Source organism: Rhinoraja longicauda, chromosome 7, assembly GCF_053455715.1.
Source record: "Rhinoraja longicauda isolate Sanriku21f chromosome 7, sRhiLon1.1, whole genome shotgun sequence".
Lineage (NCBI taxonomy): Eukaryota > Metazoa > Chordata > Chondrichthyes > Rajiformes > Arhynchobatidae > Rhinoraja > Rhinoraja longicauda.
The window spans coordinates 45465669-45953255 of NC_135959.1; the positions used below are offsets into that span (position 1 = coordinate 45465669).

The following is a 487587-nucleotide window of genomic DNA, read 5'->3' on the forward strand; positions in this document are numbered from 1 at the left end:
ATGTGCGAACTGAGAGGTCCACGATGTTCAGAAGGTCTCTTTGTAAACCACAGAAGCAGCTGCTGCTTTCCTTGTGTCCACACTGTATATTCACCTGCAACACCGCTCCCAAAGTTTAAAATAGCACTAAGAAAATTCTTGTTTGTCTTTCTGTCCAACCCACGATTTCTTTGAATGAAACTGCCAGCTGGTAACATCCAGATCCAAACCATTGAACAGTTTGTTCCGTAGATGTGAATCTGAGAGCCACACTAACACTTGCCCAAACGTAGACCCTGTGGAGAGCAAGGGGACTTTTGTTACCATTAATGTGAGCTAGCTTCAAACACAGGTCAAAGAGGCAAATGGAAAGTGTCCTAAATAAATAAGTCATCCAAGAATCTGTTTTTCATTCATTAAAATTCTGTCCTGGCAAATGAAAACGTACCGTGAACTGTGAACTGTAATCGACTAAGAGTAGAAACAAGGAATTGCAGATGCTGGTTTACAGAAAATGACACAAAGTGGGTCAGGACACAAACACAAACACAAAGGACACAAACTCAGCGGGTCAAGCAGCATCCCTGGAGAACATGGATAGGTTACATTTCGGGTTGATGCCCTTCTTCAGACAGAATCAGTCTGAAAAAGGGTCTCAGCCCAAAATGTCACCCACCCATGTTCTCCAGGGATGCTGCCTGACCTGCTGAGTTATTCCAATGCTTTGTGTCCTTTCTTCAGACTGTTTGAAGGTGGGGAGAGAAGAAAGCTGAAAGTAAGCTCTTCCAGCGATTACTGTTTGGAAGCAGTCCCATTTGAACAAGAAGGTTTAGGTTTATTATTGTCACATGCACTGAGGTACAGTGAAAAGCTTTGTTTTGCATGCTATCCAAACAGATCAGATATAACATAAATAAATAGTCAAGTCAACTCAAGTACAATCGATAGAGCAAAGGGGAAGATAGAGAGTGCTGAATATAATTCTTAGCATTGTAGTGCATCAGTTCCATAGACAAAGTCCAATGTCCTCAATGGGGTAGAGGTGAATCAGACAGCACCGTAGCTTATGGTACAACTGTTCAGAAGCCTTGTAACAGAAGGGAAGCTGTTCCCGAGTCTGGTGGCACGCTTTCAAACCTCTGTACCTTCTGCCAGACGGGAACAGGGGGAAGGACAAGTCTTTGATTATGTCGATTGCTTTTCCAAGTAGCGTGAAGTGTAGATAGAGTCAATGGTGGGGATTCTGGTGTGTGTGATGGACTGGACCTCATATACAACTCACTGTAATTTCTTAGAGTTTTGGGCCGAGTTGTTCCCAAACCAAACTGTGAGACAACCTGACAGTAGACTCTCTATGGTGCATCTGTTTGTGAGTCGTTGAATTTCCTCACTCCCCTGAGGAAGTGAAGACATTGGTGTGTTTTCCTGGCTGTCACTTCAATGTGGTTGGTCCCCGACACAATAAATGAGTAACAAAATAAAAACATTTCCAAACGGGGAAGTGTCAAAGGTAAAATGATTGTTCAATAGTTGCGGATGAGGAGGACTATTTGCTTCTGAATTTCTTTCTTTCAGAGGAAACTTTCTCATTGCACCATGCAGTTATTTTTCCACTGCCCAAAGGACACAAAGTGCTGGAGTAACTCAGCGGGCCAAGCAGCATCCCTGGAGAACATGGATAGATGACATTTTCGGTTGAGACCTTTCTTCACACTGACATTTTGGGTCGAGACCCTTCTGCATATTGCCAGTGCCAGCTGGATGCTCAGCTCCGCACACCACAGAAATCGTTTTAGTTCAGAGATACTGCATGAAAACAGGCCCTTTGGCAAGTGTGCGCCGACCATCGATCACCCATACACTAGTTTTATCCTACACACTAGGGACAATTTACAGAAGCCAATTAACCTACCAACCTATACATCTTTAGAATTTGGGAGGAAACCAGAGCACCCTGAGAAATTCCACATGGTCACAGAGAGAACGGGCAAACTTCACATCGACAGCACCCAAGGTCAGGATCAGACCTGGATCTCTGGTGACGTAAGGCAGCAACTCTACAGTTGTGCCATTGTGTCACCCTTAGTATTATCCCTACATAGTTCATGCCAACGTAGCCCAAGATAACGTGGAGCAGTTGGAATGGGCAGTGCAGTTCAGGGTTCCAGTTCTGGACTGGAAGAACATAGAGCAGTACAGCAGAGGAACATCTCCTACGGACCTCAGTGTCTGTGCCAAACATGATGCCAAGATTAAAAAATCTCATCCACCTGAATGTTTTCGTTTTTAGTTTAGAGATAAAGCACGGAAACAGGCCCTTCTGTCCACCTGTCCTTTAAATCCTGTTATAGTACCAGCCTCAACTACCTCCTCTGACACTTCCTTCCATATCTCCACCACCCTCTGTGTTAAAAAGTCACCCCTCAAGTTCCTACTAAATCTTTCCCCTCCACAGATAGATATACAGTCTATCTTTCCTCTGCACACTCAGTCTGCTACAGGATCTCGGCTTGAAACATCGACCATCTATTTGCCTCCATAGATGCTGCTTGACCTGCTGCATCCCTCCAGTGGTTTGTTTTTTGCAAGAGAATTGTGAGATTTCCATGTTTGATCTTATAGAGGTGTATAAAATAATGAGAGGAACAGATCGGGATGGCGCATGGAGTCTCTTGCTAAGAGTGGGGGATTCGAGAACCAGAGGGCATAGGTTTAAGGTGGAAAAATTTTACAGGCACCTGAGGGGCAACATTTTCACACAAAGGGTGATGGGTGTAAGGAACGAGCCACCAGAGGAGGTAGCTGAGGCAGGGATGATCGCAACATTTAAGAAGCAATTGGACAGGTACGTGGATAGGACAGGTTTAGAGGGATATGGAAAAAAACACAGGCAAGTGGGACTAGTGTAGATGGGACATGTTGGTTGGTATGAGCAAGTTGGGCCGAATTGTATGACTCTATGACTATGATTCTAAGCGTTATTCCATCTCTCACGGGGCTATGCTTACATCTTCTAATTGGATTCTTGAAGCAATGTTTTTCAAATAACAAATGTCATCAAATAATAAATAATAGCTACATATACATCATAATGAATGAAAACAAATACCCTCCTGTTTACCCTTCACTATTGCTATTTAAGGACTGAACTCCAATGTGATTTAGAGCTACAAATTCCAGCCACAAGACTAAACTTTGTCTCGATCCACTCTGTCCGCCTAATTTGGTCAGACTGGCCAGTGAGAACGATAAGTTTAGTTTAGTTTAGAGATACAATGTGGAAACAGTCCTTTCGGCCCATTGAGTCCGGACCGACCAGTGATCACCCGTATACTAGCTCTATCCTACACACTCGGGACAATTTACAGAAGCCAATTAACCTACAAACCTGTACGTCTTTGGAATGAGGGAAGAAACCGGAGCACCCGGAGAAATCCCACGCAGTCACAGGGAGAAGGTACAAACTCTGTGCTGAGAGCGCCCACAGTTAGGATCGAATCCGGGTCCTGAGTTGTAAGACAGCAACTCTACTGCTGTGCCAGTTCACGCCGACCTAAGCTAAGATAACGGAGCAGTTAGAATGGGCAGTGCCAGTTCAGGGTTCCAGTTCTGGACTGGAAGAACATGGAGCAGTACAGCAGAGGGGCAGGTTCTTCGGACCTCAGTGTCTGTGCCAAACATGATGCCAAGATTAAAAAAACTCATCCACCTGCATGTTTTAGTTTTTAGTTTAGAGATGCAGCATGGAAACAGGCCCTTCTGCCCACTGAGTCCACAACGACCATCGATCACCCATTCCCACTAGTTCTACATTTATCCCACTTTCTCATCCACTCCCTACACACCAGGGGCAACTTACTTATATCATATCCGCAATACTCAAGAGATAAAAGTTCTAGGAGCAGAATTAGGCCATTTGGCCCATCAAGTCTACCCTGCCATCCAATTATGGCTGATCTATCTTTCCCTCTCAATCCCATTCTCTTGTCTTCTCCCCATTATCCCTGACTCCCTTACTAATCCAGAATCTGTCAATCTCCACCTTTAAAATATCAATTGATTTGGCCTCCACAGCCATCTGTGGCAATTAATTACACAGATTCACCACCCTCTGCCAGTCTCTCCATCCCAGGGATTAACCTTGTGAACCTACGCTGCACTGCCTCAATAGCAAGGGCGTCCATCCTCAAATTAGGAGACCAAAACTCACACAATACTCCAGATGTGGTCTCACCAGAGCCTTATACAACTGCAGAAGGACCTCTTTGCTCCTCTCAAATCCTCTCGTTATGAAGGCCAACATGCCATTAGCTTTCTTCACTGTCTGCTGTACCTGCACGCTTACTTTCAGTGAGTGGTGTACAAGGATACCATCTCGTTGCACTTCCCCTTTACCTAACCTGACACCATTGAGGTAATAATCTGCCTCCTTGTTTTTGTCGCCAAAGTGGATAACTTCACATTTATCTACATTATACTGCATCTGCCGTGCATCTGCCCACTCACTCAACTTGTCCAAGTCACCCTGCAACCTCCTAACATCCTATTTGCAGTATCGGTGAGTACATATACAACTCATCATATGTTAACCCAATCATCCCTGGGATCATTCTTGTAAACCTCCTCTGGACCCTCCAACACCAGCACATCCTTCCTCAGATATGGGTCCCAAAACTGCTCACCTTACTCCAAATGTGGTCTGACTTTATAAAGTCTCAGCATCACATCCCTCTTGATTTTGTGGAAACTATGATTTTCTGGATAATGCTCCTGAATTTCATATTCTTGTGAACAACTCTGTTTCTTTGTCTGCTGTGCCCTACACCTGAAGATGTTAGCTTGCTCAATCCTGTGTGTGGCTAAATATACAGTATGTGGTTTATCCAATAACCGCGATCCACTTGAATAGTTGCACGTAATACTAGTAACACAATACCATTATCCTGCAGCTTTGGAAGCCTTTAATCACTGTTTTATCAAAATAAAAATCCTCCAAGCCACGTTACACAAAGTCACAAAAACCTTGATTGAAAAACTGTCAGTGTTTAATTTTCTTACCAGAGAGCAGAGAAAAAAAATCACTGTGCTTTATTTCAATTATAGGATTCAGAAATATCTGTCAGAGGATTGAGATGTAAACAACGTTGACATCTGAAATGCAGCTTGTTCTGCTTTATTCGACATATCTGGGTTGACCTCGTAAAGCTCGTAAAATACAGTTGCACTTGGGCTATGACAGCTTTCAACCCAGCGGTATGAACGCTGATTTCTTGAATTTCAAGTACCTCCTGCATACATTCCCCCCCCCCCCTCTCTCTCCCCTCTCCCCACACCAATTGTCCTACCATTTCCACGGTTCGCATCCTTGTATCCCTGTCATTAGCACACCTTCCCCAGCCAACTGCGCCATTACGGGCTCCACCCATCCTGAGGTCATCTATTGCCAGCCCTGAATTGTTCTGGCCTTATCTCGCCTACACATGACAATAAACTAAACTGAAACTGAACTGAACTGAAGTGAACCTCTATCTTTCAGTGTGAAGATGGGTTCCGACCCGAAACGTCACCTATTCCTTTTCGCAATAGTTCAGTGGTTCAATTGTGCTCTATTTGTCACATATGCATCTGCAGTGAAATTCTTTTTGCGTATATGACACATGCAGGCACCGCCATGTTTTGGTGCCATTTCCAAGGGCCAAAGTCCAGTCGGCCCGCACGCTCAATGTCCTGGAGCAGTTCCCGTAACGTTGGGTAATCACTGTCCAACCACTACGCTCCATAGGGAAACTTCTAATACGTTTCACATAAAGCAGGCAACTGAACCGTCCTCTCACCAGCTAGAGTGCGGCCCTCATCTCCCATCTGGTTCACAAGTTCATAAGTCATCAGAGCAGGATTAGACCATTCGACTCTTCGAGTCTACTCTGCCATTCAATCATGGCTGATCTATCTTTCCATTGATATTTACAAATATACGTTAATCACTTAACTTGCTGAGTATTTAATAGTAAAGTCCAGAATAGGGTTTCAACCCATAATTGTTCTGACTCACCGATTCATTGAGATGAACAGCGCAGAATCAGGCCCTTTGGACAATTACATTCAAGCTGACCATTGCACCCATCTTAGGTAGCACTTGGAGATGAATATGCTATCAACTAAATCAAAGGACACTGGTAATCGCACACATCTGTATATATTTAATAGATAGAATTAATAGAAATGGAAATTATCAACAATAGGAAATTTCAAAGCGTGGAGTTTGCACGTCTGTGTGGAGTTCACATGCTCCCCCTGCGACCACGTGGGTTTTCTCTGGATTCCTCCCACATTCCAAAGACATGCAGGTTTGTAAGTTAATTGGATTCTGTAAATTGCCCCTGGTGTTTCGGATAGAACTAGCATATGGGGTGATTGCTGCTTGGCGAGGACTCGATGGACCGAAGGGCCTGTTTCCGCGCTGTACCTCTAAATTAAACTAAACTAACAAGGAAAATTGTAGACATCTCTATAATTGAACATTTCCTCCACCACCCTATCGATATTAATTTCTCTGAGAGTGGTTAAATAATTCATTTTCTGCACAGCGTAGAATTTAACTACAACCTTGCAAAGGAGTGTTACTACTGGCATGATGGTGAAGATTTTGCAGAGCATAAAATTAATTTTCAGGGGTGTTCTCATCTTGTAAACTCCACTGGAGGGAGGGTTTCTGAGATCAGAATTACTGTGTGTGCTTGGCCTCCAGAGAGTGAAGGGGTGAATTAATGATAATCCAATTTTTGCACAGTTTGTGTTCCGGGCGATCATTTTATTTTTGAGGAACGTTTATGATTGGCAAGAATGATACCGATTATGAAATGAAAGTGTGTCATATTTTAAACAATGCTAAATAAAAATTGTAGTTGCTGGTAATCTAAAACATAAACATAAATGGATGCTGATATCCCCTAACAGGGAAGGACAGAGAAATAGTTAACTTTTACGGTCTGAGACTGGAATGATTAGACAAAGGAAATATCTAGTACCCTGTAGAAAGGAACTGCAGATGCTGGTTTACACCAGTCTGAAGAAGGGTCTCGACCCAAATTGTCACCTGTTCCTTCTCTCCAGAAATATGCAGTACCAATGGAAGGTCTTGCATAGATATTCACTTTGTCCTACCATCTTTCCCACTCCCATCTTCTCTATGACTTTAAACTGACTTTTTTTATTCTTTTAGCCAGTGTTGATGAAGGGTCTCAGACCTGACATTCTAACTTTGTTGCTCCAGATCAGAGGGGTTTTAGATAGGCAGATGGTTGGAAAATGGACAGAGATGAAAAGACAAAAAATTGTGAGAAAAGGATAAAAGAGGGGAGAATTGTGAAGCCAGAAGAAGGAATAGAGGTGGAAGGGGATGGGGAGGGGGAAAGAGAGAAATGGGTTGGAATGCAGGTGGGGCACAGGGAAGAGAGGGGACGAATAAAGGGTGCAAGTGGTTAGGTTAGTAGTTAGCTACCCGAAATTGGAAAATTCAATGTTTACACCATTGGACTGGAAGCTACGAGGTGCTGTTCCTCCAGTTTGTGTGTGGTCTCACTCTGGCAATGGAGGAGGCCCAGGACAGAAAGATCAGTATGTGAATGAGAAGGGGAGTTAAAATGGTTAGCAACTGGGAGATCCAGCAGCCCTGGAGGACCAAGTGCTAGTGTTCATCGAATAGCTGGCCTCACCACCATTCTCTCAACCTCCCCCCCCCCCCCCTCATGCCACCACAATCAGTCTGAAGTACAACAAAACATCACCTGTCTATGTTCTTCAGAGATGCTGCCTGACCCACTGAATTACTCCAGTTCTTTGTGTCTTTTCTTGTAAACTAGCATCTGCAGTTCCTTGTGTCTCGATCTTACAAGACATTTTGACAGGTACATGGATAGGAAAGGTTTGGAGGAATACGGGCCAAACGCTGGCAGATGGGACGAGTGTAGTCAGGCCATGTTGGTCAGCATGGGCAAGTTGGGCTGAAGGTCCTGTTCCAGTGCTGTATGACTCTATCACTCTATGACTCTATAACTTTATTTCTCTCTCTCTCCACAGATACTGCCCAACCTGCTGGGTTTTTCTGATTTTGACGGGTGATATATGATGCTCAGTTCTATAAATCTGAGGAAGTGTCTGCTTCATTTGGGACTGAAACGTTAAATTAAAAATCATTCCACGCTGGTAAAATTATTCTGCAGCCAATTCTCAACTGGTGCTACAGCTGTGTCCCCATCCCCTCTATAAAGTATGTGCAGGAAGTTTATACAATGATTTTCCATCCAGGCTAGTGAGTTAATATTTCAGGCTGACTTTGATAACAGCTTTGGGATCAGAAGTACAAATATGTAAAAGGGCCATGCTGGCATTAGGCCAAATGCTCAGTTAATCATGTTAAACACCAAACTATGCCAAATAAAGACACAAAGTGCTGGAGTAACTCAGCAGGTTAGGTAGCATCTCTGGAGAACATGGATAGGCGACGTTTCGGGTCGGGACCCTTCACACTGATTGTATTGGGGGGGGGAGATTAGAGGGGCAGTATAATGCCTGATGAGTGATGGGTGGGTGCTGGTGAGAGGGGAAGGGTTGATGGGCAAAGACCAGAGATGAAAAGACAAAATGGTGTGAGATAAGTATAGTGACTCAAAGTCACTTACCCATAGAGTCAAGGAATCATACAGCGTGCAACCAGGCCCTAGGCCCAATTTACCCATGCAAACTAAGATGCCCCATCTATACGTCCCACCTGCATGCATTTAGCCCATACCCTCTGCATTTCCTATCTAGGAATCTATACAAATGCCTTTTAAATGTTGTTATTGTACCTTAGATGATATTAACCACCTGTCCTCCTGACAAGAGTAAAAATAACCACCAAGTTAATCATTCTGAAGAATGGTCCCGACCCAAAACCCCACCCACCCTTTTTCTCCAGAGATGCTGCCTGACCTGCTGAGTTACTCCAGCACTTTGTGTCTATTTTCGGTATGAACCAGCACCTGCAGTTCCTTTCTAACCGAATGAATCAAATTTGATTTTAATCCCTCCTTTTTTCAACACTCCACCCTCATCATTCCCTCCCCCACAACCTACCCCCCCACCCCACCCCGCCCCCCACCCCCGTGCACACCTGTCTCCACCCCCACCTCTCATTTCATGGCTACTGGGTAAATTCAACCTGCAACTTGATATTAAAACTGTGTTGGGGAAGGTTCTCGTTTTAATCCCTAGTCTGAGCTGACACTTTTGATCGCAGGCAGGTTTCAAAGACTTTTCTTTCTTGCCCTTCGCATAACGAAGTGTAAATGCTTTAATCGGGGAGGTGCCTCTCACTCACGGGCACGTGTATAAATCTGCTGAGACAGACCTGTCTCCTGGCCTTTTGCAACTCTCTTCCCTTGCTCTGCTGGAAGGGGAGGCTGATGCTTAAATTTCTGAACAAATGAGTCGGAAGTGATGGATCATTCATAAGTTACAAAGTTCACAAGTTCATAGGAGCAAAATTAGGTCATTCGGCCCATCGTTTCTACTGCGCCATTCAACCATGACTGCTCCAGCTTACCCTCTCAACCCCATTCAACCATGACTGCTCCAGCTTACCCTCTCAACCCCATTCAACCATGACTGCTCCAGCTTTCCCTCTCAACCCCATTCAACCATGACTGCTCCAGCTTTCCCTCTCAACCCCATTCTCTAGCCTATTATCCGGTCATCAAATCAGATAATAGTGTACAATCAAACCAAACTCAAACAAAGGGAAGATACAGAGTATATAGCTCTTGGCATTGTAGACATCAGTTCCAGATACAAAGTCCAATATTATGTTCATGTCATAGGAGCAGAATTAGACTATTCTGCCATTCAATTATGGCTGATCTAGCTTTCCCTCTTAACCCCATTCTCCTGCATTCTCCCCGTAACCCTTAACACCCTTAACAATCAAGTATCTGTCAATCTTCGCCTTAAAAATACCCAATGATGGCCTCCACAGCCATCTGTGGTGATGAATTCCAGAGATTCACCACCCTTCCTCCTCATCTCCTTTATTCTGAGGCCTTGCCCTCTGGTCCTAGACTCTCCCACTAGCAGAAACATCCACTCCACATCCTCGCTATACAGGCCTTTCACTATTCGGTAAGTTTCTATGAAGTTCCTCCCATCCTTCAAAACTCCAATTCAGTGTAAAATGGACTAGCTGGTTGCATTTTTTATACTTCTGAACTATCAGAGCACTCTAGCCTCAATCTATGCTGTTTGGCCCTCTGTCGATATGATGCCACTGGAATTAAAGTTTGTTTGACCTCTTGTGTGGGAGAGTCTCTCAATGATAAATATTGTGATGAACCTTTCAGCAAACCACACACGGTTTACAGACACTCTGTCTTGTTAACTTTCTAAATAATCTAACCTCTGCCAGGACTCCTTTGGGAAAATCCTTCACAAAATCCTTTCAGGAATGCTGACAGCATGTTTTTGAGTCTACATCACCAGGCTTTCTCTACCTTGCACATTCCACATGTAAACAAGTAAGCATTTGAAGAATTACAGTTGCACCTAACAGCGGAAAATCTACATGGACAAAAATAGCTAATTTCCACACTACTATTAGAATAGAGTGTAAATTTTCACAATGAGCAGATTTTGAGTCAAGTGCTCACTCACACTGGTCACAGTTGTGTAGTCCTCACACTGTTTAGTTCAGTCCAAAAATAAAGTCTTGTGTATTAAAGCAGTCTCTCTTGATGAGAGAAAGACACAAAGATACAAAGCAGAGCCATATAGACGGGCAGGTACATAGTTCCTTGAAAGTGGCGTCACAGGTGGTCAAGAAGGCTTTCAGTACACTGGCCTTCATCAGGTACCATTACAACATTTAAAAGACACTTACTCCATGGACAGGTACATGGATAGGAAAGGTTTAGAGGGATGTGGGCCAAACGCAGGCAGGTGGGACTAGCGAAGATGGTGCTTCTTGGTCAGCATGGATGAGTTAGGTTGAAGGGCCTGTTGCCATGCTGTACAAAGTCCAATGTCATAAATTCATAAGTCACAGGAGCGGAATTAGGCCATTTGGTCCATCGGGTCTACTCCACCTGTCAATCATGGCCAATCGAGCTTTCCCTCTCAACCTTTGACACCTTTACTAATCAGGTATCTGTCAATCTCTGCCTTAGAAATACCCAATGAATTAATCCTTTATAACATAGTATATTGTTCACATCAGTTAATTAAATGAGATGGCCCCCTGATTGCAGTTAAATTCTTTTTATGTATCAGTAATATTTCCTTTTTTTTTGTTAAAATAAATCTAAAAGTCTCTTAATCATCATTTTTGTATCTGCCTCCACCACCACCCCTGGCAATGCATTCCAGGCACTCACCATTTTCTGTGTAAAAAAACTTTCCCCGCACATCTCCTTTAAACCTAATTAGCTTAACGTTATTTTGGGAAATAAATTCTGGTGTTGATGTAAATTTTACCAAGTGAACTATTTGTTTTCCAGTCCCAAAGGATTAATTAAGTTTCCTTGGTGATTGATTTATCTTTGTGGTGCAGTCTAATAATCATGGTATATGGTGTCACCTAAAATATTTTATAATAATAAACATGTACTTGTGCCATGTATACATTCTTTATAGATTAGAGGTTTCAGGATTGCAATACACGGGCTGCATTTGTGAAGATGCAGGTCCAATAGTAGGACGCATCTTGGACAAAAGACTGTTTTTCCCAAGGTTGAAAATGTCATAGACTAGAGGGCATAGCTTTATGGTGAGAGAGGCAATCATTAAAGGATATATAACTTTAGACCTTACTTTAGACTTTAGAGATACAGCGCAGAAATAGGCCCTTCGGCCCACCGAATCCGTGCTGACCAGTGATGCCCGTACATTAGCACTATCCTACACACGAGGGACAATTTACAATTTTACCGAAGCCACTTAACCTACAAACCTGCACGCCTTTGGAGTGTGGAAGGAAGCCAGAGCATCCAGGGAAAACCCACCAGGTCACAGGAGTACGCACAAGCTCAGTACAAACAGCACACATTGTTAGGATCGAACCCGGGTCTCTGGAGCTATAAGGCAGCAACTCTACCACTCCGCCACTGTGACACCCCTAAGTGCAGGGAAAGTTTTTTACAAAGAATGTTTGGGATGCCTGAACGTACTGCCAGGGGTAGTGGTGGAAGCAAATGCAAGAGTGGCATTTAAGAGGCTTTTGGTTAGGCACACGGAGATGCGGGGAATGGAGGGAAATGCATCACGTATTGGCAGATGAGACTACATTATCTTGGCATCACATTCATCACAGAATTGTGGGCTGAAGGGCCTGTTCCTGTGTTGTACTCTTCTCTGCTCTTTGTACATTTCTCAGTGTCTTGGTTCAGACACCAACATATTTCATTTGGGCAGCCCACAATCCAGTGGTATGAATATTGATTTCTCTCATTTCAAGTAACTCTTGCATTCTCGCTCTCTCCATCTCTCCCCCACCCTTATCATCTTGCTAGTATCACTGTCCTTAACCCTCCGTTGCCACCTCATCACCCCAGTGTATGGGGTGATCGCTGGTCTGTGTGGACTTGGTGGGCCAAAAGGCGTGTTTCTGCACTGCATATCTGAAGTCTAAAGTCTAACGTCTGGGCTGTGTTGGTAAACATACTTGGAGATAGTGATGCATGATGAGTGTGCAGGCACACCTAAACCATGTGCTCCTGCCTCGTCATTATTTTAACATCCAGCTGCAGTGTTGGTCGATGCTTCAGAGGGGAAATCCTTCCATCTGTTCATAGCAGAGAGTGCCTCTGCGCTGCCTCAAAGCAGATGTCCATCTCAGAGAGCAGACAGCAGCACTGGTTAATGTCCCATTCCTGATCACCAAAGGCAGCACATCCACCATTGTGGGCTGCCAGCACACTTAGACACATGGACATAAAACCTTTGGACAGACAGAGCTTCATAACTGAGCAAGAGCTGAGTATCAAATTTCCAGGGTTTGAAATGAGGTTCAAGAACAGCTTCTTCCCAACAACCATCAGGCTCATGAATACTACAAACACGGCACGGTGGCGCAGCGGTAGAGATGCTGCTTCACGGTGCCAGAGACTCGGGTTCAATCCTGAACATGGGTGCTGTCAGTATGGAGTTTGTATGTTCTCCCCGTGACCGCATGGATTTTTCTCTGGGTGCATCGGTTTCCTCCCACACTCCAAAGACGTACAGATTTGTAGGTTAATCCGCTTCAGTATAAATTGTAAAATTGCCTCTAGTGTGTAGGATAGTGCTAGTGTATGGGGTAATCACTGGTGGACCCGGTGGGCCGAAGGGCCTGTTTCTGTCCTGTATCTCTAAAGATTCTAAAAATAAAGACCAATTAGGGTCTTAATAAAGACGTTCAGGTTTAGTGCGTGCCAGTGTAACAGGTTCGCTGGTTGAAGATTGTGATAGACTTCGGGAAGCAAAGCAGTACACGCACTCCAGTCTACATTGCTGAGAAGACATGCCAAAGAAGAGATGGTTGAAAGCGCCAAATCCTAGGGATAAATATCACCAACAATTTGTTCTGGGCCACGCACATCAAAGCTATAGTCAAGAAAGCACACCAATGTCTCTACTTCCTTAGAAGGCTTACGAAGTTTGGCATGTCCTCATCAAACCTCACTAACTTCTACAGATGCACCATTAAAAGCATCTTATCGCGATACATCACAGCATGGTTTGGGAACAGCTCCGTCCAAGACCGCAAGAAACTGCAGCGAGTTGTAGGTGTAGGCCAGACCATCACACAAACCAATCTCCCTTCCATAAACTTCACCTGCACATCACACTGCCTCAGCAAGGCCACCAGCATAATTAAGGATGAGTCTCACCCTGGTCACTCCCCCTTCTCCCATCAGGCAAGAGGTACAGAGGAGTGAAAATGCATACCTTCAGATTCTGCAACAGTTTCTTCCCAGCTATTGTCAGGCAACTGAACGGCCCTCTCACCAGCTAGAGTGCAGAACTGACCTCCCAGCTACATCATTGGAGATCTTTGAACTATCTTTAATCTGATACTATCGGACTTTATCTTGCATTAAATGTTGTATCCTTTATCCTTTACCTGTGCACTGTAATCATGTATTCTTTGACTGGATAGCACACAAACAAAAGATTTTCACTGGACCCCGGTACATGTGACAATACTAAACTAAACTAAAACTGTAGCTCGGAACCCATCATCTCCCTGACTGATCATGACCATGCCATTAAAATACAACAATTTCCCACACTCACAAATCCTATCAGCAGCAGAATTAGAAAGAAAATTGAGGCCATGACATTGCGTCATAGATCACAATTTGTAAAACCATTAAAAACAATCCTACAAAATTATTAGAGGAATAGAGAGGGTAAACACAGAGTCGTTTACCCAGAGCAGGAATCAACAACCTGAGGACATAGGTTTAAGGTGAGTTTTAATAGGAACCTGAGGAGTAACTTTTTCACACGAAGGGTGGTGGGTGTATGGAACAAACTGCTGGAGGAGGTAGTTGAGGCAGGTACTATTGCAACTTTTAAGAGACATTTAAACAGGTACATGGATAGGACAGGTTTAGAGGGATATGATGAAATTACAGAGCATTTGGATAGTAGTAACAGGATTGTTCCGAGTCAGCATGGATTTACGAAGGGGAAATCATGCTTGACTAATCTTCTGGAATTCTTTGAGGATGTAACTAGGAAAATTGACAGGGGATATAATATATAGTATAAGAAAATAACTGCAGATGCTGGTATAAATCGATTTATTCACAAAATGCTGGAGTAACTCAGCAGGTCAGGCAGCATCTCGGGAGAGAAGGAATGGGTGACGTTTCGGGTCGAGACCCTTCTTCAGACAGGGGAGAGCCGGTGGATGTGGTGCCTTGACTTTCAGAAAGCCTTTGACAAGGTTCCACATAGGAGATTAGTGGGCAAAATTAGAGCACATCGTATTGGAGGTAGGGTACTGACATGGATAGAAAATTGGTTGACAGACAGAAAGCAAAGAGTGGGGATAAATGGGTCCCTTTCAGAATGGCAGGCAGTAACAAGTGGGGTACCGCAAGGCTTGGTGCTGGGACCGCAGCTATTTACAATATACATTAATGACTTGGATGAAGGGATTAAAAGTACCATTAGCAAATTTGCAAATGATACAAAGCTGGGTGGTAGTGTGAACTGTGAGGAAGATGCTATGAGGTTGCAGGGTGACTTGGACAGGTTGTGTGAGTGTGGGCGGATGCATGGCAGATGCAGTTTAATGTGGATAAGTGTGAGGTTATCCACTTTGGTGGTAAGAATAGGAAGGCAGAGTATTATCTGAATGGTGTCAAGTTAGGAAAAGGGGACGTACAACGAGATCTGGGTGTCCTAGTGCATCAGTCACTGAAAGGAAGCTGCAGCAGGCAGTGAAGAAAGCCAATGGAATGTTGGCCTTCATAACAAGAGGAGTTGAGTATAGGAGCAAATAGGTCCTTCTGCAGTTGTACAGGGCCCTAGTGAGACCGCACCTGGAGTACTGTGTGCAGTTTTGGTCTCCAAATTTGAGGAAGGATATTCTTTCTATTGAGGGCGTGCAGCGTAGGTTTACTAGGTTAATTCCCGGAATGGCGGGACTGTCATATGTTGAAAGACTGGAGCAACTAGGCTTGTATACACTGGAATTTAGGATGAGAGGAGATCTTATCGAAACGTATAAGATTATTAAGGGGTTGGACACGTTGGAGGCAGGAAACATGTTCCCAATGTTGGGGGAGTCCAGAACAAGGGGCCACCGTTTAAGAATAAGGGGTAGGCCATTTAGAACTGAGATGAGGAAAAACTTTTTCAGTCAGAGAGTTGTGAATCTGTGGAATTCTCTGCCTCAGAAGGCAGTGGAGGCCAATTCTCTGAATGCATTCAAGAGAGAGCTAGATAGAGCTCTTAAGGATAGCGGAGTCAGGGGGTATGGGGAGAAGGCAGGAATGGGGTATTGATTAAGAATAATCAGCCATGATCACATTGAATGGTGGTGCTGGCTCAAAGGGTCGAATGGCCTCCTCCTGCACCTATTGTCTATTGTCTATTGGCCCAAACGCAGGCAGGTGGTACTAGTGTAGATGGGGCATGTTGGTTGGTGTGGGCAAGTTAGACCGAAGGGCCTGTTTCCATGCTGTATGACTCTATGGCTCTAATCACATAGTAATTTTCTGTCTGTACTACTTAACACATATATCGGACATGTCGAGACATACACGCCATGTAAGCTTTCTCAGAATACAAAAACAGTGTTACAATCAAAGCCCATCTGAATGTACATTATACGGATTTACGTTTAGCACTGGAGGGTGCAGTGTTCATAAATGTGATGACAGTTTGGCTGAACAATTACTTTTTTCATGCAGAGCTAGAAAGAACAAAGCTTTCGTATTTGACAAGGTTGATATCAGTTCCATTTCTGTCTGATTATATCCTGGTGGAATTTGCACTTAAGCTTCACAGCCGTCACCAGCCATGATCCTGCAATTCCTAGTCGGCATATTTACTCTGTCTCAACATGTCATTATCTGCAATTTTTTTTCCAGCCATTGGCACCTGCTTCTAGGCTGTAATTTTGCAATTCAGTTTAGTTTAGTTTAGTTTAGAGATTCGGCATGGAAACAGGCCCTTCGGACCACTGAGTCCATGCTGTTCACACTAGTTCCATGTTACCCACTTTTGCATCCACTCCCTACAAACCCTGGGGGAAATTTACTGAGGACAACTAATCTATAAACCCACATGTCCTTTGGGATAGAGTCATAGAGTCATGCAGCATGGCAACAGGCCCTTCGGCCCAACTTGCCCACACTGACTAACATGTGCCATTAGTTCCACCTGCCTGCATTTATCCTCTATCCCTCTAAACCTATCCGATCCATGTACGTGGATGTGAGGAAACCGGAGCACTTGGAGGAAACCCACGCAGTTACAGGGAAAACGTGAAAACTCCACACAGACAGCAACCAAGGTCAGGATGGAAACCGAGTCTCTGACGCTGTGCGGCAGCAGCTCTACCAGCGGTTGTACTTTTTAAATCGGATCACATAAGGGCACCACAGTGGTGCAGCGGTAAAGTTGCTGCCTTACAGCACCAGAGACATGAGTTCAATCTTGACTATGGGTGCTGACTGTACAGAGTTTGTACGTTCTCGCTGTGTACGTTTTCCCCGGGTGCTCCAGTTTTCTCCAACACTTCAAAGGCGTACAGGTTTGTAGGTTAATTGGCTTGGTAAGATTCTAAATTGTCCCTAATGTGTGTAGGACAGTGTTAATGTACGGAGATCGTTGGTAGGCGTGGACCCGGTGGGCCGAAGGACCTGTTCCCACGTGGTAATTCTAAATTAAACTAACCGTGGGGGAGAGGTGGAATACATCCATTCCCAGCCATGAACACTAAGCACCCACAGCACATCGGTTACTAAATCCTACGCAACTCCACACACACTTATCCTGTGGGAGGAAACCTTAGCACCCGGAGGAAACCCACGCAGTCACAAAGAGAATGCGCAAACTCCATACAAACAGCACCTGAGGTCAGGATCGAACCTGGATCTCTGGCGCTGTGAGGCAGAGGCACTACCAGCGGTGCCACTGTGCGCCCCCAATGGGTGGAAGTGGGGCGTGAGGGGTTGTTCTACTTTTAATCAACCGAACTGTCTTTTGAATGTTCACTGTCCAGAGCCCAGGCACTTCAGAATTCTACACTCATTTTATATGAGTTGAGTTTAGTTTATTGTCATGTGTACCGAGGTACAGTGAAAAGCTTTTGTTTCATGCTAACTTTATTGTCAGAGGAAAGACAATACATGATTACAATCGAGCCAAGCACAGTGTACAGATACATGCTAAAGAGAATAACATGAATAACGTTAGTGCAAGATAAAGTCCAGAAAAGTACGATCATAATTAGTCTGAGGGTCTCCAATGTGGTAGATAATAACTCAGGACTGCTCTCTCGGTGTTGATAGGATGGTTCAGTTACCTGATAACATCTGGGAAGAAACTGTCCATGAATCTGGAGCTGTGCGTTTTCATACTTCCGTACCTCTTGCCTGATAGGAGAGGGGAGAAGAGGACGTGTCTGGGGTGCAACTCGCCCTTGATTATGCTGATAGCCTTGCCGAGGCAGTGTGAGGTGTAAATGGAGTCAATGGAAGGGAGGGTGGCTTGTGTGATGATCGGCTATATCCACAATTCTCTGCAATTTCTTGTGGTCTTGGATGGAGCTGTTCCCAAACCATGCTGTGATGCACCCTGATAAAATGCTTTCTATGCACATCTGTAGAGGTTGGTGAGAGTTGTTAGGATTTACTGATAGAGTCCAAGTTAAGTTGACCCAGAAAAGATCAGCACAAATAACTTCCTTTAACACTGGCAGACCATTTATCCGGCAAAACATCTTGCTAGCTCTCTTGTTGACAAGCTGTCTTCCACTGCAAAACAGTGAAATAGATGTACCTAATTAACAGACTTTTACAATTCATGACCTACAACAAAAGAGGCATAATTTTGCTTGTACCTCAAACAAAATTGATTTAGGAAGCATTTCTATTACCGAATGATGCCTTTAAAGCCTTATTATTTTTATGTTAACGGCAATTGAAATGTATTACCTTCAACAAGGTAAAATGTGGCTGGGAATTTCACATAAGCATTTGCAGAGTAAGATTCATTGTCAATTGAAGGGACAACCACAAGGCATTTTACAGCATTAAAACAGGGGACTGGGGTCTGGCCTACTGCACCCTCGTGGTCGACCATGAGAGGCGCCCCCAGGGAACAAAGGTGGTCGGGCGAGGAGAGGGACGTGGCGTCCAAGGAAGGAGATGGCTGGAGGCCTGCAACAGCTTGGAACACGCACCGCTCATAGGAACTGGAGCACGGACTTCGAAAATGGCGCCAAAACACGGTGCCTCTTGCATGTGGCCTCAGCAGACTATTTCTGTACACTTGCTATTCGAGGATCGGGGATATGGCAATACTTTGCTCGACTGTCTGTAAGAGAAAGAATTTCACTCTGTTAGTACTTCGCACATGTGACAATAAAAGCATTATTGAATCATCATTAATATAAATCCCAAAGCAAGTTTTAATATTTTTCTTCATGCCAAATCTTAATTGCTGATTGATTCAAAAGAATTTCTATAAATACAAAATCTATTAAATTAATATAATTCACTCCGTATTTGGCTCTGCCTAATGTAAAAGCAAAGAGATTTACCAATGCAGCATAATGTTAGCTCAACGAATAACGCAAAGAAAAAATGAAATTAGTTTAGAAAGCTAAGAGTGCGGTTTGCAGCAACTATTCACTGATGTTTTCAAAGAATGGAACAAAGCCAACACAGGAAAAATGAATGCAACTTTTCACCTCTAGTTGTTCTGCCCCAGGACACCTGAAGTAGCAGGGAAGCTACAAGCTGAGGCAATGCCATGATAATTGTGCTGCTTTAGTCAACAGGTCATGAATAGTTTTTCTGTAAAACTGTTTTGAAGCCCTTGTTTGGCAGTGAAAGATGAGCAGTCAGCTAATCCTCTGATCTCTATGAGAGTATTGTTCTCTCTGTAATAATACTCCCAGAGTGTAGGGAAGTTTACGTGGCAAAAAATGTTTGACATTCTAATTAGCACCTTGGTGTTGTTTGAAACGGGAGTACATTGCCACTATCCACATTCTCTTACCTCACACCGATTGAACTGGAGTGTTCAACTGGGTGAAATGAAGTGCTTTTGTCAATACAGATTTAGAAGAGAGGGTGTGATTCGTAAATAGTTCAATTCATTGATACTTTATTGCCACATTCACCTTGATATGGCGAGATGCTTTGTTTTGCATTCAACCCGGTAAAATCATGCAGCAGACCCCGCCCAGGAGCACACAAGAGTCGCCATGTTTTGGCGCCGGCAAAGTTACAGAAGTTCACCAAACAGACCCATCCACTGACTGCCACTGCACCTGGCAACAGGCCTCCAAAGACGTACAGGTTTTTCAGTTAATTGGCTTTGGTAAAATTGTGATTTTGAGGGGTGATCTTATAGAGGTGTACAAAATCATGGAAGGAATAGACCGGCTAGACACACAGAGTCTCTTGTCCAGGGGAGGGGATTCGAGAACCAGAAGACATAGGTTTAAGGTGAGAGGGGGGGATATGTAATAGATTCCTGAGGGGTCACTTTTTGGCATAAAGGGTGGTGAGTAAATGGAAAGAGCTGCCAGAGGAGGTACCACCAATGTTTAAGAAATATTTAGAAAGGTACATGGATAGGACAGGTTTAGAGGGTTACTAGACCAAGTGGACCCGTTGCAAACCTCTCTTGCATTGGTGCAGCACCCGCTCCTCCCCCCCTTCCCCCCCTCCCACCACCCCTCCCCTCCCCCCTTCCCCCCCTTCCCCCCTCCCACCACCCCTCCCCTTCCCCCCCTTCCCCCCTCCCACCACCCCTCCCCTCCCCCTTCCCCCCCTTCCCCCCTCCCACCACCCCTCCCCTCCCCCCCTTTCCCCCCTCCCCCTCCCTTCCCTTCCTCCTCCCCCACTGCTCCCCCTCCCTCCCCTTCTCCCCTCCCCCTCCCCCTCCAACCCCCCTTCCCCCTCCCTTCCCCCTCCCCTTCAGCCCCCTTCGCTTCCTCCCTTCCCCTCCCCCTCTTCGCCTCCCCCCCACTCCACCCCCCTTAACCCCCCTTTTCCTCCCTCCCCCCTTTTAACTAAAATGTGAATAACTTTTAAAATATAACATCGATTTCTTTTTTTTTTTTTTTTTTTTTTTTTTTTTTTAATTCTCGAGATAAATTTTTTATTGGAGATAGGTACATCTTTACAGTCATACATTTTTAAATTGATAATAATGTCAATTATTATTATATTGTCTCCAATACCTTTTGCCCCCTTTTTTTTTTTAAACTAGATAGAACTAAAGAAATAGATGAAGTAAAGAAAGAAAAGAGAGAGAAGCAAAATAAAAACAAAAACAAAAACAAATTATAAAGATAAGGAAAAAGTTAGTTAAAGAAGAATGGAAAAATTTATTAAAATAACAAAAATTTCATTCGAGATATATACGTACATTTCAAAGTATAGCATTTCATCCATTCTTTAGTCCGAGTGCTAGTCAGGTTCCTGTGCTGAACCATTCTGACCCTTTAAGTAATCAATAAAAGGAGACCATATTCCAATGAATAATTCCTGTTTGTCCAACAGGGAAAATCTGATTCTTTCCACGTTTAAGGTCTCCGTCATTTCTATAATCCACATTTTGATTGTGGGGACCGTAGGGCCTTTCCAAAATTTTAGAATTAATTTTTTTCCCGTTATTAAACTATAATCCATAAAGTTTCTTTGTATTGTTCTAAATGTTTGATTTAATTCTAATATTCCGAGTATAATTAATTTTGGATCTGGGTCCAATTGTGTGCTGGTTACTTTAGATATTATGCTAAAAATATTTACCCAGAATTTTTTAATTTTTATACAGTTTGCGAACATATGAAATAATGTAGCTTCTAAATGTTGACATTTATCACATTTAGGTGAGATATGTTGGAAAATTTTATGTAGTTTTGTTTTTGAATAGTGTAACCTATGTATTACTTTAAATTGTATTAGAGAATGTCTGGCGTTTAGTGAACACTGATGTATATGTTGCAAACTTTCTTCCCAAGTATCTTTCGTAATTACTTGGTTTAATTCTTTTTCCCATTTTTGTCTGTATAAGTCCGTGGAGGGAATGTCACTGTCTAATAAGATATTATATATATAAGATATTAATTTTTCTGTATTAGGATGTTTGTTCCAACATTCATCAAGAATTTCTGAATTTCTAATTCGAAAATTTTGGGAGTTCGATTTTACATAATCTCTAAGTTGAAGATATCTGAAATAATCATTTCCACGAAGACCATAAGTCTGTTGCAACTCCTGAAATGTCAGAAAGGTGCCTTCCTTATAAAGTTGTCCCATATTTTTAATTCCATAATCCTTCCATTGTGTAAAACCCCCGTCTACCCATGAAGGCTTAAACAAAGGATTATTCACAATTGGAAGAAAAAGTGATAAATTATCTAATTTTAATGTCTTTTTTAATTGTTTCCAAATTCGTGTAGCACTAAATATTATAGGGTTTTCCCTATAAATTTTTTTGTTTAATTTAGACGTAGCAAATAATATCGAACCAATATCAAAAGGTAAACAATCTTCCTTTTCCATTTTTAACATCGATTTCAATGAAACTTCTTCCACTAACACCAGAGGGACGACAATGCGTAAGGTGAGCCTAAAATTGTCGCGCTATCGTGTACCACTTTGGCTGTAGTTCAGGAACAAACAAACAAACAAACAAATGAGAGTTTTAGTATATAGATGGACCAAACGCAGGCAGATGGAACTCGTGTAGATGGGACTTGTTCGTCGGTGTGGGTAAGTTGGGCCGAAGGGCCTGTTTCCACACTGTATGATTCTAAATCACAAAATAACAGAAACAAGTGTTAAGAGGCAGGAATAAAGTATTGCTGTCATCTCAACATTCTGCAACTTCTGAATTTGCTTTTTATTTTCTAAGAAATCCAGAATGAATCTAAGACAAATTGTGGGCCTTATTTCTGACATTTACATCGATAGAAGTCCTTGGCAGCCCTTGGACTCCAAACACTTGGCAAACGGGTGAACTTTGAAGATTTCCTCTTCAACTTTCTTGTGCAAATCTTAAAAGATTGGATCAACATCTTAAAGATATTTCAAGATATCCTCCTTGCACAATAAATCACATTCATTACACACAAGGGTCTAAACCATGTACATTAAGTGATGTTTTATTAAGATATGGTCAAAGAAATAAAGAAGCAGTGGAGTGTAAAACCTATTCAAGATAGAAAGGAAGTTATTTTGGCATGAGGATATAAAAAGCCAATAAGCAGGTAGCAAGATCATAATATTTTTGCTGCCCAGATTTAGCACACTAGTTCAGTTTTTCCCCATTTCCCTTGATTCCGTTAGCCCTAAGAGCTATATCTAACTCTCTCTTGAATACATCCAGTGAATTGGCCTCCACAGATTCACAACTCTCTGGCTGAAAAAGTTTTTCCTCATCTCAGACCTAGATGGCCTACCCCTTTATTCCCACTAACCACCACACACCCTCCCAATAACCACCATACAACCTCACACTAACCACAACCTAAACTTTCACTAACCACAACACATCCTTCCACTAACCTTGACACAACTTCCCACTAACCAACACACAACCTGCCACTAACCATGACCAACCTCCCACTAACCACCACATTACCTTCTACTAATCACCACAACCTCCCACTAACCACCAGACAACCTCCTACTAACCACCACACAACTTTCCACTAACCACCACATAACCTTTCACTAACCACCACACAATCTTCTACTAATCATGACATAACCTCCCACAAACCACCACATAACCTACTAATCACAACCTCCCACTAACCACCACATAACCTTTCACTAACAAAGGCCAGAGACTAAAACAGAATATCTGAGATCAAAGAATTGAAGAGTTGTGAATTGTGAAGCCAGAGAAGGAATGTGGGTGGAGGGGTTGGGGGGAGGTGGGAGGGGAAAAATAGGTGTGAGTCCAAATGGGGCGGAGGAAAGAGGTGGGGCGGGGGAAGAAATGGGGGGCGTGGGAGAGAAAGTGGAGTGGAGGGGGTGTAGTTGTTAGAAGTTATGTAAAATTGGAGAATTCAATGTCACCGATTAATTCCATTGAGAAGAAGGCTGACAGTTTGCTGGAGGATCCGGACAGAGGCGACTGCTGGAGACCTTGCAGCAGCCTGGGGCTCGCCTGGATTGGGCACCGATTCAGGAGACCGGGCGCGGACTGGACTGGACTTTGAAAATGTTGCCAAAACCTGGCAACTCTTGCATGCGATCTTAGTGGAACATTTCTCTGCACTTGTATTAATCAGGGATTGTGCTTGGGTATGGAAATACTTTACTGAACTGTATGCAAAAAAACGAATTTCACTGTGCATATTTACATGTGATAATATGGAACCATTGAACCATTAAACCATTGAGTTGGTGCAGTTGCAAATCCCAAAGCCTCAAAATAAAAGGACATGCCTTTAGAAAGAAGATAAAGAGAAATTTCTTTAGTCAGAGCGTGGAGAATCAGTAGAATTCATTGCCACAAACAGTGGTGGAGGCCAAGTCTGTGGGTATTTTGAAGGCGGAGATTGACAGATTCTTGATTAGTAAGGGTGTCAAGGGTTATGGGGAGAAAGCAGGAGAATGGGGTTGAGAGTTGAAGATAGATCAGCCATGATTGAATGGCTTGATGGCCCTAATGGCTCAATCCTTGTCCTATAACTTATGAACTTCATTTGAAGGTAATCAAAAATCCCTTTAACCAGAAACTTCATGTGAATGCACTTCTGGGAGGGTAAGCCACAAAGAATCTCATCTCAACGTGTATCATATAAACACTGATTTCACCGCAAAATCAGAAGGAATTTAATTTTAATTTTTACTCTTCTGTAAATTCATGTTTACACATTTTATTGAATGAGATTAATAGGAACTAGAAAAGGGATACGTCAATACCACAATAAACAGTCCACCTCTAAGATTAAGTGTCATCTAATCCTCGAAATGGCCACAAAAACTAGCTAACATTCGAAGAAAATCCTTGATGAACACTGTACAGGGAAATTGGCAGTGATTTATATTGATTCCCCTCACGGGCAAATTGTAATGAAAATGTTGATTTTAAAATATTGCTGCATCAAGATAAAGGAGTCACAGACCCATTGAACTGTGTGCAGAGAATTCACATCGCTTTCCAAGCCCTGGTTTATAGTATTGGCGTGGCATGGTGTCTTGGCAGGAGAGCTGCTGCCTCACAGCGCCAGAGACCCAGGTTCGATCCTGACCACGGGTGCTGTCTGTACGGTGTTTGAATGTTCTCCCCGTTACCTGCATGGATTTTCTCCAGGTGCTCCAGTTTCCTCCCACACTTTAAAGACATACAGCTTTGTAGGCTAATTGGCTTGGTAAAATTATAAAAGGTTCCTAGAACGTGTAGGATAGTGTTCGTGTGCGGGGATCACTGGTCAGCACGGACTCTGTGGGCCCTAGGGCCTGTTTCTGCGCTGTATCTCTAAACTAAACTGTTTTTTTAAAAACATTTGCTCCTATGTTTGTTGTTATATTTTTTATTTTTAAATTTATCAGAATTGAATGATGAACAGCAGCTGTTACTACTGCTGATGATTAGAAGCTTTTGTGATTTATGTAGAACTCAAGGGGCAGAAGTGGACAACTGGTCACCACATGAAGGCCCCCAACCTGTGCTCAAAAGTATTTAAACCTGATCCTTAGGCAACAGAATTAAGTCAGTTTCTCACAACACTGATGGTTTGTCATTAGCCACAGTGCACTCATAGGTAATTGATGTCAGCCTCTCTAGTAATAGGTGATCATTGAGTCATGTCAATGTGATTCTTGATAGCTCAGCTAAGCCTTAGGCCATCTACATGACCAAGTCATTTGCGTGTTTAATTTTTAATATATCTATCAGCTTTAAGTTTACCCAAGGTTAACAGTCAGATGTAATAACACAGCCCATTCATTAAATAATCGTAACCAAAGTCGACACACAAAAAAAAATTTTAGAAACATTTTGAATAAATATCTTATTTGTCCCAAATTAAAATATAGATATAAGTTACATTTTTCTGTTAGGTTAGTTTCATTTTAAAGTATTACATTATCGTTTAAGGATTAATTGATCCAAAAATTTGAAATGAGAGCTTGACTCTTTGGACTTTAGACTTTACTTTAGACTAGAGATACAGCGTGGAAACAGGCCTTTCAGCCCATAGAGTCCATGCCAACCAGTGATCACCACTAGGGACAATTTACAATTTTTTTACCGAAGCCAATTTACCTAACAAACCTGTACATCTTTGGAATGTGGGCTGAAACCTGCACACCCGGAGAAAACCCTTGCAGTCATGGGGAGAACGCACGCACAAACTCCATGCTGACAGCAACCATAGTCAGGATTGAACCTGGGCCTCGTCTGCTGTAAAGCAGTAACTCTACCGCTGCACTTCTGTGCCGCCCAGGATAATGTCCTCAAGGGATAAAGTAAAAATGAGAAAGAGGAAATGTTCAAGAATGGTCCTTGGGTGAGACGGAAAGTTCTCTGATAATTCATAAAAGCCATATCACAAACTAAACTTAATTTTCATTGAATTTCATTGTTGATTCCTAATGGACATGAGCTTAAGCTAAATCTAATACACATTTTATAAAATGATCTAATTCTGGTAAGTTGCATGAATAAGACAAGTCTGGATTAAGCATGGATGGTGGAAGCTCTGGTCAATTTGAGTATTTCCAGTAAGTGGCTCAGATGTCTCGAAACATCACCTATTCCTTTTCTCCAGAGATGCTGCCTGACCCGCTGAGTTACTCCAGCACTTTGCATCTATCTTCGGTATCTTCCTGCACATGCTGCAGGTGATTTCTGAATCTGAGCCAAACAGCCAGTGGGAGTAGTTATAATATGGCTAATGTTACAATTGTTAATTCTTTCCTTTCACTTCTTAATGAATTACACCTGGATGGTGTAAACCATCTTTAAGCTATATTTTTCATTCTTGGGACATTGCGTCAACCTAAAAATAAAATAAAGCTTTTATTTCCTACTCTAACAATGAATGACATAATCTTGGAATTAGGTTGTGCTTTAATTTTTTACCCAGAGTACAGAAACATTTTGGTAACTGACGGAAATAAAAGCCTTGTGAAATAGTCCACAACTTTATCTACCTTAGACTTTAGAGATGCAGCATGGAAACAAGCACTTTGGCCCATCGAGTCCTACGATCACCCCATGCACTAACACTATCCAACACACTAGGGACAATTTACAATTTTACTGAAGCCAATTAACCTACAAACCGTATGTATTTGGAATGTGGGAGAAAACCAAAGCACCCGGAGAAAACCTACATGCCGCAGTTAGAACGTACAAACTCCGTACAGACAGCACCCATAGTCAGGATCAAACCAGGATCTCTGACACTGTCAGACAGCAAGTCTACTGCTGTGCAACAGTGCTGCCCTAAGTCTCAATAGATAACCATGCCCAAAGTCATAATAAATAAGCGTAGAAAAGGGTGTAAATGTGGTTACCAGAATGATGCCTGGATTAGGAGCTATTAGCTTCAAGGAGAATTTGGACAGACTTGCATTGTTTTATCTGGATCACTGGAAGTTGAAGGGAGACCTGATGATAGAAGCATATAAAATTATGAAAGGCATAGATAGGATCTACAGTCAGAACCTATTTCCCAGGATGGAACCATCAAATGCTAGACAGCATAGCTTGAAGGCGAATGAGACAAAGTTTAAAGATGTGTGGGGCAATTATTTCACACAGAAAGCGGTGAGTGTCTAGAAGGCACTGCCGGGGGCGGTCGGTGTTGGACGCAGATATTGTAGTGGCATTCAAGAGTCTTTCAGATAGGCACATACATATGCAGGGATATGAAGGCAGATAAGAGTTGGTGGCACCATGGCACAGCAGTAGAGTTGCTACCTTATAGCGCCAGACACCCAGGTTCAATCCTGACTGCGGGTGCTGTCTGTATGGAGTTTGTACATTCTCCCTCTGATCATGCAGGTTTTCTCCAGGTGCTCCAGTTTCCTCCCACGTTACAAAGACGTGCAGGTTTGTAAGTTTTTATTGGCTTCTGTAAATTGTCCTTAGTGCGTGAGATAGAACTAGTGTACAGATGATCGCTGATCGGTGGGCCAAAGGGCCTGTTTCTGCACTGTATCTTTAAAACTAAAAACTAAGCTAAAGTTGGTCTTGGCATCATGTTTAGCAAAGACATCGTGGGCCAAAGGACCTGTTCCTATGCGCTGTTCTGTGTTCTATGTTCTAACAGGAAATAATATTCTTTACAGAAAATGACATTTTGATATTTTATTCCAAAAGAAACAAGGAAGAAAATTGAACAGAACAGGTGATGCAGATGTTTTTTTAATAGCCTCGATTGTAAGGACTCTTATTGCTTCCGTCCTTGGCCAAAAGCCAAATGAGTGTCATCCACAACACCTGAACTGTGAGGAATTGCTACAGATGCCTATGAGGGGAAATGCAAACGATACTTGAAACTGCAATCCATTCATGAGATCGCAGTTCCTTATGTGTTAGGTTACCTAGGCAGTGACACGAAAGATTTTTAATACCTTGATGTCCTAACCACGATGGTAGACAAAGACCGCCTTGCCGAGATGCAGCATGAACCTCATCACCTCCTGACAATTATTTTCATCTACATGCCTTCTGCCAGATTAGGGACCGCATCACCTATCAATGGCCTCATCTGTGAATATTGCTTGTCATTAATTATTGGTTAATGGTGGGTGTATCGAACAAGCTGCCAGAGGAGGTAGTTGTGCAGGACCTATTGCAACATTTAAGTAACTATTAGACAGGTACATGGATAGGAGAGGTTTAGAGGGATATTGGCCAAACGCAAGCAGATGGGACTAGTGCAGATGGAACATATTGGTTGGCGTGGGCAAGTTGGGCCAAAGGGCCTGTTTCCACACTCTACGACTGTGACTCTATGATTCATTTGGCATCCTATTTGAGATCATTTTATGACAGCGGATAGGACAGGTTTGGAGGGATATGGGCCAAATGCGGGCAGGTGGGACAAGTGTAGCTGGGACATGTTTGCCAGTGGGGGCAAGTTGGGCCAAAGGGCCAACTGCATCACTGTATCACTCTATGACTCTATGAGTGATGTATCTCCCCTAACCTAATCTGTACGAGAAGTAATTTGAACTCAGTGAAGAGGGGTTTCATTATAAAGGGCATGTTTTCTCTGGGAGCTAAATAGACAGCTCTTCATTTGGGTTGCCAACTGTCCCGTATTAGCTGGGACACCCGTATTTTGGGCTAAATTGGTTTGCCCCGTACAGGACCGCCCTTGCCCCATATTAGGCCCGGAAGGTGCTGTAGGCCCGTACACTGTAGGCCCGGACACTGTATGCCTGGACATTATAGGCCCGGACACTGTGGGCCGGGGCCCAGTGTAACAACCCGCCTCCCGGCCCACGTGGCCACCATTGGTGGAGCGGGAGCACGTGGCCGCTGGCTGCGTGGCAGTGACATCCTGGGGTGCGGGGCAGTGACATCACCCTTTGTCCCTTATTTGGGAGTGAGGAAGTTGGCAACCCTACTCTTCATGGTCCTGATGCACAAGAAGGGAGGAGATTGCATGCTTTTAATGAGGTGATGCACTTGAAAATGAACAGCAAAAATAAATTCAAACACCCTGAAGTTCAAACGATCATATATAAAAAGGGCTTCTTTCTGTGCTTCTTAATCTATTGAAGCCACATCCCTTCCTCTCTGCGCATTTTGTTGAACAGGTTGTGTTCCATTTTAGACAAAAAAAATGCTGATGTAACTCAATGGGTCAGATAGCATCACTGGAGAAATAGGATGGCTGACATTTCAGGACGGGACCCTTCTTCAGACTGAAAGAAGGGAGGGAGGGGGGAACTGGAGGTGGGAATAGGCCCAAGTACGAGAATGTGTCCAATTTGTTCCATTTTGTTGTCCTGATTATTTTGGCTGCTTTCAGCGATGTTCCAAAATCAATGCTTCAAGGCTTCGGAGAGACAATATCTGTCATGCTAACACCAAAATAAAACATTGAGAAACAAGGAACTGCAGATGCTCATTTACAAAAAAACAACATAAAGTGCTGGAGTAATTCAGCGGGTCAGGCAGCATCTCTGGAGAACATGGATAGGTGATTTTACGGGTCAGAACCCTTCTTCAGACAAAATAAAACAGTTATAGGCACAAAATGCTGGAGTAACAGCAGGTCAGGCAGCATCTTTGGAGAAAGTGGATAGGGACGTTTCGGGTCGGGATCCTTCTTCAGACTGATTACCGACCCGAAATGTCACCTCTCCATTTTCTCCAGAGATGTTGCCTGACCCATTGAGTTACTCTGGCATTTTGTATTTACCTTTGGTGTAGACCTTCATCTGCAATTTACTTTTATATCAAAATAAAACAGCTGTCTGACTATTTAATTTTTTTCCTACTTCGAGTTCTACTCGGATATGAAGCCTTGCAAACAATTCTGACAAACATATTTTTTCACTCCCTTACACTCCCAGTTAGTTCAGCAGCCGTCAGGTTAAGAGAGAAATTGTAATTAACAGCACCACTTGAAAAATCACCGGCTTTATATTTCTGCATACGACTGTGTCCTGATTGAACTCAATCTTTGAAGCATGTATGAAACTCTGCCTAGCCCATTGTGCAGATGAAGATTTATCATCTGTCTGCACGTAAATTACATTCACAGATGAAACGAAACGTAAAATTTCAAGTAGCTTTTGTGCCCAGTTTTCAAATGTAAAAAGGTTACATTTCTGGGTTTATTTATAGCCTGTTAACACTTGGGATTAAAGTCCTTTTATTTTCCCTAAAAAAAATACTGCCAAATTGTTAATTTCCTACGCACAACCTTGTTGTGCTATGTGAGGGCATAGATTAGCCTATCATCTCATTCAGGGGAAACTCATATTGCTGTGTGATTTTTGTCATGATGTCTCTCACTGTGCTCAATAAAAGCAAGATCTACATTGCATCTTTCAAAACCACCAAGCGTCCCTAGGCATTTCACAAGTAATTAAGTACTTGGGAATGTAATCAGAGTTGCCTCCCACATTTTGCTATATTACAATCTGGTCTTTCTGAGGTCTCACAAGCAGTAAGGACATTAATGTGACAAGAACTGTATGGTTTCTCACACCTTTATATGAATACCTGGTGCTTTGATTAGCTCCGAGAAAGGTAACAATACTAATTGTATCCACCAGCTTGCTTACCCTCAATGGTCTCTGTTTCCTTCCTTGGTTCGATAAGGTTTAGAACCAGGCTTGCTCCCACTACCACATACTTTTCCATAGCAAATGTCTCTAGGTCCAACGTATTCCACGAGGAATCCAACCGAATCTCCCTCTTCTCCCCTCTCCTATCAGGCAAGAGGTACCAAAGTGTGAAAACACACACCTCCAGATTCAGGAACAGTTTCTTCCTAGCTGTTATCAGGCAACTGTATCATCCTATCACTAACTAGAGTGCGCTCCTGACTTACCATCTACCTCATAAGAGACCCACACACCTTTATCGAACATTACCAGACTTTACCTTGCACCAAACATTTTGTCCTTTATCCTGCATCTGTACACTGTGGACGGCTTGATTGTAATCATGTATAATCTTTCTGTTGATTGGATAGCATGCAACAAAAAACTTTTCAGTGTACCTCGGTACACGTGACAATTAACTAAAATAAAGTTGAGCCAAAGGACCTGTTCCACGCTCTATTACTGTATGACTCTATGCCCTCCAGTATTTGCTTTTTCATGCCCATGTTTTATTCTGCATTGAATTGTGGAATTCTGCCACAGAAGGCAGTGGAGGCCAATTCACTGGATGAATTTAAAAGAGAATTAGATCGAGCTCTCGGGGCTCGTGGAATCAAGGAATATAGGGAGAAGGCAGGCACAGGTTACTGATTGTAGATGATCGGCCATGATCACAATGAATGGCGGTGCTGGCTCGAAGGGCCAAATGGCCTCCTCCTGCACCTATTTTCAATGTTTTTATGTCTCATCTCAAAAATAATTGCGCTTGAATGCAGGAGTAGGACATCCCATGTCCAATCTATTGACCCAGAGCCACCATTTTGTCGTTAATCAACCTTGCAAATCCCATTAACCTGCTTTGTCCCTTGAGGAGTGATTCTGCACTTGGGCATTCCCAATGGGAAACTCCATTCTCAGCGAGTGCATCTTGCAAAATCATTGAAGCACAGGCCGTGATTTTCCATCCATTAGTTTTAATGAATGGAAAATCACCGCCTGCATCTCTGTGATTTCCCAAGATGTGTTCTCAACGAGCCCTGCCTTTCAGCTGGGAGTGCTGAACCAAAAAATGAACCTTCAAATGTTTTAATAACCTCACTTCTCAATGAGTTGCCATATTCCTCTGCACATCTCAAATTCATAATTTCAAAAGTTTATACCTTTTCGGAGGAGAATTAGGCCATTCGGCCCAACAAATGTACTCCGCCATTCAATCATGGCTGTTCTGTCTTTTCCTCTCAACCCCATTCTCCTGTCTTCTCCCCATAACCCCCGACACTCGTACATATTATTTTACATCCATAGGTTTCTGGGCTGCTGTGCTTACAAGGATAGAGCCATCCCTTGTTTTTCAACCAAATCATTCCTTAAAAAGACACAAAGTATTGGAATAACTCAGCAGGTCAGGCAGAATTCCACACAAGGAACTGCAGATGCTGCTTTACAGAAAAAGACAAAATGCTGACCCGCTAAGTTTTGGTTTAGTTTAGGTTTCATTTAGGTTTGTAGGTTAATTAGCTTAGGTAATTGACTACGGGTGCAGACTTTATAGAGTTGGTAATTGTCCCTAGAGTATAGGATAGTGTATGGTGATGGCTGGTAGGCGTGTACTCTGTGGGCCGACAGGTCTGTTTCCATGCTGTGTCTCTAAACTGAACTAAACTTTAGAGATATAGCATGGAAACATGCCCATTGGCCCACCGTATCTGCGCTGACCAGTGATCCCCATGCACTAGCACTATCCTACACATTAGGGACAAGTTCCAACTCTGTACACACTGCACCTGTAGTCAATTACCGAAGCCAATTAACTTACAAACCTGTACGTCTTTGGAGTGTGGATGGTAACTGGAGCACCCTGAAAAAATCCATGCAGGTCACGGGGAGAACGTACAAACTCTGTACAGACAGCACCCGTGGTCAGGATTGAACCTGGATCTCTGACGCTGTAAGGCAGCAGCTCTACCGCTGTGCTACTGTGCCGCCCATTAGTTTCTCCAGCATTTTGCATCTTTTTTTGTTTACCAGCATCTGCAGTTCCTTGCGTCTCCAAATCACTCTTTAACCTCTTTGCCTCCAAGAAAAACAATCAAAATTTACCCACTCACTTTCAACGGAGTCTGTCCTTCTGAGATTTATCCTGGTTGATGATCAATGCAATGCCCTTAAAGTAGGAATTTCCAAATCCAATATGTTATTCAAAGTAAGTCCATTCAGTCTAAGAAAAATTGAATGATTAGACGAGGGTCCTGAACACTATATAGGTATAGAAGATCTTGAGGGGAATAGATAGGGTAAATGCACAGTCTTTTACCCAGAGTTGGGCAATCAAGAACCAAAGGGCATAGGTTTAAGGTGAGAAGGTAATAGAAACCTGAGGGGCAGCTTTTTCACACAGAGGGTAGTGGGCATATGAAATGACCTGCCAGAGGAGGTAGTTAAGGCAGGCACTATCATAACATTTAAAAGACATTTGGACAGGTACATGGACAGGATAAGTTTAGAAGGATATGGGCCAAACACAGGCAGATGGAACTAATGTGGATGAGGCATGTTGGTCAGTGTGGGCAAGTTAGGCTGAAGGACCTATTTCCATGCTGTATGGCTCTATGACTCTTTGACTTGCACTGAACTGAGACAAAAGTCTAAGTCAATGAAAATAGCCAAAATAAAATATAAGGGTTTGAAAAATTTCACCACATACAGATAGATCATTGTTATATTACCATTCATCATTCTCACTTCATCTATAAATCTTGCCTTAATCTAGAAACAGATGTTGGCTACATTTAGTTCCTGTGTATAGCCAGTTGAAGTAAGCTAACACCAGTGCTCTGAAAAACATACTAGCCACATTCTGCCAACAATTGCAAAAGAACTAACTCTAAGTTCGAAACATGACTGGTTGTTATTCCACCTTGTGGATTAACTGGAATTACATTTTCATTAAATGACACAACCAGAATACAGAGGCCAAGTCAATGGAATACCAAAAATGTGTTATACAGTAAACCTTTGTTATTACAGACCTCTTTATAACAGATTTTGGTTATAGCAGACTGTCTCTTTAAGAACACAGACTGCTAGTTACATTTCCGAGGATATTGAAATTGATAAGGCATTAAAATTGACAAGGCATTGAAACTGACAAGATTGAAATGGACAAGATATTAAAATTGACAAGCGATCCCTTCGATGGACACGTAACTCTATTAATAAATGTAACAAACAGCCTTTAGTATTTTTAGCTTGCAGTAACAAAAATATATTTTCAGCTATTAAAAAGGATTTTGTATTTGAAAACAACTCTTTGTTTCAGAGTGACAGCTAGGTGGTTGGAATGAATCCTTAACTCGGTTATGGCAGACAATTGGCAATAACGGACACCATTCCCCTCCACCTACGGTCCATTATAACGAGTCTCTGCTGGATATTGTTACATATTAAACAATGATCAACCCAATATAAGGAGCAGCTTAGCTGGCTTTGAGAGTCTTGAAGTGTCTGTGCCAAGAGCACAACGCCTAGCATAAATGGTGGAAGGATCACCTCACTTGCCAACCCACCCCTCAGCTCATCTCATCAAGCATCTCCCCCCCCCCCATCCTTGGCATCAACTGTGACCCCCCCCCCCCCCCCCCATCCTCCCCCCTATCAGCCTCCAAGAATCCACAGAACTGAAGTGGAAGCAGGCATCCTCGATCGAGGGACTGCCTAAAAAGATTATGCCCATTCCAATATGCCCGTTCCCTTTGTCCTTCCAACAAGTACAGCAGATGCTGTGAGAGGAATGAGCTGCAGAGGTGTATGTTTTGCAGTGTGTGCAATCAACACTGCCATGCACAGGAGCGGAGGGGCTGGATGTCAACCATCTTATCACCAACTAGAGAGCGGTCCTGACCTACCATCTGCCTCATTGGAGACCCTTGGACTAGCTTTAATTCGACTTGACTGGACTTTATCACTAAACATTATTCCCCTTATCATGTATCTGTATACTGCGGATGGCTCAATGGTAATCATGCCTAGTCTTTCTGCTGACCGGATAGCACACATTATAGAGCTTTACACTGTACCTCAGTACACATCACAATAAGCTAAACTAAATTAAATTGAACTTCAAGCATTTTGAGTGTTGTTGGAACTGTATTTCTGTAGCAAAGTAGAGAGTTTTCTGTATAAGAGTCTCCTGTTCAGTCTTCCCTTTTCAGAGATGGCCATTGACTGGTATTCAAGTGGCTTGAAGGTCATTTACCCGTTGCCAGCCACTGTCTAAAATTTGCTTCAGCTCTATTGCTGATGGGAATTCATTACCAAAGTTGCTCAGTTCTGACCTTTTCTGTTGGAGGGAAGGTCATTGATAAAAATGACTGGGTCATGGAACCTGCCATGAGGAGACCCCATGGCAAAGCCCTGGAACTGAACTGGTGACGGCACAGTGATGCAGCGGTAGAGTTGCTGCCTAAACAAAATTTTGTAATTACTTACTAGTACTTACTCTAGAGTTTGAGTTACAGAGAAAGGTTGGGCAGGCTAGGACTTTATTCCTTGGAACACAGGATGCTGAAGTGTGTTCTTATAGAAGTGTATGAAATCATGAAGGGAATAGATAGAGTAAATGTGGAGAGTCTTTCATCCAGGGTAGGGGAATCAAGAACCAGAGGATACAGGTTTAAGGTGAGAGGGGCAAGATTTAATAGAAATCTGAGGAGCAACGTTTCCACTCAGAGTGTGGTGGGCATGTGGAACGAGCTGCCAGAGGAGGTAGTCAAGGCAGGTATGATAACAACATTATTAGTTTAGTTAGTTTAGTTTAGAGATACAGTGCGGAAACAGGCCATTCAGCCCACCGAGTCCACACTGACCAGCAATCACCCCATACACTAGCACTATTCTACACTCTAGGGACAGTTTAGAATTTTACTGAAGCCAATTAACCTACAAAGCTGTATGTCTTTCAAGTGTGGGAGGTAATCAGAGCACCCGGAGAAAACTCACGCAGGTCACAGGGGGAACGTATAAACTCCTTACAAACAGCACCATGGTCAGGATCGAACCAGGGTGTCTGGCGCTGTAAGGCAGAAATTCGACCACTGCACCACCGTGCCGCACCACAGGATACTTAGGACACTTAACACTGGACACTGGACACTTAAAGGTCACTTTGACAATGATACTTTATGTCACTTGTACCTAGGTAACGGCTGCACGACTCTACCTGTATCTACCTCATTAGATACCCTCGGACTACCTTTGATTGGACTTTACTGGCTTTATCTTGGACTAAACGGTATTCCCGATATTCCCTTTATCATGTAACTGTACACTGTGGGCGGCTCGATTGTAATGGTGTATTGTCTTTCCACTGACTGGTTAGCACGCAACAAAGGCTTTTCACGGTACATGTGACAATAAACTCAACTCAACTAAACCCAAATAACTCTATGACTCTAAAAAGTAATTTTCACTTTGAGTAACAACCTGTAATAACTTCATCCTGGGCCACCAGAGGGGAATACGCAGCATTTTGGGGACCCAATCTGCTATTCAAGAGCTCCGACTGTTATCTAATTTGCTGAGACTGTTCAACTAGAGAGGCAGCTCCTGGCTCTAGTCCCTGTAACACGATGGGTGGTGCAGTGGCTCCCTGCAGATCCTGCTCTCGCTTTCATTCACTGCGTTGGGGTTGACTGTCATTCAAATAATGAATTCTGTCGCTTCCTCTGCAGGGAAGCAGTAGAGAGGTTTTACACAATGTCATTCTGCATTTTAGAACTTAATGACACACACACTCACAAGCAAACAGTTTTGAACAACCCCCAAGGGTGAATATATATGAGTTGTGTTTACACGAGAGGCGTTTTTCTAAATCTGACTATAATTAAAGCTGGTGGGCCTCTCCAGAGTGGTCGCTCGTGTTCATTTAGTTCAGAGATTCAGTGGAGTGGACGTAGTGGAATGACACCAACCAAGGGGAGAGCATCTGCTTCCTTGCACTGGCATTGGTGTGTGCAGCGTGTGAGAGACGCAGTAACAAAAATAGCAATATTCTCCAGGGTGACTGCAAAGTTACTCCAACATGTGATGAGGCGAATGCAAGCAGAGAGCTGTTGGCTCAGTGCGACTATGGTAGCAATGTGGGCCGTCAACTCAGAATACCCACAAACAGATGATTAAAGTGTCTTTAATAATCACAAAGTGATGTGCAGAAAATAAAACATAGTTCAATTACGCTTGGACCGCCAAGGCCTGTTGTATCTCCCGGCTGCTCACCATTTTAACTCCCCTTCCCATTCCCACACTGACCTTTCTGTCCTCGGCCTCCTCCACTGCCAGAGTGAGCCCATCCACAAATTGGAGGAACAGCGCCTCATATTTCGCTTCAGTAATTTACAACCCAGCCGTATGAATGTTGAATTCTCTGATTTTAGGTTACTTATACAAATAATCCCCTCCCCCTACCCCCTTCCTCCATTCAAAGTCCATTAACCAGTTGTACTGTTTGCAACTACTGTATGTATCCCTCTTGGGATCACACTGTCCCTAGCTAACAATTGGCCTACCAGAGAACCTCCCTACCCTACGTCACCTGTTGCCAGCCCTGACTTGTCCTGGATGAACTCTCCCCCTCTCATTTTATAGCTGTACCCTCTAGTGTTGGACATTTCCACGCTGGGAAAAAGATTCTTCGTATCTACCCTATCTATGCCTCTCATAATTTTATAATAATACACCTCTCATAATAATATACCTCTATCAGGTCTCCCCTCAACCTCCGATGTTCCAGTGAAAGTCTATCCGACCTCTACCTGTAGCTGAAACCATCTAATCCAGGCAGCAGGATATCCCTCTTGACACACCTCAGTAAGGTAATTAGATAAACTGTGCATGATGCATCTCCTAACAGATGACCTGGCATCAGGGGGGAAAAAATGCACCATTAATTTAGTGTCTGCCATTAAAGTGCCCAAAAGTCTCAGATTTCTACATTTCCACGTAAACACCTAATTTTTCATTTGATGTTGTCCTCAGTCACGTTAATTATTTCAGGAGATTGCATAATTTCCTCTGAAATTAATATTATGTTTTAATTTATACACTGGGAGAAATAAATGCAGCAGAATTGAAGCAAATATTGCATAGTGACTGTCTGCCTTCACAAACGGCGCAAGGATCAGCTCCCTCACAGAGAAAGATGGCTCACCTGCCTGCCTGCCCAATTGACCGGCAAACATTTATGTCTTTGGAGGTGTTCTGCCAATTTTGTTGTGGTTTGCTGGTTGGCCTGATGACTATTTCCAATATTCTCTTTTACTTTAGATTTCCGGCAATTGCTGTGTTATGTAACTCACGTTTCCAGAATTGTTTGTCTCTCTCTCATTTTCTTATTCCCCTTCTGCCACTTGCATCTCCTGTAGTCCGCTCATTCACCGCCCTCTCTCATTCAGTATCGTCTTCATTAACAGACATGATCTCTCTTGCTTTGGTTGGCACAGTCATCACCTTCATACAGGCCACCAGCAACTTGGAACATGTATATTTTCTAACATTACCTAGTTCCGATGAAAGTTCATTAATATGAAATATTACCCCCAGAGGCAGAAGGAACTGCAGATACTGGTTTATCAAAAAAAACACCACAAAAAGCTGGAGTAACCCAGCGGGTCAGGCAGCATCTCTGGACGACATGAATATGCGATGTTTCGGGTTGGGTCCCTTCTTCAAATGTTCTCTCTACTTCCCTCCCCACAGATACTATCTGACCGACTGTCTATTTTCAACACTTTCTGTTTTTATTTCAGGATTTCAGCCTCTGCAGTTTTCTTTATCCTGTTTAGAGTCACAGAGTCATTCACACAACACAGAAACAGGCTCTTCGGCCCAATTTGTCCATGCCGATCAAGGTGCCCCATTAAAGCAAGTCCCATCTACCCGTGTTTGGCCCGTATCCCTCCAATCCTTTCTTTTCCACGTACTTGTCCAACTGTCTTTTAAATATTGAACCAAAGAACTGAAAATGCTGGTTTGCACAAATTCTGGAATAACTCAGCCGGTCAGACAGCATCTCTGGAGAACATAGATAGATGATAGGTTTTGGATTCTGACTTGAAATGTCATCCATCCATGTTCTCCAGAGATGCGGCCTGATCCACTGAGTTACTCCAGCACTTTGTCTTTTAAGTATTGATATAGTACCTGGCTCAACTACCTCCTCTGGGTTCCATATACCCACCACTCTCTGAGTGAAAAGGCTGTCCCTCAGGTTCTTATTAAATCCTTCCCCTCTCACCTTACACCTATGTCCTTTGTTTTGTTATTGAGATTGCGTTAATAAAATCAGGATGAATTGTGTGGACCTGGGCTAGCTTGGGTTAATGGTGGTACTCGCACCTGTTTAGTCATGCTATCCAATGCAGTGCCCTGTATATTAAAGGGTATAATGTAGGAACAAGAGTTTCTTTTTCATTAGCGCAATGCAGCAAATAATGAGCAGCAGCTGGAAGTAACTTCATCAGGAGTTATGCCTCTGTTTGTTCCTCCCCCTTTCCTCTTCCCATCTCCAGCAAGTGTGACCCAGAAGGATAGTAACTTTTACAGAAATTGACTTAAGACAGCTGCTGTTGGTTTGTACAAAATTAGAACCTTCTGTTTTAAGGCAGTCGAGATTTATTTTAATTTGCCATTTTTTCAGTGCTGGTCCTGAAACTGAGATGGAAGATTTGTTTGATAGCATTTCTATGAAGTGCCTTGGGATATTTAATTTTGTTGAAGGCACTATATAAACGCACTGTATTAATGAACTATGCACTACATTAAGGCAGTACATTAAATCCAAATGCTTTGTAGGGTTGCTGTGATCCAGATGTTGCCGTGTGGCCAGCTGTTCGTGAGTGGGTCCTCGTGCCTGCATTTACTGTTCACAGTCCCCGCTCCCAATCAGGCAAAGGATACAGAAGCTTGAAAACGTGCATCACCGTCTCGGGAACGGTTTCTTCCCCTCTGCTATCCGGCTTCTGAACGGTCCTTCCATAAGCCAGGGAGCAGTCCAATTTTCCAAGCAAACTCTGGAAATGTTGTGTTACCACGCTGAAAATACTGGAGGCGGCACAGTGGCGCAGCAGTAGACTAGCTGCCTTACGCTGCCAGAGACCCAAGTTTGATCCAAGTCCTCCCTGTGACCTGAGTGGGTTTCCTCCGGGTGCTCCAGTTTCCTAACACACTTCAAAGACATGCAGGTTTGTAGGTTACATGGCTTTGATAAAAATTGTAAATTGTGTGTAGGATAGTGCTAGTGTGATCACTGGTCGACGCGGACTCGGTGGGCCAAAGGGCCTGTTTCTGCGCTGTAGCTCTAAATTCTAAAGTAAACCATATTCAGGTGTATTTCTCTACACTCGACCTATTGTACTTGATAGATTGATTGATTGAAAGACCGAGCATGGAAACAGGCCTTTCGGCCCACCGAGTCCACGCTGACCATCGATCACCCGTTCACACGAGTTCTAAGTTATTCCATTTTTTCATTCCCTCCCTGAACATTGGGGAGAGATTTACAGAGGCCAATCAACTTACAAATCAGCATGTCTATGGGACATGGGAGAAAACCAGAGCACCCAGTGGGAATCCATGTGGTCGCAGGGAGAACATGCAAACTCCACACAGACAGACAGGATCATTGTGAAGCTATTTCTCAGCTGATAATGGCACTTAAATGCAAGTTGTAGGTGTTTCTTTTTGTTAAATTCTATTCAAACCTTTCTTGGGCATCAATATAAAGTGAGAGGGGGTAAGTTTAATGGGATGTGCATGACGTTTTACACACAGTGACCAGCGGGGGCCTGGAATGCATTGCCAGGCGTGGCGGTGGAGGCAAATACAATAGTGGCATTTAAGGTTTTAGATAGACACCGAGAAGTGCAGGGAATAGAGGGATATGGACCAAGTACAGGCAGATGAGATCAGTTTAGCTTTGCATCATGTTCGGCACAAATACTGTGGACCGAAGGGTCCATTCCTGTGCTATATGGTTTTAATATTATTTATTTGTTTAATTCAATTTAGAGATATAGTGTGGAAGCAGGCCCTTCAGCCTACCGAGACTGCACCGACCGATGATCACCCCATACACCAGTTCTATCCTATACTCTAGGGACAATTTACAGGGGCCAATTAACCTACAAACCTGCAAGTATTTGGAGTGTGGGAGGAAACTGGAGCACCCAGATGAAACCCACGCGGTCACAGGGAGAACATAAAAACTCCGTACAGACAGCACCCAATAGTCAGAATCGAACCGGGTCTCTGGCCCTGTAAGGCAGCAACTCTACCGCTGCGCCACTGTGCCTCCCCTCATTTGGTTGATGAATCGAGTGATATTCCAGTTGGATTCCACAGGGATCAGCCTCCTCCTCCAGATCCCTGATCGAGTGCACTGCCTGGCCACAGTTTCAGTTACTTAGACAGATCAGGCATGCAGAGAATGAGCTGCAACACCCAGTAGCTAGTACAGCTTGCAGCTCCGGATGCATACAATGGTACGGCAGCCGTCCAAGAAAACATGAATAGACGCTCCGACCATCTGGCCCAATAATTACAGTGCAGGTAATTTCTCTCAGGCTGGCTGTCACTATATATGAAGAAACCAGGTGTAAAATATTCCTCCACTTTAGTGTTCCAATCTTACATCATTGCAAAGGAATTGTTAGCGTCTGAGAAATATTTTTTTTCATGTACATTTTTCTTCTTCCAAAGAGCTAAATTCCATTGGCCACAGATTGGTGGAAGATATTGTGGCTCTTACACAAGCTAGGGTGATACAGTGGCACAGTAGTAGAGTCACTGCCTCACAATGCCAGAGACCCAGTCGATCCTGACTACGGGTGCTGTCTGTACGGAGTTTGTACATTCTCTTAGTGACTGCGTGGGTTTTCTCTGGGCGCACCTCTTTCCTCCCAGATTCCAAAGACGTGCGGGTTTGTAGGTTAATTGGCTTCTGTAAAAATTATCCCTCGTGTGTAGGGTAGAACTAGTGTACGGGTGATCATTGGTCAGCGTGGACTTGATGGGCCTATGGGTCTATTTCCATGCTCTATCGCTAAACTAATCCAATCTTTTTAGTTAGAAATGCTGGAGCAACTCAGCGGGTTGGGCAGCATATCTGGAGAACATGGGTAAGTGAAGTTTCAGGTTGGGAGCCTTCTTCATCCTTGCTCCTACATATTAGCTAAAGGATCTTTGCCTGAGCCTACATGCCAGTCTGGTCTGTAAAAACAACACACTGTAAGCCTTTGGACCACCTTATACAGAGAGTCTTAGGTTCAATTCCTAGTTGTGCTGGGGTGATTACATAAATTTTGAGCAAAGGTTTGTCCATTACAATCAATCAGGAACGTAATACAAAGCAAAGAGCCTTCCAGTTTTCCATCATAATACTGTTCATAAGTTCATAAGTTATAGGAGTAGAATAAGGCCATTCAGCCCATCAAGTCTACTTCGCCATTCAATCATGGTTGGTCTATCTTTCTCTCCAAACCCATTCTCCTGCCTTCTCTGCATAACCTTTGATGCCATCATTAATCAAGAATCTATCAATCTCTGCCTTAAAAATATCCATTGACTTGGCCTCCACATCCATCTGTGGAAATGAATTCCACAAATTCACCACCCTCTGACTAAAGAAATTCCTCCTCATTTCCTTTCTAAAGGTACATCCTTTTATTCTGAGACTGTGCTCTCTGGTCCTAGACTCTCCAACTAGTGAAAACATCCTCTCCACATGCACTCTATCCAAACATTTGATTATTCACTATTCAGCATCTCTGGAGGACATGGATAGGTGATGTTTCGGGTCAGGACCCTTCCCCAGACCGATTGTAGTAGGGGAGAAGAAAGCTGGAAAAGAGGTGGGGGCAGGACAAAGCCTGGCGAGTGATAGGTGGATACAGATAAGGGGGGGGGGTGACTGGCAGATGGGTGGATAAAGGCTGGAAATGAATAGGAGACAAATGGGTGACCAAAGGGGGTAAAAGGGAGACAAGCCAAAAACGTGTCAGATAAGGAGAGGAGTGAAAGAGGAATGAAATGCAAAGCCGGGGGGGGGGGGGGGGGGGGCGGGGGATATAGGTGGAAACGGCCAGTGGTGGGGGGAGGGGGTGGAAGGGGAAGGGCAGGATAGTGGGAGAAATGGGTGCATGACAAAAGGGGGGTATTACATGTTGCTATGTATTCTACTGGCTTTCTCCATCTTGATAAGGGGCGGCACAGTGGCACAGCGGTAGAGTTGCTGCCTTACAGCGCCAAAGTCCCGGGTTCCATCCTGACCACGGGTGCTGTCTGTAGAGGGGTTGTGCGTCCTCCCTGTGACCGTGTGGGTTTTCTCCAGTTGCTCCAGGTTCCCCCCACACTCCAAAGACGCACAGATTTGTAAGTTAACTGGCTTCAGTAAAATTGTAAATTGTCTCTATTATGTAGGATAGTGCTAGTGTACCGGGTGATCGCTGGTCGGCATGGACTAGGTGGGCCGAAGTACCTGTTTCCGCGCTGTATCTCTAAAGTCTGAAGATATCAGAAAGATAAACTTGAGGAATAGACAAAGCAAAGCCCTAAACATAATTACATATACGCCACCGAAGATCTTTGTACAACCACAGCTAACTGATATAAGGGTTACGTGCCTGGCTAAAACTTCCTGTGAAGAGCCTGCAGGGGAGTTGTTGCATGACTAACAGTCATATAGCTTTGTAAAAAGAATCTGGCATGTTTAATACAATTAAGTAAAAGTGATGACTTAAACAGGGTGAGTGAAAATAAATGTTGTCTGATGTCAACCGAGATCATTGCACGCAGCGAGTTGTTTTTTTTGAAGTAAAAAACAACTGGAAACTATTGCGGAAAAAAGTTTGGCTAAGTTACTTGACCAAAGTCCAATGGATCTGGAAGGAAATTACTGCAGTTTATTACACATTGAGATCAATTAAAAATCTTGAGTGTCTGCAGCAAATCCATATAGAAACTAACACAAAATGCTGGAGTAGTTCAGCGGGTCAGGCAGAAATCTGGAGAAAAGGAAGAGGTGACGTTTTGGATCGAGATACCTCTTCAGACCTTCTTCTCCTTCTTGTACCTGCCAAATGTGCTAAACAGGCGCTAGTGGCACTAGTGTAGACAGGGCATATTGGTTGGCATGGGCAAGTTGGGCCAAAGGGCCTGTTTCCATGCAGCATAACTATGACTTTATGACTCAATGTAATTCAAGTGTAAACATTTGCAGAGAGAACTGAATCTGAAAATGGGCCCCAACCCAAAACATCGCCCATTTCCCTCCGCAGATGCTGCTTGACCCTCTGAGTTCCTCCTGCACTTTGTGTTTGCTCAGGATTCCAGCAGCTGCAATCTCGTGTCTCCAGCCCCTATGGAAGTCTCTTTGCCCCAATGCTACTTCAATCTATTTTCAGCAGCATCGTGCATGAACCCATCGTGCATGATCTCAAGTGGCCCCTTGAGATCCAAGTGTTTGCCGAGATGGCGTTCATACTGCTGCCAGGAATCTTTAATCACAGCAATAGCCATATCTAAAGGGCAAACTATGGAGAAGGATTTAGAGCTGCAGTGTCCCAGTTGAACAGAGGATTCGCTGACCACAAACACTGCCGGGAATCTACCTGCCGTGAGGAATGGCAAAGGGCATGGGTGGATATTGGTGCATTTTCTCTTTCATATTCAATAGAAATTCCTGAAGGCACAAAGGATGGTGGGTGTATGGAACGAGCTGCTGGAGGAGGTAGTTGAGGCAGGTACCTCCTCCAGCAGCGTAATGTTTAAGAAACATTTGGACAGGTACATGGATGGGACAGGTTTAGAATGTTATGGGCCAAACACAGGCAGGTGGGACTAGAGTAGATAGGACATGTTGGTCGGTGTGGGCAAGCTAGGCCGAAGGGCCTGCTTCCACATTGTGTGACTCTATAACTCTATGACTCTATGTCTGAAAATAGAATGAATGCTTTTCATTAAAAAAAAGGAAGGTTCGGATTTAAATGATGATAGTATGGTGAGTCGTAAGGCGATGTGCGTTGAGGTAGACGTTTATTAGAAGGCTAACAACCGTGACAAAACCAACGCTGTAAACGACAAACAACCATAAATCTTACTGTCTCTCTTGGAGTTCTAAACCAGACTGCCTGGTTCCTTTACCTGCGCACCACCTCACCTCTTCTACCAATCAGAAGGTTCGATGGTCTGGACCAATCCCTGTGCCCCTACATGACCCCCCCCTCCCCCCCAGACCCCTCGGCGCGATACCGGGCAGGTGCCCGGACCACCCGACCGGAGCGGGTGCGGAGAGGATAGGGAGGCCCCCCCGGGGTTGGGGACGGGGAAGCCGGCACCGCGGGAGGAGGGGAAACTGACGGAGCCGGAGGCGGCAGTGGCAAGGCGACCGGGGGAAGAGGAGTCCCGAACGGGGGCAGCGAGGGGGAAAACTGCTGTACGGGAGCCGCGGCCGGAGGTTGGCCCCAGCGAGGAGGTTGAGCCGCTGTGACGGGCTGGTCTGGGTCCAAATAGGCAGGCTTAAGGCGGGACACCGAGACGACCTCCTGTCGGGTGCCCACTTCCAACGTGCCTTTCTTCACTACCCTGAACGGACCCTGGTAAACCGGCCGGAACGGGGGATGGTGGGCATCGATGCGCCGGAACTCAAACTCGCAGTCGCCCAAGGCCGGCGGGACATGTGAAGGGGGATCCCCGTGACGAGAAGCAGGGACCGGGGCCAGGGACCCCACCCGCGCTCGGAGTGAAGCTAAGAGTGCTGGCATGGAGGGAGGGAGGGTAGAACATTGAGGGAGAACGTCGCCTGGTACCCGCAGGGGCGAGCCATAGACCAGGTCTGCCGAGGAAGCTCCGAGATCGTGCTTCGGAGCCGTGCGGATACCCAGGAGAACCCATGGGAGCTGGTTGGCCCAGTCGGGGCCGGACAGGCGGGCAGTAAGGGACGCTTTAAGCTGCCTGTGGAACCGCTCCACCATCCCGTTGGCCTGGGGGTGAAAGGCGGTGGTTTGCAGTAAACGGGACCCGCACAGCTGAGTCAGAGCCACCTACAGGGACGAGGTGAATTGGGCGCCCCGGTCGGTAGTGATGACGTCCGGGACGCTAAAACGGGCAACCCAATTTAGTGCCAGAGCCCGAGCGCAGGAGGCTGCTGAGTTGTCGGACAACGGGAGCTCCTCCGGCCACCGGGTGAACCGCTCGACTACCGTGAGGAGGTGGGTGTAGCCCCTGGAGTGGGGTAACGGGCCGACGAGATCCACATGGATGTGGAGGAATCGGACTGCGGGGACCGTGAACTGCTGGACGGGGGGCCGAGTGTGCCGGTGTACCTTGGAGGTTTGACAAGGAATGCAGGAGCGGGACCAGGCGGCCACCTGCCTCCGCAGCCCGTGCCAGACAAAGCGAGCCGCAACCAGAGCCGAAGTGGCCTGGATGGACGGATGTGCCAGGCCGTGAATGGTATCAAAAACCTGGCGCCGCATGGAAGTGGGCACTACCGGGCGGGCGCGTGGCAGAGAAACATCGCACCAGAGTTTGGTACGCGTGGGACCACAGGCTACCTGTGCCAACCGCAACCCCGAGGTGGTGTGGGGGTACAGGGAGGGGGTGTCTTCCAGGCGCTGAGCCTCCGTGAGCTCCTGGAAATCCACCCCGAAACTTACCTCGGCAACCGGGGAAACCGCCGGTCTGGACAGGGCATCCGCCACGGTGTTTAGTTTTCCCGCAATGTGCCGAACGTCGGTGGTAAATTCCGAAACGAAAGTGAGGTGTCTCTGCTGGCGGGCCGACCACGGATCGGAAACCTTCAAAAAAGCAAACGTCAGTGGCTTGTGGTCAGTGAAGGCCACGAAAAAGCGACCCTCTAAAAAATAGCGAAAATGACGGATCGCCAGGTAGAGGGCCAGGAGTTCCCGATCAAAGGCACTGTAAGCTATTTCGGGGCGAGTGAGCTGGCGGCTGAAAAACGCCAAAGGGTGCCAGAGGCCGTTAACCTGCTGTTCTAAGACGCCCCCCACCGCCATGCCGGAGGCATCGACGGTGAGGGCGGTGGGGGCAGAGGAGCGCGGGTGGACGAGCATGGTGGCGTTCGCGAGGGCCAGCTTGGTGGGGTTACCCGCGAGGCATTGGAAAAGGGGGCGCATGATCCGGGCTGCCGCCGGGACGAATCGGTTGTAAAAATTCACCATGCCTACAAATTCTTGTAACCCTTTGATAGTGTCGGGGCGGGGAAAAGAGCGGATAGCAGCCACCTTCTCGGGCAAGGGAACGGCACCTGCCTGTGTGATCCGATGACCCAGGAAATCGACTGAGGATAGTCTGAATTGGCATTTGGACGGGTGTAGGATCAGACCGTGGTCCTGCAACCTTTGGAATATGGAGCGCAGGTGGGACCGGTGTTCGTGAGCCGACCGACTTGCCACGAGAATATCGTCCAGATATATGAACACAAAAGGCATACCCCGACCCACATGATCCATGAGGCGTTGGAACAAGCGCCTGGGCGGCGTTTTTGAGGCCGAAAGGCATCCGCAGCCACTCAAAAAACCCGAACGGGGTGATGGTGGCGGTCTTAGGAATGTCTGTGGGGCGAACCGGGATCTAGTGATACCCTCGGACTAAGTCCAGTTTTGAAAATACCGTGGCACCCTCCAGGGTGGCGGAAAAATCCTGAATATGCGGGATCGGGTATCGGTCAGCCGTGGTGATGGCGTTCAGACGTCGGTAATCGCCACACGGTCTCCACCCCCCAGATGCTTTTGGGACCATGTGTAACGGTGAGGCCCACGGGCTGTCCGACGGGCGCACGATCCCCAGCCGTTCCAAAGTGAGGAACTCTTCGCGAGTGACTGCCAGCTTATCAGGGGGTAGGCGTCGGGCTCGGGCGAAAACAGGCGGTCCCTCCGTAGGGATGAAGTGTACGACTCCGTGCTTGGCGGCAGGTGCGTCGAAACGCTGGACTAGGAGCTCCGGGAATTCAGCGAGTATCGCAGCAAACGGGTCGGAGGTCGTGGTGACGGCCTGGACGGTCGGGCTGGATGATACGGAAACCGAAGGAGCGGGAGGGTCAACGTTACTGGCCGACGGTTGCAGGCTCTTCCCGCAGACGTCAGGGATCAATGAGAAAGCCCAAAGGAAATCTGCTGCCTTCAAGCAGGTACGCGGATCCCGATGGTGGTCGTCAGCCGTGCTATCCTGCTGGGAATGCCCGGCTTCTACCGGGACTTGCTGAGAGTCTGGAACCTGGTTGCTGTCGACCGGGCCCCCCCTCCGCTGACGGAGGGCGGCGGCCCAGGAGTGAGAGCAGCCGGCCCTTGTCCTGCCCCGCTGGGTGTCGGAGAGGCTCAAATGTGTGGAGTACCTGCGGCTGAGCAAACCCCCGCTCAGCCGGAAGTACTCGTCGGACCGAGGCGCCGTAATCCTTCCCGGGAGCCGGTCCCACACAACATGAGTCGCATTTCCTCGACACCCTTCATCTCCCTCCGAGACGCAGGGAGGCGTGTCCTGTACGGGCTCCTCCTCCACACCCTGCACTTCCTCGCCCTGGTCCACCGTCCGGACACTAAGTGGCGGTCAGTGTTGCCTTCCGGTCGCGAGGTGACCCCGCGGTGGGGGTCCCTCTACGCAGGAATTCTGCCCCTCTCCATCGGGGACCTGGGGTGGAAGATATTGCACCGAGGAGTCCCCTGCAACCTGTTCCTCGCGCGGTTCACAGACTCGCCAGCCGCCTGCCACTTTTGCGGGTTGGAAGAGTCTGTGTACCACGTGTACATGCAGTGTGTGAGGTTGCAGCCCCTGTTCCAATATCTAAAGGGGCTGCTCCTTGCTTTTTGGCTGCATTTTTCACCCACCATCCTCATCTTTGGACACCCTGTGCGTAGGGGAGAGGGTAGGGCCGAAGATGTCCTTGTTGGGTTGCTCCTGGGCCAGGCCAAGCTGGCCATCCGCGACTCACGGCGCCAGGCGGAAGAGGGCTCTGCCCGAGCCAGCTGCCTGCCCCTTTTACGGGGTTACGTCCATGCCAGGGTGGTGTTGGAGAGGGACTACGCGCTGTCCACGGGCACCCTGGAGGAATTCCGGGACCGGGGGATTGGATGTATCCTGGATGGGGATTGTAATATAATTGTATGATAGTTTCAATAGGTATATTTGTTTGTATAATATTCTGGTGGTGGGTTCTGTTTTGGTTTTATTGTATTGTATATATTATTTTAATATTTTAATAAATATTTTTGATTAAAAAAAAATTTTTTTTTAAAAAGGAAATCTGCTCCCAGGATTGCCTGGCCTACATCCGCGATGATGAAAGTCCAGTTGTAGGTCCTGGAACCAAAGGACAGGGACATGTCCCGTGTTCCGTAGGTACGGACAGGGCTGCCGTTCACCGTAATGAGTGGGGGGCCGGTCTTACCTGATCGCGCTTCCTGGCAGGACGGAGGCACAATGCTGACGATCGCCCCGGTGTCCACGAGGAAAACGGTACCGGTATGTTGCTCAGCAAGGTAGAGGCGATGGTTCTGGCCGATCGAGATTGCCTCTACATTTGATCGGCCGAGGCATTTCCCGAGAACGTGCAGGGGCTTCTACAGTTGCGTGCCGCTGCTCCCCACCGTTTATGAAAGAAACACCAGCCGCGCTGGTGTGTTTCTATGTCGCGGGCCTGTTTCAAAATGGCCGCCGTCGACGTAGCAGTTTGGCGGGTTTTTTGAAAAGTGGCGGGCGGCTGGGCGCCATCTTGGCCGCGCGGTCGGTCGCTCACCGGTGCGGAAACCCGATTTACTGAGCCGGGGCGCCTCGTCTTTGCCGCGACCAGCGCGTCCGCCTTTTCTGCGAAATCCATCGGGTCCCCGAAAGTAACGTCTGCTAGAACTACGCGGACGTCCTCTGGCAGCTTCTCGCGGAATGCCTCCTCGAACATGAGGCATTTGGTGTGCTCTCCCGCTAGAGTCATCATCTCCGTCATGAGGACCGACGGCGGTCGGTCCCCGAGCTCAGGTAAGTGCAGGAGTGTGCTGGCCCGCTGTTGTTGGCTGCACCCGAAGGTTTTCAGCAGCAGCGACTTGAGGCCCGCATACTTGCCGGTTTCTGGCGGGTCGGTGATGTACTGCGCGACCCGTGCGGACGTCTCCGACGGCAGGACGCTCAATAGATGGTAGAACCTGGTTTCGTCCTCCTGTACTCCCCGGAGATGGAACTGTGCCTCCGCTTGGGCGAACCACAGGCATGGTTGGTGGGCCCAGAACGGGGGCAGATGAACGCCGACTGTGTTCGGCGTCGATGCCTCCCGATGGGACATCTTGGTGATCTGTGATCACGTCGGGGTCACCACTATGGTGAGTCGTAAGGCGATGTGCGTTGAGGTAGACGTTTATTAGAAGGCTAACAACCGTGACAAAACCAACGCTGTAAACGACAAACAACCATAAATCTTACTGTCTCTCTTGGAGTTCTAAACCAGACTGCCTGGTTCCTTTACCTGCGCACCACCTCACCTCTTCTACCAATCAGAGGGTTCGATGGTCTGGACCAATCCCTGTGCCCCTACAATAGCAGATCTCAGAAGAGCTACTCAAACCTGGCTACCCAAGTAGACTTTAGATTTTCGCCTTTACTTAAAGTAGTAGAAGCAGGCCCTTCGGCCCACTGAGCCCATGCCAACCAGAGATAGTGACGAGTACCAGTACACTACCACTATCCCACACATTAGGGACAATTTATAATTTTACTGAAGCCAATTAATGTACAAACCTGTACATCTTTGGAGCAAGGGAGGAAACACCACCCCGATGGGCCGAAATACTTCTCTCTATTGGCCATGGCTCGCTGGATCTTGTGCCAACTTTCCAAGATATGGGAAATGGTTCACCTATCCAAGCCTCGCTTCAGGGATCTTTACTCTCAGAGGTGGGGAGCGTGCAATGGTTGAAGGTCGATGGAGGACTTTCTTGATCAATTACTTAATCCATTAACTAATCTGTTCAATCTATCTGACCTGCTACCAACTCAAGCTCGACTTCAATTAAAATGCCAAAATGTTAATAGCTGCACGTTCCAAAAACTTGAAAAAAGGGCAATGAATTACATTTAAAGTTAAATTGACGTACAAATAAATAACTGAAAGATGGCATTATTTCTGCTCCAGTCACTCCCACCAAGGTCCTGCTTCACATAGTTCCTGACTTTCACACTCCAATGGCCTCTCATAGCTCAGTGAGTGATCTTATCGGAGCGGCTTCCTGCTGAAACCAAGATGCAAACTGAGGATAAATTTTATAGATTAACGCTTCATGCAATGGAAACATATATCAGGAACATACAGGGCGGAGTGCAAGAGATCTGGAAGATTTCCCATTCAGTGTTCGGAAAGTAAGCTCACAAAATCCACCTGCAAGTGGCAAAGTGGAGCAGAATGCATATCGAAACATTCAGTTCTGAAAGTTACCGTATGGTTCATTGAACATCTCCCAAGAGGCGCGACAGAACAACCAAGAGCCAAGCTGTGGATTTTGAGCATGCGAAGAAAAGCCCAAAAGTAAAATCCGTGTAGAAAATCTGGTAGATGTAACACCAAATGTTGCGCTTAATTCTAAAAATTACTTGAAGAAAAAGAACCTTAGTATTCTTTCTCCACAAAGAAGCTTGAAGTGGTGGTGGAGGCAGATACGATAGTGGCAGTTACGAGACTTTTGGATAGGCACATGGATATGCAGGGAATTAAGTGATATGGATTATATGCTGGCATATAAGAGTTGGTCTGAGAAGGAACAATAGCTTCTTCCCCTCTGTTGTCAGGCTTCTGTGTTCTTTCCATAAGCTGATCTTATAGAGGTGTATAAAATCATGAGAGGAATAGATCAGGTAGATGCACAGAGTTTATTGGCCAGAGTAGGGGAATCGAGGACCAGAGGAACTAGGTTTAAGGTGAAGGGGAAAATATTTAATAGGAATCTGAGGGGTAACTTTTTCACACAAAGGGTGGTGGGTGTATAGGACAAGCTGCCAGAGGAGGTAGTTGAGGCAGGGACAATCCCAACATTTAAGAAAAAGTTAGACAGGTACATGGATAGATCAGGTTTGGAGGGATATGGATCAAACATAGGCAGGTGGGACTAGTGTAGCTGGGACATGTTGCCCGGTGTGGGAAAGTAGGGCCAAAGGGCCTGTTTCCACACTATATCACTCTATGACTCTATGACTTTAGGGTCTAGACTGTAGCTGATCCACCTCCACCCCATTGCAGACACTGGACTTTGCCTATAGAACTGTTGCGCTACAATGCTGAGAACTACAATCTGCACTCTGTACCTTTCCCTTCTGTTTACCTATTGTACTTGACTTTGGCTTGATTGTATTTATGTAGAGTGTTATCTGATTTTGATTGGATAACACATAAAATAAAGCTTTTCACTGTACTTTCATACACGTGACAATAATAAACCTGAATCTAAACAGATTGATCTGCTGCCAAAACCTAATTTAAGAACTTTTATGGGCCAGCCTATAGCCTACAGAAGACTGATGGGCACACACAACAAAATGTTCAATGCTAATCTGCATCAAAAAAATAAACCTGCTGATGCTAGAAATCTGAAACAAATTCATAAAATGGTGGAAACATTCAGCAGGTCAGGCATCTTGAGCAGCACGGTGATGCAGGGAAGGAGTTGCTGCCTTACAACACCAGAGACCCGGGTTCGATCCTGATACACATTACAACACTTTATGTAAAAAGGTTGCCCCTCAGGTTCCTGTTACATCTCTCCCCCTCACCTTAAACCCATGTCCTCTGGTTCTTGATTCCATTACTCTGGGTAAAAGACTCTGCGCATTTACTCCATCTATTCCTCTCATGATCTTATATACCTCTATAAGAACACCCCTCATCCTCCAGCGCTCCAAGGATTAGAGTCCCAGCCTGCCCAACCTCTCCCTGAACACCCTGCTGCCCCCCAACGCACACACACACCTGACCTTAAACACACACTTGCGCTGCACTGGCCCCTTACATCAATATCAACCACCATGTACCTTGCACCTCAGCCCCGTGAGGAACGACATTTCATTCAAATGTATACTTATATGTTCAAATGACAAATAAATTATTATTATTATTATTATTATTATTATTATTATTATTATTATTATTATTATTATTATTATTATTATTATTATTATTATTATTATTATTATTATTATTATTATTATTATTATTATTATTATTATTATTATTATTATTATTATTATTATTATTATTATTATTATTATTATTATTATTGTTCAAGGCCTCCTTGTCAATCTTCTCTGCACCCTTTCCAGCTTAACAACATTTTTCCTATAACAGGGTGACTAAAACTGCACACAATACTCTAAATGTGGCCTCACCAATGTCTTGTACAACTGTAACATGACCTCCCAACTTCTATGCTCAATACTGACTGATGAAGGCTAATGTGCCAAAAGCCTTCTTGACCAACCTATCTACCTGTGATGCCACTTTCAATGTACTATGTATCTGCACCCCTAGATCTCTCTCCTCTATAACACTCCCCAGAGCCCTACCATTCACTATGTAGGTCCTGCCCATGTTAGATTTTTGAAAATACTCCACCTTACACTTCTCTGTATTAAACTCCACCAACCATTCATCAGCCAACCTGCTCAACTGATCAAGATCCTGCTGCAATTTTTGACATTATATCTACAATACCACCCACTTTAGTGTCACCTGCAAACTTACTAATCATGCCTTCTATGTTCTCATCCAAATCATTGATATAAATGACAAACAGCAATGGGCCCAGCACGGAACCTTGCGACACACCACCTGTCACTGGCATACCACATTTTTTTGTTTCTTTTTCTGCATTTTATTTGCTCAACGTAAGATAATAGAAATGTGGTAACAAGAAACTGTGGATGCTGGTATACCAGGAAAGGACACAAAATGCTGGAGAAATTCAGTGGGTTAAGCAGCATCCCTGGTGAACGTGGAGAGGCGTAACACGCTGAGTTACTCCAGCATTTTGTGCCTTTCATAAGCTGATAGAAACGCCAAAGATTAATGGTACTTGGGACAGTTTTATCAGTGTCTGCCATTGGCCATTCCCATCTTTATGTCAGTCTGAAGAAGGGTCTCGGCCTGAAAAGTCACCTAGCCAAGTTCTCCAGGGATGCTGCCTGACCCAATGAGTTACTCCAGCATTTTGTGTTCTTTTGTTTACAAACATCTGTGTGTTTTTTTTAACAAAGTTAATGTGAGGAGAGTAATATTATTTAAAACCTGAGGGTACAGCCTCAGATTAAATGGACATACCTTCAAAATGGAGATGAGGAGGAATTTCTTTAGCCAGAAGGTGGTGAATCTGTGGAATTCATTATCACAGACAGCTGTGGAGGCCAAGACATTGGGTATTTGTAAGGCAGAGATTGATAGATTCTTGGTTAGGAAGGTTACAGGGAGAAGGCAGGAGATTGTGGTTGAGAAGGAAAATAGATCAGCCATGATTGAATTGCGGAGTAGACTCGATAGGCCGAATAGCCTAATTCTGCTCTGATGTCGTATGGTCTTATCTCTTTATGTTTGAGTTTATAGGAATTTATAGCCACAACTCATACTCATTGTTGCCCTGTACAAAATACCCTGAGCAGATGACTGAGCTACATTAAGCAGCATACTTATTACAGTCCATCTTAATTTAAACCATGTTCAGTAAAAAAAACAAAGGCATGGCAGGTATGCACAACTTTGTGTCTGTTTTAGTTTAAAATGAATCCCTGGAGTGTGCAAAGTAACTTTCATAAGCCCAAAAGAGAGAATGCTGATTTATAGCCACCTGTTAGCATAGCACTAACATAGCTCATTCCTGTTTGTAGATATTACACATGCAGTGAGCGTTTCATTAGGAGATGGCTGCAGGGTGAGGCTGTCCTGTAAACTACAGCTGTTTAATCATTTTTTGTTAGTGAACTTTCTCCTTTTGCAACTTGGTGCGTTTCATAAAGACATGCAAAATGGTCAACTGTCATCAAAGGGAGATAATCAGTTTAGTTTAGTTTAGAGATGCAGCGTGGAAACAGGCTTTTCGGCCCACCGTGTCCGCGCAGACCAGCGATCGCCCGTACACTTGTTCTATCTACAAATTAGGGGCAATTTACAGAAGCCAATCAACCTACACGGCTTTGGAGTGTGGGAGGAAACCAGAGCACCCAGAGGAAACCCACGCGATCACAGGGAGAACGTACAAACTCCATACAGACATCATCTGCAGTCCGGATCGAACCGAAGTTTAGTTTAGTTTATTGAAACAGTGTGTAAACAGGCCCTTAGCCTACCGAGTCCACGCCGACCATCCACACATTAGCACTATCCTACAGACAATTTTTACCAAAGCCAAATTAACCTACAAACCTGTACTGGAACACCTGGAGAAAACTCATGCGGTCACAGGGACAATGTACAAACTCCATACAGACAGCACCGGCAGTCAGGGTCAAACCCAGATCTCTGGCGCTGTAAGGCAGCAACTGTACTGCTGTGCTACTCTGCTGCCCACTTAGAAGAACCAATTCTCAGGATTTTATGAAATTGGAGTTGTTTCTTTTTTTTAAATTGTTAAATCAACTGAATAAGTCTGACCTATTTACCAGTACTGAATGTATTAGGTGGAAGTCACTGATAAATAATTCCATCATTTAACTTTAGATATGTGAGGTAATGAAACACATAATGAAAAGGAACTGCAGATGATGCAGGTTGATAATATTTACGCCAGGGGTTTTGAAGCTCTCAACCATTTCCAGTTCAGCACCATGGAGAATATTGGAACAATACTCCAAGTGATGGAGTAACTCAGCGGGATAGGCAGCATCTCTGGAGAACATTGATGATATTGCGGGTCGGGACCCTTCTTCAGACTGATTGTGGGGTGGTGGGGGGAAGAAAGCTGGAAGAGGGGAGGGGCACTACAAAGCGTGGCTGGTAATAGGTAATAGACCCGAAACATCACCTATTCCTTTTCCCTAGAGATGCTGCCTGGCCCGCTGAGTTACTCCATCATTTTGAGTCTATCTTTAATGTGCTACAAGGCTGAGAACTATATTCTGCATTCTGTACTTCCCCCTTTGCTCTATCTATTGTTCTTGAGGTTGACTTGGTTGTATTTATGCATTATATTATTTGATCTGATTGGATAGCATGCAAAACACAGCTTTTCACTGTACCTCGATACACGTGACAACAATAAACCCACACAAACCGAAGGAAGTGCTCATAATTTGAGTGTTTGGTTCAATTGTTAATTTTAGCATGATTATTTAAATTATTCAAAGTGTCTGAGTTTTTTAATGTGTAATTAATAATACATATTGAATAACGTAATCGTTCTTGAATGGCTTTTAATATCAAGTTCAGAAACATTGAAATGTAGAAACAAGGAACTGCAGATGTTGGTTTGCAAAAAAAGCGACAAAGTGCTGAAGTAACTCAGCGAGTCAATCAGCATCTCTGGAGATGCTAACTGGCACATTCAGTTACTCCAGTATTTTGTGCCTTTTTTCAGGAACATTGAAAGCTTCTCGCTTCCTCCCCATCCACCACCACACCAATCACACAGAGGCCCAGGAGCGGTTGGAGGCGGTTGGAGCAGCGTCCGGGCGGTAGGTTTAAAAACCCAGCACGGGGCTTGTTCACACAGAGGCCCAGGAGCGGTTGGAGGCGGTTGGAGCAGCGTCCGGGCGGTAGGTTTAAAAACCCAGCGCGGGGCTTGTTCACACAGAGGCCCAGGAGCGGTTGGAGGCGGTTGGAGATAAGAAAAACGTTCCCACACACCTCAAAAGAAGTGTTCTGGAGGAAACCGCTGATTGGTGGAAGCGGACTAGAGGAAGCAGCTGATTGGGCGTAACCCCGGGGTTGTATTTCTGCTTTTTGTTCGTACTTTTAGTTAAGGGTTCAGTGAGTTAAGGGTTCAGTGAGTTAAGGGTTCAGTGAGTTAAGGGTTCAGTGAGTTAAGTGTTCAGTGAGTTAAGGGTTCAGTGCTTTTTAGTAAAGGTACAGTTTAAAGGATTAAGAGGGATTTGATTTAATTTGGGGGTAACACATGTCAGATGAGATCGGCCCCGTGGAGTGCTCATCCTGCAACATGTGGGAGATCAGGGATATTGTCGGTGTCCCTGATGACTACGTGTGCAGGAAGTGTGTCCAGCTGCAGCTCCTGGCAGACCGCATTGAACGGTTGGAGCTGCGGTTGGACTCATTCTGGAGCATCCACGATGCTGAGAAGGTCGTGGATAGCACGTACAGTGAGTTGGCCACACCACAGGTAAAAGATAAGCGGACAGAAAGGAAACGGGTGGCCACTAGCCAGCGTAGCAGTAGGCAGGTAGTGCAGGAGCCCCCCGCGGTCATCTCCCTCCTAAACAGATATGCCATTTTGGATACTGTTGGGGGAGATGGCTCATCAGGGGAAGGCAGCAGCAGCCAAGTTCATGGCACCTTGGGTGGCTCTGCGGCAAAAGAGGGGAGGAAAAAGAGTGGAAGGGCTATAGTGATAGGGGATTCAATTGTAAGGGGAATAGATAGGCGTTTCTGCGGCCGCAAACGAGACTCCAGGATGGTATGTTGCCTCCCTGGTGCAAGGGTCAGGGATATCTCTGAGCGGCTGCAGGACATTTTGAAGGGGGAGGGTGAGCAGCCAGTTGTCGTGGTGCACGTTGGCACCAACGATTTAGGTAAAAAACGGGATGAGGTCCTACAAGGTGAATTTAGAGAGCTAGGAGATAAACTAAAAAGTAGGACCTCAAAGGTAATAATCTCTGGATTACTACCAGTGCCACGTGCTAGTCAGAGTAGGAATAGGAGGATATTTCAGATGAATACGTGGCTTGAAAAATGGTGCAAGGGGGAGGGATTCACATTTTTAGGACATTGGAACCAGTTCTGGGAGAGGTGGGACCAGTACAAACAGGACGGTCTGCACCTGAGCTGGAATGGAACCAATGTCCTTGGGGGAGTGTTTGCTAGTGCTGTCGGGGAGGATTTAAACTAATGTGGCAGGGGGATGGGAGCATGAGCAGAGAGACAGAGGGGTGTAAAATGAGGGTAGAAGCAATAGGTAGCAAGGTGAAAAGTAAAAGTGGTAGGCAGACAAATCCAACGCAAAAATCAAAAAGGGCCACTTTTCAACATAATTGTATAAGGGGTAAGAGAGTTGTAAAAACAAGCCTGAAGGCTTTGTGTCTCAATGCAAGGAGTATACGTAATAAGGTGGATGATTTAAATGTGGAGATAGTTATTAATGATTATGATATAGTTGGGATTACGGAGACATGGCTCCAGGGTGACCAAGGCTGGGAGTTCAACATCCAGGGATATTCTATATTCAGGCGGGATAGACAGAAAGGAAAAGGAGGTGGGGTAGCGTTACTGGCTAGAGAGGAGATTAAAGCAGTGGAAAGGAAGGACATTAGCTTGGAGGAAGTGGAATCGATATGGGTAGAGCTACGAAACACTAAGGGGCAGAAAACGCTAGTAGGAGTTGTGTACAGGCCACCTAACAGCAGTAGTGAGGTTGGGGATGGCATCAAGCAGGAAATTAGAAATGTATGCACTAAAGGTGCAGCAGTTATAATGGGTGACTTCAATCTACATATAGATTGGGTGAACCAAACTGGCAGGGGTGCTGAGGAAGAGGATTTCTTGGAATGTTTGAGAGATGGTTTTCTAAACCAACATGTCGAGGAACCAACGAGAGAACAGGCCATTCTAGACTGGGTATTGTGTAATGAGGAAGGGTTAGTTAGCAGTCTTGTTGTGCAAGGCCCCTTGGGCAAGAGTGATCATAATATGGTAGAGTTCTTCATTAGGATGGAGAGTGACAAAGTCGATACAGAAACAAGTGTTCTGAACTTAAAGAAAGGTAACTTTGAGGGTATGAGGCGTGAATTGTCCAAGATAGACTGGCGATTGATGCTGAAAGGGTTGACGGTGGACATTCAATGGAAGGCATTTAAAGGTCACATGGATGAACTACAACAAGTGTTCATCCCAGTTTGGCAAAAGAACAAACCAGGAAAGGTAGTGCATCCGTGGCTAACAAGGGAAATCAAGGATAGTATTAAAACAAAAGATGAAGCATACAGATTAGCCAGAAAAAGTAGCATACCAGAGGACTGGGAGAAATTCAGAGTCCAGCAGAGGAGGACAAAGGGCTTAATTAGGAAAGGGAAAATAGACTATGAGGGAAAACTGGCAAGGAACATAAAAACAGACTGCAAAAGCTTTTATAGATATGTCAAGAGAAAAAGATTAGTTAAGGCAAATGTAGGTCCCTTGCAGTCGGAAACAGGTGAATTGATCATAGGGAACAAGGAGATGGCAGACCAATTGAACAAATACTTTGGTTCTGTCTTCACTAAGGAAGACATAAACCGTCTGCCGGAAATAGCGGGGGACCGGTGGTCTAATGAGATGGAGGAACTGAGGGAAATCCAGGTTAGTCGGGAAGTGGTGTTAGGTAAATTAAATGGATTAAAGGCAGATAAATCCCCAGGGCCAGATAGGCTGCATCCCAGAGTGCTTAAGGAAGTAGCCTCAGAAATAGTGGATGCATTAGTGATAATTTTTCAAAACTCTTTAGATTCTGGAGTAGTTCCTGAGGACTGGAGGGTAGCTAATGTAACCCCACATTTTAAAAAGGGAGTGAGAGAGAAAACGGGGAATTATAGACCAGTTAGCCTAACATCGGTAGTGGGGAAAATGCTAAAATCAGTTATTAAAGATGTGATAGCATCACATTTGGAAAGTGGTGAAATCATCGGACAAAGTCAGCATGGATTTACCAAAGGCAAATCATGTCTGACGAATCTTATAGAATTTTTCGAGGATGTAACTAGTAGAGTGGATAAGGGAGAACCAGTCGATGTGTTATATCTGGACTTTCAGAAGGCCTTCGACAAGGTCCCACATAGGAGATTGGTGTACAAACTTAAAGCACATGGTATTGAGGGTTCAGTTTTGAGGTGGATAGAAAATTGGTTGGCGGACAGGAAGCAAAGAGTAGGAATAAACGGGTCCTTTTCGGAATGGCAGGCAGTGACTAGTGGGGTACCGCAAGGCTCAGTGCTGGGACCCCAGTTATTTACAGTGTATATTAATGATTTGGACGAGGGAATTGAATGCAACATCTCTAAGTTTGCGGATGACACGAAGCTGGGTGGCAGTGTTAGCTGCGAGGAGGATGCTAGGAGGCTGCAGAGTGACTTGGATAGATTAGGCGAGTGGGCAAATGCATGGCAGATGCAATATAATGTGGATAAATGTGAGGTTATCCACTTTGGCGGCAAGAACAGGAAAGCAGAGTATTATCTGAATGGTGACCGATTGGGAGAAGGGGAGATGCAATGTGACCTGGGTGTCATGGTGCACCAGTCATTGAAAGCAAGCGTGCAGATGCAGCAGGCAGTGAAGAAAGCGAATGGTATGTTGGCATTCATAGCAAGAGGATTTGAGTTTAGGAGCAGGGAGGTTCTGCTGCAGTTGTACAGGGCCTTGGTGAGACCGCACCTGGAGTATTGTGTGCAGTTTTGGTCTCCTAACCTGAGGAAAGACGTTCTTGCCTTAGAGGGAGTACAGAGAAGGTTCACCAGATTAATCCCTGGGATGGCGGGACTTGCATATGAGGAAAGACTGGATAGACTGGGCTTGTACTTGCTGGAATTTAGAAGACTGAGGGGGGATCTTATAGAAACATATAAAATTCTTAAGGGATTAGAGAGGCTAGATGCGGGAAGATTGTTCCCGATGTTGGGGGAGTCCAGAACCAGGGGTCACAGCTTAAGGATAAGGGGGAAGTCTTTTAGGACCGAGATGAGAAAACATTTCTTCACACAGAGAGTGGTGAGTCTGTGGAATTCTCTGCCACAGAAGGTCGTTGAGGCCAGTTCATTGGCTATATTTAAGAGGGAGTTAGATGTGGCCCTTTTTGCTAAAGGGATCAGGGGGTATGGAGAGAAGGCAGGTACAGGCTACTGAGCTGGATGATCAGCCATGATCATATTGAATGGCGGTGCAGGCTCGAAGGGCCGAATGGCCTACTCCTGCACCTATTTTCTATGTTTCTATGTTTCTAATCCTACCCCCATCCAGCATCACACCAATCCTACCCCCATCCACCACCACACCAATCCTACCCCCATCTTCCCAGCCTCTACCACACCACACACAATTCCACCCCCACATTTAAAACCATTTACATTGCAGAAGGCCTTACCAAAATAAAGGGTCTCTTCACCACGTAGCAAGACTGCTTCCTTCACGTAATCCCTGCTGTAACAACACAACATAATTCAGAACTTTATTCAGAGGTTTAAAGGCAAATGTTAGAACATTACCATTGATAGCGAACTCTGAACTAATAACTCTGCTTGTCTTTTACACATATGCTGTCTGACCTATCGAGTATTTCCAGATTTTGTGTTTCTGATCCCACAATCAACATAAGCTTGATGCAAGAGTCACGAGTGTTTAATTGTCAAGTGTAAGGACAGCAGAACAATGAAATTCATATTTACACCAGCATAACAGGCCTGTAAACACAATGCAAATAATATATCATATATAAAAATCAAAAGATAATCACCCCAACAATACGAGAACAAAAAATCCCAAAGTCAAGTCAAGAGTCAAGAGTCAAGAGTCAAGAGTCAAGAGTGTGTTATTGTCATGTCCCAGATAGAACAATGAAATTCTTACTTGCTGCAGCACCACAGAATATGCAAATATAGTACACCTTAAACAAAATAATAAACGAGAGAGAACAAAAAGATCAGTGTGCATATTTATACACTCACAAGTACACACATATATATTCCTTCTCTCCAGAGATGCTGCCTGTCCCTCTGAGTTACTCCAGCATTTTGTGTCGACCTTCAATTTAAACCAGCATCTGCAGTTCTTTCCTACACATATATGTATGTCCCAAGTGCAACAAAAGACAGTCCATATTTCATTCTTGAGGTTAACGTGTTTAGGCGGGTGGCCATTGTTTTAGGACTCCTATACACTCTTCCCCATAGATGTTAATAAAAACATTTCAATCTATAGAACCACCACCAATGTTCCAGCACCCTTGATTCCAGAGGCTTTCTGGGTTATCCGTTTTGCTGGACCAACAGAGGCCACGGCCTCTGAGAGGTGTCCACGGTACCAGAACGGTCTGCCTAGGCCGTTGGGGAACCGAGATACCAGCCCACAAAGTTGGCCTTGGAAGTCAGCTGTGGGAATGGATCTGCCGGCTCCGGCCAGGCCAGAGTTCCAGAGGTCCGGCCATAAGGGGCAAATTCGACCTGCCGATCGGCACGGAAGTCCAGATGAGGTTAAGATCGAGTGGGTGGTATTATTACAGGAGGTGCCAGACTACCAGTTGCCGGAAAATCGATGGTGGACCTGCATTGGTTCTTCATGAATTCGGAGTAGTAAATGAAAGGCATGTAGAGATTAATAATGATCAAAGATTAGAAATGCTGAACAGGTAGTAAGTAGCTGGGTTAGAAACATGGATGTGCATTAACGCTCTCAGCGGAACATGTTGCATGTATCTATGAAAATATGACTCAGATGTGCTCTGTTTACAATAATCAAATCAGAATAATTGTGGTAGGTTTTACAAATTAGCACTTAAAACAGAATTTTGCACAGGGCAAATGTGCATTGGAAATGTGCGGACAGAGATCAAAGTCTCCCATACATTTTTCCATTCATTAATTGTAACCATACCTCGAAGCCTGAAGCACTGAACGTCATAAAGTCTGACTCTTGCAGCATGCTCATTGGCCTTCTACACGCTTTGGAAATAATATAGTACAAGTCTTTCATAGTAAGTGAATAATCCTTTAACAAGATACAAAATTTAATGTTAAGGATCCAACATTTAGATGACCTGAATTCAACTATGGGTTTGAATATTTAAAGACCGGAGGGTGGGAGTTGGATGTCACTGATGGGCGGCACAGTTCTGGTCAACAAGGTATCGAGAGGTGCTCTCCATCAAAGTGAGCTAGAAGCCATCCAGCATTCAGCCGCTCCCAGTCCTTTAGCCATGGAAGGCAAACGAATACAAAAAGCACAACGCAATCACTAATTCACCTCCCACTGTCCTGCAGCAGCGGAGCGTTCACAATAGAGTCAAATGGATGTGGAGAGATGTTTCCACTAGTGGGAGAGTCTAGGACCAGAGGGCACTGCCTCAGAATAAAAGGACGTACCTTTAGAAAGGAGATGAGGAGGAATTTATTTGGGCAGAGGATGGTGAATCTGTGGAATTTATTGCCACAGACGGCAGTGGAGGCCAAGTCAACGGATAATTTTAAGGCGGAGATTGACAGATGCTTGATTAGTAAGGGTGTCAGTGGTTATGGAGAGAAGGCAGGAGAATGGGGCTGAGAGGGAGAGATAGGTCAGCCATGATTGAATGGAGTGATTTGATGGGCTGAATGGCCTTATTCTGCTCCTATAACGTATGAACTTACGGACTTATGAATCAAGGGAGTCGAGGATTTAATTGTCATATGTACCAGCAATGGCACAGTGAAATTCTTACTTAGAATCAAAGGATCATACGAATATTATTTCTATTCATGAACCTTCCTCAGAAATCAGCTGTTATCTAATCATACTGCACGGAACCTTCGGCCTAACGCCTCTATGCCGACCAAGGTGCCCCATTTAAGCTGGCCCTATTTGCCTGCATTTGGACCATATCCCTCTAAGCCTTTCCCAACCATGTACCAAGTGCCTTTTCAATGCTGTTGTAGTACCTGACTCAATTACATCCTCTGGCAGCTCGTTCCATACACCCACCACCCTATGAATGAAAACGTTGCTCCTCAGGATCTAATGAAACCGTTCCCCTCCCACCTTAAATCTATGTCCTCTGGTTCTTGATACCCCTACCCTGGATAACAGACTTTATGCATTTGCCCAATCAATTCCCCTCATGATTTAATGCACCTCTATAAGATCACCTCTCAGCCTCCTGTGCTCCAAGGAATAAAGGCCTAGCCCACCCAACCTCTCTCTATAACTCAGGCCCTCGAGTCCTGGCAATATTAGCCAGTTCCTACCTTGCCCGGAAGAGTGCACAGATAATTTATTCCAACACAGCTGGTGGCATGGTGGAGAAGTGGTAGAGTTGCAGCCTTACAGCCTCAGAGACCCGGGTTCGATCCTGACTGCGGGTGATGTCTGTACGGAGTTTGTGTGTTCTCCTTGTGACCGCATGGGTTTTCACCGGGTGCTCCGGTTTCCTCCCACACGCCAAAGACGTACAGGTTTGTTGGTTAAAATTGAAAAATTTCCCTACCGTGTAGGATAGGGCTAGTGTTCGGGGATTTGGCGGGCTGAAGGGCCTGTTTCCATCCTTTATCTCTAAACTAAACGAAACTAAACACAGATGTGGCGGCAAACTCTCACAGATTCCGTATTCCTCGACCCGAAACATCAAAGGGACCCTTCTTCAGTGATTGTGGTGGTGATGGGGGAGGGGAGAAGAAGGCTGCAAGAGAGGATGCCCGGGACAAAGGTCCAAAGTGCTGGAGTAACCCAGCAGGTCAGGCAGTATCTCTGGAGAACATATATTGGTGACGTTTCGGTTAGGACACTTTTCAGGCTGATTGCTTGTGAAGGTGGGGGGGGGGGGGGGGGAAGCTGCAAAAGAGGTGGAGGCAGGAAAAAGCCTGGCATGTGGCAAGTGCTACAAATGCCACCCAGCTTTAACAAGGGACAATGTTTAATACCAGGACTTTACCTCCCGTTGAAAGCATTCAATGTATTGGATCACAGAGGTATGCAGCCATGAAACCTTCTCATCACTAAGGACTTGCTAGAATATCTACCTTGGGTGTAGAATCAGGCTCCTTTAGACAGCAAGCAGGGGCTGTGGTGATGAGACTGGGCAGGGTTGGAATGGCAAATCCAGGTCATATTAATTTAGATAGATACAAAATACTGGTGTAACTCAACGGGTCAGGCAGCATCTTTGGAATAAAGGAATAGGTGACGTTTCAGGTCGGAACACCTTCTTCAGACCAAAATCTTCACTTGTTCTTTTTCTCCATAGATGCTGCCTGACCCATTGATTTAACTCAGCGAATTATGCCCTTTTTTTTGTAAACCATCATCAGAAGTTTTTTTGTTTCTACTGTTCCAACATCCCATGGTCATGCATAAAAGGGCTGGGTACAGAGTAAAGCCCGCCCCATTCTGCCCGGTAAATGGGCCTCAACTCCAATCTCAGAAGAAGGTACCCGACTGGACTAATTTCCCACACCAGTTCCTGTGGTCGACCTCTCTTGAGTGAAACAGCCAAAAGATGCCAAATTAGACCCGGTGTCATTGGGAACTGGACTGGGGCTGTCTGAGCTCATTTCACTTACAGGTCTTACAGGAAAGCAGCTGGAGGAGATTTTCATCGCATCAGGATTTATGTCCAAATCCCAGAGGTCAAAGGTTGGCATCAACCTCTCAGTAACACCCAGCACCTTCCCACCCACCCTATGATTTATTGGTTGTTGTTTTAAATCCAAGGCTTCAGGAACTGGGACCCGCTAATACACACGCAGCCTGTTAATAATTTGAGTAGATGTAGACACCACAATTTGTTTGAGTTGTTATGCACTTGTACTTATTTTAACATTTTATACCACGGCAGCATCTGGACCTCATTTTCTCTGTCAACCTATCAAATGCAACACTTGGCTCTAATCTGACCAATCTCTGGAGTGCTGGCTGGATTTCACTAAATCCCATTATAATAACATTACTTTGTACCTTAAAATCGAAGGAAATCTAACTTTCAGTTTGATTTGGAATGGAACCTTGCTGCTATTTATACAAAGCTCTTAACTAAACATCAGTGAAAATTACTTCAGTAAAGGTGGTACCGAGTTTCTATGCATTACTGTCCAGAGCTGGAGAAGCTTAGTTTGTGCTTTTGGTTTAGTTTAGTATAGTTTACAGATACAGCATGGAAACAGGCCATTCAGCCCACCGAGTCCACGCCGACCAGTGATCACCTGTTCGCTCTACGAGGTGACTCTTTGCATACTTTGTGTATTATATGCAAAACAAAGAGTTTCACCTAAGGTACATGGTTCAGTAAAGTGTCGTCACCAGTTCTATCCTACACATCAGGGATAATTTACAGAAGCCAATTAACCAACAAACCCCCATGTCTTTGTGAGTGTGGCGGAAAACCGGAAAACTCACACAGATCACAGGGAGAACGCACAAACTCCGTACAGACAGCAGCCGTGGTCAGGATCGATCCCGGGTCTCTGGCGCTGTAAGGCAGCAACTCCACCACTGCACCATCATGTCACCCTTTGCAGGTCCCATTTCATTGTTTTATGACCTCTGTCATGTTTGCAGCATCACTTAGCTAGTATCCAGGTTTCTGAGTGCAGGGCTTCACTTGGTAAATGCTTGCCTCAGGCTGATTGCCCAAAGGAAACATTTCAATGTAAGAAATTCAGAGGAAACCAGTTTAATTACATAATAAGAAGGCACACAGTGCTGAAGTAACTCAGCGGGTCAGGCAGCATCTCTAAAGAACTCAAGGCCCCATATCTGAGGAAGTATGTGCTGGTGTGAGAGTGGGGCCAGAGGAGGTTCAAGAGAATGATCTATGAAAGATAGGAGGAGCGTTTGATGGCTCTGGGCCTATATTCGCTGGAATTTAGAAGGTTGAGGGGGTATCTCAATGAAACCTACTCCATAATGAAAGGCCTAGACAGAGTGGATGTGGTGAGGATGGTTTCAGTGGTGCAAGATTCTAGGACCAGGGGGCACAGCCTCAGAATAAAAGGGCGTGCATTTAGAAAAGAGATGAGGATGAATTTAGCCAGAGGGTGGTGAATCTGTGGAATTAATTGCCACCGACAGTGGTGGAGGCCACGACATTGGGTATTTTTGAAGCGGATATCGATGGATTCTAGATGGGTGGAGAGTATATGGAACGACCTGACAGAGAAGGTAGTTGAGATAGATACTATAACACTATTTAAAAGTCACTTGGACAGGTACATAGATAGGAAAGGTTTAGAAGGAATGGACCAAATGCAGGATGGTGGGACCTGAGTAGGTGGGGCATCTTGGTCAACTGACCAGCAATCACCTGCACACTAACACTATTCTACACACCAGGGACAATTTACAATTATACCAAGCCATTTAGCCTACAAACCTGTACGTCTTTGGAATGTGGGAGGAAACCGGAGATCTTGGAGAAAAGCCACGTTGGTCATGGGAAGAACATATAAACTCCATACAGACAGCATCCAAAGTCAGGATCGAACCTGGCTCTCTGGCGCTGTAAGGCAGCAACACTACCGCTGCGCCACCATGCTGCCCTAAGTAGTTGGGTTTATTTTAAGACACCGAGCCAAGTCTGCCAACAGTTGTAAGAGAGGAACGCTGACATAAAGACTAGTTAAAGTGCCTTTTAATGCTGTTAACTACAGTAGGTGGAGGCTGGAGGGCAGTGGTTTTTAATAAGCTCCATTTGAAAACCTAGCTTGGTGTGTTTGTCACGACAGTTGTCTTGCTGGTTGGAGTTTGTATTGCTAACAGATGGGAATCTGGCAGCAATTGTTTTAATTTATGCAGATGTGCTATAAAATGAGCAGCTACATAAAGTAATTATAATATAAATCTGACATGACCTTCTCATCATAAGACCATAAGACATAGGAGCAGAATTAGGCCAATCAGCCCATCGAGTCTACTCTGCCATTCAATCATGGCTGATCTATCTTTCCCTCTCAACCCCATTCTCTTGCCTTCTCCCTGTAACCCATGATGACCTTACTAATCAAGAACCTATCATTCCCCACTTTAAAAAATACCTAATGACTTGGCCTCCACAGCCGCCTGCGGCAATTAATTCCACAGATTCACCACCCTTGGCTAAAGGAATTGCTCCTCATCTTCTTTCTAAATGTACATCCTTTTATTCTGAGGCTGTGCACTCTAGTCCTACAGTCTCCCACTAGTGAAAATATCCTCACAACATTCATTCTATCCAGTCCTTTCATTATTCAATTAGTTTCAATTAGGTCCCCCCCTCACCCTTATAAACTTCTGCGAGTATAGACTCAGAATCATCAAAAGCTCATCGTACCTTAACCCAATCATCCCTGCGATCATTCTCTTAAACCTCCTCTAGACCCTCTAAACCTACCCTATCCATGTATCTGTCCAAATGTTTCTTAAACATCACAATATTACCTGCCTCAACTACCTCCTCCTGTAGCTCATTCCATACACCCACCCCCCTTTCTGCAGAAAAGTCATCCCTTGGGTTCCTCTCCCTTTATACCAATGTCACCTGGTTCTCAATTCCCCTAGACTGGGTAAGAGACTTTGTGCTTCTACTCAATCTATTCCTCTCATGATTTTGTACACCTCTATAAGATCACCCCCTCATCGTCCTGCCCTCCAAGGAATAGTCTTAGCCTCTAACTAACCTCCCCCTAAATCTCAGGCCCCTGAGTCCTGGCAACATCCTCATAAATCTTCTCTGCACCCTTTCCAGCATTTCCCACGCACAAAGTCATACAGGTTTCCTGAAATAATATATTGAGAAATACAGGAGATAGTACATGATTTCTAGTGTGAAGAAGGATCCAGTGTTGAAACGATGTCTGTCTATTCCTTCCATAGATGCTGCCTGACCCACTGAGTTCTTCCAGCACTTTGTGTTTTGCTCAACCAGAAGTATTAATGTGGAGGCACAGTGGCACAGTGCCAGATACCTGGGTTCAATCCTGACTACGAGTGCTGTCAGTATGGAGTTTGTACGTTCTCCCTGTGACCGCATGGGTTTTCTCCGGGTGATCAGGTTTCCTCCCTCATTCCAAAGACATACAGGTTTGTAGGTTAATTGGCTTCAGCAATATTGTAAATTGTCCCTAGTGTGCACGATAGTCCTGGTTTTTTGAGGTGATCGCTGGTCGGCATGGACTAGGTGGGCCAAAGGACCTGTGTCTGCACTGTATCTCTAAAGTCTAAAGCCTCAAGTCTAATAGTATAAATGTGGGCCAAGATATCAAGAAAAACTCCACTCTCAGTTTGAAGAAGGGTCTCAACCCAAAAAGTCACTAATGCCGTTTCTCCAGAGATGCTGCCTGACCCGTTGGGTTATCCCAGCATTTTGTGTCTATCTTTGGTGCAAATTATCTGCAGTTCCTTCCAACACAAAAATAATTCCTGCTCTTCTTTGAAAATAACCACTGGATCTTTGACGCCCACCTGCACACCTAGAGTCAGAGAGACACGGTAACATCTGATTCAACAGATGGTGTCTCTGGCATTGTAGTAACTCTTTGGTACAACGCTGATAATTCGTTGCAGATTATATGTTCAAGTCCTGAACCAAGTTTCTATTTCAGGCAAAACTGCTCAGAGCAGAGCTGGCATCTCAAATGAAATGGAAATCATGTAACAACGAGTTATTGTTGTTCATTGCCTTTAATGTAGAAGAACATCCTAAGGCATTTCCAAAAGATCTAAGAAAAATAAATACTGAGCCAACTTACTAAAGATTAGAGTCTTGACAAAAGCTTTGTTCAAATAGGTTGGTATTAAGGAGGGTTACTAAGAAAGGGAGATGAAGGGAAGTTTAGTCAAAACGTTTGGTAGATTGGAACTTGGAAGCTGAAGAACAGTCACCAGCAAACAAAAAGATGCAAAGCGCTGGAGGAACTCAGCAGGTCAGGTAGCATCTCAGGAGAACATGGATAGGCAACACTTTGGGTCAGGACCCTTCTTCATACTCAATGTCACCTTTCTATGTTCTCCAGACATGCTGTCTGACCCGCTGAGTTACACCAGCACTTTGCATCTTTTTTTTGTAAACAGGGATCTGCAGTCCCTTGCATCTACAGGCACCAGCAGGACGGTGGAGGGGGAGAGGGATTCACAAGTGGATGGTGTAAATGAAGTGGATCTGAATAGGGCTGGAATGGGTCATGTGGGGAGGGATGGGGGTGGGGGGACGGGTGGGGAACTCTCTGTAGAAATTGAACATGGAGTTAAGAAATTAACGTTAAAATATTGTAGACTGGAATACCATAATAAGTCAGTAAGTGCATGTGCTTTGGGACAATGCTGTGTGAAATGCACTGCTGTTTTTTGGCCAGACTATTTCAACATCACCTTTCAAAACCTGTAATCTCAACTACCGAGACGAAACTTTTTTGTTTTTTCCGCCCCTACTTTATCTGCCACCACAAGAATTCTGGATTGTCTAAAAGAGACAGGCCATCCAACTGCAATTTAAATGTTGAAAGGACTGAAGAAAGGTGTGACATTCAGTTTAGTTTAGTTTAGTTTAGTTTAGTTTAGATTAGTTTAGTTTAGTTTAGTTTAGTTTAGTTTAGTTTAGTTTAGTTTAGTTTAGTTTAGTTTAGTTTACAGATGCAGCGTGGAAACAGGCCTTTCGGCTCACCGAGTCTGCGATTCAACAATTTTACCAAAGCCTATTAACCTACAAACCTGGAAGCTTTTGCGATGTGGAAGGTAACCGGAGGACCAGGAGAAAACCCACACGATCACAGGGAGAACGTATAAACTCTGTACAGACGGCCCATGTAGTCAGAATCGAACACGAGACTCTAGCACTGTAAGGCAGCAACTCCACCACTGCTAACAGTTGGCTCCTTTGCAGGCAACAACAGGTAGAGTTTCATCATGAATGGAACAACAAGTTATTTTCAAGCAGGAATTAACAATCCAGAGGCACAATCACATAACTGAGATTTTTCTTAGAATTTCTGTCAAATTTAATTTCTTTAAAAATAATTTCTTTAAATCTCTTACAGCACCTGTAAGAAATTAATTAGTTAATTAGTAATGACACAGAATTTAAAAGAAAAGTCTTGGTAATGTGGTGATGAGGTGTGCCGCTATTAAAGAGACTTTACGCTCTCAAAAATTTCCCTGCTGCATTTTTGTAAGGAAACTACCCATTGCTACATTAATATGTTGTGATGATGATATTAACGTAGCAGTTGTACAAGACGTTGGTGAGGCCGCATCTAGTGTATTGTGTTAATTCTTGGTCACCCTTCTCAAGGAAGGATGGCGCTAAGGAAAGAGTGCAGAGACAATTTACATGGATGGTGTCAGGACTTCAGGGTCTGAGCTCTACCAGCTGCACCAATGTGTGTGTGCCTCCCCTGGCGGCTGGAGTTTAGTTCCACATTCGTTCAGCCACTGTTGGCAGCAAACAGTGACAGGTCAGGTATATAAAATGTCAGAGGAAGGTTAAGGCTTAAATCTACCCCAATGTACCTTCCAACTTATGTACCTGCATGACATTGAAGGGGTGATCTGTGGTCAGCGTGGACCGAAGGACCTGGATGATCAGCCATGATCATATTGAATGGCGGTGCAGGCTCGAAGGGCCGAATGGCCTACTCCTGCACCTATTTTCTATGTTTCCATGCTGTATCTCTAAACTAATGCTCTGCGGCAATGTAAATGTTTCTAATCCCATTCCAATTATTCTTGTGAACTTTCTGTAGGATGCTGACAATTTCATGCAGATTTATGCTAAATTATGTGTTTCCATACTGTACTGCTTCCAAAAGGAAGGAGAATTAAGGTTGAACAAAATCACTTCGTAGAGAGCCAAACACATACATCCATCAAATAAAAAGGTTTAGAAAGAGAATACAAGCTGCATTTCAGGAAAGGAAGGTTTACTAACACACCTAGACATCCAGCCCTAAGATCTAAACTCTCTGTACAAGAATCCAGAGTTTTTCCAGGAGGAATGGAAACATTTGTTTAATTAAATTATGGGAAAAGAAAATGACCAATAGTCATCTTTAACACCTTTCTAGGGGCACAGTGGCGCAGCTGGTAGTGCCATTGCCTCACAGCGCCAGAGATCCTGGCTTGATCTTCACCTCGGGTGCTGTCAGTATGGAGTTTGCACGTTCTCCCTGTGACCACCTGGGTTTCCTCTGGTGCTTTGGTTTCCTCTGGTGCTTTGGTTTCCTCCCACATTCCAAAGACGTGCAGGTTTGTAGGTTAATTATCCTCTATAATCGTGGCAAGTCCCTCACCCGTGTCAATCTATTATCTGCCATGCAGATCCTGCCTCTCCCCTTTTCTAGCTTTCTTCTCCTCCTCTACAATCAGTCTGAAGAAGGGTCCAGACCCCAAACGTCACCTATCCATGTTCTCCAGAGATGCTGCCTGACCCGCTCAGTTACGCCCGCCCTTTGTGTTGATCTGTTTCCGTGCTGTCTGTTTCTTCAAACCCTTCCAAAATATAAATAATTCTTCTCGCCCGAGAAGACGTCTTGAAAAACAGCACAGCTAAAATTCGCAGGTACTGTACAATATTTGTTTTTTTCAAAAATACATATCTGCACAATATTACTTATGTTCCACCACAGTGCTAGTTATAAGTTCATAAGTGATAGGAGCAGTATTCGGCCATATGGCCCATCAAGTCTACTCTGCCATTCGATCATGGCTGATCTAACTTTCCCTCTCAACCCCATTCTCCTGCCTTCTCCCCATCACCACTGATACCAGTACTACTCACGTCTTGCCAAATGCATTCAGCTCCTTACCATTATTACCTTTTCACCTGCGTGAGGTTATTTATACTTTGTTCAGAGTATCTGCTCATGGTGTTGAGAAAAGTAAAGTGACTGATAATATTTAGAAAAAATAATCTCTGAACTACATTACAACGAAGAGAATAAATCAAAGAAGGTCATTCAATCTCTGTATTCTGTTGACATTTTTACACTGCTTAAACTTCGCTTTCATGGTCTGCAATATTAACAGTGCAGTACACTGCCAGAAACCTATTCTTTTCATTTGGTGTTCCCTTCCCTCCAGTCATTTAATACCTTAAGGTCAAAATGGTAATTTGGTAAAGACGATTCTTTTTTGTGTTTTTCAAATAACAGACAAAATACAAGTTCACTCAGGAAAGCTTTCTCGTGCTAATTTCCTATGAATACTTTGTTAACTTGACACATAAATATGAGTCCATGTACTCGTCTTAAACGTTACGATATCATCTAGCTTGTTCCAAACACCCACCACCCTCTGTGTGAAAAAGTTACCCCTCAGGTTCATATTCTCAAGTTCCTATTCATTTCCCTCCTCACCTTAAACTTAAACTTCTGGTTCTTAATTCCCCTCCTCTGGACAAGAGACACTGTGCGACTCAGATCAAACTAAATTATAATGGGTTTTATACTGAAGAACAGTATTTTGTAATTTTTTATTAAAGCATCTGATAGTAACAACATTTAAGTGATGGTGTGTTGACAGACATACCAGATTAACCTTGCACTTACCAAACCCAGTGAGAGAGCAACTGGCTAGCATCCAAAATGGATGTTTGCATTGTGCAATTATTGCACAGTTATTTATCATAGTGGAGGCACTGTGGTAAGTTCCCACTGCCCACAGCCTGGCATGAGCTCTGCGTGAAGCCAACACTCCCCCACTATTCCCTGGCTGCACATTTACGCAGGGTATCAAGTGTTGGTGTTTGGCACTACTTAAAAGCAGAAGGAACCTCTTGAAGAGGAGGCATCTTGTGGTTTCAGGGAGTGGTGAGAATCATATGAAAACTACATCCACTGCTGTAATACTTGGAGCAACGATTTTAAAAATGTGTTATGTTTAGTGGATGAATGAGCACTGTGATAATGAGTCCATGTGATGGCACTCGCAGTCATGTTTTGCATGACATGCAGATGATAGAGGGGAGAATGGGGTAGGAGTGCAATGGTTTAGGTTTAGGATTAGATTTAGATTTAGGTTTAGGTTTAGGTTTAGGTTTATTATTGTCACATGTGCAGCAAAAAGCTTTGTTTTGCATGCTACCCAAACAGATCAGATACCATACAATCAGTTCAAACTCAAGTACAATAGGTAGAGCAAATGGGAAGATACAGAGTGCAGAATATTGTTCTCAGCATTGTAGTGCATCAGTTCCTTAGAAACAGTCCAATGACCCCAATGGGTGGAGGTGAATTGAACAGTCTGCCAATAATTAGTTAGGGGGAGTTTCTGCTCATCCATTAGTTACAGTGGAAAGGCAGTCGTGACAATGTATGTATAGTGGTGATGAGATGGAGCTCGGTATCCTTACTGTAACTATGGAGACTGGTGTGTGTTCGAATGAGATGGCCAAAGAAGAGCATGAAAATAGAAAATCAAGTATAGTATGAAATCGAGGCAGAGGGGCAGAGATCCTTTCAATAAGCTCTATAAATCCATGGAATCAATGAGGTATCCACTCCATCAAGAGGGCTGCTGCATGATTACCCACACAACTGCCTGTGGCTCATTGGAGCCAAAAGGTCTCTTTATTCAGGCTGACTGCATTCTTGCTTTCACCATCCTACTTTATCGGAGACCTTCATGTTGCCCATTGTAGGAAAACACATGTTACCCGATATATTAGAATATTGAACAGTACAGCACAGAAGGCAATCTCTGCCAAACATGGTGCCAAGACCAACTCTTATCTGCTTGGACATAATCCATACCCTTCCATTCCCCACATATCCATGTGCCTGTGGGGTGGTAGAATTGCTGCCTTACAGCGCCAGAGACCCAGGTTTGACCCTGATTATGGTTGCCGTCCATATGGGGTTTGCACGTTCTCCTTGTGATCATGTGAGTTTTCTCCTTGTGCCCCGGTTTCCTCCCACATTCCAAAGACGTAGGTTAATTGGCTTTGGGAAGATTGTAAAATGTCCCCAGGGTGTAGGATAGTGTACGGGGTGATTGCTGGTCAGCACAGACTCGGAGGGCTGAAGGGCCTGTTTCTGTGCTGCATCTTTAAAGACTAAAGTCTAAAGTTTATCCAAAAGTCTCTTTAATGCCACCATTGTATCACCGCCCCCAGCAGTGCATTCCATACTTCTCATATTTACTTTAAATTCTGCCACTTTCACCTTAAAGCTATGCCCTCTAGTATATGATTTTTCCATACTTGGAAAGAGGTTCTGACTGTCTACCCTATCTATGCCTCACATCATTTTATATAATTCTATCAGGTCTCCCCTCCTATTACAGTCTCTCCCTGTAACTAATACCACCTAATCCAGGTATCTTTCGAGTAAACTCCACACCCTCTCCAAACCCTTCACGTCCTTCCTGTAATGGAGTGACCAGAACTGCATGCAATACTCCAAATACAGTCTAACCAAAGTCCTATAAAGCTGCAACATAACCTTTATCCTCAATACATTGACCAATGCAGGCAAACATACTTTATGCCCTTCCTTACCGCCGAGAATGAAGGGGGAGACAGCAGGGGGCCACTAAGAAGCAAGGAAGGACCCGGCGGGGAGGCTGCCTGTGGCCACGTGCTACAGCAGGCTTGGTTCAACGCTGTGAGAAGAAGATAAAACTGTTCCAATAACTTTTTGTAACTTTGTCAGCACCAGAAACGTGATGACTCTTGTGCACTGCCTAGGTGAGGACTGCAATATGATTTTATTGGGTTGCATGCAAAAGAAAGAATTTTACTGTTCCTAGGTACATGTGACAATAAAGTATAATTGAATCATTGACAAAAGAGTATTGTTTTAACCAATACGTGCAATATTTAGTCATAATGTGAGTTACATATCTGTGTAGGCAGACAGATTCTATAAAGCATAACTTATTTAATGCTGGCTGCATCAACTCTCTCTGTACTCTGGTAGAGATGCTGCTCTTTCTACATGCTACTGTTCATCTTGCTGACAGAGATATAAAAGTGATGGATTACTGCTTTTACCATTTTCAATCATGAGCCAAAATGGGCCAATTAAGGTGAAATTCCAATTTAACCATTAGGATGTACTGAACCTAAAGAAATTATACAAGTGAATACATTTTAGCATTTGTATAGGAAGGAACTGCAGATGCTGGTTTATCCGAAGATAGACACAAAGTGCTGGAGTAACTAAGCAGGTCAGGCAGCATCTCTGGAGAAAAGGAATAGGTGATGTTTCGGGTTGGAACCCTTCTTCAGACCCTTCTTCAGGTTATTTGCAACGCTATGCTATTGTCACATTATATTATTACAACATTGATCATTTGGAAGTGTTCATACCGGTGGTATGAACGTCGACTTCTCCAACTTCAGATAGCTCCTCTGTCCCTCCCTTCCCCTCCTCCTTCCCAGATCTCCCTCTATCTTCCTGTCTCCACCTATATCCTTCCTTTGTCCCAGCCCCGACATCAGTCTGAAGAAGGGTCTCGACCCGAAACGTCACCCATTCCTTCTCTCCCGAGATGCTGCCTGACCTGCTGAGTTACTCCAGCATTTTGTGAATAAATGGAAGTGTTCATGACAGCCTGAAAAAGTGTTCTGACTTGAAACGTCACCTATTCCTTTTCTCCAGTGATGCTGCCTGACCCGCTGAGTTACTCCAGCATTTTGTGTCTATCTACATTTTAGCACATGCCTTAACTGAAAGTCTTATCCAATTCATGAACAGTTGCAATAACAAGGAACTGCAAATGCTGGTTTGTACTAAAGAAAGACACAAAATGGTGGAGTAACAGGCCAGGCAGCGTCTCTGGAGATCATGGTAGGCGACGTTTCAGGTTAGGATCCTACTTCAGACCCCCATGAACATTTCCACCTGATTAAATTGCAATAGTATAATGTAACAATAACATAGCATTGCAAATAATCTCTTAAAGTCCACAGCTAAAATAGCGACAGGAGTAGAGTTGATAGCTGTACTCTGAGTAAAATACTTAAATGTCAACATAAATAACAAGAAGACGTGTGGGCTTGTGGGTTAATTGGCCCTCTGTAAAGAACCCCCTAGTGTGTGGGACAACATAGAACTAGTGTGAACGGGTGATTAATGGTCGGCGTGGGCTGAGAGGGCCGAAGCACCTGTTTCCAACGATCTTGTTTAGAGGGAACGTGTACTCAGTTGCAGTGTACAGTTTGGAACACACAGCTTTGCTCAGGTTGCTAGCTTCACCATGGTGCTGAGTGATGTTGAGTCTATACCTACAGCCTTGCACAGTCCTAATCTGCAGTCAGTCGTTCTTTAAACTGGAAGGGATGATATTCCTTCAGTGTGCAGCTGGGTTGTAGTCTCAGTCAGCACTTCATGCAGGTAACATGCTGGCTGCCTTAGCCCTCTCTCCACCAGGGCAGAAGCTGCTCAGTATATACTGTATGCTACTGTTCTGCTCACTTGCACACTGACATTATTCATGAGCCTCTCAAGCAATGCATGAAACATACAGAATAGTGAAAGGCTCGGATAGAGTGGATGTGGAGAGGATGTTTCCATTAGTGGGAGAGTCTAAAACTAGAGGTCATAGCCTCAAAATTAAAGGACGTTCATTAAAAGAAAAAGATGAGGAGAAATTTATTTAGTCAGAGGGTGGTGAACCTGTGGAATTAATTGCCACAGAAGGCTGTAGAGGCCGTCAGTGGACATTTTTAAGGCAGAGATAGATAGATTCTTGAGTAGTACCGGTGTCAGAGGTTATGGGGAGAAGGCAGGAGAATGGGGTTAGATGGGTGAGATATTCAGCTATGATTGAATGGCGGAGTAGACTTGATGGGCCGAATGGCCTAATTCCACTCCTATTCCTTATGACCTTTTGACAATTCTCCCATCCAGGATGAGGGGTGATCTTATTGAGGAGGTGTATGAAATGATGAAAGGAATAGGTCAGGCATAGTCTCTTGCCCAGAGTGGGGGAATCGAGAACCAGAGGGCATAGGTTTAAGGTGAAGGGGGGAAAGATATTATAGGAATCTGAGGGGTAACTTTTTCGCACAAAGGGTGATGGGTGTATGGAATGAGCTAGTTGAGGAAGATAGTATCACAACGTTTAAGAAGTAATTCAACAGATACATGGATAGGACAGATTTAGTGGGATAAGGGCCAAAAGGGCAGAGGGACTATTGCAGATGGGACATATTGGTCTGTGTGGGCAAGTTGGGCCGAAGGGCCTGTTTCCACACTGTATGAGTCTATGACTCTATCCTTCATCTCCTCTCACTGACCCGCATCCCCATTCAATTCTCCACCAGTCCCACTCCCCTTCCATTCCCTCTAGGTCTAACCAGCAGATCGGGCAGCACAGTGGCGCAGCGACAGAAATCCAATCCTGACTACAGGTGCTGTCTGTATGGAGTTTGTACGTTTAGTTCAGATATACAGCGCAGAAACAGGCCCTTCGGCCCACCGAGTCCTCGCCGACCTGCGATCCCCTCACACTAACACTATCCCACACACACTAGGGACAGTTTTTACATTTATACTGAAATAATTAACCTGCAAACCTGCAAGTCATTGGAGTGTGGGAGGAAACCGGAGCACCCGGAGAAACCCCACGCAGGTCACGGGGAGAACATACAAACTCCGCACAGACAGCACCCGTAGTCAGGATTGAACCTGGGTCTCTGGCGCTGTGAGGCAGCAACTCTCCCGCTGCGCCACCGTGCACCATTCTCCCAGTGACCGCGTGGGTTTTCTCAAGGCTGCACCATCGCCAACAATATCAAAATTCTAGCACATGCTGTGTTTTGCACACTCCCTTGTTTGTGGAGCCCTTCTCCAATTTTCCAGAGCACAGATTAATGTCACAAGGGCTCCCATCATACTTGCCAGGCACAGCACGCTTTTATTTAAAGAATTGCAGTCAAGCTTTAAGTTGATCTGACCACTCTGAATGTCATTCCCTTGCTAACACAGCAGCCAATGAAGAACACAAGCAGCATTGCCAACACTGAGTTATTGGTACAAATTTAAAATGCTGCCTGCAATGCAGTGAATAAGCGCATGCTGCAATCTCTGTGACTTTGGCTATTTTTCGAATTTAACCCCAAAAAACCTTGCACCATTAAACTCACAGTGGCACCTGGACAATTCAACCCTGGAAGTAATTCTCTTTAAGTAAACAAAGGATGATTAATTAAAGATGGACATAAAGGCACTTTAGTACATGACATGCTTTTTTTACTAGAGACATCACCTCATTTATTTTTTAAATTATGGAAATAACAATGAAATGAAATGTTGTGCACCTAATCCAGGTTTGTATGATAGTGTTTGACTGCTCTGGGCCTGTACTAGTTGAAGTTTAGAAGGATGAGGGGGGATCCCATTGATACCTAATGAATAGTGGAAGGCCTGGAGAGAGTGGATGTGGAGAGGATTTTCCACCAGTGGGAGAGTCTAGGACCAGAGAGCACAGCCTCAGAATAAAAGGACGTACATTTCGAATGGAAAAGAGGAGAAATTTCTTTAGCCGAGGGTGGTGAATCTATGGAATTTAATGCCACAGATGGCTATGGAGGCCAAGTCAAGGCATGAGAATGGGGGATGAGAGGAAAAGATAGATCAGCCATGATCGAATGGCGGAGCAGACTCGATGAACCAAATGGTCTAATTCTGCTCCTGTATCTTATGGTTTTATGGTCCTTCAATCCTCAAAGCCCAGAATGATGAATTAATTGTGAAACTGTGCCGGAGTGCACCTTTAAGGATTCTACAGTGTCATTTTGAAAAAGGGATATCAGGTGTCTTGGTCAAATGATTATACTTCATCGTAGCTGTTCATTATCATATTGGAAGGCATGGTGGCGCAGTGGTAGAATTGCTGCAATACAGCACCAGGGACCCGGGTTTGATCCTGACTACAAGTGCTGTCTGTACAAAGATTGTACGTTTTCCATGTGACTGCGTGGGTTTTCTCCCACTCTTTAAAGATTTGTAGTGCAGCTTTGTAGTTAAATTGGCTTCAGTAACATTGTAAATTGTCCCTAGTGTGTAAGACAGTGCTCCTGTGCAAGTGTGCAGGGGGCTGAAGGGCCTGTTTCCGCAATATATCTCTAAAGTTTAAAGTCTAAATATTACTCCATGTAAGATGTGGTTATGCACAATCTAACCATCATATTAGAACAGAGACTACGGTCTTAATTAATTGAAGCATTTTGGGACATCGTCATGTTTTTTTTGCAATGGACTCTTATTCATTTAATCTCAAAAATCCAGGGAAGAAGAGATGCAACGGGGGATATATATCCAAATTCTGTCCCTTTCAATCAGTTGGTGAATGCAATACAAGTAACATGCAGAATGATAGGAACTTTCTTATCAGTTTCATATGAAGCCCAACGTCCAAATGAGGCTGTAGTGCTGAACACTCCACCAGAGAAGGCCTTTAGTGGGAGCACTTAACCTTCCCAGTATCATTTCTGAAGTTTAGTTTAGTTTAGTTTAGTTTATAGATACAGCATGTAAACAGGCCCTTAGACCCACAGAGTCTGCGCCGACCAACGATCCCCGTACACTAACACTATCCTACACACTCAGGACAATTTACAATTTTTTACCGTAGACAATTGACTTACAAACCTGCACGTCTTTCGAGTGTGGGAGGAAATCGGAGCTCCTGGGAAAAACCCACGCAGTTAAGGGAAGAACATACAAATTCTGTACAGACAGCACCCGCAGTCAGGATCAAACCCAGGTCTCGGGCGCTGTAAGGCAGCAACTCTGCCACTGCACCACTGTGCAGCCCTACAGGCTCCTCGGCAGCACAGAAACAGGCCTTTCACCCATCAAGTCTGTGCTGACCATTGATCACCCATTCATACTAGTTCTATGTTATGCCACTTTCACACTCACTCCTGCGAGGCGTTAGGGATGTTGGCAGCTATGGTTGGTGAGCTGGAATGAAGCCTTCCTATTCATTCGATGTCACAAACAGCACTGGAAAAGCCCCTGTCCCAACCATGTAGCCACCCTTTAGCTATTCTACCTTCCAAGGCTTGGCACACAAAGTGTTAAATCTGATTCACAGAATAACCCAGGCACGCATCAGTGTGAGAGTGTGAATTTGACATTATGTCGGAAGTCAGAGAGTTTGATTTTGTATGCAGAGTGTATCATAGGTTATACATTGGAGTGAATGTGTCCGTATGGGTCACAGAAATTCAATGACATGTTGAATGATTTTTACCATCATATGATTGAATTTCAGTGCACAATTGTTTGTTAAATGCGATTGGTACTTGGTGCAGTACATAGTGCATACCAACACATTGGATCGCATATTTTGATGCATATGCACAAAGAGCAATGGTGTCAGTTGCCGGGCAACCCTTTCTTGACGTTGTTGCTGCCGGATTGGACTGCTCAAATGCTGCAATGAAGCAGCATGCTCCAAGGACAGGAAACCAGGTTCTTATCAGCAGGAGGCACGTCAGCTTGTATACATGCGCACATACCTGCACCCTTGTAAGGGTGTCCCTTGCAGATGACATTGAGAGGGCCACCTCAGTGGCAGATGTGGCCAGATTTCTAGTAATCATTCAGGTGGATCCTGATATCCATGAGTGCTCCTATCCTTGCTGAGGTTGCCCAGAATTGTGAATAAAATCATGATGGGAATAGACAAGATGAATGAACAGAGTCTTTTACCCACAGCAGGGGAATCAAGAATTAGAGGACGTAGGTTTATGGTGAGAGGGGGAAAATTGAATAAGAACCTAAGGGGCAACTTTTACATTCATGTGTGGTGTATGGAACGAACTGCCCGAGGAGGTAGAGGCAGATACTAATAACAACATTTAGGAGACTCTTGGACACGTATATGCATAGGAAAGGTTTGGAGGGTAATGGGGCAAACGCGGGCAAATGGAACTAGCTTAGATGGGGCATCTTGGCTGGCATGGACCAGTTGGGCCAAAGGGCCTGGTTCTGTGCTGCATGACTCTATGACATCTGTCACTGTAATCTTCAGGCAGGTTTGTCACTTGTCCATGATGCTCTGTTCCATCCAGTAGCTATAATGTATTTGGGTATTTCTGCTGTTACATTGCTTGGTGGAGATTCATTGACTCTTTGCATCCACCTCCTGAGTCTTTGCGGTCAATTTACCCAAATGTGCAGACAATTGTGAAGAATGGCGGTAAGATGCCAGTGAAAATATTCCTATTTGGCACGTTTTTCACACAAACAGATATTTCTGGACTAGTGAGTTTGATTTCGCTTACGTCTAAAATTTGTTGTTACTTAATTTTTTTTATACAGAAGTTGTACATGTGACACAATTGTGCAGCGGGTAGAGCTGCTTCCTCACAGCACCAGAGACCCCGGTTTGATCCTGACCTGGGCGTGCTGTCTGTGTGGAGTTTACAAGTTCTTCCTGTGACCATGGGTTTCCTCCAAGTGCATTATATAATGGCGTAATTAATCATTCGCAGGGAATGTTAATTATGTTTTAACAGGTCAATTTACTGGACTTTAGGGCTGGCAACATTGTTTACATATCACTCCTTAAGTGAATAAAAATAAATGCTAGAATAACTCAGTGGGTCAGGCAGCATCTCCTTTGAAAAATAAATACCATTGCTTAAAGTTTGATAGGAACATTTGGCTTTGATGTGCTTAAGGGGGCATTTGGGTTCAGAATTCAAGAGGCTGCACGTTGGCACAGCGGTAGAGTTGCTGCCTTGCAGTGCCAGAGACCCGGGTTCAATCCTGACTACGGGTGCAGTCTGCATGGAGTTTGTTCTCCCAGTGACCATGTGAAAGTAGGATAACATAGAATTACTGTACGGGTGATCGCTAGTGGGCATGGACTCAGTGTTTCCACGCTGTATCTCTAAAGTCAAAACTCCAAAAGTAAAGGCTGAAGTCTGAAGAAGGAAGGGTCCCGATCTGAAACGTCACCTACCCCCCAAAACCTGGCGACTTTTGCATGCGGCCTCGGTAGAATATTTCTATTTGCTTTGTACTAATTAGGCTTTTCTCCGGATGCTCCGGTTTCCTCCCACATCCCAAAGATGTGCAGAGTTGTAGATTATTAGCCTAAATAAATTACCTCTAGTGTGTAGGATCTAAAACCGGGATAACAGAACTAGTGAATAGGTGATCGCTGGTCGGTGCGAACTCAGGTGAGGCCAAGGGCCTGTTACCACACTGTATCTCTGAACTAAACTAAACTGAATTTCAGGAGGGGTTGGAACAGTCAATACTTCATTGACTCTACAGTGCTTGCAGCCAAAGATCACTTTTTACCTCATTGAGTTTTTAGAGCAACATGCAAATTTATATTTTGTTTGGATAATTTGCTTGCTTGTGGGTTTAAACGTTCTTTGTTTGAATCACTTCGTTGTTTGAGTATTTAAAAAGCTGGGGCATTTTCAGATAAGAATAATCACACACCACACATTTTATCTCCAAATTACCGTCCACTATTAATAGTTGACTGAATGGCACTCATTGCACTTTGAGGTTTGGTATTTATTGATTGATATAATTTCGTATAATCAGTCTAATCGTAACCATTTCAAAGCCCAAATGCTCACTTACTTACCTCTCTATGTCTGTACTCTTAATACAAAGGGGAAAATTTAAACAGAGTTTAATTTGCTGTGAAAGTACAGTAACACCATCTGGCTACAAACATAGCCAGCAGAACCTCATCGCACATAACTCAGTGCCAGAACACTTAGTGGAAGCATTGTTTTGTCCAATTTAATCATCTTTACATTTGTGTGACAATAGACAATAGACAATAGGTGCAGGAGTAGGCCAATCGGCCCTTCGAGCCAGCACCGCCATTCAATGTGATTATGGCTGATCATTGTCAATCAGTACCCCGTTCCTGCCTTCTCCCCATACCCCCTGACTCCGCTATCCTTAAGAGCTCTATCTAGCTCTATCTGGCCCCTAGCATGTGGGCAAGGCATAACTATTCAGCTGAATATTCACACTCTGAAATAGGTCCCTAATCTGTTAGTCACTAACTCTGCAATCATGCCAGGGCCAGAAGAACTCTCTATTCTGTTGGGCATGATATTTTCAAATTCACTATCTCAGATGCAAGGCCTATGCAGCAGTAGAGCTGCTACCTCACAATGCCAGCGATCTCGGTTCGATCCTGACATTGGTTGCTATCTATGCGGAGTTTGTATGGTCTCCTTGTGACCGCAAGGATTTTCTCTGGATGCTTTGATTTCCTCACACATCCCAAAGACGTGTTGGCTTGTAGGTGAGTCTGAGAAAGGGTCCCGACCCAAAACATCACCCATCCTTTTTCTCCAGAGAGGCTGCCTAACCCATTGAGTTACTCCAGCACTTTGCGTCTAACTTCAGGTTTGTAGGTTAATTGACCTTTGTAAATGGCCCCGAGCATGTTGGGAATGGATGAGAAAGTAGGATAACATAGAATTAGCATATGGGTGATCAATGGTTGACAGTGTGTGTCTTCGGTTTCCTCCCACACTCCAAAGACGTACAGGTATGTAGGTTAATTGGCTGGGTAAATGTAAAAATTGTCCCTAGTGGATGTAGGATAGTGTTAATGTACGGGGATCACTGGGCGGCACGGACTTGGAGGGCCGAAAAGGCCTGTTTCCGGCTGTATATATATGATATGATATGATATGATATGTACTCAGTGGGACGAAGGGCATGTTCCCACACTGTGTCTCTAAACACTCTAAGCCACCTGAACAACTTGTAGCCTGTGCATATCAGAATGATCCTGAGTTTGGATCTGAGGGGCTTCCAGCATCTGGCATTGCAACATCATCAAACAAACCTGCCCTTTTAAGTCGAGGATGCAAGCTGCAAAAACCAAACCAATACTTCACAGGCATGAGAACAGAAAATGCTGGAAGTACTCAGCAGATCAGGCATATGATTAGTTTTAGCTTAGTTTAGAGCCACAGCGTGGAAACAGGCCATTTGGCCCACCAAGTCTGTGCCGATCAGCGATTCCCACACACTAACACTATCCCACACACACTACGGACAATTTACAATTTTACCGAAGCCAATAAAGCTACAAACCTCTATGTCTTTGGAGTGTGGGAGGAAACCAGAGCACCCGGAAAAAACCCACGGTCACAGGGAGAATGTACAAACTCCGTACAGAAAGCACCCGTGGTCATGATGGAACACGGGTTTCTGTCACTGTAAGGCAGCTACTCTACTGCTACGCCACAGTGGCGCTCCTTGACCCTTTCATACTTTTCAACAGAGCTAGGATTGGTAGCAGATTATTTCAATTTTACAGATTTGAAAGACTCACTCACTCATGGGTGTGGCACATTGGTTAAGTCACCCAACTAGCAATGCAGCAACTTGGAATAACATTCCAGATACCTATATTGTAATCCCACCATATCAACTGTGGAATTTGAATTATCGGAGAATCTACAACAACTAGTTTTTGAAATAATGAGCAGAAAATATACTAGATTATTGTGAACACAAGGAACTGCAGATGGCGATTTACAAAAAAAAGACACAAGGTGCTGGAGTAACTCAGCGGGTCAGGCAGCATCTCTGGAGGCACAAATAAAGACTAACGCATCAGTTAGTTGCCAGCATCCAAAGATGCACTTCCACACTCTTTTGCTCTTCACAATCTTTGTTCTGGATTCAACTGATCTTCGCAAAATGAAATGCAAAGCGAGTGTCATGAAGTTGTGCTAAAAAAGATAAAAAATCTAGAAATATTCCCTGTACAACCCTCGTGCGGAAAGATCAAATATTGATTCTTTGGTCTTGAATTTATCTTGAGATCAGAGAAATAAGATGACAAATGCTTCAAATTTCTCCTGTTTTTATTTCAGATTTCTGGCATTTGATTTGTGTTGAAGCAAGGAACTGCAGATGCTGGGTTACAAAAAAGAGACACAAAGTGCTGGAGTCAGTGGGTCAGGCAGGGCAGGCAAGAAGGGAAAGATTTCATACTAACCTGAGGGACACACGTTTCACACAGAGAATGGTGGCTATAAGAAACTAGCTCCCTGAGGAGTTTGTCGAGGAGATACTGTAAAAGCATATAAAAAGGGTCCCAACCTCAAATGTCATCTATGTCCTCCAGAGATATTGTCCGACCTACTGAGTTGCTCCAGAACTTTGTGTTTTACTCAAGATTCCCGTATTTACATTTCATCATCCCTCTTAAAATTAAAGCACACTTATGCTGATTTTTGTTTTCTTTTTGTTTTTCATTGCTAAATGACAAATGCTAAATATACCTGAAACGCAAAGAACTGCAGACTGCCCAGGAGGAAGTTGACGCAGGTATTATCACAACATTTAAGAAACATTTAGACAGGTACATGGATAGGACGGGTTTAGAGGGAGAGAGAGCGAGGGATATGGGCCAAACGCAGGCAGGTGGGACTAGTGTAGATGGGACATGTTGGTCGGTGTGGGAAAGTTGGGCCGAAGGGCCTGTTTCCATGCTGTATGACTCCATGACTCTATGACTCTATTAAAAATCTGATATAAAGCAGAAAATGTTGGTAAACTCTCAGCTGGTCAGATTATATCTACTGGATGGATGGCGAAACAGAGACAGCATTTCAAGTCAATACGATCATGAAAGATCATGAAATATTAATTCTCTCTCTGTCTCCATAGATGCTGCCTTATCACTTGAGTGCTCAGCATGTTGTGTACTGATTTCTTGATTTCTGTCGTACGTGATATTGATTTCTTGTATTCATTACTGTTCCTCTCTAAGTGTTCTGCCATTTGACTGATTGTTCTCAAGACTCCAGTATTGCTCAGAGTGTGAAATTTGCCAAAGCCGACAGCCTCATTGACACGGGAATTCATTGCCATGGACGGCAGTGGGGGCCAAGACATTGGGTATTTTTAAAGCGGAGACTGACAGAATTTTGATTAGTAAGGGTGTCGAAGGTTAAGGGGAGAAGGCAGGAGAATGGAGCTGCGAGGGAAAGATAGATTAGCCATGATTGGATGGCAGAGTAGACTCGATGGGCAGAATGGCCTCATTCTGCTCCCACGACTTATGAACTTATGAACTTATGAACTTATGTGCCTCTGTGAAAGAAAGCCACAGATATATTGTAAATGCTGTCCTGACACAGTGAACTTCTCACTTTTGTTGGTTTGACTTGCTGACTATTTTGCTGGCACCTTCGAAAAAGATATGGATTCATTGATCCATAGAGCTATACATCACAGAATAGGTCCTTCGGCCCAACTTATCCGTGCTAACCAAATTGCTTGACAGAGCTAGTCTCACTTGCTTGTACCTGGCCCATACCCCTCCAAAACTTACTTACCCGCATACCTGTTCAGGTGTCTTTTCAATGTCATTATTGTACCCACATCCCCCACTTCCTCTGGCAGCTTGTTCCATGTACACACCACCCTCTGTATGAAAAGATTACCCCTCAGGTTCCTATGCCCTCTTAGCTAGACCCATTTGCTCACATTTGGTCCATATCTCTCCAAACCTTTCCTATCCACATACCTGTCCAAGTGTCTTCATGTATCTTGAATGTATTCATGTACCTTAATTATATCCATGTATCTTGATTGAATTCATGTACTTTGATTGTATTCAGGTACCTAGATTGTATTCAGGTACCTTGATTGCAATCATATACAGTATAGCCTTTTCTTTGACAGGATATCACACAAAGGCTTTTCACTGTACCTCAGTACACATGACAATAATAAGCTAAACTAAATTAAACTAAACTGAACTACACTAAACGGTACATTTTACCCTATCTTGATTGCATTTATGTATCTTGATTGTAATCACATATAGTCTTTTCTTTGACTGGAAAGCACAGAGACAAAATATTTTCACTGTACCTCGGTACACGCGACAATACCAAACTAAACTAAATTACACTGAACTACACTAAACAGCACATTTCACCCTGTTCCCCGGAAGTCTATTCCATTGGGGTCAATCAAACTGAATTGCTGATTCTATAACCTATAAACAGACTGACGTTTACGCGTTTTGAAACTTACAAAACAGCCTTTTCCAAAATGACAGTGGTTCCGTTCAACACTGACACCAGGACAACGTTCTCTCATGTTTTACTAGCAGCATTCACTCAGCTACCAGATGCTAGCACGGCGGAATATTCACACTTAGTTACTAGATCCTTGCCAATACGGATATTGTTAGATTTACACCCACTGAGTGCCAAATGGAATCCCCTCAAACAATTTAAAGTGCTACAATAGACTCTATCCCATCTAACCAGAGACTGTATTAGAAGAACCATTCTGCACTTTGCAACAAACAACTTCCTAGACTACGTACGAGCTACTTAACAGATTCAATGTTCTAATTCCTATAAATCTGGGAGGATGGACTGAATTAATCTTTTGATGATGGTCCCTCTCTTTAAATTCACTGAGCCACCTGTGAACGGTGAGCATATGCCAGCCTGTTAGAGAACCCATGCGACCAGCAATTCATGAAAGAGCTGCAATGTCCTTAAAGAAGAAATGAGGCGGCAACAGATTGCAAACAGAATATTGCCATCAATATGCCAGTGACCTTAGAACATAGAACATAGAACAGTACAGCACAGGAACAGGCCCTTCAGCCCACACTGTTTGTGCTGAACACAAGGCCAAGTTAAACTGATCTCATCTGCCTGTCCATGATCATAGAAACATAGAAAACATAGACAATAGGTGCAGGAGGAGGCCATTCGGCCCTTCAAGCCAGCACCGCCATTCATCGTGATCATGGCTGATCCATATCCATCTATTCCCTGCACTTCCATATGCCTTTCTAAAAGCTTCATAAACCCCACTATCATACCTGCCTCCTTCACCACCCCTATCAATGTGTTCCAGGTTCCCATTATTCCCGGTGTAAAAAACCTGCCTCGCACATCTTCATTAAACTTTCCTCCTCTCTCTTTATAGCTATGCCCTCTCACGTTGGACAATTCCACCCTGGGAAAAAGGTTCCCTTGACCTCTGACGTTCCAGAGAAAACAATCCAAGTCTCTCCAACATGAGACGAAACCCTCCAATCCTGGAGGCGGCACAGTGGCATAGCGTTAGAGCTGCTGCCTCATAGCACCAGGGACATGGATTCGATCCTGACTACTGGTGTTGTCCGAACGGAGTTTGTACATTCTCCCTGTGACCACATGGGTTTTCTCCAGGTGCTCCTGTTTCCTCCCACACTCCAAAGACGTTCAATTTTCTAGGTTAATTAGCTTTTGTAAAAATTGTAAATAGTCGCAAGTAAGTAGGATAGTGCTAGTGTACAGAATGATCACTGGGTGATCGCAGGGTGATTGCGGCACAGTGGTGCAGCAGTAGAGTTGCTGCCTTACAGCACTAGACACCTGAATTCAATCCTGACTATGGGTGCTGTCTGTTCTCCCTGTGACCGCGTGGGTTTTCTCCGGATGCTCCGGTTTCCTCCCACACTCCAAATATGTCGTTTTTTTAGTTTACTAGGCTTCGGTATGAATTGTAAATTGGCCCTAGCATGCAGGATAGTATTAGCGTACAAGGGTTATAGCTGATCAGCACGGACACGATGGACCGAAGGAACTATTTCCACGCTGTATCTCTAAAGTCTAAAGTCTAGTTTCTTCCAATGCTCTAGGGGTGGGATTTGTTTAAGGTGCAAGGAGACAAGAGCATAATTGGTGTAAATCCTGAACTCAGGTTCATGTTAAATCTTGCCCCACTTACCGTAAACATATATCCTCTTACTTTTAATTCCCCAAACCTGGACAAAAGACTGCGATTCGCCTTATCTATTCCCCTCATGATTTTATACACCTCTTTAAAATCACCCCTCAGCCTCTTGAGCTCCAAGAAATAAAGTCCTAGTGCCCAACCTCTCCCATTAGCTCAGCCCCTCAAGAGCTGGCAACATCCTCGTAAATCTTCTCTGCACCCTTTCCAGCTTAATGACAATCTTCCTATATCAGGGGTGTCATTTAAGAACTGCATACAGCCTTCAAGCAGTGTGGGCTAGCTTTAACAACTGATAGTCACTTTTGAAATTGGCCTCCACATAATTCATCCTGTCTATTAAGATTAAAGTTAATGATGATTCAATGTTCTGGTCATAGAGTCATAGAGTCTTACAGCGTGAAAACAGGCCCTTCGGCCCAACTTGCTCACACCGGCCAACATGTCCCATCTACATTAGTCCTACCTGCCTGCATTTTAGCCCATATCCCTCTAAACCTGTCCTATCCACATAACGTCTAAATGTTTCTTAAACATTGTCACAGTACCTGCCTCAACTACCTCCTCCAGCACCTTGTTCCATATACTTACCACCCTTTGCATGAAAATGTTACCCCTTAGGTTCCTATTAAGGTTCCTATTAAGGTTCCTCAGAAGGCAGTGGAGGCCAATTCTCTGGATGCTTTCAAGAGAGAACTAGATAGAGCTCTTCAATAAAGCGGAGTCAAGGGGTATGGAGAGAAGGCAGGAACGGGTTACTGATTGTGAATGATCAGCCATGATCACATTGAATGGCGGTGCTGGCTCGAAGGGCCAAATGGCCTACTCCTGCAACTATTGTCTATTGTCTATTGTCTATTGTCTCTAAATCTTTCCCCCGTCACCTTAAACCTATGTCCTCTGGTTCTGGATTCCCCTACTCTGGGCAAGAGACTCTGTGTGTCTACCCGACCTATCCCTCTTGTGATTCTGTACACCACTATAAGATCACCCCTCATCCTCCTGCCTCCAGGGAATAGAGTCCTAACCTGCTCAACCTCTCTCTTGTAGGTCGGGCCCTTGAGTCCTTTCAACATGCTCATTATTCTTCCCTGCACCCTTTCCAGTTTTACAACATCTTTCCTATAACATGGTGCCCAAAACTGAATACAATCCTCTAAATGCAACCTCACCAACGTTTTATACATGGTCATTGAAACTTGCAGGCTGGGAATATACGACACTCGGCAAAACTTGCGCCAGTTTTCATCAGCTGTTCAGCTTAGGCTTCTGCATATTTTAAATATTTCTGTACAAATTCACCAAAGACACGCAGGTTTGTAGACTACTTGGCTCAGTAAAATTGTAAATTGTCCCGAGTGTGTGTAAGATGGTGTTAGTGTGAGGAGACCACTGGTCAGCATGGACTCGGTGGCCGAAGGGCCTGTTTCCGTGCTGTATCTCTGAACTAAACTAAACTGAAATAAAACTAAATTTGAAACCTGTTGTCTGTGAATTTATCATCAGCTCCCTCCCCTCCTCACCGACTTAGGTTGAACCCTTCACTTGACGGGGTTATTTCCTTGCTAATGACAGGGCTGTAGCATTTTGGTTGCTTGAGCGCAACTAATAAGATTTTGGGTGGGTTGTTATCCACATTCCTTGAGAGTGAGAAACCCTGGCAGCTTTTTTTTCTGAACTTCAAGCTGATATATATATATATATATATCTGTTCCTTTATTAGTGGTGAGTGCTGTATGCCGGAAACACTCCTTCATTTCTTGGCTTCAAAGCTTGTTTAGGAAGGAACACCTGCCTTCTGTAAAATCCAATTGCCAGCCAACAGGCTTGCTTTGATGTGTCAGGTCCCGTATACCCTTCATTGTGGTCGTGAATCATGCGTCAGTTAAATGCTCAAATTAATATTGTGATCGCAACTGATTCCTGGTTTTACTATTAAGCCGCGACATTACGTTTCATCGGCTTTCTCATAACATTGAGAAGTTGGTGGTGGAGGCAGATGCGACAATGACATTTAAGAGGCGTTTGGAGAGGCACATATAGATATGCAGGGTTTGGAGGGATATGGATTATGTGCATGCAGATAAGAGTTGGTCTTGCCATCATGTTTGACACAGACATTGTGGCCTGTATTATAAGAGTCACGCTGTTGTACAGCACGGAAACAGGCCCTTTAACCCAACGTCTGTACTGACCAAGATGCACCTCTAAACTAGTCCCACCTGCCTCCATTTGGTTCATATCCCTCAAATCCTTTCCCATTCACTACCTGTCCAAATGTCTATTAGACTTTAGACTTTAGAGATACAATGAGGAAATAAGACCATCGGCCCACCGAGTCCATGCCAACCAGTGATCTCCCCAGCACTATCCTACACACTGGGGACCATTTTCCATTTTTACCAAAGCTAATTAACTAACAAACCTGTATATCTTTGAGTGTGAGAGGAAACCGGAACACCTGTAGAAAACCCACGTGGTCACAGGAAGAACGTACAAACTCTGTACAGACAGCGCCCATAGTCTGGATCGAACCCAGTCCTCTGGTGCTGTAAGGAAGCAACTTTACTACCGCACCACAGTGCCACCCTGTGTTGTCTTTTAAATGTTGTTTTACATACCTGCATAGACATTATGGGCAGAAGGGCCTGTTCATGTGCTGTACTATTTTGTACAGCAATCCCCTGCAATAATTTACTTCATTGGTTTGTGGCTCTGCACTGTACAGTTTTAGTTCATTCAGTTAAAACTAATTACAACATGAAAAAGAAATAGAAGGTGAAATAACTCTCCAACCTAATGGCAATCATTTTAAAAGCTCACAGCTAATAAAAGGAGCAGCTCACATTCATATAGCAACTTTCACAGGTCCGGGACATCCCGTGGCACCTCACAGCCAATGAAGCCTTGCTGGTGTATTTACTGTTGTAGTCCATCTACACTCTATCTACACTCCATCTACACTTCACGCTGCCTCGGCAAGGCCACCAACATAAACGAGGATGAGTCTCACCCTGCCCACTCCCTCTTCTCCCCTCTCCCATCAGGCAAGAGGTACAGAAGTTTGAAAACACATACTTCCAGATTCAGGGACAGTTTCCTCCCAGCTGTTATCAGGCAACAGAACCATCTGATCACCAATTAGAGAGCGGTTTTGACCTCCCATCTACACTTCGGACCTTTAGGGCACGTATAGGTTTGTAGGCTAATTGGTTTGGTAAAATTGTAAATTGTCCCCTATGTGTAGGGTAGTGTTAGTGTGTGGGGATCACTGGTTGGCGCGGACTCGGTGGGTCAAAGGGCCTGTTTCTGCGCTGTATCTCTAAACTAAACTAAAGTAGAGAGCATATGGGCACGTTGTATCACGGCCTGGTTTGGCAACTCGAATGCCCAGGACCATAGGAGATTACAAAAAGTGATGGGTACTTTTTTTGGTCCATCACAGGTACTGACCTCCCCACCATCGAAGGGATCTATAGAAGGCGATGCCTCAAAATGGTAGCCAGCATCATCAAGGACCCACACCATCCTGGCCATGCTCACATTTCACTCCTCCCATCAGGAAGAGGGTATAGGAGCCTGAAAAATGTGACCTCCAGGTTCAGGAGCAGCATCTAGACTATCAATTGCAACAAATACCAACTTAAGTGCCAATTTAAGTAAGTGCTGTGAATAAGAATTTAATTGTTCTGTTTTGGTATATATGACAATTAAACACTTGACTTTGGACTCTTGACTTGCATGTAACAAGTTAATCATCGTTCAAATCCAAATTATTGTATTTCATATTTAATAGTGCTTTCAGTACTTTAGGCTGGTGCCATTTGTAAGGGAAAAGTTTGGAGAGAATAAAGGCATTCTAACCTGTCTCACAAACTTCTGGTTTCAGTTTTCAGTTCATGTGAGCACTGGTTGAGAATCCAGAGCTGTGGTTTGGGTTCTTGCCAGGCAGAACCCACTTGACATCTTTTAGTTGCTATTTGGCTGGTCGGTTAATTGTCCTGCTTCAGAACAAGCTCAGTGCATGCATGAGCAAAGCATCTCCCTGCAATTGACTGGGGAGTGTTGTAGAGCAGAGGGATCTAGGAGTGCAGGTACATAGTTCCCTGAGTGTGGTGTCACAGGTTGATAGGGTGGTCAAGAAGGCTTTTGGTACATTAGTTTAGTTTTCATTTTGTTTTTTTAGTTTAGAGATACAGCGCAGAAACAGGCCCTTCACCCCACTGACCAGCGATCCCAGTACACTATGTGCAGGAAGGAACTGCAGATGTTGCTTTAGACTGAGGATAGATGCAACGTGCTGAAATAACTCCACAGGTCAGGCAGCATCTCTGGAGAAAAGGAACAGGTAAACGTCACCTGTTCCTTTTCTCCAGAGATGCTGCCTGACCCGTTGAGTTACTCCAGCATTTTGTGTCTATCCCCGTACACAAAATCTATCCGACACACCAGGGACAATTTACAATTTTTACCAAAGCCAATTAACCTACATATCTGAACGTCTTTGGAGTTTGGGGAGAAACCCACTGGGTAAATGTAAAAATTGTCCCTAGTGGGTGTAGGATAGTGTTAATGTACGGGGATCGCTGGGCGGCACGGACTTGGTGGGCCGAAAAGGCCTGTTTCCGGCTGTATATATATGATATGATATGATATGAAAAACCCACGTGGTCACACGGAGAACGTACAAACTTCATACCAATAGTCAGGATCGAACCCGGGTCTCTAGTGCTGTGAGGCAGCAATTCAACCACTGCGCCACTGTGCTGCCCCTTTTAGTTTAGTTTAGCTTAGTTTAGTTTGTTATTGTCACATGTACCGAGGTACAGTGAAAAGCTTTGGTTTGCATGCGATCCTGTCAACGAAAAGACTATACATGATTACAATCAAGCCGTCCAAAATGCATTGATAAAAGATAAAGAGTTCAACATTTAGTGCAAGATAAAGTCTGATAAAGATCATTCAAAGGTTTCCAATTAGGTAGATGGCAGTTCAGGACCACCCTCTAGATGAGAGGACTGTTCAGTTGCTTGCTAACAGCTGTAGGTAGAATGAACCACAAACCAGGATTCCTCACAGGGTCAAGGCACAGGTGATTACAAATGGAGAATCTCAAGCAAAGTACCACAAAAGGTAACTTCTATTATACAGAAATATTTAGTTTTAGTTTAATTTAGTTTATTGTCATGTACAGTGGATAACTTTGTATACCTGTGGTCTCCAACCAGTCAGCGGAAAGACTATACTTGATTACAATACATCCACAGTGTACAGTTGCCTTCTTCAGTCAGGGTACTGAGTATAGAAGTTGGGATGTTATGATACAGTTGTACAAGACGTTGGTGAGGCCACATTTGGAATATTGCATTCAGTTTTGGTCACCCTGCAAAAGCTGGAAAGAATGCAGAGAAGATTTACGAGGATGTTGCCAGGACTCAAGGGCCTGAGCTGTAGGGAGAGTTTGGGCATGCTAGGACTCTATTCTTTGGAGCGCAGGAGGCTGAGTTGATATTATAGAGGTGTATAAAATCAGGAAGGAAATAGATAGGGTGAAAGCACAGTCTTTCAGAGTAGAGGAATCAAGAACCAGAGGATATAGGTTTAAGGTGAGAGGGGAAAGATTTAATAGGAACCTGAGGGGCAACTTTTTCACACTGAAGGTAGTGAGTATATGGAACGAGCTACCAGAGGAGATAGCTGAGGCAGGTACAAAAATAACATCTAAAAGACATTTGGACAGATACATGGAGAGGAAAGATTTGGAGGGATATGGGACAAACATGGGCCGGTGGTTCTCGCGTAGATGGGGCATCTTGGTTGGCATGGACAAGGGCCTGTGGCCTCATGAAGGCATCATCCACCATCAAGGATCACCACCATCCAGGCCATGCCCTTTTCTCACTGTTACCATCAGGCAAGAGGTACATAAGCCTGATGTCCCAAAGAACCACGTTCAGGAACAGCTACCTTCATACAGCTATCAGGTTCTTGAACCGACCTGCACAACCCAAATCCCATCCGTGGAGCAGAATGCCACTTGCCACCTCTTGCACTACCATGGGCTTGTTTACTATTTGCAAATTTTTGCATTAATGTCTTGATGCACAATCTTTTTTTATTTTCACTTGTGTTCTAGAATTAATGTGCAATTTATGCATACTTTTTGCTTTCATATGTTGTCTGACTCAATGTGCCTGCGGTGCCACTAAAAGCAAGATCTTCACCGTCGTTGTGCATATGGCAATAAAGTCTAATAACAAAATTAGACTTTTAGACATTAGAGATACAGCATGGAAACAGTCTCTCCAGCCCGCTGAGTCTGCGGCGACCAGCGATCACCCACATATTTTAACCTCGTTGGCCCCACGTTGGAGCTCCCCTATAGTCTCCGGGTTGGAGCTTCTCTGTGGTCCCCATGTTGGAGCTCCCCTGTACTCCGGGTCAGAGCTCCTCCATGGTCCCCGTGTCGGAGCTCCCCTGTGGTCTCCGTGTCAGAACTCCACTATGGTATAAGCGTTAGAGCTCCCCTGTGGTCTCCATACAGACAGCACTCGTCGTCATGATCGAACCCAGGTCTCTGACGCTGTAAGCCACTCGTGTCTTATGGCCTTTCATCCTCATTATTGGAGTTCAAAGGTTTTAAGAGCTTGAGATGCTTGGTATCTTTTTACCCTTCACTGACAGTGAACTTCAGGCTGGGGGCTTGTTATGCATAATTAATGAGGCTGGCCCTGGAAAGTCACATGAGACCTGGCCTGGCGGTCAGATCAGAAAATCAGCCCTGTTAATACATATCCTTCAAAGCCTGGAGCAGAAACCTCTGCAACAGTGAGCACAGTTATAGAGCAGGTTTAGAAATAATCTTTTCTTAAAAGTCCGGTTAGCCAAGAGGATTCAATTTGAAACCTCGTAAATGGATACTTCAGCGGAATGTTTCACCTAAAGCAACATTATTAAACATTAATTAAAGGTAAAGTCAATGTGCCCTTGCTAACTATAACTTTTTGATAATGTAAAAACAACTACATGCCTTTCATGTGTTTTCCATGAATCTGCATGTAATTTAAAGATCTGAAAGCCAAATAGGGTTTTGGGATTTTATTCTACAGTGAAATCTACCTTTAGCACATTTAAGTGTATATGGGCCTTTGCTAAACTAACTTTCTGACTCTTGTGATGCAGGTAGAATGAGGTTGATGGTACTCTAGGTTTTAGTTTTTAGTCTTAGTTTTAGAGATACAGCATACATAGAGTCTATGCCAACCATCACCTGTTCACACTTGTTCAATGTTATCCCACTTTCTCATCCATTCCCTACATTGTAGGCACAATTTTATAACAGCCAATTAACCTACAAACCTGCACGTTTTTGGGATGTGGGAGGTAACCGGAGAACCCGGAGAAAGCCTGCATAGTCACAGGGAGAACACACAAACTCCACCCAAACAGCATCCGAGGTCGGGATCGAACCTGGGTCTCTGGCGCGGTGAGGAGGCAGCTCCACTCATTTCGAATGTTCAAATTTTACTTTGGGAAATTGGCCTGAAACTCGCATAAACTGACAAAATAAATGCCTTCAATCTTTCAGTTAGCTGTTAGAACCGTAAATGTAAAAAAATTGTGAATCTTTATATTTTGGGCGGCAAAGGGCCTAAAGATTCATTCCTTTCACCATGGACACTATGTAGTGTACTTGCTCACCTAGACTTCTCCAACAGCACTTAGTAAGCCCTCAAACGCTAGGAAGGATAAGTGCAAAAAATAGAAACATCTCCATCGATATGTTTCCTTACAAGTAGAGTTGCTGCCTTACAGCGCTAGAGACTCCGGTTCACTCCTGACTACAGGTTCCGCCTGTACGGAGTTTGCACGTTCTCCCTGTAATCACATGGGTTTTCTCCGGGTTCTCCCGCATTCTACAGAAGCGCAGCTCTGAACTGGCGTACAGGTGATTGTTGGTCAGCGTGGATTCGGTGGGTTTTATCTCTAAACTAAACTAAATCCTGTATCTCTAAACTAAAGTAAATGTAATGTGAGTCAATTAGAACCAGGGTAAATTCTCGTAGAGTTCTAGAGTCATCGAGTCATGCAGCGTGTAACCAGGCCCTTTGGCCCAAAGGTACTAGAGGAGCAAGATGAACCACTCCGTCGAAATCGCCTATACTGAAATGTAGTATGCAAAGGAGCGTAATGTCCGCCATTTTAGTAAGTAAAACCCGCCGTTCACTATGCCTCTCGTAGTGTAATCAGTGTTTTGGGGGAACAGTATGTGTGATATATTCACGCTTTCATTTCCACCCGCCTAGACTACTGCAACTCCCTATACACTGGGATCAGCCAATCTTCCCTGTCCCGCCTGCAACTGGTCCAAAACGCCGCAGCAAGACTCCTGACGGGTACCCGTAAAAGGGACCACATCACGCCAATTCTGGCCTCTCTCCACTGGCTCCCTGTACGGTACAGAATCAACTTCAAGCTCCTCCTATTCACATATAAAGCCCTAAATGGACATTCCCCCCCCTACATCAAAAATCTTCTAACCCACCTCTCTAACTCCAGGTCCCTCAGGTCGGCCGACTTGGGGCTACTCACTATCCCGCGGTCTAGGCTTAAGGTCAGGGGTGACCGCGCTTTTGCGGTTGCAGCTCCTAGACTGTGGAACAGCATCCCTCTCCCCATCAGAACTGCTCCCTCCATCGACTCCTTTAAGTCCAGGCTCAAAACCTATTTCTACTCCCTAGCGTTTGAGGCTCATTGAGGAGGCGCTGTGAACTGTTTTGTATGTGCTGTTATGTTTGTGTGCTACTGTATGTTTCATTTTTTTCCTTAGTACCTAATCAGATGTACAGCACTTTGGTCAACGTGGGTTGTTTTTAAATGTGCTATACAAATAAAATTGACTTGACTTGACTTGACTTGACTTGATGATACCATCAAAATGCAGAATATATCTCATCTATCAATTCACAGATTTTTGTTATTTTTCTTTTTAAATGTTTCTGCACGTTTCGGCCTACTAAAATGGCGCCATGACATACTACGGTTTTCAGGGTCGAGTGGTCTATCTTGCTCTGCTCTATTATCTTTGCTTTGACCCAACTTGCCCACACCAACCAATATGTCCCATCTACACTAGTCCCATCTGCCTGCATTTGGCCTATAACCCTCTAAAACTATCCATGTACCTGTCTAAATGTTTCTTGAAGTTGCAATGGTATCTGTCTCAACTACCTCCTCCGGCAGCTCATTCCATACACCCAACACCCTTTGTGTTAAAAAGTTAGCATACTTCCCTCAGCCTAAACCTATGTCTTCTGGTTCTCAAGTCCCCTACTGTGGCCAAGAGAATCTGTGTGTCTACCCGATCTATTCCTATTATGATCTTATACACCTCTGTAAGATCACCCCTCATGCTCTTGCACTCCAAGGAATAGAGTCGTCTTCTTCCTAGCTTTCTGCCAGCCCTCTCCACCATCCACATTAATGCAGACAATATGTAACAATCACATGCAGATAAAGTGTTGCCATCTTATCCAGACCACTTATCAGCATTTAAATGAAAAATTATTTGAGAGTATAATGGAAGATATTCAGTGGAATAGATTCCTCTGACAAGAAGATTGAAAAGTATAATAAGTGAGGTGTAGCTGAGATAAACGGGTGCACTTTCAACACCCTCCAGCACCACACAAAAATGCCAGTGGCAAGAAAGGGAAACAGAGAAAGAATAAATTCACAAGAAAATTCAAGAGCTGCCGAACCAAAGGTCGTCAAGACATATTTTAATTCACAAATCATCTCTGCTTGACAAAAAGACTGTTTTCATTTGTGTGGGTAGGAAAAATATTTCAACCATATGTGGAACAGATTGATTTTAATTCACACATAAACCATAAAGTAATACAACCACTGATAAATATATAACAGTTTGAAAGTTGGAATATGGTTTTTAAATTCGGTACAGGAAAGGGTAAGTGGATTATCCTGGAAACCTGAGCTTTTATTTTCTAAGATCAACCACATAGAGACTGCACTTGTCTGTGGAATATGCATGTCTGTACTTGGGGGGCTTGGCTGCATTGAGTTTAGTTTAGAGATACAGCACGGAAACAGGCCCTTTGGCCCATGGAGTTCACCATGACCATCAATCAACCGCTCTCACTAGTTTTATGTTATCTCACTTACTCATTCACTGCCTACACACTAAGGACAATTTACAGAGACCAATTAACCTACAAACCCACACGTCTTTGAGATTTGGGAGGAAACCAGAGAACCCAGAAGAATCACACGGGGTCACATGGCAAATATGCAAACTCCACACAGACAGCACTCAAGGTTGGGATCAAGCCAGGGTCTTGAAAGCAGAGATTGACAGGTTTGTGATTAAGAGTGTCAAAGGTTATGGGGAGAAGGCAGGAGAATGGGGTTGAGAGGGAAAGGTAGATCAGCCATGGAGTAGAATCAATGAGCCGAATGGCCTAATTCTGCACTTATGACGTATGAACATGAATTCTGGCGCTGTGAGGCAGCAGCTCCACCAGCTGCAGATTACCTGGCTTCCCTGAACAATAGAGTCCCTGGACAAAGAGATAGGTAGTCAACAGTTGCAAAATATGGTAAGTAAATTGTTCTTAAACTATTCATGCAAATCTTTTAGAAGGAGGCAAGTTGTGGCTTTGCAGGCAGTCAGTTTGCTTGATCAGCAATGTGGGCAAAATGACCTCCATTACTGACATTGCCGGAAGTGTAGCAAAGAAAGGAGCTAAAATAGACACAAAGTGCTGGGGTAACTCAGCGGGTAAGGCAGCATCTCTGGAGACGTTTCGGGTCGGGATCTTTCTTCAGACTGATTGTAGGTGGGGCAAAGAAAATTAGGTGGGTCAGGAGGTTCTACTCTGAGGCTGTAGAGAGCATCCTGTCCGGCAACATTACAGTCTGGTTTGGGAACAGCTCTGCCCAGGACAGGATGGCCTTGCAGAGAGTAGTGCATTCGGCAGAACGCACCATGGGAACTACACTCATCCCCCTGCAGGACCTATACATCAGGAGGTGCAGATCCAGAGCAAACAAGATCATGAGGGACCCCTGCCACCCCAGTAACGGACTGTTCCAGATGCTACGATCAGGCAAACGCCTCCGCTGTCACGCTGTGAAAACGGAGAGGATGAGACGGAGTTTCTTCCCACAGGCCATCAGGACTGTCAACTTTTATAACCCCAGAGACTAAATTTTTGTCTACACTATAGTAACTTATTAACTTTATTATATGCTGTAACTATAATTCTTTTTTGTGCACAATCCGCAGGCATTGCCACTTTCATTTCACTGCACATCGTGTGTGTGTATGTGACAAATAAAATTGACTTGACTTGACAAAGCATGGCAGCTAATAGATGAACACAGGCAAGAGGGTGTTGAAAGGCAGATAGTTGAACAAATGTCAGAGATGAAAAAAAGTTGTGAGGCAAATGGATTGAAGAGTTGGGAATTGGGAGGCCAGGGGATCCCAATGGTGTGTGGGTGTGCAGGTTAATTGTGTGCGGGTTTGTAGGTTAACTGGATTCTGTAAATTGCCCCTAGTGTGTAGTTAGTGGATGCGAAAGTAGGATAATGTAGAATTAGAGTGAATGGGTGATCGATGGTCGGCGTGGAGTCGGTCGGCTGAAGGGCCTGTTTCTCTACTTTATCTCAAAAAGCATATGTTCCAAAGACAAGCTCTTTGTCCACCCCTGTCTTTACTACACCTTCAGTACCCCTGAAATCCACAACCAGGCCTCTGAAGATGGGTCCTGACCTAAAACGTCGCCTGTCCTTTCCCTTCACACACGCTGCCTGACTCGCTGAGTCCCTCCAGCACTTTGTGTTTTACACAAGATTCCAGCATCTGCAGTTCCTTGAATCTCCTTCATCATTAGTTTTCCTAAAGGTTTTCCTCGGTCCCTGCACAAACTTCAAGCAGTTCTCAACTCTTCTACCTGTTTCCTATCACACACAAAGCCACTGCTCATCCACCAACCTCTCTTAGCCAAGCATCAAGCATTCCCTGTTCCCTGTTCCCTGATGAGAATGCCTTTCTCCTCTGTCGTCAACAGAAACATTTGGCCCAAGCACGTACGTGATGATTTGTGCTGGAGCTGGACACTGTTAATCATTAGAATCAATCCAAATAAATAATTCATAAACTAGTAAGTTGATAATTATTAGAATAACTTGAATTTCAAACAAAGTATAGAGATATCAGCCATGTTGAAGAAAGCAATGTAAAACAAGAAAACCAAATAAAATGGGGTGTTAGATCTTAATGGCATCCTTCCTATATCAGGGGGGTCATTTAAGAACTGCATACAGCCTTCAAGCAGAGTGGGCTAGCTTTAACAAGCGATAGCCACTTTTGAAATTGGCCTCCACATAATTCATCCTGTCTATTAAGATTAAAGTTAATAATGATTCAATGCTCTGGTCATAGAATCATAGAGTCTTACAGTGTGAAAACAGGCCCTTCAGACCAACTTGCCCATACCGACCAACATGCTCCATCTAAATTAGTTCCACCTGCCTGCTTTTGGCCATATCCCTCTCAATCTACCCTATCCATGTAGCTGTCTAAATGTTCCTTAAATGTTGTGATAATACCAGCCTCAACTCTCTCCTCCAGCAAATTGTTGCATATACCCGCCTGTGCGTAAAAAAGTTACCCCTCAGGTTCCCATTAAATCTTTTCACCCTCACCTTAAACCTATGTCCTCTGGTTCTCGATTCCCCTACTCTGGGCAAAAGACTGTGTATTTACCCGATCTATTCCTCTCATGATTTTGTACACCTCTATAAGTTCTCCCCTCACCCCTCACCCCTTCACTCCAAGGAATTAAGTCCTAGCCTGCTCAAACTCTCCCTATAGCTCAGACCCTCCGATTCCTCGCAACATCTAGTTAAATCTGCTCTGAACCCTTTCAAGCTTGACAACATCTTTCCTATAACATGTTGACCAAAACTGAGCACAGTACTCTAAATGTGGCCTCACCAACATCTTATATAACTGTAACATGACCTCCCAACTTCTATACTCAATTCTCTGACTGATGAAGGCCAATGTGCCGAAAGCCTTCTTGACCACCTGTGACACTAACTTTCTATGAATTTTCCCTGCAACCCTTCTTGAACAGAGAGAGGCACAACATTTGCCACCCTCCAGTCTTTAGGCACTTCACCTGTATTTAATGATGACTCAGAAGTCTCAGTCAGGCACCTGCAATCTCCTCTCTTGTCTCCCACAGTGCCATCGGATATATCAGATCAGGCTGGGAGATTTGTCTACCTTCATACGCATCAGAACCTTCAGCACCACCTCGACCATAATACTGACTGTTCTCAAGTCACTTCCATCGACTTCCCCAGAGAACCTAAAAACAGAGGGTCTAAGCCCCAGAAAAGAAATATATTCATTGTTCTCATTACAGAATAGGATTCTAGATACCCTGGAGAAATTTAAAATAAATAATCTCATTTGGGGGTTTCTGTTAGAAAATGACTTTTAGTGTCAAATGGATTCCTCAGTCATGTTGCTGTGTTGTAATCAAAGCCAGGTGTCCATTATTCTCTAATGTCATTAAACTGGAAAGCTGGAAAAAATGAAGAGAAGATTTACAAGGGTGGTGCCAGGACCCAAAGGGGCTAGGCTATAGGGAGAGGTTGAACAGGCTAGGACTTTATTCCTTAGAGCACAGGAGGCTGAGGGGTGATCTTATTGAGGTGTACAAAATCATGAAGGAAATAGATTGGGTGAATGCACAGTCTTTTACCCAGGGTAGGGGATGAAAAAAAAGAGGACATATCTTTAAGATGAGAGGGGCAAGATTTAATATGAACCTGAGGGCCAACTCAGAGGTTGCTGGGTATATGGAATGAGCAGCCTGAGGAAGTGATTGAGGCAGATATTATAACAGCATTCAAAAGACCCTAGGGCAGGTACATGGACAGGAAAGTTTTAGAGGGATATGGCCCAAACGCAGGCAAATGGCTAGTTTATGTGGGGACCTTGGTCGGGATGGACGAGTTGGGCCGAAGGGTTGGTTTCCATACTGTGTGATTCTGTGATTCTATAACTCTATATTTGTTTTACATTTCTAAATATTTTATATTGATATGTAGTTGCATCGCATTTCCTCGCATTATATATTCCGTCTGTCAGCAGAGACTGACAAGGAAAACACAGGGTGCTGGATTTATTTCTGATATAATGATTCTAAATAAAGAACATCTGCTTATCACTGCCTGTTGATTTATTCAAAATACGTTTACCATTTAAATTGGAATTATCTTTACTAGAGATAGTAAAATTTCACTCCGATAAAAGCAGTAATAAATTCAAAACAATTTTTTATTTCAAAGTTTGACTGTGAATCTATCCCTTTACAGATATCCTCTTTTATTCACACGAGTCATAGTCAGTCATACAGTGTGAAAACAGGCCCTTTGGCCCAACTTGCCCACGCCGATCAACATGCCCCATCTACACTAGGGTCACCTGCCTGTGTTTGGCCCATATCCTTCTACACCTATCCTATCCAGAGATAATATAAAAAGAACAATAATAGTGCAAAGACAAAAACAATGCCCCCAAGTTTCCGCGCTGTATATATATGATATGATATGATATGAAGTTCAGAGCTTCTTTGGAGGTTGTGCTCAACCTAATGGTTGTAAGGATGAAGCTGCTCCTAAACCTGGATGTTACAGTTTACAGGCTCCAACCTCTTCTTCCTGATGGCAGGAGTGATGTGAGAGTGTAGTCAGGGTGATGTGGGTCTCTGATGATGTTGGCTGCCTTTTTGAGGCAACGACTCCTGTAGATTCCTTCAATTGTGGGGAGGTCAGTGCCTGTGGTGGACTGGGCATTGTACAACACGTTCTGCAATCCTCTTTGTTCCTGGGCGTTGGAGTTGCCGAACCAGGCCATGATGCTTACGTATCTGCTTCTCCAATTCCCATTGACTGTTGGGCAGACTTTAATGTAACTTCAGCAAAGTGACCCTTCTTCCTATGCTCTATCCATATGCTCACATTGGCTGTTTCCTCCATGGCATCCTCTCTAAGTATGCTCTTATGTTCTCTCTAATCATTTGTTTATTTGAGGAGGGTGCCCTCTTTAAAAATCCCCTCTGTCACATTTCAAACCTCTCCACCCCAAAACATTAAGCTGCCAGTCCTGCCCTTGCTCAACTATGCCTGTATGCAGAAAATTAAAATCAAATGGATTATCAGAATATGTCAAGTAAAGCCTCTAACATCTCCAAAAGCCAGCCTGCAAATTCCTAATGTATTAGAAAAAGCATTAAAAATTTAGTAACCTCTACTAAAAATAGACGCAAGAGACTGCAGATGCTGGAATCGATTGCAAACTGCAGGTGAAAGTTAGGTGAAGGGAAATGGATTGACTATGTTTCAGGGAAGCGCAATGGCACAGCGGTAGAGTTGCTGCCTTATAGCACCCGAGACCCATGTTCGAACCTAACTACTGGTGCTTAATTTAATTTAGTTTAGTTTAGAGATACAGTGGGGAAAAAAGGCCCTTTGGCCCACCAAGTCCGCGCCGACCAGCGATCCTCGCACACTAACACTATCCCGCACACTAGGGACAATTTACAATCTTTACTGAAGTGAATTAACCTACAAACCTGTACGTATTTGTAGCGTGGGAGAAAACCAGGGCACGAGGGGAAACCCCAAGTGGTCACGGGGAGAACGTACAATCACAATACAGACAGCACCCGTACAGCGTCTCTGGCGCCGTAAGGCAGTGACTCCACCGCTGCGACACTGAGCCGCCCTCTTGGCTGCTGTCTAGACACAGTTTACATGTTCTCCGTGTGACCACATAGGTTTTCTCTGGGTGCTCAAGTTTTCTCCCACATTCCAAAGACGTGCTGGTTTCTAGGTTCATTGGCCTCTGTAAATTGCCCCTAGTGTGCAGGATCCAAAACTGGGATACCATAGTGTACATATAGTGTACACATAGTATACTGGTGCAACTAGTGTACACGTGATCCTTGGTCGTCGCGGACTCCGTTTCAACACTGCATCCCTAAACTAAAGACCTTTCTTTCTGGAGTAGGGAGAGGTGAGGTGGTAAAAAGAAGGGAGGGGGTGGGGTAAGATCTGGCACGTGGATCCAGGAAAGGAGGGTTTGATTGGTAGACGAGTCACGTGTGGGAAAGAAGGGTGGAGACAGGTGGAGTGGAGAAGACAAAAGAGCTGCAGATGGTTGAATCTGACAAGGAAGACAGAAAGCTATCTGCACAAAAATCATTATTTTTGGCAATAAGCCCATCAGTTCAATGTTGAGCTTTCAGCTAAGTTCTAATAAATATCCTTAACATGATATGAAGGATGTCCTGTGTATGTATCATTTACAATACAATCTATGTCTAGTTGATTACTGTTCCAGGCATCAAAAATGATTGCAATAAGCAACCTGAAATTTCTGGAATTTCTTAAAGATTTTCATTGTAAACATCAACCCTACCTATTTACTTGCAGGTGAACCAGGAAACATTCAATTTCGCTAAGAAAGGAATGATAGTCAAGTCAAGTCAATTTTATTTGTATAGCACATTTAAACACAACCCACGTTGACCAAAGTGCTGTACATCAGTGCAGGTACTAAAAAAGAACACACAATAGCACACAAACCTAACAACACAGACATAAACAGTTCACAGCGCCCCCTCAGAGGGCTTCAAACGCTAGGGAATAAAAGTAGGTTTTGAGACTGGACTTAAAGGAGTCGATGGAGGGGGCAGTTCTGATGGGGAGTGGGATGTTGTTCCACAGTCTAGGAGCTGCAACCGCAAAAGCGCGGTCACCCCTGAGCTTAAGCCCAGACTGGGGGACAGTCAGTAGCCCCAAATCGGCCGACCTGAGGGACCTGGAGTTTGAGTGGTGGGTTAGAAGATTTTTGATAAGGGGGGGGGGAAGCCCGTTTAGGGCTTTGTATGTGAATAGGAGGATCTTGAAATCGATTCTGTACTGTACTGGGAGTCAGTGGAGAGAGGCCAGAATAGGGGTGATGTGGTCCCTTTTACAGGTACCCGTCAGGAGTCTTGCTGCAGCGTTTTGGACCAATTGCAGGCTGGACAGGGATGATTGGCTGATCCCAGTGTACAGGAAGTTGCAGTAGTCCAGGCGGGAGGAAATAAATGCGTGGATGATTTTTTCTAGATCGTCAAATTGGAGGAATGATTTGATTTTAGCTATGGTACGAAGCTGGAAGAAGCTGGCTTTTACCACAGCTTTGATTTGCTTATCAAACTTAAAAACGGAGTCAAATATCACGCCAAGGTTTTTGACATGAGGTTTGACTAGGGAGGATAGGCTTCCAAGGCTGCCTGTTGTCGTTTTGATGGAGTCGGGGGAGCCGAATAGGATGACCTCAGACTTGCTCTCGTTTAACTGAAGGAAGTTCTGTGCCATCCAACATTTTATGTCCTCAAAGCAGTGCATGAGGCTGATTAAATTTAACCGGTTGTTGGGTTTCAGGGGGAGATAAAGCTGTGTGTCCTCAGCATAGCAGTGAAAAGAAATGCCGTGCCTTTGAATGATTTGGCCGAGGGGGAGCATGTATGGAGAGATGAGAATGGGGCCTAGGATGGAGCCTTGTGGAACCCCGCAGGAGAGGCTAGCTGGGGAAGAGGAAATATTGCCTATATTGATGGAGAAACTTCTATTTTTGAGGTAGGAAACGAACCAGAACTATTAGAACTAATAATAATAATTATAATAATAATAATAATAATAATAATAATAATAATAATAATAATAATAATAATAATAATAATAATAATAATAATAATAATAATAATAATAATAATAATAATAATAATAATAATAATAATAATAATAATAATAATAATAATAATAATAATAATAATAATAATAATAATAATAATAATAGGTAGACTTGACCAAGAGGCCATTGACATTCAGAATGGTAATGCTCAACTTTGGAATTCTTCAAAACCTCAAACATTTTTTTCAGAGATTTAGACTCAGGATGGAAACAGGTCCTTCGACCCACCAAGTCCATGCTGACCATCGATCATCCATTCACACTAGTTCTATGCTAACCCACTTGCTCATATCTTCCCCACCCATTAGGGACATTTTTCCAGAGGCCAATTAACCTACAAACTCGCACGTTTTTGGGTACGTAGGAGGAAATTGGAGCACCTGGAGGGAACCCACACATTCACAAGAGAGAACGTGCGAATTCCACATGGACAGCACCAGAGGTCAGGATCGAACATGGGTCTCTGGCGCTGTGAGGCAGCGGCTCTACCATCTGCATCACTGTGCCGCCCTGTGCTGTTTTGTTACCGAACAAGATTTGTGTAAGAGACAGGATTTACCTCAGGAACTGCAGATGTTGGAATCTTGAGCAAAAAAAAAGTGCTGGATGAAGTCAGTGGATCATACGAAAGATGCTGCCTTCTGTCATTTATCCAACCCTGAGGGTCTCTCTTGTCCTTTCCTGACACCCTGTAAATGGGAACATTTTCCAGCATTTACCATTCCTTGTCCAACTTTATCAAATCTCGCTCCACCTTCTTTACTCTAAAGAGGCCAATCCCCATTTCTCCAGCCTATCCCTCTTCTTTGGATCCATTCTTGATGTGACTCTCTCTATCTCTCTCTCTCACTCTCTATCTTTCTCACTCTCTATCTTTCTCACTCTCTATCTTTCTATCTTTCTATCTTTCTATCTTTCTATCTTTCTATCTTTCTCTCTCTCTCTTTCTCTTTCTTTCTCTCTCTTTCTCTCTCTCTCTCTATCTTTCTCACTCTATCTTTCTCACTCTCTATCTTTCTCTCTCTCTCTCTCTCTCTCTCTCTCTCTCTCTCTCTCTCTCTCTCTCTCTCTCTCTCTCTCTCTCTCTCTCTCTCTCTCTCTCTCTCTCTCCATTTTTTAAATATCACCAGCACTAGTCACACAATCCCAAACATACCCAGTTCCATCCACTTATCAGTGTGAAGAAGGGTCCAGGCCCAAAACATCACCTATCCATGTCCTCCAGAGATGCTGCCTGACCCACTGGATTCCTACAGAACTGTATGTGTTTTACCTAAAAGACTTTGTTTGAAGCTTAAAATGTTATAATTATATCTTATGTGTTCCTATTCAACAGTTACAATGGGGTAGGGTTATTGTCCACTTCATTTCTTTGCTGTCTCCCTCAGAAGCACAGTGAAAAGCAAATCAACACTGACTCCTCACAGTATGAACATTCCAAGGATGGCCACAGCCAACAACATATCACTCGAGCTCCAAACTCCACCTAATGGGACAATCTTGAGGGAAAAATGACACAAAGTGCTGGAGTAACTCAACGGGTCACCCTTTGTGTGAAAAAGTTAGCCCACAGATTCCTATTAAATCTTTCCTCCATTACCTGAAACCTAAGTCATCTGGTTGTTGATTCCCCTACTCTGGGCAAGTAAATCTGTGTGTCCTCCCTATCAAATTATTTTATACACCTCTAAAAGATCACCCCTCATCCTCCAATGCTCCAGGGAATAGAGTCCTAGCCTGCTCAACCTCTGCCTAGACAATAGACAAGTGCAGGAGGAGGCCATTCGGCCCTTCGAGCCAGCACCGCCATTCAATGTGATCATGGCTGATCATTCTCAATCAATGGAGGGCGTGCAGCGTAGGTTCACTAGGTTAATTCCTGGAATGGCGGGACTGTCGTATGTTGAAAGGCTGGAGCGATTGGGCTTGTATACACTGGAATTTAGAAGGATGAGGGGGGATCTTATTGAAACATATAAGATAATTAGGGGATTGGACACATTAGAGGCAGGAAACATGTTCCCAATGTTGGGGGAGTCCAGAACAAGGGGCCACAGTTTAAGAATAAGGGGTAGGCCATTTAGAACGGAGATGAGGAAGAACTTTTTCAGTCAGAGAGTGGTGAAGGTGTGGAATTCTCTGCCTCAGAAGGCAGTGGAGGCCAGTTCGTTGGATGCTTTCAAGAGAGAGCTGGATAGAGCTCTTAAGGATAGCGGAGTGAGGGGGTATGGGGAGAAGGCAGGAACGGGGTACTGATTGAGAGTGATCAGCCATGATCGCATTGAATGGCGGTGCTGGCTCGAAGGGTTGAATGGCCTACTCCTGCACCTATTGTCTATTGTCTATTGTCTGTAGTACCCCGTTCCTGCCTTCTCCCCATACCCCCTGACTCCGCTATCCTTAAGAGCTCTATCCAGCCTATAGCTCTGACCCTTGAGTCCTGGCAACAGTTGCCATTTGACAGCTTTCCTTTTGTTTTGGAATTTTTGCTGCTTGCTTTAGACTTTCATAGAAACAAAAGCAAACTTTGATATTTTAAAAAGTATCTGTGGAATGTGTAACTGAGATGAACCCCTCAATAATGTGCGCTTCAGTGAGCCTGTATGCATGTCTAGTCTACCAGAATTCCTCACACCACTGCTGTAGTCATAAAGTTACCTTCTGTCAGCATACAATAACAACTTGGATTATAGTCCTTCTTCGGTTATTTCTCTTCATGCTTTTGACTTTAGAGATACAGCATGGAAACAGGCACTTCAGCCCACTGAGTCCACACCGCCCAGTGATCTTCCTGTACACTTACACTATCCTACACACTAGGGACAATTTACAATCTTTACTTCTTTAGAGTGTGGATGAAAACCGGAGCACCCGGAGAAAACCCACATGGTCACAGGGAGAACGTAGAAACTCCATACAGAAAGCCCCTGTGGTCAGGGTCGAACCCGGGTCTCTGGCGCTGTAAGGTAGCAATTCTACCGCTGCCCCACTGTGCCGCCTCTTCTTAAATCACCTTGAAATATTACAATATAAGAACATCTAACTGACCATTTAGTGGCTTAACATATAAATTAGTGCAGGAAGAACTGATCCACTCAATTTTATGGCAAAATGTATCATTTGTGCTGTAGTGTCAAACTCTCTGTGGATACACGTGTAGAAATCGTAGTAATCAAAATGGGCAGAATTCTACACAATAATACACAATTTGAAGTTCCTTCTTTCGGATGTTAAACGATTAAACATCTTCAGAGAGTTGAAATGGCTGCAGAGAAGATTTACGAGGATGTTGCCAGAACATGAGAGTCTGAGCTATAGAGAGAGGTTAAGCAGGCAGAGACTCTATTCCTTGGAGCGCAGGAGGATGAGGGGTGATCTTGTAGAGAAATACAAAATCATGAGAGGAAAAGATTGGGTAGACACACATAGTCTTTTGCCGACAGGGGAATCGAGACCCAGAGGACATAGGTTTAAGGTGAAGGGGGAGCAATTTAATAGGAATCAGAGGGGTAACGTTTTGCTGGGTGTATGGAACAAGCTGCCGGAGGAGGTAGTTGAGGCAGAGACTATTGCAACATTTAGGAAACAATTAGACAAGTACGTGAATAGGACAGGTTTAGAGGCCAGGCAGCTGGGGCTAGTGTAGATGGGACATGTTGGTCAGTGTGACAAGTTGGGCCAAAGATCCTGTTTCCACAATGTACGACTCTAAGACTATAACTCTATGACTATGACTCTATGACTCTAAGCCATTGAAGCAGTTAGCATATAGCTTGCTTGAGCCACTTCAGCATCAAAATAAAAACAGATTCATTCTTAATGTGTCCAAGCCGGAGTGCTTATACAGATAAGCACTCCGTTGGATTTTGTGGCTACATTGAATATGATTTAATTTCCTTGTTGCATTCACAGACTGGTGAAATAGCCCAATCACATTTCCATATCATTGCCTGCTTCCCTCAACAGTTTTACCAGTCCTATAAATAGAATAGGCCATTGTTCACAGAATCAATACCCACTGGGCTCACAATCCGAGCTTCAAATAACTAAAGCAGGTGCATTTTTCCTCGGTTAAAACCAGACAATCTCGTATTTCACCTTAATTCACTTAAAGCAGCACAGTGGCGCAGCTGGTAGAGCTGCTGCCTTACAGCGTCAGAGACCCGGGTTCAATCCTGACCTTGAGTACTGTTTGTGCGGAGTTTGCACGTTCTCCCTGTGAGCACGTGTGTTTCCTCCGGGTGCTCCGGTTTCCTCCCACATCGCAAAGACGGCGGATTTGGAGGTTAATTGGCCTCTGTATATTACCACTAGTGTGAAGTAGATGAGAAAGTGGGATAAAATAAATCAATGGTCAGCATGGACTCGGTGGGCCAAAGGGCCTGTTTCAGCTTTGTAGGTTAATAAGCTTCTGTAAATTGCCCCTTGTGTGTGGGATGTGAAACGGGGATGTAACATACAACTAGTGCACATACGATCGTGGTCAGCATGGAGCCGGTGGGCCAAAGGGCCTGTTTCCATGCTATATCTCCAAAACTAAATTTCCTTGTAGACAAGGTGGAAAGAAGGGCCCACATTCTCAGTGCCACATTCTCAAAGATGCAGAGATCGGAGTTGAACAGGCAAAAACAGTAAGTGACCAGTCCAATTACCAAATGAAGTAAGCACCTACATTTGGAGGCAGTGCAATAAGAAATTGCATGATCACACTCATGTTGTTAAGATTAGTGCTCTAATTTTAGAAGTATGAACAAAAGGGCCAAAGAAATAGAAGCAGAGGAAACACATTTCATTCCCAATGTCAGTCCCGCTATTCAATGAGATGACAGCATTTAAAAGATGGTTGGACAGATATACAGAAATAGAAGGCTTAGAGGGATATGGCCAAATGCAGACAGGTGGGACTAGCATAGATGGGCCAAAGGGCCTGTTTCTATGCAGTATGATCCTATGACTAATTAATATATTTCTTTTAACCATAGAGATATTTGCCGTGATGTAATTTGTCTGTGAATTTTAGTTAATTATCCTTTAAGATACTGGGAAGAACCATCAACATTTCTTCCAGAACCCCCTTTCTCTACAATGTTGATAATTTAGGCATTATTCAGAGTTAATATATATAAAAACTATGTTTTAACAAAAGTATTCTGCTTGTTCATTGCCATTGACTTCAGAATATTTCACCATAAATGTATTCTCAACAACATTGAAAGGGAAGATATTCCATGCAAATACCTTAATTGTATTTTATTTGACAACCAGAAGAACCTACGAACTGAGAAGATATTACTAAGCATGAACACAAAGTGTTGGAGTACTTCTGTGGGTCAGGTAGCATCTCTGGAGAACATGGATAGGTGACGTTACGGATTGGAAACGAGGAGCTGCAGGTGCTGGTTTACAAAAAGAGACACAAAGTGCTGGAGTAACTCAACAGGTCAGGCAGCATCTCTGGAGAACATAGATTGGTGACGTTTTGGGTCGGGACCCTTCTTCAGAAGTCTCCATGTTCTCCAGAGATGCTCTGAGTTACTCCAGCAGTTTGTGTCCTTTTTAGTAAACCAGCACCTGCAGTTTCTTGTTTCTACATATTACCAAGCATGTTTGATAGCAATTGCTCCTCTATTCAATTCTTCAGCAAATCTTTTTTTTTAGTTACAAAGATGTCAAAGGATTTCAGACCACATCAAGGTGTTAATGATCATGGTTTACATGCCCTTGCACGCTTATGGAAAGCACAATAAAAGGACATGAATCTTAAGGACAGCTGGATTTTCTAAAGAACTGAAATAGGAATCTAATATAATATAAACAACTTGGAGGAAAATATTTGGGCCTTGGACAGCTTTTCTTCCTCACTGTGAAATGTATTTTCGGTTAAATAATTGCCATTGCTTCCCGTGGCAGGTGAAAGGAAAGAAAGTGGAAGAAAATACTCAAGTTTCATTGAACAAATAGATGGGCCATTAAAATGAATCCTTTTGTTCAGACAAACAGCCCGCAGAGTCAGCAGGTAGTAAAAGAGTCAGAGAGGCTGAGGCATTGAATCGATATTTTTCCATCTTTTCATAAAACCCACACGTAATCTGACATTTCTATCCCATTTTTTCCACACTTTTGAGTCCGGCTCTCATTCAACAGTTTAAGGTAGCGGATGCAGCAGAGAAATCATGGATGAAGCATTATTTAAACAAGGAACTATCGATGCTGCTTAATACACAAAAGGAGGCAAAGTGCTGGACTAACTCAGCAGGTCAGGCAGCGTCTCTGGAGAACATGGATAGGTGGTGTTTCAGTTCGACACCCTTCTTCAGACCACCCATGATTTTACAGAGGTGTATAAAATCATGAGGGGAATCATGAAGTGAATGCAGAGAGTTTTTTTATCCAGGGTAGGGACTCAAGAACCAGAGGACATAGGTTCGAGGGGAAAGATTTAATATGAACCTGAGGGGCAACCATTTTTACACAAAGGGTGGTGGATATATGCAACAAGCTGCCAGAGGAGGTAGGTGAGGCATCTACAGTAACAGCATTTAAAAGACATTTGGACAGATTCATGGATAGGAATGGTTTAGAGGGATATGGGCTAAACACAGGCAGGTGGGGACTAGCGTAGATGGGGCATGGAACGTTGTTGAGTATTTTTACCCAGGTTACTGTAGGACATTTTAGCTCTTATCTCTGATAGTATTCCAAAAGTAATCCTAATTATTCTGTAGTTGTGATTGTAGACACAAAGCAGGAGAGTTGCTGCCTGACAGCACTAGAGACTCGGATTCGATCCTGACTACGGGTGCTGTCTGTTCGGAGTTTGTACGTTCTCCTATGACTGTATGGGTTTTCTCTGGGTGCTTCGGTTTCCTCCCGCATCCAAAGAAGTGCTAGTTTGCAATTTAATTGGCTTTGGTAAAAAAATTGTAAATTGTCTCTAGTGTGTAGGATAGTGCTAGTGTACGGGGTGATCGCTGGTCGGCCCGGACTTTTTCCGCACCACCTCTCTAAAGTCTAAAGTGCAGATGCCGGTTTACTAAAAAAGACACAAAAGTGGTGGAGTAACTCAACGGGTCAGTGGTCATCCCGTGAGAGCACGGATAGGCAACGTTTGTGGTTGGGACTCTTCTTCAGACTGATTGTAGTAGGGGGGAGAAAACTGGAAGAGAGATGGTGGTATGATAAAGCCTGGCAAATGGTAATATCTGTCTGCCTATCAGACGCCCTTCACGTATCCACCAACGGCTTGCCTAGCTGTGTCTGGTCCACCTATCTCCCCCCACTTCACCCTGTCTGCTATTGAGTAGGTCCTTGGGCAACTCGATCTTAGCCTATGTTTGCTTCCTGCCTGTTCTCCACAACCCTTGACTCTCAGAGAGTCATAGAGTCATAGAGTCATACAGCGTGGAAACCGATCCTTCAGCCAAACTGCCCACACCAACCATCATGACCCATCTACACTAGTCCCACCTGCCTGCATTTGGCCCATAGCCCTCTAAACCTATCCTATCCATGTACCTGCCTAAATGTTTCTTAAATGTTGCGATAGTCATCGGGTATTTTTAAAGCAGAGATTGATAGGTTCTTGATTAGTAAGTGTGTCAAAGGTTATGGAGAGAATGCAGGAGAATGGGTTTGACAGGAAGAAATACCACTCACAAATGTCTGTACAAAATCCTCCAAATCTACTGGCAGGAAAGGCAATCCAGTCAGTGTACACCCAAGGACATGAACATTGAACTTTCCAATGTTAAGTAACCTCTAACAACCCCCTCCCCTCCCCCTTTCTCCCCCACACCTTTCTTCCACCTCCTTCCCCATGCCCCACCTAGACTCGACCTGATGTCTCCTCCCTCCCCCTATATTCCTTCCTCTGGCTTCAAATTCACAACTCTTCAATCCTTTTGCATCACACCTTTTTTCAATCGCTAGCATTTGTCCAACCATCTGCCTAGCAATCTCCCCCCCTCACCCTCCCCCCCTCACCTATGTTCACCTATTCCCTTCAATGCTTTGTCCTGCCCCACCTACTCTCTTTCCACCCCCCCCCCCCCCCCCCCCTTCCCACACACACACATAATCAGCCTGAAGAAGGGTCATGGTCATAGAGTGATACAGTGTGGAAACAGGCCCTTCGGCCCAACTTGCCCGCACCGTCCAACATGTCCCAGCTACACTAGTCCCACCTGCTTGCGTTTGGTCCATATACCTCTAAACTTGTCCTATCCATGTACCTGTCTAACTGTTAAACGCTGGTATAGTCCCAGCCTCAACTAATTCCTCTGGCAGCTTGTTCCATACACCTGCCACCCTTTTTGTGCAGATTCCTATTAAATATTTTCCCCTTCACCTTGAACCTGTCCTCTGGTCCTTGATTCCCCCACTCTGGGCAAGAGATTCTGTGCATCTACCCGATTTATTCCTCTCATGATTTTATACACCTCTATAAAAGATCACCCCTCATCCTCTTGCGCTCCAAGGAATAGAGACCCAGCCTACTCAACCTCTCCCTATAGCTCAGACCCTCTAGTCCTGACAACATCCTCGTAAATCTTCTCTAACCCCTTTCAAGCTTGACAATATCTCTCCTATAACATGGTGCCCAGAACTGAACACAATACTCTAAATGCGGTCTCACCAACATCTTATTACAACTGCAACATAACCTGCGACTCGACCTTCAAGGAACCATGCACCTGCACTCCTAGATCCCTCTACTCTACAACACTCCCCAGAGGCCTACCATTCACTGTGTAGGTCCTGCCCTTGTTAAACGTCCCAAAATGCAACACCTCCCCGACTGAAATGTCGCCTACCCACGTTCTCCAGAGATGCTGCTTGCCTCCCTCAGTTAGTCCACCATTTTGTGTCCTTTCGTGTAAGCCAGTATCTGCCGTTCCTTGTTGCTGTGAGATAATTTAGAGTGTACTTGAAGCTGAATGTAAGAATTGACAACTTTTCCAGCCTGAAATTTGACTAGACTTTAGTACTTCATTGACGAATAGAAGATTGAGGATTACCCGGAGGTATTAAATTTATGTACGTGATTCACTTAGGCACAAAATTCCATGATCTTGTCAGCCTCGTAATTAGTTTGCACCAGATAGCAATGTGGAAGGAACTGAAGGCCTGGAAATATTGGATCCATTACATTGCTGATAATAGCTGGGGTCGTTTCAACTTGTGCCGCTGCCTTTATTTCATATTGAAAACAGTACTGTAACTACATATCTTAATCTTTCCTAAATCACATCTTTGTTTTCAGAGTTATCAACCAGTTTGCTGCAATCCAATTTTCCAAATGTGTTTTTGAAAATGTGCCATTTATTTTATATACACAAAAGCCTAGTTGCCCTTTATTGATAGCACCTGTTCATTTAGTTCCTTGTCAGTAAAGATCAAGGTTTAACATGTTTTTCAGTTCAAACAGCAGTACTGCAACTGACCTGTTATATTTTCATCTTTTACATAACATCTGTTTTGTTGTACTTTTCCACTGAGTTGTTTATGGGATCTTGAAAATGTGAGCTATCATTTTCCAGCTGCACACTCCTTTTTAAGTTGATTTACTGAGCCAGTTACTTTTTTTTAAACGAAAATAGAATATGCTAAAATCTGAAATATACATTGAAACTTGTCTCTGCTAAATATTATTTCTTAAATGGAAGACAGACCTCATACTTTGACAGCTGGAAATCATTCTGGTCATTTTCTACACTCCCTTAATCTGCCTCAAACTCAACTATTTAACTGACCTACTTTTTCCCATATAGCCATTCACAATTAAGTACTTGGACTTTAGAGATACAGCATGGAAATAGGCCCTGGGCCCACAAAGAGTCCACGCCAGCCAGCGATCACCCCATACATTAGCACTATCCTACACACTGGGAACAATTTACAATTTAAGAAACCAATTAACCGACAAACCTGCAGTATTTGGAGTGTGTGAAGAAACCGAAGGACCCAGAGAAAACCCACGCAGTCACAGGGAGAACATCCGGCATACTCCGTACAGACAGCACCCATAGTCAGGATTGAACCCTGGTCTCTGGCAATGTAAGGCAGCAACTCTACCGCTGCGCCACCCTTATGTAATTGTGTTCCAATGCTTACATTACTGAGATCCCATTGCCAACCTTAGTCTTGCATTATACCCTCAATGCATTCAGAAACCACTAGACCACAAAGCTGGGCTCCATGGCATCTGTGGCTGCAGTTCAGAGGCTGAGTTTGAGTTTAGTTTATTGTCACGTGTACCGTGGAACAGTGAATAGCTTTTGTTGTGTGCTAACCAGTCAGCGGAAAGACAAAACATGATTACATTCGAGCCATCCACCATGTACAGATACATGATAAGGGAATAACGTTTAATGCAAGATAAAGCCAGTAAAGTCCAATCAAAGTTAGTCTGAGGGTCCCCGATGAGGTAGAGAGTAGTTCAGGACGATAACAGCTAGGAAGACACCGCCCCTGAATCCGGAGTTGTGCATTTTCACACTTCTATACCTTTGGCCCGATGGGAGACGGGAGAAGAGGGAGTGGCCAGGGTTCGACTATTCCTTGATTATGCTGCTGGTCTTGCCGAGGCAGCTTGAGGGATAAATGGAATAAATGGATGGGAGGTTGGTTTGTGTGATGGTCTGGCCTGCGTTCACAATTCTCAGCGGATGGTGATTTGCTTCCAGTTTCCTGTATGAATCACGACTGCACCTCACTGGCAAACTGGTCCGGACAGTGGTGTGTGCATAGAAACATAGGAAATAGGTGCAGGAGTGGGCCATTCGGCCCTTCGAGCCATTCCCCATGTCCCTTGATTCCATTAGTCTGAAGAGCTATATCTAACTCTCTCTTGAATACATCGTGAATTGGCCTCCACTGCCTTAGACATAATTGCAAGAACTTCATTGCTGAACAATATCAGAATTTGAGACTCAAGAGCTGAGCTATGGAGAGAGGTTGAGCAGGCGAGGACTTTATCCCATGGAGCGCAGCAGGATGAGGAGTGATTTTATAACGATGTATAAAGTCATGAGAGGAATAGATTGGGTAAATGCACAGACTTTTATCCAGAGTAGGGGAATCAAGGATCAGAGGATATAGGTTTAAGGTGAGGGTGGAAAGATTCAATAGGAACCTGTGGGGCAACTTTTTGTTCCACAAAGGGTGGTGGATATATGGATTGAGCACCCAAAGGAGGTAGTTGAGGCAAGTACTAAAACAAAGTTTTAAAACATTTTAATGGGCAGGACAGGTTTAAAGGGATATGGGCCAAATCCAGGCAGGTGGGACTAGTGCAGATGGGACATGTTAGTCAACATGGGCAAGTTAGGACTGAAGGGCCTGTTTCCGCACTGTACGACTCTATGACTCCAAGTCTTAAGAAGACTTCTGTTGCTAAAAGTTGAGTTTCACTCGAGTTTGGACGTCCCATTCAGATGCGAAGACTCCGATGCTGCCCCTTTCGGCTACACGTGATAGAGGAGGGACAGTTCATAGAGGGTGGACGAGGAGAGGGAACATATCTCTGACCTGGAGACCCTGTGCCCAGCAGGGTTTCCAGAAATGCTTGAGGCCACAACCTTGCCAAGCAGGTCCTCATGGAATTAATGGAACCAACGGTTGCGGTCACTGCTTATCCAAGGAGCTCCTCATGGAGATAATGGAAGCATTGGCTGGAGTCACTGCTTATCTATTAAGTACTGTGTTTACAGACCTGTTAAGCTGCTGTAGGTAAGAATTTCATTGTTCCGTTTCGGTAACTGTAACAATTAAACAGGTCGGGACCCAAAACATCACCTATCCATGTCCTCCAGAGATGCTCCCTGATCCGTTGAGTTACTCCAAGCATTTGTGCCTTTCATTTAGCTGCACAACTATAACTTACTATCAGGCAACTGAACCATCCGACCAACAATTAGAGAGCAGGCCTGAACTACTATCTACCTCATTGGTGACCCTTGGGCTAACATTGATCGAACTTCACTGGACTTTATCTTGCACTAAATATTATTCACGTTATTCCCTTTAACATGTATCTGCACATTGTGGATGGCTCGATTGGAATCAAGTATTGTCTTTCCGCTGACTGGATAGCACGCAACAAAAGCTTTTCACTTCACCTTGGTACACAAGACAATAAACTAAACTAAACTAAACTAAACTAAACTAAACTAAACTCAACAGGTAGTATCTTCACTGCACAGACCCGGCAGCTCAAGCATGTGGTTACTAACCACACAGTCGTGTGAAATTAGAGATGATCATTAAATGCTGATCTGGCCAGCAACGCTTGTTGTCTTTGTCCTATTAGATGGAAAAGATTATGGTTTTGGCAGCAATACTTGAAACCCATGAATGAATTTGCTAGCTGGTACATTCAGGAGTAGTTGTGGCCACTTCCTCGTCAGTGGGATATGAAATTGGAAGATTCATTCATTGAATTTGATTTTACAATAGACAATAGACAATAAACAATAGACAATAGGTGCAGGAGTAGGCCATTCGGCCCTTCGAGCCAGCACCACCTTGCAATGTGATCATGGCTGATCATCCACAATCAGTGCCCCGTTCCTGCCCTCTCCCCATACCCCCTGCTCCACTATCATTAAGAGCTCTATCTAACTCTTTGTGCATTTTGTGCAAATTTCTCGAGTTTCGAGGAAGCAAGACACATGTATGTAAATTCACATACATAGCCCAATGATACTGTAGGTTTAAGGAATTTCCCCTCAGTTAGATAGAATCTATGACCCACTCACCTGAAGGAACAATTTATTTTCTATCTACCCCATGGGAAACTTGGTCTTTATCATAAAAACCTTTATCCCTTAACCTTCTCTGTACCATCAAGAATAGATCTAAACTTCCCAACCTCTGCTTATTGATCATGCAGCACTAATCCCATATCCCTTATGTTTAGACTTTGTTGGAAGTACAGCTGGGAACAGGCCCTTTGGCCGACCGAGACTACGCTGGCCAGTGATCGCCCCATACACTAGCCGTTCCCTACACACTAGAGACAATCTGCAATTTACAGAAGCCAATGAACCTACAAACCCCCACTGCTTGCTTGGATTTCTGAATGCAAAAACCAAGGTTTTTCACCATCTTCAATCTATCTTTAATTGGACTTTACTGGATATTGTCTTGCATTAAGTGTCATACCCTTTTATCCTGTGTCTATGCACTGTGGATGGATTGATTGTAATCATGTGGAGACTTTACTTTGTCTGAAGACCATGCAGTAAAAAAAGCTTTTCACTGTGCCTTGGTGCACGAGACAACAATAAACCAAACTATATAAAACTGAGCTGATGGAAATAAAACTCTAAGCTACCACACAGTCTGAGAAACATCTATTCAGCGACACCTTCAGCAATTTATCCTGGACCAGCCACATCTAAGCTATGGCCAAAAAAGCACACCAATGCCTCTACTTCCTTAGAAGGCTAAGGAAGTTCGAAATGACCCCAACAACCCTCAATGCCATCCATTCCTTTCGCTCCAGAGATGCTGCCTGTCATATCATATCATATATATACAGCAGGAAACAGGCCTTTTCGGCCCTCCAAGTCCGTGCCGCCCAGTGATCCCCGCACATTAACACTATCCTACACCCACTAGGGACAATTTTCACATTTACCCAGCCAATTAACCTACATACCTGTACGTCTTTGGAGTGTGGGAGGAAACCGAAGATCTCGGAGAAAACCCACGCAGGTCACGGGGAGAACGTACAAACTCCTTACAGTGCAGCACCCGTAGTCAGGATCGAACCTGAGTCTCCGGCGCTGCATTCGCTGTAAAGCAGCAACTCTACCGCTGCGCTACCGCGCTGTCCCGCTGAGTTACTCGAGCATTTTGTGTCATCCCTCAACAACTTCTACAGATTTGCCGTAGAAAGCATTTTATCAGGATGCATCACAGTATGGTTTGGGAACAGCTCCATCCAAGATCACAAACAATTGCAGAGAGTTGTGAACATACTCCAATCCATCAAGCGAATCAATGTTCCTTCCATTAACTCCATCTACACTTCATGCTGCTTCAGCAAGGCCACCAGCATAATCAAGGACAAGTCTCACCCCAGTCACTCTCTCTTCTCCCCTCTCCCATCTGGCAAGAGGTACAGAAGTATAAAAATGCATACCTCCAGATTCGGGAACAGTTTCTTCCCAGCTGTTTTCAGGCAACTGAACTATCCTCTCACCAGCTAGAGTGCAGTCCTGACCTCCCATCGACCTCATTGAAGACCTTTGAAGTAACTTTAATCGGACTTTATCTTGCACTAAATTTTGTACCTTTTATCCTTTATCTGTACACTGTGGACAACTTGATTGTAATTATGTATAGTATTTTGCTGACTGGACGGCAGGCAACAAAAACTTTCACTGTACCTCGGTACACATGACAATAATAAACGAAACTAAGCTAACCATGTGGACATATCTACCTATCATAGGAAGAAATCATTTTGAAGATTATCTAAATAAATGTTGAAAGAATCAATTGCAGTTAATCTGTAAATGGGGAAATATAATAAAAGCTTTTGTATTTACTCGATAGAGCAGGAAGTAGATTTTAGTATAATCATCACATTGTTTAGTAAATATTATTTTATTTTTCCTCCTGCAAACTCTTGCTCCACAAATTCTGATTAATGACAATGTGACACACAAAATGTTTTACTTTTGAACGTAAGCAACCCGGGAATTGAGTTTAGATGCATAACATTGGTCAGAAAGGATACACATTTTTGTTTCAGAAAAGCAACAGCATATTCCGAGCATAAATCTGATCCAGTTCTTTTGACATAATTAAAATTCAGACTTATCCATTGCATTTATCAGTGGACATTAAAGTAACCCCCCCCCTTCTCAATGCCAAAGCTCTGTTCTGAAATTGAGCCACAAATAAAGAGCTGAGAAGGTGATCATTCTAAGAATTTTATTGAACAATAAAGAGCCGAGTTCTTCTCTAGCTCGTAGAATGGTGAAAAAAGTCTGACCTTGCTCAGAATTTCTTGCCGACATCATTCCTGGCTCAGCTCTTGCTTGGTAAGGAAGCCAAGTACAATGGAGGCATTTATTTCACGAGGACTCCAATATAAAATCAGGGATGTAATGCTGAAGCTTTATAAGGCACTTGTCAGGTGGCATTTGGAGTATTGTGAGCAGTTTTGGGCCCCTTATCTGAGGAAGGATGTGCTAGCGTTGGAGATGGTCCAGAGGATGTTTACGAGAATGATCCCGGTGATGATTGGGTTAACACATGATGAGCGTTTGACAGCTCTGGGCCTGTACTCGCTGGAGTTTAGAAGGATGAGGGGAGACCTCATTGAAACTTACTGAATAGTGAAACATCTGGATAGAGTGGATGTGGAGAGGATGTTTCCACTACTGGGAGAGTCTAGGACCAGAAGCCACAGCCTCAGAATAAAAGGATGTACCTTAATAAAGGAGTTGAGGAAGAATTTTTTTAGTCAGAGGGAGGTGAATCTGTGGAATTCATTGCCACAGATGGCTATGGAGACCAAGTTAATAGATATTTTTTAAGGCGGAGATTGAATTGAGATTGCTTTTATGAATGATGAACCTGTTCTTGCTGAGTAATATGTTACTCTGGCTCATTTCACTGAACGATTAATGTGGAGCTCCTGATTCCAAACAACTTATTTGATGCACTAAACATTCTGCTGGTATCAATTTCCCGGCACAAATACATTTCTGTAGCAATTCTGTGGCAAAAGCATTTGCCAAATAGAATGTTCTCCACGTGCTGAGGTCAACTGTCACCTTGGGAAGAAATATTCACCAGCACCACCAGACTCAGGCCAAGCTTCTTCCCCTCTGTTATCAGGCTTCTGATCGGTCCTTCCACATCTAGGGGACCTCCACCCCATTATAAACATTGGACTGTCCTTGGAACTGATGCGCAACAATGCTGAGAACTATATTCTGCACTCAGTATCTTTCTCTAAAAGACACAAAGTGCTGGATTAACTCAACAGGTCAGTCAGTATCTCTGGAGAATATGGATAGGTGATGTTTTGGGTTGGGACATTCTTTAGACCTGAAACGTCACTTATCCATGTCCTCCAGAGATGCTGCCTGACCAGCTGAGTTACTCCAGCATTTTGTGGATTTTTTCGTAAACTAGCATCTGCAGTTTCTCATGTCTCTATTGTTCTTGAGTTTGGCTTGATAGTGTCTATGTATCGTATTATCTGATTTGATTGGATAGTATGCATAGAACATAGAACAGTACAGCACAGGAACAGGCTCTTCAGCCCACACTGACTGTGCTGAACATGATGCCAAGACCAACTCTTATCTGCCACCACATAATCCATTCCCTGCATGCCTACCCAAAAGTCCCTTATCTGCCACTGTTGTATCTGCCTTCACCACCACCCCTGACAGGCACCCACCACCCTATGTGTAAAAAACTTTGCCCCTTTCACCTTAAACCTATACCCCCTGATATTTGATATTACCACCCTGGGGAAAAGGGTCTGACTTCTTGTCCTATCTATGCCTCTCATAATTGTATACACTTCTATCAGGTCTCCCCTAAACCTCTGTCATTTTCACTGTACCTCAGTACACATGACAATAACAAACCTACAGTAAATGCAACTTAAAAGAGCATATTGCAACAATTGGAGAATGAGGTAAGATTAAATGTGATCATGTAAAAAACATAATTCAACTGAGGGCGGCACAGTGGTGCAGCGGTAGAGTTGTTGCTCCACAGCGCCAAGAGACCCGGGTTTGATCCTGACTATGGATGCTGTCTGTACGGAGTTTGTACGTTCTCCCCCTGACCGTGTGGGTTTTCTCCGTGTGCTCCAGTGTCCTTCTACATTCCAAAGACGTGCAATTCTTTTTAGTTCATTGGCTTCTGTAAATTGTAAACTGTCCCTAGTAGGATAGTGCTAGTGTACGGGGGTCACTAGTCAGCACAGACTCGGTGGGCCGAAAGACCTGTTTCGATGCTATATCTCTAAAGTCTTTAAAGACTGACCAATGCCTGTTGTGAAAACCGTATCTCAGGGACTTTATCTAAGGAGCTAACAAAAGCAACAGTGAACTGTTTTCACCTCTAGGTGCACTGACCCCTCCTGGGATCAGTTTGAAAACATTAGTGAAACACCTTAAAAAGCACCATGTTGTCAAGCTGGAAAGGGTGCAGAGACGCTTTAGGAGGATTTTGCCAGGGCTCGAAGGCCTGAGCTGTAGGGAGATGTTGAGCAGGCCAAGATTCTATTCCTTCCAGTTCAGTTCAGTTTATTGTCACATGTACCAATGTACAGTGAAAAGCTTTTGTTGCGTGCTGACCAGTCAGCGGAAAGACTATACATGATTACAATCTAGCCATTTGCAGTGTACTGATACATGATAAGGGAATAATGTTTAGTTCAAGTCCTTGGAGTGCAGGAGGATAAGAGGTCTTATAGAGGTGTACAATATCATGAGAGGAATAGATCGAGTAAACACAGAGTCTCTTGCCCAGAGGAGAAGAATCAAGAACCAGAGGACATGGGTTTAAGATGAGTGGGGGGAAATTTAACAGGAACCTGATGGGTAATTTTGTCACACAAAGGGTGGTAGGTGTATGGAGCGAGTTGCCGGAGGAAGTAGTTGAGAAGGTACTATCACAATGTTTAAGAAACATTTGGACAGGTATATGGATTGGATAGGGTTAAAGGGATATGGACCAAATGCAGGCAGTAGGACTAGTATAGATGGGACATATTGGTCGGTGTGGGCATGTTGGGCCAAAGGGCCTGCTTCCACGCTGTATGACTTTCTGACTTTCTGACTCTATGACAATTTATAGAAGCCAATTAGCCTACAAACCTGCACGTCTTTGGAATTTGGAAAGAAACCTGAGCACCCAGAGAAAAACCAGGTGGTCACAGGAAGAATGTATAAACGGTACAGCCAGCACCCATAGTCAGGATCAAACTCTACTATTGTGCCACAGTGCCCCCCATTATTTTCTGAAACAAATGAGGATTAAATTGAGCAAAACACAAAGTGCTGGAGCAACTCAGCAGGTCAGGCAGCATCTGTGGAGAGTATCAACGTTTGACATTTTGGATTGGACCCATTCCTTCTCTCCACAGATGTTGCCTGTCCCGCTGAGTTACTCCAGCATATTGTGTCTGTTTTGAATTGGAACCCTTCTTCAGACTGACAGAGTAAAGGGACACACATCCCCTACCCTTGTGCACTCCCAATACTCCCATCATCTTCCACCCCTCCACACACCCTGTTCCTTCATACACTCTCCCATCCCCGAATCCCACATTCCCCCTCTTACCCTTCTCCCATGACCCAGTCCACCCACATCCCTCCCTCCGGCTTTACATATCACTCCTCCTCTCTGTTCTTTTTCTGACACCCTTTTGTCTCCCTTTCACTTCTCACCTTTGTCACTTACTCCACCCATCTGCCAATCACCACCACCCCCCCCCATCACCTGTCTCCATCTATCACTTATAATGTTCTCCCGGTTGCCAAACACTTTAACTCCCCTTCCCATTCCCATACTAACCTTTCTATCCTGAGCCCCCTTTACTGTCAGAGTGAAGCCACACGCAAATTGGAGGAACAGCACCTCATATTTCATTTGGGTATCTTACAACCCAGCTGTATGAATATTGATTCACAAATTTCGTAACCCTTGCATTCCCATCCTTGTTGACCCAGTTTCACTGATCACATCCAAATATCCCTTCATTATCACCTCTTCCATGGCCAACAATGGATCATTTCCTTAGTCAATGGACCTTTCCTTAGTCATCGGTGCTGGCTCTGATTTCTTCTGAACCTTTTAACCTTTTCATATCTCTAGTTTCCCTCTCCCCTGACTCTCAGTCTTAATAAGGGTCTCAACCCAAAACGTCACCTATTCCTTTTCTCCAGATATGCTGCCTGACCCGTCGAGTTACCTCAGCATTCTGTGTCTACCTTCCACCTGACTTGCCAGGTTCTGACCCGTATCCTCCACTCTTTTCCAGCTTTTATCTGCTCCTTTATCTGATTGTCTCCTTTGCAGCGTGATTTAGTTAGCAGGATGCAGCCAGCAGAGAGCTCTCCTTGCCTTGTTGTTAATATAACAACGTGGCTTTACAACATCTGTGGTGTGGACTGACTCTGGTGTATCGCTCCAGTGGATATTAAACAAGGGTGGGGTGTAAGGGAGAGGTGCGTGCAGTGTCCTGCCAAGCATTGTCTTGCACACACTTGAACTGTCTCCACAGGCCCCCAAAACTGCAAGCTGAAAGGAGAATCGTTTTTATTCAAACACCTGTATTAGTGCTGACATTTACAGAAATGATTAAAAGGTTCTTTTGGCACTCAAGCAAGTCACAAACCAGAAGAGTGGACTTTAACCCAGGAGCTCAACCAACCTGCTCAAACTAGAAAGTGCTGGCACAGGCTTCTGCTAAAAGTTTGCCATTTTACATTTTACAGAAAATCTTTTCACTGCACCACAGCCCAAATCATGTTCTGTTGATCGCAACACACACACACACACACACACACACACACACACACACACACACACACACACACACACACACACACACACACACACACACACACACACACACACACACACACACACACACACTTGCATTTCCTATCTATCACTTTACTCTGACTATTTATCTTTCACGTTAAGTTAAATCAGGATTTGCATGATTTACCTCTCACGGCGTGGAACGAGCATCAATCAGGGGGAGAAATTGTCACAGATCCAAACAGATCTTGAGCTTTCATAAAGGTTGGCTAAACTAAAAAATACAAAACTTTTAGACTGGCTCGACATGGGTGGTCAGTTCAGATCGGCTGGGGTCATGACAGTCACAAATATCATTATGATGTACTATTCATTTGTCAGACCGCGTGAACCTTCTGCCAGAGCTGGTACTTTTGCTTTAATTGGACTAATATTAGTGAACAAACATTTATGTGCCTGGCAATCAGAATGCCATCAGTACGAGAGCTAAATGTGACACAGTTTGACAATACTGAGGGAAAGGATGTTAAAAGCGTTATCAACGTTTGCAAACAAGCCGCCCTGGGCCTTATTTAGAAAAATGTCATCATATGTTTTGATGGAAATTATGGAATGTTTCCAGATGTCCTGTAATGATGTCAACCTTGCGGAAATAAGTTAACTTTGAGCCTATAATTAACCCTGACACAAATTGTGCTGGAAGGCAGCATTTAAGCTCACTGCCCTGGGCCCCATTTCAAAAAAAGAGATTAAAGATTTGTTTCTAGTTGTTCCGTACCCACCTGTGTGATAAGATACTTATTGTTATATTGTTGTTACCCATTTTCTACACTATATTATTAATATTCCATATTATATACAATGTTTGTGCAATAAACATTAATTCTAAGGGGAAAAAAATTACCTATTACAATCTGTCAAAATGAAATGATTATAACTGCATTGTAATACACAGTACTAATCTCAACCTCGAACTACTATGGACTTTGGGTGCACCAGGGAGTTCAGTATATTATCTGTGCATTGTTTTTACGGGCCTTTGATACTGCTGCAAGTAAGAATTCAATTCTTCCATGTCAGTACATACTGTATGACATTTAAACAAGTACTTTCCCCTGCAACCGCAGGAGATGCACCACCTGTCCCTATACCTCGCCCCTCGACTCTGTCCAAGGATCCCGACAGTCTTTTCAGGTGAGGCAGAGTTTCACTTGCACCTCCTCCAACCTCATCTACTGTATCCGCTGTTCCAGGTGTGGACTCCTGTATATCGTCGAGACCAAGCGCAGGCTCGGCGATCGTTTCGCTCTACACCTCCGCTCGGTCCACCTAAACCTACCTGATCTCCTGGTTGCTCGACACTTTAACTCCCCCTCCCATTCCCACACTGACCTTTCTGTCCTGGGCCTCCTCCATTGTCAGAGTGAAGCCCAGCGCAAATTGGAGGAACAGCATCTCATACAGTGCATTCAGAAAGTATTCAGACCCCTTCACTTTTTCCACATTTTGTTATGTCACAGCCTTATTTTAAAATGGATAAAATTCTTTTTTTTTATCATCAATCCACACACAATACCCCAGAATGAAGAAGTGAAAACAGGTGTTAAGAAATTTTTGTAAAGTAATTAAAAAGAAATAACTGAAATATCACATTTCACAGGTCTGAATACTTTCTGAATGTACTGTATTTCACTTGGGCAGCTTACACCCCAGCGGTATAAACATTGACTTCTCTAAACTTCAAGTAACCCTTGCTTTCCCGCTCTCTCCATCCCTTCCTTCTTCACAGTTCTCCTGCCAGTCTTACTGTCTCTGACTACATTCTATCTCTGTCCCACCCACTCCCCTGACATCAGTCTGAAGAAGGGTCTCATCCCAAAACGTCACCCATTCCTTCTCTCCAGAGATGCTGCCTGTCCCGCTGAGTTACTCCAGCATTTTATGTCTACTGACAATTAAACACCCTTGACCTGAACTCTTGACTTAATCGAACACCCAGGGACCAAGGAGATTACAGAGAGCGGTAGTCACTGCCTAGTGCTTCACGGATAATGACCTCCCCACCATCGAAGAGATCAAGAGGAGGCACTCTTTAAAAAGGCAGACAATATCATCAAAGACCCACACCACAATGGCTTCAGTCTTATTTCACTCCTACTATCCAGAAGATGGTATGGGAGTCTGAAAACCATGACCATTGGGCTCAAGAATAGCTTCTTCCAAACAACCATCAGGCTCTTGAACGCTACACAACACTAACCTCAACTGGACTGTCTTTAGTTGCACTAAGAACTTGTAGTAATAAAAATATTAAATTTGTATTTATTATATATTATCAGTGTGCATTGTATTTATCGGCCTGCTTCAATTAAGATTTCCGTAGTTCTGTTGACTGTACAGATAACAATGAAACACTCTTGATCTGACTCTTGACATAATTAGTATAGAGAAACAGTGTGGAACAGGCCCTTCAACCCACCAACTCCACACCGACCAACGATCACCCATACACTAGTTCTATCCTACACACTAGAGACAATTTATGGAAGCCAATTAGCCAAAAAAACCTGCATATCTTTGGAATATGGGAGTAAACCGGAGCACCCAGAGAAAACCCACGCAGTTGCAGAGAAAACGTACGAACTCCATACAGACAGCACCCGTAGTCAGGATCAAACCCAGGCCTCTGGTGCTGTAAGGAAAGAACAATAGACAATAGACAATAGGTGCAGGAGGAGGCCATTCGGACCTTCAAGCCAGCACCGCCATTCAATGTGATCATGGCTGATCATTCTCAATCAGTACCCCGTTCCTGCTCGACTGCTGTGCCACTGTGCCGCCTTAACTGCACAAAACTGGATGAAATGAGAAAAAAATCCATTCATCTCATCAAACTGGTTACCACAGTTGGCCCTGTAAATGCTTTGTGTACAATCTGTTTTAGCATGAGCAACAGTCAACTTAATTGTTTTCTTGAATAAAAGTAATGTTTAAACATTCTTTGATCCTCTAAGTGAAACTTCTGAGCACTCATGCAAACCTCCATTGTCCATTATTCAGCGCTGGCTTTAAACCTTGCAGAGGGAACACTCCTGTTTCCTTACAGCACAAAAACCATTAAACCATGTGGAATATTTGATCAATCCAATCTACATACCTAAGCCAGTAGCTTTGAGTCCTATTCTGAGCACACTTCCCTCTGAAGTCGTTTATTAACAAGGCATCAGCTACTCATGCTGGATGCTGTTCAATGGAAAGAAATGCGTGGCTGAGAGGAAAGTAATTCTTCAGATCCAATGTTACTTCAGGCTTTAGAATCAAGGAACTGCAGTTGCTGGTTACAACTTTTAAAAATTCACAATGTGCTGGAGTAACTCAACAGGTCAGGCAACATCTTTGAAGAACATGGATGGGTGACGTTTTGGGTTGGGATCCTTCTGCAGACGATGGTGGGGGGGACGAGAGCTGGAAGAGAGGAGGGGCAGGACAAAGCCTGGCATGTTATAGGTGGGTACAGGCGAGGAGGTATTTAATAGATGGTTGGACAAAGGCCAGAGATGAAAAGACTGAAGGTGTGGGATAAGGATAGAAGAGTTGCAAATTGTGAAGCCAGAGGACAGAAGGATAGAACTCTTTAAGCTTTAGAGACACAGCACAGAAACAGGCTTTTTGACCCACTGTGTCTACGCTAACCACTGATCACCCTTTACACTAGCACTACCATCCACACTAAGGATCATTTACAATTTTTTACTGAAACCAATTACCCTACAAACTTGTATGCCTTGAGTGTGGAAGGAAACCAGACCATCCAGAGAAAACCCACAAGGTCATAGGAGGAACGTACAAACTCCGTGCAGACAGCACCTGTAGTCAGGATCAAATCCAGGTCTCTGGCGCTTAAGGCAGCAACTCTGTGCCACCCACTCTTTTATCCTTATCTCACATCATTAGAGATTTCATCTCTGGCATTTGTCCAACCACCTGCCTATCCGAACTCCCTCCCCTCACCAGTATCCACCTATCACCTGCCAAGCTTTGTTCAGCCCCTCCTCTTTTGCAGCTTTCTTCCCACCACCCCCACCCCAACCCCCATCCCTAAAGAAGGGGCTTGACCCAAAACATCACCTATCCATGCTCTTCAGAGGTGCTGCCTGACATCAATGGATATTTTTAAGGCAGAGATAAATAGATTCTTGATTAGTACGTGTGTCAGGGGTTATGGGGAGAAGGCAGGAGAATGGGGTTAGAAGGGAGCGATATGTTTGAATGGCGTAGACTTGATGGGCCGAATGGCCTAATTCTGCTCCTATCACTTATGACATGAACTGCTGAGTTATTCCAGCTCTGTTGCTTCAGGACGGTTCATGTTGAAATCAAATTTGGTGCACATATATGGAAAACTTGAAAAACCACACAAGAATGTTTATGCACATTCAACCTGTTTTTTTCCCAGCTGCTATCAGCTAACTGAACCATCCTATCACCAACTAAAAAGCAGTCCTGACCTACCATTTACATCATTGCAGACTCTTGAACTATCTTTAATTGAACTTTATCTTGCACTAAACATTAGTTAGTTAGTTAGTTAGTTAGTTAGTTAGTTAGTTAGTTAGTTAGTTAGTTAGTTAGTTAGTTAGTTAGTTAGTTAGTTGGTTGGTTGGTTGGTTGGTTGGTTGGTTGGTTGGTTGGTTGGTTGGTTGGTTGGTTGGTTGGTTGGTTGGTTGGTTGGTTGGTTGGTTGGTTGGTTGGTTGGTTGGTTGGTTGGTTGGTTGGTTGGTTGGTTAGTTAGTTAGTTAGTTAGTTAGTTAGTTAGTTAGTTAGTTAGTTAGTTAGTTAGTTAGTTAGTTAGTTAGTTAGTTAGTTAGTTAGTTAGTTAGTTAGTTAGTTAGTTAGTTAGTTAGTTAGTTAGTTAGTTAGTTAGTTAGTTAGTTAGTTAGTTAGTTAGTTAGTTAGTTAGTTAGTTAGTTAGTTAGTTAGTTAGTTAGTTAGTTAGTTAGTTAGTTAGTTAGTTAGTTAGTTAGTTAGTTAGTTAGTTAGTTAGTTAGTTAGTTAGTTAGTTAGTTAGTTAGTTAGTTAGTTAGTTAGTTAGTTAGTTAGTTAGTTAGTTAGTTAGTTAGTTAGTTAGTTAGTTAGTTAGTTAGTTAGTTAGTTAGTTAGTTAGTTAGTTAGTTAGTTAGTTAGTTAGTTAGTTAGTTAGTTAGTTAGTTAGTTAGTTAGTTAGGTTGATTATCACATATACCAAGGTACAGTAAAAAGCTTTTGTTGCCTGCAAACCAATTCAGTGGAAAGACTATATACGATTACAACTTTATCCTGTATTGGTACACTGTGGACAGCTTGAATGGTAATCATGTACAGGTATAGTTTTTTCACCGATTGGATAGCATGCAACAAAAAAGCTTTTCACTGTACCTCGGTACACGTGACAATAATAAACTAAACTAAACTAATTAAACTAGATTAAACTAAACTAAGCAAAATGAAACTAAACTGAACAACCTCTCTTTTACATGCAACTAAAACTACAATAGCACCTAGTGCATTAAATAATGTAATTGCTAACTGTAACCAGTAGTTGCCACTGATGTGTGATCTGAAACCCATTCAGTTCTGAGATGCAGTGATCGTGTTTGCAATTAAACCAGTGTTCAGTTTTATTCTCACTCTTGTCACTATTCAGCATGTAATATAAAGTCCTAGGAAAAGCAGAGGTGGTGATAATTTAATCAACCTCAGAATTGGTTTTGGATTTGGCAGTGACATTGACTTGGAAGCTTAATACAAGCCCAAATATTACACCTTGTTTATAGAGTCTTTAAACTTTACTTTAGACTTCAGAGATACAATGCAAAAATAGGCCTTTCAGCCCACCAAATCCGCATCGACCAGCAATCAGCCCCTACGCTAGCACTACCCTACACACACCATGGACAATGTACAATTTTTACTGAAGCCAACTAACCTACAAACCTGTCTGTCGTTGGAGTATGGGTGGAAACCGGAGCACCCGGAGAAAACACACATGGTCACAGGGAGAATGTACAAACTCCACACAAATAGCACCCTTAGTCAGGATCGAACCCGGGTCTCTGGCGCAGTAAGGCAGCAACTCTACTGCTGTGCCACTGTGCCACCGAAACAAGGGTTTGCAATTAAACCAGTTTTATTTTCATTCTCGTCATTATTCAGCATGTAATACAAAGCATGTAATATAAAGCCCTAGGAAAAAAAGAGGTGGTGACAATTTGATCATTCTTGGAATTAGTTTTGTATTGGTTGTGACATTGAACTGGAAGTTCAATACAAGCCTAAATATTACACCATGGTTATAGAGTCATAGAGCCATACAGCCCAATTCATCCACGCTGACTAATATGCCCCATCTAAGCTTGTCTCATTTGCCCACGTGTGGCCCATATCCCTCTAAACATTTCCTATCCATGTACCTGTCCAAGTGTCTTTCAAAGTCTACGATAGTACCTACCTGCCTCAACTACCTCTTGTGGCAGCTCGTTCCATCCACCCACCACCCTCTGTGTTAGAAAGTTGCTCCTCAGGTTCATATTAAATCTTGCTCCTATCACTTTAAACATAAAGTCCTTTGGTTCTTGATTCCCCTACTCGAAGCAAGAGATTCTGCATTCACATCAATTCCCATCATGATTTTATACACCTCTATAAAATCACCCCTCACCCTCCTGCGCTCCCAGGTACAAAGTCCTAGTCTGCCCAACCTCTCCCTATAGCACCCCCCCTCCCCCCTCAAGTCCTGACAACATTGTAATGTTGGTGATAAATAACAATTCCACAACAAAGGTAAGGACAATGAGGATTGTTTTATAAATTAGCTGCCGCAGACCACAGGATCGTTCTATGCTTCTGCACATAAACTAAACCAAACTAAACATGTTTGATCCTTCAGTCGAAAGGACAGGGATCAGCAGATCTGAAATGGCCTGAACTCGCCAGAATTCAGGCGGCTGCAAAAGAATCCAAAATATTCCATTAAGAGCACTTCGGGACTTATGCCGCAAAAAAAGTTATTCGTAATATATCTCTCTATTTCTGGATGTAGCAAAGTCCACACACCTGAAAAAGATATAGCTAATCGTTTGGGATATATTTGCCCATTTTTCTAATGAAACAAGTATCTTTAATCTCACTGTGAAGATTAGGTTTGCCTTACAGATTAACTATCCACTCGCTGTGAAAACAATCCTTGTCCAATGACAGCTGAAAAAACTATTAGCTCAAAATATTTTGCATGGTTTCCCATATGAGAATAGTGTGTGTTTAAAGTGTATGAAGTTTTGTTCTGTGAGTCACTCCTGAATGAAATGGGGTGGGGGGTTTCTTACCCATGGATTGCTTCATTCCCATTATATGTTGTATTATTAAAGCCTGCTAGCGGGTGTTCTTTCAGTTCTCCGGTGACCTTCTCCGAGGGTCATTGGAGACCCTCGGACTATCTTTGATCAGACTTTACTGGACTTTATCATGCACTAAATGTTATTCCCTTTATCCTGTATCGGTGCACTGTGGATGGCTCAATGGTAATCCTGTATAGTTTCTCCACTGACTTGATTGCGCATGACAAAAAGGTACACGTGAAATAAACTAAACTAAATTAATTGATTTATTCACAAAATGCTGGAGTAACTCAGCAGGTCAGGCAGCATCTCGGGAGAGAAGGAATGGGTGATGTTTCGGGTCGAGACCCTTCGTCAGACTGATGTCAGGGGGGCGGGACAAAGGAAGGATATAGGTGGAGACAGGAAGATAGAGGGAGATCTGGGAAGGAGGAGGGGAAGGGAGGGACAGAGGAACTATCTAAAGTTGGAGAAGTCGATGTTCATACCACTGGGCTGCAAACTGCCCAGGCGAAAAATTAGGTGCTGTTCCTCCAATTTCCGGTGGGCCTCACTATGGCACTGGAGGAGGCCCATGACAGAAAGGTCAGACTGGGAAGGGGAGGGGGAATTGAAGTGCTCAGCCACCGGGAGATCAGTTTGGTTAATGCGGACCGAGCGCAGGTGTTCAGCGAAGCGATCGCCGAGCCTGCGCTTGGTTTCGCCGATGTAAATGAGTTGACATCTGGAGCAGCGGATGCAATAGATGAGGTTGGAGGAGGTGCAGGTGAACCTTTGTCTCACCTGGAAAGACTGTTTGGGTCCTTGGATGGAGTTGAGGGGGGAGGTAATGGGACAGCTGTTGCATCTCGTGCGGTTGCAGGGGAAAGTGCCCGGGGTTGGGGTGGTTTGGGTAGGAAGGGACGAGTGGACCAGGGAGTTACGGAGGGAACGGTCTCTGCGGAACGCAGAGAGGGGAGGGGATGGAAAGATATGGCCAGTGGTGGGGTCCCGTTGTAGGTGACGGAAATGTTGGTGGATGATATGTTGGATCCGCTGGCTGGTGGGGTGGAAGGTGAGAACGAGGCGGATTCTGTCCTTGTTGCGAGTGGGGGGAGGGGGAGCAAGAGCGGAGCTGCGGAATGTAGAAGAGACCCTAGTGAGAGCCTCATCTATAATGGAGGAGGGGAAGCCCCGTTTCCCGAAGAACACCTCATCCCGGGCACAGATGCGGCGTAGACGGAGGAATTGGGAGTAGGGGATAGACTTTTTGCAGGGGACCAGGTGGGAAGAAGTGTAGTCCAGATAGCTGTGCGAGTCAGTGGGTTTATAGTAAATGTCCGTCACTAGTCTAAACTAAACTAAACTAAGTGAACAGTAATCCAATGAGAAAGTTAAATATATTGGAGGATCTCAAGATGACAAGGCATTCAAGCAACTTCCAGAGTACTAATCTAACCTCCTATACAAGCCCCTTGGTATCCAAGCATCTTGTATACCGGAGGTTAGGTTAGGTTAGGTTAGGTTAGGTTAGGTTTGGTTAGGGATATTGTTGTCTCGCATACTGAAGTTCAGTGAAAACTTTGTTTGCATGCTACCCAAACAGATCAGATATACAATACACAGATGCAATCAATTCAAACTCAAATACGTAACGTAACAGAGTAACGAGTAAGGTAGAGAGTGCAGCATATAGTTCTCAGCATTGCACACATCATTTTCTTAGACAAAGTCCAATGTCCTCAGTGGGGTCGTTCTTGATTCCCCTACCCTGGGTAAAGGACTCTGTGCATTCAACCTAACAAATCCTCTCAAGATTTTATACACCTCGAAAAGATCACCCCTTAGCCTTCTGCACTCCAAGGAATAAAGTCCTAGCTTGCCCAATCTCTCTGTGTAAATCAGACCCTCGAGTCCTGGCAAGATCCTCAAAATCTTCTTTGCACCAACTTAATGACATTGAGTCATAGAGTCATACAACATGGAAACAGGCCCTCTGGCTCAACTTGCCCACGGCGACCAACATGTCCCATCTACACTAGTCCTACCTGCCTACATTTGGCCCATATCCCTCTAAACCTGTCCTATTCATGTACATCCTTCCTATAGCAATGGCTTCTCAGTACCAAAATTTAAAATCTGGAACTTTATCCGCATCGAGTACTTTTGAAGTGCCACCTTCCTATTTTCCTTAGATTTTTGGACCCAGCTACTTTCTTCTTTGTTGGGTATTTTCTATATATATAGTCTTCCCGGATCATCTCGTATGTGTTATTAAGGATCTGGAGTAGAATTAGGTCATTCGGCCCATCAAGTCTACTCCGCCATTCAATCATGGCTGATTTATCTCTCCCTCCCAACCCCATTCTCCTGCCTTCTCGCCATAACTTCTGACACCTGTACTAATGAAGAATATATCTATCTCAGCCTTTAAAAAAAATCCTGACATGAACCTTTGAGTGATGGGAAGGTAAGTTAGGAACATCAGCATGGAGGTCATGTATTGTGGTCACTGCCAATGTGATATTCTGACCATTGCAGTAATGCACAGAACATAATGTAAGCCAGGAATATTTTGAGCTCTGAACTCCCAGTTTCAGCCCAATTGCACAAAACTCTTTGCCTGCAGTACTAAATATTAAAATTCAACTCGTGTTATTTGAGATTACTTGCGGCAACAAAATATATTTTTATTTTACTACGTAATTCATGAGGTTGAGGGCTGTCCTGGGTCATTCAGTGCAGTACTCTGAAGATCAGATCCTGATCTGTGGTAAGTTAGCTGATCTCACCTGGGACAGCAACACAACCACAGGTTTCAGCCACGGCTCAGGAAGGACAGGAAATATTAGCTGGGGTTTCCAGTTCTAATTACCATAGACTCCTGTTGGAAAGCGTAATTATGTGGGCATATGTTGAGGTTGGCAACGATGTCATAGAGTCAAACAGTCCCTCTGTACAACTCTTCCATGGTCGGCATGGGTGATGCAGTGATAGAATTGGTGTCTTACAGCACCAGAGACCTTCATTTGATCCTGACTACAGGTGTTGTCCATACGGAGTTGGCATGTTCTCCCCGTGAAAGTGTGGGTTTCCTCTGTTTGCTCCGGTTTCCCCCATACAATAGACAATAGACAATAGACAATAGGTGCAGGAGGAGGCCATTCGGCCCTTCGACGCAGCACCGCCATTCAATGTGATCATGGCTGATCATTCACAATCAGTACCCCGTACCTCCTGACTCTGCTATCATTAAGAGCTCTAACTAGCTCTCTCTTGAAAGCATCCAGAGAATTGGCCTCCACTGCCTTCTGAGGCAGAGAATTCCACAGATTTACAACTCTCTGACTGAAAAAGTTTTTCCTCATCTCCATTCTAAATGGCCTACCCCTTATTCTTAAACTGTGGCCCCTGGTTCTGGACTCCCCCAACATTGGGAACATGTTTCCTGCCTCTAACGTGTCCAATCCCTTAATAATCTTCTATGTTTCAATTAGATCCCCTCTCATCCTTCTAAATTCCAGTGTATACAAGCCTAGTCGCTCCAGTCTTTCAACATACGACACTCCCGCCATTCCAGGAATTAACCTAGTGAACCTATGCTGCACTCCCTCAATAGCAAGAATGTCCTTCCTCAAATTTAGAGACCAAAACTGCACACAGTACTCCAGGTGCGGTCTCACTAGGGCCCTGTACAACTGCCGAAGGACCTTTTTGCTCCTATACTCAACTCCTCTTGTCATAAAGGCCAACATGCCATTAGCTTTCTTCAGTGCCTGCTGTACTTGCATGCTAACTTTAAGTGACTGATGAACAAGGACACCCAGATCTCTTTGTACTTCCCCATTTCCTAACGACACCATTCAGATAATAATCTGCCTTCCTTTTCTTACCACCAAAGTGGATAACCTCACACTTACCCACATTAAACTGCATCTGCCATGCATCTGCCCACTCACACAACCTGTCCAAGTCACCCTGCATCCTCATAGCATCCTCCTCACAGTTCACACTGTCACCCAGCTTTGTGTCATCTGCAAATTTGCTAATGTTACCTTTAATCCCTTCATCTAAGCCATTAATGTATATTGCAAATAGCTGTTGTCCCAGCACCGAGCCTTGTGGTACCCCACTAGTCACTGCCTGCCATTCTGAAAGGGACCCATTTTTCCCCACTCTTTGTTTCCTGTCTGCCAACCAATGTTCTATCCATGTCAGCACCCTACCCCCTATACCATGTGCTCTAATTTTGCCCACTAATCTCCTATGTAGGGCCTTATCAAAGGCTTTCTGAAAGTCCAGTTACACTACATCCACTTGCTCTCCCTTGTCGATTTTCTTAATTACATCCTCAAAATTTCTAGAAGATTAGTCCAGCATGATTTCCTCTTCGTAAATCCATGCTGACTCGGACCGATCCTGTTACTGCTATCCAAATGTTCTGCAATTTCTTCTTTTATAATTGACTCCAGCATCTTGCCCTCCACTGATGTCAGGCTAACGGGTCTATAATTTCCCGTTTTCTCTCTCCCTCCTTTCTTAAAATGTGGGATAACATTAGCTACCCTCCAATCTATAGGAACTGATCCTGAATCTATAGAACATTGGAAAATGATCACCAATGCGTCCACGATTTCTAGAGCCACTTCCTTAAGTACCCTGGGATGCAGACCATCAGGCCCTGGGGATTTATCAGCCTTCAGTCCCATCAGTCTACCCAACACCATTTCCTGCCTAATGTGGATTTCCTTCAGTTCCTCTGTCACCCTAGGGTCTCTGGCCACTAGAACATCTGGGAGATTGTTTGGGTCTTCCTTAGTGAAGTCAGATCCAAAGTACCTGTTCAACTCGTCTGCCATTTCCTTGTTCCCCATAATAAATTCACCTGCTTCTGTCTTCAAAGGACCCACATTTGTCTTAACTATTTTTTTCCTCTTTACGTACCTAAAGAAGCTTTTACTAACCTCCTTTATATTCTTGGCCAGCTTACCTTTGAACCTCATCGTTTCTCCCCATATTGCCTTTTAAGTTATCTTCTGTGCTCTTTAAAAGAGTCCCAATCCTCTGGCTTCCCACTTATCTTTGCTGTGGTATACCTCTTCTCTTTTAGTTTTATACTGTCCTTGACTTCCCTTGTCAGCCACGGTCAACTCTTACTCCCCTTAGAATCTTTCTTCCTCTTTGGAATGAACTGATCCTGCACCTTCTGTATTATTCCCAGAAATACCTGCCATTGTTGTTCCACCGTCTTCCCTGCTAGGGTATCTTTCCAGTCAACTGTGGCCAGCTTCTCTCTCATGCCTCCATAGTTCCCCTTGCGCAACTGCAATACTGACACTTCCGATTTTCCCTTCTCATTCTCAATTTGTAGATTAAAACTTATCATATTATGATCACTACCTCCTAATGGCTCTTTTACCTTGAGTTCCCTTATCAAGTCTGGTTCATTACACAACACTAAATCCAGAATTGCCTTCTCCCTGGTAGGCCCCAGTACAAGCTGCTCTAATAATCCATCTCGGAGGCACTCCACAAACTCCCTTTCTTGGGGTCCATTACCAAGCTGATTTTCCCAGTCTACCTGCATGTTGAAATCTCCCATAACTACCGTCACATTACTTTTGCGACATGCCAATTTTAACTCTTGATTCAACTTGCACCCTATATCCAGGCTACTGTTTTGGGGGCCTGTAGATAACTCCCATTAGGGTCTTTTTACCCTTACAATTCCTCAGTTCTGTCCATACTGATTCTACATCTCCTGATTCTATGTCACCCCTTGCAAGGGATTGAATATCATTCCTTACCAACAGAGCGACCCCACCCCCTCTGCCCACTTGTCTGTCTTTTCGATACTCCAAAGACGTACAGGTTTGTAGGTTAACTAACTTCAGTAAAAATTGTAAATTGTTCCTAGTGTGCAGTGATAGTGCTAGTGTATGGGGATTGCAAGTCTGCGTGGACTTGGTGAGCCAAGGCCCTGTGCTGTATCACCAAACTACAAAGTGACAAGAATCAAAAGTTCTGAACTAGAGTCTTTCAATTGAGTTTGAGTTTGAGTTTGAATTTGAGTTTTGAGTTTAGTTTACAGTCACGTGTACCAAGGTACAGTGAAAAGTTGTTTGTTGCATGCTAACCAGTTGGTGGAAAAACAATATATGATTACAATTGAGCCATTCACAGTTTACAGATACATGATAAAGGGAATAATGTGAATAATATTTAGTGCAAGATAAAGCCAGTAAAGTCCGATCAAAGATAGTCTGAAGGTCTCCAATGAGGTAGATAGTAGCTCAGAATTGCTCTCTAGTTGTTGGTGGGAAGATTCAGTTGCCTGCTCACAGCTGGGAAGAAACCGTCCCTGAATTTGGAGGTGTGCATTTTCACACTTCTAAACCTTTCGCCCGATGGGAGAGGGGAGAAGAGGTAGTGGCCAGAGTGAGTCTTGTCCTTGATTATGCTGCTGACCTTGCCGAGGCAGTGTGAGGTGCAAATGAAGTCTCTCTGGTTTGAAGACAGCAGAGGGAATTTGCCAAAAAACACTTGAAATAGGAAGGGTGAGAAAAATACACAGCAATAACACTACAGAGTGAACATTTGCCATACACACACGGCACTGCAATCTGGGAACAATTGAAATCTGAGCAGTTCTATACTTTATCGACTAGTCTGGCAGTTTTAAAGCATTAAAAACCACATCTCTGGAATTTGTGAACAAAAATCGATCTGAAAATTACACTGAGAGAAGTGGTGATGCATCAGGTTTGCATGGTGAAACCTCCAGAGGTTTAAAAATACCACTTGCAAGCACATTTTTATTAAACAGCTTGAAAAGTTATGCATTTTTCAGTGTTGAATATACACTGTGAAAAATCTGTCATTCCTTTGAAATAAACCAAAACTGCATTTTCCAGATGATTGCAAATGAGGCAAAAAAATATGACCCTTTGGTTGATGTGGACTTCCTGTTCCAACAAACTGTTCGTTTTGTCCAGCAAAGGCATGATTAGAGTTTTGTGTTCCAAAACTATTAAGATAAACTGAATAACAAAACCCTTCTTCATAATGGGTAGAAGAGCTTATCCCGCTGCATTATTTGAAAGGAATTTTCATCTGTTATCCTAAACTGCACAGTTGTAATTATTCTGGCATTCCCAGGGAACAATAAGTGACATCAAAATTTCCCAGATGCTTCGTAACACACAAAGCACAAAAAAAAAGCATTTTTCTCTATCAACGGCCTGTGTTAAAGAACAAAACAAGTGAAAGGAGCTCTCGCTCCCACAGAACAATAACTAACACAATCCATTTTGCTTTCCCGACAAATTTGCAGTAATGAGATCGGACGGTACTTTCATTATTTCTAAATCACGGACCGTCCGTTAAGCTCTTTCCAGAGCAGCACTTCTACCATTGTTAATCTAATTCCGTTTGACATATTTTGGATTCGATTCTGTGTTATTCTGCAGTGGGAGATTGCACAGCCTAGTTTTAGTCAGTTCTTCGAAAACTCAATCTATTCAACTTGTTCATTTGAACAAAGCTATAAATTAATGCATTGAGATGGTCAGAACAAGGCACAGCTTCATTGTAATTCTCCATAAAAATTGCATTGCCTGGTATTTCGCCTGATGTGTGAATGTTCTCCATTGTATTATGGCCATGATATTTCATCATTATCTTTATGTTCAATCACAAAAATATAAGAATTTAAATAATATAATATAATGATTTTCTTTGGAACAACGGTGGTTGCTGAGAGACCTGATAGAAGTATATCAAATTATGAGAGGAATAGATAGGGTAGACAGACTGTCTAGGAAGGAACTGCAGAAGCTGGTTTATACCGAAGACAGACACAAAAATGCTGGAATAACTCAGCGGGTCAGGGAGCATCTCTGGAGAAAAGGAATAGGTGACGTTTTGGATCAGTCTGAAGAAAGGTCCCGACCCACAACGTCATCTATTCCTTCTCTCCAGAGATGCTGCCTGACCCGTTGAGTTACTCCAGCATTTTGTGTCTATCCAGAGTAGACAAGACCCTTTTTCTCAAGATGGAAAAGCTAAATACTAGGGGGCATATATTTATGGTGAGAGGGGCATGCTTTAAAGAAGATATGCGGGGCAAGTTTTTAACACAGTGGGTGCCTGGAATGCACTGTCTCGGTTGGAGATTGAAGCAGATACGATAGTGGCATTTAAGAGACCTTTGGATAGGCTCATGGTTAGTCAGGGAATGGAGGGATATGTGTTATGTGCAGATAGATAAGAGATGGCCTTAGCATCATGTTCGGCACAGACATTGTGGGCCAAAGTGCACTGTTCTATGTCCAGTGAATGAACAGAAGGATATTTTTATATATAAAAATGTATTATGTATTATTATTATTATTATTATATGCAGAATTACTGCATTAGGAAAGTATTCAGACCCCTTCACTTTTTCCACATTTTGTTATGGTACAGCCTTATTTTAAAATGGTTTGAATTTATTTTTTTAATCATCAATCTACACACAATACCCCATAATAAAAATGCGAAAACAAGTGTTTAGACATTTTTGCAAAGTAATTAAAAAGAAATAACTGAAATATCACATTTACATAAGTATTCAGACCCTTTATTCAGTGCTTTGTTGAATACTTTCTGAATGCACTGTATATATATTTTTTTTATTTCATTGTAAATGGACCTGGGTACAGAGGTGCATATTCCTGTTATAAATGTATTGTGTGTGTGTGTGCAGACATGTTATTTGAAGGGTCTAGTGTGTTAGGTTTCACCTGCACTTTAGAATTAGCACAGGGGTATCACTAAGCTCAAAGCAAGTGAAGCTAGCTAGCTTGCAATAAAAACAATTAAAAATGTACATATTTAGTTTGTGATACACAAAACTAAATGTAAACACTTGGTTGAATATATTTAGCAAACCACGGCAGATTGGATCTCTCTTTACATTAAACGTCCACAACTTATTTTGTGATTCTTTTGTAATAAATAATGGCTTTATTAGATTTTCATATTAACATAATGCAACACAAGCAACCATTTATATTTTGCATGGAGCATGAAGGATAGATTTATAGTCTCACAGGAGATAACACAGAAACAATCATCAATATCATCATATGATTCCAAAAGGCAATATTTCCTCATTCCAAACTGTGAGCATCTTCATTACTACATCCATTTAACTTCAAGGTACCTTCTAACAGGAGGGAAGTTCAACTAATTGTGTGTTAGGTGTCAGGGGTTATGGGGAGAAGACAGGAGAATGGGTTTAAGAGGGAAAGATAGATCAGCCATGAATGGTAGAGTAGACTTGATGGGCCAAATGGCCTAATTCTGCTGCTATATCTTATAACCTTTAAAGGTAATAAGTATTAAGGGAAGCAAAACAAACACCACTGGCCAAAACTTACTATGATCTGAAACCGCTTGGGTTTCGCTGATTGCAACAAAAAAGCACTAAGTAAGGAATTTTTGAAAAATACGACATTGGGATTTTTTTCACAAGTTGGGTTCTGATGACAAATACTATAAAAAGCCATTTGATCTCATGCATCCAAAATAACAACTCTACCATCTCTTCATCACAGCTTATGATTATCTCTTAAATCAGGCCAGTGTCCCGGCTTCCACCACACTTCCAGACAACCTTTGCAGCTGTTAATCATCTTCCGTGAAAGAAATACCTCCTGATGTGTGAACCTGTGCCCTCTTGTGCTGCTGCCCTGGTCCATCTGAAAATATTGTTCTCCGTGCTTGATATTTTTTGTGCCCTATTAAATATCTTTTGTATCATAGAAACAAAGAAACATAGAAAATAGGTGCAGGAGTAGGCCTTTCAGTCCTTCAAGCCAGCACCGCCATTCAGTATGATCATGGCTGATCATCCAAAATCAGAACCCCGTTCCTGCTTTTCCCCATATCCCTTGATTCCGTTAGCCCTAAGAGCTATGTCTAACTCTCTCCTGAAAACATCCAGTGAATTGGCCTCCACTGAGGCAGAGAATTCCACAGATTCACAACTTTCTGGGCGAAAAGGTTTTTCATCATCTCAGTCCTTAATGGCCTACCCTTTTTTCTTAAACTGTGACCCCTGGTTCTGGACTCCCCCAACACCGGGAACATTTTTCCTGCATCTAGCCTATCCAATTCCTTAAGAATTTTATATGTTTCTATAAGACCTCCTTTCATCCTTCTAAATTCCAGTGAATATAAGACCAGTCGATCCATTCTTTCATCATATGTCAGTCCCGCCATCCCAGGAATTAACCTGGTAAACCTACGCTGAACTCCCTCAATAGCAAGCATGTCCTTCCTCAAATTAGGAGACCAAAACTGCACACAATACTCCAGGTGTGGTCCTGTACAACTGCAGTAGGACTTCCTTGCTTCTATACTCAAATCCTCTTGCTTTGAAGGCCAACAAGCCATTTGCTGTACCTGCATGCTTACTTTCAGTGACTGATGTACAAGGACACCCAGGTCTCGTTGCACCTCCCCTTTTCTTAATCTGACACCATTCAGATAATAATCTGCCTTCTTGTTTTTGCCACCAGAGTACATAACCTCTGATTTATCCACATTATATTGCATCTGCCGTGCATCTGCCCCCTCACCCAACCTATCCAAGTCACCCTGCAGCCTCATAGCATCCTCCATGCAACTCACACTGCCACCCAGTTTTGTGTCATCTACAAACTTGGAGATGTTACATTTAATTCCTTTGTCTAAATGTCATTAATATATATTGTAAATAACTGGGGTCCCAGCACTGAGCCTTGCCGCACCCCACTAGTCACTGCCTGTCATTCTGAAAAGGACACGTTAATTCCAACTCTTTGCTTCCTGTCTGCCAACCAGTTCTCTAGCCATGTTAATTCCCTACCCCCAATACCATGTGCTCTAATTTTGCATACTAATCTTTTTTTGTGGGACCTTGTCAAAGGCTTTTTAAAAGTCCTTTCTGGAGCTTTGTAAGCCAATTTGAATCCATAGTGGATGGCAAAGTAGTTTTGACTATCAAGCCTTTACGTAAGTTAATAAATAATTTCTCCCTGCACACAATGGCCTGATTTGTGGATGGTAGTTATGTTACTAGTGCTTCACTGGTTGCAGTCTTAAAAATAGATCTGGCTAAGTAACAAAAGAACATTTCATCATGAAATTGTAATGGTTTCTTCATTAATTATTTTCGTCAAAACTCAGGCCCAGAAAAAAGGCTGACCACACATTATTTTATAATGAATTATACTTATTTTCTGGGGCAGCACGGTGGCACAGCGGTAGAGTTGCTGCCTTACAGTGCCAGAGACACAGGTTCAATCTGTGCTCTCTGTGCGGAGTTTATATGTTCTCCCTGTGACCGTTTGGGTTTTTCCCGGGTGCTCTGGTTTCTTCCCATACTCCAAAGATGCACAGGTTTGTAGGTTAATTGGCTTCAGTAAAATTGTGATTTTTTCCTTGGCTGTAGGATAGTGTACAGGGTCATTGCTGGTCTGTGTGGACTTGGTGAGCTTGGTGATGCCTGTTTCCGCACTGCATCTCTAAACTAAACTAAACATTAAAATTATGATAAAAATAATGAAATCATAAACTGTCAAATAAAATTATCTAGTATATATATGCAGTTCATTACTGGCTGGCTTACTTTGCCAAATTTTATAATGGAATAATTTCACCATTTTAATAACAATTTTCTGGATTCAACTTAAATCAACAAAATAAGTCAATCTCTTTTTAAAAAAAATCCTAACATACAGTGCAGTGTACCAAGATAGAATTCTTTGTGCGGTTGTTAAAAAGAGGTTTAATTCCATGCGAAGGAACACATTCAAATCCATTCTCGTTAATCAGAAAATTGTAAGACAAGTAAGCCGTGGCAGTCCAACAACCTTGTACTAAGTTTACAGTCTCAGAAGCGTATATCTACACCCAAAGATCATTTATACCTCATGCCCCACTATGATATTGTGTCCTTTTTATACCCCTGTTTGATGTGCAGATGATGGAAAGTATGTGTGATTTATATTTTTCTCTGACAATTATGTCCCATCAGAATAATAACTTACAGTGATTAGCTCCAAGGACAATGGGATATCTGGGCCTGTTATACTGTGACCAAGACTGGCAGTTTTCAGGTAGGCAATTTCACACCACATATATTATAAAGAATCCTCCCAGGGATGATATCAAATGAAAGGATTCAGAGATCAGGTCCAAGGCAGTACATCACGGATTGACAGCAGGCTGAATTCTTCCTGTGATAAAAGTCTGAAGGTTAAGAGGTACACATTCGGTCAATACAAAGCTTTCCTTTACACGAACTGCATTATTCATTTGCACAGTTTGCGAACTCACCCCTCTTTATCAGCCACAAACAGAAACTAGCAGTAACACCTGATCTCATTTTTTATCTTTCTTTCAGAAGCTTGATAGCAGAAGTCAACATCGGGTCCATTCGAGTCTATGGATTGGCACTTCAGGTCTCCCTTGTGGAATCCCTCTTTTCATAAGCTTCTCACATCTGATGCTGTTGAGTTGGGGGGGGGGGGGGAGGGGAGGGGGGAACTGAGCCCTGGGGAGCTGCTGACTGCTTCACGCTTCTGCCAACCATCTCATCAGATTATGTGTCAATGCAAAGGTCTTTAAAGGTCATCGGAATCGTCCAACTCCAGACCTTACAGCCCTCGGCAGAAGCCTCACTTTAATTCTTGCCTCTGTGGGGGAGCTAGCTGTCCGACAGACCAGCTGAGAAATAACACATATGACTAATGTGATGAGATGGTTGTAGTCTTGACCTGCAATGAGGCGCAGACCATTTGGCGATGATTCATATGTGTGTATTATTGCCTTTATTTTCACTGGGATGACTTATTATGGTTGACGACTGTGAAATCATCCATCTGTCCATAAAAAAACTGCTGCTTTTGAGCTCCAGCCCATTTTAATCAATGTTTTGCTCATAAAACTCAGAGGAAAATGTAAAAGTATGCCATTTCTGCATAGCTCGATGGACACCATAGATGTTAACTTGTGGGAATCCAAACAGGGAATCCAATTGTGCACAACTCCCATACATATAAACTCAGCTGAAAGAACGCAGTTCTTGATTAATGTTTTTAAGTGATTTTCACATCTCTTTGTCTACTTGACATGCACGTTGATTTTAACACAAACATAAGGTGCTTTTCTTGAAATTGTGTACCCTCTGTCACTACCAAAGGGGGATTTGTTTTTTGATCCAGGCATTTTTTTACTTAGAATGGCAGAAAAATGATAGGTTCGCATTTCATCACAACTTCACCAACCGTCCTGTGCTGGAAAGATGTGCTGCAAAAATGCTCATGCATTTTAAATTAGAGTTGGGAGAATGTTGAAAAGTTCATCCTTGACAGAATTAACAACAAACATAACTTTTGTTCAGGTAACGTTTTAGGAATGTAAGCTCAAACCATTGGTTTGGTCAGGGCACTGTCTCACAACAGTAGAGAGATCTGCTTTTTTGTGGCATTATTCTGTGACCACCAAGACAATTGTGCAAGCATATAATATTTGTATCTGTAATCATACCTATGCGTCAAAAACATTTTAAAATAGCCCCCAGTTGTTATATACGACAATGTTTATTGGTGAAATTCCACTACTTCAATATTAAACTTTTGAGATGCAAACTTCATTAATGTTTGTTGATGACATTTTGAAATGGGGCAGCACAGTGGCACAGCAACACAGTGGCGCAGCAGTATGGCCACTGCCTCACAGCGCCAGAGACCCAGGTTCAATCCTGACCTCAGATGCTGTCCGTGCGGAGTTTGTACGTCTCCCCATGGCCGCAAGGGTTTCCTCCGGTGGCTCCGGGTTCCTCCCACATTCCAAAGATAGGCAGATTTGTAGGTTAATTGGCTTCCATAAATTTTCCCTGGTGTAGAGGGCGCAAAAGTGGGAGAACAGAGAACTAGGGTGAATGGGTGATCGATGGTCAGCATGGACTCGATGGGCTGAATGACCTGTTTCTGCGCCGTGTCCATAAACTCTAAACTCTAAATGCAAAGCCTCACGAAAGTTGTATTACAGGATATAACGTAAAAACTCAGTTTCAATAGGAATGCCCACCGACATGCCAGTTCAGCTTGCGAAGCTTAATACGTAGCCTTAAAGCGCTCAGCTGTAAATGTACTTGCCGTTTTCAAAGTGTGATTTAGACAACTTCCATCGCTTGCCATCAACAGCTTTCAAGTGAAGTTAAGTATAAATTGGAGCTTGTGGAATTACTGCAAAACATTCCAGTTTTGACTTTGATGAGAACATGGTATAGCACATTGTGCATTAAACAGGAGGCTGCTACACTCCCCATGATATAAGACATCGCTGTTCAGTTGATCCCATCAAAATGTGCATTGCAGGGTCTGGCTGAAGCTTCTAATTTATTATTGTGGTGCGCCAATGTGTTATAGAACTATGACATGAATGTTGTTTTCCCTAGCAGATGATTGCTTTATTTCCAAGCAGTTGTTTTCCAGCAGCCATTGCAGTGCTTTGCCGCATCTGTGAAATGAATGTAGAAGTATGATGGTCATGCTGTGAACACAAGCAATTAAGGCTTATATCTAGTAACTGTCGTAAATGCTCAACCTCTGGTTTCTGTATTCATTAAAGGGATAGTAATCGTGTTGACATGTTTACGTTGCATGTCAACGAAGGAGGGGAAAAAAGACGTGAAGGCTTCAATGAAACATTCAAAATAGATTAATTGGTCATTTATTTCCTTGCTGTTTAAGAGTGTGCTGTTGCAAAGTAATGTGCAAAAAGGGTGATGTATTCGAACGCAGTTGTTAGAAGCAAGGTACTCATCAGACTTGGGTAGAAGACCAGCAACCAGTCTTGCAGTGTGGAAACAAACTCTTCGGCCCAATTTGCCCACACTGACCAATGTGTCCCATCTACACTAGTCCCACCTGCCTGCATTTGGCCCATACCCCTCTAAACCTATCGTATACATGTACCTGCCTAAATGTCTTTTAAACATTGCAATAGTACCTACCTCAACGACCTCTTCTGGCAGCTCGTTCCATACACCCACTATCCATTGTGTAAAAAAGTTACCTCTCAGGTTTTTATTAAATCTCTCCCCCCTCACCTTAAACCCATGTCCTCTGGTTTTTGATTCCCCTGCTCTGGGCAAGAAATTCAGCACATTTACCCGATCTATTCCTCCCATGATTTTGAATACCTTTATAAGATCACCCCTCAAGGAATAGAATCAAGGCCTGCTCAACCTCTCCCTATAGCTCATGCCCTTGAGTCCTGGCAACATCCTCATAAATCTTCCTCATAAATCTTCTCTGCACCCTTTCCAGCTTAACAACACCTTTCCTATAACATGGTGTCCAGAACCAAACACAATATTCAAATGTGGCCTCACCAACCAAATCTGGAATTACACGGAAACACCAAATTCTTGGAGAAACCATTTTTCCTATCTGCTCCTTTTAGGAAGATGGAAAATATCCCCAATATAATTGCAAGGGTAGTGGAATTCCCCTTGTGTTCTGGTCAACCTTTACCCTCAGTCAACACCAACTCAGCAGACTAACTGGTCATAAACAGCTTACAATGTGCAATGTTCACCTGCAATACAAATGTACTTCAAAAGGTAAAGAACTAAGTGCAAAAGCCACTGTTTTCTTTTATATTACAATGCACTTGAATCAGTCTAAAAGGTTTCTGAGAAATGAAGTTGGACAGTGTCACGGAGACATAGCGTCATAGTCATACAGCGTGGAAACAGGCCCTTCGGCCCAATTTGCCCACACTGGCCAACAGGCACTCAGGAGCTTGGAATACCCTCTGCTAGTCAGAATGACTGCAGTTCAAGTGCTACTTAATACGATCAATTCCACGCAGCTGGAAGCTTGATTGACGATCAACCATTTGATTGTCATTCCATCTATCACTTTAATCATTTGTTCCATCCACCGCCAATGCTGTGTAGCCATGTTCAAAATGCTCCGCATTACTGGTCCCGGCTACGAAAACAGCACCTGCCAATCCATGGTTTCTACCAACAAGAAGGATTAGGGCAGCAGGAAAATGGAAACAGCGCCACCTACAAGCACCCCTCCAAGTTATACGTCATGCTGACTTTGCAATATATTGTGGCTCCTGCGTCATTTGTCTAAATCCGATAATTTGCTACTGATCAGCACTGTGGCAGTACCTTCAGCAAAAGGGCTATCGTTGTTCAAGAAGGTGGCTTAGCATCACCTCCCCAAATATAATTAGAAATGGACTATCATTTCTGGCCTAACCATTTCTACCCATATCCCCAAACAATAAACACAAATATTGCACCATTCGGCTTAATACGTACTATTCCAAGCCCATAATAAAAATTCCAGTCACTGGGGACTAAACGCAGACTGGGTGATTTAGTTTAGTTTAGTTTAGAGATACAGCATGGAGGTCACTGAGTCCACGCCAACCAGCTAGTACACCAACTCTATCTTGCACATTAGGGACAATTTACAATTTTTACCAAAGCCATGTTCAATTTGCTGAAAACTACTTATTCCTCCAACCATTTCGAATGAAGACCCATTGATCTGAAACCTTATTTCTGACTCTGCAGACAGTCTATCGTTATAACAGACCTCTTTATAACGGATTTTGGTTATAGCAAGTTAGTGTTATGTACTTTGTGTCCTTGTGTTTCTTGTTTAGTGTATGTTTGTTGGCTGTTTTTCCAATCCTGTATATATTTACCCTCCTTACTCAGTTATAGTGGACAATCGGCAATAATAGACCCCATTCGCCCACATGGTCCATTATAATGAGGGTTTACGGTACTGCCAGATCTGTTGCAACTGTTGCTATGCATTAGGATGCACTGTGCACCAAGACGCTGTATTGCCACTGTGCGCTCTGATGCACTGTTGCTACTGTGCACAAGGATGCACTGTTGCCATTAGGATGCATATCTGTGTTCTCTGACATGGCTCAGAGTGTTCTGTAGCAGGTGAATTGTAGAGAAACTACGCCAAGCACAACAATTAGTTTTACCAAAAATAAATAAAGAGCATTGGATGGGCCACCTGCAGATTAGAATTTCATTGATTTTAGTGTAGTTTAGTGTAGTTTAGTTCAGACATACAGCATGGAAACAGGCCCTTCTGCCCGCCAAGTACACGCCAGCCAGCGATCCCCGTACGCTAGCTCTATCCTACACACAAGGGACAATTTACAAAAGCCAATTAGCCTACAAACCTGCCCATTTTTGGAATGTGGGAGGAATCCGGAGCACCCGGAGAAAACCCACGTGATCACAGGGAGAACATACAATCTCTGTACAGACCGCACCCGCAGTCCGGATTGAACCCGGGTCTCTGGAACTGTAAGGCACCAACTCTACTGCTGTGACTTGAAGTAGAATCAGTATTTGGAAAAAGCAGAAATAGATATTGGATAAATGGAAGGGAATATAGTTATATATTTTAATTATTGAATTTGAATAGCATAATGACTTGTTGAAAAAGGACACTTTGGAATGTGCATTCCAGCATTTGTTGCCCAAGTTTATATAAATTCCCTCTAAAATCAAAGTTCTGGTCTGGAACAAGGAATGTTGCATAATGGTAGCTGATTATGAGAAAACACAGCCAGTAACCAAATTAGTAACAATCTTGACTCCTCTCCATACAAATGAATGTTGCCAAGACTATGGCTTCATTCCACTGCTTTGGTCATAGAGTCATACAGTGTGGAAACAGCCCCTTTGGCCCAATTTGCCCACACTGACCAACATGTCCCATCTACACTCGTCCCACTTACCGTTGTTTGGCCGATATCCCTCTAAACATGTCCTAAGAAGGGTCTCGACCCGAAACATCACCCATTCCTTCTCTCCAGAGATGCTGCCTGTACCGCTGAGTTACTCCAGCTTTTTGTGTCTATCTTAGGTTGAAACCAGCATCTGCAGTTCCTCCCTACACTATCCATGTCCCTAATTTTTTTTAATGTTGCACTAGTCCTTGCCTCTACCTCCTCCTCTCGTTCCATACACCCACTACCCTTTGTATGGATAAACTTACCCCTCAGATTCCTATTAAATCTGTCCCCCCTCACCTTAAACCTATGTCCTCTGGTTCTCGATTCTCCTACACTTGGCAAGAGACTTGGCAAGAATACCCTATCTATTCCTCTCATGATTTTATATACCTCTATAAGATCATGCCTCATCCTCCTGCACTCCAAGGAATAGAGTCCCAATCTGCTCAACCTCTCCCGATAGCTCACACTTAAGTCCTGGCAACATCCTTGTAAATCATTTCTGTACCCTTTCCAACTTGACAACATCTTTCCTATAACATGGTGCCCAGAACTGAACACAATACTCCAAATGCAGCCTCACCAATGTCTTATACAACTGCAACATGACCTCCCAACTTCCACACTCAATACTCTGACTGAGTATTTAAGTTCTCAGCGGAGGGGACTAGTCAGGGATGCAAATGGCAAGCTCACGTGAGTCCTACTTCATTTGTATTCTTGGATAATGTTACGAGATGGCACAAAGAGACGCAAGGTCTGATAAGGGTGTGTTGAAAATATCAGGCATTTGAACCATCCTACCAACAATTAGAGAGCGGTCCTGAGTTACTATCTACCACATTGGAGACCCTCAGACTATCTTTCATTGGACTTTACTGGACTTTATCTTGCGCTAAACGTTATTCACATTATTCCCTTTATAATGTGTCTGTACACTGTGGATGGCTTGATTGTAATCATGTAGTGTCTTTCCGCTGACTGGTTACAAAAGCTTTTCACTGTACCTCGGTACATATGCAATAAACTAAACTAAAACTCAAACTCAAACTCAATAAGCCAATATGAAAAATGAGATCAAAACAGGAATTTAGCAAAATCCCATTTTAAAATCGGCTACAAAACACATTTTGTTCAACCAAGTGCATTTGAAAAGGGGTTTAAACAAACTAAACACGTTGTCTGAAATAACTCACCCTTGTCTAAGCAATTAAAGATTTTCATTAGTCTGATATAACATTTTGATAGTCCAATATTAATTTATTAATTAAATTACATATTTAATTCGGTGTGCTGTGTTATGCAATAATACACACCTACCAGCCAATCACATTTCAGGAAATCAAACCATCGCATTATATAATGAATGCTTAGATATGGCAGATACATCGACAAACGTCCAGAATAAAATATATTTGTTATACATTGCTATTATCTTTTACAACTCATAGTTCATTAAGCTTGTATCACTACTTTAGCCCCAAAGGTAAAAGAAACATTTTGCATTATGCAGTGAACCCCCATCTAATCAGCATGTTTTTTTTGTCGGGAGAATAGTCATTTGACTGCCTTCAAGTGGTTGAATTTACGAGACATGCTTTGATCCTGCTGTCTCCTCACATGTTGCAGATAGACCGGGAGCATACAGATTGAAACTGTACTGTATTTGTGTCACAACACCACACCAATTGATGGTCATCTGGATGTGTAACTTGCCTGCTGTTTGTCCCCCCTTGTTAGATTTAATTGGAAATGGCTGCAAGAGTTGGAACCCATTATATTTTGGCGCGATACCAACTACAAACCAACAGTGTAGAATCTGGACTTTATTTGCAAATTCATTGACGCGATCCTGAAGCTTATGGACTGAGTTGCTCTCACAATTTGTAAAACAAAGCAGCCGTACAAAAGGCAAAAGGTTTTTTAGTGGACTGCATAAATGAGGTGCTCATTGCAAAAACAGTGTCTAGACAAATGTGAAGCGAAATCAAACAAAAAAAATAATTCAATACAATGTGCTACTGGTGCACCTCATAAAACATGTACTCCCATTTTTTCAACTACTTCGGCCCCAAGCTATGGAATGCCCTCCTGACTCTCTTCGTGCATTGGAGAGGGTCCAGAGGAGGTTTACGAGAATGATGTAGGAATGATTGGGATAACGTATGATGAGCATTTGACGGCACTGGGCCTGTACTTGCTGGAGTTTAAAAGGATGAGGGGGTACCTCATCGAAACTTACAGAATAGTGAAAGGCCTGGATAGAGTGGATGTGGGGAGGATGTTTCCACTAGTGGGAGATTCTAGGACCAGAGGCCATAGCCATAGCAGAATAAAATGATGTACCTTGAGAAAGGAGATGAAGAGGAATTTCTTTAGTCAAAGGGTGGGGATTCTGTGGAATTCACTGCCACAGACGGCTGTGGAGGCCAAGTCAATGGATAGTTTTAAGGCGGAGATTGGCAGATTCTTGATTAATACGGGTGTCAGGGGTTATGGCAGGAGAATGGTGTTGAGAGGGAAAGATAGTTCCACCATTATTGATTGGCAGAGTAGACTCGATGGGCCGAATGACCAAATTCTGCTCTGAGAATTTATGAGCTTATGAACTCTCCTTCAACACTCCATAAAATCCACCTCATTCAAGATACCTCTATTTGTCTCAGCGTCAAATTTTATTGATTATATTCCCCAAGGAGGGGAGGATTTATTTAGGCCAGAGGTGAATTTGTGGAATTCATTGCCACAGTCAGTGGTGGAGGCCAAGACATTTGGGTATTTTTAAAGCGGAGATTGATAGGTACTTGATCAGTAAGGGCTTCAAAGGTTACGGGGAGAAGGTAGGAGAATGAGGTTGAGAGGGGGTTGAGAGGTAAAGATAGATCAGCTATGATTGAATGGCGGAGCAGACTCTGTGGGACAAACAGCCTAATTCTGCTTCTATGTCTAATAATCTTATGATCTTATGAGGTATAGCTTGGGACATATTGCTAAACTTTAACTGCTGTACAAAATATTAATTATTTTAATGGGAAATCAGTAGGGCAATGCTAGTACTTGCTAAAAAACACAGAAAATCCAAAGACACCTTAAAGATAAACATTTCAGAGGCCAATGCACTTGTATGATCTAATATGCTCAGGCTTATACGCCTTGGACTGTACCGCAACGGATTGCTGTAACATTTTGATCATTTAAAAGCTGTACAGGCATTCACCTCAAGAATTGTAATGCCTTCCCTTGACAAATTTCTAAAATAGTTTCAGCATATTCAATAGTTATAACTTGTGTGTTGTAACTCTGGTTATAAGTGTTTCCTTAAAAGAAAGAGAGGTGTGCAATCTAAAAGCAGAGGCACTGTCAAAGTCAGGAAACCAATCTTTTCAAAGATGTTGCAATTTTAAGTTCCAGTTGTTTACGTTTTTTTTGTTTGAATTATTCACCTCATTGAAACTTACCGAATAGTGAAAGGCATGGATAGAGTGGTTGAGGAGAGGATCTTTGCACTTGTGGGAGAGTCTAGGACTCGAGGCAATAGCCTCAGTATAAAAGGACATACCTTTAGGAAGGCGATGAGGAGGAATTTCTTTAGTGACAGGGTGGTCAACTTGTGGAACTCATTGCCACTAAAGTTTGTGGAGGCCAAGTCAATGGATATATTTAAGGAAGAGATTGATAGATTTTTGATTAGTAAGGCTGCCAGGGGTTATGGGAAGAAGGCAGGAGAATGGGATTGAGAGGGAAAGATAGATTAGCCATGATTGAATGGTGGAGTAGACTTGATAGGCCAAATGGCCTAATTCTGCTCCTATCACTTATGAAATAGTGAACTTATGAAAGTGCTTTTCAATAAATTTCATTTCAGTAACCAGATAGAAATCGTTACCAGTTTTAGTTTGGCATAAAGAGGCAATTGGTTGGGGGATTCCAATGCTGGCAGGTCCGGCCTAGTATCACTGATAAAGTTATTGTCTGCACCCTTAAATGGTGCTTTCACTTTAGTTACCACAACAGAAATGGTTGCTCGAAATAGGTTGAGCTAATGCATCACAGAGTTGTAGTTGCCCATAGCCAATTATCAAGAAAGGCTGTTAAATATGTTTTTTTGCAAAAAAACCTAAAACAAATTCCCACTGAAATCTGCAGGGTTCCCTTTGAGGCTGTGGAAAAGTTTGCACATTTCTTAGTTCAAAGGAAGACTTTTATCAGTCAAACTATGTTAGGAATTTAAAAAAAAATATTCATTATAAAAACAGAATTTATTTTATCTAAACTTTTGGTCCATTATTCAGCTTTCTGCTTTAAGGAGTTTACCGATGGCTGGGTAAATGTAATACTTGTCATGAGAACACTTCACTGTGAATACAGACTGGGATATTTTACCACCAAAATCTGCTATAAAACTGCAGGCTTTTTGGTAATAAATCATACAACAGCAACAGTTAAAGTTGTCTTTTGTTTTAGTGCTCAGTATAGGCCCAGTACTTAGTTTAGTTTAGAGATACAGCGCGGAAACAGGCTCTTTGGCCCACCAAGTCCAGGCCAACCAGTGATCCCCATACACTAGCATTATCTACACATTAGGGACAATTTACATTCTTTACTGAAGCCAATTAACCTACAAATCTGCACTTTTTTGGAGTATGGGAGGAAACCGGAGCACCCAGAGGAAACCCACGCAGTCTCGGGAAGAACGTACAAACTCTGTACGGACAGCACCCATGGTGCGGATCGAACCCGGGTCTCTGGCGCTGTAAGGCAGCAACTCTGCTGCTGTGCCATCGTGCCACCACTGTGGAACTATGGAACTAAAACTGATAGAACTGGATATAAAAGAGACAAAGAAGAATGTGAAGACCCAACTTTAACTTTAATCGACAAGGAGGAGAGGGCAGAGTTCAGGAAGACAGTCAGGAAACAAGCAGTCAAAAAAATGATCCTCAATATAATGAGTGCTGTTCATAGTGTTACAATAGTTTGGACACAAAAATGAGATTGTCACTTTCCGAACAGAGGAGTTACTGGAATCCTTTTATATCCATGCACCTTTACATTAACTCACATGAACTTACCACAGGTTCATAGTGGCCACAGGCATTTTTACACTTACAAAGCCTAAAGCTTCCGAAATGCCTATCTGGCCTGTACATATTTCATTAAAAATAAACTCTATATAATAAATAAATATATAAAATAAATATAATGTTGCCTTTGGAATTTCTATAAATAAATTTAACTTTTTTTTGTTTTCTTTACTAAGAGGTCTTTGCTTAAAGCCCTAAGGGGTTGTACCATTGAGCTGGTAGATGAATTGTCTTTTTTTTTCTTTTTTTAAATCCTTTTTTACGTACGGTTAAGCCCTCCATGCCATTATTAATGCAGTGTGAGCTTCAGCATGTCACCAGCCCGTATCCTGATGAATCAAATGTATGGCAGCTACGCTGATACACAAAATAGAATGGATCAAAAAAAAATTTTAAGCGTGTCCCATCCTTTAGCATGCATCAGGCCATCTTTCTCCTCGGCATTTGACTATATTCCTCCCTCCTACACGTGTTGTTTTTTTTTCGACCAAGCAGGCTCACCTCTGAGAGGACAAACTGTAAGTGCAGCGCAAAATCAGCGTGTCCCATCCAAGCCTCCATACACAATGCATGCGGTAAACTATGGCAACAGTAGTGCTGGCATGACGACACAGCTAATCGTTCAGAACCCACCACTAGAACCCATTATAGTGGTTGCTTTTTCAGTGGTCCGAACTATAGGATTGTCTCTTCATCAACTTTGGCTTAAAACATCCTTGTATAATTCAGGTACTTTGTCAGGGTCCACCGGCCTAGGTAAAAAATGAGTGAATTTTTGATGCCTTTTAGTCCTAGTCCCTTCCCTTGGCGTTCCATCTTTGTTTAATGCCACAAAGTACCGTCTTCCAGTGTCAGCATGCTTATATAGATTCGATGAGTAGGTATTATACCAGTTTTCTTCAAACTGCTCTCGGAAAACACACTCTGCGGTTAGTTTCTCCTGCAAAATAACAGAAATGGTTAAAAAATTAGTGCCGGAGGAAAATAAAAATGTCATCAAATATATCAGATTATCACTACTTCTGAACTAGATTATAGTATTAAATTAGGGCGGCACACAGTGGAACAGCTACATAGTGGCAGTGCTGCCTCAGAGCGCCAGAGACCCAATTACAATCCTGACCACACGTGCTGTCTGTACAGAGTTTGTATGTTCTCCCTGTGACCACATGGGTATCCTCAGGGTGCTCCAGTTTCCTCACACACTCCAATTTTGTAGGTTATTTGGCTTCTGTAAATTGCCCCTCGTGTGTAGGATGTGAAAGTGAGATAACTTAGAACTAGTGTGCACAGATGATTGATAGTTGGCGTGGAGTCGGTGGGCCAAAAGGCCTGTTTGCACGATGTATCTCTAAACTAAACATAACTCTACATTCAGTTTCTTCCCAGAATACAGATTGTGGATTAATTGACTTCCGTAAATTGCCCCTAATGTGTAGGGAGTGGAGTGAGAAAATGGAATCACATAGAACGCGTGTGAACTATCTGTACACAGTGGATGGCTCAATTGTAATCATGTATAGTCTTTCCGCTGATCGGATAACGCACAGCAAAAGCTTTTCACTGTACCTCGGTACACGCGACAATAAACTAAGCTACATGGTGATCGATAGCGTGGACTCGGTGGGCCGAAGGGCCTATTTCCACACTTTATCGCCAAACTAAACTAAACTACATACTTGGCGGAGCAAATTGTAAATTTCATCAGATTTTCACTTTATTATTGGGATAAAATTATGGTGGTGCCTCTAATGATTTTGCAGTCACTTGGAAATAAATCCCACAGTCACAGCAAGAAATCCATCAACCCATTCTTTTGCTGGAAACAAACAGCATATTTGCATTAAAATATTTCTTAAATTGCCAAACAATTTCAGACAACAGCAGCCATCCGAAGAATATGCTTTATATTGTTGTCACTGGTTGTTGGGTTCAGCTGCTTCTGCCTCTCTCCCGGGACATTCCCAGGGAAGGAAGGTTGCCAATGGAGATACTTGCCCTAGTTCAATCATTTAGCACATTTCAATGTAAATGCACAGTATGTGCCTGTCCACATTCAGTTTAGTTTAGCTTATTGTCATGTTTATTGTCTTAGTGTTTTTTTGTAAACACATTCACAAGTTCACAAGTTATAGGAATAGAATTAGGCCATTCAGCCCATCGCCTACTGTGCCTCTGATCTCTGCCTCCTATTCCCATTTTCTTGCCTTCTCCCCTTAACCCTTGACACCCATTCTAATTAAGAGGTTGTCTATCTCTGCCTTAAAAATATCCACTGACTTGGCCTCCACAACCCTCTGTGGAAATGAGGTCCACAGATTAACTACCCTCTGACTAAAGAAATTCCTCCTCGCCTCCTTTTTAAATGAGCGCCCTTTAATTTTGCTCAAGATTCCAGTATCTGCAGTTCTTGTATCTGCAATTTACTTAAAGTTTATTTTGGCTGATGAATCGAAACAATTAAAATTAAAATCAAAGGATTTTTTTAACTCAGGGCTCACTTACTGGGGTGTTCCCCCCCATTCTTTCTTCTCCAAAAGTTGCCATTTCCTGAATACTAAAAATGAACTTTATAAATATGAACAGCAAAATATGATTCCTATATGGGCCCTTTTATGAGATTCCGATATGGCCTCATTAAAATTATTCCCAGGTTTTTAGTTTAGTTTAGTTTATTGTCACGTGTATTGAGGGTACAGTGAAAAGCTTTTTGTTGTGTGCTGTCCAGTCAGTGGAAAGAATATACATGATTAAAATTGAGCTGTCCACAGTGTGCAGATGCAAGATAAAGGAAATAACGTTTAGTGCAAGATATCGTCTAGAAAAGTCTGATTAAATATAGAACGGAGGTCTCCAATGAGGTGGATGATAGCTCAGGGCCGCTCTCTAGTTGGTGATAGGATGCTTCAGTTGTCTGATAACTGCTGGGAAGAAACTGTTCCTGAATCTGGAAGTCTGTGCTATCAAAGACATGTACCACCAAAAGCAGTCGTTTAAATTCCTCTGCACATCCCTGCCTCTCCTAATGCAGTGCTTGGTGCCAGAATGGAGAGTGAAACCTGCCACAATTTTCTCTGTCTCTTTCATCTGGGAAGCCAAAGGCGTAGGGTCACATTTGAAGAAGTACGAACATGAATTTGCATCCTATGAAGTTAGTTAAGAATCAAGGGTGTTTTATTGACATTTGTCCCGAAACAGAAAAATGAAATTCTTACTTGCAGCACCACAACAGATATGCAAACATGTTACTCTGCAAGACCCATAATAAACACAAAAAAAGTCCAGTATATATATTTTTTAAAGCAAACTGACAAATAGATACACAATAGTAGTGCAAAGTCAAAAATAATGTCCCCAAGTCTATATAGTTCAGAGCCTATTTGGAGGTTGTTGTGTTTAATAGCCTGATTTGGCATTGCTGAAATGAAAATTAAAACAAGATATATTGATGGATTGAATAAGGAAACAAGGAGCTGCAGATGCTAGTCTACAAAAAAAGGGACATAAAGTTCTGAGTAACTCCACGGGTTAGGCAGCATCCCTGGAGAACATGGATAAGTGACGTTTGGGTCTGAAGAAGGGTCCCACCCCGAAAAGTCACCTATCCATTTCCCCAGGCATGTTGCCTGACCCACTGAGTTACACCAACACCTGGTAGAAACAAGGAACTGCAGATGCTGGTTTACCAAGGAAAAACACAAAATGCTGGAGTAACTCCTATAATTAGTCTGAAGAAGGGTTCTGACATGAAACGGCACCCATCCATGCTCTCCAGGGATGCCACCTGACTGGCTGAGTTACTCCAGCACTTTGTGCCTTTAAATTGATGAGTTACATCTCTTGTATCAATAACATTCCCAATACTGATAAATAACAAATTATTTTTTAAATTCTCAAGACGGATGAGCAACTGAAAAAATAATCTAAATTTCAAGTCCAGTTAAGAAATTATCAATAATCATTAACCATGCCCATTGTTTTACTCAGCTAATGCGCTCATAAAATTGTATTTTTCAGATATAAAATGCAGCTTGTAATTTAAACACTGAGTCAGAGGGCCAAATGCTAATTCCCTGGCTCTTGATTAGTAAGGGTGTCAGGGATTATGGGGAGAAGGCAGGAGAATTGGGTTGAGCAAGAGATAGGTCAGCCATGATTGAAAGGTGGAATAGACTTGATGGGCCGAATGGTCTAATTCTGCCATGAATTTATGAACTTTATAATAACATTCTTTAGTTCCATATGAAAACTTGGCTATTTTTGTGCATTCATTGCTTTTATTTATTTTAAACCAGAAATATCTTTACCAAAATAGTTGAAGATTTTGATTTGGAACATCTTAGATTTCGTGAAATGCCGCACAAGTATAATATTTCTCAATCATGATATCTCCATTGCAGGGACATTGCTGATAAAAGAATACAAACTATGTGCTAAATTTGTACATCTGGAACTGTGTAAATAATCAGATACAGATTATGCTGTAATCCAGTTGCTATTATTAGCACTACTTTCAGAACAACTCCAGAGTTCCTATACTTACAACTCAGAGGTGTCTAATATGATGAAGCTTTGAATTAATCAAAATCACAAACAATATTTTTTAATTAAATCACACTAATTTTGCTTTTGTATTTTTGGTTTGTTAATAAATTCTATCAAAATCAACAGATGAACTGAATTGCATAAGATAACAGGGCAGCACAGTGGTGCAGCGGGTAGAGCCGCTGCCTCACAGCGCCAGTGAACCGGGTTCGGGTCTGACCTTGGTTGTTGTCTGTGTGGAGTTTGCACGTTCACCCAGTAACCGCATGGGTGTCTTCCAGTTTCCTCCAACAACCAAAGACGTGCGGGTTTGTAGGTTAATTGGCCCTGTGTAAATTGTCCCTTGTGTGTAGGTAGTGGATGAGAAAGTGGGATAACATAGAACTAGTGCGAACGGGTGATCAATAGCTGGCGTGGACTCATGGCTCGAGAGGCCTGTTTCCATGCTGTATCTCTAAACTCTTGACTAAATGAAGCTATTCAACAAATTCCAGAGAGCAGACATTGCCCCAAGAGAAACACTAGGCAAATTGTGAAGTGCTCTATTAAAGAAGGGTCCCAACTCAAAATGTCCGCTATCAATGTTTTCCAGAGATGCTGCCTGACCTGCCGAGTTACTCCAGCACTTGTGTTTTTATTTCTCTATATCTCTGCCCTGCACTTGAGCTCCAAAACAACTTGGTGACAAATGGTCCTCTTCTGCTCCCATCAGACCTCCTGTCTGAACAAAGATATTGAAGAATTTGATAAAAATTAATGCATCAGAATCGTGGCGGAAGATGCGTAGGAATGAGCTGCAGCTGCTGGTTCATACCGAAGATAGACACAAAATGCTGGAGCAACTCAGCAAGTCAGGCAGCATCTTTAGACTTTAAACTTTAGAGATACAGAGTGGAAGTAGGCCCTTCAGCCCACCAAATCCACGCAGACCTGTGATCACCCCGTACACCAGCACTATCCTACACACATGGAACCATTTTCAGAGTCCAGTCGACGTTCTAGGTATTATGTGCGGTGCCTGGTCCAGACAAGCCTCAGGCTATGTGCAGGCAGATAAGAGATGGTCTTTGCCAAAGGCTCATTATGTTCGCCAAAACATTGTGAGCCAAAGAGCCTGTTCTTGTGCTGTCCTCTTCTATTTTCTATGTAAAACAAGAGCTCAATTTCCTTACTTCCAACATTGAAATCATAGGTTACCAGCTTTCTAAATAATGGACTAGAACCAAGAGAACAACACAGGGAACAGGGTTAATTTTGTTTAGTTTAGTTTGGCGATACTGCGTGGAAACAGGCCCTTCGGCCCACCAAGTCCATGCCAACCAGGGATCCCCACACACTAACACTATCTTACACACAGTAGGGACAATTTACAATTTTCTACCAAGACAATTAGCGTACAAACTTGTACGTCTATGGTGTGTGGGAGGAATCCGGAGCACCTGGCGAAAACCCACACAGGTCATGGGGAGAACGTACAAACTCTGTACCCATAGCACCCATAGTCAGGATCAATCTTGGGTCTCTGGCACTGTAAGGCAGCAACTCTACCACAGCACCACTGTGCCACCGTTCCATACTTGGAGCTTATGTGTGCCTTTTTCACAACTGCTACTGGTTTAGCTTAATTTTATTTATTAATGGTAAGGAATTTCAGTTTTGGGTTACAATTAGTGTATGATAACAGATGGGATCGGGATTAACATCTCACTTTGTGTGCCATAAATTTCAAGCAATCAAGAAAGTCATCAGCCTTTTTAAACGGTAACAATATGAATGATCACCTGATTTACTGCAAGGATCTTAATAAAAATCAGAATATGTTTTACAGCTGCACTGTTTTATCCAAAGTACAGCCATGAATAAAGTTTTCCATTGTTTTCACTTCTTCTGAATTATATTGCCAAATGCATGTGCTTTGTTTCAAGACATTTATTGCTGCTAAGTATTTTTTTTGCAAACCAATTACTACAGGGCTGGCATCTTCATCAGTAATGTCATCTTTACAGCTCATGCAAACATGGCAATTCACCATGGCGGCACAGGGGCAAAGCCGTAGAGTTGCTGCCTTACTGCGCCACAGACCAGGTTTTGATCCTGGCTATGGGTGCTGTCTATGCGGAGTTTGTATGTTCTTCCCGTGACCGCGTGGGTTTTCTCCAGGTGCTCTGGTTTCCTCCCACACTCCAAAGACGTACAGGTTTGTAGGTTAATTGGCTTTTGGAAATTACCCCTAATGTGTAAGATAGAACCCGTAGACTAATTCTATCCATGTAGGAAAGAACTGTAGATGCTGGTTTAAATCGAAGATAGACACAAAATGCTGGAGTTACTCAGCGGGACAGGCAGCATCTCTGGAGAGAAGGAATGGGTAATGTTTCAGGTCGAGACCCTTCTTCAGACTGATGTCAGGGGAATGAGCGGTACTGAGATAAAATGTAGTCGGAGACATTAAGACTGGTCGGAGAACTGGGAAGGGGAGGGGATAGAGAGGGAGGGAAAGCAAGGGCTACTTGAAGTTAGAGGTCAACGTTCATGCCGCTAGGGTGTAAGCTACCCAAGCAAAGTATGAGGTGCTGTTCCTCCAATATGCACTGGGCCTCACTCTGACAATGGAGGAGGCCCAGGACAGGAAGGTCAGTGTTGGAATGGGAGGGGGAGTTAAAGTGTTGAGCAACCAGACTAATTCTATCCTACACACTAGGGGCAATTTACAGCAACCAATTAACCTACAAACCTGCACGTCTTTGTAACCTACAGTGGAATTATTTTCTTACAAACAGCCCAGTAAAGTATTTCCATATCGAAGGACATCCCCAAATGGATGGCGGCTCAGTGGTGCAGCGGGAGAGTTGCTGCCTTCCAGCACCGGAGACACGGGTACAATCATCACTACTGATGCTGTCTGTACGGAGTTTGTACATTCTCCCTGTGGCTGCGTGGGTTTTCTCTGGGTTTCCTTCCACACTCCAAAGACGTGCAGGTTTGTAGGTTAATTGGCTTTGGTAAAAATTGTAAATTGTCCCTCGTGTGTAGTTCAGTTCAGATTACTACATTACCGGAAGGCTTTTGACTTTAGATACAGCACGGAGATACTATTGCCAGTGTACAGGGTGATTGATGGTCGGCACGGACTCGATAGCCCGAATGGCCTGTTTCCGCGCTGTATCTCTCTAAAATCTAAAGGCTTCCTGTAGTGTAGTAATCTGAACTGAACACACCACTCTATCTGAGGCTTCTCTAAATAATTAATCAGTTCTACCACAATCTCCTTGTACTTGCATTCTGGGTTTAAGTCAATAATAGTAAGCTTCACAAAATGCATTCTTAATACCTTACCTACCGTCAGAGATCTGCAGATATGTCGTCTAAGATCCCTCCTATTTCTCTTCCCTTTTCAGCACTCATCATTCACTGTGTGTAACCGTGCTCTGTTTGCCCTCCCCAATTGCATTACTTTTACTTATCAGGATTGAATTACACTTCATCACCTCACCCAGTCCATGGATGCATGATTGAATGGCGGAGTAAACTGGGTGGAGCCTAATTCTGCTCCGAACTAAAGCACTTATGACATTTTACTCCAGGCTAAAGAAGGGTCCTGGCCCAAAACATCAGCTATCCATGTTCTCCAGAGATGCTGCCTGACACGCTGAGTTACTCTAGCACCATGCGTCCTTTTTGTAAACCAGCATACGCAGATCCTTGTTTCCACATGGGTATGATCCGTGCAAACATCCCCTGTAGTCAGGATTGAACCTGTAAGGCTGCAACTCTACCGCTGTGCCACTGTGCCCCCCTTTCTTTTTATTAAGATATGCCCAGCTAACTTGTGAAATGTGTGGAATTTTGGTCACTTTATTCATTCACTCACTCTCCCAGCATTTCACCAGAGAGGGTTGTTCCTGATGAACTGATTCCATTTCAGCTTCAGTTGTAAAACATCACTCCTGTAGCTATGTTCTTGTTCATAGCTCCACAGGAAACATGAAACTAATTTAAACGAGTTTCTGTACCCTCTGCAGGGAGCAAGATCATACGAATAGTGACACGGAAGAAATCCTCACAAGAAATGCACATCAGTGAAACAAAGAATTTCACTGTTTTTACGAAGATGTCGCCAAGACAGAGGGCCAGCGCTATAGGGAGAGATTGAGCAGGCTAGGACTCTATTCCTTGAAGCACAGGAGGGTAAGGGGTGATCTCATAGAAGTGTACAAAATCATGAGAGGAATAGATCTGGTGGATGCCCAGAGTAGGGGCATTCAATCTCCAAGAACCAGAGGACATAGGTTTAACGTGAGGGGGGCAAAAATTTAATAAGAACCTGAGGGGTAACGTTTTTATACAAATGGTGGTGGGTGTATTGATCGAGCTGCCGGAGGAGATAATTGAGGCAGATGCTGTCGCAAGATTTCAGAAATATTCAGACAGGTACATGGACAGGATAGGTTTAGAGGGATATGGGCCAAACACGAACAGGTGGGACTAGTGTAGATGGGACTCGTTGGTTGGTGCCGCCATGTTTTCACACTTTATGACTCTACGACACTGTACCTCAGTATATGTGATAATAAAGCACCATTGAACCACTGAACCATTATAGCTGTGCCCTCTAGTCTTTGACATTTCCACCCTGGAAAAATGATTCTGACTGTCTACTCTATCTATGCCATTGTCTACCCGATCTTTGCCTTCATCTATTCCTTCATTTTAATGTTTATGAAAACACACACTGCTGCATCCCTGAATTGGAAGTAAACTGTTTCAGGTTGCCGAGATTTGGCCCAATTGTTGTACCGGCACCTTATTGTCGCAAACAAAGTGCTCACAAATTAAAGTGAAAATAAGAAATTCATGTTTTAATTGCCTTATTATAACTGAGAGGTAATCACCGATGTGGGAAACTGCAGGATATCTGATAGCAATGGGACATTTAATTAGATTCTACACTGCTTTCCTGTGGAGATGTTAATTCACAGCCTGATACCTGGACAAAGTAGAAGATCGATTTTAATATCTTTTCACCCCATAATGTCAATTATGTCAAAAAAATGATATCCTTTGTTGTAAGACACTGCCCGGGATCTGTCCATTTGTGATGCACTGTAAGGGTGCTGATGATGATGATACTTTATTGTCACTTGTACCTAGGTACAGTGGAATTCTTTGTTTTTAAATATAAAGTACACAAAAGAGTGGCGACAGAGGTGCCCACAATGTTACAAAAAGTACTCTTTCAGTAATGTTGGTCGCTACTTTGTCTACCCCCACCCCAACCCCCCCCCCCCCCCCCCCTCCTCCTCACCCACTGGGTCCCCATAGATCTCAGCAGCCCCCCTCACCCACCCATGCCAGGTCCCCCTTTGTTGCTGTTTACGATCTCACATAACTAGGACATGATGGTGTCAAGCAGATACTGTACTTCCCTTGTGTGAGCACCAATGTGAAAGCTGCCTCAGTGGATTATTAATTTACAAAATATCAGTGGACAGTGCATCACAGTAATGCAATCTGATCAGACAGAGCATCACACAGCAAAAGACTCTGAATAAAGACATCCCCTGACAGTCACCCCTGGATGCTTTCTACAACTGTGTAACAATCAGGAACTCCAGAACATTTTATTCAATGGTTAGTTTAGTTTAGTTTAGATTAGTTTAGTTTAGTTAAGTTTAGTTTATCGAGTCATACAGCGTGGAAACAGATCCTTCAGCCCACATGTACCGAGGTACAGTGAAAAGCTTTAATTTGCGTGCTATCCAGTAAAAAAAAGACGATGCATGGATACAATCAAGCTGTCCACAGTGCAAAGATAAAGGATAAAGAGTGCAACATTGAGTGCAAAGATATAACATTGAGAAGCAAAAAGTTATCACGTTTGATCGTAGGTAAATGGATGAGGGATCAATGTTGGGGCAGCCTTAGCCCATGTAGCTCAACAACTCTGTGTACTGCAGAAGCAGGTGAAATTGATAGGCTACCACTTTCATTTTATTTTAATGTTTTCTTTATTTCAAGGTAGGCTGGTGTTCTAAAATGCTTTAAATATCTCACTACCTATGTGCTTATGGAATTATTTTGCGATCATTGTAGAATAAATGCACAACTAGCCACTAAACCCATAACAATGCACAAAATGTTTTCTCTCAGTATATATGTTTCTTCCCAATCTGCGAGATTTAACTTTGCAAGAACTGCATTATGAAACTAATAAGTTCAGGCAAGGTTAAAAACTTGCACATTGAGAAAAAAAAACATGTACATTGAGAAGAAACATATTATTATATTGAGATGAAACATTTTGCTGTAGGACCTGAGGACCTATGTCAGAGACCTTTGTTTCTGGAACTGGCGCACTACAATGCTGAGATCTATATCCTGCACTCGGTATCTTCCCTTTCGCACCACATGTTGTACTTGAGTTTGGCTTGATTGTATCCATGTATAGTATTATCTGATTTGAATGGATAGTATGCAAAACAAAGCTTTCCACTGTAACTGAGTTCATGTGACAATAATAAACCTAAACGTAAACCTCATCCTAAACCTAAACCAAAAATCCCATGGCTTGCATAGCTTACAATCTAATGGTATGAGTGATGAATTTTCCAATTTCAGGCAACTAATCTACTAATAAACTCCCCCATCCCCTTCCCCGTGTCCCATCTGAATTAACACCCATTTCTCCTCTTCCTCCTCCCCCTGTCTCCTTCCATCTATATTTCTTCCTCCGACTTCACAATTTTCCCCTCTGCTATTCTTATCTCACATATCTTATCTCTTCATCTCTGGCCTTTGTACAACCAACTACCTATCCAAACCCCCCCCCCCCCACCTGTATCCACCTATCACTTGCCCCCACCATTATCTCTCCCCCACCACAATCAGTCTGAAGAAGGGTCCTGACATAAAGAGTCACCTGTCCACATTCTCCAGAGATGCTACCTAACCCACTGAGTTTAGTTTAGTTTACTTTACTTTAGAGATGCAGCATGGAAAGAAGCCCTTCGGCCCACCGGGTCCATGTTGACCACCGATCACCCATTCACATTAGTTCTATGTTATCCCGCTTTCTCATCCACTCCCTACACACAAGGGGCAATTTGCAGAGTCCAATTAACCTACAAACCACACGTCTTTGGGATGTGGGAGGAAACCAAACAGCTGGAGGAAACCAACGCGGTCACAGCAAGAACGTACAAACACCACACAGACATTGCCCGAGGTCAGGCTCGAACCAGGGTCTCTGGCATTGTGAGGCAGCAGCTCTACCTGCTGCAACACTGTGCCACCCTACATTTTGTGTCTTTTTCCCCACCAAAACTACTAATGTGCTTTCAATCAGTAAAATGTCCCAAATGGTGTTAGCAAACACAAAGTAACACTTTCTGTATCAGTAATCTATTTGGCTATTACTGATAAATGTTTTTCTGGACTCCAAGATCTCTCAATACATTAATGCTCTTAAAGGTCTTGCAAAAACTGTATGCGTTTACATTTGATCTCCAAAAGTGCCACACCTCACATTTGTCAATTAAACTTCATCTGCCACCTCTCTGCCCATATCTGTAAGTGATCTATATCCTGCCGTATCCTTTGAAAGCCAACTTCAATATCTGCAACTCCACTGATTTCTGTCTTATCTCCAAACATATAAGACCCTAAGCTAGCACACCTGAGCAGGGGAGAATTTTATCGCGTTTTCAATTCATACTTTTGTTGTAATGTTTTAAGGATCCAGAAGGTGGCATTTATTTTGTGAGGTTTCAGGATGTGACACACTTGAACAGACAATGCATTAGATAAATGCACAAACATCAGGCTCAGTATTCCACAGCAGAAGGCTCCGAAAAAACCCCCATCTCCGAGGCAACCAAAGTGCTTGCTTCTGCCACCTGCACCCATAAAATAAACCCCATTTAAAATATGTGCACCCATCCAGAGTAAAAATAACCTGTGCTGCACCTATTCACAAACAAAGTCTGTTAGCCCAGTTCCAACAGCAGAGGTTACTTTAGGGAATGGAATTACATTATGCAATTGGATTGGAATTCTTCAGATTCTCCAAGCACTGCGGCAACAGCTAAATATTTTCTAAGAAATTAATTTACTTTTTATCTGCATTCACTAGGAAAGGTGCTTGGAGAAGTAAATGTAAAAAATGCATAAAGATACATGCCCTAACCATATTGTAAGCTCCAGATAAGCTGGGCTGCAGCAGTAGATCTACTGCCTTACAGTGCCAGAGACCCGGGTTCGACCCTGACTTTGGGTGCTGTCTGTGCAGAGTTTGCACGTTTTCGCTCTCTCTCTCTCTCTCTCTCTGCCTCTTGTGGACTCAGTTTCTCTCTCTCATGGGTTTTCTCTGGCTGCTCCAGTTTCCTCCCACACTTCAAAGACGTGTTGGTTTGTAGGTTAATTGGCTTCAGTAAAAATGGTAAATTTTACCTAGCTTGTAGAATAGAACTAGTGTACGGGGTGATCGCTGGTCGGCGTGGACTCGGTGGGCTGAAGGGCCTGTTTCTGTGCTGTATCTCAAAATTAAAGTAAGCTAAAGATAAGCTGAGAGCCTTAGAGTGTGAGCAAAGAGAATTTAGATAGCTCAATGGATATACAGTTATTTTAACTTCAATCTGCTGTTGTTTAATGAACAGTTCACTATCCTACTCACCACCTCAACTCCTGCAAGCCCCCCTTCCCAACACACCCAAATTCTCAGGTTACAACAGTGATTTAACACTTCTGCTTCCTGCTTGTAATCATAACTAAATACAGTTAACAGCAATGCATCTCACTTCAGTTTCTCCCCAATGTGCTAATCCTGAAGTATTCTATAGTCCTATAAGCATCGCAACTGGTAGAGCTGCTGCCTCGCAGAGCCAGAGGCCCGGGTTCAATCCTGACCTCGGGTGCTGTCTGTGTGTTCTCCAGTTTGCATGCTCTCCTTGTGACCACGTGGGTTTCCTCCAGTTGCTCCGGTTTCCCCTCTCATCTCAAAGACGTGCGGATTTCTAGGTTAATCGGCCTCTGTAAATTGCCCCTAAAGTGTAGGGAGTGGATGAGGAAGTGGGATAACATAGAACAAGTGCGGACGGTTGATTGATGGTCGGTGTGGACTTGGTGGACTGGAGGGCCTGTTTCCATGCTGTATCTTTCAGTCAATTCAATCAGTATATCTAAAGTCTTATAATAATATAATCACTGCATTTAAAAATGTAAATTCATTTGCCAAGTCACTCTCAACCATAGCAGAGTGTCCTGATTTGAGCAATTCCAATATCTATGATACATAGAACTTGGTTTTGTAACAAAAAAATGTATTTAATAGTCCATTCGCAATTTATTTCTACGTTATGCATTAAACACAAAAGAGGATCTTAATTGAACTGAAAGGCTTGAGAAATTTTCCTATTTTTCACTTTTTGTTTTTTAAGGATCCTGGGAGGATGATTGACATTTTCGTCCTCATCAGGGAACGATTACATTTCCAGTCAGAAACTGGGAAATCAATGCTTGAAGTTCAATGTGTTTTACAAATATCTGCTTTTTGCTCATCCATTTTCAATGAACAATCTCACATACACAGTTTTCAGTGTCTCTGAGTGCAACTGTCTTTTTGCAACTCTTTTTTTTGCCCTTACTTTTCTCCAGCAATTTTGGAGATCATTTTGTTTTCTTTTCTTCTGTCATTTTTTCCTTCTCTCTCGCTCTCTGCCTCTCATGGATTCAGTTTCTCTCTTCAGAATGAAAAAATATTTCTGGATTATGACCTTTTATCAGAATGATTATTAACTGGGCAGCAAGGTGGCACAGCGGTGGTATAGCTGCCTTACAGCTCCAGAGACCCGGGTTCGATCCTGACTATGGCAGCAGTCTGTATGGAGTTTGTAGGTTCTCCCCGTGACCCCCGTGGGTTTTCTCCGGGTGCTCCGGTTTCCTCCCACACTACAAAGACGTACAGGTTTGTACGTTAATTGATTTCGGTAAGAATTGTAAATTGTCCCTAGTGTGCGTAGGATAGTGCTAGTGTACAGAGATCACTGGTCAGAACGGACTCGGTGGACTAAAGGACCTGTTTCCGCGCTGTATCTCTAAACTAATCTCCAAACTAAACTTGAAATACTGATTCTCCCTCCACAGATGCGAACAGACCTGACAAGCATTTCCACCATTTTGACCGAAGATGTCTATAAATGAAAAATAGCATTTGAGAGGTTTTTGGATAGGCAATTGGATAGGGAATGGAGGTGATACAGATCATGTTGCAGGTAGATGAGATTACTCTAGATCAGTGTAACTACTTTAAGTGGTGTTTATTTTCTGGGCACAGTTGGTTGAAGACAGCACTTTGTTTACCTCTGAGATAGAGTCAATAAGTCACAGTGTAGTAACAGGCCCTTCGGCCAACTTGCCCACACCGACCAACATGTCCCATCTGCACTAGTCCAAACTGCCTGCGTTTGGCCCATATTCTTCTAAACCTGTCCTATCCATAAACCTGTCTAAATGTTTCTTAAATAATGGTGCGATAGTACGTGCCTCAACTACCTCCTCTAGCAACTTATTCCATACACCCACCACTCTTGGTGTGAGAATGTTCCCCATCAGGTTCCTATTAAATCTTCCCCCCCCCCCCTCACCTTAAACCTATGTCCTCTGGTTCTCAATTCCCCTACTCTGGACAAGGAACTGTGCTGTATCTTATCCCTCTCATGATTTCATACACCTCTATAAGATCATCCCACTTCTTCCTGCCCTCCAAGAAATAGATTCCTAGCTTGCTCAACCTCTAGCTCAGGCATTCGAGTCCTGGCCACATTCTCATAAATCTTCTCTGTCCCCCTTCCAGCTTGACAACATCTTTCCTACAACATTGTGCCCAGAACTCAACACAATACTTTAAATGGCGCCTCACCAACGTCTTATATAACTGCAACATGACTTCCCAACTTCTACATTCAGTACTCTGACTGATAAAAGTCTATGTGCCAAAAGCCCTTTTGACCACTCTATCTACCTGTGGGACACTTTCAACAAACTATGTACCTGTACTAGATCTCTCTGCTCTACAACACTCCCCAGACCCCTACCATTCACAGTGTAGGTCCTGCACATGTTTTAGTCTGACCAAAATGCAACACCTTTTATTTTATTCAGATTTTTTTTATTCACAGCCTTCTCATGTACCACGTGCATCGTGTTTGGCACATACATTACGGGCCGAAGGGCCTGTTCCTGTGCTATACTGTTGTATGTTCTGGTATCTACAGGGTTTTGTTTTTGCCGTTCCTGATCCTCCTCCATTGATTCATCAATGGCCTTCCATCCATTGTAAGGTCATTGTGGGAATGTTCAGAGTACAAAAATCAATGTCCAGTTCAATTTGCAACAAATACACAATGAAATAGTCCATTGACTACTTAGAGGAAAATCCATAAAAGTACCAAGTTAGCATTAATGCGGCGTAACTGCTGATCATTAACCATTTCTAACTGGGGATGGTCTTACCGCTGCATTGTTCCCCAATCAATAACTTTCTAGGCATCATCAGCAGCCAGCTAAACAATGTGGCAAGTTAGAAGTTGAGTTTGGTAGACACAAGGAACTGCAAATGCTGAAGTCTTGAGTAAAACACAAAGTGCTGGAGTTACTCAGCGGGTCAGGCAGCACCTGTGGTGGGAAAGGTAAGGCTACATTTCGGGTCAGAACCTTTCAGGCTGGGTTTCTTAGATATTAGACTTTGGAGATGCAGCGTGGAAATAGGTCCTTAGGCCCACCGTGTCCACGCCGAGCAGCGATCCCCCATACACCAGCACTATCCGACACATAAGGGACAATTTACAATTTTTACTGAAGTCAATTTATCTACAAAACTGCACATCCTTGCACTGTGGGAGGAAACCAGAACATCCGGAGGAAACCAATCCAGTCACATGGAGAACATGCAAACTCCGTACAGACAGCATCCGTAGTCAGGGTTGAATCTGGGTCTCTGGCGCTGAAAGACAGCAATTCTACCGTTGCTCCACTGTACCGCCTAATGATGTGAGGGAGGAGTTTTAGGGACAGAATAAATTGCCCTATTGTGTAGGGAGTGGAGGAGAAGGTGGGACAATGTAGAACTGGTGATCGACAATGGCCATGGACTTGGTGGGTAGTTTGGCCTGTTTCCATGCTGTATTTTTCAATCAATCAATCAATCAACTCATGAACAAGAGGAAATACCTTGCCAGATGCATTCAGCATGTAATGAAGCATTCTTGGACAGAGAAACAGGGTCAATGATTCAGGTCAATCACCTCTTCAGCGGAAATGGAAATGTAAGAAAATGACAGTTACTCTCTCCGCAGATGCTGACTGATCTGCTGAATGGTTCTGGCATTTTCTGGTTTTGTTTTCAGACTTTCAGCAGCTGTGATAAGGCCATCTGTGGCAGCCGGTGTGGTTTTAGAAGTAATGTGTCGTGCCTCACAAATTTACTGGAATTCTTAGAGGAGGTAAATAAATTAGTAGGCAAGGGCTATTCCAAAGATATAATTGCTTGGATTTTCAAAAGATAATGCTTCAGGTCTGAGGTTTATACTGGTAAATGGAATTAATGGAAAATTGGTAACCTTGCTTGAAGATTAGCTTGATAATAGAAAACAAAAGGGAATGATAAATAGATCAGGCTGCGTCTGGCAAGTTGTCAAAACTGGGGTTAAGGAATTGTTTAACAATGTTCAAAAGGATTTAGTCCAACTTGTTTATACAGGCAATGAGTCTGCATCAACATGCACAGTGAAATCAGGGCAAGAGCATCTTTACATGTGGCGTAAAGAGCCATTGACAAAGGAAGGAAAAGAGGGCCTGGTGTTTGATCTTACCTGAAAACATCCACTCACTTGGAGGTTGTAAGTGTAACGGGGTATAGGGAGCCTCTTATTAACATGATGTTTAATATAGTATAACTCATTGCAGACAGTATTCTAAGTTTATTAATCAGTTAAGGTTGAATAATGCTTAATAGAGCTATTGCTTGACTGGCTTTGGGGTCACAAAGTAATTTCAATTTGGTATCATCTTGAAAGTTTCATCTATGTTGGTTGTCAGTCTAGTTTAAATAAATCATGAGTATTCTATAAATCAGATTAATCATGGAGGTTGGCTGGCTGCGCAAAAGTATTTTCTTCTTAGTTTAGTTTTTTTAGTTTCGAGATACAACACGGAAACAGGCCCTTTGGTCCGCCGAGCCCACACTCTCCAGCGATTCCCATACACTAGTACTATCCTACACACTAGGGATAATTTACAATTTTATCAAAGCCAATTATCGTACAAATCTGTATGTCTTTGGAGTGTGGGAAGAACCCAGAGCACCTGGAGAAAACCCACGTGGCCTCGGTGGGCCGAAGAGCCTATTTCCACACTATATTTCTAAAATAAACGAAACTAAACTAAACTAAGAGGTCAGATTATCCATGGGGAATAGCTGGCTGCTCAAATGGCATTTTCTTGTGCCATTATGCAGAGCAAACTGCCTGGCTCTGATTTGTTCTGCACCTATTCATACCTTTAGTTTCCCTCCCCCCTGACTCTCAGTTTGAAGAAGGGTTTCAACACGAAACATGACCTATTCCTTTTCTCCAGAGATGCTTCCTGACCCATTGAGTTACTCCTGCATTTTGTGTATATCTCGTATGCTTATGAAAGTGTGTCGACAGTTTTACCAATCACCGAGCTGATGGAAAAATGTAGAAACACAAAATTGTAACCAGAAAAGTAAGTGTAGCAGAATTGTGCATCAAAAGCAAAGGAAAGAATAGAAGAGCAATAAGAAAGTAATGTACTTGCGATTTAAAGTCACAGTTTTGTAGGTCAACATAATGAGACACTGAAGCTTTTGTGGCCCCACAAAGGTTGGCTTATGTTATAAGCAACACTCTGGATCATTTTGAAATAGAACCTAGATAGACTCACGAAAAAAGATACAGTGTCTTTAATGTGACGATGTAGCCTTGAAACTACTTGTATTACACATGGGTTTGGTACAAAGAACTTTAATTATTGCTCTCTTCATGTTTCCTTGTCCATTATTTGGAAGTAAGTCCTTCTGAACAACTCTCCTCCTACTTTCTCCCCCCTTTCATCCCTGTACCCCATTTCTCCCACTCCCCTTCCACCTCTATCCCTTCCCCCTGGCTTCATGTTTCATTCCTTTTCTCTCCTTATCTTTCCTTTTGTCTCCTTTTCATCTCTGGCCCTATCCACTCATCTGCTAATCAAAATGCCCCCTGACCTGTATCCACCAATCACTTCTGTAGGAAGGAACTGCAGATGCGGGTTTAGACCGAAGATAGACACAAAATGCAGGGGTAACTCTTCAGACTGAAGAAGGGTTCCGACCCGAAATGTCACCTATCCATTTTCTCCTTTGTAAACCAGCTTCTTAAATTTCTGCAAACATGGTTACTCATGCATTGTAATTAACAGTTCAGTTCTCTTTCTTCACTTCAGGCTTAAGCAATCTCTTTCTAATAACACAAATTTGTACTCACCGATCCATATAGCTCTCCTTTCTCATTCATCCCAAGGTAGAGTCCGCTGTCGACACCACGAATGCTGACCAGACTCACTGCTATACTAATGAATTCCAGAATACCTAATGATAACAGCAACAATTGTCATAAATGCTCTCAAGTTAAAATAAATCAGTCTTTACAAAATGTAGAAAATGTAAAAAAATAATGAACATAATTCTAAATGTCTAAAATGTGCATTACCTTTCCACTAGGAACTTCCTCTTTTGATTTGATTTTTGGATGCTTTATTAAATAATGCCTTTCTGGAGTTCTCAGAAAACCTCAATATATATTTGATTTCTACAAGGGTTGTTCAGCAGAATGTTTTGTAAATACTATAGTTTAGTTGAGTTTAGTTGAGTTTAGTTGAGTTTAGTTGCGTTTGTCACGTGTGCTGAGGTACAGTGAAAATCGTTTTCACTGCATGCTATCCACTCAGTGGACTGTCCATGGTTAAAATCGAGTCGTCCACAGTGTACAGATACAGGATAAAGGGAATAAGTGCAAGATAAAGTCCAGTAAAGTCCAATTAAAGATATCTTAATTTGTTTTTAAAAACAGAGATCCATAAGAAAATGTAGAGTACTGCAGCAATGTGTGTTTGAGTGAACAAGACCCCGAAACTAGAAAATCAATTAGGCACTTCATCATTCCTCTGAACTTGCTGGGTAATGTTTCTTAGGGTTTGGGTGGAGTGTACCCCAACAGGAGAGGTAAAGGGGAAATGAACATAAGTACATAACACAGAGGCGCAGCGTTAGAGTTGTTGCCTTACAGCGCCAGAGACGTGGGTTCGATACTGACTATGGTTGCTGTCTGTGTGGAGCTTGTACGTTCTCCCTGTGACCGTGTGAGTTGTCCCCGGGTGATCCAGTTTTCTTCCACACTCCAAAGACGTACAGGTTTGAAGGTTAATTGGCATCTGTAAAATTGTAAATTGTCCCTAGTGTGTAGGATAGTGCTAGTGTACGGGGATCGCTGGTCAGCACAGACTCGGTGGGCTGAAGGGCCTGTTTCCATGCTATATATCTGCAGTCTAAAGTCGAAAGAAAGGTTGTCGAAAGATTCTTGCACAAAACTGGAATGAAGGGAATTAGGTAAACGTGGAATGTGGATTTGGAATTTAGCACATTTATTGATAATTAATTGGAATATACCTGTGTTTAGTTTGGTTGAGACGTACAGCATGGAAGCAGCTCCTTCAGCCCACCAAATTCATCAATCACCCATTCACACTAGTCCTATGTTATCCCACTTTCTCAACCACTCCCCAAACACTAGGGGCAATTTACAGAGGCTGATTTACCTACAAACCCGCACGTCTTCAGGATGTTTGAGGAAACCGGATCACCCGGATGAAACCCATGTGGTCGCAGGGAGAATGTGTAAACTCCACACGGACAGCACCCGAGGTCAGGATCGAACCCGGGTCTCTGACGGCATAAGGCAGCAACTCTACCAGCTGCGCCACTGTGTGCAACTGGTAGAAGCAGCGATGGGGGAGATCTCTGCAGATCAAAAGGTGGGGGTGGATGAATGAATGCTGGTGTTAGGAATTGATATTAGAACCTCTTTATCAGACTGTAGAAACAAGGAACTGTGGCTTACCAAGGAAAGTCACAAAATGCTGGAATAATTCAGCAGGTCAGGCAACATCTCTGGAGAAAATGGAAAGGTGATGTTTTGGGTCGAGACCCTTCTTCACACTGTGCATGCTGCCTGACCTGCTAAGTTACACTGTGCCTTTCTTTGTAAACTAGCATCTGCAGTTCCTTGTATCTACATAAATACAATTGTCGAACTCAAGCGCAATAGGTAGAGCAAAGGGGAAGATACAGAATATACAGAGATGCCGCCTGACCTGCTGAGTTACTCCAATATTTGGTGCCTTTTCTGCGAGAGAATATAGCTCCCTAGATAGTACAGCTTGCTGTGTTTTCTCAGAGGACATTAAGTTGTATCAGAGTTGCTATTTTAAAATAGAATGAGAACAAAATACTTGCATTGAATTTGAACGCCTGTGAATCTTGCAAAGTCCTGTCTAAACTTGTGTCCAATTGGGTGACCCTGTACCACAGACTAGTCAAACACAGCCTGACATAATACTGACAAACTAAAACCTTGCCGACAACATGCCTGCAACCTCCATTACACTCCATGCCTGCATTCTCCATTACACTCCCTGCCTGCATTCTCCAGTACACTCCATGCCTGCATTCTCCATTACACTCCATGCCTGCATCCTCCATTACACTCCATGCCTGCATCCGCCATTACACTCCCTGCCTGCATCCGCCATTACACTCCCTGCCTGCATCCGCCATTACACTCCATGCCTGCATCATTACACTCCATGCCTGCATCATTACACTCCATGCCTGCCTCCTCTTCACATTGTAAATTGTTCCTAGGGTGCAGGGTAGTGCTAGTATACGGGGTGATCACTGGTCGGCACAGACTCAGTGGGCTGAAGGGCCTGTTTTCGCATTGTTTTGCTAAAGTAAAGTATATCAAATTATGAGAGGGTAGAGTAGATAGGGTAGACAGTCAGAACCTTTTTCTTAGTGTAGAAATATCCAACACTGGAGGGCATCGCCATAAGGTGAGAGGGGGATAGTTTAATGGAGATGTGTGGGACAAGAGGTCGAGGAGCAAGATTCATCAAGAACCAAGATCCTGCTGGTGGCATGGTACACACTGCTAGGGGTGGTGGTGGAGGCAGATACGATAGTGGCATTTAAGAGGCTTTTAAATAGGCATATGGAAGTGCAAGGGATAGAGGGATATGGATCATGTACAGGCAGATGAGATCAGTTTAACCTGGCATCATGTTTGGCACAAATATTCCAGTTCATGTACTGTTCTACATTCTATGTTTTTTGTTTTTCTTTTCATTTTCGTGGATTCCAAATAAAGATCTTTCTGGCCAATGCCAACCATTTTCAGGTTTGTAGGTCAATTGGTTTCTGCAAATTGTAAATAGTTCCGAGTGTGTAGGATAGTGCTAGTGTACAGGGATCGCTGGTCAATCTATATTTATATATTACACTTTTGCAAATAGTCAGGGTTTCTACACAAGTGATGATTGTGAACTTTCATACATCTTGGTTCTTGATGAATCTTGCTCCTCTATCTTTGCATACAGCCTGGGTAAACACCGGAAATAAGAGGTAGCAAGGTGGTGCAGCGGTAGAGATGCTACCTTACAACACAAGAGATCTGGGTTCGATCCTGACTACGGGGGCTGTCGAAAACGGAGTTTGTACATTAGAAACATAGAAACATAGAAAATAGATGCAGCAGGAGGCCATTAGGCCCTTCGAGCCAGCACCGCCATTCATTGTGATCATGGCTGATCATCCACAATCAGCCTGCCTTCTCCCCATATCCCTTGATTCCACTTGCCCCTAGAGCTCTATCTAACTCGTTTTTAAATTAATCCAGTGAATTGGCCTCCACTGCCTTCTGTGGCAGAGAATTCCACAAATTCACAACTCTCAGGGTGAAAAAATCTCTTCTCACCTCAGTTTTAAATGGCCTCCCCTTTATTCTTAAACTGTGGCCCCTGGTTCTGGACTTCCCCAACATTGGGAACATTTTTCCTGCATCTAGCTTGTCCAGTCCTTTTATGATTTTATACGTCTCTATAAGATCCCCTCTCATCGTTCTAAACTCCAGTGAATACAAGCCCAGTCTTTCCAATCTTTCCTCATATGACAGTCCCGCCATCCCAGTGATCAACCTCGAGAACCTACGCTGCACTGCCTCAATAGCAAGGACTATATTCCTCAAATTAGGAGACCAAAACTGCACTCAATAATCCAGATGTGGTCTCACCAGGACCCTATACAACTGCAGAAGGACCTCTTTGCTCTATACTCAAATCCTCTCATTATGTAGGCCAACATGCCATTAGCTTTCTTCACTGCCTGCTGTACTTGCACGCTTACTTTCAGTGACTGGTGTAAAAGGACACCCAGGTCTCGTTGCACTTCTCCTTTACCTAATCTGACACCATTGAGATAATAATCTGCCTCTTTGTTTTAAACTAAACTAAACTAAATTCAGAAATCATGCTCTTCAGTGGAAAAGCACAGGCAAAGGGCGCACAGATGACATTTTCTGTGTGCAGAAGCCGCTTCCAGATGTATGAAATATTTGCATTCATCAGATACAAAAATAAAGCACGAAGCAATAATGAAACACTTCTTGTCAACTCATTATTGAGGTGTGTGCCTGGAACGTGGTGTCGGGGTGGTGGTGGAGGCAGATATAATAGTGGCGTTTCAGAGGTTGTTGGATAGGCACATGGATATGCAGAGAATGGAAGGGTATGGATCATATGCTGGCAGTAGAGATCAGTTTTACTTGGTATCATGGTCGACATGGACATTGTGGGCCAAAGGACTATTCCTGTGTTTTACTCTGGTTTGCAATACAGCACCGAAGTAGAGATGGTTGAAAGCTTCAAGTTCCTAGGAATGAATATCACCAGCAACCTCTCCTGGACCAGGCATATTATAGCAACGGTCAAGAAAGCACATCAACGCCTCCACGTCCTTAGAAGGCTTAGGAGGTTCAGAATGTCCCCAACAACTCTCACTAATATCTACAGATGCGCCGTAGAAAGCATTTTATCAGGGTACATCAGCATGGTTTGGGAACAGCTCCATCAAGACAACAAGAAATTGCAGAGAATTGTGGACACAGCCCAGACTATTACACACACCTCCCATCCATTGACTCCATTTACACCTCACACTGCCTCGGCAAGGCCAAAAACATAATCAAGGATGAGTCTCACCCCGCCAGTCCCTCTTCTCCCATCTCATATCAGGCAAAACGTGTCAAGGTGTGAAAACACACACCTCCAGATTCACGGACAGTTTCTTCCCAGCTGTTATCAGGCAACTGAACCATCCTTTCACCAACTGGAGTTGGGTCTTGACCTCATTGAAGACCCTCAGACTATATTTAATCGGACTTTACTGGACTTCATCTTGCATTAAACGCTATTGCCTTTATGCTGTATCTGTACACTGTGAACTGATTGATTGCAATCATGTATAGTCTTTTTGCTGCCTGGATAGCACACAACAAAAATGCTTGTCACTGCACCTCACTGCATGTGACAATAATAAACTAAACTCAGCTTGTTCTGGGTCCAATAATCGCACTTGCACACTTAATTCACAAAGGCAGCCAATATCATCAAAGCCTTACACCACCCTGGCCACGCTCTCATTTGACTCCTACCATGGGAAGAAGGTACAGGAGGCTGAAAACTGTGACCAGCAGGTTCAAGAACAGCTTCTTCCCAATAGCCATCAGGACCTGCAACACTGGAGAACACTAATCTCAACAAAGTGCTGAAGTAACTCAACGGGTGAGGCTGCAGCTCTGGAAGGAATGGATAGGTATGTAGGTTAATTGGCTGGGTAAATGTAAAAATTGTCCCTAGTGGGTGTAGGATAGTGTTAATGTACGGGGATCGCTGGGCGGCACGGACTTGGAGGGCCGAAAAGGCCTGTTTCCGGCTGTATGTATATGATATGATATGATATGATAGGTGACATCTCAGGTTGGGGCCCTTGTTCAGACTGGTTGTGGTGGGGGGAGAAAGCTGGAATAGAGGAGAAGCAGGACAAAGCCTGACAAGTGATAGATGGCCTCAGGAACTATGAACTTCTACGAAATGTGTCTTTGGAGTTCGATTTTTTGTACTCGTATCACGGTTGTTAATTTATTGAATTTTAGATTGTTACATATATATTATCAATGTGCAGTGCATTTATGGGCCTGTTAAGCTGCTGCAAGTAAGAATTATCCTCCACTGTCCCTTATACAATCAATCTCAAGAGGGGACCAAAATCAAAATATCACCTATCCATATTCTCCTAGAGATGCTGCCCGACACGTTGAATTACTCCAGCATTTATTTTCTGTCTTTGTTATAAACCAAAATCTGCAGTTGCTTTTTATTACATTAAGAATTTCATAGTTCTGTTGTCAGTGCATATGGCAATCAAACTCTCTTGAATCTTTTGACACATCACAACTGATTTTTCAAATCATTCTCTTTCACACACAGCCCCTCAGAATGATTACCAAGAATCAAGTGTTTGTCTTGTATTTTTCAGAGAGGATGGGCCAGTGGAGCAGCGGTAGAGTTGCTGCCATACAGCGCCAGAGACTCGGGTTTGATCCTGAAAGCTGGAAGAGAGATGAGGTCGGAACCTCTCCTATCCATGTTCTCCAGAGATGCTGAGTTACTCCAGCACTTTGTGCCTTTTTTTGTAAACCAGCAACTGCAGTTCCTTGTGACTCATTGGAGACCTTTGAACTAATTGTAATCAAACTGTATCGGACTTCATTGTTATATCTTGGACTAAATGTTGTACATTTTTTCCTTTATCTGTGCACTGTGGACAGCATGATTATATGCATGTAAAGTCTTTTCTTTGTGTAGGAAGGAACTGCAGATGCTGGTTTACACTGAAGAGAGCCATAAAATACTGGGGTAACTCAGCGGGCTGAGCAGCATCTCTGGAGAAAAAGAGGAGGTGACAATTCGGGTTGGAACCCTTCTTCAGTCTTTTCTTTGAGTGGAGAGCACGCAAACAATAGCTTTTAACTGTACCTCAGTACACATGACAATATTAAACTCAACTAAAACTATAGAACCATCCAACACATTAGGTACTCCATGTGCCTCTCATGTTCTAATGTTCTTCCTGTACCGGGTGCCTGAAGCTATAATAGTACTCTAACTATGCCCCGACCTTTGACTTTCACAAATAAATTATCCTTTTCCCTTTGTTCCTATTAATAGGCCTGGTTAGAGTGAATGTGGAGAGGATTTTTCCACCAGTGGGAGAGAATAGAACCAGAGGTCACAGCCTCAGAATAAAAGTACGTTCCTTTAGGAAGAAGAGGAGGAATTTCTTTAGTCAGAGGGTGGTGAATCTGTGGAATTCAAAGCCACAGACGGCTGTGTCAATGGATATTTTTAAGGCAGAGATAGATAGATTCTTGATTAGTATAGGTGTCAGGGAATATGGGGAGAAGGCAGGAGAATGGGGTTAAGAGGGGAAGATAGATCAACCATGATTGAATAGACTTGACGGGTCAAATGGTCTAATTCTGCTCCTATGACTTATTAATAATTGCTCTGGTTAGATCCATCTATGCTTGGGCATTCAAGGAACTTGTGAATTGAATTATCATGTCTATCTTCACCCATTATTCAGTATCATTCCACTTTATTCAATGTTTGAGAGCCTAGAACAGGTTAGGCTTTATTTCTTTTTAAACTCTCTGGAAGGAAATACAAAATATAAATAATATATTTATTTATGGCAGAGAAGGTGGTGTGGGTAAACTACAGAACATAATAGTTTGTGAAACAGAAGGAAGATCTGAAATGTTAACTCTGTTTCTCTCTCCACAGATGCTGCCTGACCTGGTTTAGTTTAGTTTAATTCATTGTCAAGTATACAGAGGTACAGTGAAAAGCTTTTTTTTTTTGTTGCATGTTATTCAGTCAGTTTGTTTAGTTTAATTTAGTTTAATTTAGTTTAGTTCAGGTCAGTTTATTGTCACATGTACCCAGGAACAGTGAAAAGCTTTTTTGGTGCATGCTATTCAGTCAGCAGAAAGACTATACGTGATTACAATCAAGCCGTCCACAGTGTAGAGGTACAGGAAAAAATTGAATAACTTTTAGTGCAAGATAAAGTTCTGTAAAGTCTGATTAAAGATAATCCGAGGGTCTCCAATCAGGTAGATGGTAGCTCAGGACCACTCTCTAATTGGTGATAGGATGGTACAGATGAATGCTTCCAGCATTTTCTTTTATACTAGAAATTATTGACTTAGCTATGAAATTAGCTGAATGGCCAGGGACAGCTTTAGGGTATAGTGCAGGTACTCAAAGTGACAGGTTGCTCCTGATGGAGTCCTGCAAGGATCTGTAATAGGGTTACTTTATAAATGATTTTGATGCAACAGAAAGCCACACATCCAAGTGCTAGTAACAGAAGGACCAGCATTCTAAGCTTAGCTAGGCGATATAGGATGGAAGCAGGCCCTTCAGCCCATCGTGTCCACACCAACCATCGATCACCCGTAAACTAGTTCTATCCTACACTACAATTTACAGAGGCCAATTAACCAACAAACCTATACATCTTTGGAAGGTGGGAGGAAACCGGAGCACCCGGAGAAAACCCTTGCGGTCACACGGAGAATGTACAAACTATGCACAGACAGCACCCAAACCCAGGTCTCTGGCACTATGAGGCAGCGGCTCTACCCACTGCACCATTGTGCTGCTTAGATGACAACAAATTTACAACAAAAATAATGGTTTAACCAAAACATATAAAAGTCAGACAGATGGATTTCAATGTAGCCATAAGTGAGGGCACCCTATCCTAGATGATGTGAAAATGACAGAACAGAGAGCTTCCTGAGTTAAAAAAAAACCCAGAAGGTTATGGGGAGAAGGCTGGCGAATGGGGTTGAGAGGGAAAGATAGACCAACCATAATTGAATGACAGAATGGGCTTGATGGGCCAAATGGCCTAATTCTGATCCTATGACTTATGAACATGAGAAGCAATGGAGATCCAAAGATAATCCAGGATTCTTGCACAGCATTAAAATGTCACAAACAGGTACAAAATATATATATTTTTAGACATTAATGAAATATTGGCATTTTATATCTTGGGAAGTTGACTATATGGATGTTATTTATGCTGTGTGTTAACAAAGTTTGGGTGAAACCAATGCTGTACTACAAATTGTTCTGAGCTAGCTACCTAGAGCACAGTATATTGCCCTTGGAGCGCAACAGAGATTTATCAGAATGATATTTCAACTAAATTAAGTATAGGGAGGAACTGCATATGCTGGTTTATACCAAAAATAGACACAAAGTGCTGGAATAACTCAGCGGGTCAGGCAGCTTCTCCGGAGATAATGGATGGGTGACGTTTTGGGCCGGAACCTTTCTTCAGACTGAACATAGAGGAGGGGGAACTGGAGGTAGGAAAAGGCTGGAACAAATCAGGGCTGGCAATAGATGACCAAGGAACTGCAGAGCCCATAATGGCCCATTATTGGCTGGGGAAGATATGATAATGAAGGGATACAATGATGCGAAGAGTGGAACTAGTAGGAAGTCTAGGGTGGGGGAGTGGGGGAAGAGAGGGAATGCAGACATTACTTTAAATTAGAGAAATCAATGTTCATACCACTGGGTTGTAAGCTGCCCAAGCAAAATATGAGGTGATGTTCCTCCAATTGGTGTGTGACCTCACTCTGACAGTGGAGGAATCCCAGGACAGAAAGGTCAGTATGGGAATGGGAGGGGAAGTTAAAATGTTTGGCAACCGGGAGATCACGTAGGCCAAGGCAAACTTTGGTTAGTAAGTAATTTGATTTTTCAATTCATTAAAGGGAAGCAACTGGAGAGAAAGGATAAACTATTAACGGTGGTTAGGGGGAGTCAGTGTTTGGGTGGGGATAGAAACCAGAGGCAAGCTTTCAGGGTCATACACTGTAAATTCTGAAACCGTCAATGGGATTAGGTGTAGGCTTACTCTTGTCATGTGTACAGTGAAAAGCTTTGTTTTGCATGCTCTCTGATCAGATCAGATAATACTACACATAAAGACAATCAAGTCAAACTCAAGTACAATAGGTAGAGCAAAGGGAAATATACAGAATGCTGCAAATAGTTCTCAGCATTTTAGCGCACCAGTTTTATAAACAAAGTCCAATGTCCACAATGAGGTAGAGGTCAATCAGACAGTACCCTGGCTTTTAGAAGGACTGTTCAGAAGCTTGAGTACAGAGAGAAGAAGCTGCTCCTGTGTCTGGTGGTGCGCACTTTCAAGCTTCTGCTTGATGGGAGCGGGTAGAAGGAGGAGTGACCAGAGAAGGACAACTCTTTGATTTTGTCGGTTGCTTTTCCAAGGCAGTGAAGTGTTGATGAAGTCACTTGGCATCATTTCAGCACAGACATTGTGGGCCAAAGGGCCTGTTCTTGTGCTGTACTATTCCTTATTTCAAACATCTGGCAACACAGTGGCGCAGCAGTAGAGCTGCTGTCTTACAGAGCTAGAGACCCTGGTTCAATCCTGAGCATGGGTGCTGTCTGTACAGAATTTGCACGTACTCCCCATGACCTGCCCATGGGTTTTCTCTGGGATCTCTGGTTTCCTCGCACACTCCAAATACGTACAGGTTTGTAGGCTAATTGGCTTGGTAAGGTTGTAAGATTGGGTCATCCCATCTGACGCAAACTGACAAGAGTATTAAAAGAAATGGGCATTCAGCGGGTCAGGCAGCATCTCTGGAGAACATCGATAGATGGGTTTGGGTCGGGTAAAGAAATGGATTCCATTCTTTGTAAACTGCACTTAAGGAATGGAGGGATAGGAATCTCATTCAGGCAGATGAGATTAATTTAACTTGGCATCATTTCAGCACACACATTGTGGGCCAATGAACCTGTTCTTGTGCTGTAGTGTTCTATGTACTATGTTCACAATTACAGTTACCAACTCAAAAGAGCAATGAATCAGAAACTAGAAATTGCAGTCTTGGTTACATAATTTCAATAGCAGCAGGTTTCTAGATTCTTAGGGGTCATTGTGCAACAATTTTTTAGGAAAGTGAGATAATCAGAAATGTTCTAGAAAAGAGCGTCTTGTCCCACCAAATCTTCAGTTTAGTAGGCATGTTTCCCAGATTGATCAATTCGATTATTGATGTGCAACTATATTTTCAAAGACACTTGGACAACATAGCACACAATCATCTACTAAGTAAAACAGATATATTCTGGTCTCGCAGAAGGTTTTGGGCTGCATGAGGAGCTGACTGTATTTCTGCAGATTGAAGGCATCTACTTATGGTAGTACCTGTGAGATCTACACAGAGGGTGGTGAGTGCCTGGAACTTGCTGCCGGGGTTGGTGGTTGAGGCAAATACAATAGTGGTATTTGAGACTTTTGGAAAGCAGGGAATTGAGGGATATGAATTGTGTGGCACAGTGGCGCGGTGGTAGAGTTGGTGCTTTACAGAGCCAGAGTCCCAGGCTCGATCCTGAATAAGAGTGCTGTCTATATGGAGTTTGTATGTTCTCCCCGTGACCGCGTGGGTTTTTCTCGGGTGCTCGGGTTTCCTCCCACACTCTAAAGACGTACAGGTTTATAGGTTAATTTGCTTCGTAGAAATTGTAAATTGTCCCTTGGATGTGTAGGGATCAGTGGTCAGCATGGACCCGGTGGGCCCAAAGGCCTGTTTTCATGCTGTATCTCTAAACTACGCTACACTAAATGTGCAGGCAGATAAAAGTTGGTTTTGGCAACATGTTCGGCACAGACATTGTGGGCCGAAGGGCCTGTTCATGTGCTGAACTATTCTACTTTCTATATTCTATGTCCATTCTTTTCAGATGATCTTGATGAGAGGATTACAAAACCTATTAAGTGCTCATCTTCTGAACTGGAGCTAAGGGCTGACTGGATTCCACATCTGTGTGTTTTGCTGTGGTAATTGGGGCCTCACAGACTGTCAAGGATGTGTTTCGCTTGGGGAGCAGGCAATTTAGAAAACAGACCTCCCATTCTACTTTCTTTGATGGGCTTCTGTGCGCTCCTAACCAAAGATCCCAGGTTCTCAATAACAACACCAAAGTTCTGAGTGTTGGTGCCATACAGGATTCTCGTGAGTTTAGACTTTAAAAGGCCATTTGCTCAACGAGTCCGCGCCGACCAGCGATTACTCCGGACACTGGCATTATCCTACACACTAGGGACAATTTACAATTTTACTGAGGCCAATCAACCTACAAACCCATAGGTCTTTAGAGTGTGGGAGGATCGAACCCGTGTCTCTGGCGCTGTAAGGCAGTAGCTCTACTGCTACGACACTGTGCCGCCCTTCATTGGTGTGGATGCTTTCTCAAGGAGATTTCAGGAACATCCTTGAATTGTTTCCGCTGTTCTCAGTTTCAGAGACGTCACAAAGATACAAGCAAGGTAAAGTGCTCTCAGCTACTTGGTGCTGTGAGCTGGCCGCAGTGATGTATGTACATTTGAAGGGTTACTATCATTATCACAGGGCCATTGGGAAAGCAAATATAATGTTATGAAGCATTGGCAGGGTGTATATTTAACAACATAACTACATAACTAGAAACACTGTCTTTGTATAAAGGCCTTGGTTAGAACATCATGTCCACTTTTGATCACCTTCTCATGAGTAATATAAACCACAAGAAAAACATTCTGAACAGGGCCATTAAATTGATATGTAACTAAAGGCACTCAGTGATTGGGTTGCACAAGCCACAAATGTGATGGAAAGACAATCTTAATTCTATTTATGTGAACAGGCCATGTGAACTAGATTGGCAATGGTTCAATGCTACTTTATTCTCACGTGTACCTAGATACAGTGAAATTAATTTTCTTCCTTATTTACAGTTCAGTAAAAATCTTACTATACATAGGCACAATGAGCAAGTACAAGAGTGAAGAAATAGGAGAAACAAGGAACTGCGTATGGTGGTTTATACCAAAGATAGACACAAAGTGCTGGTGTTACTCAACGGGTCAGGCAACATCTCAGGAGAAAAAGGAGGGGTGATGTTTCGGGTTGGGACCCTTCTTCAGACTCAAAGTAGGCGGTGGGGTGAAGAGCTGGAGGCAAGGCCAGGACTAATCAGGGCCACAAATGGCCTCAGGCAGGGCAGTGCCTGGTAGGCCCATTGTTGGGTTTTCTCAGGGTGCTCCGGTTCCTTCCCACACTCTAAAGACGTAAGGTTTGTAGGTTAATTGGCTTCAGTAAAGTTGTAAATTGTCCCTAGAGTATAGGAAAGTGCGAACGTACGGGGTGATCGCTGGTCGGCACAGACTCGGTGGGCCAAAGGGCCTGATTCCGCGCTGTATCTCTAAAGTCTAAAATCTAACTCTTCCTATCTCCAAGTTATATTTTCATCTTGAAATCACAGATCCATTGTCAGTTTTTCCCCTCTCAAATCCACTCAAACATCTTTCTACTCTTGCCAACAATATAATTAAACTTTGACACTGGTCAGCACATTATCATCCACCAGTGTCTCGTGTGTATTGTCTGGACCCATGGAGACGTTCTCCTCCTTGTACGTATTCCTCTACATCAGACCCCACAGAAAATAAACCGTGGCATAGTCATAGAGTCATACAGCACGGAAACAGGCCCATCGGCGCAACTTGCCCACACTGACCAAGATGCCCCATCTACGATAGTTCCACCAACTTGCGTTTGGCCCATATCCCTCTTAACCTTTCCTTTCCATGCACCTGTCCAAATGTATTTTAGATATTGTTATAGAACCTGCATCAACTACCTCCTCTAGCAGCTCGTTCCCTATACCCACCATCCTCTAAGTGAAATAGTTGCCCCTCAGGTTCCTATTAAATCTTTCCCTCTCACCTTAAACTTACGTCATCTAGATCTTGATTTCCCTACTCTGGGTAAGAAACTCCATGCATTTACCCTATCCATCCCCTTGTGATCTTATACAGCTCCATAAGATCACCCTTCATGCTCCTCTGCTCTGAGGAATAGAGTCCTAGCCTGTCCGAACTCTCCCTATATCTCAGGCCCTCAAGTCCTGGCAATATCCACGTAAATCTTCTCAGCACGCTTTGCAGCTTAACAACATACTTCCTACACCTAGCAGGGTGACCAAAATTGAACACAATACTCCAAACGTGGCCTCACCAATGTCTTGTACAACTAAAAGTCTCTTCGTAAAGAAATATCCTTTACTGGTAGATAGCAGCATCCAAAGTCTTTATAGAGGTGTTAATTGGAAAAAAAATAGTGAGTAATGCATGTCATGAAAATTGAATCATTCCTGAAAATGCCAGACGCATCACCTAAAACATTTCAACTCTGTTCTCCGCAGGACGAGAGGCCGCTTTACAAGAAGGCAACCTGGAAGGATGGATTTTCCTCCGATCGTGCCAAAGTTAACAGCAGGACCAGATTTCTCTCCTTGGGCACATTTCTTGGCTGCAGCCCTAAAGATTGAGAGGTTGGCGGGATGATGAATGTCTGTAACACAAAACCACAGCTGACAGGAAGAGCGAGGGAGGGAGGGAGGGAGGCAGAGAATTGTTAGGGGTCGAACGCCGGCTGGGGAGGAGGTGAGGTTGGGGTGGCACAGTGGCGCAGCAGTAGAATTGCTGCCTTACCGCGCCAGAGACTGGGGTTTGATCCAGACTATGGGTGCTGTCCGTACAGGGGTTATACTTTCTCCCTATGACCACGTGAGATCCAGTTTCCTCCCACACTCCAAAGATGTACAGGTTTGCAGGTTCATTGGCTTCGGTAAATTTATAAATTGTCCCTAGTATGTAGGATAGTGTTAGTGTACGTGGATCGCTGGTCGGCGTGGACTCAGTGGGCCAAAGGCCTGGTTTCCACGCTGTTTCTCTAAAGTCTAAAGTTAGGGAGAAGGGGAGAGGATTGATTCAATTGATTGAAAGGTACAATATGGAAACAGGTCCTTCATCCCACCAAGACCACAGCAACCATTGATCACCCGTTTACACTAGTTCTATGCGATCCCTCTTTCTCATCCAATCCCTGCATGCTAAGCGCAATTACAGAGACCAATTAACCTACAAAGCTGCACGTCTTTGGGATGTGGAAGGAAGCCGAAGTACACATAGGAAACCTACAAGGTCACAGGGAGAACGTGCAAACTCCACACAGTCAGCGCCTGAGGTCAGAATCAAACCCAGGTCTCTGGTGCTGTAAAGCAGCAGGTTTACCAATGGTGCCTCTGTGCCAATTGTGAGGGAATGAGGAAGATTTAAGGTGTGGGACTGTCAAGAAAATAAACATTTTTTGCAAAGATAAACATGCTCCCATTCTTTTATACCCAAAAGCATTGCTAGAAATGCACCAGCCTATTCAACCTGGCCTATTACCATTGAGCTGACACAAAGAATTGCTGTTCTTGGTTTACAAAAAACCACAAAGTGCTAGAGTGACTCAGCGGGTCAGGCAGCATCTCTGAAGGTACATGGACAGGTGACGTTCATGTCAGGACCCATTTTCAATCTAAAACATCAACTTACCACATCCTCCAGAGGTGCTGCCTCAGCCACTGTGTTATTATTAGGTTCACATTAGACATTATGATTAGGTTTAGATTCAGAATTGTTCATTAAAGAATTACTTCTATTACAATCCAACCCAACTGCACCAGTGAGTTAAGATTGCTCTACTGACTACAATACAACACCATTGCCTTTGGCAGTTAACATAGCAATAACAGAGTTCACCATTTCCCTGTATCTAATTCAAGCCAAATATTTTCCTAAAAAGAAACACTAACTGCTGGAGTAACTCAGTGGGATAGAGTTTAGTTTAGTTTAAAGAAATAGCATGGAAACAGGCCCTTTGGCCCACCGAGTCAATGCCAACCAACGATCTATGTTAATTCTACTAGTTCTATGTTATCCCAGTTTTGCATCCTACACTCTTGGGGGCAATTTATAGAAGCTAATTAACCTACGAACATGCATGTTTTTAGAATGTGGGAAGAAACCGGAGCACTTGGAGGAAACCCACGCAGTCACAAGACGAACATACAAACTCTGTACAGACAGCACACGTAGTCAGAATCAAACCAGGTCTCAAGTGCTGTAAGGCAGCAACTCTACTGCTGTGCCACCGTGCCGTCTCCATTATCCAGAGATGCTGCCTGACCCATTGAGTTACTCCAGCACTCTGTCTTTTTTTATAAACCAGCATCTGCAGTTCCTTGTTTCGGCAAATATTTTCCCACTTAGAAGACACAAAAAACCGGAGGTCTTGAACAAAAAACTAAGTGGTGGAGGAACTCTTATCTAGACCACACTTGACTATTCCATTAGTTCCAATCTATGTAGCTTGTTTTCATTAATAATGCACAACCCTACAATTATTGCTTCTGAAAACTCCCACCTCTCCCCCACACCCACCCCCTCCCCCTGCACCTCTCTCTCCCATGCAAGCATCAATGAATATACTTCCCAAAGGTATTAGCTTTTACATTCATGGTAATATTATGCTTCTGGTTGATTTATTTAAATTAATGCTGTCTCACAAAGCACTTTAGCGGAGTCCAAACTGCATCCTGTCCTTAAAAATACAATTTTGATTTATCAAATTAAAACCCTGTTTCTAAAGTGCAGAGAGAAGGGTCACTCCCCGTGAAGGCAAAGGACTTCTCCCAGAGGAGAGAATCGCAGATACCATTGACAGGTGGCACCAGGTAAATGATGCGTCAAGAGCTAAAATACAATTCAATAAAAGTTGCAAATCATTGTGCTAAGGGGAGAAACATTGTTTTAAATGGTCTCCAAAATAAATGTAAGTAAATGATGAAGTCTGTAGAAGGGTCCCAATCCGAAACATCGTCTGTCTATTCCTTCCACAAATGCTGCCTGACCCGCTGAGTTTCTCCAGCACTTTGTGTCTTGCTAACGATTCCACCATCTGCGGTTTACTGTGTCTCCTTGAATAAATTATTTTACCACCTATTGCATTAGTTGCTCCAAATGTAATCAACTTTATTCAATTAAAACAATCACTGACAGCATATTGTTTCCATAAGAAATGTCACTTTAATACTAAATTTGCCAGCTATAATTCAATCAAATTCCTCCTAGATGTCAGTATGGTGGTGGAAATAGATATCATGCACTGTTTCCCAATGATCAGATCCCAACGATGCTGGTGGATTGTGGTCCGTGGAGCAATATTGACTACCTAGATTGATTGGTTTGGAATGCATTGGAAGTTAAAATGTGATGAAAAATCCTAAATCTCAACCTCATCTATTTACTACTAAAGACGTGTGGGTTTACAGGTTAATTGCCCCCAGTGTATAGGAAGTGGATGAGAAAATAGAATAACATAGAACTCGTGGAACAGGTGATCAATTGTCGGTGTGGACCCGGTAGGCCGAAAGACCTGTTTCCATGCTGTATCTTTAAATTAAACTACCGGATATAACAGAATAGGTTTGAACCAAGCTTAGGCACAAGAACTGAATGCTGGAAATCACCAGCTTCAGGAACAACTACTTTCATACAATCATCTGCGGCACAGTGGCACAGCAGTACAGTTGCTGCCGTACACCACGAGGGAACCAGGTTCAATCCCGACTATGGGTGCTGTCTCTACGGAGTTTGAACGTTCCCCCTGTGACTGTGTGGGTTTTCTCCCACATCCCAAAGAAATGTTAGTTTGTCGATTAATTGGCTTCTGTAAATTGTCCCTGGTGTGTAGGATGGAACTAGTGTACAGAGTGATCGCTGGTCGGCACGGACTCAGTGGGCTGAAGGACCTGTTTCCACGCTAGATCTCTGAACTAAACTAAATCGGGTTCTTTTTTTTGTAAACCAGCATTTGTATTTCCTTATGCCTCATTCAGTTGTTTGATAATAGCTGGTACTCAGAAGCTATGAAGGCAGATTTAAAGTAAAACACAGAAGGAGAATAGGAATGAAAGAGGCAATTTAATTGAACCAATAAGCAATATCAATATGATAAATTAAATCATTTACAGGTGAAGTAAATAGTAAACAGATTATAGACTTTAGAGATACAGCATGGAAACAGCCCCATCAAATCCGTGCTGGACAGTGATCATTCTGTACACTAGCACCATCCTACACATTAGGGACAATTTACAGAAGCCAATTAACCTAGAAACCATAGTTTAGTTTAGTTTATTGTCACGTGTACCTAGGTACAGTGAAAAGCTTTTTGTTGCGTGCTATCCAGTCAGCGGAAGAACTATACATGATTACAATCGAGCCGTCCAAAGTGTACAGATACAGGATAAAGGGAATAACATACAGTATAATGCAAGATAGTGCAACCTGTACATCTTTGGGAGTGTGGGTGGAAACCAGAGCACCCAGAGAAAACCCACACAGTCACAGGGAGAACGTACCAACACCTGTAGTCAGGATCGTACCTGGGTCTCCGGTGCTGTGAAGTAGAAACTATTGCTGTGCCACTGTACCGCACCATTCCCAGCTCAAAGAATGGACTCGGATTTCTAAGCAAATTCCTCTGTTTAAAAACTGTACAGTGGCTATAATCTTAATGAAAACAGCAATGAGACGCAAACACAAAGTAGAAACTTGAGAGTGTGTGCAGTACTAGGTGTGGTTCAGACCGAGACAGACAGTGGCAGATGAGAAGCCAAAACTGGACGAAAATCAACTTCAAAGCAAATCTTATTCCCGTAGAAAACACATGCAAGTACGTATAAACAAGCAAGGGAATGTTTAAGTTATTAGGGGAGATAGTGTTAGATGTTCAACAGTGACATGACCTCCTCACAAGTGAGCATTCAGTGGCTGGAGGAGGGGGTGAGCATAATTAGCAGCAGAGATGCAATTGTTTAAACAAGCCGAGGTACTGGAAATACTGTAAAGATTAGCGTTGGCAAGGAAAGCAAAATAATATTGGGCCTGGTGCTGAGCCTGGAACTCAAGAGATGCTGTCTGACCCGCTGAGTTACACCAGCTTTTTGTGTCTATCTTTGGTTTAAACCAGCATCTGCAGTTCCTTCCCACACAAAATAATATGGGGTGCTGATTAAGTTATCCAGAGGGATAATTCAACAAATACATTTCAGAAGATAGACAGTGCTGGAGTAAGTAAGCGGGTCGGGCAGCATCTCTGGAGGAAAAGGATGGGTGACATTAGGGTTGGGACCCTTCTTCAGACAAATCAGAAATATCAGACGTCTGAGGAATGGTCTTGACCCAGAACATTACCTATCCATGTTCTCCAGGGATGCTGCCTGACCCACTGAGTTACTGCAGCACTTTGTGTCCTTTTGTGTATTAACTACCATCTGCAGTTCTTTATTTCTAAATATCACACTGTCTAGTTTAAATAGATGCTGTCTAATTTAGTTTAGAGGTACAGCATGCAAACAGGCCCTTTGGCCCATCGAGTCCACATTGACCATTGATCACCCATTCACACCAGTTTCCCACTTTCTCACCCACTGCCTACACACTGGGGGACAATTCTCACAGAGGTCAATAAAACTACAAACCCGCACGTCTTTGGAATGCGGGAGGAAACCGGAGCACCCGGAGGAAACCCACGCGGCCACAGGGAGAATGTGCAAACTAAACACTGAACCTGGATCTCTGGTGCTGTGAGGCAGCAGCTCTACCAGATGCTCCACTGTGTACTGCCCTAATTGGGCAGATATTTACAAAAGTTGCTCAAAGCTAAGAGACAAAACTTGAATCCAAATGTGGAGAGCTTGTAATTGCTTCATTCTTTTCTCCAACAAGGAGCCACCCCGCTTCATTCCCCTTCTTCGTACATTTATCACCCTTTCCCAAGTCCTGCTTTTTCCTTTTTGTATCTCTGCCTCCCCACTGTCCCCTTCCCTCTACATCCCTTCCTCTGGCTTTATATTTCATTCCTCTTCTCGCCTTATCTGAAACTCTTTTGTCTCCATTGTCAATTATTCCACCCATCTGCCAATCCAAAACCCCTCACCAGTACCCACTTGTCAGATTTTGTCCGCCCCTCACCTTTCCTTTCCTTAACTCAACGTTGCACCCTGACCTGGTGACCTCCTTTACTGTCACAGCGAGGCCCGACACGAGCACAAGAAACAACACCTTCTGTTCCATCGGTTGCAACCTACAGGGTCCAATGCCACATTCTCAAACTTTCTTTCCGTATTTATGAGTACTGGCCCTATTTATCTGCTCTCCGTGGCTTAGTTTAGTTTAGTTTAGAGGTACAGCGTGGAAACAGGTCCTTCAGCCCACCAGATCCACGCCGAACCCTACACTAGTTTTATCCTGAGCACTAGGGGCAATTTACAGAAGCCAATTAACCTACAAACCTGCACGTCTTTGGGATGTGGGAGGAAACCTGAGCACCCGAATAAAAACCTCGCCGTCACAGGGAGAACATACAAACTACATACAGACAGCAACCATAGTCAGGATCAAATCCCGATCTGGCGCTGTAAGGCAACAACTCTACCGCTGTGCCACCTTGCCGCACTCCGTGCCGCCCTCCTTCCAGTAATGGCCCAACCAGAACTGCACCCAATGCTCCAATTTAGCAATAACTAGACCAAGTGGACTCGTTGGGCCCAAACCTCTCCTGCATTGGTGCAGCACTCTTTCCCCCCCCCCCCCCCCCCCCTCCTTAAACAAACAGACAAGAGTTTTAGTATATAGATGATGATGAGAGGATGCTGGACAATCTAGTTCAGAAATTAGATATCCTACATTGCATTATTTCACCCACCCACCATCAAGTTTTCAATTGATTAGGAGGCCTTTTGAAACATCCTTACTCCTGAAACACACAATACAGATTTGTGACTGAAGAAAAGTCCCGACCCAAAACTTCACCTATCCATATTCTCCGGGGATGCTGCCTGATCCGCTGAGTTATTCCGGCAGTTTTGTGTCTTTTTTTCAACCAGCACCTGCAGCTACTCGGTTTCAAACAAATTTAATTACCATACTTCTAATGTGCTGCATGGACAATTCAAAAGTTACTTTGTTTTTGCAGCAATGTTTTGACAGACAATGGCTACATCTCTGGAGAAGGGGCAGAGGCTAAGATGTGAAAAACTGCTTAAGGTTAGTATCCAAATGAATACAATATATGCCAATTATCTGAGGTTTAAGCTGACATCAGCATCTGCAGGGATGTGCCAGCGCATTTGTGAATACTGACCAAAATCAATACGGCCTGCGCTGCCAAGACTGACATTCGAGGAGTTCTTATGATGCTTTACAATTTTTAGGTCATGGCCTCTAAAGCAGAGTATCTAATTACATGAATTGAACCTTGAAAATATTTCATATGGATCTACAGAACTGTTAGGTTTAGGTTTACAGAGAAAAAGAGTGGAGAGAGAGAGACACACACAGACAGAGGCTGATCTAATATGCAAGGATAGTACAGATCGACCAGCACTTCCAACCCCAGCCTCTCATACAAGGACTGGCACAGCTGACTAGCCTTTAACCTTGCAATGGTCTGTTATGGATTGAATGTAATTGGTTTCTGTTCATTCTGAGAAGTGGGACAAAACAGCAATTGCGCAAAGAAAAATTGCATTGTTTAAATGGGGGGAAATAGCATTTGTTTGACAGGTGTTTTGAGCTTAGTTTTGAGCAAGCATTTTTTAAATAAACATATTCCGAGTGTCTGTAATTAAGGGGGGGGAGGAAATATGTTAAAAAACTCTTTAAACCTTCCATTAGTCACAACTTATTCACTATTTATGATCTTAAGCTAATGGTACTCTTATTTTTACAGATTACTGCCTTCAGGTTATGCCTGCTATAATGCACCATTTAGGTTTAGGTTTATTATTATTGTCACGTGTACCAACGTACAGTAAAAAGCTTTGTTTTGCATGCTATCCAAACAGATCAGATAATATTGTACATAAATACAATCATGTTGAACTCAAGTACAATAGGTAGACCAAAGGGGAAGATACAGAGTGCAGAATATACAGTGCAGTCAGAAAGTATTCAGGCCCCTTCACTTTTTCCACATTTTGCTACATTGCAGCCTTATTTTAAAATGGATTAAATTCATTTTTTTTCATCAGTCTACACACAATACCCCATAATAAAAAAGCGAAAACAGGTTTAGAAATTTTTGCAAAGTAATTAAAAAGAAATAACTGAAATATCACATTTACATAAGTATTCAGACCCTTTACTCAGTACTTTGTTGAGGCACCTTTGGCAGCGATTACAGCCTCAGGTCTTCTTGGGTATGACACTACAAGCTTGGCACACCTGTATTTGGGTCATTTCTCCCATTCTTCTCTGCAGAACCTCTCAAGCTCTGTCAGGTTGGATGGGGAGCGTCGATGCACAGCTATTTTCAGGTCCCTCCAGAGATGTTCGATCGGGGTCAAGTCCAGGCTCTGGCTGGGCCACTCAAGGACATTCACAGACTTGTCACAAAGCCACTCCTGCGTTGTCTTGGCTGTGTGCTTAGGGTCGTTGTCCTGTTGAAAGGTGAACCTCCGCCCCAGTCTAAGGTCCAGAATGTTCTGGAGCAGGTTTTCATCAAGGATCTCTCTGTACTTTGCTCCGTTCATCTTTCCCTCTATCCTGACTAGTCTCCCAGTTCCTACCGCTGAAAAACATCCCCACCACCATGCTTCACCGTAGGTATGGTATTGGCCAGGTGATGAGTGGTGCCGCTTGGCATTCAGGCCAATGAGTTCAATCTTGATTTCATCAGACCAGAGAATCTTGTTTCTCATGGTCTGAGAGTCCTTTAGGTGCCTTTTGGCAAACCAAGTGGGCTGTCATGTTCCTTTTACTGAGGAGTGGCTTCCATCTGGCCACTCCACCATAAAGGCCTGATTGGTGGAGTGCTGCAGATATAGTTCCTTCTGGAAAGTTCTCCCATCTTAACAGAGGAACTCTGGAGCTCTGTTAGAGTGACCTCGGGTTCTTGGTCACCTCCCTGACCAAGGCCCTTCTCCCCCGATTGCTCAGTTTGGCCGGGCGGCCAGCTCTATGAAGAGTCCTGGTGGTTCCAAAGTTATTCCATTTAAGAATGACAGAGGCCACTGTGCTCTTCGGGACCCACAATGCTGTAGAAATTGTTTTATACTCTTCCCCAGATCTGTGTCTCGACACAATCCTGTCTCGGAGGTCTACGGACAATTCCATCATCTTCATGGCTTTGTTTTTGCTCTGACATGTCAGCTGTGGGACCTTATATAGACAGATGTGTGCCTTTCCAAATCATGCCCAATCAATTTAATTTACCACTGACGGACTCCAATCAAGTTGTAGAAACATCTCAAGAATAATCAATGAAAACAGGATGAGCCTAAGCTCAATTTTGAACGTCATAGCAAAGGGTCTGAATAGTTATGTAAATGTGATATTTCAGTTATTTCTTTTTAATTATTTTCCAAAAATTTCTAAACACCTGTTTTCACTTTTTTATTATGGGGTATTGTGTGTAGATTGATGATTAAAAAAATGAAATGAATCCATTTAAAAATAAGGCTGTAACGTAGCAAAATGTGGAAAAAGTGAAGGGGTCTGAATACTTTCTGAATGCACTGTAGTTCTCAGTATTGTCGTGCATCAGTTCCATTGACAAAGTCCATTGTTCGCAATGGGATAGAAGCAAGTCGGGAAGTACCCTAGCTTATGGAAGGACCGCTCAGAAGTTGATACTTGGGAAGATAATGCTGCCAAGATTTAAAACGATTATAAATTGTCAGTTCTTCACGTGACTGTACCATTTTTCATGAACAAATTTAGCACATTCGCTGAGCGCCCAAAGCAGGTTCATCAGAGAAGACTGAATTTGGATGACCTTTGTGTGTATAATGCAAAGAAAATAGAGATACACTTTTCAGAGGGCAGTGATAATGCAGAAAGGAAAGTAATCAGATAAAGGGACACAGTATTATGATTTCATTGAAAAAACCAAAATTGGCATTCAGATGAAGTTTGTCATCATTAGAAAATTGTCAGAATGGGAGAGATTACATAGGAAATAGCAGCCAAGATGGCCGGATTATATATAAGCAACCCAAATGAAAAGATAGAAATTGACGGACAATTGTACGGGGGAAAACAAAGATACAGCATCTTAGTGGTGTATTTTGTCGCCTACAGAATGCTGGTTATAGATAGGACAGTACAGCACAGGAACAGGCCCTTTCACCCACGATGTCTGTGCCAAATATAATGCCAAGTTAAACTGATCTCATCTACCTGCACATAATCCATATCCCTCCATTCCAGGCACACCCACATGCCTATTCAAAAGTCTCTTAAATATCACTATTGTATCTGCCTCCACCACCACTTCCGGCAGCACGTTCCAGGCTCCCACCACATTCCATGAAAGAAAAATTACCCCGCAGGTCTTTAAACTTTGCCCCTCTCACCTTAGAACTCTGCCCTCTAACCTTTGACAGTTCCACCCTGGGAAAAAAGGTTCTGACTGCCCACTGTTATGACAAAAGACCAATTAAATGAGAACACAAAATCAAAAGGCTGCAGATGTTGGAAATCTGAAATTAAAACAAAATTGCTGGCAACACTCAGCAGGTCAATGTTATCTCATCAATGACCTTTCGATGACTTGAAACATTAACTATTTATTTCTCCACAGGTGCTGCCTGACCTGTTGAACATATCCAGCATTTTCTGACTTTATAACCCATAATCCAGTTCAATGGATTTTGCTGATGGTTGGGATACAGATGATAGACTTTTATGGCAAACATCTTTGTTATCTTTTATGTGATTTGCAAGCTGTCAGTATCAGTGTTCCACTAAAAATCCAGAGTACATTTGCACAGTGAAAAAATATAAAAAGTTACATTTTTATCTATTTTAGTACGTGATATATAATCCCCTGACAACTTCTAGACCTGCTGAATATTCAACAATAGAGTTTGTGTTGGGAGAAGCATAATACACTCTTGCATAGAGATTTGCCAGCGAGCTGCAGCACATTCTGACCTTCATGCCTGATCATTGTAACGCAAAAGCTGGGAATGGACTTAAAATCACCCGCCAATGCAACTGACCTCCAGTTCCACCACTGAACTCATCCCTGTGTCCAACACTCCGACCCAAAGACTAGCTTTCATATGTAGTGCAACCCCATTGTTTTGAATAGTATTGTAGCCTTGATTGAAATCTATTTTTCATGTCTTTGATTTATATTATTTTAATGTTGTAGGTACATGTAAAAATAGCAGCAGGAATAGGCCAACTCATGAGATCATAAGATCAGTAGTACAGTGGCGCAGCGGTAGAGTTGCTTACAGTGCCAGAGACCCAGGTTCAATCCTGACTACGGGTGCTGTCTGTATGGAGTTTGTACATTCTCCCTGTGATCACGTGGGTTTTCTCCAGGTGCCCAGTTTTCTCCCACACTCCAAAGACGTACAGGCTAATTGGCTTTGTACAATTATAAATTGCCTCAAGTGTGTGTAGAATGATGTGTGTGCACGGATCACTGGTCGGCACAGACACAGTGGGATGAAGGGCCTGTGTCTGTGCTGTATTTCTAAACTAAACTAAACATAGGAGCTGTATTGGGCCATTCAGCCCATTGAGAGTGCTCCTCCATTCGATTGCGGCTGATCTATTTTTCCCTGTCATTCTCCCATTCTCCTGCCTTCTCCCCGTAACGTTTGAAGCTCTTACTGATCAAGAACCTATCAATCTTAAAAAGTATTTTTAAAATACCCAATGACTTGGCCTCCACAGCAGTCTGTGGCAATGAATTCCACAGATTCACCACCCTCTGGCTAACAAGATTCCGCCTCATCCCCATCCTAAAGGTGTGTCCTCTTATTCTGAGGCTGTGCCATTTTCCCTACTGGAAAATGCCTCTCCACATCCACTCCACCTCGGCCTTTCATTATTCAAAAGGTTTCAATGAGATCCCCACTTATCCTAAACTCCAGGGAGTGCAGACTCAGGCCTATCAATCACAATCATCTCCTAGATCATTCTCATAAATCTCCTCTGGACCCTCTACAACACCAGCACATCCTTCCTCAGATATCGTGCCCACAATTACTCACAATGCTCGAAATGTGCCATCGCCTTATAAAGCCCAAGCCTGACCAGCACCTTATAAAGCCCAAACCAACTGACCTCCATGGATTCCATCTACACTTCACGCTGCCTCCTCAAGGCATAATCAAGGACAAGGCTCACACCTGTCACTCCCTTTTCTCCACTCTCCCATCAGGCAAGACATACAAGAAGTTTCAAAACGCACACCTTCAGATTTAGTGATAGTTTCTTCCCAGCTGTTATCAGGCAACTGAACCATCCTATCACCGACTAGCTAGCTGTCCTGACCTCTCATCTGCCACATTGAAGACCTTTGAACTATCTTTAATCGGACTTTATCTTGTACTACATGTAATACCCTTTATCATATATCTATACACTGTGGACGGCTTGGTTGCAATCATGTATAGTCTCTTCTTTGGCTGGATAGCATGCAACAAAAAGCTGTTCATTGTACCTCAGTACACGTGACAATAAACTAAATTAAACTAAACTCTTGAGCCTGCCCAAACACTCATTATGATTTACCCTAGATATCAACTTCTCCTCTGCACCAGCTCATCAAAACCCCAGATCATTCAGACATTCATCTACCTCTTAACTGAATAACCCCATAATCTAGTTTCCACAACCCACAAAAGTGTTCCATTTCAAGATGAAAGTTGCCCAAGCCAGGTGACTCTCTGCGAGCTGGTCCCAGAAGTGGATTTGCAATCAAGCATTACAATCGCTCCACTTTTTTAAGTCTCTACTCCAACAGCACCATTTCTATTTCCTTTATCATGTATCTGTACACTGTGGATGGTTTGATTGTAATCATGGAAAGTCTTTCTGCTGACTGGTTAGCACACAACAAAAAGGTTTTCACTGTACCTCGGTAAAGGTGACAACAGACAAAACTAAATCAAATTATAATAAGCTAGAGAATTCCAAAATTAACAACTTACTTGTGAGTGGTGAATCTCTGGAATTCTTTAAATATTTTTTTGCAATTAAAGGTGTTTTCTGTAAATGAATTTGTTTTAATCATTTTAAACTTTCTGATTAAAGGTAAGCTATCCAATGGCTCTCCAGAGGCATTATGTGTTCTAAAGGCAATTTGCACTGCACTGTTTTAAACAGAACCTGATCTATCGGTAGCTAGTCACTTAAAAAAAGAACTTCTAAAGTTCCAATGCCAATAAAGTTCCCATTACATGCTAAATAGAGTCAGAGAGTTTACACAAGCCCTTTGGCCCAACTTGCCCACACTGACCAACATGCCCCATCTACACTAGTCCCATCTGCCTGCATTTGGCCTATATACCTCTAAACCTGTCCTATCAATGTACCTGTCTAAATGTTTCTTGAACATTGCAATAATACCTGCCTCAACTGCCTCCTCCAGCAGCTCATTCCATACACCCACCACCCTTTGTGTAAAAAAAGTTACCCCTCAGGTTCCTATTAAATCTTTCCCCCTCACCTTAAACTTATGTCCTCTGGTTTTCGATTCCCTTACTCTGGGCAAGTGACTAAGATCTTATACCAAAGTTATAAGAGTGGGAAGAATGGTAAAGAAGGCATACGTCTCAGGAAGTCATGATGCAGCTTTATGGAACTTTGGTTAGGCTACATTTGGAGTATTGCATGCAGTTTTGATCACCCCATTACAGGAAGGATGGGGAGGCTTTGGAAATGGTGGGAGGAGGTTGGTCAGAATGATACCTGGATTAGGTGGTATTAGCTGCAGGGAGAAGTTGGACATACTTGGATTGTTTTCTCTGGAGCACCAGATATTGTGTGGAGACCTGACATATATAACATTATGAGAGGCGTAGAGGTCAGAACCTTTTTCCCAGAATGGAAAAAATCAAATACTAGAAGGCAGAGCTTTAAGGTGAGAGGGTCAGAGTTTAAAGGGGATATGCAGGGCAACTTTTTTTACACAAAGGGTGGCGAGTGCCTGGAACACGCTTCTGGAGTTGATGGTTGAGGCAGATGAGCTAGTGGCATTAAAGAGACTTTTAGACAGGCATATGTATATGCAAGGAATGGATTATATGCAGACATATCATATCATATCATATCATATATATACAGCCGGAAACAAGCCTTTTCGGCCCACCAAGTCCGTGCCGCCCAGTGATCCCCGTACATTAACACTATCCTACACCCACTAGGGACAATTTTTACATTTACCCAGCCAATTAACCTACATACCTGTACGTCTTTACATATAATGGATATCAATGGATATTTTTTAAACAGAGATAGATAGATTCGTGATTAGTACGGGTTTCAGGTGTCATGGGGAGAAGGCAGAAGACTGGGGTAAAGAGGAATAGATAGATCAGCCATAATTGAATGGCAGAGTAGACTTGATGGGCCGAATGACCTAATTCTGCTCCTTTTACTTATGACCTTAAGAGATAAGAGATGGTCTTGGAATCATGTTTAGCACAGACATTGTGGGCCGAAGGGCCTGTTCTTGTGCTGTACTGTTCTATGTTCTATGTTCTGTGTTCTATGTTCACCCAGTGATAGAGCTGTGGACTAAAGAACACATTCACACAACAGAGAGCAAGTCCAGATTAAATCTTAAAATTAACTGAAGCTAGATCACGCAGGGAGAAATCAAAGGATGAAAAACTACTTAGAAGACATTTGAAGGCAGCTTTGCAATACCTCCTACAAGGGGGCTACACTAACAATCAATGCCAGCTCTTAAAGCACACATTGTTTGACATGAAATCAAATGGATAAAGAGAGGTAATGAACAGTGAATAAGGGAATAAAGTAAAGGATACTTCAAATTATCCCTAGGTAATTTGATGGCACTGGGCCTGTACTCGTTGGAGTTTAGAAGGATGAGCAGGGACCTCATTGAAACTTACTGAATAGTGAAAAGCCTGGATAAAGTGAATTTGGAGAGGATGTTTCTACTAGTGATAGAGTCTATGACCAGAGGCCAGAATAAAAGGACACATCTTTAGAAAGACAAGGAGGAATTTCTTTAGTCACAGAGTGGTGAATCTGTGGAATTCATTGCCACAAAAGGCTGCGGAGGCCAGGTCAATTAATATTTTTAAGGTGGAGATTGACAGATTCTTGATTAGTAAGGGTATCAGGGGTTATGGGAAGAAGGCAGGAGAATGGGGTTGAGAGGGAAAGATGGACCAGCCATGATTGAATGGTGGTGGAGACTTGATGGGCCGAATGGCCTAATTCTGTTCCTAGAACTGTCAGCAAATTGAACTCTGGACACCATCGACTCTTAACAAGATATTCTCTGGCTGAAATGCTATTCCTGTGCTATTTTCTACAGTAGTTTGCATGCAGCATTTATAATTACATTAGTCAGAAAAAATTCTGGAATACGAATTAGAACAGACAATGAGTGGAAATGTAATGGCAAAAATAGTGCAACAAATACACTAACCATTTCCACTATAATATCTATACTTTATTCACTCATTCTCCTACTGAGATAGATTTACTTAATGTTTTATCAATGCATAACTCACATCCAGTGCATTTACATTTTTCAAGCCAATGTTCACAAGTTCACTATGACTTCCAATTCTGAGAGCATAAAGTGACATTGTATTACTTTCTCTGGCATGGCTTATATTATAGTAATTGCTAATAATAACTGTTCTAATGCTTCAAAAGAACATTTCCAAATGCGTTATTAGCCCCATCATATGGCAGTTTACTTGAAAAGTACATGCCATCGTAGTCATGGCGAGAGGAATTATCCTAATGTATGTCTGTCAGCTGCTGAGATAAAGATTTGAGTTTGTTTTATATTAAGTTACTGTACTGGGTCTTAGAGGTGACTCTAAATCATGTGGCTAAGAAGTAACTCAGATCCACAAAATTAGGTGCTGGATTAAATAACAGCAAATGCCATCAAGGTAAATTTTTGACAACAGCAACTTCAGTGGCTAAAATTACAAACATAAAAGGATCTTAAAATATAGTTGAGGGTTTAGTTTAATTTAGTGATACAGTACAGAAACAGGCCCTTCAGCCCACTGAGTCCGCAGCAACAGCGATCCCCGCATACTAACACTATCCTACACACACTAAGGATAATTTACAATTTTACCAAGCCAATTAACCTACAAACCTGCATGTCTTTGGAGTGTGGGAGGAAACCGGAGCTGCCGGAGAAAACTCTCACAGATCACGGGGAGAACGTACAAACTCCATATAGACAGCACTCTTAGTCAGGATTGAATCCGGGTCTCTGGTGCTGTAAGGCAGCGACTCTACCGCTGCACCACCATGCTACCCTAGTATTTAGATTTATTTATTTAAAAAATGAAAAGCCAATGATAAAATTCTATTTGGAATTTACTGAGCGATATCTTTTTACTAAGTCAGCAGCACTTTATGTCCGCCCAAATATTATTACGAGGACCACTTGCTCTTACTCATGTGCATTTGGAAGATTAATGATGGTTAATAATGGTAAATGGCTTTGACACTCAATCTTGCAATGTGCAAACATCACAATTTATGTGTTGGCAATTCGACAACGCAAAAATGGTGATTGTACTAAATCCCGTTCATGTAAGCCATTTCTGTAGCTCTCAAATTCAATTATGATGAAAGCAGAAACTACTTATTTGTAAAATTGTTTTTAGCATTGACTTAAACAGAAATCAGATATGCAACCTTTAAACACGCTAAATTACGAATGTCAAATAACGAAATATAAAATGCGGAGGCTATATGTCATATCTTCATTGAAGCTGTCACATGATGCTTTCGTGGGAAAACAGCTGTTCTGAATTCTGTGAAAGGTGACACATAAATCTTTGCAGAATTTCAGGTTCCAAGGTCACTCAAAGGTCAATTGGATGACAACGTATAAGTAGCAAGTTGAAAGGCAACACAGAGATGATGATTTTGTTTTGTGCTGTAGACTAAAACGTGGAGCAGAATCTACCAAGGATCGTACAAAATGCTAAAGGCACTTAGCCAAATAAACCAGAGGCTTCCACATTGACCACCAACCGTGTGGAGTCCACCAAGGCCTACCAGACTTCCTGGTTGCCAACCATTTTAACTCCACTTCTCATTCCCATACTGTCCTTGGCCTCTTATTGCCGGAGTGAGACCACACGTAAGCTGGAAGAACAGCACCTCATATTTCACATGGGTAGCATACAACTCAAAGGTATGAACATTAAATTCTCCCATTTTAAATAACCTCCACTCCCATTTCTGCCCCACACACCCTCTTCCCCCTCTCCTGTGCCATCTGGACTTGCATCTATTTCTCCCCTCCTCCTCTCCCTCACCTACATTCATTTCCTCTGGCTTCACAATCTCTCTTCTAACCTTCATCCATACCCTCCCCCCCCCCCCCCCACACACACACACACAGACATAATCAGTCTGAAGGGTCGCAACCAAAATGTCACATATACATGTTCTCCAAAGATGTTGCCTGACCAGTTGAGTTACTCCAGCACTTTGTATCCTTTTCTGTGTTGAGTTTAAGTTAGTTTAGTTTAGAGACACAGTATAGAACCAGGCCGGTTTGGCCCACTGAGTCGAAGCTGACCTGTTCACACTAGTTCTAAGTTATCCAACTTCCTACATGCAAGGGGCAATCTGTAAAGGCTAATTAACCCACAAATCCTGCAAGGCTTTGGGATGTGGGAGGAAACCAGAGCACACAGAAGAAGAGGGAGAACATGCTAACTCCACACAGACAGCACCCAAGGTGGGATTAAACCCAGGTCTCTGACACGGGGAGGCAACAGCTCTACCAGCTGCATCACTGTGCCAAGTTAACTGTCCTTAGCAATAGAACTACTTCCTGCCAATTAAACATCCACAGGCGAGGAAGAAAAAATGACAGTTCCCGTTCCAAATTCAACGATCTACATTTGATAAGTCTAGAGGAGGCTCAAATGTTTTGGTAATTCCTACCCTTCAATCGCAGCAGAGCTCCCCATCCAATCATACTGCACCATTGCCAATGGGTACAGTACCAGAGGGTGAGCAATAACATGAAGCAGTATAGGACGGTGCATCGAGATAGAAAATGCAGAGCTACAGCAGGAAAAATATATACATTGGTATATCTGCAATAATTTTTTAGAAATTGCTGGAAGTACTCTGCAGATCGGGCAGCCTCTGTGGGGAGGCACTTTGTTATTCTTTGGATCCTCTCTGCACCAACAACTGTTTACAAATCAAAACACAAAATGCTGGCATAACTCAGTGGGTCAGGCAGTATGTCTGGAGGGAATGGATAGACGACATTTCAGGTCGGGACCCTTCTTCGGATTGTTGGCAGGTATTTCACAAATGCTACCTGATCCTTTGAATATTTCCTTTTTTTTAAATTTCCGTGTCCCAACAGTCACAGTATTTTGCTTTAGTCATCTTAATTTTACTCACTTTTTTCTTCAGACCATACTCAAGACTCAGTCAGTCATGAAAATTATTATCAGAGCTGGTCCATGTTTGTAACCCATGAGATACCTGAAGTTAACCTAGTGACCACGATGATTATTCTTTTGTTTCCAGCCCGACAACAATTTCTACGCTCCATAATTTCCATAGCCATACGACCCTTTGGGATGTCCAGAGGTTTGTTGGCTTTCGCGATAGCAAGTTAAGACCATGAAACACTAGTACTTTTCTCACAAGCCTATAAAATATGTTTTTAATTGTAGACCTTGTTGAAAGCACAATAGAAAATTGTAATTTGTAAAGGCCAGCAGCATAATCAAGGATGAGTCCCATCCTAGTCATTCCCTCTTCTCCCCTCTCCCATCAGGCAAAAGGTATAGAAATGTGAAAGCGCACAGCTCCAGATTCAGAGACAGTTTCTTCCCAACTGTTATCAGGCAACTGAATCATCCTACCACAACCCAAGAGCAGTGCTGAACTGTGTAAGAAGGAACTGCAGATGCTGGTTTAAACCAAAAATAGACTCAAAAATCTGGAGTAACTCAACAGGACAAGCAGCATCTCTGGAGAGAAGGAATGGGTGACGTTTTGGGTCAAGACCCTTCTTCAGACTGGTTAGGGATAAGGGAAACGAGAGATATAGACGGTGATGTGGAGAGATAAAGAACAATGAATGAAAGAAATGCAAAAAAGTAACAATGATAAACGCCTGAACCAACCTAATCTCCCGGTTGCTGGACAATTTAATTCTCCTTCCCATTCCTACACAGACCTTTCTGTCCTCGGTCTTCTCCATTGTCAAATTGAGGCTAAACACAAATTGGAGGAATAGCATTTCGCTTGGGCAGCTTACAGCCCAGTGGTATGAATATTGATTTCTCTCACTTCAGGTAGTCCCAGCATTCCTTCTCGCTCTATCCCTCCCCCACCTAAGTTGCACTAGCTTCTCATTTTCACCTTACAAACAGCTTACAATGGCCTGTTTCCTTTGTCATTGTTACTTTTTTGCATATCTTTCATTCATTGTTCTTTATAACTCCACATCACCGTCTATATCTCTCGTTTCCCTTATCCCTAACCAGTCTGAAGAAGGGTCTCGACCCGAAACGTCACCCATTCCTTCTCTCCAGAGATGCTGCCTGTCCTGCTGAGTTACTCCAGCTTTTTGTGTCTATCAGCAGTGCTGAACTACTATCCACCTCACTGGTGACCCTCGGATTATCCTTGTTTGGACTTTTCTGGCTTAACCTTGCACTGAAAGTTGTTCCCTTTTCATGCATCTGTACACTGTAAATGGCTCAATTGTAATCATGTATTGTCTTTCTGCTGACTGGATAGCATCAACGAAAGCTTTTCATTGTACCTCAGTACACATGACAATAAACTAAACTGAACTAGCGAGCTAGACTTTACTGGGATTTTCTATCTTCAATTAAGTGCCTTCGGCTTCAGTGCCTACCCCAAAAAATCTTAGTCTTGTAAGCCAATAGCCCAATGAAAGTGACAACACAAGTAAATAGGGCAGTGAAGAATGCATACAGCATACTTGGTCAGAGCACAGAGTATAAAAATCAGAAGATCATTTTGCAACTTTATAAAACTTTGGTTAAGCCACATTTAGAGTATTGTGCATTGTTCCATTCACCCCATTAAAGGAAGGGTGTGGAGGTTTTGGAGAGGGTGCAGAAGAGGTGCACCGGGATATTGCCTGGATTAGAGTGTATTAGTTAATAGGAGAGGTTGGAAAAACTTGGAAGAGGGGAGACCTGATCAAAATACATAAGATTTTTAGAGGCATAGATAGGATGGACAATTAGAATCATTTTCTCATGGAAAAATACTAGAGAGCATAAATTTAGGGTGCAAGGGGACAAGTGTATAAAAGATTAGTGAGATAAGTTTTTTTACACAGTGTGTGAGATGCCCAGAACCTGTTGTGAGGAAGGTAGTGGAAGCAGTTACTGCAAAAACACTTAAGAGGTATATGGACAGGCACAAAAACATAGAGATGTGGAAAGACATAAACCATGTGTAGTCAGATGGATTCGGTTTAAATTGGCATCATGGTTGGCATAGACATCCTGGACCAAAGGGCATGTTCCTGTGCTCTACTGCTCTATATTCTTTGTTTCCGTTTCATTCCTATCTGAAGGAAATACTTCATATTTCAGTGTATCCACTGAAATCATTCATCATGCTTGTAGCGAGGTACTTGGGAGCAAAATTATCCTTACAAATATAAATTGCGAAGTAGATGATGCACTTTGGGCAAATGAAAAGAATTCTGTTGAATATAAAATGTAGCGGTGCAACTCAGAATTCCTAATCCAAGAAGTAATACAAAGAAAGGCATTGTACAAGCCAACACAGAATAGTACAGTGCAGGAACAGGCCCTTCAGCCCATAATGTCACAACCGCACATAATGACAAGACCAACTCTTATGTGTCTGCAAGTAATCTATACCCCTCTATTCCTTGCATATCCGTGTGCATCTCCAGAAAGTCTCTAAAATGTAATTGTCATTTCTGCCTCCATCACCACTCCCTCCACACGTTACAGTCACTCACCATCCTCTGTGTAAAAAGTCTTGCCCTGGACATCTCCTTTAAACATTAGAAACAAGGAACTGCAGATGCTGGTTTATACAAAAGGACACAAAGTGCTGGAGTACCTCAGCCAGTTAGGCAGCATCTCTGGAGAACATGGATAGGTGATGTTTCTGGTCAATTCAGGTCTGAATAATGATCCTGCCCAAAATGTCACCTGTCCATGTTCTCCAGAGATGCTGCCTGACCTGCTGAGTTACTCCAGTACTTTGTGTCCCTTCCTTTAAACTTTGCCCCTCTCACCTTAAAGCTGTGCCCTCTAGTATTTCATGTTTCCATCCTGGGAAAAAAGGTTCCGACTGCCTATCCTGTCAATGTTTTGTAGAGTATTAGTGAGAGAAAAATAGCTCTGGGTAAATGGCATCAACTTTGGCTGGGTAATAGATTTGCTCTGGGTGGCAATTGCATTGCTTTAGCACCGGGGAAAGCAGTTGACTATCAGTCACCTTATGCCACTCAAAACTATACAGCTAAAGTGTTAACCAACCTCCCACTTACTATTGCAAAAAAGTAAAACAACCACCTTAGGGATCTGTCTTCTTTGCCTTTAAAAGTAAGATTTGCAATGGGTCATTTGAAACAACAGAAGTTTGAGAGGAGTCATAACCCGAAACGTCACCTATTCATTTTCTCCAGGGATGCTGCCTGACCCGCCGGGTTACTCCAGCATTTTGTGTGCCTTCGGTGTAAACCAGCATCTGCAGTTCCTTCCTACACCTAAGTTTTTAGAGGCTTGCACCCGTTTGCATTCCAACGGATAACTTGGAAAGTGAATACAAAGATTTAAAGCCCAAACAGGACTTCACTTCAATTTCATCCAGGGAATTAGGTATTTGTCCAAACAGTGAAAGAGTCATTGTTGCTTTTCCTTAAAGTATTTGTGGTGTTGGAGAGATGATTGACATGCCAACTGGAGCGCCAGGCTTTGAGCAGTTCTGGGTGATATTTTTTCAGCTGACACCTTGAGCTATTTGGTGTTCGGTTCCTTCAGAAGTTGCAATACAACCAAGTTATCCTCGTACATTGTTTCAGCATGCCATGGATTTCTGTCCCGACGTTGTGTATTTAGAGTAGATAACAGAGACTTCTGCGTGGAAATATTAATGCCACACCCAGTGCATTAACAGTAAGCACAGAATACGTGACTTTTTAAAAAATGGAGTGGGCTGACAAAACGCCTGCGCCGTTTACCTTCACTTAACGCATAAATGATGAATGGCTTGGGGCGCGTCCAGTCTTTTTGTTCCCATTGTTTAGCCCATTGCTAGGGCTAAATTATATACTCAAAATGTAATTAAGTGTATCCAAAAGAGGATAAATCTGGTTAATTGAAAGGTTACGGTCGAATGGTTAACGGGTATGGAGCAAAACAAAATGCAATGCATATATTAGTACCAAGGTATTAAAACTGGAACGCCCCTATAATAAAACCAATTACTCCCTCGGGGTCCTAGCGCCGACAATCTTTCTCCCGTAATCTTGTTACTAAATAAATGCTAATGAAAGAGGGGATGCAATATTTTATGCAATTTCAATCATCCACGGTTGGTTTTCTGCACATCAATATATTAGCATGAAAGCTAAGAATGGAAAACCATAGTCGTTCGGTTTCAGTGAAATTGAGTCTTAATTGTAATTAAAGAGGAGGCGTTTATTCAGAACACGTCCATCTGCTGAGCGGCTTTTGTACGGTGTAGTTTTTACTGAAACAAAAGACACGCCCACATTTTCCAGTTATTGAATTTCCCAATGGAGTTCAATCTGGAAAGTGCCTTCAATGGAAGAACAAGCGTTACATTAAAAATTCAGCTTTAGACCTCTGAGCATCCTGCAGTCACAGCTCGCTGTGGTCATAGGAGGCAGCAAAAGAAACGCTGTGGTCGCTGATACATATCGAGCTGAAGAGACATTGCGGAGAAAATGCTGCACTTTGCCAAATTGCAGCAGCCATCCCATCCTCCCCTTCTGCGTGTGTCTTTTGGGCAATCTATTCAGCAAACCGCAAAACTGCAAGCTGAAAATGAGCAGTTCATTCTGGAGTCGGTGGGTAAACTGAGAAATGATTATTTCGTGGAACACGATTGTATTGCTGGTTAAAGATTAAACTGGGGGGCTAAATTACAACGAGCATCAAACATGAGCGGCGCTGACAGTTAACTCTTTCGTTCGAGGAGGGGAGTTGGTGAAAGTGGGTGGTCACCAGTATACTGCGACTCATAAACAGACAATTAACTGGGCGGTAGACAGTGGCGCGGCTGGTAGAGCTGCTGCCTCGCTGCGCCAGAGACAAGGGTTCGATCCTGACTTCGGGCGCTGTCTGTCTGCATGAAGTTCCCATGTTCTCCCTGTCACCGCATGGATTTCCTCCCAAATACGCAGGCGTTTGTAGGTTAACTGGCCTCTGTAAATTGCAGGAGTCAGTGTTGAAAGTGGGATGGACGGCGTGGACTCGATGGGCCTGTTTCCATGCTGTATCTCTGAACTAAACTAAACTGAACTATCAAGATGTTCAATTGAGCTCTTCTGCTAGAATTTCCACTTGGAAAGCTTTGAAATGGAGGAGGCCTGTGTCGATTTTGTTTTGCTGGGGAAGGCCAACCCATACGTTTTAATTGTGAAACGCTTGGGTGAATTTATGGGCACATCATGAAACTGCAAATAGAAAGTAGGGCGAATTATCCCCAATCTCACCTGCAGCCTCCTGCAGAGATGTCAAGGCGATCGTTCCCTTCCCCCGCGAACTCCAGCACTTGAACATTCCCATCGATGCTTATGTTTTGTTGACAACAACCTTCACTTACACGCACACAAACACACACACACAAACTCCCTGGCCTGCAATCGATACAAATACAGGTTTGTCATTCAAAGATCACTGCAGTGGTCTGTTCATCGGCTGCTATAAACGCTGACCTTCCGGATCAGAGGCGAAATAGAATTGTAAATGCCTAATGCTTAATTTACAAATTACAGAGTGGGAGTGTTTAATTTAAAAGAAACATAGGCAGACTCAAAATGGAGTGAATTTAAATCCAACACAAGGTTTTATGATGTAGGGACAAGGAAATGCAAGTGCTAGGTTACAAAAAAAAGACACAATGTACTGGAGTAACACTGCGGGTCAAGCAGCATCCCCGGAGGACATGGATGGGTAACGTTTGGGGTCGGGACACTTCTTTGGCCTTATTCAATGATACTTTATTGTCACATGTACCAAGGTACAGCCTTATGGAATGGAGCAGGTGTCGGCGCATAGTGCAGAGGCGGGCAAAGGGACGAGGCTACACCAGCTGCCTTAGCCCCGACGGTGCCAGGCGCGGTACATAGACGGTGCCAGGCCGTGGTACATAGAGGCTGGGTACACACACACACACACACATACACACACACAATGAAGAACAAAAGAAGCTGCATGCCCACTGCGGAGTGGTGGGGAATGGAAACATGCGGGGGTAAATCCCCCCACCTCACCAAAAAAAACCAATCGGAATCAAGATAGTGCGGGGACACATTTGGACCAGGAAAGGGTCCAATCGGTGCAGCAATTGAGGTTCTTGAAGTTCTTCAACCTCTGGAATCTGGGATGGGATGGGGGTGGAGGGAAAGGAGAAGATTGGGTTCCTGCCCCAGCGCAGGACGCAAACTTCCCACCTTCGGATTCTGATTTAACCTCACCCCTCGCCTCCCACTCACGCCTAGCCCCGCAGCAGAACGGCTGAAAACAGATCTCTGAGTTGAGCTTGCTTGCTGACAGAAAACGTTTTAATCATCCCGATTGCAATTAGTGCAAAATGATATTCATATTATAATACGATTATTATATACGATTATTATATAATAAGAAAGTTAATAATGAAAACGATTAATAACCAAGATAATTGATCGTTATCTAATGATTGATTATTATTAATAATGATCTTATTAATCATTATAAATAAGATTATTTCATAGAAAATAAGAATAAAGGTCAGCTAGTAATGTGTGTCCTTTTGTATCTTATTTTAATATTTTTGCAAGAAATTTGAGTGATCATGATTGCATTACATCTCCCCCCCCCCCCCCCACACACACACACACTGTCAGGGATTAGTAATGTTTTTCACCCAGGAGGTTAGACCTTACTGCATGGAAGGATATATCCCCCCTCTTCTGCAACACTGACTGTGTGCATCGAATCCTAACTGGGAGGCATGCGTTAGGACCCGGGGGATCTCTCTGGCTCTGCAAGTGTAGCAGTGCGGCCGCCGTACAGACACCTGCTGGAGGCGCGTTCGCAGGACTGGAGGTTTAGCCACAGCCCTCGGTGGAAAATAAACTATAAATCCATCCCGGAATTGATGCATTTGATCTTTAAAATACACACTTTTAACCCACAACAAAATGAAATCCTCGCGAGCTCGCCACGCACACACGCGTGGCCAATTTTTACACTTGCGCATTTCGACATTGAATACAATCTATGGTGGAAACACTGATCCATAATTTATGGCATTGGGTTAGATAAATCTTTGCTTTGATCTCCCCAACAATCACCTCCACCAGTGACTCATGTGGTTGCACCATTCCACTGCGTTTAGAATCGGTGTCCAACTTTGACTGCACAAAACCGCCGATGATTATTAATATTATTAGTAGTATTATTATTATTCCCCAGCCTGTGTGCACATTTGCAATTGCATAGATAAGGCAGCTCAATATATATTGCAAGTTAGTTTCCAGTCTGACCTAGCCAATGACATTTACATCAGATCACACGCATAAGGTCGTGGGGACAGGTAGACACATATTCCACCGCAAACGCATCTTGGTCGCTATCCAATAGCTGTGCACCTAAGTTAATGCCGACAGCGTGGCTGTATCATTGCACCATTAGTCAGAATCTATTTTTCTATACACATGCAAGTACGGGATTTATGTCCTACAACTTAACCATTTTTTTTTGCAGCCCTGTCGTGTTGCAAAGTTCTTTGTTAGCCAGGCGAAATTTACGTAAGACCACCGCGTAAACAGACATCGAGAGAGAGGGGGGGGGGGGGGGGGGGGGGGTGGGAGGTGTATTGACACGTTTAAAATTAATTGCCATTATATGAGGTGCTGTAGGCCTAAATTAACGTAATGATCCTATCATTTAGTCATGTCCGATATTCTTAGATCATGTTATAGGAATCAAAATACGTTCTGACTGCTGTCCGCTCGCATGGAAGAATAAATAGTGCAGTAATAAACTGTGCCATCTGGCTTCATCGTGCAGAGGTGTTTTTAAAAAATCATAAGATGCTTCATTTATGACCTACTTAAGTGCTTTATGGCTCTGCTACTTACCGAATCGGCTGTGATCTTGTCTTGTTCCCTGGATAGTCCCGTTAGGAAAAATCTGTAAGTGAAAACCAGTTCTGCAGTAGAGCTGTCTTCGCCTGAGGATCCCCTTTAAGTGAGACAGGTCCGTGACTGAGCCCCTGCTCAAAACCCCCTCGGACTGGCCGAGATGATGACTTAGGAGAACCGGGTTATCCACCGGCAAAACGGGCACATTCCCAAAAGGTATTGCATCCTGGGCACCAAGATAGTTCCCAACTTCACCTAACGGAGCCATCTGTCGCCGCCGGCGATTCTGCTTCTGATAATAACAACACAAGAAAAAAAACACAAGAATAATAATATAGGTGTCAGCCCAAAATTGCTCTCGTGTGGTTTTGTTTTAGAATGAATTGTTTTGACTTCAATCCGTTAAAACATACATAAAAGTAATATGCTGTTTTGGTCTGGGGCGGGTTCAAGGTCATTGACTGAAGTCTATGAAACCACCACTTTATACTCACACATTAACATATTGTTTTTAAATAATCCCAGGTCTAGCAGGCTGTTTGATCTTCAGGCGATCCAGCTGCATTGAGAATAATAATTCGTAGTTTCTCCATTGGAAGAAGATAACGATGATCATAGCAACTTAAAACCCGGCGTTATTGGATTTTTTTTAGACGAACAAGGCTACGTCAGAATATATGGATCTGACTCCAGAGAGGCATGCGCTGTTTTTACTCTATAAAAGACTGCATACATCAGCATGAATCTTCAGAAAATATAGATCGCACGTTGCTCGCTGGGGCAATCCAAAAACTTTGATCTTATTTTTTCCCCAAACGTCACCTTTTTTATTATCCAAAGACTCGAGGGAGATCAGGAGAGTGTCTGAAGCTTCAGGAGCTCGCCTTCATCAGCAGAATGATCTGCAAATCCAATGGTGGGTCGCTGGCTGCCTTTGAAACAGGTGTTCCTTACGCAGACCCCACTGTGAAATGTGTGTACTATCTGCGTCTGAACTATACTCTCCATAAAGCACGCAGAGTGGCGCAGAAAAGCAGGCATGGGTTGGGTTTAAGGTAGTCTTACCAACGACATATAGGCTCCTGCTTGGTCCTAGTGCCCATGGTTTAACATTGAGAAGTGAAACTGCTTGGGAGAAAAAAGGACACCGAGCCCTTTTTTAAGTATAATGAGCGTACATTTTCTTCTTATAATTTAAACTTTTCAAAGGATCTCAGCTTTGCACCACGGTTTTATTTTTTAAATTATGGAATGGGATTGATTTATTTTATTCAGCAGAATAATAATGCTTGCACGTTATTTTTCATTTTATCCAGACGTCCTTTTTGCATTGGACCTCGGAAATGTAAGCAATTAGAATCAAAAAGAACACTCAGATCGAGGTTATAAGGCTAGCCTCAGTAATTGATTAACCCGCGTAAATATAGGATCAAAACGCCCTTTTCCCCTTAAAAAAGAGGATATTTTAAAATTGCAGATCTGCCGATAATTATTGCAGTGCAGAATTTCACTGAATATTTCAACCCCTACAGTAAAACATGTATTAATGATAATTAACAACGAAAATCACCAGTGAAAAAATGACAAAAATTACATGATTTAATGACAGTCATTAAAAAAATTGCCCAACAAAAGCGTCATACTTGGTATTGATTTATTATTAAGCTTGATGCATCTCCCGAGTTTCTAGTCAAATCTGAGACAAGATTGAAGTCGCATCACATTGATTGCACTTGCTTTGGCTCGCAGCCCCGCGCAACCCCACACATCAGCATTTGCGCATTTTCATGGAACTGTCACCATCATCCATGGCTACATTATCCGGAAGGAAAGCTGGATCAGAATGTGTTCAGTATTTTGCAATTTAAAATGATATTACTTACCACAAATCGTCGCGTTAACCGTGTAAATACATCTGGCCTGGACTGAAGGTTACTCATACTTGATAGTGTATGAAGCGTAGAAGAAAACAAGATGGAAAGCAATGTTCGAGGTGTTCAGAGACTAGCCACACTTTAGATAAATGTAGCTGTGTGGTTGTATATGGCTTTACTTAAGATGCCAGCCCAAGCATTGAAAGTAATACAGACCTTTACCCCACTTGGGAATTTGGGATCAACACCAACTTTAGTAGTAGGTATGTCTTTTTAAATGATGGGAATGGTTGTTGGATAATATGCGGTATTGACTCGGGAACACTGTCAGTCTTTCCTCTCCAACAAATTATAATATGCAAATTGTAGGCAGATTGATATGCGAATCAAAGAGAAGCTTGATACAACTTTGGCGTGTCATGCTGGAAGATAGCTACGGACACTAGGACCCGGGATGGAGTGAGTGTTAACCAACAACCGCGAGGGGTTTTATTTTAGACTATTTTGCTGTTTCATGAACAGATATTGTCCAGGACTGAGGCGAGGGGTGTCAGGATTAAAGCCTGCAGTTTACAAATGCCTATTTATCGTCATTCATGGTCTTAATAAGGTCTGGGAATCGGGTTGGCTTGATAGCACAGCAATGCGAATTGGAGATTATCAGAAGGAACTGCGGTAGATTCGCTAGAAGTCGCTCTAGAGCCAAAGCTGGTCCATCAGCAACCTTGAACCATTCTATTGTGTGTCCCTGCTTGTGTTCTTAAAAACCTCTATTCTCACTGACTTTCCAATAAAGATTTTTTATTTAGTTCCAATCACCATGGTTTAATTTTGTATTGTAATGTTTGTTCTTAAACAAACACTAATTGGACTTGAAGATTTTATTCAAAAACTATTTTAAAATGTGTTTTTCTATTGCTCTCTCTTTAAATTTCACTGTGTCTGGACAATGTCTTCCATATTATTCTCTTCAGTGATAATTTAATGTTCTTTTTGCTTTAACCGAAATATGTTTCTGTTTGTAATTGATCTAAGAAATATAGTCTCATGAAAATAAAAGTCTCGTGGAGGTCTCATTAATTTGCTCTGGATATTTTATTGTGGATTAAAGTGTTTCATTTGAATCAAAATTATTAATGTCATGTATACTTCTGTTTCCCACAGATGTCTTTAATGGCAGGAGAAATATTGAATGAAAATCGGAAATATAACATTTCTAATAGAGATTCCTGTGCTCCAATGTAATAAGCATGGAAGAATGGAATATCCATGAATATAGTCTTGAGCTCTTATTTTAGATCGCTGCATGCTATAATTTAAAGGCAAACAGAGTTACATCATCAACTCAAATTCTGGATGGATTTTTAAAATTCCTAATTTAGTTTCTTCTTCTAAAAGAAACATGGAGCATTAAAAAAAGTTTAAATAATTGAAGAAATTAACTGTAGAGAGCATTACTTGTGCATTAACAAGTACTACTAGGCGAATACGAAAGAAATACTGAATCGCAATGAAAGTCCGTATAAGCACCATATAAATCAATTATTGGGAACTAATTGGTCACGTAATTTTAGAAAAAAAATTATAGTAAAAGGAGCAACTCTCACATTAATTTAGTATTGAGTGAAATGTTACAAATAAGATAACGCTTAATCTATCTCACAATATCTATACAAGATATAAGCCATATATTTTTATAGAATTACGTGTACGTGTATAAGAACCATGTTGTGGCAAAAAAAGTTGTAGTGCCAATAGAAATTTGATTTCAAACCCTGTTATTGCAGGTAGGACATTTTGAGAGGGTAATTGACAAAGAGTTATGTTTAAATCTAAAACCTTAGCACAACACAGAATCAGGTTTTTGTTATAGTAAATGTGATTATTTGTAATAAATGTGGAATTAGAATTCAGTTTATTGGCGTGTAATGATTGCAGCCATTACATTTACTGGTCCTAATATATAAAACAAATTGGTTATACGATCTGTCAATGTGCAAACTTTGAAATTTAAAAACGCAGTAAATGCAGTAATGCTCCAATATATAATTATAAAGTACAGGTAGTCTTTGCTGATGGGGGTCCTGCTGTATCAATCCATTGGCTATTAATGAGCCTTAGATTCAGAACATTTACTATTCAAAAAATAGTGTTTCCCATTTATGAAAATGCCACATTGTCAGTTGCCTGAATAAAGAAGGCATATGCTTCAATTCAGACTGTTGAATTTGTGCATAGTTTTCTTCCTAAACATAAATAATCTGTGATATTTTAACTACCTGCATACTAAGGATATGTTCAGAGTGGAAGATAATAATCATCCTTCTGCTCCTGCCCAACCCTCCCCCGCTTCCCCTTTCGCCTGGGGGTTCCATCTGCCAAGAACATAAAACAGTACAGCACAGGAACATGTCCTTTGGCCCATAATGTCCATGTCGAACATGATGCCAAGAATAACCAATCTCATCTGCCTGCACATATCCATTAAATCTCCATTCCCTGGATATTCATGTACCCACCTAATAGCCACATACATGTCACTGTCATATCTGCCTCCACCAATACCCCTGGCACACGTTCCAAACACTCACCACTCTCTGTGTAAAAACATTGTCCCACACATCTCCTATAAACTTTGCCCCACTCACCTTAAAGCTATGCCCACTGGTCTTTGACGTTTCCACCCTGGGAAAAAGGTTCAGACTGTTTACCCTATCTATGTTCTCATAAACCATTTAATTGCCAAGATATCATGATAATAAATAGAAATAATATATATGAAGCAAATAATGTCACAACAGGTACACCCTCAAATCTGTCAATGTGCATACTTTGAGATAAAAAATTGTAGGTGATACACACCAGTACATAAATATAAAGTACAGGTAGTCCTTGATGTTGGAGACTCTCCTTTTATCAATTCCTTGGCAATTAATGAGCCTTAGATTCAAAATCTTAGGTCAATGTTCAAAAAATAGTGCTTCACAGCACTATTAAGTTGATGCATTGCCATACTTGTGCTAGATTCATAACAAAGGTTTATTGCTCAATTTGTGCACATTCTATTGATGGAAATGACATACTAGATATTCCCTAAACAAAGACAGACATGATTTTGTTCTTAATCCCTGGTTCTGTTCCTTCAGCATTAAACATATTAAAGTCATGTTTATATTCTGTACCTGTAATATGTGAAGGCTGCTGGTACTCTGGCTCTGCTCTATTTACAATGATCTGGTCACTGCAAAAGCAGTTGTTGAAAAGAGACATTAGTGATCTTCAATTTTTGCCCTTGCAGATTTCCAATGGTCAGAGACAAATCGGTATTGACTAGTAAAGTAATAAAAATCACATTGAATATCTGTAAAAAATGAATAGTACTTGTGGCCACAAAAATAGCACCTCTATATAAAAACTTGCTCCACACATAACGTTTAAACTTTGTCCCTCTCACCTTAAAGCTGTGTCCCTCTGACTGTCTATCATATCTATGCTTCTCATAAGTCATTCATTTGCCAAGATAATGAAAAATAGTTACACATATTTATCTTTTTAACTACTGACTCTTGTGCAACAGAAAGGTAGGCCATTATACACAGAGTTATGATTTAAAATATATCTATTATGTACTGAATTCTACGGATAAGATAGATAAATGAATTGGGTGATAGAAGGCAGAAGTAGCAAAACGTTCTGCAAAAAATTGTGGCTTCTCCCTGTAGCAGCTGGCTCCTATCTCTGTCCTCTGGATGGATAAAGCTTGCTCTTAAGATTGATCTTTCACAGCGAGATTCCAAATTAATTGCCTTTTCATAGTTTTATCGACTTTAGGTTTTATCTGAATTACCCCAGCAAATTTTACTGTTTTTTCAAACACAAAATATAATTAAACAGAAATATGAATGAGGGGAATTAAAATTAAGTAGATTAGCTGAACTGCTTCTTAGCAATAATATATATATTTTCTGTAAACCTGCAGTACTCGAAATATGAGATAAAAATTGAAAATTAATGGATATTGCAGGAAGTCTGTTAGTATCTGAAAATGAAAGACAGTTTAACTTTTCTAGATATTTGAAATAGTAATTTATCTCTACTTTTTTTAATGAAAATGGAGTGTTATTCTATTATCCACTTTAATATTTTATTATTTTATCCATTCTTTCCCTGAAAAATCAGTAATTTATTCACTTCCATGCAAAATGGAGGTCTCACTATGATGAAAATTGTTTATTTCATGCATTTCTGACTATAAATAAAACTAATTAGATGATTTTGATCATATAGAATTGTTAATTTCTTAAATTAAATGATTATGATCCTTTTCTCTGCTCCTATCTTCTTTTCAAATTGCTTCTCAATTCCACATTGTTAGTTGCTTGCATGAAAATTGCTCAAATTTATCTTCAGTTTTTGTTTTTCAAATAAATATGCAAATTATAGACAAATTGGTGGCAATAAAATGGCATCTTTGAACTTCTTATAGCTAGATTTGAGATTATGCAAAATGTACGTCTTGTTGATTGTTTTTCTCCTGAAACTTTAGTCTTCAGTTGATAACCAAAAGCCAAGATTTAAGTTGCCCGGGAAAGTAGCCACATAATCAAGGACTATTTACACCCTGGTCATTCCCTCTTCTCCTGTTGGGCAGAAGATACAAAAGCTTGAAAGCTTGTACCACCAGATTCAGGAAAAGATTCTTCCCTACTGTTCCCTACTGTTATCCGACTACTGAATGATTCAAGTAATTTTGAGTTTATTTTCAAATGCAAATAAATATCTTGCTAACAGCAGCATCTCAGGCACATAGACTCACACAACACATAACATGCAAAACCATAAATCATATACAATTTACCTTTAAGTTCTACAAATGTGAAAAGTCTGCAAAAACATAATTAGAAAAACAAGTCCATGGTAGTGCAAGAGGTGGTCCAAAGTGTTCCTTTGCTGAGGGAGGATTAGAGTTGTGTGGGTCGGATCAGGACCTGATAGTTGTGGGAAAGGGTGGCACAGTGATGCAGCGGTAAACTCAGGTTTGATCCTGACTACAGGTGCTGTCTTCATGGAGATTTTACATTCTCCCTGTCACTGAGTGGGTTTTGTCCAGTTGCTCCGGTTAACACACGCCAAAAACGTAAGTTAATTGGCTTCGGTAAAAATTGTAAATTGTCCCTAGTGTGTGGCATAGTGTCAGTGTGTACGGGGATGATCGCTGGTCCGCACAGACGCAATCTGCTGAAGGGCCTGTTTCCATGCTGTATCTCTCTAAAGTTAAAGTAAAGCTGTTCCTGTACCTAGTGGTGTGGGACCTCGGGCTTCTGTACCTCCAGCCTGATGGTAGAGGGCATGGCCTGAATGCTGGGAATCCTTGATGATCTAGCTGTGCCACTGTGCTGCCTCTCACTCAGACTACTGATTCATGTTGAAGGATAATCAGCACGCTTTGCCCTATTTGACTTGATGACAAGGCTTCATTGTCTCTGAAGTCAATGTTAAGAGCAACCCATGATGTCCCTCTTCTGTCAGCGCCACTGCCCTATTATCTGGTAGGTCAGCGGTAAGGCTGAAAGTTTTAGAGGACAAAATTGGTCCAGCAGCATGTGTAAACCTCTGTGCCAACTTCTATATTCTGCAGAAAGGAAAAAATAAGGATAGAATGGGGCACATTCTTTTTTTTAAATAGGCAACTATCCATAAAATTCACTTTTCAAAAAAATGCAAGAGTGGTTGAAGGACATTGAAGTTGGCAGTTTATAATAATGATACTGAAATACCTTAATTTAGTTTAGAGATACAGTGCAGAAACTGACCCTTCGGCCACCCAGCGAAAACCCGCGTGATAACAGGTAGAATGTACAAACTCCATTTCCAAATTAATTCAAATAAAATTTAACAATGCATTTGCATAATGAATTTTGAGGAGGGAATACACATAATTTTGTCTGAGGTCTGAAGTCATACTATGATATTGTGATTAGCAATGTGATAAAACCTTTGCCATTTGATCATTGACTCATTTAAGTAGTGCCATGTCCATTATTTCTAATATATTGTGGTCTTTATTTTTATTTTTATGGAGTTAACAGTACTTTGAGGTATGAATAATGTGACACTGTTGTGTTAATACATCAGATCTTTAACATGACGATTGAATGTTTTAAGGTTTTACAAATTTCAATCTAAAAAAAAACTGATCAGCTCAGCATTCATCTATATAAAATAAATCAAAGCATTTGTTCTCAGGGCAATATGATCGAGTAGTACTGTGCCAGGGTGGTAATCGGGCTCCACTTTTTCATTATAAATGTTGTAAAAAGTTAGTTCTGGGATCAAAAGATCAGCCATGCAAACTATATAGACCACAGATGTAAAGACTCAAATTAAAATTTACTTTATACATAAAGCAAACATTTGACATGAAGCCGTGCGTCCATTTTCTTTTAATAAGGGGAGGCTTCTTTACAATAACATTAAAAAGGGAGTCATGAAACCATCTCACTGGACAGATGAGGATTTATTCATTTTTTAAAGTGCTACAGTTCAAAGGAAATTTTCAAATCTGGTCTTTACTCAAAATCTTAATTTGAAACTTCTTCTGAAACCTTAATTTTAAAGTAACTTGTCATAAAATATTTATTATAAAGAAACAGATTCCAAAAATATGAATAATAAGAGAATTTAAACACCCTTATAAAAGTTAAACTGAGTTTGACATTAATGAGACAGTCATAGAGTCAAAGAGCTACACAGCATGGAAATACAGGCGTGCACAAGTTGGAGGAACAGAACCTCATATTTCGCTTGGGCAGCTTACAACCCAGTGGTATGAACATTGATTTCTTTTATTTCAAGTAACTCCTGCATTTCTTATACCCCCCCTCCCTACACTTGTCGTCCAACTAGTTCCACTGTTCACATCCTTGTATCCCTGTTGTTGGTACATCTTCCCCAGCCAATAATGGGCCATTATGGGTTCCACCGTTCCCGAAGTCATCCTGTTGCTGGCCCTTTTTTGTTCTGCCATTCTCTATCGTTCAGTCTGAAGAAGGGTTCCAACCCGAAACGTCACCTATTCCTTTTCTCCAGAGATGCTGCCTGGCCCGCTGAGTTACTCCAGCACTTTGTGTCTATCCCCCTCCTCAAACCTCTCTCCACCTCTCTTGCTCTCTTTAATTTTGGTTTTAGCCTCAATCTTCTCATCTGCCTCACTCATGATCAGTAACTAAATTGCAGAATTTATTTCAAAATCTTTGACATTATATAATAAAACACATACTAAAATAATGTTTAGGATTAAAACATTAATTTAAAATGTATCATAATATTAATTAACCAGAACAAAATTATTGAATTAAAATGTTGGAAGTGAACCTTCTAATAGTTTCTGTATTTCAATATAATTGCATAAATTAATTTATGAAGTTGTTAACACGGAAACCATATTTATCTTAAGAAATTAAATATATTCAACATTGTAGGTGTAAAATCAAAAAAAGACTCAAAGTGCTGGAGTAACTCAATGCGTCAGGCAGCATCACTGGAGAACATGGATAAGCAATGTTTTTTCATCTCTGGCCTTTGGCCAACCATCAGCTTATCAAAAAAAAACCCTTGCCTGTATCACCTATGACCTGCCATGCTATGTCCTACTTCTCTTCTCTTCCAATTTTCATCCCCAACCCCCCCCCCAACAAATCCCCCCCCAACACAACCCCCCCCCCAACACAACCCCCCCCCCCCAACAAACCCCCCCCCAACAAACCACCCCCCCCCCAACCACCCTCCCCCCCAACCACCCTCCCCCCCCCAACCCCCCCAACCCCCCTCCCCCCCCCAACCCCCCCAACAACCCCCCCCCAACCCCCCCACAACCCCCCCCCAACCCCCCCAACAACCCCCCCCAACCCCCCCAACAACCCCCCCCCAACAACCCCCCCCAACCCCCCCAACAACCCCCCCCCAACAACCCCCCCCCAACCCCCCAACCCCCCAACCCCCCAACAGTTCGACGAAGGCTCCCAACCTAAAACATGCCTATCCATGGTCTCCACCGATACTGCCTGACCTGCTGAGTTTCTCCTGCACTCTGCTGTGTTTTTTACTCTATGACTGCATATCAATATGAATTTATAGGCCACTTCATGTAGCAAAGGTAACCATTTACTATGAGCTATTTGTTTTGGCATAGAGATACACAGGCAATTGACAGGAGATTGCATAGAGACACATAGGGATTGGCAGGAGATTGCGCAGAGATATATAAGCAATTGGCAGGAGATCGCAAAGATATATAGGCGATTGGTAGGGAATTACACAGATATAGAGGCAATTGGCAGGAGGTTGCACAGAGATACATACGCAATTGGCAGGAGGCTTCATGAAAATATATTGGCAATTGGTTTCATGAAGATATATTGGCAGGAGGTCGCATGGAGATACATAGGCGATTGGCAGGAGGTTACAAGCAGCTTGTGGCAGCACAGGTGTGAAGGAGCAGCTCCAGATGTTGTCCTGCCGGGAGCTGTCGCGAGATTTCCCCCAGCTTCCGCCAAGATGGCGTCGTGGCGATGGCTGTCGCCGCTGCTGAGGGGATCCGTTGCCTCTTTCAGCGCCCTGAGGAGCGCCGGGAGCAGGACGCGGCTGAGCCCCGGGGTCTGGCTGGGGCTGGGAGTGGCCGGAGTCGGGGGCCTGGCCATTTACGGCGGGGGTCGGCGGTGGCAATGGTGGAGCCGCAGCTACAGCGTGTACGCGGCTGAGCAGCAGGTGAGCGACTGAGCCGAGGGCCACGCCGGTGACACGGGCCGGGCGCTGCGGCCAGAGGGTGAGGGCAGGCCCCGGTCTCCGGGGTGGCGAGATGCCCCCTGGCCCATCGGGGGAGGGGGATGGCAAGACGCCGTGGACCCGGGGTTGAGGGTGGCTCCTGGCGAGGTGACAGCAAGCCCCCGGCACCGAGCGTGACACTCAAATATCTACCCATCAACAATAAATCAGGAACTGGCAGCAGTATTCAGTTCTGATGTCCACACACTTAAGTCGTCGATTGCATTCTTTTCAGTTTTGGTGACTGTCCCTGACAATATGCAAACTCTCACGTCGGTGGTTGTTACTGGGCATGTACACTGTGGAGAGAGATTTAGGATTCGATTTATTATTGTCATGTGTACCGAGGTACAATCGTGTTGTTTTGCATGCTCTCCAAACAAAATCACATAATGCTATACCTAAGTACAATCAAACCAAACTCGACTACGACAGGTAGACTGAAGGGAAAGATACAGAGTGCAGAATATAGTTCTCAGCAGGAAAAGGATAGTGTTTCTGTTTATTGTGCAGTGTTTTGGTGTTGCCAAGGGACACCAACCCTCAGTTACAAATAAATATTGATATTATTGCTTATATGTTCAACTGTATTTCAAAAATGTACTGTAATCTATAGGTCAGAGGACCAAACTTGAAACTAATGTTCAAGAATTCAATAATGTATATTTATACTTCAATACTTTGAGAGAGTTATGCTGTTGTAGTTGCTGATTGAAGGCAAGAAATTGCAGAGTTTGATTGTAGCCCAGTCCATCACAGAGACCAAACTCCCCACCATTGACTATGTGCATTTCACTCTGGTTCAGAAAAACAACCAACATAATCAAAGACGTACCACCCTTGTCATTCCTTCTGCTCCTATTGGGCAAAAGATTCAGAGGAATGACTGGGGTGGAAAAGGCCTTTGATTATCTTGGGAGAGGCCTTTGATTTTGTTGACTACTTTCCTGAAGCAGCATGAAGTGTGGATGGAGTTGATGGTGAGGAGTCTGGTCTGTGTGATGGACTGGGCTACATCCACTACTAGTCTTAATTCTACAGACCCACCTCCCTTCCCCCTCCCCCCCCCCCCCCCCTTTGCTCAGCACCAGACTCGGGAACAGCTCTTTGCCCTCTGTTATCAGGCTTCTGAACATTCATTCCATAAGTTAGGCTATTTCCTCTTCTTGCGTTTGAGGCAGCAGAAGTTATGTAACGCCCTCCAGGCGCTGTAGCCAGTTTAATGTGCTGTTGTTGAGGGCTGTGAGGTTTACCCCTCCACCAGGGGGGCGGAGGACAGTGCAGTCAAAAATGATGTGCTGCGCTGTTTGCTGGTCTGCTCCACACACGCAGGCTGCTGATGAACGCAACCCCCAACGATGCATGTTGGCATTCAACCATCCGACCCCTGTGCGGAGCAGGTTCAGGGCGACCTACTCTTTGCAGGGCATGTCCGAGCCGGGTGGGGCTGTGGTGTTCGGTGCGACAGTGAATTGAGGAGGTCGCGAAGTCTGTTCCTAGCTGGTTCTCCATGCTCCAAGTATGTTGAAGCCGGAGCCACAGAGGGTCACTGCATGATGGGAGAAACGGTGACGAGATGACAGGCGTTCAGGTCCCAGTTGCTGTGAATCCTGGGCAAGGTGGTACAAAGGATGTTTGCCGTCCGATGGGGCCTTGCACACCAGCCTATGAGTGAAGAACTCTCTGCAAAGCTTGGTGGGTGCGATACCTGCGAGCACCGGCAGGAGATCCGTCGGAGTAGGGCGTAGGCAGCCGGTGGTGATTCGCATGGTGTCGTTGAGGGTGGAGTCCAGCTTGCTAGTATGAGCGCTGCGGCACCATGCTGGGGCGGCGTACTCAGCAGCGCTGTACACGAGTGCAAGAGCACTGGTTCGGAGAGTAGATTAGGGTTAGGGTACTGTTGATTCACCTCTATCCCATTGCGGACATTGGACTCTGTCTACAGAACTGATCCGCTACAATGCTGAGAACTTTTCCTTTGCTCTACCTGTTGTAATTAAGTTTGACTTGATGTTATTTATGTATAGTATAGAATAGTATAATGTTTGGGACAAAGACCCATCATTTATTTATTTGCCTCTGTACTCCACAATTTGAGATTTGTAATAGAAAAAAGTCACATGTAGTTAAAGTGCACACTGTCAGATTTTATTAAAGGCCATTTTTATACATTTTGGTTTCACCATGTAGAAATTACAGCTGTGTTTATACATAGTCCCTCATTTCAGGGCACCATAATGCTTGGGACACATGGCTGCACAGGCATTTGTAATTGCTCAGGTGTGTTTAATTGCTTCCTTAATGCAGGTATAAGAGAGCTCTCAGCACATAGTCTTTCTTCCAGTCTTTCCATCACCTTTGGAAACTTTTATTGCTGTTTATCAACATGACCAATGAAAATCAACATTGTGTTGATTTCAACACTGTTTATCAACATTGTGCCAATGAAAATCAAAGAAGCCATTATGACACTGAGAAACAAGAATAAAACTGTTAGGAACATCAGCCAAACCTTAGGCTTACCAAAATCAACTGTTTGGAACATCATTAAGAAGAAAGAGAGCACTGGTGAGCTTACCAGCAAAGGGACTGGCAGGCCAAGGAAGACCTTCACAGCTGATGAAAGAAGAATTCTCTCTATAATAAAGAAAAATCACCAAACACTTGTCCGACAGATCAGAAAAACTCTTCAGGAGTCAGGTGTGGATTTGGTAATGACCACTGTCCACAGAGGACTTCATGAACAGAAATACAGAGGCTACACTGCAAGGTGCAAAAATAAGATGGCCAGGTTACAGTTTGCCAAGAAGTACTTAAAAGATGAAACAGAGTTCTGGAAAAAGGTCTTGTGGACAGATGAGATGAAGATGAACTTATGTCAGAGTGATGGCAAGAGCAAAGTATGGAGGAGAGAAGGAACTGCCCAAGATCCAAAGCATACCACCTCATCTGTGAAACAGGGTAGTGGGGGTGTTATGGCCTGGGCATGAATGGCTGCTGAAGGTACTGGCTCACTTTTCTTCATTGATGATACAACTGCTGATGGTAGTAGCTTAATGAATACTGAAGTGTCTAGACACATTCTATCTGCTCAAGTTCAAACAAATGCCTCAAAACTCATTGGCCGGTGGTTCATTCTATAGCAAGACAATGATCCCAAACATACTGCTAAAGCAACAAAGGAGTTTTTCAAAGCTAAAAAATGGTCAATTCTTGAGTGGCCAAGTCAATCACCTGATCTGAACCCAATTGAGCATGCCTCTTAAATGCTGAAGAGAAAACTGAAGGGGACTAGCCCCCAAAACAAGCATAAGTTAAAGATGGCTGCAATACAGGCCTGGCAGAGCATTACCAAAGAAGACACCCAGCAACTGGTGATGTCCATGAATCTCAGACTTCAAACAATCATTGCATGCAAAGGATATGGAACAAAATACTAAACATAACTACTTTCATTTACATGACATTGTGTCCCAAACATTATGGTGCCCTGAAATGGGGGGACTATGTATAAACATTGCTGTAATTTCTACATGGTGAAATCAAAATGTATAAAAATGCCTTCATTAAAATCTGACAATGTGCACTTTAACCACATGTGATTTTTTTTTTCTATTACAAATCTCAAATTGTGGAGTAGAGGCAAATAAATAAATGTGGACAAACATTGTGGAGGGCACTGTATTTGGTCCCTGGGTCGTAGGACAGGAAGAGGCGAAAGGATAGGTGCTGCACCTCTTGTGGTTTCTTGCAGAAGTGCCATATAATCGGGATGGAAGAGCAGATTAGAGAGTTACAAAGAGAGTGATCCCGTCAAAAGGGGTTGAGGTTGGAAACATGTTGGTCGTGTGATCTTGTGGAAGCTGGCAGATGCTGCAAAGGATGGTGAAATGGGTGGTAAGAACATGGGTGTTCTGTTTGAGGATGAGGGCAGATGTGTGAAAAATAGATGAGATGCAATTAAGGGCACTGTTGGTTGAGGAGGAGCTCTAGCATGGTTAATCATCATCATTGGTCCAAAAATGCTCACCAAATCCACCCAAAACTTCATCCTCAACATTGATGGTCTCCCAGTATCCACCTCACCTCACATCCGGAATCTTGGAATCATCCTTGATCAAACCCTCTCCTTCGACAAACACATCAAACACATCACAAAGACAGCCTTCTTCCACCTCAAAAACATTGCCCGTCTCCGTCCATCCCTCTCCTCCACAGCTGCAGAAACCCTCATCCACGCCTTCATCACCTCCCGTCTGGACTACTGCAACAGCCTCCTCTATGGCGCACCCTCAAAAATCATCAATAAACTTCAATACATTCAAAACTCCGCTGCCCGTCTACTCACACACACCTCGATCCGTGACCATATCACCCCCGTCCTTTATAAACTCCACTGGCTCCCCATCCCCCAGAGAATCCAGTACAAAATCCTCCTCATAACCTACAAAGCCCTCCATAACCTGGCCCCATCCTACCTGACCGACCTCCTCCACAGGCACACTCCCACCTGCACCCTCCGCTCTGCCGCTGCCAATCTCCTATCCCCCCACATCCGGACTAAACTCAGATCCTGGGGGGACAGGGCTTTCTCCATCGCTGCTCCCACCCTATGGAACTCACTACCCCAAACCGTTAGAGACTCCCCCACACTCACCACATTCAAAACATCGCTGAAGTCTCACCTGTTCAGTACTGCCTTCAACCACTGAAGGTCACCTCACCTTCTGTCTCCTTTCTCTGTTCATTTATTTATTTACTTATTTATCTATTTATTCATTTCCCTATGTTCTCAAAATCTCTGTAAAGCGTCTTTGAGTATATGAAAAGCGCTATATAAATAAAATGTATTATTATTATTATTATTAATGATGAATGAAGACATTTCAAAGAACCAGTGTGGAATGTCTCGTTGTTGGGAAAAAATTTGATTGTTGTTGATGGTTAGCTTCTTCCCAGAAATGGAAGTGGAAAGGTCCAGAAAGGAAAGGGAAGAATAAAAAATGTTCCATTGGAAGGTGAGGTTAGGGTGCAAAAGTGAGGAAATTTTCAGTTCTGTGTGCTATTGCAGGAAACGACAGCAACACAGTCATTGCTATATTGAAAAAAAGTTGGGTAATGGGTCCGAGTAGGGCTGAGGCAAAGACATTTCCGTATCCCAAAAAAGGACAGGCTAACGTGTGCCCACACAAGTGACCTTAGCTGCACCTTTTGCTTGGAGAAAGAGAGTGGAACTAAATTAGTTGTGGAGTCAAAGTTGTTTAGCATGAGGATGAGTTCAGTCAGGTAAATGAGTGTATTGGTGAAGGGGAAACTAGTTGCACCTCTGTTCAAGAATCATACTTTACTTGACCTACGGATGTGTGATAAATTGAAGACCAATTTGGTATTATATAATGTCCAAAACTCTTTAAATCCAATTAAATACAAATGGGTTGTGGACCTAAATGTAGGGATCATAACAGCTGATTTATGTAACAAGCAACCAAAAATAACAATGTGATACAACTGATAATCTGTCCAGTCTACAGAAAAATATACGAGAAAGGCAGAAAAGCTAACGCAATTCTATGACTGTTTAGATCTTTATTTCTTTTTAGGATTAATAAACTAATTGTTCAGTAGATGTTGAGTAAATTTGGATGTTATATTGGTTTGAACTATTTGTATCCTGTTATGAAAAGTGATGGGGAATGTGCAATTACTTTCAAAAATACCCAAATGTGTTTTACTCTGTTCTCTGTTTACTCTCTTTCCTGTTTAATCTTGAATGCTGCTTAAAGAGATTTTTTTTTTTTTTGCATTTAAATCGCATATGGAGAATTAATAAATTCTGACACTTGATTGAACACTGACACCTGAGATTAAGTCTACAGATAGTGCAACAAACATTGACAGGATTCGGAGGTCCATGAAGTGCGTTCGACATGCAAATTAATAAAGATTGGTAAAACCACAGAACTTAACTTCACCAGAAAGTTGAGAAACTTAGATTTGAAGAGAGATTTGAAATAATCTAATTTCTATTAAATCAAAAGAAGTTGGAAGGATTTATTGTTTCAATGGATCAGATTTCTATAGCTGATAGTGATTCCAATTGGATCTAGTATGCTTTTAAATGGCAGCAAGTCCCAGACCTGTGCATATACATCATCAAGCATGGAACCCTCAGATTCACAGTTAAAGCTGTCAATTTGGTCTGTTCCTAGATTCCAGCTTTTTGCTGTGTAGTGTCTGTGAATCATCAAATTAATGCCACATACTAGTAATGTTGCTTTCTCATACTTGGATAAGGATAAGAGGGCGGCACGGTGGCGCAAGAGGGTGGCGCAACGGTAGAGTTGCTGCTTTACAGCGAATGCAGCTCCGGAGACTCAGGTTCGATCCTGACTACGGGTGCTGTACTGTAAGGAGTTTGTACGTTCTCCCCGTGACCTGCGTGGGTTTTCTCCGAGATCTTCGGTTTCCTCCCACACTCCAAAGACGTACAGGTATGTAGGTTAATTTGACTGGGTAAATGTAAAAATTGTCCCTAGTGTGTGTAGGATAGTGTTAATGTGCGGGGATCGCTGGGCGGCGCGGACTTGGTGGGCCGAAAAGGCCTGTTTCCGCGCTGTATCTGAAATATGAAATATATAAAGGATAATAACAGATTGAATGTGGCTGAATTGTTCCTATTGCTCTGTATTCCCTGTTCTTCAGTTCTAAAAGTTACCAATATTATTATCCTTTACGTTAAATATGACTCCAAGCAATTGGAATTTTTTTTCTGCAATGTCCAGGGTCAATGCATTCCTTAGTGTGATACGTGGTCAAGAACAATAATTTCTTTACTTCAAGCAGTGAGATCTGACATTCATATTGAGATCATGATTATAATGAAGTAAAGTAGTCTTGGCAAAACCCAGACTTGGTATTAGTGAAGATGTTGTAGGAGAACAAAGTTTAGAGGGATGTGGGCCAAACGCGGGCAGGTAGGACCAGTATAGATGGGGCATCTTGGTCAGCGTGGGCAAGTTTGGCCAAAGGACATGTTTCCATGCAGTATGGCGCTATGACTTTATGATCATTGACAATTCACAGTTGATAATTCCAGCTGGGTTTTTGTTTGCCCGTGAATGAGAGTAAGCTTGTGGGATGGTATTTTGGTGATTTAGGTTTCAGAATGCAGGATGTATCAGCAGTTTTCCTCATTGTTGTCTTGTTAAAAAATAACACAGAAGGATGCCTCATGACTGACTTGAGTCCATGTTGTTTCCTGGGGAGCAATCCTCTTTCCCCTTACTTCCCTGTACCACTGCAATGTATTCTCTGTGACATGTCTATCACCTGGAAGAAACCCTTGGGGTTTTGGAGAAACCATTCAGACTCTGTACAGAGAACATCCAAACCCAAGATTGAATCAGGCCCCTGACACTCTGAGGCAGCAGCATTAACTTTTTCACCGCTGTGTCGGTATGTTCACTTCTCTGTAGTTCAGACTCACCAGAATGCCTCAACTCTTTAAGGCACAAACCATCTTTATTCTTGGCACATTTGCCTTTCTACACCAGTATTCATTTTCTGCTGAAAATAATTCCTAAACTTTAGATTGAATAGAATTGTCTATCATGAAAGTCTTCAGTATGGAACACTTATAAGAAAGAGTATCTAATTATATTCCTGCTAATTTGGTGATCTGTGATTTAGTGTTGCGCCATATTTTTAAGTCAACTGAATCAAGCTCGGATTTTACTAATCTGGGTTAATTTGTGTAAAGGAAGAAATTGCTTGTGCAAGCCATGCAAAAAATAAAGGATACCATGGTATAACGATTTCAGACAGAGCTGAGCCAAGTAATGCATGTGCCAAATATAAACTGAACAAAGATATGTGCAGACTCAAAACGGGAGTGATGATGGGATCACTGAGCTTTGATAGCTGAGAAATAAACAAGCTGTTGGGAATTTTCACTGTGCTGCTCAGTGAACTATTATTAATTTAACCTTTACCATGATTTTGTAAGAATGTTAATGCACAGAAGCATATGTTGTGATTTGCTTAATAAAGATGAGTTGTTAACAATAAAATCTATCTTTTAATCAACTGCTTTTGCAAATTTGAAACTGATCATCTTAAAAGTAAGTGTACAGTGAAAATAAAACCAGAAATTAAAATCATAAGTGAACTGCATTATCTCAAGTAATGTATCACAAAATGCTGGAGTAACTCAGCAGGGCAGGCAGCATCTCGGGAGAGAAGGAATGGGTGACGTTCCGGGTCGAGACCTTTCTTCAGACCGAAGAGTCACCCATTCCTTCTGAGATGCTGCCTGACCTGCTGAGTTACTCCAGCATTTTGTGATACCTTCGATTTGTACCAGCATCTGCAGTTATTTTCCAACACGTCTTAAGTAATGTGGTCGGGTACATTTCCCGATTAGTGGTCTGCCACAGTATGTCTTTTATGCATGTTATTTTGAAGACTGCATTTAAATCTTTGATTTAGTTGTACATAGAATTCTGATAGATGAATGCAGTTCATTTGCATTTCAGCTGACAATTAAAAAAATTTTAAAGGACATTTTAGCAAAAGACATTGCTGGAGGAACTCGGTGGTCAGGCAGCATCTGTGGAGGGAATGGACCGACAATGTTTTTGGGCAGGATCCTTCTTTAGATAATGGAATGGGGAGGGGGGAAGAAAACTGGAAAAGAGAGGTTGGAGTCAAGCTGGGCCTGGTAAGGGATAGGTGGAGAACCTTCACAAACTTAGTTTTCAAACGTGGGCACTTTTGTCCTTACATTTTCTTAGAAAAATTAGCATAAATACTTTGGAATATTTTCTGTTGATTAAAGACAATACTGTTAATCAATGTTTTTGCAATGCCTAGTCATTCAAATACTATTTTTTTTAAAACAATGTGGGAAGGGAAATCTGCATTACCCAAGTCATTACAGTAAACTGTTAACTGGTTACCAAATGTTTGGAAATCCTATTGATTCTGCATTTGGACTGCAGGGTTCTTTTTTCTTTTAACACTTTTGTTGCTCAGCTGGGTTCACATTGCCCTGCCCTCTGTTTACACTCATAAGAGCTCCTGCTTCCCCTGTGATCCCAATCCATGCACTCCCTTTATGCTCAGCAGGGCTCCATCCGGTTCCCCTCTACTCCCATTTCCAGCACTTCCTTTACACTTAATGGGGCTCCTGTTCCCACTCTTTATCATAGCAAGACACTGGGTCCCCTGCGCTCCCGTTCCCTGTACTCTTTCAACGCTCGCTTTGCTCCTTTGAAAAAATTATAATACTATCGTACAACATCTTGGTGAAAGAAAGTGAACTATAAGTGTGTATTAATAGGACAAGCATCAAATATTCTGGAAAATCTATTCATCCGGCACCACAGTCTTAAGGGTGCTAGATTAACACAGCTATGCTAGTATTGAAGCTGTTATAAGTAAAGGCATTTTGGACATCTTTTGACAAAAGAGGTTTTTGCTAAATTTGCCACAAGTTTGAGCAAATTGAAAAACAAGTAATTTTGAATAAAATGACAGTCATTCATAGGAAGAATGCAGGGACTTAAGAGCGCGAATGCTGAGCAGTCATTAATTGCTATAAACCTAAGAATGACAACACGGACAAATATTTTATTAACTGGATAATTTTTTCATTCTGTCTTGGAGAAATGTTTACAAATTCACATGAAATTAAGCATACGATTTAAATGCTTTTTTCCACAGTGCTTTTATTATCATTGAATTCTAGACTTTGCGATTGCTATTGCAATATTTAACTCACTGAAAATAGAGAGAACTTCAATTCAGTCTCATGAAATTCCTTGTTCTGCTACTCGTCATATGGAGCAAGCGATAGCAACAGACATATGGTGATAATCAACACTTTCCAACTATTTCTATAAATTGTTCTACACCCACACTCTAAACACATTTTTCATTGAACTCACTGACCTACAACAAAGATAAAAATAATAATCTAAACATTCATCTATCATAACAAGCTTGCCCTTGATATCTCTTAATAGAAAATATAAATTGCACATTAATTTTAAAGAAACTGGCAGAAGAGTCTGAAGCCAAAACATTAACCATACTCTTATAATTGCTTGGGTTGGAACGGCAGATGCTAGGTTATGCCGAAACTAGACAAAATTCTGGAGTAACTCAGCGGGATAGGCAGCATCTCTGGAGAGAAGGAATGGGTGGCATTTCACGTCGAGACCCTTCAGGGTGTCTGAAGATGGGTTCCGACTCGAAACGTTACCCATTCCTTCTCTCCAGAGATGCTGCCTGTCCTGTTGAGTTACTGCAGAATTTTGTGTCTCCCTTACAATTGGTGTTGGACCTATTTTTGTTCTTCAGAATGTTCCCCTTTTAGTTGCCATTAAATGAAAATGTTGAAACTGCTGTCAGTTTTTGAAGATGAATGCGTTGACGCTGTTATCTTGGATTAATCCTGAGATATTAATGACACAAAGAAAATCCCATGTTTTTCTTTTAGGTTATTTGAAGTTTTTTTCTGACATCTTGGGGGCGTGGCTGTGTTCTGCAGCTGCGGCTCACCGGCAGTCTCTCCGTTTTTTTTTCGTTTTTTTTTTGTCATTGTCGTTGTTAAATGTACGTTTTGTTTTATTTTTAATTCTGTGTATGTAGGGGGGTGGTGGGGGGGTTGGGAGAAACCTTTTTTTCAAATCTCCTCCTCAACGGAGATGCGACCTTTACCGTGTCGTATCTCCGTTCGCGCTACGGCCTAACATCGTGGAGTCGGCGGCCTCCAGCTGGGATCGACCTTGAAGACTCCGGTCGCAGGGCCTGGACTTACCATCTCGGAGGCTTCGGCCGTGAGCCCTGCAGACCGCAACATCGGGAGCTCGCAGGTCCCTGGCTGGCGACCGGCTTTTGGGAGCTCCAGCCGTAGCAGCTTCGACCGCCCCAAAACGCGAGGTACGATCAACCCGCCCGCAGGCCCTTCATCGCCCTGCGTGGCCCGGCCGCAGCACTTTACATCGCTTGGTGGGGGCTCAGGACTTTCATCGGCCTGCGTGGCTCTGCCGCAGCACTTTCCATCGCCCGGTTGGGGCTCAGGACTTTCATCGGCCTGCTCGGCTCGGCCCTGGGACTTTCCATCGCCCGGTGGGGGCTTCAAAAAGTTGGGAGCCTCGATCACCTCGTGGCACCACGGGAGAAGAACGAGGAGGAGATAAGACTTTGCCTTCCATCACAGTGAGGGTATGCCTAGAGCAATCACTGTGATGGCTGTTTTGTGTAAAAAATTATATCTGTGTGTCTTGTGCTTTTTAATGTCTACTGCCGGACCCTGACGTGAGAGGACGCTGGCGTTGAGTATTCGCCGCTTTTCCGTCTGGATAGTTTGTCTGTTTGTTTCTATGTTAATTGTTTTTGTAAAGCGCTTTGAGCATGTGATAAGGCGCTATATAAAATAAATGGATTATTATTATTATTATTATTATCATGCATGTAAGCCATACCTGGCAAGGAAATAATTTGTTGCTTGTCAGAATGATGCATTGTTGGAAAGTCTCTGAAATCTGTCGCCTTAGTTGAAATATGTTTGCGTATAACAGAACAAGTTTGAAGATTTATTCGTTTTGTCATTTTTTAAATATTGTAACTTTACAAAACATTGTACTTGCTGTACTTGCAGTGTTGTGTGTGATTCTGCTGGCTACTCCCAGAAGGATGTCATTGTGCTGGTGAGGTGCAGAGACATGGAGGCAGAGTGGCGCAGGAGTAGTGTTGCTGCCCAACAGTGCTGGAGACCCAGGTTCGACCCTGACTACGGGTTCTGTCTGTATGGAGTTTGTACATTCTCCCTGTGACCACGTCAGTTTTCCCTAGGTGCTCTGGTTTCCTCCTATACTCCAAAGATGTACAGGTTTTGTAGGTTAATTTGCATGGGTAAAGATTGTAAATTGTCCCTAGTGTGTAGGTTGGCGCTAGTGGGTGGGATCGTTCGTCGGCGCAGACTTGGTGGGCCGAAAGGCGCCTCTTCCACGCTGTGTCTTTAAAGTAAAGATTCACTAGGATATTGTCTGAATTGGAGGACTTAGTCAAGGGGAGAGAGTGGATAGGCTGGATTGTTTTCCCAAGAGTGAAGGAGGTTGAGAGGTGACCTGATAGAACTATTAGATTATGAGAGTCCTGATAGGCAGAATAGTCAAAAAACCTTTCCCTTTGGGGCATCAAAGAGTTTGAGAGAGTGACTGGTTGATATCTGGAACCTGCTGCCTGTGGAGGTGATGGAATTAGATGCAATTACAATGTTTAAGAAGCAGATAGACATACGCTTGGGCAACTAACAACCTAGCGGCATGAATATTGATTTCTCTAACGTTAAGTAACCCTTGCATCCCCTCTCGTTCTGTCCCTCTCCCACCCTAGTCAGCGTACTAGTTTCATAGTTGTCCTGTTGAGTTTCACTATTTATATCACTCATCATCACTTTCCCCACTGCCAACAATAGACCATTGTGGGCTCCACTTCTCCTTGATCATCATTGCTTTTTGCATATCTTTCATTTATTTGTTCTATGTTTGTATAATTCTCATTTGCCTCTCCCCTGGCTCAGTCTGAAGAAGGGCCTCGACCCGAAACATCACCTGTTCCTTTTCTCCAGAAATGGTGCCTGACCCGCTCCAGCTTTTTGTGTCTATAAACACTTAAATAGGCATAGCATAGGAAGATACTACAAGCCTAATGTGGGTAAGTAGGTTTTAATGTAGATCTACAAAAAGGTCTTCAATGACATGGTGGGCCAAAGGGCCTGTTACTGTATTGTATGAGCAAATATTTCTGTATTCATGTGAAGAAACCTCTGTGTTAATGAGGTCACCAATCATTTTTATACTATCTTGCAAAACGGTTATTTTTATCTATTTAGCTAATTTCAATAAAATGAACAAATATTTTGAACACAATCTTAAATTATAGGTGTTGATCTTTACTTTATGGATAACAAGGCCCATTTTCTGATACACTAATTGTAAACAAATTGACAATGACTTGGATTTCACACATTTTTGAACACGCAAGTGCAACTTAAGATTTTAAGACTGCTATTTGTCATATGTACACAAAAGGGAACAATGACATTCTTGCTTGCAGCAGGATAACAGGTCTGTGATCGCAGTACACAATATTAGTACAAGAAAATCCTTGGTGTAACCAAGACAGTTTGTAAGTCATAGTTTAGTTAGTGTTTGTGGTGTTCAAGAACCTAATGGTTGTTGGGAAGAAGCTGTTCCTGAACCTGGAGGTCATCATTTTCAGACTTCTATAACTGCTTCCTGATGACAGAAGTGAAATAAGAGCATGGGTCTTTGCTGGCTGTCATTTTGAGGCAGCATCTCTTAGATCCCTGGTGGAAAGGTCAGTACCTGTAATGGACTAGGCAGTGTCCATCACTTTGCATAATCTCCTTGGTTCCTGGGTGTTAAGAGTAGTTGAACCCTTGTTAATATACTACAGATTGCTGACTAAAAATGGAGTTCCCTAGGCTAAAGAGGAGAGGCAAAGTAGATTGAATACTTTCCAAAATACTGCAAATTTGCTACAATAGACTAGGAGAGGGTGTGTAAACTTGAAAGAATGATTCTCAAATTACTTAAGGAATGATCTTAAGTAAATTGATGGAATTTGTTCAATAGCATTTCAGTTAAACTTAAATAATATAAAAGGTACAAAAATTTAACATTTAAAATAGATAACATACCCAAGATCAGAGAGTGTAGATTAAACTTGCAATTGGAAGTGAAATGAGGATTAGGAAATTGAACATATATGGATGTGGAAACTTCTGCATAGTTGACCAAAGCAGAATTGGTACAAACCATCGCTGTTGATGCAACAACCCACTCATCCAAATTACATTCTGTCAGTGAGTCCCAATTGCTTATGTCTAGTGGGCTATATATTTCTTTTGATATTGATGCAAATTTTCAATAATACATCCTGGATGAGAAACAACATTTACTGTTAAATTGATTTGGCTACTAGAATGTTTTCATTGTTTCTTCCCACTTTAAGTATACACTAGAGCATCAGGATACAAGAGTTGTGTTCACGTTTAGAAAGCATTTACAGCACATTCAGAAGCTCTTAATGACCAAGAAAATAAATTTGAAATGGAAGTACTGTAATAAGTTAATCAATCAAGCAGAACAAATGCATGAAAAAAGACCTAGCAAACAAGAATGTGATGAATGATTAAATATTTGGTTTTCATGTTATTGATTGAGGGATAAATGTTTGTCAGAATGAATGACAGTTTTCCATAATCCCTGAATAATGGCATAAGATTCTTTGGATCATCCTGAGAGACTGGACAAAACCTTAATGTGGTGTCTCCTTGGAAAGAATCCATAACATTGACTCAGCTAAGAGTGCTGCCATTAAGCCAAGATAACACATGGGTAACACGGAGTCTTAAAAAAAGGCTTGTAGAATTTTGAGTATTATATCAAACAGCACAAAGTGCAAGATTAATTAAGAAATCATCCACTTGGGTTTTCAGAATTACAAAGTGTTGTGATGAGTTTGAGGGAAAGGCCATTTCCTGTGAGGAGTTGTCATTTTATAATTATCACCGAGAAAGATAAATATGTTCTTTGCAGATTGTTGGGGCATGAAATACTTTGGCAAACGTATAGATTGATTTTAATGGACAATCCGATATTTGAAGCAGAGAAAGGGTTAACAAGCATGCAAAGAGATGAATGCTTCTCTTGGCTCTCTTTAATTTTTGGCTCTCTTTAATTTTTTTGTCTTTGATAGCAAGTGATGGTGAGAGGCAATGATTGGGAGTTGTGCTATTTTTACAAAAAAGGCTTTTACTATGAAGTGCGCCTTATTCAAAGTAACAGATGTTGTTAAAACGTGTGCTTTACATAAAATATCCTATGAGAGTATAAATGTCTGCCCAAAGAAACATACCTCATTTTATAATCATTTGTGCTGAGAATAGACCATATTCGCAGTCTACAAGCTTAAGTGACCACAGACATTCCTATAGTTTTAGTCATGTCTAAATGTGATACAAGTCACAGTTGCTAGAACCATTAGATACAGTGCCCTCCATAATGTTTGGGACAAAGACCCATCATTTAATTATTTGCCTCTGTACCCCACGATTTAAGATTTGTAATAGAAAACATCACATGTGGTTAAAGTGCACATTGTCAGATTTTATTAAAGGCCATTTTTATACATTTTGGTTTCACCATGTAGAAATTACAGCTGTGTTTATACATAGTCCCCCCATTTCAGGGCACCATAATGTTTGGGACACATGGCTTCACAGGCGTTTGTAATCGCTCGGGTGTGTTTAATTGCCTCCTTAATGCTGGTATAAGAGAGCTCTCAGCACCTAGTCTTTCCTCCAATCTTTCCAACACCTTTGGAAACTTTTATTGCTGTTTATCAACAAGAGGACCAAAGTTGTGTCAATGAAAGTCAAAGAAGCCATTATGAGACTGAGAAACAAGAATAAAACTGTTAGAGACATCATCCAAACCTTAGGCTTACCAAAATCAACTGTTTGGAACATCATTAAGAAGAAAGAGAAGAGAAGAACTTACTAATCGCAAAGGAACTGGCGGGCCAAGGAAGATCTCCACAGCTGATGACAGAAGAATTCTCTCTATAATAAAGAAAAATCCCCAAACACCTGTCCGACAGATCAGAAACACTCTTCAGGAGTCGAGTATGGATTTGTCAATGACCACTGTCCGCAGAAGACTTCATGAACAGAAATACAGAGGCTGCACTGCAAGATGCAAATCACTGGTTAGCAGCAAAAATAGGATGGCCAGGTTGCAGTTGGCCAAGAACTCCTTAAAAGAGCAACCGCAGTTCTGGAAAAAAAGGTCTTGTGGACAGATGAGACGAAAATTAACTTGTATCAGCGTGATGCCAAGAGCAAAGTATGGAGGAGAGAAGGAACTGCCCAAGATCCAAAGTATACTACCTCATCTCTGAAACACGGTGGTGGGGTGTTATGGCCTGGGCATGTATGGCTGCTGAAGGTACTGGCTCACTTATATTCATTGATGATACAAATGCTGATGGTAGTAGCATAATGAATTCTGAAGTGTATAGGCACATCCTATCTGCTCAAGTTCAAACAAATGCCTCAAAACCCATTGGCCGGTGGTTCATTCTACAGCAGGAAAATGATCCCAAACATACTGCTAAAGCAACAAAGGAGTTTTTCAAAGCTAAAAAATGGTCAATTCTTGAGTGGCCAAGTCAATCATCCGATCTGAACCCAATTGAGCATGCCTTTTATATGTGGAAGAGAAAACTGAAGGGGACTAGCCCCCAAAACAAGCAGAAGCTAAAGATGGCTGCAATACAGAGCTGGCAGAGCATCACCAGAGAAGACACCCAGCAACTGTTGTTGTCCATGAATCACAGACTTCAAGCAACAAAATACTAAACATAACTACCTTTATTTACATTACATTGCTGTGTCCCAAACATTATGGTGCCCTAAAATGGGGGGGACTATGTATAAACACTGCTGGAATTTCTACATGATAAAACGAAAATGTATAAAAATGGCCTTTAAAATTTGACAACGTGCACTTTAACCACATGTGATTTTTTTTCTATTACAAATCTCAAATTGTGGAGTCCAGAGGCAAATAAATAAATGATGGGTCTTCGTCCCAAACATTATTGAGGGCATTGTATAAAAAGAGAAATATATGAGAATTGATAGATACTGTAAAAGGCAGCCAGTGATGATCATTTGGGATTTCCATAAGGGGATAAAGTACTTGTCTGGAATGAAGAGAGACACATTTATATTAAATCCACAAATTTTTTTGACTTTGTTTATATGTCTGTGTTAATATTGTATTTTTATACTTAAAAAAAAATAGATGAACATAGCAGACCCAAAAAGTCACCTATCAATTTTCTCCAGAGATGCAGCCTGACTTGCTGAGTTTCTCCAACATTTTTTGCCTATCTTGAACATAGCAGATCTGTGAAGGTGCTGAGAGACATGGAACTGCCCATCTAACAATGTCATGGCACTACCTTCACCATGGGGACTGCAATGATTTAAGAAGATAACGTCCAGATCATTTTTCAGGGGGATTTAGGAGAGGGCAAGAAATGTTGACCTTGCAGTGACATCCCTGTAGAAACAAGGAACTGCAGAATCTAGTTTACCAAGGAAAGACACAATGTTGGAGTAACTCAACAGGTCAGGCAGCATCCTTGGAGTGCATGGATAGGTGACGTTTTGGGTCGAGACCCTTCTTCAACAGGTCCGAAGAAAGGTCCCGACTCAAACATCACCTATCCATGTTCTCCAGGGATGTTGCTTGACTCGCTGAGTTGCTCCAGTATTTTGTGTCTTTCAGTGATATCCATGTTCCGTATTTAAAAAATAAATAAATAATATGCCCTGAAACGTAGATTCAGTTTGTATGTTGCTGCATGTAGTCCGATTACATTATATAAATGTGGACTAATTAGATAAAGCAGATAATCACATCTCAGTGTATCAGTAGTTCATCCCCTATTCGAAAGCTAAAAAATATTCTAAATTATTTTGTCACAAGCATTTTATGAAAGCTGATTACTGAGATAAATATTTTTGTAATTATTAGCATTAATTTTAAAGATACTCAGCAATGTAATGAAGCTGAAGTTTTTTGTGGTGAGAGCTATTTTAAGCAGCATAACGCTTGGGAGAAAAGTTGATGGATTGCAGAACTGACAGTGGTATTGAGGGATGCGATTTGAGATAACAAATTAAAAAGTAAAGCACTTGAGGCTTCTCAGGGTATGTGAGGAAGAATGTGATTAAACTGTCCATTCTTTGTTAACTATTGAATAAACTGAGGAGTTTGGAAAGTTAAGCACCAGTAAAGTTGTTTTCGTAACCAAGAGGTCTAATTGTGTTATCATATGTTCGCTCTTATTGTTCCATTGTGTTCCATGGTTAATGTTGTATAAGAATTGGGTAGCCAAATAAAGCTCCTTTCTTCAACAAACTAACCGGAAATTCTTCACGCCACACTTCTTATGTAGATTCAGCTCGGTAAATATTGTCAGTGGATGTTTATCTGAGTTCAAGTTTTTAAAGGAGGAAGTAGGAATGGACAGCGTTTGGGAGGGAATTCTAGACGATTTGGACAAACACATTATCTCCCCCAAATACATAAACACAACTGCCCTGGCAGACCCATTCTTTCTGCCTGCTCTTGGCCCAGTGAACATTTCCATGTTCCTTGACCCCGGTCCAATCCCTCCCGACCTATGTACAAGATACCTCACAACCTTCATCTCTTTAATGACTTCTGCTTTTCGAGCCCCCACTCCCTCATCTTTACTATGGACGTTCAGTCACTCTACACCTCTACCCCTTACCAGGAAGGTCTTAATGCCCCCCGTTTCTTCCTCAACTGCAGAACCAGCCAATTTCCCTCCACTAACACTCTCCTCTGCCTAGCGTAGCTGGTCCTCACACTTAACAACTTCTCCTTTGACTCCTCCCACTTCCTTTAGATCAAAGGCATAGCTATGGGCACTCACATGGGCCCCAGCTATGCCTTCCTCTTTGTAGGGTACTTTGAACAAACCCTGTTCTGGGCATACACTGGCCCTATCCCCCAAACTCTATCTGCATTACATTGATGGCTGGACTCCTGCACCCATGTAGAACTCATGGACTTCATTAACTTCACCAATTTCCATCCTGCACACAAATTCACTTGGACTATTCTCTGACACCTCCCTCCCCTTTCATGATCTTGCCATTTCCAACACAGGATTTAGACTATCAACTGATGTCTATTATAAACCTACTGACTCCCACAACTATCTAGACTACTCTTCTTCCAACCCTGCATCCTGCAAAGACTCTATCCCCAATTCCTCCGTTTATACGGCATCTGCGCCCAAGATGAGGTGTCTTTGCCAAGGCATCCAAGATGTCCTCATTATTTAGGGAACGGGGGTTCCCTCATCCATCATAGATGAGGCCCTCACACGTGTCTCCTCGGTACCCTGCAGCTCTGTTCTTGCTCCCCCCCCCCCCAGTTGCAACAGGGACAGAGTCCCCTTGGTCCTTGCTTTTCATCCCATCAGCCATCGCATGCGACACGTAATCCTCTGACATTTTTGCCACCTACAACGGAATCCTACCACTAGTCGCATCTTCCCTTTCCACCTTCTGCAGAGACTGTTCACTCCGCAGCACTCTAGTTAACTCGTCTCTTCCCACCCAAACCATCCCCTTCCCAGGTACCTTCCCCTGCAACTGCAGGAGATGCAACAGCTCCTCTGCCTGTTCCATCTTCGCCTCCATATTCATGTTCCACAGTTTCCTGCTTCGTCTCCAGGGACGTTGATTCAGTCTCCCTCGCCTGTGGAATCACCTGCTCTCTCCCCGGATAAGAAGAATGGAGATGGTCTCTATCGTACACGTGCTGGTCGTGTTTGCAGGCCGGTTGTGAAGTATCCGGACTATGTTTAACTTTCCTCCAGTTTGTCACCGATTGTTATACATGACATGTTTAGTTTATGGGTCTGTATCGTTGTTGATTCTTTAAGAGGGGGGATGTAGATTAGTGTAATGGTGTCACTCATGTTATGCATCATGCTTTTATAGTTACGCCCCTTTAGCTTTTGAGTGACCACTGCATGCGAGATTTGGGTTAGTGTAAGTGGAACGTGCAGGCGTGAGGTTGTGCTTGCTATGTAGTTAATAAAGTCTTTGGATCGTTATCCAGGTGTAAGACTTCTGTTATTATACGGTCACAACAACAAAACACCTACTAAATGTTAAACCACAAACTGTCTTGATTGCACAAGGGACTTCAGACTTGTGTTTTGTTTGTACGAATATTGGGGGTTTTCTTTATTAAACTTTTTTTTGATTTTTATTACCTTACCTATTGAGTACTGTGTTTATAGACCTGTCGTGCTAGTGCGAGTAAGAATTTCATTGCTCTGTTTTGGTACATATGACAATTAAACACTCTTGACAATTGAAGATCTTTGAAAGGACTGTTCCTGGAGCCAAGCAGCAGAAAGAGAAATGTTGGAGTTGGATTTTTAAAAATTGAATAATCAAGATTTTTAGGAGCCATAATGTACTAGGATTCCATCGTTGGTGCTAGTGAAGAATGTGTATCGACAATGTAAGACATCATGGGGCAGTAACGCAAACTCGTATGGTCAAGACATTGCTGAGATTATAATAAAACATGGATGACAGATGACCAAAGGAGTGCTGGGTCGGGAAGCACCAGGAGCTTGAGAACAGGATAAATTGTCAAAAAAGTGATGGAAATGTATTTTTTGACAACTTCAAAGCAGCTACTAATAACTACAAGGAGAGACACAAAATTCTGGAGTAACACAGCGGGTCAGGCAGCACCTCTGGAGAATATGAAAATCATACATTTTCTCCAGACATGCTGCCCGACCCGCTGAGTTACTCTAGCATTTGGTGCCTGTCTTTGATATAAACCAGCATCTGCAGTTCCTTTTTATTGCACTATAAAGCGAAGTAGCTGCTACTTTCATTTGTTCCACTAGATTTTAATGTTATCTCCACAAATGATCAACTTAACCTTGATTATGAATTTATGGATCTTGATTATGATTATGGACCAAAATGATGTGTACGAACTATGCAAGGATTAAGATTGAGATAAATAGGCCATGTCAATGCAGATGGGGATTATATTTAAATTGATGGATTAGATTGGTTTGGGTGAAGATGAGTTCCTCAAATGTGTAAATTTATACTGACTGAAATAAAAATCAAAACAGTGCATTCTTTAAATTTGAAGAATGGCCTGCTGTATTTGAATTCATGATTTAAACCAATGATGGGTCACAAAGTATTTTACAACATTCAATGCAACTAAAACAAAACCAAGAACACCTTTGTCAGTGAAATATATTACCTGCATGTGTACATTGAAATTTGAACAGAAAGCAAAATCAGTCCTACTTCTGTATAAATTCTTCAGTGAAGCTTGCTGTGGGCAGCTTGTGTGGGGTATGTACCAACAATAACATGTTTGCCACCTCCCTATGAAATGATATTGAGGAAATGGTTATGTAGGTCCCTTGCAGTCGGAAACAGGTGAATTGATCATGGGGAACAAGGAGATGGCAGACCAATTGAACAAATACTTTGGTTCTGTCTTCACTAAGGAAGACATAAACCGTCTGCCGGAAATAGCGGGGGACCGGGGGTCTAAAGAGATGGAGGAACTGAGGGAAATCCAGGTTAGTCGGGAAGTGGTGTTAGGTAAATTAAATGGATTAAAGGCAGATAAATCCCCAAGGCCAGATAGGCTGCATCCCAGAGTGCTTAAGGAAGTAGCCTCAGAAATAGTGGATGCATTAGTGATAATTTTTCAAAACTCTTTAGATTCTGGAGTAGTTCCAGAGGACTGGAGGGTAGCTAATGTAATCCCACTTTTTAAAAAGGGAGGGAGAGAGAAAATGGGGAATTATAGACCAGTTAGCCTAACATCGGTAGTGGGGAAAATGCTAGAGTCAGTTATTAAAGATGTGATAGCATTACATTTGGAAAGTGGTGAAATCATCGGACAAAGTCAGCATGGATTTACCAAAGGCAAATCATGTCTGATGAATCTTATAGAATTTTTCGAGGATGTAACTAGTAGAGTGGATAAGGGAGAACCAGTCGATGTGTTATATCTGGACTTTCAGAAGGCCTTCGACAAGGTCCCACATAGGAGATTGGTGTACAAACTTAAAGCACACGGTATTGAGGGTTCAGTGTTGAGGTGGATAGAAAATTGGTTGGCGGACAGGAAGCAAAGAGTAGGAATAAACGGGTCCTTTTCGGAATGGCAGGCAGTGACTGACTAGTGGGGTACCGCAAGGCTCAGTGCTGGGACCCCAGTTATTTACAGTGTATATTAATGATTTGGACGAGGTAATTGAATGCAACATCTCTAAGTTTGCGGATGACACGAAGCTGGGTGGCAGTGTTAGCTGCGAGGAGGATGCTAGGAGGCTGCAGAGTGACTTGGATAGATTAGGCGAGTGGGCAAATGCATGGCAGATGCAATATAATGTGGATAAATGTGAGGTTATCCACTTTGGCGGCAAGAACAGGAAAGCAGAGTATTATCTGAATGGTGACCGATTGGGAGAAGGGGAGATGCAACGTGACCTGGGTGTCATGGTGCACCAGTCATTGAAAGCAAGCATGCAGGTGCAGCAGGCAGTGAAGAAAGCGAATGGTATGTTGGCATTCATAGCAAGAGGATTTGAGTTTAGGAGCAGGGAGGTTCTGCTGCAGTTGTACAGGGCCTTGGTGAGACCGCACCTGGAGTATTGTGTGCAGTTTTGGTCTCCTAACCTGAGGAAAGACGTTCTTGCCTTAGAGGGAGTACAGAGAAGGTTCACCAGATTGATCCCTGGGATGGCGGGACTTACATATGAGGAAAGACTAGATAGACTGGGCTTGTACTCGCTGGAATTTAGAAGACTGAGGGGGGATCTTATAGAAACATATAAAATTCATAAGGGGTTGGAGAGGCTAGATGCGGGAAGATTGTTCCCGATGTTGGGGGAGTCCAGAACCAGGGGTCACAGCTTAAGGATAAGGGGGAAGTCTTATGGACCGAGATGAGAAAACATTTCTTCACACAGAGAGTGGTGAGTCTGTGGAATTCTCTGCCACAGAAGGTAGTTGAGGCCAGTTCATTGGCTATATTTAAGAGGGAGTTAGATGTGGCCCTTTTTGCTAAATGGATCAGGGGGTATGGAGAGAAGGCAGGAACAGGCTACTGAGCTGAATGATCAGCCATGATCATATTGAATGGCGGTGCAGGCTCGAAGGGCCGAATGGCCTACTCCTGCACCTATTTTCTATGTTTCTATGTAAGCGTGGCCTTTGTGAAAATATTTGACTACAGAATTAACATTGTTGGCCATGTACCATCTTTTATTGAATCTTTTGGAGATTTTGCCAAATCCGTGAGGCACAGTGTCAACTTTAGTTTGATAATCTTTGAGAAATGCCTTGGGTATCACAGGTTATTGTTTACAACAATTATCCATGTACACAATTATTCAAGGTATTTTATTTCAAAAGTATACATTTATAAAACATACAGTAAATACATTCAGTCTATGTCTTTGCATTCATATATTTTCTTACAATGTGTCAACACCACGTTTCCTCCTTCAGGCATTCATGAAGCATTTGAGAGGCTTACACACAGCTCCTGTGTCCAGCGATGGCAGGACCCTAGACTGGTCCTTCCTCACAAATCCTTGGCAGTGGCTGCATCAAGCTTGGGGGCATCTCTCAGCACACAGTCCTGCACCTGAGCATGTGCCAGTTGCTTGTCTTTCTGCAAGTCTCATGCTGCCAGTGCTCATTCTGTGAGAGTTTGTACTGGTAGCTGCAACCAGTCTTACTACCTGTTGTGTATCTCCATGATTAACACGATGCAAGCATCCTGTGCGGTTGCTTCTGTTGAGCAGATGCACGGTGTTATAATAGTGGTAGCGTGAAGTGCAAAGTGCTAACATCTTGAGGATATGTGCAAAGTGATGTTGCCTGAAAGCAGGGAAATGTTACAACTTCTCAAATCTTGTGATGTGTTGCGCAATGTAGAATGACCAAGGGGAATCATAAATTGATGATTACACTCTTGCCCATTAGTTCCTTTCTGAAAACAATCTATGTCCTAATTATGCTCTAGAGACACAATAAAACCCTGATTCAAAGCATTCTCACCTTGTAACATTTATACCCCTTACTTGGAATAAATTGACTCCAGAATCCGACAAATATGCAGAAGGCTTACTTATTTGAGCAACAGAATACATTTCTAAATCCTTATTTATGAATTGAAGCAGTTTTATTTGTATAGAACGATCTAAGAACTTTGTCAGTTTAGTTGAGCCATTACATTACCAACCAACTTGCAATAGCAATGAGAAAAATGAATATGTTGGAAACAAAACAAAGAGTTGGTGCAGGAAAAACAACATCTGTAAAGAGAGGCGGCGCTGCCTTACAGCGCCAGAGAGTGTTAGATCCTCACTACGGGTACTTCTGTACGACTTTATACATTCTCCCTGTGACCACGTGGGTTTTCTCCAGTTTTCGGTTAAAATTGTAAATTATCCCTAGTGTGTAGAATAGTGCTAGTGCACAGGCTGATCGCTGGTCTTAAGGACACATTAATGTTTTGGTTTTAACCACTCATTAGACTGGACTTTGCAACTTCTATTTACACCATGCACATGTGACTTTCTAAGGAAGTTGTCATTCTGTTATGATTGTCATAACCTCTGGGCATTTGTGAACCTTTTAATTTTGGCTCTTGAAGTGCTCATATAAAAATGTGTTTGGATTACGTGGAGGATGAGAGGGTTGATGTTTAAACAAATCTGTTGTCTTATGTGCCCATGGGTTTGTTCTTTCGGCTGGCATTCTTCAATTTGGTGCATCTCACTCAGGATGATCATGGTAATATTGATATCAAAGCATCCAAGTTCCTAGCATGAAAATGAAATGGCATGTAAAGTTGAATTTGTCTCAATTTAATCCAAATGTTTTAACTGTTGGCATTATCCACAAGGTCTTAAGTCTAAGTTCACAAAGAGCAGCAACACTTTGTCTGTATGATTTATTTAAATGTTGGATGGCCGTTGCACAGCAGCCGCCATGTGGACTTGTCCATGGCAGGACATCTCCAGACAAGATTGTAAGTGCTTGTTAGTGCACATGTATGCATGCATTCATTCATGCATAGAGGCAGGCTCGAGCACAGAGGCTCTTACTTCTGCAGCTATCTCACATCCTCTGCCTTCTCAACTCCTTTGGTTTTCCTGTAATGAACCCTGCCATTTGGCCAGCTCCCTTGTTCCTATACAGACCCCTCCTACCACGGCCCTTTGGCTTGCTGTTCTACTTCCACCTTCTCTCTACCTTCTTCTTCCACACCTTTACCCAGCCATCTTCCCCTCCTTCACTCTCTAGCCTGAGAAAACTTTGTGGGGTGGGGAGAAGGTGGGTGGGGAGGGGCAGAAGAAAGGTTCCCTCGTCCATGGTTGACTGGACCCTTGAATAAAGTTTTTGGCTATCTAGCGGAGCCAGTGGCTGCTAAGGAATTCCTCCCCTGTTATTGGTACTTTGCAATCTTCATTCTGTAAGCGATCTTCTTCATCTCTGGAACTGCCTCTAAACTCAACTGGTGTGTTGAAGTTAGTTTGTTGAGCCTTAGTATATCCTATACTATTTGAGGACAGATTCTTCTTCATCCTGTGAGATCAACTTGGGCCTCTGCCCTGACTGGAAGCAGGCTTTTTTGACATGAGCACTATCCTACACACTACGACCATTTACAATTTTTACCGATGCCAAATAGCGTACAAACCTGTATGTCTTTGGAATGCGGGAGGAAACTGGAGCACCCGGGGAAAACCCACGCAGTCACGGAGTGAACGTACAAACTCCGTACAGACATCACCCGTAGTTAGGCGCTGTAAGGCAGTAACTCTACTGTTACACCACTGTGCTGCCCTAATAATTGTAATAAATGATATAACTGAAAGATTCACAAGCTTTTGAAATTCCTACTCCAGCATTCTGCTGGCAGAAATAAATTTCTAACCCAAGAGCTCGAAAGTACATTTGTGGTATTGGGTAACCATTTGAAGCTTCATTTCAACTGCATGGTGAAATTATAAGCATGGTAAAAGTATAAGCAGGAGTTCATTTTACAGCCTGCTGAATGAGGAATTTGGTGAATTGAGGAAGAGTTTTTTTCCCGTACTTTAAAAAAATATGTCAGTGGTAAAAAAAAATATTAAGAAGCTTTAACAGCTACAAACTGAATCAAGAGTTTTAAAGATATTAAAAATAACCAATATGTGATCACAGGATAGTGAGTATTGCAGGTGTTTTCAATCTTGAAAGAATTGATTCTAAATTATAAGCTAGTACAATAAAAAAACTAATACTGTAACCTTAAAACTAGGCAATTAATTATACTAATAAACTAGACCAACTGGACCCGTTGGGCCCAAACTTCCCCTGCATTGGTGCAGTACCCTCTCCTCCCCCACTCTCCCCTCTCCCCTCCCCCTTTCCCCTCCCCTTCCCCCTCCCCTCCCCCCCACTCCATCCCCCTCAACCCCACTTATCCTCCCCTCCCTCCCTCCCGAGGAGATTGATTTAAACTTTAAAATGTGAATAACTTTAACAATATAACACCGATTTCAATGAAACGCCTTCCATTAGCACCAAAGGGATGACGGTGAGTAAGGTGGGCCTAAAATTGTCGCACTATCGTGTACTGTTTTGGCTGTAGTTCAGGAACAAACAAAGAAACAAACGAGAGTTTTAGTATATAGATTATGCTTAAAACATCTAACCAGCTGAAAAGCTTGATTATTATTTAAACTTATGAGAAGTGTCCTTGTCCAACAGGACTGGTGACATATCATAGCTGCAACATGTAGGACTCTACCCCACCCACCCATCCCAAACCATCACTACACAATAAACCTCACCTTTTTTTTCCTTGTGTTTCCACTTCTGGTGAAGTCATTGATCTGATTCTGAACATTACTTTGCACTGTTTTTCACTGCATAGAATGTTGTCTATTTGAGTATTTACAGGATTTGCAGTTCTCTGAACAGCAGTTTGCAGTTTTAGAATATCAATGAATTTGAAGTAAATGTAGCGTGACATCTGCCTATTTAGATGGCTCATCATCAGAGACAAGCATACCTTTATTCTTCATCTGAACACCAAAATTTTTCTTAAATTTAGAAATACTTCTTTTGTGTTCATTTAAACACATCTTTGACCATGGCATGTAGGGTAACAATGTGTTAATAATAATGCATTGTTCTCTTCCAGGTTCAAACAAAATTGGTGTTATTGATCAAAATGTAAACAGCATGGGCAATAAACTAATAGCAGTGCAGAGCCCTGTAATTCATCCATGGTTGAGTTACCTGATATTTAGCTGGCACAGAGTTCAAATGGTTGTTTCCTTACTATTTTATAATTTAATTGCAGTCATGCATAGTCTTGTTGACACCTGTTCTCTGTGCTCTACAAGGTATGTTGCAAAGCCGAGCTGGTATTTCATTACTGTACCAAAAGTGTGTGCAGAGCTCTCTTCCTTTGTGGAACAATTCCTTTTTTGCAGACTTTTTAAAAGAATTTGGAATGGTGAACAACTGATCTCAGAATACCAATCTTGACTCGGAGATTACACATTTTGATTAAAACACCTGACCAATAGCTTTTATTTTATTTTCTCCCTTGAACAAGTCGCTACATTAATTGTTAACTTCTCCCGTGACGCAGTTCCAATATTTAATGCTTATTGAACAATTCTGATCTGAGTATTTGCAATTTGGACTTGAGGTGATAATGTCTTATGGCACACAAGTTTATTCAGCTCATTGCCTATGTGTTGACTCTTTGAAAGACATCCCACTCCCCAGCAGTCTTCCTGTGGACTTTTACTTTTCAAGTAAATATCCAGTTGCTTTAAAATAAATCTATTTAACCTTTCCCATGATACTTTTAAGTTTGAGATTAAAATAATTTAAAATAGATAGCCCACTTTAGTCATTAAGGTGATTTCGTCAGGTTACCAACTTTCTAACCAGTATAGAAAGTTTTTCCTTTTCACTCCTATCAAAACTCTAAGCATTTCGAACACTTCTATAAAAAATATCTCCCTGCTCCAAGTATAATCTTGGATTCATTCATCTCCCCTTATCCATAGTACTATTCTAACAAATCTTCTCTGCACCCTCCCTAAAGCTGGACATCCTAAAGTGTAGTGAATTGAACACAGTTAAGGTTTAACCAGTGAGTTATAAAAGCAAAGCTGTATTCCACGTGCTTTTGAATTAGCTGCTTCAACTTGCATACCTTAAGCTTTAATAGTTTTTCAGTACTAATATTTTTAAACTTATTCTTAACTATTCCATCTTATGGATATTTTTTCATGCCTTGAAAGTTGTTGGTTGTGTGAACTGGTCCTGGTGTGGCAGTAAACTATCTAGGTCCTGAACAATTAATGCAGTCAACGGTCTTATCTCCAATTAAGCAATGAGGTTTTTGGCTAGCGAATGGAGGAGGCACAATAGTTTTTGTTAAAAAAGGAAATTAAGGGAAAGCAAGATTGGAATTTCTTCATGGTGGTTAACTTTTTTAGTCGTAATTTCTTCCTTTCAGAGTCATGGACTTCGTGTGAAAACAGACCCTTTGGGCCAGACTGTGCCAACCATCCATTCACACTAATCATACATTAATCCCATTTTTATTCTCCCCACATTTTCATCAACTCCTCCCAGACTGCTTGACTCACCGACAAACTATGATAATTTATGGTAGCCAATTAACCTACCAACCCACTCATCATCAGAATGTAGAAGAAAACAGGAGCACCTGAAGAAATGTATTTGGTTACGGAGAATGTTCAACCTCCATATTGAACCTCAAGACAAGTGCTTTACTAACAGTGCCTCCATGCTGTCTATAAATGTATTTAAATCTCTCTATTTATTCATATACCATTTGATACTTCTTGTTGTGAAGGAGTACAATCAGTTCATACTCATGACTACTTTGGCTTAAAATTACACTCAATATTATTTTCAACTAAATTGTACAGATTTGCCACTTGTTTATCACTTTTTAATTGACGTCATTTCTCCTCCTCTGCTTTTGAATATAAACTAACCTGACTATTTACAACAAATTGTATCATGATTAATAAAAGTAATGGGGAAAAAAAATAAGATGCTGTAGGGGTTGTTGAGTTCCTTATGCAGCTGTATGCATAGCGAAATGAAAGCATTCCATGAGATTCCGTTCAGACACTGATGTATTAATAGCTGGATCCTAGCTCAATGAAGATTTGAACTTGAGTAACATCTGCACAGTTTGTTTTATTCATGGCTAGCTGCAGAAAAAGGCAGTTGAAGGTGAAAATCTAAAGTATATGGCCAGTGTCAAGTTTCTATTATTGTGGCTGAGTGTGCACTAGTATTGAGAGTAGGCTTTGCTGCAGATAAAGAATTCGTTGAATCAACAGCGGACTGTCCTGCAGTTAAGGTAAACAATTAAAATAGGTTGTATTTGAGAAAATAACTTTTAAGCATGAACATAGAACATAGAACAGCACAGGAACACCCCTTTGGCCCACCTTATCTGTGCCACCCCCGTCTCCCTGCTCGGGGTCTAATATCCACCATTCCCTGCTTGTCTCTGTGCCCATCCAAATGCCTCTAAAATGCTGTCATAGTATCTGCTTCCAACACCTTCCCTGCCAGCGCATTCCAGGCGCCTACCACATTCCGTGTAAAAAAAAAAACTTGCCTTGCAAATCTCCTTTAAATTTTCCTACTGGTATTTGACTTTACCACCTTGGTGGTGGTGGGGGGGGGGGGGGGGGGGGTGGACAGAGATAATGACACACCATCGCTGCTAAATTCTGAACTGGATGATCGGCAAAAATTGAGGTTAAGCTAAATTGGAGCAGAAGAATGTTTTAATGTCAGTTCAGTGAATACATGAAATAAAGTCCTGCTAAAATGGTTGCATGTAGTTTGCATTTCCTTGTACTTTCCATTTATGCAACAGGTGGGACTCGGTGAGTTGCAACCCTATCTGGAAAAGGACACATTTCTGATTTCAGAAATGAGTTTCTTCAATAAGCTGATACTGTTATGCAATGGCAATGGTTGGAAAATGATCACTTATTGATTCTCATTTTGATTTGCCCTTTTGTAAAGTCACTGCAAAATGATTCTGTGCACCACATTAATTTGCTGGAACAACTCCACAATATTGGAATTTAAGGCTCAAAGAAAGGTTTGACACTCTCCAATTTGGTAAATAGTGAACATGCAGGAAATGCAATGATTGAGGTATAGCTTCCAATACTATCCTTGAGGAATTAAGTTATATTTTTCTTAAGGCTTAAAAAAAAATCAGATTCTTTAGACCAAAACCCATTAGATTTCTATGACAAATGTATAAGACCTCAGTTTATGAACAAATGTTTCTCAGTTTATTTATAGTCATGGAGATTTTGAAGATAACTGTCAAAATAAAAAGTGAAATATAATTGTAGTAATTAAAAATCAGTGATCACATGTTGAAATAGAACCGACAATTTCTGGGAAAAAAACAAACTGCTGGAAGAATTCTGCAGTGCAGGCAATATCTGTGGAGGGACTCTTTAGACTGAAAATTTATGAAACTGAGAATTAGGTAAGGTGTTAATATGCAGTTTGGAACAGGAAAAGTCGATCAATTGCAAGCGATTATCTAGAACCAATAGGTATTTGGGCTGGAAAGGATGACAGAAACATCTATATATTAATTGCATACTGTTTATACACTTGGTAGGGGTCTTTGTGCAGCAATGGTGGCACTGACCGATGCGCAAGCATTGGTGACCTCTTTTTAAGTTAGCAATGAATTTTTGGAAGAGTATCACATTTGTTCTTTAAATTGCAGCTTTACCTGGTGCATTGCATATTACTTTATTAATCTGCACAGATTGCATCTGTTGGAAAATGTTAATAGAAGTTATTTTTGATTTAATCACAAACTAAAACTTAAAGTGATGCATTCTGATTACGTTATTTAGTCAGTTGGAAATAATCAAACCCTACAAAGAGAATTTTCCTCAACAATACAATGCAATGATTTTTGATATTCTCTGATAAATAGAGCAGTATGTTATAGCAGACCATTCTCTTGACCATGACTTAGATGAAGGGATTAAAGTAAAATTAGCAAATGTGCGGATGACACAAAGCTGGGTGGCAGTGTGAACTGTGAAGAGGATGCTATGAGGATGCAGGGTGACTTGGACAGGTTGTGTGAGTGGGCACATGCATGGCAGATGCAGTTTAATGTGGATAAATGTGAGGTTATCCACTTTGGTGGTAAGAACAGGAAGGCAGATTATTATCTGAATGGTGTCATTAGGAAATGGGGAAGTACTTAAAGTTAGCATGCAGGTACAGCAGGCAGAGAAAAAAGCTAATGGCATGTTGGCCTTTATGATGAGGAGTTGAATAGAGGAGCAAAGAGGTCCTTCTGCAGTTGTACAGGGCCCTAGTGAGACCGCACCTGGAGTACTGTGTGCAGTTTTGGTCTCAATTTGAGGAAGGACATTCTTGCTATTGAGCGCGTGCAGCGTATGTTCACTAGGTTAAAGACTGAAGTGACTAGGCTTGTATACGCAGGAATTTAGATGGATGAGATGGGATCTTATTGAAACATATAAGATTATTAAGGGATTGGACACGTTAGAGGCAGGAAACATGTTCCCAATGTTGAGGGAATCCAGAGCCAGGGGCCACAGTTTAAGAATAAGAGGTAGGCCATTTAGAACGGACATGAGGAAAAACTTTTTCAGTCAGAGAGTTGTAAATCTGTGGAATTCTCTGCCTCAGAAGGCAGTGGAGGCCAATTCTCTGGATGTTTTCAAGAGAGAGCTTAGATAGAGCTTTTAAAGATAACGAAGTCGCGGTATGGAGAGAAGGCAGGAACGGGGTATTGATTGTGAATGATCAGCCATGATCACATTGAATGGTGGTGCTGGGCCATTCAATGTGATCATGAAGGGCCGAATGGCCTACTCCTGCACCTATTGTCTATTGTCTTATTTGTTATATCTTGGTGCAAAGGTGAAGTTCAATAGGAAAGGTTTGGAGGTTGAACATTATTATCTCCTCACTGTTACTTATTGACCAGTCAATCGTGACTGATTTCTCTGGTCAACGCCACCATCCTTGCATGTCACCACGCATTTTACTGATTCTTTTTGATAAACGAAAACGTTTAAATTTACAATAACGTGGGTACTTCAAGTTGTGCCTTTGGTCAGGGTGATGGATGGATGGATAAGAGGTTTTAAGTTGGTCTGTTTTTCTTGAATTTCTGCCAAAGGTACCGTTGACACAGGTTCAGGAAAGTGTGCACCTGTGACACTGTTTTACTTATTTGGTATTTATTATTTTGCTTAATTTTTTTTTAGATTAGGGAGTATATCTGCAGACTCTCCCTAAACAGATTCAAGTTGTTGATAAGATACACCTAGATCGAGTTGGGATCATGAACACGAGCACAAAATTACGCACAACTAACCACTTACTTAGAAGACTTCATTTACTGAATGGAATAAAATAGAACTTTAAGGTTATTTTTAGCAGTTTCCGTAGACTTTTGATGAAATTCTAGATGAAAGATTTCAATCTAGAATGTGGAATTGCTTGCCAAGCTGATTGATTAGTAAGTGAATATTTTTTAAATGTTTTGGATTCAGAGGAAAAATGCCTTTTAGTGTTCAACTTAGATTTGTAGCTTATCATTTAATAGATATGGATCAAAATGTTTAAGAAGCAGCATGGTGGCGCAGCAGTAGAGTTGCTGCCTTACAGCACCAGAGACCTGGGTTTGATCCTGACTACGGCTGCTGTCTGTACGGAGTTTGTAATTCTCCCTGTGACCTGCGTGGGTTCTCCTTGTGACCACGTGCGGGGACACACGCACACACCGTCGGAATTCTAATTGCTTTTGTTAATTTGTCAGTGCCAGATACATGGTGACTCTTTACGCACCTTGTGTGCTGTATGCAAAAACAAAGAATTTCACTGTACCTAGGTACATGTGACAAGAAAGTATAATTGAATCATTGATAGTGCTGAGACCTCAACTCCAGCAGCGTCCGGGTTCGATCTTGACCTTGACGTCCGGTGATATTTGTGTGCAGTTCTCCCAAAGGTGTGCTGGTTGTTTGGTTTTTTGGCTGCTATGCTATGAATTACCCTTAGTTAAAGTGGGTAATTGGGAAATCAGGGGAGTGCTTAATGGGCATGAGTGAGAACAAGTTATTGGGGGAAAAGCTATGGAAATGGAACAAGAATAGTAAAAGAATCTGGAAACATTCAGCACGGCATACAGCATCAGTGGATAATGGAGTAGAGTTAATGTTTCTGGTCAGAGACTCATCATACCAAATGGCCTCCTCCTGCACCTATTGTCTATTGTCTATTGTTTATAGCATTGTTTGTTATTTCGAGCTTCTGCAGCTTTTACTTCCATCTCCTGGGGGAAATGGGATAGCTGGGATTGTGTGAGAATTGCCATAGATTATGGGCTGAACAAGTGATGGAGGGGAACAAATGCTTTCTATGTCATCAGAGAATACATATGAGATTTTCAATCCGGATAACATATTCCTTTTCTCCAGAGATGCTCCCTGACCCGTTGAGTTACGTCAGCACTTTGTATCTATCTTTGGTATAAACCAGCTTCTGCAGTTCTTTCCTGCACATTTTTTCTGCTCCACTGTGAAATCTCCTCAAGGTATGCTTACTTGAAGTTCTCCTCTCTCCAGGAGTTCTACAACACCCTCTCTCACTGCTCCTCCTAGAGACATACAGCGTGGAAACGCCCTACAGCCCAATTCACCCACACCCATCAACATGTCCCGTCTCCACTAGTCCCACTTACCTGTGTTTGACCTATATCCCTCTAAACCTGTACCGTTCTAAATGTATAAGAAAATAACTGCAGATGCTGGTACAAATCGATTTATTCACAAAATGCTGGAGTAACTCAGCAGGTCAGGCAGCATCTCGGGAGAGAAGGAATGGGTGACTTTTCGGGTCGAGACCCTTCTTCAGACCCTTTCTAAATGTTTCTTAAATGTTGCAATAGTACCTGCCACAACTACCTCCTCGTTCCATACACCCATCCCCTTTGTGTGAAAAAGTAACCCAACAAGTTCCTATTAAATCTTTCCCCCTGCCCTTAGGCCTATGTCCCCTGGTTCTCTATTTCCCGTACTCTGGGCAAGAGACTTTGCATCTACCCGATCTATTCCTCTCATGATTTTTGTGCACCTCTTTAAGATCACCCCTCATCCTTCTGCACTCCAAGGAATAGAGTCCTCGGCTGCTCAATCTCCCTGTAGCTCAAACCATCGAGTCCTGGCAACATCCTCGTAAATCTTCTCTCCACCCTTTCCAGCTTGACAACATCTCTATGATTCCTGCTGCTCTCTAGCTCTGACCATATTTTAACCCAGAGTCTGAGGAAGCTTTCTGATCCAAAATGCTACGATTCCTTTGCTCCAGAGGTGCTGCCTGTCCCGCTGATTTACTCCAGCACTTTGTGTTTATCAGTGGGATTTTCTATCTCTGGGCAACGTAGTAAAATTATTATACCATGGCTGTTTGCATGGAGGTGGCACATGATATGCAAGAGAACAGCAAAGGATATGAAAGGGAATGAATGCCACAATTTGATTTCTGGCATAAATAATGAGGAAACCAATATCAGAAAAGCTTAACTTACAGTTTTTAGAGATGATCATGAGGGAAATTGGGATAATGCAGACCTCCACTGGTTATGTCAATAAAGGCTAGTCCAACCAGAATGCACAATACTTTCACATGTTAAATTAATTGAAACTCTGATATATTTGGATAAATTAATTTTGCGCTGTATTTCTAAACTAAAACTAAACTCGAAGCTTATAACTATTCTTGTACTTTGGGGAAAGGAGCATTGTATTTCCAAATTCCACTGAATATCTCCTTGAGAAATGTGCAAGAATAAACATACTATGTGTCACCTTTATTCCATGCATGAAAATGTTTGCTTCTAGATTTGCAGTGTCATGGCCAAAGTTGAGATTTTTCATTTGGTTTATTTTGGATTTATTTCCAGTGAATTACTTGTGTTAAGGGGTAATGGAGGAGGCCCAGGACAAAAAGGCCAGATTGGGAATGGGAGGGGGAGTTAAAGTGCTGAGCAACCATGAGTTCAGGTAGGTTAAGGCGGACTCAGCGGAGGTGTTCAGCGAAACGACCGCCGAGTCTGCGCTTGGTCTCGCCGATATACAGGAGTTGACTGAGCGGAGGTGTTTACATCGAATATTTAACTTCATTGTTTGTTTAGCGTTTTGAGTGACATGGTGGCACAGCGATAGAGTGCCAGAGACCTGGTTCGATCCTGACAATGGATACTGTCTGAATGGAGTTTGTACGTTTTCCCTGTGACCGAGTGGGTTTTCCCCAGATGCTCGGGTTTCCTCCCACATTCCAAAGATATCCAGGTTTGTAGGTTAATTGGCTTTGAAAAAATTGTAAACTGTCTTTAATGCCCAGGACAGTGCAAGTGTACAGGATTGCTGGTCTGCGTGGACTCGGTGGGCCGAAGGGTCTGTTTACAAGCTATATCTCTAAACTAATCTGTGATTCAAATAAGTTCTCATAGTCTATCGACGTGATTTTAGGCTTTACAGCTGTTGATTTAAAAAAAAACATAAATGGTCTTTGGTGAACTTTCCCCTGCATCTTATGATTTATGTTGGGAGGACTGTTGCAAGCAGTGATGGAAATGGGTTTTAGGAACTAGGGGTACTCTAAGGTCCGTGAGGCTGAGGGTGGGGGGGGGATTTTTTAATGTAAGGTCATACCCATGTAAGAGTACAAGAATGCATAACGTGTTTATTGTGTATTTATAATATAGCTTATTGTGTATTATATGTCATAGCTGCTTTCTGGCATATCTCTCTCTCTCTCTCTCTCTCTCTCTCTCTCTCTCTCTCTCTCTGTTTACATTACAAAATGTTTCATAATGGTATATAATCTCAATTTTTTTCTGTCGCCTCCTCTTTCTTTCTGCATGCCGTTTCTTCAGCATGCCTTCTGCCACTAAGAAGCCATGTCCTCACATATTCTTCGGGGTTGAATTTTGACAGAGGAGGTCCCACCAACTTAATAAATAGAGAGTTGAGAGATGATCAGTTTGAAGTCTTGCACGTTGTGGTGACATGCAGAAATTCATGTCACTGAAGCTTCTTTCACATTCTGCTGTTGATACCGGAATTGTATTTACAGCCGTTACCAGCTGCTGAAAATCTGCAGAAACTATCTTCCCTTTAGATTCCTTGAATTCTCTGAAGGATCTGACACAAAGCCGACCATTTAAGCCAAATTGTTCTGCCATTTCTTCGACATCATTATCCCCAAAGGTAAAAAGTGAATCTTCTGGAATATTGTTAATATCTAAATATTTTGACTTGTTAATTAACTTTTTACATTTATCATTGGAAGCTGTTGTAGATTCAAGCAGCCTGGATTTCATATTATTGACCAAACTCCTCAAAAACTGTTGTCTATGTATAGTAGGTACTTTACCAGCTCTCAAATGTATTCCATTAAATATCATCTGGCTTGTTGCTTTCTCCACTTGAGTATAACATTTTCCTGGGTTCTCTATTTGACATTCAAGAACCTTGATAGTTCGTTTAATTTCCTCATGTGCTTTACTACGTATACAATTTCGGTTCTGCAGTTCAAGTGACAGTTCAGACAGTCCATCTAGCAAACTGTCCATCAACAAGCCCAAATTATTTACGAAAGCTGATGACTCTAATACTTTTTTCAGCCCCTCGTACTTTGCTCTCTCTGCACTAGATCTTGAAGCATCACAGCATGCTTTTCCAAAATGCTCCCAAATAGCTTTATAAGACTGCCACATTGCCTTTACAGTTCGGTAAGACGAAGCAACCCATCTCACACTGAAAACACGACCAATTTTCAACAGTTGACAGTGAAGAGCCTCAGCACATGCAGTTAACTCATCCTGATTCTTAGGAGACCTATGATATAAGGAATACAATTTATCACAAAATATCTGAAAATGATTCAAACCTGCAACGTCATTTACAGCATCACCTACACTGAGTTCAAGCCTGTGACTGGCACAGTGCCAAACAGTTGCATTAGGGAAATCATCAAGAAATAGTTTTGCAACCCCTGCATTTTGTCCTAACATTACTGATGCACCATCAGTTACAAGTGATATCACATTTTCTTTTAGGTACTGTATTGAAAAACCACCTCTCTGTAAGCAACTTAGAAGCCCATCATATATAGATTTTGCATTTGCACCAAGTTTCATATGTTCTAAGTCAAAATAGAATGATATAGGTTGGGAAGATTCACCAACTGCTGCTCTCAAGCAGACTACTAGAACAGTTTTCCCCATTAACAGTAGTAGATTCATCAATCATAATAGACATTTTAGATTGTTTTGAAATTCTATTTTCCACCACTGTCTTTCACATCTGGTTCCCTATGTGGTGAGCGGCAAATAAAATAACGTGGAATAATAAAATAACGCAACTTTACCTGAGCACGTGCTCGCGGTCCGGTAGCCCTGACAGTGAGTTTAAGAAATTTTCCCTTGAATTTTATTCAAAGGAACGCGGTGTCATTAATACATGGTCAAAACACAATTACATTTACTGAGGAATGTGGATCGATGTGTTGATGACACATTGTATAACTACTACCTGTTAACTACTGGCTGTTAACAAGTGCTAACAGTGGAGTTAAGAAATCGTTTTCGTCTGAGTTGAATAAAGTGATAAACGACTAGAATCTTTCTGCAGTACTCATTAAACCCAAGCTGGAAATTGAAAACGTTGATATTGTTGAGAAGGTTCTGCAAAAAAAATAGGACTTCATCAAAGTAAAGATGAGATTTCACTACATATAGTAGAAGTAGAAGGATCTTTGATCTGTCTGTTCCCCTTTTCTCTATCCTTGCCATATTGTCCTCATTGCCATTCCCAAAGATTTTAAAGCATTAATTGTAGGATGCTGGTAAACGCTTTTCTAGACACAGTTATCTTCATTTTAAATATATAAATAAATGAATTCCATTTTATTTCAGATAGTTTTGAAAGTTTAAACACATTTTTCCTACTTTGGGTGCAATTATATACTGTTCAAATTATTAAAAATATTAAAAATTGTTGTGACTACAAAATTAAATCATTTCTAATGTAGGCACTGCAAAAAAGCTGCAAAAGGCCTTGAATTGTAATTCTATGTTTAAATAACCAAAAGTAGTTTAGGAACTATTTTGATTTTTATGAATAACTATAAGTAATTGTTCTGGTTAGTGATGAATAAAGGATTAATCAGCACTAAACATGGACATAACATAGAGTGGGTGTTTTGTTACAACAAATAACAGCTATGTATAAAATCCATGTGCTGTTCCCACTAACAGCCTGAGGTGAAGAGTGAACAGAAGATATGTGAAGGCATTGCTTTGATGTTAATAAACCTAAATGAAAGTCAAAAATCAAAGTGCTCTGTGTGTAAATGGCTGTGTTATGAAAGGTACGAAAGAGTCTGTAATTAGGTATAATTGGTGCTTTTGGACTAGTTATTTCCCCCTTTGCAATAGAATGAATGGTTTGTCATTTTTTTTCCTATATAAAACAGCCTCGGTGAACAACCCGCAATAAACTTAAAGGTGTTTTTCAAAAAACGGTGATTACATGTGGATGACACAGCCTGTGTTTTTTTCGTACCCTGTCCTCTTAAAGCATTCTGTCTGGCCAGCTGGCGAAGAGTAATGCAGAAATCAAAACAACTGCTTTTTTACTGGAGAAATTGATAGATAAAGCTGTCAGGAGAGCCTTTGTTGTGGTGATTTTTAAAAAGGAAAATACAGGAAAACCACAAACTCGCTGTTTTTCTACCTAAAACCCACAAGGGACTGACTGTCCCCGGCAGAGCCATTCGTAACCACATCAAAGTAGATACCAGAACGATGGGTGGACAATCTAATGAGCAAATTTAAAATGTTTGTGCTTTTTAAAAAATTCCTTGGAGGTTTTCTTACTGAACTGATTGGGAAAAATCCAATGAAATAAACAACTATTAATGCCTATAATGAATGTTACAATGTATTTGGTTGCTATAGAAATTATGGCAATAATAACCCGGCTCAGTGTACATATTTGATCACGTCCATGGTGAAATTGCCTCCTTTCTGCATTACCCACAATATAAGTTCTAAGTAGCTGTATTTTGAAAGTAGTTTGCACAATTACCTTATGTAAGGGTTAATAGTACCAGTAACCGCCACCCTTGCATTGATTTTACTTTGCAGTCACCAAGAAACAATCAAAGATAGACACAAAAAGCTGGAGTAACTCAACGGGACAGGCAGCATCTCAGGAGAGAAGGAATGGGCGATGTTTCGGGTCAAGACCCTTCTTCAGACTGCAAACAATCAAATAGACAGGCAAAGTGCTTCATCTTGAGCTGTCTTCAACTACTTGATAATTCTGTGGAGAATTGTCATAGAACAGTACAGCAGAGGAACACACTTTGGCCCACATTTTCTGTGATGACCATTATCCCTAATTAAACTACTCCCATTTGCCAGTCCTTCCGATTTGCTGCCTGTCCATGTGCTTGTCTAAATGCCTCTTAAAACAGTGTTGGAGGCACTCAGCGGTTCTGGCAGTATCTGTGGAGCGAATGGCTATGCGATGTTTCGGATCGGGACCCTTCTTCCTGGTTTTGTAATTTCTGTTTTTATTGTAATATGTCTCTTGCAATGGAAGTACATTGCATATGTTGATTGCGAAAGCACAATGGTTTAGTTTATTGTCACGACTACCGAGGTTCAGTGAAAGGCTTTTGTTTGTCCAGTCAAAGGAATGACTATCCATGATTACAATTAAGTGCACTGCACTGGGGGTTCAATTTGCACTGCCAAATTGGATCTCAATGAAGCATTGTCGATCCTTGTCGTCTATTATTTTAAAGAAATCATTGATTACTTGCAGCTCAGTTGTTGATTGATTAATGTGTGGAATGTTTGTTGTGAGGAACTAATATATGATGATTCAAAATTTACAAGGAATGGTGTGGCAGAAGACTTTCGGTACATTGGTTTTCATCAGTCAGCGTATTGAGCATTCAACCTGAGATGTTATGTTGCGTACAACATGTTGTTGTGGCCGCATTCAGAGTATGGTGTTCAGTTTTGGTCACACTGCTATGGGAAGGATGTCGTTGAGCTGGAAAGAGTACGAGACGATTTCCAAGGGCTTCTGGGCCTGACCTACAGGGAGTGATTGGGCAGACTAGGGCTTTATTCCTTGGAACATGGGAGGCTGAGGGATGATTTTACAGAGTATATAAAATCATGAGGGAAATGGGGTGAATGCACAGTCTTTTATCTGGGGGCAGGGAATCAAAAATCATGGAGATAGATTTGAGGGGAAGATTTAGTAGGAACCTGAGGGTCAACGTTTTTACACAGAGGATGGTGGGTATATGGAACATGTTGCTAGTAGTTGAGGCAGTGCTACCAGCTCGTCCATGCTATCTGGGCTAGTCCAATTTGCTCTATTTGGCCCATTCCCTCAACCCATTTTTTGTCCATGTGTTTTCAAATGTCTTTTAAATTTGTAATTGTACTCACCTGTACAGCTCCTGGGAAAGCCCATTCCATAAACCACAAAACTGCAAAACATTGCCCCTCTGGTCCCATTTAAATCTTTCCTTTTTCTCATTAAATCTGTGCCCTTTAGTTTTAGACTGTGACCATTCACAATATCTACACTGCTCGTGATTTTATACACCTCTTAAGATCACCTCTCGACCTCCTACAATGTAGAGGGAAATAATCTCAGCCTCTCCTCGTAACTCAAGCCACAAGTCCCAGTATGATTCATATGAATCTTTTTATCTCTGTGCCCTTCCCAGCTTAATTACATTCTTTCTGTAGCTTGTGACTAGAACTGCACACAATACCTCAAATGTCTCATCAATAATTTGGCTTTAAGAAAATAACCATGGGCTAAATAAATGGAGGCTGGAATTTGGGAGTATGGGACTCGGGTTGATTGAGTGACATAGTAGATATAAGAATTGGGGAGGAGATTTTATGAAGGTGGAATACTGAAGAAGAGGATGCACATCATTATGGATTAAGTATAATTTGTAAGATTGCATATTACTTGATTTAATTGGGGTGGAATTTAGGAAACATCATTCTTAACCATTGACCATATTTTTACAGACATGATTTTAGAAAACGAGTAGGTTTTCATTTTAGCTCTTTTTTTAAGAGCAATATTTTGAGTCCAGAGCATGTAGATGAAATATAATAAATATGCTCAAATGTTGTTTTGCATTGAGCCCGGACAACTAGACTGGCAAAAAAGGCACACCGTTCTGGAGGAGTTAAGCAGGTTAAGCAGCATCCATGGAGAACACATGGATAGGTGATGTTTTGGGTCGGGACCTTCTTCAGACTTGTAATTCCTTGCATCCAACTAGACTGGCAGTTAGTACAGCAGCAAGGCTTTTGACAAGCTAATTGTTGAACACAGAAGTAACCGAGGTCTGTGAGAATCATGCAGGAAATGTTGTGGAGTGGACCCACTGTCCCAGTTGTTGGGCAGTTCAGGGAATAGTATCTCGGTTTGAAGTAAATTGGGATAATGTACTGAATGGGGCACTTTTAAAATTAGATTTTCTGTTTTGTACAATTTAACTAAATGCTGAACAAAGCTGCTTAAAACAAGCTATTTGGCCTTTCATTTGGTGTTAATACAATAATTCCAGAAAAGTTAAAATGATACATGTGTGAAAGTCATGAAGATCTGGTCTGGGATTATTATCATATTGTTTTATTTTCCAATGTTGCACAATTAACTAGAGCAGTAAGCCTACTTCCACAAAACTAAAGCCATCTGAGCCTAAAATGCACCTAAATTTGGAACAGACGATGGCGGTAAGTACAGAAACGTTGAGAAGGTTTACTAAGCTGCTTGATAGCTTGTTTGGCATGAATGAGCCAAAATCTCTCAACTTGTGAATCTATTGAATCCAAAGCAAATTTGCTTGGATGAGTGCCACATGTCCTCTTCTGCGCCCAAAATTGAAAGAGAACCTAAATGGAAAGAAAACCCTCTTAAAATGTCGTTTGAGACAAACAATTAACAGAGGTGTATCACTTCTGATGTCAATCACTTCTATTTAAGTGTCCTGGAAAATGTCAGAGTTAATGAGGCACAGATATTTAAGCATACCAATTCCATTTTGACTCTCCTAACTTTTCAATTTTCTTTAACAAAGGAACCTGCACAAGACCAGATATGGCTGAACATAAATATCCCACTAACGAGTTTCTCCTGACCCAGTACTTAATGTTCACAACCTTATCACTGCTGTGGAATGTTCTGTTTAAATAAACAATCCAAGATTTTAATTAGTTTTGGTTTCCCAGTTTTATATTTAAATAACAATTATTCTATGTAGACATCTTTTAAGCTGAAAACTCATCTTGAAAGCATATATAGACCATTTTAAGAACATTTTCCAACATTCTCAATTTTTTATGTTCTTAGTCCTCTTGTTTCCCTCTCCACCAATTGTTTGTAAACTGAATGCAATTTGTCAAGTTAGAATTAATGAAGCAATAAGTGATGTGGATAATGGGCATTGCTGTTGAAACCAGTTACTTTGTTAATTATTCTAAAATACGAGAATCTGCTCTAATGATGACAAACCATTTGAGTGTAACATAAGAATCGCCAGACAAGGGTCTCCCACATCTGAAAGCATAGAATATGCTTTTCAGAAAAGACTGCGTTATTCTGTTGAAGTATTTCTAAAGGAGATTTATTCATGGTACAGGAAGATTAACTATAAATGGTGGTCTTGCATGAAACCCATCTGACCAGAATGGACTGGCGACTGAATTGCTCAGCACAAATTGGGTGCGATTATATTTGTAAAACAAGTTTCTTGAACAGATATGTAATAATAATGATCTATGGAAGGTTCTGTTCAGCAGATAAACTCTCTTCCTTAGCATCATTTACTTTAAATTTTACTTTTGAAGTACTTTTGCAATAAAATACATCCGCATTAGTGAAGATGCACTATAAATTTCATTGTTCTAACCACAGCTGAATATTACAAGATACTACCATACAGCCATATAATGCTCGATATAAACTTGAAGATCCTGGAAGATGGCTGGATGAGAAATGTTTACTTACCATTCTAGCAATTTAAACAAAGGCGCTTTATCTTAAGCTGACCTGATGTATGCACATGAGCTTGGAAGGATGTGATTTAAATCTGCAAACTTTGCAAGTATGACTTTCTGTTTTACATTTTCTGATAGAAAAATATTTCTAGTGCTAATAAAAGCAGTCCAGCAAAATACAGCCTAGCCTTTTATTTGGAAAGTTCTTAATCTCTTGTTGGTTTGCTGGATTTGGCAAACTATTCACTCCAATAATGTTTGAAAAAGACCTGAATTTGTTGTTTAAATGGTTCCCCATAATTCAGAGGGTCACAAAGTGCTGGAGTAACTCAGCGGGTCAGGCAGCATCTGACCCGCTCAGTCACTCCAACACTTGGTGTCCTTTTGTGTAAACCAGCATCTGCAGTTCCTTGCTTCTAAATTAAAAGAGGGTAATGTTTTTATTATTGTGTACATATTTAGTAATGTTGTGACTTGTGACAAAGTCTTTACAGGGAAACTCACTATTAACTTTTTTGCAACCTTGAAAGCTCAAATATCTAAAAATTGACATAAATTATTTAAATGATGAGAAAAGTGAGAACGGCCAAGCCCATCTATAGATTTCATATTTTATTAGAATTGAATTACCATTTTTTTCTGTGGTATCCGTAACACTGTAACCTGTAATCCATTCTAATGTTATTAGTTGTGTATTTGCTGGTTGATTATTGCAGTGCAGTGGGTGTTAAATTAAATTTTAAACTGTTTAACTTGCATCAGAGTGCAGGCTCGAAGCAGTGTATACATGTCGTATGAGAGAAAATTGTTTCTTTGGGATCTTCTGCATTTGAATTCCAAATTCTCGAACAATAATGAAATAAATTCTATATGCTATTTGTGTTTCTTTTTTTGATTTCTTTGAAACATAATTTTACAAAATTGTTTGTCTCACTTCCCCATTTTGTGGATTATGAATGTCTTTATATCTTTCTCGTGTTGCAGCTCTGCATAGATTGTCCTCTTTTTAAAAAAAACAAAGGTACCAAGTCTCCAGAAAGCACAATGTTGAATTTGTAATCAGAATCCCATCCATCTCTGAGCATGCATTTGTTGTCTTCGTATCGTTGCGCCACTGTCAACTAGCAAAGAATATTTGATTTTTGTACTTGCCAGCCGAGTATGACTTTTTCATTTTTTTGTAATTATGGTTAGAAATGATTTTCTATTTTACTACTTCATAAATTTCTGTTTTTGCTTAGTAACATTCGGATGCTGACCTAAATTTAATAGGTATTCATTTCTTAAATTATAGTAAAATGTTTTATTTGGGATTGGATATTTAAGGCCTGCCATCTGCAATGGGGCCCCGTGATCTTTGAAAAAATATACTTGTGGATTGGGTGTCTAAATTTGAGCTCAACCTGTACAGAGGTGACATCCTTTCCTATGTTGGGTTATGCCTAGTGCATCTGAAACTCTATTCTCAATATTTTTTTGAGAACTTGGTTTCACTCAACCATTTTGTAGAAATGTAACTGTTACTTTTAATCAGTTACTTTCAGCAATTCTGATGGTCATAGTTGTACAGCAGAAACAAGACCTTGTTTCCTCCATGTCCAACCAATCATTTCTCCCTACTTGCCACCACTAGGTCTGTATCCTTCCATACCCTGTCAATTATGTCAAGTCAAGTCAAGTCAAGTCAATTTTATTTGTATAGCACATTTAAAAACAACCCACGTTGACCAAAGTGTTGCACATCTGATTAGGAAAAAAAAAAAGAAACATACAGTGGCAGGCAGTCAAACACAACGGCGCGGCCATCCTGAACAAAATGTTTAACTAAAACAGAATGGTGTCCCGCGGCCGCGCTGCACCGGGCGATGGAAGGCCCCGCGGCCGAGCCGCACCGGGCGCTGTTCAGTCCCGCGGCCGAGCCGCGCTGGGCGATGGAAGGCCCCGCGGAAGAGACCTAAAAAAAAAAAGAAAGATTTCCCCCACCCACACCCCCCCCCCACATACCCACCCACCCTCACCACCCCCCCCCCCCCCCATACACAACCAAAACAAAACACCCCACCAACACACAAACAAAAAGGACAAAGGACAAACAGACTGCCAGCGAGAGCAAATACTGCACCTGGTCTCCGTGTCTGTCCAGGCAGTCCTCATGTGCCTGTCTAAATGCCTCTTAAGTGTAGTGATTCTATCTGACTCCACCAACTCTTGGCAGTGAGTTCCAGATATCAACCCCACTCTGTAAATAATAAAACTATCCCCTCAATTCTCCTTTAAATCTTTCTCCTCTCACCTTAAATCTAAAACCTTTTGTTTGACACCCTAGTCATGTGATAAAGTTTCTGACGTAGACACAAAATGCTGGAGTAACTCAGCGGGTCTGGCAGCATCTTTGGATAGAAGGAATGGGTGACGTTTTGGGTCGAGACTTCTTCAGACTGATATAGGTTCTGACTAGATTCAGTAACAATGTCGGTTCTAATCTTACATAGCTCTATCAGGTCAACTCTCAGCTTCTTTCACTCCAGGGGAAAGAAACCCAGGCTATCCAATCTCTCTGAAATTAAAATCTTCCAAACAAGATAATATTGTGGTGAATCACCTCTGCATTCTTACCAGTGCAATATTTTCATTCCTAGAGAGTGACAACCAGCACTGCACACAATACCAAGTGTGGCCTAATCAGGGTCTTAATTCCAGGTGATTGTTTTCCTTGTATATGCACAAAGTGCTGGAGTGGGTCAGGCAGCATCTCTTGAGAAAAAGGATGCGTGATGTTTTGGGCTGGGGGAAGGGAGGGGTTGGGGTGGGGTGGAGATAAAGAGCTGGAAGAGAGACCAATCAGTGCCTGCCACATGTTACAGTGAAATAGCATGAATAATGTTTAGTGCAACGGCCTGTGATGTACTGCACTCAGCTGTGAGCAAGTTGCAAACACAGCACCCACATGCCCTCTTTCTAATCTCCGGGGACTTCAACCACTCACCCCCATCATCCACTCTGCCCACTTTCACCCAGTACGTCACCTGCCGCATCAGAGACAACAAAATACTGGACTTATTTTATGCCAACACCAAGGAGGCATATAACTCAGCACCCCTCCCCCCCCCCCCCCCCCCCCCGGGGAGATCTGACCACAACATGATCCATCTCCAGCCTGTGTACAAACCTCTCGTGCACAGGCAACCAGCGGTGACCCACACAGTTACAGGATGGTCCGAGGAGACGGAGGAGGCTCTGAGAGACTGTTTCGAAACAACTGTGGGGGAAACTCTGTGATCCCCATGGGGAGGACATTGACGGTCTAACCAAGTGCATCACGGACTATATTAACTTCTGTGTGGAGAACACTGTACCCACCAGGACTGTACGGTGTTTCTCCAACAACAAACCCTGGGTCAACCCTGACATAAAGGATCTCCTTAAGAAGAAAAAGAGGGGCTTTAAGTCAGGAAATAAGGAGGAGCTGAAGGTGGTGCAAAAGGAGAGAGGAAGATCAGAGAGAGGAAGATCAGAGAGAGGAAGAACAGCTACAGGAAGAAGATGGAGGACCAGCTGCAGAGGAACAACATCAGTGGAGTCTGGAGAGGCCTCAAAACCATCTCTGGGTCGTGGGGATCGTGGGGAACGATCTCAACCTTTTCTTCAACAGGCTCGATCAGTCACCTACCCCACCCCCCGTCCAGTCACCTCTGCGGCAGCCCCCCTTGTCTGCACGTCCAGTGCACTGCCCCACCTCCCCTCCCACAGCACTTGGGTCACAGTCACCACCCACTGCTTCTGCTTCTCCTGCCCCAACCCCACCTCCTCCCCCCACACCATCCCCCCCCCCCCCCCCACACCTTCTCCTCTCACACCCTTGAGCACCCAGCCCCTGTGCTCCAATCTGTCTTTCTCCACAGACCGGATGAGAAATGAGCTCAGGAAGATCAATGTGAGGAAGGCGGCTGATCCGGATGGCATCAGTTCGAGGCTCCTCAAGCCCTGTGCAGACCAGCTGTGGAAAACATCCTGCGTCGTACCAGTACCAAAGATGCAGCACCCGAAGGAACTCAACAGCTACAGGCCGGTGGCACTGACATCACACCTGATGAAGACACTGGAGCGTCTGGTCCTCGCCCATCTCTGCCCCCTGGTGAGACCATCAATAGATCTGCTGCAGTTCGCCTACCAGACTCGCATCGGGGTGGAGCAGAGCTCTTTTACACCTGGAGAGGCCAGATAGCACTGTGAGAATCATGTTCTTTGATTTCTCCAGTGCATTCAACACCATCCAGCGGGAGGCAAGCTGGGGGGCAAGCTGGGGCGCACAGGAGTGGATCACCACCTCATATCCTGGATTCTGGACTACCTCACCAACTGACCACAGTATGTGAGGACAAATGACCTGGTCTTGGACAGGGTGGTCTGCAGCACTGGGGTTCCGCAGGGAACAGTGCTAGCTCCATTCTTGTTCACCCTGTACACTGCGGACGTCAGGCACAGCTCCGCAGACTCCTATCGACAGACGTTTTCTGACGACTCTGCCATCGTCGGCCTCATCACGGGTGACAAGGACAGGGCGTACAGAGAACTGATCGTGGAGTTTGTGGACTGGTGCCAGCGGAACTGCCTCCGGATCAACGCGGGGAAAACCAGGGAGATGGTGGTAGATTTCCGCAGGCGCAGCCAGGTCCCCTCGACACCGGTGAACATCCATGGAATGGACATCGGGAGGGTGGATTCTTATAAGTACCTGGGTGTCTACCTCAACAATAAACTGGACTGGACTGAAAACACCAATGCGCTATACAGAAAGGGCCAGAGCAGACTATCTGCTAAGGAGACTCAGATCCTTTGGAATGCAGGGGGCACTCCTAAGGACCTTCTACAACACTGTGGTTGCATCGGCCTTTTTCTATGGAGTGGTATGCTGGAGCAGCAGCATCTCAGTGGCGGAAGGGAAGAGACTCGACAAGCTAGTCAGGAAGGCCAGCTCTGTCCTGGGTTGCCCCATCGACTCAGTGCGGGTGGTGGGAGAGAGGAGATGATGGCAAAGTTAACATCACTGCTGGACAACGACTCCCACCCCATGCAGGACACTGTCACTACACTGAGTAGCTCCTTCAGTGACAGACTCCTTCACCCCAAGTGCGTGAAGGAGAGATATAGGAGGTCTTTCTAACATTGAAAGAAAGGTTGTTGTCTCAACACGATATTCTCAATCTCCTTCCTGTACTCCGTCTCATTATTATTTGATATTCTGCCCACAATAGCGGTATTGTTTGTGGAACTGCTAAAATGTTCAACAATTACCATAATATTTAAAAACATAAATTGGTATTCTTATTAGAGTTTCCTTGCCACTAATTATAGATTGGTATACAATTTAAAATCTTGTTTTGACATAAAACGAAGCAGAAAATTTCAGGGTATTTTACAGCCATATTAATTTGTAAATAGCTTAAATTCACATCTGTTCAAGTAATTTCTCTTGATTGCTGTGGGGAACTGTGCAGCAAGTGAATAGTGCTAAGTCATGATGCAAAGATCTGTTTCATGGTACAGTAACGCTGATCGTAATGGGAACGTTTTTTCCCCAATCACTCCACAGAATCAAACCTCAAACTTAAATGTGGCTGTCTTATTGCATTTCTATTCTTTTCCATTGGTGCCCCACATTTGAGGATGCATCGTTGTGTTGTCTCTGAACTTCAATGCTACAATTGGGAAAACATAAGCAGTAGTTAAACACTCCTCACACAGCAGTTTATATATATTTATAATGTGTGTATATATAGTTCAACGAAAAAGTTATTTACTGAAAATAGCTTGCACCAATGAAGTCATGGTAAATCACTATATAGTAGCCTTATATTCTCTTGATGTTTATAATTATGAAACTTAAGTGATCCATTTTGACTTAACAGTGCTTTTAGGGGCTAATCGCTTGGATTTGCTTTTTGAAATTATTGGCAATATGCTTTCAAATCTTTCACATCTGTGAAGCTAAAATCAAATCTTTAAAATGAAGAATAAGTTTACTAGTCACCTATCCAGATTTACCAGAAAAGAAATCACAATCTGCAAATTAAGATCACTTTTTATTTTTTCATAAAAAATACTTCCCTTATTTCACCTGTGTCCAATTTGCACGGCAGCAATTCCACTAACTAGGGAGCTGCCAAGTAAACAGATTTCAAATGATCATATGGGCCAGTATTCACAAATGGTGCTAATTATAGGGAAACAAGTTCAAGTGGTGAAGTCAGTCCTTTCATTACAGTTCTCAGTTTTCTCTCCTGTGATGGTTTTTTCTGTTTGAATGGCATTCTAACATCCTCTATTTAGGACTTGAGTTGGCTGGGCAGTTTTCATACATTGGACCTCAACAGTAGTTCTGCAACAATTTTTGTATCATTTTCTCATCCATGCTTTTATCTCAGATCCCTGTTACTGTAATTTAAAAAAAATGCTTAATGTCTAATTTGGAGATTTTCACAAATGTAAAATAATAGATTATTTTTCTATAAATCTATTTGATGTTATTAAAATTGCACAAGATCTAATTAATTTATTTTTTAGGGTACATTTAACAATAACTAGGTATTGCAAAGTACCGGTGGTGTGCATATATGTCTCAATTAAATTAGCAAAAATACTCCTTGCTGAAATCTCAAAAGAAATTGCAATGAGCAGTTACTACCTTTAGAGATACAGTCATAAATAACCATCAATCACCCCGTACACTAATGCCATCATACACATGAGGAACAATTGACAATTTTACTGAAGCCAGTTCACCTACAAACCTGTCTTTGGAGTGTGGGATGAAGCGGGAGCACCTGGGGAAAACCCTTGAGGTCACAGGGAGAACGTACAAACTCCATACAGATAGCACCCAAGGTTGGGATCGAAACCGGGCCTCTGGTGCTATAAGGCAGCAACTCTACCACTGTGCCACACCCGTTAACTGTTTATTGTAAATTCTTATTAAATAATAATTGAGATGTTTATGCTGGGATTCAACAGCAGCCTCTATGGAATCCCACAAGTAATGCCTTGACTCTGGTACCGTGGGCTCTTGTTTAGCAGCCTTGCATGTAGCACTTTTATCAAAGGCCTTCTGAAAATCCAAGTAAACAACATCCACTGACTCTCCAGAGTGAGCTAGTCAATTGGATGGAAAATTGGTGGAAGGAATCGAGAGTGGTTGCTGACTGAATATGGTACAATACGTTAGAAATGGAAACGTTTATTGCTTGCATTAAATAGAAATTGCTGACCAGTGGTTGAATTTTGCCAGCTGTCTTTGGTCTTACTGACAACGTTTTGTCCAAATGTTTCTTCCTGCAATGAAAAGGGCAGCATGGTGGCACTGCGTAGAGTTGCTGCCTTACAGTGCCAGAGACCCAGGTTCGGTCCTGACTATGGGTGCTGCCTGTACGGAGTTTGTACATTCTCCCTGTTGGCTGTGTTCCCAAGACGTACAGGTTTGTAGGTTAATTGAATTTAGTAAAAATAGTGTGTTGGATAATGCTAGTGTACAGGGAATTGCTGGTCGGCAGGGACTCGGTGGCTACTTCTACTCTGTATCTCTAAACTAAACTAAAACATGTGTTGTGGACAATGCAGGGAGATGAAAAACAGAGCAAGGTTGACAGTTCTGAAGAAAAGTAACAACTTGTGTGGTGTTTGGGTGTTCACACTATCTGGGCGAGCTGTACCCATTGAGAAGTTCATCAAGTGCATCACAAAGGTTAGCTTCTCATGAAAGCTTTGATTGCCAATGAAACACCACCACCAAAAGGACAGCAGCAGTTAACTCGCCATATTCTAAGGACAATAAGGGGTAGACAATAACATTCCCTCTGCCAACATGGTATGTGTCCTGAAGGTAAACAAAATCATGACCGATCCTTAAAATTCAACCAACAGTGAGCCACCCCGTTTGAGATTTTCTTTGGACCTCAAAATAATCCTTCATCTGATGGGCTTTAAATGTTTGAAAATGTCATCACTTTGCTCTGAAGCCAGGTTGGCAGACTGCTGTATTAGAGAAATTGCATGTGGCTACAGTTTACTCGTTCTTTAATGTAATTGCCAGAAGTGATGTTGGCTTGCTGCTAAAACAGAGTAGTGATTGAATGTTTGGTCAGAGAGGTGGGTTCAATGAGTGTGGTGAAGGAGGTGAGGGTTCAATGGTGTACCAGCACAGGGAATTAAAGAATTCCCAAATATGGACCCTGGAAAACTGCAGTGGAATTAAACTTTTATTATCTAACCCTGTCAAAATGCAAATCATTTGTGTCAAATACCATCCATCTTTCCTTCCAGTTTCCAGTTTCTTTCCACACCAAAGACGTACAGGTTTGTAGGTTGATTGGCTTTGGTAAAAATTGTAAATTTTCCCTAGTGTGTAGGATAGTGCTGGTGTAATGGGTGTTTGCTGGTCGGCACGGACTCGATGGACCAAAGGGCCTGTTTCCATGCTGTATTTGTGTCTAAATCATAGTTTGTCCACGGCTTGGATGTTAGTTTATTTGTGGGTGCCCACCATTGAACCTATCGTGGTATTTTTTTTGGGTGCTGACCAACAATAAGATTTATCGCTTAAACATTCAGCTGCTTGCTGTCAGTTGTTTGGCTGCTGTGTTGCGGATTTGCATTCAATTTCAAATCTCTTGGATTTGCTGCAAGTGGTATGCAGTCCACTATTATGACAAATGATAACTCTAACTTCAGTATAATCGATGGAGTTTACAAAGTGCATCAGTAGGCAGCGGGGTTTGTCTTGATTTAAAGGCTTCTACATGTGGTTGTATCCAGTCATAAATGCAGGAATGCAGTGTGACTGAGAATGAACTGATGATGCGCGGATAGGGAAACCTTCCAGAAGAGGAGCAGGATAAAGGACTCTCAGCAGGAAGCCACTTTCACTGAAGTTGCTCTTTGGTACTTCTAACTACCTTGGCAAGAAACATTGCTAGACAGACTTAATCACTGATTGCAACACAAAAGGAGGCTATTCAGCCCAAGAAGACTGCCAACTGTATATAAGAGCGGTCCATTTCCAGCACTTGGCCCACAGTCATCAATTTAGATGGTCATCTAACTACTTAAATGCTCTTAGTGATTCTGTCGCCACCTCTCTCTCAGGCAGTGTATTTCTGTATTCACCACACTTTGGATGAAAAAGATCCCCTCAGATCCTCTCCAAATCTCTCCCCCCCCCCCCGCCCTAAATCTGTATCCTCTAGGTTTACCTACCTTTAAATTGGGAGAAAGCTTCCTGCGCTCCACCCTTCTTAGTTTTGTATTCTTAAGTCATGCTTCTCTTGACCTTCACCATTGTAGAGAAAACAGACCTCTCCTATTTGTCCTCATAACTATTCCATCCCAGACAACACCTGCACCCTCTCCAGCACCATTATCTTTCTTTCTTATCTTTTTCCACAAACATTTTGAAATGTACAGTTATGGTCACTATCTCTAAAAAGCTCCCTCCACTTGACTGGTTACGGTTACATTCCCTAATACAAGTCCAGTAATATTGGTAGAGCTAATGCTTCACAGCGCCAGGGACACAGGTTCGCACCTGACCTTTGGCGTTGATTGCATGTTCTCCCCTATGTCTGTGGGTTTCCTCTGGATGTTCTGGTTTCCTCCCACTTTCCAAAAATGTGGGTTTGTAGCCTCTGTAAAATTGTCCCTGGAATATCGGGAATGGATGCGAAAGTGGGATAACCTGGAACTAGTGTGAATGGGTAAGCGATGGTCGGCATTGGCACGGCAGGCCAAAGGGCCTGATTCCATGCTGTATTTCTTTGTCCCCAGTTCTTGATTTTAAAACAGAACTATTTCTCTGGCTGCACCCGTCATGATTTTAAATATTTCCATCAGTTGCTCTTGCAAAAATAGTTTCTCCTGATTAACCACATAACTGAAGTCGCTCATGCCTGTCATCATTTCAGTAAATCTTTTTTGTAAATCTACTGTATTTCATTTAGTCAGGCAGTTTACCATCCATATTGTTATGTCTTTTAGTCTATTGACTTCAATCTTGATGATAAGGCTTTTGGGAAATGTCCACGTGCCATATTAGGCTCTCGACCCGAAACGTCACTCATTCCTTCTCTCCAGAGATGCTGCCTGTCCCGCTGAGTTACTCTACATTTTTTGTCTATCTTCCATGCCATATTAATCCTGTTTCACTCATTGATCCTCTGTAATTTCCTTAAAAGAATTCTTTGAACTCTGATAACGAATCCATGCAAGCTTCCTCTAACCATGTTTCTAAGTGACGACTAATTCTGTCCATGATTCCTGTTCCTACAACTCTCCCTCACCCCCCCCCCCCCCCCCCCCCCCGAGGCTGAACTAACTTGTCCGGAGTTGTAGGATTAATCCAAACATCCGATTTTGTAATTTTCCCCAGGCATTAAGTCTGAATCTTTACTGTATGTAAAATTGTGGCAAGAGTTTGTGCATTTTTCATTCACTCTGCAACCTGGGAAGAATCAGACACCCCAGGTGATTTATTAACTCTATAGGCAATTAGACATCCTTCATTGCCAGAGAGAGGACTATAAACCCAAGTGTATGAACATTGAATTCTCCAATTTGAGGGAACACTCCCCTCCCCTTTATTTCCCCTCTTTCTTTCCTGTGCCCTACCCTGGTACATATCCATTTCTATCTCCCTTGCCCTTTTACCCTTTTATCCACCCATCTGCCTATCAAACCCCTTTTCACTTGTATTGGCCAGGTTTTGTTCTGCCCACACCTCTTTTCCAGTTTTCTACCCCACTACAAAAAGGAAGAAAATTCCTGATCCGAAACGTTGACCATCCATTCCCTCCACAGATGCTGCCTGGCCCGCTGAGTTACACTAGCACGTTGTTTTATTTTAACCATCCTACTATCTCCTTTATTAAAATTCAGCTCTTTTAGAATCTCAACTACATCTTCCTTTGAGATTCCTATAGCAATGTCTTTTTAGGTAAGGAATAGCGCAAGGTAATTACCACTACAGCCATGTCCCTTTGAGATTCATTACATACTACTTCATTGTGATATTCTATGCACTTCAGCCACTCAAGCACAAAGTAGGATCAGAATCACTCTGTCAGTGGCCGTTAAAGTCACACCGACCTTCAACGTCTATGGGAAGGCTCATTCCAGTCTAGTGAAAGGACTTAAACATGTTTGCCGCACATTATTGGATCACAGACACTAGCCTCTTTTTAATGCAGGGATGCTAAATACATACAATTCTAAGACACCGTGTGTAAGAAATAACTGCAGATGCTGATTTATACTGAAGATAGGCACCCAATGCTGGAGCAACTCAGTGGGTCAAGAAGCATCAATGGAGAAAAAGAATATGACATTTCGGGTTGGAACCTTTCTTCAGACTGAAAGATAGAGAAGGCCAGAACAAAACAGGGTTGGCAACAGATGATTTCAGGGAGGATGGATTTCATAGTGGCCCATTGTTGGCTGGGGAAGAAACAGTGTTGGAGTAACTCAGCGGGTCAGGCAGCATCTCTGGAGAGAAGAAGGAAAGGTGACATGAACCATGAACATAGATAAGTAATGTTGAACAACATGGACAGGTGATGTTTCTGGTCTAGACTCTTCTTTAGACTGGAAATTTAACCAATCCATGTTCTCCAGGGATGCTGCCTGACCTGCAGAGTTATTCCAGAACTTTGTCTTTTTATTTTGTAAAATGGCATCTGCAGTTCCTTGTTTCTGCATACAATTCTCTGTACTGGAGAACAGAAGATGAAGTGAGAATGCAGCTTTTCAAGATTTGCAGGCTTCCCTTTTGTTTTGGATGCCATTGACCTTTCTTATTTCACTTTTCAGGTGCCAAGTTACGATAATAGTATAATTCAACCAGAAGGTATTTCACTGCCTCATTGTCCAGCTGATGTTTAGCTATACACAGAATATTATACAAGTTCATGTGTGATATTCTGGCAGCAATCATAATGCTTTAATTCTGTGTCAGTCTACTATTCCATCTATATTTCAGCTCACTCGTCAAGCAAAAAAAAGTGCATGCAACCTGACAAAAAATTGTCTGCTAACAATGAACAATCTTGGCTTCACTGCACAACCCACACACCTGAAGGCAATATTGAAACAATACATGTCTTGCTTCCACCTACAATCTAATAGAATGGATTGTACTTGAGTAATGATTCTCCTGAGAGGAGCCCTGCTGTTCTCAGCAGAATGGGTCTCTGGATTCATTGCTCTGTAATATATGGTCCACAATCTTGCAATTGTGCAAGTTCATCCCTAACAACTGTATAGTGGGAGGAAGCTAGTAGGCATTTTCTTAAGCCCCTTTCAGGCTATCTGTGATCAATTCATCAGAAAATACCAAAGGATTTCTGCATTCCTAACAGTTTCCATCTTATCTGCTCTCTTTTGCTGACCTACTTCAGTGTCTACTTGACTATAATGCCAAAGTAAAGACAAATCGACATTCATATTCCAAAGCAAAGGTATTTATTCACAAAATGCTGGAGTAACTCAGCAGGTCAGGCAGCATCTCAGGAGAGAAGGAATGGGTGACGTCACCCATTCCTTCTCTCCTGAGATGCTGCCTGACCTGCTGAGACACCAGCATTTTGTGAATAAATACCTTCGATTTGTACCAGCATCTGCAGTTATTTTCTTACACTTCATATTCCAGAGCAATATTTTGTCTCAATACATGCAAATCTTTTGGACTTCCTCACTGCTAATCTTCTATATAATTTTTACCTGCTCTAGTGTACTGATTTATTGCTGTTTCAACGACTGGTGGAAGGCTACTAATTTGCCACATATGATCCTGCCTTTGAGTTAACCTGTATGATAAGCAAACTATTTATATCTGAGTTGGTGACTGAGTGTCAAAATGCCTGGTTTGTCTTCATCTTTGCTGACTTTTCATTCTTCAGTTTTAGAGAGTCTGAAAGGGAGAATGGCAGAAGGCAGACCTCCCAACCCGTCCGAATTTGGCGGAAAGTTTCCGCTTTCTTATTTCATTTCCGCCATTCCGATTTCGCCTCACATTTTCCCGCAAAACACATGCCTCGCCCCGCCGCTGGCCCGGCTCTGCTGCGCCGCTGTACTCGCCTCGTCGCTGGCCCGGCCTCGCCTCGCTGCGGAGCGTGAGGCCCGTTGATGTTGAGAGGGGATTGGGGGGGGGGGAGTTAAGGTGCGGGGAGTGGGGCAGTGGAGTGGGAGGAGGGAGTGGGGGTCTGGGGGGGTGGAGGAAGGGAGGGGGAGAGTGGGAGGGGAGGAGGGATGGGGGAGTGGATTTGGGGGGAAAGGGAGGGGAGGGGTAGGGGGGTGGGGAGAGGGAAGGGTGGGGGAGAGTAGGGTTGGGGGGAGTAGGATTGGGGGGGACATGGACCGTTGTGATTTGCTGTTGAAGACCACTGGGCAAGTATGTCTTCAATTAAATTAGGTATGTGCAGTTTTTTTAAATGAAACTCTTTCTTCATAACTTAGTCATACATTTTATGGCCATTGTTTTTTTATTCAATACCAAGAGAATTGGGATGTGTAAGAAAAAAGCAATATAGAAAAAACAAAACAAAACATTTTTTTCTTTGTTGTAAAATGTATTTCTGGTCAATAACCTTTCTGTAATAGTAGAATATACTCATGATAGTACTGACATTGTACATGGAGTCCAAGGACTACAGACTGTTGGAAATAATAGTCATTTTTCACACATGAATGTAGCACAACGCGTTCGTGCATTTGGCGTGCATATTTTTTTTGCTGAAAAGTTGCTTATGTGCCATATTATGAATTGTGATGTAAAATTTTGAATTTTGTTCATCAAAATTCTGAATTTGCAAAATTAAAAGTTGGGAGGTCTGAGAAGGGGAGTAATATTGGGTTTAAAGTATGTGGGAAAGCAAGAAGTGCATGCTTGTATAGAAAGGAACTGCAGATGCTGGAATATACTGAAGCTGGGCACAAAGTGCTGGAATACTGAGCAGGTCAAGCAGCATCTCGAGAGTAAAAGGAGGGTGACATTTCAGGACGGGACCCTTCCTCAGACTGAAAGTGCATGCTAACATGATCTGCTTGTAAATGAGAATAAATGGTATGCTACAGGGGAAATGGGATGCAAAGGTGTAGATAAAGTAAGAAAATTACATTCTCCATGGTCTTCAGTCTTTTAGTATCCCCGTACTCTAGCCTGCCTGCCCCAATTATGGAGTTGTGCTCCTCCAGATTACCAGATGATGGAGCAGCATTTAATAATAATAATAATAATACATTTTATTTATATAGCGCTTTTCATATACTCAAAGACGCTTTACAGAGATTTTGAGAACATAGGGAAATTAATAAATAGATAAATAAGTAAATAAATAAATGAACAGAGAAAGGAGACAGTAGGTGAGGTGACCTTCAGTGGTTGAAGGCAGTGCTGAACAGGTGAGACTTCAGCGATGTTTTGAATGTGGTGAGTGTGGGGGAGTCTCTAACGGTTTGGGGTAGTGAGTTCCATAGGGTGGGAGCAGCGATGGAGAAAGCCCTGTCCCCCCAGGATCTGAGTTTAGTCCGGATGTGGGGGGATAGGAGATTGGCAGCGGCAGAGCGGAGGGTGCAGGTGGGAGTGTGCCTGTGGAGGAGGTCGGTCAGGTAGGATGGGGCCAGGTTATGGAGGGCTTTGTAGGTTATGAGGAGGATTTTGTACTGGATTCTCTGGGGGATGGGGAGCCAGTGGAGTTTATAAAGGACGGGGGTGATATGGTCACGGATCGAGGTGTGTGTGTGAGTAGACGGGCAGCGGAGTTTTGAATGTATTGAAGTTTATTGATGATTTTTGAGGGTGCGCCATAGAGGAGGCTGTTGCAGTAGTCCAGACGGGAGGTGATGAAGGCGTGGATGAGGGTTTCTGCAGCTGTGGAGGAGAGGGATGGACGGAGACGGGCAATGTTTTTGAGGTGGAAGAAGGCTGTCTTTGTGATGTGTTTGATGTGTTTGTCGAAGGAGAGGGTTTGATCAAGGATGATTCCAAGATTCCGGATGTGAGGTGAGGTGGATACTGGGAGACCATCAATGTTGAGGATGAAGTTTTGGGTGGATTTGGGCTGCCTATTCGCCGCTAATGGCACCGATGCTCCTTCAAGAGAAAAGAAATTGCATTGGCCAATATTGCCCTTTAGTTAAGTAATGTGCCTCCATATTTGATGCTCTTCACAAGTTGTAACATGTTTGTCATTGAATAGTCATAATTGCATGACTGAGTTTGTGATGGAGCATCTAAAAGATAGGTTTGGGTCCTCTGGCTGGGAATTGTTGGTAGGTGAGGTGCAATGCATTCAGCAGTATCTCAGTTGGTGAGATGTGGCCATTGAAGATGACCAACCATAACTATTTATTTGACTTCATTAAACTCATTGTGGTACTGTGTTCAGGTCCTTGTGACTGCACTCCCTGTATTTACCCACATAACTGTCTCCTACCACCACAGGAGGGCTGCCTCACATTGTGGACAATAAGAAGAAGTCACTCTTCTTATGTGACTTGTGCTGCATTGGAAAATTGCAGAATCTGCTCTCGATGTATTACGTCATGTCTCCTGTGAAGTTGTACTCTTCTCCAAAATAACTTCCAGTACTTAATTTGGCCACAATGTACTTCCCATAGACTGGTTTTAAGTGCTAGCAACTCATAAAAACTGGATGAACAATTAACCATCCGCAGTTCCTTGCCCTCCATTTTGCTGCTCCTCTGCAAAATCTCCTCAAAGTATGCCCACTTTGAAGAAGTTCTCCTCTCTCCCGGAGTTCTCTGAGACCTTCCCTCAGCTCATCCTCTCTGATTCCTGTTGCTTGACCATATTCCTTTTCATCTCTAGCCTTTGTCCACCCATCTGCCAATCAACCTCCCTCCCTCCATCTGTATCCACCCATCACATGTCAGGCTTTGTTCCACTCCCACCTCTTCCTGTTTCTTGCCCCCCCTTCCCCTCCCCATTCAGTCAGCGAAGAGTCCCGACCTGAAACGTCACCTGTCCATTCCCACCATGGATGCTGCCTGATCTGCAGAAGTGCTCCAGCACTTTGTGTTTTACTCAAGATTCCAGCATCTGTTCCTCGTGTCCCAAAGATGATCAACAACATGATTATTACTGGCTTTGTGCTGAAATCATTATAATTAGTAGGCAGGATGGATTTGGTATGATGCCTGGTTTGGATTGAACTGTGTGGGTTAATTGCATGTTGCGATGCAGGTGCTTGTTTTCTGCTTGTTTTCCAACTCTTAAATTTGGCCCAGATTGAATCCAACCCTTTGTTTTACATGATAGAATATGAATTGCAACTTCTAATGTTCTGGACCAATACTATTAATATTTAGAAACAAAGAACTGCAGATGCCGGTTTATACCAAAGATAGACACAAAGTGCTGGAGTAACTCAGCGGGTCAGGTAAGTTGCAAGTGGAGGGAAGTCTCTACAATTGTTCAGTGCTTTAAGACCACACAATTGGAAGGAGTTACTAATACAGCCTCATTATCCCAAGAAAGCCAAGATAGAGGAAACACTCGGTTAAGCTACAATTAAAGGTTTGGTAACAAAGTTCTAAAGTAATTAAACGACAGAAAGAATGTGCATGAATTTAAAAATGGATAATGGTATTTGACAAGTCTGTTCAGTTCTTTTTCTAACAGCTAACAATGGCCTGTTTCCTTTATCATCGTTACTTTTTTTGCATATTTTTTTGTTCTATATCTCTCTATATCAGCGTCTCTATCTCTCTCATTTCCCTTTCCCCAGACTCTCGATCTGAGGAAGGGTCTCGACTCGAAACATCACGTATTCCTTTTCACCAGAGATGCTGTCTTACCCGCTGAGGTAGGAAGGAACTGCAAATGCTGGTTTAAGCCAAAGATAGACACAAAAAGCATCTGCAGTTCCTTCCTACACAAGTAAATGCATGGTATTGAATTTTCAATAAGGATCAATATGCTTACATACCATGCAAGCTGTTCCTGTATGGTGACAACATTAACTCAACAATGTGAAAAATTGCCTTTCTGAGAGATAAATCCACTTCAACTAATTACTGTGCCAGAACTCAGTGTCATTGTAACTCAGTGGGTTTTGCAGCATCTCTGGAGGTCATGGATAGGCAACATTTCGAGTTGGGTTTTTGCTTCATACTGATCAGTCTGCAGTTCCATGTTTCTCCTAATTATTGTGTCATGAGCCATCTCTTAATCAACAGCAAAATAGGCAAGGCATAGAAGGAAACAGACCGAATACAGGCAATCCCATTCAACAAACGTGCCTGGCATTGAACATTAATTGGAGAGACACAAAATGCTGGAGTAACTCAGCAGGTCAGGCAGCATCTCGGGAGAGAAGGAATGGGTGACGTTTCGGGTCGAGACCCTTCTTCAGACTGATGTCAGGGGAGGGGGCGGGACAAAGATAGCATGTAGTAGGTGACAGGAAGACTAGTGGGAGAACAGAAGGGGGAGGGGATAGAGAGAAGTCAATGTTCATGCCGCTGGGGTGTAAACTACCCAAGGAAAATATGAGGTGCTGTTCCTTCAATTTGCACTGGGCTTCACTCTGACAATGGAGGAGGCCCAGTACAGAAATGTGAGATTGGGAATGGGAGGGGGAATTGAAGTGCTGAGCCACTGGGAGATCAGGTTGGTTAAGGCGGACTGAGTGGAGGTGTTGAGCGAAACGATCGCCGAGCCTGCGCTTGGTCTCGCCGATGTAAAGAGGTTGACATCTGGAACAGCGGATACAATAGATGAGGTTGGAGGAGGTGTAAGTGAACCTCTGCCTCACCTGGAAAGACTGTTTGGGTCCTTGGATGGAGTCAAGGGAGGAGGTAAAGGGACAGGTGTTGCATCTCCTGCGGTTGCAGGGGAAAGTACCTGGGTAGAGGGTGGTTTGGGTTGGAAGGGACGAGTGGACCAGGGAGTTACGGAGGGAACGGTCTCTGCGGAAAGCAGAAAGGGGTGGAAATAGGAAGATGTGGCCAGTAGTGGGATCCCGTTGGAGGTGGCGGAAATGTTGGAAGATAATTTGTTGTATGTGACGGCTGATGGGGTGGAAGGTGAGGACAAGGGGGACTCTATCCTTGTTACGAATAGGGGGAGGGGAGCAAAAGCGGAGCTGCGGGATATTGAGGAGACCCTAGTGAGAGCCTCATCTATAATGGAAGAGGGGAACCCCCGTTTCCTTACGAATGAGGCTATCTCCGATGCCCTAGTATGGAACACCTCATCCTGGGCGCAGATGCGGCGTAGACGGAGGAATTGGGAGTAGGGGATAGAGTTTTTACAGGAAACGGGGTGGGAAGAAGTGTAGTCAAGATAGCTATGGGAGTCAGTAGGCTAATTGGCTTGATAAAATTGTAAATTGTTGCTCGTGTGTGTAGGATGGTGTTAGTGTGCAGGGATCGCTGGTTGGTGTGGACTCGGTGGACTGAAGGGCCTGTTTCCACACTGTATATCTACACTTAATTAAAACAAAACTAAACTAACTTCATAATTAGTCTAGAGGATGAGGATCCTGCTGTAAATGACTTGCCCTCTGATATCCCGTTGTTCTACACTCTACACAAGTTATAAATAGAAATGTGCCTGAATGAGTGCCAATTCATCAACACTCAAAGTTTAATACTGTCTATGCCGAAGCAGCTCACAAGATTCACACCCATCCACAATCCAGAATATTTATTCCTACCATCACTAAGGTTGTCTAATGTAGCACCGGTACAATGCCTCGGCCATGCTGACAGAAACTCCCTAATGTACATCCCCCACCACCAAGATAGACAATGGTAGTCGGTATTTGGGATTTGACCGCCTGCTGCTTTTTGTCCTTTTCGCATTGTATCATGACTTGCAGGCCCAGTGAACCATCCGGGGGGGTTAATGGTGTCCATTAATGCCGATTATCCACTGTAACCGAGTATAGGATTCGTTCTTACCACCGCGCAGTCACTCCATTAAACAACAAGTTGTTTTCAAATACAAAGTTCTTTTTAACAGTTAAAAATTAATTTTTGTTACTGCAGGCTAAAAATACTAAAGGCTGTTTGTTACATTATGGATGGAAGCGATTGCTTGTCAATTTCAATGTCTTGTTAATTTCAATAGCCTCCACAGAGTAACTAGCAACCTGTATTCTTAAAGAGTCAGTCCTCTATCACTGAAATCTGTTAGAGGTCTGTAATAATGGGGGTTTACTGTATATCAGTGTTTCTCCATCCTTACTGCCTTTAAATCCAGGAATCCACTATCAAAAGGCATAATGGGAGTGGTTTCATCAGAAGGAATATTGGTTCAGGAAGTTGGCTTATTACCAATAAATACTGACCTTGTCAGTAACATCCACATACCAAAAATAACATTTGAAAAAAAACCCCTTCATATTAATCACAAAAACTCAATTTTGTAGAATCGTGAATAAATCTTAAACTTGTTTTAGTTGTCAAAGCACTGATTCAAACTGCAAATTTTTGCAACAGTAATCTCAAATGTTAAAAAGTAGCAGGAATCTATTGTGATTATACATATTTACAAATATAGGATATCCAATTTTTAAAGTATAAATTACTATTTTTTTAAAGAGTTGCCATATTGATCACACCTTTGTCTTTTTCCTGCAAATTCCCCCTCAGTTGAACTGGAAAATCAATATGGTGAAGATCAATAAAGAATGAAAATTAGATTTAAATATTTACAGCAAATGCTTCTGTATTATAAGAAAATAACTGCAGATGCTGGTACAAATCGATTTATTCACAAAATGCTGGAGTAACTCAGCAGGTCAGGCTGAAGAAGGGTCTCGACCCGAAACGTCACCCATTCCTTCTCTCCCGAGATGCTGCCTGACCTGCTGAGTTACTCCAGCATTTTGTGAATAAATGCTTCTGTATAATGGTCAATGAAATAACAAATATATTTAATTTTAAGTTTTAAATAAATTTAATGAAGATGATCAAAAAGTGATGTGTAAATTACAGTAAACTCAAATTGTTAGTTTTGAAAATCTTATGCAACTTAGTCACAGAGAGAAGCAACACACAAACAGGCCCTTCGGCCCATCTGGTCAGTGCCGACCATCAGCCACTCATTTACACATCCTACTTAACTCCATTTTTTAAATTCTTCACATTCTCATCAATTCTCCACAGATTTTATCATCTACACAATAGAAACATTTTAAAGCAGCCAATTAAACGTTCAACCTACCCTACCAATCCAGTGACCTTTCGTTAGATTGCAGCGATTCTTGTATATCCCTTAGATGGGGAGGTCAGTACCTCTGGATGGGATGATGGTGTTGAACATAGAGCTGTAGTCTGAGCAACAGCCTGATTGTCCAAGAATCATAGTCATACAGCTTGGAAACAGGCCCTTCGGCCCAACTTGCCCATCCTACCAAAATACCCCATCTGCACTAGTCTCACCTGCCCATGTGTATATTCCTCTAAACCATTGCTATCCAGGAACGTGTCCGAATGTCTTTTAAATGGTGTTATAGTAGCTGGCTCAACGATCTCCTCGGGCAGCTCATTCCATATACCTACCATCCTCTGAGTGAAAATGTTGGCCCTCTGGTTCTTATTAAATCTTACCCCTCTCACCTTCTAAAATTTCAAATTTTACAGATATTATCTAGAAGTAGATCCCATGAAAAACACTGACAGGTTTACCTTCTTGAAAAAGACAGTTAAAGACTATTGTAATTAAATTGAGAGAATATATTATGTTAGAGAAATGTTAGTTTCAGTTATCGAACTAAAGTGTAAACATGTATTTTCTCCAGCCTATATAGTAATTAGTAGAAACTTACACATTTTCTGCAATTAGTTTTAGAGACCAAAGTGAAAATTAAATGGTAGATAACCTTTTTATTACTCATTGCATTGCACCACCAATCCCATTCTTTATTCTCAGCTCCACCTCTCGTAATCTCCCACGCCTCACCCCCTTCACACCAATTGTTGATGGAGACTGTGTGAAGCTGTGCTATAGAATACACCAGAAAACATTGTTGATTCTCTACCATTTTACTTTCATGTCCACATTTTTTAGTCAGTGCACTTCTTTCCACATTCGATAGTTGAGATTTAGTTTACTGTCACATGTACGGAGGTACAGTGAAAAGCTTTATTGCGTGCTAACCAGTCAACGGAGGACAATGCATGATTACAATCAAGCCATCCATAGTGTACAGATACATGATAAAGGGAATAACGTTTAGTGCAAGGTAAAGTCCGATTTAGAGATAGTCCGAGGGTCTCCAATGAGGTAGATTGTGGCTCAGGATTGTTGGTTGGATGGTTCAGTTGCCTGATAACAACTGGGAAGAAATTTGAGAGAGTTTGTTATCAACTTTAGCAATTCAAATGTATTTCTCATACCTATTGGTGCCTAACCAGATCTTTGTTTAGAATAAGAAAGGGTTAAATGATAAAAAATGATTAAAAATCCTTAAAGGAGATACATATTGGGATATGGCCTACACACCCAGCTATGAATAACTATGACAGATTTTATAATTTCTATTTAAACTCATGCCTTTTCTACCAGTAAAGAAGACACGAGGGTAGCACAGTGGTGCAGCTGGTAGAACTGTTGCCTTGCAGCACCAGACACCCAGTTTCATTCTGACCTCGGGAGCTGTCTGTGTGGAGTTTGCACCTTCTTCCTGTGACTATGTGGGCTTCCTCCGGGTACTCCGATTTCCTCCCACATCCCAAAGATGTGTAGATTTGTAGATTCATTTACCTCTGTAAAATAGTGCCTAGTGTGTGGAGAGTGGATGCAAAAATGGGATTATATAGAACTAGTGTGAACGGGTGATTGATGGTCGGCATGGACTGTGGGCTGAAGGGCCTGATTCCATATTGTATCTTGAAACAAAACTAAATGTTTTTTAATTCTCCATAATGATCAAACATAACAAGTTGTAGATTCGTAGAATCATGCAGCGTAGGCCATTCAGTCCATTGAGTTACCTATTTAATAGGACCTCGTATGATTTGACACATTATAAATGACAGAAAGAACTTGTATTTAATAGTTTTTATTACTGCTGGATATTTTAGCTAATGAAGTACTTAAGAACAAGCAAGTTGTTCCAGGAAGTATAAGCAACAGGGAAATAACTGAGCAAGGCAATCTGTTTGATGTGGTTTGAAATGTAAGTATTGACCAGCACATGTGGAGAGTTCTCCACACTAGCATCATAAAATCCTTTACATTTCCCTCAGAAGGAAGAAACTTATCAGAAAGGTGGGGCCTCTCATCCAACCTCTCAATATTTTAAGTTGTGACAGACTAATTATATACTCAAATCTTTGAAGTCGCAATTGGACTATAACTTTCTGACTTTGCGGCAAAAATGCTTCCACTGAACTAAGGCTGATGCTAAGCTGCAGGTTCACTAACTTTGTTAGCTGGTGATCAAAAAAGCAGATTATACATTAATTTTATTTGAAGAAACTAAATTAATGCATTAGCATTTAATACAAATTACTTTCCTAACTTAAATTTTAGATTCAACAATAAAATACTTAACATTCATGTTCTCTATATATTCCACATTAAATTAATGTGTTTAGGAAGAAACTGCAGATGCTGGTTTTTAACGAAGATAGACACACAATGCTGGAGTAACTTGGCGGGTCAGGCAACATCTTTGGAGAAAAAGAATAGGTGACGTTTCAGGTAAAAGAAGGCTTCCGAGCCAAACATCATCATTTTTTCCAGAGTGCTGCCAAACCCACTGAGTTACACTGGCATTTTATTTAAATTAATTAATGTGTATTATGATTTTAAAAAATGCCAGAAATACTCAGCAGCTGAGGTAGCAACTATGGAGCAAGAAACAGTTAATGTTTCAGGTAGGACACTTTTGATTTGAATGTAGAAATGTAAGAAACCAAAGTATTTTAAAATTGTAGGGTTGAGTGGAAAGATTGAAGAGGATGTTTTTGATGGGTAAGTCCCCAAGAGTGGAACAATGGAACAAGTGGTGGTTGAGAGGGGCAAGACAGTCAACAAAGAGGTCTCCTTGTTCTGCTTCTGAACCTGGCCAAGGTGCCATTCACTGGTTGTTGTAGCAGGCCAGGATTGTGCAACAGGTGAGGCAGGCAGTCCTTGAAGTGATTGGAAGGTGGTGTGCTACTTCAATTTGTAGGAACAGTCAGAAAACCCCTCTCATCACTGCAATTAGATTTGTCATCTTAAAGTTCATCACAATTAGAGCATCTCCGAGGTCTCTTGGTATGTACTCCTTGTGAGATGAGCTTGTGAATTTATGCTTCAAGTTCACATCCATCATCATCTTGAACTTTAGTAGAAATGTCCTTGTTCCGGAGGCTTTGTTTATTGGGTAGAAATGGCCTTTCCAATTGTAGGATTTTATTTTCAGCAGTAAATGGTGATCATCTTTTGACATGATTTTTGCAAATTGTAGTACTTCAGTTGATAAGACAACCACTGTCAAGGTGGATAAAACCATGTGGGGTTAGCAGGATCCTGATGCTTGAGCAGGATTCTGATGTTTGATCAAGATATATTATAGATAGTTTTTGGTTCAAATGTATGATATTTTCCCAATTTAAATATACTATGGCTAAAACACTCACAGATATACTAGTCCATAGAAAATTGGCTGAGAAAAGCCGAGGGTTCAGGATAGCTAGTATGTTTAAAAAAGAATTCTGTATTTTATGCATTGCTCCAAGATCTTTATATCAGAAAACTGGAAAAAGATCAACATGAATATAGGGATGCAGACCACTACCATTGGAATAAATCTCAATCAATAGGCCACTGTTATATTCTCAGGTGAAAATCACACTCAACCTGGTAAATGTTATTCAGCCACCTGGCTGGTAATTTTTCCAACATTTGCAGTGCCACCTTTTCAAATCAAGATTTCTGTTTTAAATTAAGATTAAATTCTTGGAAAGTCTGTATTAGCACTTGCACCTCTTTTGGAATTGCTTTCCATGCAGTGCCAGGTGGTCTTCTAGATTAGATGCACAACTCTTAGTTCCATTGTGTTCTAGACTCTGATCAAGATCTCACTTTAGATATCTATTCTGCCTTCTTACCTTGAGAATAAATTCATAGATCACACGTGCACGTCGCCACATTTTGGCGTAATTTACAAAAGGTTCAATACAACATGCGCTCTATGCACCGGAGCGACTCCCAGTCCAGGTAACTGCAGACCTGCTGCTTCCTGCATTTATCAAACAGAACATTGGATTCATTATCTGGATATACTTGTTGTGAAAAAGGTGTGCATTTACACTATAGTTTTAATAATAATAATAAAATAACTGGACTGAGGTGGACCCATTAGGTCCAAATCTCTCCTGCAGGCCTCTCCTGGGGCAGCCCTCTCCCAACTGACGATCCTGCGGTCCCTTAACCCTCTCCAACTGACGAAGCGGGGAGTGTTCTCCTGGGCCGTGGGCGGGCGAAGGAGGGAGAGGGAGCCACTCACCTCGGCCCTGTGCCGCAAGCACTGCAGCCCGAGCGAGCCATGGACCCAAAGCCTCTCCTGCATTGGCCTAGCACCCTCCCCTCCCCCACTCCCCCCCCCCCCACTCCCCACACCCCCCCACTCACCCACTCCATCTCCCCTCAACCCCCCTTAAAACTCCCCAAACCACTACTGCATTGGTCTAGCACCCTCCCTCCCCCACCCACCCTGTCTCCTACCCTACCCCACCCCACCCCACCCACCTCCCCTCCCCTCCCCAACCACTCACCCACTCCACCCCCCCTCAAGATCAACAGGCCCAAACTGCGCAGGCGCGGAGCCGTTTGTTCTGCACATGCGCGGATCCGACGGCCATCTTACGTAAGTATCATCTGTAAAATCAAGCGTTTCTTCTTTAAAGTAAACGTTTTTTTCCCCTCTTTAAGCTAAACTTTTTTTTAATGAGAAAAATCAACCCCCCCCTTCATTGGTCGCCATTGCCATCGCGGGTCCCGCCCCCGGCGGTCATCGTGGGCCCCCTCTCCCTCATTGGCTGTCACTCGGGCGGGTCCCATTGTGACGTCACATGCTGAACATGGCAAGAGATTGGTTTGAAAAGGTAATTGAAAATCTCTCTAACTTGAAAAATATAAGACCAATTTGAATGAAACTTGGAAGAATGTGTCCCCGGGACAATGGTGAGTAGGGTGGGCGTAAAATTGTGCAGGTCGTGTACCTTTTTTTGTGAATGAGAAGGGCATAACAGAACAACGTGACACAGAAATAACAGGAACAAACATACGGAACAGACAAGATGAGGGTTTTAGTCATATAATAATAATAATATATATAGATAGATAAATAAATGTGAATCAATCTTCTATCATTTATGTATTCAATTATCAGTGTTCTGTTTTTAAACAACTCGCTTTTAGCAGGAACTATAGACATTTCTAGGTGTTCCAATATGTTTTTTGGTGCTTTTCATTGTCAAAAGAGCTGCGAATCATCATAGGACAAGCTATATATAAACCATGTAAAAGATGATCATTTTATTCAGACTGAAAAATCTCAAAAGGGCTGCTTTCTGTGCCTGTAATTTTTTTTCTTATGAGTGAAGTTACCTTGCCCTAAAGGTCAATTTATTTAAAAGGATAAGTATTAAAGCAAAATGTAACTCTATCACTTTTCCTGAAAAGGTCAAATTGTATCTTCTTGTATACCAGATAATTGCTCACATTTTCAAATCGCTTGTGGATGAGAGGTCACCATTAAAAGTGGACAACAGAATACTGATCTCCTGACATCTTGTGGCAAAGAATGTTACTGCAATTTCTGAGACTGCATTGGAGCCCCTATCAATTTTGCTTTTTAAATGACCTTCATAGTTTGAAGCCCAGCCTATGCAGTGCATCCCAGTGCTAGTGTAATGTAGTCTGGCCATATATGCTATTGCTATTTCAGTTTCTATGGACATTTTGGATTGAGATGCTAAGTTATGATCGAGTATAAAATATGGCTGTAAGGTCTATTGAGGGGCAATGCAAAGTAGCCACTTTACTCTATACAGTACATGTAAAAACCCCAGAGTATTTCATAGTCATACAATGTAAAAACAGGACTTTGGCCCAACCTGCCCACATTGACCAACACCCCCCATCAACACTTGTACCACCTGCCTGCTCTTGGCCCATAAACCTCCAATCCTATCCTATCCATGTACCTGTCCAAATGTTTCTTAACATTATGATAGTAACTACCTCCTCTGGTAGCTTGTTCCATATACCCATCATCATTTGTGTAAAAAGAAAAGGTACCCGTCTGGTTCCTATTAAATCTTCTCCCCCCCCTCAGCTGAAAGCTATGAACTTGTTTTCAATTCTCCTACACTGGCAAAAGACTGTGCATTTACTCGATCTATTTCTCTTGTGTTCTTGTACACCTCTATATGATCACCCCTCAACCCCCTGCACTCCAAGGAATAAAATCCCAGCCTGCTCAACCTCTCCCTATAGCTCAGATTTGTTTTCTTTTTTTTAATATCATTTATGGCAGGCTCTGAGGGCCTGAACTATATTTCAACAAATGAGCATTTGCTTTAGCAGTAAATTATGTTGCAGATTCTTAAATGCCCCTTCTAATGACCTCCTGTGTATTTTTCGGCCTCGTATGCACTGTTTTATATCATCTGAAACAAAACTATGAATGGTATGCATCCTCAGGAGACTGTTAAGCCGAGTCCTTTTACAAACTAAAATACGTACGAAACATTATATCATTTATTTGTTTGATAAGTTACTCAAAAGCTTATGAGTTTTAACATTGCCTTTTTCTGCTTTGCAAAACATCTAATGCTGTATCTGAGCAGCAGTGCATGGCTTTATTTTGACTTGAGGTAGATGTGCTGTCTCCAAGCTTTTGTGAATGACTTCTGTGAGGACGAATGACTCGTCTGTACGGAGTTTGTACATTCTCCCTGTGACCGTGTGGATTTTCTCCCGATCCTCCGGTTTCCTCCCACACTCCAAAGATGTACAGGTTTGTATCTTAATTGGCCTTGGTGTAAATTGTCCCTAGTGTATAGGATAGTGTTAGTGTATGGGGTGGTCGGCACGGACTCGGTGGGCCGAAGGGCCTGTTTCCACGCTGTATGTCTAAAGACTGGCTGGGACTGGAGGAGACTCACTGTGATGGATGTTTCTTTTGTTTGGTGTTAGTTTATGACTATGTGTTATTGCATTTTTATTGATTATTCATATTGGTCTTATTGTTGAACTGCGGGTAATGTTTCATTTCACTACACATTTATGTGTATGTGACAAATAAACGACTATTGACTATTGATTGACTGAGGTGATTACTAGATGTAGGAAGAAGGATTTTCCTTCCAACCCATGTAATCGTCTATAGCACCTGGACTTTGTACAGTAGTTACCCTGTTAAAGTTCGGTTCTTAAAACAGACAACAAACCAAACAGTTAAAGGTAAACCAAGCAAAGCTTTAATTATCATCAGTGCTAAGGGTGTATGAGTGCTAAGGGGAATCAGTGCTAAGGGTGTATGACCATACTCAGCACTCCCCGTGCTTCCACTCAAAGATTCAGCATTTTCGCAGCATTTTTATACAGAATGTTTGCAACCAGGATGTTTAACACAACATTTCCTTCAAATCAATCACAAACTGTATCGAACACAATATATCTGACACCCTACAGTCATAAAATATTCCACACAATAAGTCATTAGTCGAAGGTAAGGATCCTTATCATACCACAGAAGGTCTTGTTTACACACTCCCACAAGTAGTCAACAGTTAACCACATCCTAATCTTAGCGAGAGCATTGTCCATCGTCTTTCCCAGACATTCTTCCCAGGCCTAACAGGATATACTAACATTCAAGCTTTAGGAATCACATAGTTGTATCCTGCCTGGTGCAATTTTACAAACATCAGCTATTCAGGACCCAAAGTTCAGGCTCATCCTGTTCAAAGATGTACAGGTATGTAGGTTAATTGACTGAGTAAATGTAAAAATTGTCCCTAGTGTGTGTAGGATAATGTTAATGTGCGGGGATTGCTGGGCGGCGCAGACTCGGTGGGCCGAAGGGCCTGTTTCCACGCTGTATCTGTATCTCTAAATCTAAAAAAAATCTGATTCATTCTACCATTTTATTATATCTGTGGTTTCCAGGGATTGTAAGTTTCAGCTACCAGACACATCCTAGAGTAATTAGCATTCCTCCACTTTCATCAATATAGACGCTCCACAAGCATACAAACAGGTTTGCAGACAATGGCCAATCATCCCATCATGCAAAGTTAATAGCCATTAACTCTTTCAACCCCTTTATGAATATGACAGAGAAAAAAGCTGAGTAAAATGGACTCTGATCATATTCCTGCCTCTGCACGCCATTTTTGTTGCATAGAGCACAGCTAGCACAGATACCTGGTTGCATATGCAGACACAGCAAGGTCCTGACTCGAAACGCCATGTGCCTGACCGACAGAGTAACTCCAGCACTGGTTGTAATAGGAAATTGGCAAACTACCAAAATTCATGCACATGCACATGCACACAATACAAATAATGAGTGATCTTTCACAACATAAATGCTTTACCCCTTTCTATTTATAAGCTCACAGCATAATGAGCTTCTATAGTTTTGTTTCTGCAACACAGGGAGTGTATAGAATTATACTTGATCGCAGCTGTTCAAGTAAACTCCTATTCTAATCAACCACTCGTATCCTTTTCAAAGTTGATAGAAAATATTTGTTCCAAATTATACTTGGCAACAACCCATTTTAACAGACCTATGCAATTAATAGTTTTTTCCAGATTTCATTATGGAAGGTGGTTTTCTGCGTGGGTCATTGGCAGAAAGAATACAGTGAGACAAACTAGATCAATGGGCATTGTGAAAGAACAGGGGGGACTTGCACATATGATCACACAAAGCCTTAAAAGTAGTAGCATATGTTGAGCGTGATTAGTAAAGCAAAATAGTTCCTGTACTTTATAAACAGCATTGAATACAAAAGTTGGGATGTTGTATGGAGTCTGCATAAAAATCTGATTCGACTGCAGCTGGGGTATTGCATCCAGTTCTTGTCATCTAACCTTTGTGAAGGATGTGAAGCTCCCAGAGAGAATGGCAAAAAATTTAGACTTTAGAGTAACAGTGCGGAAACAGGCACTTCGGCCCACCGAGTCCGCACTGACCTGCGATCACCCCACACACTAGCACTATCCTATACTTTAGGGACAATTTACGATTTTGATGAAGACAATTAACCTACAAATGTGCATGTTTTTGGAGTGTGGAAGGAAACTGGAGAAAACCCATGTACCCTCCCCTCCCCCCCCTCCCCTCTCTCCTCAACCCCCCCCCCCCACTCCCTCCCTCCTCCCCTCCCCCCCTCCTTTTAAACTTTAAAATGTGAATAACTTTAAAAATATAACACCGATTTCAATAAAACTACTTGCATTATTACTAAAGTGACAATGGTGAGTAAGGTGGGCCTAAAATTGTCAAGCTATCGTGTACCATTTTGGCCGAAGTTCAGTCACAAACAAGATAACAAACGAGTTTTAGTATATAGATGGTGTTGTGGCAAGCAAGATTTTCTTTGTAACTGTACCTCATCATACTTGCACATATGACAATAAATCTGACTCAACTAGAACGGGAAGCACAAACAATCTTGGCGTTTAACAGGCTTAGAAAACAATGTGGAAATCTGCCCCAATGTTATCCAAATTTGTAACTCAGTTGGCGGACATCAAGGCTGCATTTAATGTAAACACTCTGTACTTTAGTTTGTTATCACGTGTACAGTGAAAAGCTTTTGTCAGTCAGTGGAAAGATAATACATGATTACAATCGAGCCATCCACAGTGTACAGATACATTATACATTGTATATCTTGAGTAACGTTTAGTGCAAGGTAAAGTCCGATCAAAGATAGTCCAAGGGTCTCCAATGAAGTTGAAGATAGCTCAGGACTGCTCTCTAGTTGTTGGTGGACATCTCTCGTGTAACTTGATGGGATGAGCTAGGCACCATCCTTCAGGTCTGGTCTGTGCTTATGTCTTCCTGTGCCTCATTTTGCTGCAGTTACTGACTCAATGTCTTTATCAAATGTGCTTCTTTAATGACTACTTCACAGTTATTGTCATTATGAACATCAAGCCTACTAGCCATAGCACCTGCGCCCCCGCCCCCTTCCCATCAAAGGATTACCTTGATTTAATTCTGAGCTGAACAGCATTCACCAAATATTTTTGTTGGCACTTTGTTCTTCTATGTTGCCAAGGTCCTGTAAATATTATTAACATTAGACCCCTCTTCCAAGTTCCCTTTAGTAGTCTGTATTGCATTAAAGCTTAAATGCTAAGCCAAGATTGGGTGGACAAAAATGACTGGCCACAATCTATTTGATCTGTTCAGATCTTTTTGCTTTTCTCTCACCTATATTGTTGTTTTTAATTCAAAACAAAACTTCTCACATGTTAAAAGGACAAAACAAAATCACAGATGATATATGGTGATTCTTTGTCTTAGTGATGTAATGTTATTTGCTGTGGCCTGAAGCAGCTTGCACTGCTCTAGTTATGTCTATCTGGCAAATGTCTGAAGCTTGAAGATTTTTTTTTAGCCAAAATCGTAATTCATAGCTAACTTTTGTGATTTACAGTAGGTCTGCATAGACTTTTAATAATTTAATTCCTGAATGTCTTTAGTCAAATGAATAGCTTTTTATATAACTATATTCTAGCGCTCTCTCTCTCTGCCTCTCTGCCTCTCTGCCTCTCTGCCTCTCTGCCTCTCTGCCTCTCTGCCTCTCTGCCTCTCTGCCTCTCTGCCTCTCTGCCTCTCTGCCTCTCTGCCTCTCTGCCTCTCTGCCTCTCTGCCTCTCTGCCTCTCATAATTTTGCAACAAAATCAAAAGTACATAGGCATGATAAATCTCCAATTTATTCAGAGTACTGCATGTTAAGAAATGTTCTGTAGCTCAGACTGAAGATGATGAATTAAGAGAATTGTTACCTAAACAATTGATTACAAATCCTGCATGGACGAATGAATTGGTAGTACTTGGAGAGATTGTTAGAAGCTAAGATTTTGTTTGCAGGCAACTATAGTTCAGTATATATTAGTAATACATTTACTATGGTCTAAAAACACTCACAACAATGTTTAATTGCTTTTGAATTATTTTTTAGTTGAATTTCTGTCAGAAATAACAAATTCACTTTATATTGAAAGTAAATATACAAATCACATTGCAGCTCCCTGCACACAATGAAATGCACTCTTAGCACTTCTGATAAATTAATCCCAATTGGGTCAATTACGTACATTAGTATATAATTGTGGATCCTTGTCTAATTGGAAGATATATATTTTTCTCAACAAAAAATGTACAGTTCAGATTATGTACTTTTCTTCAAAATTTACATTCTAGCTCACTATACTTCACTAACAAACCACCAAGAAATTGACGGGTAGTGTCTATACAAATCTCACTTGGGAACAGTACAATCATTTGGCCAATATTAAGATGATTTTTAACCTGTTGGAATCAGCACCAATCTCAGTGGCACGGTGGCGCAGTGGTAGAGATGCCGCCTTACAGCGCTTGCAGCACCAGAGATGGAGGTTCGATCCTGACTACGGGTGCTGTCTGTACGGAGTTTGTACGTTCTCCCTGTGACTGCATGGGTTTTCTCAGAGATCTTTGGTTTTCCTACACTCTCCAAAGACGTACAGGTTTGTAGGTTAATTGGCTTAGTATTGTATACTTGGTATAAGTGTAAATTGTCCCTAGTATGTGTAGGATAGTCAATAGTCAATTTATTTGTCACATACACATAAATGTGCAGTGAAATGAAAAATTACCCGCTGTTCAACAATAAGACCAATAAAAATAAGCAATAAAAATATGCAATAACACATACAATCATAGTGTTAATACAATACAATATATCTTTATTGTCATTGTACAGGGGTACAACGAGATTGGGAATGCGACTTCCATTCGATGCAATAAATTAATTAGCTAATCTTTAGACAGTCCAGAGAAACAAAATTAGAAACAGTAAAAACAGTATAAAGTGCAATTGTCGCTGTGCGACGTGACCATTCGAAGGAGACAGTTCATCGGGGGCACTCAGCCGGACCGGTTCAGAGCAGCTATAGCTCTGGGGATGAAGCTGTTCCTAAGTCTGGAGGTGCGGGCGTAGAAGGCCTTGTAACGTCTTGTAATAGACAATAGACAAAGGAGTAGGCCATTCAGCCCTTCGAGCCAGCACCGCCATTCAATGCGATCATGGCTGATCACTCTCAATTAGTACCCCGTTCCTGCCTTCTCCCCATACCCCCTCACTCTGCTATCCTTAAGAGCTCTATCCAGCTCTCTCTTGAAAGCATCCAACGAACTGGCCTCCACTGCCTTCTGAGGCAGAGAATTCCACACCTTCACCACTCTCTGACTGAAAAAGTTCTTCCTCATCTCCGTTCTAAATGGCCTACCCCTTATTCTTAAACTGTGGCCCCTTGTTCTGGACTCCCCCAACATTGGGAACATGTTTCCTGCCTCTAATGTGTCCAATCCCCTAATTATCTTATATGTTTCAATAAGATCCCCCCTCATCCTTCTAAATTCCAGTGTATACAAGCCTAATCGCGCCAGCCTTTCAACATACGACAGTCGACAGTCCCGCCATTCCGGGAATTAACCTAGTGAACCTACGCTGCACGCCCTCCATAGCAAGAATATGCAGGGATCGCTGGTCAGCGTCGACTCGGTTGGCCGAAGGGCCTGTTTATGTGCTGTATCACTAAACTAAACCATTTGTCTACCATAAAAAGACCAATTTTCACCTACTGTTTCCTGTGCGCCAGACAATATTCTGCACCTGCCTGTAACCCAATCTGTCACTGATCTTTTCCGTTGTCTACAGATTTCCCCCAGCCCCCTAATATTTCCCTGACAATATGAGAGAAACATACTCGGATGTACTCAATATTTAATTGGGAGAAGAAAATTTCATTTAACTTTCCTAAGTTTACACTGAAATATAAATCAATCACAATAAAACCTGCACAAAGTTAGTGGCCTAGATTTTTCAGAAATCGTTTGTCAGATTTACAGTTTTGAAATGGCATCGAAGTTGTATTCTGAGCAGGCATTAGTTTAACATGGGAAGTCCGAGTATCTGCTTTCAATCTCCTCCACCATTCTTATGGAAAATAAGTGAATTGACAAAGGAATCGAGTATTGACAAACCATCCTCACAGTAGAATATCCTAAAAGTGTTCTGTAGTTGTAAGAAATGTAACATAAGTGTAATGTTACATAATTAATCCACTTGGGATCATTTTTTATGAAGTGCTAAGCCATAATTACTGCTTGGCTAATTCGCTGACCCGGACATTTTTATGTATGAGAAGTATAATTTTGGCTAGATTAATATTTCAGGCTATCAAGGCTTTTGGAATGAAAAATACATTTGGTATTTCAAGTTCCATCTGAATTTTACATGTAGGTTCCATTCCATATTTCTTTCTCTGTAAAATGTTTAAAATATCATGAAATACAGTGCCCTCCATAATATTTGGGACAAAGACCCATCATTTATTTATTTGCCTCTGTACTCCACAATTTGAGATTTGTAATAGAAAAAATCACATGTGGTTAAAGTGCACATTGTCAGATGTAAATAAAGGGTAATTTTATACATTTTGGTTTCACCGTGTGGAAATTACAGCAGTGTTTATACATAGTCCCCCCATTTCAGGGCACCATAATGTTTGGGACACAACAATGGCATGTAAATGAAAGTAGTTATGCTTAGTATTTAGTATAGCTGCCTGACCCGCTGAGTTACTCCAGCATTTTGTGTCTGTCTTTGATTTAAACCAGCATCTGCAGTTTTTTTCCTACATATGTTTAGTATTTTGTTGCATATCCTTTGCATGCAATGACTGCTTGAAGTCTGCGATTCATGGAGATCACCAGTTGCTGGGTGTCTTCTCTGGTGATGCTCTGCCAGGCCTGTATCGCAGCCATCTTTAGCTTCTGCTTGTTTTGGGGGCTAGTCCCCTTCAGCTTTCTCTTCAGCATATAAAAGGCATGCTCAATTGGGTTCAGATCGGGTGATTGACTTGGCCACTCAAGAATTGACCATTTTTAGCTTTGAAAAACTCCTTTGTTGCTTTAGCAGTATGTTTGGGATCATTGTCTTGCTGTAGAATGAACTGCCGGCCAATGAGTTTTGAGGTATTTGTTTGAACTTGAGCAGATAGGATGTGTCCACTTCAGAATTTATTATGCTTCTACCATCAGCAGTTGTATCATCAATGACGATAAGTGAGCCTATACCTTCAGCAGCCATACATGCCCAGGCCATTAACACCCCCACCACCGTGTTTCACAGATGAGGTGGTATGCTTTGGATCTCGGGCAGTTCCTTCTCTTTTTTTTTTTTTTTTTTTTTTTTGCTCTTGCCATCACTCTGATATGTTAATCTTCGTCTCATCTGTCCACAAGACCTTTTTCCAGAACTGTGGTTCATCTTTTAAATACTTCTTGGCAAACTGTAACCTGGCCATCCTATTTTTGTGGCTAACCAGTGATTTGCATCTTGCAGTGTCGCCTCTGTATTTCTGTTCATGAAGTCTTCTGCGGACAGTGGTCATTGACAAATCCACACCTGACTCCTGAAGAGTGTTTCTGATCTGTCGGACAGGTGTTTGGCAAATTTTCTTTATTATAGAGAGAATTCTTCTGTCATCAGCTGTGGAGGTCTTCCTTGGCCTGCGAGTCCCTTTGCAATTAGTAACCTCACCAGTGCTCTCTTTCTTCTTAATGATGTTCCAAACAGTTGATTTCGGTAAGACTAAAGTTTGGCTGATGTCTCTAACAGTTTTATTCTTGTTTCTCAGTCTCATAATGGCTTCTTGACTTTCATTGGCACAACTTTGGTCCTCATGTTGATAAATAGCAATAAAAGTTTCCAAAGGTGATGGAAAGATTGGAGGAAAGACGGTGCTGAGAGCTCTCTTATACCTGCATTAAGGAGGCAATTAAACACACCTGACCAATTACAAATGCCTGTGAAGCCATCTGTCCCAAACATTATGGTGCCCTGAAATGGGGGGACTATGTATAAACACGGCTGTAATTACTACATGGTGAAACCAAAATGTATAAAAATACACATTAATAAAATCTGACAATGTGCACTTTAACCACATGTGATTTTTTTCTATTACAAATCTAAGATTGTGGTCTACAGAGGCAAATAAATAAATGATGGATCTTTGTCCCAAACATTATGGAGGGCACTAATTATGGGTTTTTTCCCTCCATGGTACGCCATTTGTGAAATTCTTCAGTTTGATTAACTACTCGGCCAGCTTGGGAACATCACTGTTGCTTTGAACTCCTGCCTAAAAGCATCTGAATTCAAAGTTTTAAAGAACAGGAAATCTTTGCAAGCAGCAATTTTTTTTGATGGGAAGATTCAAAAATAAATTTAGAATTAAAAAAAAAAAAAAAGCTTTTTATCCAATAACACAAACAGTGCCAGAGGTTTTGCCATATATGTCTTTACAGAATTAGGCTGCAGGCTAATAAGTGTTTTGTGTGCCTCCATGTGGGAAATTCCAGGAAACAATCTGCATTATCTGTTATGGCTCAAATATGTGATATATCTCCAATGACACTTAAATTTGTGCCCCATGTGCAAATGTAAGCAGTTTCCCCAACTGCTCTCTGAAAACATCTCATAACTTTCAGCACCTTTATATCTCACAAGAGAAACGGGGCCGAGGTCAGTTATTTTTCCCTGTCCCTCCTTGCCCGCCCATGGCCACGGGGCACTCCCCGCCTGGCAAAGGGCTACGGTTGGGCCGAGGGGGGAGGGGGATAGGGAGGGGGGAGAGAGGGGAGGGGAAGTGGTGAAGGGGAGGGGAGAGGGGATGTGGTGAAGGGGAGTGGGGAGTGGTGAAGGGGAGGGGAGAGGGGATGTGGTGAAGGGGAGGGGGGAGGGGAGAGGGGATGTGGTGAAGGGGAGGGGGGAGGGGAGAGGGGATGTGGTGAAGGGGAGGGGGGAGGGGAGAGGGGATGTGGTGAAGGGGAGGGAGGGAGGGGGTGCTGCACCAATGCAGGTGAGGTTTGGACTTGTCTTCTCTAAAGATGTTGACTGAAGCTGAAGCTTCCTTACACTTAATTATAATAATAATAATAATAATATATTTATTTTATATAGCGCCTTATCACATGCTCAAAGCGCTTTACAAATACATTTAACATAGAGACAAACAGACAAACTATCCTGACGGAAAAGCGGCGAATACTCAACGCCAGCGTCCTCTCACGTCAGGGTCCGGCAGCAGACATCAAAAAGCACAAGACACACAGATACAATTTTTTACACAAAACAGCCATCACAGTGATTGCTCCAGGCATACCCTCACTGTGATGGAAGGCAAAGTCTTATCTCCTCCTCATTCTTCTCCCGTGGCGCCACGAGGCAGTCGAGGCTCCCAACCCCTTGAAGCCCCCACCGGGCGATGTAAAGTCCCAGGGCCGAGCCACGCAGGGCGATGAAAGTCCTGAGCCCCCACCGGGCGATGTAAAGTGCCGCGGCCGAGCCACGCAGGGCGATGAGAGTCCTGAGCCCCCACCGGGCGATGTAAAGTGCTGCGGCCGAGCCACGCAGGGCGATGAAGGGCCTGCGGGCGGGTTGATCGTACCTCGCGTTTCGGGGCGGTCGAAGCTGCTACGGCTGGAGCTCCCAAACACCGGTCGCCAGCCAGGGACCTGCAAGCTCCCGATGTTGCGGTCTGCAGGGCCCACGGCCGAAGCCTCCGAGATGGTAAGTCCAGGCCCTGCGACCGGAGTCTTCGAGGTCGATCCCAGCTGGAGGCCGCCGACTCCACGATGTTAGGCCGTAGCGCGAACGGAGATACGACACGGTAAAGGTCGCATCTCCGTTGAGGAGGAGATTGAAAAAAAGGTTTCCCCCAACCCCCCCACCACCCCCCCACATACACAGAATTAAAAATAAAACAAAACGTACATTTAAGAACGACAATGACAAAAAAACACAAAAAAAAAACGGAGAGACTGCCGGTGAGCCGCAGCTGCAGAACACAGCCACGCCCACTGTAAATTATGTGACTCGAACTCTGTTGACAGTTTGTTTACGTGCGTGTGACCTTTAATGGGTGGTCTGCTGCGGATTTGTGAGCACCTAGAAGTATAGTTTGGCTACTGCAGGACATTATGTTCACAATGTTCATTTTTTGAAAAGTGCAGTAATTTCTTTGCACCAAGATGATATAAACAATATTTTTATGATCAAGTTATTAGGTAAGAGCAAAACGAGCTTCTGCTGAGTGTTCAAATACTCGTTTGTGATATTGAACATTTAACCAATTCACCCATTTAACCACATTGAACATTTAACCAATTGGTCCGGGGTAGAGGAATCGAGAGCCAGAGGACATGGGTTTAAGGTGAGATTTAATTGGAGCATGAGGGGTAACTTTTTCACACGTGTGGTGGGTAAATGGAACGACTGCCGGAGGAGGTAGTTGCGGCAGATACTATCTCAACGTTTAAGAAACAATTAGACGTACATGGATAGGACAGGTTTAGAGGAGTATGGCCAAACGCAGGCAGGTGGGACTAGTGTAGCAGGAACATGTTGGCCGGTGTGAGCAAGTTGGGCTGAAGGGCCTATTTCAACACTTTAAGACTCAATGACTCCATGACTTCCTAGAATCTTGTGTTGTGAGCAATCAAACAATTAATAGGGAAGGTAGGAGCATTGGAGATTGGTTGTGTAAATTCCATTCTTAATGATTGTAGAGGATGCAATCACGTAAGTGAGAAAGTCATGGATAAAACGTATGTGACCACCTTAATGCAGTAGGTCCAAGCGGATGATCCATCTCGGTGTCCATTCACTGCAAGCTTCAGAAGTCGGTGGTCAACCCATTTAATTCATTCCCTTTGAAACGGCTGAGCACACAGGTCATTGCAAAGGCTGCAGGTCCTGACAAAATCCATGGTTTAGAGCTGCAGACTTGTTTTTAAGAACTAGCCGCAATTTTGGTCAATCCAATTTGGTTCAGCAACAACATTGGAAACTCCTCCTGTATTGAAAGTTGACAAAGATGATATGCTTAAAGCAAAATAAATTGAATGAATCTAATTGCTACCCCCTCTGCCTATTGTCAGTACCAGTGAATTGGTGGATAAGAACATAAAGTGCTGGAGGAACACATTGGGCCAGGCAGCATCTGTAGAGGGAATGGACAGATGGTGTTCCAGGTCAGGACCCTTCTTCAGACTGGTTGCGGTAAGGGGGAGAAAGTGTTTTCTGTTTTTTATTCCTGGGGGCACTGGAAGGAGAATGGATCCTTCCCCCTTTGGTCTCTTTCTCCCCACACCCATTTCTCCCATTATCCTGACACCCCCCCCCCCCCCCCTCTTTCCTTCCACCCCATGTCCCCTTGTTCGAACTTCCAGCATCTGCAGTTCCAAGTGATAGTTATAAGGCACATAAACAGACCCTTTGGCCCAATTTGGCCATGCCGACCAAGATGCCCCATCTGCACTAGTCCCACCTGCTACGTTTGGCCCATCTATATATTACTAATATGTATGTATGTATGTTCCCGAAATACAGCCAAAACGGTACATGATACCACAACAATTTTAGGGGCACCTTACTCACCATTGGCCTGTGGTGTGCAGTAGCAAGTTTCGTTCAAATTGTTGTTATATTTTAAAAGTTATTCACTTTTTAAACTTTAACAAATCGCTCCCACTTGCCGTGCCCAGCAGCCGCACCTGCGCAGTAATACCTCTGTGTTCGGCATCACAATGGGAACCCAACGGGTCATATATGAGATCACCATTTTGAGATCGCCATTTTGATCTAATGCGGCGTCACAACGGGGGTGGGTTTCCGGGCACGGCGGCAGCGCACGCCTGCGCAACAGCGCCAAAAGGACCGGCGCCTGTCCCGGCATGCCCCGCGCCTGATCTTCCTCCCGTGGTGCCGCGTGGCGGCAGAGAGAAGGTGAAAGAAGATGGTCGCCAGCGGCTGCTCTCCTGCTGCTGACTGCCACGATGGCCAGGGTGAGTGGCTCCCTTTCCCCTTTCCTCTCCACCCTCGCCCACCCCCGCTGTCACGACGGGGACCCAACGGGTCTACGGGTCATCGAGTATATCCCTCTAAACCTTTCCTATCCATAGTTATCTAGGGTCTTACCAACAAACCTTTACTTACCATGAGCTGGCCCAATCTCATGACCTAATTGCAGCTTTACTCCAAACATGAACAGGAGCTGATTCTGAACTGCGCTTCACATCAAGGTGGCATTTTATTCATAGGGCATCAAAGAATCTTATTATAATTGTAGGCAATGAAATTTAGGAGGGGTAAGCTTCTCATTGGTTGCATTCCTGGGTCAAAGAAAGAACGATGTGGTTCTTGAAAGCCAATAAAAACAGAAAATGCTGAACATATCTGCAGGTAAAGCTATATTTATTCACAAAATGCTGGAGTAACTCAGCAGGTCAGGCAGCATCTTGAGAGAAGGAATGGGTGACGTATCAGGTAAAGCAATATTTGTTGAGAGAGAGACAGTATATTTTCAGGTCAATTAACTTTTGAACAAAATTGATTATGATAATGGTCATTAAACTGAAACGTTATCTTTTTTTCACAAATGCTTTTCGGCCTGTCGTAAATTTGCAGCAATTTCATTGGAATTTTAGATTTCAAGCATCTCCAGTATTTTGTTTTTGCATAACTGCGGGGCAGTACCGTGGCCCAATCATCTCGGCTGCTTCATCAATGGCCTCTGTCCAATGTAAGGATATTCTATACATCACTGTGTGCTATTTTATGTGCAGTTTCTCAGTTGAAGAAATAATGTGGATCTGTATACAATTGTGATAGGTGCACATGTGCAACATTCACGCTTGGGCTGGTAAGTGGCACATAACATTTGTGCCACAGGAATGCCAACTAATAACAGTTTCAACTGATTGATTCTGACCATATCATGTTAATATTCCATGGCCAAATCCTGAGACCATGCTACTTGGCAGGAACAGTAAATGGATCAGTCATGTATTATAGTGCAAACAAATCAGAAGAACTGTGGCAAGTTACTCTCCCAACTACCCAAGGCGTATTTTCCATCTCCATCTACAAGGCACAGAGTAAGTGATTGATGGAACACCATTTTTGCTTGTTTGAGAGCAGCTCCAGAAATACACAAGCAGCTTGATCAATTGCTCTAACACCTCCTGAAAGCTTCACTTCCTCACCAGTGCTTTCAATTATTGCCAGAAGGTTGCCCATGGAATTAATCTCATCCACCTAAAAATGTAAGAACCATGTATAAAGGAAATACTATCGTATGCCAGTGCTCTTCCAAGTCATGTCTCTTCCTGTCTCAGAATTTTTTCTTTCTCCTCTCACTCCCTCCGAAACAATGGAAGGAGCTTCAACATATGCTCTGCAGCAGTTTAAAAAAATTGCTCACTTTCACACAGGAAAGGATAATTTGCATCCTGCTATGCAATTCCTTCCAATATATTCTAGATTTTCAGTGTGTTCAGGCACTGCTATTTTCTTGAGCAATAAACAATTTGTTGGAGGAACTCGTGGAGAATTGCCTTGGGGTTTAGCCCTACTTTGGGGTTTAAATCCGAAACGTTGACTATTTCTTTCCATCTATAGATGCTACCTGATCCACTATGTTCCTCCAGCAGGTTATTTCTTGCTTTAGATTACAGCATCTGAGTCTCATGTCTCAGCATTATTTTCTTGCTGTATTTGAATGCACTCATCCCCACCTTCTCAAGGGCAGTTGGATATGGACGGTTATTGTCAATATTGCTGGTAATGCCCACATCACACAAAAAGGAAGGGAAAAAAGGTATAGGATGTTGAGCATATCAAAGTTGATTTTTGTGTTGGTCACAAATGTAATTGGGTACTCATTAGATGAATGTGAAATAACAACCTCCCTGTTCATCGAATCCTGGAAAATATATAAGACGAAAGGGCAGCTAGGTGGCGCAACGGTAGAGTTGCTGCCGTACAGCGCTTACCGTGCCAGAGACCCGGATTCCATCCTGACTATCGGTGCTGTCTGCACGGAGTTTGTACATTCTCCCTGTGACCGGGTGGGTTTTCTCCCACACTCCAAAGACTACAAAGATTTGTAGGTTAATTGGCTTGGCATAAATGTAAATTGTCCCTAGTGTGTGTAGGTTAGTGTGCGGGGATCACTGATCAGTGCGGACTCGGTGGGCCGAAGGGTCTGTTTCCACGCTGTATCACTAAACTGAAAGGAGAAGGAGACACATTCTTTCTAAGGCGGTATAAGGTGACCTCCACAACCCAATTTGGGCCTACGCGATCTCCCAGTTACTAAACACTTTAACTTCCCCTCCGGTTCCCATAGTGACCTTTCTGTCCTGGGCCTCCTAATTGTCAGAGTGAGGCCAAACGTAAATAGAAGGAACAGCATCTCATATTTTGCTTGGGCAACTTACAACCCAGCGGTATGAATTGATTTATCTAACTTCAAGTAACCCTTGCATCCCTTCTCAACCTGTCCCTCCCCCACCATAGTCGTCATGCTAGTTTTTCTGTCCTCCTGTTGAGTTCCTCTGTCTGTATACTCATTATCACCTACCCCACGGCCAACACGACCTTTTGTGTGCCTCACATTTCTTGAATATCATTGCTTTTTGCATATCTTCCATTCATTTCTCCTAAGTACCATCTATATCTCTCATTCCCCTTTCCCCTGACTCTCTGTCTGAAAAAGGGCCTTGACCCAAAATGTTATCTATTCCTTTTTTCCAGAGATGCTGCCTGTCGCACTGAGTAACTCCAGCAGTTTGTGTCCAACTTCAGTGTAAACCAGCATCTGCAGTTCCTTCCAGCACTTTATTGGTAACTTTTCAAGTTATGATCCTTAAAGTGCTCATTCAAGTACACCTTAAATACAAATAACGGTTTCTATGTGTACCGAACTAAATCACTACCATTCTTCAGGTAAAAAAAAGGTTTTCTCTCTTTCCCCTCCAATATTTGTTATCTTGTTTGTGACTGAACTTCAGCCAAAACGGTACATGATAGCACGACAATTTTAGGCGCACCCTACTCACCATTGTCACTTTAGTGATAATGCAAGTAGTTTTATTGAAATCGGTGCTATATTTTTTGTTATTCACATTTTAAAGTTTAAAAGGAGGGGGAAGGGGGGAGTGGGGGAGAAGGGAGAGGGGAGGGGGGGTTGAGGAGAGAGGGGGGGGGGGGGACAGGGTGCTGCACCAATGCAGGAGAGGTTTGGGTCCAAAGGGTCCACTTTCTCTAGTTTATTTTAAATCTATGCCTCTAATATTTAACTGATCAACCAAGGGAAGGCATTTACTCCTATTTACTCTACCTAAACCACTCATAACCTTGTACACATCAGTTAATGTACACATTAATGTACACATTAAGTCTAACCTCAGTCTCCTTTGTTTTAAACAAACAGAAATTGCCTTGGTAGTCTCTCCTCAACTATAATTCTTCAGCCCTTCATTAGCCTTGTATGTTTGTTCTGCAATCATGTCCTCTGTACTGCAGTAAACCTACAGTTATACATTTCTAGCATGGCTTCTGTGCCCCGGCTCATAAAGGAAGATATCATGTATGTTTTCCTAACCACCCAAGCTACATCTCCTGCTACCTTCAGGAATTTATGGAAAAGCATTCCAATCCCTCCGAAGATAGACACAAAATGCTGAAGTAACTCTGCAGGTCAGGCAGCATCTCTGGAGAAAAAGGATGGATTACATTTTAGGTTGGGACCCTTCTTCAGACTCAGGTCTTGGAGTCAGAAGTCTCAGAGCCAGACTCAGAGTCTGAAGGGTCTCGGCCCGAAACATCACCCATCCTTTTTCTCCAGAGATGCTGCCTGACCTGCTGAGTTACTCCAGCACTTTGTCTATCTTCGGTATAAACCAGCATCTGCAGTTCCTTTCACACATTCCAATCCCTCCGTTCCCTTAGATTATATATTCTACGATTTCAAAATACTTCATTGCCTAGTTTACCCTCACCAAATGCATTATCTTGCACTCATCTAGATGGAATTCAAACACTCCGTTTACATCCTCATGTAATCTAGAACTTGTGGAGGAGGTAAAACAAAACTTAAATTTGAATATTTTGTTAACTTTTGCCATGTTTAGAATTTTCTAAGACAACCGTTACCAAACAGTTCAAAACCCCATGGCATGTAGGCTGGTTGCTCAAGCACTTATCCCCTAAAGCTTTAAATTAAACCAGTCTCGTCACAACTGGCTGGTACGTCAGGCTGGTTCCTCACCAATCTTTTCTGCATTCTGCCACTCTTAGCTAGTTGTTCTATAGCTCGCGCTTTACCTGACCAGAAGAGATATGCAGAAAAGGTCCACAAAAATGGTTGTTCTGCCCCAATGATCTTCACCGGCGTTTAATTTTCTGATGTGTGTGGCTTTTCACTTGTGCAGTGCCATTTTCATGCTCTGGTGGAATACAATTAAAAGCAGGACTCGAAAGGGGCAAATTCACCTATTGTAGAATTGCATTTTTTTATTGTATGCTACTGGAAATCCTTGCTGACATTTAGTAAACTTTTATAATTTTCCTCTACAAGTTTGAACAGGCTTCTTGGCAATTAAAAACAGTCTTTTGAAATGTACTGTGGAAAAGTAATGTCATTCTCTATCAATAAATTACATTGCTTTAGTGTTACATCAGATTTTCATAAAGTATCATTCATCATATTTGATTAAATGATTAATGTAAATTAGAGATTAAATTAGAAGGAAAACATTGAAGACTCCCGGGGCATGTATTGGACATGAACAAAAGCATCTATTACATGGTTTATCCAAGAACCATAAATTGCATCTTATTAGATTTATTTAATTGACTTTATGAAAGTAAAAGAGTGCATTTTGATAGATGACACCTCTCTGTAACCACTGACTTGTAACTAATTTATTTGGACCAGTGAAGGTTTTCAAAGGAGTGCTTTTATCATGTGCTATTTTATTTGGTAGGTTTAAGAACCCTTGTTTTATAAATCTTTGGGTTTGTGGAACAAATTATGTTGCTCCAAACATGATCATGGAAATTTCTTTACAAAAAGAATTGGATTGAACTAAGCAAAATCACAGTGTGCATCCAAGACTTAAAGCAACACTTCATCTTTTTCCAAGGTTTTGTTTACATTGTTAACTCCTTAAATATCCTAGTCTAATATGTTTCGAATGTGATTCTATTAGCGGACAATGAAAATATGTTGGAGGTTTATAGTAACTAATTATATTTTTCAACAAACTAAATTCAAACCTTGTTCCAATATCATGACCAGATTGAAACATGAGTGTATTACAGACTTCCAGATCTTAATCTTTAACCACTATTCATAATTATGTTTTGAACTACATAAAAAAAAGATATTAAAAAAAGACAAACCCTTTCTGTAAAAAGGCTGGTATACTTTGAAATCTGTGGAGTATGTCAGTGTTTATTTATTAAAATTGATAATTTCTCACAAGTAAGCTGCATTTGTTGTGAAGGAAATGCTTTCATTTATCATTTTACTTGTTCCTACTGGAGTGCTGTTCATAATATGAAATGGCAACAAGTGAAATGTCGCAAGTAGTCTTTGTGATATTTGTCATAAACAAAAACTCAAACAATTGTTTACTAGAATTCTCTTAAAAGAAAAATCCATGGCTTCCCTCATAAAGATTCAAGGGAACTTCTGAAAATATATTTCCTACAGATAGCCTGATACTTTGTTTCTATAATAGCAAATATACCTGACATTCAATTCTGCCCCCCACCACCCCAGTCTTTCTGAAGAGGGCCAAATATGGGCTGGTGGGACTAGTGCATATGGGGCATCTTGGTCGGCATAGGCAAGTTGGGCCAAAGTGCCTGTTTCCATCTGAAGGAAAGAACTGCAGATGGTGGTTTACACCAATGACAGACACAAAATGCTTGAGTAACTCAGAAGGTCACGCAGCATCTCTGGAAAAAAGGAATATGTAACGTTTCGGGTAGAGACCTTTCTTCAAACTGAGAGGTATGAGAAGGTTCCGAACAAATCAGAGCCGGCAACGATGACCAAGAAAAGGTGGAGCCCACAATGGTCCATTGTTGGCCGTGGAAGAGGTGATAACGAAGGGATATATGGGTGCAAACAGTGGAACTAGTTGGATGACTAGGGTGGTGGAGGGGTAATGTCCAGGTCACTTGAAATTAGAGAAATCAATATTTGTACCTGTGTTGTAAACTGCCCAAGCAAAATATGAGGTGCTGTTCCTCTAATTTGCGTGTGACTTCACTCTGACAGTGGAGGAGGCCCAGGTCAGAATGGGAAGGGGAGCTAAAATGTTTGGCAACCGTTTCATAGAAACATAGAAACAGAAAATAGGTGCAGGAGGAAGCCATTCGGCCCTTTGAGCCAGCACCACCATTCATTGTGATCATGGCTGATCATCCACAATCTGTGCCCAACTACTCCCCATATCTCTTGGTTCCACTAGCCCCCAGAGCTCTACCTAACTCTCTCTTAAATTCATCAAGTGATTTGGCTTCCACTGCCCTCTGTGACAGAGAATTCCACAAATTCACAACTCTGAGTGAAAAAGTTCATTCTCACCTCAGTTTTAAAGGCCTCCTCTTTATTCTAAGACTGTGGTACCCAGGTTCTGGACTTTCCCAACATTGGGAACATTTTCCCTGCATCTAGCTTGTCCAATCCTTTTATAATTTTATGTCTCTATAAGAACCCCTCTCATCCTTCTAAACTCCAGTGAATACAAGCCTCGCCTTTTCAATCTTTCCTCGTATGTCAGTTCCGCCATCCCCGGGATCAATCTTGTGAACCTACGCTGCACTGCCTCATTTACAAGGATGTCCTTCCTCAAATTAGGAGACCAAAACTGTACACAATACTCCAGATGTGGCCTTACCAGGGCCCTATACAACTGCAGAAGAACCTCTATTCCTATACTGAAATCCTCTTGTTATGAAGGCCAACTGTTTCCATGCTGTATGACTCCATAATTGGATAAAGATTTGTTTTGTTCATCGTAGCCTCTACTCGCAGAGCACGATGAATCTCTGAAATGTTCTACCCCCTGAGATTTGTGGAGGTTAGATCATTGGTCTATTTAAAGAGGAATTCAAAAATAAGGAGAGATCAAGGAACTGAGGGCTGTGAGAAACTAGCACAGAAGAGGATATGAGGCAGTGGGCAGATCAGCCATGATCACGTGGAATGGCAGTGCAGGCTTGTTCTGTTTTTCTTATTTTTATGTTGTTGAAGACGCCTAGAACCAGAAAATTAATATTAATTGTATGGTGGAGAGGAATCTAAGCTGTGTTCAGGTTGCCCACCTGGAGCTAACAGTTAAGTGATTTTTGCAATCAGGGTGATTTTACCTTGTTAGCTAAGGTGCTCAATTTTACCACAACAAGGGTAATATTTCAAGGGAGATTTCAGGTGGATCACCCACGCCCTTCTTCGACTCCGAGCTAAATGACTTCCTATGGCTTCTAGTTCCGTTATTCTTCTGAGACCCATACACCAAGTATTTTTTATCTTGAGAATTATGTATGAAGCAAGCTGCTCTCTTGAAGAAGGAAATAGAAAGGCTCCATAACTGATGGGCAGAGCAGCCAATATCCTATTCCTTGTAAATATTTGACCTTGGTAGATCAGAATCTTTGTCAGCAGGCCTGTGTAACAACTTGCTTTAGACTGTTACTTGTTCTTCAAAACTGCTCGGATCTAACACATTTGATTTGGAAGTGACTAAGACTTACAATAAAAATTTCTTGGAAGACTTGAACATCCTACTACAGAGACATGTTGGATAATATTCCTGTGAGCTTCCTGATTTTAGTTGATCATCTTATGCAATTTGCATGTCAGATGCGGAATCAAACGATGCAATGCCCCTTTGGAGGAGCTTCCAGGAAAATCCATCCATATTGTTTGGGAGCAAGCATTATCTGCTGCCTCCAAGGTCAATTGAGTTTCCATGCCTCATCTATTGAACAGAAGCATCTGATCAAACCTCTCTACAGAAGCATCACTTCCTCACCTTTACATTCCATTCTCCCTTTATAGTCCAGTGGGGTTTTTTGCACATCCTTTTAGTGATTTAGAGTTTGTACCTGGAGATGAACAACCCCGTTCCTTCTCTATTTTTCTTAATCCTGTTATTGAAAAAATCTTCCTGTTTGAATTCATTGGAAAAAAAGTCAATGGTACCAAGTGTAACCTCATTGAAATCAAGTAGCTACATTTTTTACATCTCCTTGGATCTGTCTTTGTTCTTTTGTAATCTCCTGCTCTCATCTACACAATTTACCATGCTGTTTGTTATGCAAAATTGAATGTACAATTCTTTACTCTTTCATCCATATCATTGGAAAACCGTAGTTAAAAACCATTACAAGAGGTAAATGGAGATGCAATAGATCATCCATGAATCAATTACTGAGAACGTCACCTATTAATCAGAGTATGATTTCATTACCCCAGCCTCTGCTATCTCCTTCCCAAGAAGTCTTAAACATACCGAGAAAAAGATTCAAATTTCATCTTATTTGAGCACATTTGGCGATTGCTAATTGCTGGTATTATCAAACTCATTGGCTTTTTGAAATAATGCTACAATTTTTAAAAGAAATTATAACTGACAATTAACTGGTTATTAACTTTTATTAACTTTTATTATTTACTGCTTGGTGTTTTGGACTTTATACACTCAGGTCATTATTTTAAATCTAGGATTGCTTTATAAACACAAAAACTTGTACCACGTAAAGGTGCTGCTATCCACAGTGGCATATACTTTCCCAATATAATGTTTTTAAAAAATATAATTAAAATACATTCTTAAGCAATGGTTTTACTTTTAATTCACTGCATATTTTGCTAAATGCATCATTGTGGTTTTGTAACAAATCTTGAGTGCCTGTCCTGTTTATTGTCTTTAAACAATAGCATTAAACCACAAAAATGCATTTTGTTTTGTGTTCACTGAAGTAAATGATATTTCAAATTCCGTGGTTTGCATTCTGTGAACCTTTGAAAGCCAATATGATTGCAAAACTTAATAGCAAGACTTTATAGTAAATTAACTTCAAATATAATGATAGTTTTCTTAGATTTGATAAAGATATTAAGCTTGAAGTAAACTGCTTTTTTTTCCCCAATAAGTGCACAATTTGGTTAATGAACAAACTGAAATTGTTGTTAATGTTCTTTCAAAGAATAATTTGTTTTTCGGTTAACTTTTCACATAACACTACTGTAGTTACTTTCTGCCCTGCTGCCTCCTCCTCTCCTCTCCATTTTGACACAACCTGTCCAAATGTCTTTTAAATGTCGTGATAGTACCTGCCTCAACTACCTCCTCTGGCAGTTCTTTCTAAATACCTACCACCCTTTATGTGAGAAAGTTGCCCCTTGGGTTCATATTAAATCTCTCAATTCGCACCCTAACCTATGTCCTCTTTGGTCTTGATTCCCTATTCTGGGTAAAAGACTGTGTATTTACCCTATCTATTCCTCTCACAATCTTACGTACCTCTAAGATCAATCCTCATCTTCCTGCACTCCAAAGAATAAAGTCTTAGCCTGCTCAACCCCTCCCTATAGCTCAGGCCTCTAGTACTGATAACATACTCATGAATCTGCACCCTTACTAGCTTAACAACATCTTTCATATGACAGGGTGACCAAAGCTGAACACAATACTCCAAATGTGGCCTTACCAATGTCTTGTTCTTTATTTTATTCTTATTATTTTAATTATTTACATATATTTCAGTTCTAAATAACTTGAAACCGTTATAGAGAGTAGAAAAGACTTACTGATGGAAATAAGGAATTGCAGGTGCTGCATTATACCAAAGATAGACAGTGTTGGAGTAACCCAGCAGGTCAGGCAACATCTCTGGAGACAAAGAATGTGTGACGATTCGGGTCGGGACCCTTATTCAGGCTGAAAACACTTTGTGTCCACCTATTGATAGAATGTCATATCAAAAGTACCATCAGCGCTGTGCGAATAGAAATGTGTCATTTTCAACAAATAACAAAAGCTAAGTCGATCATTTAGGTTTGTCAGCAACGTAAACATTTCTTGGAAAAAGTCTTTAATCTTATCTTCTTTAATATAATGCCCTATTTTTATGTTGATTATTTGTCACACCAAGTGAAATTAGTCTATTGTACTCCACAACTTGTCAGCATTCTTTTTTGTTCTGAATATCTTCACTGACCAAATGATAAATTTGGGAAATCAACAACTTAAATGGCCTGTTTTATTTTCTCATTGGTAGTCACACTTCAATTAAACTGCTCCAATACCCAGGATCATGGAAATGATATTTTTAAACTCAGTTTGCAAGGTGAGCTTGTATTAAATGGTTCAGCAGGAAATCCAAAGGATATGCGTAATATGTTTCCGGAAATCTGACATGACAATGTATATTTCTGAACAAGAATATATTGCTCAGAAATATGCATCGATTAGAATGCCAAGACAATCATTAGATACATCAGCTGACAGATGGATTAGTTCAACATTTTGTAGCACATGTTCTTAATCACTCTGAAGCTTTTATATTGAGTTAACTGCAGTGCTACTGCAAACTTGTGGGACTCATTAAAGTGGATGTCTGAACAGACCAATTAAAAAAAAAAAAAAGAAAACAGGATATTTCTAGGGGATAGAATTGGAAAATTTCCAAATTTATTTTAAAAGTTATGCTGATTCCACAGCATTTGCATGCCTTTTGATTCAAATGAAAGCAACCAAATTGTTTTGAAGGTATTTCAAATTTCCAACATAAATAAAGCACCTACTGTTAACTTTTGCCATAGAACAAAGTTTGTTGGTGAAATACTGGAGACAAAATTTGGCTACTGTTATTTTTCTAGCCTGATTAAAATCACGTAAAATTTCTCATCAGTTGTTTCCATTCTGTTATTTAGTTTAGTACAGTTATATATGTGTTTGGAACAAATGGATGTATGAACTCCAATTTATTTCAAGCCTATCTTCACCTCGGGATGCCCAAAGCACAAATATAGTCTTTCAAGTACTGCTGAAGTTTAGTCATTGTTCTAATTTGGGAAATGCTGCAACCGTCATGCAGTGTCAATTGAGGGATAACAAAAGGGCTAAATTCTCATTAGAGCAGCTCTGTCTTCAAAACAAACATCATGGGACCATTATTCCCTTTTCATGAGATAGTTAACAGGTTCTCAATGTGTCAGACTAACAGAGGAAAGTAAATCCCCCCACTTTCTGCCTAGTTCGCTAGAGTAGGACTTGAACCCTTTGGGCCCCTATTTACAGACTTCCAGTCAGAAAAGTAATACCCATCCACCACTGCCCTCTGCCTTCGGTCACCAAGCCAAATATGGATCCAATTCCCCGTTACATCTTTAGGTCAAGTGCCTTTTGATTCAAATGCGATTATGATCACCGAGTCGTATCTGAAAGATGCTGACCAGATTTAAGTGAGTTGATGGGACAGGTTTAAGGACTGAATAGCCAACGGGTGTTCTGATGTGTAGGAAGGAACTGTAGATGCTGGTTTATACCGATGATAGATACAAAATGCTGGAGTAACTCAGCGGATCAGGCAGCATCTCCGGAGAAAAACGATGGACGTTTTGGGTCGGAAGCCTTCTTCAGACTGAAAGTAGTCTGATGTTCCTACTTAAATTGCGTTGTTAATTGTTCCAAAGAAGCACATCATTCATTACAAAGGCAAAAGATAAAAGAACTAAACAAATTAACATTTATTCTTTTTTTTTTTAAACTGCAGTGCAAATCAAAACTATACCTGTGACTTCCATCTAACCTTAAATTTTAACTCTGACATTTTAAAAATATATACGCAGTGTATAACTTTTTGGCCTATTTAATAATTTCTTGCAAGATGGTGATTGCACAGTCACATGTGTTGTGTTTTTTAGATCACGTGAGAGGACCTAGAGTCCACCAAGCTCCTTACTTATGTATAAATATCTCGTTTAAAGAAGGTCAACATTGTATCAGCTGTTTGGGATATTATTGGTGGGACCTTTCAAGAAGGGCTGTATTCTGGGAGGGGAAAGGTGGGGGAGGGGAAGGGTGGGGAGGGGGAGGGTGGGAGGATATGGGGGGAGTGGGGATGGGGAGGAGTGCGGATGGGGAGGGTGCTAGACCAATGCAGGAGACACTCTGGCGGCACGGGACCAAGGTGAGTGGCACCCTCTCCCCTTCCCTGTTCCCTCTCGCCCCTTCCCTGTCCCCCCTCTCCCCTTCCCTGTCCCCCCTCTCCCCTTCCCTGTCCCCCCTCGCCCCTTCCCTGTCCCCCTCGCCCCTTCCCTGTCCCCCCTCGCCCCTTCCCTGTCCCCCCTCGCCCCTTCCCTGTCCCCCCTCGCCCCTTCCCTGTCCCCCCTCGCCCCTTCCCTGTCCCCCCTCGCCCCTTCCCTGTCCCCCTCGCCCCTTCCCTGTCCCCCTCGCCCCTTCCCTGTTCCCCCTCGCCCCTTCCCTGTTCCCCCTCGCCCCTTCCCTGTCCCCCCTCGCCCCTTCCCTGTCCCCCCTCGCCCCTTCCCTGTCCCCCCTCGCCCCTTCCCTGTCCCCCCTCGCCCCTTCCCTGTCCCCCCTCGCCCCTTCCCTGTCCCCCCTCGCCCCTTCCCTGTCCCCCCTCGCCCCTTCCCTGTCCCCCCTCGCCCCTTCCCTGTCCCCCTCGCCCCTTCCCTGTCCCCCTCGCCCCTTCCCTGTTCCCCCTCGCCCCTTCCCTGTTCCCCCTCGCCCCTTCCCTGTCCCCCCTCGCCCCTTCCCTGTCCCCCCTCGCCCCTTCCCTGTCCCCCCTCGCCCCTTCCCTGTCCCCCCTCGCCCCTTCCCTGTCCCCCCTCGCCCCTTCTCTGTTCCCCTTCGCCCCTTCCCTGTCCCCCCTCGCCCCTTCCCTGTCCCCCCTCGCCCGCCCATGACACTGGGGGACACTCTCCGCCCGGCAACGGGCTTCGTCAGTTGGAGAGGGTTACCAGGCCCGCAGGATCGTCAGTTGGGGGAGGCCCGCCCCAGGAGACGCCTGCAGGAGAGATTTTGGACCCAACGGGTCCACCTCAGTCGAGTATCCTTTACAATTTGCGCATCTCACCTTATTGCCATGCGCTCTAGCCTTTGACATTTCCACCTTGGGGAAAAAGGTTCTGACTATCTACAGAAGAAGGGTCCTGACCCAAAATGTCACCTACACGTGTTCTAAGATGCTGCCTGACCCGCTGAGCTACTCCAGCACTCTGTCTTCGATTGGTGCCTCCATGCTTTTGCCATTCATGCTGCAAATCGTTAATCATGTAATTTTATTAGACACAAAATGCTGGAGTAACTCAGTGGGTCAGACAGCATCTGAGGAGAGAAGGAATGGGTGACGTTTCGGGTTGAGACCCTTCTTCAGACTGATGTTGGGGAAGGGGCGGGACAAAGATAGGATGTAGTAGGAGACGGGAAGACAGTGGGAGAACGGAAGAGGGAGGGGAAAGAGAGGGACAGAGGAACTATCTGAAGTTGGAGAAGTCACAGTTCATACCACTGGGGTGTAAACTGCCCAAGCGAAATATGAGATGCTGTTCCTCCAATTTGCGCTGGGCCTCACGATGACAATGGAGGAGGGACATAAAATGCTGGAGTAACTCAGCGACTTCTCCGACTTCAGATAGTTTCTCTTTCCCCTCCCCCTCCCCCTTCACAGTTCTCCCACTGTCTTCCTGTCTCCTACTACATCCTATCTTTGTCCCCCCCCCTCCCCTGACATCAGTCTGAAGAAGGGTCTCGACCCGAAACATCACCCATTCCATCTCTCCTGAGATGCTGCCTGACCCGCTGAGTTACTCCAGCATTTTGTGTCTATCTTCAATTTGAACCAGCATCTGCCGTTATTTTCCTATACATGTAATTTTATTAAATCATTTAAGCAAGCATGAAGAGTCATGAGAATTTGTCACATCTTACATAAAATATTTTGCCCAGCTTTGATGTGTTAGAACAATTTATATGACTAGAAGTTCTACACTTAACTGATGTTTGCAAATTAAAAAATTGCATGAGCTTTTAAAAAATATATATAGCGCTAAGGAGTCAATATTGGAATAATAAATATTCATAAGCAGAACAATACCGAAGGATGGAAAACATTCAAGGTCATGTAATATTGGTAGATGAATGTAACATTTCATTATTTAGTTGCTGCTGATTGGTAATCTTGCAACACTTCAGAAATAATAAAATAACTTTATTGCCTACATCACAGTTAGGATTTTTTAGAGCAGATGGTCTTGGCATGTTTGTTAATGCAAAGCAGCAGTGGTATGCTGGTGTAAGAATGGCAGTGATGGTGCAAAAAAAAAAGGTTTAATTGGCATTGCCGAGGACTGCAGTAAAAATAAATCCACAGACTTAATACTCCAACCCCACCATCTGGTAACTAAAAATTTGAAGGACCTTATCCCAGCAATAATACAAATTATTTTCTTTTGAAACAAACACAAATCTTGAAGCTGATCTTTATGCATGCAGGATTTAAAGTTCTGAAAGAATCACTGCATGATGAAATGTCAAGGAGTTTATTGGTAGTTCTAGATGTAATTGATGTATTATTAATTATTCAGAAAATTGTGCTACTTGGCAAATTTACATTGATGAACAAAACTATTTTATAAAATGAGTAAAGGAAGATTGGTAGATTTAATGCTTAGAGTACAGTAATATGTGATGTTAAAAATTCTTCATATTTAAGTGTTTGGGTTTATTTTTAAATATATAGAAAGGTCAAGCGACGATAGAATTTAAATTCCATTTAACATTGAGGGACAATTTTTTTTTTCTGATGTAAAACATTGTTCTGCATTGGATCTACAAATAAATATTTCATTTTAAGTGTTCTTTCCACAAGTACGGTGAGGTACAGGTGCAGTTAAAAATCGTCCAGCTTTCTTGTCCAGCTTTCTTGTCCAGCTTTCTTCCCCATCCCCCCCCCCCCTCCCCCCCCCCCCCCCCGGCCCCACTTACAATCAGTCAGAAGGGTCCCGACCCAAAACTTTGCCAATCCAAGTTCTGGATACTGCCTGACCCACTGAGTTACTTCAGCACTATGTGGCTTCCTTAATTAAACCTATCTGAAATGAAAGCAACTAAAGCAATAAAGCTACCCATTTTTATAAAAACTTGATTAACCATCCTTTTCCGTTCTGCTGAATGTGCTGCAGTAATATAGTTGATTCTGATTTGTCCTTTTCAGGATATGTGTAGCAAGCCACTCACTGAGTTGAAATAACATCACTACCAAAAACTATGAGTAAATGTGAGGATACCGTAATTGAAATACGAGGAACCTTAAGAAAATCTTGTTTCAATTTTTAAAAGTGCCGATAATTAAGGTAATTACCTGTGGCAATAACAATCTGTGCAGGTTTTTGTTTCAGAGAAGTTATTAAGTAGTAATTAGGGCTTGGAACACCATCAATAACTCGCCTGAAATGTGCCATAATATTGTCGATGGCTTTTTGTTTTATGACAACAGGAATATTTTGCAAATAGATTAAGCTCTTGTCTATATACTTTATTTTTGAGTTTGCAAACATTATTCTCTCTAGCAAAACCAGAAATCACTGGCAACAAATTTGTAATTTCCACACTTAATTGAACGTGAGCACTTGTTCAATTTCATAATGCAGTGATAGCAAATTTACGCTGTAAAAATCTAAGTCTTTATCACTGCAGAAACCGAGGAAATTAGGAATTTCTTTAGCCAGAGGGGAGTGGAATTCATTGCCACAGATGGCTGTGAAGCCTAAGTCATTGGGTATTTTTAAAGCAGAGATGAACAAATTCTTGATTAGTAGGGGCGACAAAGGTTACGGGAAGAAGGCAGGAGATCAGAGGTGAGAGGGGAAAAATAGATCAGCCACAATTGAATGGCGGAGCAGACCCGATGGGCCAAATGGCCCAATTCTGCTCCTATGACTTTTGGTAAATATTCATTAACATTTACTATGTTTTTTGAATGGTTTCACTACTTAGTTCCTCTTTTAAAATGCTGAAACCTGGATGACATTTTGTGAAATATTTGATTAAGTTTATTGGAAGTCAGCAAAGTGCAGCATTATGTGTATCAGTTACCCAATGAAATTATCTTCTGAGGAATCTATGAAGCTTTGGAAGAGGTACCTATTAGGACTCATTTCTATTGCAATGTTCTTGCTATTCTTCAGCAGTCCTATTAATGATCAACCTTCTGATGATATTTTTGATATTCAGTATTATAGTTCCTCATCTTTCTCTTGCAGCTCAAAGTAAATGTACTATACGAAGTACATGCGATTTGTCTGGATTATTTATAGTTTGGTCAAGTGTTATTTTATTTTTGGTGGATGAGCATTCAATTTTCTAAAATTTTTCATTTCCAATCGAGCAAACAATGCAAAGTTGAAGCTTATTCCTGTGATGAACTTCCTCAAAATTGAAAGCCAAAATAACCAAGAGTTAATGTCAAAGAAATAGTTTGTCTTTTTCCAGTTGTGAGTCATATTCACACAGCACAGAAACTGGTACCACTGCCCAACCCGTCCATGCTGACCACAGTGTCCCATCTAAACTCGCCCCATTTGCCATATCACTGTAAACCTCTCCTATCCATGTAACTGTCCAAATGTCTTTTAAGTGTTGTACCCACCACAACTCCGTCCTGTGGAAGCTCGCTCCGTAAACCAATCACATTCTTTCAAGCTCCTGCGTTTTCTGCATGACGGCAGCGGGAGAAGAGGAAGGGTGTGAAAAATCTTTGATTAAGTTGGTTGCTTTACCAAGACAGTGTGAAGTGTAGAATGAAGCAAGATGAATTACTGCTTGTGCAGAAACCTCTTCATGAAAGTTATCAGCAAAAACTATTTTTGTTGTTGACATTGTAGAATTTGTCTCTATTCAAAAATGATGTGCATAAAACACAATCACCAAAGATTCCTAGGACAACTGCTCATATGTCCATTTTGGATGTAGATCTTGAAAAATTAAAAGGCTGTTTTGGCTCACAAAGCTGAATGGTATCTATTTGTCTACACAAATGCAGAGACTGATGGTACTTGAGTAGCAGTTCAAATGAAAGCTGCATTTACAATGATCATATTGTCAAAGAAGTTGTAAAAAAGCTCTGGGGATATTTGTTCTTCTTGTGCTAACCCGAAAGAAACAGATTCTTTGCTGGTGGAATTGATTTAGCTCTAGAGTTCAATGTATGACATCTCCCTCGACTGGGGATTAATTTGTGGTGCTAAAGTGCCTTTTTTGCTTTATCCACTGCAACTGTAAATAGAAGGCTTGGCAAGAATTAACAACATTGTTTTGCTTTGATACGAAGAAACTACCCAAGTTCAAGGGATGACCTGATATCCACCCGAGCTTATAAATCATTATTATAATTCTTTCTAAATTATTCGAACCGAATGGTGGGTGAAGAGACGGTGAAAGCTAATGAGAGTGTATATCTTTATATCGATTAAAAGTAATGAACATGTGCACTTCAAGTTTTAAATCGATCTTTGAAAACTGCTCCCTTTGAGTGTACACTCCCTTCTGAAGCAATTTTATTGTGTTATGGTACCTACACTTGAACTTGGAATTTGATGGATATGAGCATGAATTGAAATTGAGCAGAGGTCACAGTGACCGGCTTTGCAAAGGTGTGCTCACTCAATTGTAGTTATTTCAAACTGTGATGAGGTTTTAACCAAACGAGAACAGGTAACAACTCATAAGTGAAAAGAACTTGAATTGTATTGCACATCGTGACTGTATAACCTGAAATATACAATAAAGGTGAAGGACAGGATCTGAATAACCTTTAGTTTACAGCTAAACAGTATAAGACCAATCTAGACCCAAGGAGCTGCAGATGTTGGTTTACAAAAAAGGACACAAAGTTCTGGAGTAACCCAATGGGTCAGGCAGCATCTCTGAAGAATGTGCACTTGCGGTGTTTTGGGTTAGGGCAGTCCAATTTGTTCATTTTGGGAAGGAGATAGATGGGGTCAGTACTGGGCTGGGGAACTAAAAGATTAAAGGTGAGATCACCAGAGGTGATGAGATCGGTAATAGTCTGGGAGTTGGTGGCCGGTGTTAATCAACTTGAATTGTCTTTGTGTGCCCAGACCTGGAGTCTGAAGAAGGGTCCCAACTCGAAACGTCACCTATTTCTTTTCTCCAGAGATGCAGAAATGCTGAGTTACTCCAGCATTTGTGTCTATCTTCCATTTAGGCATTATAATCAATTGAAATTTACCTTTCTCTTTATTATCCTTGTCTAAGATCGTGGCTCAGCTATCAGGTCAGACTTCCACCAACTTGCAGTTCAGAAATGTTTTGTGTAGAACGTTGGGTGGAAAGGTCCAACTCACCAGGCACACTTGCTACAGCAGCAAATTCTGACTTGGAAGCAATAATGTTCTGTTAATGTTGAGTGCATATCCTTTTGTCTCTAGTTGCTGCCCTATTTTGAAAGTTTATACTGAACCATTTCTGGTTCCATGTAGGTATTATAATTATTAATTACACCCATTAGAAAGTGAGAGGATTTTCACCATGTAGGTTAGAACAGCACCTATTGGGATACTTATGAATTTTTGCAGGAGTCATAGTCAAACAACGTGTAAACACGCCCTTCAGCCCAACTTGCTCACACCAACCAACATGTCCCATCTACACTAATCCCACCTGCTTGCATTTGGCCCATATCTCTCTAAAGCTGTCCTATTCATGTACTTGTCTAAATGTTTCTGAATCATTGTGATAGTACCTGCCTCAACAACCTCCTCCGGCAGCTCGTTCCATACACCCACCACCCTTTGTATGAAAAAGTTACCCCTCAGGTTCCTATTAAATCTTTCCCCCTCACATCAAACCAATGTCGTCTGGTTCTCAGTTCCCCGACGCTGGGCAACAGACTCTATGCGTCTGTCCGATCTATTCCTCTCATGATTTTGTACACCTTTATAAGATCACTCTTTATCCTCCTGCACTCCCAAGGAATAGAATCCTTGCCTGCTCAACTCCTCCCTACAGCTCAGTCCTGGCAACATCCTCGTAAATCTTCTCTGCACCCTTTCCAGCTTGACACAATTGGAAAATACATTGAATAATGAAAGGCCTAGTTAGAATGGGTGTGGAGGAGATGTTTCTACTAGTGGGAGAATCTAGGACTAGAGGCTATAGCCTCAGAATAAAAGGACGTACCTTTAAAAATAGATGAGAAGGAATTTCTTTAGTCAGAGGGCAGTGAATCTGGAATTCATTGCCACAGAATGCTGTGGAGGCCAAGTCAATGAATATTTTTAAGGTTGAAAGGATTTTGAGATTAATAGAGTCTTCATTAGTATGGGTATCAGGGATTAAAGGCAGGAGAGTGAGGTTGAGAGGGAAAGATAGATCAGCCATGATTGAATGGTGGAGTAGATTTGATGGGGCCGAATTCTGCTCCTTTTGCTTATGAACTTCGACAAGTTGGCATTTTGCAAAACTGATATTAATTTAAATGATAATGGTGCAAACTATTAGCAGTCAGAAATTAAGTAAATATTTTGGGTTGTATACTGTTAAGTGCATTGTGAAGTTGTGACACATTGATTTGAGGATTTTGCAGCCATTCGAGTTTTTGCTGTCTCAAAATCAATTTTGGCCAGGAGCATTGAGATCCAATAAACAAAGCTTAGTGAGTCAGTTTTCAAAAATGTTTTGAAGCTAATGCCAAACCATATCTTGTGTGTTTCCTAGGTTACTTTGAGCTTAGCTCTTAAAAATAAAATAGATTTAATTTTTTTTCACTTTCTTTGCATCATTTCACTGGTTAAAACTGTTAATTGGAGGCCAATGATTAGACCCTTGCTTGTCTATCATACAAGAAAATGAGCAAGGATGCCTGGCTCTGTGTGTCCGACCCTCTACTGGTAAAGAAGGGCCCAGCATCTGCAAGTTACCAAGATGAGATCTCTGCGGTAATTGTGGTGATAAACCCACATCCTAGTTCCGTCACATAGCATTTTACTTCAATCCAATTTTCTCCCCGAAGGATAAACCATAGATGCCAACTCAAAAATAACAAAACCACATTTCTACATTGGTGGCAGTTTTTGGTCAGGTCTCCCTGCTGACACTAGCCTATTCTCTAACCGTGCGAAAATCTTCCCTCTTCATGGCACAGAGGGATGTCATTTGACACAGGTTTTAGGTTTTTGCAACCATTTCAGTTTCAATCATCAGAATAGTTCCTAGTAAAACAAACCATCAGTCTTATTTACCTAGAGACACAAGAAGCTGCAGATGCTGGAATCTTGAGCAGAAAACAACAACAACGTGTTGGAGAAACTCAGCTGGTCAGGCTTATTTGTCTTTTTTCCCCATAACCTTGCCGATCTTTCTCTCCCTGCCCATTCTCTTCCAAAACTCTGGTTGGGGGTGATTTTCCAGATTAAAACTACGATCAGTGTGTTGAAAAAAAAAGCTTTTTAACACATTCCCTAACATTTCAACCCGATGGCCCCAGTCTTTGAACCATCTGCTAATGGGAACTCCTTCCTTCTATTTATCCCATCAAAACCAGCCAGAAGAGGAAATACAGTCAGATTACCACATTATTTATCGATGCACATTAGTATGTAGAGAGTGACCCAATATTCAGCTTGGGGGCTGTTATAAATTACAAGGTTTTTATATCTTCACTGATCAGAATATACTGGTATGAAACTGTAGATCTACTTTAAGTACTTTTGTACAGTATATAGGAAATTAGTCAGCTTGGAACATATGTAACGGGGGTGATGCAGTAGTGCGGCAAAGAGTTGCTGCCTCACCGCGCCAGAGACCCAGATTCGATCCCGACTACTGGTGCTGTCTGTACTGAATTTATACATTTTCCCTGTGACTGCTTAGGTTTTCTCCGTGTGCTCCGGTTTCCTCCGGTTTCCTCCTACACTCCAAATAACTTATTATTATTATTATTATAAAGACGTCCAGGTTTGTAGGTTATTTGGCTTCTGTAAATTGTAAATTGTCCCTAGTGTGTAGGATAGGATAGTGCTGGTGTATGAAGATTGCTGGTCAGTGTGGACAGAAGTGCCTGTTTCTGCACTGTATCTCCAATGTCTACCCAGTGAATATATACCTCGCATGTTGATTAAATGATGGTTGAAATTTTACAACTGTAAAGATGTTGTGACGCATGTCCAAGAACTAACTGTGAAATTAGACAATAGACAATAGGTGCAGGAGTAGGCCATTCGGCCCTTTGAACCAGCACCACCATTCAATGTGATCATGGCTAATCATTCTCAATCAGTACCCCGTTCCTGCCTTCTCCCCATACCCCCTGACTCCGCTATCCTTAAGAGCTCTATCTAGCTCTCTCTTGAATGCATTCAGAGAATTGGCCTCCACTGCCTTCTGAGGCAGAGAATTCCACAGATTTACGACTCTCTGACTAAAAAGTTTTTCCTCATCTCTGTTCTAAATGGCCTACCCCTTATTCTTAAACTGTGGCCCCTGGTTCTGGACTCCCCCAACATTGTGAACATGTTTCCTGCCTCTAACTGTCCAACCCCTTAATAATCTTATATGTTTCAATAAGATCCCCTCTCATCCCTCTAAATTCCAGTGTATACAAGCCTAGTCGCTCCAGTCTTTCAACATACGACAGTCCCGCCATTCCGGGAATTAACCTAGTAAGCCTATGCTGCATGCCCCCAATAGCAAGAATATCCTTCCTCAAATTTGGAGACCAAAACTGCACACAGTACTCCAGGTGCAGTCTCACTAGGGCCCTGTACAACTGCAGAAGGACCCCTTTGCTCCTATACTCAATTCATCTTGTTATGAAGGCCAAAATTCCATTAGCTTTCTTCACTGCCTGCTGTACCTGCATGCTTCCTTTCAGTGACTGATGCACTAGGACACCCAGATCTAGTTGTACGTCCTCTTTTCCTAACTTGACACCATTCAGATGATAATCTGCCTTCCTATTCTTACCACCAAAGTGGATAACCTCACACTTATCCACATTAAACTGCATCTGCCATGCATCCGCCCACTCACACAACCTGTCCAAGTCACCCTGCAACCTCATAGCATCTTCCTCACAGTTCACACTGCCACCCAGCTTTGTATCATCTGCAAATTTGCTAATGTTACTTTTAATCCCTTCATCCAAGTCATTAATGTATATTGTAAATAGCTGCGGTCCCAGCACCGAGCCTTGCAGTACCCCACTAGTCACTGCCTGCCATTCTGAAAGGGACCCATTTATCCCCACTCTTTGCGTTCTGTCTGCCAACCAATTTTCTATCCATGTCAGTACCCTACCCCCAATGCCATGTGCTCTAATTTTGCCCACTAATCTCCTATGTGGGACCTTGTCGAAGGCTTTCTGAAAGTCAAGGTACACTACATCCACCGGCTCTCCCCTTTTAATTTTCCTAGTTACATCCTCAAAAAAATTCCAGAAGATTAGTCAAGCATGATTTCCCCTTCGTAAATCCATGCTGACTCGGAACGATCCTGTTACTGCTATCCAAATGCTCCGCAATTTCGTCTTTTATAATTGACTCCAGCATCTTCCCCACCACTGATGTGAGACTAACTGGTCTATGATTTCCTGTTTTCTCTCTCCCTCCTTTCTTAAAAAGTGGGATAACATTAGCTACCCTCCAATCCACAGGAACTGATCCTGAATCTATAGAACATTGGAAAAAGATCACCAATGCGTCCACGATTTCTAGAGCCACCTCCTTAAGTACCCTGTGATGCAGACCATCAGGCTGTGATTTATCAGACTTCAGTCCCATCAGTCTACCCAACATCATTTCCTGCCTAATGTGAATTTCCTTCAGTTCCTCCGTCACCCTAGGATCTCTGGCCACTAGAACATCTGGGAGATTGTTTGTATCTTCCTTAGTGAAGGCGGGTCCAAAGTACCGGTTCAACTCGTCTGCCATTTCCTTGTTCCCCATAATAAATTCCCCTGCTTCTGTCTTCAAGGGACCCACATTTGCCTTAACTATTTTTTTCCTCTTCACATACCTAAAAAAGCTTTTACTAGCCTCCTTTATATTATTGGCGAGCTTACCCTCGTACCTCATCTTTTCTCCCCGTATTGCCTTTTTAGTTATCTTCTGTTGCTCTTTAAAAGAGTCCCAATCCTCTGACTTCCCGCTCTTCTTTGCTATGTTATACTTAATGCTAAAAATATATCAACTTATATAAGTAACAGTTGGCAATTTCTCCCATGCATGATGAAACCCCCCATTTGATTTGCATTAAGTTAAACTCATTTTCCCTAGTGTGAATATTTGTTGATAATCCTAAAATCAGTAGATAATGATGCATAACTGAAGTACCAGTGCAATGAACATCTGGGGTAGTCAGGAAAATTGTCATTACCTCAAAGTCTCTCAAGGATAGAACAGGAATAGGCCATCTGACCCACAATGTCTGTGCCGAACATAATGCCAAGACCAATTCTTATCTGCCTGCATGTATTCCATATCTCTCAATTCTCTGCATATCCATGTGCCTATCCAAAAGCATCTTAATTGCCACTATTATATCTGCCTCCACCACCACCCTCTGTAAAAAATAAACTTGCCCCACACATCTCTTTAAACTTTTGCCCCTCTCACCTTAAAGCTCTGCCCTTTGGTATTGATATTTCCATCCTGGTGAAAAAAACAGTTATGGCTTTATCCTGTCTATACCAGGTTCTGACTGTCTACCTATTTATGCCATCCTCAGAAAGGATCTAACATCTATGTTAATCCTCAGTACAACGAGAACTAACGTAAACTGGAACCATATCTCATGTAAGGAATAGATTGGGTAGATGCAAGATCGGGTTGTCTCTTGCCCAGAGTAGGGAAATCGAGAACCAGCGGACATAGGTTTAAGGTGACAGGGGAAAGATTTAATAGGAACCTGAGGGGTAACATTTTCAGACAAAGGGTGGTGGGTGTATGGAACGAGCTGTTAGAGGAGGTAGTTGAAGGGGGTACTATCGCAGGGGCTAATGCAACGTTTAAGAAACAATTCAACAGGTATATGGATAGGACTGATTTAGGAGGATATGGGCCAAATGCAGGCAGGTGGGAGGTAGATGGGGCATGTTGGTCAGTGTGGGCAAGATGGGCACAAGGGCCTGTTTCCGTTCTGTATGACTGTAACTCAAAATTCGGAATCAATTTCCCTTGATTCTGTTGAAGGCTGCAAATTGTGTTAATACTCCCCAAAATCAAACACGTGCCTGGATTGAGGATTCAGAAACAGCTATACTGAATTTAATCCTAATGTATTTATTTTGATGATCTTTAGAAAGCACCTCCAGTAGTTCTGCACAATTTCGGGCTAATCAGAAAATATGGCAGGCCAATGTGTAGGTTTTTATTCTCCATAAGAGCACCAAGTATCCCCGACCCTGAAACATCACCCATCCTTTTCCTCCAGAGATGCTGCCTGAACCGCTAAGTTACTCCAGCACTTTGTGGCTGTCTTCGGTATAAACCGGCATCTGCAGTTCCTTTCTACACATCGATAACCATAAGTCCCTGGCTGCAGAGCATAGAGACAGAGATATAACGACTGTCCTGCCTCGTATATCACACACCCACATCCTGTCAGACACTTAACATCCAACCTATGGCAAAGTCTACGGGTCCCATATTGAGCTCTAACCATCCAAGAACCAGGTGCAATGTTTATTCTCCATCCCATGAGCATGCCTAGGGAGGCCTTTTATGGATCACTTTTGAACAAGCACCCATTAATGATAAGGAGTATGAAAACTGGAGCTGCCAGATAATTGCTGTTAAATTAAAGATGCCTTCATTTCATGCATTAATAGGTTAATTACAAGTCCTAATTGGGGGATGGGTAAATTGAATTCAATTTTTTTTAACAAAAATATCTTTCACGATACATGACTGGGCATTTTGCCTCAGATGTCAGACCCCACGCTGTCTGTTACGGTTGATCCTCCAACTCTTGCTGTCTGGGAGAACCATGTTGAGTTTGGATTGTGGAATCAGCAGGAGCACCAGAGAGATGGGAGAGAGGGAGATACAGTGAAATACCCATCTCTCCTGGACACGAAACCTAGACTATGCTGCATGATTGAAAGCCAGAGCTCAGTTGGTTTCACTGCCTGCTTCTCTGCCAATGACTTGGTCGAACAGTCACACCTCCCCCATTTCTACCCCAGCTGGGTCCTGACCCGAAACATCACATATCCATGTCCTCCAAAGAAGATGCCTGACCCACTGAGTTATTCCAGCACTTTTCCACCACCAGCAGTTTCTTGTGTTTCCACCACATCACCTTGTCTTGCCCCTCTCCCTGCACTTTTCTCTTATTTCCTCTTTTCTCTCTCCATTACTGCTCCTCCAGTGCCCTCCACTTATGCAGCTCAAATATATTTGGTATACTAAGATTGTTTGAAAGAGGAATCAACACCACAAATCACTTGATTAACTCAGTGGGTCAGGCAGCATCGCTGGGAAAAAAGGAATAGGTGATGTTTCGGGTCGGAATCCTTCCTCAGATCATTTAATTTGGTCGTGCTCATCTCTGGGGTCATGGTCCTGTGCTAAGTACAAAGAGGTATCAAAGAAGTACAAAGAGCTCAGCCCAGTAGAAGTCAGCTCGCCCAGTTGAGATCAGCTTGCCACACTACAATGACACTTCCCTTGTTGGCGGGTTTGATGATAATGTTGGGATTGTTTGAGCCAAGAGTCTGAGGAAGGGTTCCAACCCGTAACATCACCTATTCCTTTTCTCCAGAGATGCTGCCTGACCCGCTGAGTTACTCCAGCGTTTTGTTTCTATCCTCTGGAATAAACCAGCATCTGCAGTTTTATTCCTACACAAATCATTTGATTGCTCTTTTAATTTTTTGATTAATTTATGTTGCTCGATAACATTGCATTTTTTTCATGATGCTTAACTTGGATCCCAGGATTTATCTAATATTAATGCAAAATCTTTTTCTTCAAGGACCAAAGTCCGCATAAAGAAGAAACCAGAGAAGATTATGGGTACACCAGAAGTCGTAAACAACGTTTCAAACGATTTGCCTCAATGGAGTACGAAGAGGAATTATATATGACTCCGAGGGATTTTATGTTCTCTGTGATTATGGAAGCCAGGAATGGTAAATTCAAGATATCATTGATGATATCACTATGTAATCTAATAGATATTGTAAATTGTTCACCCTCAATAGATTCATAAATGAGGGAGTATAGTTTAGTAATTGGAAAGTTGGAATTCAATTTCAACAGAACTGTTTCACAACACTAATAATTCAGCTGGAATTAATTACCAAAACAGAACATGGAATCACAATATAAATGTGTTCAAGAAACAACTGGATTGAGGACTGCGGTGCAGTGATTGGAGATGTTATTGAGATAACAAAAAACTCTTGAGCCAACTGGCATCTCTGTAAAATTTCCCTTATTCCTGACATTGTTTTTGCCAAATAACAGCAGTTCGTTTTGCAATTTTGACCATTTACTGTTACAGAGAAATCTTTGCTGAACCTTCCCTATTTTGTGCTTGGAAGAGTCCTATTGCTGCAGTCTGCAATCCTTTAACTGCTGTAGAAAATTGAAAAGTAGGTTTTTTTTAAATGCTAAAAGCATTCAGCAAGTAAGGCAGCAGATGTGGAGACAGCCAGTGTTTTAGGTCAGCAACCCTCATTAGAACCCTGATTTCTTTCTGTTAAAGAGCTTAACTGTTTTTCCCCATAAATGGCAATTAATAGGAAATTTCAATCAGCAGCAAACTATTTACATTCAGAAACATAACAGCTGCTGGATCTCCATTTCTCGGGGACGTAAAGAGTGAAATCATCTGGTCCAGGCAATCAACAGGAATTTAGTTTAGTTGAGATACAGCATGGAAACAGGCTCTTTGACCCACCAAGTCCACGCCATCATTTGCCATCAATCACTAGTTTGTCATGTTACTCCACGTTCGCATCCACTCCCAACACACTGGGGCGAATTAACCTACAAACCTGCACATCTTTGGGATGTGGGAAGCAACCGTAGAACCTGGAGGAAACCCACGCGGTCACAGGGACAATGTGCAAACTCCTTACAGACAGCACAAGAGGTCAGGATCGAACCCAGTCTCTGGCTCCATGTGACAGCAAATGTACCAGCTGCGTCATTTGATGTTATATATCTGGATACCAATGGCTTTGAGACTTTCCATTCGCAGAACCAGCAATAGTCCCTGCAGAAAACAGGGCAATTTTTTTGGAAGTGAAGAGAAATTAGTTAATTAAAAGGTAGAAAAAGTATGTGATAGAGCAGAAGCTATGATAAAGATATACAAACCAGAGCAAATCCAGAGTTGTAAATAACCGTAGAAAAAAATCAACACTTAATTTTCCTTATTTGACTGTGTGAAGCATTTGCAACAAGACAGATGAGTTGATTGCATAGATAACACAAGATTATGATATATTCCCTACATCCGCCAAGGCTTGCTGGAGCTCCCCGTTGCTAACCATTTTAACACCCAATCCCTTTTTGTCTGATTCCGTTTGGTCTCCACTTCATTTCTAGCTTTTGTCACTTATTCCACTCATCCGCCAGTCACCCCTCACCTGTAACCACCTATCACTTGCCAGGTTTTGTCCCGCCCCACTTCTCTTTTCCAGCTTTCTCCCTCATACTCCAACCAGTCTGAAGAAAGGTCACAACCCAAAATGTTTTCTGCCTATTTCCTTCCACAGATGCTACCTGATCTGCCAGGTTCTTGAAGGATTAATAAGGGATTTTGTAGTTGAAAATTGCCACGGGGGTAGCGATTACAATATGATAAATCCTAAATGCAATTTGAGGATGAATATCATAGCAATATCTAAGCAGTCTTCAATTTGAATAAAGGCAATCAATGGTGCTTTATTGTAACGTACCGAGGAACAGTGAATTTTTTTTTTGCATACAGTTCAGTAAAAATCTTAATATACAGGCACAATCATACTTAACTTCAAGAGTGTAAGAACAGTGGATAACACTGAGACAGTACACAAAAATAACCACAGGTCTGGCGCCATTTTGTATGATTCAAGTCTAAAGTTGTTAAAAAGGTAGCGTCTTAACTTGGCCATAAAGGTCCGTTGTCCTGGTGGTGGCACTGAGTCAGAGTTGTAGGATGTCGATGTCCTCTATCTTTACTCCGCCGCTGCAGGTCGTGTCCAATCCCAGCGCTTGGCCTCTGGGAGCAGCGTCTAATCCAACCGAGTCCCAGGGTCTGCAGAGCCTCCAGCGGCCCATACCACCGATGCCGTTATCCAGACACGGCGACCCATGAACATGCTGCCCCTTGCCTCACGTGGCCATCGTTCTGTCTCTGCCCTCGGGTGCCTCTCATAGCTGATCTCGGAGCATCTAGAATGTCTTCGTGGGCACGGGAGACAAGACCCCAGCTCACTTACTGCACCTTTGTTTTCCTGCATCCGCCGCTGCTTACAACAATATGAGGAAGCAGTTGTCTAAAGTGGACCGAGTAAACTGGCTAAAAGTACATGTCAGTAGAGGAACAGTGGCAGATAGTCTTGAGGAGTTAGGCAATGTCCTAGGGTTTATCAGCTTCCACATTGTGAAGTGACAGCAGTTTCATGTAAAACTGGTGACAAAAACACAATAAAATCCTGGCTAACTGTTTATTTGCAGTGGTCTTTACCAAGAAGAGGAATGGTGTCAAAATCATGATCTTATTAATTATTGAGCTGAAAATTGATAGCCAGCAGCTACAACAAGGGCTGGCAAGACTTAAAGGAAACATCCGGTCATCGTGTACAGGGATCAAACACTGCAGTGCTTAGATTTTAAAGTAATTATAAAAACTATTAGTTGGGGTCAGGAATTCTCCATCAGAAAAAATGTTCAAGTCACAGCCTCTCACCACATTTAAACAGTGCCTGGGTGTACTTGAGTAGCCATGACCTGCAGGATTATGGGTCACGGGCTAGAGAGTAGGATTAGGATGAGGATTGGACAAAACTTTAAACTTCAGTAATACAGCGCAGAAACAGATCCTTCCGCCCAACATGTCCACGCCGACCAGTAATCATCCTGTACACTAACACTATCCTACATGCACTAGGGACAATTTGCAACTTTACCAAAGTCAATTAACGTACAAACCCGTATGTCTTTGGTGTGTGGGAGGAAACCAGAGCACTTGGAGAAAATATGGTGGTCAAAGGGAGAACACACAAACTCTGTACAGACTATCCTATCACTGTGCCGCCATTAAAATGGACTGAGTTTTTTATGATTCCATATTAGGTCTTCTTCATGAAAAGATAATATTGAAACAGTTGTGTTTTACAACAACCAAATAACATTCCAAGGTACTTTATAGTCATAAGTACCTAGATTCAGTGAAATTCTTTGTTTGTGGTAACTAACTAACGTCCATTTTTATTTCCACAATTTGTCAAGAAAAATTCTGAAACTGTCATGAATTTGCATTCACATAACTCCAAGCAGCTGTTTATCTGCATTGTCAATTTTCTATATTTAAAATGATTTTCAATTTCGCTAGCTAAATTGTGTGTTAATTTAAGAATGGTGTTTTGATGTTATGTGTGATATATTGTGAAAGGCTTTCCGAATCCTAATGTTTATCAATTGGTAACCTTCATCCATTAATTTACTTAACTCCTCAAATCTTTTCAGAGGTTTAAAATGGAAAAGTTATCATTCTTGTTCTAGATTTGTTATTCGTTGTGCACATCCAATAAATATTAAAGCCTGCCTTACTAAATATCTCCAGTACATTTCTGACTATATATTTTCAATTGTAACCTGTAATTGCATGTTCATATTTTACCCCAATTCATGCTTTGAAAGAATATGACATCCTTTAAGCCTCATCAACAACTGTTACAATAATATGTTAACAGTAGAGACTAACATACCACCTTGCCTTCTGCTATTCCTTGAGGAATATGATTTTTGCAGAATAATAACTATATACCCTGCAAGTTAAGGTAGCTTGTAATTATCTACGTTTGGGTACCTAACTTGAATGCATAATATGAATATATTTGTCATGAAGAGTAAAAACAAATTGTTCCCTATGTTGAACCCAACATTTTAAACAAAATCATTCATTGTATTAACATTTTTGTTTTGTTTTGCTTTATTTCCTTAGATGATGAAACCCGTCTTGCAGGTGAGCCTATTTATTCCATTAGATGTGTATCTTGCTATTTTCTATCCTGGTGCGGATCATGCTACGTTTTCTAAATATAACCAAATTCATCATCTTTACAACTCTTCACAAGTGATTTATCACCTCATTGAGTACTGGATTCTTCTTGTGGAAAGAATAGTCTTAACACATTCATATTTTTGTTTGTTATGACACGGCCCTTCAAAATACCGGTATTGCAATTGAGCTTTGGAATGATGTTCTATTGGAACATTGTTCTGTTCTCAGATCTGGAAGAAGTGGTATCAGTTCAATAAATCATATTTGAATTTACTTAAATCATTTCCTATTCCTTTCAATTCTGTCCTTTTAAAAGTGGATGTTAAAAAAAATCCATTGGTGCAATGGACTAAGTCAATTAACAACATATATTTCAACTGTCTTGCCATTCCCAATGAAAAAAGTGTTTCAGTCGGTTGTATAGAGGGGGTTGCTAAGAGGAACATTTCCTTCTCTTGTTTGATAAGTTGGACAAAGGTACTGTATAATAATATTTAGATTTTAACCAAACTAGACTTCCTCCAATATCTTCTAGATTTATTTCAAAGAAGCTTAAACAAAAGTAACTGTTTTTATCTAATATTACACACCTCGTACCAGGTATTGATTTGTTGATTGTACTCGAATGCAATACGTTTTAAATGGAACAGTTGAAATATTACTATAAGTATTAATTACGTGTGTGAAAACAGTGCAGAATGCATAGAACAGATAAAAAGCAGTTTCCAGTTTTAAAATAATGTTCTTAATTTTCTATGCTTCCTAATGACGGAAGGAAATTATTTAAGTAAAGTCTTGTTTGTGCATTTAATTCATTTTTGCTTTGAATAATTCCCATGTTGTAATATTAAGACCAGAAGCATATGTTCCATCAGGTAACAATTAATTGTTTGAGGTATGCAAAATAAGTTCTAAAATGAAGCCACTTTCAAATTTGCCACCATCCTTGTTTGGGTAAATCAGGAGAATCATGAGTTAGAAGATGATTGATAGCAGCAAAGTAATGAATAACAGTGAAATTTGAATGAAGATATTAATTAAGTAAATTAAGCGAAGTTACTTTTCATTTGTAGCATGCAATGTGCATTATTGTGTCACACAATAGTAATATTTCAAAGCATTCAATGTTGAATCTATTACACACAAGTACAATCAATATATCCAAAAAGTGAATTTGGTGGAATGTGTGTACACTTGGATCATTTTTCAGGTTGAGTTGTAAGATTTTTCCTTTTTCTAATATCTGTAACAAGCTGTTATTTCAATGCAGTGCTGTGGGAGCACAAGATAGTCAGCAATGTCATCATTCAGATGAGATGCTAAGCCAAGATCCTGTTTGCGTACTGTGGCTGTGGCAATCTTCAAAGAACATGATAGCTCACTCCCAGTGCCATCCGATGCATTGTCCAATGTTTACACTTAAGACACCATTTCCAAGGTTTTCTAATCGTTATCTCATTGATATTGGAGGAAATAAATGCATGAAAATTGTTGCAGTATTTTATACATTTTGTTGGTGCATCCCTTTCTAAAAATAGAATTTGGAGGTATAATATTAGAGCTACACAGCATGGAAATAGGCTATATGGCCCAACTAATCCATGCTGACCAAGTCAATATTCTGGACTAGACCCATTTGCGTACATTTGGCCCCTATCCCTCCAATCCTTTCCCATCCATATATCTGCCCAAATGTATATTATTTGATTGTGAAGCATTTTGTGATGTAGTTATGGTTAAAACATACTCTATTTGTACTAGTTCATTATTTTATACATTGCTATTTTTGTATACATCACATACATTGTGTAATTGTGGTATTCCTGTAACTGAAAGAAAGTTACCCTCCTGCCCAAAAGTCTACCACCATATTGCAATTTTATTTAAAAATCCAAAGTATGTTCTCTGTTGATTGTATTTTTGAGAGTTGGTTTTATTTTCGTTCACATGCATCAGATAAATAACCATGAAATCAAAGTTGGAAGAAAGGTGAAAAATTATATAAGAGTATCATATATGTGAAGATGTATAAAAATCTGCCTGTTCTTGTTTTAAAAGCTTTGTCAAACAAGAACAGATTAGCCCAAGATTCGATCCTTTTGCACTCTTTCAGAAGTTAATATTTGATCTACATCAAATGCCTTGATGGAACACTTCCTAACAAGATTGCACTAGCATGACAAATTGGCACATATGATGTTAAACAGGAGTGGTGCCATGCTATTTTACACTGCTAAGTCTTTAAAAGGTGCATTCATCATATTGACACAGAGAATGCTTTGCAGCGCTAAACAAATCAAAAATGAATTATGTTTCCATCACTTAAATATTTTTACCTTTAATATCACATCACCATAAAGACGAACGGTGACTATTACTAACAAAGAAATCAGCTGCTGTAATTTTACAGTTTTTTGAAAAACATTTATACAATTGTAGATTTGTCAACTACAGATTGAATTATGACATTTCCTCTTGTTTGTGCCAGCTACTGTATTTCCCTTTCAATATATAATCAGTCATAATGTGTTTGAGAATGAATGTGGCTGATGGAAGTTTTCATTTGGACTAGATTGTTTTCGGGTTTTGTAGTGGGAAAATGAACGTGTCAACATGCAGGGTCATACTGATTATGTCATTGATTAGCATCACAGATTGATGTATGTTTTAATTCAAGTCCGAGGTATGTTCTCAGTTGATCTTGCTTTAAAGACATCCATTTTGTTTAATTATTTTTGTGGTGCAATTTTTAACCATAAGGTATACAGTATTTTACACATGTATAGATATTTAAAGTTGCACTGTATTCATTTTGCCGTTGATAAGTCTTCTGCACTGAGTGTGGGTGTGCAAGTTGCCATGACTACCTTATGGTGAAAAATGACAAGATTGAGGATGTAGAACAGGAAAGGTGCGAGGGCTGCCACTGATGTTGCCGCAGACGTGACCTAACCTTTCAGTATCAAACAATGGAATGAAATAATTGAACATTCTTAGATAGCTTCATTATTAATGTCGCTTTTGAAGTTTTGGGAAAGAAATGTGGTAGAGGATCAATCCAATTTGAAGGCGCAAAGCACTGTACATGTGTAACACATACTTCATGGCTAAAAATTTCGATAGGTCACTCAGCCACATTGTGTGTTTCTCAATCGACCATTCACAAAACGTGCTTAGAAACAAAACAGGTTTTGCAACTCTTCTATCCATATCTCACACCTTTTGTCTTTTCATCTCTGGCCTTTGTCCAACCATCTATCAAAAATTCCTCTCAACTGTATCCACCCATTACTTACCAGGTTTTATCCTGCCCCTCCACTCTTCCAGTTGTCTTCTCTCCCAACCCCCACCATAATTAGCATGAAGAAGGGTCCCGACCCAAAAGGTCACCTATCCATGTTCTCCAGAGATGCTGCAGAAACAAAGAACTGCAGATTCTGGTTTATACAAAGTGCTGGAGTAACTCAGCAGTCAGGCAGCATATCTGGAAAAAGATGAATGACGTTTTGGGTCGGAATCCTCCTTCAATCTTATGCAGCTCTTTGTGTTCAGCAACACAAGTTTACTGGATCCCAAATTTGCTGTTTAATTGATTTGTATGTCACTTGTATTTGTATGTTATATCAGCAAGACAAAGGAGATAGTGATCGACCAGGAAGCGAAGTGGTTCACATACCCCAGTTTGTGTTGACGGTGCCGAAGTAGATATGGTGGAAAACTTCTAATTCCGAGGAGTAAATATCGCCAACACCTTCTTCTGGACCACCCAAATTGAGACAATGGCCAGAAATGCACACCAACGCCTTTATTTCCTTAGAAGGTTTAGGATGTTCAGCATGCCCCTAACAACTCTCACCAACCTCTATAGATGCGCCGCAGCAAGCATTTTACCAGGATGCATCACAGCTTGGATTGGGAACAGCACCATCCAAGACAACAAGAATTGTGGATGCAACCCAGACCATCGCACAAACCAATCTCCCTTTCATTGACTCCATTTATACCTCACGCCGCCTTGGTAAGGCCAAGGACGAGTTTGGCCATTTCCTTTTCTCTCCTCTCCCATCGGGCAAAAGGTATAGAAATGTGAAAACGCACACCTCCAGATTCAGGGACAGTTTCTTCCCAGCTGTTATCAGGCAACTGAACCATCCTACCACAACTAGAGAGCAGTCCTAAACTACCATCTACGTCTTTGGTGATCCTCGGATTATCTTTGATCGGACTTCACTTGCTTTATCTTGCACTAGGTGTTATTCCCTTATCATGTATCTGTACACTATGCATGGCTCGATTGTAATCATGTTAGCTCGATTGTTCCGGTTAGCACACAACAAAAGCTTTTCACTGTATCTGTGACCTGTACCTGTTTAAAACACACGTGACAATTAAACTAAATCTCTCTGCATGATTTGCTCTCTCTTTTTTTCTTCCTTGTTAGCCTCAATAATAGAAATCTTGTGTCATTAAGCACTGCATCAGAATTCACTTCCATTCCTTACTGACCCCACACCATTAAAACTTTGTCCTTGAGACTGACCAATTGGTTTAATGAGATGAGCAGTAACAGCTTACTGCTATACAGGAAGATATAAAGTAATATAGATGAGATCACAATGGCATGTCCCATTTGGTAGAGTTTAGGACTGCATCATGCATTACCTCTGACTGTGTTACAGAGACTTTGTTTGTCTCAGCCTTGGATAGTTGTATGGAATCCAAAACAATTATATAAGGAAAGCTGCTTCTAGATTTTGGCACCTTTAGGGTTTTCTTGCACCATTTAACCATGCATACTTAGCCAGCAAATGCATGTTGCACTTGTGACTGAACAATGTCAAATAGAACTTCCCAAGTTTGATCCTCTTCTGCAAGTGTTTGCAGATGGGCCTGATTTGTGTGGATTTGTTTTTGGATACTTGTATTTGTGCCATGCTTTCCCCATGTAATTGCAGCTCTGGTAATTCAGTATGAATGCAGACTTTCTGAAATTATGGTAACTTTGCCAACTGTGCTCCAGTGTTGAATACCAGCGAGGTTGCACTAAGTGGTGGTAGTTCTGCACAATATATGGTGAGGAATCTATTCAAACAATCTGCGGCAGATTAGTCCCAGAGAATGAAAAGCTTCCACATTGAATTCAGTGAATGAGAGCAATTGTAAGCAACTAAGGGGAGAGATGAATCAGGCGGCACATTGGAGCAGCTGCAGAGTTGCTGTCTTACAGCGCCAGAGACCCGGGTTCGATCTCGACTAAGGGTGCTGTCTGTATGGAATTTGTATGTTCTCCCTGTGACTGTGTGGGTTTTCCCTGGGTGCTCTGGTTTCCTCCGACACTCCAAAGACGTACACGTTTATATGTTAATTGGCTTCTGTAAATTGTCCCTAGTGTATAGAATATTGAAAGTATACTGGGTGATCGCTGGTCGGCACAGATTTGGTGGTCCAAAGGGCCTGTTAACACACTGTATCTCTAAATAACAAGATTTGTCTTTGTTTCCTTAAATTTACATTTTTTATATCCAGATTATTTTTTCAAACCTTATTTGTGTGGCTTTCAATTCCCTCAACAACTTCTCCTGTGACTCCTCCCACTTCCTCCAAACCCGAGGCGTAGCTATGGGCACTCACATCGACCCTAGCTATGCCTGCCTCTTTGTCGGGTACGCCGAACAATCCCTGTTCCAGGCGTACACTGGCTCCATCCCTCCGCTACATTGACGACTGCATTGATGCTACCTCTTGTACCCATGCAGAACTCACTGACTTCATACATTTCACCACTAATTTCCATCCTGCTCTTAAATAAACTTGGTCCATCTTGACATCTCCCTACCATTTCTGGATCTCACCATCTCCATCACAGGAGACAGACTAGTGACTGACATCTACTACAAACCTACTGACTCCCACAGCTATCTTGACTACATTTCTTCCCACCCTGTCTCCTGTAAAAAGTCTATCCCCTACTCCCAATTCCTCCGTCTACGCCGCATCTGCGCCCAGGATGCGGTGTTTCACACTAGCGCATCAGAGATGTCCTCATTCTTTAGGAAACGGGGCTTCCCCTCTTCCATTATAGATGAGGCTCTCACAAGGGGCTCCTCCATATCCTGCAGCTCTGCTCTTGCTCCCCCTCTCCCCATTCGTAACAAGGATAGGGTCCCCCTTGTCCTCACTTTCCACCCCATCAGCCAGCGTATACAACAAATTATCCTCCAACTTCCGTCACCTTCAACGGCCACTACTGGCCATATCTTCCCATCCCCTCCCCTTTCTGCGTTCCACAGAGACCGTTCCCTCCGTAACTCCCTGGTCCACTCATCCCTTCCTACCCAAACCACTCCCTCCCCAGGTACTTTCCCCTGCAACTGCAGGAGATGCAACACCTGTCCCGTTACCTCCCCCTCGACTCCATCCAAGGACCCAAACAATCTTTCCAGATGAGGCAGAGGTTCACCTGCACCTCCTCCAACCTCATCTATTGTATCCGCTGTTCCAGATGTCAACTTCTCTACATCGGCGAGACCAAACGCAGGCTCGGCAATCGTTTCGCTCAACACCGTCGCTCAGTCTGCCTTAACCAACCTGATCTCCCGGTGGCTCAGCACTTCAATTCCCCCTCCCACTCCCAGTCTGACCTTTCTGTCATGGGCCTCCTCCATTGTCATAGTGAGGCCCACCGCAAATTGGAGGAACAGCATCTCATATTTCGCTTGGGTAGCTTACACCCCAGCGGTATGAACATTGATTTCTCTAACTTTAGATAGCTCCTCTGTCCCTCTCTTTCCCCTCCCCCTTCCCAGTTCTCCCACTGTCTTCCTGTCTCCAACTACATCCTTTCTTTGTCCCGCCCCCTCCCCTGACATCAGTCAGAATAAGTGTCTCGACCCAAAACGTCACTCATTTCCTACTCTCCTGAGATGCTGCCTGACCCGCTGAGTTACTCCAGCATTTTGTGATACCTTCTATTTATACCAGCATCTGCAGTTATTTTTCTACATGTGTGGCTTTCAATAGTTTGTTTTGTTTAGTACTTCATTCATTCTGTCGATTCATAATGTTCAATTCATTCTGATTATCAGACTCATGTTTGATCGTAGGTAGACGGTAAATGCTGGAGTAACTCAGGGGGTCAGGCAACATCTCAGGAGAGAAGGAATGGGTGACGTTTCGGGTTGAGATCCTTCTTCAGACTGATGTCAAGGGAGGGGGCGGGCCAAAGGTAGGATGTAGACGGAGACAGGAAGACTAGTCGGTGAGCTGGGAAGGGGAGGGGATAGAGAGAGGAAGCAGGGACTATCTGAAGTGGGCGAAGTCAATGTTCAAACCGCTGGGGTGTAAACTGCCCAAGCGAAATATGAGGTGATGTTCCTCCAATTTGTGCTGGGCCTCACTCTGACAATGGAGGAGGGCCACGACAGAAAGGTCAGATTGGGAATGGGAGGGGGAGTTGAAGTGCTGAGCCACCGGGAGATCAGGTTGGTGGAGACGGACTGAGCGGAGGTGTTCAATGAAACGATCAAGTTTGATCGTGCTGGCCTGGTCCACAGAGAGCCATCACCCATGGTTCAAGTCCAGGTCTAGAGCAATTATGACTGACTGAGTGGTAGCAAGGCTGCTCATGGAGTATTTTTATTTTCATAAATAACCTTTCCTTCAGAATAGGGGCGGCCTAGTGGTTCAACTGGCAGAGTTGCTGCGTCACAGCGCTAGAGACCCAGGTTCAATCCTGACCATCGGATGATGTCTGTCTGTAGTTTGCACGTTCTCCCTGTGACCATGTGGGTTTCCTCCAGGTGCTCTGGTTTCCCCCCACCTCTCAAACACATGTGGCCTTGTGGGTTAAGTGCCCTCTGTGAATTGCCCCAAGTGCACTGGGAGTGTGTGTGAAAGTGGGATAATATTGAACTCGTGTAAACGGATGATCGATGGTCTCCAAAAATGATATATATGCAAAACCTTTTCATACATTCGCAGTGTCTATTCATTCAAAAGTGTCATACTCAGTAGTATTTGCACTTGGTTTTAAACAAAACACCCTTTCCTTTGATGTGGCCCCGTGGGGTGATATCACTTCCCTTGTTTGAGGTGTGTCCCCACCGGGCACTGCCCCTTAATGTTCTGTAACGAAGGACTCTAGACTGTGGTAGTCCCCCACAGATTTGTCGGGTTGGCTGCACCAAAGATTCAGGAGAACCTGCCCCAGAAAGGCCTGGAAAATTACAATTCCCATTCAAAATCATTTGGGGTATTGGATCCTGCACCACATCTTACTTGACGCAAATATCAAGGAGACAATTTTCCTGGTGTGCACAGAGAAATTGTAGCAAATACTCAGTCCCCAGGAGTCTGGGGCATCAGCGTATGACAGCACATATGGGGACACCCTGAGTGTGCTTTTTAAGTGAATACACGTCATTGGTTCCATTTAAAACACTAAGATCTAGGCCAGTGAGAAACAATCAAAGCTTTTGAAAACCAGCTCAGACCTGGGGAATTAGAGCAAGCTGTCCAGCTTGTGGTTATGGCTCAGCAACAATCAAATAATTTTTCAGTTGTGTTTTTTTTTTTTAGGAGGTGTCAAATCCTCAAAAGATGCCATTTACTTTGCTAAAGACATTATTAATAAGCAGAGCTTTACAACAACAGATGGCACCAGCTGCTGTTGACACGTTTCTGCCGTCAGAATTGCATGTAACCAGGGACTTTATCCATGGACTGATGTCAATTCTTGCTCCATGTTTCCAGTGTAGCTTTAAACCACAATGGTTCACTTTACAATGCCTGGCTTCTCCTTCTTAATCTCTTCAATATGGAGCCATGGAGCAATACAGTATGGAAACAGGCCCTTCGGCACAATTCATCCATGTTGGCCAAGATGCCAGAATTAAACTCATCCCAATTATCCACATATGGCCCATATCCCTCTAAATTTTACGTTTCCATGCAAATGTTCAAATGTGTTTCAAATGTTATTGTCCCTGCCACAGATATATCCTCTAGCAGCTGATTTCATTTTCACACCACCTTCTATGTAGAAAAGCTGCCCCTCGGGTCCTTAGGTTCAAGTATGTGAACTGGGTAATGCTCATTTTGTGCCTTATTTAAAGAAAATAGACACAAAAAGTTGTAGTAACTCAACGGGACAGGCAGCATCTTTGGAAGAAGGAATGGGTGACATTTTGGGTCGAGACGTTTTTTAGACTAGAGGCAGGGGAAAGAGAAACTAGAGATGTAAACGCTGATGTAGTGAAATATAGGACAAATGAATGAAAGATATGCAAAAACATAACAATGATAAAGGAAAAAGGCTATTATTAGCTGTTTGCTTGGTGAGAACGAGAAGCTGGTGCGATTTGGGTGGGGGAGGAATGGAGAGAGAGGGAATGCAGGGGTTACTTGGTTAGAGAAATCGATATATCACTGGGTTGGAAGCTGCCCGAGTGAAATATGAGATGCTGTTCTTCCAATTTGCATTTAACCTCACTCTGACAATGGAGGAGGCCTAGGACAGAAAGAACAGTGTGGGAATGGGAAGGGGAATTAAAGTGTTTGGCAACCGGGAGATCAGGTAGCTCTACGTTTCGTCTCCAATGTATAAGCATATTTTGAACAACGGATACAGTAGATGAGATTGGAGGAGGTGCAAGTGAACTTCAGTCATTTCAGGTTAGGCATTCGGGGTCCCTGGACAGAGTCAAGGAAGGAGGTATAGCGACAGGTGTTGCATCTCCTGCGTTTGCAGGAGAAGGTACCTGAGGAGGGGGTGGTTTGGGTGGGAAGGGATGAGTTAACCAGGGAGGTGCGGAGGGAACGGTCTCTGCGAAAGGCGGAAAGGGGTGGAGATTGGAAGATGTGACTAGTGATGGGATACCGATGGAGGTTGCAAAAATGTCAGAGGATTATTTGTTGCATGCGACGGCTGATGGGATGAAAAGCAAGGACCAGGGGGACTCTGTCCCTGTTGCAACTCGGGGGAGGGGGAGCAAGAACAGAGCTGCAGGGTATCGAGGAGACACTTGTGATGGCCTCATCCATGATGGAAGAGGGGAACAAACCCCCATTCCCTAAAGAATGAGGACATCTCGGATTAGTTTGTTCATGAGGAAGTGACTAGACATTGATACTTTGCTCAAATCCGCATGTAAGATCAACTGAATAAAGAATTGGTTTGGATAACTCTGTCCATCAAATGTCAACAACAGGTTCTTGGTTTCTACTTCATTTCTGTTGGGAATTCGTCATCTTGGTACGATGTGAACATTTTGGATGAGCAAGATTTGTAAATTCTGTCCTCCTGCCAGGAAGCAGTACTTGCAGTTAGTACAGTTTGTACTGCCTATTCCAGCCTAAATGTGATGAGAAACACTTATCATTGTATCATCTCAATTTATTCTATAATTACCTCAAGCAAAACCAGATTTTGTAGTCTTTTTCAAAAAATATGACATTTTGTATTGCTGCATGCAGGCCTCAGAGTTAATGCAGCAGAACTACTAATGAGGACAAATAGCAGAAAACAAAAATGAATGCTAAACATATAAATAAAAGATTGTTGCATGGTGGACTCTGCCTGTGGATTGGTGCTTGCAAGATACTTTTGCTGGTGTGCCTGACAATCTATTAGATTGATGGTTGCAAAGAGCAGTCAAACCTAATTTTCTTTGAAATCTGACCAAGTATACAAGGGTGAGAGGGATTGTAAGAAAATGTGGCAGTTGATATTAAAGTTGTGTCTTCAGGATGATGCACCCCGTGATCCAAGTTAGTCTGCCTTCAAAATACAAAATAATGCATATGCTCAAAATCAGAAATAAAAGCATAAATCTTTACCAAATCTCTGCTAAATCTGAAATGCTCAAGGATAGCGAAGCAGATTATTTTAACTGGGCAAGGAAGCCTAAAGGTCACAAGTGTTCTGTGTTAATGTGCTCCCAGGTTTAGTTGATTAGTATTTGGGCTCCCCAAATTATTTTTTGTTCAGCAGTGCCTAAACCAATTTTATTTAGAAACAAAAGAACAAATGTTGAGAACTGAAAACTAAGAATTGAGACTGAAGATGGAAAGGCCTTATAGGGTGGATGTGGAGAGGATATGTTCTTCAGGCACTGCATGCCTTCTGGTTAAGTATTCCCATAGTATTATTGGGCAGGATGTTCTAGTATTTAGACCTAACAACGAAGGAAGGGCAGTGTTTTTCCATGTAAGATTAAAAACTGAATCGGACGGAAAACTGCAGTGCTTGGCATTTCCTTGCTCCTGGAGCAGAGTCTGAAGAAGGATCCCAACTCAAAATGTTTAGTCTGAAGAAGTGTCCTAATCCAAAAAGTTACCTATCCATGTTCACTCTGAAGAAATGTCCCAGCCCGAAACGTCATCTACCCATGTTCAGGGTGAAGGGTCCTGAACTAAAACGTCACCTATCTATGTTCAGTCTGAAAAAGTGTCCCAACCCAAAACGCCATCTATCTATGTTCTCTATGCATGCTGCCTGATCCGCTGAGTTACTCCAGCACCTAGTGTCCTTTTCTTTTTCCATGCAGCTATATTGCTTGTGTTCCAACGTGATCAAAGTCATGGGTTCAGAAAGTGCTGCCTATGTAGTGCAGAGAATGAATGTTTAATGCGTTGCTAATCAAGCTGGCTGCTTTGTCCTGCATGCCATTCAACCTTGTGTGTTGTTGGAGCTGCACAATTGTACCTTGTAAATAACAGAAAGGCTTTGAGAATCAAGAGGTGAGTCACTTACCACTTGGGTAATCATTAAGCACTTTAAGGCTATTGTAGTTTGAACTCAGGCCTTTGGAACTGAGTAGGAGTGGACTGGCAGACTGTTCTGTCTGGAAGATGGATGACTGAAGCATGGAGCCTCAACACCTGAAAGCAGCTGGCAAAGTTGAAGGAAAGAATGGGAAATGGAGAAGAGGCCAGCATCAGAGAGTTTGGCAGGAAAGGGTTATACAGCTGCCAACGATGATGGTAAAATAAAAGGGAAAAAAATTAAATTTAATGTAATAAGGGTCCTCATAGTGTGTGACTCAAGGTTGAATGGCAGGGATTTAAATTTGACTAGAGACCAATATAATTTTGCGAAAGCCAGACTTGGATTGGAAGATTTTGCACACAAGATTTAAGAGAGAAAAATGAAGTTTCCCATGTACAGTAGTTTACCAAGATAGTGGATTAGTCTTGTCTATTTTGAAAGGGTTGTAATGATACTTGGGAGTCTAGAAAAAGAACCCACTGCTTTGAGATTATCTTGAGAGGTAAAATTCTGCTGTTCCTTACTGAGAGAGAACCCCAATCCATATTGCATTGCACTTCAATTCTACTTAAACATTGAGACGTAAGGAACTGCAGATGCTGGTTTCCAAAAGAAAACACAAAATGGCTGGAGTAACAGCAGGCCAAGCAGCATCACTGCAGTACAAAGACAGGTGATGTTTCAGGTCGGGGCCCTTCTTCAGACTCTGCTACATCTGCATTGAAATGCATCAAAATGCCGTTTTCCCCCCAATTCAGCTTCTAATCTTTCAAGGTCTGAAGAAGAGCCTCAACCTGAAATGTCACCTGTCCATGTCCTTCAGAGATGCTGCCTGACCCACTGAGTTACTCTAGCATTTGGTGATTTTTTTTCTCCTTTTATATTGATAAGCATGTTGGTAAACAGGTTTTTATCAGGTTGCCCCTCAATCCTCTAAACTCTGTGAATGCAATCTTTTAAACTCTGATCCAATGTTTGCTCATAAGGAGAGTCAAGAGTCATTATCTACCCATTCCAGCTGTCAATCTGGTAAGCCTACATACTTGCATCCTACTTCAGTAAGATGATGCATACTGAACATAGTATTTCAGATGTGGTCTCACCGATGTCCTTTACAACTTTTTTATTCTACATCTAACTCGTCACATTTATTTGCAAACTCATGACATATCAATGGATTGGCCTTTCTCCACAGAATGACAGTTATAGCTCCATAAAGCTAGTGTGGCTGTAAAGTTGCATGGTGAAGACACACAAAATAGTTTATGGAGGTAATCTGCAATATTTCCATTCAGCAGTTAACTAACAAGAAATAACTTCTGATGGTGTATAATTATTGACTTAAATTGGTCATAATTCTCCACAAGAGATTTCAATAGACAATTGAACATACAATTGAATGAGCATACAAGAAAATAGACTGCTGCAAACGCAAATTGTTTGCTAGAACATTTTCAACTACTGACTAAAAGTAACAACAAAAGTGGCAGGATTAAAAGGGATTTTGTACCATACATGCAATTATACTTATATACCAGTAGCAACCTTTTCACAAATAATCATGTGTATATGCACTCATTTATTAATACAGCGTGATGAAAATGTAGTTGCCTCCCATACTTGGGAAGATAAATTACTGTGTTCATTGTAATTCAGTGTCACATTGCCCAATGCACATTTGGGAAAAAGTTAACATTCATGACACTTCACATTTTAGTTAACTTTACCTATTTACACAAGTCGCTGGTGGTTGTCGTGTGCTTACAATTTTTTTTTTTTAAAGGAAACAGTTTCCTGGTGAAATCTTTTTTTTTAAAGGAATACTGTAAATCCTATTTTTTTCTGGACATGTTTCAGCTTGTTCATTCAAGAGGAACTATTTCAGTATCCAGTCAAATAAATGGCACATGCTGAAGCAGAACCATTTACTACTTCTTTGGGAGGCAAGAAGTGCATAGTTTAATGTAAAGGTTCATGTCTCCTTACGCAAGTTGACAAAAATGGACAGCTAATAACACACAACTGGTGGGAAACAAATTGCTGTAATTGCAAAGATGATCTTTGAAGGGGAGAACAGGTTTGTAGTCATCATTGAATTATTGTGACATTTGGCAGCTGACATTTTATAGTTTTGCAGTTATCAATGTAAATATATTTGTGCTAGCTTCAGCTAAACAACTTAATTTGCACAATCAGCTTCAGGTCAACATTTCAAATAGCAAACCTCACACTACAGGTAGTGTCAAAGGAATAGCTGGATCTGTTGAAGCAACAACTGAAAGAGCCCATAGTACTGTACAACCCTCAGTCCACTGACATTCATTTTTTTTTTTTCATATACAGAATCTGGACATCATTCATATTGCCATTCGTATCCGCAATTATTTTAGAGATGGAAGTGCTGAACTGTTAAAGTTCATGTGGAAAGATGCAGTCAGTTAGGGAGTTCTAAGATTTTGATTCTGTGATGATGGAGAAGCACCAATATGTGATGAAGTCAGGACAGTTATGATTCTTAGTAACTTGCTGGTCTTTGGGTTTCCATTTGCCTGGTACCCATGCTCTTGGGGAGTTCCAGTTTAAGAGATAGTGTCAAAAGAATTCTTGGTAAATGGATACAGTGCAGGCAACAGCAATCTTGTTGTGCAGGTGAAGTGAGATGTTTGAAGTAAAGTATCGGTGTCAGTCGATCAGACTGCTTTGTCATCTGCGGTATCCAGCTTCTGGAGTGCAGCTGCAACAACACTTAAGTATAATTATGGAAATCAATGCAGCCAATCTGTCCATCGCAAGGTCCCACACACTGGTGTGAGTTGATGACAAGATAATATAGTAATTTAAGTTGAGGGATTGCTATTGGCCAGGGCATAAGGAAGAACATTTTTGCTGTTTTTGTAGGGTGTCATCATCTTTTTTACATCCACTTTGCCATACAAAAAGTTGCACCTTAAACACTGCATTAATCTGTGCACTGGTTGGTGGAATAGGTTATGTTGGAATTGAATGCACAGGCAATTAGAACATAGAACAGTACAGCACAAGAATAGGCCCTTTGGCCCACAATGTTTGTGCTGAACATGATGCCAAGTTAAACTGGTGTTGTCTGCCTGTACATGTTCCATATCTCTCTATTCCTGCATTTCCATGTGCCTATCCAAAAGCCTCTTACACTTCACTATCGTATCTGCCTCCATCACCATCCCTAGCTGTACGTTCTAGGCCTCCACCACTATCAGTGTAAAAAAAACTTGTCCTGCACATCTTCATTAAATTTTCCCACTCAGAAGTCTGAGTACAGCTCTTGAACCAAGGCTGACAAGATTAGTATTTCATATTTTCAAGTTGTAATTATTACCTGGAATTTACTTAATCTTTGTAGTATATAAACAAGTTAAAGTTTAATTCAAGCATATCATTAGAAGTTTCAGGATAAAGAGTAGGTATGAACAAAATTTTTCATCAGACTTTTAAAATTCTTAAATGGTGCTCACACATGTATATTTACACACATTAAAGCCTAATTAGTTCCTTATGTCAACTTGACATGAATTACTCCATCCATCTATCCATCACCCCTCCACCTCCATCCACCCATCACTCACCAAACTTTGTTCCATCCCCACCTCCCTTTTCCAGCTTTCTCCCCCACTGTTCCATCAGTCTAAGGAAAGGTCCCGACACGAAACGTCGTCTTATCATTCCCTCCACAGATGACCCAATTAGCTACCCCAGCACTGTGTTGTGCCAAATATATGTTGGGCTCTGAAGAAGACCTGGAATAAATTGACTCTATTTACATCCTAATTGATTACTTTGATGACTATTACAAAATTACAGGAATAGCACCATGTTTATCATTGATTTTGTGCAGTTTACATTCATTTTGACTCGTTAGAAGGTTTGAAGCTGTGTAAGTGCATGGGTTTAGGGGGAGAAGTACCTATGCTCAGTGGAAGCATCTCAAAATATACGTAAGAAATAGCAAAGCAAATATGTTTAAATAGAAAATATTTATCAGGATATTTTTTGTTTACTTTTTAGTTACATTTTGAAAAAAAATTGAAAATGAGTAGGCCTACACTCCTTGTCAGATTTTTATGTAAGTGAATACTTTGAAGAATTTTTCAGCAATATAACTAAAAAATTAACAAAAATATCCTAATAATATTTTTTAACTGTCCAAACATACTTGCTCTACTGTCCAAACATTTCGTACAAGTATGTTTTGAGATACTAAGTAAAGGCAACTGAACCATCCTACCAAAAACTAAAGAGCAGTCTTGAACTACTATCTACCTCATTAGAGACCCTTGGACAATCTTTGATCGGACTTTATTCACGTGATTCCCTTCACCATGTGATGCTGTACTCTGTGGATGGCTCGATTGTAATTATCTATTGGTTTCTGCTGACTGGTTTGCACGCAACAAAAGCTTTTCACTATCCTCGGTACACATGATAATAAACGAAATTAAAAATTTAAACCAAAGTAAACTAGATTTTCTCCATTGAAGATACGTATCTCCTCCGTACACTTCTGCACTGTTTCGCATCTCAACCACCACATACACCACGTGAGATCCCCAGCCGCTGCTTTCATTGTGTAGTGAAAGGCCTGGACAGAGTGAATGTGTGAGGATGTTTCTACTAGTGGGAGGGTCTTGGACGAGAGGCGTAGGACTAGAGGGGAGAAGGCAGGAGAATTGGGTTGAGAGGGAAAGATAGATCAGCCATAATTGAATGGCAGAGCAGATGTGATGGGCCGAATGGCCTAATTCTGATCCTATAACTTATGAATTAATGAATTAAGCAACGTGCGGCAGTGGCAATTGAACTCAATAGCGTCCATTTTAAATATCTTGCAATGAATACCAAAAACCTCCCTATCCTCTTCCGGATTCCAGTAAAGACTCCAATCTGCAAACTAATGCAAATGACACCATCCATCACAAAGTAATAAACAGAAGCTCACTCCCAAATCAGGCAGCATCTGTGGGTGGGAAAAATTCTGCCTTTTTTTCTTATTATTTCAGGTTTCTAGTGTTTGTGTTTTTTTTAGTTTCCATCGCAAAGTAATATGCCTGAACAGCACTTTGCTTGTCAACTCCAGGAACAATTTGTTCTACCAATATACGTTGGCTGCAGCATGAAATATCTGTAGGATGCAATGCAAAATTGTGCCAGCTTTACTTCCAAGGGTATCTTCCAGTACGATATTCTCTACCACCACAAAGAGCTAAATCAGTATTATAGGAGAACCATCACCTCCAGTCTCCCTTCCAAGTCACAGAATGTCCTGACTTAGGAACATGGTACAATTTCATTCCGAAGCCACTCTGAGAATATATCACAATTGCACCTCCACCTTTTCAGGAAGATGAAGAATGGACAATAAATTTGGCTCTGGTTTTCTTAACACACCCTGGGAGTTTTTTAAATCTGCGAACACAATGGGAAAGGACAATTTCATTAGAACATTAAGTTCAGTTCTTTCTCGGTATGAATTCTTGATATTTCTTTTTTGGTTCATCTTCACTCTCCCTTCTCCTAATAATGTAGAGAATGAAACCGAAGGAAGGCAATACATTTTAATGATTTAAATAATCACCGTGTACTCGAATTCAGTGGTGAGATGCTTGGCAGATTTCACTGTCTCTATTCTAATTAATGCTCAACCATGTTATACAGTTCCTTCTCATTAAAATTGTACTTAGTACTTCTGTTTGAAGCTGTCTTTAGGAAACACCCAGTATGCTATAATGAGAAGTGTGTTAAATCAGACTGTCTATAGGAGAGGAAACCATAAAATATAGATCAAAGTGGACAGTTTAAAATTGACTCCTTACTTACCAAATGCTGTTTTTATATATTTCTATTTCTAATCCAGTTCAGTAAATTAGACAAGAACTTAAGAACCCCAACAATAACGTAGGTGGAGTGTTCAAGTTGTTGGCTGTTGCCAAGCCCACATGCAAACATATAGTTCATTATTTACTTATTAGGTTCAGGTTTATTATTGTCACGTGTACTGAGGTACAGTGAAAAGCTTTGTTTTGCATTCCATGCAATCCGATCAGGTGCTACTATACATAAATACAAAGTGTTGGAGTAACTCAGTGGTTCAAACAGCATCTCTGGAGAATATGGACAGGTGACATTTCGGGTCGCGACCCAAACGTCACCTATCCATGTCCTTCAGAGATGCTGCAGGACCAGCTCAGTTACGCCAGCACTTTGTGTCTATATTTGGTATTAATCAGCATCTGCTTTTCTTTGTTTCCTCAATTTAAGATAAGTGGTTGGAAGTGGAGAGGGGTACTGTGGAATAATCAATCCAGAAGATAGTTAGAATATAGAGCGCACTGCCTGATGGAGGAATGGAGGTAGAGACTCCTCCAGCATTTAAGAAGTATGGAGATGAGCACTTGAATCGGCAGGGCCAGGAAAGCTGCAAGCCAAATGCTGAAAATGGGTTTGGTATAGATATGTACGTTATGGTTGGCAATGACGTATGAGCCAAAAAGCTTGTTCCTTTACTACGTAACTTTACAACCATGTACTGGAAATGGCAGGCATTTTCAGTTGTTTCTGCAAGGTCTAGAATGTACATGACAAGATTAGCAAGTTTGCAGATGATACAAAAGAGAGTGGTATTGCAGATAGTGAAGATGGTTGTGAAAAATTGCAGCAGGATCTTGATCAATTGGCTGAGGAATGGTTGATGGTATTTAATACAGAGAAATGTGATGTGTTGCATTTTGGGAAGTCTTAACATGCGTAAGATCTACACAGTGCATGGTCGAGCTCTGGGGAGGGTTATAGAGCAGAGGGATCTAGGAGTGCAGGTACATAATTCCTTGAAGGTGGAGCCACAGGTAGATAGGGTGGTCAAAAAGGCTTTTGGCTCATTGGCCTTCGTCAGTCAGCGAATTGAGTATAGAAGTTGTGAGGTCATGTTGCAGTTATATAAGACGTTGGTGAGGCCGCATTGTGCTCAGTTCTGGGCATCATGTTCTAGGAAAGATATTGCCAAGCTGGAAAGGATACAGAGAAGATTTACGAGGATGTTGCCAGAACTCGAGGGTCTGAGCTATTGGGAGAGGTTGAGTAGGCTGGGACTCTATTCCTTGGAGCGCAGGCACGTGATCTTATAGAGGTGTATAAAATCATGAGAGGAATAGATCAGGTAGATGTGCAGAGTCTCATGCCCAGAGTAGGGGAATTGAGGACCAGAGGACATAGGTTTAAGGTGAAAGGGGAAAAGATTTAATAGGAATCTTAGGGGTAACTTTTTCACCCAAAAGGTGGTGGGTGTATGGGATGAACTGCCACAGGAGGTAATTGAGGCAGGGACTATCACAACATTTAAGAAACAGTTTGACAGGTGAATGGCTAGGACAGATTTGGAGGGATATGGGCCAAATGCAGGCAGGTGCGACTAGTGTGGCTGACATGTTGATCGGTGTGGGCAAGTTGGTCCAAAGGGCCTGTTTCCATGATGTATGACTCTAAGACTCTCTAATCTGTCGTCGCTCACCTGGATATCGTAGTGTTCTTCGAGCCACTTTAGTTTACGACCGCCGAACCCTCCTGTTGATCCGACCCTCCGTCGTCGACTTCTTCAGTCCAGGTCCCGGACAAAGTTTCTTCCAGCGATCGCTCCTCGATGAACTCCCGGTAGATGTGCGGGCCCAGCCTTATATCCACCGCCGCACGCACCGCGCTAGGAGGCGGGGTAAACGCGCGGGAACCTCGCCCGCGCTCATCCAACAGCGGCCTACCTCGCCCAGCGCTGCGAAGTCGGACCTGGTCGACCTTACAGCTCCATCCACCGGCGCTCCCTCGAGCTCAGGTATGCCGCTCTTCGACCGATCATCCCGGTCCCTGGACTGCCGGCCCGTGGGCTCCCAGCAAGGCCATCTGTGAAGCGCAGCGGCGTGGTCTCCCTGAACCTCCGCCCGCTGGCGTGGGAGCCGCTACCGGACCGAAGCTCACCTGTTGTCCCTACTGTCCCTACTAAAGTGGCCCTGATCAACGTAAGATCCCTCCAAAACAAGACTTTCATCCTCAACGACTTCTTCATCACCCGTGAATTGGACTTCCTACTGCTCACAGAATCCTGGCTTAACCCTGGTGAGCTTGCTCCACTCGTGGAACTCTGTCCTGATAACTGTCACTTCTTCACCTCGCCTAGGCTCTCCGGACGCGGTGGGGGCTTAGCCACTGTGTTTAAGAAACATTTCAACTGCCGCCTCCTGAACGCTGATCATTTCTCCAGTTTCGAGGTGCAACTAATTAAAGTAGGCCTAGCCTACCCCCTCTTAATTGTTCTTGTGTATCGCCCACCAAAAATGCATAAGGACTTCATCACCCAATTTGCTGATCTGATTTCTAGCATTTTGCCCAAATTTGACCGGATCATGATTCTTGGTGACTTTAATATTCATGTTTGCTGTCCCACTAAGCCTCTTGTGAGTGAATTTATGCACCTGGTTGAGTCCTTCAATCTGACTCTTCACACCACGGGACCCACTCACAAGTTAGGCCATACTCTCGACCTAGTGTTATCGTCCGGATTCCCAATCAACAACATTGAAACTACTGAAGCCTGTCTATCGGACCACAGCGCTATCATTTTTGACGCATCTCTGCCTTTATCTCCCGCAAAATCTCATCTCCCTGTTCGCTACTCCCGCGACATAAATTCATTGACTGCCAGTAAATTCTCCGAGGCTCTCACAGCTGCCCCCAACATCTGCACTATTGAGGCCTCTCCCCCCCATCTCAGCACTGAGGATCTTGCCTCTTTATTTAATATCACTTGCTCTTCCATCCTGGATTCTATCGCTCCCCTTAAAATGAAAAAGCCTAAGCCCAAAGGTCGGCCGTGGCTCAATGACACCACCAAAGCCCTAAGAAGGGAGTGCAGAAAATCAGAAAGGAGATGGAAATGTGACAAGCTTCAAATTTCCTTCGAAATTCTGAGAAACAATCTTCTCAAATACCAGGAAGCAGTAAAGTCTGCTAGAGCACAATACTTCTCCGACCTTATTTCCAAAAACTCTCATAACTCCAAGGTCCTATTTAGAACAATTACCTCTGTCATATGTCCCGCCCCCAGTACCAGCTTAGTTGGGTCCCCTGCTAAGTGCGAAGAATTCGCTAAATTTTTCACCAACAAAGTTGAGAATATTAGAATGAACATTTCCCCTCCCACCCGTGACCTAGCTGTCTCACTAGTCTGTTCATCTAAATTGGACTGCTTCCAACCCGTCACTCTATCCTCCCTTGCAAAGCTTATCTCCGCTATGAAACCTGCAACCTGCCCCCTTGATCCTGCCCCCACTGCCCTTCTGAAGGATGTCATTGCAATAGCTGGTCCCAGCATCCTCTCTATTATCAACAGTTCTCTGGCCACTGGCACTGTTCCAACCAGTTTCAAGCACGCAGTGGTCCAGCCCCTACTGAAAAAACCTAACCTAGACCCCACCTTGTCTAGCAACTACAGACCCATTTCCAAACTGCCATTCCTGTCAAAAGTCCTTGAAAAGGCAATCCTTAACCAATTAGTGCCCTACCTGCACCAAAACACCATCCTGGAAAGTTTCCAGTCAGGTTTCAGAGCCCACCACAGCACAGAGTCTGCCTTGTTGAAGGTACACAACGACCTGCTTCTCGCCATCGACACCGGCGACTGTGCAATCCTGCTCCTTCTCGACCTCAGCGCAGCATTCGATACAGTGGACCACACCATCCTTATTGACCGTCTCCGGTACGCGGTTGGCATTGATGGCACTGCCCTGAGCTGGTTCGCTTCGTACCTCAAAGATAGGAGTTTCGCCATCAACATAGGCAGTTATTCCTCTGCTCCAGCTAGCCTCTCCTGCGGAGTTCCACAAGGCTCAATCCTAGGCCCCATTCTCTTTTCTCTATACATGCTCCCCCTTGGCCAAATCATTCAAAGGCACGGCATTTCTTTCCACTGCTATGCCGATGACACTCAGCTTTACCTCCCCCTGAAACCCAACAACCAGTCAAATTTAAACAGCCTCTCACACTGCCTTGAGGACATAAAATGTTGGATGGCACAGAACTTCCTCCAATTAAATGAGAGCAAGTCTGAGGTCATCCTATTCGGCCCCCCCGACTCCATCAAATTGATAACAGGCAGTCTTGGAAGCCTATCCTGCCTAGTCAAACCGCATGTCAAAAACCTCGGCATGATATTTGACTCTGCATTAAAATTTGATAAGCAAGTCAACGCTGTGGTAAAAGCCAGCTTCTTCCAACTTCGAACCATAGCTAAAATCAAACCTTTCCTCAAATTCGACGACACAGAAAAAATCATTCACGCTTTCATTTCCTCCCGCCTAGACTACTGCAACTCCCTATACACTGGGATCAGCCAATCTTCCCTGTCCCGCCTGCAACTGGTCCAAAACGCCGCAGCGAGACTCCTGACGGGTACCCGTAAAAGGGACCACATCACCCCGATTCTGGCCTCTCTCCACTGGCTCCCTGTACGGTACAGAATCAACTTCAAGCTCCTCCTATTCACGTATAAAGCCCTAAATGGACACTCCCCCCCCTACATCAAAAATCTTCTAACCCCCCTCTCTAACTCCAGGTCCCTCAGATCGGCCGACTTGGGGCTATTCACTATCCCACGGTCTAGGCTTAAACTCAGGGGTGACCGCGCTTTTGCGGTTGCAGCTCCTAGACTGTGGAACAGCATCCCTCTCCCGATCAGAACTGCCCCTCCATCGACTCCTTTAAGTCCAGGCTCAAAACATATTTCTACTCCCTAGCGTTTGAGGCTCATTGAGGAGGCGCTGTGAACTGTTTGCGTGCTACTGTATGTTTTCATTTTTTTTTCTATTGGAACCTAATCAAATGTACAGCACTTTGGTCAACGTGGGTTGTTTTTAAATGTGCTATACAAATAAAATTGACTTGACTTGACTTGACTAATCTTATCTTAAGCTAAACACCTTTCTGCCTAGCCGAGAGGTGCCCACGTACTTTTGCATCACTTAAGTTAGTAGTTGCCTATCTGATCATCAATTACATATCAACAAAACATTCAGAATTAGTACGGAGCGGTATGAATATTGATTTCTCTAATTTCAAGTAATCCTTGCATTCCCTCTCTCACTGCCCCTCCACCACCGTGGTCACCCTGCTAGTTCACTGTTTGTGTCTATATATCCCTCCATTATCACCTCTTCCACAGCCAACAATGGACCATTGTGGGCTCCACCTTTCCTTGGTCATTGGTGCTGGCGCTGAAGGTCTAGAAGTCTTTTTATACCTCTAGTTTCCCTTTCCCCTGACTCAGTCGGAAGAAGGGTCTCAACCGTACCTATTGCTTTTCTCCAGAGAAGCTGCCAGACCCACTGAGTTACTCCAGAATTTTGAGTCTATGTTTAGAATTAGTCACACTTTTCTGAAATACTGTCAGGACCATTTCAATAGTTTACCTACATAAATTATTTTAATTTTAAATCATTGTGCTTTTAGGCATTGCTGCAATTGGGCACAAGAGCTAGTCATGATGAAAACATACAAATCTTAAAGCAAACCTTGACCCTTACTTTCCCCCTTTCCGCCTTCTGCAGAGACTGCTCCCTATGCTACTCCTTGCTTCACTGATCCCTTCCCACCCAAACCTCCCCTTCCCTGCAATCAGTCTGAAGAAAGTGAAATGTCACCTATCTATGTTCTCCAGAGGTGCTGCTTGACCTACTGAGTTACTCCAGTACTTTGTGTTCTTTTGTGTAAACCGGCATCTGCAGTTCCCTGTTTCGATATATTGCTTGTAAGCCATTTTGTCTTGATTGCATGCAGACTAAGACTGATAAGAATTTTCAATTTAATGCTGCATAGGGCACTTTGGTAGATGTATCTTCCAAAGGTTCGGACTCCCCTAACAATTAGCAGCAGAAGTACCATGGTTTCTTGAGCAAACCTGGCTGGAAAAAGATCATAGATTCACAAAATGTTTAATTCTCTTACAGTATACACCAATCAGCCAAAATGTTATGACCTGATGAGCCAAAACATTATGACCACCTGCCTAATATGCTGTTGGTCCTCCGTGTGCAGCCCCATACGCAGCAGGGTGCGATGTACTGCGTATTGTGACACATTCCTCCCGTGACCACCATTAAAATTTTCTGTGACTTGTGCCACAGTAGACCTTCTGTCGGTTCGGACCAGACGGGATAGCCTTTGTTGTCCTTGCGTATCGATGATCTTGGGTGCCCAACACCCTGTTGCTAGTTTGTGGTTTGTCCCTCCATGGACCACTGTCAGTAGGTACTCACCACTGCTGACCGGGAGCACCCCATAAGCCTTACCGTTTCAGAGATGCTCTAATCCAGTCGTCTGGCCATAACAATTTGGCCCTTGTCAAAGTCGCTCAGGCCTTTACTCCTGCCCATTTTTCCTGCATCCAACTTCAAGAACTGACTGTTCACTTGCTGCCTAATATATCCCACCCCTTGACAGATGCCATTGTAACAAGATAATCAATGTTATTCACTTCGCCTGCCAGTGGGCATAATGTTTTGGCTGACCGACAACAAAACAATTAAATTCTTACTTCAGGCAAAAGGTATAGAAGTGTGAAAAAGCACACCTCCAGATTCAGACACAGTTTCTTCCCAGCTGTTATCAGGCAACTTAATCATCCTACTGCAACCAGAGAGCAGTGCTGACCTACTATCTATTTCATTGGTGACTATTGGACTATCTCTGATTGGACTTTACTGGCTTTACCTTGAACTAAATGTTATTCCCTTATCATGTATCTATAAATGGCTCGATTGTAATCATGTATTGTCTTTCCACTGACTGGTTAGCAAGCAACAAAAACTTTTCACTGTATCTCGGTACATGTGACAATAAACTAAACTGAAACTGAGATGGACACAAAGTGCTGGAGTAACTTAACAGATAGGGTAGCATCTCTGGAAATAAAGACTGATGAAGGGTCCTGACTCAAAACGTCACCCATCCTTTTTCTCCAGAGATGCTGACTGACCCACTGAGTTAGTCCAGCACTTTGTGTCCATCTAGGATATAAACCAGCATCTGCCGTTCCTTGTTTCTACGAAATTCTTAGCTGCACAGCTTAACGGGTACATAAATGCACACAAATAAGATTTTTTAGAAAAAGTTCATAGTCATTGAGGTTCATGTTGTGTAGTGTTCGAGAGCCCAATGTTTATTGTAAAGAAGCTATTCTTGAACTCGGTGGTCATGGTTTTCATCTTCTTGATGGTAAGGTGTGGGTCTTTGAATGCTGGCATTTTGAAATAGCCTCCTATATATCCCTTCGATGGTAGGGAGGTCAGTACCTGTGATTGACCGGTACATTTATTTCTGTTCAAGAATGAGTATCCAGGGCAGAATAAAACATCAAAGTGGCAGTTCAAAGAGGAATTTATTCTTCTTGCCAACTATCGCATTCTTATTGATATACTGACAACCGTTAGAACTGTGCTTAGATGCTGTGATTAAATCTCATGGTAGGAAACAAGCAAGAAACTGGATGGTTGGGAACAATCTCAGCAGTTAATATGAAGTTGAAGAACTATAACACAGATGGAGTTAACTTAGAGCTTTTTTCATTTTATGGAATAGGTATTTTCAATTTTGTTTAAATGTATTGTCATTGGAAAGCCCACACAGGTAGTTAAATAATATCATAAATGCCAGCTGGATTTCTATTACAAGGCCAGTATATACGCAGGAGCTTTTCCAACTGGGAAATCCACACCCAGAAATACACCATTGAACTCAAAATATTTTGCAAAGTATTCTTTTACATTTTTGGAAAACTGTTTGGAACATTTTTTAGATATTGACGATATAGAAGTATCTTTCAAATTCTGAGCAAGTATATAACATAAGGTTCAGAAAGTACAGAACTATTTTCTGGAGGATTATAGCCGATACTCCATGGCAGAGGAAATTGCCATCTTTTTCAGTTTGTGCTCTTAAGAAAGGGGGGTGAGATTCATAGATTTGGATGAAGTGGAAAGTTACTTAGGAAAGGTCATGATTGACCTTGCCCTGATCTTTCACCAGTCCTTGCATAAAAAATGGTTATTTACTACAGGAGGTTCCTGATTGACACTGAACCATTTACAAATAGAAATCAATGAACTGTAAATGGTGGAATTTCAAAATAAAAACCAAAGTGGCAAACACGCAACAGGTTAGTCAAGCAAAGTTAGGTCCACATTTTATACCAGGTTAGTATTTTTTTAATAGGAAATAAACATCACAGGAAATTTCAAGTAGATGAGAGTAATAAGTTGACTGATCCGCAATTTGTTAAATAAAAAGAGTTAAAACAAAAAGATTGAATACATTAAAAGCAGCTAAGACAGAGTGATCTTCACTGACGAACAAAAGTGAGGAGGCCTCATTGGATGTATTCAAATATGGAGTTCTGGGCAGGATGCGTACAGATTTTGGAGATGACATTTGTTCAAGGTCTTTGGAAACAAATGGGAGTTAGAAGATTGCTTGGCAATTTCCAAGGGCAATTTTTTTTCCAGAGAAAAGGAATAACAGTGATATGTTATAAGTTATGTTATAAGTTACCCAAATGGAATATGAGATACTGTTCTTCTAATTTGTGTGTGGCCTCACTCTGAGGAGACCAAGGACAAAATGAATGGTATGAGAATGGGAAGGAGAGTTAAAATCTTTATTGACTGCGTGCTTCAGTAGTCTTTGGGCAGAGGCAAGTGTTTGGTGAGATGGTTAGCTAGTGTATGAGTGATCTTGCCGATGTAAACGAGGCCACATCAGTAGCATTGAATGGTGGGGCAGATGCGAAGGTCCTGGTGGCCTGCTTCTATTGTCTTATGTTTTTACATAAAGGCTTCAGGCTTGGGCGACATGATGGTACAGCGATAGAACTGCTGCCCTACAGCGGTAGAGACCCGGGTTCGATATGGATATTGTCTGTACGGAGTTTGTACGTTCTCCCCGTGACCTGTATGGGTTTTTTCCGGGTGCTCTGGTTTCCTCCCACACTCAAGATGTACAGGTTTGTTGGTTATTTGGCTTTGGTGAAATTGTAAATTGTCCCTAGTGTGTAGGATATTGCTAGTGTATGGGGATTGCTGGTCGGCACGGACTCGGAGGTTCAAAGAGCCTGTTTCCATGCTCTATCTCTAAACGAAACTGTTTTAAAAAAATGTCTGGTAATACGATACGAAAAGTACTTGCATTTTTGGTGTATCTCTCATCTTGTCAGGGCATCCCAAAATTTCACTAGAGCTAATTAAAAGCCAATTTTAAAGTGAAGTCATTATTGTAATGTAAGAATTATTTATGAATATTATGGATGAATCCAGATCTCATAATTGAGTTTAATTTAATTTTTGTTTTGAGATGCAGCATGGAAATAGGCCTTTTTGCCCACTGAATCCATGCTGACCAATGATCGCCTGTACACCAGTTCCATCCTACACACGAAGGACAATTTACTGAAGCCAATTAACCTGTCATGGGAATGTGGGAAGAAACCGGAGCACCCGGCGAAAACCCATACGGTCACAGGGAGAACGTACAAACTCCGTACATACAGCACCCATAGTCGGGATCGAACCCAGGTGTCTGGCATTGTAAGGCAACTGTTCCTCCGCCGCGCCCACTGTGTCACCACCAAATTCTGGAGGTATGAGTGAATTACATCGCTTTTTATAGAAAGGACAGGCAGGTGGGCAGAGGAGATGGGGTAGCTCTGTTGGTGAGGGATGAAATTAAGTCCCTTGTGAGGGGTGACATTGGGACTGACGATGTAGAGTCACCGTGGATAGAGTTGACGAAATGTAAAGGTAAGAAGACACTAATGGGAGTTATCTACAGACCCCAAAACAATAGCCTGGATATAGAGTGTAAGTTGCAGCAGGAGTTAAAATTGGCATGTAACAAAGGTAATGCCACTGTAGTAATGGAGGATTTCAATATGCAAGTCGACTGGGAAAATCAGGTTGATTCTGGACCCCAAGAAAGGGAGTTTGTAGAGTGCCTTCGAGATGGATTCTTAGAGCAGCTTGTACTGGAGCCTACCTGAGAGAAGGCAATTCTGGATTTAGTGTTGTCCAATGAACTAGATTTAATAAGGGAACTCAAGGTAAAGGATTCGCTTGGAGGTAGTGACCATAATATGATTAGTTTTAATCTGCAATTTGAGAGGGAGAAGGTTAAACCAGGAATGTCAGTGTTGCAGTTGAACGAAGGGGACTATGAAGGCATGAGAGAGGAGCTGGCCAAGGTCGAATGGAAATGGATCCTAGCAGGAATGACGGTGGAACAGCAATGGCAGGAATTTCTGGGCATAATCCAGAAGATGCAGGGATCATTTCATTCCAAAGAAGAAGAAAGATTCTAAGGGGAGTAAGAGGCAACCGTGGCTGACAAGGGAAGTTAGAGATGGAATAAAACTAAAAGAAAAGATGTATAAGATAGCAAAGAGTAGCGGGAAGCCAGAGGAGGGGGCAACTTTCAAAGGACAACAGAAGATAGCAAAAAGGGCAATACGGGCTGAAAAGATGAGGTACGAAGCGAAGTTGGCCAAGAATATAAAGAAGGACAGTAAAAGCTTTTTTAGGTATGTTAAGAGAAAAAGATTAGTAAAGACAAATGTGGGTCCCTTGAAGGCAGAAACGGGTGAAATTACTCTGGGTAACAAGGAAATGGCGGAAGAGTTGAACAGGTACTTCGGATCTGTCTTCACTAAGGAAGACACAAACAATCTCACAGATGTACGAGTGGACAGAGGATCAAGAAAGACAGAGGAACTGAAAGAAATTTGCATTAGGCAAGAAATAGTATTGGGTAGACTGATGGGACTGAAGGCTGATAAATCCCTTGGGCCTGAAGATCTGCATCCAAGGGTACTCGGGGATGTAGAAATCGTGGACGCATTGGTGATCATTTTCCAATGTTCAATAGATTCAGGATCAGTTCCTGTGGATTGGAGGGTAGCTAATGTTATCCCACTTTTCAAGAAAGGAGCGAGAGAGAAAACTGGGAATTATAGGCCAGTTAGCCTGACATTGGTGGTGGGGAAGATGCTGGAGTCAATTGTTAACGATGTAATAACGGCGCATTTGGATAGCGGTAAAAGGATTGGTCCAAGTCAGCATAGATTTATGAAGGGGAAATCCTGCTTGACTAATATTCTGGAATTTTTTGAGGATGTGACAAGTAAAATGGATGAAGGAGAGCCAATGGATGTAGTGTATCTAGACTTTCAGAAAGCTTTGATTAGGTACCACATGGGAGGTGAGCAAAATTAGAGCACATGGTATTGGGGGTAGGGTATTGACATGGATAGAGAATTGGTTGGCAGAGAGGAAGCCAAGAGTAGGAATAAATGGGTCCTTTTCAGGACTAGACAAACTAGATGCAGGAAAAATGTTCCCAATGTTGGGGGAGTCCAGAACCAGGAGACAGTCTAAGAATAAAAGGGAGGCCATTTAAAACTGAGGTGAGAAGAAACTTTTTCACCCAGAAAGTTGTGAATTTGTGGAATTCTCTGCCACAGAAGGCAGTGGAGGCCGATTCACTGGATGAATTTAAAAGAGAGTTAGATAGAGCTCCAGGGGCAAGTGGAATCAAGGGATATGGGGAGAAGGCAGGCACAGGTTACTGATTGTAGATGATCAGCCATGATCACAATGAATGGCGGTGCTGGCTCGAAGGGCCAAATGGCCTCCTCCCGCACCTATTTTCTATGTTTCCACGAATTATTTAAAATTAACCTAATTTAAATTCAAATTCCAGGACGATTTCACTTTGAGATATTACAGGACAAAATTCAAATATAGACAGCTGTGTTAAAGAAGAATAGCAGCAAAACACTTTTTATGGTTTGCTTTCAAAGTTGAACAAAACCTCCCATGAATACTTGTGACTGTTCCAATCCCAGTATAAATGTCTCACTTATTTGTAATGAAAAACACATTTTTCAGAACAGTGAATACTATTCAGTCTATATTTAGTATAACATAATGTGTGGTGCTCCACAAAAAATGTCTATGGCTTTCTCAAATAAGGTTGAATGTCTGATATTGTAGCCTGACACAATATCATTTCCCAATTCTATAAGAGTCCTTAAAAGCAAGCGGTTAGATCCATTGCTATATATTCTATAACACTTCCAAAGTTGCTCAGTTCATGAACGTGACCTTACATTGACTTGATGCCATCTTCTAAACTGAATACATTTATTAGAGAATAAAAAATAAATCAAGGTGCAGGTTTGTCTGGGTAACGTTGATGAGTGGAACAAGATAAATGAGACAAAAGATAGACACAAAAAGCTGGAGTAACTCAGCAGGACAGGCAGCATCTCTGGAGAGAAGGAATGGGTGATGTTTCGGTTCAAGACCCTTCTTCAGACTGGTTAGGGATAAGGGAAACAAGAGATATAGACGGTGATGTGGAGAGATAAAGAACAATGAATGAAAGATATACAAAAAAGTAACGATAAAGGAAATAGCTGTTTGTAGGGTGAAAATGAGAAGCTCGTGCGACTTGGGTAGGGGAGGGATAGAGAGAGAGGGAATGCCGGGGCTACCTGAAGTGAGAGAAATCAATATCCATACCACTGGGCTGTAAGCTGCCCAAGCCAAATATGAGATGCTGTTCCTCCAATTTGTTTTTAGCCTCACTATGACAAAGGAGACCGAGGACAGAAAAGTCTGTGTAGGAATGGGAAGGAGAATTAAAGTGTCCAGCAACCGGGGGATCAGGTTGGTTCACGCGGGTTGAGCGAAGGTGTTCCGCGAAGCGATCACCCAGTCTGCGTTTGGTCTCGCCGATGTATATGAGCACGTCTTGAACAGCGGATACAGTAGATGAGGTTGGAGGAGGTGCAAGTGAACCTCTGCCTAACCTGAAAGGACTGTCGGGGTCCCTAGACAGAGTCGAGGGAGGAGGTATAGTGACATGTGTTGCATCTTCTGCGGTTGCAGGGGAAGGTACCTGGGGAGGGGGTGGTTTGGGTGGGAAGGGATGAGTTAACCATGGAGTTTTGGAGGGAACGGTCTCTGCGGAAGGCGGAAAGGGGTGGAGATGGGAAAATGTGGCTAGTTGTGGGATCCCGTTGGAGGTGGCGGAAATTTTGGAGGATTATTTCTTGTATGCGACGGCTGATGGGGTGGAAGGTAAGGACTAGGGGGACTCTGTTGCGACTAGGGGGAGGGGAGCAAGGGCAGAGCTGCGGGGTACCGAGGAGCTATGGGAGAGGGGAACCCTCATTCCCTAAAGAATGAGGCCATCTCGGATGTTCTAGTATTAAACACCTCATCTTGGGTGCAGATGCGGCGTAGATAGAGGAATTGGGAGTAGGGGATAGAGTCTTTGCAGGAAGCAGGGTGGGAAGAAGTGTGGTCGAGATAGTTGTATGAGTCAGTGGGTTTGTAATAGATGTCAGTCAGTAGTCTATTTCTTGTGATTGAGTCTGTGAGATCAAGAAAGGGGAGGGAGGTGTCAAAGATGGTCCAGGTAAATTTGAGTGCAGGATGAAAATTGGTGATGAAGTTGATGAATGAGCCAAATGGCCCTCTATTATTCATGCTTTCACTATTAAAAAAATGGTTATAACATTTGTGGTGGCACGGTGATGCAGTGGTAGAATTGCTGCCTTACAGCGCCAGAGACCCAAGTTCAATGCTGACTACGGGTGCTGTCTATACGGAGTTTGTCCATTCTTCCCATTGTCCCCGGGTGCTCCAGTTCCCTTCCACACTCCAAAGACATGCAGGTTTGTAGGTTAATTGGCTTTGGTAAGAATCGTAAATTGTTCCTAGTGTGTATATAGTGCTACTGGATCGCTGGTCGGTGCGAACCCAGTGGGCCGAAGGGCCTGTGTTTGTGACGCATCTCTAAACTAAACTAAACTGAAATTCAGAGATATTTGTTTACATCTATGTAATTTTAGTAATGCAAAATTTTGATCTGGCAATCACTAATTTGACTTTTTGGTATGAATAACAGGTTTGCATTGAACTTGAATTCCTTTTTATCACTTTCACTATATCAGTATATAAAATCTTTCATAAGATTTACAATTATCTTAATAATATGTAATTAATAAAGTAATTATTCATATTAATAATGAATAAGATTATTAATTATAATGGCTTCAAATTTGGTTTAAATATTGTGGTCAAAGGGCTCGTTCCTGTGCTGTACCGTTCTATGTATGTTCTAATGTTTGCATTCATCAGTCTTAGGCTGAACATTTATTTGCAAGTCTACCTACATGCAGGCACAAGCCACCTCATTATTTGAAGAGTTGTAGATGGAACTGAACACGGCAATCATCTGTGAATATCACCATTGCATTGCCATAAATTTAAGCTGTTTAAAAACTGGTCTTGTGACATCCACTGAAAATATAATTCCTTATAAAAGGACCATGCGAGTTTTTAATGGCACAGTGTACCATAATTACATAAGTTCTTTGTTTATAAATTGTAATCCGCTCAGCCAAATATTTCAAAATAAAGTAAATGTAAAGGCAAAAACATTTAAATGCAATAAACTTTCAGCATTTAGTTGATTCATGTCTTTATTTAACAATTAAACTTCATTCCAGTCTTTATTTAACAATCTATAAAATAATTAAAAATTGTGCTTTTTCCTTTGTGTGTTGACCAAGGATTCTTGATGTGATTGGCTCCTTGGCCAGCTTGGCAGCATCACAGCTACTGTCTGCGACACACTCCATTAAACTAATGCATGACAGCAACATAGAAACAAAGATAGAAGTCAGAAAATAGATTTTTGTCAGAGATCCCTCAAGCTTTGTGAAGGCTTTTGTTTGCGGTTAACGCCACAAAATCTGAGCTATAAAGATTTTTTTTTTTAACTGTCCAGACCTTGGCATAGCCAAATCCATTTAATTTAAAGCCATTTAAGGCCGGCACAGTGGTGTAGCTGGTATTGCTACCTCACAGCGCCAGATACCCAGATTCAATCCTGACCTTGTGCTATATGTGCAGAGTTTGCCATATTCTCCCTGTGACTGCGTGGGTTTCCTCCCTGTGCTCCAGTTTCCTCCCACATTCCAAAGTTGTGCGAAGTTCTAGGCTAATTGACCTCTGTAAAATTGCCCCAAGCGTGTCGGGAGTGTGTGACAAAGTGGGATGACATTAAACTAATGTGAACCGGTGAGTGATGGCCAGCATGGATTCAGTGAGCCGAAGGGCCTGTTCCTATGCTGTATCTTGCAATCAATCATATTAAATTGATATATACAAGGGGAAGGCTGCAGTACCACTCACATGGTCACTACTTAAGAGTGACGTTCCACCTTTTTCAGAGCATGAAAATCTGGATTTAGATTCAGTTGTGCTTCAATAAGTCTTAATATTTAAGCATTAAATATGCAGAAGTACTTCTCTATTCAGAATTTAAAATTTGTTCTCTCGCTCCTATACATATGCCCACATTGTCCTTTTTCCACGCCGTGATGCCATAAAACAAGGTGAAACAATATTGCCCATTGATGCCCATTGATACTCTTATTGTTTACACACCAACCAACCATCCGGCCATTCTTGGACACAAACAGTTGGTAAATCAAGGTCACATTCAGATTACTTAAGATACTTTGTTTTATAGCAAGTGAACAAAGCAACAATTTATGGTTTGTCTCAAGTTGTTCAACTGGTACAACTTATCTTCATGTAATAATACAAAATAACATGCTTTGACTCTCCGAATCAGTGCATCACCTTGCTTGACAGAAACAAAGCAACTTGTTTACTCCCTTTACCATTTGACCTGTTACAAATCTTCCTATCACAGCTTATTTTAAAATTTGCTGCTGTTTCTATCATATTCTTTCCTCTGTCACAAATCTTCAATGGTCAATGAAATCAATGTCCTTCGAACACAATGGATATGAGGTGTTCCTACTCAAAATAGTGGGATAAAGAATTTTGTTGCTTTCAGTCTCAAATGCTAAACCGTTAATAATACATTAAATGTATCTTTTTACTTTTAAGTTCCTTGCTGTCGACAAATAGTATCCTATCCCAGTCTTTTAGCTTCTTTTCCATAACACTTATTCACATTTTTCCATGATTGTTATTTATTGTGTACCTCTTTATTCATTTCATGTTTGTTGTGATCAATATTTATCTGTGGGATTCCTCATCTTAATGTACCTTCTTGGCCCTTGGAGTATACTTAATTTTTTTTTTGTAGAACACAGAGTGCTGGAGTAACTCAGATGGTCAGGTATCATCTCTGGAGAACGTACATAGGTGACGTCTGGGTCAGGGTCTTTCTTTCCTCCACAGATGCTGCCTGACCTGCTGAGTTACTGCAACAGTTTGTGTACTATGTAAGGTTCCAGCATCTGCAGTTCCCTGAATCGCCATCCAGTTTTTAAAAATGCATTCCTGCTGTTTGATCTACTAGCTTACCATTCATTGAAATAATTCATTCCGTATATCCTGGATTTTTTATTTAGTTACATAGTTAAAACATAAATGCATTTTAGATTCATTCACTATTGCACAATAATCCTGGTAAATCATTGCTCTGCCTTGTTACTCAAAACACTTTCAACATTACATCTCTTTGTATGCACATGTGGTAAGGTTTTAAATTTAACTATTTTAGACATCCACTTGACTTCAGTCTATCTGCACATAATAACTACATTTTGTTTAGATCCAACTTTGTTCTTAATAAACCAAAGGTCATCGAGCATCACCACTTATGTTTCAACTGTACTAAATGCTAGTCACACATCACCACTTTGCTGTGTAGGAAAGAGCTGCAGATGCTGGTTTACACCAAAGATAGACTCAAAATGCTGGAGTAATTCAGCGGGTCAGACAGCATCTCTTTACTCCAACACCCCGCTGACCTCCACCAGCGACTCTGCTGACCCCCAGCGCCCACCTGCAGCCTGGAGCCGCCACCCCACTCGGGCTGCTGATGGGAGGCGGGGGTCGGCAGAGTTGCTGGTGGAGGTCTGCGGGAGGCTGGAGTAAAGCTTCCCTCTCCCCGATCTCTCAGTCTGAAGAAGGGTCTCGACTCAAAACATCACTTATTCCTTTTCTCCGGAGATGCTGCCTGACCTGCTGAGTTACTCCAGCGACTTTGCTCTCAGAATTTAGCAACTCCTTAATTTTTAAATTCTCACCCTCTTTGGCCCTGCCCCTCCGTTCCTCTGTAATCTCCTCCAGCCTTAACTTCCAATTCTTGCCTCTTCATTGGCATCCCCAAATTTAATTGCTGTTCCGGTGAATGCTGTGAACCCAGCTTTTTAAAACCTACCTAATCAGGTTTTTGATCATTGGATTATTATATCTCCTTTTGTGACTCTAGCAATTTTCTGTTCGATAACTTTCCTGTGGAATTATTTTGAATGTTTTTCTACGTTAAATACAGTACTGCGTATAATTTACATTATTATTGTTCCTTGGGACCACTTGGTTTTAAAACTCCATGCTTCTTGCTATCTCGCTGATTTGTTTTAAAAATATGGCTCAACAGTCATTTGTAATATGTTGATGAATTAGAATTAAATTATTCGTGTGTATTGCAACAGAAGAAAACTCTGTAAAATGATATATTCACAGATTTTAGTGTGTTTTACAATGTTCTCACACTGGCAGTCTCTTAGAGTAACGTCAAATAAACTTGCCGTTTTATTTTTTATTTGTATAATCTTCTAAAGTCTCATTCTAGGCAGGTTCTTGCTTTTATATCTGTTCATTTCATTATTCTGTTTCGGTACATTTGAAAATTAAACACTCCTGATTCCTGTTGAATGCTAATGGAAGCTGCAAAATAAACTTTGGAAGTCAAACATCGCCCCTCCAACCTTCTGTGATACAGTCTACCTTTCCTGTGGTGGTAAAGGGTGATTAGTTTGAAACACGTGTGTAAGATATAGGAAAAAAAAAACTTTTGTTAAATACCATGGATCATTGGGAGGCTGCAATAAAATGCAGCTTTTTATAAGTTTACTACATGATGATTCTGAATTAGGAAACATTTTCTACCAGTAAGAATATAAAGAAGAATGGGAAATAATATAAAGAAGAATGGGATAGAATATAAAGAAGAGTTTGATTTACTGAGAGCAATAATATTTGCAAATTTTTAAAAGTGCTCATTAAACCAGAACCTGCATGGGCAATGATCAAAGACATTTCAAAAGGGAGTTCTCAACAAAATCTATAAATTCTACAAAGATTGTGTTGTTATTGCAGCAGCTCCACAGCGAGTAAATCCTTCTCCCCCTACAAATGTACTTATTCATCCAGCTGTATGGAAGCCAATAAAAACTAGCAGTGATAAAGCTTGATTTTGTATCATTAGCCAAACATGATAACTTCATGTTTTTAGAATGCCTGTTAAATTCTGGTTGTTAGGATATTATACTCTTATCTACTTTGCCTATACTAACTTCTTTCTCCATTTTACCCCCCACAATTCACAGATATGTGCAATTGTAAAGAAAAAGGAGGAAATATAAATGTACAATCCTATCTGGATTACACTTTGTTTAAAGCTATATATATATATATTGTCTTTCTACTGAAGAATTACAAGTAGTGATGTTACCAAGTGACTTTATTATTTTTGTATCCAGTCCTTTCAGTGATGCAGCCTGACAGAAATGCCCCCTTGATGGCATAAATCTTAGTTTGACATTACAATATTCTTTTCTTAAGCTTTACATGAGTAATACAATTGGCATCCGTGTGAGATCATGTTAGCAAAATGCACAAAGGGTATTTAATTCACCCTCGTTTTTCCCTGTCATGAGACTGATTCCTCCCCAACACATTCACATTCTTTTATTCAAAACAGAGTGCTATAGCTCCGTCTGTAGGCTTGATCTAATTTTGATATTGATTCCTTGCTTTAGTTGTTGATGTGCAAACTTCTGTCCAACTTAGCCCAAATTATCATTCTTCTCTATACCTCTCCCTTTCAGAAACAGGTAAAACAACAGTTTCGGTGGGGATTATACTGCGGATTACGTGTTACTTTCTGCCACTTCAATGTGAAATACTATTTCCATTGAAAACAGCTTTGGCTTCTGTTGTGGTCGGATTTTTGCCCATAAACACTGTGTTTTTTTTAAATGTTTTTAGAATGCCTGTTAAATTCTGGTTGTTAGGATATTATACTCTTATCTACTTTGTCTATACTAACTTCTTATTACGTTTATCTGATGCTTACAACCCTCTTTTACTAAATCACAATCCACTGGGTCTGGGTGGATGCTGGTGCCAAATAATTTCATTCCTTTGTCGGTTCTTAACTAACCTAATAGCTTTAGTCAAAGAACAGGTGAGGCAAATAGCATGAATACATTTGAGGACAAGCTGAAGATACTTGGGAGGGAGGCATTGGAAATGTATGTGGATGGGTAAAAGGAAGATCAAGGGGCATAAAGTTTGACTTAGTGATGGTGCAGGAATATTGTTAGGCCGAGTGAACTGAGGTAGCGATAAGGAAGAAGTAATACTATATAATTTGTATACATTTCCTTGACATCCCTCTTAGCATTGTCCATCTAGCACTAAGGAAGCTGAGTCTTTCCTCAGCTTCCTGTAGCTTCCAATGAGCTGCTTACATGCTAGCAATGTTAACGGTTCAATGGTACTTTATAGTTGGGACCAAATAATTTCACTCCTTGGTCATTTCTGAACCAGTTTAGCAGCTCTTTAATCAAAGAACAGTGGAGGCAAATAGCATGGACATTTAAGGACAAGCAGTAGAAACACAAAGGAGGGAGGGAATAGAAATAAATGTTGTAAGGAATTACAGAGCCTATTGAGTTGTCAACTCTACACTTGGAGTAATTTGTTTCAGCAAAGCTACGGTGGCAAGAAGAACAAACAAATCTCAGGGGGATAGATTATTGAGATTAAGAAAGCTGAGAGTACCAGTGGATTAGAAAAATAATGAGGATTTTTAAATCGAAAGCATTGCTTCAGTGGAGCACCTGGAGAAAACCCATGCAGTCACAGGGTGAACATCCAAACTTCGTACAGACAGCACCCACAGTGAAGATCGAACCTGGGTCTCTGGTGCAGTAAGGCAGCAACTGCGCTACTGTGCCGCCCCTACTGTGCCCAAACTACTTCAGACCGATGAGTAGAATTACGATGCCAGCCAAGAGTGTATTGGAAGAGACAAGTCTGTATGTAACAAAGGCATGAATGGGATTTCAGCAGCAGATGAATTACATTAGGAGAAATCAAAGGTGGGGTTCACGGTAGAGGTGGAAATAGGTTATCTGAGTGAAGGTGCCGGTATATTATTTGTAGCTCATCCAGTGGTCAAGTATGATACCAAATCTGGCTCAGTTTGAGACCATTTGGTAGGCATTATGTTGATGGCTAGAAAACGAAGGCTGCAGCATGGACCAGAAACCTGTGCTTCGGTCTTCTCCATACTCTGAGCCAACTGCTGGATATTGCATACTGTGTTTGATAGATTAGAAATCGTGGAGGAGTTGAGATCTTGCTGTGAATTGGAGTGGGTGATATCGGTGAATATGTGAAAACTGATGCTGTGTTTTTGGATGATGTTGCTGATTTAATTATTAGGTTTAGGATTAGGCTTATGACTATCATGTGTACTATGTTACAGTGAAAAGTTTGTTTTGCTTACTATCCAAACAGAACAGATATACTATACATAAATACACTCAAGTCAAACTCTAATACAATAAATAGAACGGAGGGGAGGATACAATGTGCAGAATGTAGTTGTCAGCATTGTGCATCAGTTCCATACACAAAGTCCAATGACCGCAATGGGATAGAGGTGAATCAGACAGAGGGAAAGAAGCTGTTGCTGAGTCTGGTGGTGCGTGCTTTTTGTATCTTCTGCTGGATTGGAACAGGGAGGAGAAGGAAAATCTGGGTGGTACAAGTCTTTGATTATGTTGGTTGCTTTTCCAAGCAGCATGAAGTGTAGATGGAGTCAATTGTGGAATGTCTGATTTATGTGATGGACTGGGCTACATCCACAACTCTACAATTTCTTGCAGTCTTGGGCAGAGCTGTTCCCAAACCAAGTTGTAATGCAACTAAACAGTATGCTTTCCATGGTGCATCTGTAGAAGTTTGTAAGAGTCATTGGAGACATGCCAAATTTCCTCAGTCTCCTTTGCAAGTAGAGACATTGGTATGATAATAATAATAATATCAACTAAATGAGGACCAGGAAGGGAAGGCAGGTGGGCAAGCTTAATGGAAATAGAATCAAATGAGTTGAAGATGGATCTTGTGAATACAATGGTCACAGTAAAGAGAGGAGGCAGAAAGACAGAAAAAGATGAGAGAAACTAGAAGGAGATGGGACAAGGAAGAAGGGAGATAGATCTTTGTCCCAGGGCATTGGAAGGTGTCGGAAGGAGATAAAATTGGCAACTGTACCACCAATAATATGAATTCTCTTGGTTTTAATAAAGGAATGTTAATAAAATTCTTGGCTTTGTATCCACCAGTCTTAAGTAATGTTAACAAAGTTTCCATGGAGATGTTATCTAATGAATTGCTGAGCTCAGACCGCACAAGTCTTTTCAACAACCTCCCTGAAAGGTCGATACAGAGAACTCATTGGTGATTTGCTCGCACTGGTCCATTGACATTCCCAAGGATCTTGTAACATGTGTCTCCACATTAGCTGTCTCTTGCTGGTCATCAGAGTGCACAGACACAGATGCACACGCCAGGCAAACACACAGACACGCTGCAATATATTAATATACTCTTCATCTCCATCTCAAATGTGGTTTTGGCATGCGTGATGAACTTGATATGATGTGCAGGCGGACTTCTGTGCTTTTTCAAAGGACAGAGGTGGAAAATTTAATATATTGCACTCCCATGGTGCCTTTTTGTAAATAGTTGCCCTGCTTCTTTTAAATGCTAACAATAATTACTATTACACAAATATTTAAAATATACCACAATGATGGTTTTTAAAAACAAGTGCAGAAATTTATAGAATGAGAAACAAAGAACTACAGATGCTGGTTAATACACAAAAGGACACAAAGTGCTGCAATAACTCAGCAGGTCAGGCAGCATCCATGGAGTACATGGATAGGTGATATTTAGGGTTGAGACCCTTCTTCAGACTGTCTGGAGAAGAGTCTTGACTTAAAACGTTACCTATCCATGTTCTCCAGAGATGCTGCCTGACCTGCCGAATTACTCTGGCAATTTGTGTCCTTTTGTGAAAAAAAATTACATTTCAGCATTGCTCCTCATTGCTAAGAACAATTTGTGATGAAGTTCTCAGCAATCTGTACCTGAGACTCTACCTTACTGAAAAGTAAAAGCAGCCCTACCACATGCCTATGGACACAGATCATCAGCAAACAGGTGTGAACTCAGAAGCAAGTGCATTTGGGAAAGGCAGGAGGAAACCAAGGAGAAAAAAATTCTCACACTCATTAATTAAAACTTTATACTGAGCAAAACAGGGTTGTATTTCTCACCAGTCTAGGCAATGCTATATGTATGATACTTTCGAGTTTGTGTTATTTTATACACTTCCATACATTACGTAAGTGATGGTGGTATACAGGGTCTGAAGAAGGGTTCTAACCCAATTCCCTTTCTCCAGAGATGCTGCTTGACTCGCGGAGTTACTCCAGCATTTTGCGTCTATCTTCAGTATAAATCAGAATCTGCAGTTCCTTCCCACCCGTGGTATATTGACCTGTGTTTCACTTCCTTGTTGATAAAATTCCGCACAATGAACAGGATGAAAAAAGGGTCAGGAAAAATTATTTTTCTGAACAAAAGGTCAACAAAAGGAGTAGGGAAAATCACTGGGCTAAGTATAGGAAGAGAATTGGCAATCAGAACCAGTCGGGTAGTGAGAAGCGTAGGCATCTTAGTGGCAAATAAGTGCACATTCTTCTCAATCTTTTGGAGGATAGAGTGAACAACAAAGGAGAGATTTGTCCAAGAAAATAATTTTTATTCTGAGATTATTTTGAAAGTCAGTGTTTTGACAGAAAGTGCTTTAAGTGGTTCTGTTACATCTGATCATAAATGATTAAACCAGTTTCCTACTAAATCCTTTCAAATCAGTGTCTCTTGGACTGGAGCTGAAAGGGTATGGGGAAATAATGGGTTTAATGGGGATTGGAGGTTCAGAGGTGGAAATCAGTGTGTGAGCAGATGGTAGACATTGAAATGTCATGGAAAACAGGTGGTTAAAGGCGAGACCATTTGACATTATGGATGTTTATATACAAGGGATTGGGAAAACTCCGCTGACAGCTGGAAAACGAAGCAAGTGATTTTATGATTGTGCCATTGGAGTGTGATAGAAGGAAATGATCAAAGATGGATGGATACACAAAAGACTACAGATGCTGGAATCTTGAACAAAAGACAAAGTGCTGGAAAATCTCAGCGGTCAGGCAACATCTGGTGAGGGAATGGGCAGATGATGTTTTGGATTGAGCCGTCTTCATTTTGATTGGAGTAAAGAGGAGAAAGGTGGAAAAGCAAGGTGGGGTCAGGATAAATCCTGACAAGTGATAGGTGGGAAGAAAAGGACACAAAGTGGTGCTCTCCTGCTATCTGTGTTCTCTAGAATTGCTGCCTGACACGCTGAGTTACTCCAGCACTTTGTGTCCTGTTTTGTAACCAGCATCAGCAGTTCCTTGTTTCTACAAATAATAGATGGATTCAGATAAAGGGGATTTGTTTGGAAGATGGGTAGAGTAAGATGGATGGACTATGATTGCGGAGGTGGGATTAGCCAGGCCGCCGGAGGAAAGTTACAGTAGCCAAATGAGAGGTTAACATGGAAAGAAAGATCAAGGGAGGTTGGAAGGCCATAGAACTTAAAGGACAATAAACATGATGAAATGAGATGGAATGGGTGAGATGTCACTTGTCACAGTGGCCCCTGGAAGTGCCTCTGCATTGTCCTCATAGCCCACACAGCCATCTAGCTTGGCATTATCAACAATCTGGGATATATTATATTTGGTCCCCTCATCCAAGTCTTTCATATATTTTGTAAACTGTTGGAAGCATTTCTCCATACCTCCAAGTCTGAAAATAATCGGTTTATTTCTCCTCTCTATTTTCTGTCCATTATCGCAATACATGAATGTTTACCAACCCGAGCCCTGCATGTTCTAATTTTGATAATTCAAATGCCTTCCAAGGAATCGTGCGGCACAGCGGTTCAGCGGTAGAGTCACTGCCTTACAGCGCCAGAGACCCGAGTTTGATCCTGACTATGGGTACTGTGTGTACGGAGTTTGTACGTTCTTCCTGTGACCCCGTGGGTTTTCTCCCGGTCCTCTAGTTTCCTCCCAGACTCCACGGACAGGCAGGTTTGTAGGTTAATTGGCTTGTGTAATTTTTAAATTGTCCCTAGTGTGCAGGATAGTGCTGGTGTACAGTGTGACTGCTGGTCAGTGCGGACTCAGTGGGCTGAAAGGCCTGTTTCAGCACTGGATCTCTAAAGTAAAGTCTAAAGAGTAAAAGTCTACATATTTCACATGCACTGGTTCCTCCTTCTCTATTCTGCTAGTTACAACCTAAAAAAAATAGATTTGTCAATAATGATTTCCTTTTCATGAATCTTTAACTCTAGATTAATATTATTATCTCAGTGTCCTGAGATAAGAGATAATACTCCAGTATTTTCCCTAAGATTTTCCTTTAGGATAACTGTTTTGTAATTTTCTGTTCCCTTACACCCTCTTTAAATAGGGTTATCTATACTGACATCCAGTTTGTGGAACCATTACCTGCTGTGATGACCTGTACACATTTATTTTTAAGGATATCCACATCTAGTTTCCTTTTCAGCATGCCAGTCATGAAGGTGATCTGACAGTATATACAGTAACATGTTCATATTTACACACTAATCTAAATGTAATGTTATTCTATTTCATACCTAGGTAAGCTGAATAAAAAGAAATTAACAAAGCAGGTGAGTCTTGCAGCAGATAGCTGCAATTTGGTTTCATTGAATGTCATTGTTTATTAAATCATTTATTTAACAAATAAGATCGCCAGCAAATACTATGGCCACAAATTATTATGTTGGGGTGTTCGTCAGGTAATTCAATAAAATTGATAAATTTGTTGAAATTTTAAATCGCTAAATTATTCAACGACTTTTTTCCACCCATATGTCCGAAATTATAAATGCAAACATGTTTGACACCATGGTATGTACATTCCTCAAATCATAATTACCAGCATCATTGAAAAAGTTAAAGAACACTAATATTAAAGCAAATGCAACATTTTTAAATACTTTGGACTCCACGATCTGTTTTGATTTTCATTGGAAGATATAACATTTAATCATTCAATTTTATCTTTGATCCTCTAGCTGACTCTCGCATTCACATTAATCAAAGGTATTCAAACTTGATTCTCCTTCTCCTTGTCCCGGGTGAATGAATAATGAATTCCCCACATATTGCCAGCAGGTGGTCAGACTCATATTTATCGTCCTTTGACGTTATTCAAAATAGTTTGAATAAAACTATTCCACTGAGATTTGGCAGGTCCTTAAAATAGTACAGCACACCAGTCACAGATCCAGTTTCAAATTGCACATACAATACAACAATAAAATTAATATCCCTTCACCAAGGTTAGGTAGCATTGGCCAATTTTGCACAAGGTTCATCAAAGCACCACACAATGGCTGCAATAAAAATAGAAAATGTTAAAGAAAAACATGAGAGGTCAGCAACATCTGTGGAAAGAGAACCAGTTTCAGGTCGAATTCACTTCATCAGGACTGATCTCTAATAAACTAATTAAACTAATTTATTTTGGATTTCCAGCAGCTGCAGATTTTCTTGATTGTTGCCCTTTTGTATGTTACCAATTGTAATTGAGAACCAAAGTTTAAATGATGTACTGAAGTAGAAGATGCAGATTGATATCTTGATCTTGGGAGAAAGATTTCCAAATTGTCATTGTAAAGTAATAAACAGTATGTGTTCTTTTAAATTATATTCTCTGCATTTGAAATAATTCTCCATTCTTACAATACCATTAAAGAAACAAGAAATAGCAGGTGTAAATTATTATTATCACGTGCATCAAGGTATAGTGAAAAGCTTTTTTTTGCATGCTATCCAATCAGATCAAATATACCGTACATAAGTACAATCAAGCCAAACTCAAATACAATAGGTGGAGCAAAGGGGAAGATGCAGAGGAGACAGAAATCAGCCATAATTGAATGGGAGAGTAGTCCCAATGGGCTGAATGGCCTAATTCTACTCCTATAACTTGTGAATATAATTCTCAGCAATGTTGTGCATCAGTTCCAAAGATAAAGTTCAATATCCACAATGGGGTAGAGGTGAATGGGACATTACCGTAGCTTATGTAAGGACTGTTCAGAAGTCTGATCCCAGGGTATGAAGCTGTTTATGAGTCTGCTGGTGCACGCTTTCAAGCTTCTGTATCTTCAGCCAGGCAGGTGCAGATAGAAGAAGGAATGACAAGGCAGCATGAAGTGTAGATGATGTCAATGGTGAGGATTCTGGTCTGTGTGGTGGACTGGGCTACATCCACAACTTTCTGCAATATCTTGCAGTCTTGGGCAGAGTTGTTCCCAAACCAAACTGTGATGCAACCTGACAGCTTTCTATAATGTAAAAATCTAATAGAAAACATCTTATAATAATAAAGAGAGAGTTTATTCCCATATCGACTGATAAATCAAATTGGCAAAAATATTTTGTGCGATCAGTTCATTAAGTATATTCAGGATCGGTTTCTGGAAATATCGGTCATCAAACAAACCGAGGAATAGGTTATCTGAGATCTTATCTTGTGATATATCATAAAGATAATTAGCAATCTCATTAAGGGATCCTCCAGAAGAGTGATTGCAATATTGAATTCAAGAAAGTGACATCTCAGCTAGAAATTAGTGCCTTGCCTAAGACCAATTATCTAGATATGAGGAGTGTGTTGACTAAGTTAGATCAGGAAATTAGATTAAAAGATCTGCCATTGGATAAACAAAGTTTAATAAATAATAACTTCACAAGGAAATGATCTATCCATAGCTAACTTACGATATCAAGAATATTATGGTTAAACAAAGTTTATAAACAAGAAGCCCGATTGAAGATATACCAAATTACCAAATTTGATGAAGAGAGAGAAAATAGAATATGAGTGTAAGTTGGCAAGAAATATAAAATATGCAAAAAGATAGCAGGAAAATGTGGGTATGTGGCAAGAAAAATTATGGTAATATAGAAATAGTTTAAGTTTCAAATATTTTGTATCAGTCTTTACACAAGAAAGCAAATGTTGCAGAAATGGAATGGAACCAAGGGTTTAATGATGACCAAGGTAATGAATATTACTAAAAAATAAATAATGTAGAAATTAATACCAAATTTCCTGGCCTTTATAGACTCCAAGTTGTCTGAAAGTGGTGGTCGCTTAAGTAAGAATATTCTGGAAAAAATCTTAACAGATTTGAGGATAATAAATGTACTACTTAGTTTAGTTTAGAGATACAGTGTGGAAACAGGCCCTTCAGCCCACCGAGTCCATGCCGATCAGCAATCACCTGTATACTAGTTCTATCCTGCACACTAGGGAAAATTTACAAGAACCCAATTAACCTACAAACCTGCACGTCATTGGATTGTGGAGAGAAACCAGAGCACCTGGAGATAACCCACGCGGTCACAGGGAGAACGTACAAACTCTGTACAGACAGCACCCGTAGTCAGGATCAAACATGGGTCTCTGGCGTTGTAAGGCAGCAACTCTACCGCTACTGCTGTTTAAGAAATTAACAAAAGGCAAAAAAAGAGAACCATTGGTCAGTCATCTGTCACCCACAAAGTTCATCAATACCAATGGGGTAAAATCACAATGTGATTAGACAGACAATATAGTTTTATGAAGGGAAAATCATGTTTGAATATCAGATGACTCTTTTTGAGAATGTAACTAAAAGCTCAAAGGGTGGAATCAATTGATTATAGTATATCTGAAATTCCAAAAAGCATTTGATAAGATATCACACTGAATGTTATTACGTAACAAAACGTACCTTTTGCCTAGTCCATTTTATTGAATATTATTAATGATTAATGCTAATTTTATATAATGTTATTTATTTTTTATTTATGACAATCTTAAGAATTCCTCCATGTCTCTGAACCCCAGGTTAAGAGTTTTGGTGGCAAATACAGATCCACCACAAGCCTTGTCTCCTGCCAAAGAAAGTCACATCATTTAGAGCCTCAGCAGTAAACTGACTGTAACTGAATTGCACTGAACTCTAATTATACCTTGCTCTACACCTCTCAGCGGGGCTCAGGTCAAATGAATCTCTACCCAGCCCTGATGAGACCAGATGACCATGAGCATTCAGTTCTGTCCATGAACCTCTTATCAGACTTCAGAATAGTCCAACCGGGTGGGAGGCCAAATCCATCAAATTTGTCCTTTTTGGGGGGAAAATGTATTCCTCAAGCAGTCAATAAAAACATCAAGAACATAGATAAGTACAGCACATGAACAGGCCCATCAGCCCACAATGTCTATGCCGAACATGATAAGACATGGAACATAGAACAATACAGCACAAGAACAGGCCCTTCAGCCCACAATGTCTATGCTGAGCATGATAAAACATAGGACGTAATAGTACCACACATGAACAGGCCCTTCAGCCCACAATGTCTATGCTGAACATGATAGGAGATAGAACTGTATAGCACAGATACAAGCTCTTCAGCTCACAATATCTGTGCTGAACATGATGCCGTTAAACTAATCTCTGTCTGCACGTGATCCATATCGCTCCAATCACTGCTCAATATCCATGTACCTATTCTAAAGCTTCTTAAATGCCACTATCGTATCTAAATCCAGAGTATCTAAAGAACATAAATAACATTTAAGATTATTTTAGTTCTGCTCATCCTGAATTGTGTTTTTTTTTTACCCTCTGTAGGATATTGATACACTGATGACAAGAGCTACAAAAGAGAAACAAACCCATCATCTTTTCAGAGACCTTGGTGATGAAGGTACATTTAAATATTTCTGAAATGTTCTATCTTTGACCACGCACTCAAAATTTTCTACTCAAACACAGGCGTATCATCCAAAGCAGATTTATTGTTGTTTCATATGAGTGACTGTTTGAATTTGATTAGCTGAATTTATTTCTCAAGATTTTTTTTTACTCGTTGTTAAAATTGTAATTAATCTAAAGATCCTGGCAAGGTCAAGTATTCCTGGTGACACTAAATTAATTTAACATTCACATTGACTAAGCAGAAGGTAACCCAAGTAAAATTGAACGCTGTGGCGCACAAACTGCGGTAGAATGTGATTAAGATCAAGCTGTCTTTCCCAAAGGACAGATCTGCCGGTCGAGGGTTTCTGCACTCTGCGGTCGGTGTTCACTGTCAGCAGTTTTTACCTGATATTTAAAAAAAACATTTAACCTTCAATGCACGTACTTTATTGCTGGTGACAACAATGGAAACTGGCCATTTTGTTATCTCTGATAAACGTAGTCCTTTTAATTTAGCACTTTGTCAAGGTTTATCATTCTATTTTACTTTTGCTATTTGAGCATTACTTTAGACTTCGGCCCACCAAGTCTGTGCCGACTCCGTACATGATCCGACACACTAGGGACAATTGTACAACTTACCGAAGCCAATTAACCTACAAACTTGAAGATGGGCACAAAAAGCTGGAGTAACTCAGTGGGTCAGACAGCATCTCTGGAGAAAGGAATGGGTGACTTTTTGGATCAAGACCCTTTTTCAGACTTGACCCACAGCATCACCCATTCCTTCTGTCCAGAGATGCTGTCTGGCCTGCTGAGCTACCCCAGCTTTCTGTGTCTATCTTTGGTTTAAACCAGCATCTGCAGTTCATTCCTACACATTTAACCTACAAACCTGTACCTCTGGAGTGTGGGAGGAAACCAGAGAACGCAGAGAAAACCCGCGCGGTCACGGGGAGAACGTACAAATTCCGTACAGACAGCACCCGTAGTCAGGATCGAACCCGGGTCTGCGGCGCTGTAAGGCAGCAATTCTACTGGTGTGCCACTGCGTATTGCAATTCCAATCAATTTCCTTCTTGGTCCCCCTGTCGCCTTGCAGAATAATAGCAGTTGGAACAGCAACTCATATTCCATTTGGGTAGCTTACAACCCAATGGTATGAACATTGAATTCTCCAATTTTTGATAACCTCTAACTAACTCCCTCCAAACCCTTCCCCCCTCTCTTTTCCCTCGTCTGTGCCCCACCTGGACATGATTGAATGGCAGAGTAGACTTGATGGGCTCAATGGCCTAATTCTGCTCCTATAACTTATGAACTTATGAACCACCTAATCAAGGGCAATTAATGATGAGCATGAATGCTGGTCTTACTATCAAGATAAAACAAACACACGATCATGCGCTAAACAATGGTAGCAACAAATATGGACAATGTTAAGCCAGCAACCAATGGGTAAAAGATCAGAATCTGCTGACATTCCATTTATAAATGGTACTGGAGATGCAAAGGATTGCAGAGGCTGGAATCTTGAGTCGAACACATAGTGCCTGAGCCACTGGGATACTCCAGCACTTTATGTCTATAAATAGTACTGGATAATTCCCTCATCCTCAGATGATGACGGAGCCAGCATGTTGGCAAAAGAAGACCATTTTGAACTTAAACTACAAAGTAGATCCATCTCAGCCTCCTCAAGATGTCCATATCATGACACAAGTCAGTCTTCATTTAATTTGATTTCACTACGCACAGTATCACAGTTAACACTGGTTACAGGAAAGGCTGTATAATAACAATATTTCAGCTAAAGTGCTGAAGACCTTTGCTACAGACAAAGCTGCAATTCTAAACAGACCTAGTTGGGTCTCTAGTCCAGTAAAGCAACTGGTCTTTGATGGTTGTCGCATATGCTATAGGCTGAAGGGCCTTTTTATGTATAACACTATGTCTCAGCACAGTGGAATCTACCCAATAAAGGGAAAAGCACCCTAAAACATTTTTGTCAAATTAAAAGTGGACACAGTCCAACCAATTACATTTCATTTGTGGTATTTTCAAGCAGAAGCAAGAAAATGAAAGGGTTTGTTGGTTGACCTGTTCAATGCCAGTTATTCATCAATGAACTACACACAGGTTTTCAGTGTGGGTTCTAGAGTCATACAATAGGGAAACAGGCCCTTCAGCCCTACATGCTCATGCCGACCAAGATGCCCCATCTACACTAGTCCCACCTCCCCGCGTTTTGTCCATGTCTCTCTAAACCTCACAGAGGACAGACTATCGACTGCCATTTACTACAAACCCACCAGCCCACAATTATCAGGACTCCACCTCCTCCCACCCTGCCTCTTGCAAAGACGCTGTCCCCTACTTCCAATATATCTGTTTTCGCCACATCTACTCCCAAGACGAGGCTTTCCATTTTTGGACATCCAAGATCTCGTCTTTCTTTAGTGAGCGAGGTTCCCCGCTGTCATAGATGGATCTCTCACCCATGTCTCCTCTGTGTCCCATGGCTTTGGTTTCCTCTCCCTCCGCCCAGATGTAACAAGGATAGAAGTCCCCTCACTTTTCAGCCTATCAGCATCCAACACATCATCGAACATAGATGTAGAACAGAACACTACAGGAATGGGTTCTTCAGCCCACAATATTTGTGCCAAATATGATGCCAGGTTAAAGTGATTTCATCTGCTTGTACATGGTCCATAATCCCTTATTCCCTGCACTTCAGTGTGTCTAACTAAAAGGCTTTTAAACGCCATTATCATATCTGCTTCCACCACCACCCCTGACAATGCATTCCAGGCTCCCACTACCATCTTTGTAAAAAAAACTTGCCCCACTCATTTCCATCTAAGCATTCACCCTCTCACCTTATATAGGAAACACTTGTATATCTGTTCTCTCTACTTCTCTCTCTATTGTTGGTCATTTCCATCTTGTGGGAGGAAAAAGTTCTGACTGTCTACCCTATCTATGCCTCTCATTTTAATTTTATATACTTCTATCAAGTCTCCCCTCAATCTCTGATGTTCCAGAGAAAACAATCCACATCGATCCAACCTTTCCCTCTAGCTGAAATCCTCTAATCCAGGCAGCCTTCTGGTAAACCTCCTTTGCACCCACTCCAAAGCCTCCAGATCTCTCCTGCAATGGGGCGACCGGAACTGCACGCAATACTCCAAATGCAGTCTAACCAAAGTTTGATAGAGCTGCATCATGACTTCCTGACTCTTATATTCAATGCCCCCAGCAATGAAAGCAAGTATATCATACGCCTTTTTTAACCATCCTATCTACATGTGCTGCCAGTTTATACCAGGACCACTTGGCATCAGGCATCATTGGAGTCTTGATCTAAATGTTGACAGAGAAAATGATGAGAAAATGACTGCCTTTGACATGACAGCAGTATTTGACCTTGTATGGTCATATCCAATCTATTGCACCACATCGAAAAATGGAAACAAATGCTGGAAACCCAAAACTAAAACTGAAAATATCAGTCGCATTGGTGGAGCCAACGTTACGGATCGACATTGGAAACACTTGTATATCTGTTCTCTCTACTTATGTTGATTGATTTGATTTTTCTTTACAGTATTTTCTGACTGTTGTATGGGTTTCTCCTTTAAATAATGTCTAAGGAAGGTGGCCGAAATGCCACCTATCCGTGTTCTCCAGAGATACTGCCTGACCTGCTGAATTACTCCAGCACTTTGTGCTTTTTTTGTAAAAGCAGCATCTGCAGTTCCTTGTGTCACTTCTGAAATTTACATTACCGTCACTTCCCTCCCTGTTAACGAACTTTCAGAACCTATTCAACGCCTGTAGGCTAATTAAACTTGAGTTTTCACAGTCGTTGTATACTTTTAAATATTATGCTCAGGGGGCAACAATCACATCTCAGAGCTATCCATACCTAAGTGAATTATATGAATGAATGCTCATGTTAATTGCATAACTTCAAGAAAGGAACATAATGCTGGATCTTTAACAAAGGGATGCCATAAGTCCATTTTAGAAGATTTTGAATTAAATTATTTCATTAAAATTTATTAAGGGACTAATCAGCTTAATCCTAACTCAAATGCAGTTTTGAGACACAAGGAACTGCAAATGCTGGATTACCAAAAAAGACACAAAGTGCTGGAATAATTTAGCGGATCAGGCAGCATCTCTGGAATACATGGATAGGTTTACGTTTCGGGTCGAGTCCTGTCTTCAGATGGGTCCACCTGTGCCAGCACGATATCAAATGTTTTGAGGTCTGAAGAACAGTCCCGACCCAAAATGTCACTTATCCACGTTCTCCAGAGATGCTGCCGGAGCCGCTGAGTTACTCCAGCAATTTATGTCTTCAAATGTCATTTTGTTCGTTTTTCGTTAATTTAAAATCAAGTCACTATTAGATGGTGGATTTCCATAGTGAATTCAAATGCTGTTTTATATTGTAACAATCAAACTTTAACGAGATTCCACTCTTAAATATATCAGGTTTTTTTAATAGCGCATTTTATTGTAGAGATAAATACACTTTGAACTCTCTAATTGCATTTCAAAATACTTGCAATTTGCAGTGGAATGGCCAATTGCACCCCGACCAATACATTAAAATTGCATTTCTGAATGTTCAGACCATTCCGAAATATATTGGAATGATGATAGACTTTTTCAGCATTAAGGGGAACCACCAGTTGTACTTTTTATCTGTGCCAAATAACCATTTATTTTATTTTTGTGCCTGTCTGTAACTAAATGCACTCCAGAAGGCATCACAGATCCTTGAATGGGTAAATGTGCATTATCTGCCATCTTGTGGAAACTTAGCAGTAGTGAGTGTGTGAAATAGGTACATTTTAATTTATATGAGCATTTCTTGAAATATAATTAATAATTAGGGCGGCACGCTGACGCAGCAGTAGAGCTGCTGCCTTATAGTGCCAGAGACCCGGGTTCGATCCTGACTATGGGTGCTGTCTGTACGGAGTTTGTGTGATCTCCCCGTGACCGCATTGGTTTTCCCTGGGAGCTCTGGTTTCCTCCCACTCTCCAAAGACATACTGGTTTGTAGGTTAACTTGGCTTCGGTAAAAATTGTAAATTGTCCCTAGTGTATAGGAGAATGCTAGTGTACAAGGATCGCTGGTCAGCGCGGACTCGGTGGGCCGGAGGACCTATCCGCGCTGTGCCTCCAAACTAAAATAATCAAAACTTTAAATATCACTATTACTTTTATGGACAAACACACAATGTGATTTCTTGTGCATATGAGCTGAGTTGTTTGTAGGCTACATGTTCACGTGATATTGTATCAAGAAGTTTGGGTTCATATGGAAGCAATTTCACACATTAGCTGGCAGTTTAGTTTAGAAATACAGCACGGAAACAGGCTCTTTTGTCCACCAAGTCCACGCCAACCAGCGATCCCCATACACGAGCACTGTCCTACACACTGGACAAGTTACAATTTTTACTGAAGCCAATTAACCTACAAACCTTTACGTCTATGGAGTGTGAGAGGAAACCGGAGCACCCAGGGAATACCCATGCGGTCACAGGGAGAACGCACAAACTCTGTATGGACAGAACCCATAGTCAGGATCTCACCCATAGTCAGAATCAAACCCGGGTTTCTGGCGCTGTAAAGCAGCAATTCTACTACTGCGCCATCATGCGCCTTAATGCGTCATACATTCAGCTTTCAATATGAACCATATTCACAAGATTATTTATTGATTTTGTTCTAAATGATCCTCAAATGGTTTCTAAATTCTAATTTCTAAATTTCTGGAATGAATTGTAAGACGTCATTCTTTTTCCTATCATTAATAGGTGTAATAGACTCAAAGTTAATAAATAGTACAGACCTGTTAGATTTTATAGTTGACAAGTCTACTTGATCCCTGCCTTGTAAGTAAAATACCAGCACAAAGTGAGTCTGCCATGTGATGTGTGGAATTGCGCTATGCAGTAGTTCCAGCTGCGATTGCCATTTTACAACGAGTTAGCTCTCTTAGAAGGTGCAACATTACAATAATGTCTCCATCAGGAGAATACAGAGGGAAACGTGTGTACATCAGGTGATGATGGGAACTGGTTCTGTAATGATGCCCAAGGGTTAATAGCTCATCAACACAGTCTAGGCTAGCAAGCAGCCATTTAGATCAGGCACTTGAATATTATTGGCACATACATATATGTGCACAGCATATTATACTGACATAAAAGTTGGTGATCAGGGAATGGTAACAGAACTTAAGGATTTGAAGAACTCGGTGTTTACTGCTTAGTTATTTAGCCTCCAAATTTAGTTTTTCCATAAAAGTAAGTATGTTTATTATAAGATGTATGTTGTCTTAAGTCACACTTATTTGACTCTCTTATGTTATTAAGTGAGTTTATTTTGTTGTAATAGCGAAACCCATTCTATATTGTAGTACAGCTGCTATTCAGACTAAACTTATTTTCATGGTGATGTTTCTTCTATTTCTATTTAAATATTTGCAAATGTGCTGATTTCAACAACCATTTGGGAACCATTTACCTTTCGTTTAATTAAATTGTGCATTTTATTAAAACAGGTTTTGGTGCGTTGTCAGTGATTAAATTGGGAGTGTAGATATCTTTATCTTAACGCATATTTTGCAGTTAACAGTAACCTGGGCTATATTTTAATTGGGTTTATAGATGGACACGACACTTTTTTTCCCATTGACTTTTGTGCAAAAATGAGTATTGTCTGTCTGAAGACTTTGACAGATGATTATTTCAATGGAAAAGTGTTTCACCTTGTGGAGAGGACAGGTTTCTTTAAAAAGCGATGCTCTCCTTTGGCACCAGGCCCCACAGTACTAGTGATACAATCGAGCAGCTTGGCAGCATTGCGTGTCGCCATTCCTCAGGAGAATTACATGCAGACTGTTTTGTTGAATTCAAGGCATAAAGCTGAAATACTTGGAACTTTCTGAATATTATTGTAGTAATTCCTGGATGCTACCATTTGCAAATTGATTTGAAATATTCTAGGTTTAAATTAACTTTTAGCAAATTGATGTAAAGTGAATGGGCATATCCATTAGTATTTTTAAAAAAGTGCTGATTGTGTTTTGAGTTTATTGTCACATGCACCAAGGTACAGTGAAAAGCTTTATATTATATACTGATATACTAAATGTATATAAAATACTGAATCATAATTTGGACATGGAGTCATACTGCATGGAATCAGGCCCTTCGGCCCAACCTGTCCATGCAAACTAAGATGCCCCATCTAAGTTAGTCCTATTTGCCTGCGTTTCGCCCAAATCCCTTGAATCCCTTCTTATCCGTGTACCTGTTCAAGTAGAAGAAATGTTTGGTTTGATATTTGTTCCAACATGTTACTGTGCAAATAACCATCATATGATTTAATGACTTGGGGTACATTTATTATGTACCCAGTTATTGACAACAATAAATACAACAGACATTGTATATACAACCAATTAGTCTAACTGAAATTAATTTGATTCATAATTAATATTATATGAAATCTCTTGGAAACATCTGTAGAACAGTGATATTAACAAATGCAGGAAATAAAGAAAAAAACCAATAAATACCCCATTTTGGGTGTTGGAGTCATATAGTGGGACCCAGCCTATAAGGTCTGTGCAGATCATCAAGCATTCATTTATCGCGAATCTTAAGCTAAACCAGATCTGTGGAGATCTACAAACATTCATTTATCGCTAATCATAAACTAAACCTATTGTATTCTTACCTAATTAAATTGACTCCCCTCAGATTCTGCCACTCACTCACACATTGAGGACAGTTTAGACTGGCCAACTAACCTAGCAAGGTTGTGTCTGAAGAAGGGTCTCGATCTGAAACGTCAACTATCCATGTTCTCCAGAGATCATGTCTGTAGTAAATACAATTGTTGGTGAATTTGTTCTGATACATCATATATGGGTCCTGCACAATGTGACGTCAATAATGCACAGTAGCACAACTAATAGAACTGATTTCCCACAGCTCGTATGAGTTGCTTCAAACCTGGTCATTGGTACCATGTGAATTATTTTATAATCTTCCTGTTAATTTCATTCAGGTGCCAGGTGCTCTGTTTTCTTCCCATATTCTGAAAATAAGTAGCTTGGGTAGGACATACTCAAAATTCATTGACCTCATATAGCTGAAAACATTGGATTGAATAATTATTATGAATTTTCATCAAGAGTTTGGTCACTATAAAAGATGGGAGACTCTATAATAACCCACAGCACATTAACACAGTGACCTCAACAAATGTAGTTTATATATACACATAGGAAGTCATACTGAAGATATCATAAAGCTGTAGTATTCTTTACAATTAAAAAAAATTAAGGCAGCTAAATTGGGAAATTGTAATCTCAATTTTGAAAAGAATTTACTTTCAATAATGTGCTTAAAGATGTAATTTTTTAACAAAATATCTACTTGACTACTTTATAAAAGGATACAATGTGCTGGTGAAACACAGCGGGCCAGGCAGCATCGCTGGAGAGAAGGAATGGGTGACATTTTGGGTCGAGATCGTTTTCAACGGTCTGAAGAAGGGTCTTAATTCGAAACGTCACCCATACCTTCTCTCCAGAGATGCTGCCTGTCCTGCTGAGTTACTCCAGCATTTTGTGCCGATATTGTAGGGATCTGGTGTAAACTGGCATCTGCAGTTCCTTCGTACACCTGCAATAAAGGTAATGGGGCTTTTCTCAGCTGTAGTTTACAAGATGTCGGCACAGTGATTGGGGCAACACAATGGCATAGAGATCCACTGTGATTCTATCCTGACTACGGGTGCTGTCGGTTTCGGAGTTTGTACCTTCTCCCTGTGACCGTGTGGGTTTTTCCTGGGTGCTCAGGTTTCCTCCCACATTCCGAAGACATGTAGGTTAATTGGACCTAGGGTGTAGGATAGAACTAGTGGCATGGGTCGATGGTCAGCGTGGACTCGGTGGGCCGAAGGACCTGTTTCCACGCTGTATCTCTAAACTAAACTACGTCAAAGAAAGATTATTGAAAGCAATGAGGGCATCAAGTTCTTTCCACTGACTGAGTGCAAAAAATATTACTTGATCAGTGAAAAATGTAAAACAGCTGAAAGAATTCACAGTACCTAGCACTCTTCAGCTATGTTGCCAAAGCTTTGAAAACTAGACTGAAAACAGATAATGTAGTTAATCTCTTAAAGCGGTTCACCTCATCCTGGCATTCCTATTCATTTAGGAACTAATAGTGAATACTTAGACCAAGCTTCTTCAACTCACCGCCTTCATGTTTGAGATGATGAGCTCTTTGAGGTGGCTAAAGAAGGACATTTGGTGAAAGGAGGACTTTTGTGGATATTCAGCTTGGAATCTGCAAAATCTAGAAATGAGCTAAGAACTAAGCACCTGCATTCTGCCCGTGGTTGTGATCTTGTGCTCCTTGTTTCATGCCCTTTCAACTCGTCTGCTGACTCCCACACTAACCTGTTTGTCCTCAGCCTTCTCCACTGCCAGGATGAGGCCCAGTGCAAGCTGTAACACCAACCTGTGTTCCGCCTGGGTAGTCAATAACTCAATGGATAGCATGCAAAACAAAGCTTTTCAATCTACCTCAGTAAAAGAGTCAATAATAAACCTAACCTATCCCAGTGATACGAACATTGAAACTTCCAGTTTCAGGTGACACATAGAGTCATAATCATACAGCATGGAAACAGGCCAATCGGCCCAACTTGCCCACACCAACCGACATGCCCCATCTACACTAGTTCCACCTGCCTGTGTTTGGCCCATATCCCTCGAAACCTGTCCTATCCATGTCTAAATATTTCTTAGATTTTGCATTAGTACCTGCCTCAACTACCTCCTTCAGCAGATTGTTCCATACACCCACCACCCTTTGTGTAAAAAAAAATTACCCCTTAGACTCCTATTAAACGTATCCCACTTCACCATAAACCTATGTCCTCGGGTTCTCGATTTCGTTGCTCTGGACAAGAAACTTTGTGTTTACCCGATCTATTCATCTCATGATTTTGTACACCTCTACAAGATCACCCCTCATCCTCCTGAACTCCAAAGAAGAGAGTCCCAGCCTGCTCAACCTCTCCCTATAACTCAGGCCCTTGAGCTCTGTCAACATCCTCATAAATCTGTGATTTTCTTTCCTCTTTTTCTCTATCTTTTTCTCCTGATCCACCTCCGCTTCTCCCATGTTTGTTCCCTTTCTCATAATTCCCTCCATCTCACATCACCCAACCCTTCCTGGTTCCGTTCGCTTACTGCCCACCCATTTCACCCACTGAATCCCTCCACCACAACCCCAATTAGCTCTTACCTCCCCATTAATGGTTCCCATTATCACCTTGCTTACTTATCAGACTCCTGTACTCGTAGCCTTTCTGCCATTGCTTATCACCCTCCAGCTTTTGTTTCCACCTTCACTCTCCTTTCCCTTCACCCGAGTCCATTTGCTTTCTTTCCTTTTATTACTTGTCTGCTTCCACCTGTCACCCCTCTGTCTCCAAACTCCAGCCCTTCCCCTCCCTCCATCTGGCTTAATCTGCCCAACATCCTTCACCCCTCCTTGGACCACTTGCCGTTGGCTCAGCCCTCCCCTTCAAAGATACTGGCTTTCTTTCCTTTCCACTCTCAGACCTGATGGTGGGTCTCGACCAATTTTCCTTCCCTCCCACCCCCCGGCCATAGATGCTGCTCAGCTGGTCGAGATCCTCCAGCAGGTTGATTTTTGCCAGAAATAATCTTATTTACCCAAACAATATTACCCTTCAAAAACACCACGGTAGTAGAGCAATGGAAAGTAACACCATTAAAGAAACAGTTCATGAAATGGAGTGGAAAATGCATGGAGTAGTACCACAAACTAAATGGTAGAATCCTGCAAGCAGATAATATTTTTTCAATAGTAGAACACAAAATGCAAGACCACAAGAAATTGCAGAGAATTGTGGATGCAGCCCAGACCATCATGCAAACCTTTCATTGACTCCATCTACATTCACGCTGCCTCAGCATAATCAAGGACGAGTCTCACCCTGGTCACTCTGTCTTCTCCCCTCTCCCATCTGGTAAGATGCACAGAAGAGGTAAAAACACATACCTCCAGATTCAGGGACAATTTCTTCTTGGCTGTTATCTGGCAGCTGAACCATCCTATCCACAACTTGAGATTGGTCCTGAGCTACCATCAACCTCATTGAAGACCCTCAAACTATCTTTAATCGGACTTTACTAGACTTTACCTTGCACTAAACGTTATTCCCTTCATCATTTATCTGTACACTGTGGACGGTTTGATTGTAATCATGTGTAGTCTTTCCATTGACTGGTGAGTACGCAACAAAAAGCTTTTCACTGTACCTCAGTACACATGACAATTAACAAAACTAAACTAACTCAGCATGTCAGGAAACATCCCAAGAGAACATGGATGGATGACGTTTTGGGTTGGGAGCCTTCTTCATTGTGTCTAAAGAAGGGTCCCTGCTGAAGTGTTGCTTATCCACATTCTCCAGGGATTCTGCCTGGCCCACTGAGTTACTCCAGCATTTTGTGTTTTGCCTTGGTAAACCAGCATCTGCAGTTCTTTGTGCCTACATGTTTTCTTTCAATTACAGGTAGCTTTATAATTGCTATATAAGTTCTCACAGTTATGTGGAACGTGATGGACCACTGCCCATTTTGATCATCCCTGTCTACTTTCCAAGGCCCCAAATCATCCTTCCAGGTGAACCAGCAATTAGCGCTGCTGCCTTACAGTGTCAGAGACCGGGGATTGATCCTGTACGGTACCATGCTGTCTGTACGGAATGTGTACGTTCTCCTTCCAACTGCGTGGGTTTTCTCCGGGTGCTCTAGTTTCCACCCACATTCCGAAAACCTGCAGGTTTGTAGGTTAATTGGTTTCTATAAATTGTCCCGAGTGTGTAGGGTAGAACTAGTGTACGGGGTGATCGGTGGGACGAAGAGCCTGTTTCCATGCTGTATCACTGACCTAAACTAATTTGCTCTTCTAATCTAATGTATTTCATTTGGTGCTCACGATGTGTTTTTCCATGACAGTGGGTAAAAAATCAAATGCAAATGGGATCACTGCTTTGCAGAACATCTTATCACAGTCCACAAGGGTGACCTTCAACTCCCAGTCCCCTATGACTTTAATTCTCCATCCCTCTAAACAGCTTAGGGACTGCTTGGCCTCTTATGCTGTTCCAACAAAGACACATGTAGACTTGATGAACAGCAATCCATCGTCAGTCAAATATATTGCAGCCCTCAGGATTCAATGCAAAATTCAACAATTTCAGATAAACAGTCCTTCCTGTTATTGTCAAAACTGGCAACTTCCAATACAATGTCATTGGAAACATGAGCTCAGTTTTTTTCTCTCTGCCCAGATGCTGTCTGATCTGCTAGTGTTTCCACAGTCTTTCGTTTCAGATTTGCAGCAATTATTTTTGTGATCTTTCTCTCCCCCTCCCCCCATTTGACTCTTCCATTCTGGGGGGAAAAAATCTGGCTGTCTACCCTATTTATGCCTCTCATGATTTTATATACTTCGATCAAGTCTCCCCTCAGTCTCCATCATTTTCAGAGAAAACAATGCAGGGTTGTCCAAACTCCTTATAGCTAACTTGAAACACACTTGTCTTGTCACCTTTCCAGTTCTGATGATATTGAAACGAAATGTTAATTCTGTTTCTCTCTCCAGAAATGCTGCCAGCGCTTTGCTTTCATTTCAGATTTCTACCACCTCCATTTTTTGCTGCTTTAAAATGATTGTATAACGTTGGTAATTGGGCCGATCATGTACCTTTTAACAAGGACAGCCTTAATTCAGGCTGCTCCTTATCCAGATGTATGGGATCAAAAAAACTTTTTTGTTGCCCATTAATGCACAGGCAGTTTAAACTGTAAACAATGGAGATAGAAATTCATACATCTCTCAATTCAGCACATTTTACCGGTTGAATTTCATTCCTGAAGGATGTGATTCTGTTGAGAGACTTTAAACATTAGTTTCTCTCAGACTGGTTCACAATGCAATATAAACTATTTATAATGAAGGATTGTATGGTTAAGGCAGACACAAAATGCTGGAGTAACTCAGCGGGTCAGGCAGCATCTCGTGAGAGAAGGAATGGGTGACATTTCGGATCGAGACCCTTCTTCAGACTGAAGGTCCGAAATGTCACCCATTCCTTCTCTCCCGAGATGCTGTCTGACCCACTGAGTTACTCCAGCATTTTGTGTCTACCTTTGATTTAAACCAGCATCTGAATTATTTTTTCCTACACATGGTTAAAGCATATTACTGAGCTAATAGATGATAAAGAGAGAATGGTAAACATAAGCAAAGTTAAGGGAGCATCAAGAAACAACAGATACTGGAATCTTAAGCAAAAAGCAAACTACTAGAATATCCCTTCACAGATGCTGCCTGACCCACTGAGTTCATTCAGCACCTTGTATTTTGGACAAATGGTTAATGTTTAGTTTAGACTACTTTAGAGATAAAGCATGGAAACTGGCCCTTCGGCCCACCACGTCTGTACCAACCAATTTTCACCCTTACACTAGCCAATTAACCTACAAACTTGCACATCTTTGGAGTGTGGGTGGAAACCGGAGCACCCTGAGAACCCAGGGCACAGAGAGAACGTACAAACTCCATACAGACAATGTATGTAGTCATGATCGAACCTGATCTCTGGCGCTGTAAGACAGCATCTCTACCACTGGGCCAACATGCTGCCCGTTTGTTGATCTTTTGTGTAATTAAGTGATAAATCTATGGCCCTGGATCTCTGTGATAAACCTATGGCCCTGGATCTACTTGCAAACAACATCCTCTTTAATCAATCTATATAGTAGAAATCAGCATTAAAATTTATAAATTGAAGAAATTCCAGGCATTTGTTGAGAAATATTAAATATACTCATAGGGTAAAAAAGTAGTTTATTTCCCAATGTTGGGAGATTTCCTTCATTCACAATCTTAACTTTCTTTTATTGTAATGTTATCATGCATATCATAATCTTCCCCCACAGACAGACACAACGTGCTGGAATAACTCAGCGAGTTAGGCAGCATCACTGGAGATAAAGGATGAGTGACATTTCAGGCCAGGATCCTTCTTCAGACTTTGACCCGAAATGTCACCCATCCTTTTTCCTCCTGACTGCTGAGTTACTCCAGCACTTTGTGTCTAACTTTGGTATAAACTAACATCTGTAGTTCCTTGTTTCTACATAATCTCCCCCTTGTTAGTTAACCAAGTCCAATATTACATTGTGTTCCAGACTTGGAGAATTGAGCTGTACATTCTCACTGAAAGATGCAAAGCCAGTTAGCCATGGTACTCTTAGTGTTAGAAATCAAAGGTGGTTTGGGTGGTGGCAGATGAAATGCTTGTCGTCACTCCTCTATACTTAAGATCACACGCAAAACTCAAAAATGCTAGAGGAAGAGGTTACTCACATTACGAGTCGACCACCGATTTTTAGGCAACTGGTAGTCCGGCACCTCCTTTAATCCACAGAAAATTATGAGAGTGCACTTGAACTCCACCCCCTGAAGTCCCCCCGAAAATGTGGCGCCTAGGCCGGATGAGGCGCCCGATGTCAACCTCATTGGGACTTCCGCCCGATCGATGGGTAGAATTTGCCTCCTGTTGCCGGAGCTGGCAGATCCGTTCCCATAGCCGACTTCCGCGGCCAATTGGCAGGTCAAATTTGATCCCTGCGACTGAAGCTGGAACAATGTCCCAGCCGGAGCAGCAGATCCATTCCCACAGCCAACTTCCTAGGTCGACTTTGCGGGCTGATATCTCAATTCCTCGGCTAACTTGGTATGTTCCGGTACATTTGGACTCCTCGGAGGCCGTGACTTCTGTTGGTTCAGCAAAATGCATAATCCAGAAAGGCTCTGGAACCAAGGATGCCATAAAATCGGCAGTGAACCTGTATCTCATCAGAGATTTAACTGAAGTAATGGTTTTGAACCACATCCCATAAGCGAGGATGCTATCCAATTCACCCCCACACCATTGCGGACATTGGACTTTATCTGTGGGACTGGTGTGCTGCAATACTGAGAACTATATTCTGCACTGTTTCTTTCCCTTTGTTCTACCACTTGTGTTTGAGTTTAAGGATTGTATTTATGGAAAGTACATTATTTGATTTGATTGAATAGAATGCGAAACAATACTTTTCGCTGCACCCTGGTTCACAACATAATAATAAACCTAAACATTAACCTAGTTCCATCTGTGATTCCCAGTGAAGGCCCATCAAAGGAAATTACCACCTAGTGATTTGCTTCATATCCAGAAATAGTACAATTTCTGTCTAAACATAGAAAATTGCACAATTTTGGAAGGGTTGAGTTTCCATCAGACAAATCTACATCAATAATTTGTTGCTGGTGTGAAAGTTTGTAGTGTATTTGTTCATTTTTGTCTCTCCTGCAATTAAATGGTTCAATGGTAGTTTGTTGTAATATCCAAAGGTGTTTACCTGAAAATCTTAGTTGACTTCAGTACGTTAATTAATTGTTTGCAAAAACTGCTGTTTGATGTTACCAATTAATTCATGATAGGATCGTACAAGAAAAACTAATGGCCATCCATTTTGTTTATCTTCAGGTTTGATATCGTACACTGAATACTTATTCTTGCTGGGTATTCTAATAAGTAAGTGCATTTATGGTGTAATTCTTCATATATTAACATTAGCTTGTCAATACCAAATTTTAACCATAATTGTGACCTGCTTGTGTAAAACTTTACGACAAATCATGGTAAGAGAAGCACAAGTTAAACATTAACAATTTTACGATACCAAAGAAAATTTGAATATAGAACATGGAACATAGAAAAGCAGAGAAGAGAGGTTGGTGCACAGAAAGATGGTACCAATCTCTCTTCAGTTGACTCCATCTACATTTTATGCTGCCTCAACAAGCCCACCAGCATAATCAAGGACGAGTCTCACCCTAGTCACGCCCTCTTCTCCCCTCTCCCATCGGGCAAGAGGTATAAAATTATCAAAATGCATACCTCCAGTTTCAGGGACAGTTTCTTCCTAGCTGTTATCAGGCAACTCAACCATCCTATCAACAACTAGAGAGCGGTCCTGAGCTATCACCTACCTCACTGGAGACCCTTGGACTATCTTTAATCGGACTTTACTGGACTTTACCTTGCATTAAACAGTATTCTCTTTATCTGTACACTGTGGGCGGCCCGATTGTAATCATGTTTAGTCTTTCCACTGACTGGACAGCATGCAACAAGCAGTTTTTCACTGTAACTTCCGAAAACTAAAACTAAAGAAAGCAGTAGTGAAACGGCGTCTTTGGTGGAATATTAATTATGTGCACGGTTTCTCAGTGTTATTTGAATCTTTTGAATGTTGTCAAAAATTCTTATGGCTCTTTAGGGAAACAGTTTGGATTCTGCAGCAATAAGTGCCTGAGTTTGCCAGACTAATTAATCTCTGCCAGAATTCTCTAAATCAGCACGAGCTTCAAACTATATATGAAGCATCATTTGGTTTTTTTTTCAAGTTTCCAGAGCAATTGTTAACGAACTTTTAATGCCATGTAAATGCGCAGTGTGGCAGCTCATCATGCCACTTGATCACAGCATCAGAGACGCAGGTTCAATCCTGACCGTGGGTACTGTCTATGTTAAGTTTGCATATTTTCCCTGTGACCCTGTGGATTTCCAGTTTGTCCCCAGGTTTTTTCCCATATCCCAGTGAAGTGCAGGTTGATGGTTAGTTGAACACAATATATTTTCCCCATGTGTGGAAGGAGGGGGGGGGGGGGGTGGAGGGGGTGTTGATAAGAGTGGAAGGTGCATTTTAAGACAAATTGCTGTCAGATTAGTGTAAATAGATGGTTAATGCCTAGCATGGACTTGGTAGGCCGAAAGGCTGTTTCCATGCTTATAGTAAGTGCTTGCTCAAGAGATCACTGGTAACTGTCCTTATTAAGGTAATGGAAAAATGATCACTCTATGTAAATGTTAATGGTGATCAGAGAGATTTGAAAATGGGTGAAAGAATTAGCCTTAAAAAATCCCTTAACATGCCATAAATCGGCTAAAAGCACTGTTTATTTAAATTAAAACAATAAAGCTTCCATGCATTTACCACTTCAATCAAAGGCAGCTGCCCTATCCAAATGAATGGGATTATACATCACAGGCCAGTGCCTCATCCTTCAGTGGAAGCTTGAAAATGTATCTTGTACTAAACATTATTCCCTTAATCCTGTATCTGTATACTGTGGATGGCTCAATTGTAATGATGTATGGTCTTTCCGCTGACTGGTTAGCACTCAACAAAAATCTTTTCACTCTACCTCGGTACACTTGACAATATACTAAACTAAACCAAATCAGAAGTGTCTAGAAATGTGTGGCCATGGAAGTCTGAGCGGCAAAAAGCACCTTGCCCTCGGTTAATAATAATATATTCCTTGTGCTTCCAGAACCTCGCACTGGATTCCAAATTGCCTTCAGTATGCTGGACATTGACAACAACCAGCAAGTTGAAAAAAAAGAATTTCTAATGGTAATTTTATTTTAAGCTTGCATTTGGAAAATTATTTAATTTTAAATAGAACTGGAAATTAGAGTTGATCTTTGTATTGAAGATGTTTATTAATCTCATTCCCTCTGAACTCAATTCTGATATCAATTGTATGCCAGTGTTTTGAAAAGTGAAGTGTTTATTCCATTATTTAATCAATTCAGAAATATATGGAATTTAAAAAAAAGTAATAGGCCAATCCACCAAACCGTTTGCTACTTTGCATAGACCCCATCCACTTAAATTGCCTCCTTTGCCTTGCTTTCTCTTTAATTTGTCCATAATTTCTCCCTAGATGAACCAGTACTATTTGCGTGTGGCAGGTCTCCAAATCTATGCTGTTCATCTCCGCCTAACCCTGTTTCACAGCATCACTGGTGGAATCAGTTGCCATTCTAGGTGTTTATAATGTAGAGGACACTCCAGAAAACACCATAGTAGCATAATCAGAAGTGTCACCTTTCAGGTGGAATGCCAGTCCAAGACCCAACCTGGCTTCTAAGTACAAAATATCTCTGGGTCCTTATAAATCCTTATAGGTTTAAGCTGAGGGGAGGATTTGATAGGAACCTGAAGGCTAACTTTTTTTACACAAAAGGTGGTGGGTGTATGGAACGAGCTGCCGGAGGGGGTAATTGAGGCAGGTACTATCACAATGTTTAAGAAACATTTCAACAGGTACATGAATTAGATAGGTTTAGATGGATATGGGTCAAATGCAGCCAGTTGGGACTAGTATAGATGGAACATGTTGGTCAGTGAGGGCACGTTGGGCCGAAGGGCCTGTTTCCACAGAGTACGATTCCATGGGTGCACTTTCAACAAAGAACTGGATAGTTCTCTTAAATGTCTTGACTAATATTTATCTTTGATTTACCGTATGGGGAAAAAAAGCATCCTTAATTTCATTTTTCGTTATGGAAACTTGCCATATAAATTGGCAGTGAAGCACTTTTGAACGTCCTGTGGTTGTGAAAAATGCTGTATAAATGTTCTTCATTAAATAAATTGATCTTTTGCTCGGTAAGTTATTTAAGATAGAGGCTGCATTTATTCAGCACTTTCACATCCTTGAAATCACTTTGTATTCAATTAATGCATTAATTTAGTTGTTGGCTACAGTTTAATTATTCTTTATTGTGCCAAGATGCAATTTTTTCTGTTGTTACTCCTTTTTTGTTTTTTAGTGTCTTAATGATTTGTCTCGCCTCACTTTATTTGCTCTAAGGTTAAGCAATGGGGTCCATGGCTGCATTTTTCAATAGGAAACTAGGAGGCAATTGACTAGGGGTACTAGGATGTTATTGACTAGGGGTACCTGCCTTGGAAACACTGTGTTCATTTAATTAAGGGCATTTTGAAAACTTGTCAAATAATGTGTCTGCCAGTGTCTCGAATAGCAAGGACTGGGAGCTTCAGTTCTTTGGCTAATCACACCAGAATTTTGTGTGCTATCAATGGCAACCTGCTGCTAGGACTGGAGCCAATTCCATAATGGATGCACGCAATTGTGAAACATCGTTGTCTTGGCCTTTGCTCCACCTCCTAGCAAGTGTTGTATAAGATCTTGTGGCAACATGTTTTGGGGTCCATTGTGCCTTGGCAATAGTCAAGCAGCCTATGTTGATGCTGAGCATCGTGAAGGAGGAAACAAAGCCTTGGACATGACTAAACAGAGAAATTAGCTGTGCTTCTACAAAACCAATGAAATTGAAAAATGTTAAATAAACATTGTAAGGGCACCCTGCCCATTTCTTTCTGCTCTCCCCCTCCCCTAGGTCCCACCTGCACCTATTTCTCCCCTTCCCTTTCCACCTACATTCCTTTCCTCTAGCTTCATAATTCATAGAAACAGAAAATAGGTGCAGAAGTGACCATTCAGCCCTTTGAGCCAGCACCGCCATTCAATATGATCATGACTGATCATCCAAAATCAGTACCCAATTCCTGCATTCTCCCCATATCCCTTGATTCCTAAGAGCCATATGTGTATTTTTACAACACTGGAGAGATTTTGAGGAACAATATTATTATTCAGGTTTTTACACCAATACACTGTTCTTAACAAAAATCTTCCCATCGTGTGAAACCTTATAAATAACAGATATAAATTAGATAACTTTAAGACCGAATGTCAAAAACTTTTTTCGTGACAGACAAATGTTCATCGTTTTACCACCATTTTGGACACCAAAAATGTGATATTAAAAACTCTGCCACATTTAGTTATGAATATTTCATTCATAAATAAACTTCATATGGCCCCTCATACATATACATTTTGATAATGATCTAGGGAAATATCTTCATCAATACCAGGAGAAAAATACAGTAACATGTCTGGTATTCCACCCAGCAAAGAACCAGTAACGGTCGTTGTGCTTGGTGTCCACTGTCACAACGACCGTTATCGGGGTTGGTACCTCCGTACGTTAAACCATGGAGGCTCCAAACCTCTACTGTTTTTCACAAACTCCAACAAGGTATCCTATGGTAATAGTGATTTTGGGGTGAGTTAATTATGTTTTCTTATATTCAAATTTAATATATCATAAACATCGTAGTGTCAAAAACATAACGACTATTTATGATATATTTTCTGACTTTTTAAAGTCGATAACAAAATTTTGGGGGGCATAAATTGGTCATCAAAACTAAGAAACTGAGCCAATCTTCAATTTGGCAACACACTGTCTCTTGTTTACCTTTCGTACGGACCAAATCACTAACTTCATTCCTTCGTGTCAACTTCTGGAAGCTCCACGACGACAATGACAGAGACAAAAAACACCAGACCCATGTCAGCTACAAAGCTGTTACAGTGTCTGCGTGAATACTGTGTGAATATAAACTTTCTCCTGCAGTCCCCTGAACATGAAATGCCTTCAAGTAGGTCGCAACAACAGTCTGAAGAACAAGGTATTTTTATTAACTGTATGTATCAAATACGACTTGGTAATTTATTTCAGACTTTTCTTCGGGAACTCAAAATATTTCCCAGATGACAATAAAACACTGTTGACATCTCTGAAGGACATAGATAGGCAGCGCTTCAGGTCGAGAATTTATGTTGAAGAAACAAGGATGTTGGTTTACAAACAAAGACAGATTATCTTCCCATTATCCCATTGCTGTATAGTGAAGGTCTGTGAAGTACTTTACAATGAGGTGCTACAATACAGCTATTACTACAGCTGAGAAATACACCCTTGGTTATAAAGCATTTTAGAAAGGGCTGAAGAACGTAATAGAAACTAAAGTCTGTAGGAAGTAACTGCAGGTGCTGGTTTAAACCGATGACAGACACAAAGTGCTGGAGTAACTCAGCGGGTCAGGCAGCCCCCCAGGAGGACGTGGACAGGCGACGCCTCGGGTTGTGACTCATCTGAGCAATGTCTGAAGTCTGAAGAAGGGTCCCATTCCAAAACATCACTTGTCCACACCCTCCAGAGACGTCGGCCGACCTGCTGAGCCACTCCAGCACTATGTGAAATGCAACACCTTCCATGCTACCCAGAGATGCCGCCCGACCCCTGAGCCACTCCAGCACTCCGCGAAACGCCACCCATCCATGCTCTCCAGAGACGCTGCCCGATCTGCCGAGCCACTCCAGTATTGTAAAAATACACATATCTAACTCTCTCTTGAAAACATCCAGTGAATTGGCCTCCACTGTCTTCTGTGGCAGAGAATTCCACAGATTCACAACTCTCTGGGTGAAAAGGTTTTTTCCGCATCTGTCCTAAATGGCCTACCTCTTATTAACATAGAAACATAGAAACATAGAAAATAGGTGCAGGAGAAGGCCATTTGGCCCATCGAGCCAGCACCGCCATTCATTGTGATCATGACTGATCATCTATAGTCAGTAACCTGTGCCTACCTTCTCCCCATATCCCTTGATTCCACTAGCCCCTAGAGCTCTATCTAACTCTGTTTTAAATTCATCCAGTGAATTGGCCTCCACTGCCTTCTGTGGCAGAGAATTCCACAAATTCACAACTCTCTGGGTGAAAAAGTTTCTTCTCTACTCAGTTTTAAATGGCCTCCCCTTTATTCTCAGACTGTGTCCCCTGGTTCTGGACTCCCCCAACATTGGGGAAAAAATTCCCGCATCTAGCTTGTCTAGTCCTTTTATAATTTTATACGTCTCAATAAGATCTCCTCTTATCCTTCTAAACTCCAGCCCAATCTTTCCTCATATGACAGTCCTTCCATCCCAGGGATCAACCTTGTGAACCTACACTACACTGCCTCAATAGTAAGGACGTCCTTCCTCAAATTAGGAGACCAAAACTGCACACAATAATCCAGATGTGTTCTCACCAGGGCCCTATACAACTGCATTAGGACTTCTTTGCTCCTGTACTCAAATCCTCTCATTATGAAGGCCAACATGCTATTAGCTTTCTTCACTGCCTGCTGTACCTCCACGTTTACTTTCAGTGACTGGTGTACAAGGACACCAAGGTCTCGTTGCACTTCCCCTTTACCTAATCTGACACCATTGAGATAATAATCTGCCTCCTTATTTTTGCTGCCAAAGTGGATAACCTCACATTTATCTACAATACACTGCATCTGCCATGCATCAGCCCACTCACTCAACCTGTCCAAGCCACCCTGCAACCCCCTAACACCCTCCTCGTTCACACTGCCACCCAGCTTTGTGTCATCCGCAAACTTGCTAGTGTTACATCTAATTCCATCATCCAAATCATTAATATATATTGTAAATAGTTGCGGCCCCAGCACTGAGCCTTGCGGCACTCCACTCTCCACTGCCTGCCATTCTGAAAAGGACCCGTTTATTCCTACTCTTTGCTTCCTCTCTGCCAACCAATTCTCTATCCATGTCAATACCCTACCTCCAATACCATGTGCTCTAATTTTGCTCACCTCCCATGTGGTACCAAATCAAAGCTTTCTGAACGTCTAGATACACTACATCCATTGGCTCTCCTTCATCCATTTTACTTGTCACATCCTCAAAAAATTCCAGAAAATTAATCAAGCAGGATTTCCCCTTCAAAAATCTATGCTGACTTGGACCAATCCTTTTACCGCTATCCAAATGCGCCGTTATTACATCGTTAACAATTGACTCCTGCATCTTCCACACCACCAATGTCAGGCTAACTGGTCTATAATTCCCAGTTTTCTCTCTTGCTCCTTTCTTGAAAAGTGGGATAACATTAGCTACCCTCCAATCCACAGGAACTGATCCTGAATCTATTGAATATTGGAAAATGATCACCAATGCGTCCACGATTTCTTGAGCCACCTCCTTGAGTACCCTGGGATGCAGACCATCAGGCCCTGGGGATTTATCAGCCTTCAGTCCCATCAGTCTACCCAATACTATTTCTCGCCTAATGCAAATTTCTTTCAGTTCCTCTGTCTCCCTTGATCCTCTGTCCACTAGTACATCTGGGAGATTGTTTGTATGACAGATCCGAAGTACCTGTTCAACTCTTCCGCTATTTCCTTGTTACCTATAATAATTTCACCCGTTTCTACCTTCAAGGGACCCACATTTGTCTTTACTAATCTTTTTCTCTTAAGATACCTAAAGAAGCTTTTACTGTCCTTCTTTATATTCTTGGCCAGCTTCGTTTCGTACCCCATCTTTTCAGCCCATATTGCCCTTTTTGCTATCTTCTGTTGTCCTTTAAAAGTTGCCCACTCCTTTGGCTTCCTGCTACTCTTTGCTATCTTATACATCTTTTCTTTTAGTTTTATTCCATCTCTAACTTCCCTTGTCAGCCTCGGTTGCCTCTTACTCCCCTTAGAATCTTTCTTCCTCTTTGGAATGAAATGATCCTGCATCTTCTGGATTATACCCAGAAATTCCTGCCATTGTTGTTCCACCATCACACCTGGTAGGAACCCTTTCCATTCGACCTTGGCCAGCTCCTCTTATACAGATTATTCTTACACTGTGACCCCTGGTTCTGGATTCACCCAACATTGGGAACATTTGTCATGCATCTAGCCTATCCAATCCCTTAAGAATTTTATGTTTCGAAAAGATCCCCTCTCATCCTTCTAAATTCCAGTGAATATAAGCCCAATCGATCCATTCTTTCATCATATGTCAGTCCTTCCATCCCGAGAATTAACCTGGTGAACCTATGCTGCACTCGTGCAATAGCAAGAATGTCCTTCCTCAAATTAGGAGACCAAAATAGCACACAATACTCCAGGTGAGGTCTCACCAGGGCCCTGTACAACTGCAGTAGGACCTCCTTGCTCTTATACTCAAATCCTCTCGCTATGAAGGCCAACATGCTATTAACTTTCTTCACTGCCTGTTGTACCTGCATGCTTACTTTCAGTGACTGATGTACAAGGACACCCAAGTCTCGTTGCACCTCCCCTTTCCCTAATCTGACACCATTCAGATAATAATCTGCTTTCTTGTTCTTGCCACGAAAGTGGCAACAAAGTTGCCTCACATTTATTGCAACTCATCAATCCTTTTGTCTCACATCTTTTGTTTCTTCTTCTTTGTCTTTTGTCCAACCAGCTGCCTATCAAAACCCCCTCTCCTCTGTATCTACCTATTACCCACCAGGCTTTGTCCTACCCTCCTCTCTTGCTACCTGACCTGCTGAGTTACTCCAGCATTTGGGTCTTTTTTGAGAATCCAGCATCTGCAGTTCTTTGTTTCTACATTGCAAGGACAATTTGTACAAATTAGAGTGATTGACTCCAGTATCGAACGAAAATAGAAATAGAGAGATAGGAATAAAATAAAATTTGCACACTGACAATAAAAAATTTCAAGGGTCAATGAATGCCTGAAAGAATGAGATTCCATATATGTAATCATTAATTTCCATTGTCAGAGAGTTGAAATACTTAAATAATTAAACTATCTCTAAATCTCATTGTGTGAAAAATGCATTTTATCAATCTATTAATTTTCTTGTTTGTACAGTTATATAGTTTTGATACAATTTTTTCAATTGAATTGTTGTATGCAGATCCTACAGGAAAAAAAATCAATCCTGGCATGATCCTGATTCAGGAAAAAAATTAGCAAATTAGCAAACAAATTAGTTCAGCCATATTGTATGGTCTTCATACCACCCTCCTTTCATCAAACCATGAGCATCAGACTTCAAAAATGTACGATATCTAGTCTAAGTATATTTTTTGCTCCAACTCTGTGTTGATGCCAAATAAAACTAATTTCTACCACACGTGCAGGTTCTCAACAAATCTCCAAGCAATACAGGATTACGAAACTCAAAAGCTATTTCTATGTCTCATGCGTAAATGAATCTGTCAGTATAAACTGTAAAGCTTAAGATGATATAGTGTCAAGGGTGATGTCCAAAGGAATGTGGTTCTCCAGCCAACACCTCCCTACCTCCCTGCAGCCTTCACAGTCAATCCCTACCTATGTGCATGAGCTGAAACTAAAGTTGAAGGCCTATTATGTTCAGCCCCAGAGTAAGTATTCAGACTTGGTTTCTGTCTGCACCATTTGTAATGAATTATCCTGAAACAAAAGAGAAAAAGAAAAACAGTGTTTCCAGTTATGTATAATGGTTTTGCCACAATTAAATGATCAATTGGGTGTCACGGGATGTTATTAAAGTAAATTTTACATGGATTAATCTATAAAGGCAAATGACAAAATTATGCTTTTAAATCCTTTCCAAATAGCTCTAGCAGCTGTAGTGGTTATATTGCAGTCCTGTCAACCAAATTTTCCAGAAATGTACCAACTACATGGAAAGTTAAGAAAAATATAATAGGTATATCAATTCCTTGACTTGAAATTAGCAAGTCTTGACCTTAACTGAAGTACTTGACTGTGCAGAACAGCAATGAATATGTGGAATCAGTTTCAAGGGTTAAACTTCAGGGCATTTGGGAGAATTAGGTTTAAGTAGTCTCCACAGACATGTATTCACAAAGTCCGTTCATTCGTTTTACTGACCAATTTAACTGACATTTATCTCCAATCCAGAAATCTTCAGCATGTCAACCTAACTGACATCACATTCAGACATTTCTACAAAGTCTGGCTTTCTTTTTTTGCTTTTGCTTTGGTCTGTTCAAAGCTGATTTTGGACTTTTTCCCACTTTTAATTGGGAAACCTGCAGTTAAATGGTAAAGGGTTAATTGCATTTTAATAACTGGAGGGAAGTTGCAATTGGAAGTTATGGTGTGATTCAAACTGTTTAACTAAGTATATTAGGCATTATCAGAAGTAATCAAATTGTTCTAGTTTTACCTTATTTTCATTGTACTTTTCTTTCTCAACTAACTACATTGTATTAACTGTACTAAATGGTTCTGTTTTTCCCGAGGAATGTTTGTCCCTGTGCAGGTGGCAAGCTAGGTGGAATCATCAGTGATAGTGATGCTTTCAAGGCTACAGGCAATTATCTAGACATTCAGACACTTGCAGCACAATTAAAATCATTTAAGAGATGAAGTTGGCCTCAGATGTGAAGTCTGCGGAACGGTTAGATATTGAAGTGGCACTACTCCTAAACTGTTTTTAAAAAAAACAGAAGGCAGCAAAATTCACAGTAGATTAAGTTACTGGAATTTCTTTTCCACTTGCTTTTTTGTTCCATTTGAGGTGTTTTTAAATTTTATTTCTTTAAAGGGTAAGATAGTGAAGGGTAAAACACAGCACAGAACCATGACAACCTAAGCTTGAAATTCTTCAGGTACAGATCACGTCTGGTGCATTCAATGGTTTGGAATTATGGAGTCCCATGAATATGATATATTAGGGTCTGGCAGGGTTAGTCTTTTGGCTAGTTGAATAGAGTTGGTAGTTGAGGAGCAAAGCAAGGCAGACATTAAAAAAGGCAGCTTCATTTATATACGTAAGTGTTTCATCAAGAACTTTCACAGTGGGATGATTTCATAGCCTACCTTGGCTGCACAGACATAAATCTATCCCTTACAGGATCAAAGCCAGAAGGAATTTTAAAGGAATTTTAAAGCCACAGAACCCCATTTTGTAGATCTTTATAAGCCAATTAAAAAAAAACTATAATCAAATAAACTGAACCTTTAATTAACTACAACTGGAGCCTCTCACAACGGTTCAAAACAAAGTTCAATGCTGCTGTTTTTCAGGGAAAATGAAAATCATGATAATGTTCTAATGATATCAACATTTTTTAGTTTAACGTTGCCAGAATATTTTCTTGCAGTCTGGTGAAAAAATGGTTGCTAATTGCATTTACCCCAAATAAACAACAATTTATAATACATAATTGTTTACTAAGGATTTGGAATTTACATTTGAAAATGTTAGTTCCTGGGATTTTTTACACATTGTGTCCGATTGCTCATTCATTCCCCAAAGGGGGAAAAAAACATCATTTAAAAGAAATGGCAGTCTGTTACAGACAGTCTAGTCTTATCGCGCACCCGTCCAAGACAGACAAATGGAGTGATACATGATAAAGTTTTATTAAATACCAAAATATTTGGCAGCAATGCCAAATATTTTGATCCAACAAAATTTAACCAGTAAATTTATCTTGTTTAGTATGGGACTATCAAAGGAGATCATTAAGCTTTGGCGCTACTGTGCAAAATACAGCCTGTGCACATAGTTCACATGGTCATTCTTGGCAAGGATAGGATTATTTCATGTTCCAATTTGTGCCAAGAATGTGGTATAGACTGCTGCAAGGGATTTTGTACTATTTAGTGACTGGCAAGTGCATTTAAGATTAGAGTATTGGAGTAGCTGTACAAGAACGGCAGGTTTCTTCCCCCAAAGGATTTTAGTGAATTGATTAAATCTTTGCAATTATCCAGCATCTGAGGTTATTTTCACCTGTAACAACTTAAGTTAAAGCTTTTTTTAGACTCTGTTCACATTTTCAATTTCCCTCTGTGGGATTTTAGAATGAGTCCAACCGCTACACAACATAACCCCTGTGCCACCATCTCTCTATATTAATTACCATGTCCAAAGTTAACAGCTGTTAGAAATTTATGCACTACAAGTATAATAATTTTCCAATAGTATTAACCCATGACTAGTCATAAATTATCAAGTTTACTCCATCTTTCCGGATTTCAGCATTCTGATTGAAATAAGCATTGTGCTATATTTATTAAAACGATTAACTCCCTCAAGTAAACGTGGATTGCATGCATAATGAAAACCTTGTTGTCAAGGAAGATTCAGGTTCTTGCCAGCCAAATTTCCTTCATCATTTTGAACAAGTGTCATTCCGAATGGACTGAAGAATCCTTAAAATGAGATGTATCCAAACTTCCAAACTAACTTTTGGCAAATTTCTGCACAAAAGGATTTTACCATTGTTTATGCAGCACGGGTTGAGAGTTAAATCTGGGTGTAATCCAAACCTAACTGAGGAGCTGAAGGCAGTGGATACTTTTGAATGGATGGGTTTGGTTTGGGTTTGGGAAAGTCTGGAGAAGTGTCAACCTGAGAACGCAATCAGCTGAAGGTAGATTGAAATGGAAGATGTAATGGTGTGATTCTGACTCCTTTGCAGTCAGAATCTCGAGATGAAGGTTCATCGCATTGACGAAAATAAATGATTTTTTGGAAACACTATAATTTCAAAAGCTACATTAAAATCAATAACAGGAAAATCAGAACATCATGAATTTGGTGTCCTGACCTTTATGACAAGTTTTCAAGTCAGTTCTTTGACCAATCCTCCTGGATAGCATTGTTCTACATAGAACAGTCCAATACAGGTACATGCCCTTCAGCCCACAATGTCCATGCCAAACAAGATTCCAGATTTTATAGCATGTAATCCATATCCCTCCATTCCCTGCATATCCCTGTGCCTATCTAAAGGCCTCTTAAATGCCATTATCGTATCTGCCTCCATCATCACACCAGGCAGCATGTTCCAGGCACCCACCAAAAAAAATCTTGGCATGTACATCTCCTTTAAGCTTTGCTTCTCTCACTTTAAAAATATGCCCTCTACATTTTCACATTTCCACCCTGTGGGAAAAGGTTCTGTCTACCGTACCTCTACGTATCATAATTTTATGTACTCCAACAGAGATGTTTGTCCAATCTCTCCTTATAGGTAATACCCTCAAATCCAAGTGTCAAGGCACCAATCTGAAGAAGAGTCTCGACCTGAAACGTCACCTATTTTTCGCCAGAGATGCTGCCTGACCCGCTAAGTTACTCCAGCACTTTATGTCTATCTTCAGCATTGTGCTAAACCTTTTCTGAACCGTGTCCAAAGGTTCCGCGTCCTTCCTGTAGTGGGGTGATCAGAACTACACGTAATACTCCAAATGCAGCCTGACAGTCCTATAAAGCTGAGGAACTTTATAGTCCAATTTAGTCCAATGCTATTCACCTCAATTGTTCCCCGTAGTACTTGGTTCCACATGCTAACCACTCTCTGAGAGTTCCACATTCTGACCTTTCTCCTGAATTCTCTTCTGGATTTATTGTGACTGCCTTTACATTTGGGCCTGCAATTTTAGCCTCCCACGACATGTGGAAACATTTTCCCTGCAGATATCCTATCAAACTCTTCCTTAATCTTAAAGACCCCCAATAGGTCACCCTTGATCTTCTGTTTTATAAAGCAAAGAGACCGAGTCTGCACGGCTTCTCTGCATAAGTGTATCCTTACAGTTTCACAAAAAACATACAAATCTAAGTGAATGAGTGACAAAAGTCGGCGGCAGGAACAAGCTAAGTATTCACCAGAGCCTCTCCTCATAAATCCATGAAGATTATTCTGGCATTCTATTATTGTTAATAATATTTTTTTTCCAATTAGGAATATATTTGAACCTTGAGAATTCTATGGCTCTAATTGTTCTTAACTTGCGCTGTGAAAATGTTTTCATCATTTAAAAAGTAGCATGATGAATACTGATTTTAACCACTGGGATCTGGATTTCAATTTAAAGCAGATTAATAGGATGACAGTTACTTCTCACTACTGTCAGTAAGTCACTGAATGATATGAGTTTAGACAGTCTCAAATAAAATTCAGTCAACTGGGACCTACATAATTTTGTTTTCTCCTAGATTCAAATTGGCAATTTGAGTTAACGAGTTAAAGGATGATGAGAGATAAAAATATTTGGTATTTATAATAGATTTGCCATTTTGTCATTAAGATTAAAGTTAACTCTGTGAAATGTTGAATAGCTAGTTTACTTCCTTACCTAAATTTACCTGTGTTACACTTCATTGAAAAATAGTTGACGTACATATACTGATAAAACTACCTAATACACCAGGTAAGACTTTCAAAGATGTGCAGTATTTTTTCAACGTCTACATTATATTTATTTTTCTTAAAGGGTAAATAACATTTAAGGAGAAGCTGGATAAGTACACAAAGAAAAAAAAAAGATAGTTTATGCCACTAAGTCAATGTGAAGTAGGTTGAGGAGAATGTATAGCATGGTATATAGACTTGATGAATGATATGTTTCTGGTTTTACATTGTATGAAAAAAGTACATTTATAATTGTGTGGCAGACAATTGGATTACTGAGACATGTGATTAGAATTGCAGTTATACTCTCATAACCTATCATAGGATTTCCTCTGGCCATTTTAACTAAATTTCTTTAAAATTTAAAACAGAAGCAGACATTTTGAGAAATGCTTGAAAATGAATATTTATTGGAAAGACATGAAATTAATTTTTAAGATTCCTATGCACCCAAATCCATTTGCTAATTAGGGTACATCATCTAACACCACAATGGTTATTCTATGGTTTAAATAACAATGCTTCCTTTTTTGTATTAATGCTGCTCAAATGAAGAAAAGTGCAACTTTCATTGAAAGGTATGTCAGAAATCTGGGACTGAATAGCAGTAAATGTTTTTCTTCCATATGAAAGCAGTAAACTTTTAGGAAACAATATTGCAAGTCAGTACAATTGAACATTTGAAATACTGGTGCAACTGTTGTAAAAGGCTTGCATCTGATCAGATGCATGCAGTTGCAGTTGCAACAATTTCCTCATTTTTATAATGAAAAACCATGAGTTGAATGCACAGATATCAACCTCAATTAAAAAAGCAAAGGCAAATGAGCTGTAGTCAGAACATGAAATGTTTTAATGTAATGAAATTGACAAAATGCCACAAAGCATTTTTGTGATTATCATTAAAGAAGAAACCTATGGTAAAAGTTTATTGAGGGGCATAATATTAATGTTCTAATCAACATTCTACGAATGAGCCTATTGTTCAAATTCCACTTAGACATCAAGGTTTTCTTTTTAAATATTTTTTATCGATTTTGATTTGCATGGATTTTCCTACCAACAGCATTTAATTCTTTGCAGGTATATCCAAACAAACTGTAAACGTAGAGATATCCCAGGCAGAAACAAAAATATAATGGAGTAAAACTGTTCAAAAAATGACGACACAGGGTACGAGTGTAACTCAGCAGGTCAGGCAGCATCTCAGGAGAACTTGGATAGGTGATGTTTTGGGTCAGGACCCTTCTGACTCATGTTCTCCTGAGATGCTGTCTGACTAGCTGAGCTACTCCAGCACTCTGTGTCTTCTTTTGTAAACCAGCATCTGCAGTTCCTTGTTTTTACTGTTCAAAAATGTTTTGTTGAATCTTATCCTTGGATCCTAAAATGAAAATTATCTTTGTGTTTCTTTGATCCTGTGTGAAAATCCTGCCTATATTTTGCTGGAATGGGAACGTAATCTCTGAGTGCTGTTTTGTCGGTGCTATGATTAGGCAAAAACAAAATGAAACTTTTCAAGATACTGAATCTTTTAATCTGATTTCAGCTGCAGAGCATCATTGGATGGAAGAAGGAGTGCAAACCAGGAGCACACGATTCACCTGTAAGTCATCTCCTCTTTGAGTTACTGTCATGTTTCACTCAGAAATTAGCATTTTCTCTGAGAAGCTTAAAAGCATAGAAATATAGGAGCAGTGGTAAACCATTCAGTCCTTTGAGTATGCTTCACCATTCAGTGTAATCATTACACATCCTCTATCTTATTACAATAGCTCTATCTATTATCTGTCTATATCTATTATCCATCTATCTATTATATATCTGAAAAATGTTAATATTACTCAATCAAGATTCCACAAAGATCATTTGCTGAAGCAAATTCTGACTAAAAATTTATTAGGCGTGGATCACAATGTTCCTAACTGTTCCTGAAATTTTGATAAATCATTTAACGTATCATTCTATCTTTTAAACTGTAAGTAACAACTTGCGATCAGAGAGAATAAAAGGGAATAGATGTATTGTCACCTAGAAAATGTATTAAATTTCACTAAAACCCATTATGAAGTATTCAAACATTTATTGCAATTTCTGGGATTAAAGACGATGATGAAAGGTTATTGTTGCAGTGAATGGCAGTGATGTTGGACACAAAACACAAGATTCAGTCTGAAGAAGGATCCCGACCCAAAACGTCACCTTTTCCTTCTCTCCAGAGATGCTGCCTGAGTTACTCCAGCTTTTTGTGTCTACCCAGGTTTGATCCTGACTATGAGTGCTGTCTGTACAGAGTTTGTGACCATGTGGGCTTTCTCTGTGTGCTCCGGTTTCCTCCCACACTCCAAAGATGTACAGTTTTGTAGGTTAATTGGCTATGGTAAGTTGTCAAATTTAGTATGTGGGATAGTGTTAGTGTACAAGGTGATCACTAGTCGGCGCTGACTTGGTGGGCCTAAGGGCCTGTTTCCACCCTGTATCTCTAAGGTCTAAAGTCTATAGAAGTGTTATTTTCAACACTTAACTGTTCATAGAACAGTACAGTATAGGAACAGGCCCTTCGACCCATAATGTTTATGCCAAAATGATGCTAAGACCAATACTTGTCTGCCTGCACATAATCCATATCCCTCCATTCTCTGCATTTCCATGCACCAATCTAAAGGTCTTATTAAATGTCTCTGTCATATCTGACTCCACTACCTCTCTGGCTGTGTGTTCCAGGCACTCATCACCCTCTTTGTAAAAAAAAAACTTGCCCTGCACATCTCATTTAAACTTTGCCCTTCTCACCTTGAAGCAATGCCGTGAAGTATTTGACATTTCCATCCTGGTACCCTGATGCCCTCTCTATGCCTAGCAGTTGGTAGAGCTGTTGCCTCACAGCGCCAGAGACCCAGGTTCAATCCCGACCTCGCGGTCGGTGTGGTGCATGCACATTCTCCCCGTGACCGCGTGGATTTTCTCTGGGTTCTCTGGTTTTCACCCACAATCCAAACATGTGCGGGAGCTGTAGGTTAATTGGTTTCTGTAAATTTCCCCTAGTGTGCAGGGAGTGGATGAAAAAGTAGGATAGCATAGAACTAGTGAGAATGGGTGATCGATGGTCGGTGTGGACTCAGTGAGCCAAAGGGCCTATTTCCACACTGTTCCAACTCTTATAGAAGCTTTGTTAAAGAGAAAACTAAGGGACTTTATAGCCTTTCTCACAACGGTAATTCAATATCCATCTGAATTATCAATGATAATAATTAGGACGGACCCATTCTTGAAAGGAAGACCAAAATAGCCAAGCTTTAACTGGTCCCAGAGTTTAAGATAACAAAAAAGAAAATATTGACTCCAAAAGAATAGTATCAGTTTTGGGTGTTTAATGAAGCTTTATTGTTCTTTAATAGTCCTGCAATCATTGAATTGGTGATTTATTAGTAACTTTATGAGTTAAAATCACATCTCTATTTTTAAACATTTAGCGTGCAACATGAAGTCATTACCATTCTTTTGTCCTAACATGTCTTATAAACAAAGGTGTATTGATTTTATATTCAAGTGTAAACTGAGTGTTATAAACGGTCCTTTGTTGCACGTTTTAATTTATATGGAAACAATTGTAATCTGTCCACACGAAAATAGCATTCTTCTGAACCCAACCATAGTGAGCTTCAGATTTAAAGTTATCTTTGGCATCTGGCAAATTTGAATTTATAATGATATTGAAGCATCTTGGGATAACAAGCCAGTTCATTTTCTGGACTGGTGATTTTCTTTGTTAACAGAAATATTTGAAATGCACTGAAGGCAGTTTTAGAGGTCATGATAGACCTTGGCATTATGGGTCATCCCACTGGTGATCACTGAGCTGTGGTAAAGAAAACCAGCCAGGAATGTTAGCTGTATAACAGGCAATGTTTCACATGTCACATGCACAAGAAAGCGTAGAACAAAGACGGTCTAATGGGACTTGTTACTGCTGATGCTGAAAGCCAAATAACCATTAGTAATAGGTTTTATGAAAAGACTGCTGTCTTTTACCTTGGATTTTCAGTGAAATAAAGCAAATAGTAGAGCCACTTTGTTGTCATGAGAATACTCATGGAATTCAAGCCCATGAAACTTAAAAGATGTTTGGTCTAATGGTTGTGTTCAAAGTGAATTGCTGATTTAGAGGTGAGGAGTCGGGGTGCCATAAACATAAGTTACACTGACTTTGAAAGTAGTTGTTTATGGAATTGCAGGTTGTGACATTTCTATAGAATAGAACATTCTCCATCAGACTCAAATGAACTTTCTAAGCTTAAGTCCAATCTATGGGTTCTCCCCTCCACTTTCAATCTGAAGAAGTGTCCCGACCCGAAGCGTCAACCATCCTTTTTCTCCAGAGATGCTGCCTTTACCCGCTGAGTTACTCCAGCACTTTGTGTCTATCTGTGACTTCTTTTGATGCTCACCATTATTGTGGAGTTAAACTGATACCACGTTCTGGTGTCCACTCACGCATTTAAACATGGAAGTCTCAAAATTAACAACAGTCTTGAAATCTCCCTGGAAGTCCTTATGGAATCCAAAACCATGAAACCAAAATATGCCTGGTCTAATATGTTCAAACCATATTGGTAATTCAGTGATGAGGAAATGGACAGCCATGAAAGGAAGTTGAACTGACTTTTGAACTAGTTGTGTACAGATATGCAAACCAAAGATTGGTTTCTGCTCCAGATTACAGCATCAGCAGTCTCATATGTCCCCATTTCATGGGGTGGCACAGCGGTAGACTTAATTGCCTTAAAGCCCCAGAGATTGGCACTGGGTTCAATCCTAGTTACAAGTGCTGTCCGTATGGAGTTTGTATGTTATCCCTGTGACTGTGGGGTTTTCTCTGGGTGCTCTGGTTTCCTCCCACACTTCAAAGACGTACAGGTTTGGAGGTTAATTGCCTTTGGTAAAATTGTAAATTGTCTCTAGTGTATAGGATAGTGCTAGTGTACAAGATGATCGTTGGTTGGCGCAGACTTGGTGGGCCGAAGGGCCTGTTTCCACGCTGTATCTCTAAAGTCTAAAAGTCTATTGTCATTGATAAGCTCCCTGTTCATTTCAAACAAATGAAACAAGAAGGATAATTGTGTTAAGAATCTCTTAGGATCACCCTTCCTAAAGTGTTTAAGTAGACCAGCCTTCTGCCAGAATTGCACTCTGAAGTAATTCTGCAATCTCATGTAAGATAATGAATTTAATCAGTCTATTGCGTTGCTAGGAGATTTGCTGGGTTCTGCTAATACAAAGCATATCCCCCAAAGAACCAATTAATTTCTCTATGCAGTGTGGACCTCCGGTGCTGGACCTTGCCTAAATTGTAACAATTTTAGTAGCAATGCCAGTTAATTAGAAAGCTAGGAGAAAGTCATATCAATTAATTTACAGAATAATTGGACATTTTGCAGGAAGATTGAAGCAAAGTTCGGGCCCTGTGGGCATTATCCCGTTCCTTACCATTTTTGTTTTCGGCATGATCAAATCACAGCAGTATAAGGCTTCTTTATTGTGTTCTCATGCTCAGCAAGATTGTGCCATGTGTGGATAATTGCCTTGGTGGTCAAGTTCCCGCTCCTAGATGCAACCCAGCACAGTGGAATAAACCGGGTAGATGCACAGAATCTCTTGCCCAGAGTAGGGTTATCGAGGACCAGAGGACATAGGTTCAAGGTGAAGGGAAAAGGTTTAATAGGAATCTGAGGGGTAACTTTTTCACACAAAGAATGGTGGGTGTATGGAACAAGCTGCCAGAGGATGTAGTTGAGGCTGGGACTATCCCAATGTTTAAGGAACTGTTAGACAGATACATGGATAGGACAAGTTTGGAGGGATATGGACCAAATGCAGGCAGGTGGGACTAGTGTAGCTGGGATGTTGGGCCGAAGGGCCTGTTTCCGCACTGTATCACTCTATGACTCGGATAAACCTAATTATGTTGTGGAGAAGTAGCAGCCCTCAAAACAATGTAATTTTGAATTTGTGTAGAAAGAAACTGCAGATGCTGGTATATACTGAAGATAGAAACAAAGTGCTGGAGTAACTGCCAGTCTGAAGAAAGGTCCGAACCCGAAACATCACCCGCCCTTGCCTGCAGAGATGCTGCCTGACCCACTGTTACTCCAGCACTTTGTGTTTATTTTTCGGTAATTCAGAATTTCTTTGATTTCACGAAGTTCTTGGTGGCTCCCCCCGGCTCAGAGACTGTTTCAGATTATCTTTGACCAAAGACCATCTAAAACAGTCTCCGAGAAGAGAGATAACCACTTCAATGATTGTAGACCCATAATCTACACTTGTCATTATTTTATATACTTTAATCATGACCCCTCATTTCATGACCACTTTATCACTCGTTCTCACCTTCCCCACAGCCAACAATGGACCATTGTGGGCTCCACCTTTCCTTGATTATCGTTGCTGGCTTGATCTGTCTTTTTGCATATCTTTCATTTATTTCTTCAGACTCTCTGAGGAAGGGTCTTGACCCGAAACGTCACCTATTCCTTTTCTCCAGAGATGTGCCTGACCTGCTGAGTTACTCCAGCTTTTTGTGTCTATCTTCGATGTAAACCAGCATTTGCAGTTCTTCCCTGCACACCTCGTATTTATCTGGTTAAATTCCACCTGCCATTTCTTAGCCCATTTCACTAATACATCGATATCACCCTGTAGCTTGAGACTGCCTTCCACAATAACCCCACCAATCATCATGTCATCAGCTAACTTGACCTGACAACGAAGGAAGCACATGAACAGTTGGGCCAGTTGCTTCACTTTTATTATAATTTGGACATGGCTTCACTTTTATTATAATTTGTCTTCGCCCTCGAGACTCGTTCAGACAGCTTACTGGCGCTTATCTACCCGCACCTTGGCAAAGGAACTGGGCAGAAAACTGACATTGTCCACTTTGGTTTTATGTATCTAGTTGTATCTGCACGGAGCGACAAAAGGAAGAGCGACAATTTTACTTGATGGTAGACGGTTGCAGGCAGAGTCCTGGGATCAGCATTGCTGCGCACCTGGCTAAAGTGGTCAAGAAAACTTAAAAGATAAGGGAACAAAAAAAAACAAATGAGAAGGAATAGACATCTATGTAACTATGCCCAAACAGTGACATTGGTCTTTCTTTTTTTTTTCAACTCATTGTCTAATTCTTCAATTTTTGAGCTCTTTAAAAAAAAATCACTTCAAAACATATTTTGTTTTCTTTTTGTAAGCATAGTTTATATGCTATATACATTTGAATTGAGACCTTTTGAGTCCAATGTTTAAGGTTTTTCCTATGGCTTGAAAAATTAGTTTATAAAAGCGGATAGTAAAATAATGCATTTGCCAGCTTCAATGAAATCGTCGTTGTTGATGGTTTTGTGGTGATTTTCCTACAACTACTTCAACATTACCTAATCGTGCGCATTCCCAAGAGCTCAAGCTGCCCTATTTCTAACTGTTGGATCCTTCAGAAAACTAATACTACCTACAAAGAGCTATAATTGTACAGGGCTTGTTTCTCCCAGTCTCTGTAAAGCTTGAATTCCCTGCATATTTCACTGAAGAAAAATTTATAACAAATGAGATGTAAATTATATTTTTCACTACAGACGAAAACAGAGAGTCATTAGCATTTGGCATGACCGAGGTAAGCTAAGTATAACAATGTATTAGCAATGTCCTTGCGCTTTTGGGAACTGAATTTAAATCCAGCTCAAACAGAAAGGATGAACTTCTCACTCTGACAGCTGGAATGGGTCAGAAGTGAAGTTATTGCTGGCAGGCTCAATTCATTTTGCAATGGAATGAGAGCAGAGCACAATTTGTCAGGCTCATTTTTGGAGGCCCCTGTGTAGTGTATGGAGAATAGAAATGTCATGCCAGCACAGTAGGGGAGGCATTTATATGCAAACCCAACTGGAATTTGTGGAAAACCGTGGCAAAACTTGAAGGGGATTTCTTTTTTTAAACAAAATCTGCGCACGGCATGTTACTTATTTATCAGCCGACCCTCCATTAAGTTGATTTTAATGTTTTTTGAAAAAGTAAAAGCAGGAGTTCCCTCGGCTAGTCCCAAGTCTCTTGCTCTCAACTTGGCGATCAAGAAATAAAGGCCTGCTTGTCCACATAATTTAAAAAGAATCGTTCAGTGGTGAACGCATCCCAGGAGTAGCAGATTAATCAGGTCTCCTAGGTAAGCATGAGCATTGTGGGGGGAGAAAATAAAAAGTGAAGTTTCTCAGACAATTATGATTTTCTTTTGTGGGAGTCTTGAAATGCTGTAGTGCTTTGAATTTAAAGTATTCTTTTCCTCGACATCCCATTTTTAGTTCAAGAGCTTGCCCTCTGGCACCGGTCCAATTTACCTAATTTCACACTTCTGAGGTAATTTTGTGTCGATTTACATTCTCAATCCCAAATGGCCAATTATCACACTATACAATTAGTCGCTAAAATAAATCATTGTTATTTTTATTTGTGGTCATTTTCATTGGTGCATGGAATATATTTGCATGGGATCTCAACTAAACTGTTCAAATACCAAAACCAGAAACTCAACCTATTAAATCGGTGTTTCATATCATTTGGGAAATTCAACCAAACGCTAGCATGAAGTCTGACACACGTGAAGTGCCATAATCCCCTAGCATTATCAGAGAAGTAAGCCAGTCCCCAGCTTACTAGCTTTTAACTGCACTGAAGATGGATACAAAGTGCTGGAGTAACTCAGAGGGTCAGGCAGCATCTCTGAAGAAAAAGGATGGGTGACGTTGCAGTTTGGAACCCTTCTTCGGACTGAGGACTGGTTTACATCTTCGGCATAAACCAGCATCTGCAGTTAGACAATAGACAATAGGTGCAGGCGGAGGCCATTTGGCCCATCGAGCCAGCACCGCCATTCAATGTGATCATGGCTGATCATTCTCAATCAGTACCCTGTTCCTGCCTTCTCCCCATACCCCCTGACTCCGCTATCCTTAAGAGCTCTATCTAGCTCTCTCTTGAATACATTCAGAGAATTGGCCTCCACTGCCTTCTGAGGCAGAGAATTCCACAGATTCACAACTCTCTGACTGAAAAAGTTTTTCCTCATCTCCGTTCTAAATGGCCTACCCCTTATTCTTAAACTGGGGCGCCTGGGTCTGCACTCCCCCAACATTGGGAACATGTTTCCTGCCTCTAACGTGTCCAACCCCTTAATAATATTATACGTTTCGATAAGATCCCCTCTCATCCTTCTAAATTCCAGTGTATACAAGCCTAGTCGCTCCACTTTTTCAACATATGACAATCCCGCCATTCCGGGAATTAACCTAGTAAACCTACGCTGCACGCCCTCAATAGCAAGAATATCCTTCCTCAAATTTGGAGACCAAAACTGCACACAGTACTCCAGGTGCTGTCTCACAAGGGCCCTGTACAACTGCAGAAGGACCTCTTTGCTCCTATACTCAACTCCTCTTATTATGAAGGCCAACATTCCATTGGCTTTCTTCACTGCCTGCTGTACCTGCATGCTTCCTTTCAGTGACCATTGCTAACCTGTTCACACTAATTCTATGTTATCCCACTTTCTCATCCATTCCCTACTCACTCGGGACAATTTACAGAGGCTAATTAAGCTACAAGCCTGCACGTCTTTGGGATGTGGGAGGAAACCGGAACACCCGGAGGAAACCCCAAGGTCACGGGGAGAACATGCAAGCTCCACACAGAGCAGCCGGGGTCAGGATCGAACCTGGGTCTCTGGTTTGTAGGTTAATTGACATCTGTAAATTGCCTCTAGTGGGTAGGAAGTGGATGAGAAAGCGGGATAACGTAGAACTAGTGTGAATGGGTGATCAATGGCTGACCCGGACCCGGTGTGCCATAGGGTCTGTTTCCTTGCTGTATCGCTAAAGTAAACTATTGAAAAAGAAAGCCATTCACATTTGTTATCTTTGGTAAAAATCAGCAACTGCAGTTCCTTCCTATTTCTTCGGTATAAACCAGCATCTTCAATTCCTTCCTGTATCTTTGGTATAAACCAGCATCTGCAGTTCCTTCCTACACATTTTAACTGCACTATGTTGGGCTGGAACTCCTCTTGGGGAGGTTCCAATGTTCACCTTGGGTTTGGGGACATTTATAGTGCTTGCACCAACCTCTTCCCACTCTACTGCACCCTGAACTCTCCAATCTTTTGACCATAATATGATCACCTTTTTGCTAGTCTCAGGCCTTCCCATTTCAGTGAACTCGCTCTTGGATCTTTAATCTCATACCGTGGGAATGTTTGAGGCTCCTTTGGAACAGAGGGAAGATTATAGATAGAACGTTAGAATTTACAATTTTACCGAAGCCAATTAACCTACAAATCTGTACATCTTTGGAGTGTGGGAGGAAACCGGAGCACCCAGAGAAAACCCATGCGGTCACAGGAAGAATGTACAATCTCCATACAGACAAGAGTCAAGAGTGTTTTATTGTCATATGTCCCAGATAGAACAATGAAATTCTTACTTGCAGCAGCACAACACAGTATGTAAACATAGTACACTGTAAACAATGTAATAAACGAGAGAGAAGGGAAAAGCCATCCATGCTTTAAATTTCTGCAACATGCCTAGGAGTCTGTTCACACATTAATGCAAAAAAATGGACCCTGATGTTTCATTCTCTGTGCCCAAATGTGAATGGCTTTCTTTTTCAATAGTTTACTTTAGCGATACAGCAAGGAAACAGACCCTATGGCCCACCGGGTCCGGGTCAGCCATTGATCACCCATTCACACTAGTTCTACGTTATCCCGCTTTCTCATCCACTTCCTACCCACTAGAGGCAATTTACAGATGTCAATTAACCTACAAACCAGAGACCCAGGTTCGATCCTGACCCCGGCTGCTCTGTGTGGAGCTTGCGTGTTCTCCCCGTGACCTTGGGGTTTCCTCCGGGTGTTCCGGTTTCCTCCCACATCCCAAAGACGTGCAGGCTTGTAGCTTAATTAGCCTCTGTAAAATTGTCCCGAGTGAGTAGGGAATGGATGAGAAAGTGGGATAACATAGAATTAGTGTGAACAGGTCAGCAATGGTCGGTGTGTTGACTCAAATGAGCCTAAGGGCCTGTTTTCATGTTATATCTCTTTACTAAACTAAACCCTACACAGACAGCATCCGAGGTCAGGATCGAACTCGGGTCTCTGGCGCTGTGAGGTAGCTGCTCTACCAGCTGCACCACTGTGCCATCCAGTAAAGCCTACATTTTAAAACGTACCTCCTTATCTACTTCTGCAAATACCATGCATGGTCTATTCATGAAAGTTATTGTTTTGCCTGATGTGAAAGAGCTTCTGTTCTCATGAAGCCTTCTTTCCTGTTGAAATGGTAGTAATGTTCCCAAGTAGAATAGGTGATTATGGAAATTTGTCTTGTAATCTCCAGGTGGAATTCTGACATTTGTGTTCAAACTGACTCGCTGCCCACACTCCCAGACTCAGCTATACTGGAGGCCTCTGCACACACTCCCAGACTCAGCTATACTGGAGGCCTCTGCACACACTCCCAGACTCAGCTATACTGGAGGCCTCTGCACACACTCCCAGACTCAGCTATACTGGACGCCTTTGCACACACTCCCAGACTCAGCTATACTGGAGGTCTCTGCCCACATTCCCAGACTCAGCTATACTGGACGCCTTTGCACACACTCCCAGACTCAGCTATACTGGAGGCCTCTGCACACACTCCCAGACTCAGCTATACTGGAGGCCTCTGCACACACTCCCAGACTCAGCTTATACTGGAAGCCTCCGCTGACACTCCCAGACTCAGCTATACTGGAGGCCTCTGCACACACTCCAAGACTCAGTTATACTGGAGGCCTCTGCACACACTCCCAGACTCAGCTATACTGGAAGCCTCCGCTGATGCTCCCAGACTCAGCTATACTGGAGGCCTCTGCACACACTCCCAGACTCAGCTATACTGGAGGCCTCTGCTCCGCAGCAGTCAAAAACATTTCCACTCTTTTTAAATGTGTCTGATCATCAAGGACATTTAAGTACGGTTTTAAAAGAATAATTTTTAAATGAGTAAATATGTAAAATATGGTTATGGTCATTGTAATGTAATTTTAAATATTGCAAAGTTAAGAATCATAGTCATAGGGCATGGAAGCAGGCCCTTTGAACCAACTTGCCCATGCTGACCAACATGCCCCATCTACACCAGTCCCACCTGCCCATGTTTGGCCTATATCCCTGTAAACTTTTCCTATCCATGCACCATGAATACCATAAACCTTTCCTATCCATGTACTTAAGAATAAAGAAAAATAAATGCAAAGCTTGCCTTTTTTTAATGAAAATTAACAAACCAATTTTAATGAACAGGATGGGTGTTTGTATGGCAGTCATGGCTTACATTAAGGTTTAGAAATACTGCTTGGAAACAGACCCTTCAACTTACCAATTCCACACTGACCACCAATCACCCGCTCACCAGTTATATATTATCCCACTTTCACATCATAAACACTGAAAATGTTTGAGTCTTCAGTCTGAAGACTGAAGAAGGTTTCCATCTGAAGAAGGGTTCTGACCCGAAACATCACCTGTTCCTTTTTTCTAGAGATGCTGCCTGACCCGCTGAGTTACTCCAGCGCGTTCTGTCTATCTTTGGTTTAAACGAGCATCTGCAGTTCCTTCCTACATATTTTGCCTCCTTTCACATGGCAGTGCAGAGACATACGTGGAAGGATGCACCAAACGGTGGAGCGTGGAGGGATGGAATCTATTGCCGCCGGGCGGCACGGTAGCGCAGCGGTAGAGTTGCTGCTTTACAGCGAATGCAGCGCCGGAGACTCAGGTTCGATCCTGACTACGGGTGCTGTACTGTAAGGAGTTTGTACGTTCTCCCCGTGACCTGCGTGGGTTTCCTCCGAGATCTTCGGTTTCCTCCCACACTCCAAAGACATACAGGTATGTAGGTTAATTTGACTGGGTAAATGTTTAAAAAAAATTGTCCCTAGTGTGTGTAGGATAGTGTTAATGTGCGGGGATCGCTGGGCGGCGCGGACTTGGTGGGCCGAAAAGGCCTGTTTCCGCGCTGTATATATATGATATGATATGACTTGAGCTAACCCAGCAGTATTGCTGAAAGTGTACTGGATTATTCTGCATTCCATCTGGCTGTTTCTGCAGGATCATATCGCCTCAAATATTTATCCAGTTTGCTCCATGATATTTTTTATACTGTCATGTTGGCAATCCACTACATCTCTTCCCAAAAGCAAAGAAAAATTATGGAAGCATCTGGGAAGTTTTGAAAATACCACGTACAGATCTAAGATTTCAAAAGTTGAAGAGGAGAACTAAAATTTCTGAGACAGAGGAGACAGCAGACACTGGAAACTTGAGCAAAAAAAGCAGACTGCTGGAAGAATTCAGTCGATCAGGCAGCATCACTGGATGGACACGTACAGACAACTTTTTGAGTCTGGACCCTTTTTCAATTTGAAGATGATCTGAAAACTCAACAAACCCTGCCAAAGTGGAGATTGTTCCTGAATAAAATAATCTAAAGACTCTCAAACAGATACTTTGTACAGATGTGCTCTCATAGTAGAATTTCAGGTAATCTTGAACATATCTGTTTATCCACAAAAAACTTTCAATTCTTAATCCTTCCCTGAGCTTCCTTTTATCCAGTTCCAGGCTCTTTCACCGTCTCTCATTTTACCTTTGCTTATCCCTTCTTTAACATGTATAATTTTAGCTTTAGCTTCTACAAGTCCTAGATCTGCAGAATACACTGGGGATTAGCCAAAAAATTATGACCACCTGTCTAATATGTTGGTCCTCCATGTGCCGCCAAAACAGCACCGACCCGTCGAGGCATGGACTCTACAAGACCCCTGAAGGTGTCCTGTGGTATCTGGCACCAAAACATTAGCAGCAGATCCTTCAAGTCCTGTAAGCTGTGAGTTGGAGCCGCCGTGGATCGGACTTGTCGATCCAGCACATCCCACAGATGCTCAATCGGATTGAGATCTGGAGAATTTGGAGGCCAGAGCAACACCGTGAACACTTCATCATGTTCCTCAAACCATTCCCGAACAATTTGTGCAGTGTGGCAGGGCGCATTATCCTGCTGAAAGAGGCCACTGCCATCAGGGAATACCATTGCCATGAAGGGGCAGACATGGTCTGCAACGATGTTTAGGTAGGTGACACGTGTCAAATTGATGTCCACATGAATGGCCGGACCCAGGGATTCCCAGCAGAACATTGCCCAGAGCATCACATCACACAGAGCGTCGACATTCCACAGTCGGTTCAGACCAGACGGGATAGCATTTGTTACCCTCACGCATCGATGAGCCTTGGGAGCCCTACATCCTGTCGCTGGTTTGTGGTTTGACCCTCCCCGGACCATTGTTGGTAGGTACTCACCACTGGTGACCGGGAGCACCCCACAAGCCTTGCCGTTTCAGAGATGCTCTGACCCAGTCGTCTGCAAGTCGCTCAGGTCTCAGCTCTTTACTCCTGCCCATTTCTCCTGCATCCAACACATCAACTTCAAGAACTGACTGTTCACTTGCTGCCTAATATATCCCACCCCTTGACAGGTGCCATTGTAACAAGATAACCAATGTTATTCACTTCACCTGTCAGTGGTCATAATGTTTTGGCTGATCGGTGTATAGTCTCAAAAACATAGCAGTAGTTTGTCCTTTTTTTAAAATAGTTTAGTTTGGCCTTCTGATATTTTGCATAAAAACCTATTTTTTGGTGGGGTTAGAGTGGATGGTAGAGGGGTAATTGGAAATGGTGGCTACATTGCTCCAAAACTTCCTTACCTGTTGTCCAGATGAAGCTCACCCTTCTCAAAAGGAACATGATACCTCTGACTTTGCAGTTCCAATTGTAACAGGTGTGAGATCAGTAGAGTCATACAGCGTGGAAACAGGCCCTTCGGCCCAACTTGCCCATGCTGACCAACAAGTCCTATCTACACTAGTTCCACCTGCCTGCGTTTACCTGTAATTGATGAGACTATCACAAGTGCAAACCCTGTCATGTAATATTACAGTGCTTGCAAGGTGTTGCATTTTGGGAAGTCAAACTAGGGTAGGACTTTCGCAGTGAATGGCTGGGGAGTATTGTAGAGCAGAGGGATCTAGGAGTGCAGATACATAGTTCCGTGAAAGTGGTGTCTCAGGTAGGGTGGTCAAGTAGTCTTTTGGCACATTGGCTTTCATCCGTCAGGGTACTGAGTATAGAATAAGAAAGTAACTCAGCAGGTCGGGCAGCATCTCGGGAGAGAAGGAATGGGTGACGTTTCGGGTCTAGACCCTTCTTCATCAGTCTTCATCAGTCTTCGAGACCCTTCATCAGTCTGAAGAAGGGTCTCGACCCGAAACGTCACCCATTCCTTCTCTCCCGAGATGCTGCCCGACCTGCTGAGTTACTCCAGCACTTTGTGAATAAATACTGGGTATAGAAGTTGGGATGTTATGTTGTAACATGGGGTAACATTTTCACATAGTGAGTGGTAGGTATATGGAACGAACTGCCAGAGGAGGTAGGTAGTTGACGAAGATACGATAACAATATTTAAAAGACATTTGGACAGGTATATGGGCAGGAAAAATTTAGAGTGATATTGGCCAGGAGGAACTAGTGTAGATTGGGCAGCTTGGTCGGAAGGGGCAAGTTGGGCAGAAGGGCTTGTTTCCATGCTGTATGACTCCGTGACTATACATACGCTCACCAATATAGGGAAAGAAATTCTAACATAATGCAACATAGTTGTTTTATTATGTGATTCTCTGTATTTTTTTTAACATTTCCCTCCCTTTATAAGAGCATAAAACAGGAGCAGAATGAGACTATTCAGCCCATCAAGTCTGCATTCAATTGTGGCTAATCTATATTTCTTTCTCAACCCCATTCTCCTGCATTTGATGCCATTATCCTTAAATCTATTCATCTCATTTCAGAAATAATTTATTTTGCAGAATATTTTTCATGTTTATTTTTAAAAAGCACAAGTTATTGCCTTGCCTAAGCATAAAAGAAAACATGCTGAGATGGTTGAAATTATAACAAGTTTTGATGTTGGTTCGTTACTGACGATAATAAGCAATTAGTTAGTGTAGCAAATGATTTTTCCTCATTATGATGCTCATATCCTGTCCCTTCAGGCTAAGAGCATAGGAACAGAAGTAAGTCATTTACCTTCTCAAGCTTGTTTCAATTTTCAATGAGGTCATGACTGATCTGTGACCTGCAATCAGTTAGTTTTTTTCAACAGCAATCTATGAATACCATAGGACATAGGAACAGATTTAGGCCATTCAGCCTATCGTGCCTGCTCCACCATTTGATCATGGCTGATCTATTTCTCTCTCTCAACCCTATTCTCCTGCCTTTAGTTTACTTGACTTTAGAGATACAGTGTGGAAAAAGGCCCTTCAGCCCACCATGTCTGCGTCAACTAGGGTTGCCAACTGTCCCGTATTAGCCGGGACATCCCGTATTTTGGGCTAAATTGTTTTGTTCCGTACGGGAATTTAACCCAAGTCTCTGGCGCTTAAAGGCAGCAACTCTACTGCTGCGCCACCATACTTCTCACCATAATCTGTGACGCCACTTACTAATCAAGAATCTGTGAATCTCTAAAAATACCCAGTGACCTGGCCTCCACCATGGTCTGTGGCAATGAATTTCATAGATTCACCATTCTCCGGCAAAGAGGTTGGCTGAATACAGACACATGAGGAGAATGAAGGAAAGCAGCGCAGGTCATTTTTCTCAGCCGGACTAAGCTAACCACTGAGGAGAAGCATAGCACTTTTTTAAATTTTGTATAATTCGACGTGAACAGCTGTACTGTTTAAATCATGACAATCCAATAATACTTGCTTTGCAAACTAAAGCAGCTTAATAATCCATATCAAGACTTATCTTCATAAATATTTTCTTAATCTATCTTTAAAGAGACCAAAGAAGCACATGTGTGAATGATACTACATCCAGTTCGGATCACAAAATCATTTTGTGATGCCCTGAAGCCAAACATTCATTAATTGGGCAGTTCAGACACATTCCTAAGTACAAGGTACTTTGCAGTTTATTGAATAACCGCCACTATGGAAATATCTACTTCAGGAATGTTATACCCTACGATTATCTTATAGAGGTGTACAAAATCATGAGAGGAATAGATTGGGTAAACGCACAGAGTCTCTTGCCCAGAATAGGGGAATTGAAAACCAGAGGACATAGGTTTACGGTGAAGATAGACAAAAACCTGGAGTAACTCGCGGGACAGGCAGCATCTCTGGAGAGAAGGAATGGGTGATGTTTCCGGTCGAGACCTTTCTTGTAAGGGGGGAAAGATTTAATAGGAACCTGAGGGGTAACCTTCTTCACGCTGAAAAAGGTGAAAAAGTCACCTATTCCATTTCTCCAGAGATGCTGCCTGAACAGCTGAGTTACTCCAGCATTTTGTGTCTATCTTTGGTGTAAAACCAGCATCTGCAGTTTCTTCCTACACATCTCTTCTATTAGACTGATATATAGAATAAATATGCTGTAATTGGCTTGGAACTCACCACTTTTAGGAGACCCTGCACTTGTACTCCCAATCTTACACATCTCCATTTTCATCAGCTCAATCTTACCCAGCTCTTGTTCTCATCTCTCAAAATATTGTAAAATTTTTGCATCAAATTGTTTTCATTGTTGGTAATGAAGATAGGGATGAAGAGAGGTAAGATTGAGCTAAAAGCTCATATGTCAACCATGATGAAATTTAAAATTAGAGATATAGCGCGGAAACTGACCCTTCAGCCAACCCAGTCCATGCCGAACTGCAATCACTCTGTACACCAACACTATCCTATACACTAGGGACAATTTTATCGAAGCCAATTAACCTACAAATCTGTATGTCTTTGGAGTGTGGGAGTAAACCGGAACACCCAGAGAAAACCCATCGTGGTCACGGGGAGAACATACAAACTGTACAAGTAGCACCATGATCAGGATTGAACCCAGGTCTCCATCACTGTAAAGCAGCAACTCCACCCCCACGCCACCGTGCTGCCCATCAGAGAGTTATTATATTTCTTTGCTGAGATGTAATATATTGGTCTGGGCTTCACATGAGATGGGTCCTGTGTTTCATTGTGGATTCACAATGCACGCTTCAGTGCCCTGATGAGTCTCCCCAACGTAAAGAGAGATTTATCTCTCTTTACTGAGGGGTGACCTCATCACAAAGAAGGCCCAGCACCATCCATTCAGAGTTCTAAGGAACACACAATAATTAGTGTCATCCAGATACTGAAAATAATTGGGAGCAGGGAATAACGAGCACATTCAACGGCAAAGTGACAAGTGTTGCTGGTGACCTCAAAATAAAAACAGCTGCTCTCAAAGACACAGTCTTTCATGTGTCATAGAGTTTAGCTTTCCCAATGTCATGTGCTGTCCGCAGTGTCTCTGGCATCCCGTGGCAGTGATATCATCAAATATACTGAATGAGGCTTTTAGATATGGATCTAAACTATCCATATTTTAAATGGATCCCCATATCTATTTAAATGGGTATTTGGGGAAAGGAGGGATATAAGTTCATAAGTCATTGGAGCAGAATTAGGCCATTCAGCCCATCGAGTCTATTCTGCCATTCAATCATGGCTTATCTATCTTTCCCTCCCAACTCCATTCTTCTGCTTTCTCCCATAACCCTTGACATCCTTACCAATCAAAAATCTGTCAATCTCTGCCTTAAAAATATCCAGTGACTTGGCCACAGCCGTCTGTGGTAATAAATTTCACAGATTCACCACCCTCTGACTAAAGAAATTCCTCCTCATCACTTTTCTCTCAAATATATTTTCAATTCTTGCATATTATTTACAATATTTTTTTTAAACCAAATGTTCTGTTGTTCAGTGATACAATTATATTCTTCAAGGGTAGAAAATTAATTAATTTCCTTCTTAACATTTTGCAGATTAGAACTAAATACTGGCATAGCTCATATGCAAGCAGATGAGTGGTTTATCTTGGCATCATGTTCAGCACAGACTTTGTGGGCTGAATGGCCTGTCTGGTGCTGTACCTTTCCTATGTTGAGCGATACGCCATATTGACACACATTAACCAAGGAGATATTTTATTTTAAATGAACTAGCTTGAACCTTATTTGGTAAACAAAATAAGAATTAGGATTTCCATTTACATTTGTTTATGTGCTGATATATTCTAAAATAATGCTTGTTTAACAAACACAGCATAGCAAAATAATTAACTGAGCTAATTGGTCTTTGGACATTAATTTTGTTCGTAGGAACAAAGAGGGCATTAAACAGTACTCCTAAGTTAATATTCCTGTAAAATATCAATTGCAAATGCTGCCTTTGCAATTAATATTTTACAGGAATATTAAGCTATGAATACTGTTTGTTGTTGAATTAATCCAGCTGTAACATTCTCAGTGTCATTCTTTTTAAGCTATCACTGTGCTCTTTCGTATGCCAAGCCAGAGCAGAAAATGGTAGAGCTCCAGAGAGTGTTGCAAAGCAGAGATCTGGGAGTACAGGTGCATGGTTCCGTAAAGGTGGTGAGGCAGGTCTCAAAGAAGGTGTTCGGCACACGTCTTTATTTGGGAAGGATGTTGAGTACAAAAGTTGGGTAAATGTGAAGAAGCAGTACAAATTGATGGCGAGACCACTCTCAGGAGTATTAAGTGCCCAATGAAAGCCTTGTGTAGGAAGGATGTCATTAAGTTGGAAAGGAGTACAAAGGAGATTCACAAGAATGTTACCTGAGCTTGTTTCTTTGGAGTGTAGGAGGCTGCGGGGTGACCTCTTTGAGGTGTACAAGATCATGATGGGCATGGATAAAGAGAACACTCAATCTTTTTCCCACAGTAGAGGACTGGAAAGGGCTTATATTAAGATGGTAGAGGAGAGATTTAAAAGGCATCAGGGTCATCTTTTTCACTTAGAGTTTCTTTGTATCTGGAATGAGCTGCCAAAGAAAGATATAGAAGCGGATTCAAATATGACTTTTAAAAGGCATTTGGACAGATATATGGATAGGAAGGATTTAGAGGGCTAAATGGGCCAAATGCAGGCAAATACAATACAATACAATACAATACAATATATCTTTATTGTCATTGTACCCAGGGGTACAACGAGATTGGGAATGCGCCTCCCATACGATACAATAATTTAAGTAATTAACAGCAACCCAACGAAATGAAATAATTGTAACAGTTTTTGAAACAAATGGGGTTAGTCCAGTATGCCAACTAGGTTAGCATTTATAAGGTGGAACAAAGGATCTGTTTCTATGCTGTACAACTCTTTGACTATCAAATAGTTCTGTGGACTAGTTTAGATGGGACATGTTGGTCGGTGTGGGCAAATTGGGCCGAAGGGCTTGTTTCCACATTGTATGACTATGACTCTATAACAAGAAAATGGCAGAAGAGAGTGTTTTCATCAGTCTTTATAGTAAAAAATATGACAAACAAGTCCTTGATACCAAAAGGTATTGGGAGGGATTGAAATGCCATCACCATACTTCAAGAATTGTATTAGGCAAACTGAAAGATGGTAAGCCGCCTGGACCTGACAGTTTACATCCAAGGATTCCAAAAGAAGTAGATGCAGTTTTGCAATCTTCCAAAGTCCTTAGATTGTGAAGAAATAGCGAATAATTGAAAAAACGCCAATGCAAACACTTTACTCAGAAAGAATGGAAATACAAAAGATAACTGTTGGCCAATTAGTCGAAAGCTATTGTTGGAAAAATGGCAGTATGAATTACTAATGCGATCGCAAATGGTTTGATGGAGGGAAAATGAAGTCTGGCAAAAAAAATTTTCACAGAGGTAGTAATCAGGATGGATAGATGGGAATGAGTAGATGCAATAAATTTGGACTTTCCAAAGGCCTCTGATGAGCTGCCACTCAAAAAGCTAGTTGTATTGAAGTTAATATAAACGGACATGTAGAGATGGGCTGACTAGTTGGAGAAGTGGGATATTTTCACGCTGTAACCAGTGTCAGTGATGGGATTGCATCTGTTTACAACTTATATGAAGGGTTTAGAGAGATGAGTTGAATATCCTTTTGGCCACATTGGCAGACGATTCAGAGGTTGGTGGGAAGGCAATCTGTGAAGAGGATATAAACAGTTTACAGTGTTGATGATTGGTTAACAAAAGTTGGCAAATGGAATATAATCTGGGAACATGTAAAATTCAGTTTAGAAAGAAAAATACCAAAGCCGATTATTATTTAAATAGAGAGAGACTGCAATCTGTCTCTAATTGCAGAGACAGCTGTGGCACAGAGTATCTGGTGGTGCTCTTGTGTGAAACACAGGTGCAGCAGGCAATTGGGACTGCTAATGGCATGCTGACTTTTATTTAAAGAGGTTTGGAGTAGGCATGTGTTGCTACAAATGTACACGGCTCCAGTGAAACCACACCTAGAACACTACGAATAGTACTGAAAAAAAGAAATGATCCTTATCCCTTATCGAAGGTAGACAAAAAATGCTGGAGTAACTCAGCGGGTCAGGCTGCATCTCAGGATCCAAGACCAGTGGGTGTACTCAGATTTATGGGGCACCCATTTACAAATGGGTGAAGAAGGAATTCATTCTTTCAAAAGTTTGTCCCTCTTTCGAATTCTTTCTAGCAGAAAATTGTGAGGCTGAATTTTCGAGACTAAAGTGTTTTATTGTCAGTTGTCCCAATACAGAAGAATGAAATTCTTACTTGCAGCAGCACAACAGATGTGCAAAGAATATTACTCTCTAAAACCCATAATAAATGACAAAAAAAGTGCAGTATATATACAATTTAAAAAATAACAATACAGACAACTAAATAGACAATAGTAGTATAATCATAAATTATTCAATATATTCAAAGCTAAGATAGATAAATTCTAAATCAGTAAAGGAAAAGGGTGGGGAAGTGGAAAGAGACGTTAGATCAGCCACAATCTTGTTGAATGCTGGAGGCAGCCTGAGGTTCAAACTGCCTACTCCTGTTCCTATTTCTTATGAGTAACTGTTCCCATTAACTCACTGATTTCTGGTGAGTGCTGTGGAGAAGCCTACAATAGGGTTCCTTGTAGAAAATGACTGACAGCTTCTGAGCTTCCACTTTAGTTCCACATGTGTCTACTCCAGAAGTAGTGGGTAAACCTCTTTCATCTTAACGAGTGCTGATAGCTTCACTTTACTTACTCACTTTACTTACTCACATTACAAATTTTACGCTGAGATGCTGCACTGATTTAAATAGAAAATCAAACCTTAATTCCCATGGAATTAGAATTGCTTGTTAACACAGGGCACCAGATGTAAAGATTTTCTCTATTTCTTTGCTCATTTCATCATTGTGAAGGATGTGAACTTCTTGTGTAAACATTTAAAAATATTGTGACCCTCATCACAAATACTAAATGAATAAGGTCTCTATCCAACCCCAGCTGTTTGTGACTCTATTCTTATTGCTACGTTGATGGCTAATCCAATTATAAGAGATTATATCCCATTAAAATGTTTGTGCTTTATGTCGGTGGATTTTTAAAATTAGAAACAATACAGTTTTGAAAAGATCCAATCTTTGAGAAGAAGGGATTAGGAGTGGCCCTTACCTCTGCTTGGTTTACGGGATGCTATTTTTATCATTATCTTGATTCTCGTGAAATTAATCTTCAAAGAATGTACAGAGCTCATTCAGGGATAAATAACTTGCCCAAATTGCAGAGTCAATTTGGAAGATATAGAGTCATGCAGCGTGGAAATTGGCCCTTCGTCCCCATTTGCCCACGGCGACCAACATGCCCCATCTACACTAGTCCCACCTGCCTGCGTTTGGCCCATATCCCTCTAAACCTATCCTATCCTTGTGCCTGTCTAAATGTTTCTTAAACGTTGCAATAATACCTGCTTCAACCACCTCCTCCGGCAGCTCGTTCCATACACCTACCACCCTTTGTGTAAAAAAGTTATCCCCTCAGGTTCCTATTAAATCTTTCCCCCCCCCCCCCCCCCCCCCCCCCCCCGATGTCCAGTGTAACAAATCAGATTGTGAAGTCAGTGTTGAGCCAGCAACTTCATTGTCAACCTTGGCAGAAACAGAGACGCACATCTTCAGCTATCCTCCTGGGATCAATCCAGAGAGAATGCCGGGAGATCTCTCCACAGGGAGCCCTTGCGTGTTGTTCTCACCTACAAGTGGAGAAGAACATCAGACTGGCAAAATGCAGCCAGTCCACACAATCAGGAGTAAAGGCACACTCCAGTCTTACCAGCAGCTGTTAATGCAGTTTAACTTCTTAAAAATGCTCAGAAAATGCTAACTTCAGAATATGTTTCTAATAATCTACACATTTAAACACATTAAAATATCTAAATTAATTATCCATTAAAAAGATTTTAAAAGAAACCTTGTAAAGAAGAGATTATTGCTAGAGTCTCACACAGCTGCTCCCTTTGATTAAAATTAACAGAGAAAAGTCCCTTGCATCTCTTTAAACTGACACGGGATCTTTGGGTGAGTTTCCTAGTTCAGTAATGAGCAATTAGTTTGCGGAGAAACAAGGAACTGCAGATGCAGGTCTACAAAAAAAGACACAAAGTGCTGGAGTAACTCAGCACACCAGGCAGTGTGAATTGCAGAGAATTGTGGACACAGCCCAGACCACACAAACCAACCTCCCTTCCTTTAACTCCATCTACACTTCACGCTGCCTCGGCAAGGCCACCAACATAATCAAGGACGAGTCTCACCCCGGTCACTCCCTCTGCTCCCCTCTCCCATCAGGCAAGATGTGAAAATGCACAGCTCCAGATTCAGGGACAGTTTCTTTCCAGCTGTCATCAAGCAACTGAAACATCCTATCAACACCTAGAGAGCGATCCTGAGCTACCATCTACCTCACTAGAGACCTTTGGACTACCTTTAATCGGACTTTACTGGACTTGCACTGTATGTTATCCCCTTCATCCTGTATCTGTACATTATGAACGGCTCGATTATAATCATGTATACTCTTTCCACTGACTGGAAAGCATGCAACAAAAAGCTTTTCACTGTACCTCGGTACAGGTGAAAATAAATTAAACTAAAGTAAACAAAACATCTCTGGAGGGTATGGATAGATAACGTTTTCGGTCGAGATCCTTCTTCAAACTTAGTTCAATAGTTCACGATCAAGCTCTCTTGTTGACCTGTATTGAGTTCAACATGGAAGAAAATCTGCAAGTTTGCAGTGAATCAATCACCAAATCATTGACTGCAGGGTTTCTTGTTGCATGGTTTTAACCTAAAACATCAACCGTTCCTTTGCTGCTTAGCCCACTGAGCTCCTCCAGCAGTTTTTTTTTGCGCTGACAGAAAATGTCATTTTTCATATCTGAACATGCATCTCAAAAATAATACTACCAGTTGACACCAGTGGTTCTACTATTCTTACTCCTGCAATATCTGGATCAAAATTAATATCAAATTTTGATAATCTGCTGAATTATTTTATTTGTTACCAGAGATAGCGTTGATTTTCCTTCATGGCTTTTAAAATATTAACTTTAATTTTTTTTAATCCACTTTAACAAATTGCTGAAGGAAATGGATTCATCTTGTGGTAAAGATTACTCTTACTGGCTAAAACAATACAATATACAGTTTTGGTTTTGTGTCAGCTTTGTGGTTGACACAAAACCAGCAGCTTCAAATATTGGAATAGCAATCAAGTGTGTGATGTTTCTTTGTTGGAAGGCATGAGACTTAGTCAATGAATTATTATTTTTTTTTAAATTTCATATGTTGTGCATCTTGTTATAGATCATGGTACTCATCTATATACTAAAACTCTCGTTTGTTTGTTCCTGAACTACAGCCAAAACGGTACACGATAGCGTGACAATTTTAGGCCCACCTTCCTCACCGTCGTCCCTTTGGTGCTAATGGAAAAGGTTTCATTGAAATCGGTGTTATATAATCAGTGTTACGACAATTGTTAATACTATTAATTTTGTAATGGTTTTAAGTATTATAATATTACGTGGGCCAATATTTCATGTTCCAGCAAAGCCATTGGAAGCAATATTTGTGAAGAGGTTTAAACTGTTTCTATTAACTGAGGAGTAATACATTCAGGTGATCACTCGATTTATTTCAAATACTCAAAATGCTAACGTATACCTTTAGCCTCCACAAATGCTGCTTGGTCTGCTAAGTTCTACCAATGGTTCTTTTTTTGTTTTAGGTTTAGGTTTATTGTTATCACATGTACCGAGCTGCAGTGAAAAGCTTTGATTTGCATTCTATCCAAACAGATCAGATATACCATACATAGATACAGACAGTTCAAATTCAAATTCAAAAGGAAGAACAAATAGAAGTGCAGAACATAGTTCTCAGCATTGTAGTGCATCAGCTTCATAGACAAATTCCAATGTCCTCAATGGGGTAGAGATGAATCAAACAGTATCTTAGCTCTTAGCCGTTCAGAAGCCTGATAACAGAAGGGATTGAATAATTGATTAGACTATGCAGATGGACTGATAACTTGAGCAGAAAATTTACAAATGCAATTCAGTCTGCAGTTGGTTGAGAAAATGCATTTGGGAAAGAGCAATGTGGCAAGGGAATAGATATAAATGTGAGGATATGGAGAGGTGTGGAGCACAGAGACCTTGGATATCCACAGATCCCAAAATATTGCAGGACAGATCAATAAGATGGTTTGAAAAGATCTCCAATTTGCTTTTTTTTTCTGCCAGGGTATTGAATAGAAGAAATGGGAGGTTGTGCCAGAACTGTGTACAACACTTAGGTCACAGCTTGAGAACCGAGTAGAGTTTTATCCAAACGTTGCAGGAAAGAAAGAGTACAAATCAGATTAAGAGAACATTGCCATAAACTGGAAAATGTTATTGTTGAGGCAAGATACAGAGAGGTGAGATAAATTTATTATTGTCACATGTGCTGAGGTACAACAAAAAGCTTTGTTTTGCTCGCTATTCAGATCGGATAGCATGAATCAGATTGCGTGAATGCAATCAAGTCAAACTCAAGTATAGTAGATAGAGCAAAGGGGAAGATACAGAGTGCAGAATATAGTTCTCAGCATTGTCGCGCATCAGTTCCAGAGACAAAGTTCAATGCCCGCAATGGGTTAGAGGTCAATCGGACTGTACCCTAGCTGATGGAAAGACTGTTCAGAAGCCTGAAAACAGTGGGCAAGAAGCTGTTCCTGATACTGGTTGTGCGTGTTTTCGAGCTTTTGTACCTTCTGCGAGCAGGGAAAAGAAGGAATGTTTGGAGTGGGACAAGTTTTTTGATTATGTGGGCTGCTTTTCCGAGGCAGCATGAGATGTTGATGGAGTCAATGGTGGGAAATTTGGTCTGTGTGATAGACTGGGCTACATCTACAACTCTCTGCAATTTCTTACGGTCTTGGTCACAGCTGTTCCAAAACTATGGTGCATCAGTAGAAGTCATTGGTAACATGCCACATTTCCTCAGTCTCCTCAGGAAGTAGTGATTTCTTGGCTGTCACTTTAATGTGGTTGATCCACAACAGATCATTGGTAATATTAACGCCAAGGAACTTGAAGATCTCAATCATTTCCACTTTGGCACCATTGATGCTGATTGTGGCATGTTCCTGAAGTCGATAACTAGCTTTTTTGTCTTGTTGACATTAAAGGTGAGGTTATTGTCCTGATACCATGTTGCTATGACCTCTATCTCCTTTGTGCACTCCATCTCGTCATTGTTTGTGATCTGACCCACCACAGTGGTGCCATTTGCAAACTTGTAGATGAAATTAAAGCCAAATGTGGCCATACAGTTGTGAATGTTTAGAGAGTAGAGTGACTGAGAACTCTCCTTGCAGGGCATGGGTGTTGAGAATTATTGTGGAGGAGGTGTTCGTCACCTACCCTCACTGATTGTGGGCTGTGGGTCAGAAAGTCAAGGATCCAGTGGTTGAGGGACGTGCTGATTCTTAGGTCCAGGAGTTTGGAGATAAGTTTGCATTATGGTGTTGTAGGTGGAGCGCTAATCAATAAATAGGAGTCTAAATTAGGAGTCCTTGTTGTCCAGGTGTTCCAGGGATGGGTTTAGGGCCAGGGAGATGGTGTCTGGTGTGGACCTGTTGCGATGGTAAACAAACTGCAGTGGATCAAGGCTGGCTGGGTGGCTGGAGTTAACGTATGCCATCACCAGTCTCTCAAAGCATTTCACGATGGCGGATGACAGAGGCACTGGCCCGTCATCATTAAAGCACTTTTCTTTGGTACGGTACCAGGATGATAGTGGTCATCTTAAAGCAGGTTTAGACCTCAGAAAGGAGTAGTGAGAGGTTAAAGATGACTGTGGATACCTCTGCCAACTGCTTTCTACGGATTCATTCTCAGGAAGGCCAATCTTGCATCTACCACTGTAATCATTGGTTCAGGTGGACTCAAGACTGCCGGGGCGGGTGATGTTCCTCTACTGACCTGCTGTTCAAAGCGGGCATACAATACATTGAGTTAATCGGGGAGAAACCAATTGTTGCCAGCAATACACCTTAGGTAGATTTAGATAAAAAGAAGTTTCACAAACAAGTTGGTGCTACTTGTCATTGTGCTTCTTTATAGATGAAGATAATAGTGTTGAAAAGTAAGTTGAATTGTGAATGCTGTACATAAAATGAATTTTCTAATTGAACATCTCATTCTCAAATCTCGTATCCCAGTTTCGGTCATTTGCCATAGGTAGGCATTGATCAGTTGCAGAAAGCACAAAGTCAGTGGCAGTCATGCCTAGAATAAGTTTACACTGCTTATGTAGGCAGTTCAGGACTGTAACTTCAAAGACCAATACCAATTTCCCAGCCACAGTTATTTAACCAAATTAAGGAGAAAGCAAGGGAAATTTGTGTTCTCAGGAAAATCACCAAAACAAACTGCGGCACGGAGGCATAGCAGTAGAGTTGCCTCCTTACAACCCTAAAGACCCGGGTTTGATCCTGACTACGGGTGCTTGTACGTTCCTCATGTGACCGCGTGGGCAAAAAGAAACAAAATATATTATTGGTCATAAATGATGAGGAATTCTTTAAGTGGATCCAGAATATTGAAAATAGAGGAAAGTTGAGCTGGACTATTGAATAGGACAGAAAAAGTAGTAAAATGTACATGTACGTTTAGTCAACACAATTCCTGTTCCCTTGGAGTTGCGATCATGTGTTCTCTTCATCTCAGTTTCAGGGAGTGATAGAAACACAATGGAAACAAGCCCTTTGACCCACTGAGTCCACAACAAAACAATCTTATACACTAATCCTATCTTGGTCGCCCATTATTATCAATTCTCCCCAGGTGCTACCACTGGCCTATACATTAGCTAGAATTTACAAAGGTCAATGAACCTACTGACATGCACGTCTTTGGGATGTGGAAGGAAAACGAAGCACCATTTTACGGGGAGAATATACAAACTCCTTACAGAGGTCAGCATTGAGCTGTGAGGCAGCAGCTCTACCAGATGCACATAAATTTGAACACATCTATCTATCTATATATAGTACTAAAACTCTCATCTTGTTTGTATCTATATTTGACCGTTTTCTCCCAAAATATAGCCAAAACAGTACACGATAGCGCAACAATTTTAGGCCCACCTTACTCACCATTGTCCTGGGTTGTGTGTTAGCAAAGTTTCATTCAAATTAGTGTTATATTTTTTAAGTTATTGACATTTTCACTTTTTCATGACCCTGGCCATCAGCCGCGTTCGACGTCACAATGGGACCCGCCCGAGTGGTGGGAGTGGCAGCCAATGAGGGGGGGGGGGGACACAATGCCCCTCCCAACCTCCAATGGGTGGATCGGCGCCTGTCCCGGCGTGCCCCACAAGATGGCCATCACCGCCGAGCTGTGTTTTCGATGTCACAATGGGAGAACGTCCGCGCGTGCACAGTTGGGGCCCGTTGATCTAAACGATATTTTGACTTTGCGATGGTGCAAACGGCACTGAGCCGCAACTCGCTTACGGCCACGTGATCTAATACAGAAGCGCCCCGACTTGCCATGCTTCGACTTACGATATTCCGACTTTGCGATGGTGCAAGTGACCAGGGGGGGGGGGGGAGGAAAGGGGCATAAGGGGGGTTGGAGGGGGGGATAAGGGGGGATGGAGTGGGGGGGAGGGGGATAATGGGGGGTTGAGGGAGGATGGAGTGGGTGAGGGGAGGATGGGGGGATAAGGGTAGTTAAGGGGGGATGGAGTGGATGAGTGGGGGGGGAGGGAAAGGGGGGTTAAGGGGGATGGAGTGGGTGTGGGAGGGAGGGGAAGGGGAGGCTAAGGGGGTTGAGCGGGGATGGAGAGGGGGGGACAAGGGGGATGAAGGGAGGAAGTGGGGTTGAGGGAGGGGTGAGTGGGGGGGTTTGCACGGTGGGTTGTCAGGCCCGCAGGAGAGATTTGGAGCCAACCAGTCCACGCCCGTCTAGTCAGCAATAAAACCCAAGACCAAATAAGCATCCCAAACCAAAACATCACCTATCCATGTTCTCCAGAGATGCTGCCCGACCCGCTGAGTTCTCCTAGCACTTTGTGTCCTTTTGTGTAAACCAGCATCTGCAGTTCCTTGTTTCTATATTAAGCATTACAAACCATTGAATATACACCAACCTTTTCAAGGCCATGCAAATATGGCAGCATGGTGGTGCAGCGGTAGACTTGCTGTCTCACAGAGCCAGAGACCCAGGTTCTATCCTGACTATGGATGCTGTCTGTACAGAATTTGTACTTTCTCCCTGTGACCACATGGGTTTTCCCAAACTCCAAAGACTTACAGGTTTGTAGGTTAATTTGGCTTCAGTAAAAGAAATTGTAAATTATCCGTAGTGTGTAGGATAGTGCAGTGTATGGGGATCGCTGGCTGGAGCAGACTGAGTGGGCCGAAGGACCTTAAAACTAAAATGTCATCTAATCAACCTTATGGTTCCCTTAGCGCGTTGCAACCCAATAGTTCCAGTATGGATGGTGGCAAGCTGCTTTCAGTGAAAAAAAGCTTGAGGAAGCCATTGGAGACCATCTTGAGCATCTTTAGAGATTGCAGAAGCTTGGAGAAGAAAGCCTATCCAAGCCTTGTGGTGATAAGGACCTGTCTCCAAGGTGATATCTCAGTAATCATAAATTACCGGAGTAGTGAGACACCATGTGGGGCCTTTTCTATATTGGTATCAACAGCATGAATGCTGCAGTAAAAGCATTAGTCCCAGGTAGATGTCTTCTGTTCTACTGGAGCATTTACATGTTCAAAGGTTTCTGGTGGTGCTGTAATGGAAGTAGAGATGCTACACGGTAGATTGGTCTGCAGGTCTTAAAATTGGGTTGCACATTACTTCTTTGCAGGAGAAGCCAGGCTCGTTGCTCTGCCCGAACCCCAAGCAAGAATAGAGCAGGTCTCCCCGTGATCCTTGACATTTTATGCTGCTTTCCAGTCTTGCAAATGCGTCGGGCATTTTATTATCCAAACCATGGAAGTCCATTCCCCGGCACTTCTGTGTGCTTATCCAAAAGCCTCTTAAACACCATTCTGCCTCCACCAATACCCCTGGCAATGCGTTCCAGGCCCCCATCACTCTATGTAAAAAACTTGCCCCGCACATCTCCATTAAACTTTCCCCCTCTCACCTTATAGTTATGCCCTCTAGTGTTGGTCTAGATTGAAGAATGTATGTTATTGAGTTTTGCACAATGTGCTCGGGTGATGCGTCAGTCATGGATGAGCAGCTGACGATATATGAAATAGGTCCCAACCCGGAAACGTTACCTATCCATGATCTCCAGAGATGCTGCCTGAACCATTGAATTACTCCAGCACTTTTTGTCTATCCTTGGTATATGTAATGTGAAATTTTAATAGTAGAAAATGTGGTGGTATGATGGGGCATATAAATGTTAAGTCAGAGTCCTGATCGATGGACAAAACCTTGGCAGGAGAGCTAAAGCAGTGTGCTGCCTTGACCAGAAATTGGTGCAAGATCATAGAACTTCAGGACTACATTTGGGCGGTACAGTGTTGCAGCGGTAGAGTGGCTGTCTTACAGCGCCAGAGACCCAGGTTCGATCCTGACTTTGGGTGCTGTTTGTATGGATTTTGTATGTTCTCCGCGTGGACATGGCAGGTATTTCTGGGAATAATACAGAAGGTGCAGGATCAGTTCATCCCAAAGAGGAAGAAAGATTCCCAGGGGAATAAGAAGCGACCGTGGCTGACAAGGGAAGTCAAGGACAGTATAAAAATAAAAGAGAAGAGGTATAACATAGCAAAGATGAGCAGGTAGCCAGAGGATTGGGCAACTTTTAAAGAGCAACAGTAGATAACTGAAAAGGCAATACGGGGAGAAAAGATGAGGTACGAAGGTAAGCTAGCCAAGAATATAAAGGAGGAGAGTAAAAGCTTCTTTAGGTATGTGAAGAGGAAAAAAATAGTTAAGACAAATGTGGGTCCCTCGAAGACAGAAACAGGTGAATTTATTTTGGGGAACAAGGAAATGGCAGACGAGTTGAACAGGTATTTTGGATCTGTCTTCACTAAGGAAGACACAAACAATCTCCCAGATGTACTAATGGCCAGAGGACCTAGGGTGACGGAGGAACTGAAGGAAATTCACATTAGGCAGGAAATGGTGTTGGATAGACTGATGGGACTGAAGGCTGATAAATCCCCAGGGCCTGATGGTCTGCATCCCAGGGTACTTAAGGAGGTGGCTCTAGAAATCGTGGACACATTGGTGATCATTTTCCCATGTTCTATAGTTTCAGGATCAGTTCCTGTGGATTGGAGGGTAGTGAATGTTATCCCACTTTTTAAGAAAGGAGGGAGAGAGAAAACAGAATTATAGACCAGTTAGCTTGACATCGGTGGTGGGGAAGTTGCTGGAGTCAATTATAAAAGATGAAATAACGGCACATTTGGATAGCAGTAACAGGATCGGTCCGAGTCAGCATGTATTTACGAAGCGGAAATCATGCTTGACTAATCTTCTGGAATTTTTTGAGGATGTAACTAGAAAAATGGACAAAGGAGAGCCAGTGGATGTTGTGTACCTGAACTTTCAGAAAGCCTCTGATAAGGCCCCACATAGGAGATTAGTGGGCAGAATTAGAACACATGGTATTGGGGGTGAGGTACTGACATGGATAGAAAATTGGTTGGAAGACAGGAAACAAAGAGTAGGGATTAACAGGTCCCTTTCAGAATGGCAGGCAGTGACTAGTGGGGTACCGCAAGGCTCAGTGCTGGGACCGCAGCTATTTACAATATACATTAATGATTTAGATGAAGGGATTAAAAGTAACATTAGAAAATTTGCAGATGACACAAAGCTGGGTGGCAGTGTGATCTGTGAGGAGGATGCTATGAGGATGCAGGGTGACTTGGACAGGTTGGGTGAGTGGGCAGATGCAGTTTAATGTGGATAAATGTGAGGTTATCCACTTTAGTGGCAAGAACAGGAAAGCAGATTATTATCTAAATGGTGTAAAATTAGGAAAAGGGGAAGTACAATGAGAACTGGGTGTCCTTGTACATCAGTCATTGAAAGTAAGCATGCAGGTACAGCAGGCAGTGAAGAAAGCTAATGGCATGTTGGCCTTCATAACAAGAGGAGTTGAGTATAGGAGCAAAGAGGTCCTTCTGCAGTTGTACAGGGCCCTGGTGAGACCGTACCAGGAGTATTGTGTGCAGTTATGGTCTCCAAATTTGAGGAAGGACATTGTTGCTATTGAGGGAGTGCAGCATAGGTTCACGAGGTTAATTTCCGGGATGGCTGGACTGTCGTGTTGAAAGAATGGAGCGACTGGGCTTGTACACACTGGAATTTGGAAGGATGAGAGGGGAATTTGTTGAAACATATAAGATTATTAAGGGATTGGACACGCTAGATTCCCAAAACATTCCCGATGATGGTGGAGTGCAGACCCAGGCGTCCCAGTTTAAGAATAAGGGGTAGGCCATGTAGAACGGAGATGAGAAAAAACTTTTTCACCCAGAGAGTTGTGAATCTGTGGAATTCTTTGCCTCAGAAGGCAGTGGAGGCCGATTCTCTGGATGCTTTCAAGAGAGAGTTAGATAGAGCTCTTAAAGATAGTCAAGGGATATGGGGTGAAGGCAGGAACAGGGTACTGATTATGGATGATCAGCCTTGATCACAGTGAATCGCGGTGCTGGCTCGAAGGGCTGAATGGCCTACTCCTACATCTATTGCATGTTGTCTATTGACCGTGTGGGTTTTTCCAGGTGCTCTAGTTTCCTTCAAAGACGTACAGGTTTGTATATTAATTGGCTTTGGTAAAAATTGTAAATTGTCCCTAGCGTATAGGATAGTGCTAGGGTATGGGGGTCGCTGGAAGACACGGACTCAGTGGGCCAAAGGGCCAGTTACCACTGTATCACTAAACTAAACTAAAAATTTGCTTCCGTGGGAAGTGATTCCACATATTGACCTTGACTATTGTCTGTTTCCATTGTCAATTTAGTTATATCGAGAGGGCTTCCCTCTCTCCACACATCCCCTCCCTCCACACATCCCCTCCCTCTTTCCACACATCCCTCCCTCCCTCCCTCCACACATCCCCTCCCTGCCTCCACACATCCCTCCCTCCCTCCACACATCCTTTCCTCCCTCCATCTATCAAGCTATCTCGGCACAATGAAAATCAGGGTGCCTACTGATGAAGTCGACCCTCTAATAAGACTCAAGGAACTGTAAGATTAACCATCAGCAGTGAGTTTTATTTGCACAAGGGGAGAAGTGTCTCAGTCAAAGGCTGTGATCACAACTCCAAAGTTAAGTCGGTACAACAGGACATCTATACACCAAAAAAGATAACTGAGGAAGTACAGATATGAGACAGATTGATATGTTAATTACAGGAATTGTGCTTTACTCTTACATTGTACAAAGGTCTTGACTTCTCGGTTCCGCATGCAACAGGGTACAAAGGTAAAGCATACTTAATAATTTGACACTGGATCGTGAATTTTTGGGTCTTGGCGTAACGGGGTACACAGATAAGGAAGTAAATGTGTTTAATAACAGATACCAGCTGGTGGCTTCTGAGTGCCACATGTGTCAAGGTAAAGACAATGAATACATTGACAATTGATACTAGCTGGCGTCCTCTGAACTTTGCATGCAGTAGAATTCAAAGGTAGTGGCAACAAATGGCAAGTCTGTGTATATTGGAGGTATAATTAAATTAACAGTGAGTATGTTAAATGGTCGATACTAGCTATCGTCTGAAACTGCATGGAGCGGAGTTCAAAGGTAGGGAAAATGAATGTGTTAAACAACAGATACTAACTGGCAGCTTGTTTTAATGTGTTATGAATTGTACACCATCAACGGCTTTTGGGACTTCCACATTACTCTCATGAAGTTCATCCATGACTTCCAAGACCTGTGTATTGGTCTCCACCTTATTTCAAAGCCCATACTGAAGCTCCCCTTTAAGAAGAGTGGGCTGTTTTGATCGACTAGCTGGCTGTGTTGGACGGCAGATGAAAAATTGGACATTGGGGTCATACTCAAGAGAAATAAACCCTGCAGTTATCATTGTGTGGTCACTGAATTCAAGACAATGGTGAGGCAACATCAACTCCTTCTAATAGGCATGGGTTAATCACACATCATTTTCCCTGCATTTATTTTACTGAAGGCCACTCATCCAGCATTAAATTCTGGGTGGTTTGAAGTTGTTTGACATTCACTGCAGTTTATTACTGACTTGGTTTGATCTTTATTTAAAATCGCTATAACAGAGTGTTACAGTCATAACATAAACACATAAAGTAAAATCATAAATTGTCTTTTGATAATGGTCCAGGAATTTGAATAATAAAGATGTTAAAGAAATTGCCAGGGAGAGCTCTGATCTAGCTTGGCCAATCCTGAAATTTATTGATGGAGTCAATGCGTTAGTGGAAAAACACTCACTTGCTGGAGTTTCAATTCCAAATACATAATTTGAATTTTATTTAATCATGTTCTCAAATCAAGCTTTTTTTAAGTCAATCTAACCCTTGAGATGCACTTTTAAATTTTCAATGGGACATGTTGAGTAGATAGATAGAGTCACCTAGTATTTTAACCCTTGGACTAACTTTGATGGGACTTTACAGGACTTTATCTTATTCAAATTATTCCCTTCATCATGTGTCTGAACACTGTAGATGGCTCGATTGTAATCATGTATTGTCTTTCCACTAACTGGTTAGCACGCAACAAAAGCTTTTCGCTGTACCTTGGTACACCGTGACAATAAACAAAACTAAACTAAACTAAACTGAAGGAATTGAGTTTGTCTTTGTGAGGTTCTGGTATATGATCCCATGTTTGAAACAGAAACATTTAAGCAACCTGTGACAGACATTATTGTCATGGACAATAACAATGTTGCTGTAACAGAATCGTTTTCTCTGATTCATGAAAAACTAAGTGAATGTTTTCTATTTCCAGTCTTAGAAAGGTTTTTTTCTATTGTTCCACTCTCTATTTCAAGTAATTAGCTATCATCCTTTTGCAGGTAGATTCTCACCGTTTACGAGTAGACAATAGACAATAGACAATAGGTGCAGGAGTAGGCCATTCAGCCCTTCGAGCCAGCACCGCCATTCAATGCGATCATGGCTGATCACTCTCAATCAGTACCCCGTTCCTGCCTTCTCCCCATACCCCCTCACTCCGCTATCCTTAAGAGCTCTATCCAGCTCTCTCTTGAAAGCATCCAACGAACTGGCCTCCACTGCCTTCTGAGGCAGAGAATTCCACACCTTCACCACCCTCTGACTGAAAAAGTTCTTCCTCATCTCCGTTCTAAATGGCCTACCCCTTATTCTTAGGAGTAGAATCTATGGCCCCTATGGAAGACCAAATTGTCCCTTAGTAACAATTGTTTTTGTAATATATTGCCTGTTTAGCGTTGTATGTTATATTTTGTGTGTAAATTTGGATAAAACAGGACAATGTTTCATGATTTCCTTTATTTTTATTAGTTATGCGGCTAGGCAGTGAGTGCTTTGGTCACTGGCAATAAATTACGTTAGTTTAATTTAGTTTATTAGTTTATTGTCACGTGTACCGACGTACAGTGAAAAGCTTTTTACTGTACATGATCACAATCGACAGGTACATGATAACGGGAATAAAGTTTAGTGCAAGATAAAGTCCGATTGAAGATAATCCGAGGGTTTCCGATGAGGTGGATGGTAGCTCGGGATCTCTATCTAGTTATTCATGGGGTGGTTGCAGCAGAGAATAAGTTAATTGCAGCAGAGAAAATTTGAAAATTTTGGATGTTTTCACTTGGTCACTCAGAGAAACAGAGTTAATATTCTAGGTCCATTCGCCTGATCGACCCCAACTTTCCTAGGATTAATTTGTTATTGTTTTTTAACCATTCTCAGATCAGAGCTTCTGGTGTGAGGAAGCACAAGTAGGTGTGATGCCTTTTGGAGATTTATAAAATGACCTAGCCTGTTGCAAATAATCAGTCAATTAAGCTACTGTAATCTTCAATATTTCCACACTCTTCCAAGATTAAAGCTTATTATTTTAAATTACACGGAATGTTTCTGAAAATAGAACTTTTGTGATCTGCCAGAATGATTTGATTCTACTTTTCATAATTATAATATATTTTCAAATATTTAGGAATTATATTAATATTTGCATCTGAGGTATATTAAAAAATACTTTGATCTGTGACTATCATCTGTGTTTTTTAAATGGTCAAAATATAAATCTAGCAATGGAACCAACATTTGTTCTAACAAAATATTGCTGGGTGATCCGTCAGTTGCTATTTGATTTAAGAATTATAAGTGGAAAGCACTAGCTTGGTAAGGGGCCTCAAAATCCTCTGTCGTGGTTTATAAGACTAGACATGCTATGCAGGCAAAGAATAAACAGTGGAGATAGTGTTTTCAATCTAACTGGACACATTTGCATCGTGTTATGTGGTAAACACAGATGTCATTCATAATTGCATAGGAATGTTTTGTAATGAATTAGGCAACATTTCAAAGAATCACTGAAACACTTCCCTGTTACCATGAAAACCTGATACAACAAAGCTCCAAATTTGTTCCCATTCCCAACAGATTAATAGATCACTGCAGTCTGATTATTTTACTGTTTTACCTCACAGGCATAGATAACTATGGGCACCTAATATGGATCATATTGATGAACACTGGTCTGTGACCAGAGAGGTCTGAATCAAGAACATGAACTCACACACACGTGTGTGTGTGCGTGTGAATATGTACATTCATGCATCTTTCTGAATACATTTTCATGTCGTATGGAGCATTTTAGGAGCCTTGTCTATCTGATGTGTCTCAAATCACGGTTATTGTAAATAAATAATTATATATTAGCGCAGAATCAAGCATTTTCTAAATAATAATAGATCTTTTATAGTATTTCCAGAGATGAGAAGCAGATTTGTAGGACCTATGACACCACTGTATTTATGGGGTGACTGGGATTTTTTACATGGGGAACTGCCATTGTTAGGATTCTAAAATATATTAGGTGTGAACAGAATAAAAAGAACAGAAATCATGGCAGTAAGAAGTGAAATGTTTGGGCAGCAAAGTGTACATTCACAACAAGTCAGATCTTGACACCTAGATTCAGCCGCTCTGGTCTCCACTTGTCCTGGAGTGTCAAGTGTAAGTGCAGAGCCCTTGGCCTGCAGTTGGCCTGAGGCGACCTTGACTCCGGTGGAATGGCCTGGGTAGAATATGACATTGTACCAGAGAGACCCACACCCAAAAACACCTTTGTCTTTTAATGGTTCTTAAATGTCTCTGACATTCAGAAGTAAATAATTGAAAGTTATTAAAAACATTTTTTTAAATGATGAAAACATATTAAAAAGTCACTTTTTGTAATCAACAAAAAAATACCTAAAGGACATAAATAATTCAACTTACCTTTCCATTGACATAATATTCAGAAACCCAGCGAAATCTAATCTGGATCAGATCAGAGAGACAATTTTGCCAACATAAATGCAAGATGGACTTGAGCAGTCCAGGGAACTGACAGATTTGTGATTTCACTGTTTTATAGTTCAAAACTTCAGCGTTTGGCAACACTTGCACAAAACCGCTGATATTTACCAGCAAGATCCAGGCTGTCATTTTGAATGTAATCTGTAGTTTGAAAATGTTTAAAAATAAATAATATTGCATTTATGTATATTTCTTTTATTGAGTTTTTGTTTTTATAATGTTGAGGGACTTTGATGAAACATATAGGCAAGAACATTCAGGAAGATCGTGAGTACTGCTGTGCAACATCCCAAGCTATGTGGAATGTTTCACAGAAAATATAAATACTACTTGTTTATACATAACAAATTGTCAATTATTTTTTTATTGGCTGACCTTTTTCACAAATATTTTTCACATTAATCTGTTGTGGCGAGAGATACAGAAAGTTAAAAGGACAATTTAATGACTTTTAATCAATTTACTTTTGTGGCTACAGGTTGAGTTTTTCTTTACTTTTACTCATCAAAAATTTAGTGGATCTGATAACCACTGTGGACTATTAACAGCCTGTTTACATATAGAATCATTTTGCACAGTTTGTGCTTTGATGGTTGCAAGGATATAGTTGAATACTAGTAAATAATTTGACCTGATATAATCCATGTGATAATTTATGATAGCAAATGTCATTCAATATTTGACTGAAATACTACACTTGGACTTTGCATTGGCAACAATGTTTTAAATGGAGTTCTTGTTTAAAAATTAAAATACAGTAAACCTGATAATCTGCTATGCCACTATTTGGCAATCTTGGGCAAAACACAAAGTGCTGGAGAAACTCAGTGGGTCAGACAATGTTTCGGGTTGGGACCTTTCTTCATGCTGATTGTGGCAGGGGAGAGGTAGCTGAAATAGAGAGGTGGGGATGGGCAAAGCCTGGCAAGTGTTAGGCGAGTTGGATCTGTGACTTGCTCACCATATGCTGATTCCGATTTGTTTCTAACTGCTTCTTCCATTCACGGGGGCTCCGATTCCTGCCTTCCCAGGAAAATCACCTGGCAATGAAAATCATTGTAGCTGCACTATGATAGACACAAAATACTCGAGTAACTTGGCGGGTCAGGCAGCATCTCCTGAGAAAGGGAATAGGTGACGTTTCAGTCCGGAACCCTTCACACCATTTCGGTTCCGACCCATAAACGTCACCTGTTCCTTTTCTCCTGAGATGTTGTCTGACCCACTGATTTACTCCAGCATTTTGTGTCTATCTTCGGTATAAACCCAGCATCTACAGTTTCTTCCTTCATATTGTAACTGCACTCGCTGTTTCCGTTTCTCACACTCCTTTGAAAGTTACTGTGCTCACTGGAAGATTTGTGATTTGACGATGTAACATCTGCATCAAAACTGTATGAAAAATATTAAAGTATTAATGCAATTATGTCCTAAAGTTCAGAATATCTACCCATCCAGCAGCATCAAACTATTGAGTGTGCCAGATTAATGGAGTTTTGCTATGTATATCTGACTGTGAAATGGATTGGAGTTACTTTCAAAATGTTCCATTTTGATTGTTCTGAGTGTTGACCATTGAGCACTTTTGGGAGCACTGGATTCAGGCTGACTAATCTGTTTCTGTCTTTGCTCTAGGAAGTTAACAAAGAAATGAACACAACATTGTTGGTGCACTTCTTTGGGAAAGAAGGAGATCTTAAGCTCCAGTACAAAGAATTTTATAGGTATGTTTCTGCCCCTTCAGATCACTAATTGTTTTGTAGAAGAATACTTCAGCCATTATTAGTTTAACCAACAGTTTGAACAACTAGATCACAGCAGAGGTCCACCACCAATTTTCTAGCAACTGGCGGTCCAGCACCTCCTATAATCCTCGGACTATCTTTGATTGGACTTTACTGGCTTTATCTTGCACTAATTGTTATTCCCTTATCATGTATCTGTACACCATGAATGGCTCGATTGTAGCCATGAATGTTTTCCCGCTGACTGGTTAGCACGCTACAAAAGCTTTTTACTGTACCTTGCTACATGTGACAATAAACTAAACAAAACTAATCCAGACAAAATTAAGAGAGCGCACTTGAAATCCACCCAATGTGGCGCCTAGGTCGGGTGAGGAGGCTGGGGCTCTGGAATTCTGGCCTGGAGTCGGCAGATCCCTTCCCATAGCTGGCGGCAGGGTGGTACAGCAGTAGAGTTGTTGCCTTACAGCACTTGCAGTGCCAGAGACGCAGGTTTGATTACGACTACGGGTGCTGTCCGTACGGAATTTGTACGTTCTTCGCATGACCCCCATGCGTTGGCTAGTTGATGCGGACTCGGTGGGCTGAAGGGCCTGTTTCCATGCTGTATCTCTAAACTAAACTGAACTAAAACTAAGACTACCAAAGGCCAACTTTACGGGCCAATATCCCGCCCCTTGGCTGCCTAGGTGTACCTTTCCGGTAGCGTTGGACTCCTCTTGGATGCTGTTACCTCTGTTGTTGTGACAAAACGGATAATCCCAGAAAGGCTCTGGAATCAAGTATGCCTGAAAATCGGTTGTGGACCTATAAATAGCTTTTTTAATGTATTTTTTACTTTTTCCAAATTTTTCACCTTCTAATCTTAAATGCAAAAGATTAACAATGTAGAGTTTTGTAACAGTTTGATCAACTAGGTCACAGTATTTATATATCATGATATTTTGTTTAAGGTGTTTTTATAGTTTTGTGGGTAATCTTTGTGCCTACCACAGAGATAGAAAACTTTAATTGAAGTTGTACTCCCACATCTGACTGTTAAGAGCTCTAGGTCCTGTTTTATGGTCTATTGCAGATAATTTTTCAACATTGGTAGGTGTTTGAGTACAATGAGGGACTTGCACATTGTCTTTATGGTTAAGGTATGTGCTCTTGATCACTCCATAAAAGCTGCTTAAAGTTTGTAACATGCCAGTAAACCTGGCTTTGCGCAGTTATTCAGAAGATAAAAGGGTCAGCATGGTTTCTACCTTGGTTCAGATATCACTTTTCACCCAATTTGTATTTGTTGGTAAATCAACCAAATCATCTTTCTAGTTCCTAATGGAAAAAATGTGATTTTTATCTCTTTCTTCAGAACACTTTACCACACACAGAAAATCATTGTTGGCCATTGATCAAAGTGCCTGTGTGTTTTGAAAGGAGGTGACTGATGAGCCATACAGATATGTCTCTAATTGTCAAAAAGAAAGCAGTAATATTTTACAATGAGATTGTTTTGCTTTATACCTAAGAGTTGCAATAGATTCAAAAGGAAAAAGGGTTGTGTGAAATCTAGGTAAGATTATTAAACTTTTTGTAATGTTCATCTTTGTAAAACTATCTTCAACTGAGCCTGAAAGCAGAAATATGAGGGAGCACACTGTTATCTCATGGCAAAGCTTGGATAATTGTCGGTTTCTATTTTAAAACAAAAATATTATGCAAAATGTCCAAAAAGCTCTCCAGTAATCATGTTTGTTCCATCAATGTAGGCACTATTGGTTCAGATTCTCATTTGCGTATGGAATATACTTGCTTTAAGTCTGTCAAAATATCTTTACAACCTTTTTATCTGATTCTTAATTATCATTTAATATAATTATGCTATGTTAGAAAGTAAATGCAAAGTAATACTATTGTTAAGATCATAATTCTTTTTATTTGTTATATGTGAAACACAAAATTTGGAATAGTTTATTATGATCCACAGCAAGCACTCTCAGGAAGAGAGTACATATAGAGACTATTTTGAATTGAACAGATGACCACAGACCTTGCTTTCCATCACTTTCTGTCGGCTCTGCTTCTTGGCAAGAGTGTTCAGTCAGGAATCCAGCCTTCTGTCTTTCACCCAGACATATTGTTTAAAAAAGGAATAAAAGCATTCTCATACACCAGCTTTCTACATGACATGAAGCAGGAACAGTCCAAGAGTGAAAATGTTCACTTACTAATCACCCAATCAAGAAGTGACCTGAAGATAACTTTCTCAGATTTGGAAGGAATTTTGTAAAGGGCAGAAGACAAAATTGCAACGAAAAGTAAATAGCAAATTATACTGAAAGTTAAAACAAAAACTATCGGAGCAGTGATGGATTAAAAATAAAAGTAAACCAACAAAGAAAACAATAGAAGGAATGAACAATTAGGAAGAATTTAAAATATTGCCATTCAAAAAATGAATTGACCAAACTGCAGAAAATCTGCCTTTTAGATTGTCTTTGCCAGTCTGATGCTTAAATGGAGAAAACTAGACACAGCAGTCATTTATTTTATTCCAGCAACATTAGCAATTATATGGTAGCCATTAAGAATGAAATTAATGCTTTCAGTTTTTATTTGTGACCTTAACAATAACCACTCATTTTATCTTCCTTTTCTCTTGGGGACCTCAACTCCTTGCTGAGAAACCATTTTAAGATTGTGTAGCTATATTTATAAAGAGCGTTAACAATGCATGTCATAGGATCACCCTCTGCAGAGACCTCACAGCCAAGACGAGTCTGTCCTTTCTTGATCCAGTATCCAGACATGTTTTTTATTGAAACCATTGGACACTTGAGAAGTGGAACAAAGGTTGAGCTTCCCTGCTCCATAAATTGGTACATTTCATGTTAATTCAATCACATGTATTATTGCCAGGTTGTGTGTAGTTAATTCAAGACAGACTACTAATTAAAGTGATACCTTCCTCAACATGATTCAGCTACTGATTAGATAAACTTGCTATCTACCAGAAGCAACAGAAACTGGATTTATCAATTTCAAACCAACCTTGTTTGGATTAGATAGTACTCAGAATTGGTAACAAAATAGATATGGTTCAACGTACACAGATAGAGAATGGGTAGGAGGATAGAGCACTCATGATTTTAACTCCATGCCATACTGACCCTCATGTTCTATCTCCAGACTGTATTGGAATGGTCAATCTCCTTTGGAGCACCTGATTGATATCAGCACCTCTGGACTGGGAAGGGTGGGGGGAAAGCAAACAGCACTAATTACTCTTGGATTGTTGGCCTGCCAGGAAATGCATGTATCAACATCAAGTAAAGACTGAAGAAGGGTCTTGACCCGAAACATCACCCATTCCTTCTCCTCAGAGATGCTGCCTGTCCCACTGAGTACTCCAGCTTTTTGAGTCTATTTTCAGGTAAAGACAAGTTGGACATGGCTTCAAGCCTTAGTTGAACAGCTTGCACTCATAGCAACACTCATAGCAAAATGAAATAAAAATTAATTAAAATAAAAACTATATTAACAAAGTCAGTCATCCTAACCATATAGAGGAATGCAACATTAACATCAACTTGCACAGGAAACTGAGGAGTGCAACTTTTACATCATCTTGTACAGATAATGACTTAATTTGAGCTTTACCTTTAATTATATATGGGATGTCAAGTGAGAAATGTGATTTTACAGGAACATAAAGCAGAATGTGATGATGGGCTTAATGACTCAGCTGCCACAGGCGTGAATGAGTTACAGACTAAACTCGTGACATATTCCCATAAACTATTTGCTCCCCATTGTGTATCATATTCCTAACACATGTTGAGTTAAAACTGGCATTTCCCATTAATAATTTTAAAATGTGCAAATGTGCATGAGCAGACAAGAGCACCGTAGTAGGCAGCAGCTACATACAAATGATAATGTTTTTTGCTGGTGAGCAGTTTCGAATTCTTTTTTGATATCTAAAGTCAAATAGAAAGTTTGACAGCAGAAATTGTGACATCAGGAAAGTTCTTCAAGGACAAATATGTATTTTAGAAATGCAGAAACCAATGTGACAGTCTGTGTGTACAAAGCAAGATCCAACTACCTTGTACATTTGAGGGATTCATACATGTCTGGATCAAAAATTTTAGAGATGGATTATTTAAGCCACAATCATTATGGTGCGTCTGCCTTTTCATAACAGAATGCAAATGATCCCAGGAATTATTGATGAGCATTTGACGGCACTGGGTCTGTACCCGCTGGAGTTTGTAAGTACGAGGGGGGACCTCATTGAAACTTACCGAATAATGAAGGCCTGGATAGAGTGAATGTGGAGAGGATGTAGTGGGAGAGTCTGGGACCAGAGGCCATATCCTCAGAATAAAAGGACATACCTTTAGAAAAGAGATGAGGAGGAATTTATTTTGTTAGAGGGTGGTGAATTTGTGGAATTCATTGCCACATAAAGCTGTGGAGGAAAAGTCAATGGATATTTTTAAGGTGGAGATTGATAGGTTATTGTTTAGTATGGGTGTCAGGGGTTATGGGGAGAATACAGGAGAATGAAGTTGAGAGGGAAAGATAAATCAACTATGATTGAATGGTGGAGTGGACTCGTTGAGTCAAAAGGCCTAATTCTGCTCTTACAACTTATGAACATAAATAATATTGGCACCTAGGAAAGGTGGAATTAATTGAAGAACTAAGTTTGTTGTTAAATGTAGGAGTAATTTTGCCTTTTAAAGTACAAGATGTGCATGTGGAATTCTGTGTTGCAGTGATTTCTCCACATTAAGCAGGTTTCTTATTCGGCGAGCTTGTTTTTAGTTGTGTTTTAAATGTTTCTTTAGTTTGAGGTTGCATAATTGAGACTGACAAACCTGATTTTTTTTCATGTGAAATTGCAGGTTTATCGTGTACAAACTATATCTTAATACTTATTTAAGTCAATGATTGGCACAAAATAAGCAGAAATTTTGTACTGGGCACAAAATAAGCAGGAAATGAGACTGGGTTAGAATTTAAACAGCTGTAAATTAAGAATTGGTGATAGCATTTCATCTTAGGCATTTTCTATTAAAAGTTATCCAGATATCATCAACAATCGTTCTGCCAGCGGTGAAAATTTATCTTAGAACTGAGAAACTTAAGCCACAAAGTTTGAAGCCTTGGGCAACAAATTTAAACCTTGCCTTTTGGATCCAGTTGTTCTGCATCAAATTTAATCCAACAAAATCCAGCTGAATATTTTGATGATTGGTTCCAAAGCTTATATAAATACCCTGTTTACAAAACCTTCAATACTGCCTTGCAGAATGTGCCGACAAAGTATATCCTTGAATGCCTATTAATGCATTAGTTCTGGATAAAGTGCCCTGCATCACAGCAATGTTATGATGCTAATCCTGGATTTAGCCACTCAGAATCAATTCCGATTTAATACATTAAATTTTTCAAACGGCAAGAATGCCTTCATTTGGAATTTTCCTTGAGACGTGACAAATTACATTTTCTATTTGCATTTGTTTCTAATAGTTGAAAGAAGAACCTGAATGATTATATTCTACAGGCTTTATGACAGGATTTTCTGGGGTTTAATGTAGACAAAACAAAATTTCCAGACTACTTTGCAATTGTTGAGAAGCATATGCAGGGTTAATCAATGCTGCTCATCATTAAACACTGGGCTCTCTTCCAGACAACTGTATTTTAATGTTAGTTTTGACTGGCTTTACAACTTGGCAGTCTTCACCAGGCAGGTTTTATAAGTTATCAGCTGAGCTGGTCAATGTACAGCACTGATGGGTGATGGAGAAACAAGGAACTGCCAGGAATCAGTCTGTTACGAAAGTACCTCTTTTCTGCCACTTGTAACAACTGCAATGTTCACCATGTCAACTATGTTGCTTGTATTAACGGACTCACCACAAAAGACAGGCAGCTAGGTTAAAACTTTTGGAATAGGTTTAGATTTATTATTGTCACCCATAGTGAGGTACAGTGAAAAGCTTTGTTCTGTATGTTATCCAATCAGATCACATAATACTACAGTATACAAAAAACACAATCAAGTCAAACTTAAGTACAATAGGTAGAGCAAAGGAGAAGATACAGAGTGCAGAATATAATTCTCAGTTCTTTAAAGCACATCAGTTATTGAGACAAAGTCCGGAGTCCGCAATGGGGTAGAGGTGAATCGGACATTACCCGCTAATTTATTTATTGCAAGCATATTTCTTCTAACTCACACTCATTTAGTGCTCTACTCCACTAGTTTCATTGTTGACCGTTTTTCTATTGATTTTAAAGAAGTACTCAATGTAAAAAAAAACTTGAAGTCTTGCAAAAGAATTTACTGCAGTTTGTCCATAAAATATTTAGTGATAATTGTTTTCTTCAAGAAAATATTAAGCAGGTTCAATATGTGTAATATCCGTTGTTCTAACTTTTACACACAGGACTGCTTTTTATATCTGTGTGGATATAATTTACCTGCAGTAAGTGCCTTTGGAAAGCTTTTACCACCCTCTGCTGGTGATATGCTTCATATTTTGCATCCCCATAATCCAATGTTTGGCTCACTTTAACGAATGAATTCTTCTTTTCTAAGCTACCATGTATTGTTTTCTTCCCAGTTTCCATTGCCATTTTCTACATAACCTATGTTCAGAATCATATAAAGAAGATTTATCTTGTACATCCTAAATCTTAATACTTATTCAGTCCTGTGAGGGATACGAAATAGAAATTATTGGAGGAAAGATTCTTCCAGTGGTATCAGGGTTGAATGTGTATTGAATGCATTTTATTGTAGATGCCTCCATGGTAATTTTTGCTTCTTGATATTTTATCAACTCTGCGAGAACAAGATACTTGCATTAAGTTCTAAGTCAGTCTGAGGTGCACAGTTTTTTTTAAAGAAACACTTATGGAACACTGTATAAATACTTAAAGTGCAAATTGTTTTTGTTGAATTAGAAATTCACTGTGTCAGTCATCTTATTTGTTTGAATAAGTGTGCATTTTTGATGCAAATATTTTTTTAATACTGTTTAGTATAACCTTAAACCAAAAGAGCCATTAACACTCCCGAAGCAAACTGACAAATGAAAATTCACATTTTCCCAGATAAGAGTCTCTTTTATATCAGTGTGCTACACTTTTGTTTTTTTTTAAAGTCATGTAATCAATGCTCATGGCCAAAGATGTTTTTTTTTGTTATCACTTAAGATGTAACGGCAGCTCAAGCTTACAAAGATACAGGTCTCCAATATCCTCGGATCCCCACATCTTTCATCTGTTTTATTAATTAGAATATTCATAAAAAGGACTTCCTAATAAGGGCTGAGCATAGCTGAAGGAGTCAGAAGACAGGTCCCAACCCGAAACATCACCTATCTATGTCCTGGAGAGATGCTGCCTTACCTACTGAGTTACTCCAGTACTTTGTGTTTATTTTAGAGATACAGCATGGACACGGGCCATCAGTCATCAATCACCACAAACACCGACCATCAATCACCCGTTCACACGAGTTCAATGTTATCCCACTTTCGCATCCACTCCCAACAACCAAGGGCAATTTACAGAACCCAATTAACCTTCAAACCCATGCATCTTTGAGATGTGGGAGGAAACCGGAGCACCCAGAGGAAACCCACATGGTCACAGGGAAAATGTGAAAACCAGAGGCAGCACCTGAGGTCAGGATCAAACCTGATCCTTAACGTTGTGAGGCAGCAGCTGTGCCAGCTGTGCTACGCAACATTCCAGCATCTGCAATTCCTTCATTTTCCATAGCTGATAATGTAGTGGTAGAAGAGGGGTGTGTATTCTTGTGCAACATCTACTTGTAATTGAGTCATATTCATCTTAAAGCAACAGAGCAAGATCAAATAAAAAAGTCTGTTCTGTTTTTCTCTGGAATTTACCTGATTTAATTTGCCTGATAAACTACAGAGGATTAACACAACAGACAGAAGCTGCATGTGCACACGTTTGGACATGGACACTTGTTTAATTAATTTTCTGGCTGTCAGTCTTCTCTGACTTTGACTGGGAAGAGTTAAGCCACAGCAAAACAAAAGCCACATTGTTTGCTTCTCAGGGTGGAGTAAATATTTTCTGAAGACTGGCCTTATAGAAATAACTGCTGGTGATTGCCATTTATGTTTGGCATCGGTGAGCGAGGAACACCCTCTCTGCAGTTCTCCTTGAAGCTGGAGGCATTAGGATCATTTATGTAGAAGATATTGTTATGACAGCCGACATGATCTTCACAATGCGTCAACTACAAGAAAAATGTCGTGAACAACTTCAACCTTGGTACATGGCATTCATCGACCTCACTAAGGCCTTTGACTCAGTATCAAGGGAACTCATATGGGATATCCTATCCACCTATGGATGTCCTGAAAAGTACATTCGAATCCTGAGACTCTTCCACGATGACATGCTTGCCACAGTCATGACCAGCAACAGCAAGTGTGAGCCATTTCAAGTCAGATCAGGAGTGAAACAGGGATGCGTGATTGCCCCAACACTGTTCATCATCTTCATTGCAACAACCATCCACATCATCAAGGATGACCTACCCCCAAGGATCGAAATTGTCTATAGAACAGATGGCAGACGTTTCAATCTTGCCCGTCTCAAGTGCAAGACTAAGACATCTACAAGCTCCCTCATCGAGTTCCAATACGCAGACGACAACTGAGTTGCAGCTCGCTCAGAAAATCATCTGCAACAGATCCTGACTGCCTTCAACAGTACTTACACGAAACTTGGACTTACCATCAACAAAAACACTCAGGTTATCTACCAATCGTCACCAACTGAGACAAATCGGAAAGAACCGTCAATCCAACTTGGTGAAACAACCCTGGAAAATGTGGATCACTTTCTGTACCTTGGAAGTCTCCACCAATATCGACCTTGATGATGAGATCCAACATTGTCTTAAGTGTGCTGGAACAGCTTTTGGACATCTTCGAACAAGAGTCTTTCAAAATTGTGACATCCGAACAGACACCAAAATGTTAGTGTTCAAAGCAGTGGTGATTCCAACGCTCCTGTATGCATCAGAAACCTGGACAACATATCGACGCCATCTGAAAATACTTGAAAAGTTCCATCAACGATGTCTTCGAAGCAGCTTAAATATCAGCTGGGAAGACAGAAAAACCAATGTCAGCCTGCTGAATGAAGCAAAAACACCAGGCATTGAAGCCTTCGTCATCAAGAACCAACTAAGATGGAGCAGTCATGTTGTTCAGATGGAAGACGAGCGTCTACCAAAGCAAGCCTTCTACTCCCAGCTTAAAGAAGGCAAACGTAAAAGAGGCGGACAAAAGAAGAGATTCAAAGACGCCTTAAAAGCCAGCATGAAGAAATGTGAAATCGACATCGACAATTGGGAAACCAATGCCAAGGACAGGAAACTCTGGTGAACCATCATCCAAAAAGGAACAGCGATCTTCGAAGCCAACAGATGCGCAGAATTAGAAGAAAAGAGAAGTAAACGGAAAGAGAGGCAGCAACAACCAAAGCCCGATCTGACATCTGGAATTAACTGCCCTGAATGCCAAAGAACTTTCAAAGCCAGGATTGGACTCATAAGCCACCTGAGAGTTCATAAAAACAACGGAACATAGACCATCATTCTCGACCTCGAGGAATAGCCACGACGACGACAATTGTTATTGCCAAAAGCTTTGCAATATTAATGTAATACAAAGAATGGAAATCCTGCAATGAGCACAGATTCTATGATCTACCAGTCTGATTCTTTCCACAGAAACTGCATTTGATGTGCCTTTACACCATCTCTGTCTAGTTTATTGAATTATCTGAAAGACATGAGAATTTCTTTCCTCACATCCATAGGTTAATGGTTTGATAGCTGCCTGATGTTCCCATTTTCATAATTGAGATGTGCCCTTTGGTGATATTTGGTGGAACCAATGGCATACATGTTAGGATTAGAGAGTGTTTAATTGTTTAATTGTCTTATGTACCGACAACTGAAGAATGAAATGTTTACTTGCAGTAAACACAATGCTCAGAGATAACATATAATAACCAAAAAATAAATAAATGAATAACATCAATACTAGTAAACTTCTTGAACCTGATGGTCATGGTTTTCAGACTCCTATACCTTCTTCCCAAAGGTAAGAATGAAATGAGAGCGTGGCCAGTGTGGTTTGGATCTTTCATGATGCCGGCTACCTTTCTGAGACAGCACCTCTTTTAGATCCCTTCGAAGGTGATTTCATAGACCACTTAATTTTCTGTGCTGAATTTATCCATTCTATTTCAGTTCCATTCCTAACTGAGCCTCAAAGCTTCATGGCCTTTCAGGGATACACCCACTAATAGCAGGATTCTGTCTATTTGCAGCTCAGAATTGTATTCCATCTCATTCACCACATTACCTAGCATATGCCTCCCTCCAAGATATGCACGACATGTACCTCAGCTATTGTAAATAAGCCAAGGGATTATTCCATGACAGTTGCAAACATGGGTCTATTTATTGTCCCGTGTTTTCTGAGGGCGGCACGGTGGCGCAGCGGTAGAGTTGCTGCTTTACAGCGAATGCAGCGCCGGAGACTCAGGTTCGATCCTGACTACGGGTGCTGCACTGTAAGGAGTTTGTACGTTCTCCCCGTGACCTGCGTGGGTTTTCTCCGAGATCTTCGGTTTCCTCCCACACTCCAAAGACGTACAGGTATGTAGGTTAATTGGCTGGGTAAATGTAAAAATTGTCCCTAGTGGGTGTAGGATAGTGTTAATGTGCGGGGATCGCTGGGCGGCACGGACTTGGAGGGCCGAAAAGGCCTGTTTCCGGCTGTATATATATGATATGATATGATATGATTTCTCCAGCCATGCCCAATCAACCACACATTGCAGCACTCTTGCTGTTCTGTGCACTGCTGGAAGTGTGAGCATCTTCGTGTGGCATGAAAATAAAGAAACCTTTCCCTGACTGCTTGGAGTGATCCTGACATTGTTTTTTTTTTAATTGGTGGTTATTTGGTACAATCATTATTATTTTTGCAAGAATTGTGAAGAGAACTTCCTACTATTTGTGGAGCTCCAAGGTCTCCAACAGCTATGATTAAATAACAAGAGAGGAGATGGCAAAGGGTGAAGGTGGGTGGTAAAGTGGAGGAGATGTAAAGAGGAGAGTGATAGTTATCTGTAATTACCCAAAGGATAAAAACTCTCAGTGCTAGAAATGTAAGAATCACTAATTATCTGAAATTGTTGAATTAAGTGTTGTACACAGGAGGTACAACAGTAGATACAGTGCTGTCCCTGAGAATCATCGAAACAATGTAGAGAGGTCAGCATGGGAATGGGGTGGAGAATTAAAGTGATTGGAACCTCATGGTTATATTTGTAGACACAGTGAAAATGTTCTGCAAAAAATGTATTTGGTCTCATATTGTAGAGGAGACAATATCATGAAGCGTGAATTCAGTATATCGAAGATTAATTAAGCGTTATACACAGGAGATAGTCAGTAGATAAGGTGCTGTCCCTGAGATATTATAATGGCCAATTAACCTACAAACCTGCACATTGTTGGGGTGTGGGAGGAAAACAGCAGATCTGGAAAAAACCCACAGTCATGGGGATAAAGTGAAAATGCTACATAGACAGCATCATAGGTCTTAATATCCACTGCAATTTTGTCATACTCACTTTTTAATTTTTCATGGTATTTTATCAGCCTTTTATTTGAAACTTTCTTGGCTAACAGGATTTGTAATTTTCCTTGTTTATGTGTTTTTTGTTTTTTTGGGCTTTGTATTGTCATAGTGCAAATCTTTTATTAGCAAGAAGCAATCATGTCCATTTAAGAGTGTGAACTGGTCGCAAAGCATTTATCTTAGGCACTGTTTTTCAGTTACTCTAATTGTTAAAGGAATTATCAAGATTACTGCAGACAGTTTTCATCTCGTCATATTTACTTACTTAATTTCAGACTTACTTAATTGTAGAATCTTCAATGGCTATTTGGCATTCCTCATTTTATATGCCATTTGTATTCATAATTTATTATATTTATGATATTAACCATTCTCCATCAAAGAATGTTTATCAGACATTTATTTCATATACTCGAATAATTACTAAAATCAAAATGAAGTACCATATTTACTTTTTCAGTAAAATTGAAATTACAGTTTACTATGCTTTTTTGATGCTCTGACACTCAAGAATCTCAACATATATTTTAAAGGTTTATGAAGAACCAACAAATGTAGGTCCCGGAAGAACTATTTTGTCCACATCTACCATTTCTCCAAGGACCCAATTTTACATACCCGTGTGTATCTGACTGTATCAGAACAGAACTTTCTTCACCATCTCCATAGTGCTACCATCTGATGCTGGGTGTGTCTGCAGAAGCAAAGTGCAGCACTATATGAATACATATTTCATTCCAATAGACCCAGTCAGTTTTCCAGGAGACTTTAGGTAGACTGCAGTGCACGCATCCAGCAAGCAAATGTCAAACTTTGTTGGTAAAGGTCAATCATGGGATTTGATGGGTAAGATTAGCTGATATGACTTTACAGCTCCATTTCGAGAGTCCAACTGAATGTGATTCGGGTCCCAAACCACATTCTATCAGACTCACAGATTTGGAGGTGTACCATCGCAGCAGTTTAAACTTGCATATTGGCTTATCCATTGTTAAATTCATGCTAATTTTCAAATCTTAAGTGCATGCTAGAAATAAAAATTATGCTTACTATTTGACGCAATAGCGTCGATCAAGTAGTCTCCTGGATTGAATGTCAACGTTTTAATCCTTGGCATCTGAAATGCTTTTTTTATTTATAGATTTATGGAAGATCTGCAAAAAGAAGTGCAAGAGATTGAATTTAGAGAGTTCTCTCGAGGCATGAAAACAATGAGAAGAGAGGAATTTGCATTGTGGCTGCTCCATTTCACTGAAGAGCAAAATCGTGATATTTACTGGAGAAATGTGCAGATGAGAATCCCTCCAGGACAGGTTAGCTTGTAGTTAATGTCAAGATAAAACTTGGTTTAAATACTTCTAAATGAAAAATATTAAATAAAACCATTTCACTGGTTTAATTAGTATTTCAGGACTACTAAGCTAATTGTTGTTTAGAATACTCTTTAACCCTAAAAATACTTAAGGTAGCTTCATCATGTTTCTCATGAAAGCTGTTATAAGCAGTGAATGAAAGGAATTTGCATGGACTTCTATAGGATGGAAAGCTGTTTACAATAGGGGAAAGATATTTGCATTTGTACCACAAAAACTTACTAATGCTGCAATACATGCAATTGTTAATCTTTTTCTTCTTCATATTTTGGATTATTAGGAGGTCATGGATGGTAGCATTTCTTCTTCCATAATTTACCTGTGTGAAAGTGTTTATATAGCATTTGTAGTCAGTTAACACACTAATTTGAGCCTAATTACCGTAAATTTTGAGGATGTTAAACAGTCATTTCAAGGGAGTTGAGAAGACATCAGTATTTAGAATGTTCATTGATAAGAGTAAAACTCAACAACAATTTTATTGTTGGTGATGATTCTCCTTGGATATTGACCTTCACAGTAGCACTCTAGTACATTGTCCAAATATCCGTTATACACCATTATCCATAAGTGAACTATATTATTCACATTTATTATACTTAAGTAATCCTTGCATCATATGATAGTATAAACATATTTAATCTGGAAGTACCACAATAGCTTGGGTTTTCCTAAAATTCTGAAATGCTCATGTAAATTCCCTCTTTACAAAATTGTTATCAATTTGAAATGTGATATTTATTTCCCATGTACCTACAACATATAGGTACACTGTTGCAAAATGTCATAGAGTCATAGAGTCATAGAATCCTACAGCACAGAAAGATGCCCTTCAGCCCATCGTGTCCGCGCCGCCCGTTACCAAACACAGTCTAATTTTAATCCCATTTTCCCGCATTTGGACCGTAGCCCTGAATGTTGTAGCATTTCAAGTGCCCATCCAAATGCCTCTTAAACGTTGTGAGTGTTCCCGCCTCCACCACCACCCCAGGCAGTGAGTTCCAGACTCCAACCACCCTCTGGGTGAAAAAGTTCTTTCTCACATTCCCCCCGAAACCTCCCTCCCCTTACCCTGTATCTATGTCCCCTCGTTGTTGAACCTTCCACCAGTGGAAGAAGTTCCCCGCCATCTACCTTATCTATGCCCCTCATAATCTTGTACACCTCGATTATGTCCCCTCTCAGCCTTCTCTGCTCCAGGGAAAACAACCCCAGTCTGCTCAGTCTCTCCTCATAGCCGAGGCCCTTCATCCCTGGCAGCATCCTGGTGAATCTCCTCTGCACCCTCTCCAAAGCTATCACATCCTTTCTATAATGTGGTGACCAGAACTGTACACAATACTCCAGCTGCGGCCTCACCAGTGTTCTGTACAATTCCATCATTACCCCCCTACTTTTATATTCGATGCCCCGGCTAATGAAGGCCAGTAACCCATATGCCTTTTTGACTACCCTGTCCACCTGTCCTGCTGCCTTCAAGGACTTGTGTACCTGTACTCCAAGGTCCCTCTGTACCCCTGTCTTCCCTAGGGTCCTTCCATTCATGGTGTACTCCTTCTCCAAGTTATTTCTGCCAAAGTGCATCACCTCGCACTTTTCAGGATTAAATCCCATCTGCCACTGCTCCGCCCATCTGACCATCTCATCTACATCTTCCTGCAGCTTGCAGATCCCTTCCTCGCTATTCACCACCCCCCCTAACTTTGTGTCATCTGCAAACTTGCTGATCATGCCCTGTACGTTGACATCCAGATCATTAATGTAGATTACAAACAGTAAGGGACCCAACACCGATCCCTGCGGCACCCCACTGGACACCGGCCTCTAGTCACAGAAGCAACCTTCTACCATCACCCTCTGCCTTCTGTCACTAAGCCAGTTTTTTATCCATTTTGCCAAGGTGCCCTGGATCCCATGGGCTCTTACCTTCTTGACTAGTCTCCTGTGTGGGACCTTGTCAAAAGCCTTACTGAAATCCATGTATACCACATCCACTGCACTACCCCCATCTACCTCCTTGGTCACCACTTCAAAAAATTCAATCAAGTTAGTCAGACATGACCTTCCATTAACAAAGCCATGTTGACTATCCTTAATTAACCCTCGATCCTCCAAGTGAAGACTGATTCTGTCCCTCAGAATCTTTTCTAGCAGCTTCCCCACCACCGATGTCAGACTCACCGGCCTGTAGTTCCCAGGTTTATCCCTACTGCCCTTTTAAAATAATGGCACCACATTAGCTATCCTCCAGTCCTCCGGTACATCCCCTGTTGCAAGAGAGGCTCTGAAAATTTGTGCCAGAGCCCCCGCAATCTCCTCCCTTGCCTCTCTCAGCATCCTGGGATACATCTCGTCAGGGCCCGGAGACTTATCCACTTTTAAGCCTGCCAAAGCCTCTAGCACCGCCTCCCTGTCAATAGCAATATGCTCAAGAACATCACAACCCTCCTGCTCCATTTCTAAGTCCGCATCGCCCTCCTCCCTCGTAAAAACAGATGCAAAAAATTCATTTAAAACATCTCCTACATCCTCTGGCTCCACACACAGCTTTCCACTATGGTCCCTGATGGGCCCCACTCTTTCCCTCGTTATCCTCTTACCCTTGATATACTTATAGAACACTTTGGGATTTTCTTTTATTTTGCCCGCTAGTGCTATCTCATGGCCCCTTTTTGCTCTCCTAATTTCTTTTTTTAAGAACCGCCCTACACCTTCTGTATTCCTCTAATGATGCCTGTGCCTTAAGTTCTTTATGCCTTCCAAAAGCCCCCCCTTTTTTTTCGAATCAATCCTACTATATCGTTCGACATCCAAGGTTCTTTGGACTTGTTTGTCCCACCCTTAAACTTTAGGGGAACATGCTTCCTCTGTACTTTTTCAATTATTCCTTTAACTCCCACTGTTCTGATGCGGTCCTCCCCACGAGAAGCTGATCCCAGTCCACCAGGGCCAAATTCTGCCTTATCAGATTAAAATCGGCCTTGCCCCAATTTAGAAAATTTCCCTCTGGTCCCTCTTTATCCTTTTCCATTACCACCTTAAATATCACTGAATTGTGATCACTGTCACCAAAGTGCTCTGCTACTGACACTTCAGCCACCTGTCCGGCCTCATTTCCCAAGATTAAGTCCAATACCGCCCCCTCCCTTGTTGGACTTTCAACATGTTGGCTCCACAGATATTGCAATTGTCAAACAGTTGAGAGTTGGAGTTGGGCTGTGTAACTGTCTTACGGAAGAAGTGTTATGTTATATTCTATTTACGTATTGATCTCTATTATTTCCGTTTTGTATCAAATATTTTTTCAATATATTGGAGCAAAATATCCCTTCCTATTTGGATGTGCTCCTCTCATAATCTCAGCATCCATCTGCCAGAATCGCTGCAAATTGGGTTGAGATCAAGACAAATATTTCTGCCTAACCGGAATTTCTACCCGTCTGTCATTTAGCCATAAATTCCTGATTGGGACCAGAGTGAGAACGTCCAATAAGTTATTTTGAATTGGACTTAAAAGTGACTACATTTTGGACATTTTTGCCTGACACGAGTTTCAGTCCCACCACTTAAGGTACAGTAACCGGCTTACCTGTTGGGAAAGTGCTCCAGATTTGCCTCTTTGCATGAAAGTTTGTCAATGGGGTGGAAAGCAAGGAATATTCCTCTGATTTAGACAAACTACTGGAGTAAATGGCAAAAATTCTCACCACTTTCAATACCACAATTACATCAGAAAACAGACACGTCTTCTAGTATTGTAATCGAAGGATCTCAAATCAATTTCTTAAATTCTCCAAGTCCTTTTCCTCGCTTCTCTCTATCACTCCCTCATATTTTACAGTAAGTGTCCTGTCCTTCAATATTAATTGGTTCTCTGTTGCATTCTAGAGCATTTCCTTTGAAGAATTCAGGGCATTTTATCATTTTATGAATAATCTTGAGGACTTTGCTTTCACCATGAATATGTTCACTGCAGCCAATCGTCCTGTTGGAATAGGTAAATATGGACAATATTTCTTACTATGTTAAAATTAGGTAAGCATTTTTAGTAATTAAGTGTTAGCATTCCTCTTTAAACTTTGGAAATGGTTCCTTGTCATTCAAGGGACCATCCATTTACACATTCTAGTGCTGTCCTGAAGGCTTTAAGAAAGAATCACCAGCAAAATTATAAAATCTTCTGCATATCTTTCCACACTTAAATAAGTCAGTCTATTCCTCTATTCTCTTCGCCCTCAAGAACAGTTTCTTCCCCACTATTCTTGGCAAATATTTTATAATGAAAACCTCTAGTTTTGCTCTTCCCCACAAATCACATGCAACGGTTTACTGAATTTCTGGAAGTCAGGAGTGGCTTTCTGCAAAAAAGGTTTCCTGAACATTACACACCCAGCCACTGTAAATGGGTAAATGTGGAAAATTGGAGCACTGAAAGCGAAATGCAAAATAGCCAAATGAATGAAAGCCAACACCCCTTCATTTCTAATGCAGATGTATACAGCCTCAAGAGAAAAGCCAGAAAATAAGATACCAAAAGCTCAGCATAAAACAGGCCTTCATTGATGATGTTACTGCAACTGCTGCAGGAAAGCTCAGAATTGAAAGTTGGATCAATTCCATCTTGTAGTGGACAGTAAGCAAAGATTAAATATCATAATAAACACAATTTTTAAATGATTTAGCATGAAAATAAAATATTACATTATGCCCTTATAATATCCATTTCATTATATTTCAAATGGACGAAAATAAATACAACACCTAGGCCCTGCCCGGCTTATGTACAGCCTTTGCACGCGAACAATTGTTTAGATGGATGTGCCAGCTATTTTGGGGCTGCAGGTATCTTCTACCATGTGGGCACTGGCTCACTGCAATATCTGAATGGTTATTTAAACATGTTGCCGGACAGTGGCATTTCCGACTTGCATACTGTTATGTACGGTTCTCAGGAACAGAACCTGGTGTGGAGGTCCTGTAAATCTACAGTTGCTTAAGGAATATATGTTGTATCTTCCATGTGCCAAATATTTTACTAATTTACAAATGTTTTCCATATTAAATTTAGGACAATTCAAGAGAGCTGTGAAAGTTGCAACAGGCCAAGAACTGTCAGATAATGTGCTTGATACGGTCTTCAAGATCTTTGATGTAGATGGAGATGGATGTTTGAGCAAAGAAGAGTTCCTTGCAGTGATTATGACCAGACTCCATCGTGGCTTTAAGGTAATTTCTGATTGTTTTAAGAAAATAAGAAATAGTAGGAGAAGGCTATTAAGCCTGTAATTTTTTGTTCCACCGTTCAATGAAATCATGAATAATTATTTACCTGCATTTTCCTGCACTAAATCCTTTTGCCATAGATTTCCTTAATATCTAAAATCTTTCAATCGCTGTCATGATTATATTCAGGAAGTGAGCCTCAGCACTCCTCTTGGGCAGAGAATGGATGAATATCAGACCACTGGTCTGTATATTCTAGTCAGAGGAAACTCCTCGTCTATTCTGTCAAACCCCTTAAGATTTTTCAAATAAATCTTTCATTCTTCTAAACTCTAAAAAGCATTGGCCTTGCTTTCTTAATCAGTCATCATAAGACAACCTCGCCATTCCAGGAACCAATACAGTGAATCTTTGATGGACTCTCTCTGTTGCAAGTTCCTTACATTTTGAGACCTGATCTAAACACAATATTCCAGATATGGGCTCTCTCTAATTGGACCACACATCCTTAAATTTGCAATCAATTCCTTTTGCAATAAGAATATGTCTCCTTGTTTTGCAATTACAAAATCTCTCATAATCTCAGCATCCATCTGCCAGAATGGCTGCAAATTGGGGTGAGATCGAGACAAATATTTCTGCCCAGCTGGAATTTCTACCTGTCTGTCATTTAGCCATAAATTCTTGATTGGAACCAGTGTAAGAACGTCCAATAAGTTATTTTGAATTTGAACTTAAAAGAAACTGAATTTTGGTAATTTTTGCCTGACACAAGCTTCAGTCCCACCACTTAACCGGCTTACCTGTCAGGAAAGTGCTCCAGATTTGCATCATTGCATGAAGGTCTGTCAATGGGGTGGAAAGAGAGGAATATTCCTCTGATTTAGAAAAGCTGCTGAGTGGATGTCAAAAATTCTCACCACTTTCAATACCACAATTACATCAGAAAACAGATACATCTTCTAGTCACTAATTCCCATCCCCAATGAAAACTGGAACATGATCACTTGACTTCCCCTTTCTGAAGTCGGCAATTAATTATTTGGGTTTTGTTAATGTTGAGCAAGAGATTGTTGCAGCACCACTCAGACAGGTCTCTCTCTACTGTATGCTGACATCACCAACTGTAATTCAGCCAACAACGGTGGTTATGTCGGTGGACGTATAGATGGTATTGGAGCCATGGTTAGCCACACAGTCATGGGTGTAAAGAGAGTAGAGCAGATGCTGAGCACTGAGCCTTAAGGTGCACCTGTGTTGCTGGTCACTGCGGTGAAGATTATGTTACTGCTCCGCCCTGCCGATGAGGAAGTTAATGATCCAGCTGCAAATGAAGGTGCAGAGACGCACAATCTGGAGCTTGATGATGAGCTTGGAGGGAATGAATCTGAAATTCATACTCCAAAATGCTGAAGAGAATATATTCAAAGCTGAGGAAGATTTGTGATCAAGGGGATAAGGTGGAAAGGTGGACATTTGGCAAATTGGAACAACCTTCATTTAATTCAATGTTTTATTCCTATTCTTAATTGAGGAACTACTGGTGTCCTGTCCTAGCCCAATGTATTTTGCCATGTTTTAGTGTCTACAGATGAATTTGACCAAGGTTCTCAGCAGCTAAAGCATCTTTCATTCTCTACTAAAGGGCAGAAATGAAATATGACGCTCCTTAAGATTTCATTTAGCACCTGAAAAGATAGCATCTTTCCACTACTTTCATCTAAATTCAAGATTTTGGAGAAGGTGGGACAGAGAGGAAAATAAAAAGTCATTATTTTTTCTATACACAAAAGCTTCAGGTGTATGTGAAACAGAAGGATTTTTTAATTAATTTGTACATCATTGAATTTATAAAAAACTAGACCAAGTGGACCCGTTGGGCCCATTCCTCGTAGAGGGGGGACAGGGACAGGGATGGGGAGAGGGTGCCACTCACCTCGGTGGGCCCATTCCTCGTAGGGTTTCCATTGTGACCTTGGAAAATCGCATTTTTTCTTTGAAATAAATTACTTTTAAAAAAATGAAATGAATCTCAATGAAATGAAGATCCTATGTAAAATAAAGAGGCCGAGATGGATCCGAGGTCTTTTCCAAAAATTGGCGGCCGGGCAGGGAGTGTCTCCTGGGGCCGTGGGCGGGTGAGGGGGGACAGGGAAGGGTATCGGGCATCGAGCGGGAGGTCGGAGCCAATCATTCGACCTGACATGGATACGCGGGCCAATCAGGCGTCGAGTGGGAGTTCGTAAACAATCAATGGATCCCACATGGGGGTGAGAGGCAGGAGCAAATCAGGACTTGCCGGCGACCCCCACATGGGTTCCGGACCAATCTGGCGTCGAGCGGGAGGTCGGAGCCAATCAATGGACCCCACGTGGGGGGGCAGGAGCAAATCAGGCGGTCCCCACCCCACTCACCCACTCCATCTCCCTCACCCACTCCCTCCCCCATGCCCCCCACTCCATCCCTCCCCCCCTCACCCACCCCCTCCATCCCCCTCACCCACTCCATCCCCCCTCCCCTCACTTCCTCCCTCCCCCCGAACTCACTCACTTCATCCCCCCTCCCTCCCCCCGCACTCACTCACTTCATCCCCCCTCCTTCCTCCCACTCACCCACTCCATTCCCCCCACTCACCCACTCCATCTCCCCTCACCCACTCCCTCCCCCACTCACTCCTTCCCCCCCATCCCCTCCCCCCCCCCCCCACCCCTTAAAGTCAAGTCAAGTCAAGTCAATTTTATTTGTATAGCACATTTAAAAACAACCCACGTTGACCAAAGTGCTGTACATCTGATTAGGTTCCAATGGGAAAAAAAATGAAACATACAGTAGCACGCAAACAGTTCACAGCGCCTCCTCAATGAGCCTCAAACGCCAGGGAGTAGAAATAGGTTTTGAGCCTGGACTTAAAGGAGTCGATGGAGGGGGCAGTTCTGATGGGGAGAGGGATGCTGTTCCACAGTCTAGGAGCTGCAACCGCAAAAGCGCGGTCACCCCTGAGCTTAAGCCTAGACCGCGGGATAGTGAGTAGCCGCAAGTCGGCCGACCTGAGGGACCTGGAGTTAGAGAGGGGCGTTAGAAGATTTTTGATGTGGGGGGGGAGTGTCCATTTAGGGCTTTATACGTGAATAGGAGGAGCTTGAAGTTGATTCTGTACCGTACAGGGAGCCAGTGGAGAGAGGCCAGAATCGGGGTGATGTGGTCCCTTTTACGGGTACCCGTCAGGAGTCTCGCTGCGGCGTTTTGGACCAGTTGCAGGCGGGACAGGGAAGATTGGCTGATCCCAGTGTATAGGGAGTTGCAGTAGTCTAGGCGGGAGGAAATGAAAGCGTGAATGATTTTTTCTGTGTCGTCGAATTGGAGGAAAGGTTTGATTTTAGCTATGGTTCGAAGTTGGAAGAAGCTGGCTTTTACCACAGCGTTGACTTGCTTATCAAATTTTAATGCAGAGTCAAATATCATGCCGAGGTTTTTGACATGCGGTTTGACTAGGCAGGATAGACTTCCAAGACTGCCTGTTATCAATTTGATGGAGTCGGGGGGGCAGAATAGGATGATCTCAGACTTGCTCTCATTTAATTGGAGGAAGTTCTGTGCCATCCAACATTTTATGTCCTCAAGGCAGTGTAAGAGGCTGTTTAAATTTGACTGGTTGTTGGGTTTCAGGGGAGGTAAAGCTGAGTGTCATCGGCATAGCAGTGGAAAGAAATGCCGTGCCTTTGAATGATTTGGCCAAGGGGGAGCATGTATAGAGAGAAGAGAATGGGGCCTAGGATGGAGCCTTGTGGAACTCCGCAGGAGAGGCTAGCTGGAGCAGAGGAATAACTGCCTATGATGATGGCGAAACTCCTATCTTTGAGGTACGAAGCGAACCAGCTCAGGGCAGTGCCATCAATGCCAACCGCGTACCGGAGACGGTCAATAAGGATGGTGTGGTCCACTGTATCGAACGCTGCGCTGAGGTCGAGAAGGAGCAGGATTGCACAGTCGCCGGTGTCGATGGCGAGAAGCAGGTCGTTGTGTACCTTCAACAAGGCAGACTCTGTGCTGTGGTGGGCTCTGAAACCTGACTGGAAACGTTCCATTTTTTAAAGTTTAACTTTTTAACTTTAACTTTTTAAAGTCATGGCATGGACCCGTTGTCGGGTGGGGAGCGTCTCCCGGGGCCGTGGGTGGGCGAGAGTGGACCAGGGAGAAGGCACTGACCTCAGCCGCATTTCTCCTGCTGTGAGCGGTGGCGACGGCCATCTTGTTGGACCCTCTGCCAGTCTCTGCGACGCGCTGCAGAACGGGAGGAAGGTCAGGCGCGGGGCACACCAGGACGGGCGCCGGCCCTCCCGCTGGTCCTCCCGGGGGGGGTGGACGGATTTATTAAAGCTTATAAGGTAAATTGTTTTAAAAAAGTAACGAAAGTGGGTTTATTCACACCATAGGGGAATGGTGAGTAGGGTGGGCCTAAAATTGTGGCGCTATCGTGTACCGTTTTGGCTGTGTAGAGGGCATAGTACACACACACACACATGCACACAAACAAACCGAGAGTTTTAGTAATATATAGATATATATAGATAATCCAAACTGTCAAAATAAATTTTATTTTTAACTGGAACAGATGGCTCTGTGGTTTAGATGCCAAGAGGCAGGAGAATGTAGAAATTATGATAAGTTCAGAATCAGGGATCAGACATCTAGGAATTGGGATATGGGGAAATGTCTTTACGCATATTCCCTATCTTAAGGGCTGTGGGTATACAATACAAAGATAATTTCAGAGAATTTGACATGATTTTGAAGAATAGAGTTAGATATAGCTGTTAGGGCTAACGGAATGAGTTAGATATAGCTCAGGGCTAACGGAATCAAGGGATATGTGGAGAAAGCAGAAACGGGGTACTGATTTTGGATGATCAGCCATGATCATATTGAATGGCGGTGCTGGCCTGAAGGGGCGAAATACCTACTTTTGCACATATTTTCTATATGTTTCTATGATAAGGTAACCTCAACTGGTTTCCACAGATGCTGCTTGACTAGCTATGTTCTTCCAGCATTTCTCTTTATGTTTCAGATTGTAGCAGCCACAATTTTATCTGTTTTTCATTACAGTTGAGGGATAAGGAGTCTGGTCAGAAAAGTAGATTCAGCAATAAACTTATTGATTGGCTGAACAGGCTCAAAGGACCATTTAGCATTCTTTTATTTTGTATGAAAGTAGAGAACCACAGCTGTATCTGTTTACAGAAGCTGCAACATATTACTTTCATTTCCACAGGCACCAACAGAACATGGTTTGAAGGGCTATTTTAAATGCGTAAAGAGAGAAACTATTGCTGGGGTACATGAAGCCTGGAAGCGGTCAGGGAGCAGTCTCTGTTAATTCTACTGAATGCAAAACCTTTCTACAGAAGAAAATCCACTATAAAAAGTGGACTTTCTCAACAAACAAAATTTTCTGTTTGTGAATTTAAAATGACCCACCATATATTTTGATTTAATGTGTCCAGAGTTCATTGAAAGTTGTCCATTTCTTACTGAAATAAAATGTTTACAGAAGAGGAATGTTACACTATCTCCATTAAAATATATTCTGGCAAGTCTTTTTTCATTTAGGAAACATACATAAAACTTAAGATATAATGTGCCTTTTATAATCGACATCACCGTTATGAAATGTTTTATTACCTCTCTCTTCGTCAAATAACAAAAATGTCATGCATTACTTTTTCCATGAATCCAATGCAGTTTAAATAAAATTAGACCTGTTTAAATAGTTACATTGATTATTTTTACTTAATTACATTGAGGGATAATATTTGTATGTTTACAAGAAATATTCTAAAATATTTAATGAATGCTAGTTTAATGCAAAGCACCAACATCCAGGAACTTCAGTGAATGTCAGTATCAATTTATTTACACAAACATACAAAGAATCTCAAATTATTTTCAAAAATGCATGAATTTTTTTAAACTATTTGTCTTGTGAAACATCTTCAAGTGATTTGTGTAGATGGTTCATTTACTGTGGTGATCTCCATTATTCTTCAACTCCAGATTTTCAGGGTGGATTAAAGTGTATTAAATTGTATTATTTAAATGTTTAAATAATGAAATTTAGAAATGTACCTGGAAACTTTAATCTACGCCGTTTCTTTTGCACTAATAAAGTTTGGCTTTGAAAATCTTATGTGTCAGATTTATATTTCTGACACATAAATTCTAATTTATGTCAGAACATGCATGACCAGTAAAAGGCTTTTCCTAGCACACCAAGGAAACAATAAACATGCCTCTTATCTGATTGTTATTAAAGTACTTTAATCCAGATAACATGTATTCTCCTAAAATGCAAGTCATTGAACCATCTAAATAGTAATTCATACACATCTTTAAATGAGAACATTAAACATGTTTGGGACAGTGTTTACTTCACTGTACATTGTACCAATCCTACTCCCATTTACAAAAATGCGAACTAACAGCCATAAGCCTTGGCTATTGACATGCACACTAAATTCTGCGTTTTATACTTTTCTAGGTATAGTTCCATTGCACCATTATAAGACTGTTTCTGTAAAGGTGGTAACCTTGGCACGAACTATGTCTGCAGTCCACTGTTTTCTTCTAAACTGCATAGAAATTAATCAATATTTCGGTAAATCGAAACCCACAAAAACAATGCTTTGCTGTATCATTGCAGACAATAACAGGTGATTCAAAATTGAGGTATTAAATAAGACCTGGATTCAATAATACATTAGCTTGATTGTGCAATCAATAACATTTCAAAACCAGGTCAGACGGTCAATTGGCACTTTTTAGACTTAGGCACATTATAGGCCTTCCTCTGGGACACCCTGTAAGAAAAGGCAAATAAATCTGAAGCCATTGAATAAAGCAAGCTCAATAAATTGGATTTGTAGTATGTCTAAAAACAGCTGCTCAGCATTTACCATGTCAATCCCTCCCAGAATTTACACCATGGCGTGATCACCTCTCATTCTTCTAAAATCCAGCGAATGTAGACCAAGCTTTCTCTATTGCTCTAGGGACACCCCCCCCCCCCCCCCCCACCCCCACACATCTCAGTAATTGGTCTTGTAAATCTGCATCAAACTGATTGATCGACATTCAGTTAATGGCTTAGACTTCAGAGCCATAATCAATTTTCAGATTTTATGGCAGCAGACTAAATTGCATTAAAAGCAATAAAAGTTTACAACAAAAGATACCTTTCAATTATCAAATTATCATATATGTTCTAGAGCAATCCAAAATCGCTCGTCCTTTGACACTCCAGAGAAAACGATCCAAGCTTGTCCAATTTCTCCTTGTAGCTAACACACTCTAATCTAGACAACATCTTGGTGAATGGCTTGCCCCTTCCCAAAGCCTCCATATCCTTCCTGTACTGTGGCACACAGTGCTCCAAATAAACACCTAAAATGAAATAATGTACAGCTAGAATTCTCAGAGCAATGCGTCTTTAGAATGCTCTCTCTCTTAAAGGCAATAGAAACAGTCTGAATAGTTTGAGATATTTGGGAGTTGAATTCCTGATAAGCAAGATGGTGAAACGTTTGCGGGAATAGGTGAGAGTGGAGACTTAAAATTCTCATCAGATCAGCCTTGATTTTATTGACGTGCATTTGCACTAAGGGCCTGACTCAACATAATTAGGGATCAATAACAATATCCATTTATTTAGTGCCTTTAACATGCCTATGTGGTTCAGAGGAGTGTTTTAAAACAAACATTAATGTTGAACCATCACTCAAAAATTAGGAAAAATCCTCAAATATTTATCAAAATTTAAGGGCACCACAAAAGCAGGAATGAGAGGGCTGAGCGTGACTGTTCAAGTTAGGTTACAGACAACCCTAACAAGTCAGTATGATTTTGCCAGGTCTTTTCTGGACATTATCACACCCTTGGTTCAAACACAAACCAAAGAGCTGAATTCTAGAAGTGAGGTGAGAGTGAATGCAAGGCCACATATGGCCAAATGTGGTATTAAAAAGTCCTAGTAAAATGGCATTAAAGGAAAAACACTCAGAAGGCTGTTGGAGGTCAAGGAGGAGTACCTCAAGGCAGTACAGGTGCAACCATCATCAGCTGATTCATCAATGACATTAAAATCAGGTCAAAGGCTATGAGTGACTCACATTTACACATCCCAAGGCCTTTTTCACCATCTGCTAGGAATAAATCAGCAGCATGGTTGAATATGCCCTACTTATCTCGATGAGCGCAGTGCCAACAACTCTCAGGAAGATTGACGCCATCCAGGATAAAGCAGCCTTGATGGGGCTTCAATCATCCTACCATTCATTCCATCCACCAGCAGTACTCATTGCCTTCGCTGTGCAACATTTACAAAATTACTCACTCGGGCCAATCTGATAACACTCCCTAAATCTACACCCTCTAACTACCAAGTGGGACAAAGGAAAACCATTACCTAAAGGCTATCCTCTAAGTCATGCATCATCACAACTTTGAAATATATCACCTGTACTTCATTGTCACTAGGGCTAAAACTTGGAACTCACTGCTCAATTGCATTGTGAGAGTACAATAGCTGGAAGTGGCAGGGGAGGCAGCGAGAGCCAGGGGTGGAGAGGGAAGCCAGCTGTAAATGACAGGAGAGGGGGTACAAGCTGGGGGTGGTGCAGGCAGCTGGCGGTCTAAGCAACAGGGGAGGCTTGGGCAACCATTGGTAGGTCAGTCCGCTATAAGCAAAATCCATTAAAAAGAGGTCCGTTAAAATGAGGGTTTACTGTATATTAGCAGAAAGACTACAGTGATTCAAACAGGCAGCTCACCATTGCCTCTCGGACAACTAGGTCAAGATAGCGAAAATGAATTTATAAAAAGGCTTTGCCTCCACACAGTGAGGCTGGTTTTTGGGAACAATTAATGTCTTATGCAAAGTTATTTAATTATTTGTCTTAGGAAGCCAGCTGTACTGGGTTGCTTCATAAACAAAAGCTGAATAAAGCTCTCATTGACCAGATCAATGGGACCTTCAAGCAACGATTCTGTTGCCTTGACTGTTCTGATGGTTTTCAATAACAAAGCTCAAAAAGAGTATTGCATATGCTGGTAAATATCACTCTCCACTGAGGACAGTGGTAGTCAATGCATTAAAATAACCATCACAGTATAGAACAATAGACAGCTTTTGCAATTTGAATCACCATTTTGAGGCTGTCACATACAAAGATGGTTTATGCTCATTGTCATTCTCTGGAAGTGCTAAGAAAATATCTGCAAGGAGACAACATAATCATAATCGTAATTTATTAGCCAAGTACGTTTTGCAACATACGAGGAATTTGATTTGTCATACACTCATACCAAAAAAGGAACAAGACCCACGACTACATAAAATTTGACATAAACATCCACCACAGCGGCTTCTCCACATCCCTCACTGTGATGGAAGCCAATAAAGTCTTATCTTCTTTCCTCCTTTTGCTCCTGCGGTCGGGGAAGTCGAACTATCTGCAGTCGGAGTGATCAAAGCTCCCGCAGCCGGCGATCGAAGCTCCCGCAATCGGGGCGGTTGAAGCTCCTGCGATCGGGGTGGTCGAAGCTCTTGCGGCTTGGAGCTCACAAACTCGAACCCTGACAAAGGGATCGCAAGCCCACGATGTTAAATCCACAGACACCCGTGGTTGGAGATCCCAAGGTCAGTCCACAGCAAGAGGCTGCCAGCTCCATTATGTTAGGCCGCAGTGCAGACGGAGATACCACATGGAAAACAGTTGCATCTCCGTCGAGGAAAGATTAAAAATGTTCCCCCCCCCCCCCCCCACATAATACAAAACTAAAAGTACACTTAAACATACATTTTACAACAAACTAAAAACAACAAAGAAGGGAAAAGACGAGACAGACCGTTGGCGAGGCAGCCATTGTCGGCACCACTGGCTTCAAAGGTGTAAATTTCCAGCACTGATTAACAACAGGATGAACTAACTTGGCATGAGACAAAGGACAATAAAGACGCTTGCCATCTGATCGTAGTGTCAAAATTACCAATGGGTCCAATCTAAGCCATTTCTGATGGCATCCAAGGCCTCAACAGCAGGTGTACGAGCTAGCTGTTGTCACAGTTAAATGGTGAGTTTGATTATCAAATCCATGCATTGTGTGTCTGACCTATCAGGAGAACTTAAAGAAAGGAGACTTTGAAGGTATAAGACGGGAATTGGCTAAGATAGACTGGCAAATTATACTTAAAGGGTTGATGGTGGGGATGCAATGGCAAAGATTTAAAGACCGCATGGATGAACTCCAAAATTGTTCATCCCTGTCTGGCGAAAAATTAAAACGGGGTAGGTGGCTCAACCGTGGCTAACGAGGGAAATCAAGGATAGTGTTAAATCCAAGAGGCCGGAGGAAGCAGCAAACCGGAGGACTGGGAGAAATTTAGAACTCAACAGAGGAAGGCAAATGGGTCAATTAAGAGGGGGAAAAAGCATGAAAGAAAGCTTACGGAGAATATAAAAACGGACTCTAAAAGCTTCTTTAGATATGTAAAAAGGAAACGATTAGGAAATGGCAGAACAGTTAAACAAGTACTTTGGTTCTGTCTTCACTAAGGAAGACACAATCTCCCAGAAATACTAGGGGACCGAGGATCTTGTGGGTGGAAGGAACTGAAGGGAATCCACATTAGTCAGGAAATGGTTTTATTCACAAAATGCTGGAGTAACTCAGCAGGTCAGGCAGCATCTCGGGAGAGAAGGAATGGGTGACGTTTCGGGTCGAGACCCTTCTTCAGACTGATGTCAAGGGGGCGGGACAAAGGAAGGATATAAGTGGAGACAGGAAGATAGAGGGAGATCTGGGAAGGAGGAGGGGAAGGGAGGGACAGAGGAGCTATCTGAAGTTGGAGAAATCGACGTTCATACCACCGGGCTGCAAACTGCCCAGGCGAAATAAGAGGTGCTGCTCCTCCAATTTCCGGCGGGCCTCACTATGGCACTGGAGGAGGCCCATGACAGAAAGGTCAGACTGGGAGTGGGAGGGGGAGTTAAAGTGCTTGGCCACCGGGAGATCAGTTTTGTTAATGCGGACCGAGCGCAGGTGTTCAGCGAAGCGATCGCCGAGCCTGCGCTTGGTTTCGCCGATATAAATAAGTTGACATCTAGAGCAGCGGATGCAATAGATGAGGTTGGAGGAGGTGCAGGTGAACCTCTGTCTCACCTGGAAAGACTGTTTGGGTCCTTGGATGGAGTTGAGGGGGGGGGTAAAGGGACAGGTGTTGCATCTCGTGCGGTTGCAGGGGAAAGTGCCCGGGGTTGGGGTGGTTTGGGTAGGAAGGGACGAGTGGACCAGGGAGTTACGGAGGGAACGGTCTCTGCGGAACGCAGAGAGGGGAGGGGATGGGAAGATATGGCCAGTGGTGGGGTCCCGTTGTAGGTGACGGAAATGTTGGTGGATGATATGTTGGATCCGCTGGCTGGTGGGGTGGAAGGTGAGAACGAGGGGGATCCTGTCCTTGTTGCGAGTGGGGGGAGGGGGAGCAAGAGCGGAGCTGCGGGATGTAGAAGAGACCCTAGTGAGAGCCTCATCTATAATGGAGGAGGGGAAGCCCCGTTTTCTGAAGAACGAGGACATCTCGGAAGCCCTAGTGTGAAACACCTCATCCCGGGCGCAGATGCGGCGTAGACGGAGGAATTGGGAGTAGGGGATAGACTTTTTGCAGAGGACCGGGTGGGAAGAAGTGTAGTCCAGATAGCTGTGCGAGTCGGTGGGTTTGTAGTAAATGTCCGTCACTAGTCTGTCTCCTGTGATGGAGATGGTGAGGTCCAGAAACGGGAGGGAGATGTCAGAGATAGTCCAGGTAATGGTGTTAGGTAAACTGTTGGGACTGAAGGCAGATAAATCCCCAGGGCTTGATGGTCTGCATCCCAGAGTACTCAAGGAGGTGGCCCTAGAAATCATGGATGCATTGGTGATCATTTTCCAATGTTTTCTCGACTCTTGGTCAGTTCTTGTGGACTGGAGAGTACCCAATGTAACTACTTTTTAAGAAAGGAGGGAGAGAGAAAACAGGGAATTATAAACTAGTTAGTCTTACATCGGTAGTGGGGAAGATGCTTGAGTCGATTATTAAAGATTAAAGATTCAAGATTCAATTTATTGTCACATGTACCAATTAAGGTACAGTGAAATTTGAGTTACCATACAGCCATACTAATTAAAAAGCAACAAGACACACAGCCACATAAAATAAAATTGAACATAAACATCCACCACAGCGGACTCCACATTCCTCATTATGATGGAATCATCTTGAGGAATTATCATGAGTTTAATCAGCTTCCTCTTTGCTCACCCGTGGTCGCCGCTGCCAACTGTCCAAGCCCTCGCGTCGGGATGATCGAATTCCCGCGTCGGAACGGTTGACAAACTCTCCGCGGCATGGAATTCCCGAGTCGGCCTCTTCTTACCAGAGACTGCGAGCTACCCGATGTTAAAGTCCATAGGCCCCACGGTTGGAGCTCTCCACAGTCGATCCTCGGCAAAGGATCGCAGCTCCCGATGTTAAAGTCCGCGCTGCGCCCACGGCTTGAAGCGCCGGTCCGGTCTCCAGGAAAGGTCGCCAACTCCTCGATATTAGGCCGCAGTGGGGACGGAGATCCGATAAGGAGAAAATCACATCTCCATCGAGGTAAGAGATTGAAAAAATGTTTCCTCCAATTCCCCTCCCCACCCCCCACATAAAACAAACCAAGAAACACTAACACATACTTTTACCACATAATTAAAATAACAAAAACAGAATAAAGGACAGACAGACTTTTGGCGAGGCAGCCAGTGCTGGTGGCGCCACCCAGTGGATTGATGTTATAGCAGCGCATTTGGAAAGCAGTAGCAGGATCGGTCAGTCAGCATGGATTTATGAAGGGGAAATCAAGCCTGACTAATCCACTGGAATCTTTTGAGGATATAACAAGTAGAATGGTTAAGAGAGCCACAGCGGTGTATCTGGACTTTCAAAAAGCCTTTGACAAGATCCCACACAAGAGATTACTGTGCAAAATTAGAGCATATGGTATTGGGGGTAGGGTATTGACAAGATAGAGAACTGGTTGGCAGACAGGAAGCAAAGTGTAGGAATTACTACTCTTTTACCCCTCCCCACAAACTCCTCCCACTG

At 42.0% G+C, this 487587-nt stretch overlaps 2 protein-coding genes across 4 annotated transcripts; one reads left to right on the top strand and one right to left on the bottom strand.

Moving 5' to 3' along the window:
• Window positions 1-156798: 156798 nt before the first annotated feature.
• On the bottom strand, window positions 156799-218531 carry LOC144595543 (fibroblast growth factor 9). 3 transcript variants are annotated; one of them, XM_078403080.1, is made up of 4 exons: window positions 218265-218531; window positions 216379-216673; window positions 176332-176435; window positions 156799-158189 (listed from the first exon to the last, which is right to left on the bottom strand). In XM_078403080.1, exons 1-4 carry the CDS (start codon window positions 218319-218321, stop codon window positions 157944-157946), a joined length of 702 nt encoding a protein of 233 aa, XP_078259206.1. In that variant the 5' UTR covers window positions 218322-218531; the 3' UTR covers window positions 156799-157943. The 3 variants fall into 3 exon arrangements, with proteins under 3 accessions (XP_078259206.1, XP_078259208.1, XP_078259207.1); XM_078403082.1 differs by lacking the exon at window positions 218265-218531 and adding an exon at window positions 217204-217382; XM_078403081.1 differs by lacking the exon at window positions 218265-218531 and adding an exon at window positions 216876-217382.
• Window positions 218532-226805: 8274 nt separating this feature from the next.
• Window positions 226806-480673, top strand: micu2 (mitochondrial calcium uptake 2). Its single transcript, XM_078402428.1, has 13 exons — window positions 226806-227021; window positions 335212-335368; window positions 339397-339417; window positions 382200-382231; window positions 386261-386336; window positions 402026-402073; window positions 403879-403961; window positions 417766-417822; window positions 455991-456079; window positions 468956-469127; window positions 473076-473184; window positions 474256-474413; window positions 479683-480673. Exons 1-13 carry the CDS (start codon window positions 226812-226814, stop codon window positions 479785-479787), a joined length of 1317 nt encoding a protein of 438 aa, XP_078258554.1. The 5' UTR covers window positions 226806-226811; the 3' UTR covers window positions 479788-480673.
• Window positions 480674-487587: the final 6914 nt, after the last annotated feature.

Bases quoted from the DNA above. Each gene is read 5' to 3' on its own strand.
- LOC144595543 (XM_078403080.1), bottom strand. From the start codon at position 218,321: ATGAGTAACCTTCAGTCCAGGCCAGATGTATTTACACGGTTAACGCGA. The intron at 216,674-218,264 runs GTAAGTAATATC...TGTTATTATCAG, and splicing joins GGTTAACGCGACGATTTGTG to AAGCAGAATCGCCGGCGGCG. The intron at 176,436-216,378 runs GTAAGTAGCAGA...TGTTATCATTAG, and splicing joins ACAAGATCACAGCCGATTCG to GTATTCTGGAATTCATTAGT.
- micu2 (XM_078402428.1), top strand. From the start codon at position 226,812: ATGGCGTCGTGGCGATGGCTGTCGCCGCTGCTGAGGGGATCCGTTGCC. The intron at 335,369-339,396 runs GTAAATTCAAGA...TTATTTCCTTAG, and splicing joins GATTATGGAAGCCAGGAATG to ATGATGAAACCCGTCTTGCA. The intron at 473,185-474,255 runs GTAAATATGGAC...TATTAAATTTAG, and splicing joins CAATCGTCCTGTTGGAATAG to GACAATTCAAGAGAGCTGTG.